General features: G+C 46.7%; 1 protein-coding gene across 1 annotated transcript; it reads left to right on the top strand.

The window, feature by feature from the left end:
* Nucleotides 1-91969: 91969 nt before the first annotated feature.
* On the top strand, nt 91970-481065 carry TTLL10 (tubulin tyrosine ligase like 10). Its single transcript, XM_078642368.1, has 12 exons — nt 91970-92153; nt 231854-232572; nt 303729-303891; nt 376113-376231; nt 379059-379179; nt 406642-406727; nt 412227-412398; nt 421523-421694; nt 430705-430845; nt 434991-435107; nt 461913-462006; nt 472478-481065. Exons 1-12 carry the CDS (start codon nt 91984-91986, stop codon nt 473245-473247), a joined length of 2844 nt encoding a protein of 947 aa, XP_078498494.1. The 5' UTR covers nt 91970-91983; the 3' UTR covers nt 473248-481065.
* The last annotated feature ends 50558 nt before the right edge of the window (nt 481066-531623 follow it).

Raw genomic sequence — 531623 nt, forward strand, 5'->3', positions numbered from 1 at the left:
GCCCAAATTCTTGGCAGGGTGGACGGCGATCACCCTGTGGAAAAAGTGGGTGAACACCGTCCACCCACGTGTACCCCCAACTTGTGCCCTGCGTGTCACTGACTCGCCCCAGCCCTCCTGTCTTTTCAGATGCTCAGGCTTGCCATGAACCCCCCCCCCTTGTCTCCTCGGAGTTGGTCATGAAAGGCTACTGCAGCTCAGTGACGTCGTCAAACTACTGCGAATGTTGGGTGCGTCAGAATCCGGACAAAGATGCTGGTGGTGCCCATGGAGAATGGGTGGCTTCGAGCACCTGGAAAGGGGCAGTGATGTAAATCCGTTAAAACGCTTCGAAAGCAGCTAATCCTTGCTCATGGAACTGAGGACAATGAAAAACGTTGCCAAGTAGGGCGTGCCGCAATGGAGCTGGGAGATTTGAGAGTGAGCGCGTTAAAAATGCACATGACACACCTGTGCCGGCTTGCACCAAACACTGCTGGGCTCCTCTGATAGAGGTCAGCACAGAGAGGGCACACACCGGTGATGCAGACAGAAAGCAACACAAAGCTAAAGGGCGTGTCAATATTTAAGTTTGAGTTAGCCAAGACTGCGGCCAAACTGGCATGCGCATTTAGAAAGTGCCTACCACTCCTCCCCCAGCTCTGAACAGCCCAGCCTCGCCCCGCCCCCAACCAACTGAGCCAATATTGTAAAATAAAATGATAATAACTTTGTGTAATTATCAGTTTTTGTTTCCCTTTTGAACTGTTCGGTGAGCAGTGGTGTGATGCTCCTCCGCCTTAGCGCTGGGTATTGTGGGGGTTAAATGCCAGTTAAGCTGAAGTATGGTGTTGTCATTGTGGTTATATAGCACTTACTGTCCCTGGTGATTAGTAAAAGCACTTTAAGTAGATTGATATTGCGGTCTATGATTGTTTTTGGCATCTGGATTATTTCTCCTACAGCCATAGAAACACATACAGCCCCTTCTCATACCACCTAGACCGCCCTCTACCCCAGGCTTACAGCCGTCACCCCATCACCCTTACTGCCAGTACGCGTTTCAAGGAATCCCTCCCCATTCCTTAAGTGCTGCAGTGAAAGGACCAAATCCCCACGTGCCTCCACTTTCTCCGATCTCCGCAGAACACCACTCCTTGGTGTTACCAGTACCTGCTGTTGTAGCTCTGGGTCCAGGAGTGACTGCAGAGTCAGGCAGACGCTCTGACGTCTCGCCGGGGTCCCTTCTGAGAGGTTCACCAAGGCTGTCAATATATACCCAGACCAATGTCCTGTCAAGGACATATTACATCACCAACCTCACCCCCAATGAGAGAATGGACTCCCTGCTCTGAATATGCGATGTTACAACACATGTGATGCATCGCATGCCATTACAACGCGGTCGGTACAACTACCACGTTGTTACATCGTATACCATTACAACGCAAGTCGTTACCACGACTTGCTGTAGGGGGTGCTGGATGTTTGAGTAGTATAATTTACTATTCCAACTCCAGCCTGTGCAACAGTAGGGAAGGTGCTGGATTTTAAATACAACACCTTCTGCCCCCAGCACATATTACTACTACTTCTTTCTCTTTTACTTCTTCGTCTGCTCCTTATTCCTCTTACCTCTTCCTCCTCTGCTTCCCCATACCCTTCACCACCATTCCTTTCCCCACCTCCCCCACCCCTTCCCCTAACTTCATCTGCTTTTCAAAATTAATAAAGAAACAAACAGGTGGATTAACAATAAAAATATCATCACCATGCTGTGCACTACTTCATTTTTAAGGCGCAATAGGACTACATTAGTCAAGACCCCATCACACAATTCACTCTTTTTGGGTGCTGTGGAAGTGAGCAAGTCTTGTCTGAAACTACCACCGGCCCCCCGCCCTGAGAGAACAAGTCGTCTGTCGGCTGCGAATCGCCCCCTGGAACAAGTCGTCCGGCACTTCTCCCCCGGAATAAGTCATCCATCGGCTGGCACCCCCCTTACCTGCACCAGGTGACAAATTTAGGTGCCGCCCCGGGTGGCAGTAGGTCTCGCTATGCCACACAACCTGTGAAGTGCCAACTGTTACCTGCAAATCAATAGTAGGCTACCGATTCATTTGCCCCAGAGGTGTGTCGCTAGGGAATTGGGGGTGGGGTGTCACAATCCTAAGAAATGCATTCTGGTGTTGTCAGTCGGGTCCAGGGACTGAAACTCGTGTGTGGCAGTGGCAGTTTTGGGTTTCTACTGCCTTCAGCAGCTATGGAGAGGCAGCCACTTGACTGATCATCAATAAGCTGCTGTAGAAAATACTTTTATATTTAAAACCACACTCCTTCTCCCATCTACACCTTTAGAAGAACATTCCACTTGCTTCCTTTTCATGAGCTGCTTATAGGCTAGCATCCACACTCAGTGCAACGTTTTCAAGTTTCCTAAGGCCAAGGATGAGCGGCTCATTCAGTCCAAGTTTTTTCTAGTACTTGTATTAGGGAATTTATACCAAGATAAACAGGACTACGATAGCTGAAATGCATAGACATTGGCAAAATCAATAGGTCTGGCCCTGGAAAGTTGGTGGATTACTACACTAAAAAAAGAATTAGAAACATATGCTACAAAAACAAAAAGAGGGAAAGAAATGTCTAAATGTGGAGGCCATATGCTTGTAATAAAACTTTTAGTTTTAATAAAAATCACAGCTAAATATATTTCTTACCGGCGCAAGGAAATTGTACTATTAGCGTTGAATTACTGTAACCTGAAGACATAGTTTAAACACAGTACAATGACTAAATAAATGACAAAAAAGCACAAAAATTGAGAAAAATAAATCATAAAGGCAAACGAAGGAATTGGCCCACAAGCTGGAAAATGAAGGGCACTTCTATTTAAGAATAACTGGAATACGATGATGCAGTGAGAGGTAGACAACCTGTTATTTAATCATCTACATAACACAAATTAAAGTTTATTTTTAAATTTAAAATACACATTTACATAAACATTGTTAGGTGTAAACAACAATATGTTATCTTCAATATGAGATTTGAAGTACTTGGCACGCCCTCCCTAGGCCTGGCTTGGTAGTTTAGTCTGGTCTGTTCCCAACGGAGGAGGGTCAAAACTGATTTGCATATAGCTGGGTCCAAACTGAGGTGGCATGATGTGCAAAATAATGATGGACTGGGATGCGGCCATGAGTAATTACCAGTGTCTCAGATTAATTCAAGCATTCCATCCATCACCTTTTGTATGCTTTGGTATATCGCTTTAAGTGGGACTGTTATGGCCAGACATGGGTCCTGGGGTCACTGTGCCACCGGAACCAAGCTATACCTGGCTGATAAGCTCTAACTAGGGTGAAACCATTCCTAGGTTTGCTTGTGTTTCGGTTCAGAGAGGGCCTGGCTTGCAGTTCGTACTGGACTGTTACCATGAGGAGCTGGGTCAGGACTAATTTACATATGGCTGGGTCTAAACTGAGGTGGCTTGGTGGGCGAAAAACGATGGATTGCGGCCCGAGCGATTGCCAGTGGTTGAGATTAATTCAAGCATTCCACCCATCACCTTGTTGTTTTTGCATTTGGCACCCTAGTGACACCAAGCTATTCCTGGCTTAAAAACCCTAACTAGGCTGAAACTGTTCCTAGGTTACTTGTATTCTGGTTCAGAGTGGACCTGGCTTGGCAGTTTGGGCTGGACGATTTCAAAGGCCTGGGTCCAAACTGAGGTGGCATGGTGGTAAAAAATGATGTAATGGGATGCAGCTAGAGCGATTATCAGTGGCTGGGATTTATTTAAGCATTCCATCCATCACCTTGTTGTTTTTGCATTCACCTTCTTCCGTGGCCATCCCACTAGGGGACAGCCTCCAGGGGTTGCAGAAAGGTCTGTTAATCGGCAAGGCCCTGAGTCAAAACTTTCGTGAGTGCGCCCCTGCTGTGCAGTGGAGATTGGCTGCAGGGCCTACCCTCCAGCTTCAAACACAACATAAAGGTGCATATACACACCTATTAACTCTTTGAAGCCCGTCTGACACGTATCTGTAGCACAGTCATCGCAAAGCTACTTCATAGATTTAGATGCAGAGGCAGACCTATCAATAGTGCAACAGGTGCAGTGCCACCAAGACCCAGGAGTGTGAGTGGCCCATTCAGCACAAATTAATGTTGTTTGTTTTAATATCAAACCAGCAGAGCGGGGCGGGGGCCCAATATCCTTACTTGCATTGGGTCCATGCTGCCTTTACTACACCACTGTTTACAAAAAAAGGCACTGCTCCGAGTAAAATTCTAGTTTCATGTTCGGCCTAATTTCATTAAGCAGTTTATGCTGTAGTGGAGAGCAATGTACCCCAGGGTAATTAAAATGGAAAATGCAATGCATGTGACACCCCCCTTTGTTTCCCACTGTCCCTTTAGCATGAAACCTGGCTCGCAAAAATAATGCCATTTAGGCTATTTGATTGTAAAGTTTCACTCCTCCTCTATACCTCCATTCAAAATATTCTCCCCAAGCACATCTTCTGTGCACTGGGAACCCTACAACAATGACAGTCTATCCCTTGATCACTCCCAGCTGTGCTAAGAACACAAATCCCACTAACCTTGCAGTATAATAGGCTTGGGTCTATTATCACTTACTATCTAATTACTGGCTTGCTCACTCATTATTTCCAAACATCCTTCAACCATATGGGCTCTACAAAGATCCGTAAATAGAGTTGGTTCAAGCAAGCAAACTTAAAGCCTCCTTGTGCCCATAGGTTCACACTGCTGCCATCTCTTTACAGTAATGAGCAAGAGCTGCCTGAGAATGAGAAAGTCCCAGACTCTCACAGTGATGCAGCGCCCTCTTAAGGTCTGCAGCAGCATTCCGAAGCTGCCAGCTGGTCCCATGTTAAAGACTGTAATGAAAGGCTGATTTAATTTTTGTATTTTTGAGGTTTATATAGCGCTAGATGCACGTGAGGGAATCAGAGCACTTTACATGTTATGTGATTATGTTTACAAGAAGTACATGAGGGATTTCATAAGGGTCAAAGTTAGAGAGCAATACAGCATTGAGTGGTTAAAAAGTCTCTACAGTATAACACAAGGACGCATTGAGGAATGGCAAGAGGGACAGAAACTGAGACAGAGAGAGTCACATGGCCATCTTGAAGTAACCAATCAATGAAGGAGGCGTAGAACATCTTGTGCCCGAGCTGAAGTAGTTGTTGGGGAGTAGAGATTTAAGGGCTTGTTTCAAGGAAGGAAAAGAGGGTTTACAACGGAGATCATTGGGGAGTGAGTTCCAGATCTTAAGAGCATTTCCTGAGAAGGAGCATTCCTGGATGATTTCTTCTTTAGGTTGAGAGGAATGAGAAGAAGAGCATTAGAGTTTCGCAGCTCAGACTTTTCCTGGTCTTGAAATGTTGGTTTCTAAGTATTTGTTTTTTTTGTGTGAAGGGTTTTGTGGGTAATGGAGGCTTTCTTGAAGATGCATCTTCCTACGATGGAAAGCCAGTTAAGACTCTTGAGGAGGGGAGAGATGTGATCAATCAAATCTTTTAATTCCTTTGAGAAGTCTGGCAGTCACATTGAGAACTGCTTTCAGGGGCGCAAGGGGGCATTTTGGAGTTCCTGTAAGGAGGGCATTGCCATAGTCAAGTTTTGAGATGACAAGAGATTGCACTGCCGCCTTAGGATTGTCTGTGGAAAAAACGTTTTTATTCTCTGTGTTGAGCACTCCTGTAGCTGAGTTGTTGATGTACTCCTTTATCAACATGTTTTGTCCAGGGTGATGCCCAAGGACTTAATGGAGTTAGAAAGATAAAGAGAGCAGTACAGCACTTTCAAATTTGTGATCCATTCTTGGATAGGTAAGGGATTGTTTTTAGTGGAGAAGAGTAGTAGTTTTGTCTTGGTGGTTTGTTTTTATCAATGCTTGTATCTTAATTAGTGTGGTGTTCAAATGTTGGAGGTCACAGGGTGATTTTATTTGTTGTAGAGATGTGTGTCATTGGCATATAGGTGATATTTGCCTGCTGCTTGGTTCATTATGGCAGTGAGGGGTTCCATGCAGACATTAAAAAGGGCTGGGGAGAGGACAGAGCCTAGGTATGCCTTGTGTAACTAGAGTAGGTTTGGAGAGACAGCTGTTGATTTTTATTTGCTGTAAGCAATGCTGCATATAGGATGTGAACCATCTCAGGACTGTGCCATTGACAACCGTGCTCTTTTTGAGAGTTTTGAGTAAAGCTAGATGATTTACTGCATCGAAAGCTGCAGACAAGTCAAATAGGATTAGGAGGCAGGCATCACCTTTATCTAAGGATCTTTGAATGTCATCAGAAATAATGAGCATAGTGGTTTAGGTGCTACAGCCTTTCCTGAATCCTGATTGGAAGGCGTTGTGGAGGTTGAATTCTTCTGTGCCAGTTGAGTTGAAGGAGGACACACTTCTTCAGTGTTCTGTCTAGGAAGGGAAGGGAAGGTTGGAGATAAGTCTGAGGTTGTTTAGGTCATTATGGTCCACTCCTGGTTTTTTGACAATGGGTGTGACTTGGCCTATTTGGAGGAATTCAGGAACACTGCCAGATGAAAGAGAGGTGTTGATGATTTTGGTCCAAAGCAGGCAGATGAAATGGTTGACACTCTGTATTAGGGTGGAAGGCAGAGAATCATCCATGACTTTTTTGTATACATTAATGCAACGCAATAAGTGCGACGGGTATGCCCAGAAATAGGTCCCATGCACACTGTGCCACTGTAACCAAGCTGCACCTAATTGATGAACCCTAATAAGGCCGACACCGGTCTTGGGTTGCTCATGCTCTGGTTCAGGGAGGACCTGGCCTGACTATTCGGGCTGGACTGTTCCTTCTGGAGCAGGGTCAAGACTGATTTGTATATGGTTGGGTCCAAACTGAGGTGGAATGGTGTGCTAAATAAAAACGATTTGGATATGGCCCAGAGCTCAGATTGATTCAAACAAGCCACCCATCATTCTTTTGCATACTTCAGTGCACTGCCCCATGTGTACGGGCACGCACAGAAGTGAGCCAATTGCCCACTCCATCATGGGAACAAAGCCACACCTGACCGATGAGCCCAACACAGGGCAGAACTGCTCTTGGGCTGCTTGGGTTCTGGTCCAGAGAGGACCTGGCTTGGCAGTATGGGCTGAACCGTTCCTATGGAACAGGATCATGGCTCATTTGCACATAGATGAGTCTAACTTGAGGTGGTATCATGGGCAAAAAAAGGATGGACTGTAATCAAGCCCACACAATTACCAGTAGCTGAGTGTACACAGAACATTTATGAACATAATCTGGGAATGCCCGCAGTTCAAGGGCTTCTGGGAGGAAATGTCAAAAGTGTCTGCAGAAATGTTTTGAATAAACAACTGACCCTTTTGACTATGTTAATACTTCGAGGGATATGGAACGATGAAGCATAGATAAGACATTATCTGACATGTTTGACTCCTAACACTCTCTTATCAAACATGACACAAATCACTGGACGGAATGTGAAACAACGGCTGTGGCTACTTTTTTCCAAAAAGGGTATATTTCCTTTTGGAGCAGATAATATCTTCTTGGTATAAGCACCATAGTATTTAGGTGAACATTACTCAGTAGCAGTGTTGTTGTCTTCAGTGTCTAAAAGGATCTCCAAATCCTACCTGTCCCTGAAGGTGAGCATGTAACGTCTGTTCCTTTCCTCGACATTGAAAAGAATGGTGATTTTTATACTTACAATTTTATTTGACAATACCTATGTGGGAGTCCTTGTGAGTGGAATACAAGCTTACAGTAGTGGGAGTCACTTATTTGGCATTTCATAGGATTTCTTCTTCACTCTCTATGATCCACAGCATTCTGTGCAAGAATCCTTCCTTGGCTGACACCGGCCTCTTAGACATCAACTGATACCGTCATCATTTAGAAGTGTCCCTAATTCCATCTAGTGTCTCTCTCTAGAGAACCCGTGCATTTATGGACACGAGCAGAGACCCCACTTCTTTTTCACGCAACAAAGACTAGCAAGGCTCTGACACGTCTGATATTACTTGTCTCTATGGAAAACAATGCCCCTTTGGGATTAAATCTATTAGCTATGCTGACGACACACAACTCGTCGTCTCTCTGTCTCAACAAGGGGGATGCCCTCACAACCTCTCGAGCTGCCTTTCGGCAATCTTCTCCTGGATGACAGACTCCAAGCTGAAACTTAACAGAGCTAAAACAGAGATAATGCTCCTAGGTCATCACCTCACATCTCTGCCCTCCGAGCTCTGGCCCCCCTGTATGGGGGATTTACCCCCAGCAAAGGAGAATATCAAAAGCCTTGGGGTCTGGTTCGAACCCCAATTAACATTCAGGACCCATGCTCAGAAAGTCGCAGGCAGCTGCTTCGGTCTGTTGCGTTCAGTGCGGAAAGTGCTCCCTCTCCTGCCCTTCCAATCCAAGAAGCTCCTAATCCAAGGTCTAATACTATCAAGACTTGATTATGGTAATGCTCTCTTTCTAGCTGCACCGAAAGGAACAATTAACACCTTGCAGCGGGTACAGAATGCGGCAGCCAGAATGCTCATGGGGGCTCCCAGAAGGGCCTCGGCCAAACCACTACTCAGATCCCTGCATTGGCTCCCCATCCAGGAACGAATCGCATTCAAAACTTTGTGTATTGCTCACAGGATACTTCAAGGCAAAGGTCCTCCCGCCTTAAGAAAACTGATTTGTCCTTATAAATCCCCAAGGACCCTCCGCTCTGACGGAGAGAACCTGGTCTCCGTTCCTAGAGTGAGAAAAGCCCGGACTGGAGGACGCCGGTTTTCCCTGAATGCAGCAAAACACTGGAACGCCCTCCCTAGGGAAATCCGGATGGAAGTCTCCTATTTAAAGTTCAGAAAATCGCTTAAAACTTTTCTCTTCCCTAAAACTGAATAATCCTTGTTTCCCTTCTTTTTGCTCTCAGGTCCTTTTCTGTTTTTTCTGTTAAGGTAGCGCTGGGACGCTCAAGGGCAACCACGCGCTTTATAAATCTAATTTCATTTCATTTCATTTCAAGGTGCTTCCATCTTTTGCAGCACGAGAACAGAGACCCCGCCTTAACCACCTACATGACCAGGCTTTAACCCACCACCCTAGAAACTGGACCTTATTAATCATAGTACAACCAATGTATTACCTGATCAGTGCCCACCTGTAAGTTAGTGTTCTGAAGTACCTGCAAGGCAACATTTAGAGATGTAGATATTACCGAACATAGGGGCTCATTGCGATGGTGGAGATACAGCCACCGCTGGGCCAGCGGTGGCGGTCCCTCTGCCATCTGGCTCCCATTTCCACCCCCTCATTAGGATGGCAGGGGGAATCGTGCCACAAGCAAAGAGCGCCCGCCATGCTTCCCCCACAGGCAATCGTTGTGATTGTCTGGCGGAGCGGATCTGACCGGGGATATGGTGGCGGTGCCTAGCAGGCACTGCCCGCCTGATCACAATGCTGGCGTCAGCCAGCATTTCCATGGGGTTTGAACTACCATGAAAAGGCTGGCTGGCGGAGGCTAGCTTCTGGGGGCCCGTTACGGGCCCCCTCTGGGGGGGGGCAGTTGTGCACTGGGGGTACCCATGGTACCCCCCTACATAGCCATGCACAAGGTGGCAGGCACCTCGTGGTGCCTGTCACGGTGTGCAGGGAAATGCACAACATGGTCATTTAACATTGCCGCGGGTGCTGCAGCCAGCAGCACACACCGCAATGTTAAATTGCCAGATGCGACTGCCACGGTGGCGGTTGCATCATAATTAGGGGTGCGGGACCGTCGCATGACAAGCCAGTGGACCTGATCCCGGTACGATGGCGGGCGCCCACCGTCGTAATCGGCTCCATCAATACTATATATATGTATATATATATATATATATATATGCAACAACAACACAAACCAACAACTCCAGCAATCCTCCCTCGAACAGGACTCCACCAGAAAAGGAAACGAGAGCCAACCCAGGCTTAAGGTAAATAATTTATTTCGTTTTTTTCTTCGCCACCAGCATAACGTTTCGGCCTGCCCAGAGGCCTTGGTATATATATATATATATATATATATATATATATATATATATATATATATATATATATATATATATATATATGTGTGTGTGTGTGTGAAAAATCGCCACCACCAACTGCTTTCCTGCGCAGCAAAATGACGAAGAGCAGACCCAAGTTTTCTGGTGCAGAATTAAAGTGCCTTTATTGTGCCCAGCATGTCCGCCATAACGCGTTTCGCTTCCCTGCGAAGCTTGATCACATGACATGTTGTGAAAGATCAGGACGGCTTTTTAAAGTGCTAGTGCATCGAAAATGGTCACATTCAGTGCAAAGAAAGCATAGACATAAAGAACATACTACAAGTATGAATCATTGACATTGTAATACATTGATGCATGATTAATAAAATCCATGGGGCATATACACATTAAATATTTTAAAATCCAAGGTTCCCTTTTTAAAAAAATCACATATTTGATTAAAATTCCAAAAAGAAAAACCTCAAAAAATGAAATGAATACATACAGCCCCATGAGTGATAATCTGTAAATTCCTGCATAGTGCATGATAATCACTTTTTGTTCTTATACCTGATAATTGCTCAAGTCAATGCCTTTCAAAACAATACAGCCCAAGTGGGCCAAATAAAGTGCACTGCCATTTAACTCCATTCTAAACATTTCAATATGGCCAATCCTTAACGATCATATGTTCATATAGTACCCTAATGTGCAAAAAACAGTCAGTGCAAATAGTAAATCTAAAAATCGAATCTCATTTTGCATATTGTACTTAGTAAAACCAAGAAAAACGGAGGCAGACTTATAATATTTATAGGATTTGATAAAATTCCCATGATGGTAATACCTCTTCCATACCAGTTCAGTTTTGTCCCTATCTCATTTGGCTAAAATAAATTCATCCAGACAGGCACTTAAAAAGTGGGATCTAAAGACAAGTACAAAGATCTTCACTAGCATTCAGCCCTTTAGGATTTCTGCTATCAAGCTCCAGAGTATAGCGGGTTTCGAGGAGGCGTAATTTGGCCTCACGGTCCCCTCCTCGCTTAAATGGTAACACTGTGTCAATAACAAAACACTGGAGATGGACTGGATTTCCTTCATGTTTTGTTTCAAAGTGCCTGGTAACTGGATATGCCTGATCCTTGCCCGTGATTGCCCTAATGTGCTGGAGTATCCTTTTGTGGGAGGGCAGCCTGGTACTCCCGACATACCTCAACCCACAAGGACACTCCAGCACATAGACTGCGTGATCAGTTTTACAAGTCAATCTTTTAGTGATTTCAATGGGTTCCTGTTTAAAAGGACTACTATAATGAGTCTTGTTACACCCAAAGCAACAGGCTTTGCATTGAGGACACTTCTTGAAACCCTTACTAAGAGACATCCATGTACCTGAAATTGATGTTTCAAGGCGGTTGCTCACTAGAGCCTTCGACATGGAAGGAGACCTTCTGAAAGTGAGTGCTGGTTTGTTGGCTACACTCTGACCAATTATGGGATCCCCCTTAATCAGATTCCAATTTTTCTAGAAGATTTTCCTTAATTCAGAGTCAGAGTCTATTGTAAGTAAGAATGACACGTGACTGGATACTGGGTTCATTAGTTGTATTAGAGCTGTATTTGACTTTTGGAATTAGTGCTTCCTGCCTCGTCATGTTTTGAGTGCGCTTAATAGCAACCACAAGAACTTTATGAGAATAACCCCTGGATCGAAATCGTAACCTGCTTGCCTCCTGTGCGATTGCACATTCAGTGTCAGAACTGCATATCCTCCTGACACGCAGCATCTCCCCGTAGGGGATACTGCGGATCAGGTGGTGCGGATGATGACTCGCCGCATGCAGGACAGTTTCCTGTACAGCTTTGTTGCCAAGGTGTTGTTTTCTACATATATTTCCACTTCAAGGAACGGATAGAAGTAGCGTGGATATTAGATGTAAAATTAAAATTTAGGCTGTTGTTATTTAGGTCATCCACAAATGCCCTGGCACTGTCTTGTGAACCCCTCCAAATGAAGAACAAATCATCTATAAACCATAGATACAGGATTATGCTGCGTTCTGCACTTTCTCTAAGCTTCCCCATGAGGACCTGTTCCTCCCACAACCCCGTGTATAAACATGCGTAACTGGGGGAGAAACAGGCCCCCATCGCAACTCCCCTAGTTTGCTGGTATACTTGGTTATTAAAGAGAAAAAAATTCTGCTCTAAACACATCTGTACCATGGTAAGCAACATTTTGTTATGCGATGAAAAGTTCATTGGACGTTTATTGAGGAAGTGTTCAATCGCTTTCAGTCCATCACAGTGCCTTATCGATGTATATAGGGCGGATACATCCAAAGTCATTAAAAACATATCTGGACCCCAAGTCACATGATCAATCTTGCGTACAAAATCAGAAGTGTCCTGCACATATGATTTTAATCCTTTGACCCAGTCCTGTAAAAAATAGTCAATGTATCTAGATGTATTTTCCATTGAACTATTTATGGCAGAGATAATAGGTCTACCAGGGGGTTTCTCTATGTTCTTATGTATTTTTGGGATCAAATAAAAGGTGGGGATGACAGGGTGTTCTTTTCTCAAAAAGCGATATTCCTCCTCTGAAATCAAACCCCCACTTCTCCAAGCCTGGAGTTTCGAGTATTGATCCATCCATGCAGCTTTAACTATCTGGATGTTGCTCTTCCTGTAGCAGGATACGTCTCCCAACTGTAACTCCGCCTCCTCCAGATACAGTTGGCGGGGCCATAGGACAATGTTCCCACCTTTGTCAGCTTGTCTGACTATAATATTACGGTCAGACTCCAGCTTTCCAATTAGTTGTTTATAACAACGATTTTGTTTGTTAATTTCAAAGCACTTTTTATTGATGGCGGTATACTTTTTCTTTAGGTCCTGAATGACCATATCCTGATAGACATCCAAATTGTCATGTACCATGATGGGCTGAAAAACTGACTTTGGTTTAAAAGGAGTTATGCATTTACTCATATCCACAGCCAGTGATGGTTCCACCATGTTCGTAGTATCCCCCTGTTCATTTTGTAGAGACCATGCATCCTCAAAGAACTCTCGATCTCCAGCAGTGAGCAGAGAGGGACTAGTGATGGCCTCAGAGTGTGCCTTCTTTTTTGGTTGTAGGCAATGGAATTTGCTTAGTTTTAATTTCCTTATAAATCTGTAGGTGTCCATTCTAGTATCCGCATAATTGAAATTGCAAGGAGGACAATAGGATAGTCCTAATCCTAGGACCGCTTGCTCTCCTGAAGTCAACTTCAAATTGGTTAAATTAATTACTGTGTTGGTGTTTTTTGTTGGACCGGATTTCGACTTTGGAATCGATTCCATCGGCCCCTCGCCACCTTTTTTCCTACATCTTTGCTCTCTTTGATTACATTTGCCTCTCTGGCTGCGCTTGTAGTTTGCTCTTTAGTTTTGTTGCCAGCCGGTACTCGTGGTCTTAATGTATCCCATCCATCCTGGCATAAGCAATTCACTTCTTGTGCTAGAGAAAGCTTGGTAAACCCCAAGCTTGGAGGTCTGGTGGCTTCCCCTTCAGGATAACTTTCTGCGGCGGAACTTAGATCCGAAGCTGACATGGACATTGTCGTCACTTCACTTGTTTGCCTTTGGGGTGGTCTGTTTGCTCGTGCTTTCACTGCATCATACCGACGAGCAAATGTGAAGATCTGCCCGTTTTGATAGTCAGCTCGAGCCCTCTCAAATTTAAAGGCCTTTCTTTTTAGGTCGAGGGACCGTCGCACTGCGTAGCAGTGGGCGGAGTCCCGAAGATTTTATGTCTTTTAGTTAGGGGGGCTTGAACGCGCCCCTCTTCTCCATTGGCTGGCTTCCTAAACGGAGGCCAGCCATTGGAGGAGAGGGGCGTCTCTCGGTTGAAGCCCCGTCTTTTTCGGATTCGGGGGCGTGTTTTTTGCGTTCTTTCACCCTGTGACGTCATCCGACACTCAGAACGCAAAAAACACCCCCCCGATCCCGAAAATTTCGGACGTTTGCGGCCACCATTTTTTTTCTTGTTTTTTTTACCAGTGGGTGAAATGGGCTCAGACACCAAAACAAAGCCTACCCGGAAGCACGTGTAGTCGGCGTTATTCATTTATTTCTATAAATCATCAACGGAAGACACACAAAGAGCCCGAAGAGGGTGAATGGGAGGCGGGTTACTCATTGGCGAAGTTGTAAAAACCCCAGGCTGTCGGGAGGGGACACGGGGAGGCCGCTCTCGGCTTCCACCAAAGTGACAGTCTGCGGAGCACCGCACCGAGCGAGGCGCCAGGATCCGGGGGGAAGGATGCACGGTGTGCGGGGACCGGAGTCCACTCTGGGGGATGTGTGAGGCGCAGGGTACCGGACACCGACGAGAGATATTGGTCCGCTGCCGGGCCCGTTTGAGGCCTGGCCAGTCTGTAGGTATTAATGGACAATAAAGGCTTCTCTGTCTGAGGGTATTAATGGAGAAGAGAGGCCCGCTTTCCGGGCCAGTGCAGAGGACTGATAGTTTGATTGAGCCAGGTGGCTAGCTGTCCTCTGATAGACCCGAGATTGGGAATTGGCGCCGGTAGTGTGAACGTTCAGATAGAAACATCAGGAATAAAACAGATGTCTCACGTTGCTTCGGCGAGGTGACCCCAGAGTTGAATCGGCCAGTGGGTAGGCCCTTTCGGGGCACTTTTTACAGAGGACGCACAGCGGCCTCGAAACGAACTGTAAGACCTGCTTAAGATTGTTTAAAAACATTACAAGGTGAAATGATAATCAAGTTACAAAGTACTAACATTTCGGTGCTTACCTTGAAAACACGTACCTGTAAAACTATTATAATTTACGAGTTTAGGTGCTATTTATGCTAATCACTTTTTCTGCCCCAAAAAAAATTCAACATCACTGAAATACACCAGTGCAACTGATGTTCTTAATAATAATTAAGAACAATAAACTGTCAAACCCACTGAAATCCAATTGAAGGCGGTTTCGCAGTATTCAGATAGATAAGAATTATACACTCTAAAAAACATTGATGCTTAAAAAAACAGTATTGTGCCCCCTAAAGTCCGAGACATTAGGAAGGCGGGGGAGGATGTGGTGTTTGGAGCTGGGAAACCAGGTTCGAGGCTCGCCAGCGGCGCAACATCCTGTGATTCCGGGCAAATAATCTCCTTGTGTTTACAAAAACCCTATATGACCTTGTGTAATATGACTGGTGATCATGTAAAGTGGTCCAATATAGCTCCTTCGAGCTATAGAAAATTGCAAAAAAAATTTAAATGTCACCACATTCTGGGGATAGGGACACCTGCTATCGCGTGTGGCTGCTATAGATTGTTGCTGTATTTAATAAATATGGGCTATTGTGATGTACAGTCTTTTAAAACACTAGACCTTTCTTTTAACCAGGATTTTAGAGTTCTGCTGCAGCACACACACATTTTTAGGACTTTTTGCTTGGACGTACCCGTAAACCTAGGTGATGGTGAATTAGAATTTTCTAAAACACTGGGAAATCTGAAATAAAATATCATTTGTGGCCACAAGCGTTTACAATCCTATTGCTCTGACAATGGTTTCTGAATAGTAAAATTGCGGACTGCATGGTAGCCAAGGACTTCTCCTGCTGTTTGTTGGGGCGGGGCGAGTGTTGGGGCTACAAACACTAACTCAGATGTATTATGAAGGCAGTAAATACACCCGGCTGTGAATATTACCCTAGGATGGGGGCTGCTGGTTCAAATTCATGTCGTCAGGGGTGTGATTTGCATAATCGCATGCTCACATTGTGCATTGGGTTTCTGTGCTGTTTCCCATCCCCAGAAACGTACACACCTGCAGGGTGAAGGCAGTGGAGCGATGCAGGGTGAAAGCAGTGGAGCGATGCAGGGTGAAAGAATGGAGTGATGCATGGTGGAAGCAGGGGAGTGACGCAGCAGGGTGCCTTGTTCCAACCAAGGCTTCAGGGGTGAATGGGATGGTGTTCTGGGTGGCCTCAAGTCACACAAGGTTCATGCTTGCCTGGGTAGAGAGGGGTTAATGTCCCGCCCGGGTCTTCATTGCTCCGCTGTGCTGAAGGAGCGGGCTCTAAAGTCCAGGGCGCTCCCAGCGGTAAATGGGAGTCTGCAGGGCGCAGAGCTGAGGGCGCCCCTGGAGCGGACGACCAGCCTGGTAGTGGCCTTCCGTGGGGCTCCCCATAGACCCCATCCCTCGGTCTGACCGGTTCATTGCTGGCGCGAGGGCACCTTAGGCCCGTGTCAGGGCCGGCTCTAGGCTCACGGAGGCCCTGAGCAGGGAGTGTAGGTAGGGGGCCCGAGGCCGCCAAATCCCTGCCAGGGGCCGCCACGCAAATATGTATCTAAGGATATATATTGGCGTGGCGGCCCCTGGGGTTTGGCGGCCCTGTGCAGGTGCACAGCTTGCACATGCCTTAGGCTGGCCCTGCCCGTGTCCCTGGCACTGCATGTGGTGAGTGTACACCTGTACATGGACGACCAATGTAAAGAAAGGGAGTTCTTTCTAGTCAGACCTGCGGCTCTAACAGAACCACCAATAAACACTCAAGTACGTGGCTGGATGTCATCCCGGGCTTTCAGATGCCGCGTGACGTCATTCACCGGCTCTCCCGTTGAAAGGCGTGTCCCTATTGCTCTTAGGCTATCCTGTAAACATGCATGATGCCTTGTCTCTCTGGCTAGGTCTGCGCTTTATAAAAGCCCCTCAGAACGTGTTCCAAGGAATTGCCACCAAACAGTAATCGTTTGGAAAAGGCAAGGTGTGGTCCTCCAACTCATCCCAAAAAGATACGCACAGGCACAATAATCATTTTTGGGAAAGTATGAGTAACATTTGGCAACTTTCAAAGCAACTTTATTCCTGTTTAAAACATTAACTTGTCGGGGAACAGAAGATTGAAATAACAGTTGACAAATAATTATTTTCATAAGGAATATATTCTTGCATCTGGCCGAACAATTTGAGGTCCGCATTGCTCCAACCCAGAAGCCACTTCAGTTACTCGATAGCCCAGCGTAGAGGATTGACAGGTCTAACCCACCTGCACGATCATAGCAAAAGATCACTACCTTGTCACAGTGCTCTTTCTGTAGGGGCATCACAGGCTGGTGACAAAGGTGTCAGAAGCGTGGCCCAACTCCCTCCCCAGCCAAGCTCACTGGTGGCCCACAATGGACTGGGAACCAAAAACAGCCCCGGTAAAAATGCTCAACCGGCCACACCCACTCTTCGCTCACTGTCTCTCCAGCCCACCGTGGAATGCCCGGTGGAATAGAGGCCCAGGGTGACCAACCGTCCGTAAATTTCACGGACAGTCCGTAATTTCGGCCGTCTGTCCGTTGTCCGTGAAGGATTCTTTAACGGACGCCATTTGTCCGTCATTTTAACAGGGCACCGGTTGCCCCACCCTAAAGCCGGCACAGCTTGCACCCACCTCCCTTCTTGACTCCGATGCTGCCCCAAAGCTTCTCAGATACTCAGCAGCACTGGAGAGGCACAGCGGGATGGCAGCCCTCACACTTTCAGCCCTTGATGAGCTGTTAAGAGCTGCTCGAAGGTGACTGAGAGGGAGGGGCTGCAGGTTCAGGAGCAGTGACATCTATTCACATGCAAACAGCCCTGAATGCATCATGTCTCTGCTATTTAGAGGGGGGCTCACACATTCCATTTCTATCCAGGGCCCCAAACATCCTAGACTCGGCCAGATTACACCCCTGATTACACCGAGGCAGCATGTGCTTCTCTTCACCGAGCTTAATTACTGTCACTAAATTGAAAGCAAACCTCGGTTCTTCAAACATGCAGTCCATAATGTAATACAATAAAGAAATGGCACAATCGCACCCACACTGATTAACAAAGTATGGAGGACAATCAGTTCAATCAGTTCTCTTAGAGTATCTCCTGTAAGTACTGTACATCACAGTGGGGGATGGCATTTTGGACAGAGAGCCTGTTTTCTCGTTGTCTTGTGCAGGAGGGGGAGAGGAGCCCAAGATGATACTAGAATACTGCATGCCCACCCCTGTGCCCACCCTGGTGGATCCTGTTCCCTCTCCTGTGATGGCTCCTGCCCTCCCCTCAGTGATGGCTCCTGTCCCCCCATGTGGTGGCTCGAGTCCACCCCCCGCCTGTGATGGCTCCTGTCCCCCCATGTTGTGGCTCCAGTCCACCCCCGCCTGTGATGGCTCTTGTACCCCCCTGTGGTGGATCCTGTCTCCGCCCTGGGTGGCTTCTGTCCCAGTCCTGGAACGGACCCTGCAGCGAGGGTGAAGTTCTTGATGGGCCTCTTCTCAAAAGGGCTCAGCTAAAAATTAATATGGAAAGGTGGGCGAGTAAGTAAGTGAAGGGATGGGTGAATGGCTGGATGAATTCGTGAAAGGGTGAATGGATGAATGAAAGATTGAATAAATGGATAATGAGAGAGGATGGATGGATTGATGAGTGAGGGGAAGGATGGAGAGAAAATGTAAATAGCTGGATGTATGGGTGGAAGGGTAGCTGGATGATGGATGAGGGGAAAGATGGATGAGGAGAAGGATGGATGGGTGGAGGGGAAGGATGGATGGATGAGGGGAAGGATAAATGGATGGGAAGGATGGATGGGTGAGGGGAAGGATGGATGATGGATGAAAGGAAGGATGGATGAGGGGAAGGATGGATGGATGGATGGATGGATGGATGGATGATGAGGGGGTGGGTGAAAGGATGGATGATGAGGGGAAGGGTGGATGGATGGATGATGAGGGGAAGGATGGATGGATGATGAGGGGGTGGGTGAAAGGATGGATGGATGATGAGGGGAAGGATGGATGGATGATGAGGGGAAGGACGGATGGATGGATGATGGGTGGGTGAAACGATGGATGGATGATGAGGGAATGGATGGATGATGAGGGGTGGGTGAAAGGATGGATGGATGATGAGGGGAAGGATGGATGGATGATGAGTGGGTGGGTAGAAGGATGGATGGATGATGAGGGAAAAGGATGGATGGATGATGAGGGGAAGGATGGATGGATGATGAGGGGAAGGACGGACGGATGGATGGTGGGTGGGTGGATGGATGGAGAGTGGGTGGGTGAAAGGATGGATGGATGGATGATGAGTGGGTGGGTGAAAGGATGGATGGATGATGAGTGGGTGGGTGAAAGGATGGATGGATGATGAGTGGGTGGGTGAAAGGATGGATGGATGGATGGGTGGGTGGATGGTGGGTGGGTGAAAGGATGGATGAGTGGGTGGGTGGATGGTGGGTGGGTGGGTGGATGGTGGGTGGGTGGGTGGGTGGATGATGGGTGGGTGGGTGGATGAGTGAAATGATGGATGGATTGATGGATTGATAAGTGCAAGGGTGAATGAATGGACGTATGAGTGAAAGGGTGGATGTAAGGATGGATGAGTGAGTGAAAGGGAGGGTAGATGGACAAAAGGATGAATAGATATGTGAAGGAGTGAAATGATAGATGGGTGAGTGATAGGGTCAATGGATGGATTCATGAGTGCATGAGTAGATGGATGGATGGGTGGGTGGATGGATGGATGGAAGGAAGGATGGCTAAGTGAAAGGGTCGATGGAGAGAGAAAGGGAGGATGGATGGATGACTAAAAGAGTGGATGGGTGGAAGGATTAGTAAGTGAAAGGATGGCCGGATTGGTGAAAGGGTAAATGGCTGAATGGATGAGTGAATGGATGGATGGGATGAAGATTGGATGGATAAGTGTACAGATGGATAGGGTGAAAGGGTGGATGGATGATTAATGGAGGATGAGTGAAAGGATGGATGAGGGGATGGATGAAGGGATGGATGAGTGAAATGATAGATGGAAGGATACATGATGGATAGGTTTGCAAATGGTTGAATATGTTTGGAAATGGCTGGGCTTACTTATAAACTATTGCGCGACCTCTGATGTGTCTGTAAAACGTACCTATTGTCCTGAAGTTTTGTACTGAATTTTGACCTCCTGTCCTGAATTTGTGTCCTGAATTTTGACCCTTTGTCCTGAATTTTTACACTCACCGTCCTGAATTTGCACCAATGCCAGTTGGTCACCCTATAGAGGCCTGCCCAGGCCTGGCAAGGCCTTCAGGTATAAACTGTGAGATGCAAAGTTCCCCAAAACACTCAAAACAAACCTAACAGGAGCCATTCTAACACCCTCCCTCCTCCGGCAGCCAGAAGCGGCATTGCCCACAAACAGTAATGACAACCTCAACACACACTGGGAAGAATGGTTGCATAGGGCACCGAGCACAAGAGGGCATCTTTGTACTTCTGCGCCACGCCTGCTTGCAACAACGACAGCATCAAACGCCAGACACAGGGCAGAGGGGTGCTCTCCGACAAGCAACTACTCACTGCGAGCACACCTGACGCGGGGCACGCGCATCAACGCTGCTCTGACATGACCTGTGGGGATGGGGCACCTGATGCCACCAATACAAGGCGAGACTCTTGCGGGCAAAACACAAGACCCATGGTAATGTACCGACCTGTCGCGAGGCGCTCTAGCGTGCAAAAAACACTTAATAGAGGTGCCATCAGCAGGGAAATAGTGCAGGTGCAAGATATGGCTTCGGACTCTGCCTTTTACCATCGTAAAGCCGATAACATGAGTGCAGCTGAGGGGGGTAAGACCTGGGTAGGATCTGTTGCACCCAGCACTAGGAAGCTTCAAGGCTGGGTAGCAAGCGCTATGTCCATGTTATTCCTTCTTGATGATACTCCTTGGTGGTTGCTCAAGGTCGGATGCTCAGGGCTGGACGCCCCCTTCTTGCTTTGAACACAAGGTGGGCGTGCTGTCAGCAATCTGCCCGTTTTAGGGCAGACATCTCAAAGGTTTCTGCGGCGTGGGTGTGAGATCGTCGGTGTGTGCGGGGTTGTATGAATGTGAATCCCGCGGGTGTGTGAGACCGACGACCGTCGGTGCCTCCGGTGGAGTTTGAGCGCGTGCTTGAGTGCGTGTGGCACCGTGGCTCTCTGCTGGTGTGTGAGTTCATGCGAGCTTGCGTGTGTCCGCGCAGGTGTATCTGAGCGTGTATGTGTGTAAATAACGGTGTCCTTGGGTTTGGGAGTGTGTGCTAGTGTGCGGTGTGTGCGAACAGGTGTGTGCGACCCTCGTCGAGTGTGAGTGCGTCTGAGTGTGTGTATCTGTGTGTTAGTGTGAGTGCACGTCTCAGTCTGCCGGGCCCACAGCCTGTTCACTCCATTTATTCAAAAACAAAAAGAAAGGAAACCAAAGTCCCATACAAACAGCCCAGGCGGGAAATCTCAGTTTTACTTTGTTCCTGTGTGAAGTTGGCCTTTTGAGGAACGCTTGTGTGTTTCGGTGGTGAAATAGTTCAAACAAGACGGGCACAGACGTGAGGCAGGAGCCTCTGCTGTTTTTGCTCTCCTGGGGCCTTCGGGCTGTCAGAACAAACCGGCATCTTCTGTGCTCCGATTATTAATCGTGTTAGCAGCAAAGTGAGCCAGGCCGCGTCACATTTCTATGAAGAGGCGCCTTGTACAAGAGCAGACCCATGGCTATGCCATATCTCCTTAGACAATGTCAACACCCAGCCCGCGGGCATTCGTCAAAACTTTAAATTACGTTCTTTCCGGTAAACAATCACATGAACTCTAGGCTATGGCACCACCGGTCTACCAATCGCTCAGCAGTGACCCCTATATGGACTTACTGAATCCATCCATTTATCCATCAATCCACCTATGCACCCAACCATCCACCATCCCCCACCCATCCATCCCATCCATCCACCCACCCATCCATCCATCTATCCACCCATCAATCCACCTACCCACCCACCCAACCAGCCACCCACCCACCCATCCCCATCCACCCACCCATCCATACATCCACCCATCCATCTATCCACCCACCATCCATCCAAATCCATCCATCCATCTATCCACCCACCCATCCATCCAAATCCATCCATCCACCCACCCATCCATCCATCTATCCACCCACCCACCCATCCAAATCCATCCATCCACCCACCCATCCAACCATCCATCCACCCATCAATCCACCTACCCACCCAACCAGACACCCACCCACCCATCCCCATCCACCCACCCATCCATCCATCCATCCAGCAACCCACCCATCCACCCTGTAGTAACCCCTGCACTATTATTTAGTATTTTGACGAGTATAGAATGAACATTATGAATTCCCAAGCACTTCATGCAATATCACATTTATCTAGGCATCCTGCAAAGAATGAGAAATTAATGCAATATTACACCACCGACTGATAAATACAGGCTGTATAATTAATCTGCATAACAACCACCCAGAAGTTAACTCAATTATTCCACATTCACAAACCATTCCACACAACCAGCAAAGGTGCATCCGAACCTAACAACCACGAATGGACAGCAGTTCACTTCACCAGATGGCACAACACTACCTTTGGCACACACATCCGCACACATAATGATCCACACAGATCCCTGACTGGATCTAGACAGTCACCATCCAAGGAAATCCATCAATATACACCACATTCGTCTGCCTCCTCTAATCAACATGATTCATCTCCAACGACTACAAAACACTACCAAATACAATATCAACGCAACCAAAAACCTTAACACCTGTCAACAAGAATCCCAGGGCCACAAGGAGCTTTGAGGGCACCATGGAATAATACCAGAGTAAGAAATGTGCTCTAAAATGCACATAACCCAACAAAATACACAAAACACTAGTAATAGCAATAGAAAGCACGCATCCCAACAAAATACACAAAACAACAGTAATAGCAATGAAAAAAACATGCACTTCCTTTGTAGTTAAAATGAAACAACAAATGCTGAAGTCCAGGGTACAAAGACTTGCTTCAAGACCTTGTTTCTGCAGAGTTTGTGTGACTAATGATGTGACAGAAGAACTGAAACAAGTCCTGTTGTGGCCACATGCTGTCGCGGCCAAAAGCGTTATTTAAGCATGCTCTTAGCATGTTCGTTACATGCATGCACTTTTTATTTCTCTAAAATTAGCAGAACAGAGGACAGGATCAGTCGAAGAAGATTATGTAAAGAGTGGCGTCACTAGAAGGGATTTTCTTCTGGGGTTATGGGGGACGCAATGGACCACAGCCAGTACTAGTAGGGCCACCTTCAAATGGTAGTACTGAGGAGTGTGTGTGTGTGTATATATAGATATATGTGTGTGTGTGTCTGTGTGTGTACAGGGAAGTAGCCAGAATAAAATACCCCCCCACTTTGAACCATTTGGCATGACCATGAGTGAGTGAACGTGGGAAATGTGCATGACCAAATTTACCAAGGGTGGTTTGACGTAGTGGACTTTGTAGAGTATAATTTTTGAAGAATTTAGCAAAAAGCTTCACTTTTTTCAGGCATTTTTCGAGGAGTGCTAAATAAAAACTCAGGGTCTGCTGTCTGAGGTTGGCCTTCCACAGAGTTTTTTTGTGGGTCGCTGCTAAAACTCAATGGGTCGCTGAGCGTTTTACATAGAAATAACTCTGAGTGTGTAATGGAACATGATAAAAAAATCTAGTCCAATATATATGTGAATTAACAGCAGCATGTTTAAGACTGCTGGGGATGATGTGACCCCCCTGGCTGCTGTGAAAAGCCTTATACTACTTTTAGGTGGTAGTGCTTGCTCCCCTGCCTGTGCTTGCTCCCCTGCCCCCTGGCTGTGCTTGCTCCCCTGCCCCCTGGCTGTGCTTGCTCCCTTGCCCCCTGGCTGTGCTTGCTCCCCTGCCCCCTGGCTGTGCTTGCTCCCCTGCTCCATGGCTGTGCTTGCTCCCCTGCTCCCTGGCTGCGCTTGCTTCCCTGCCCCCTGGCTGTGCTTGCTCCCCTGCCCCCTGGCTGTGGTTGCTCCCCTGCCTGTGCTTGCTCCCCTGCCCCCTCGCTGTGCTTGCTCCCCTGCCACTCGCTGTGCTTGCTCCCCTGCCCCCAGGCTGTGCTTGGTCCCCTGGCTCTGCTTGCTCCCCTGCCCCTGGCTGTGCTTGTTCTCTTGACCCTGGCTGTGCTTGCTCTCCTGCCCCCTGGCTGTGCTTGCTCTCCTGGGTGTGTGTGTGGCTCTGTGTGTGTGTGTGGCTCTGTGTGTGTGTGTGGCTCTGTGTGTGTGTGGCTCTGTGTGGCTCTGTGTGTGGGGGGGCTCTGTGTGTGTGTGTGTGGGGCTCTGTGTGTGTGGGGGGCTCTTTGTGTGTGGGGGGCTCTGTGTGTGTGGGGGGCTCTGTGTGTGTGTGGGGCTCTGTGTGTGGGGGGATCTGTGTGTGAGGGGCTCTGTGTGTGGGGGGCTCTGTGTGTGGGGGCTCTGTGTGTGGGGGGCTCTGTGTGTGGGGGGCTGTGTGTGTGTGGGGGGGCTCTGTGTGTGGGGGGCTGTGTGTGTGTGGGGGGGGCTCTGTGTGTGGGGGGCTCTGTGTGTGGGGGGGATCTGTGTGTGTGTGTGTGTGGGGCTCTGTGTGTGTCGGGGGCTCTGTGTGTGTGTGTGTGGGGCTGTGTGTGTGTCTGTGTGTGTGTGTGTGGCTGTGTGTGTGTGTGTGGCTCTGTGTGTGTGTGTTTGTGTGTGGCTCTGTGTGTGTGGCTCTGTGGCTCTGTGTGTGTGTGTGTGTGTGACTCTGTGTGGATAGCTTTTTTTTGTAGGTGGCTCTATGTGTGGGTGGCTCTGTGGCTCTCTCTGTGTGAGGGTGGCTCTGTGTAGGTGGCTCTATGTGAATGACTCTGTGTGGGTGGCTCTGTATGTGTGTGTGGGTGGCTTTGTGTGTGTGGCTCTGTGTGGGTGTAAATGCAATAGGTCATGCATTTGCGAGCGATTAGGCTATTGGCATTGTAAATGACAATGCCATTTATTTAACGATTAAGCTATTGGCAATATAAATGACAATGCCATTTATTTATGATTTAAAATAAAAAATAAAAAATCAATGTCATGAGCAATGCCAATAGCTCTACCTTTAATAATGCCGAGACCATTGCATTGTAAATGCTTGTTTTAATTACTTCCTCATCTCTGCGTAGTCTGGCCATCATGTCTTCTCTCATCTTTTTAATTTGGTCACACATTTCAAGTTTACCCATTTCAGTCTCCAGTTACTCAATTTCAGTTTGTATTTTGGCGCGGTCACTCTCCGCGTACTTTACTAAAATAGTCATCAATTTGCTGGAGAACTCGAGATTCGAATTGGACCACTCGGGAAACATTGCCGGGTCTGGGTTTTCATAGCTCGGGGCCAAAGTAATTCGTAATCCCCTGGGCACCCTACCTACTTGTAAATAGCGGGATATTTATATATTTTATTTATTTATTTATTTTTTAAAGTGCTAACATCTCCATGCATTAGTATGTCTCATGCCTCACCGTCACCCTTTGTACTTCGTAATCCTGTGGATGTTTTATGTGCCACACTGAGTGATATGTACAGCATTTCCATATGGAATTCTGCTGTTCTGTTTTTCTTTAAATAAGGAACAATACAGACAGTACAGCCGCTGTCATATTGCATCTGTATCCCTGGAATATGTCGTACAGTCGCCATCACTCCGTTTTTGTGCAGGTAGTACCGCGTATGTCGCAGTGATATGTTTACCTTTCTGTAAGTAACAGTGCAGAATGTACACTTTCCGTTAACCTTGGCGCAGGTGGTTCTGCTGCTATGGCACTGTGTGTGCATCTACTGTTGGTACTGATGCAAATGTGTATGTATGTGCGTGTTGTACACACTTGGTACATTTTTTAATGCTGTTTTCACACCAAGTGCTTTGGTAATTTTGCTGATGCCATACCGTTCCTGTATTCATAAAATATTTACAGGCTAACATGATATGCAGTATGTAGGACCATGATGTTTACAGAGTGATCTGGGAGAGTTGAAACACAAATAGCCTCTGTTTGACTATCTCAGAAGGCCTAGGAGTTCAGAGAAATGAAGCTCTCTTGTTGTCAAAGCGTTTTGCGGTAGTAAAAGTACACAAATGTCACCTGGTTGTGTGTGCCTCAATAGACCATGACTGCTGCTAATTCCCTTCACAGGCAGTGCTCCTAACCCACCTCATTTCTGTCGTCCGCAGTCGACCACTCCCTCTTTCTTGCTTCTCATGACCCTACCTTTCCCTACAGTTTCTGCTCCCACCTGTCTGTCTGGCCAACCAAATGCCTAAGGTTGGCTAGTGGCTACCCATAATGCCGCGCACGTGGAACCACCAGCACCAGTCCCTGTTGTCAAGCCAGGCTCTTCATTACAGTTGCTGCACCCCCCACAACACAATCTTCTTCTGCCCGTGCTTCCACTGGTGATGCTGGCGCCACCGCTTCCAGGTAGGTGCCACAGTCACACTAGGGCAGGACAGCTTCTGCGAACTGTTGCACAATGACCGCCCCTGAGACGAGGGATGGGCACATCTTCAAACAAGTGGGACATGCATCTTTTCCTCACACTGTACAGAAGAAATGTAATTTCTGAGCCTAATGCCCCTCACTTCCACCCTCCAGGTGGATTAGATACAAGTTACGGAAATAGTGGTGCCCAATTGTCCACACTGCAGCCCAATTTCACTAGGAAATTTGCAAAACAAATTAAGGTATCTCAAGCTGTATGGCTCTTTTGTATTGGTCTAATAATTAATTTGCTCCTAAATATGCCTGGCCCTCTCCAAACATTCGTACTTGGGTGGCTATCCCCGACCCCCTATGAAGACTGTAATTAAAATGCACCGAAATATGCATATATAGCACACTGCACAAAATTGAACAAAAAGCAACAGGTTTTATGGGAATATCAAATATTTGGATATGCAATTGGATATGCCCTCCTTTTATTTACCACTCTGCAAAATGTATAAAGCACGTTTCCTTCCTGCCTTTTACTAGTAGATCACCAGCTATACAACTTGAATGAGGATAGACTTGCAAAGGACAGATTGAGATAAAGAAAAGTTACATAGCAGCACAATCTCAGGCTTCATATAACAGCTACTTTCCATGATATGGAGAGAAAGAGACAGGGGAACCTTCTGAGTTCAGATAGCAGGCATGCCCCATATTATAAGCAGTTATTCCCAGTAAGGATATATATCAACATAAATTCTGAAATATCTACTAGTTCTGGAATAACTATCACATCAGCAAGCAACTGCCTTCTGGCACCATGGAAGGGATACCGTAACAATGGCAAAAGGTGTGCAAAACTGTTGGGTTTACGATTCTTGTGCTCATTCTGATGGTGGATTTCTTGGGGTCCTGGTTGTTGCAATCTCTGAAATGGTGCCCATTTGTGATTTAGGTTCTTGCAGTTACTACACTGTGAGACACCTTGAACGGGATTGTATGTAAAAGTGACTATCATGGGTAATTGGACTTCTTTAATTGTAACAACATTCGCCTTGAATTGGCCTCTTTCCGTTCACTGCAATTGTGCTTGTTTTGCATGTGTGCTTTCATTCTGTACAATGGTGCCTTTCTTGATCTGGTGTTTATACATTCAGTTTAATGTGGATCATCTTCCATTGGGGTCAACCCATTCATTGCGCGGTGGTAGCCATCTTGGACTGGGGCTCTTCCATTCAGCGTGATGACAGCCATTATGGATATGGTTTGATCCATGTAATGCAACAAAAGATCTATTTGGCAAATTAACTTCCTCTTATTTGCCAAAAATTCTGGAATAATACAGCGTGAACCTTGAGATCACACAACTGGGCCATGTTTTTTTGGACTGCACTCTTCAGCTCCAATGTTTCCACACCCCTTACTACCACAATGTCTATTTCTAATTGGTCTTGGCAACAATAAACAAACCTAGAAATGTATGGCATAGAGTACATACATACAAACATACATATAGAGAAAAGCCACTAGGTCTACCTTTTGTATATAAATTCATTAAATAAATGAGAAGAACACTATATTTAACCCCTGGGACAAATTTTGTCATGGACTAGTTCCCAAGGGGCATGTGTAGACTTTATCAGAACTACTGCTGAAGAAAGTATTACAGTTCATTTTCTTCAAGGGCAAGATACTTCAAGCAGGAGACAGAGGCCAAGAGCTCCCTGATCTTGAGGAAAGGGTTAAAATGTCCGGATCCCACAGTTTTGAATCTAACTTCATAGCCAGGCAGTACTTAAAAAGCAAGATTCGAGTCGGTATCAGAGGGGCCAGTAGAGACGGCATTAAAAATGACACAACTCAAGTCATTGATGAGGAAAGTTAGACTCCAAGATGTAACATTGTAGGTAAATACCGCATTTTTCTCAATATCAGCCCTGTATTTCTATCTTGTACCATACATGGTAAGTGGGTTAAACTGAATAAGTGACCATTTTGATTATCAATTGAACATCACTAATCAAAAACATAACTAGTGCCCCAAATGTAAATCTGTTTTTGTAATTGTTGCAGGAGCAGTTGCTGGAGCGCAGAGGGTGGACACCGTCCCTACAGAGGAGGCTGGAAGACCCGGACTGCCGCTGGCAGCTCCGCTTTAAGTTTCTGGAGCTGGCCAAGCGTTACATTGGAGTGCCCTATGCCCAGCGGTACCACGAACCAGGCAGTGAGTATAAGCAGTCCACGCCTCTCCAGGCTCAGGTCCACAATGACCCCTTTGCATGGAAGGTTGTGACTTGGGACAGTGCACAGCCTAGACGTCTTATCAATGTCTATACCAAGCCATACATACCAGTTTGGTTCTGCTTGTTTTCCGCCTTATATAAAGGAACTAGCAGCCCGTCCCGACGTTGTCCGGGTATGAATTGCTGCCGGCCAGTAGTATATTGTTTTGTAGGATTTCGTTTTGATAGCATTTCTTATCTGTGACAGGCCTGTGAAGTGCTCCGATTCACAGTGCACTGCTGATGCACTTAAGAGTGCGGGTTCAGTAGTGTGTGAACTCGAGTTTCCCTACTTTATTTTTCCTTGCAATATTATATAGCGCAAACTCGACAACATGGCATGAGCACAATTTACATTACAGAAGAACACATTCATTTGTGGTAGGCACGGGGAGACATAGCGATTTGCCTGGAATCACAGGATGTTGAGCTGATGCCGAGATTCGAACGTAGCTCCCCAGCTCTAAAGTTCGCAATTCTAGAACTTGTGGCGGTAGGTGTGTCTAAAAGTGTATGTCAGTGCTGGCCATCAATGAGAGAGACCTGTGCATTTTTCAAATCGGTGGTGAAAAAATATGAGTATGTTGCTGGAGATGTGGGCCGCCGTGCCACCAATGTACTTACACCCATTATTCCGCAACTTTCTTTCCGCATACCATCACTCCACATACTTTCATTACGAAAGTACCATGACTCCGCAATGCCATTATAACGCATGGCATTACATTTTATATGCTTTTACCACGCATACATTTACAACTAAATTAGTTGTAAATGCATGAATGGTAAAAGCATGTTTTTTAATGTTTGGATAATGTAGGTATAGGGGTATATGTTTTGGGGAACTGAGGTATATGTTTTGGGGTGTTTGGGTATTTTAAGGATTCAGATATAGTTTTGGGTTATGGGGTACAGGGGTAGTTTTAGGGTTTAGGGATAGGTATGGGTTTTGAAGTACAGGGGTATTTTTAGGATTCAGGGCTAGGTTTGGGTTTTGGGGTATAGGGGTATTTTTAGGGTTCGGGGTAGGTTTGGGTTTTGGGGTACAGGGGTATTTTAAGGGTTCAGGGCTAGGTTTGGGTTTTGGGGTACAGGAGTATTTTTAGGGTTCAGGGCTAGGTTTGGGTTTTGGGGTACAGGGGTATTTTAAGGTTCAGGGGTAGGTTTGGTTTTGGGGTACAGGGTTATTTTTATGGTTCAGTGCTAGGTTTGGGTTTTGGGGTTCAGGGGTAGGTTTGGGTTTTGGGGTACAGGGGTATTTTAAGGATTCAGGGCTAGGTTTGGGTTTTGGGGTACCGGGGTATTTTAGGGTTCAGGGGTAGGTTTGGGTTTTGGGGTACAGGGGTATTTTTAGGGTTCAGGGCTAGGTTTGGGTTTTGGGGTACAGGGGTATTTTTAGGGTTCAGGGGTAGGTTTGGGTTTTTGGGTACAGGGGTATTTTTAGGGTTTAGGGATAGGTTTGGGTTTTGGGGCACAGGGTATATTTATAGGGTTAAGATGGGTTAGTGTTTAAGGGTGTTGGGGTATTTTAAGGAGTAAGGGTGGGTTATGATTATGGGGTGCAGGGGTATTTAAAGGGAGCAGGGTGGACACCCGGAGCTGGAATGTACAGAACCTGGGAAGAAAAAACAATGAAATATTGAGCACAACGCTCGCTTTTTTTTTTCCGTATTCCCGCGCCCGCACACGCCCAGGCCGCCAGCACACGCCCACAGCACACGATATGAGACATGGCATGAAGGGCGGAGCGTACCACACGCCCCCAGTGTTTGTCACGCCCCCCAGCACACGCCCACAGCAAAACACAGACACGCCCACAAGGGACTACTTTGCTGGCACTGTTCGTTTACCTTTTAAATGAATATGGTGGGCGTCTGCATAGCCTATGTCCTTCTGATGCAACTGCCCTTTCCAACGCTGTATTGGGTGTTGTGATTGGTGCTGTGGTTCCTGAGATTACCCGCCTCAAAGGTTTGGGCTCTCTCTTTATTATATTAGTATAGATGTATCTGCAGGACATCCCCAATCACATGCTTCAGAGTGGCTGGAGGAGAAGGAGCATTTATGAGTACGGGTATTAGTACTACAGGTATTTTCCTTTACATACTCATATGTCTTTGTTGATCGTGTTGCTCGTCCAACTCCCTATTAGTTAGAGTGAAAAGAGGGGACAGTCCTTTCTATTTGTACTAACCTTTACATGAATATTCTCTGAATGTTCACATTGGTTTTCCATTTTCAGATGTTTTGGGGGCTATTCACCAAGGCATGCAAGAGTACATAAGAGAGTTCTACAGGAGTACTATTTTACATACCCCAAAAAGCCTTTATGAATAGTCCCCACTATGGAGAGCTGTCAGGATCCCCCTGAAACATTTAACAATTTCTTGCATTTTAGCTAACAGCAGTTCACTGTAGGGCTTTATAGCCCAGTTCCTATAATGTGTTACTTAAAGCAACAAGCATTTACAATGCAACTGTTTCGCCTTTGGAAAAGTTAGAGCTATTGGCATTGTAAATGACAAAATTTGTATTTATGTGTTGGTTTTGAAAACAGGTAAATAAATGGCATTGTCATTTACATTGCCAATAGTGTGTGTGTGCGCATCAGTGTGTGTGTGAATGCCTGGGTGTGTGTGCGCATCTGTGTGTGTTTGCCTGTGTATGTGAAAGCGTGTGTATGTGTGTTTGCCTGTGTATGTGAAAGCATCTGTGTCGCAGTGTGAGGCACTGTGGGACCAATCAAAGTACTGAAAGTTCTCATTGTACCACCCAAAGGGAAAAGCCAAAAAGACACACAAAAAGAGACAGATGAGGAACTACAAATAGAGAGAGTCACCACAACGTCCACTAAGGAAGCAGCAGGAGACATCTTGAGAGTGACATTGTAAGACTAAGAGAGTGACGAGAGACACAGAGATAAACACAAAAAGAGACAGACTAGAATGTAAAGACAAAGCCACCGCAACATTCACTAAAGGAGTGGCAAGAGACATTATGAACCAGAAACTGAGACAGGCACTAAAAAGGCAGATTAGGATCTGGAAGAAGATGGAGCAGCCGCAACGTCCACTAAGAGGAGTAGAGAGAGGCACTCGGAGACAGACACAGGGACAGTTACAAAAAGAGACAGACGGGAACCTACAAAAGGACTGTGGTGCCAAAATGTTCACTAAGGGAGCGACAAGAGGTATTCTGAAGAGACCAAAGTCTTGAGTGTTCTTATCGTAACACCAAAAACAAGAAACAAAGCGACACACAAAAAAAGAGACATATTAGGACCTAAAAAAAGACAGCTGCCACCATGTCCACTAAGGGAGCGACAAGAGACATTATGCGAAAGACATTGAGACAGTCCAAAGATTTGAGCATTATCATTGTAACACTAAGAAAGCAGAGAGAAACACTGCGTGAGACACAGAGACATACAAAAAAAGAGATAGCCTAGGACCTACAAATATACGTAGCTACCACAAGGTCCAAAAAGGGAGTGACAAGATACATTATCAGACTGAAACTGAGATAGACCCAAGCCTTAAGCGTTCTCATTGCGACATACAAAGGCGACAGACCTGCCACAGACTCAAAAAGAGACAGACGAGGATCTACAAACAGACAGAGCTGCTGCAATATCCACTAACGGATCAACAAGAGACACTCTTACAGACGAAAGACTGGAGTGTTCTCATTATAACACCCAAAGGGGTAGACGTGAGACAGACACAAATAGATTACGGTCTACAACAAGACAGTGCTGCCGCAGCATCCAGTAGGGCAGCATCAAGAGACACTCTGAGACAGGCACAGACATAGACACAAAAAGAGACAGAGTATGACCAAAAAAAGGGAGAGCTTCCACAACGTCCACTAAGGGAGGGACGAGAGACACTCTGAGAAAGAGACATTTACAAAAAGAGACAGGCAAGCGCCTAGAAAGAGACAGAGCTGCCACAAAGTCCCTAAGGGAGTGACGAGAGACACCCTGAGACAGACTCAAAAAAGTGATAGAATAGGACCTACAAAAAGACAGAGCCTTATAACGTCCACTAAGGAGGCGGCAAGAGACACTCTGAGACAGACACAGAAAAAGACAGACTAAGACACCTAAAAAGTCAGAGCTGTGCAACAACCAGTAAGGAAGAGGCAAGAGACACTCTGAGACAGACACCGATCTCTCTCTCTCTCGCCCCCCTCCCGTTTCCCCACGAGAGGTCATTGAAAACAGGTTACAGCCTCCAACTCGGGGGATTTTGTGTTTAGGCAGACAATATTTCTGTGAATTACCTAAAAGAAAGTTCTTCTATTTGTTCTCCGCTCTCTATGCACGCCAACAATACTGCACCCTGCTTTGCTCATTTTACATGAGCATGTAAGACTCCTCGATAACACCGCACAGACAGGCATCTGGCTCCAAAATGTTCAGTGGCTCGCCCACCTTAACAAATAAGTAGTTATAACATAGGGTGTAGTAAATAAAATCAATAACATTAATTATCACAATCTTGGGGGGCCAAATTGTAAGAAGAAGTCCCTTATCACTGGCAGAAATGTTGAGTAGGCGAAATTGCACTGACAAACAATGCCAACAAATCCAGGCTTAGAAATTCTGGTGCAGTCATTTTTCTCCAGCAGATGCCACAAAAGTTGAGCGGGGTCCCCCTCTTTTCCATTCAGGTTCCTATAGGGTGTGAATTAGCACCATCAAGGGGGCCTCTTCCCTCATTGTTCCACTTAATAGAATATTATGTTCACCGTTGCCTGAATTCGATGGTTATGTAAACATTGTATGGAAAAGCACTTTATGAGAACGTGTGCGAATAATACTGTAAAACCCAAAATGAATTATAGATGTATAAATAATATAAAAGAAGCCAATTAAATGTAAGTCAGTGGTGTGTAAATGTGTCTCTGAGTTACTTAAAGTGAGGCCCCGTATAAAACAACACAGCCAGTATTGGCCTAAACTACCAGGGGAAAATGTGCTGAATTTCATCGCTGGAACATTTCGAGCATCCCTTCTTTCATGTGGACCTGTAAAGCGAAATTATATCCTGATATTAGCTGCTACCTGCTTCCACTTGAGAAATTCATTATTAGAGATGGAATATGAAATAAATAAATACGCCAGCTATTAGGCAGTAATCTGATTGGGGAGGGTGTTTAAAATGCATTACAGTCCATTAAACTTGCACGGAACTGTTAGCTTCATTGGAAAAAATAAATAAATAGGCGATTCGCTTTGATCAGCAGAAATTCTGATATAATCAGCAAAACACCAATTAAGATGTGAAAAATGTCACCTAGTTATCCTAATGAATGGACGGCTGAGAGGAAGCCGGTGATTGCATGTTAATTTTCATTTCAGTTGTGGCTGCAGTCGGTAAATATGAGCGCATCTTTCCTCCGTCAGCCTGCTCTGTGCATTAATCCTATTGCGGGAATTTATAGCAAAGTGCCCTGCGTTCTTCACTTGACGCGGCGTCACTCGGGCAGCTTTGTCTGTCGTCGTCGTTGTGCGTGATTAATTCTGCATCCTCTCCCAGGCGGAAACAGAGCCCTCTTCAGACGAGCCGCTATTTGGAAGTTGGGTAATTTGGAAGGAAAGGCTGCCGAATGAATTGGTAACGGCAAATGGCCTGAAATTTGAATGATTTTCCACTCCAATTAAATATATTTAGAAGTGCACCCAAATGATTAAAAAGTGCTGAAAATAAGCAGTATTTGGAATTAATGGCGGCAATCTCTGCCGTGCTTTTTGCATTTATTCTTTTTAATTACAGTCCCCACTTATCTCACATGAAGAAGTGCAGTCGAGTTAAAATAAAGCAATCTGTTTTTTTGTGTTATAGTAAATACTGGCAAAGTTTAGCTGACTTGCATAAACAAAACAAGTCAGGTCCCGGGCCGGCAGCCAATCACAGCGCGGCCCGGGGAATGACGTCACGGGGGTGTCCTGGGCCGGCAGCCAATCACAGCGCGGCCCGGGACACACGGCATCAAGGGGCGGGTCTTAAAAAAAGAGTCAGAAACGCCCACGATTCGCGTTCTGACCGGGAGAATGTGATTGACGCTGATGTCTTCCAATGGCTAGCCTCCATTTATGGAGCTACCCAATGGGAGACAGAGGCGTAACCAAAGCCCCATATGTAAGACATAAGATTTCGCCGTGCGCGGAGCAACTGCTACGCAGTTGCAACGGCCAGGGCGTAACCTAAAAAAAGGGCTATTGGTTAAACGACCCACTGTGTTGCCCTTTTCTCTGGATTCTGGGGCAGACAGTGGTTGCTGTCCAGTCGGAGCTAAATCTTTGTAAAGAAATAGGTCATTATTTGCAGATGTTCAAGTTGATTATGCTGCTAAGAGTTGGGAATGTATTGAAGACAAAGAACTTTTTTAAAAGATTGGTTTTAAACATAGCATATTACTATGTATTTATTTGTTTTTACCATAAATGTCTGTGCTTTTATGGATACTTTGGGTACCCAAATAAAGAACTTGAACTTATTTGCAGAAGGAAAAAGTATGACAGTTAAAAAAGATGCCTTAAAGAAATCGAGAAGGTCCGAGGTAAGGCTGTGTGAAGTTTAATTTATTTTTGCATACCAATAGTACCAACACCATCTGAGTGTAAGATATGATACAAATGAATCTATCATAGTACTTGCACAGTAAAAACAATATAATCCTGTAGATGGGGATAGAGAAGAATTGCTTAACTCTAGATCGAATTGGATCACTTTTTGTTTTAATTAAAATGTAATGTCTTAAGCTCTAGTCAATCGAGTCTAGATGCCAACAAGTGTCTCATAATGTATGTCAAGGACTGTCCTACACCAGTCCCTTGTCATAGTTTCTCTCCTGCTGACATTTTAGGAAATGTAACACCTTGTGCACAACCTTCGAAACTCTCTACCAAAAGTGCATTGGGGAGCCTGAATACCACTGGATTGGTGTTTGGCGGGGGGAATTTGTACCGTCTCCCCGGTGTCACCAGAGCTCTGTGTTAGGGTGTCTCTCACCGGAGTAGGGGTATTGTCAGCTGTCCAGGAGACCAATTTAGACTAAAACTGGAACCGATGCAGTTCAAGATGGCAGCATCTAACATTTGCCACTGCGGGATGTTGACAATCTTCAAGGGATGATATCTCGGCAACCACTGGAAAAGGTGGTACCCACAATGGAGTAATGACACCCACATCGCTACACCAACACTTGTAACTACAATAAGTCAGGAATCTCAGGCCGTACAATGGTGGTGCCAAGTTAAGCACCACCAGGCCTACACAATGAAGAACACTCTTCAGGGAACCTGAAAAATAAAAATATAGCATGGAAACGAAAAGAGTAACAGACCTATTGTTCAGCAATCTGAACAGAAAAAAGTATTAGTGTATCAAAACTATCAGTGGTTGCTGATTTTCATCCGAAAACAATGAAGGAGAATCTATGCTACAATGTAGCTAATTATTGAGGGTGAAAAGCGGGTTAAGGTAATGATATGTATTTGATCACAGGGTTCAAGGATACTCGAAAGAAGTTTTCTAACATGTAAGAAATCGAACAAATGGCATAACATGAGAGTAAACAAAGGATCGAACTCATCGAGTCCAAATCTTTATTTCATAAGCAACAAGCATTAACGTTTGTAAAAGTCATAAAACGTAATTGAAGTTTAATAAAAAATGATCCCAATTTAAGCTTGATTAACATTCCACACATGAAAGAGTAATTTGAAGATAAACGAATCGATGCTGAGCATAAGAGTCACAGGGCTCGATTCACAGAACTAATTTAAGACAAAATCCAAAACTTACTACAATTTTGGTATTCACAGAAGGCACTTGCTCATTTTGGTATTCACAGAAGGCACTTACTCATTTCGGTATTCACAGAAGTTAGGAGTCCTAACTTTAGGACTCCTAAACGAGAAAAATCCCATGGCATTTAGGAGTCCTAAAGGTAGGAGTCCTAACTTTACTACTCTTAAACTGAGAAAAATCCTAACTTTAAGACTTTCGGAATTCACAGAAGGCATTTAGGAGTCCTAAAGTTAGGAGTCCTAACTTTACTACTCCTAAACTGAGAAAAATCCTAACTTTAAGACTTTCGGTATTTACAGAAGGCATTTAGGAGTCCTAAAGTTAGGACTCCTAACTTCTGTGAATACCAAAATGAGTAAGTGCCTTCTGTGAATACCAAAATGAGTATGTGTCTTCTGTGAATACCAAAATGGTAATAAGTTTAGGGTTTTGCCTTAAGTTAGTTCTGTGAATCGGGCCCACATTTACCAATGGCATTGATTTCGAAATGACTCGTACTGAAATATGTTTGCAATGTAATAACTGAATCACTGTATTTATCGAATTAGTGTAGTGCGTCCACAACCAGGAAAATGAATACAAAACGAGTAAATTATGCAATTAAATCACCTTGTTAGAACAAGTTGTTAGTTAGATAACAAAATAAAATGCACATAAAGGAACACAAAGGGCTCGATTACAAGTTTAGCGGTGTGGGAGTGGACCGCCATGCCTGCGGCCCACTCCCGCACCACCAAACCCATGCGACCACCGCCTGCGTGTTTATGAGTTTCCTCGTGTCTGGCGGACTTTTTTTTTGGCGGTACCACATTGAAAAATGGGCATGGGAATGAGAACGCCCCAAAAAGTTCCTGCGCAGCATTGACTGTAAAGTCCATGCCATGCATGAACTGGGGTGCACGTGTTGTGCCCCCCACATTCATTCCCATGGGCAGCAGGACCCCCTTTATTTCGGGACTCCTAGCCTCTTCATGGAGCAAAGAAGACCTCCATGACACTGCTGGAGGTCCTAAAACTTGTAATATGCATGGGGGTGACGCAGCAGCACCACCAGCATATTACAGAGACTCTGACCACCACACCACCGCCAGTGAATGGCGGTTCCCTGGCGGCGGTGCAATGGTGGTCCTACCACCAAAGTTGTGATACGGCCTTCGGACCGCTGGTGCAGCGGTGGCTGGACTGTGACCGCCGCGCCCCCGTGAGTCTGGCGGTCCTCGGAAAGCCAGACTCGTAATTAGACCCAAATTCATCATAAGACACAAGATTATTTGTGGAGATAAATAATAATATGTATCAGTTGCGATTTCATGTCAGTGAAATAAGTCCACACTCCCCTAAGTCCCCATTTACTTCTAGAAGAGTGCTAGTGGAGAGACAGAATATATAGAAAGTCCAAACAATCATGCTTTTGTATAAAAATAGTGATGAAAACTACATTTAACATATCAGTTAAAAGTGCATGGAATTTTTGATTATCAATGTTTGGAGGTCAGAAAAAGGAAATTCTTTATGACCGAATGCATTGTATATGACCACATGAAAAATACAAGTAGAAAGTAACAAGAACAGACTATGGGTCCCATGCATCAAAACAAAAACCGGTCGCAAACGGGCAGATTCTCAGAATCCGCCCCTTTGCCACCGGAATTTTTGCATTTGGGATGCATCATCCCAAATGCAAAAATCGCAATTTAAGGAATCTCTAAATTGCGATTCCTTCAATTGCGATTGCATTTAAGGAATCCCAAATTGAGATTCCTTAAATGCAATGCATGAAAGTAAAAAAATTAGCGATTTCGCTAATAGGAGTAGCAAATTACCATGAAGTTGAACTTCATGGTAATTTGCAAAAACTTTGAAAAATGCACTTTTGTGCATTTTTCAAAGTTTCATGTTGCGCACACACTTAGGGCAAGTGTGTGTGTAACATATGTGCAGAGATCAGTTTCAGGGGTGCAACAGGGTGTCATTTTGACACCCTTGCACCCTTGAAATTGCATGAGCAATTTGTGAGTACCTACTGGTACTCGCAAATTGCTCATGCAATCTCCAATTCATTCCTATGGGCCTGTAGACCCATAGGAATGAATGGGACTGCATTCCTTAATTGCGACTAGCAATTTGCGAGTAGCAATTAAGGAATGTTTAGGAATCGCTATTTTTATAGCGATTCCTACATGCATAGGCTTTTGCGATTCCTAAATAGCGATTCCTTAAAAATCGCTATTTAGGAATCGCAAAAGCCTACGTTGATGCATGTGCCAGATAGTTTTTTTTTCACTGACCGTCCATTCCAGAATGGCAGCGGGAGCAGGGCACTAAGAGACTGTTCCATTAAAAGTTGTTAATCATTTGCCGAAAGCCTATCTGAACTTATTACTTTTTAAATTAATTTAATATTAAATTTCAGAAAACCATCCACCTTTCAGTGTCAAAACATCGGCAAACAGAACAAATTACATAGACTATGAGAACAACATGAAGCAACGCAATATAAGTAGGCAGTAAATGTTGTAAAAAAAAAACAGACTAGAGACAGTACATTACTTTTTATGACACGACGACAAATATCTCACCAGATACTGTTTGAATTTAGTTTTGAAACTGAACAAACTAGGACAGACAGCGCAGTGATGGGGAAAGAAGTTTTCTTGACTTGGTTAGTCTTGGATCTCCTCAGAAAATTTTGAATACTTTGCATGGAAGGCTGAAATTCGTAATTCGATTTTTGAATTTCGTACATGTTATATTATAAATTATTCCAGATGAAGGAAGACAATGATGTCCAAAAGCGTGGATAGTGACATCACTACTGAAATGCTAGTTGCCAACAACTAAATGCTTTGCATTCATATGAAACATTGCAATTTGCTGATTGAATAAAATTATATAACAGAAGTAATGGGTTGTACATTTGCAGATTTTTGTTCCCGTAAGAGCGCCATCTAGTAGTGATAAGAGTCCTAACTTCATATATTGCTTAATTCCAAGGTGATGGTTAGATATTGGAAAGCCCCCTTAATTTATTGATTCTTTTGTAATGACTTTACATCTTTCCAAGGAGGAAAATGAGTACCACTGTGTTAGGTAGTATTGTCTGTAACCCAAGATTCTAGACACTGCTCAGCTTGCAATTTGGACTTTTAAACATTATGATTATGCATGTAATATTGGCCTAGAGTTGGCACTGTTAATCACCACAGTAGAGGAGGAAGTAGAAAAAGTGATTAAATCAGAACTAAAAGCCACACACTGGTGACACTGGTTCTGATTCTCTCCCAGCTCCGCAGTACCAATCGCTTCTCTTCCTGGATTGCTGTGGCTTGGTCAGAAAAGTGATGCGTGACTTAAAATCAGAATTTGGCTTTGTAATTGGTCCCGGGAACCAGGCGTACCAGTATGACACGCTTCCCATCAGCGTATCCAGTGAGGACGAGATGAAGCCTGGTGACCTAGTATTCATCTCCGGGACTTACTTCGACCCTCAAAGTAAGTGCTCATCTTGTTGTTTTAATTTCATTTATTCATTTACTCTGTATGCATAGTGACGTTTTACAGGAGTGACACCAAGGTCACTTTTTACCCATCTGAGTAGGGTTGGGTCTCCTGACAGAAACGGAGAGGAGCTTGAGGCAGTTGGGCAGCTGTTGTGAAAGCCTGAGTCAACTGGACTTAAATGTGAGGAGTCCAAGGTACATGAAAAGACGGCGTTGGGATATCGAGAGACGAAGTGAGAAGCTTCTGTAGCCATGTATTCTGTTGAGGTGGGCCTCTCCTACTCCACCGAACGGGGCACTTTAGACACACAGCAATGCAAGGTAACAACGTCCTCTACAACATCTGATGGGAATGGAGGTTCTACCTTCACTCGTTGTAGATAGATCAGGGTAAGTGAACTGTGTCACCTTAGACTCTCCAGCCCCACAGAAAACCTTTCCTAAAGCAGTCTCAGGTAACACATATGGACCCTGCATATGGAGGGGCCCTGGCAAGTGAAGCTTTACAGGCTCCCCTTACCTCCATTCAAGAGATAGCTCTCCAAAGTAAAGTGTACACTTAAATGACGGTGTGAGCAGTATTATTAATGCAAACCATCTTTACACACTTCATATGCTATATACCTACCAGGTATTGTACTACAGAATATCGAGACTAGGAATATCAAAAGGTAGATGGTTACCGAGAAATTATAGATTCGCTATTTCAAAGTCCATATCTATACACCTTGAAGATTTATATATTGTCAAGATACATATATGTGGAATTAGGTATAGAAATCTATACTTACTTGCCTTTCAATATTTTGTCCTTCAATATTGTGTCCACGATATTTGGTGCCAGTGAGATTCCTACTGCTTGACTCAGGGAGCACATCTCTACCAGGGCACAATTCCTTGTTTCTTGATGAGTCCTCAAACTAGAATTGTATCTGCAATTCCCAGCTCAGAAATGTATAATAATGGGAGAGTTTTGCATGCGGGGAGACAAACTCAGACACCATTGAAAATTTGCTAACCAAGGGCTACAGTCGAGTTTTGAAAGGCCAATCCAGGTATATCGGGCCACTCACTGACTTAGAGTTCGCTCACAAATAATGAAACTGCAAAACAACATCAGAACTGATATGACAAATCCTTAACATTGTTGCACCCACAAAGTAAGCTGAACACATACTCACTTCAAATAAGACACACACAAAACATAAGCACAGATGATTTCAATGAGATTCAGAAAATAGTTGAAAGGAACCCCTCTACTGTTCTAGACACAGAAGCCAGATTAGAAACTCTCAACTACTCCTTTACTAACTCGCTCAATGAAGCTGTCCCCGCTCAGATGATGCGTTAAATCAAAATGAGGAGAAGGAAGAGTCTGTGATCCATTCAGCTTCCTAAATCTTGATATCAAAAAATCAATGGTGGAAGGGATCACTTGTCCTGAGTAACCAGGGTTTGTTTGCTAATCGTTTCCGATATTGATTAAAAAAAACTCATTCACGTACCAAGGCTCGAATGGCAGTGTATCTTATTCTCAGCCTCTTTTTAGCAACGTGACAGCATCATCATTGGGTTTGATCGTATGCTTCCTCCACCTGGAGGTGAACCACTGGTTAGTACAGTAGTGATTAGTGACCAAAAATTGTGAGTGCGGGGGGAGGAGCCAAGATGGCAACCGAGATGGCTGCATAGACGCCCGGCTCCGTGAGCCTTCTCACCCCGTACATATATCCTGGCAATTATCCTGAGCAGTAACGACATATTTACGTTGGCGAATAAAAACTTTCACTGACCGTTTGCTCCTGAGGCTTTTACGTGCGGCAGACCCGTGGAAATGTCCCCGACTGATTTGCGGCCTTCACAGAGCCGGGACCGGGGTGTCGAGTGAGGAGAGTCGCCGGCCGCGAATGCGACAACAGCGGCCTCTGGTAGTGGTGAGGAGTCGGCCGGAGGGAACCGGTGATCTGTTGGGCCGCTGGCGACTGTGCCGACCCAGTTCATCTAGCGGAGTGCCGTGTGGGATGTGCGAGACAGCAGGCTCGAGGGGAATGCTCGATACTTGGCCCCCTCTCCGGTGTTGTGTCCGGGCATGATTATTGCCTTCTCCCGGCATCGACGGGCGACTCCCGGGGAGTGGCGGGGATTTTGTTTAGCCCTTTGGTGACCCTCTGCTGGGACGCCTGCCTTGACTTTCGGGATCCTCGTGGTTCCCCTGTTGCCCCCTGGTGTGGGGCCCGGTCCCGAGGTGAGGTGGAGAAGGACGAGGCCGGATCAACTAAGATGGCTGATGGCGCCCTCATTTGCACACCACACCCTGGCAGAGAAGCTACTGTGCGGGAGAGTCCTGGGTTATGGCGACACGAGAAAGAACCCACGTCCAGAGATATCCTGGCTGCGTTAACAACCCTGCATTTGACCCTGATCCGGGACGCCCTGGATCTGGGAAGAAGGATGGCCGCCATTGTTGTCCCGCCGTTCCACGCGGGCATGGTTCGCTCTTTGGGGGGCGCTGCTGTGCCCGCCTCTGCGTCAGTGATGAGTGCTCCAGCTACACCTATGTTCGTGGAGACGCTGGAAGACCCGGTTCACGAGATCGCTTTGGACAGTTCTGTTGTACATATGAGTGATTTGTCGGCGCACTTCTCTATTCGGCGGCTGGGGCAACGGCGTCGATCGATAGTTTGGACTGACCCGGCTGCGCTTCGGCGCCTCCCGGAAGGTGTGACTCTCTCTCCCTGGTTGGTGAGACTGTGTTCGGACTCGAGGATGCTTTCGAGGTCGATATTGACACGGACGGATTTTTGCCCTGCATCTTTGGCTGGGTTTCGGTGGCTTAAGTCCTAAGGAGTAACAACACTATCCGGTCCGCACGGATCACTCGGACCCTCCACGCTGCTCTGTATGCCGATTGATAAGTGGACGTATGTTGGTACTACTGATAGGAAGGGCCAGGGGTGAGACCGTCTGGGTCACGGTGGACCTTATTGTTGGCTGACGGTGCTTTGGGGGACACTCTGCGGGGATGTTATTGACTGTGCTATTGGTGATTATTGTTTTCAGTGGCTATTCTGTTCTTGCTTCTAGGATGTTTATTGTGCGCGGTGGTGGAGAGGGTGCCCGGTGGCTAGATCTATGGCCCTTCCCCACATTTTTTCCTCTTTTTCTTCTTTTTCTCTTCTTCTATATTTCGGGTCTCTTATTTAGGGTGACAGGCACGCTGCCGGGGGGGGGGGGATAGGCCGTAGCCTTCTGCAGGGGTGCAGGGTGGGGGGTAGGGGGATGGGGTTTGTTAATTTGTCCTTTCTTTGTTTCTATGGCCCTTTGTCTTTCTTCCTTTTTGGTGTCGTCTTTTTTCATGTTTCCTACAGAATGTTTCGGTTTGAGGGGTGGGGTACAGCTCGCTATGAAACGTGTTTGTTTTTACATTTATCCTGCCTTGTACGCCTTACCCCCAACACTACGAACGTATTTGTATTGTTTGCTGATTTCCTGCTTCATGTTTGCTATCGTGGGACCATGTATGACCGTATGGCATTGACTCTTTTCCTTTATTGTAAAATGAACCTTCTTGAATCCTCATTCTTACATAGTATGCTTGAATACAAGCTATATCCTGGACATTTATCAGACCCAGATTCTCGGGCTGCTGTCTTTTTCTATATTGATTTGCTGTACTTACGACTTACACTAGCGGCCGGCCGGGGAGGTTGTAGGCCCATGCTTGTATTTACTTGAAGTGTCAATAAAGGTTCTCAAAAAAAAAATTTTTTAAAATTGTGAGTGCGAAAAATTCTAGATAAAAAAGCTTGAATGACCAGACAGGATGAAGTTTATTGGGTCTGGAAAACAGGCTTGGTTAAAAATATTTGGGCGTGCGTAGGAAGTGAAGTTATGGGGATTCCGCACTGAATTATGTCCATAAAAAGGTCGACATGTTTCAGCCTCAAACTGCCCAGTGGGGGTCAAGTAGGCTTTCTCAGGACCTAAAATATATAGTGAAAAAAGAAAATATAGTAGTGACCTTTTATTTTAGGGGTAAGTCTAGGTTTATTATCCTGACTGTGATAAGGTCTGTAAGTACCTATAGGTGAAAAAAAGGGGGGGGGGACAAGACAAACAGAACAAACATATAGAGATAGTGTCAATTTACGCGATGTCATAGATGGGTGCTGTCTATGTATTTCAGTGCAGAAGAAATATAAACAAACTAAAAAATGTCTGTAAGTGGTTATGCAGGTTACGTCATTCTCTTGTGCACTTGAAGTCGTGTCTAGGAGGCATTCTCTAGGTTGATTCATCGCCCTTTTCTTGCATTTTTTGATAATCCTCTCTGGGTATTCTCTTGCTCTTAGTTTGGTACATAGGTCTCCCGCTTGGCCTTTGTAGTCACGTGTATTGCTGCAGTTGCGTCTCAGGTGCAAAAATTGACTGTAGGGCAGATTCTCCCTCAAGGGACGGGGATGGAAGCTTTTGTAAGAAAGCAGGCTGTTCTTTGCTGTTGGCTTAAAGAAGGTTTTGATCTGTAAGATGCTTTTCTCTGCAGAGATGGTTAAGTCTAGGAAATCAAGACTTCTGTTATCAGCAGTATAGGTGAATTTATGCCATTCATCTCTGGTATTCAGCCACCTGTGGAATTCTTCCAAGCTTGTCTTATCGCCTTCCCAAATCACGATGATATTATCGATATAATAGGTACATAGAACTGGAAACATAGTATCTTTGATTAGACCGCACTATTTTCATCAATATTTCTTTCATGTTTAATGAACAGAGGCCTTCCACCGCAAAGCCTAACGCCATTTCTCTGACGACGAAGGCCACTTTAAACTGTAGTCACAGTTTGCAACATTATGCGCATAATGAACAATGAGAGAACCGTTGCCATATGGGAATGAGAGGATATTGGCATTTTATAGCAAAGAATTGCCATTTTTTAGTTTGTTTATATTTCTTCTGCACTTAAATACATAGACAGCACCCATCTATGACATCGCGTAAATTGACGCTATCTCTATATGTTTGTTCTGTTTGTACTGCCCCCCCCCCTTTTGTTCACCTATAGGTACTTACAAACCTTATCACAGTCAGGATAATAAACCTAGACTTACCCCTAAAATAAAAGGTCACTACTATATTTTCTTTTTTCACTATATATTTTAGGTCCTGAAGAAAGCCTACTTGACCCCCTCTGGGCAGCTTGAAGCTGAAACATGTCGATCTTTTTATGGACATAATTCAGTGCGGAAGCCCCATACCTTCACTTCCTGCGCACGCCCAAATATTTTTAACCAAGCCTGTTTTCCAGACCCAATAAAATTCATCCTGTCTGGTCATTCAATCTTTTTTATCTAGAATTTTTCGCACTCACAATTTTTGATCACTAATCACTACTGTACTAACCAGTGGTTCACCTCCGGGTGGTGGAAGCATACGATCAAACCCAATGATGATGCTGTCACGTTGCTAAAAGAGGCGGAGAATCAAGATACACCGCCATTCGAGCCTTGGTACGTAAATTATGTTTTTTTTAATCGGTATCGGAAACGATTAGCAAACAAACCCTGGTTACTCAGGACAAGTGATCCCTTCCACCATTGATTTTTTGTTGCCCGCTCAGATGATTACATGCAAAATCAAGGATTAAACTAATCAACACATTTCTAACCCTGGGCGTAGTGTGCGTAGTGGGGCTCCGCGGAGCTACGCGAAGTGGGCGCAAAACTACACCCACCCGCGCACTCCGCGTAGCCCCACTACGCGCCGCCCGCCTCCCTCCCGCCCTCCCTAAATATGCAAATAAAAGGATTTAAAGGTTTTAAAAACACTTACCTGTCCGCCGCGTCCCCGGGGCTCCCTCTCCCGTCCCTGGAATCGCGCCGCCGCCATTTCGGATACTAATGCGCATGCGCGGGCGGCCGCGCATGCGAATTTCTCATGAGAAATGCGCATGCGCGGCCGCCCGCGCATGCGCATTAGTATCCGAAATGGCGGCGGCGCGATTTCAGGGACGGGAGAGGGAGCCCCGGGGACGCGGCGGACAGGTAAGTGTTTTTAAAACCTTTAAATCCTTTTATTTGCATATTTAGGGAGGGCGGGAGGGAGGCGGGTGGCGGCCGGCTACGCTCCGTCTGCGGAGCGCGCGTAGTGCCGCCTGGCTACGCCCGCTACGCAAAATGCGTAGGAGACGACACTACGCGCACTCCGTGCACGGAGCGTAGCTGGCCGCCCACCCTTACACATTTCTCAATGTGGAATTAGTCTAACAAAAAAGAGGAGGCCCTCAGCTTGAAGATGGCACAAAACATTAAAGACTATGGACAAGAGAAGTTGCAAAATATGTAGGAGAGGCTATCACAAATCCAGGAAGAGGGCAAAAAAGACATCTGTCACAAACCACATTGATGAAACACCTAATAGATCTAATAGATTTGAATTATGGCCGGGCAGGGCACTGGGGCAGCAGGTGTGAACTGGGTGAATCCCCATCCCATACACACTCTGACAGCTTCCTGGGCACCAGGGCAGAGTTAGTCCCTGGGCCGCTGTAGATCCCAGGCAAAGGGCACTGGTGGAGGGGAGCCCTCCCCCGCCAGTTTACCTCCAGCATGGCACCGATCCTGTTCTTCTCCAGGTAGCCTTGAATGTGGGTCTGCTGCTGAGAAGCCATCCGAACCTCCGCTCAGACACTTGTCGAGACCGGGATCCTCAGCCAAAACAGCAAGGGCTGCAAACCCTGTTCTATGCGCCTTACATAAAGGCTGTTTCCAAAGTCTGACCTCATTGAACAGGAGGCCGAGACCGAGGACTTGAAATCCTGAGCCAAAAATGTTGACAAAATGAACATATTTGTCACAAATAGAGGTGGGCAGCGGGGGTAAACTTCCGCGAACTCCGCCCGTGGAGCAGAGTAATCCACCCACCCCTACTTACAGTCAAGAACCCTTAATGGGACCTGGATTTTCAAGACATATGGCACAATATATTCCTTGGGATCCTCATGTTTCCTTCACCAGTCAACTCAAATTAGCTCTACTGATTTCTATAAGTTGCTGGAAATAGGTATTTAAAAGGGGCTGAATCCAGTGCTCTCTTGTGTTACTTCCATCTATATAAAGAACATGTAGGGTAATTACTTGTAAGTGCAAGTATGTTTATGTACTTGTGCAAAAGCCCTAACATACGTTTTATAAGTCCCATTGCAGAGTTTCCCACAGCCAGATGGATTTGTGGTAGGAAATACGCCCTCGAATATACGACAGATTATTCATAATCCTGTTAATGTACTATGATCACCTACCAAATATGAACACCTCATAGAATCCTGACTGAGATTATGTCTGTATGAGCAGAGTTTATACCTGCATGTGGGCTCTAAGCCGCTGCTTTAGTTCAGTTGAACATCAGTCCACATTTTCTGGTACATTGCTGAATAGTCCATGATAAGCAGCACAATCCTGTTTACAGCCCTGCCTGAAGGATATAGGTGATCCACAATGCTGATTTCCATCATATGGAAGTAAACCCCTAACAGAGACAGGTGAATGGCTGTTTTTGCTTCACAGTGAAGTGGTGGTTATGGCACAAACTAAAAAGCATCTTCACATTTTTGGAGGGAGCCAAGTCACTCTTTTCAAATCTCTTTTACAGGTCTTAGCCCTACCCAGTTATTCTCCAGTGCGTCATCAGTTACTCATCTATTGACCTTTTCAGACAATTTTCTCTGATTATCAATACAGCACTAAGATTCCATAACAAAAACTGCTTGAATATTAAGCAACATGGACTGTACTATATTGTTGTTAGACTATATCACCACATTTTTTAGGTCCTGAAAAAGCTCACCGGCAGGCCTGCCAATGCAAAACACATGTACGCTGCTGAGGAACATCTATTTTAGTACGCATTTCAATGTTTTGAAATAAATAACTAACATCCAAATTAAATGATTATATTCATTTATTATTAGAAAGACTTTTTTGGGTTGTAGGGCCATACCAAGTGGAATAAATTATTAGCACCCAAAGCCATTCCAAATTCTTACAAAGCAGGGCAGTGGAAGCCTCTTGAGGTCAGCTCAAGACCCTAATAGTGTAACAGTTTTCATAGGATCACCTAGATAATTGTGTAATCATATTTCTAAATACATACACATGTGCAGTTAGTGTTCCAATCTAAACTGTCATTGAGCTCCATTTGATGGGTATGTAGTCAATGTCTCCATTAGTTGTTTCTTGATGAGGAGAACAGTTGTCATATTTTTGCATCTTACATTTAACTTGTTTTTCAGAGTGGTCTACTATAGTTGTTCTGGAGTGTGCCTATGGAGTGCACAATGTAGTATTGGTGTTAAAGTATTCACTTTTATTGTGTTTTATGTTTTTGTTTCCTTGTTTTAACGCTCCGGGGGTTATACCCACATATTGCCCCAGTATTGGAACTTTCATAGATTCCCATGCTTTTGTATCATTCCCCGTCGTCGGAATGGGAGTCTCTGGAACAAAATAACATAGCGGTGTGTACAAAAGAGAAAGAAAAAGGCCTAGGCCTCATTCCCTTTTGTAGCATATCCGCCTCTTTGTGTAAAAGAGACCAAACTAAGCATCAGCCATTCAGAAGAGCCTCACCCCATAGAACCCTCCTGAAGGAATCTCAGAGCCTCAGATTTTCTACTGCACGTTGTGCTTAGGGAGTCTCCTTTGAGCTCTGTTCAATCTCTACTCTTTTCAGAAGTTTTCTTCAGGATTTCTCTTCAGAATTGTTGGCTGTCCCTTCCAGGATATCTGATAAGGAGAATAAGAAGGTCCTTTTCAAGCCATGTTCCACCTGTGGCAAGAAAAGATTGTTTGTTGAGGATAAGCATAAAGATTGTATTTATTGCCTCTATCCTGATCATAAGGCTGCGGACTGCAAGATCTGCCGCACATTTTCTACCAAGACCCTCCGGGATCGTGAGGGTAGGCTTCTTACCTGGCTCCAGAAGTTGAAGTCCAGAAAAGACACAGTCTCCAGTGACAGTGAAGACTCTTCTTCAGCCTCATCTATAAGAAGATCAGTCAAAAGGGGTAGGGTTTCCCCTTTCCCTTCTATGGAGCGTCCATCTAAGGCCTCAAAAAAGACCCCTAGAGAGTCTGAGAGCCAGGGTCCGGTCGAATCTCCTCACCATGGTGAAAAGGAGAGGGAAGGACCATCTACACCTTCTTCTTGGATGAAGACTGATCCAGCCTTCAAAAGACCTTCTTCTCAGTCTTCTGGGAAGTCTGACAGAAGTTCCAAGTCGTCGACGACGCAGATGAAGGCTTCGTTGATGAAGGTTTCGTCGACGAAGGCGTTGAAGCCTAAGCTTAAAATGGTACCATCAACGGGCCCGTCCACGGTACAATCGACGTCGACGGGCGACAGTGTCAGCGACATCGACGAAGATATCGACAATGGCAGCGACGACGGAGAGTTTGTCGACGGTGGTGACGACGACAGTGTCGGCGTCGAGGGCTTCGACGACGACAACATTGACGACGACGACAGCAGGAACGTCGACGGTCTCGTTGTCGACGGCGTCGACGACGCCTATCTCGTCGTCGATTGTTCATTCATCGACGAAGTCTACTCCGCCGACGACGCAGACGACGGCAGTATTACCACACACAGTTCCGTCGTTGACGGAAAGAATTACTATTTCTATGAGAAATATTACACCTGACATGACGTCTCCTAGGAGAGTTACCCCCTTGCCTCCAGCTCTGCTGTTAGAGGAGGATGATGACGAATCAGAGGATGATGATCAGGACTCATATGGTTATGCAAACAGTCCATCTCAGCTTCTGGTTAAATGCCAGGAGACGGATTCCGAAGGGGAGTACCAGCAGGAATGTGGGTGTCATCATTCTGCCCAGCCACAACAGTATTCGAGGCAAGACATGGTGTCTGTACCATCCACTCTCTTGCAGGATCTCCACAACATGCTGCAAGATTACAAATCTAGATGTTCACAGCCTGCTGCTGTTCTGACTATGCAAGCCCTGCCTGTCCCTGCGGCTCCTGCAGTGGTTTCCCCAGAATTGCCGGCTCAGGTGACATCTCAGCCGCAGACACCAGTTTCACAGGTACCTTCGATACCACTGGACACTCATGATGATTCCTCGGATGAGGATCAAAACTTTGATGGCAGACCTGATCAAGGTGTGAATGGGACGAGTATGTCATCCCAGACCCGGCTTCACCATGTCCGGATCTGGTGGACTCCCCGCCAACGGATATAGGGGGGTTCCATAAGCTGATGGAGAGAGCGGCTGGCAGATTCAAGCTACCAATGCCTTCTGTTGCCACCGAATGTTTTTAATATGACTTTAAAGAGCCTTATAAAAAGACTACTAAATCTATCCCTATTGTCCAACATGTTTAGGATGAAGGCCTTAAGGCAATGAAGAATCCAGCGACGGTGGTCCCTGTACTACCGCGCCTCGACAAAAAATACAAAGCACCTGAGGATGGTCCGGCGTCTTTGACGGGACACCCAAAACCGGACTCTGTAATTTCACAAGCGGCACAAAGGAAGTCACGCAACTCTTCAGCTCCTTTGAGAACTCCTCCAGATAAAGAAGGCAGGAGGTTAGACAACGCCGGGAAGAGGTTCGCTTCAATGGCTAGTGTTTTGGTGAGGGCAGCAAATGCCTTGGCAATATTGGGCAGGTACTATCGCCAACTATGGTGTGACGTTTCGGCACATTTGCATCAACTTCCTCCAGAATAAAAAACAGAGGCGAAGAAGATTTTACAAGAAGGGGAAGCAACGTCAATGGAAATTATAGACTGTGCCATGGACATCGCCACAACAGCTTTTCGTTCATTGGCTGGTGCTGCAGTCCTTCGGCGCCAGGGATGGCTCAAGCCGACTTGGTTCAGACCCTTAATCCAGAATAAGATACTGGATCTACCTTTCGATGGAGAGGCATTGTTTGGAAAGTTTATAGATACCACTCTCCAGGATATTAAAAAGGACACTGAGACAGCTAAGTCTCTGGGTACGCTTCAGTACCATAAAGCTCCATTCAGAGGTTCTAGAGGCAAGAGTACCACGTACAGAGGCTCTTACCAGCAGCAACGGTACTCATCGTATGGCTCAGGTTCGCAACAGTACCACCAGCCTTATCAGCAAAGACAAGGCCAGTCCTCGCATTTCTCAAGATCTAATAATAGAGGAAAGCAAACTCGCCAAGGACGTGAAACGTCCAAGAGACAATAGCGGCCTCCTGGCTCTTCCCACTGTGCCCACCTCCGCAAGATCATCAGTAGGAGGCAGGGTGTCTCAATACCTTCAGAATTGGTCCAAGATAACATCAGACCGTTGGGTGCTAAACATCTTTCGAAAGGGCCATACTTTGGAATTTACACAAATCCCACAATCCAAGCCCCCGGCCGCCATCCCATCAAAACATCTGCGTCTTCTGCGGCTCGAAGTTCATCAGATGCTCCGGAAAGGTGCCATAGAGCCGGTCCCCTCCGTCCAAAGAGAAGAAGGATTCTATTCCAGGTTCTTCCTGATAAGGAAGACGCTAGAGAAATGGCGCCCCATCTCAAGTAGCTCAACACCTATCTCATCTCCCTATCTTTCCGGATGGTCTCACTTCAAGACATACTACGTCTCATCAATCCAGGGGATTTCATGGCCACGCTCGATCTCGAAGATGCGTACTTTCACATACCGATTCACCCAGCACACAGAAGGTTTTTACGATTTACAGTAGCCAAGAGCCACTTTCAATTCAGGGTTTTACCCTTTGGTCTTCGCTCAGCCCCAAGAATCTTCACAAAGGTGCTTGCACCTGTGGCAGCGTTTCTACAGAAAAATCACTTTCAAGTCTTCCCTTACCTGGACGACTGGTTGCTGAAGGCTCCGTCCAGGGCTGCCGCGAGGGAAGCGGTTGCCGCATGTACAAACCTGTTTCAGAATTTGGGTCTCACTCTAAACAAGGAGAAGTCATCTCTGGTTCCGTCCAGGACTGCACGCTTCCTGGGGGCCATCTTGGACTTGAATCTCAAAAAAGCTTTCCCAACCTTGAAGAGGCAGGAAAAACTGCAAACCATGGCGCTAGCCTTAAGAAGAAGAAGGTGTCTTTCAGTACGCCATTACAAATCTCTTCTAGGAGTGATTTCTTCATGCATTCCTCTAATTCCACACTGCGGGATTGAGGATGCATCCTCTTCAGGAGCAGCTGGACATCCAGTGGAGACAGATTCACGGTTCGTTCGATGACAAAGTGACCATCACCTCGGCAATGAGAAAAGCTGCCTTGTGGTGGACAAAGCAGGAGAACTTGTCCCAAGGTCTATCCTTCGTAAGCGATCCGTCTCCTCAGGTTGTGACGACGTATGCGTCATTGGACGGCTGGGGGGCAGTACTGCAGGATCTGCCTGTCAGTGGACATTTGTCACCTCAGAACTGTCTGCTTCACATCAATCTCTTGGAACTCAGGGCAATCAAACTGGCTCTTCAAGCTTTTCTCCCTCGACTAGGAGGTTAGAAGGTTCTCATCCGGACGGACAACACCACGGCCATGCATTACATAAACAAGGAAGGAGGACCCAGTTCTCTCCCGTTATCTCAGGAAGCTCCAGAAATCTGGGAATGGGCGATCCTTCATGGGATTTCACTGCAGGCGGAACATCTGCCAGGGATCTTAAACGAAAATGCCGACAGACTAAGCAGGCTATCCTCAGTCAGTCACGAGTGGGAACTGAACCAGCGAGTTCTGAACAAGGTTTTCCAACAGTGGGGCAAGCCTGCAATAGATAAAGATTGGATGACTGAGATGAGAACGTGGGAAACTCGAGCACTAAGGCATTCCAAGATAATAAAATAATCCTTGAGTTCGTATACCCTCAAGAAACGCACATGAATGGCTACCTCTAAATCTAGGTTAAGGGATGTGACCAAGGACCTTATCAGCTGAAGGTGAGTGTTGTTTATAGTCTTCACAATGAAATGTCACAGACGTAGTTGCATGGCGCTGCCTGAATACTGCTTGCACAATTCTTGGTAATTGCTGTAGTGTAGTGTAGTGGAAACTGGGTTGCTCTTTGATTATAAGCGGGTCCTCTGGTAAGTATCTGTGCAAGCCATAGCAACAGGCATAGGCATGATGGCAGCAGCCTCATGCCACTCTCCATCCCTGTTAGCCTCGTGACGTCTAGCTGGATAAATGTGAGCCCACCACAATTACAGCGACAAATGTGACCCTATTGAACATCACATGGTGAAGGTAAACCTTCACCATAAATGATATGATTTGATGAGGATACAATAAAATTATTTATTAAGCGCACGTTCACCAACGGTTTCTTGGTGCTAATCGGGAGTGCGTGGACTGGTGCAGCGAAAAAGTGTTAATTAAGAGCCACATCTTGAGAGATTTCCTAAACAGAGAGTAGGAGGGGATTTGGCGTAATTCAGGGGGGAGGGTGTTCCAGAACTGAGGTGCCAAGGTCGAGAATCGTAGTCCACCATGTTTTTCCGTTTGAATGAGCAAGGGGTCAAGAGGTTCGAGCTAGCCGTAACGCACGAGAGGGAACATAATGCTGAATTCTGTTGGCAATAAAGGCGGTTCCATGAGATGACAGAGCTCTATGGATCAGGCAACCTAGTTTGAAGAGACAGCGCTAAGCAACTGGGAGCCAGTGGAGACTTCTTAGCAGGGGTTTCGCGTGGTGTGATTTAGGTTTGCCGTAAACAAGTCTGGCTGCTTGATTCTGTACCAGTTGTAGCCGGTGTAATTGATATGCAGGGATTCCGGCATAAAGTGAATTAGCGCAATCAATACGCGACATAACTAAGGCTAGGGTAACTTGGATGAGAGCCTCGAAGGATAGAAATCTGCTGATTTTTCCAATCCTGCGTAAATGGAAAAAACAGACGGAGACTACCAAATTAATCTGGGTCTTCAAGGTGAGGTCGCTGCTGATTGTGACGCCAAGGCTTTTGACCGAGCTGGCTGGAGAAGGTGGATGTCCCATGGAGGGGGCCTAAAGTTAGAGTTCCAGGGGTTGGCTGAGGTCCTAGTGAGAACTAGCTCCGTCTTATCAGGATTGAGCTTTAACTGGTTTAGGTTCTTCCAGTTTCTAATGAAGGTCATGGTTGATTGGAAGTTCCCCATTGCGGAGGGTTGACGAGTCAATGGTAAAGACAAGCTGGTAGTCATTAGCGTAGTTAAAAGTGACTACTTCTCTCTTCTGTAGATCTAAAATTAGTGGCAAAATGTACAGATTAAAAAGAAGAGGGGAGAGAAAAGAGCCCTGGGGGACCCCTCAGGTTAGACTTTTTTCTCCGAGGACAAATTGAAGAGACAAACAGTTTGGTAGCAGTCGTTGAGGAAGGAGGTGATCCATTTTAGCGGTAGGCCCTGGCTGCCGGCGCTCTCGACCCGCTCAACCAATAAATTGTGGTCAACGGTGTCGAAAGCCGCCGACAAATCCAAGATTAATAGTGCCTGCGCGATGTTCTGGTCCGCCCCCTTCCTGAGTTCATCGTGAACCGCCAGCTCGATGGACTCGGTAGAATGTTCGGGCCTTAAGCCCGCTTGATGTGGATCTAGGTAGTGTGAGTGTTCCACAAATGTGCTCAGGCAGTTTGCTACATGGACCTCCAGAATTTTGCCCAGAAAGGGTAACAGCGATATTGGCCGGAAGTTGCTGAGTACGAGGGGGTCCGCGCCTACTTTTTTTAAGATAGGTGTAACTTCAGCGATCTTGAAGAGATTGGGGGCAGTGCCCGTGGCGAGGGAGTTGTTGAGAAGCGATAGGGGGGGGTTCAGGAAGGTGGAAAAAGACCTCCCGGGCAATGTGAGGAGAGCAGCTGTCTGTCGGAGACCTCCTGAGTGATCAGTGGAAAAAGGTCAAGAAGAAGAGGATTGCGGTGCACGTAGCCAGGGTCAGGTGGAGGGGTGGTCTTGGCGATGCTGGCTTTGATACTGGTAATTTTGTCAATAAAGTATGTGTTGAGAGAATCACAGAGGGATTGTGAGGGGATGGGTTTAGCAGTGACACGGTCAGGTTTGACAAGTTCGTCCACGATGGAGAAGATTTCTTTAGCTTTATTGGTGGATTCTAGGATTTTCAGTGAAAAGTAGTCTGATTTGGCTCTGAGAATGGCACATTTGTAATCTTTGAGGGCCGATGTAAAGATAGATTTTTTCATAGGGCAGTCATCCTGTCTCCACCTGCGCTCAGTTTGGCCCAAGGCAAGTTTCATCTCCTTGAGATTGTTAGTGAACCAACCCAGCGTCATGAGGCCTCTTACATTTGATCTTTCTAAGGGCAGACAGTCTGTCTCTTGCCAATGCCAGACAGGCATTGATGTTTTCTGCCTGAGTGTGAGGTAAAACCGGGTGGCCATTGGGCAGAGAGGTAGGAGGCATAGAGGTGGCTAAGAGGGAGCAGAGCACGGTTGTCAGAATCCTCCGTTGCTAATCCCCAGGATTGTATTGATGCTGTAAAGGGGCCCTCCTCTAGATCATCCCAAGTCTGGCAATGAGTGTGTCGCAGACGTTTAAGGAGATCAAGCAGGGGAAAAAAGGTCCGGAGGGGAACGGCTGGGCTGCAGGAACTGGATACCTGTAAATATACAAAGCACTAAATAAGTGGCACTGATACCTGCTATACTAACACACAATTTACATAAGCTATTCGTCTCTCACCTGTAAGAACTACACAGGAAAGCGGAATATATCTGGTAAAGAGCATGGGCAACTTCTCATCCCCCAGGTTTCCTACTGCAAGAGAAAAGCGACAATCTCACGTGTATTTTGCTTCCCAGGATAACCCCTGTGCTTTTATGTAATTGGGATGAAAACACACCTACCCTATTCGGAATAAGGCAGGCCAGAATGCCCTATTGTCTTCTGTAACCATAGATTGTCTTTACCCTTTTCCTTTAAAGAGAGAGAACAATAACACTCTAGAACCCTCACAGTGTAAGCGTAGTTCCCTTGAGAAAAGTTCCGTAATACATTACATCATGTATCAGCAGAGTGTGTGTAGAAGAATATACAAAGCAGGCACAATTCTCTTCTATCACAATGTTCCCCCCAGAAATAGTTACTGCAGTTTAGACGAACCAAATGTAAAGGCAGCCCAGCCCGAGGAAAATAGTGAATCTTCACTTCTGCAAATATCCAATCCAGAAAAGGAAAAAGTGTATCATGCCTTCGGCAACTGAACGCAATATTTCCTTGCGCACAAGAATCCCGAAGACCGAGTTAAGCAAAAGTCAAAACTAAAGATTAACCGGGTGTTTCCCAGCAGCAAAACCAAGATTGAACCACAAACAAAACCTGTTGCAAGGGTCCCAGGGATGCGGGCGCTTCCAAAGCCCCAGCCGGTATTCCACAAGAGGGATTCAGGGTCCCAGAGACGCGGGCGCTTCCAAAGCCCCAGCCGGTATTCCACAAGAGGGATTCAGGGTCCCAGAGACGCGGGCGCTTCCAAAGCCCCAGCCGGTATTCCACAAGTTAAAGAGTGCAAGCCTTACACTCCCCTAAGGATCGGGAGAAACAGGACAAAAGCGCAACGCCACGATACACGAATAATCGGCAGCGCGTCTTCCTGATTGTTTCATTATATGCGTTTCCTGTCGCATAGCATCACTCCGGAGCGACGCTCAAGGATCATGGGAGTTGTAGTTTTGATTCCCGTAATACACTCAGGCTGCAGGCAGTGATTTACCAGCGGCCGGGAATCCTGACAACGGTAGTGTCTACCCGGCTCCAGTTCCTGGCCATAGCGGAATCTAAGGGGGGGGGCTTTGGTGACAGGGGTGTTAGGGATAGAGAAAGAGATTACATGGTGATCAGACCATGTGCAGGGGGTGACCTGTGTGTCAGTGATCTCAAAGTTGGATGTCCAGACCTGGTCCAGGATATGCCCTTTAATATGAGTCGCTACCTTGATGTGCTGGGTAAAGTTCATCCCATTCAACAAGTCGGAAAAGTCTGCCGAGCAGGGGCTTTCTTGTGCGTCGTGCGGCCAGTAATTAAAGCCGCCAATAATCAGTGCCCTAGCATGATTTATGGCTAATTCCGCAATGGCTTTACCAAAAGTTTGCGAGAAATTGGGCATGTGGACGGGGGGGTCTGTAGACTAAGACAAAGGTAAAGGAGGAACAGTTAGAGTCAAACATAAAAAGAAGGCTGTCAACAGAGGGGATTTTTGAAGTGGATAGGGAGGTGAATTTGTGTGACTGTGATATTATGGCCATGACCCCTCCTCCCGCCTTGCTTTCAGGTCTGTTGGCCTGGAGGGCATAATAGTTATCCGGGATGGCGGCCAAAATATCTGGGGTAGATTCGGCTGTGAGTCAGGTTTCTGATAAGAGTAAAATGTCAGGCTTGAGTAAAATGTCAGGTTTGATGGTGTCAAGGAGATAAAAGATCTCTAATTGGTGCTTGACCATTGAGCGGGTGTTGAGGTACCAGATGGTCAAGCTGTCTTGGGTTGAACTGGTCAGGAGGGTGGGGAAAGTAGGAGGAGTGTCCCTCAAACCTGTAGGAGGCATATGATCAGGGAGATTGGGGCTTGCACTCCAGGCCGTGTTCTTGGGGGACAACAACCCTAGTTTATCTAGGGTCCTCCTGGTGTCCGGGTTGATGACCCAGTCCCACCGAAGGGAGTTTAATTCAACTGAGGAGTAGCAAAGAGGACCACCGCAGTGAATGAAGAATGGGAGAAGAATAAACCCTTACCGCTGAAGAGGAACAGAAGACAACTCCTCGTTTGGCAGGAACTTGAAGGAGATACAAGCCAGGTCTTTGGAAATGGGTTGATGTAATTAGGCTCCGATTTCAGGCAGAAGCCAAAATAGGCAATACACTTGTGTGGTAAGCAAATGCCAAGATGGTGGCATGCCTCCTGAAAAGCAGAGAGCTTTGAAAGTGCTTTTAAGTCTTCCAAGCTCTGGAAACAAATCCCCTGCACTAATTACGTACAAGTATATCTGTTAACATTGTTTATGGAAAGGTTTTCATTGGACACTTAATGATAATTAAAGCAAACAAAGACATGGGTTGATTTGTATATTTGATGAAGCTGAAGATTCTTACCCATGTTAGCATCCCATGTAATATGGCGAGTGGCAGGCAGGGAGGGATGATTGTGTTTTTCTAATTGTATGTGTTACTGAAGTTCCTTGTGTGGAGAGGTGTTTGATGGTGGGGTGATTGATGGTGGTGGTGGTGGTGGTACTGGAGGGTGAAGTGGCGGTGATAGCCGCGGTGAGGAGTACCCAGCATGCATAAGCGGTCTGACAGGGTGTATAACATGCACTTGTTAAAATGTTTTCTGTGCTGGCAACATTAGGAATTAGTCGAAAGTCAATTGTTTCTCTGAAGACGTTCTATGGAAATTGAGAACAAATGTATATGTGTCCATGTACACATAGACAACGCTGTGGAAAGGGCAAGGGTGAATATTCCACCCTCTGACCAGTAGGGTAGCCTGTACTGAGAGAACCATTCACAGGGTTTGAAGAAGCTTGCCTAATATAGGGCGGTGAGAGTTGTCACTCTTCCACCATGAGATAATAAACAGGATCTCCCCCTGGATTAGGCAAGTCTTCCTGTGCCACAAGCACCTTTGTGCTTGCTGCTGCCGAGAGACCAGAGGCACATACAGTGAAAAAGGCCATTCAAAGATAAAAAGAAAACTGCGGACCAAGAAAGAGCTGTGGGAGTGAAGTGACACATGCAGGGACATTTCACTTTTATCTATAAAGATCTCTTACGGCACTACTTGCCAAGGCATGAGATCAACATACACTCAGATAAGTTTGCCAACATTTTCAACGTGCAATGATGAAGGCATCTGTCTTACACAATGAATTTGCTTGATAGCTCTGGTAGACAGTGCCCATGGGCTCGCGCATTGTTTTATTATATTATGCGTCAGATGTACTTGAACGTTTCGTTGCCGAATGCCATTTTTAGGCCATGTTTGACAGCACAGCTGTTGCCAGACCTCATGCAATCAAAAAATATTGTTTTCAGAATACGACTAAGAGAGGGGCTTAGGCTCCACCACATGTTTTTTTTTGTTTTGGAGCACAGGATTTGAATGGGCCTCCATTTTGGATTGAGTCGGCTATGATGGTAAGCCAATGATCACGGCTATAGCCTGATCTGTTTAATATTATAGTTTAAATCTTTTATTATTTTGAAAAGACAAGCATTACAATAGCCGCCAGCTACATCCTCCAGCCGGTGGGGATCATTCGTATTAACTAGACTCAAAAGTAGAGAAAGAAGGAAGTAGAAGAGAGGGGGGAAGGAAGAGAGGTCTATTCCATATATGTGTGTGTGGTGGGCCAGGTAGGTGTCGCATGAGTGACTCGGGCGGGTAAGGTCAGCTATTATCATTAGTCCTTTGGGGGGGCCTGAGTGAGCCGGAGCACTCTGAGGTATCTCAGGCATGTGAGTTATGTGAATTCGGTGGACAATAATTCTATGGTGATGGCCCATGTTTTGGCAAACTTGGGGAGGGAACATGTGAGCCCCCCTGTAGTCTTCTCCATCCCCAGTGTTTCCCATAGCTTGTATAGCCAGTCTAGGCGAGAGGGTATCTCCACTGTGCCCCATCTGGCCAGTAGTGCCTGCTTGGCTGCTCCCAAAGCCAGAGTAATTGCTCTGCCGTGGCAAGATCTAAGAGGATAAATCAGAGCACTGGGGAGCCCTAGAAGTATGTATGAGGGGAGTTTAGGTATATCAGTGTTGTATATGTCATCTATCTCTCAAAGAATTACCTCCCAGTAATCCTGTATCTTTGGGCATGACCAAAGAATATGAGTGAGCGTGCCTCGTTGGCCACATTGACGCCAGCATTGCCAATTGCCTCCCGGTTTTCATTTGATTATCCTTACTGGTGTCTAATCCAATAATGTGCAATTTTTAAAAACATCTCTTTACCAGCTGTACTGCAGGAGGAGGCTTTGGCTCTGTATAATATCATGCCATTCCTTGGGAGAGAACTTGCTGTCCATTTCCGCTTCCCACCTACGTTGCGCAGGAGATTTAATATGCTGCCTGAGAGTGTTTAAAAAGGTGTAAATGTCTGACAGCAGCCGTTTATCTGACTTTCTTGTAAAGTACCATTTCTCGAACTTTGTTAAAGTGCGACCTGCAATTGGGCGAATCTGTGGCTGGATCACCCAGTGGCGAAGAGCCAGGTATTGCCAGTATGCTTTCTGAGGGTTCCCAAAGCCTTTGGTGAAGCTAGTGAACTCCATCACGCCGTTCTCATGTCGAAGAGATCACCAATGCGCTTACAATTGGCCTCTTGCCAAAGGAGATAACCATTTTCCGTGTATGCCGGTGGGAATTCCGGGTTGCCTATAAATGGGGTCAGGTGAGAAACATGGGTCGAAAGGCCGTATGGCACCTGTACCCTATCCCACAATCCCAGGGTGGCCCTTAAGACCGGAGACACATATACCCCGCTGGGATGATTTTTTGGGGGAGCCATGGAACTTTCTAGATGTGCATGCCCACTATCGAGCGGTCAATAAAGCACCAATGCTTCTCTGACTCCCGTTTGTATCACTCAGGCATGTATGTGCTGCCTGGAAGTAACGCTCCAAACACGGGACACCGTAACCCCCGTCTTCCTGCTTCGGATATGTCAAATGACGAGCCAATCGCGCCTTCTTACCACCCCAGACAAAATTACCAATATCTGTATCAGCATAGTGGGCGGCGGTCTTAGAGGCAGCGCCTGCATCACATACAGGATGCACGGGAGAATAATCATTTTAACAGCCGACAGCCTCCCCAGCCAGGACAGAATGTGCCTCTTCCAATTCGAGAGTTTGTTCCTAACCCCAGCCAGGAGAGTAGAATAATTCACTTGGGCCATCCTATCCAGGGTGGGGAAAAACTGCAGACCCAAGTACTGGACGCCTTCCATCGCCCATGTAAATGGGAACTGTGCCGTCAGGGCCTGATGTTCTGCTTTAGGGAGGGTCAATCTCAGAGTCTGTGTTTTGTGGATGTTGACTTTAAATCCCGATGATAGACTAAATAGCTCAAATTCCTCCATTAAGGGAGGTAATGAGATTTCCAGCTGAGTTAAAAACAAAACTACATCATCCGCATATAATGAAATATTATGCTCCCTATCACATTCTGATCTCAGATATTATCGGGTTTTGGCTTACCCTCTCTGCAAACGGCTCCACATATAACGCAAAAGCAGGGGCGATAATGGGCAGCTCTGTAGAATAGCTCTTCGAATTTTGAATGGTCGGGATGTTACACTGTTAACCCTAATCCGCGCCTGTGGGTCCGTAGAAATGCAGTCTACCCATTTTAAAAAGTGGTCACCTGCTCCAAATTTATGCAGTACCAGTTGCAAATACGGCCAGTGAACCCGGTCGAATGCCTTCTTGGCATCGATTGAAAGAAGCACCGTGGGTACCTGAGTACGTGGAGTTTTATCCCACAGGTGGCACATGCGACGAGTCCTGTCACTGCAATTGCGTTCCGGGATGAATTTCGGCTGATCGGGGTCAATCAGACCTTGAATGTGTGGCGCCAATCGGGTTGCCAGGATACTAAAGGGTGGAATGTTATTGCTCTGTTTGGGAGTCTTCAGAGAAGGATTTTGTTTCATGGAATCTCACAGATTACTGTACTAGGCAAAGGTTTTAGTGTTGGCTACCCCCTAGGGCAAACCATGGAAACAGAAGATTTTCACTGTAAAAATCCTTGTAGGCCTTCTTAGGGGAGATGGTATTATCCAAGTGTAACTTTGTATACCTTTGTAATTGTAGGACTGTGTGGCTGATGACTGCCTTGTGAGAAAATCTATGCTAAAAACAGTAGGCCAGAGTTGGTTTATGTGACAAGCTATGGAACGGATGGGTGCACTGAGAAAAGGTACATCCGATACCATAGGTCTGAGCTGCTTATTACAAAAAGTTATGACAAAGGCAGTAGTGTACTAGCAGAAAATAAAGGTAGAGATATGATGTATCATGGGCTTGCCTATTGGTTATTATCATGAGGGAGCATAATGTATTTAAATATAAGATAAAACATCTCTTCATGACTCTTAGTACAAAGGACAAGATGCATTTACACTCATCATACCTGATTTAAGGTGGACTAATTGATTGGGAGACATTATTGCTCCTGCTTTATATGTAAGATGGTAAGTTTAGAGGTATTACTGTGGATATGAGCTGCTAGGAGAAATGATCTGCACTAATATACAGTTGAGCCTGTTTTGTAAATATGTATAACGTGAGGTTTTGAGAATAGGATATTGAATCTGATTTTTTTGATTCCTAGATATTGTATGTGCTTTGTAATATTGTGTCCTGAAGAAGGTGGGGTGAGCCAACTCAATTACGACCGAAACGCTGCGTCAACAGTACTTTTTTAACTAATTGTTTTTTGTGAATTGTTTCTATGACTAGTCTTGAAAGACATTACATTTTACCAATTGTCTTTGTGAATTGCTTCCATGAACAGGTTTTAAATTGTGTTAGAATTTGTTTTAAAATATTTCGAAAAAAGAGATGTATTTACCTATGCAAGTGTAACAATGATGAAGATGTGTGCAATACTTATTGCCTCTATCCTGATCATAAGGCTGCGGACTGCAAGATCTGCCGCACCTTTTCTACCAAGACCCTCCGGGATCATGAGGGTAGGCTTCTTACCTGGCTCCAGAAGTTGAAGTCCAGAAAAGACACAGTCTCCCGTGACAATGAAGACTCTTCTTCAGCCTCATCTATAAGAAGATCAGTCAAAAGGGGTAGGGTTTCCCCTTCCCCTTCTATGGAGCGTCCATCTAAGGCCTCAAAAAAGACCCCTAGAGAGTCTGAGAGCCAGGGTCCGGTCGAATCTCCTCACCATGGTGAAAAGGAGAGGGAAGGACCATCTACACCTTCTTCTGGGATGAAGACTGATCCAGCCTTCAAAAGACCTTCTTCTCAGTCTTCTGGGAAGTCTGACAGAAGTTCCAAGTCGTCGACGACGCAGATGAAGGCTTCGTTGATGAAGGCTTCGTCGACGAAGGCGTTGAAGCCTAAGCTTAAAATGGTACCATCAACGGGCCTGTCCACGGTACAATCGACGTCGACGGGCGACAGTGTCAGCGACATCGACGAAGATATCGACAACGGCAGCGACGACGAAGAGTTTGTCGACGGTGGTGACGACGACAGTGTCGGCGTCGAGGGCTTCGACGACGACAACATTGACGACGACGACAGCAGGAACGTCGACGGTCTCGTTGTCGACGGCGTCGACGACGCCTATCTCGTCGTCGATTGTTCATTCTACGACGAAGTCTACTCCATCGACGACGCCGACGACGGCAGTATTACCACATACAGTTCCATCGTCGACGGGATCGTCGACGATTCTGTCGTTGACGGAAATAATTACTATTTCTATGAGAAATATTACACCTGACATGACGTCTCCTAGGAGAGTTACCTCCTTGCCTCCAGCTCTGCTGTTAGAGGAGGATGATGACGAATCAGAGGATGATGATCAGGACTCATATGGTTATGCAAACAGTCCATCTCAGCTTCTGGTTAAATGCCAGGAGACGGTTCCCGAAGGGGAGTACCAGCAGGAATGTGGGTATCATCACTCTTCCACCATGAGATAATAAACGGGATCTCCCCCTGGATTAGGCAAGTCTTCCTGTGCCACAAGCACCTTTGTGTTTGCTGCTGCCGAGAGACCAGAGGCACACACAGTGAAAAAGGCCATTAAAAGATAAAAACAAAACTGCGGACCAAGAAAGAGCTGTGGGAGTGAAGTGACACATGCAGGGACATTTCACTTTTATCTATAAAGATCTCTTAGGGCACTGCTTGCCAAGGCATGAGATCAACATACACTCAGATAAGTTTGCCAACATTTTCAACGTGCAATGATGAAGGCATCTGTCTTACACAATGAATTTGCTTGATAGCTCTGGTAGACAGTGCCCATGGGCTCGCGCATTGTTTTATTATATTATGCGTCAGATGTACTTGAACGTTTCGTTGCCCAATGCCATTTTTAGGCCAGGTTTGACAGCACAGCTGTTGACAGACCTCATGCAATCAAAAAATATTGTTTTCAGAATACGACTGAGAGAAGGGCTTAGGCTCCACCACATGTTTTTTTTTTGGAGCACAGGATTTGAATGGGCCTACATTTTGGATTGAGTCGGCTATGATGGTAAGCCAATGATCACAGCTATAGCCTGATCTGTTTAATATTATAGTTTAAATCTTTTATTATTTTGAAAAGACAAGCATTACAATAGCCGCCACCTACATCCTCCAGCCGGTGGGGATCATTCGTATTAACTAGACTCAAAAGTAGAGAAAGAAGGAAGTAGAAGAGAGGGGGGAAGGAAGAGAGGTCTATTCCATATATGTGTGTGTGGTGGGCCAGGCAGGTGTCGCATGAGTGACTCGGGCGGGTAAGGTCAGCTATTATCATTAGTCCTTTGGGGGGGGCAGAGTGAGCCGGAGCACTCTGAGGTATCTCAGGCATGTGAGTTATGTGAATTCGATGGACAATAATTCTATGGTGGTGGCCCATGTTTTGGCAAATTTGGGGAGGGAACATGTGAGGCCCGCTGTAGTCTTCTCCATCCCCAGTGTTTCCCATAGCTTGTATAGCCAGTCTAGGCGAAAGGGTATCTCCACTGTGCCCCATCTGGCCAGTAGTGCCTGCTTGGCTGCTCCCAAAGCCAGAGTAATTGCTCTGCCGTGGCAAGATCTAAGAGGATAAATCAGAGCACTGGGGAGCCCTAGAAGTATGTATGAGGGGAGTTTAGGTAAATCAGTGTTGTATATGTCATCTATCTCTCAAAGAATTACCTCCCAGTAATCCTGTATCTTTGGGCATGACCAAAGAATATGAGTGAGCGTACCTCGTTGGCCAAATTGACGCCAGCATTGCCCATTCCGTGTCTCCATTGTATTTTTGTATTTTCGCTCCGTGTCTCGTCTCAGCTGTTCCCCTGCCCCACCCGCTCCCTGCCGCTGCTCCCCCGCGGCCCCACCCACGCCCCCTCCGCATCACCTCACCGCTCCCCCCCCCACTCGCCACCCCGCTCCCGCCTCCCGGCTGCCCTTCCCTCACCCCTCCCCCGCCGGCCCCTCCCACTCTCCATTTATGGCAGAGTGCATGCGTACGCGCAGCGGGCACGCCGATGGCGTGCCGAAGGCGCACCAAAGGCAAGCCCGTCTGCGCCCGTCCGCGCCTGGCCCGCGCCCAGCGCCAGGACCCCTGGCCCCCGACGGACCTACGACGCCGCCACCCTCATCGCACTCAAACCCGACCGAACAAGAGCCTGCCACCGAGCCACCCCGAGACGCACCCACGGACCCTTCACCTGTCAAGCCTGCAAGTTCACCTGCCTCCGGACCTACACTCCAGCCACCAAGCCGAACACCAACAACAGCCACCTCAAGTGCATCCTGCTCAACACCCGCTCCATCCACAGACACGCCATCGAACTTTGGAACCTGCTCGACACAACCTCACCAGACGTCGCCTTCCTCACAGAAACCTGGATGAACGCCTCCTCCACACCCGACATCGCCATCGCCATCCCAGACGGATATAAGATCATCCGGAGAGATGCGTCAACCAGACTGGCATCGCCATCGTACACAAGAACACCATCCGCATCACAACCGACTCCAACGACACCTTCGCCGCCGCCGAGCACCTCCACTTCCAGATACACACCGACCCAAAGACGACCCTCAGAGGCACCCTCGTCTACAGACCCCCGGGACAACGTACACAATTCAGCGAAGACATCACAGACTTCATCAGCCCGCACGCCCTCCGCTCCACTGACTACATCCTCCTAGGGGACCTCAACTTCCACCTGGAGAACAACAAGGACCGCAACACCGCCGCCCTGCTGGACAACCTTGCCAACCTCGGACTCAAGCAACTGGTCAACACCCCCACCCACGACGCCGGCCACACGCTTGACCCCGTCTTCTCATCCAGCAAGCACATCACCTTCAGCCACTCCACCGGACTTCACTGGACCGACCACAGCTGCGTCCACTTCAGCTTCAGAAGAACCACGACCCACCACCACCCGCAACAGGTTCCTCACAGGAGCTGGAGCAAGATCACCGCCGAGCAGCTCACCACCTCCCTCAGCCAGAACCCACCCGCCAGCACAACGAACCCCAACGAAGCAGCCCGCAACTTCACACAGTGGCTGACCGCCTGCGCCGACGACCTCGCGCCACTAAAGAACCCTGCCAGCAGACCCAGAAGCAAGAAAGCCTCCTGGTTCACCGACGAACTCAAGGACTCCAAGAAAAACTGCCGCACCCTCAAGAAAGCCTGGCTCCTCGACCAGACCACAGACAACATGACCGCCCTCAAACACGCCACCCGCAAGCACAACCAGCTTATCCGCACCACCAAGAAGAAATCACTGAAGGAACGACAGGACAACAACGCCCACGACAGCAAGGAACTCTTCAGCATCGTCAAGGAGTTCTCCAACCCCCGCACCGGCAATAACAACATCACTCCTTCACAAGATCTCTGCGACTCTCTCGCCTCGTTCTTCCACCGCAAGATCGCCGACATCCACAACAGCTTCAGCGCACCATCCACGCACCCAACCGTCGAACCAACGCCCCCCACCGCCACCCTTCGCACCTGGACCACGGTGACCACCGAAGACACAGCCCGCACGATGAACACCATCCACTCCGGATCTCCAACCGACCTCTGCCCCCACCACGTCTTCAACAAGGCCGACCCCATCATCGCACCCCAACTCCGGGACGTCATCAACACCTCCTTCAACACCGCCACCTTCCCGGAGAGCTGGAAGCATGCCGAGCTCAACGCCCTACTGAAGAAACCAACAGCGGACCCCACCGACCTCTAGAACTTCCGCCCCATCTCGCTCCTCCCTTTTCCTGCCAAAGTCATCGAGAAGACCGTCAAGAGACAGCTTACAGCCTTCCTCGAGACGAACGGATCCCTCGACCCCTCGCAGTTCGGTTTCCGAGCCAACCACAGCACCGAGACCGCCCTCATCGCAGCCACCGACGACATCAGAACCCTGCGCGACAACGGGGAAACAGCGGCCCTCATCCTCCTGGACCTCTCTGCAGCGTTCGACACTGTCTGCCACCGCACCCTAGTTCAACCCCTCAGCAACATCGGTATCCAAGAGAAGGCACTTGATTGGATCATCTCGTTCCTCGCCGGAAGAACACAGAGAGTCCGCCTCCCCCCGTTTCGATCCGAGGCCACCGAAGTCATCTGCGGCGTACCGCAAGGATCATCACTCAGCCCCACCCTCTTCAACGTCTACATGAGACCTCTTGCAGCCATCGCACGCCAACACAACCTCAACATCATCTCCTAAGCCGACGACACCCAACTGATCCTCTCCCTCACCAGAGACGCCGCCACCGCCAGAACGAGCCTACACGAAGGGATGAAAGACGTTGCCGAGTGGATGAAGAACAGCCGCCTGAAACTGAACTCAGACAAGACGGAAGTCCTCATCCTGGGACCATCGCCCTCCGCCTGGGACGACTCCTGGTGGCCCCCCGCCCTGGGCACCACTCCCAAGCCAACAGACCACGCACGCAACCTGGGCTTCATCCTGGACTCCTCCCTCTCGATGACCAGACAAGTCAACGCCGTCTCCTCATCATACTTCAACACCCTACGCATGCTCCGCAAGATCTTCCGATGGATCCCGACCGAAACCAGGAAGACGGTCACCCAGGCACTCGTCACCAGCCGACTAGACTACGGAAACACCCTCTACGCCGGAACCACAGCCAAGCTACAGAAAAGACTCCAACGCATCCAGAACGCCTCCGCCGGACTCATCCTGGACATCCCCCGACGCAGCCACATCTCCGGCCACCTGAGGGACCTGCACTGGCTCCCCGTCAGCAAGAGGATCACGTCCAGGCTCCTCACCCACGCACACAAGTCTCTCCACGACCTGGGCCCCAAGTACCTCAACGACCGCCTGACCTTCTACACCCGCCAGCTACGTTCTACAAGCCTCGCCCTCGCCGCCGTACCACGCATCCGAAGAGCCACCGCCGGAGGTAGATCCTTCTCCTACCTGGCGGCCAAGACATGGAACTCCCTCCCCGTCCATCTGCGGCTGACCCAGGACCATCTCGCCTTCAGGAGACAACTCAAGACCTGGCTGTTCGAGCAATAGCGGACCCCTTCCCCCAAGCGCCTTGAGACCCTGCCGGGTGAGTAGTGCGCTATACAAATGTTATGATTGATTGATTGATTCATTCATTCCCTCCCGGTTTTCATTTGATTATCCTTACTGGTGTCTAATCCAATAATGTGCAATTTTTAAAAACATCTCTTTACCAGCTGTACTGCAGGAGGAGGCTTTGGCTCTGTATAATATCATGCCATTCCTTGGGAGAGAACTTGCTGTCCATTTCCGCTTCCCACCTACGTTGCGCAGGAGATTTAATATGCTGCCTGAGAGTGTTTAAAAAGGTGTAAATGTCTGACAGCAGCCGTTTATCTGACTTTCTTGTAAAGTACCATTTCTCGAACTTTGTTAAAGTGCGACCTGCAATGGGGCGAATCTGTGGCTGGATCACCCAGTGGCGAAGAGCCAGGTATTGCCAGTATGCCTTCTGAGGGTTCCCAAAGCCTTCGGTAAAGCTAGTGAACTCCATCACCCCGTTCTCATGTCGAAGAGATCACCAATGCGCTTACAATTGGCCTCTTGCCAAAGGAGATAACCATTTTCCGTGTATGCCAGTGGGAATTCCGGGTTGCCTATAAAAGGGGTCAGGTGAGAAACATGGGTCGAAAGGCCGTATGGCACCTGTACCCTATCCCACACTCCCAGGGTGGCCCTCAAGACCGGAGACACATATACCCCGCTGGGGAGATTTTTCGGGGGAGCCATGGAACTTTCTAGATGTGCATGCCCACTATCGAGCGGTCAATAAAGCACCAATGCTTCTCTGACTCCCGTTTGTACCACTCAGGCATGTATCTAAGTTGTGCTGCCTGGAAGTAATGCTCCAAACACGGGACACCGTAACCCCCGTCTTCCTGCTTCAGATATGTCAAATGACGAGCCAATCGCGCCTTCTTACCACCCCAGACAAAATTGCCAATAAGGCGGTGCATCTGTATCAGCAAAGTGGGCGGCGGTCTTAGAGGCAGCGTCTGCATCACATACAGGATGCACGGGAGAATAATCATTTTAACAGCCGCCAGCCTCCCCAGCCAGGACAGAATGTGCCTCTTCCAATTCGAGAGTTTGTTCCTAACCCCAGCCAGAGGAGTAGAATAATTCACTTGGGCCATCCTATCCAGGGTGGGGAAAAACTGCAGACCCAAGTACTGGACGCCTTCCATCGCCCATGTAAATGGGAACTGTGCCGTCAGGGCCTGATGTTCTGCTTTAGGGAGGGTCAAGCTCAGAGCCTGTGTTTTGTGGATGTTGACTTTAAATCCCGATGCTAGACTAAATAGCTCAAATTCCTCCATTAAGGGAGGTAATGAGATTTCCAGCTGAGTTAAAAACAAAACTACATCATCCGCATATAATGAAATGTTATGCTCCCTATCACATTCTGATCCCAGATATTATCGGGTTTTGGCTTAACCTCTCTGCAAACGGCTCCACATATAACGCAAAAGCAGGGGCGATAATGGGCAGCTCTGTAGAATAGCTCTTCGAATTTTAAATGGTCGGGATGTTACACTGTTAACCCTAATCCGCGCCTGTGGGTCCGTAGAAATGCAGTCTACCCATTTCAAAAAGTGGTCACCTGCTCCAAATTTATGCAGTACCAGTTGCAAATACGGCCAGTGAACCCGGTCGAATGCCTTCTTGGCATCGATTGAAAGAAGCACCGTGGGTACCTGAGTACGTGGAGTTTTATCCCACAGGTGGCACATCCGACGAGTCCTGTCACTGCAATTACGTTCCGGGATGAATTTCAGCTGATCGGGGTCAATCAGACCTTGCATGTGTGGCGCCAATCGGGTTGCCAGGATACTAGATCTATTTAATATTACAATAAAGGCAGTAGGCCTGACATATTTATTGTGAAAAGCGTATGTTAACTGAAATCTATTAAAGGGTGGAATGTTATTGCTCTGTTTGGGAGTCTTCAGAGAAGGATTTTGTTTCATGGAATCTCACAGATTACTGTACTAGGCAAAGGTTTTAGTGTTGGCTACCACCTAGGGCAAACCATGGAAACAGAAGATTTTCCCTGTAAAAATCCTTGCAGGCCTTCTTAGGGGAGATGGTATTATCCAAGTGTAACTTTGTATACCTTTGTAATTGTAGGACTGTGTGGCTGATGACTGCCTTGTGAGAAAATCTATGCTAAAAACAGTAGGCCAGAGTTGGTTTATGTGACAAGCTATGGAACGGATGGGTGCACTGAGAAAAGGTACATCCGATACCGTAGGTCTGAGCTGCTTATTACAAAAAGTTATGACAAAGGCAGTAGTGTACTAGCAGAAAATAAAGGTAGAGATATGATGTATCATGGGCTTGGTTATTATCATGAGGGAGCATAATGTATTTAAATATAAGATAAAACATCTCTTCATGACTCTTAGTACAAAGGACAAGATGCATTTACACTCATCATACCTGATTTAAGGTGGACCAATTGATTGGGAGACATTATTGCTTCTGCTTTATATGTAAGATGGTAAGTTTAGAGGTATTACTGTGGATATGAGCTGCTAGGAGAAATGATCTGCACTAATATACAGTTGAGCCTGTTTTGTAAATATGTCTAATGTGAGGTTTTGAGAATAGGATATTGAATCTGATTTTTTTGATTCCTAGATATTGTATGTGCTTTGTAATATTGTGTCCTGAAGAAGGTGGGGTGAGCCAACTCAATTACGACCGAAACGCTGCGTCAACAGTACTTTTTTAACTAATTGTTTTTTGTAAATTGTTTCTATGACTAGTCTTGAAAGACATTACTTTTTACCAATTGTCTTTCTGAATTGCTTCCATGAACAGGTTTTAAATTGTGTTAGAATTTGTTTTAAAATATTTCGAAGGAAGAGATGTATTTACCTATGCAAGTGTAACAATGGTGAAGATGTGTGCAATACGTCTTTAAATACTATGGATGATTTTATGGAATTCTTACAAATTGATTGCACAAAATAAAATTTTACATATTTATATAAATATAATGTTCAGTCTTTTAAATAATACCGCTATATGGTTTCTTGAGTACATACATTTGCGTTTAGTGCACCTTCGTAGCCTCCCAACTGGCAAAGTCATATTCCACTTCAGTCAGTTACACAAAAGGGAGCCCTTTTTCCAGAATTAGATCTACCCTGTTCCTTTTGGTGGCAGTCAGGGGTGCCTCCCCAGGTTTGGTGAGCTATGGTGTCAAGCCAATGCTAGAGGCTATATACCTTGTTGATTCACTTGGAAAAATTACGTTATATTCTTTAGATGTGATCTGTATATAAGGAAACATCATGACAAAGCAAGCAGACCTAACAGGCTAACTGTAAAAAATGTGTCATCGTGGAATGTTATTACACAATGCTAAAGCCTGTACGCAGGTATTTTAGTACACAGAATTTCACACACTACGATAGTGGGTAAGGGTTTTGGTGTTGGGCGATCAACCTCAACAAACCATGAGGATAGAAGATTTGCATTGTGAGAATCATTGTCAAGCCCTTTTATGACAGATATTAGAACGTTGGAATGTTGAGATTCCATTGAAGGCAACGGAGTAGCTCCGGGCTTATAATGACTGGCATAAGCCCAGGTCTCCAACATTCCAATTTTGGTCTTCATGTTGCTCCCTTTTTAATTTAGAGCATTCTACCTTTAGTGGGTGGAATGTTCTAATAGCCTTATAACCTTCTTGTCTCAGGCTATACTGATAGAGCAAGATTTCGCATCGCGACTTGCTCGAGTCAAGAACCTCGAAATTTTGTTATAATCCCGTAATTCCAATTGTTTGTTTTACTAAATTTATGAAATTTGAAGGTGCGTGTGTATCATAGTGATGCTGGCCTATGTGTTTTACTAATACGAATAACCCTTGTCTTTTAAACATGGAAGCTGCTCGAAATTTTATTCTGCGCATGCGTTAGGCATAATCACGTGACACGACGCAGTCACATTTGGAGGGAAAGGGTGCGCATGCGTAACAGCCAATAAAATGGCCGCGCTTTCTAATAGCGAGGTGAAGCTTGCACCGTTGCTTTTGTGATTCTGTCTGTTGCACTAATAAATAATTGCATAGTATATTTTATAATGATAATTCACAAGTACACACTCATGTTATGTAGTTTATTCATTTATTTCTATGTTTTAATTTGTTTTCGCTTGCTTTTCATGTACCATGGTAAACGGGGGGTCCAACTGGGTCGAGAGCCATCTTGAGGGTCCTTTCTGCGCATGACCGCGCAGCCCAGGCAGCCGTAGCCTTGAACGGTGGAACTCAGCCAGCTGGCAGCCACAGTCAAGATGCTCATGTGAACGCCACCTCTGACCCAGCAAGATGGAGTTAACTGTCCTCAAACTGATACAATGACATTTTTCCTATTGTATTCCGTGCGACTTCTCATGGGAACCCCAATCTTGCTAGGCGGTACCTTAACATGCAAAATAAGTCTTACAATAGTCTGTTCTGATTGGTGTGTTAACCAAATCCTACCTTAGGACCAATCGAAATTGGGAATTCTGACACTTTGCAACATTGGGGGGTGGTACACTGACCCAAAAGAGTATATCTAGCCTAGGTTTAGCTAGAGAAATTGTCCGACTTGTCCGAATAGCTGACCTGTCACTGACCCAACGCACTCAATAGGTGACTGAATATACAGAGCGCTGCGGAGCACTCTGTCCAAATTTGACCATAGACTAAGGTTTTACTAAACCTTAAGTGCTGGCGGAGCACTTTGCTGGGGAGTTCGCTAACCCAATCGGGGTTCTGACTGATAGCTGCAGAGAGGGTGGAGCGCAGGCGTTGCTTCCGAACTGCGGGTGCTGGTCGTATCCTGGTGGTCCTGTCCTGATCCTAATCTGGGTTTCCTGTCCTGTCCTGAGGTGTCCCTACTGCACCTGCTGTCCCATTGATGACTGCTATTCCTTGGGGTATTTCCTGTCCTTAACTGACCCGTGGCCAGGGTTGGTTTTCACACCAGTCTAGGTAAATATCTTGCTGAAAACTCTAAACTGCACCTTTCTATTTTTCCGTCTTTGCTTCAATAAAGACATACCTTTGCATATGATAATTTTCCATGCTTTTCCGCAACCATTGCATATCATAAAGTTATTTGCATTTACTTTCATAGCGTGTTCCTATGTTACCTTACCTTTTAGAAATCATTTTCTACATTGCAGTTTGCAATTTCCTGATGTGGTCTATAATTTCCTCTTAACATTTCACTGAAGTACTTTACTAGAGTTCACATTACACCCTTACTATAGTTGTTAGGATTCCTAGTTTCCCATTCATATTCATGAAAACTGTTTCCATAGTAAAAATTCCGATTATTGACTGGGGTTTACTGTAAACGTTATGATTTTCCAAAACTGAATTTTAGATAAAGAATCTTAAAACTTCCCAGTTGTCCGTGGTCATTTGATGAAAACATTGAAATCATTTTTTATGTTGGGTTTTGTATTTTGCTGCCTTTCCTTTACAGCTAGCTCCCTGACCCATCGTGGTCATAGGTACCCGTATCGGTGGATGGTAAGTCGGGTACACTAGAAATAGCAGGAAGGGACTCACAATTATTGGTAGTAGATTGTATGGTCATCTGATCAATGTATATGGTGAAATGAAATATATGGGCCCGAAACCTAAGTGGTGAAAATATTGGTCGGGTGACCTGCGATCTCTATCAGTAATTTTCTCGTAGCATCGAGGATGGTTAGGGAATAGTTAAAGGTTAGGTAGGACTAGTTAAGATTAGCTAAGTTGGATGCTGCTAACGAGAGTAGGCAATTCGGGTGATCTGATCACTCACTTGAAATGTTTGCTTTGAAAAATTATGAAAAGTTTTAAATTTGTTGTTCTTGTTATTATACTGTTATATGTGCTAATCCATTCGTATGTAAAACGCTATCTATGTTGTCGGAAATCCCCGGGGAATTGAATAGCGAGTGGTGAATAGAATCCACTTGCTTTGAGGTCACTGGCTTTCAAGGAAAGTTGGTGCAGGTTAGGCAGAACTGGAAGCACTAACTAGGGTTTTTTTTTCTGAATGTATGATTGAATAAATGTTAGTAACGAGGTTCATTGGCAAAATTCATATTGTGGCATAACCTAGTGAGGGTCACACCGGAAAAGTAGCTGGTTCATCGGAGCTTGAGTGAAAGCAAAAAGGGCTCGCTGGTGAAACTTTAGACTTGGATATATCCCGGAAAAGTGGATGAGTCTAGGGAAGTAGCAGGTGCCCCAATGCTAGTGTGAAGGGTAGGCGGAAGAGATCTACCCGTAGAGTGTGAAAAGTAAATGGAAGTAGTTTACTTGCAGTGAAACAAAACTCTTTCCTGTCTAGACACTTGAGCACAGTGGCGAATGTGTATTCGTTGTTAAATAACCGAACACTAGCACTTTAGAAAGAAAGAAAGTTTCCGTTACCTTGTGAAGGAGGGAGTCAGGCACGAAGCTGCTCTGACGTCACTCTGTGCCGCGCTGGGATTGGTAGTCACAGCGGGTTTGTAGCGGAGCTGGAATTGTAAAGGAGGGGCGAGCGCAGGAGCGTGAGAACTGTCTCACGAAAAGGCCGCGCACCCATTGGTTGAAATTATTTGAATTCGTGCATTTCATTGGCCGCACGAAATTAATAGACGCACTTGGATTGGAAGTGGTTTTGTGAACAAAGTCACTCGTACAAATCGTATGTGGCATTCGTATAGACCGCATACCAGACCTGATCCACGGCATATGGGATTTGAGAACGATCAGTGGAAAGGAGTTAAAAACGACATTATGTACGGAAATAAGAGAAAAGTGTCTCTTGTAAACAAAGTGAAAAATTATTTCAAAAAAGACAAACCAATTAAAATTAGAGAAGGTGTTGTCATACCGCCACCCAACACTCCCGCATCTTTCATGATGTTTGATAAAGGGTACAACACATGTGTATGGTTGGAGAATTGGGCGGAATACACGAAAGATGACGGAGTATTGGCTTTTCCGTTAGAGGGTACCTTTAACAGTAGGATTCTATTCAATCTGAGAACCCGAATGAATGACTTACATCCCAGACCTAGGTTAACACAGTATGAAGCACTAGAGAAATGGGAGATTGAGGCTTTTGAGAGAGATAAGCCCCGAATGGATAAAGGGTTAACTACATTTTATCCAAAATTGAAGCAGGAAGCCCGAGCCAAAAAGATGAAACAGTGGAGACAGAATATGATTGTAGAAGGACTGTTTCCCATGATGCCAGCATGTGGTCCTCCTGGGGGGGAGAAGAAAACAGAAAAATGCAAACATTGGGTACCTATTGGAGAGTTGGATGATGAATTATTGGATGACCTGTTTATGAGAAGTCCGCCTCCTTATAATGAAAGAAATAGACCTTCCAGTGAGGGGGATAATTCCCGAAGACTTCATCTTCAGGATGAGGCCCGATCAGCCAGTGCAGGAGGGGGTTGCCCCATACCTCCTTATACCGAGAGCTTAGGTCCTGTAGATACAAGAGATATCTATCCAAGAATATCAGCTGGTGGGGATGCCAGATACTCCAGTGAAAGCGATTTTTCCCCGAGACCTCCCTACGAGGGTGAGGCGAGACCATCAGGTTCAGGAATGCCGTTTTTACAGCCTTTATATGAAAGAGAACCAAGGTCCCTAGGTACAGGAAGTTTGTTCCCAAGACCTAATTATGGTGAAGGACCTAGTGAGACTCATCCCACTGCCCAGAGTTATGCTCCCACTCTGACCCCGCAGGTGTTACATGACAAATCCTTAGAGAGATTATTGGAAGAAAAGGAGCGAGAAGTTCTAGCAAAACAGAAAGCTGAAATAATTCAGAAAATTTCCCAGTTAAATACCAGTCCTGAAGCATTGACAATCCCAGTAACTATCGGACCCGTGGTTCCGTTGTATGGGGACCAACGCGAAAGTTCAAAACCTCCAGTCATTACCCCAGTCATAGCCCAGCCCAGACCAGAACCCTTAATCGTAGATGAACAGACAAGCGAGTGCGAGTCTGAGGTCTCACTAATGGATCTGCCCAAAAGAAATACAGGGAAAAGAATGCAGAAAAGACATAATCCTTTCAATACGAGGGAAATTCAAATGGAATCGACTTCGGGTACTAGAAGTGTCACCTTAGTTACACCTGAGGAAATCGAAAGATGGAGCCAAGAATTAGAGAAACAAACTTCGCAGACGAAACCTTTAGACCTCTACAAACTGAGAGTAGAAATAGAAGAACTAATGGCAGGAAATGTGGGATTAGACAGATTAAATACCTACTCTGAAGAAGAACTGTTGTTTATTTGCAAAAGTCTTACCCGAAATGCCCGAGTACTTCATGAAAAATTGACAGATACTGCTGCTAGCATGGGAATAGATATTTCAAAATCTAAACCCTTGCAGAAACCATACAGAGCAGAATTTTCAGACAAAGATTTGGAAAACCTGAATATATCAGGGAAAAAGGCACAGGTCAAGGAACTATTGACAGTGTTACAGAAATGGGGAGACGTAGAAAGATGGAAAGCCAGATGGGCTAGGAAAAAAGATGAAGCCAGGTCTAAGCAGGTAACTCCCGAATTCGTTCTAAAAGAAATTGACAAACCAGAACAGTTATGCCCTATGCGCGAAGTGCCAGGAGGAAAATATGTACATGTTCCATGGTCCAGACAGGATATTGTGTCCTTTACCAATGACTTCCCGAAATTACGAGAAAAGCCCGTCGATTGGTACCGGCAAGTAGAAAGATTTGTAAAAGTGCAAAAATGCTTGTGGAAGGACCTGGATGGGTTCTTCGACATAGTGGTCCCTGTAGATCTGTGGACTGAGTGTAAATTGCCATAGGTTGGCCTAGTGAGGAATACCCGAGGGACTCAGCAACAGGAGAACCCTCTAAGGAAGTGATGAAAAAATATGATCAGGTAATTCAGCATCTGAAGCTAAAAGTGCCCGCAAAGGAAACTGATTGGACCAAGATAGATAGAACCACGCAGGAAAGGGACGAGACTGTGCATTCCTTTTATGAAAGGCTGTTGCAGGTGTTCAAAACGTACAGTGGTATAGATAACATCGAAATGAAGGACATGACGCACTTCATTTACAGGTTTGTAAACGGTTTAAGACCAGAAATTTGTCAGTGGATAAAAGATAACAAAATCTGTTGGCAGTCCAAGAAAATGGACGAGGTCCTACGGTACGCAAAGTACTGTGAGGGCGAAATGGCAGAAAAGAAAAAGGCCCTGAAGGAAAAGGTGATGTGGGCTCAAGTAAAGCTCGCAGAACAGCAGGAAAAACAATTGAATAAGCTAAATAAAACTACTCAGAACCAAAGCCCTGGGGGTGGGGGTGGAGGAAAGCCCCGAGCAAAAATGAGCAGAGAGGAAGCCAAAAAGAAATTTCCCTGCCACCAGTGCGGGGAAATTGGACATTGGAGAGGCGAGTGTCCGTATTTACAGTCCGATAATACCCCAACCCCTGATTTAACTCCACAGACGCAGAATGAAAAGCCAAGAAAGACCCAGCAGCAGGTAAAAACGATTCAAATACCCCGAGCGCCAAAGCCAACTTTTAAGGGAAAATCACCGCAGGGAGATGATATAGAGATCTGGGGGGGCACTGAGAACAGAAATGCAGCAACTTTGCAATATTTATTGAATGACACTTTTTTCTGTGACGACGAGTACTGACGGGGCCTGAGAGGGGAGGACAAGGAGTGTGTACTTGGCGCCTCCTTGCCGGTAGACCAGTCCGGGCCATACATTGAAGGAAAGGTTGATGTAAATGATGTCACCTTTCTATTGGACACTGGTGCTACCCGTTCTACTGTAAGAACAGCAGACGTTCCAAACCTCCCCTCTCGGGAGAAGCAATCCAAGTAGTGGGTGTATCTAATCAATTGATTAGTACCCCCGTTACCGAGCCCATGGAGATATCAATAGGGAACTTCAAAGAAATGCACAGATTTGTCGTCTGTGATACCAGTCCAGTGAACTTACTGGGACGTGATTTGCTCTGCAAAATGAACTGCACTATCTTTTGCACACCAAAGGGCATTGAGATTCAAACCCCAGACGAAGATGGTATTTACAAGCTAATGTTAGTCAGACCTGACTCAGAAATTAAACGAATGACTATACAAGACTTACCTGAAGAACTCCAACAGACAGTAAAGCCAGAGGTATGGGACTTTACAGGAAAGGATGTAGGATTAATGGCCAATGTAGACCCAATACAAATAGCCATAAAAGAAAATGCAGCCTACCCCAATACTAAGCCTTACCGAATGAGTGCCGAAGTGAGAGCAGGAGTTGCCATAGAAATACAGAAATTGCTAGAAGCAAACATCATACAAGAAGTGATGAGTAGCCCGTGTAATTCCCCAATAATTGGAATTAAGAAACCTAGTGGCAAGTACAGAGTAGTGCAAAACCTGAGAAAGGTAAACAAAATTGTGGTTCCTTGTTGTCCTATTGTCCCAAACCCAGCTGTAATTCTGTATCAGATTCCCTGGGATGCTGAATGGTTCACTGTGATTGACCTATGTCACGCATTCTTTTCGATCCCATTGCATCCAGATAGCAAATTTCTTTTCTCATTTGCTTTCAACAGTCACGTGTACGTTTGGAACAGGGTCCCACAGGGGTACACAGAGAGCCCCTCTATCTTTAATCAGATCTTGAAAAAATGCCTTGAATCTTTAGTCTTACCTAGAAAATCTGTTTTGGTGCAATACATTGACGACCTATTGGTGGCGTCCAAAAGTCATAGGGATTGCGTGATTGACACTATTGCCCTACTGAATCACCTAAGTGAAAAGGGACACAAAGTGGCCCCTGAGAAATTGCAGTTCTGTTCAAAATCAGTGAAATATCTGGGGCACCAGATAGAAAAAGGAATCAGAAAAGTCACCTCAGAGAGAGTCAGAATAATTCAAAAGATGCAGTTACCCCGTACTCAGAAAGAAATCAGAATGTTCCTTGGAGTTGTAGGTTACTGCAGGCAATGGATTGTGGGATTCGCAGTCCATGCAAAGCCTTTAATAAAAATGACAAAGAAAGGAGCACCGGACCATGTGGAATGGGATGATGAAAGCTTAACAGCATTTACTAAATTACGGGATTGTCTGTGTACAGCCCCTGCTTTGGGAATGCCTGATTATTCCAAGGAGTTTGCTCTATTCTGTGACACACGAGACAATTGTGCATTGTCGGTCCTAACTCAGGAACATGGCTTGACTAGACGCCCCGTGGCATATTTCTCTACCACGTTGGATCCAGTGGCTGCTGGATTACCTGGATGTTTGAAAGCAGTGGCTGCAACATGCACAAGTTTAGAACAGAGTGAATCTATTGTCATGGGACATCCTGTAACTGTGTATGTTCCACACGCAGTTGTGATTTTACTAACCAGAACCAAGACTCAGTATCTCACCCCTAGTCGGCTGACTAAATACGAGAGGATTCTCGTGGGTGCTGCAAATGTGGCCATCACTCGGTGTAATATACTGAACCCCGCCACTCTACTCCCTGACTCAATGGTTTTAGAAGACCAGGGAGAGAACGAGCTTGACTGCATTGACCTGACAGAATTCAGTACTAAACCCCGCCCAGACATTAAAGAAACACCCTTGCCTGTACATGATGAAGAATGGTTTGTGGATGGTTCATGCATGAAAAAACGAACTTGTAGGCTTAAGTGCTGCCTACGCTGTGGTTGCGTTAGACAAAGTTAAAGAGGCATCCTGTTTATTTGGAATAAAGTCTGCACAAGTAGCCGAACTAATTGCCTTGATAAGAACTTGCAAATTGGGAAAAGACAAAAGGATAACAGTGTATACTGACAGCCAGTACTGTTATGGGGTTGTGCATGACTTTGGCCAATTATGGCTACAAAGAGAATTCCTGACTTCATCAGGTACCCCCATTCGAAATGGAAAAGTTATCCAAGACCTACTAGAGGCAATCCAATTACCAAAAGAATTGGCAGTGGTCAAATGTGTTGCTCATAAAAAGGGCCTTGACCCCGTGTCATTGGGTAATGATTTTGCTGATCGGGTAGCAAAACAATGTGCTATGGATCGCATGTCGATGAATATCAGACTGGGTGGGACTGGAAACAGCTGCCAACTTATGGTGTTTGAAGAGGTGCCTACCTGGGATGAAGTGAGAGAATGGCAGCATGCTGTGCCCTGGGAAGAGAAAGAGAAGTGGAAGGGACTTGGTTGTCGACCAAGACGTGAGGATGGTGTCATTGTGGGCCCAGATGGTATGCCTAAGTTACCTAGGAACCTGCTTGCCCCTATGGCCAGACTGATACATGAAGGATCACACATTGGTAGGGATGCCATGGTTCTGGTATTTCAACAGACCTGGTATAACCCGAAATTCAGGAAGGTAGCAGAATCCTTGTGCCAGAGGTGCATGACTTGTCAACAGTTCAACGCTGGCAAGAGAACAGTAGTTGAACTGGGAAAAATTGGAAAGTCAGGGGGTCCCTTTGTAAGGATACAAATTGACTTCATCACCATGCCACGCTGCGAGGGAAAAAGATATGTCCTTGTAGTAGTCTGCCTATTTTCAAAATGGGTGGAAGCTTACCCTGTCCCACAGAGTGATGCCTTAACAGTAGCCAAATTGTTACTACGAGAATTGATACCTAGGTTCGGGGTGCCAGTCACTATTGAATCAGATAGAGGCGGACATTTTCAGAATGAGGTGATGGACCAACTCTGTAAAGCGTTTGGAATCACACAAAAGTTGCACTGTGCACATCGTCCAGAAGCTTCTGGAGTGGTAGAGCAGATAAATGGCACTATTAAATCGAGGTTGGCCAAAATGTGTGACTCAACGGGAATGAATTGGATTACTGCCTTGCCTCTTGTTCTGATGGGACTCCGAAGTATTCCAGATCGGAGAACAGGCCTGAGCCCCCATGAAATTTTGATGGGAAGAGTGATGAGGCAAGCATGGGTACCAGGAAACAAACTGTTAAGCATTTCTGATGATTTGGTACTTGAGTACTGCAGGAAACTGGGTGACCAAGTGCGTTCTATCTCTCGCCAGATTGGGGAAGACGCCGTCGCCAACCCGACAACTCCAGTTCACAAATTGGTTCCAGGTGACTGGGTTAGAATAAAGAAGCACACTCGTTCGAGTTGCCTTGCACCGAGGTGGGGAGAAAAACGCCAAGTAATACTGGTGACCACGACAGCAGTGAAGTGTGCAGGCATTCCCAGGTGGATCCATGCCAGCCATACTCAAAAGGTAATTCCAGACAAGGAGCCTGGAGCTGAAGGTTGTCCAGCTGAGGGGTCTGCGGATGTCGGTCCTGAAGTAGCTGATGACGAACAGCCGAGCGCCAGTCCAGCTGAGGGTCCTGCAGACGTTGGTCCGGAAGTAGCTGATGACGAGCAACCGAGCACCAGCCAAGATGATTGGATACCTATAATCGATTTCATTGAAGACCCAATCAGAACTAGAGAGCGAATCTACGAAGATAGAGAGTGGAATAGAGAGGTCGAGATAGACACAGGCGAAGACCCTCAGATCATTGAGATTCACATCAAATCCGAGGACGAAGAAGGAGGTCAGACAGGGACAGAACAAGTGATCGATACTCCTCCACTGACTCCTGAAATTGAAAAGGGACAGACTAGAAATAGTGTAATAGTTCGAGCAGAAGAAAATCAAGAGATCGAAGTGCTTGAACAGGATCAGACAGAGCTAGAAGAACGTGTTCAGGACATAGAAACAGAGACATTTGAAAGCAAAAATCAAAATTCACCTGAACCAGGCCAGTTTAGTAACCAGGCAGAAGAAATAGATACAAGACCTGGGACTAGTAAGACAGGAAGGGAAGAGACAGAGACAGAAGTGCCACAAACAAACGAAAATAAAAGAGCATTAGAAGAAAGCCAAAATACAGTGCCAACTAAAAGACTCAAGAAAAAGAAAAATATCGAACCAAGATACATTAAGAGACTAAGATTGAGAATAAAAACAGTAGAAGAGAAACTTGCTGACAGAAGAAAAAGCATACGAATAGCAGAGCAAGCTGGAGAAAGCTCCAAAAGAAGGAGTGATCGAATAAAAAGACTGAATGAGAAATACCAGGATCCTGAATGGACATATCTGATTCTGGAAAATTTAGAGGATCTCGATATTACTGACGAAAGCGACGGGGAACAGATTACTGATTACTCTGCAGAGGAAGAGGACGAACCACCGTGAAATTGCTCAGCATAAAGGTACCTGGGCAAGGACACAAAGAGGGGTTGAAAACTTCTTCTGAGCCAAAATGTCTGATTCAAATGTGAGTGGTAGACCTAGCCGCAGTTGTTGCAAAACATGCTGCAAGGTATGTATATGTAGTATAGTTATAGTAATATTAAGTTGGATAGGACTAACAGTTTTCATTCCTTTTATGATAAGCAAAAATACTAATATTGACCCTACTCAGACTACCGACCCTGAAGAACTGACAACACGAAGTGTAGAAAGACGTGAAAAAGCACTCAGACAGACAAAACGAGACTTAGAAGCATCAGATGAGGAAGGACTACATTACCACGGAGTTAGAAACCAGACACACTTAAATGTTTTCGCAAACTTGTTAGTGCATTATGTAGAAACTATGGAAATAGAAGATTGCTATGTCTGCATGAAGCTACCTACTTCTGTAGCTGAAGGCATGACTTATCATCACCTACCTCTGACCTATGGAATTTCCTGTAGTATTTTAGCAAGCTTATTTTACAAAAGAGGACCGTTACAGTACTATTACTCTAACAATGACGTGATCTTTTCTGAACTTCCTATACATGGTAATCTGAATCCTGTACATACCAAAAGTGACGTTACACGTTATATGGGAGAATACTTTCTGACTATAGGTACCATAGACTTAAATGAAGCACACAGAGACAACTTGACCTGTTCATTACATGAACAAGAAAAAATATTTTTGAACATGGCAGAGAAGAGAAGAGAGAGTTTCCAAAGAAAGGCAAATGACAAAAGACAGAAAACCCCAAAATGGGCTGAGGACATGGAAAGCACCTCAAATGGCGGGGCAGGGCCTGCTTTGTTGCTGGATTTCGAAAAGAAAGGGAAACTCTGTCTTCATCGCGAGAAGGCTAGTTATTATAATAATATTTTCATTGGTTCCAGTCAATGTGAACACAATTACAAGGTAATTGGAGGTTGGGGTTTCAAAAATGGGTCAGAACCTGTGTTTCCCGGAATTTATTATGTATGTGGAAACAAGGCTTATTTCAAATTGCCGGATCACTGGTATGGAAGCTGCTATTTTGGCATTGTTTTCCCGAAAATATACCACGTGAATGAAATTGCTGGAAGCAACGAAAACACTAATGGCTTAGTGCGTAGTAAAAGAGAAAGCGTAGGTGAAATAATGGGTAGTATTTTTAGTGCACTGATACCTGGAGTGGGAGTGGTTCTGAACACACACAGAATTTGCAAATTATCCACAATAGTGGATGTGTTGTCTACGGACACAGCTCATGGATTTCTGCTGGTCAATACTGAAATGGTTGCGATCAGATCAATGGTTTTGCAGAACAGACTTGCTCTTGACACCTTATTAGCAAAAGAGGGCGGAGTCTGCCGGATGTTGAAGGCGCAACATTGTTGCACTTACATTCCGGACAAAAGTGTACAGCTTAAAAGATATGTGAAAAACATTACTAATTTGGAAAAGGAACTCAAACCACTCGAGGTTGACAGTGCCTGGAAGAGACTGGTTGATGGTCTCTCCAATGTAGGTCATTGGTTTGCTAGCTTAGGTAAAAGCTTATTGTTTAAGGTACTGATGCCAATTGGAGTGATAGGTCTTATCCTATTTCTCATATTCGTCTGTTGCAAATGTCACAAACACACAAAGAAATACCAAGTGAATGCGAGAGGAGTGAAACGGAGTGCGGATGAGCTTGAATTGGAAGAAATGAATAATCAGATTTATAAAAAGGTGAAAAATTCTCACCCTACCAAAAATGAGAAAGAGAAACTGAATCGCCTGTTGGAAGAGATAGAAATGTACAAGGTGTGAAAGAAAGTTGGCATCTTGTTCCATTGTTTTGTGATGATAGTAAATATCATCAAAGAGGGGATTGATAGAGCAAGATTTCGCATCGCGACTTGCTCGAGTCAAGAACCTCGAAATTTTGTTATAATCCCGTAATTCCAATTGTTTGTTTTACTAAATTTATGAAATTTGAAGGTGCGTGTGTATCATAGTGATGCTTGCCTATGTGTTTTACTAATACGAATAACCCTTGTCTTTTAAACATGGAAGCTGCTCGAAATTTTATTCTGCGCATGCGTTAGGCATAATCACGTGACACGACGCAGTCACATTTGGAGGGAAAGGGTGCGCATGCGTAACAGCCAATAAAATGGGCGCGCTTTCTAATAGCGAGGTGAAGCTTGCACCGTTGCTTTTGTGATTCTGTCTGTTGCACTAATAAATAATTGCATAGTATATTTTATAATGATAATTCACAAGTACACACTCATGTTATGTAGTTTATTCATTTATTTCTATGTTTTAATTTGTTTTCGCTTGCTTTTCATGTACCATGGTAAACGGGGGTCCAACTGGGTCGAGAGCCATCTTGAGGGTCCTTTCTGCGCATGACCGCGCAGCCCAGGCAGCCGTAGCCTTGAACGGTGGAACTCAGCCAGCTGGCAGCCACAGTCAAGATGCTCACGTGAACGCCACCTCTGACCCAGCAAGATGGAGTTAACTGTCCTCAAACTGATACAATGACATTTTTCCTATTGTATTCCGTGCGACTTCTCATGGGAACCCCAATCTTGCTAGGCGGTACCTTAACATGCAAAATAAGTCTTACAATAGTCTGTTCTGATTGGTGTGTTAACCAAATCCTACCTTAGGACCAATCGAAATTGGGAATTCTGACACTTTGCAACATTGGGGGGTGGTACACTGACCCAAAAGAGTATATCTAGCCTAGGTTTAGCTAGAGAAATTGTCCGACTTGTCCGAATAGCTGACCTGTCACTGACCCAACGCACTCAATAGGTGACTGAATATACAGAGCGCTGCGGAGCACTCTGTCCAAATTTGACCATAGACTAAGGTTTTACTAAACCTTAAGTGCTGGCGGAGCACTTTGCTGGGGAGTTCGCTAACCCAATCGGGGTTCTGACTGATAGCTGCAGAGAGGGTGGAGCGCAGGCGTTGCTTCCGAACTGCGGGTGCTGGTCGTATCCTGGTGGTCCTGTCCTGATCCTAATCTGGGTTTCCTGTCCTGTCCTGAGATGTCCCTACTGCACCTGCTGTCCCATTGATGACTGCTATTCCTTGGGGTATTTCCTGTCCTTAACTGACCCGTGGCCAGGGTTGGTTTTCACACCAGTCTAGGTAAATATCTTGCCGAAAACTCTAAACTGCACCTTTCTATTTTTCCGTCTTTGCTTCAATAAAGACATACCTTTGCATATGATAATTTTCCATGCTTTTCCGCAACCATTGCATATCATAAAGTTATTTGCATTTACTTTCATAGCGTGTTCCTATGTTACCTTACCTTTTAGAAATCATTTTCTACATTGCAGTTTGCAATTTCCTGATGTGGTCTATAATTTCCTCTTAACATTTCACTGAAGTACTTTACTAGAGTTCACATTACACCCTTACTATAGTTGTTAGGATTCCTAATTTCCCATTCATATTCATGAAAACTGTTTCCATAGTAAAAATTCCGATTATTGACTGGGGTTTACTGTAAACGTTATGATTTTCCAAAACTGAATTTTAGATAAAGAATCTTAAAACTTCCCAGTTGTCCGTGGTCATTTGATGAAAACATTGAAATCATTTTTTATGTTGGGTTTTGTATTTTGCTGCCTTTCCTTTACAGCTAGCTCCCTGACCCATCGTGGTCATAGGTACCCGTATCGGTGGATGGTAAGTCGGGTACACTAGAAATAGCAGGAAGGGACTCACAATTATTGGTAGTAGATTGTATGGTCATCTGGTCAATGTATATGGTGAAATGAAATATATGGGCCCGAAACCTAAGTGGTGAAAATATTGGTCGGGTGACCTGCGATCTCTATCAATACTTGTTGTTAAAGGCCCTCACCCTCGTTATAGGTCCTCATCTAAGGCCCGGGCCTATAATTCGGGTGCAGGTCCTTGGCAGTGGGACATAAGGCTATAGTATTTGCTTTCTCAGCTGTAATTTTGCATGCCTGATGATAGCCTTGGGGGAAAGCTTCTACACCGTACAGTAGATCTGAGTTGGTTACGGTGACAGGCCAATGATACGAGCTATAGGCCTGGTTGTTGCGCTGGGAACGATTATGCCAGATGCCATAGGTATGGCCATAGGTATGGTCTGTTCATTCTGAAAAGTTACAATAAAGGCAGAAGGCATTACTTCCTTGCAATGTAACATACATCTGAAAGCCAAAAGGCTTTTAATGGTGGATTGTTATTGCACCATGTTAAAGCCTGCAGTCAAGTATTTTGTTACATTACATCTCACAGATTACCTTTCCAGGGATGGGTTTTTGTATTGAATACCCTGTATGACAAACTCTTGGGGTAGAAGATTTGGACTGTAACAATTCTTTCTAAAATTTCTTCAGAAGGCCTGACAGGCTTAAGTATGTTCCCTGATCTTTAGATAAAGAAAGGTATTGAACAACATAAATATATGTCCATATAGCTAAATAAAGAGGGCCTATGGGTCAGACCCCTCTGCCATTGGTCTGTCCTTTACACTCCTCATCTATCAATGAAAGCACACTGCATTGGGTAATGGTTCAGTCCATATAAGTCACTGGCTCTCTTGCCATGTGAATGATGGAATTTTGTGATCACATGTGCATATCCCCCTGAAAACAACTCTGCTTTAGTGTCAGGGCTGGTTGATTAATCCTTCAGTTTTCTTCTTTAATAGTTGTCCTTTTATTTCTTTGCCCTCGTATTTTATTTATTTTAAACAAATGCTCTCAATTTTTTTATTATAGGGACAACTAGGTGGGGGCAGAACAGGATGGGGGAAAGGAAGGGAGGAAGGAGAACAAAGGTAAAAAAAAAAAAAAAAAAAAATACCCTTATGGTACACATGGAGTATATTAACCTTAGCAATATAGAAAGAACTAAAAAAGCAGGGGGTTTATTTTTCAGAGTCTATAAGAAAAACTCTAATGGCTAGGATCAGCATATTGTCAATGAACATATGCGGCCTCAATGCTATTAAAAAAAGACAAAAAAACGCAGAGGGTCCAAGAACTTCAGGGCCGAATATCGTATGTCTCCAAGAGACATATATTGAAGGGTCGCAACAATATCTATTGAAATCTTTAGGATATCGACTTATAGCAGCTACATCACAGGGGACACGCACCAGGGGGGTCGCAATTTTAGCAAAGGGTGGGGGGCTACAATTTCCCCGATCAAAAGCGGATACTCTAGGTAGATTTGCAATTACAGAATGCCATATCAATAACGGGGCAGGCAAATTCACGTTATGTGCAATATATGGGGATATTATTGACGATCCGGAGGTACTGATTAAGGTGTCTAACGAGCTATTTCACTGGCCCCTTCCTTTGATTCTTTGTGGAGACTTTAATATTCATCTACCCTGTAATTGGTCCACAGATCCTGGGTTTATTTATCAAGGCAGGAAACCAAAGGTTTTTCTTGCTCTTAAAGATCTATGTTTACAACACGGCCTTCTAGATGGTTGGGCCATGGATCATCCGGGCGACCCTGGCTATACCTATTATTCATTTCCACACTCAAAACATGTAAGACTAGACTATCTGCTTCTTTCAAATAGCTTGCGCTCTACATGTCAAATCAACAAACTGCCTAGAATTTTGTCAGACCACAACCCGCTTAAGCTTAACCTAATGAAGGGTCCTGAAAAATCTAACACAAATATATGGACTTTCGAAAGAGCTTTACTATATAATAAAGCATATAATTTACATATGAGAACTTGGATCCCCGCTTTCTTATTAGATAATATCGAGTCTACCTCTATCGACATTGTCTGGGACACTCTGAAGGCCGGGGTTCGGGCGAAACGATGAAATTCTTTTTTCACCACAATAAAACCGAAAAAATAAAAATAATCTCACTAGAAGAAGATCTATATAAAGCTGAAGAAGGACTTATTAAAACGATACAGGAAGGTAATCCAATTGCTAATGCGGAGCGCAAAGTGGCTATTGCTAAGAATAAAATCTTGTCAATTTTAATTGAAAGAGCAGCTATTAAAGCTAATATCAACAAGGGTAAAATCTACGAGCTAGGGGAAAAAATGGGCCACCAGCTAGCTGTCAGAACCCGCGAAGAGACATCCTTTGCTCTAATTAAAGAAATTAGGGACCCGGATTTAGGCCTAAGATCAGATCCATCTGAAATAAGAACATCTTTTCAAAGGTTCTATAAGAACCTCTATCACGAGGATAATACAGAATGTGGTGATCCCAATATGTTCTTGGAATCATTTACCCCGCCACACTTGAAAACTACTGATCAAGAGATTTTAGATGGTACAATAACCTATGACGAAATACTCTTAGCAATTAAGGGCATGGCTACCGGAAAGGCAGCAGGTATGGACGGAATTCCAACCGATTTTTATCTTACATTTGCCCCTCAACTTGAGAATATCATAACTCCCCTTTTTCAAAATATCTTATCTGGGGGGAACCCGCCAAGGTCGTGGTCCATTGCCAAGATTATAGTATTTCCTAAAAAAACAAAGAATGTGAAAGAATTGGGCTCATATCGACCAATCACACTGATTAACGGGGACTCTAAAATATACTCAAAAATACTGGCAGATCGATTGGCACACGTAATTCACAATATTGTATCAGAAAGACAACATGGCTTTGTTCCAGGAAGGTCCACAACTGATCATATACAAAGGGTTATTTCCCTTTTTGATTATACGGGGGAGACAGGAGTCCCTATGTCCCTCATACTGCTCGACGCGGAGAAAGCGTTTGATAGGGTATCCTGGAAATTCCTGGGCGGCCCTATCAAACTGTGGGATTGGCGGACACTATTTAACAGCAGTCCAACAGCTCTATGTAAACCCCAGTGCCTACGTTTTAATCAATGGGGCTTTATCTGAAAGTTTCGCCATTACGCGGGGTACAAGACAGGGCTGCCCCTGCTCGCCCCTCCTCTTTGCTATCTATATTGATGTGTTTATTAATAATTTGGAAAATAACAACTCAATTCCCTCAATCCAAGTCCGTAACGTAGAAACTAAATGCCTAGCATATGCTGACGATATAGCTATTATCACAGGTGACCCCAATAATGCCATTAAGTGGATAGAACGAGAAGCCCATGCTTTTGGTAAAGTTTCCGGCTATAAACTAAATCGTAGTAAAACCCAGATCATTATAAATAATAAAATTACGATGCAAGACCCAAGAATAATTAATAAAGCAATCTACCTAGGCGTGAGTATTGATGCTAATATTACAAGCATAGTTGACGATAATCTTAACCCTCTCATAAGTCGCACCTAGAAGGAACTACTGCGCCTACATAATCTACAGCTTACTATTGGGGGGAAAGCTAATGTCGTCAAAATGCTATTCTTCCCGAAGTTTCTCTATTATTTTCGTTCAATTAACTTTGAATTCTCCGAAACAGTTTTTAAAAATATAGATAATTTGTTTTCACGTTTTATATGGGGATATCACAAGCCACGAAGAGCATTCAGGTGGCTTACTTTACCTAGAGATCGGGGGGGATTGACAATACCAAACTTTAAACTGTATTATTGGGCAACAGTGCTGAGATACAGCGCATATCTTTTAAAAGGAGACACAGACGTCCATAATATTCCCACCCCGCAAGAACTTATTCTGGGAGACGGCTGTGCAGGTTGCTTATGGCGGCACTTAAACGATGATTACTTTAAAAAGGTGAAATTCAAGACCATTTCCAGCACCATTAAAGTATGGCGGAATGTCAAAAAATTAGTTGGGTTAGGCCGGTTTCCTTTCTATACACCCATAATACAGAATTTGGATCTCCCGGAAATATTTCAAGATTTAGTTTTGAATAGATGGGCCGTATTGGGGATAAAACAACTCGGGTGCTTTTTTTCTGTGATTGGTATAAAGTCGTTTGAGGAACTAAACACCGAATTCAATCTATCTAATAGAGATTTCTTTAAATACCTCCAAGTTCGGGATTTTATTTTAAAGAAAGGAGGAGGTCGTATTAAATTCCAACCGAGGCAAACTATGGACAAATTACTATCTATAAAAACCCCTAAAATTGTCGAGATATATGAAGGGCTTAATTTACTGATGCCAGACGATATGGAGAAACATATGGTGGCATGGCAGAGTAGACTTGGCATCTCTCCTTGAACCTCCTTGGAAGCCTTGGAGATGTCAATATCAATCCTAATGTCCATGAAACTCCAAGCACAATTTTATTTAAAAAAAAATCACTTTATTATACCCCAGACAAATTAGCAAAATGGGGGAACGGATTCAGGACACACTGTCTGAGGTGCTCCCTTTCCCCAGCAGATTCAACTCACATGTTTGCTACTTGTCCTTTATTAGGGAATATCATATCGACAATCTCTGACTTTCTTTCTATCCTCGCACATTGCCGTATTAACATTTCAACTGAAGAAATTCTATTAGGTACATCCAACATACCCCAACCCCATTCAATGCACGGGCTTATCTTCATTGCTATGGCTGTTTTCAGACTGTGCATAGCGTCAGCCTGGATAGATCCACTAGCACCATCGTTTGTAGAATGGAGAACCAGGCTGTTTGCAACCTGCAACATAGAAGTAGCGATTTATAGAAACAAAGGGAGGACAAAGCGGATTAAGGGCTTGATGATATGGGCACCTCTGTTAGATTGGATGCATGAGGAATGAAATGTTTGAACCGCTTAGGTTTTATATCTAATGTCTCTCTCTTTATTTGATTATGCTTTGTTCTTAGTTTGCTAGCTTCATGTTCACTGAACAAATGTATATACTTTTCTCCATATATGTTAAAATCAACAATAAGCTAGATTTTGCTACCTGTTCTGCTGGGGTGGGGAGTGGGGGGGGGGGGGGGGGGGGTAATGATGCTTTATAAAACTTAAATGCAAATAAAAATTGTTTAAAAAAAAAATAGTTGTCCTTTTATTTCTTTGCCCTCGTATTTTATTTATTTTAAACAAATGCTCTCAATTTTTTTATTTCACATAACATAACCATAAGGTTAGTATAGTGCAGACACATTAATTAGTGAATTTACAGGTGCTGTTTCGCGCAAGTGAAACTACATTTTTATAATGTTCAACATGAGTCTTTGCAACGTAAAGAGAGTAGTTCTAGTTTTGAGTGATGTGTGAGAACTGAGCATCATCTTTACTTCTTACTAAACTATCATGTTATTCTCAAAAAAATCTCATCCTTCCAGTCTGAGATGTCCGTTCCCTGGGAAGAGCTCATATACCCCTTTCTCTTTGCATTTCAGGTTACATACTGTCCATTTTCTCTTTGAAGCTTGGAGATCATGTCACCTAACCTCGTAGACATTTCATTCTATATCAGAATGGTGTAAGGAGTTCACCCATAAGCGCCACAACCGAAAGCAAAAATATCACAGCTACAGATGACTTTAACCCTATGTGAATATCTGTTCTATTCCTCATGTCTTGTCTCTTTTATACTCCTGTTCTAGGAAAGAGACAGATCCACGACATGGTCCACGTGGAGATCTGGCTTGGCGAGGGACAGCAAACCCTGGGCGCTCGCTGGCAGAAGGGTACTGTGCAAGTGTTCGATTCCTACCGTTTCGTGTCCACTTCATATGGAGACATGAAATATCACTTCAAGTCCCTGGAGACCTGGCTGCAGGGCACCTGTGTAAGGTAGGAAAACACATTGGTCCTGATCAAAGACTACCACCAACGGATTTCTTGAACTCACTGGTTGGTGGGCATGAGTATGGTGTTTTCTGTGTGGGTTAGAGTATGGTGTCCTTGGGCGGATGATTTCAGAGTCACTGGTCATGGTCTGCTGGTCAGGTAAGAGAGCAGGGTGTCTCCTGTCCAGGTAAGAGCAGGGTGTCTCCTGGGTAGGAGAGAGAAGGGGAGTTTCTCTCTTTGGGAGCTAACAGTAGGATAGCTTCTACTACTCTGTGTTGATAGGAGGCATTTAGCATAGTTTCCACTACCATCTCCTATAAGAGACTGAGGGAGCTAACCTCCTTTCACCATAAACCCATCACAAATTGGGGCGTACACTACCTTAAGTTGTGTTTGCATTATTCTTCTTCTTGTACCAATGTCACTAAGATCAGGTGTTACTGTTGTTATTTCATTCCAAATAAAGAATTGCAAGACTCACACAAATAAACTGAGAACTGTTCCCATAGACCTCTTCGCTGTGTACCAAGGACACTTTAACTATCCCAAGCCGTGTGCATACAATGCATCCATTGGACTACTGAACTAACTGTGAGAATATCTTCACAGTCAATGTAGTGCTTCTATGAGATAATATTCAAATTGTTCTGTAGTAAAATGTTTCTTATCGCTTGTTCCCTATTGGTGCATGTCCTAAGAAACACGTACCCATGTCAAATGTATGAATGTCTTTGTCTAAAGTCCTATAAAAGGATGTGCATATTTCTTTGGGGAGGAGCCCCCTTTCCCACGCTTAGAAGGTGAATCTATGTCGGATTTCACTTAGAACTGTACTGAGTTATTTGTACTGATATGCTTTGCAGCTAAATTCACTAATTGCACATATTCTGTAACCTGCCTATTACTCTTTATATAAAGCTTTGAAACTACAACCCTTGTCTATCATTCTTACCAGAATGTTTATCACTTACTACTAAACTTAATTGAGTTAACTGAAGAGACGGCTTCAGTAGTGGCACACAGAAGTCCGTATTGAGACTACACCACACCCAGTCCTATTTGTTGGTGTGCCCATGAACAGGGTTTTAAGGTAGAGTGTTCCGCACTGACAAGACCACGGTTTCCTAGTGTGGTGACTCAAATACAGATCTACTAGGAATGAAAGAAAGGTAGTACAGGAAATCCACCATCCACATTAAGAGGATCATTTGGCTTCATTAAGAGAACTGAGTGGTCTACTATGCCATGGTGAGCTGTGTAAACATATGATAGACAGAATGCTGAACAAATCAACCATTTACCCTCAGTCAAGAAATCTGGGTTAAATCCATTATTTTTTGCTCACCATGCCACCCCAGTTTGGACCGAGCCATATGTCAATCAGTCTTGACCCTGCTTCTCATGGGAACAGCCCAGCCTGAATTGCCAAGCCAGGTCCTCCCTGGACCGGAAACAAGCATCCTGGGACTGGTTCCGGGGTATTACGCCTCATCAGCCATGCTAGATTGAATCCAGTTGCACAGTGACCAAGGGAACCACGTCTGGGCATACCCATCGCTCTTAGGGTGAAAAATGCTGCACAAAAAAATGATGGATGGAATGCTGAACAAATCAAACTTTCACCCCCAATCAAGAGATCTGGGTAAATCCATTGTTCTTTTGCTCATTATCCCACCCCGGTACAAAAGGGGGTGGTGATGGACGGAGCATCTGAATCAATCAAACACTCACACCCAGTCAAAAGATCAGGGTTTAATCCATCACCGTTCTTTAGCCCACTCTGCCACCCAGTTCAGACTTGGCTATATGCAAATCAGTCTGACCCTGTGCCTCATGGGAACAGTCCAGCCCGAACTGCCAAGCCATGTCTTCCCTGGAGCGGAAACAAGCTTCCGAGGACCGGTTTCTGGCATTCCAGCCGTCTTCAGCCATTATCCCACCCCAGTCTGGACCCAGCCATATGCAAATCAGTCTTGACCCAGCTTCTCATGGGGACAGTCCAGCCTGAACTGCTCAGACAGGTCCTCCCTGGACCGGAAACAAGCATCCTGGGACAGGTTTCAAAGTATCACCCCTCATCAGCCAGACTTGTTTGAATCCAGAGGCACAGCAAGAAAGGGACCCACGTCTGGGCATACCCATCCCACTTAAAGAGAAAAATGCTGGGCAAACAAATGATGGACAGAATGCTGAACAAATCAAACATTCCCCCCAGTCAAGAGATCTTGGTTAAATCCATTGTTCCCAGCCGGTTCAAGGATGCTTGTTTCCAGTCATGGGATGGCCTTGGCTGGCAGTTCGTGCTGCATTGTTCACATGGGGAGCAGGGTCAAGACTGATTTCCATATGGCTGGGTCCAAACTGGGGTGGTTTGGTGAGCAAAAATACAATGGATTTATCCCAGGTCTGTGACTGGTGATGAATGTTTATCAATATTCAACATTCCGTCAATCATATTTTTGTGTTGCTATAGTCGCACTAAGTGGGAAGGGTATGTCCAGACATGGGTCCCATGCTCACTGTGCCACTGGATTTAAGCTAGCCTGGCTGATATGGGGTGATGCCCCAAAACCGGCCCCAGGATGCTTGTTCCGGTCCTGGGAGGACCTTTCCTGGCATTTCAGGTTGGACTGTGCCCATGGGAAGCAGAATTAAGACTGATTTGCATATGGCTAGGTCCAAACAAGGAAAGCATGGTGAGCAAAAAAACATTGGATTTAATCCAGATCTGTGACTGGGGTGAATGTTTGACAATGTTCAGCATTCCGTCCATCATCTTTTTGTACTGCTGTAGTGAGCTGGTCAGCATTTTTTTCAATTTAAAGAAAAATTACCAAAGCTGGTGTTTGTTTTCAGAAAAGGTAAATACAGGGCCCATGGTATAATGAAGGGATGTATCCTAGCATGTTGGGTACACTGAGGTTCTTCTTGCCTTGTACTTCAATGGTCTGCATGGCATTCCTCTCTGCATTATATATTCCCAAAAAGGGGAAATAACGTCTGGCATATTGTTGGAAAACCTGCCATTGATGCCACATCAGCTATTTGATAGGTGAGCTGGGTGTTTTCGACAGCAGACTTAGGAGTTACTCCGGCATCAGAAACATAGCGCTTTCGCCCACCTGATGCAAGTGGAAAATTAGATTTTGGCAAATGAAAGCTCTTCAGAGTCTCTCCACTGTCCTATAACTGCCAACATCTAAGTGAGCCCCTAAATTAAAAAGATGGCCGACAGGGGCTCCACATAGGCCAGTGTCTTGCCAATGCTACCAGACTTTCAAATGCCCCTTCCTGTCTTGGAGTCTCCTCTTTTGCCTTCAGGCATATCTGCTTCAGAATCTGAAATCAGTTCTACATTTATTTTGATTCTTGACATCAAAACACAAAATCTGCAGCTTGGTTCAATAGATACAGAATTATAAAATTGCATAATATTATTTTGCAAAAACGGAGGGTTTTCAAAACCAACTCCACACAAAAATCCCAAATCTAGTTCATGGAACTAAATGCTGTGTTGATAAGATGGCAAAGATATTGTGCCACAGGCTTTTGCATCAGGAACATGGTTAAAAATAATTTAATATGTGTGCACGTTTTTGCTTTCCTTTCTATCCTTGTCAAAGTATCTTGCAATGCTACAGAAATTATATACATGCTATATACATTACATGCATACAATCAGTGAATGGATGAGCACACACTGCCTTAACTTGAAGTCAGGAAAGACTGAGGTTTATCTTATTTGGCAATTACACTTCATTCTGGGTCCCTGCCTGGTGGCCAGAGGAATTGGGACCACTTCCAAATCCTGTGAAAAAGGCAAAGAACTTGGGAGTGGTCTTTGACGATAAACAGAATTGTGGAAATCAGTTCAACATGGTCTCATCCTCATTTCACACCTTAAGTATGATCAAAAAGACACCTCCTTTCCTTCCAATAGATGCTAAAAAACTGTTATACAGCTTTAGTCCTGCCCAAACTAGATTATTGCAATGGCCTATACTTAAAACTACAAGAACAGTATCTGAATAACTTACAGATTTTACAAAAAGTGTCAGCCAGTTTACTTCTTGGTATTCATAAATTTCACTTAATCTACCAGGCTATACATAAACTACACTGGCTGCCAGTCAGTTATATACTTTAAATTTAAAGCTCTCTGTTTAGCCTATATGGCCTTGCATGACATCGGCCCTGGGTTCCTGAGGAAGGCATTCATTTGGTACGAACCCACTAGAAATCTCTGAACCTCAGGGACAACGAAAACAGTGGTCCCCAGATGTTATGTTATGTTATTAACACTTATAGAGCGCACGATTACCCTTGGATGTCCTGGCGCTAAGCATTGGTCTCCTGCATTTATGCGGGAGTATTATTGTGAAAAAAGCCATGTCTTCAGGCTCTTCCGAAACATGAGGAGGTTTGGAGCATTTTTTAAAGTCATTGGTATCTCATTCCAGGCTCTTGAAGCACAGTAAATAAAGCTCCTACCTCCCCAGTTGAGTCTTCTTATCCTGGTAATTTGTGTTAGTTTGGCACTGGTAGATCTCAATGTCCTCTTAGGCACATACCGTTGGAACCTATGCCTAAGGAATTCTGGACCAGTCCCTTTGGCCGCCTTATAGACTATACACAACGCCTTAAAGCGAGATCTTTGTTTTATAGGAAGCCAATGTAGCTTCCTAAGCTCACCTTTAACAGAGGCATATTTAAGAGGATGAAACGGGGAGGAAGAAGCTTTATTACGGGTGCAGCCAAGATCTGGAATCTTCTTCCACCGCCCATTAGGGCGCTACCCTCCTTGTTCTTCTTTAGAAAGGAGTTGAAAACATGGCTTTTTAATAACTACGGGTAGCTTCTTAGTTGTGTTTGAGCAATGCCATCACCATGTCCTACTGGTATACAAGCGTGTTACAATTCGCTTTAAAATAACATAACATAACATAACATAACATAACATAACGAGATGCTACACAGAAGAGATGAGCTTGACCATGATTATGAATCGAGCTTTTTGTGGCACATCACCTGGAATGGTTGCGCAGCCTTGATATTAAATACAGTGCTTCAGACAATGAAGGAAGCTGTTGCGCAGATAGCATTGGGACATTATCAATTCTCTGCTCTAGGCATGGGGTAAATCATGCCAACCCTCCCGATTCAGTTGGGAGACTACCAATTTCAAAACGAATCTCCTGCCTTTCGATTTCTGGATGCAGAAACCTGATTGCCGAATGAGGATCTGCGCCACTTTTGGGCCAGAGGCCTGGCTTACGGCATCCTTCCCACGGATACGTCAGAATTTCTTACACATCCTTTGGACCTTGTACCTGAGAGCCCCGTATTGCAAATATGGCACATCCATGGCGTTGTAAGGATTTTCCAAGCAGGTGCAATACATTTTGATGCATCGCTGCCTTAGCTCAGCGATGCATCATTTCTTGAAAATAGGACCCTCGATTTTTAAAACCCCAACAACTTTATTTTAGGTGTTTCCCGCCTAAAATTGCCTCTGCTACCACACAAGTCAAAGGGGAAAATACATTAGCCCAAATTGTTTCTCGAATTTGCAGTTTTAAAATGTTGTCTTGAATGGGTAAATGTGTGCGAGGGAACTTGTGCCGGGCGGGGGAGAGTGTGTTGAGTGTAAGGGAGGTTTGGTTGCTATCTGGCTGTGTTTTTACCAGCGTCACCATAATTGTTATGTACCCACTGGTGCAAAAATTGGGAAAATCATCTAAAGACAGTATTTTATTCCCCTTATAGTTACATACTTTAAACGGTAAACGTGAGAAGACATGACTTTAAGATGTGTTCCACGGCTGCCTTAATGATCCCTCGCTGATAACTAAACAAAGCAAGGGCAGAAGAGCCATTTTACAAAATAAAAACAGATGCTTTTTTTAATATAGATTTATCGAAGTATCATGTTCAGGCATTTGGAGAATCTTAAAAAGTTGACAAATGGCTGGTATTTTTTTCTGGCAAAGGTGTCAATCCAGGGATGAGGAGGATGTTCCTTGGCAGAGAACAGCAATACATGCTGCCCCTGGCCTTAAAGGCGAGTTGGGCGGAGGCCAAGGAATAGGGCTGGGCCGCATTGCAGCTCATTTCCAAGGCGGTTTTACCAGCTAAGTTTTCTGCTCAGCTTGTGATTGGGAATTTAGTGTGATACAAGAATCAGTCTACGCTCTGTTTGGTAGAGAATTCCTCAATAGATCATTTTTCCTCCTTAGTGAGTAATGTCATTGACAGATTTTGGTGTGTCTACCTGCTGCAGAGTGACTGATTGTAGTCAGGGTACCCCCTTTTCTGTACCTCTGGTCCAAGGTCTGCTAACCCAGCCCTGTATATAATTCACATGCTCACTCATGGTCCAAACGGTTTCCCCTCATCGATGTGTATATGTGAGTGTTCATAATTGGACGGCGTCCCCGTGACAAGATGTCCCGCCCTTGAAGGGCGGACATCTTGCAAATGGAAAATACCATGAGGCATGGGGAGAACTGGGGCTCTCGGGCCAGTACAAGGAGAGGAGTGCTCAAACAAAGGAACTGTGGTGAGTTGGGGGGAGGGTTTAATTTAGCACAAAATGGGGCTATGGGCCGGTACAGGGTAGGAGTTTGGCATGGGTGGGCGCTTTGATGAGGGGACACATGCAAGAAACATTTCCAGCTGCATTGTTGCAAGTCTCCCAACATATTGCGCACCCTTGATGATGACTTTGTTGTGCTTGTCCAGACAGCCACACAAAGGATGCATTTTACCCTCTATTGACTGTCTAGTAAGCTTAAGAGCGAGACCATATGGGTGAGCACTCTCAAAGCTGGTCTTATGGAAATACATTGATCCATTCAAATCAGAAGCAGTAAAGGCCATATTTGTTATGGTATACCACAGGATGCATAATGCATGGGGTAATACCTCAGAACCCTTTTATCTGAAATGTTCTTTCGAACTGTAAGTTAAAGACAAGGTCATTTTAAAGGACGTAAAACAGACTGGACATTCATATTTAATAAATATGCAACACCATACCTGATGTGTTAGATTATATCTTAGACTAACTTTCACACTGCCTATATCAATACTTTTATCGTCAGCATATATCGATGCCCATCAACACTCATCATCGGGTCACAGGTATCTTCATCTTCAGCTGCCTGCCCACTTGTGCAGTATTGTCCCTTTTTTAGGTCTTACCTACAGTCTGTTGTTAAAAGACCTATTATGTACAGTACCATGTTTACTGTGTGCTTTAGATCAGAACATTGCTTAGCATTAGTTGGCTTTCTTTCGAGTGTCATGTGTTTGCTTCTTGTTCAATGGTTTCCTTCCTCTTTTGTGTTTGTTCTTCACATGGAGCATAGATTATTTATCATCTTTTGATTGGATGACTTGTATTCTTCCACTGCTCACATTAAGGGTACTACTTTTTTCCTTTAACACTCCATGGGAGTGCATGTATTTCATTATTAAATGTGTGCATCAGGAGCGCCCCATGAAGTGATTCACTCTAAAGGGCAACGCTTCCCCTGAGCTGTTCCACTGCTCGAAACATACTAACAACTAAGTGGCATAGTGCAAATAGTCCTTTTGCTCTGGGCATCCAGGCATTCCTTACACAGGCCACATTCAAATTCGCTGCAACTGGGATACAAGGGGACATCTGTGTCTGCATACTAACATACTCTATTTTATGGTTCTAACTCCCCACACTAACATGATTCGTGAGAGTGTGCAAGTTGTAGAGTGACTGGGTACCTGCACTGTAATGTTTTGTGATTGAAAGCTAGCAGTGTTTGAAATGGACATGGTTAAGGGCCTGCTTGGAAATGGGGTGATGGAGAATCATATGATTACTCTAGCAAGTGCTTAATCTGGACACAAATCCACCTGTATCATGTTACATACCCTGAGGATCGCATGGAGCCCATAGGACAGATGGCTTCTCCCCTGATGTTAGCCTTTCTGCCACCTGTCAGAGGGTTTGTCATTACCACCCAACTCAAAATCTGCCACTTAGTCTTGTTTTCCCATTGTGGATTTGTGCCACACCTATTATTTCTGATTAGACTGAGTGTGTCTTTCAGTCATTTTTTAACTCCTTTCTTCTCTCCTCCCCATCTCTTTCTCCCTCCCTCGCTAGATGCACTTCATTCTTCAGTTCTTTTAAAATATGAGTTGTGTAGTTCTCCTGAGTAACTTGCGTGTGTGTTGGTCAGACCGCATAAGAGCAGTGCAAGCCATAATAACTTGTTGTTCTAAGAGTCGGTACATTGGCCTGGTCCAGAGGGAGCGCTTCAGGCGGTACATGACAAATATAGTTGTTTTCAGTTTTGAAATCCCTGAGAGATATGTCCCCTGGGTTCCTGATGACAAGCGGTACACCATCCAGCGCCTTACACTTGGCAAAAATAACTACTTGCTGACATCAGAAGTGCACTTTAGAAACTGTACCTTAATGTGATGAGACGCCTCATTTCACATCAACAGTCACATTTGCCATCACATCAACTCAGGCACTCCAGTCAAAATGTTGGCTTTTTTCGCTGTTGTTCCCCCTGTACTTCCCACATTCATCCTTCATTTATTTCTCAATGGAGAGTTTAACATGTCTAAAACAGAGAAAGAACAAATGTTAGTCACGGCTCATCTTTCCTCCACTGGAATCTTGTAGACTTTTGGAAGCTAAATACATACATATAATAGCCAGAATGCAGCAACCCGATAGGGCAAACAGAATGCTTTCGGGAAAAAAATTTATAAGGATTTTTAAAAAGCTGCTATAAAGCATGTTTTTATAAAGAGATGTGCATGCACGGAGGCTTTCTAAACAACATACCAAAAGCTGGCATTGTGCCAAGTTAAGTTTTTACCACGTTTTGATTTCATTACAAAAAACACATTTTAGGTCAAACATACAGTGGTTTTTTTTGTAACGAGACATGCACTTATATATACTTTCTAAAAAGTGCATCTAAAACTGCCATGTTTTCAACTTTCTCCAGTAGATAGTTCACATTGTCATATTCCAGCGAAAAGGCAAGCATTGTTTTCTGCAGTTTGCATTGCTTGAAGCCAACATGTTCTTTAAACATGACACATTTCAACTTTAGTCTACAAAAAACATAATGGCTGGGTTGCTTGAATTTATCTCAGCCAGTGATAATTACTTGGGCCACATCTCAGTCCCAAACTAATTCAAAGCTGCCCCTGCGTGGGGGCAGGCTGCTCCAAGCACTGCAAATGAGACTGAATCAAGTCTTGTTCACTTTGGGTATTTTTAATAAAGTTTTTTTCCTTCTTGTAGGGTAACCCCCTGACGAAGGGCTCCTTGACAGCCCGAAATGCATTGGGAATTGTCACCATGATGTGATTTGCAATTTACGTTGAACACAATGGATACGATGTATTTCTAGCAACCATGAAAACAATGTGTTGAACCAGAAACTAAGAATTTGAAAAACTTTATTAAAAATACAAAAAGTGAACAAGACTTGATTCAGTCTCATTTGCAGTGCTTGGAGCAGCCTTCCCCCACCCAGGGGCAGCTTTGAATTAGTTTGTGTCATTATAGACGCGGTGTGGACCAGACAGCGATTTCTCCTCAAGCACGCTACAATCCATAAAACAAGCATTGGAAATGCAATAGGTCTCGCAGCATTAGAGTTAGTGCATTTAGAATTGTTTATGGGTTTTTTGTTGTAAATCTTTTGCATTTTTTTTTTTTTGCCAATGCTAAAGAATTACAAATCAAAAAAGCAATAAACAATTGTAAAAGCTGTAACTAAAAATCCTACGAGACCTATTGCACTGTGTGAGGGTGAGGTGTTGAGGGTGAGTGAGGGTGGGGATGAGTGAGGAGTTGAGTGTGAGTGAGGTGTTGAGGGTGAGTGAGGTGTTGAGGGTGAGTGAGAGTGAGAGTGAGTGAGGGTGAGGGTGAGGGAGGGTTATTGCGAGTTAGGATGAGGGGTTGAGGGTGGGTGAGTGGCGTTGCATGGGTGAGTGGCGTTGCGTGGCTGAGTGGCGTTGCGTGGCTGAGTGGCGTTGCGTGGCTGAGTGGCGTTGCGTGGGTGAGTGGCGTTGCGTGGGTGAGTGGCGTTGCGTGGGTGAGTGGCGTTGCGTGGGTGAGTGGCGTTGCGTGGGTGAGTGGCGTTGCGTGGCTGAGTGGCGTTGCGTGGGTGAGTGGCGTTGCGTGGCTGAGTGGCGTTGCGTGGCTGAGTGGCGTTGCGTGGCTGAGTGGCGTTGCGTGGCAGAGTGGCAGTGAGTGGCTGAGTGGCGTTGCATGTGTGCGTGGCGTTGCGTGTGTGAGTGGCGTGCATGAGTGGCGTTGCGTGGGTGAGTGGCGTTGCGTGGGTGAGTGGCGTTGCGTGGCTGAGTGGCGTTGCGTGGGTGAGTGGCGTTGCGTGGCTGAGTGGCGTTGCGTGGCTGAGTGGCGTTGCGTGCGTGAGTGGCGTTGCGTGCCTGAGTGGCGTTGCGTGGTTGTTTTAGCGTTACTGAGCGTGTGTGAAAGAGTGTGATAGTTTTGTTGTGTGAGGGTGATGTTAAGAGTGTGTGTATATGTTAATAATAATTAAGTAATGTGTTGTTTGTAACTAAAGGTGTCCCCTTTGTATTACTTCAGTCTTATGTGTATATTAGTATGTAATTTTAAATGTGTATGTATTGTACTAACTATGTGTATGTTTTGTAACATGTTTGTGTAGTCTCGTTTTTTTTTTTTTTTTAAAATGGCCGACGTATAGCGTCACGTCGACGTCTGCTATGTTTAGCGGTCTAGTTTATTTTTGAGTTGTGTGTGTTTTTTGTTTACGTATTTTTCTAGCCAATCGGAGCGCGACGTTTTTGACGTAGCGTTCCGATTTGCATACGTCAACCGTTGAATTCCCCATTGATCGAGAATGTTGGTGCGCGGAAGGCGTGTTCTTGTCCCGGTGGTGTTGCTGCGTCGTTTGACAGGTAAGAATGTATTCCTAAGTTTATTTTAATGTAATGTAATGTAGTATATATACTATGTAAAATTTAAATACTTGCTAAATTTATTTAATTCACTCGTAATATTTGTAAATGTTTGTAATGTAACATAAAGTAGTGTTTTTTATTGCCGATGTGTAATGCATATGTTTTGTTAAACTGTAATGTAATGTATTAATGTCCTTTTTTTGGTAATTTGACATACAAAAGGGGTTTGTTTCATTTCGAAGTGGTAAATGTGTTGTAATATATTGATGTAAGTTGTTTTTTTATTATTTTTTTGTGTGATGCTGAAGTAGTCGGATAATTTGTTATTGACGTACTTGAAGTATGAAATGAAACTTTGTGTCTTTGCTGACTGTAGTATTTTTAGCAATGTATGAACGACATGTACAGTGAACTAATGTATTTTTCGTTAGATTTTTGTGACTGACTCTTTCTATGTTCGTAATATGTTTTATTGTATTTGAACTAATTCCGTCTGGATAAATGCTATTGTGTTAAGCGTTTCTTTTTTTGTGTAAATCTCGACTATTGTATTCAATGCGTCCCATTTTCCGGATGAATCGTTCTTGTTTATTTCCCTCTGAAAAATTTGATTGTTTCTGAATTTTTGTTTATTTCGTCATATTTGCTTTATATTAGACGGAATTCCGTGAGAAGAAGTGCTATTGTTGTATGCGTCCGGTTTTTTGTGTAACTGTTGACTACTGTCTTTAAACCGTCCCATTCTCCGGATGAATAGTGCTTGTTTATTGCCCGGCGAAAAAGTTGCCTGTTTCACTTGTGTCTTTGTATCTCCTCGTCCTCGCTTCCTGCCACATATTTGTATTTGTTTCCTTTGTGTAATATTGTTGTAATATCGTACGAATTAAATTTACTTTTTGGCCCGAAGACTGATTAACATCCTTGCATCCTTTTAGGTCAATGATGTTAAGTTTTTTTTGTGTCTAACGTATCTGATGCTATACTCCGTCGACCCCCTTGTTTTCCGTCCTGAAATTTCTTTATGTGTAAGAAAATGGCCTAACATTCCTCAAATTGCAGAGTGGGTGAATGCTGCAGAGTGGGTGAATGCTGCAGAGTGGGTGAATGCTGCAGAGTGGGTGAATGCTGCAGAGTGGGTGTATGCTGCAGAGTGGGTGAATGCTGCAGAGTGGGTGAATGCTGCAGAGTGGGTGAATGCTGCAGAGTGGGTGAATGCTGCAGAGTGGGTGAATGCTGCAGAGTGGGTGAATGCTGCAGAGTGGGTGAATGCTGCAGAGTGGGTGAATGCTGCAGAGTGGGTGAATGCTGCAGAGTGGGTGAATGCTGCAGAGTGGGTGAATGCTGCAGAGTGGGTGAATGCTGCAGATTGGGTGAATGCTGCAGATTGGGTGAATGCTGCAGATTGGGTGAATGCTGCAGATTGGGTGAATGCTGCAGATTGGGTGAATGCTGCAGATTGGGTGAATGCTGTCTATTGGGTGAATGCTGTCTATTGGGTGAATGCTGTAGATTGGGTGAATGCTGTAGATTGGGTGAATGATGGAGATTGGGTGAATGATGGAGATTGGGTGAATGATGGTGAGTGGGTGAATGATGCAGAGTTTCTGAAAGATGGATAGTGTGTGAATGATGGATAGAGTGTGAATGATGGAGAGGCAGAGTGCTGTTGCGTTTTTGAGTGTTAGTGTGTGTAACTGAGGGTGAGTCGTTGAGGGTGAGTGAGGGTGATGTTGAGTGAAGGTGAGGGTGAGGTGTTGAATGGTATTGAGGGTGAGGGTGAGGTGTTAAGGGTGAGTGAGTGTGACTTGTTGAGGATGAGTGAGGGTGAGTGAGGTGTTAAGAGTGAGGTGTTAAGGATGAGATGTTGAGGGTGAGTGATGGTGATGTTGAGTGTAGATGAGGGTGATGTGTTGAGTGTGAGTGAGGGTGAGTGATGGTGAGGGTGAGTGAGGGTATGGAATTGTGGGTGAGGTGATAAGGGTGAAGTTAGTGAGGGTGAGGTGTTGAGGGTGAGGGTCTGAGGGTATGCTGTGCTGTACCTGCTCCGTGTGTGAGGGAAGCTTGCACTGTTGCCGCCTGTGCTGTACCTGATGTATGTGTGATGAAAGCTTGCACTGCTGCTGTCGGTGCTGTACCTGTTCCATGTGTAAGGGAAGCTTGCACTGCTGTTGGCTGTGCTGTACCTGCTCCGTGTTTGAGTGAAGCTTGCATTGCCGTTGCCTGTGCAGTACCTGCTCCGTGTGTGATGGAAGCTTGCACTGCAGCTGCCTGTGCTGTACCTGATGTATGTGTGAGGGAAGCTTGCACTGCTGCTGTCGGTGCTGTACCTGTTCCATGTGTAAGGGAAGCTTGCACTGCTGTTGGCTGTGCTGTACCTGCTCCGTGTTTGAGTGAAGCTTGCATTGCCGTTGCCTGTGCTATACCTGCTCCGTGTGTGATGGAAGCTTGCACTGCTGCTGTCGGTGCTGTACCTGTTGCATGTGTAAGAGAAGCTTGCACTGCTGCCGCCTGTGCTGTACCTGATCTATGTGTGAGGGAAGCTTGCACTGCTGCTGCCTGTGCTGTACCTGCTCTGTGTGTGAGGGAAGCTTGCACTGCTGCCGGCTGTGCTGTACCTGATGTATGTGTGAGGGAAGATTGCACTGCAGCTCTCGGTGCTGTACCTGTTCCATGTGTAAGGGAATGCTGTTGCCTGTGCTGTACCTGCTCCGTGTTTGAGTGAAGCTTGCATTGCCGTTGCCTGTGCTGGAGCAGCTCCGTGTGTGATGGAAGATTGTGAGATCTGGCATAACGGAAGGATTGGTAGTGCGTGCACAGTTTTTTTTTTTGTTTGTTTATTGTTGTAGTGAAAAGTTTTATGTATGCACTGTGTATGTTCTCTTTGTGTGTTTTCTTTTTTATATTTTCTTTATTTCAGGGAATGAGCTGCTACGATGGACAGGTAATGACAAATTAATTTGCATAATATTGAAGCGTGTCTTTGTGACTTTTATACTTTTGTTTATTGATTTGCTTATTGTAAAGCTAATGTAATTATTTTATTAGGTCTCTCTGCTCGCATGTACTTTCTGCCTGGCTTCTTGCATTTGATTTTTATTTTATCAATGGCTGCTATTTCGGTGTATTTGTTGCCATGGATTGTGTTCCGTTTTGCCGTACGTGTTTTTTGGTCGCACTTGGCTTGTGTATACGTTTCTAAAATTATTTAGTGTATGTAATTAAAAGTTTTTTTTTTTCTGTTCTAGTAAAGGGTATTACGCAATGTATTCCCTTTACGTTTGTTACATAAGGGATGTTAGCGTTCTATTTTTTAATTGATGGTGATGTAATTATGAGCGTTACGTAATTTTTAGCCAATCGCAGCTCTACGTTGTGTGACGTAGCGTTGCATTTGACATGCGTCAACGGGGCTTTTTCCAAATTGATGTGAATGTTCGTGCGGTAAAGGTGTGTTATTCCTCCGTGTTTGTTGCTGCGTCGTTGCGTGTGTGAGTGGCGTGTGTGAGTGGCGTTGCGTGGCTGAGTGGCGTTGCGTGGGTGAGTGGCATTGCGTGGGTGAGTGGCGTTGCGTGGGTGAGTGGCGTTGCGTGGGTAAGTGGCGTTGCGTGGGTGAGTGGCGTTGCGTGGGTGAGTGGCGTTGCGTGGCTGAGTGGCGTTGCGTGGCTGAGTGGCGTTGCGTGGCTGAGTGGCGTTGCGTGGGTGAGTGGCGTTGCGTGGGTGAGTGGCGTTGCGTGGGTGAGTGGCGTTGCGTGGGTGAGTGGCGTTGCGTGGGTGAGTGGCGTTGCGTGGGTGAGTGGCGTTGCGTGGCTGAGTGGCGTTGCGTGGCTGAGTGGCGTTGCGTGGCTGAGTGGCGTTGCGTGGGTGAGTGGCGTTGCGTGTGAGTGGCGTTGCGTGTGTGAGTGGCGTTGCGTGGGTGAGTGGCGTTGCGTGGCTGAGTGGCGTTGCGTGGCTGAGTGGCGTTGCGTGGCTGAGTGGCGTTGCGTGGGTGAGTGGCGTTGCGTGGGTGAGTGGCGTTGTGTGGGTGAGTGGCGTTGCGTGGGTGAGTGGCGTTGCGTGGGTGAGTGGCGTTGCGTGCCAGAGTGGCGTTGCGTGCCAGAGTGGCATTGCGTGGGTGAGTGGCGTTGCGTGGGTGAGTGGCGTTGCGTGGGTGAGTGGCGTTGCGTGTGTGAGTGGCGTTGCGTGTGAGTGGCGTTGCGTGTGTGAGTGGCGTTGCGTGGCTGAGTGGCGTTGCGTGGCTGAGTGGCGTTGCGTGGCAGAGTGGCAGTGCGTGGCTGAGTGGCGTTGCATGTGTGCGTGGCGTTGCGTGTGTGAGTGGCGTGTGTGAGTGGCGTTGCGTGGCTGAGTGGCGTTGCGTGGGTGAGTGGCGTTGCGTGGGTGAGTGGCGTTGCGTGAGTGAGTGGCGTTGCGTGGGTGAGTGGCGTTGCGTGGGTGAGTGGCGTTGCGTGGCTGAGTGGCGTTGCGTGGCTGAGTGGCGTTGCGTGGCTGAGTGGCGTTGCGTGGGTGAGTGGCGTTGCGTGGGTGAGTGGCGTTGCGTGGGTGAGTGGCGTTGCGTGGGTGAGTGGCGTTGCGTGGGTGAGTGGCGTTGCGTGGCTGAGTGGCGTTGCGTGGCTGAGTGGCGTTGCGTGGGTGAGTGGCGTTGCGTGTGAGTGGCGTTGCGTGTGTGAGTGGCGTTGCGTGGGTGAGTGGCGTTGCGTGGCTGAGTGGCGTTGCGTGGCTGAGTGGCGTTGCGTGGGTGAGTGGCGTTGCGTGGGTGAGTGGCGTTGCGTGGGTGAGTGGCGTTGCGTGGGTGAGTGGCGTTGCGTGCCAGAGTGGCGTTGCGTGCCAGAGTGGCGTTGCGTGGGTGAGTGGCGTTGAGTGGGTGAGTGGCGTTGCGTGGGTGAGTGGCGTTGCGTGCCAGAGTGCCGTTGCGTGCCAGAGTGGCGTTGCGTGGGTGAGTGGCGTTGCGTGGGTGAGTGGCGTTGCGTGTTGCGTGCCAGAGTGGCGTTGCGTGCCAGAGTGGCGTTGCGTGCCAGAGTGGCGTTGCGTGCCAGAGTGGCGTTGCGTGGGTGAGTGGCGTTGCGTGGGTGAGTGGCGTTGCGTGGGTGAGTGGCGTTGCGTGGGTGAGTGGCGTTGCGTGGCTGAGTGGCGTTGCGTGGCTGAGTGGCGTTGCGTGGCTGAGTGGCGTTGCGTGGGTGAGTGGCGTTGCGTGCCAGAGTGGCGTTGCGTGCCAGAGTGGCGTTGCGTGCCAGAGTGGCGTTGCGTGGGTGAGTGGCGTTGCGTGGGTGAGTGGCGTTGCGTGGGTGAGTGGCGTTGCGTGGGTGAGTGGCGTTGCGTGGGTGAGTGGCGTTGCGTGGGTGAGTGGCGTTGCATGGGTGAGTGGCGTTGCGTGGCTGAGTGGCGTTGCGTGGCTGAGTGGCGTTGCGTGGCTGAGTGGCGTTGCGTGGGTGAGTGGCGTTGCGTGGGTGAGTGGCGTTGCGTGGGTGAGTGGCATTGCGTGGGTGAGTGGCGTTGCGTGGGTGAGTGGCGTTGCGTGGGTGAGTGGCGTTGCGTGGGTGAGTGGCGTTGCGTGGCTGAGTGGCGTTGCGTGGGTGAGTGGCGTTGCATGGCTGAGTGGCGTTGCGTGGCTGAGTGGCGTTGCGTGGCTGAGTGGCGTTGCGTGGCTGAGTGGCGTTGCGTGGCAGAGTGGCAGTGAGTGGCTGAGTGGCGTTGCATGTGTGCGTGGCGTTGCGTGTGTGAGTGGCGTGCATGAGTGGCGTTGCGTGGGTGAGTGGCGTTGCGTGGGTGAGTGGCGTTGCGTGGCTGAGTGGCGTTGCGTGGGTGAGTGGCGTTGCGTGGCTGAGTGGCGTTGCGTGGCTGAGTGGCGTTGCGTGCGTGAGTGGCGTTGCGTGCCTGAGTGGCGTTGCGTGGCTGAGTGAAACAGGCAGAAACGTAAATGGAGAGGGGGGTGAGAGTTAAAAGAGAGAGTGAAACAGGCAGAAACGTGAAGAGTTAAAAAAAAAAGCAAATGAATCTAAGCTGCGAGATGTGGCATAACAGAAGGATTGGTACTGCGTGCACCGCTGCTTGGGGTATCTGCGAGATTTGTGTAAGTAAATGGAGAGGGGGGTGAGAGTTGGAAGAGAGAGTGAAACAGGCAGAAACGTGGGGAGTTAAAAGAAAGAGGGAATGAATCTAAGCTGCGAGATGTGGCATAACAGAAGGATTGGTACTGCGTGCACCGCTGCTTGGGGTATCTGCGAGATATGTGTAAGTAAATGGAGAGGGGGGTGAGAGTTAAAAGAGAGAGTGAAACAGGAAGAAACGTGGAGAGTTAAAAGAAAGAGCGAATGAATCTAAGCTGCGAGATGTGGCATAACAGAAGGATTGGTACTGCGTGCACCGCTGCTTGGGGTATCTGCGAGATTTGTGTAAGTAAATGGAGAGGGGGGTGAGAGTTAAAAGAGAGAGTGAAACAGGCAGAAACGTGGAGAGTTAAAAGAAAGAGCGAAAGAATCTAAGCTGCGAGATGTGGCATAACAGAAGGATTGGTACTGCGTGCACCGCTGCTTGGGGTATCTGCGAGATTTGTGTAAGTAAATGGAGAGGGGGATGAGAGTTGGAAGAGAGAGTGAAACAGGCAGAAACGTGAATCTAAGCTGCGAGACGGAGAGGGAGGGAGAGAGGAGGAAAAAGAGAGGGGGAGTGAGACAGAGGGAGGAACACAGTTAGAGTGAGACAGAGGAAGACAGGAGAGAGGGAGGGGGAGCTATAGATGTAGGGAGAGCGCGAGAGAAAGAGAGCGATAAAATTATGTGTATGCCGGGAGGGCTCAGTGCACGAAGCCTTCGGCTGCAGGGTCCTGTGATTAACTTCATGGTCAGTTTTATGTTGTTGCTGTCCCTCCAAGCGCAATGCCGCTGCCAGCAATACCAGCATCAAAGAAAACAAGACGGAGGGAAGAGAGGGGAGAGGGGAGAGGGGAGGGGGGAGGAGAAATGCGACACGGCGGGAAGGGGCAGGCAGGATGACTCAGGGGAGGGGGCGGAGCGGGGCAGAGCGGCATGTGGGTGTGAACAAGCCGGGCCTTTGAAGTGAAGCTAAGTTTCACTTCAAAGGTGTCGGAGGAATGCGGGCGGCTGTGCACGCGCTTTTAAGCTCAATGCACATGCGCATTGAGCTTAAAAGTCACGGGCACTGCAAGGAATCGCCACGATTCCTTGAAAGTTAGATAAAGTCTGGATGAGCCCCTATAGTCTCGCTTGCTCGATGCGCATGCGCATCGACAGGCGAGACCTAAACAGGACAACTATTGATTTAAAAAGCAGTGCAAGCCCCACATACTTTCTTTGTTACCACATCTCAGTCCACCATTATTTTGCACACCCGCCATCTCAGTTTGAACCCAGCCATATCTAAATCAGTCTTCAACCTGCTCCAATAGGAACCGCCCGGCCCGAATTGCCAGGCCAGACACTCCCTGAGGTTGCATGGTGAGCAATAAAATGATTGGGGGGATGCTACCCTGAGCCATTGCCCGGGGTTACATTTATTGCAAGCATTCCTCCCATCACCTTTTGTGTGTTTGGCATGTAAACTTTAAATAACAATGACGTGTTAAATTGATTAGTGGAGTTTCTCTTTTGAAAATGGAAATATTGACCCTTTTCACTTTGTCTTTTTATCTGTACCCCGCTCTCTGGCTGTACCTCTCCTGCTCGTACCTTTCCTTGCTTGTACCTCTCCCTACCTGTACCTTTCCCTGCACATACTTCTCCCTACCTTTACCTGTAAGACTGCAACCATCCAACACATATATTCTGTCTGCAGCTGCCCCTGCCAGCAAATCTGTCATCCTGTACCCATCCTGCATCTTATATACATTTCTTTGCATCTGTATCTCTAAGCTTACACCCGCATGCCTTCCTTGCCACAGTTCTATCAGTCTGTCCCTCGGCTTGCCCCGACCTTTCCCTTCCCATCTCTGTATGCACACATTATTTCGGAAATAACACTGGCATACAAAGACGTCTGTCTTGTAACTGAAAATGCAAGCCACGCCTGTTAACTTTGCCAATGCTTGTTTATGAAGTCAGGCCTTCACAGTTAGGAAGTGGCATAGTATTTGATTGGCTGGGAAGGCTATGAACTTTAAGTCAGAATGTGGGATCCTTTTAGGCACCACCGGTCGGACGTTTCCATGGGCAGTTTCCAATAAAAAGTTATTTTTGGACTGTTGAGAAGGGAATTGGGATGTTGTCAGACCACTCTTTAGCCCAACACAGTCTCCAGCTTCCCAGTTTTCCTGTAGTATTGTGCACTTCTCCCTTCATACAGTTTCTGGTGATACATCGCCAGTGCTTAATTTGTAAAATAATATATCAACAGTGCTGCCGAATGCGGGGTTGGCAGTAGTGTCCGCAACCACCAAACACTCCCTGTGACTTTATTTTACTGTTGCAGGTTCTTTTTCATCCCTGCTTTCTGCTCTTGTCTCTGTTTTCCAGTCCTCTTTCATTACACATATTCTGCCTTTCTCTCTCGTACTGTTTTAGTCCCCAAAAACGAGTGCTAGTGGCCACCACCTGCAACCACCAGCTCAAATTAAGCACTGGAAATGGGAGGCCTGATGACAGTGTGGGGCTTGACTTAGGTTCCTGCTTTGCTTTTCAAAAAAAAGCAGCCCTCCATATAACTACAATCAGCAATTATGAAATATTTATATTCAAATTTAATATTTGTAACACACGGCGAATCATCCCCAAGGAGATCTCTCGGCGCCTGGGAGGCAGATCACAGGATGGAAAGTCACGTTTTGAGAAGTTTCTTCAATTGTGCCAGGTTAGGGCATGCTCGCAGATCCTCTGGTCGACTATTCCAGTGGGCGGGGGCTAGATGAGAGAATGCACGCCCTCCCATCTTGGTTTTTCTGATTCTGTAGGGCCAAAACCGCCTTTGACTGCTGAATCTCAAGAGGCATCCTGGGGAGTACCATTGCAGCTTTTTGATTAAATATGCCGGTCTGTGCAGAGATTTGAATACCAGACATAGGAGTTTAAAAATTGATCTTTTCCTAATAGGAAGCCAGTGTAGTTGACGCAGTAGAGGTGATGATGGGGTTCGTGCAGGCTTGTTTAGGGCTCAACGCGCTGCCGTATTCTGTATAACCTGCAGCCTTGATAACAGATCTTCTCTAATCCCTACCATTAGGGAGTTCCCATAGTCTAATCTACGGACTAGAAGCGCCTGAATGAGAACTTTCCTGGTATAAAGGGGGATCCATGGGAAGACCTTTCTCAGCATGTGCATCATGCCGAAGCACTTGCCCAAGCATGATTTTTACATGCTACTCCATGGAAAGTTTGTCGTCAATCACCACACCCAGGTTCTTAGCACATTTTTTTGGAATGGGGGCTTCCCCCAGTTCCTCCGGCCACCACTCCGTGAACCATAACTCCTCAGCTTTCCCAAATAAGCAAGATCTCAGTTTTACAAGAGTTCAATTGTAAGAAATTCTGGCTCATCCTGGTTGCAGTTTTTAGCATGCAGCTCTTAAATTTTCTCTGGTCAGAGCGGGGTCCTTTCCTATGGGGGGACTATCACCTGAGTGTCGTTTGCATAGAAGATCGTATGGAACCCATGCGATCTAAGGATTGGGGCCAGAGAGGAGACATAAATGTTAAACAGGGTGGGACTTAGGATGGAACTCTGTGGTACACCCTTGTCCACTGCTGTAGTTTGAGATACAAACATGTCCAATTGTACACATTGTGTTCTCTCTGTCAGGAAGCTATGCATCCAATTTAGGGCCGAGTCTCTGACACCAATCTCTCGCAGCTTATCCAAAAGGATACTATGAGAGATGGTGTCAAAGGCTGCTGACAGATCCAAAAGGACTAGCATAGTGGGCCTTCCTTCATCCTGCAACATCCTTATTGAGTCTGTTACCTCTGTTAATGGAGATTCTGTGCTGAAACCTGCCTGCGAAGGATCGAGCAGATTATATTGTTCTAGATAAACCGATAGTTGTCGATTAATCAAGGATTTCATGATTTTAAAACAGCATGGAAGAAGAGAAATTGGCCTTAGTTTTGTAAGTCTGCGGGATCTGCTAGTGCTTTCTTGAGCAGTGGCTTTATATAGGCCTTTTTCTATTTTGAAGGAAACACGGCTGTGTCTAGAGATAAATTACAGACTTCCATAATTGGGGTTGATAAGGCCAGTGCCAGGTCTGCGATGATGTGGGGGGGGGGGGAGTCACATCTGACGGCGAGCCGGATTTAAAAAAAAAACGTTATTGCGGCCATTTATGGCCATAAAAGCACATTTAAAATTGACATCATCTTATAATCCAAACTGAATTATGGTAATAGATCCGATCGTACTAAGCGTCTAGGCATACAATAGAAAGTAGTACATTAAAAAAAATATAAAATCATCATTTTGGGAATTTCATAATTTTATAACAATCTTAAAATATAATTTAGATAAAATCGATCATAAAATTCAGAATACATTTCCAAGATCAACATCCATACCCAGGGTGGTACCTGTGGACCTCAAAACAACTGAACCCGAGCCACTACAATTAAGGATACAGTTTCCTGGATCAAGGATGGAACCACAGAGTAGAAAATATTATAAATTGCTTGCGGTCTGATCCACTTTTAACAGGTTCCTTCTCATTGACCACATAGCAAACAAAAATTTCGATATTACAACCACATGGACCGGATCGGTATCTGTTTTTAGGATCCTGTAGAAATCAAGATAACTCCTAATTCCCAGGTTCCTTCAATGTTGAATAATCCATTTCTGCCTAGGTAACTTATATGCCCCGCAGAAGAGCATTACATGGACCATGGTTTCTTCCTCCACGTGGCACCCAGGACAAGATTTAATAGGTGCTCCCACCCACTTATTAGTAATGGAAAATAGCGGTAGGGTTCCGTATCTAAATTGTAAAAACAACTTCTTTGCTAAAGTTGGTTGGATAGAGTACAGCACCCGCTCAAACTCATAGTGGCACTTAAAATCCAGAAACCCATGGGTTAGGCTCGCGGAATTTGCTGACTGCATAATTTTGGTTAATTTAAACTCTTTTAGTGCACTGGCTATGGTTTTCTTAGAAATAGATGGGCAAGCAATTTCCGGATGCAACCAAAGATGCTCCTTACCAATTACCCTAAAGGAATCCCTAATAAATTAAAGCCAAGGTATACTAGCCGCACCTAATGCTGACATTTCTGTTTTTAATTCTTCCCTATAACATTCCAACTCCAAAGTACTCCACAAGCGCCGCCAATATTGCAGCGGATGCGATTCTATGAGGTCCGCGATGGGAAGAATATTCAAGTCCATCCTCAAAGGGACAAGTGGTGTGCTTTTAGGTAGGGTCAGTATTTCTCTGATGAAATTATTTTCAGTTTTTGTGAGGGGATTGGAAGGCCCATGCCCCCACAATTCTGCCCCGTATAGGGAAGACGACCTCACTTGGACCTTATAGATTTCAAGTGGTGGGTTTATAGTCTTTAAAGCACAGTTCCTCTGGACTTTTAAAATCCCCCTGGCAGCCTGAATCAGTTTTAGATTAGCCTTATCCATTTGTGGGCCCCACCCCATTTTATTGTTAAGGGTTAGCCCTAAATAATCAAAAATAGGTACCCTTTCAAGGGGCCTACCCTCCATTACAGGGTGCGGGCAGTTAGTGGAATTAGCATTAAAAACCATATACTTGGTTTTGCTAATATTGACCACAAGATTCCTCTTTTTGCAGAACTCACTAAAAACATTTAGGACACGCTGCATACCCATTGCCGACTTAGAAAGCAGCAGGGTATTGTCCGCAAACATTAATGCGGGAAATCTACAATGGGCCAATTTCGGGGAGTCTTTATCCTTAGTGGCAGTTAACTCCTGAATTAGGCCATTAAGGAAGAGGGAGAAGAGGGTCGGCGCGCGGACTCATCCCTGCCTCACCCCTTTGCCCACGGGAAATGGAGCCGTCAATTGACTGTTCTTGCCATATCTGACTCTTGCAAAAGTCTCTTCGTGGAGTTGTTTAAACTGAAAGCATAGATATGGTGCGGCTCCCATGGCCAGCAAGATATTCCATAGCTGGTTACGGTCCACCATATCAAATGCTGATTTCAGGTCCACGAAGGTAAGGTATAAACTCCCTCCATCCAATACTACATGCTTCCAGTGAATAAGATGGAGCCTAAATAGCTGATCTATAGTAGAGGTTTTTGCCCTAAACCCTGCTTGCAATGGGGTCAGAATATCGTGGTCAGTAATCCACTCCTGGAGTCTTTCTAAGAGTACCCTTGCATATAATTTTCGGGATACATCGATTAGGCTAATAGGCCTATAGTTGGCCAGCTCCATGGGGGACCCCTTTTTATAAATATGGATTATCTCGGCACCTGCCCACTTACTAGGGGGCTTAAGGCCCAGAAGAATTGCGTTAAAAAGTAATTGAAAGTAAGGTACCCACACTCGCTGTTCATTTTTATAGAGGTCTCCCGGGATCCTATCTAGGCCTGGAGCTTTATTCGGCTGAAGCTTATCCAGAGCTAATTTAACCTCAGCCTGGGTACACAGAGGTATATCCCAGGTAGGATCTATAGTTAGGAGACCAACCGGTATCTCTCTTACTTCAATTGTCGTAGTTGAATATAAATCCTTAAAATGGAGGTGCCAGGCTTCCTCCGCGATGTTAGGTTCAATAGTAGTCTTACTCGCAGTGCACCCTGTATGAACCAAATTCCAAAAGGACATGGATCTTTTACATCTAGGGCAGTCTTGATTGACTGCCATGTGTTGGACTTGGTCCTTCTGGCAGGTTCACCCCTAGAATGTTTGCTTTTAATGGTGACCTGGTGATGGTGATTTTTGGGTTCTGCGCACTTTCACTGTGTCCCAGTGGAAAATGCGTGTGCACTTTGAGTGCATGTGGTGAGATAGGCCTGCCCTCCCATAGGAATGCATAGGGAATGTATGTTTCCCTGGTAGTTCCTGATGCATGGGGTGTACAGGCTCGAGTCTGGTATGTGTGGACTCGTGTGATTAAATGCTGCAAGATGATGTATGCGGCATGTATGTGTCTAGTATGGAAGTGCCACTTCTAGACATGGCTGTATGTGTGCTGTGTGGGTGCTGGAGTGTGATTGGCTGGAGCTAGCTGGCAAGCCTGGCTCCAGGAAGTCTGGATGGGTCTGCCCAGTGGTGAGTGGAGAGATTAGCATGAGTGATGTGAGGGAGGGCTGCACCTGGTTCCTGAATAAGGCAGGGCTTTCCCCCACACAATCCTGGCTCCGCCCCCTGTGGTGCGTCTAACGACCCTAGTCTCCCTAGTGAATGAAAGGGGTGATTGATCCATCAAGGGTGCTCCAAAACCAGCTGAGACTGGTTTCTCCCCCACCCTGCACCTACAGACAAAGGATTTAGTGGTAAAAGAAGGGGCTGTGTCCCCTAACAAAATGTTCTCTTCCAGGATCCTGAGGGGGCTGCTGCTGTTGCTGGGCAGGAGGACCGCCACTGGGGATTGCCTCCCTGCCTAGGAGGACCCTGTGAGCTGGCTCTGGGCCCAGCCCTTGCCCCCCTGCCTGCCTGAAGGACATTTGCTGGCTTCCAGCGCCTGGGAGCGCTTTGGTTGAGCCCCTAGCGCTTGGAGCGCTTTCTTTTTCCCCTAAGCGCTTGGGAGCGCTTTTCATTCAAAGCCGGTGCCCAGCCGGCGTTTGCCCCGCTTTATTGCCGCATTTTGAGTGAGGAACAGCAGGTGCCCACCCTGCGTCTGACCCGTTCATTGCCGATATTTTGAAGCCCCTTGGCAGGTGCCCACCCTGCCAGGGACATTGACGCCCACAGCGAGTGCCCACCTCGCTTTATATTTAATTAACACAGGAGCTCACCCCGTGTTGAAATCACCGCCGCAGCCCAGGAGACCCTGCCGGGCCGCCGCGCTGCCTACGGCGACCCAGAAGTCCCGCCTCCATTCCCCCAGTGCCGCGCTGCTATTGGCTGCAGCGCGACCCGGAAGTGTTGCCCCTGTAACCGGAAGCGGACGGGAGCCCACCCCGCGCTACGGTGAAAAAGAGAGAGCCGGCACCTGGTCTTCCCCCCCGGGGCTCCCAAGAGCGAGGGAGAGCCCCGGAGAGAGAGGGATAAGTGTGGAGAGAGCCCCCGAGGAGCGGGAGCTCTCGTGAAGAGCCGCCGGGCAGAGGAGACGCACAACGCCCTTAGAGCAGACCGAGGGAGCATCCACAAAAGCCCGGTGAGTGCCTGCAAAGGGGAGGGGGCAGTCGGGTCACATTGCCGGTGCCCGCCCCTCCCCTCCAGTGCGAGGGCCTGTGTGGTTGTGAGCCCGTGAGGCTCAAGGCGGCATCTTTATTGTTTAAAGCCCTAAGAGGTCTCCGGGGGCATTTGTTCATTCTGAGTCCCCAGAGGGGGGACTCCGGCGGAGGCGGCATTTGTGCAGAGCCCCGAGAGGCTCTGGGGGCATTCCTTGTTGTAGAGCACCGAGGCTCCCAGCCCCCCTTTTTGTTCTTGAGCCCTGAGAGTGGCTCAGCAGCGCCACATATGTTTTAAGAACCCAGAGAGGCTCTAGGGGGCATTTCCTTGTGGCCAGAGCCTGCGAGGCTCCACCATGTTGGCCACATCCTCCTCACAGCTGCCCAGCACTTCGTGGGCAGCTGCCACGTTTAGGCCCCTGACTCTGGGACACAGGGCGTCCTAGCCCCAACAAGGCCAGTTGGCCTAGGGACAGTCACAGGTGGTGACTAATGTAATTTCTGCGCAATTGTGTTCTTTGATACACCTCTGAATGTTTTTAGGCATCATGTGTTTTCCTTCCCTGCACCTCTGAATGTGTTGTTTACGCATCATGTGCCTTGTTCCTTACACCTCTGAATGTATGTTATGCATCATGTGTTATGTGCTTATACCCCTACAGGTATTGTGATACTTAGATGGTTGTTCTCCTAGTACAGGTGGTGCCAGTGAGGTCCTGGTTACCAGTGGTTACTGGTTGTGTGCTACATTTTCTAATTGGTGCTACAGTGATTTTATATTCTATGTTCTAAGTGCTGAGTGCTAAAAGTGTCTATTCCTGACAGTGGTCCAGGTGGCCCTGTCTTGTACATATCCCCTGTAAATTCTGCCCGTGCCTGTTGGCACATTGTAAAGTGTGTGTTTTTATCTAATGTGTTTTGGTGTAATACAAAGGCTATTTTTATATATAACCTTGTGTGGAGTTTCCTTTGTGGTGGGCCTTGGGTGTTGTTGCTGGGGTGCGTGCGCAAACACTTAACTCACATCGCCTCCAAGTTTAGCCTTACTGCTCGTGCTACGTTACCAAGGGGGTGAGCAGGGGTTATCTTGGCGTGTAACTCCCTTGCCCTGACGTGGAAGTGGTGGTCTCTGACTGACTTTGGCGCAAGCCCTGGCCAGCCAGGGATCCCATTTCTAACACCATCTATCTGATTCCCATTCTGATTTACTATTAAAATCAATTTTCTTAAAATTTAGCCTAGCTTCCTTTATGCATACTCAATCTCCCCCCTTAAGGGCTGATAAGAGGGCTAGCTTTGCCACCCTACAACCCTTGCTAAACCAGGGTTTTTTACCCCCACACTGTTTGTGGTAAAGTAGCTTTTCAGAAAAAAGTACTCACCCAGGGTTACCACCAATTCCTGGTGGATTTGGCCTAGGTTATCACAATGGGCATGGCTAATATTATTCCCCGAAACAATCCTTAACCTTTCTAAAATAGGAATAATGTTCTTATACATACTTTGTATGGTCTCTGGTGTTTCAATAATTGTAGCCCAATGGACGCACCTCCCTCCCTCCACTATTCTAAGCTTACTACTAGGGGGGGGTTCGATTCCTTGATCGATCTCCATCGTACCAAAATCCAGTAGAATGACCAAAGGATTATGGTCACTTTCGGAACGTTGTTCAACACTAAAATCGTCCACATTATGCCAAACTTGGAGGCTTATTAAAAAATAATCAATAACAGAGGCCTGGCCTACCCTCTTGAAGGTTGGATACCCGGGGCTATCTCTCCGGAATCGCCCATTACATGCCCTCAGGGAAAAGGTGAGTGTGAGGGAGGTCAGTTGAAGAACTAATGGGGTCTACCGCTTTATTGGATATATATTGGGGGGTGGAATTGCCCAAGTTGCATCCTCGTCACCTGTAACAGATTTTGTTAAGCCACTCAGAGGTTTGTAATGACAGTTAAAATCCCCACCAATCAAGAAGGACACATCGCCTGGAAGAGAATTTAGGACGTTCACCAGGGATAATAGGGTCGGGGATATCCCACCATACTGGACGCGAATAGATGCTTATAAGTGCCAGTTTTGGTTCTTTTCTATGGGTTATGAGGATACAAATGATATCAGGGGAGTGGGTATCCACTCTTCTCATCTCACACACAAGGTGGGTTCCCACCCATATACATAGACCCCCGAAGGTCTGCCTCTAGGGCCCTTAGCTGCCGGCTCGCAATATGACACGAACCCAGCTCTAGGGATAAGGTTTACGGCCCAGGTCTCTTGAAAAAGGCAAATCCCATGTACATCTATAAATTCTCCCCAGCTTGGCAGGTCAGTTTTCGCAGGAAGGCCCGCAATGTTCCATGACAATATTTTTAAGCCGCCAATGGAACCTCCAACATTGCTCCCATCATTACCCCCTGGGCCTGGGGGGTCTAAAACAACAGGGAGGCTAGTATACTGTCCTGGTAAAACTTCAGGCGGTAACAGAGCTTCGGTAGGTAAAATGTGTCGGTCCGCCGTTATAGCCTGTTTCCTGACTATTAGATTGATAGGATCTGTAGATATTTGTTTACTATCACCAGTTCGTATTTCATCCCCAAGCAAGGCAACCCGATTAATCCCAGTTGAAATCCCTCCTGTATTTGTTACCCTATTTCTCTTTGGTGATCTAACTATAGGCGTGGTAGTAGAGGGTAGTCAGTAGTCAGTCAACTAGATCACTAAATCTATTACTCACTGGAAAATCTAAAAATTGCAGATTTCTACCCCCAACCTCACCATGACTTGGGGCAGCATATTGAACTTGCCACCCTCGTTTATTCCATAGTGGTCCAGATTAGAACTATAGTTAGGTGGAGGGTAGAAATAGCTTATGTCGAAGGATTGGATTGATGTTTGAGAATTTTGCAGAGCACCCCTACATACATGTTCAACCACTCTACTATCCTTGAAGTTAATAACAGTACAATCCCCCTCCACAACTTTTGGTCTAAATCCCACCCATCCAACTCTTCTAGAAAATAAGATTTGGCATTTAACATAGCTAGGGAGTGGTCTGTTTTGATTCAGCCAGTGAATTGTCTTGTTTTTTTGGTTCTGTGTAAAAATCAGTTATATTTCCACCGATTTTAGGTACTCCTGTTAAAACAATTACATAAGGTGCGCTTTCAGGAGGTAAATCAATATATGGTGGATTAGACCCCCGGTCTTCAGGATTCACTTTCCTTTTCTGCCTGCTACCTGCTATTTTCCAGTCCTCTTCTCCAGGGTGTTGCAGGGCTTTAGGCGGTCCTGTGTTACTAGCCGGGGACACACCACCGTCTGTGCGTACACTGGAGAGCGGATGTGTTGAAATCTCCACTGATTGTGAGGAACAACTGGGGGCTTATGTTGGGGTAGTGGCCTGGGTCCCTTCAAGAACATGCTTTGCTGTTATCTGCCCATGGTTTACCCTAATTCCCTTAATGAAATCCTCATTTGTCCCGGATACGTCCTCGATTTTAGTAAGCCTTTGCTCTATTAATGACAGTCTTTCCTCTAGTGGCTTCAATGATGAAATTAATAGAACACCCAACTTTGCCAAGAATAAATCTTCTGCCATAGATGGTATTTTGGCCGTGTTTGCCACGCCGGATACTGTTGGTACAGTTGGTGGGGATGGGGTCTCCACAAGATCCTCAGTAGGTTCTTGCTCCTCACTAACAAGGCCCTTATTAAGCTTTTGCACCTTGGGCTTTCTGCCTCTCAAGGCAACCCCTGCCCGCTTCCTTTTGGGAACTGCCCCCTCGTGGGATCCGTGTGATTTTATAGAAACAGCAAGTGCTATGGATCTGGATTGTGCTGTATTTTCATCAGAGATGATTAATATATCGTTCCTTGCTATCGGTTGTTCGAAGTCTCCAGTCAGAGGGGTATTGTCCAGTTCTAAAGATACCCGAGTGTTAGACCCACTCTGACGACCGACAGTGGCCACCCTTAGCTGTGGCCTTTCCGGTGTACGGGCATTTATCAGGGGTCCTATCGAGGACCTTTTGGTAAAGACAGGGTCCTGGGACAGCCGCCATTCTGTAATAGCTATCTCATGGTTCCGAACTGACATTGCCCTCGTAATGAATTGGTCCAATGTTCCAGCAACGTACCCTCCCGACGTCACTTTTTTCCCCCTGCCTTCACGCCCAGCCATTATCAATTCCTAGTCCCGGAAATAGCGTGAATAAATACTCACAGGACGGTGAAGAGACCCACGTGTGGCGCACACTAGATGTTAGAAAGTTGGCCCGGTCCAGTCTCCTCCGGGCTACAACAGGCTTAAATGGGCCCGCCCGCGCGCGTTCCGCGCAGCGGGTGCCGCAAGGCGTTTAGTAGCGGCTAGCGGGAGTGGCTGATGGGCTTCAGGTGAGGGCAGAGAGAGCTTCCTGGGATCTGAAGTCCCTACACAAACAGCAAGTTTCCCCAATCCTCGAGCCTGATTTAGTGTGTAACAATAAGGCATGCACTTGCTCTGTGGTGATGGCTGCGAAGGTCTCTAAACTGGGGGAGGACGGGTCTTTCGAGGGAGGAGTTGGTGCCTGGACAGCCTCTTCCACTTCAAACGTGTTCTAGATTTTAACAATTTTCTGTTTAAAATAAGTGGCAAGATCGTCGCATAGCCCTTGCGTAGGTGGTAGGGTGGAGTTATTGGCTCTGGGATTGGTGAACTCTTTAAGAATCTTGAGGAGCTCTTTAGAGGAATTGCTAGCTTCTGCAATTCTTCTCCCTAAATGCGCTCTCCTGGGTCTGTTGCAATTCCCTAGATAGATTCTATGTAGTAGTTTATAAGCCAATTTGTCCTCCTCCCTCTTTGATTTCCTCCATTTCCGCTCAGTGGCTCTGAAATCGGTTTTTCTGCCTTCAAGCTTTCTGAGTACCAAGGTGCTGGGGCAGCCCTGTCCCTCACTATAACTGTCTTGACTTGCACTATAGTATCAAGGGCCGCCGTTATCGAAGTATCTAGCATATGAAGCATTAAATTACTATCAATCCTGTTGCTGGAATACGGGGGAGAAAATGCTGAGCCAAAGCCATCGACCAGACAGCCCCTCTAAATGTATGCAGGAATCACCCTAATCAGCGCCAGACAGCGTGGTTCACAGATCAGCTGCATCTACAGAAGCAAGCTTGTAGGAAGTTAGAAAGGGTCTGGAGGACCACACATACTGAGGCGGACAGAAACCATTACCACCTCTCTTTGACCAAACTATCATAAAAACATTAAGACTGCACGGAAGATGCATATATCGTCACAATTAACGCAAGCTGGAAATTCATCTAAAATGTATCAAATTTTACAAACCTTTATCAAACCTAAGGCTTGTGAAAGCATCGAATCATCCTCTCAAAAAATGTGTGACGATATCTCCTCTTATTTCTCCCATAAAATAGAGGTGATTTATGATAAAATCTTGATGACGGGAAATACAGTGAGCAACTCTGAGCCCTCACATGCTCTCAAATCGGTCAACCATGTGCTGCTCAGTGATTTCCCTGGCATCACTATAACTGAGGTTGAAGCATTGATGTGCAAGATCAAATCTGGCTCCCCATCTGACTATATCCCCGCTAAAATCATCCCATCCCTGGTTAAACAACTGGGCCATATAGTTCAGTCCCTTGTTAACCTTTCCCTTACACAAGGTCTGGTGCCACGGGAATGGAAGATGGCCCAGATGAGACCCATTCAGAAGAACTCCAATATCCCATGGTCAGAGCTGTCGAACCTCCGCCCCATCTCATTTCTTCCATATCTGAGCAAACTTACGGAGAAACCTGTTAACACCCATCTATCTAACTTCATCGAACAAATTGGATGTCTAGATCATTCCCAGTCCGGGTTCAGGCCCAAGCACAGCACCGAATCTGCACTTCTTTCAGTGACTGATAACATCAGAATGTCCCTTGACAAAGGACAGTATATGATTCTGGTGCTGTTGGACCTATCAGCGGCTTTCGACACGGTGTTCCATGACATCATGCTCAGAAGATTGGAAGAGGTGGGGCTAAGGGGACCGGCTCTGTCATGGATGAGGAGTTTTCTGTCGGGGCGCTCGCAGAGTGTCAACCTCGGCCAGTATCGTTCGACCCCCATGGAACTAACTAAAGGGGTGCCACAGGGCTCCTGTTTGAGCCCTACGCTTTTTAACATCTATGTCGCCCCCTTGGCTAGTCTCCTGAGGAAATACGGGTTCATCCCCGTTTCATATGCCGATGACACGTAGCTCCTCTTTCCATTCAGTAAACTTACAACTGCGGTCCAACGGGCCTTCTCTGATGGAATGTGAGCCGTGTCCCAGTGGATGGTAAACAACTATCTACAATGTAATGTAGGCAAGGCAGAGGTGATGCTGTTTGGCGAGGCCCCTCTTCTGTGGACACCTGACTGGTGGCCATCAGATCTGGGTCCTAACCCTGTCCCCTAGCTTGTTGTTAAAAATCTAGGTATCCGTCTAGATCAGGCACTTAGTTTAAAAGAGCAGGTGACTCAAACAGCTGTCGGAGTGCTCTGAAGAGTTTTTCCTCTACTCCCTGACTCCACCCAAAAACTCTAGTCCATGCTTTAGTGATCAGTCGCCTGGACTACTGTAATGGGCTGCTGATTTATGGTAATGACTCTTTATTAGGCGGACTTCAAGTAGTCCAAAATACAGCGGCCAGACTGGTCCAGAAGGCGCCACATGGGTCGCCTTCGCGACCTTTGTTGGTGAAGCTCCATTGGCTGCCCATCTGCCAATGGATCAAGTTTAAAACTTGTTGTACTATCCACAAAGCACTCCAAAATATGGGCCCCTCCTACTTGGCGGACAAATTCGTACCATATACTCCTTCACGTGCCCTTCGTTCCAGCAGTAAAAATTCCCTCGAAATACCAGCCATTAAGAGGGCAAGATTGGGAGGGAAGGCCCTCTCTTACCTTGGCCCACGCCTCTGGAATGATCTCCCTGACTCCCTTAGACTCTGTCCAGAACACACAAAATTTAGGATATTGCTAAAGACTTTTCTGTTTCACACTAATTGAGTATGCTAGTGTCCTCAACCCTCCTCAAAGCCCGCTTAAGCGCAGAGATACTCCTTCGGGAGTCGATTCAAGCACTATACAAACATATAAATAAATAAATAGATAAATAAATAAATAAATGCTGGTAAAGCCACTTTTCTCATTGATCTATGTGAACTCTTCCGCCCTTGGGCCAGACTTGAAGGAGTCGGAACAACCAAGGAGAATCCTAGAGCCATATGGTCTAGCTATGCTAGTGGAGGTTCTACTAGGAGATCCTTCATGTTCGTAAAGACATTATCCAGCGTATGTCCCACTGTGTGTGTTGGACTATGTATTCTGGAGAAAAGGCCTAAGGACTCCATGGCTGCTAATCAGCCTAGGGAATCTGTATTAGAGCTAATGTCTAAATGATGATCAAAATCACCTAGGAGTAAAAAGTTATCGGCCTGCATGGTATAAGGGGCCAGATTCTCCAATAATGACATGCAGAAGTTCTTTTTGCTTTCCTGGGGGGGGGGTTGGGGGGAGGCGGTATACTACCGCTCCCATCAGCCTAATGCCTCGGACCGGCTCCTTTTCAAATATCATTAATTCCATGCTAGGGGTGGAGATAGTATCTAGGATTTTTGTCTGATGGGCTAGGCGGGTAGCTATGGCCAGCCCTCCTCCCCTCCTGCCTGTTCTATCTGATCTTGCTACTGAATAATCTGCCGGAAAGGCTATCGCTAAGGAAGGGGCAGATTGAGTGTGCAACCAGGTCTCTGTAAAGAAACAGATATCTGGCTTTAAATCATCCAGGAGGTCCCAGACTTCCCCGGCATGTTTATGGATGGATGGATCTGGCATTGAGGTATAGGCCTTGAAAGGTAATCTCTTCCCCTCCCTTCCTCAGCTTTTTCTCCCCTGAGATCTGCTCAATGGGTACTCACCAGTCTGCTGGATGGCGGCTAGAAGAGTCAGTGGTGCTTTGCGCGTAACCTAAAAGCCAGCCAGCAATGAAGGCATCAACAGATTGATAATTTGTCACTAGAGCTAAGCTGGACATTACTTGGAGATAGACAGTGCTATTAAAATCATGACTAGGTGATGTCTTTGGTTATGGCTGTTAGCACCACTATTAATGAATCGCTGCATTTTTCCCATATTGGCCGCTTCACTTAAAGAATATCAGTGGTAAAACTAAGCCACAGCTTCTAGCAGCAAAGAAGTGGCTTAAAATTTATTGCAGTACCTCTATGTGGAAAGAGTGTAAAATCACTGATCAGGCAATATGGTAATAGGATGGATAGAGTGCAGCATTCTTTTATTCTGTCATGCTCAGTTGCCTCAGTGAAGCAGAATTTCATCTTTCGTTCCACTCTGTTAACTGAAGTCCCCCGAAGACACACAAGCAAACCACCTCAGACTCAATTACCCCCTCATGGGTCTTCGTTACAGTCCTAACATAGTGAGGCAATCCTGCCTCCCAAAAGCCAATCGGAACGCTTATAATATTTTCAAAGGATGTATAAGCCCCTCCTACACACCGCCATGCCTGTTTTTTTTGCTGTCTGACGTCCGTCGGAATGCTGGTGTGCTCCGTGTTTCCTACTTGCCGCTTCCCGAGCTTGAAGGGCTGGGTTTGCGGTGCCATAAGTTTTTTCTTTTCTTTACTGTTAAAGTGTTTGTTTTCCTTCTTTTGCTGCACGCAGCCGCACCAGTGATCTGGTCGGCACATTCCTGCTCCTTGGCCAGACCACGCTCCCCGCGCATGTGCTGGGCTGGGGAGGGGAGCTTTCTCTTGCGTTCTGGCCTTGGGTTGTTCCGGTGCTGGGGTCTTCTAGCAGCATCTGCCTCCCGCTGCCATAATGTTTGTTCTGTGGCTGTGGGAGAGACTGCAGGGCTGTTCCTTTTTCTTTCCTGGGTTACTTGTTGCTATGTCTTGGTTGTTTGGGGACAGTTTTTTAGGGGAGTTGCTGGGCACTTCCTGGTGTGGGCTGTGGCTTCCTGATACTGCTGCATGTGGCCAGGGGTGTTGAGGTTTCTGCTCCAGTGCCTTCAGGATCTTTGTTTATGCATCTTCATGTTTCGGGAGCTGAGGTAGTTGACCTGTTGCAGATTTCTGGGTCTAGCCTGCAGGATTTGGTTCATTCTGCTGTGATGCTTTCCCATGCGAGCTGTGCTGCTTGAGCCTTCTGCTTCTTCCTCTCTCCGGAGGGTGGGAGTACGTGGTCATTTTCCCTGGGGGTATGTCCAGTGAAAGGTTTTTTCCTGTCATATTGGTCCATTTTGTGTTTCTCGGCTTTACGCCTGCTTCATTGTCTGCGGAGGGGTGACTCCCTGTATTGTTCCTCGGTGATGCATGACCTTCCTTTCCATTATGTCGTCTAGGAGGTTCTGGCTGTCACATGGCTCGAGGTCTACATGCAGGGGATTCCTCGTTTTCTGGGGAAGGGGTATCACCTGACGGTGTTTGATACTCATTTTCCTCTGTTTCCTGGGGTTTATCTATTTTGACCTCCATGTCTTTTTCCTCATCTTTGTCTTTGGAGGAGTCTGTTCTCATTCGTTCTACTGCTGCTTTTCGTTTTGGGGTTCGTGCTTGCACTTCCTCAGCCTCTGCTTCGCAGGTCCATTCTAGGGGTTTGGGTACCTGTTTGTCTGTATTCCGGATCAGGAGGATCTAACTCCTATCTTGGCGCAGATGGAGGTCTTGGCTCGGTTTCTGTCTGCTGTGTTTTGTTGCCCTGAGGGACCTCTCCTTGGCTGCTGGGGCGGCGGTGGCTGGTAGGAGGTCTTTCTGAACTGTGCTTTGGGGCCTTGGCGCTGCGCTGACGCCTTGGTCCGTTACCTGCCTTTTGTGGTTCTCAGGCTTTTTGGCTTCCTCCAAAGGCAGTCTGTCTTTTCTCCTTCTTCTGGAGTTTCCGGATTCTCTGTCTTCTTCTTGGCCCTTTCATGGTCGGGCCCATGGTCGGGGGGCTGTGTTCCATTTTGGTCCCGGCCTCTGCAGTACCTGCTGCTGCCCTGGGTGTTGGTCAGATATTGTTATGCCCAGGAGGAGTCACAGTGGCCTGATGGTTCCGGTTGCGGTCTCTTCCTCAAATGGTTATGTGTTCAACTGCTGGTGTTTCAATGGTTGTGCGTTCCCTGTCTACATTGCTGGCGATGTTGCAATTTTGGGGACTCAGCTTGTTTGTTCCTGGATTGTTGGTCAGCTCTGATTTCCGCCTGGTGGGTCTTGTCAGTTATCAATCTTGGTTACCGGATTCCGTTCCGTGGCCAACCCCCTGTTGGACTGTTTTCGAGGTTACCCCGTTGTCCATTGGCCCCATGATGCACTCTGCCATCTTCTCTGGCGTCGGCCTGTTTTTGTCCTGGGGCACTGTTGTGCTGGTTCTGGTGACAGGGCGGGGCCTGGGGTTCAATTTCTCTCTGTTCCTGGTGCCTAATGGTTCCTTCTGCTCGGTTTCTAAATCCCCGGGCTTTGGGCAGTTTGGTGCGGCTGGGTAATTTTTGGATGATCCCCTTGCTGTCTGTCGTTCCCCTCATCCTGGTGGGCGATTTTTTGGCTTCCCTGGGTTTGGAAGTCGCCCGTTTTCTCATTTCCGTCTATCCGGCAGGTCAGCGGTTCCTGCAGTTTGAGGTGGACAGGTTCCATTACCAGTATCAGGTGTTGCCTTTCGGCCTCTCTGCTGCTCCCCAGGTTTTTCTGCTGTGTTGGCTCCTGCTGTGGAGGTTTTGCTGAGTCTGGGTTTCCCTGTGTTTCCCCATGTTGCTTTTGTCTGGTTTCTACTTCCACCCTCCTTGTGGCTCTTCTGGTGGTGGTGGCATTGATGGCCTTGTTCCAGGATCTGGGGTTCATGTTGGATCCGGCCTTTTCTCATCTGGTTCCGGTTCTGGGACTTCGGTTTCTCGGAGGCCTGTTTGACGTTTTGTAGGGGGCTGTTTTCTCCCTCCCACTTGGTTCTCTGCCCTTTTGACTCTTCTGCTGGGTCGCCTTTCTGCCCCGGCTCAGGGTTGGTTGCAGGTCTGGCGTGGGTGGCTGCTCCACGGCTGTGGTTCCTTGGGCTCGCCTGCTCCTCGTGACCGTGGTGATTCTGTTGTTAGCTCATTGGGGTCCTTCCCTTACAGGTTGTGTGGCTCTGGTTCCACTCTTCCCTGTTCTGGTCTTAATTTGGTATGGTGACTTTGTTCTCCCACCCTGGTGTGGGGGTTCGTTTTCTGCTTCCTGCTCTCCTGTTGACCTCGGGTGCCTGTCCTTGGGGTGCCGCGTTGGGGTCCTTGGTGGCTGACGAGTCTGTTGGTGCGTCCTGACAATCAGGTGGCTTGTTGTTACTTGCGCCTTCTTGGGGGGCCAGGAGTGCTTCTCTGTACCTGCTGCTTTCCATGATTTATGTCTGGATGTAGACTCATCTGTTGGCATTGAGGGCTGTTTACGTTCAGAGGCATATCCCATCCTCTGTCTGTCTGTTCCTCTGTTTCGGGACCTTTGTCTTCGGATCAGGTCTCTCTGGATTGGTCTTTTTGCTTCCCCTCACAACGCTCTTCTCCCCCAGTTTTGTTCCAAGGTGGTCTGTCCTCAAGCTTGAGGGTTGCTCTCTCATTTCCTTGGCCTTCAGGCTTTCTGTATGCCTTGCCTCCTATTTCCCTCTTCATGGGGGTGCTGCAGAGAATTCGGGGGAGGGGTGATGGTGTCTGTGCTGTTGGTTGCTCCTTTTTGTCCTCGCTGCCTTTGGTTTCTGCTCCTGCTGCTGCTGGAGGGGGGCAGGTTTGGCCGGTTTGCCTTGACTCTGGCTCTGCTTCTGTGTCCGCACCTGTCTTTGCCCAATCTTTATCGCCTGCATCGGTCGGCCTGGCTCTTGAGCGGCTGTCATTGGCGTTTTTGGGCTGCTTCTTTGGTGGTGGCCTGTGGCATTCCGTTGTTGCGTCGGCCTTCAACACTTCAGGACTGTGGTGCGCGTTGAGCTTTTGTCTGTTGGTGCTCTTCTCTTGGTCTGGATCAATGGTTGGTAGTCCGGCTTCTGTTCTTGTCTTTCTCCAAGATGGGTTTTGATGGGCCTTTCCCCTTCCGCCTTGTCTGCTCGTTGGGCTGTGGTTCAGGATGTCGTGGTCTCTGGCCTCTTTGGAGGTTGTGGCTCCTTGGGTGAGTTGCATTCTGTGTTGTTTTCGGCTTCCACATCCGATCTCTCCTGTGTTTGTGCCTTCTTGAGTTTGCCTACTGTTTTGCGGGGTCTGCAGTTGCAACCTTTTGTGCCTTTTTTGGAGGCTGTTTGTTGTGGTTGTCCGTAACTGTGCCTTTTTTGTTGTCCGTCTCCTCCGCGTTGCGGTTGGGTGAGTTGAGTGCTTTGCTTCTCTCCTTCTGGATGGGGTTGTTTTGCAGCAGGGCCCCGTATTTTTCCCTGAGCTTCCTCCGGGTTCCATTTGCTGCTGGAGGTGATTCCTTCCTGTTTTGCCTGGGGATGGGGATTCCTTTGTTCCTTCAGCCTTGGTTGTTCACACCCTTTGGTTTGTCTTCCTCCATACCTTGGGGTTTCCTCTTGCACCTGCCGTGTTTTTCTCATGTGGGGGTGTGGCTCAGGGAGGGTTGGTTCCTCCTTTCCTCGCAATGTGCCTTTGGTGGTCTGCCTGTCCTGTGGGTCTTCCTCCTCCATCTCTGGTGCTGTGTCCGCTTCCTGGGCTGAGGAGGTGGGGTCTCTGTTCAGGTGTTTTGTGGAGCGGCCCCTTGGCTGTCCCTTCCCGCATTTGTTCGGCATTATTGCTTTGCTGTTTTCCTTGCTTTTGTGGGTCGTTTTGTTGTTACTGTTTTGCACGCTCCTATTCCTTAATCCTTTATTTGATTAAGTTATGTACTTTTGCAAGAATCCCTAGTGTCCTGCGTTTTATCTTCTTGGGTCTCTGCTTGTGAGATCCTCACTATGTTAGGACTGGGACGAGGAGGACCCATGAGGGGGTAATGTCTTGTTACTTACCAGTAATCTTCATTACCCCGATTATGGTCCTCCTTGTCCCAGTCCTGTTCCCGCCCTCCCTCCCTATTGCTGTGTTTGTGTCAGGACTTGTTGATAACAGGCATGGTGGTGGGTGGGCTGCTGTCATGCTATCGGGCATGCAGTGTTACTTGCATAGTCAGTGTGGGTCACAGAGCCACTGCTTTCCTGGATTCAGCACATGTGCATGGGTTGGTTGTGATATTGGTGATCTGGAGGGGCCCCTTTGTGTACATTGTGGATGGGGGGCCTACTTGGAGTTTCTATGTGTGCTGCAGTGTGCCAAGGCTATCAGTGACATGTTCCACGATCGTTGTGGGTGTGCAGTGTGCTACACATAATTGTGCATGTGTGCCATTGTGCCCATCTCCCCATATCCCTGGTTGTTACTCACCCTGTTGCTGTTGGGTCAGGTCGTATCGTGCTGTGTCCATGGCCCCAATTCCTTCCATCGTCTCCACACTGCTGACTGTGGCCATCATTTCCTCCAGCTCATCTGGCTCCTCCTGTGTCGCAGGACTCTCACCTCCAGTCGTCCTTGCTGCCTTCCTGTTGGCAGAGGTTCCTTGGTTTGGCTGTGCACTTCATGCCAAAGCCTCTTGACCTCCTCCAGTGACCTCCTCGACACTCTGACTGCATTGACTTTGGTGACGATGGTCTGCCATATTTCCGTTTGCATTGCCAGTGCCACAGTGGGGGTGCCGAACAGTTGTAGATGGTGTCCTATGACCTCTGTGACGATGATCCGGTCTTCCTGCGGACTGAACCCCGTCTTTCTCTTCCTCTTCTCCTTGGCCTTCCCCGAACATGGGGTCCCATGCTGGTCATCCGTGGGGCTCGGCTTGTCCTCTGCAGTCGGTCCGAGTGCATCCATGGTGCTACACAGTTAGAATTGGTTCTTTTTTTTTCTTTCTTTCTTTTATAGTGCAATTTCCCGCATGACGCATGGGATTTTCAGGCCTGTTGCAGGTTTTCTCTGATTTTTGTCCCACGATTTGCCTCATCGCATTTTTTTTGCATTCGCATATCGCATTCTTGCGGCGTGGCGTTGATTTTCACGCGGACATTTGCCGTGTTGTCTGGTGTCTATTGTATGCTACCGTCGCGTTGTGAATTCCACGTTGCCACGGGGTTATTTTCCCGTGATAGGCTGCGATAGTTATCACACGTTCTTGTGAATCTACCCCTAGGTGTCTGGATGAGTACTCTGATGAAGTATGCCACTTAGACTTATCGTGGGCGAGTGCCCTTTTAATTTCATAGGGTGATCCCCTTGGGCTGGTATGGAGAAAAAGGTTAAGCATGGTAGGGGTCCCCTCCTGTTGTTTTTAGTGGTTAGGTCTTTGAGGAGGTGAGCGAACCCTGTATCACTTCTCACTCCCTCCTTTGCGGAATATTGTAATAAGAATCTAGGCCACATTAAGCATGTATTTGACCCTTGACTTTCATGTGGCTTCTGCCTGCCAGCCACACTCTAACCTCATGCACCAAGAATTAAAGGCAAAACATTGACCATTGATGTTAAATAGGAGAAATAAAGATGTCCAATTAGTGGCTGAATTGCACAAAATGAATGCAAAAAAACTTTGTGCTGTCCTTGGCTCCTGTATGCCAGGTTAGGGGGCCGCATTGATGATTGAGGGCTGTCCCCCTGGCGCATTGCTCTATCAAGAAGAGGTGGGGGGCTGCATTGATGATTGAGAGCGGTACCCCTGGTGCATAGCTCTATCAAAAAGAGGGTTTTTGCTCTGTGCAATGCTGTGATCCAAAGGGGTCGTTTTCCAGTGTGCACTGACACAAACCCTGTATGCCAGGAGAGGGGCATTGGTGAAGTGAGAAGGCTATCGCCCCGGAGCAGAATGCAGCATTAAAGGAGAAGCAAGCTATTACCTGTGGAGGAAGAGCAATGTTCCAATTACCCAACAATCCCAGAGGACCGAATACCTGCCGCTGGATTCAGGGAGGCTTACCACCAGGGCTCGAGTCGGGGGTACACGTAGTTTTGCAGCATGAATCTTTCTGGATTCACCTTGCTGTGCATTATTACGCGGTCTAGTGGTTGGGTCTGGAATCGTAGTATTTTTTCTCTGGTTTTTTTTTCGTAGCCCAGGTGGGGGTCGACGTCCCACCATTTGGTGTCCTCCGGTGAAGTCGGCGTGCTTCCTCCGGAAGCTCCCACCTTTTGGACACCAACTTCAGATTCTTTTTTCCGCCGTTGGGTCTGGATCGTCACCGAGAGGTTCCAGAGTTTTTGGAAAGAAGAGGAGAAAATAAAGCAGAAAACCACCGAAAAGTTGGCAAGTACATCTCGCAATCAAGAACACAGAGCCGAGACGACGAAGAAGGAGAGGAAGATCAGAAACTTCGACGTCCAACAGAGAATGCGCATACAGGGGGCCCCCTGAGCGCAGGAATGGATAAAACACCTTTCAAATGTTGCCATAATTGCCACCACAAGTACGCGCAGAAGGACCAGCACCCGGTTTGAAATCTTTGCCTGCCTATCGACCATGAAAGAAAGGATTGCAATGCATGCTCTGCATTCACCCGAAGACCCTCAGAGTAAGGGAAAGACAGAGGAGAGCGAACTATGCCATGCAGGGCCAAGGACAACCTCCGTCGCTCCGGGACTTGGGCCTCTCCAGTGGAGAAGAGGACAACATCGTCGAGGGACCAGAGGACTACACGGTTGTTGAGACCGATATGAAGTCGACAAAGGAGGTAAGAGAGACGTCAACCCCTAAAACCCAGACAGACTCTCGAAAATCAGTCAAAGTCCTCAAAAGGAGCACTGGTGCTGAAGCAATCGACAGCCACAGCTGCGTTCAAGGACAAACAGCCCAGCGGACCCTTCGAAAAGGACTCCCAGCCGGCGAAAACCCAAGACAAACCTAGGTCATCAAAGCATGCCCCTAAAGCCACGCTCGACACCGAAGGATAAAGAGCTGAAGGCCGAAACACTCGACGCCGAACAAGTGGCTGAAATGGAGAGGAAAAAGAGAAGGCTCGAGGACGAAATGGACAGTATCCTCCAGAGAAAGAAGGATTTCGGCAAACGGATGGGCAGATACACCCTCCCTTCGAAGCCCCCGAAGGTTGTCGAAGTAGAAGTCAAAGAGGACTTCGACCCCAAAGAGCTGCCGAAAAATCCAGAACCTGCAGATCAGCAGGACGAGGAGGGGCTATATTACGATGAGGGAGAAGGCGAGATAGACCAACAAATGAATTTCGGGTCGACATCCTCGGTGGCGCAGGACCTAGATTGGCAGGACCTCGACGCTAGAAGCCCGAAAGAGGCCTTAGAAACATATCCCTTGAGGCCTTCGCCGCCAGATGACATTGGCATCTATAACATGGTCATCAAGAATGCGGCAGCAACATATTGGGTGAAATTAGAGGAAGAGAAACCAAAAGCTTGCTTCCTCTTAGAGACCCTGCTCCCCACTCAAACTAGGAGCCAATTCCTGCCCATGATTCTAAGTGTCCTGGACCAGGGCAGGGAAGCCTTCAAGGAGCCATCAACCTGCAGGTCTGTCACCCCTAGAACAGAGGGAAAATATAAACATTCCTCTAAGGACCAGGCATATATCCAGGGATCCGTAACAGATGACTCAATTATTACAGCAACAGCCAGAAAGAGGACCAACATGCCCACAAACTCAAGGCCACCTCCAGACAAGGAGAGTAAGAGGATAGACCTCACAGGAAAGAAAATAGAGAGGAATGCAGCTATTCACTTGCGCATTGCAAACTCCAATGCCCTACTAAACAGACATACGTACCAACAGTGAGAGGAGGTCGGACAGTTGCTCAAACACCTCCCGGAACAACACCAGCATAGAGCAACACACCTGGTGAGGAAAGGCAAGAACATGGCAAACTCCTGCCTGAAATCAGCCATGGATGCGGCTGACACATCCAGCAGGCTCATGATGATTGGAATAACAGAGAGGAGGCATGCCTGGCTGAGGATTTCAGGTTTCAAGCCGGAGGTCCAGAATAATATTCTAAACACACCCTTCAATGGGGAAACACTGTTCGGGTCGCCAGTAGACGAGAAACTGACAGCTCAAAAAAGAGAATGAAACTGCAAGGTCCATGGGAGGGCTGCAATTCAGGGGCAATGAGAAGGGGCACCCCCTCAAGAAGACCAAACGGCAGAGGAGGAAACCAGCCAGGAACGTCCCATCAGACCTTCCTGCAAACCTACCAGGGCAACAACCAAGCGCAGCAAGGTCAGCAACAGCAAACCTGGCAGTACCAACCTAGGGGCCAGTCATTTCGCGGGTGATCAAATGAAATGAAATGAAAATGATTTTTGTAAAGCGCACGTAGCTGCCCTGAGGCGTCCAAGCGCTAAGATTGAAAGCGAGGGTGCAGATACCAAGAATGATGTGACCAGTGAGGATTCTATTTATTAAACAGAAACGTGTTTAATTGCTTCCGAAAGGAAGTGAGTTCTGGATTGGACCTTAGATATTGGGGGAGGGCATTCCACATCTTGGCCACATTAAAAGGAAAGAGCGGCCTCCCGCTCTAGTTCTCTTTATTTTGGGTACAGTGGCCAGAGTGGCATGGGTTGAGCACATGGGGAAAGACAAGAAGAAGGGGCCAGCAACCCACCTCAAAGTGACTCCGCTGCACCATACGTGCTCCCCCACAACACCTCTACGGGGCGGCACAACAAAAGACTCAAAAAGCAATTACACGCACACAAAAGAGAGATGAGCGAACATGTAACATCGGTAGGAAGCTGACTAAAATACTTCTTGCAGGAGTGGAAGAAAATAACAACAGACAAATGGATACTGAACATCATACAGTTCGGATACTGTATAGAACTAGAAAGGAAGCCGCCAAACAGGAGGCCAAACAACAAGACGCGCTCTGCAAAAGACTTCGCGCTCCCCTGCAGGAAGCACAAGAAGTCCTCCACAAGGAGGCTATAGAAACAGTGCCATTCAAAGAAAAAAACAACAGAGTGTACCCAAACTACTTCCTCGTACCAAAGGTGGACGAAACGTTAAGACCCATCCTGGACCCACGGTTCCTAAACCAATACATCAATACTCAAAAATTCAAAATGATGCGACTACAGGAAGTTATTCCTCAAATAAGAGATGGGGATTTTATGTCCACCATAGACCTCAAGGACGCCTACCTACACATTCCCATGAACAGACAACACAAACATCTACTGAGATTTGCCATCGACAAAGCGCTCTATTTTTTTATTTTAGACATTTATAGAGTGCACTGTTACCCGGAGGTGTCCTGGCGCTGATGAAATGCTCCCAAAGGGTATGAGCCGAACGAGATTACTGTGTGATTAACCAAGTCTTGATGCCTTTCCTGAAAGTCATAAGATCTGTGGTGTTTCTCAGGGCAAAGGGCAAGGCGTTCCAGGCCTTTGTGGCCCCCAACACAAAACCCCTACCCCCCCATCATGCTTTCCTTATGCGAGGGACTATGACCAGGCGCGAGCTCGATGATCTTAACTGTCTGCGGGGGTTATATCATTGAAAATAATCTTTCAGACATGCCGGTCCAAGGCCTTGAAGGGCCTTAAAAAGCAGGCACAAGGCCTTAAAAGCAATCCGCTTCCGCACTGGCAACCAGTGTAGTTTCGTGAGTTCACACGACACGGAGGCGTACCTCGGAATGCCCGTCAGGAGTCTGGCTGCTGCATTTTGCAGGCCCTGCATCTTGTTAAGAAGTCCCTGTTGGGCATTCAACAACAAGCTATTGCAGTAATCCAGCCAGGGTAGAACCAGGGCTGTAACCACTGTCTTTTTTCACAACCCTGGCCTTCGGACTAAAATCCACACCAAGGGCCTTCACAAAATGCCTCGCAGCTGTAGTGGTGCACCTACGGAGGGAGGGAATTCATGTATACCCCTATCTCGATGACTGGTTGATAAAGGCAAGTTCCTAAAAACAATGCCAACTACATGCCCAGCGGGTCACACAGATGCTGACAGAACTGGGATTTTCAATACACTGGGGGAAATCCTCATTGGAACCAGAATAGGTGAAGATCTTCCTGGGCGTACAAATTAACACCATCCAAAGCATGGTGTTCCCCAGCGAGAAAAGAACACTTGCCCGGCTGAAGGAGACACATCAATACCGGTAGGGGCAAGCTCTGACAGTGAGGACAGCGAGCAAGCTCATGGGGATGATGGCGTTCTGCATATACCTAGTCCCCAATTCCCCATTCCAGGAATGGCTCCAACAACAATGGTCACAAGCAACAGGGAGTTGGGAAGATCTAGTGGTTGTAACACACGCAGTGCAAGAGGAGATTGCGGGGTGGAACAAAGAGAACATAACAAGGGGGAAGCCATTTACACCACCAACTCCAACAATGACCCTTACCACAGACACATCCCAAATGGGATAGGGAGCGCACATGAACCAGCTCAAGGTGAGTGGTCAGTGGACACCAACAGATGCGATCAGACACATCAACTACCTGGAACAAAAGACTGTGTTCCTTGCCCTAAAAGCCTTCCAGAAACAACTGTACAGGCAGAGAGTGTTGATACAAACTGACAACACCACAATGATGTTCTAAATCAACAAACAGGGAGGAACACAATCAGTAGTGCTATCCATCCTAGCGCAGGAAATATGGAAATAGGCCACCCCACTACAAATAGACCTCCTGGCAAAACATCTACCAGGAAAGGACAAGGTGGAGGCAGACAGGCTCAGCAGGCAGACATCGGCATCCCACGAGTGGGAGCTCAATACACAGGAAACGAAAAACTATTCAAGAAGTGGGGGACCTCAAAAATAGACCTGTTTGCAACACACCAGAATGCAAAATACCAAAACTTCGCATCCAGACAGCCAGGGGAGCAATCCTAGGGAACTGCAGTATGGATAAACTGGTTGAAGACATTTGACTACGCTTTTTTCCCCGATACCACTGATACACAGAGTGCTCAGCAAATGCAGAACCAGCAACATGACGCTGATACTGGTGGCACCACAGTGGGCCAGACAATCCTGGATCTCAGAAATAGTGGAGATGGCGCAGGGCCCACCACACAAGTTCGCAAAATGAAGAGACATGCTCTCAATGCAAAATGGGGAGGTGCTTCACCCAGAACCAGAGAGCCTCTGCCTAGCAGCCTGGCTCCTGAAGACATAGAGTTTGCACACCTAAAACTCCCAGAGAGCACACTACGGGTGCTGCGGGAGGCAAGGAGGCCTACCACACGGAAGTGCTATGTAGAAAAATTGAAACGGTTCACACAATGGCGCATCAGGGAAAAGATCCACAAGAAAATCACCAAGGAATCAACAGTGCTAAAATATTTAACACACTTGCTAAAAACAAACCTAAGCTGTACCTCGCTAAGAGTACACCTAGTAGCAATAGTAGCCTACACAAGAGGGGAGACTGGGAAAAGCTTCTTTACATCCTAGGTGGTAAAAAGATTCCTGGAAGGGGCAAAGAGAATCCCCCCCCCAAAAAAAGGATGCCACCACCGGCATGGAACCTTAATATAGTCCTAACAGAGCTTATGAAAGCGCCTTTTGAACCCATCCACAAGGCCTCACTACAGATGCTCACAATAAAGACAGCCGTTTTGGTAGCAATCACCTCGCTACGCAGGGTAAGCGAGCTGCAAGCGCTAACACTAGAAGAACCCTACATTCAAATTCACAATGACAGGGTGGTAATGAGAACAGACCCACACTTTATGCCAAAGGTGGTGTCAAGGTTCCACATGAACTAAACAATACAGATACCAAGTTTCTTCTAGAAACCATCCACAAGCGCCGAGAGAGCACTGCACACTCTGGACGCTAGTAGGGCAGTAATGCATTACATTGAAATAACTAAAGATCAAAGCAGTTCTTTGTGTCTTTCGCAAGCAGTTTCCTGGGAAGACCTGTAACAAAAGGCACCATCACACGATGGATCGCACAGACTATCCAATGCTGCCACAAGCAGGCAGGCCAAGAACTACTCGGAGGGGCACAAGCCCACTCTACCAGGAAAAAAGGAGCAACAATAGCCTTCCTGGCAAATAAACCCATCCAAGACATTTGCCTGGCGACAAAATGGGCTTCAGTGCACACGTTCACCAAGCACTACTGCGTGGATATACAGATGAACAAGGAAGCACAAGTAGGACAAAAAGTGCTTTAACATACATTCAACAACCAATGCTCATCTTCCACCGAGCCGCCACAAACTTAACAAACCACTACAAAGTCTATGTACAGCATAGTGAATCCAAAAAGATACAAGCTGCAAAACGAATAGTTTCTTACCTGTCGGTGTAGTTCTGCAGCTTGAAGACTTTCTGGATTCACTAGCGAATCCACCCACCTCCGCCAGAAAGATGAGACAGGAGGAAAAGAAAATAAATAAATAAATAATAACAAGAAAGAACATTATATTTCCTTAAAATGGAAAAGGACTTTAGAAGAATGGAAAAAGATAAACAAATATGGCACAAAAACAAGAAAAAAAGAATCCGAAGATGGCGACCAAAGGTGGGAGCTTCCTGAGGAAGCACGCCAACGTCACAGGAGGACACCAAATAGTGGGACGTCTACGCCCACCAGAGCTACGGAAAAAGAAAGAGAGAAAAAATACTACGATTCCGGACCCAACCACTAGACCACGGAATAATGCACAGCATAGTGAATTCAGAAAGTCTTCAAGCTGCAAAACTACACCCACATGTAAGAAACTATTCGGTACACGGCGTCCCCACACTCTTTTCACAGCCGTCCTCCCTGCCAAGAAGTTGGGCCCCACAGAAATATGCTGAACTTGTCCCGGTGTAATTTTTAGACATCGGGACACATTCAGCAGCACCTCAACATTGCCTGCTTTCCATTCCCAGCTGCAACGTGAAGGCAGCGAGGGAGCCTTTTTTCACCTCCAGCTGGACCGAGGTTAAGGGGCCATCCGGCCTCCTTTTGTTTTTATATGCTGACTGGGGGCCGCCTGGAACCTTACATTTAAATGTAAAGGCCACAGAGGGAAACAAAGGCACACAGCTTGCCTTCTCTTCACATGTACTTAAGAGAGGTATGCGTTTGCCTTTGTTCTGTCACTGTATGTAAATGCTGTAAGACTGTCAGATGGATTAGTCTGTCCCAGTATTTACACAAATAATTTAAATAGCACTATTTTTTTCTTTTATAGTGCTATGTCATGCCGTCATGAGGTCATTTGCATATTGTCTTACTTGGTCAGTTCCCCCACTTCTTTTTATAGGACTTGTGCCCTGCCTGCCACCTTGCGAAGGAACATGTGGGCGCCTGCCGCCTCTACCATAGCATCCAGTCTTCTGCTTACCGCCGGCCCACAGACACGTGCCAGGGCAGTCCGATTCTCCACTCCATTGACAGTGGGTAAGACTGAATACTGGGCTGCCAATATTGGGTTTGCTCTGACTGGCATGCTATACCGCAAAGGCACTTTGACTTTCTCAAAGCCATCATGGGACTTGAACTCACTAGTGGGGCCTAGTTGGATTTCTCCCTTTCACAAATAGGGAATAACCTCAATCCTTTTTACATAGAAGTGGAACTAGAGAGCTGATCTAAGGAAAGCTAGTGTGCCTGCCTTTAGAAGACTGTGTATATTATTTGTACACAAAATACATGGGTGGGTGTATGGGAATGCCAATGCACCACCCATGCAATGTCTACCTGACACATGATACTGCAAGGCAGCGCAATCTTAAGTACGTGTAAAGTGCTAACAACCTGTGCACCTTTGTTTCTCCTCCACTGCTTTTGCATCTAGATGTGAGACTACAGACCACTCCCAGTCAGGAGACTAGAACAAAAGGAGGACTGATGAACCCTCAAATTTGGCCTTTGTTATGGGCCAAGCTGGAGTCTGAAGTAAGAAATCCCCCTCCCTGCCTGCACATTGTCACAGATGGAAATCAGACAAGTGCAGGCTGCCCCAGAATGTGTCCCTGTGTTTGAAAATTGCACAGAGACAAGTTCAGCATATTTTTCATTGGGGGCGCAACTTCTTGGCAGGGTGGACGGCATCCACCCTGTGAAATAGTGAAAGGATGCTGTCCATCCGTGTGTACCCCCGACGTGCCAGGGAAGGAAAAAAGCAAGAAAGAAAGCAAGAAAGCAAGAAAGAAAGCAAGAAAGAAAGAAAGAAAGAAAGAAAGAAAGAAAGAAAGAGAGAGAGAGAGAGAGAGAGAGACGCGCGTTCCATTCAGTTTTCATTCCTACCCAGTACATATAAATCACCAGCTACCCTTAAAGTTATTCTGTTGCACAAAAAAACACACACATACAATGCCGGCCTCTCTTTCCAGCGTTGCTTAAATCCCAATTATGAAATGCCAATCAGGGTTCAAAGGCGGGTGACACAGAAATCTGCTGACAGCTCCGGTCGGTAACCAGGCAGCCGTCGCTAGGACGCCCAGCCGTTGTGTGTAGCGCCCGGGCACCCTTGCAGCCCCACCCGAGGAACAGAATACAGCTCCGCCTGCCTGGCGTCTGGGGAACCCCATCTCCCGCGCGCCGGTGAGACCCTCAGAGCCGCGGATTCCTCACGTGAAGCATGGACCGGAGCAGCTGCGTGGCGTGACGTGACAGCCGTTGACGTCTGTCGGCGCAGACGAGACGCACGTGCTGCCAAGAACTCAGAGTTCCCCAACGTCAGGTGAGCAGCATGGCTTTCTTTTACAGCTTGTGTACAGACTCACGTTACCCGGTTAACTGAGGCAGCAGCTGTGTCACCTGAAGGTCACAGATACGAACACTTGCAGGGCCGACTCATACATCTACCCTTCCGGGATCGATAAAATAAGTAAAGACTTGCATTAGTAATTAACAGCAAAGCGGATTACAGCTCATTAGCACTTTGTGACTATATATTAATACAAAAAGCGGTAACCAAATTCAGTGAACACAGTGTTTGTACTATCATGCATCAGAAGGGCATTTTGCCCCCAGTACCTGCTAAACACTTATTGACTCTCACGATTAAATTGAGGCCTCTGTAGCTTGGGTAAACTTTATGCTTGCGTTGTTTTGTGCGCACAGTTGCATTCGTCGTGTAGTTACAGGGTTGTCATGTTCAGGGTTGTCATGTTACAAACACATAAGTAGTCACCCTGCAGGCCTCCCAGTCAATGAGTTGATGTGCCCAGCGTACCATCCATCCCCTGCCAGGACCCGTTCGGTTACAAGGCAGCACCCAGGGTACTACTGGGAAAAAAATAGGCCCAGGTACAAAAATAAAAGTGGCCTCCATTAGTGAATCAAATAGCTGAAAAGTGAAACACATTTGTAAATCGGGGAAGTTTTGGACTTGTAAAGGCACCCTGTGTAGGTGTTTTTGCAAGGTAGCAGAGACTATGTGCATTGTGAATGCTGCAGCCAGTGTGTGGCATATCAGGGAAATTAACCGTAAACCAGCCTGACAAACCATAACAGGTCCACAAACAGCCAAAACACTGTTCCACACATTGACTCGTCAGATTAGCCCATCATGTTGTCAATGTGTCTGTGTGTGCTGGTAACTGCATGTGTATTCGTCTCTGTTTGCAACTCTTTCTTCCTGTCTCTGTATATCTGCTTGTATCTAGGCGTGTGAGTGTCTGTGGCATCTCAATACACCGCTGTCTATGTGTGCCCACCTCTGAGCGCCCGCATATGTCTAAGTATTTTGGATCCAGAATGTGTGTGTTTGCCTCTCTGTGTTCCTGCTGGTTTGTCCATATACTTCACTGAACCTCTTCATGCCTCTGTCTAACCAGCAATAGGATAGCCAAGAGATCTGGCTTTCATGTAGTAAAGCATGCAAACACTGGCATGCACAACTGCTTTTGTGTTGTAATGGTGACAGTGGAAGTGGTGATAATGATTTTGGTAATGGTGTTTAATGGTGGTGGTAGTAAATGTGGTGTTAGTTATAAGTCGCACTTGATTCCCCATAAAATATTTAAAAAGCCTAGTGAGTAAAGATCCTATTAAAAGACTGCTTACTTTAGAAAATGTATGTCAAAGAGGTGTACAATTGTGCTCTATGCATTGGAGTGTAATCACTCCATAAGAGATGGAATGCTACACTAAACAGCACACAGCACGAGGTGAGAAGATAATACTCATCTGAGTGGCCCCACTCTACGTATAGATAGGAAACTTGTTAGCACAATGGGCCCAATTCACAAACTGTAGTAGTACGTAAAATAATAAGTACATTAATTTGTAGTAAATGTGGAAAGTACACACATACATATATATATATATATACACACACACATATATGCATGTATGTGGTTGTTTGATGGTACAGCGCATGCCTGAACAACGCATGCCAGTACCACGCGGTCTCTACTACGACCCCGTCTTTACCATGCATGCCTTTACCACACAATTCTGTGGTAAAGACATGATAGGTAAAGGGAAATGCATGCTAAAGATCATACTCCTGCCCCGTAAACTGTCTCTTTCCCTCCTGCCCTGAGCCCTAAAAATAAACTCATGCCCCAAAAAGTACCCCGACCCCTGCACCCCCTTCCCTGAGCCCTAGAAACTGTCCCCTACATCCCTAGAGTACCCTGACCCAGCCACCCCGCCCTGAGGTCTATAACTATCCACTGCCCTGTAACCTGTCCCTTTTCTCCTGCCCTGTTCTTAGCCCAAAAACTGTCCCACTGCCTCAAAAAGTACCACGACCCCAACCCCCCTACCCTTAGCCCTAAAAACTGTCCCCATCCTCCCTAAAGTACACCAACCCAACCCCCCCAAGACCTGAGGTCTAAAACTTCCCTTTGGCCTGTAAACTGTCCCTTTTCCCCCACCGCACCCTCAGCCCTAAACACTGTCCCCACCCTAAAAACTACACCTACCCCAGCCCCCCGCCCTAAGCCCTAAAAAACGTTCCTTACACCTGCTAAGTACCCCTCCCCAACCCCACCGCCCAGAGCCATAAAACTGCTCCCTGCCCTACAAACAACACTGACACCCTCCTGTGTCCTAAAATCTACCCTCACCTCCCCAAGACCCTGCCCCAGCCCCACTTACCTCACTGCGCCCTCTCTCGATTCCTGATCGTCCTCCCTCTTCTATCTTCCTCTCCCACGCATCCACTAAGCATCTATAACGCACATTATGTTAACCACGCATATGCGTTGTTAAGGCATAATCATGGTTAAGGCAAGCGTGGTTCAGCTTGTGGGTAAAAGATACGTATGGCTAAGCTCGCGTAGTAAAGGCCTTTTCATGTGTGTGTGTGGTGTGAAGTGTGTGTGTGTATATATTAGTGACTACAAATTATATTATGCATATTGATTTTGGTATTTTTAACATTTAATGATAAACCTAATACAAATACATTAAACTTAATTTTTTTTAAAAATAATTAAGTACATGCCTTTAAACCAACATTACTAAAACATATAATGAAATGAAGAAATGTTGGTAAGGGTGAATATTTTTTTAATTTGTCTTTAAAAAGATATTTATAAATTGAATTAATATATTTAAATTATTTTATTATTTACTACACATTCAATTTGATTAGTTAATGTACTGTAACATTTTATTTTATAATTTACAGTTTATTAATAAATGTATATATATATTTTAAAACTTTTTTATTAATAGTTTCTGTTATTATACAATGATGCATTAATTCGTATATTCGCTTGTGCACACGACATATTACAAGACCACAATATTCTGGTATCATTTTGTTAGATTCAAACAGTACATTTTCAGGCTTTTTCTTTTGCACCCTTCACCTCACGTATGTCAGGATACATTGTATCTTGTAACATCATAATCCCAATAGTTAATCATTCACTATCCTCGGACTGTGATTCCTCTCGCAGGGGTTCGCAGATATTGCCCCGGTATCAATTTCATCCTCCCCACACCCAGGTCCACTTTTTAGGGCATTTTCTATGCAAGTATACAGATTTTTCTGCCATCATTACACCGTCCATGTCTTGGCACCAGCGTCCGAGGGTTGGGGGTAAGTCTGGATCTCCAAAGCTGCGCTATATTTCTCTTCGCTATTGCCATCCCCAGCGTCACCCAACCTCGAGCCGCATGGCTGAGGTCCGTGGGCTCCTAAATGTTAAGTAGACACCTCTTAGGTTCCGGCTGAACCGTTATCCCTGTCACCTCTGATATCGTACGCATGATTGCTTCCCAGTATGTCACAATTTCTGTGCAGTGCCAGATTGTATGCCAGAACGTACCAAGCGCGCCACATTGTCGCAGGCAAAGAGGGGTGTCTGTCCTGCCCAGTTTGTGTAATAGTGTTCTTGTGTAGTAGGTGCAGTGTAGCACCTTCAATTATATTAGTTTTAGCCTAGAAGGGATTGCCACCTCTTTAGGGGATGCTATTGCTTCCTGCCAGTCATCTTCGTCTAATTCTCCTATATCTTCCTCCCATCTTGTTTTAAGAGTCGTTGTGGGGTCTGGCAGGTTATTTATTATTTTCCTATATGTTTGTGAGATGGCTTTCTTTGTCATATGATCGTGAGTAGCCGGTCTTTCAGGGGTGAAGATTGTGGTAATTGCGAGCCTGGCGGGATCAGGGCATTGAGTGCATTGAGTGCATGTGTAATCTGCCAGTCATCTTCGTCTAATTCTCCTATATCTTCCTCCCATCTTGTTTTAAGAGTCGTTGTGGGGTCTGGCAGGATATTTATTATTTTCCTATATGTTTGTGAGATGGCTTTCTTTGTCATATGATCGTGAGTAGCCGGTCTTTCAGGGGTGAAGATTGTGGTAATTGCGAGCCTGGTGGGATCAGGGCATTAAGTGCATGTGTAATCTGTAGGTATCTAAACGTTTCCGTTGTCGCTAGTCCATAAGTCATTTGCAATTGTGTGAATAGCATAACCTCACCCTTTCTCCACAAGTCACCCACCTTTGAAATGCCAATCAGGTCCCACTGCCTGAAGCCTTTAGTGTTACGCAACTTCCCCAACGTTTGTGTGTCCCATTGCGGAGTTGCCTGTGTTATGACTCCTTCCCATCCCAGTGCCGTTGTGCCTCATGCCATATCTTAACTGTTTGTGCTGTTGGTCCTGTCAAGGTAATTTTCCAGGTATTATTATAGAGTGCCCTCATCATCCCGTCTACTCCAAAGAGATGTCTATCCATGCGATAGACCGATTCCTCTTGTGGCGCGTGCAGCCATTGATTTAGCACTTGTGAGAAGTTGGCCGGATGTATGATGTCTCCAATTCTGGGGGCACCTTATATCAGTCCAAACAATCCCTTATGGTGGTGGTTGTAAGTCAACCTTATAGACAAGCTATCCTAGAGGTAGCATGGACTAAGCAGCCTAAAGGCTTAACTTCAGAGGACATGTGAAGCCAGCTGTTTAACCATATGCAATCCTGTAATATCAAATGAAAGGACACCACACAAGTTATATATTATCAAAATATATGTATTTATTCTTAGAATAATCCCCACTACTCTTTATGAGCAATGAAGCACAAGCGTTTAAATAAAAGCACAGTATAACATACACAAGTTGCACAGTTATGGATGAGGCCGGTGGCCACTCAAACCATATATCAAAAAAGTGATATAAAAATCACTAATCGATCAGGGGTAAGGCCTAGGGCTTTGGAAATCGCTGGGACTACACTGGACTAACAGCAGTTAGGACGGGAGTAGCCCGTGGGATTCGGGTGCAGTGCCTAAAGCACACGCATGCACCAATGCAAAGTCAATGGTGCGTAAAAGTTATCGAGTTACAGTTTTAAGAGTCTTCCGACTGGACTAGAAGGACAAAACTTTAGACTTAGACACTAGAGGTGTAAACCACTACAGGAGCACCGGCGTTCAAGAGTTACCTCACCCACAGGAAGCGGGTGCACAGGTGCAAAGATGTGTCGGGTTTCGTCACGAAGATCTAGGGTGCCTGGAGATGAAGATGCTGCAGGCGTCCAGAAGAGAAGTGTCCGGTGTGATCCAAGGGTGGATCGAAGATGTTAAGTACCTGAAAGCAGAGGGGACAGAGTCTGGGTCACTAGCCAGTGACCAGGAAGGAACCAGGCAATGTCGGGCGCAATCAGGTCGATGTCGTGAAGCTTGTCTCCGCTGCCACGTGGTCTTTGGGGCACCGAGGATGTCCTGGAGTGAATCAAGAGCTGTCCCACGAAGGCTCTCGCTGTCGGCGGGGTCGGCTTCAAGATCGGAGTCAACAGGCCTTGGCAAATGCAACCCACGCAGGATTCGAAGATGGCTTCTTACTCGGACCAGCAAGGTCTGAGCGGGTGCTCCTTTTCAGGGGAGCGAGGGCGGGTCTGGAGCAACCAGACTAGCAGAGCAAATGCAAAGGTTCGTCGGTACTGGGGCCACTAGCCAACGGGCAAGTGACCGGACCAACGCGTTGAGCACAAAAATGCAAAAGGGCCCCACGCAGCACTCGAGGAGTGTAGAGGGGTGAGCTTCGGTGCATAAGCTGCTCAGGGCTGGAGCTTCTCAGACTCCAATGTACAGCTTCGAGGGAGCCTCGGATGCTGCAAGGTCAGCGCTTCGTAGTTTTTCCAAGATGGCCGGCCCCACGCTTCAGGTCGCCTCCACGGGTCTCAGCTCTGCAGGGACTGTGGATCGGGCTGTTAGAAGGCACGCACCCTGGGTCTTGTCGATCTCTGTCGCTCGAGTTCCAGCGGGAACTGCAACAAAGCAAACGTCGAGGTGCTGGATGGTGCCTGCTTGCACTCCTTGACCACAAGGGAGATTCTTCAGTCTTCCACGTCGAGTGGGATGTCGAAGGGTCCAGAGTTTCGTTTCATAAGTTTCAGTCAGGACAATCTGATGTGCATCTGCACAGCTCCTACTTTTAAGTCAAATCATGGGGCTGGATTACCTGCTAGGTCCCTCCTATGGGTGGGACCCAGGAAGGGGGTGGTTACACCCCTTTTCCTTTGTCCAGTTTCGCGCCAGGACTGGGGCTGGATGGCCCCAGAACCGGTTTGACTGGAATCTGCCCAGGGACACCTTGTGCGCCCCAGGCAGTGTCTAGTTTCTTTCAACCCTCCCTGCTACAATCCACTATCTCCTGTCTGGGGTGGTGTGACACCTCCCTGTGACAGGAAACCCTTTGTCCAGGTGTCCTCTGCCAAGTTTCGGTCAGCAGCAGGAGGCCAGACTCGTGTCTGTGGCAGCAGCATCCATTTTGTGATGCTGGGGCTCTGGTTAGGATTAACCGCGTTTTGAGTAAAGTAACATGTCTTCTCCCTCTAGAAGGGTGGGATGCTATCCCCATCACCAGGACTGGCGAGGGGATAGTATTCCAAAGTGTATGACACCAAACACGACATGTTTTGATAAAGCCAAACCAAAGTTAGCATTAGCCGCAAGGATTATAATGCACTTAAGAGTATATGGTATGGCAGTATCACTAGAACAGCATTAAGGAATTGGTCCCAACACTGCAGACAGGCTCAGCTCATGCTAGGGCACCATCTCACATAAAACCAAGCACTCTGCCTCCAGGATTGTAAAGGCCTGCCATAGGAGTGACTTATAGGTGTCTATGTGTCCAGATATAGGTTTAGACATAGGTATACTATATCTAAGCAAGGGGTGAGTACACCACCTTGCCCCAGCTGTGTGAACAGCCAGTTGTGTCGATTTAAGTACCAGCCAGGGGTGGCAAAAGATATGCTGCAGCCCCTGGTAGGCCTTGGATGCACCTATGCCCTGGGCACCTATAGTGCACTGTACAGGGTCTGATAAGTCGCCCAGTACCAATTTAGTTATGCACCTAGGGTACATGGAGTCCATTTTAAGAGAGAGCAGATAGCCTGGGGCTCTGAATAGCAGGGTCCCAGGCCAACTAAGTCAAAAACCAGCTAAACAGAAGGCAAATAATCTGGGGTAACCATAGTCAGGTATCCACCTTCCTACATAGCCCCCCCCCCCAATGAAAGGAGATAAGGCTATCCTTGACCAGGTAAGCCTATATTGCCTAAGTGGCCATATAAGGAAGTACCTGCACTAGCATGGTTACCCCCTGTCTCATGGTCCACTAAGCAATCCCTCACCCTAGGGGTATCAGAGGGTCTCCACCATAGGGAATCACTACCTTTGGTGTGTTTTGGCAAAGTAAGAGGCTGGTGTTGAGGTGGAGTACTGAAGTGAGGCTCCACTAAGGTAGGGCTCAGCTTCCTCCAATCATCTTCCACCATGTGTGCCTTTCTTTCCTTGACTGAGTTGCACTGTGCTCTCAGGGTCAACCCCTGGCTGCCTACAGCTGGAGGCTGGGTCCCTTCAGTTGGCTTACTGGAGGGACAGATCAGGTTTGGGGCCTTGGGGTCCTAGGTTTGGCTGTGCCCAACAGTGTCCATTTGGGGGAGGTCCCTAACTAGTTGTAAGGGGGATCCCTCAGGAATTTTTAAAGTTTTCACCTGGCTAGGGCTGCTAGCTTTGGTGCCCCTAATCTGCTGATGGGGGTGTTTTATTTGACAGGAGGCCCTTTGGGGCTCACTGACCTCTTTGACCTCTGCAGCCATGGGCTGACTGAGGCAGGGTAGAGAGGGGCAGGTTACCTGCTCCAGACTGGGTCCCACCTTGGAAGGGTCCACTGACATCAGGGGCTCTGCCAGGCTAGGCCTGACTACCTCTGGGGCAGTTTCTTCACAAGGGGTAAGATCAGTTCCCTGAGGAGGCTGATCCTTTCCTAATGTCTGGTGGGAGGGAGATTTCTCTTCCTCCTCAATGCTCTCTGTTTGTGTGGAGTGATCCATAGTTTCAGGCTTCACAACACATGAATCAGTTTGAGTTTGGGCTGTGGCCATCACAGCCCCACCAACCTTTTCAGGAAGGGACTCAGTTTGGGTATGGTCTGTCACCATCACAGCCCTGCTAATCTATTTAGGAAGGGATTCTGCTGAAGATGGGGCTGAGTCTTGCACAACCCTACCAACCTTTTCAGGAAGGACATCTTGGATTGGGGCTGTGGCCATCACAGCCCCACTAACCTTTCCATGGCCATTTACCATTTTAGAATGGGTTTCCTGTTCAACCTCAGCCCAGGCTGAGATTTCCAAATCATTCCCAAGTAGACAATCTACAGGCAAGTTTGCTGACACTGCCACTCTCTTTGGGCCAGTGACACCTCCCCAGCTGAGATTTACTACTGCCATGGGATGATTTTTCTGCACTCCATCAATGTTAGTCACCTGATATGTGGCACCAGGTAAAAGTTGCCTTGAGGGGACTAGATTCTCAGTCACCATAGTGATACTAGCCCCTGTGTCTCTGTAGGCCTCAACTTTTTGACCATTGATGATGGGCTCGTGTCTATACTTGCTCAAAGTGTTTGGGCAATCAGTGAAGTTGGCAAACCCTATGCCATTTTCATAGACAAGAGTATCTGTATTAGGGGCCCTGGTTAGGCCAGAATCCACCTGAGCTCCAAAAGTAAACCCACCCAAATTCTTGGGGGTGCTCCCACCACCTGGGGGGTTACTGTTGACAGTAACAGGAGGTGTTGGAGCTTTACTTGGAGGAATATTTTCCTTATTGCTATTCTTTGGACAACAGCTGTCTGTTTTCCAGTGGCCAGGCTTTTTACAAACATGGCAATAAGGTTTCTTCTGGTCAGAGGAAGTGTTTTGGGACCCACCCCCATCCTTGGAGTTTTGGGGCCCTGTGGGAGACTTTTCTTTAGATTTATCCCCACCCTTCTCTTGAGCCTTGGAAGTATCCTTCTTTTGGTCATTACCCTGATTCTTAGGCCTAATCCTGATTCTGACCCATTTGTCTGCCCTCTTACCCAATTCTTGTGAAGAGGTCAGATCTGAGTCCACCAGGTGCTGGTGTAAAAGCTGGTTCTGACAATTACTTAGGATCTGCTCCCTCATAATCAAATTATACAATCATGAATAGTCATGTACTTTGCTGCCATGTAGCCAACCTTCCAGAGCCTTAGTAGCACAATCTACAAAATCAGTCCAGTCCTGAGTCTGAGCTTTTTGGATATCCCTGAACAACAACCTGTATTGCTCAGTTGTTAAGCCAAACCCATCAATGAGAACACTCTTCAGGACTGTATAGTTTTTAGCATCCTCAGATCTAACTGTGAGGAGCTTATCTCTCCCTTTCTCAGAAAAGGAGAGCCACAAGATTGCTGCCCACTGATCTTGGGGTACCTGCTGTACCATGCAGGCCCTCTCCAGAGCAGTTATCCACTTGTGGATATCATCCCCATCTCTGTAGGGGGGCACAATCTTACTCAGGTTTCTATGGTCATAGGACCTGTCTTTATCCTTAGGGATATTGCTGATATTGCTGATATTCAATGACGACCTCAAAAACTCCCCAAAAAAATGCCGCACCTTCGAGAAAGCCTGGCAAAAAACCCAACCACAGACAACATGACCGTCCTCAAGAACGCCACCCGCAAACACCACCAGCTGATCCGATCCACCAAGAAATCAGCATTCAAGGATCGACTCGACAACAACGCCCACAACAGCAAGGAACTCTTCAGCATTGTCAAAGAGCTTACCAACCCCAGCGCCGGCACCAATGACATCACTCCCTCTCAATCAATCAATCAATCAATCAATCAGGTCATTTGTAAAGCGCACTACTCACCCGTAGGGTCTCAAGGCGCTGGGAGGGGGGGGGTGCCGCTACTGCTCGAACAGCCAGGTCTTGAGCTTCTTCCTGAAGGAGAGGTGGTCTTGGGTCAGGCGCAGATTGGTCGGAAGTGAGTTCCAGGTCTTGGCGGCCAGGTAGGAGAAGGATCTTCCTCCTGTTGTCGCTCTTCGGATGCGGGGGACGGCGGCGAGGGCGTGGTTGGTTGATCTGAGGAGGCGCTTGGGAGTGTAGAAGTTGATCCGGTTGTTGAGGTAGCTCGGGCCTTGGTCGTGTAGGGCTTTGTGCGCGTGGGTGAGGAGCCGGAAGGTGATTCTCTTGTTGACCGGGAGCCAGTGCAGATCTCTCAGGTGTCCGGAGATGTGGCTGCGTCGGGGGATGTCGAGGATGAGTCTCGCCGAGGCGTTCTGGATCCGCTGGAGTCTCTTCTGGAGTTTGGCCGTGGTTCCGGCGTAGAGGGCGTTGCCGTAGTCCAGTCGGCTGGTGACGAGGGCTTGGGTGACCGTCTTCCTCGTCTCGGTGGGGATCCACCGGAAGATCTTACGTAGCATGCGCAGGATGTTGAAGCATGACGAGGAGACGGCGTTGACTTGTCTGGTCATGGCGAGGGAGGAGTCCAGGATGAAGCCCAGGTTGCGTGCGTGGTCCGTCGGTTTGGGTGCGGTGCCCAGGGCGGGGGGCCACCAGGAGTCGTCCCAGGCGGAGGGCGTGGAGCCCAGGATGAGGACCTCCGTCTTGTCTGAGTTCAGTTTCAGGCGGCTGGTCGTCATCCATTCGGCTACGTCTCTCCTCCCTTCGTGCAGGTTGGCTCTGGCGGTGGCGGGGTCGTTGGTCAGGGAGAGGATCAGCTGGGTGTCGTCGGCGTAGGAGATGATGTTCAGGTTGTGTTGGCGTGCGATGGCCGCGAGGGGGCTCATGTAGACGTTGAAGAGGGTTGGGCTCAGCGAGGATCCTTGGGGTACGCCGCAGATGACTTTGGTGGCCTCTGACTTGTACGGTGGTAGGCGGACTCTTTGTGTTCTTCCGTCGAGGAAGGAGGTGATCCATTCCAGTGCCTTCTCCTGGATTCCGATGTTGCTGAGGCGCTGTACTAGGGTGCGGTGGCAGACAGTGTCGAAAGCCGCGGAGAGGTCCAGGAGGATGAGGGCCGCTGTTTCTCCGTTGTCCATCAGAGTTCGAAGGTCGTCGGTGGCGGCGATGAGGGCGGTCTCGGTGCTGTGGTTTGCTCGGAAGCCGGACTGTGAGGGGTCGAGGGATCCATTCATCTCGAGGAAGGCGGCCAGCTGTTTGTTGACGGTCTTCTCGATGACTTTGGCCGGGAACGGGAGGAGCGAGATGGGCCGGTAGTTCTTGAGGTCGGTGGGGTCTGCTGTGGGTTTCTTGAGGAGAGCGCTGAGTTCGGCGTGCTTCCAGCTCTCAGGGAAGGTGGCGGAGTCGAAGGAGGTGTTGATGATGTCCCGCAGGTGGGGTGCGAGGACAGCGTCGGCCTTGTTGAAGACGTGGTGAGGGCAGGGGTCAGTCGGAGATCCGGAATGGATGGAGTTCATGGTGCGGATGGTGTCTTCGGTGCTGATCGGGGTCCAGGTGCGGAGGGTGGTGGATGGTGGCGTCGTTGCGGTTGTGGCTTGCGTTGGTTGGTTGTTGAAGCTGTTGTGTATGTCCGTGATCTTGTTGTGGAAGTAGGACGCGAGGGAGTTGCAGAGGTCTTGCGACGGTGTGATGTCGTTGTTTCCGGCGTTGGGGTTGGAGAGCTCTTTCACGATGTTGAAGAGTTCCTTGCAGTTGTGTGCGTTGTTGTCCAACCGGTCCTTGTATGCATTTTTCTTGGTGGCGCGGATCAGTTGGTGGTGTTTCCGGGTGGCGAGCTTGAGGGTGGTCATGTTGTCCGTCGTTGGTTCCCTTCTCCAGGCTTTCTCGAGGGCTCGACAGTTCTTCTTGGAGCACTTGAGTTCGTCGGTGAACCATGGTGTTTTTCTGCTGCAGGATCTGCTGGGCGGGGTCCTCAGAGGGGCGAGTTCGTCCGCGCAGTTGCTGATCCACTTCGTGAGGTTGTCGGCGGCCTGGCTGGGGTTCGCTGAGTTGGCGGGAGGGTGCTGGCTCAGGGAGGCGGTGAGCTGGTCGGCTGTGATCTTGTTCCAGCTTCTTCGAGCAACCTGTTGCTGGAGGTGGTGGATCGTCGTTCTTCTGAAGGTGAAGTGGACGCAGCTGTGGTCCGTCCAGTGGAGTCCTGTTGCGTGGCTGAAGGTGACGTCTTTGCTGGATGAGAAGACGGCGTCGAGTGTGTGTCCGGCGAGGTGGGTGGGGGTGGTCACCAGTTGCTTGAGTCCGAGGTTGTCGAGGTTGTCGAGCAGGGTGATGGTGTTGCGGTCGTTGTTGTTCTCCAGGTGGAAGTTGAGGTCCCCCAGGAGGATGTAGTCGGCGGAGGGGAGAGCGTGCGGGCTGACGAAGTCGGCGATGTCCTCGCTGAATCGTGTGCCCGGTCCCGGGGGTCGGTAGATCAGGGTGCCTCTGAGGGTGGTCTTCGGGTTGGTGTGGATCTGGAAGTGCAGGTGTTCAGCGGTGGTGAGGGTGTCGTCGGTGTTGGTCGTGATGCGGATGGTGTCTCTGTGGATGATGGCGATGCCTCCTCCGGTCTGGTTGTCGCGGTCCCTCCGGGTGATCTTGTAGCCCTCTGGGATGGCGATGGCGATGTCTGGGGCTGAGGAGGCGTTCATCCAGGTCTCGGTGATGAAGGCAACGTCGGGGGCGGTTGTGTCGAGCAGGTTCCAGAGTTCTACGGCGTGTCTGTGGACGGAGCGGGTGTTGAGCAGGATGCACTTGAGGTGGGTGCTGCTGGAGTTCGGCTTGTCGGGTGCAGGGAAGGTCCGGATGCAGGTGAACTTGCAGGCGAGGCAGCTGAAGGGTCCGTGGGTGTGCTTCGGGGCGGCTCGGTGACATCCTGGGATGTGGCCGGTGTTGAGTGCGGTGAGGTCGGCGGCGCTGTAGGTTCGTCGGGTCGGCTTCCGTCGGTGGGGGCCAGGGGTCCTGGCGCTGGTCGCGATCCGGTCGCGGACGGGCGCAGACGGGCTTACCTTTGGCGCGCCTTCGGCGCACAATCGGCGCGCCCGCTGCGCGTGACCGCTGCGCGTTCGCACGGTCGCCATATAAGGCGAAGTGCGCGGGTGGGCGGGGCAGCTGGGAGGCGGGAGCGGGGAGGGAACAAAAGAGAAAGGGGCGGGGCAACTGGCGGTGGCGGGAAGCGGGGAGGGAGAGCGGCGAGGGCGGCGGGAAAAAGGGTACACAAACAAGCAAAATACGACTACTGGCACAGATGGGGGGGGGACAGAACGAAGACAGGGGACGTTAGGACAGAAAAGAGAAAGTCACGAAATAAAACAAGCACAAATTGCGGGAACAAAAAGAACAGGCTCAGAGTACGGCAAAAACAAGTATAAACTAATGGTACAACAAGCACAAATTACGGCAAAAACAGGCACAGGCTTCTGGAAAAACAAACAAGCACTAATTCCGGCAAGACAGCAGAACCAGCGCGCAAGGGAGATGCAAGGCGGCCGCTAGACCGGCGGCGAGGCAGACAGGCACAGAGGGGCACACGCAGCAGCTGGTGGCCGTGCGGCGCGGGGGTGTCCCACAAGTGGGTCACACTCACCTGCGTCGCACGGTCGCCATATAAGGCCAAGTGCGCGGGTGGGCGGGGCAGCTGGGAGGCGGGAGCGGGGAGGGAACAAAAGAGAAAGGGGCGGGGCAACTGGCGGTGGCGGGAAGCGGGGAGGGAGAGCGGCGAGGGCGGCGGGAAAAAGGGTACACAAACAAGCAAAATACGACTACTGGCACAGATGGGGGGGGGACAGAACGAAGACAGGGGACGTTAGGACAGAAAAGAGAAAGTCACGAAATAAAACAAGCACAAATTGCGGGAACAAAAAGAACAGGCTCAGAGTACGGCAAAAACAAGTATAAACTAATGGTACAACAAGCACAAATTACGGCAAAAACAGGCACAGGCTTCTGGAAAAACAAACAAGCACTAATTCCGGCAAGACAGCAGAACCAGCGCGCAAGGGAGATGCAAGGCGGCCGCTAGACCGGCGGCGAGGCAGACAGGCACAGAGGGGCACACGCAGCAGCTGGTGGCCGTGCGGCGCGGGGGTGTCCCACAAGTGGGTCACACTCACCTGCGTCGCACGGTCGCCATATAAGGCCAAGTGCGCGGGTGGGCGGGGCAGCTGGGAGGCGGGAGCGGGGAGGGAACAAAAGAGAAAGGGGCGGGGCAACTGGCGGTGGCGGGAAGCGGGGAGGGAGAGCGGCGAGGGCGGCGGGAAAAAGGGTACACAAACAAGCAAAATACGACTACTGGCACAGATGGGGGGGGGACAGAACGAAGACAGGGGACGTTAGGACAGAAAAGAGAAAGTCACGAAATAAAACAAGCACAAATTGCGGGAACAAAAAGAACAGGCTCAGAGTACGGCAAAAACAAGTATAAACTAATGGTACAACAAGCACAAATTACGGCAAAAACAGGCACAGGCTTCTGGAAAAACAAACAAGCACTAATTCCGGCAAGACAGCAGAACCAGCGCGCAAGGGAGATGCAAGGCGGCCGCTAGACCGGCGGCGAGGCAGACAGGCACAGAGGGGCACACGCAGCAGCTGGTGGCCGTGCGGCGCGGGGGTGTCCCACAAGACCTCTGCGACTCTCTAGCCTCGTTCTTCCACAGCAAGATCGCCAACATACATAACAGCTTCGGCGAACAACTCACTCCCCTCACCACCGAACTGAAGCCCCCCCACCACCCTTTGCACCTGGACCCCGATCAGCACCAAAGACACCATCCGCTTGATGAACTCCATCCACTCCGGATCACCAACCGACCCATGCCCCCACCACATCTTCAACAAGGCCGACTCCATCATCGCACCCCAACTCCGGGATATCATCAATTGCTCCCTCTACAACGCTACCTTCCCAGAAAGCTGGAAACATGCCGAACTCAGTGCCCTCCTGAAGAAACCTACAGCAGACCCCACCGAACTTAAGAACTACCGCCCCATCTCGCTCCTCCCATTCCCTGCCAAAGTCATAGAGAAGACTGTCAACAACCAGCTCGCCACCTTCCTCGAGTCTAACGGCTCCCTCGACCCCTCACAATCCGGCTTCCGAGCCAAACACAGCACCGAGACCGCCCTCATTGCAGCCACAGACGACCTCCGAACACTACTAGACAACGGGGAAACAGCGGCCCTCATCCTCCTGGACCTCTCCGCAGCATTTGACACGGTGTGCCATAGCACCCTTGTACAACGCCTCAGCAACATCGGGATACAAGAAAAAGCATTGGACTGGATCATCTCGTTCCTCGCCGGAAGAACCCAGAGAGTCCGCCTCCCCCCCCTTCAGATCAGAGGCCACCGAAGTCATCTGTGGAGTACCACAAGGATCATCCCTGAGCCCCACCCTCTTCAACGTCTACATGAGCCCCCTCGCTTCCATCGCACGCCAGCACAACCTTAACATCATCTCCTACGCGGACGACACAAAGCTGATCCTCTCCCTCACAAAAGACCCAAACACCGCCAAAACCAACCTACACGAAGGGATGAAATACGTAGCTGAGTGGATGAAGAACAGCCGCCTAAAACTGAATTCAGACAAGACGGAAGTCCTCATCCTAGGATCATCCCCCTCTGCATGGGACGACTCATGGTGGCCACCAGCCCTTGGCAGCGCGCCCAAACCAACGGACCACGCTCGCAACCTGGGATTCATTCTAGACTCCTCCCTCTCAATGACCAGACAAGTCAACGCCGTCTCGTCATCATGCTTCAACATCTTACGCATGCTCCGAATGATCTTCCGATGGATCCCCACCGACACAAGAAAGACGATCACCCAAGCACTTGTCACAAGCCGACTGGACTACGGAAACACCCTATACGCCGGAACCACAGCCAAACTGCAGAAAAAACTCCAACGCATTCAGAACGCCTCCGCCCGACTAATCCTAGACATACCCCGCCACAATCACATCTCCGGTCACCTGAGAGACCTTCACTGGCTCCCCGTCAACAAGAGAATCAAGTTCCGTCTCCTCACCCACGCACACAAGGCCCTCTACGACCTAGGACCCAGTTACCTCAACACGCGCCTGACCTTTTACACCCCCACCCGTCAACTACGATCGTCCAATCAAGCCCTCGCCACGATCCCACAAATCCGAAGAGCCACCATGGGAGGAAGATCATTCTCCTACTTGGCGGCCAAGACCTGGAATTCTCTCCCCACCCACCTCCGCCTTACACAGAACCACCTCTCCTTCAGAAAACAACTCAAAACCTGGCTGTTTGATAAATAGCGAAACCCCCTCCCCCAAGCGCCTTGAGACCCTCTGGGTGAGTAGTGCGCTATACAAATTTTGACTTGACTTGGCTTGACTTGGCTGCCACCAGTGGGTGTCTCCCCACTCAATCTCTGTTCTCTTGCCAAAGCAAGTCTAGCTTGGGCCAGGGCTACTTCCTCCCTCTCTATTTGGAGTTTACCAGCTCTCATCCTGGCCTTATGCTCTTTCCTCTGAGGAGAAGTCATTCCCCTCTGAGATTCTCTTGAGGCACTAGAAATGTGAGAATCCCTGGAAGGAGTTCTCTCTCTTCTATTGCCTGGGAGAATTCTGCTATTGGGTCTGGAGAAGTGTCCTTCTCCATTCCCATGTAGGACCAAGTTGGCTTGGCTAAGCCTTGCAACTGCTACCTGGTTTCCCCTCTGATCCTGATCTGACTCTTCACCTTCTGATTCAGGGTCTGCCTCCTCATTTTCTACTTCTGGGGAGGTGTTCTCAGTCTCTGGAGGTTCACTCCTTCTTCTGACCCTGAGGGAACTATTCTAGCTTTCTCAAGATCATCCTTCTCCAGGATGGCTATCAGGATGGGAATGGTAGGGTTGTGACCATTTCTCAGCTTCCTTGCAGTGCACAAGGCACTCAAGTCTCTATGGCTGAATTTGTCATAGTCTGAGGTTGCCTGTGGAGGGTCAACCATCACAGGTAGAGAGCTTCCAGCTTCACCTGTGCCAGACATGACTCTAGTGTGGTGTAAGTGATGCACCTACCTACACTAAGTGTTTTCCTACTGTCCCTTGCTAGTGAGTTGTAGTCAGGGTGTGCTAAGCCTTCTACCTACAACTACTAAGTTCAGTAGAACTTAAATATGCTAAGCTTTTATTTATATGTACCTATGGTACTTAATGTGATCTTTCAATTTGATAAAAGATTGCAAAGGTAAAACAACAGCAAAGCTCAAATCCGTATCGCTGCTCACCAATGTGAGAAGTTCGCCTGATGTATGATGTCTCCAATTCTGGGGGCACCTTATATCAGTCCAAACAATCCCTTATGGTGGTGGTTGTAAGTCAACCTTATAGACAAGCTATCCTAGAGGTAGCATGGACTAAGCAGCCTAAAGGCTTAACTTCAGAGGACATGTAAAGCCAGCTGTTTTACCATATGCAATCCTGTAATATCAAATGAAAGGACACCACACAAGTTATATATTATCAAAATATATATATTTATTCTTAGAATAATCCCCACTACTCTTTATGAGCAATGAAGCACAAGCGTTTAAATAAAAGCACAGTATAACATAGACAAGTTGCACAGTTATGGATGAGGCCGGTGGCAACTCAAACCATATATCAAAAAAGTTGTATAACAATCACTAATCGATCAGGGGTAAGGCCTAGGGCCTTGGGAATCGCTGGGACTACACTGGACTAACAGCAGTTAGGACGGGAGTAGCCAGCGGGATTCGGGTGCAGTGCCTAAAGCACACGCATGCACCAATGCAAAGTCAACGGTGCGTAAAAGTTATCGAGTTACAGTTTTAAGAGTCTTCTGACTGGACTAGAAGGACAAAACTTTAGACTTAGACACTAGAGGTGTAAACCACTACAGGAGCACCGGCGTTCAAGAGTTACCTCACCCACAGGAAGCGGGTGCACAGGTGCAAAGATGTGTCGGGTTTCGTCACGAAGATCTAGGGTGCCTGGAGATGAAGATGCTGCAGGCGTCCAGAAGAGAAGTGTCCGGTGTGATCCAAGGGTGGATCGAAGATGTTGAGTACCTGAAAGCTGAGGGGACAGAGTCTGGGTCACTAGCCAGTGACCAGGAAGGAACCAGGCAATGTCGGGCGCAATCAGGTCGATGTCGTGAAGCTTGTCTCCGCTGCCACGTGGTCTCTGGGGCACCGAGGATGTCCTGGAGTGAATAACGAGCTGTCCCACGAAGGCTCTTGCTGTCGGGGGTGTCGGCTTCAAGATCGGAGTCAACAGGCCGTGGCAAATGCAACTCACGCAGGATTCGAAGATGGCTTCTTACTCGGACCAGCAAGGTCTGAGCAGGTGCTCCTTTTCAGGGGAGCGAGGGCCAGTCTGGAGCAACCAGACTAGCAGAGCAAATTTAAAGGTTCGTCGGTACTGGGGCCACTAGCCAACGGGCAGTTGACCGGACCAACGTGTTTAGCAGAAAAATGCAAAAGGGCCCCACGCAGCACTCGAGGAGTGTAGAGGGGTGAGCTTCAGTGCATAAGCTGCTCAGGGCTGGAGCTTCTCAGACTCCAATGCACAGCTTCGAGGGAGCATCGGATGCTGCACGGTCAGCGCTTCGTAGTTTTTCCAAGATGGCCGGCCCCACGCTTCAGGTCGCCTCCACGGGTCTCAGCTCTGCAGGGACTGTGGATCGGGCTGTTAGAAGGCAGGCTCGCTGGGTCTTGTCGAACTCTGCTGCTCGAGTTCCGGCGGGAACTGCAACAAAGCAAACGTCGAGGTGCTGGATGGTGCCTGTTTGCACAGGGTGGTCACTCCTTGACCCCAAGGGAGGTTCTTCAGTCTTCCACGTCGAGTGGGATGTCGAAGGGTCCAGAGTTTCGTTTCATAAGTTTCAGTCAGGATAATCTGATGTGCATCTGGACAGATCCTACTTTTAAGTCAAATCAAGGGGCTGGATTACCTGCTAGGTCCCTCCTATGGGTGGGACCCAGGAAGGGGGTGGTTACACCCCTTTTCCTTTGTCCAGTTTCGCGCCAGGGCTGGGGCTAGATGGCCCCAGAACCGGTTTGACTGGAATCTGGCCAGGGACACCTTGTGCGCCCCAGGCAGTGTCTTGTTTCTTTCAACCCTCCCTGCTACAATCCACTATCTCCTGTCTGGGGTGGTGTGACACCTCCCTGTGACAGGAAACCCTTTGTCCAGGCGTCCTCTGCCAAGTTTCGGTCAGCAGCAGTAAGCCAGACTCGTGTCTGTGGCAGCAGCATCCATTTTGTGATGCTGGGGCTCTGGTTAGGATTAACCGCGTTTTGAGTAAAGTAACATGTCTTCTCCCTCTAGAAGGGTGGGGTGCTATCCCCATCACCAGGACTGGCGAGGGGATAGTATTCCAAAGTGTATGACACCAAACACGACATGTTTTGATAAAGCCAAACCAAAGTTAGCATTAACCGCAAGGATTATAATGCACTTAAAAGTATATGGTATGGCAGTATCACTTTTGACTGAAAGAGTGGTTTGTGGTTATGAGTGACTGACAGCTCATTACCCTTGTGAAATATTGAATTACTGCACAGTACTGGCAAATCTTTTGTTTATTACTATCACTGGAACAGCATTAAGGAATTGGTCCCAACACTGCAGACAGGCTCAGCTCATGCTAGAGCACCATCTCACATAAAACCAAACACTCTGCCTCCAGGATTGTAAAGGCCTGCCATAGGAGTAACTTATAGGTGTCTATGTGTCCAGATATAGGTTTAGACATAGGTATACTATATCTAAGCAAGGGGTGAGTACACCACCTTGCCCCAGCTGTGTGAACAGCCAGTTGTGTCGATATAAGTACCAGCCAGGGGTGGCAAAAGATATGCTGCAGCCCCTGGTAGGCCTTGGATGCACCTATGCCCTGGGTACCTATAGTGCACTGTACAGGGTCTGATAAGGCGTCCAGTACCAATTTAGTTATGCACCTAGGGTACATGGAGTCCATTTTAAGAGAGAGCAGATAGCCTGGGGCTCTGAATAGCAGGGTCCCAGGCCAACTAAGTCAAAAACCAGCTAAACACAAGGCAACAAATCTGGGGAGACCATAGTCAGGTATCCACCTTCCTACATAGCCCCCCCCCCGCCCCCAAACGAAAGGATATAAGGCTATCCTTGACCAGGTAAGCCTATATAACCTAAGTGGCCATATAAGGAAGTACCTGCACTAGCATGGTTACCCCCTGTCTCATGGTCCACTAAGCAATCCCTCACCCTAGGGGTATCAGAGGGTCTCCACCATAGGGAATCACTACCTTTGGTGTGTTTTGGCAAAGTAAAAGGCCGGTGTTGAGGTGGAGTACTGAAGTGAGGCTCCACTAACCTAGGGCTCAGCTTCCTCCAATCATCTTCCACCATGTGTGCCTTTCTTTCCTTTACTGAGTTGCACTGTTCTCTCAGGGTCAATCTCTGGCTGCCTACAGCTGGAGGCTGGGTCCCTTCTATTGGCTTACTGGAGGGACAGATCAGGTTTGGGGCCTTGGGGTCCCAGGTTTGGCTGTGCCCAACAGTGTCCATTTGGGGGAGGTCCCTAACTAGTTGTAAGGGGGATCCCTCAGGAATTTTTAAAGTTTTCACCTGGCTAGGGCTGCTAGCTTTGGTGCCCCTAATCTGCTGATGGGGGTGTTTTATTTGACAGGGGGCCCTTTGGGGCTCACTGACCTCTTTGACCTCTGCAGCCCTGGGCTGACTGAGGCAGGGTAGAGAGTGGCAGGTTACCTGCTCCAGACTGGGTCCCTCCTTGGAAGGGTCCACTGACATCAGGGGCTCTGCCAGGCTAGGCCTGACTACCTCTGGGGCAGTTTCTTCACAAGGGGTAAGATCAGTTCCCTGAGGAGGCTGATTCTTTCCTAATGTCTGGTGGGAGGGAGATTTCTCTTCCTCCTCAATGCTCTCTGTTTGTGTGGAGTGATCCATAGTTTCAGGCTTCACAACACATGAATCAGTTTGAGTTTGGGCTGTGGCCATCACAGCCCCACCAACCTTTTCAGGAAGGGACTCAGTTTGGATATGGGCTGTCACCATCACAGCCCTGCTAATCTGTTTAGGAAGGGATTCTGCTGAAGACGGGGCTGAGTCTTGCACAGCCCTACCAACCTTTTCAGGAAGGACATCTTGGATTGGGGCTGTGGCCATCACAGCCCCACTAACCTTTCCATGGACATTTACCATTTTAGAATGGGTTTCCTGTTCAACCTCAGCCCAGGCTGAGATTTCCAAATCATTCCCAAGTAGACAATCTACAGGCAAGTTTGCTGACACTGCCACTCTCTTTGGGCCAGTGACACCTCCCCAGCTGCGATTTACTACTGCCATGGGATGATTTTTCTGCACTCCATCAATGTTAGTAACCTGATATGTGGCACCAGGTAAAAGTTGCCTTGAGGGGACTAGATTCTCAGTCACCATAGTGATACTAGCCCCTGTGTCTCTGTAGGCCTCAACTTTTTGACCATTGATGAAGGGCTCGTGTCTATACTTGCTGGAAGTGTTTGGGCAATCAGTGAAGTTGGCAAACCCCATGCCATTTTCATAGACAGGAGTATCTGTATTAGGGGACCTGGCTAGGCCAGAATCCACCTAAGCTCCAAAAGTAAACCCACCCAAATTCTTGGGGGTGCTCCCACCACCTGGGGGATTACTGTTGACAGTAACAGGAGGTGTTGGAGTTCTCTTGGAGGAATATTTTCCTTATTGCTATTCTTTGGACAACAGCTGTCTGTTTTCCAGTGGCCAGGCTTTTTACAAGCATGGCAATAAGGTTTCTTCTGGTCAGAGGAAGTGTTTTGGGACCCACCCCCATCCTTGGAGTTTTGGGGCCCTGTGGGAGACTTTTCTTTAGATATATCCCCACCCTTCTCTTGAGCCTTGGAAGTATCCTTCTTTTGGTCATTACCCTGATTATTAGGCCTAATCCTGGTACTGACCCATTTGTCTGCCCTCTTACCCAATTCTTGTGGAGAGGTCAGATCTGAGTCCACCAGGTGCTGGTGTAAAAGCTGGTTCTGAAAATTACTTAGGATCTGCTCCCTCATAATCTTATTATACAATCCTGTATAGTCATGTACTTTGCTGCCATGTATCCAACCTTCCAGAGCCTTAGTAGCACAATCTACACAATCAGTCCAGTCCTGAGCTTTTTGGGTATCCCTGAACAACAACCTGTATTGCTCAGTGGTTAAGCCAAACCCATCAATGAGAGCACTCTTCAGGACTGTATGGTTTTTAGCATCCTCAGATCTAACTGTGAGGAGCTTATTTCTCCCTTTCTCAGAAAAGGAGAGCCACAAGATTGCTGCCCACTGATCTTGGGGGACCTGCTGTACCATGCAGGCCCTCTCCAGAGCAGTTATCCATTTGTGGATATCATCCCCATATCTGTAGGGGGGCACAATCTTACTCAGGTTTCTATGGTCTTTATCCTTAGGGATATTGCTGCCACCAGTGGGTGTCTCCCCACTCAATCTCTGTTCTCTTGCCAAAGCAAGTCTAGCTTGGGCCAGGGCTACTTCCTCCCTCTCTATTTGGAGTTTAACAGCTCTCATCCTGGCCTTATGCTCTTTCCTCTGAGGAGAAGTCATTCCCCTCTGAGATTCTCTTGAGGCACTAGAAATGTGAGAATCCCTGGAAGGAGTTCTCTCTCTTCTATTGCCTGGGAGAATTCTGCTATTGGGTCTGGAGACGTGTCCTTCTCCATTCCCATGTATGACCAAGTTGGCTTGGCTAAGCCTTGCAACTGGTACCTGGCTTCCCCTCTGATCCTGGTCTGACTCTTCACCTTCTGATTCAGGGTCTGCCTCCTCATTTTCTACTTCTGGGGAGGTGTTCTCAGTCTCTGGGGGTTCACTCCTTCTTCTGACCCTGAGGGAGCTATTCTAGCTTTCTCAAGATCATCCTTCTCCAGGATGGCTATCAGGATGGGAATGGTAGAGTTGTGACCCTTTCTCAGCTTCCTTGCAGTGCATAAGGCACTCAAGTCTCTATGGCTGAATTTGTCATAGTCTGAGGTTGCCTGTGGAGGGTCAACCATCACAGGTAGAGAGCTTCCAGCTTCACCTGTGCCGGACATGACTCTAGTGTGGTGTAAGTGATGCACCTACCTACACTAAGTGTTTTCCTACTGTCCCTTGCTAGTGAGTTGTAGTCAGGGTGTGCTAAGCCCTTCAACCTACAACTACTAAGTTCAGTAAAACTTAAAAATGCTAAGCTTTTATTTATATGTACCTATGGTACTTAATGTGATCTTTCAATTTGATAAAAGATTGCAAAGGTAAAACAACAGCAAAGCTCAAATCCGTACAGCTGCTCACCAATGTGAGAAGTTGGCCTGATGTATGATGTCTCCAATTCTGGGGGCACCTTATATCAGTCCAAACAATCCCTTATGGTGGTGGTTGTAAGTCAACCTTATAGACAAGCTATCCTAGAGGTAGTATAGACTAAGCAGCCTAAAGGCTTAACTTCAGAGGACATGTGAAGCCAGCTGTTTTACCATATGCAATCCTGTAATATCAAATGAAAGGACACCACACAAGTTATATATTATCAAAATATATGTATTTATTCTTAGAATAATCCCCACTACTCTTTATGATCAATGAAGCACAAGCGTTTAAATAAAAGCACAGTATAACATACTCAAGTTGCACAGTTATGGATGAAGCCGGTGGCCACTCAAACCATATATCAAAAAAGTGGTATAACAATCACTAATCGATCAGGGGTAAGGCCTAGGGCCTTGGGAATCGCTGGGACTACACTGGACTAACAGCAGTTAGGACGGGAGTAGCCCGCGGGATTCGGGTGCAGTGCCTAAAGCACACGCATGCACCAATGCAAAGTCAATGGTGAGTAAAAGTTATTGAGTTACAGTTTTAAGAGTCTTCCGACTGGACTAGAAGGACAAAACACTAGAGGTGTAACCCGCTACAGGAGCACCGGCGCTCAAGAGTTACCTCACCCACAGGAAGCGGGTGCACAGGTGCAAAGATGTGTCGGGTTTCGTCACGAAGATCTAGGGTGCATGGAGATGAAGATGCTGCAGGCGTCCAGAAGAGAAGTGTCCGGTGTGATCCAAGGGTGGATCGAATATGTTGAGTACCTGAAAGCAGAGGGGACAGAGTCTGGGTCACTAGCCAGTGACCAGGAAGGAACCAGGAAGGAACCATGCAATGTCGGGCGCATTCAGGTCGATGTCGTGCAGCTTGTCTCCGCTGCCACGTGGTCTCTGGGGCACCGAGGAAGTCCTGGAGTGAATCACGAGCTGTCCCACGAAGGCTCTCGCTGTCGGCGGTGTCGGCTTCAAGATCAGAGTCAACAGGCCTTGGAAAATGCAACCCACGCAGGATTCGAAGATGGCTTCTTACTCGGACCGGCAAGGTCTGAGCGGGTGCTCCTATTCAGGGGAGCGAGGGCCATTCTTGAGCAACCAGACTAGCAGAGCAAATTGAAAGGTTCGTCGGTACTGGGGCCACTAGCCAACGGGCAAGTGACAGGACCAACGCGTTGAGCAGAAAAATGCAACAGGGCCCCACGCAGCACTCGAGGAGTGTAGAGGGGTGAGCTTCGGTGCATAAGCTGCTCAGGGCTGGAGCTTCTCAGACTCCAATGCACAGCTTCGAGGGAGCCTCGGATGCTGCACGGTCAGCGCTTCGTAGTTTTTCCAAGATGGCCGGCCCCACGCTTCAGGTCGCCTCCACGGGTCTCAGCTCTGCAGGGACTGTGGATCGGGCTGTTAGAAGGCCGGCACGCTGTGTCTTGTCGATCTCTGTCCCTCGAGTTCCGGCGGGAACTGCAACAAAGCAAATGTCGAGGTGCTGGTTGGTGCCTGTTTGCACAGGGTGGTCACTCCTTGACCAAAAGGGAGATTCTTCAGTCTTCCACGTCGAGTGGGATGTCGAAGGGTCCAGAGTTTCGTTTCATAAGTTTCAGTCAGGATAATCTGATGTGCATCTGCACAGCTCCTACTTTTAAGTCAAATCAAGGGTCTGGATTACCTGCTAGGTCCCTCCTATGGGTGGGACCCAGGAAGGGGGTGGTTACACCCCTTTTCCTTTGTCCAGTTTCGCGCCAGGACTGGGGCTGGATGGCCCTAGAACCGGTTTGACTGGAATCTGCCCAGGGACACCTTGTGCGCCCCAGGCAGTGTCTAGTTTCTTTCAACCCTCCCTGCTACAATCCACTATCTCCTGTCTGGGGTGATGTGACACCTCCCTGTGACAGGAAACCCTTTGTCCAGGCGTCCTCTGCCAAGTTTCGGTCAGCAGCAGGAGGTCAGACTCGTGTCTGTGGCAGCAGCATCCATTTTGTCATGCTGAGCCTCTGGTTAGAATTAACCGCATTTTGAGTAAAGTAACATGTCTTCTCTCTCTAGAAGGGTGGGATGCTATCCCCATCACAAGGACTGGCGAGGGGATAGTATTCCAAAGTGTATGACACCAAACACGACATGTTTTGATAAAGCCAAACCAAAGTTAGCATTAACCGCAAGGATTATAATGCACTTAAGAGTATATGGTATGGCAGTATCACTGGAACAGCATTAAGGAATTGGTCCCAACACTGCAGACAGGCTCAGCTCATGCTAGAGCACCATCTCACATAAAACCAAGCACTCTGCCTCCAGGATTGTAAAGGCCTGCCATAGGAGTGACTTATAGGTGTCTATGTGTCCAGATATAGGTTTAGACATAGGTATACTATATCTAAGCAAGGGGTGAGTACACCACCTTGCCCCAGCTGTGTGAACAGCCAGTTGTGTCGATTTAAGTACCAGCCAGGGGTGGCAAAAGATATGCTGCAGCCCCTGGTAGGCCTTGGATGCACCTATGCCCTGGGCACCTATAGTGCACTGTACAGGGTCTGATAAGTCGCCCAGTACCAATTTAGTTATGCACCTAGGGTACATGGAGTCCATTTTAAGAGAGAGCAGATAGCCTGGGGCTCTGAATAGCAGGGTCCCAGGCCAACTAAGTCAAAAACCAGCTAAACACAAGGCAAAAAATCTGGGGAAACCATAGTCAGGTATCCACCTACAGCACTGTAAGTTGGGATGCCCAGTAGTATGCTCTTATATTAGGTAGTGCGATCCCTCCATCGTACCAGCTCTTTATCAGTTTGCGCGTGGCAATAAGGGGTGACCTGCCATCCTATAGTAATTTATTTACCTCTGAATCTAGTGCTACAAAATAGGCCGGGGGGACCGGGAATGGTGTGTTTTGTAAGGCATAGGGGAATCTGGGGAGCGCCATCATCTTAAAAAGGGCTGCCCTACCCAGCAATGTGAGTCGCTTTCGACACGGTCGACCATGGTATCTTGGTCGACCGTGTCAGAAATGCTGGCATCTCCGGCCTGGCCCTGTCATGGGTGGTATCTTTTCTTTACTCTCGTTTTCAATCGGTCCGGCTTTCTTCCTTCTCTGCCCCTCTATCCTCTCTTTCTTGTGGTGTCCCCCAGGGTTCTGCTCTGTCCCCGCTTTTGTTCAATCTCTACATGCAGCCCCTTCTTGTTTCCCTTCGTCGGTTTTCACTCACTGCTTTTAACTACGCAGATGATCTGCAGCTTATCTTTCCTCTCAATTCTTCTCCCTCCTCCTGCTCTAACTTTCAAAATGCCATGCTCTTCATCTATGAGTGGATGAACCTTAGTCAACTCAAGCTCAACCCTAGTAAAACGGAGCTTGTAGTGACTGGTGGTTCTCTTACTCCCTGGTCTCCCAACTTCTGGCCTGCAGCTTTGGGTTCCCCTCCTTGCCCTGTGAATACCGTGAAGAGCCTGGGGGTCACTATTTCTAGTGACCTCTCAATGCGGCCTCACATTAACACCGTCACTTCGGCTTGCTTTTTCCACCTCCGCCGAATCGGGAAGATTCGCAGGTTTCTATCTCAAGAGGCCCTTATTCTTGTAATCCTTGCCCTCATCACCTCACGTCTAGATTATGCCAACTGCCTATACGTGGGGGTCCCTGCCTGCCATCTTTCCCGACTCCAACTGGTTCAGAACCAGGCAGCCAGATTAATCTTTCGGCAGCCCAAACATCAGCATGTCACTCCTTTGCTGAAAACTTTACACTGGCTCCCCGTTGCACAGCGGTGTGTTTTTAAAATGGCCTGTACTATTTTCAAATCTTTGTTCCTATGTGCTCCTGCTTTTATTTCTTCTTGTTTGCACGCCTATATCCCTTCCCGCCACCTCAGATCCTCGGCTCACAACCTCTTGATCACCCCCAGGTTTAACCGCAAGAAACATGGAGGAGCCTGTTTCTCCTTCCTTGCTCCTGCCACCTGGAACTCCCTCCCTCTTGCCATTCGTCTGTCTAACGACTATCGCTGCTTCCGCAATTCTTTGAAAACTTACCTGTTCCGTCTGGCGCACGGCTAGCGGCCCTGCCCTCGTATGTTCTTCTCCCACCTGGTCTAGAGCGCCAAGAAACCAATTGGTGTATGTGCGCGGTACCAAATCCTTTTTAATAATAATAATAATAAAGTGGTAGGGATTGCCAGTGGCTAACATCCCGGCGAAATCGTGTCAGTGGTTTCATGAGATTTTCTTCTGTAAAAAGCTTGTTTTGGTGCGTTATGTAGATTCCCAGATACTTAAACCCTTTGTCAACTGTTTGTATGTCGCAATTACGCGGAAGTCTCGGGGGGAGCTATGTAGTATAAAAATGAGCAACTTCGCCCAGTTTATTGTGTAACCTGATACTCGGCCGTATGCCGCACAGATGTCCAAGAGGCTATTAAGTGAGGGTGCAGGTGAAGCTAAATACAACAACACATCGTCCACATAGAGCGAAATGCGATCGTCCCATCCCATGGCCCAGTTGAGTCTGCGGATTACCGAGTATTGCCGTATCCATCCCGCCAGTGGCTCCAGTACTATGGCGAATAGGAGCGGCGACAGTGGGCAACCCTGTCTTGTTCCTCTACCCAAGGGGAAATCAGCCGAGAGGCACCTGTTTGCCAACACTTGAACAATGGGTTTAGTATAGTGCAGTTTTACCCATTGACAAAACCTGGGGCCAAAGCCTAGGTGGTGAAGGACTGCAAAAGGAAACAGCCATTTGACCATGTTGAACGCCATTCGTGTGTCCAGGAACATAATTATGGCATCCTCATCTATAGTGGATCTATGCGCCATCACACTGTGGAGCCTCCTAAGGTTTAATGCCATATTACGGTTTGGCATAAATCCCGATTGGTCTAGGTGAATCACTGTTCCCAGATATGGTTGTAATCGTAATGCTAGCGCTTTTGTCAGTATGAATTGAATAAAAGCACAGGTGCACCATAAATTAGAAAAGTGCTAAAACAACACAATTATCGCAAAAGCACAAATAGTGATGTCCAGAGGTCTGGTTTGTTTGGATGATTTATTTGTCAACAGAAAGAAAACGAACAGCCGACGCGTTTCGTCCCGGATGGGACTTCTTCAGGGCAAGAATCGTATATCAACTCCTTGGCGGTGTCTAGAGGCCAGAGGGTTGCAGTCCGTTTCGTAATTTCTGATCAGAGATGTTAAAATGTGTAAGATATAAGGGTCTTTAGGTAATTTCAATCCTACAAAGTCGTTGTCCAGCTGGGCTAGAAAATATACTAAATCAAGCTATCAACGATGAAGTAAAATTTAATTTCAATCCAAATATAAGTGAGTATAAGTGGGATGCACCAATCATGAAATGTGCACCTCAATCTGAAAATGTCCAATAGAACCTTCAAATCTGTGATAGTAATGTATTTGAAGGTCTCTCTTTACTCCTCCACCAAGATTCGCAGAAAAAGTAAGAGCTGGAGATGGAAGCCCAGACGTGGTATCCCCTCAGTCCGTATAGCGCTTTTGTCAGTATCTTTGCTTCAGCATTTATGAGGGATATCGGTCTGTATGACATGCAGTCTTGTGGCGGCTTCCTAGGCTTATGTATAGAAATTATTGTGGCCAAGCGCTGGTCTCTAGGGAGTTCCCCCTGCTTTCTACTGTCCTCGTACATATTAAGTAAGTGTGGTGCGAGAATGGTGGCCGTTCTTTTGTAGAATTCTACGGGAATACAATTTGGTCCTAAGGCCTTACCGGTATGTAGAGTATTGATTGCTTGTATGAGCTCCTCTTGGGTCAGATCTGCTTCTAAAGACTGGGAGGTCTTGTGGTTAAGTGTTGGCATTTTGATATATTTTAAGAAGGCTACGTTTTTTCCAGTGTATTCGTGGCCAATGGTGAGTATTGTCTCATAGTGAGTCGCTAATATGTCTACGATTTGTTGGAGATCTGAGGTCTTGGTTCCCCGTTCTGTCTGCTGTTGGGCTATCCATCTATTAGCTCTTTCTTTTTATCTAGCCATGCCAGGAGCTTGTCTGCCTTATCACCTTGTTTATAAACAGTATGTTGCGTGTTCATGAGTTTGGATTTTGTCTCCTCCCATGTGTAGGCCTTATATTCTTGTTGGGCTAGATGCAGTTGATGCGTCATCTCCTCCGTGATAGTCGTGGTGTGGTCACCTCGGCACGTTAACTGGTGTTCTAACTTGTGGATCTGGTGTTGTTGCTCTTTTTTGTAATATGTCAACAGCGAAATCGCCTGACCACGTAAAACTGTTTTATATGCTTCCCACAGTGTAGTTGGCGCAGGCACTGAGTGTATGTTCTCACCGAAATATTGTTTGGTGGTATTAATTAGGCCCATCCTAATCACTTTGTTTTTCAAGTAGCCAGGGTAGAACGGAAACAGTCTACGTCTCCCTGGGATAAAGATATGTACGTCATCCATACTGGTGAGTGGTCTGATATGCCCCTGGGCAAATGCGCTACCTCTTGTACTCTTTCCATCCCTGCTGCCAGTGTAAATATTTAATCTATTCTAGAAAGACTATTGTGTGCCCCTGAGTGGAAGGTATACTGGCGTTGCTCAGGGCGCCTGTCTCTCCAGACATCCGTGAGTCCGATCGCGTTTACGAAGTCATTTAATTTGAGATCAGCGCCATTAGGGACCCTGAGGGGTTTTCTATCTATGGAGGCGTCAACTATGGCGTTAAAATCTCCCCCTATGACAAGTTCCCCCTGAGGGAGTGATAACAGAGATTTCCCCAGGGCTGGGAGTGCAGCTTGATGCAGTGCAGGTGGAATGTAAACCAAGACCATGTTGTAGTGTCTACCTTCCCATTGACATGAGATCGCAGCAAATCTCCCTTGGTCATCTGCCCAGGATCCGTTCAGTACCAGGGGGTAATGCTTTTGTTTCAGGATTCCCACACCCTTGGAGCCTGAAGTGAATTCCGAGTGTACCTCCATTTTGTAACCCCATCTGTCCAGGGCTTTACATGCTGTGCCTGTCATTTGCGTTTCTTGTAGCAGTGCCACTGCTGGTCCCTTTCGCTTGATATACTGAAGAACCAGGCCCCTCTTTAACTTATGCCCCAACCCGTTCACATTCCAGGATAGCACCGTGAGGGGAGCGTGCCTTACTTTAGGGTCTGGAATGTTTGAATCTGTAGTTGTCATGGACCATAAGGCTTAAGGTGTCGTATACTATGTATGCCTTGTTTCTAGGTCACATGGTGTTGTCTCTCGTAGTGTGCATCATAACATAATCAAACTCAAACCTCCTGAACGGAACCCTTCCTCCCTCCCACCTCCCTGTTTCCCTGCATAGCGTACTTTGAAATACCCACCACCCCAACTTAGGAGAGTGCTTAGTCCCCAGAACTGTGTACTTGCGTGAGGGGGGGAGAGCTGCTCACAACCATTCCGGGTCTCTCCCTTAGTCCAGCGTTATGTCCACATCTTGACTTATATCATTCAGTAACGTTGGCCCCATCATCCATCGGGACCAGTGGATTGGTGCTTATGGCTCCTATGTCTAAATTCCCACTGTTTCTACCAGTAACCCATCACAGGCAGGCCGATCCTCGGTCCCGTAGTGGCCGTCTCATAGGTATTTCACTGTTCTGGCAGATTTAGTCCTAATCTGAGTCTCTTGTCATGGTTTGCGACACCGCCTCAGTAGGCGTCCCTACTTCTAGCACTGTGGACTCTCCCGTTCTTTCAGGTAGCTGTCTATTTCTTTGTCCCTGTCATCTGGGCTCCCCGGCCTTTCTCCATCCCTCAAGCCAAATGTAAGCCTCCTGCGGTGAGGTAAAAAACAATGTTTTTCCATCTGCCTCCACTCTCAATTTCGCCGGAAAGAGCATTGCATATTTTAGGTTGCGACTGCACAGTTCTATTTTCACTTCCATGAAGTCTCATCTTTGCCTCGTCACCATCGCCATGTAGTCCGGATACATCATCACTGTGCTGTTTTCCACCTGCATGGGGGGGAAATACGGGCCGCTTGTATAATTGCGTCTCGTTGCGAAAGTTAAACATGCGTGCTAGTATAGGCCTGGGTGGGGCGCCCGGTCGGGGCCATCCTCCGGGCACTCGATGTGCCCATTCCACCTAGAAGAAACTGGACAATCCGCATGGTTGCAGTTTGGTCTTAATAAGGTCTTCCACAAAGAGGTCGAGGCCTGGCCCTTTCACACTTTCAGGCACTCCCACCAGGCGAATATTATTGCGTCTGGAATGGCCTTCCTGGTCATCCAACTTAGCTTCCATTTGTTTGTGTGCCTGTTCCAGTTTACAAACTTGTCGTTGCTATGCCACTGTATCGGAGGCGAGTGCTGCCGTCGTGGATTCAACCTCTGTCAGTCTAGTACTGATTTTAGAAACATCTGCCCTCAGCAATGTGATGTCCATGGATATAGTGCCAATCGATGATTGCATCTGGGTCAGTGTAAGCATTATGTCCTGTAACATTATTTCCTTAGTGGCTGAGGACTGAGGGCCATCTTCTCTGCCCGTTTGCGACCCTGTGGCAGGTAGCTGTTAGCTCTGGTAGGCATATTTTTCTAATTTGTTCTGTGGCGTCGCGCGTTGGCTTCTCCCTCCCATGATGTGAGTGCATGGTGGGTCTCCCAATGCCATCTCTGGGTACTCACCGCTGCCTGACTGCGTGAATAGTATTCACGCACAGCCTTTTGGTTTTCTCTCGTACCTACAGCTGATGTGATTTAGGGTCCGAGGCGTATATTGACCACCTGGATCTTCGGCAGTATAGTGTTCCTTAAGGGTGATACTTTTGCACGTTTCTTTCCGATCAGTCTTTGGCCCCACTCAGTCTGTGTTTATATCCTATGGCGCTGGGTTCAGCCAAGACACCCTCGAGAATGCTCTTCTTGTCCCTGCGCGAACGTTGTAACACCACCAGTGTATGTCAGCCTTTGCAGATCTGGTCGTCGGGATTCAGGCCCGCTTGTGATTCTTCCTCGCTCGGGTGGCAGCGGGATGTCGCCTATGTCTAATTGTTCCCCGTAATGCAGGCTCCTTATGCCGCCTCAGGTGTCTCGGTTCCAGGTCTGCGACGGCGCCCCACAGTGTCGCTCCTTATCCCCGGCCGCCAGGGCCTTTGGCATGCACACTGTGTTTCCCCGCTGCACCCAGCTTCCCGATGCTCCCAGGTCTTGGTTTTCCCACACCACGCTTTTTGTTTGCGTGCCAGTGTCTCTTTCCCGCTGCGGCCCCTCTAAACTCCTGCCGGTTCTCTATCAACTCACCGGTGCCTCGTCACTCTTCGCACTTATCTGTGCAGTCGTCCACCGGAACCCTTCTGTTTCTTGTCGTCAGCCTGCCGGTTCCTTGCACGGTATTGGAGATGGCACGGCACTGGGTCCCCAGCGATTTTCCACTGAGCAGTCTTCCGTCTCTTTTCTCCTCAACAGCTGCATCGCATCTACGGTAGGTCCCAGCTCAGGATTGGGGCACAGGCCGCAGACTCTTCACACGGCGTTTCCCTCTTCCGTTTTTTTGTCGCCTGCTGAAATCGGCAGCGATTGGTACTGCAGCCTTCCGGTGCCCATTCCCTGGTTTGGATGGCGACATGTATGCAGATTTATGTCAGGATTGATGGGACGAGACTTTATCGGCCTCGGAGCTCTCTCAGGCTGCGGCCATCTTCGTTGGCTGCTATGCACGTCCCCTATTAATAAACATTTTACATTATTTTACATTTATACTATGCATATATATATGTGGATATATAGATAGATAGATAGATAGATAGATAGATAGATAGATAGATAGATAGATAGATAGATAGATAGATAGATAGATAGATAGATAGATAGATAGATAGATACATTTAAATGTGATAAACTTAATTTAATTTCTCTACACTTTCCCATAAGGAGATCTGCAGCACGGTGGCGTAGATCTCGACCAATAGGTGAATGTTACTAGTGGAAACTTTACACTCATAAATTCTATTGTAGGATTCTACACCACCCCCTTGTTTGAGAGGGTGAAGATATAAAAGTATCCACCTAGGTGTAAATCTCCACTCGGAATTTGTGGAAAGCACAAAAGTGAAGAGTTACACCTACATGTAGGAGATCTACTTGTGAGTAAATATAGACATATATTCAAGCCAGTCTTAAAAACTAGCCTCTCTGTTTAGGTGGGGTTTTTAGGGGCAAGGGGTAGGTATGTTTGCATCTCTGTGTGTCTTTATTCATGTCTTTTGTCCCATTAAGGCAGACCAATGAAATACCACTGCGAGGGACACCATTTTTTTACGGCACGATCTAACCCTTAAAACGACAATAGCAAGTGCTGCAAGAAGACCCAAATTAGTATTAGGGCAATAAAACCACAAATTGATAACTCATTACGATTATTATGCGCATGTTTACCCCGAAGGTGTCTTGACCATAGGCACCATAAAGAAAATGGGTGCAGCCCCAGGTTGTGAAAAAAGGAACGTTTCAATGTTTTTTTTATATTATAATAAAATACACTTCCGATCATCTCCTCACTGCTGTGAACTGCCCACGAAACGACACAATGTGGAGCATCATTCGCATTTCACAGGTTTAGGTTAGAGCGCAATCTGAGGGATGCTCTGGATTTTTTTCTTATCCGAAGTCTGGGAAGTAAAACACTTCCTGTCAGACCACTGGTGGAATAAGGCTGCCTTAAACCCTGTAAGTGAGAACCTTCCGAGGCACCGCTCCTCTCAATGACAAAAAACCTCAATGCTTGCCTTTTTAAAAATCTCTGAATATGGGCTGCTGTATCTTTATGCTACGGGTGAACCACTAAAAGATCATCATTAATTCAAGTGATAGGACCCTGAACTGGTCACAAGACCCTCCACATAACGAAAGAAACTTCACATGAGTTTGTGTGATGAAGGTACTCAAGCAGGCATCATGCAGTCAACAGGAACTCTTCCGGCAACATCATCAGCAAAACTGTTTGGATGCCATTCAAGTTGAACAATATGGTCTCACATTTCTTCTATGTGTTGATAGCAAAGACAAGTGCTGAATAAAAACAGATTCCATCCTCTCGTGCCGAATCTGGTTGATATCCCCTTTTGTATCAGATCCTAGATACCCTTCCGAAGTAAGAAGGTCTACAAAGACCAATATTCTAGGGATAGCAGGAGAATTTGATAGAATAGCCATAACTTCGTGTTTCCTGTAAACAGAGGCGTGAAACTGTATTTTCCCAAACTCCAGAAATGTGTTTGATCTAGACAGCTGCTTCCAAAATGACTGAACAGATTTGAGACAGCATAGCATACAAGGCTCCATCTATTTGAGTAGTCCCAGGACTTCAAATTTAGTGAAACAAAGAAGTGATCGATTTGTTGAGAAGTTCTTAAATTGTAGACACCAAGAAAAAGTGGAAGAGGACAATGCTTAGAAGATGATGCCACTTGTTTTAACCAAGAACAGGTGTTACCTTCACTAACCAGCTGTTAATCCCTTTGGAACTAACAAGAAGCTTGGCTTCCTGTCTTACCATTATTGACTTTCGGTCTGTTCTTGAGGTAGTCATGGCTGGGCACACCCATTGCATATAGGGCATTGCACTGAAGAAAACAAAAAAGGCATGGGTGTAATGCTTGAATGAATCACAACCACTGGTGATTACTTGGGGCTCATCCCTGTCCATTGTTTTTCCCCAGCGTGCCACCTCTGAAAGGAACCAAAAGTAGAGAAATCAGCCTTCATGCTGTCTGCGGGTCTGTCCCTCAACAAATCACTTATCAAGTGTGTTAACCTGCAGAACAAGAATGCAATTCAAAGAATCCACCAGATTGTTCAACAAAATACAAAAGAAACAGCGTTATCCCCGTGGCTTGGAGCCATTGAGTTCACCCGTGCTCAGGGCCGAACTGGGAATGCAAACAGGCCCTGGCAATTAAGTCAGGCCGGACGCCGGGGGTCAGGGGGTGCCAGTGGGAAGTACTGCTGCTGCTTTTGGTACACGGGTCCGATATTGGACCACTGCTCGAAACTGGCCCCCTGTACCAAAAACAGCCCCCACCAGTCCAAAACCACCCCCCCCCCCCCTTGAAACGCCCAGTGCCTGCTACAGCAAGCCCAGTCCTGGCCCTGCCCGTGCTACACATATTTCCAATTCCTTTCGATTGTCAGTTGACTGTTTCACCACCATAATTCTTCTTCTACCTCGCTGCCAAGTCCTGGAACGACCTCCCCCTTCACCTACGCACCTGTCCTTCACTGGAAGAATTCAGAAAGAGGCTTGGCTCTTCAGCCAAGGACATCAGGCATCAGGACCTAGTGCCTGGAGACCCCTTGTGGTGAAACGTCGCGCTCTACAAGAAAAAACCCTTTGATTGATTGATTGATTGATTGATTATCAGAATGTCCCTAGTAACCGGTACTGCTGCAATAGCCACCTTACAGGTTCTCCTAATACATCTTCACTTCTTAAAAGTTGCTGCACTTGGTCCTACACAGTCTCTTCTGCCTCTTCACACTTTACCACATCTTGTAAGATAATGCCGTCTGGTCTGGCTCTCTGTCAGCCATAGGGGCTGCTACACATCTTTTGTTCAGTTATACAAAACCCGTCTCATCTTTCGTCCCTTCCGGCACATCCCACCTCGTCGCCTTGGACGAACTACTGCCTTGCAAGCTGAAAAGCCACCTGCTCAGCCTCCCCCACACCCACAGCCCCACCCGCAGTAGACCCCCTTACAGTTGGCCTTTCAAAGCACTGAATCTCAATCGGAGATGTTACTGACTCTTCCCATGCTGAGTCCTGCTGGCCTCTCAGAAATCAACAGTTTTCCTGGAAAAACGCCCCGTGTTGTCCCTGGGAGTCAATCTCGACCAAGACAAGAAGCCGCAGCCGCCTGTTCTCTCGAGCAAGACTTGTGTTTTTTAAAATTATTATTATTTTGGGAGTTTGTAGAGATGAACATTTCCGTCTATCATCTTACAAAGGAGAGGCTCCTATGACTGTGTAATAAAGAAAGGCTCCTCTGTGAACCACAGAATATCGGTCCTCGAGGCCCCGCCATTATAGCCAGGTTCGCCCTTCAGGCAGCGTAGGCCTCGGCTTGCTTACATCAGCAGGGGGAGCACAAAAGGCCTCAGCCCGCTCGAGTTACAGGCAGCCCGGAAGTCCTTTGCACTTCATAGGTACAAGGGTTCGCGCCTTTCACTCAGGTCAGGTGTCATTCACCGCCGAGCACTCACCGGGATTTTGTTTTATAATCCGAGCGAAGCATAATGCTAAATCCCCAAAGTTGGAAAAACCCCTGAGGAAATTGGGGCACTGCGAACCTCCTTGGCATGGAATGAGATAGAGTTTAAAAAGATCACAGTTTAGTTTTATCCTTTGGGAAACCAACTACATTCAGGGCCCGATTCATAAAGCCGATTTTCTGCAGTAAATGTAGAGTTATGACAGGTATTGGTCACATATTCCACTATCACAGAAGGATTCCTGACAGGTGTGAATGGTTTTTACTGCCGCCTAATTCTCTTCCACAAGTGCCTACAATTGACAGGAATAAAGCCCGCGCAAGGGGTGGGGAAGGGTGGGTCTTTTTTTTGCATTTCTTATTAGTGAACACTAACAAACTTGTGAGTTTGTTGGCATTCACGAACTCATATTTACTTCACTCCCTGGAAAAGGTCGGAGTATTCACTCATGAAAAGGGCTGTAGAAACTCCTTCTGGACTGGAAGGAGAAGTGGTGTAGTGACTAGAGCTGCAGACTCGGGGACCCAGACTTGAATCTTGACCTCGGTGCTTGGCTCAACATTGTGTGATTCTTGGCAAATCACTTCATTTGCTTAAAGTGCAAACGTGATCTATTTGTGTAAACCTCACTTGATGTACACAATCTTGTAGACCGTCTCCCAACCCCCATGTTATGTACAGTGCTTCGTTGCCTCGTTGCTAGGCTAGTGCTCTATAAATACGTATACGCACCTCCAAAAATGGAGAAAATGCTTTATACGCGGAAAAATGTGTGCATTTGCTCATCAGACTACATTTCTCTAAAGCAGAATAGTACATGTGTATTGGCAGCACAAGGAAAACATCACAGGACCTTCCTAGGAGTAGCATGGAGACCTGCACTTGGCGTAGCTTTCCAGCGTATTCCTGGAAACATATGTGAATTCCCAAAAGTAGTAATTCTGCACCTGTTTCTAGGAGTACTACTAGGGGTGCAGATTTACTACTTTTCATTATGAAGTTTTTTGTATCCACTTTATTATATAGAGCTCTATACTGGCTGCCAACCTTTTTATGTGTTCCCATTTTTAGCCACTAAAAAATCAGAGGAACCAAAGTATAACGTTATTAACCGGCTACTGCGTAAGTTGTGCCTGTTATGAAGTAGAAGTTGGTACTCAGATCTCATGGCTCCAGTGGCCACTGCACAATCAGTAGGTTGTGTGTTTCCTCATGAATCCCTCTGAGTTGTGATTCTGCAATTCTCTCTTTGTAAAAAAGAAGTTGTTTCCCAGGATGTTCCAAAAAATCGATTTACATATTTTTTTTATTTAAGAAGTTGTACAAAGCATCACATGTAGCCTTTGGGTGCTTTAGAGCGCTGATAACGACCATGAGAATTACAGTTCAAAGAAGAATTTGAAGGAAGATAGGGTTCGATCAGATAGGTGGGTGACCATTGTTCTTAAGGCGTTGCTCTTGATTTGTATGAAATTGAAAACAAGTTCAAAGAGTTCAGTTTGAGTGAGTTCCTAAACCTGGTTTCAGTTCTTGGGCTCGGGTCGAGGATCTTGAACTCCTATGGTTTTACCAGTGTGTTTTATCTTCTCTTATGTTCCAAATTATTTAGTGGCATTTTTAATATAATATAATCATATAGAGAAGAAAACAAGGCGGGAGAAGTAAAAACATTTAGCAAGAATCATTGTCCTGTCACGCGACTTGTACATCACTGTACTATATGCGATTATCAACAGTAGGTGCAACCTGTTGTTGTTTGGTAGTAATTGTGATAAGAGATTAGTGGTTTGAGGCTACAGAGTTGGTTTGAGCGAGGGATTTGAGGCAAAAGGCGGTAGAGGATACGGTATGTCTCAGGGGAATGTTCCCGTAACATATGAGTAACGTACATGGAGATGTGTTATCTTCTTAAATTAATGTTTCATCCTCGTAAATGAAGTTGGTAAACCACAAGACTGAATGGAGGTTTCTGGTTGGTACGTAGTGATGTGCTGTATTCTGCAGGTATTCCGTATCTTTGTCTCACTAAGCTTTATCAATGATGCTGGGAGCTTGGAATTAGATCTCGGCATTAGTAGGGAGTCAGTGCAGTGCTTTCAGGACTGTTCTAATATGGTCACCCTTTCAGAGATTTTACCGGATTCTGGCACAGTGATTCTGTATCCTGTCACTGTGTAGCCTGAAAACAAGTTCTCTTGGAGAGGCATTTGAAATCGAATGCACTAGTCCCCACGTGCCACAACCAGGGTTCTTGTTATCGCCACCAGGTGTGAAGTTGTCCTTGTATTTTTCAGACTGGGGGAAGCTTTAGAGCCATACCATTAACCACTGTGTTGAGCAAACCAAACCAAAGATCAGAATCAAAAAGAGTTTCCAGGTTCCTCACTTTTGCGGAGAGGGGTGAAGTATTGGGGTTCCAAGGCCAGTAGTCAAGTTGAAGGGAAACAAATCGGATATAGTAACACTTGCTACTAGAAAAACTGTTTGGCGTCTGGTTATGTAGAGGAAACTTTCCTTCAGCTGCTAGATCACATGATCCAGTCACGAGGTGATGTTGGTCTCATCTAGCCTATTGTAGATTGGTATCTCCTCTGTGTACAACTGGAAGTCCATGCAGTATACGTGCTGTTTCTTTCTGTGGTTACCAGGTTGGTGGCAGTCTCCTGGTACTGCTGGGACGCAGCGCGCTCAGGGTGCGGCAGTGCAAATCTTTTAACCTTGTAAAAGCATTTTTATTTTCTGTTTGTCTAGCTTGCAATTTCAGGATAATCGGCGAAAACTGTTTCTTGCGGCGCTTCTGCAGAGTTAAGGCAGACGCTTAGCCATTTTAAAATTATCGCCGATACCAGCTTATTTTTAGCTGTTCTTACCTGCTGCTGCGCAGAGCTCCCCCCTGCCCCGGTCCATCGCGGCTTTCCTGCCGATTGTGTGGAGGGCGGCTCTCTCACCCCGGCTACTCGTGCCGGTCCGGTGGAGTGCGGGCGCCATATTGGGAGGAGCCTGAAGGGCACTGGGACCAGAGTCAGCGGTCCAGTTGCCCGAGGCTCCCTCCCATAAAGCGAGTGAGACGTGCTGTTTCTTTCTGTGGTTACCAGGTTGGTGGCAGTCTCCTGGTACTGCTGGGACGCAGCGCGCTCAGGGTGCGGCAGTGCAAATCTTTTAACCTTGTAAAAGCATTTTTATTTTCTGTTTGTCTAGCTTGCAATTTCAGGATAATCGGCGAAAACTGTTTCTTGCGGCGCTTCTGCAGAGTTAAGGCAGACGCTTAGCCATTTTAAAATTATCGCCGATACCAGCTTATTTTTAGCTGTTCTTACCTGCTGCTGCGCAGAGCTCCCCCCCGCCCCGGTCCATCGCGGCTTTCCTGCCGATTGTGTGGAGGGCGGCTCTCTCACCCCGGCTACTCGTGCCGGTCCGGTGGAGTGCGGGCGCCATATTGGGAGGAGCCTGAAGGGCACTGGGACCAGAGTCAGCGGTCCAGTTGCCCGAGGCTCCCTCCCATAAAACGCAATGTGCCTCAGGGAGCGCAGCGGACGTGCGCAGCGGGCGCGACGATGGCGCGCCGAAGGCGCGCCTAAGGCAAGCCCGTCTGCGCTCGTCCGCGCGCGACCGGGACCCGGGGCCATAGACTCTGACCTTACTTTCACCTACTCTGCTAAAGAACTTTTGGCACTTAGACCAGTTGGTAAGTTCCGCCCGAGACTACCTCTGCATGTATTAAAACGCACTTCCCAATTGGGCATATCAAAAGTTACCGTGTATACAGACCCCTTTACTACAGGTACATTACATGCAGGTCAGGGTACCTCAAGCAAACAAAAGCTAGAGCTTCGCTGCATCTACCTGAACACTAGGTCCTTGATCAAACATCAGGTAGACTTATTTCTTTTACTGAGTAACGACCGCCCAGATATGTTACTTTTAACTGAGACCTGGTGCACTCCTGACTCACTACCAGATATACTTGCCTCACTTCCCTCTGACTATTATATTCTTTTGGCTAATCGCCCCCCAGGAAAAATGGGGGGGGGGGGGGGTGGCGGCCATTATTCGGAAAACTTATCAATTTAGAGAACTTCCATCGTTATCTCTCCCAGACTCTGAAAATATTGTTATTAAGCTAAATGCTCCGCAGTACATGGCTACCTTCCCCTCCCTTTTGGTAGAGCAATTGGCTTCTTGTGTTGTCAGCTGCTCCAAGGTTCTCTTAGTAGGGGACTTGAACTATTGCTTTGATAACCTTATATCGGACCCCCAAGCAGCAGAACTCAATGATTTACTTATGGATCTCAAATTAATACAGCATATCCATGTCCCTACTCACCAGAAAGGCCACAGCTTGGACCAAATTTGGACACTTAACCTTCCTTTAAAGTCGCTCACCTTATGTCCTTGCAGCTGGTCTGATCATTTTTTAATCCAATTTTCTCTTGTTATAGAAGGGTCGATTAAACCAAGGCCACAAGCTGGCAGACAAATTCGGAAATGGAGGTCTGCGGACTTACCCGCTTTTCTTAAAACTCTAGCCACCTCCCTTCCCCCCCAGGATACGGATATAGAGTCTAGTGACAAAGCACTTTCACAGTGGCTATGCCTAGCGGCTAATCTACATGCCCCCTTAGTAAATTTTCCTACATCACGAGGGAAGGAAGCTCATAAATGGTTCACCCCAGAATTGAAAAAGCTAAAACTCAGCATTAGACAGAAAGAAAGGAAATGGAGAGCAAACTACCTATCAGAGGACAAAGAGATTTACTGCCTAGCGAGGAAACAATATCAAAAAACGCTTTTAAGACATAAAACTGACTTCTTTTCTGCAAAAATCTTGAACTCCTCGAACAAATCTAAGCAGATATTTGAAATCATAAATGATCTTTGCAATGATGATAGGACAACTCTTCCTATCATCCCTACTCAAAAATTGTGCGATACATTGAATGATTTCTTTCAGGATAAAATTATCAATATTAAACAAAATATCACCAGCTCTTCTATCTCAAGTCCATTAAATGACACATTCTTCAACTCCCAAACGCTGGTTAACATCTCTCCCATTGACCCAAAAACTTTTTTGGAACTCATGGCCCGGGTGAAATCGGGATCTCCCGACGATATATGTCCCCCTCAATTTTTTAAAGAAATAGGACTCGCTATCCCGCAAAGCATTCTCTCTTTATTAAATGACTCACTTGCCCAGGGTAAAGTACCTAGCAGTTTTAAACAAGCCCTGTTGATCCCTCTGATAAAAAAATCGGGTATAGACCCACATGACCCTGCCAACTACAGGCCGATCTCCTTGTTGCCCTATTTGTCTAAAATTCTGGAGGCTCATGTATCTAATTGTGTCTCGAGTTTTATTGAATCAACTGATTATTTAGAACCGAATCAGGCAGGTTTCCGCCCGGGCCACTCTACCGAGACAGTGATACTAGCGGTCCAGAACACCCTGAGATCCAATGCAGACAGAGAGGCCCATCAGGCACTGGTGCTCCTTGATTTGTCGGCTGCGTTCGACACCGTTGACCAGACCATTCTTGTCAACCGTGTCGAACAAGCCGGCATCAGGGGCCCAGCTCTGAGCTGGCTAGAGTCTTTCATTTCTGAACGTACTCAGTCAGTCAGATTGGGGTCATTCACAGCACCAAAAATTGTTTCCACCTGTGGTGTCCCTCAGGGATCATCCCTTTCCCCACTCCTTTTTAATTTATATTTACGTGCTCTACTGTACTCCCTGAAAAATTGGAAAGTTACAATTTTTAACTATGCAGATGATCTGCAACTGGTCTTTGCACTAGACTCCCCCGATGCTGTGGTAGACTTTCAGGACACTATGTCCCACATCCAGAAATGGATGAATTTAAATTACCTCAAACTCAACCCGGGCAAGACAGAACTAATCTTGCCCGGGAAGAGCGAAATTAGTTGGGGTCCCCATTTCTGGCCACCTAACATGGGTACTCCACCTACTAAGTCCCACACAGTCAAGAGCTTAGGGGTGACTCTTAGTGAGGATCTCTCATTAAAAACCCACATAGGGACGGTAGTCTCAACTTGTTTCTTTCAATTGAGAAAGATAAAGAAAATATCTCAGTTTCTAACTCACTCTGCCTTGATTCAGGCAATTGCTGCCTTAATACTATCGCGGATTGATTTCTCCAACATCCTGTATCTCGGCCTCCCAGTAGGTCAGCTGAAGAGACTACAATATGTCCAAAATCAGGCAGCCAGGCTTATTTTTAAACAGCCTAAATGGCAATCCATTAGATCAGGATTGGAAAAACTTCACTGGCTACCAGTGGCTCAGAGAGCTAGTTTTAAAGCTGGCTGTATCATTTTTAAAGCTTTGCAGGGCAAAGGTCTGAAATTTATTCGGAATTTAGTTTGTAAATACATTCCTTCACGAAACCTTCGATCAGCTCAACAAGAGCTACTGTTGATCCCAGCATACAGGAAGAAGCGTCAGGGCGGTAGTAGCTTCCACTATCTTGCCTCTTCCTTATGGAACTCTCTGCCACTGACCCTGAAACAAAGTGGGGATCTCCTCGCTTTTAGACAGGCATTTAAAACGTTGCTTTTCAGACAAGCTTATTGCAACTAAATCAAGACATGATTTACTCCTGCTCAAGTACCCAAAAGCTGTGTTGTGTTCAAAAGTTCGATAGCGCCATGAAGCCTGCGGGCGTACGCGCGCTCTATAAATAAAAAATTAACATAACATAACATACTGTTCGCATAACCGTGCCAAGAGGTGTATGTAAATGTTGAACAGCAAATCTGAATGGGATGATCCCAAACACTGCATGAGGATTACTTGTCTGACCTAATTCTGACCTTTTGATTTCGATCACTGATAATCAGTTGCTTCCATGAGATTGTGAATCTGGTTGTACACACCCATTGTTCCATCCTATCCAACTGCGTAGAGTAGTCAATATTATCATGTACAGCAGATTGGTCAAGAAATATTACAGACCTTTCTTGTCCTTGTCCATGTAGAGAAGGAGTTCCGCTCTAATGTTCTCTATGACATTCTCGACAATCCTCGCCATTTTGAATCCAATCTCTAGTTGGTTGGGTTTTGCATACTCTTGGAGCTGTCCCACCAGCTCCCTATCCTAATCTTGCAGGAGAGAGGCAGCTTAGATATGCATTAAAAGTTTTCTCAGCATTGTCAGACCTTCACATGGTTTTCTCAGAAGGGATGAGGGTCATAATGGCATGTTTTTAATAGGCATATTTTAATAGGGTCTGAAATGTCTTCCGAACAGGAGACGGTATAGGTCTTGTTTGATGTATGCATCATGATGGACAGGGGGAGTTGTCTGAAAGAAACCTGCGGCTGAGCAGGGCTCCATGGATGAGTTGGATACTTTGTAATCAGAATAAAGAATTCAGCTGTCTCTTGCAGGACTCAAGGAGGTCTATAGGTAGTTTTGCATCTGATCAGTTGACCCACAAACTGAAATCTCCCATAATCTGAATTTTATGTGTTTTCACCAGTAAGTTAAAAGGTATTTCAAAGAATTTTTTGAGAAAGGTTGAGTTATATCCGGGGTTGGGTAGACCACTGCTACATGGAAATATACATCAATATTGGTGAAGTTGTGGAAAACATTTTATTAAACAAAGAGGAAGTTAAATCAGGGATGGTAGTGCAGATCAGATCTGTTATATAAGCTAGTGCATCCCACCTCCCTCTACTACTCTCTCTCTATTGTTGAAGGTGAAGAACCGGGTCAATCAGAACCGGCGGCGTCAGGGACACGCCCGATGTCTTCGGATTCCCCTGTCCTGGCAAACAGAGACACGGAATGCTTCTAGGTAGCGTCAGAGATCAAATTTATTGGCTGCAGCCAGTAACAGAAGTCCTAGAAGTCATCACGGTATGAGTTCTCAGGAGACTGCTCAATTTTACAAAGCAAGTCATCCCTTTTTATGCCAAACATTGTGCTTCAGGCAAACATTCCTAGTTTACAGTTCAACCAATCACATGTTTCCACAGCAATAAGTATTGCATAACGACAAACCCATTTTACAGTTGTCCGGCCCATGATCAATCACTGAACAAACCCAACATTCTTCTTTAGACAAGTCGGACAAACCCATAATAACATGACCACAACCCATATCATAAATAGACCATAAAAGTAGGAACAGAAAACAGATAGAAGTAAGATAAGGCATGTTTGTGTGCAGTAAAATTTTACGACGTCCTGTGCTCTGATCCTTAATCTAGATCAGCTAAAGGGCAAGAACTGGTTCAACAAGGTCAGCTTCAGGCAACAGGGTCAGTTCACTCAGGTCAAACAAAAGTCAGCACGAACTGGAGCTAAGGTATACGTATACTTAAAAAGACTAGTTCATCCACAGTCAGCGGCCTATGTGAGGGCAACCACAAAATGGCTGCCACACACAAAATGGAACCCAAGGGTTCAAAACGAAATCCCTAAATACGTAGTGAATCCATCGGTCTAACATGACGAAAACACTCATACTTGCCGCACTAACTAGTTACGGTTTGCTAATATCAAATTCGTAATGAAACCATGCCATTTATAAAACGGGTTCAGAATTCACGGAACCACAGACCCTCCTTTTGCCCTTACATAGGCAATCACTCAGTCTGCGTCTGAGTCGATGTCAATATTCATCAAATCATCAAGATGCTGCTGGAGCATCATCCTATTACTCAGGACTTCTCTCGAGACAGGTCTTCTCACACACGTAGTAGCACAAAGGCCACATATGGCAGGGCCACACTGTACACAGAGACAACATGAGAAGAGAATCACGAAAACCATCCCAATGATCATCAGAATCTTCCATCCCCAAGTGGATAACAATCCCCAAAACCATCCAGTCAACGACCAACCGTCATTATCCACATGTATAGACTCGGAGATCTTACATAACTTAGAAATGGCCTGGTATACTGTAGGAGCATTGTCTGGAATGAAAACGCAGCAACTCGATTGGATCACTTTACATACCCCACCTCGGTCCGCAAGTATGACATCTAAAACCATTTGATTCTGTAATGTCATAAGGCGATCCGCTTGAAGCTCAGCGGTCAAATTACTAAGGGCACCGGCAGTTTCATTTATGGTGGATTCAACCACTCTCGTTAATTGCTGTAAGTTTCTACTGTTTGCCATAGGTCCCAAAACGGTAGGAAACCCTTAACGAAGTCTCCCACTTCTTGTCCAGCGGTATCTTCCTGATCGAAGACACCTCTAACAACTCTCGTTCTGTGGTAATCTACAGCAGCAGTATACGTAGGGGGCAACAAATACACCACATAACATGTGCCCGAAAAATCAGGGGGCAATCATGTATATGCTCTATCATAGCAGACAAAATACGTGCCCTTACCTGCTAAAAACGGTGGGGAAGTTTGGGACGCAAAAACATACGTCTGAGTACAAACACTCTTCCCTAACTGAGCTCTTGGATTCTTGCCTTTCCCTTGCAGACAAAAATGACCACGATGGGGTACAATCCAAATCGGAGGTGACCTTTTTCGTCTCTGCTTCTCACCCAGACTAATACTATATCCGGTTGCATTCCAGCCAACATATGCTAATAACTCATCCTTGGGAATAGTCTTATACGTTTTGATATCTCTACTCATATCTGTAATTCCCTTCACCAAGGCTTTATTACTTGAGTTATCTCTCATGGAACGCAGGGGATAAACTTTGATGGCATAAACAAACATCGTCTGATATGCCCATACGGACCCATTGTAACTGAATGGCAGAACCCGATAAGGAATACCTCTATCCATAGTATGTGGCATAAGACCACACACCCAACAATTAGTGGTGTTTACTACTAACTGGTGTTGATGCAGAAGTTGTACAAAAGAATTATTCACAAATTCCGACCTTCTAATTTGCTCGTGTTCAGGTAAAGTATGAAAAGAATGCAAAGAAGTAGTAGTAGGAAAAGACATAGGTTGGGAGGTGGGTGCAGAAGTCAATTGGGAAGAAAAAACAAGATATCCCACTAAGAACATCGTTATGCTAAGTAACATTAAAAGACATGTTATCAAAAAACATTTGCTACTCATTAGTTTACTCAGTTTCATTTTAAAGTTCTTTTTCTCGGCAGCTCTCCCAATCTCAAAAAACTCCATCCTCTAACCGATGCCGTTCACGGCGGTTGGTTTTCTTCTGCTAAAGAACGCTTCTGTCAGCCCAGGGAACTCCCTTAGACCAACCGGAACCGTCGAGCTTGCGTCTTCGGCTTGCACTCTCTAGTCTTTTCACCGTGATGCTACAGCTGAACCCGGATGGTGGTTCACAAAAATATACCAAAAAAGTTTCTTGGCTGAGAGAGTTCAGTTCCAAAAATCAAAAAGGAATTGTTCACTTTATTAGTTCATTGTCCCTAGGTTGTAGATTATAACGGTCTTTTCCAGGCTTCGTTTGACTTTGGAATAATAGTTCAGGTTCAGTGGTGTCCAATCTCAAATGCGGAGGCACAGCAGCTTGTAGAACTTCATCATCCTCACGTTCAGACCTTGTCCATGTCAAATGAGCATCACTAAATGGAATGAATCTAGGGACCTTCTCACAATCAAAATCAGCTTTACCATCCCTTACCCACTGATCATATGGTAAAGGCAAAGGAACCTTTTTACAATGGGTGGCATGCACCCAGTTCTTTTTGCCTGCTACTCTAACAGCGGTTTTAGTAACCAACAAAATCAGATAGGGGCCGGTCCATCTAGGCTGTAAGTTCTTAGTACGCTGAAAATTCTTCACAAGAACGTACTGTCCAGGTTCAAGTACGTGGCCTGGATCTGTAGTGGCTGTCGGCAGAGTGTCATAGACCTGTTGGTGGAGAACACGTAATTTAGCAGTCAAGTCATGTAAGTAATCCACCAACATAGGGTATTCAATACTGCTGTATTCTTTCGGACGAGGCACTCCCCAAACATTCGCTGGATGACCAAACACAACCTCATACGGACTAAGTCCCACTCTAGAATGCACAGTCGTCCTAGTTGACAAAAGAGCCAACGGCAAGGCATCTGGCCACGTAAGACCAGTGCTCGCTTGTACCTTAGCCAATTTTAGCTTAAGCGTACCATTGTACCATTCAACAAGTCCAGCAGACTGGGGGTGATTCGCTGCGTGGAACTTTTGGTTAATTCCTAATCCAGAGCATACTTTCTTCATGATCTGACCCACAAATTCACTCCCATTGTCCGACCATACAACTCCCGGCAATCCATACCTAGGGAAATACTCTCTCAACAAAACCTTAGCTGTAGACAAGGCATTATTATCTTTTAGTGGGTAAGCCTCTATCCATCTAGAAAAGGCGCAAACAACCACAAGAACATTTTGTAGGTTGTTGCATCTCTCCATGTGAATATAATCTAACTGTATCACCTCAAACGGATACGTCGGAGGAGCAAAATGACCAGCTGGAGTTGGAATTCCCTTACCAGGATTATATTGCAGACAAATCATACAATGTTTCACCACGTTCTCTGCACATTTCGGGATTCCAGCATTCTGCCAAACTGGAGCCAACAACTTGCATATCCCTTTCGAACTTATATGAGCCAATCCATGAGCCATTGTGACCACTGGGAGCACATACGCATCTGGCAACAACCATCGCCGGTGTTCCGACAACTCAATCCAACAACCTGTAGAATCCAACATACCCGGACTCTCTCTCCAAACATTCATTTACTTTTCTGTAGCTTCAGCCTGAATCATCTTCACACTTTCTATCGTGTCTTCACACATTCCACCAGCCATAACCCAATTAGCTGGGCCTGCAACATACATACGGCTCATCACATCCCTCGCTGTTTCCTTTGCAACTTCATCTGCAAACGCATTCCCTCGACCAACATCGTCCACAACTCTCTTATGCGCACTACATTTCACTATTGCAATCTGCTTTGGGAGAGTGAGAGATTCCAAAAGTTCATTCACTAACTGCCCATGCTGAATTTTTGTTCCATGGGAAGTAAGGAACCCACGCTCTCTCCACAAACGCCCGAAACTGTGAGCAACACCAAACGCATACTGACTATCGGTATATACATTCACTCGCTTTCCTTCCGACAACACACACGCTCTAGTCAATGCAATCAGCTCTGCTGCTTGCGCAGAATTCTGTGGTATGCGTGCTGTCTCAACAACTGTATTTAGAGATGTGATAGCATACGCTGCAGTCGTTTCACCATTCGGAAGCTTAAAACACGAACCATCAACCCACAACGTACCATCAACATTATCAAAAGGAGTGTCCCTAAGATCCACTCTAGCTTTTGTTTCTTCCTCTGTACGAAGAAAAAATCATGCTGTTCTTGAGCATCCGTCTCTGTAGAGATCGGCAACAACGTAGCTGGATTCAACATGTTACATCTCTTAATATGAACATGGCTAGCCAACAGTGTCAACTCGTAACCTGAAAGACGTGCACTAGTAAGGTGCTGTGTCTTAGTCCTGTTTAATAAGGTATCCACTGCATGCGGAACCATCACAATCAACGTATTATCCAATACCAGACCAGCAGACTGTCGGATAGAAACGGCAGTTGCGGCTGTAGCTCTCAAACAACTCGGCAATGCTTTAGCAACTGGGTCTAACGTCGCTGAGAAATACGCGCATGGGCGCTGCTTGTCCCCAAAAGATTGTGTCAACACTGACAACGCACATCCTTCTCTCTCGTGCACGTACAACGTAAAGGGCTTGCTATAGTCTGGAGTACCCAACACAGGAGCCGAACACAATGCATCACGTAATTCAGAAAAACTTTTCTGGCATTCATCAGACCAGGGAAGAGGATACGGAGTATCTTTCGTTGTCAATGCTAACAGAGGTTTCGCCAACAGTGAAAAGTTGGGGATCCATTGCCTACAATACGACGTAATACCCAAAAAAGCACAAACTTCTCTCTGTGTGGATGGCGCACTCATTTGCGCAATCGCTTGAATTCTTTCTGGGGTCAATCGCCTTCCCTCCTTCGACAAGAGATGACCTAAGTAGGTTACTTCTTGTCGGCAATATTGCAACTTTGAAGGTGACACTTTATGGTGAAGGTCAGACAAATACCGCAACAACGAAAGAGTAGCCTCTTTACAAATCTTTTCATCATCAGCAGCAATCAACAAATCATCAACGTACTGAATAAGAGTAGCACCAGCAGGCAACACAAAACCATCAAGCTGAGTTTTCAACGCTTGACTATAAATTGAAGGACTTTCATAATAACCTTGGGGAGCTCTCTTAAACCGGAAGCTTTGTCCTCCTAAAGAGAAGCCGAAAATATCCCTACTCTCCTCAGCGATCGGAATGCTAAAGAAAGCATTCTTCAGGTCAATGACAGAAAACCAGGCTGCCGAAGCAGGAATCAACGTCAACAAGCAGTTATATCAGGAACAACAGGGAACTGTGGCACGACAATCTTATTCACTTCTCGAAGGTCGATCGCAAACCGAAACACAGGTGGCTTAGAAGCATCAGTACGCTTAAGAACAGGCAAAACAGGACTGTTACACACATTTCCTCTCGTTTCTTCAACTACACCCTTCTCAACCAAATCATAGACAATCGCCAAAAGAGCTCTCTCACCATCGCTCGATATTTTATACTGGGGAATGCGAGGTAGCTTAGCATTCGTTTTAAGGGTAACAACATACGGTGGAATCTGCAAAAGACCAACATCATTTGGACCCGTAGCCCAAAGCGTATCAGGAAGCGAACGCAATTCCAGTGGCAAACAATCTTTAGACAAATACATTGGAGAAATCACTTTCTTACCAAGAGTGAGCTGTACTCCCGAAGGAGAACAATGCAATGTCGCATACAATCTTTTCAGCAAGTCCAATCCCAACAGATTCTCATTACAACCAGTCGTTAGAATAAGTGGAGCTTCCAATTCACAAGGGCCAATGGAAAGGGACAAAGGACTAGAAACTGGGTTACGAACTGGGGCGCCTGAAAATCCTACGGAAACATTAGTTAAGCCAGACAAAGGTGCGCCAGGGAGTTTAGAATGCATAATAGAACTCTTTGTCGCACCAGTATCCAAAAGAAAAGGCTCTGCTACACCTGATGTAATCACTTCAACATAAGGTCCACTCTGATCTACTGGACCTGACACTACCCCCTCTCTTTGCCCATGGCTGTCCTAGCTATCATTATAACCAACACTCTCACCTTCGACACAATAATCCTCAACATAATACTGGGCAGACTGTCCACTCGGAACATTCTGCCTGTCAAAATAATTCGCAGAATTCTGTAGGGAAGAGGAACGCTCATTCTGGGGGATCACACCACAACCTCTTCCTCTAGGCGCTTGCTGAAAACCACCACGACCTCTCTGGCCAGGTGCACCATTCGCACGCTGTAACAGAGCCGGGCAACTATTCTTGAAATGACCTTCTTCTCTACAATAAGCACACTGATTAGGGCCAGGAAAGAATCGCTGAACATATGGCTCAGGCTTCTGTAACAATCTCTGAAATTGCGGAGGTTGCTGAAAATGAGGCTGATTCTGACGAGGCGGATAAGTTTGCTGCAAAAGAACTTTCGTCTTTAAATCTTTCGTTTTCTTCTCCGCTTTATCCTTCTCATCTTTATCCCTATTCTCGTAATATTGGGCAGTAGCCAATATCTGGGCCGACGAAGAAACGGCCCAAGAACTCTCAGAATCTTTCAACTTATTGGAAAGTTCGGGAAGCAAATTAAAGACAAATTTATCCACAATCAACCTTTGACCACCTTCCGTACTCATATCCTGACCACTGTGATCAATAAACGTCTCTTCAAACCTAGTGAAGAAGTCAGACACACTCTCGTCTTTCTTCTGCTTACATGCTGCTAACTTATCCCAATTCACTCGTAGCGCGGGCATCATCGTTTTCATCAAAGTAATGATTCTACCTGGCAATTCTGAAACCAAAGGTTCAGGTTTAGCACCTCCCTCTTGTCTACCATCTGCAGCAATAATATTCGCCCAAGTATCTCCTAATTCTGCTGCATGATTCTCATGACGAATCTTCCCCCACAAAGGTTGCGGAACTACATTACCCATCAACATAGCTATGTCAACTAGATTCATGATACATGCTTCTACTGTCTGAGACAACTCTTTGTAATAACCAGCAGGATTCTTACGAGGGTCAGGTAAGGTCTGCTTAAGAGCCAAGACCTCTGATCTCTTCCAAGGAACATGTACCCATATTCGCTGAAAATGCGCCAGAGCGGCAACAATACCCCGATTTACATCAGCCTGAACTGCTTCCTTCCATACAGGAGGAACTTCTCTCATTGGATACTGTCTCGCTTTTCTCCTAACAGAGGAATCAGGTTCGTACAATGTCTGAGGCGGAAGTCTAGACCTAAAAGCCAGTATCGTCTCTACGGCGTCTGTAATATCAGATTCCACTATCATCCCTTTAGCAAAATCCGACTGAACATCAAGTAGTTTCTGCGGGATCAAATCCAAATCATTATCTTCCCATTCCTGACGCAGAAACATACACATCACATTAAAAACATACCTTTGCTTAGGCGGTTCCCACTGAAAGAAAACATCCATAACTGCTGGCAAATCATACCTTGAAGCATTTATAATCCATCTATGAGCCAACAAATCCAACACAGCCCGTTCCTCGGAACCAGGAAGCTGACTACGACTCTGCTTACGTTCCGAAACAGGGGTCATATTCAGTGACCCAAACAATGGAGAAACAGTCTCTGTCATTCGTTTTCGAACAGAAGGAGAAGAAGCAGACATAAGAACAGGAGAATAGGTGTTTTGAGGCAAAGAAGGTGTAGGAACAAGAACAGTAGGAGTCTCAGATGCAGAAGCGGAAGGCAAAGGAGTTTGAGGCACAGCTGGTAGCAAAGCTGGCGACCCTAGAGCGGGTTGCGCAGGAGGAGGCAAAACCATCTGTGGAGCACCGGGTGGCTGAACAACAGCAGGAGGTTGAACAACAAAGGGTGGAACAACCGGTGGTAATGGAGGCGCAGTAGCACCCTGTACATAAGGAGGTGGCAATCTCAGCAAATGAGAAATCAAAGGATCTTTCTCAAGATCTTCAATCACTTTTGGAGGAGGAGACGGCAAGGCCGGATAACATTTATCTATGGCCATGCAACGCTGCCTATCTTACACCTCAATTGCTTTATCTTCTTCGTTTTCCTTAAACTGCCCAGCAGCTTGCATTATTGACACATTCTCTTCTCTTTTATCTCTTTTAGCTTGTTTCCATTTCTCTCTGTTTGGCTTCTTTACGCCAAAGGCGAAAAGAGTCAAACATTGCCGGCCGGGCTTTCTTCCTAAACAATTTTGTTTCTAGATTATCTAAAATCTCAGTATCAAAACTACCATGTTGGGGCCATCGTAAAACACCATCCTTTTTAGTGTAGCGGATCCATACTTCATTATAAGTAATAGGACTCACTCCATGTTTTGAATAGAGCTCATAAGTCGGAGTTCCAACCGAAGGTATCGGACACGAGTCCTCTAGTCAGGAATCCTTGTTGCAACCACAACTAAACCATTTTCTAAGTTTGCTAAGACCAGGCATCTTATAGCTCACTAATCTAGCTTCCAACTTCAAGGGGTTATCGACTATCGATACTCTCGGAAAATATACGAGCCCCTCGGCTTTGATTGCTGCAGCAGCCGAATCAACCAAGAACCAAAAACCAAGAACCAAACCAAGAACCAAACCAAGAACCAAACAAATTTGTGGGAGCGACCCACTTATACTTAACCAAAATATCTGTCACGCCACCAGAAGACCGTCTATCGTCTCGCTCTACAAATTATCTATCGAGGGTCCAAGACAGGGCGACAGTCAGGGCAGCAGTCCTTCGTAGCCGTCGGAAAGCGGGAAGCCTCGCAGCAAACACCTTCGGTCCACGTCAACATACAGGGGTCGATGAAGTGGCGGCCTTCCTCCAGAATTTCCTCACGAAGCTCCTCACGATCCTCGGGCTTGGTACCACTGAAGTCGCCCCACGTTGGGCGCCAACTGAAGAACCGGGTCAATCAGAACCGGCGGCTTCAGGGACACGCCCGATGTCTTCGGATTCCCCTGTCCTGGCAAACAGAGACACGGAATGCTTCTAGGTGGCGTCAGAGATCAAATTTATTGGCTGCAGCCAGTAACAGAAGTCCTAGAAGTCATCACGGTATGAGTTCTCAGGAGACTGCTCAATTTTACAAAGCAAGTCATCCCTTTTTATGCCAAACATTGTGCTTCAGGCAAAAATTCCTAGTTTACAGTTCAACCAATCACATGTTTCCACAGCAATAAGTATTGCATAACGACAAACCCATTTTACAGTTGTCCGGCCCATGATCAATCACTGAACAAACCCAACATTCTTCTTTAGACAAGCCGGACAAACCCATAATAAAAGGACCACAACCCATATCATAAATAGACCATAAAAGTAGGAACAGAAAACAGATAGAAGTAAGATAAGGCATGTTTGTGTGCAGTAAAATTTTACGACGTCCTGTGCTCTGATCCTTAATCTAGATCAGCTAAAGGGCAGGAACTAGTTCAACAAGGTCAGCTTCAGGCAACAGGGTCAGTTCACTCAGGTCAAACAAAAGTCAGCACGAACTGGAGCTAAGGTATACGTATACTTAAAAAGACTAGTTCATCCACAGTCAGCGGCCTATGTGAGGGCAACCACAAAATGGCTGCCACACACAAAATGGAACCCAAGGGTTCAAGACGAAATCCCTAAATACGTAGTGAATCCATCGGTCTAACATGACGAAAACACTCATACTTGCCGCACTAACTAGTTACGGTTCGCTAATATCAAATTCGTAATGAAACCATGCCATTTATAAAACGGGTTCAGAATTCACGGAACCACAAAGGTTGTTTTTTGCTAGTGGAAAAATGGTTGTTAAGCTTGGTGTTGTGATCTTCAGCAAACAACTTTTTGTGTGATGGCATTGTGGTGGCCAAGTCTGTAACTGAGTTGTAGTGCTCATGGGCGTCTGCTAGGGTGGGGCAAGGGGGTTGCTTGCCCCCCCCTGGATCGCCGGTCCGCCCGGTGCTGGCCCAGTGACAATGTGGTATTATCACTCAGGCAGCGCACGTTGCAGTAGTGGACGCCTTCTGAGCAGGGAGGCCCTCAACAGATGCCTTTTTGTCCCCTTAATTTTCAGAATTACAGCAGGCTGTGCTGTTCCCCTGAGAGAAGCCCCAGGAGTTTAAATTTTCTCTCACTTGGGGCCTCTCACACTTCTCTTTGAACTCTAGAGGCTGCAGCAGCCCCTCCCCGACCTTGAGCAGACTGTGGACAGGCCCATTGTCATTCTCTCTGCTGCTGATCATCACATAAAGAATGTCAATGGGACGTCTGCCTTTAACCCTCCTTGCAGACATCCTACCTGTGTTTTTGTTTTTAAATTAAAGAGTGTCAGCAAACGTCACCGCAGCAGACATGGCGACAGATAGAGGGAGACAGAGGGAGGGAGACAGAGGGAGGGAGACAGACAGAGAGAGGGAGACTAAGAGAGAGGGAGACAGGAGGAGGGAGACAGATGGAGACAGAGAGAGAGGGAGACAGAGGGATGGAGACAGCGGGAGGGAAACCGAGGGAGGGAGACGGGGAGGGAGACGGGGAGGGAGACAGAGGGAGGGAGACAGACAGAGGGAGACAGAGAGAGAGAGGGAGACAGATAGGGCGGGAGACAGGAAAAGAGAGAGAGGAAGGGAGACTGAGGGTGACAGACAGAGGGAGGGGGGCGACAGAGGGAGGGAGACAGACAGACAGGGAGATGGATAGAGGGATACAGAGGGAGGGAGACAGACAGAGGGAGGGAGACAGAGAGAGGGGGAAGAGAGAGAGACAGAGAGAGAGAGGGAGACAGAGCGAGAGGGAGAGAGAGAGAGAGAGAGGGAGACAGAGAGAGAGGGAGACCGAGAGAGAGGGAGACAGAGGGAGGTCGACCGAGAGAGAGGGAGACAGAAGGAGGGAGACAGAGGAAGACAGAGAGAGAGGGAGACAGAGGGAGGGAGACAGCGGGAGGAAAACTGAGGGAGGGAGGTGGGGAGGGAGACCAAGGGAGGGAGATAGAGACTGACAGAATGAGACAGAGAGAGAGGGAGACATAGGGCGACAGAGGGAGACAGAGGGAGAGAGAGAGAGGGAGGGAGACAGAGGGAGACTGAGGGCGACAGACAGAGGGAGGGTGCGACAGAGGGAGGGAGACAGATAGATAGAGGGAAAGAGAGAGAGACAGAGAGAGAGGGAGACAGATAGAGAGGGAGACAGAGGGAGGGAGGCAGAGGGAGACAGAGATGGAGGGAGGGAGACAGAGGGAGGGAGGGAGACAGAGGAAGGGAGAGGGATACAGAGAGAGAGGGAGACAGAGAGAGAGGGAGACAGAGAGAGAGGGAGACAGAGAGGGAGGGAGACCGAGGGAGGGAGATAGAGGGAGGGAGACAGAGGGAGGGAGACAGAAGGACGGAGACAGAGGGAGGGAGACAAACAGAGGGAGAGAGAGGGAGGGAGACAGAGAGAGAGAGAGGTAGACGGACAGAGTGTGTGAGACAGAGGGAGACAGAGGGGAGAGAGAGGGAGGGAGAGAGAGAGAGAGGGAGACAGAGAGAGAGGGAGACAGAGAGATAGAGGGAGGGAGGGAGACAGAGTCAGACAGAGATAGAGACAGACAGAGACTGATGGAAGCAGAGACAGGGACAGGGGCAGACAGGCAGAGACAGACAGAGAGACGGAGAGGGAGACAGGGGGACGGAAACAAGGACAGACAGGGACAGATAGAGACAGGGACAGACAGACAGATAGAGGCAGAGACAGTGAGGGAGACAGAGAGAGAGAGGGAGGGAGACAGAGGGTGACAGAGGGAGGGAGAGGTGGGAGACAGAGAGAGAGAGAGAGAGAGAGAGGGAGAGGGAGGGAGGGAGACAGTGGGAGCCAGAGAGAGGGAGCCAGAGAGAGAGGGAGCCAGAGAGAGGGAGCCAGAGGGAGGGAGACAGTGAGGGAGGGAGACAGAGGGAGGGAGACAGAGGGAGGGAGACAGACAGAGGGAGAGAAAGGGAGGGAGACAGAGAGAGAGAGGGAGACGGACAGAGTGAGTGAGACAGAGGGAGACAGAGAGAGAGGGAGAGAGAAAGAGGAAGACAGAGAGGGAGGGAGACAGAGAGAGAGAGGGAGGGAGGGAGATAGAGACAGACAGAGATAGAGGGAGGCAGAGACAGGTACAGGGGCAGACAGGCAGAGACAGACAGAGACAGAGAGGGAGACAGAGGGAGGGAAACGGGGACAGACAGAGACAGATAGAGACAGGGACAGACAGATAGCGGCAGAGACAGGGACAGACAGATATAGGCAGAGACTAAGACAGACAGAGAGGGAGACGGAGAGGGAGACAGAGGGAGGGAGACAGAGGGTGACAGAGAGAGGGAGAGGTAGGGAGACAGAGAGAGAGAGAGACAGAGGGAGACAGAGAGAGGGAGACAGAGGGAGACAGAGGGAGGGAGACAGAGGGAGGGAGAAAGAGGTAGACAGACAAAGGGCAAAAAACAAAGGGGGACAGACAGAGGGCGACAGAGGAAGGGCGACAGAGGGAGAGAAAGGGAGGGAGACAGAGAGAGGGAGACAGAGAGAGAGGGAGACGGACAGAGTGAGTGAGACAGAGTGAGACAGGGGGAGGGAGAGAGAGCGAGAGAGAGAGAGAGGGAGACAGAGAGGGCGGGAGACAGAGAGAGAGAGAGGGAGGGAGGGAGACAGAGACAGACAGAGATAGAGACAGACAGAGACAGATGGAGGCAGAGACAGGGACTGGGGCAGACAGGCAGAGACAGACGGAGAGACGGAGAGGGATACAGAGGGAGGGAAACCGGGACAGATAGGGATAGATAGAGACAGGGACAGACAGATAGATGCAGAGACTAAGACAGACAGAGACAGAGAGGGAGACGGAGAGGGAGACAGAGGGAGAGAGAGAGAGGGAGGGAGACAGTGGGTGACAGAGGGAGGGAGAGGGAGGGAGACAGAGAGAGAGAGAGAGACAGAGGGAGACAGAGGGAGGGAGACAGCGGGAGGATAACTGAGGGAGGGAGAGGGAGACAGAGGGAGGGAGAGGGAGACAGAGGGAGGGAGACAGCGGGAGGATAACTGAGGGAGGGAGAGGGAGACAGAGGGAGGGAGAGGGAGACAGAGGGAGGGAGAGGGAAACAGAGTGAGGGAGAAAGAGGGAGGGAGACAGACAAAGGGAGACAGACAAAGGGCGACAGACAGAGGGCGACAGACAGAGGTGGACAGACAGAGGGCGACAGACAGAGGGCGACAGACAGAGGGAGACAGACAGAGGGAGGGAGACAGAGGAAGGGAGACCAAGAGGGATACAGAGAGGGAGACAGAGGAAGAGAGGGAGACAGAGGGAGGGAGACAGAGAGAAAGGGAGACAGAGGGAGGGAGACAGAGGGTGAGAGAGGGAGGGAGACAGGGAGAGAGAGGGAGGGAGACAGAGAGAGAGAGGGAGAGAGAGAGAGAAAGAGAGAGAGAGAGAGAGACAGAGAGAGAGAGAGAGAGGGAGAGAGAGAGATAGAGAGAGGGCGGGAGACAGAGATAGAGAGAGGGAGGGAGACAGAGAGAGAGGGAGAGAGAGAGAGAGAGAGAGAGAGAGAGAGAGAGAGAAAGAAAGATGTGTGTATGCCAGGTCTGGTGGCTCAGTGGACGAAGGCGTCCGCTACAGGGGCATGTGTTCAACTTCATGGTCATAGTTTTTTTTGTTGTTCTAGCCACTACCTCCCCTCCCCCACTGACCCCACCCCCACCGGTGCGGCCCTCGGCCACATACCACACTGTGAATTTGGCCCCTGAGAGAAAGTTTGTGAGTACCCATGCTCTAGAACCACATCAACCTGATTTAGAATTTTTTTGTTTTTTTCCGGCAATTTTTAGCTTTTCCCTCTGTTTTATTGTAGTTGCCAGGTCGTCTGCTGTGGCGCCTCACAAGATTTTTCTCTTCCCCCTATGTGTTTTTTTTTTTTAAGTTCTTTGTCTTATTAGATTTTTTTAAATGTATTTAATACTTGTGCTCAATCATGTAGGAGGATGGTGATGAAGTTAAAATGTTGCCCCCCCTCCCCCCGGAAACATTTCTGCGGTTGCCCATTGTAGTGCTGAGGTTTGTTAGAAAAACAAACTTAGAGCTAAATGGTTCGAAGTAGGTGATGTGGCCAGAGATGGTGTGCACGCGGATATAGCCAGTGTGAGGGTATCAGACAGTGGTTGACAGAGGTGTATGGGGTTGAAGGAAGAGGTAGCATAGATATGAAAGGAAGGGTACCAGGGTAAAATGGCCATATGTCAGTATTCAGGTTTGGACAGTAAATACAAGTTTGGGGGACTGAGACATGGTTTTTGTGGTTTAGTGTGAGTAGTGGAAATGAATAGGTAGGTTTAAAAGATTAAAGAATGTGATGTGTGGTTCCTTTGAGGCTCTCGAAAAACATGTAGGTCTAGTCACTGGCCTGAACGATGATGGCCTCATTGCAGTTAACATTATTAATTAGTTGTCATGAAGTTGCACTTGAAATTGCAACAATGAATCAGTGTCTACCTTGAATTTCTAATTTATCATTTCAAATGAGCTTTTTCTGGAATGCGGATTGCCATGCTTTCTTGCTGTGTATGAAAAAAAGGAGTTTGGTTTTGGGACTTATTGTCTTTGGGCTGGCCTCTGGTATAAACAGCCTGCACGTTCATTACTGAGATCCACTTACACATTTGTTTTTGTTGTTATGTGTGGATAGAACAAACGGGGGCGTGTCTGGCCTCAGCAAGATGGCGGAAGTGTTCTAGGACCGCTCCGCTCAATGACCCACAATCTGGCAACATCGGCTGCACTCTGCGCTGCGGTAGCGACAACCTGCAATGCGGAGATCATAAAGCACCGATAGAGCTGCTTACTGGTGACTGGGGTGCAGATAAATGACCTCTGAGCCACCATGCGGTGCACCGTGACTGACCGGCCTGAGTCGGAGCCCTGGGACTGTAGCGAGAGCCCGAATGTCCTGGCGGCCCCGGACAACTAACAGCTGCTGGGCAATAAAACGCCTGACCTACTTGAACCCCCCGCCCCCAGGGGCAGACTGCCCTAGATCAGCAGAACAGTGGTGACACCACTGAGCAGCACACACCTATCCCCGGTCACGTGGCCTGCAGCGCCGAACTGCTGGTGCTGTGCTCTGCACCTGGAGGGCCTGAGCAACTGATGCGCTGAACCGGGAACCCTGTACCATCCGTGGCCTTCTCCATTGCACGGCGATGAGCTCCCCCTTAGAGAAGACGACATTGATTAACGATTCCATTGTGGCCCATTGACTCAGCAATGTTTAAATTGGAGGGGTCCTGGTCAGTTGTAATTCCGCCTCATGTGGCGTGCTTGTTTGTGGAATCACAAACACCGGCTCCGGCATCAAGTCCGAGTATCCTGGTCACACGCAAGTTCCACCGTGACTTGCGGTCCATTACCCTATTACCGGGTTAGCGAGTGCCCGGCATTCGAGCCCCACTCCCACAATCTTGAATTATCGGTGTTTGTGATTCCACAAACAAGCACGCCACATGAGGCGGAATTACAACTGACCAGGACCCCTCCAATTTAAACATTGCTGAGTCTTATGAAATCAATAAGGAGCATATCCCTTAGCAACCCACGGCCCGGTTGCACGCCTTAAGCTGAATCCCCCGGCGCCCCCTGTGCGCCTCAGTCAGAATCCCGTTCTGACGGTGGTCTCCTCATTTTATGACCACATCCCACTGACAGAGGCTACATTATGTTCAGGCAAATCTAACTGTTTAGTCCTGATGATGATCCCAACCAATTAACGGAGCATAAGGGATCGAAACGTCGACACCCATGAGTGGGCATACGCATAATTTATTGTAAATGTAAATGTGTGCTTCACTCAAGGTGACACTGTCTTTAATCTGCAAATCGACTTACAGTGCCCTGTTTTTGCTCTTCTCTCTTGCCTGAAAACACCCTTTCACCTTTTCCTATCTTGTTTCTCTCTTCTCTAGTACGGCACAGGCTTCTGTCATGCTACTCCTGTAGGAATATAATGTTCATCTGACATTTGTCTACAAATAAATCCCTTGTCCGGCTGGGCAAGGATTTTTTGCATATAGTATTCCATTGTGGTCTATATTGTATTTTGTTGATCTTGAATGAGCTAGGAGCCTTTGTCTTTATAACATAGTTATACCCATGGTTCTTAGCTATCCGTTGGGTTCCCCTTGTCCTCCAAAACTAAGTGATTGTCTGCTGTGTCACACATGCCACTCATTTTTCATTACACCGTTTTGAAGGGAACCTGTGTGATGGCTGACATAGTAACCTGCATTCTAAGTTCCTCACTTTTGACGCTCTGACAACAGTGGCTACTCCACTCTCCTACTCATATTCTTTGCTCCCTCACTCTGACATTCCCTAGAAACAACAATTGTTCATCCACTGCCTTTTCTTAAGTTTTCAAGTTAAGTGCACTTTGGCACTCCTCGAGGAATTACACAGCTGTAGGACACTGCAGCAATCAGCGCTGTCCAGAGTAAACAGGATTTTCAAAGTAATGTGTGTCTCTTTCTTAGATGCATTTGAGAAACAAATGATTAACCTGTGAAGCACCTAGGTTAAGGCCATATACAAATGGCAATAAGTAATCTCAGAATATTGCAAAGAATGAGAAGGAAAGCAGAGATCAGGGAACATGGACAATCTCCGAAGATGTTGAGACACTTAAAATGTGACCAATTCTGCCAGAAACTTACCATCTTTTAAGAAGCACTGGCCTATTGATTTCTCTTTTGGGTAGACATTAATTATTGAGAAAAGGCCTACTTTCTGTTAAAATATGAATATTAATATTAAATATTAAAATAGATGTAGATAAAATCCATGCCGTTCCATGCAAACAACTGCAGCATTCACATGTGAAGGTGACACATGAAACATTCTCGAGAGCATTGAGGCCCTGCAGCTTCCATCCACAATCCTGTCTTCCCACTACTTGCTACACAGTTTACCCCTTTTCATCCTGTGTGGTTCTTCTATGAGTGGGTTTCTATTCTTCACTCCATAGTCTCTCCGTGTGAATTCCCATTCCTTCATACCATGGCCCATATGTAACTGATTATTTTTGTTTTCTATCACATCATTTCTTTGGTTGGCTCTATTTCCTCAGCATCTGGTCCATCTGTGTCTGGATCCATTAGCCTCCCACATCATTTGCTCTATCACTGGCTCCTTTTTATCCCACCACATATCAATCACCAGGTATCTTTTGTTCACCCGGTGTGCTTAAGGCTGGCCCTCTTTACTTCCCACCCTGGTCCTCTGTGTTTTGGCTCATTTCTTTCCCTTCTGTGATTGGGTTTCTTTTAATCCCCTTCTTTTCTTTCCACGTTGTGATTGAGTTTCTTTTCTATCCACTAAGGTCTTTCTGGCTGGTCCTTTTTAACCTAAATATGATGAGAACTACCTTCCATGTTGTATGTATGCACATTGGTGTGTTCTTTTATCCAGGTCCTGTCAAAGATCTGTCTTTCCACTTAGCCTCTCCGTGGTTGATTCCCCGTAATACATTCCAGGAGTCCATTGATGAATTGGTCCCTCTTCTTTAAATAGATCCCTCTTTGTCAGAGTTCACTTTTCTTCCCATTCCAGCTCCCCTGTGGCCTGGTCCTTATTCTTCTTACCTTATCCCCTACGTGACTAAGTAAGCCCAGTTTCTTCAGAAGGCTAATTCCACTCATTTTTACCCTTTGAGTCCCCCAGTGTCTGGGCTCTATTTTCTTCTTACCCAGTCCCACAGGATACCTATTTGCTTTTGGTGCCAGGCTAGATTCAATAAGAATAGCTTGTTGATGAGAGAAACAACTGAAAATGCTGAAATGTTGAAGTTGTTAAAGTAAAAAAAAAAATCTAAAAGTTATTGCTGTGGGTTTTATCCAAGTCAGGGTGCACTGAATTCTAGAAATGGGACCTAGCATTAATGTTCATCATTCTCCTATCCTTTTAAATGACACATGTGGTAGTGTGAGTAGTTTCTGATGGATACATCTACCTGTGGATTCCTAATCTTTCTAATATCCCAATGCACCAGCATTCCACAGAAAGTTTTCTTAGCAGCTCTCCCGCGTCGATGAGGACAACACAATGCCCATGGCTCCGCGCGGGGCTCTGTGTGACGTCTCTGGAGCCAAAAGAGGACCTCATCAGTGTGCTGACGTCAGTTCCCTGCACCTTCGACGCATAACTTTTTTTCCTAGGTTCTCCATAGTGTTAGAAGTCTTGAGACATGTTTTCAGGAAATCGCAACGTTGAAAGAAAAAATTTCTCCACCAAGGAAGCCTGGGTTCAAGTCCTGCAGGAAATACGAGGATCAGATGTCAATCAGTGATCCTGATGAAGATTGTCCTCTGTGTCTTATTTCGGACAAAGACATCGCCTGTTCATCATGCTAAAAGGTGAACCCCAAGGCACTGAAGGAGAGAGAAGCAAAGCTCCTCATGGCCAAGGCAAGAAAGGAGAAGAGAGGTCGACGGATATCTCATCATCGTTCGGAGTTGCCATCGCCCCATTCCTCAAAGTAATCAAAGAGGAAACACACAAAGAAGAGGCATCATAGTTCCTGGTGTTGATCTTCGAAGGAGGAGTTTTCGAGGTCGGTGTCTCTTTCTGCGTCATTCTACAGCCTGCATAGAAGCAGCAAATTGCCTCTAATGATTGTTTATTTACAGGATGGTCTCCAGTCCTGCACATAAACAATTATCCCTGCAATGCCAGCGCCCTTGCACCATGGCACAAGTGTGTCTGCGTAGGTGCTAAGCAGCTTTTTTAGTGCCGGCGCGAAGCAAAACACAGGGGTGTGTTTTGTGAATACAGTGTATTCCTATTTTTTTTTAATGATGCAGCGCTGCGCTCTTAAATTGCTTTCAGCGCTGGGCTGTGTAATTTCTTTCTAAATATTACCCATAGATCTCAAAGGGACGTGCAGAGGTTTATTGAAGAGGAGCAGTGTTTTTTTGGGGGAAACAGACCCTGAACTGGAAGAGGGAGAAATAGTGTCACTTGATCAGGAGTTTGATGGTTTGGCAGTGGCAAGTAGCTTAGGCACTTCCCCAGAAAGGGAACTGATGTCGCCAAAAGGCATTCCTCCACCTGAGGTCACATTGTATAATTCAGTGCTAAGGAAGGCAGCTTCTATGTTGCAACTGCCTCTTTCTTCAGCTGAACTCAAAACTAACTTATAAAAATACTGCATTCTACTTCTTTGAACCAGAGTCTTTATTTCCTTATAATGATGCACTGACTGAGCCGATGCTGGCGATTTAGCAGAAGCAATCAGTGACTCCAGTGAGAGTGCAACCATATTTTTGTTACTCATTCAGCAGAGTAAAATGCCATGTTGTTCATACGGTTCACCTAGAATGTACTCATTCGTATGGTTCGGGGTGACAATCCCCCCTCAGCCGACTGTGGGGAGAATAAAGGTTGGTGACGGCAGATGGCGTAGTATGGGAGTGCCGACCTTTAGTTGAAGTGCTGCAGAAGGATTACCAATCATCTTGTGTAAAATCTTTTTCAGTCCCTCCTATCTCAAATCTTTCACAGCCCTGCATGGATGTGATGATTTATCACATATGGCTTGCCTGTGGTACGTGCTGCGTATTTATTACATGCCTGCCTAGATTTAGTTTTGAGAGGTGGATATTGCCCTCATTCAACAACAAGAACATAGTGGTGCCCTATGTTATGAGCGTGATACTCATTTAACTTCCCCTCGCAAAATTGAATAGCCCCCTCTCCAAGTGTTGGTGGAATCGTATTCGTATGGAGGCAAGTCAGAAGTCATACTGTTTCTATAGAACAAAGGCGTGGAACAGGTTTTGCACCCTGGGCAGTGCTTTTGCTTGATCTACGAACAGTTTGCTTCTCCCTACCTGGTATCTCTGCACAGTGTCCCACCTAATGAGAGACGCTAATCAGGAAGCTTGGACTGTCTCTCCTGGAGGTCACACCTCTTTGACCATGTGACGCCTTCCACTATATAAATGAGCCTGGGATGAAGATATGTCTCGCAAAGCGTTGGTGGGAGTTACTGATTATGAAGGCAGGCCTTGTCCCCCTCAGGACTTTGGAAGCACTGAGAAGGCTCTGAGCAGTACTTCAGAAGATGTTCGCCCTGAGGTTTGGACCAATCATAAGAAATGGAATGTCCTTACTGCTGTTCCCTGTCCTGGTAGACAATATGCTGGACCGCCCTGAACGGAGAGGAGCTGCCATGATCAGAAGGACAACATCAGTGGCTAGCTGACTGGGATCAGCGTGGAGACTGACTCGGACCTCAGGCTTCATTGATGTCTTGAGCCATCTCACCTTGGCAGAATGTGATAACACGTGTTTCCCCTCATAATTGAGGCCATGCTTAGATCATTGAAAGGATGTGTCTGTTGTTGAGCTTAAACCCCACCCTCAAGCCCCCCCACCTGACTTTACAGAGTCCTGCACCACTGTTTCCAGTTTGAAAGGGACATACGAATTGCCTTTTTAACTCTAGATGATTGTTGGGTGTCTCATTGGCTGAGGCAGTCCACCCTGACTCCAGAACTCTTTGAATCATGTATAGCTTATGATTCCAGACAAACAGAGAGATAAAGCTATGGTAGAATTTTAACCATAAATTCTACATTTGCCAGCGGGGTGCACGACGTCCAGTTGGCGTGTAGTTCCTTTGAGTGCCAGAGTTAAGAAAAATTCAGACATAGACCAGTTGCTTACAAGATACAGATGAATAAAATCTGGTTGCCTCGAAGTCTGTCTTAGTTGTTGGATTCATTTCCAGCTCCAGTGGCTTCACTGTTTGAACTTTAATGGACCAGATAAAACTGTGACGGCTCCACCTGAACGGTGTCGGGTGAATTGTATCACTGGCCGCTGGATGCCAGACAGCAGCATGAATTGGATACTAGGCCTTTGACTTGGACCAGTTGCTGAAGTTGTGACACGGAACACTGACCTACCTTTCTTGAACTGGGAGACGCAGCAGAAACTAGGACCAGTGTCATACAGATCATAGTGGGTCAAGGTACTTTGTTGCAAACACCAAAGAGTCAAACCTTGTATCTGGTCTGTCACGAACTATAGAAGGCCCTTGCTCAACAGGATGACTAGACACAAATGTTCTTGGTTGACTTTCTAGTACTCAAACTTAAGTCCTTTAAGTGCTAAAATCTTTCTGGTGTCATAAAGTGTTGACACCTCCTGTTTTTTTGTGTCATCCTTCATTTAAACTGGCCTACTGTAGCTACCCTTAAATAGATATTTCTTTTTGTAAAAAATAGCTATGACTGGACGTTGTGTTTATTGCCTTTAATTGCTGTGTCTCAGTTTCAAACCGACTTTCATCTCATGGATTAAACCTAGGCTCCTTGACATTTCTATCTTTAAAGAACAAACGTACCATGTAAGTAGCTATGTTATTTATCTCAAGTGCAGTAGAACCCAAGGCGTTGATTAGCACTCATAAATTACTGTATCCACCACCAACCCTGCCCAGAAACCTTATTGCCCCAGGGCCCATACAAGAGGCATCACACTCTGTCACTTTTCTTCTTTTAGCCCTTTCATCATCTCACCCATAAGGTCTGCCCTATAACATGTGCGAGGCGGATCCACGTCTGTAGTGGGGACCTTCAAAGTGGCACTGCAGTCTTCCGCCCATGCAGCAGTCACCCTCTGAACTGGCTCCAGTGAAACTGCCTTGAAAATATGTTTTCTCCATCTGCTCTCATCTTGCTGGGAAATCTCCAATCTCCCCAACACTCTCCCTTTCACTTCTCCTTCTCTTGTTTTGTTATCTAGCCCTCCACAGGCCCCTCAACTTGTTACTGTTGCTGGCATGAAAGAGCTTGATAGAAGGGGCTGGGGTATGGTAGGGGAGGAGCAGGAAGAAGTGCAGGCTAGTCTCTGCTCTGAGTGAATCATGCAGGACCTGAGCTGCGCACTGAAAAGGGACCATCCAGGAACATCAGTAGCGGCATCCAGATTCAGAGAGGGGATGACAGCAGTGGCTCAATGGATGACAGAAAACCACTTGCAACTTAACGCCAGCAAAACTGACGTTTTGCTGGTGGGAAAGAAGGCTGCCTTGTGGAATGAACAGTGGTGGCCAATGCCCCTTGGTCCCATGCCTACGCCTAAGGCAGTTGTAAAGAACCTTGGGGTCTGGATGGATGATACGCTGACTTTCCAGACCCATACCAAGAGAGTTGTTGCTACCTGTACAGGATTACTGAGAGGTCTTAAACCCCTTCTGAAATTCTTTGACCCGATAGTACATCAGCTAATTGTTCAGTCCACCATCCTGACCCGCCTAGATTATGCCAGCTCTCTGCTTTTAGGGGCCAACAAAGCAGAAATCAGGCGGCTGCAACGGGTTCAAAATTCTGCAGCCAGAATTTTGGTAGGTCTCCCCCGTCACTGTCCAGCAAGGGCTACTATTCAAGGGTTGCACTGGCTTCCGATTTCTGAACGGATCCAGTTTAAAGCCCTTTGTTTATCGTTTAGGATTATTAACACTAGCAGCCCAGCACTTCTGGGTGACCTTTTGACCCCGTATGTGCCTCCCCGACAGTTGCGTTCACTAGGTCAGCAACTGGTCACTGTCCCGCGGTTTAAACGTAGTAGGGCGGGAGGGCGTTCATTTCGCTATCTGGCTGCCAAGCTATGGAATTCTCTACCGATATCTATCCGCGGTATGGAGAACTTGCTTGCATTTCGGAAAGCGATTAAAACCTTCCTCTTAGCATCTGTATAGTTTATAGCTAGGTCTGCCATTTCCTGCCTCGCTTGTTTCCTGGGTAGGTAGATCCGATAGCGCCGGGACGCCCCTTCGCTGGGGCAGCTGCGCGCTTAAAAAAATTATTAACATTAACATAACATTAACATCACCGGCCACATGGGGCAGCCAGGAGTGATAGGCACACCACCATGGAGGCAGGAAAGGTTGTTCAATGTGGATATTTATTAAATTCTTTACTTTCTCTTTGCCTTTTAGACTTGCGGTTTCAATTCCCCTCATTATAAAGGTAGGAAAAACAGTTACCAGGATGCAAACTAAAACATATGTATTAAGCTTTGTATGTCTCCTCAGCCAAGTGGTTATAGACAGTAGAAGTAGCAGTGCTCATTTATCTCATTTAGACACAATATTTACAACATTAGTAGGATGCGGCCCGGTAAACCACTCTACCAGCGGTGCAAGCAACTATAGCCTTTACAATGGCACGATGAGTTGAGGACTTGCTGCTGCTAACCACTGTAATCTCAAGGTCAAGATTTTGAACCCACCCTAGCAAGGCAGAATCAGACTTCCCTTCTTCTGAGGCCAGGTGTGCCTGTCTGCCTTCTTCTACAAAGGTTTTGAAAGCGTCCACCGAATGCCCGGTTCGTCCATGGCCTTAAGAAAAATACCACTGCTGTTATGTTTCAGTTGAATAACACAAGTGAATTTGTATGATTAATACCTCTTCCTTCTCCTTAACCACTTGGCTGCTAAGGGGGTTCCCCTCCTGTGCTGCATATTTATGAATCCCATTATACATGACGAGTTGACCTTGTCATGAGCACAGATTCAGTGTGCCTCATGACGAGTTCACCTTGTCATTAGCATGCAAGTGGTTAACAGGAAATCAGCTAACACTAACAAGTTGAACTATAACTTCCCTCCCAGGGCCGAGATTAGAGCTTCCTCTGGCCTACGCACATTAGAAGAACAGTGCTATGGGAAGAAGATTAAAAACACACAAGGCAGTCCTTGGGAGAATTAGTCTCAAAGGTGTTGATGAGCCCTAGTAGGCCACTGAGTCGCTTGTGTCGAAACCTGTTGACCTATAGCACCTGCTTTGAAATTGCATCAATGCCTATATGGAGTTACTTTTGCTTGGATCTAACTTAGATTAGCTTAATATCTCAAGAATATCCTACAGTTAATCACTTAAAGCAATTCAAGTGACAGCCTGACCTGACCACACCCGACCGCCCCCGCCACCCAGGGTGGGAGATGCCATGATGACAGACTCACACATGTTTTCTAATACTCTTCAGTCTGCCCCCAGACTCTGTATTAACTCAACATCCAGGGCGGTCAGCGCCTCTATATACATCCCAAGGAGTTACAAATGATTTTTACCGCCGCGGTCTGTGCAGTAAAATCGGTGGGGCCACGTGGGGGGGTATTATGAGGGACGATGCAGAGGGAAAATTAATAATTTATTTAATTTTCCATCTGCATCGTCCCTCGAAATACCCCACACGCGGTCCCACCGCCCACCGCTGTTACCTGCATTGACTGCGGCTGGAATTTTATATGAAATCTTTTGCGGTTTCTGGTGTTATTTTGGGCATTCTTGTAGAGTCCAAATTTGATGGGGAACGGGCTGCGTCTGTGTTATGAGAACTACTAAAGGAGTCCATTCTGTTGCCCGCAATGTGGGGTCTGAAGATAGCTGCAGTTGCCAGTTCTGCCACCCTGGCTTCCTGGGCCTGCTGCTCAGTGGGGGTGGGTGGGGTCAAGCAGACAGCCAGGTACTATTGGTTTGAGGTTCCTACATTATTATTTCCTTGACTGAGTTTCCCATTTTAGTTGTGTTACTACCACTGGTGTGATATATCATTCTATTCTGCCAAGTTTCAGTTTGCATCATGTTCCATACATTTTCTTTTTTATGATGCACAACTGCTATCCACAGATTGGTCAGGTAGAGCACTGTGTAACTGAGATCCATCTCCCAGAGCTTATGCTTGACCCCTGTTTATGAGGATTGTTGGTACTGGATTGCCAGCATAAAGTCAGAGAAAATAAGTACTTTTTCATCCTCTACTTCATAGAGGTTGGCATTTCTGCCCACTTGCAGAATGGCGTTGTAGTCTTTGTAGTGCAGCCGCTTTACCACCATGGGCTTTGACAGGGTGCCCGATAAGGTGATGCGTTGGTACACTGAACACTCTCTGTTGAAGAAAAGGATGACAAGCCCTGCGGGCCACACAGTTGGTTATCCATTTTTTCCAGGAATGTCACATCATCCCTGCCTTCCATCCCTTCCGGCATTCCCGCCACTCTAATAATATTGCATTGAGCTCTATTTTCAGAGCCTTCAGTTGTACCTTATAAGGCTTGCATGCTGTCCCTGAGGTCATGGATTGATTGTTACAACTTAGTGGTTTGAGTTTCGAGTATTTCAATAGCTGTTATGCGGCACTCTATCAGTTGGTTTGCATTGATCGTCCCTTACCAATTCAAGATCAACTGCTACAGTGTCAATTTTAGCCTCTAGGTAATCATGGGTGATGTTACTTGAAGCCAATATGGTGTCAAAACTGTCTGTGGTTTCTGGAGCCTGGGTTTGCAGTGAGTCCTGTCCATCACTTGCCCAGGCATCCTCCTTCCTTGATAGTGACATTGAGGAAATCTTATTTGGTTTGGTGCAAATCATGGTGAGATACGTGTGGTGTATCGCAGACCGGAATGATGTGTTCTTGTGTACCACAAATTAATGTTCCATTTGTAAGCCTAACTTACATGGTCAGCCTGCTTTCAACCTGACCCTTCTCTATTAGATGCCCAGTTAGGATGTAGCATGAGCAGCTGCCATGACAAGGAAGGCTAAAACCAATGTTTTGGAAACCAGTGAGGTGGCAGGGATCAATGAAGCAGGCTGCACGCCCCAGCAGGTGTACCAGGTCTTGGCTTCATTGCAGTGCTCCAATTCACTGTGGGATTAAGGTTGGTTCATCGGAGTCAAATCAGCCTTGTCTGACTCCTTTGCTAGTGGGATATCTCCAGACAGGACACAGGCTGTGCCATGCAACCCTCATGGGACTGCTGATGCAGGAAGAAAGACTGTTTGGGTAGAGGGAGGTGGAGGGTCCACCCATGGTCAAATAATGATTGACTGTCCAAGTGGCTCTCTACCAGCAAGCAATGCAATTCAAGGGGGGGGGGAGGCGGAAAAGCCTCCCCACCCTGCCTGACAGTCCAGTTTATGAGCGTCTTTCGCTGTACCTCACAGCACTGTATGTTGGATCCTTTGTCCTCTCACTGTGCACCCCACTTTAGGGAAGGCCAGAGGTCAAAGTGCATTAAAAGAAGTATGGGAAAAGTTATGCTGTGCGCAGTGGGGTGGTGTGAGTGAGCTTGGGGGCGGGCTCAAACATGTGGCTATAAAAACAAAATATTCTGTAACTTTTTTCGCTCTTTCATCTTCAGGTAATTACACATAAAATAACGCACAGCTTAAGTGAAAAATAAATGCAAGTTAAGTTAATCAGTGGGAAATGCACTATGTTATATTAGGAAATCTCTGTTCGTTAATGCACTGCAGAGCTCTGTGTGTGCGAACAGAGAGCTACATAATGGAATCCTGGTTGGTGCAGTGGAAAATAGTGACTTGTGTTTGTTTAGTGATACAAGGTCCCAGGCTGTGACCGAAAACGCTGTGAATATGTAAGACATTATTTTGAACTTGCATTACACACAGTAAAAGAGGCTGCTACAAAATGCACAAAAAGATTTTTAAAAGTGCTTCCAGAAAATACATATAGACAATAGGCTGTATGTAGTACACATTTTTTATAATTGTCTTTTAAAAGCACACACTTCACAGCGCAGCTGGTAACTCCCTTGCAATACCAATCAAAAAGAATAATGTGTCATCAGGAAGCTGCAAGTGATTCCAACAATTAAAGCCATGCTGAATTCTAAGCACCCTTTACATTTGCAGGTTAACTAGTTCTGCATATTTGCATTTCTTTCAGGCCAGCAGGAATCGCTGCAAGAAGGCCTGTTTAGCTGTCTGAAAGAACCCCCTCTGCCTCAGTTTCAGTGCACAGGAAGCTCCCTGCCTTACACTTTAGTGGAAGCTTTTTATCTGTAGGCATTAACTGTCCTGGAATGGTTGTCTTTTCACAAAAAACAGGGGACTGTTTTTCTCACGTTAAAAAAAGTATGGACACCTTGTGCCCCTCAGATCCCACCCACTTCGACCACTGGGAAGGCCAAGCACCCCCCGCGCGGCCTCCAGTCCATGTCTCTTTAGGTGCAGTGAGGGAGGCCCGGGGTGAACTGTGCTCCATGCACACTCTAATCAATTTAGCATCCGAGGTGGTGCAGACAAGTTTCCGAGGAAGAAGGCAAATCTGCTCGAAGGGTCCACACAATGCAGACTGCAGCGCAGTCCTACAACTCCTCCGTGACAGGACTGTAGGCTGTGCTGCGCCGCCTCATGCAACATCTCACGGTTATTCTTTGGCTCCAGTGGACTCCACTGTATGTATAATGTTAGACAACTGGGGATGTAGGGACCTGTAAATGAGAGTCACCTCACATTGCAGCCGCCATCTTCCCAAACTTGACCTCGCTCCCCATTCTCAAGCACCCTTAGTGTGCTTGAACACTCTCTGGTTACTCAAGGGTGTCATCTTTGCTTCATATCAAAGGGATGCCAACCCCAAGTCTAGAGCAGGTCTTTTCCTCGGGGCTGCCCCACCCTGGCTGCCTTGTATCCTGCCTTTAGGCCTGCTTGCATCCCCTTCCTGACACTCTTTTTTAGGTCGAGGTAATATCCGGTCTGCCGAAGGCAGAACCGGAAGTACAGAGATTTAATGATTCTTAGTATGGACTATTTGTCCCGCCTCTGTTTTTGCCTCTCCCCCATTGGCTGGCTTCCTAAACGGAGGCCAGCCATTGGAGGAGAGAGCTGTCCCTCCGAATAGGCTCCGTCTTTTTCGGATTGGGGGACGTAAGTTTTGCTGTTCTTTAGACAGTGACGTCGTCCGTCACTCAGGACAGCAAAACACGCCCCCCCAATCCGAAAATGGCGGCGCTTTTATTATGCCATTTCGCGCCGACGGCCGCCCCAAGAAGTCGCCGAGTCCTCACCCCTGCTGCTGCATTACTGCAAGGGAGCTCGCGATGGCCGGGGAGTTAGGCGGAGGCAGCCCGGCCCAGACAGGAGACACGCACAGGATCTCAAAAGCGGTGTGCAAATCCACCACGCACGAAGTGATGAGTACAAAGAAGAAGCACCTTGATTGTGAGTAGCCAGCAGGCCTCGCGATTCTTTATTCCCGAATCCCCCCTCCTGTCTACCTGCCTCCTCCAGTTGCACATTCTCTACATACCAAGCAGGGTCTGACACTCATACCTGTTGTAGCCCACCTGATCACGAACCCCTAACGTCAACAAGAACCTGTGTAGTTCTCCTGACCACTAACTTCCCTTTCAACCCATCTTCCTCGCCCCCGCCTTCATCCTAAGCTTGTGCACGTTACCTATCCCTTTCTTGTTGTCTATGCTGTACACTGGCAAATATTCCAGCTTATCGTTTCGCACGCACGAAATAATACCTTTACCGTGAATACCTCAAGAGCGCCCTTTGCCTCTAGTTCTGCTCTTCCTCTAGTTATGCTCTTCCTCTACTGCTCTAATTCATACTTCTCTTGTGCCTCTCTGCTCTTACACCCTTATCGGCCTCTCCTCTGTTGCCCTCATACCTGCCTTTCCTCTGTTGCCCTCATAACTGCCTTTCCTCTGTTGCCCTCCTACCTGCCTCCCCTTTGTTTCTCAATGTCTCCCTTCTGTCGTGCTCCTAAAAATGCTTCTCTTCTGATGTGCCCCCATACCCCACTTTTGTTTCCCTGATTATTTGCATCTCTGGTGCACCGATATACGCTTTGTCGTCAGCTCCATATTTGCTTATTCCTGGATATACCTGCCTGCTTCTCCGCTGCCTGACCACTCTACTCCTTGTTCTGTTGTGCATACTAGCTCTTCCCACGTGCCATGAAGTGTATTATTCTGGGGAATTGACGTTTCTGACATCCATATCCCTCTTTCATTGTATAGAGCTATGTAATTGGAATTAGTTTTCTGCATTGTATGTTAGGAGTATGGGCTTTACGCGCTGTTGGTTGTCAGTGTGAGAGTCAGGAGACTATTCTGGAGTATCCATGACAGACGGCATTTAATTAGGTGGCATTATCCTCTTTTAATGAGCAGTAGCAAAAATCTGCTGCAGGATTTTTTAGGTGTAGTTTGTAGCTGTCTGTTGTCAAAGACTTATTTTGTACAATGTCAGTACCCAGAGTGTGCTTTGGGTCAGCTCAGTTGTTTAGCATGGATTGACTTTATTCAGTGGCTTTCGTTCCTCTGCTTGTGTTTGTCCCTATCCAGAGCATAGCTTTTTTACAATGTTTGTTTGGATGACTTGTTTTTTTCCCGCCGCTGTTATTAGGTATTTATTTTTCTTGGAGCACTCTGTTGGTGTGTGTGTTTTCTTGCTCTCGAGTGCTGCTTCTCTTCTCACATCCCCCACCCTGTGCATTCCATATTGCTCCCTTCCCCTCACAGCTTGTCCGCAATAGCAGAGCAACTGGTATATATTTCTGCTGGTGTTTGACGGATGAGCAGACTTTTTCGGATTGGTTTTCTTTCATCTTCTTTGGCCCACTAGTTGTATTAAATTTCAAGCTTAGGCATACAAAGTATAGTTAACAGTAGTTTCCTCTGAGCCATTCCCAATATACATGAATGTATATTTTGTGAAATTAATCATCCATAGACAAAACAGAACAAACTTGCAGTCATAAAGCAATATATAAACATTATATTTGAGCTTCGACAGTTAACATTAAAGTATGGAAAGGAACTCCAAATACATTATACAGTGCGTGCAGTGCTTGCGAGTTGTGAAGGTAATAGCAAAAATACATTGACAAGAACTTGTGTTGAACATAGGGTTGGGGCTAATCATGGACCCGTTTGTTGTTGAGCTTAGTGTCCATTAAGCAAATAAACCCTAAAGGTTTGTCCACCTCAAAGTTAGTAACACGCTGACGTTTTACTAAAAAAGCTATACTTTACCTCTCATCATGTGGAATTCATAACTATGTGACTAGAAAAAGGAGCAACCCAAACTTAAAACGAGGGTACCTGACGAGGGTACGTGACTGGTGCTACACGTTTTACCCAATTGCATAGAGTGCGAGTTGTCTTACAAGAAGGTGTACGCATGTGTCATATACTTTAAAAAAAAATGATAGACCTGGTAACCAATCTGTAGAAGTCTTGTGTGTGTGTGTGGGGCTCTGTGTGTGTGTGTGTGTGTGTGTGTGTGTGTGTGTGTGTAGCTCTGTCTATGTGTGTGGCTCTGTCTGTGTGTGTGACTGTGTGTGTGAATGTGTGCCTCTGTGTAGGTATGTAACTGTGTAAATAGCTTTTTAGGTCTCGCCTGTCGATGCGCATGCGCATCGAGCTTGCGAGCCTATTGCGGCTTAAACAACGTTTAACTAACAAGCAAGGAATCGTGGCGATTCCTTGCAGTGCCCGTGACTTTTAAGCTCAATGCGCATGTGCATTGAGCTTAAAAGCTCGTGCACATCAGTTCCCTCAGCCGCACTCCAGGCCCCTGCTGTTTTCACACCCTCTCCCCGCTCCGCTCCGCCCCCTCCCCTGCCCGCCGTGTCGCATTTCTCCTCCCCCCTCCCCTTATCTGCCTTTCCCTCCGTCTTGTTTTTTTTTTACCCGCTCCGCCCCCTCCCCTGCCCGCCACCCCCTGCAGCATCAAAGGCTTTCACGGCCGGCCAGCCGTGCTTTCAGTTTCACGGCCGGCCTGCCGTGTGAAGTGCTGCTGTGTCGCATTTCTCCTCCCCCCTCCCCACAGCAATGCCCTCCGTCTTGTTTCTCTCTCTCTCTCTTCAGCTCGTCGTGAACTAGAGGGGGCCAAGAAAATGGGTTAATTTGCTTCCCGAAAACACAGTGCCTGTGAACCGCACTCTCAAAAATTCTTTCTGCTGAACTCTTTTTCAGTCTCTGTTTTCACCTTAACGTCCACAATGAGGCTCTCCTCCTTTCAACTAAAACGGGACTTTATCGGGAAAGGCATAATTGCCTTTCATTTAGGGGACACTACCGTGTTTCATCTTTTAGTGTAAGGTCATGTGCTGCTGTGTAATGTTTTCGCTGACTCACTTCAGGCGGCTTCTCCCTCTCTCCCGCCCCCTCCTGACCTTTGACCTGGTGTCTTAGTCATCACCTTGATGCTTCTGTGGGGATGTTTTTTGTTCTTCATCAAGCCGCGGTAATTTACAGCTCTAGCAGGCCGGCTTTCAGTGCTGCTAAAGCTCTAATGCTGTCATCATGTTATTAGCGTTGGAGTGGTTGTGCTGACGAATTTGGCTAATGCTGAAAGAATATCACATCAGGAGGCTGGGGTTTAAAATAGAAAAGCCTGTTTTAGCCAATTCTTTGCGTCTGCATGCCCGCTTGCGTTTGTGAGCACACAAATATGCCTTGGTATCGAGAGCTAATTTTAGAAGCAGTGGATAGCAGATGGCCGTCACTGCCTCAGAGCACCCTTTTAATACTCAACTTTAAGCATCTGGTTTAATATATGTCTTCCTAGTAAAAGGTCATTCCTTCAAGTAAAACATTCTCTTTCATGTCATTAGCGCATAACAATGGAGGACATCTCAAGGCCTAGAAATGTGCCCGCATCAAAGTCAGACTAAAGACAGTTCATAGGTACTGAAAACACATTTCAAAGCCTGCTTCCGACTTTTAACCTCTGGCAAACCCTTGGCTTAAACAACAGATATAACTTGTACACTATTCTAAATGCTGATTTCCACGCGCCCTGCAGCCTCTTAAGCAAATACAACACAATTAAACAATTGGACCAGCAGCCATGCGCAAAACCTTTTTTTTTTTTTTTTAAACAAGCCACAACGGGGCCTTAAGATGTCTCTCCCCCCCCCCTCTCTCTCCTCTCTCTCTCTCTCTCTCTCCCCCCCCCTCTCTCTCTCTCTCTCTCTCCCTCTCCCTCTCTCTCCTATCTCTCTCTCTCTCCCCCCTCTCTCTCTCTCTCTCTCTCTCTCTCTCTCTCTCCTCTCCTCTCTCCTCTCTTTCTCTCTCCTCTCTCTCTCTCCTCTCTTTCTCTCTCCTCTCTTTCTCTCTCCTCTCTCCTCTCTTCTCTCTCCTCTCTTTCTCTCTCCTCTCTCTCCCTCTCTCTCCCTCTCTCCCCCTCTCTCCCTCTCTCCCCCTCTCTCTCTCTCTCTCTCTCTCCTCTCTCTCTCTCCCTCCCTCTCTCTCTCTCCTCTCTCTCCCTCTCTCTCTCCCTCTCTCTCTCTCTCTCTCTCTCTCCCCTCTTTCTCTCTCCCCCTCTCTCTCCCTCTCTCTCTCTCTGCCTCTCTCTTTCCTCTCTCTCTCTCTCCTCTCTCTCTCTCTCTCCTCTCTCTCCCCCCTCTCTCTCTCTTTCTCTCTCTCCTCTCTTTCTCTCTCTCCTCTCTTTCTCTCTCCTCTCTCTCTCTCTTTCTCCCTCTCTCTCTCTCTCTCTCTCTCTCTCTCTCTCCACCATCACATCCACCACCACCACCACCACATCCACCATCACCTCCACATCCACCACCACATCCACCATCACTTCCACATCCACCATGACATCCACCTCCACATCCACCGTGACATCCACCTCCACATCCACTGCCACATCCGCCACCACCACATCCACCACCTCCACAACCACCACCACCGCATCCCACCACCACCGCATGCACCACCACCACACCCACCACCACTACATCCACCACCACATCCACCACTACCACCACCACCGCATCCACCACCGCATCCACCACCGCATCCACCACCGCATCCACCATCACATCCACCATCACATCCACCATCACATCCACCATCACATCCACCATCACATCCACCATCACGTCCACCATCACGTCCACCATCACATCCACCATCACATCCACCATCACATCCACCATCACGTCCACCATCACATCCACCACCACATCCACCACCACATCCAACATCACCACCACCGCCACATCCACCACCACATCCACCACCACCACCACATCCACCACCACATCCACCACCACCACCACATCCACCACCACTTCACGCAACGCCACTCATCCATTTGCAAAACGAAAAATGTAAAACTCTTCTATTGCGAGACCTATTGGCTATGCCAATGCTTGTTTTGTAGGTGACTCTATGTGTAAGTGCCAATGTCTGTGTGAGGGTGGCTCTGTGTGTGGGTGGCTCTATGTAAGTGCCTCCTTGTGTGTAGGTGACTGGGAACAACTCAATCTAGGTGGCTCTGTATGTGTATGTGTGTGTGGCTATGTATGTGTAAATTCAATAGGTCATGCATATGCAAAAGATTAAGCTATTAGCATTGTAAATGACAATGCCATTTATTTAACGATTAAGCTATTGCAAATTAAAAAGACAATGCTATTTATTTATAATTTAGAAAAAAAAATTAAACAATAATAAACAATACCAATAGCTCTACCTTTAATAATGCTGAGACCATTGCATTGTAAATGCTTGTTTATGTGAGGGTTTCCTTTGTGTCTGTCACCAGATCCTGTCAAGTCTTGGAACTCTGACCAACAGCGGATTTCCAAAAATATAGCCCTAACAGCTCGAACAGAACAATGCTTCTCGGATCATGTCTGTCTGTCTGTCTGTCTTTTTAAAGTAATATATCTTTAAACAGAGCTGGCTTCTTGCCTGGAATGAAATGTGCTCATTGCACCACTAGAATCAAGTTACACCTGACTGAAGAGCCCCAATCCGGCGAAATCTGTCTTGGATTGCTTGTGTTCTGGTTCAGGGAAGATCTGGCATGGCTGTTCAGGCTCGACTGTTCCTATTGGAGCAGTGAAGATGGATTTGCATATGGCTGGGTCTAAATTGACATGGGCTTAACGATAGGTTTGAAGCTATCCTGAGCGAATGGTAGCGGTTACAATTATTACAAACGTGAGTGCAGGTGTGTTCGCGAGCTTCCCGCCGCCTATCCCGCCTTTATTCATAATTATTAAACTGAGCGCAATTCGACTTGTAAAAAGTGCACAGTATAGAAGGATGTGACGATTTACGGATTTCTTACAAGGGTATTTTTTTCAGTTGTGCGTTGCATAAAGACAACCGAGCGAAGCTTTCTCGGGAATACATTAATTTCACAGTGACACAGCAGGTGCGCCAAGCCTGTGGCTGATGTTGCAACACCGCCCTCTGGTGCCTACATGCAGTAAAACCTTATTATTCTGTAAAGGTGGGCTAGCCAATCAATACATTAGAAGGGAAAGGTGAGCCAGAGCAGAGCCAAGGGTCTGGCTCGGAGCGTAGAGCCCAGCCTTTGTACGAGCCGAGCTCTGAAAATGTGTGCTATGTAAATCACACAACAAGCAGCAAAAATATGACAAAGTCGCTTCAAAATTCAAAAAATGTGTATGACTTGTACACGTAAAGCTTTGACATTAATATGTCATATCATAGCGCTTCACTAAGAAGTACTTACGAAGAGTAATAGTTAGTAAACATAAGCGACTAGTGCGGAAATGACTGGCAAGTGATTCCACCCAGTAATGGCTCCTTTTGCCTTAATGCCTTTGTGGTGTTACTCACTGCACGTCTTAAATAATGCATTACATTTGGACGGTATATACCTTGTCCCACCTCTCTAGAAGTGTCTATATGTCGACCCTTTAGAATAGACCTTTGGAAGTCTTTGACCTCATACTTGTCCTGTGGGGCTCCCCACTTGGGAGTTGCAGTAGCCTCTCCAATGCAAGACACTTGTTTGGCCGAGTGGACTTGAACACTGATGATATTTACTGTACTGATGAGCTGGAGCCAGGTCTCCTGTTAAAAATTTCTTTTCAGACCTGGAAATAGCCTTTTGGGTGCATTCATTGCGACTCTGGTTCCGCCGTCATAGAATGAGGGGCAATCAGTTCAGTGCTTCCTTTGTAGCTTGCAATAGTGGAATAGGGGAGCAAACTAGTGTTGCAGGTAGTGGCCCTATAGGGAGAGGCCCACCAGGCCGCAATGTGAGATGGTAAGGGGGTAACTCCTTAGTCGCACTACGCATTACCTGCCAGAATATGTGTTTGGGGTTGTACCAAGAGTGGGCCGCTTGCAGTCACCTTGGCACTGCCATCGCCTGGAGAACCCCACCCTGCTTGATCTTGTAGCCTGGACTATAGGAGCGGTGTGCTTAAGGTGGTGGGCCCACTCAATATTCTAACTAGTGTTTGATAGTTGTGGCTATTCTGTATAGCTGTGGGCTAGAGGAGCACACCGTACCAATGTTATTCAGTGACTGCAAGGTGTCACAGAAGCCGTTTATGGAGGAGCTGCGATAGCCCACGTAAAGGGGCCTTGAAAGGCAGTGGGGTGATCAACCCAGCACTTCCCTGTATTTTGTTGTTTTTGCTTCAGGGGCAGACGCTGTCTGGCCGAGATGAGCCATAATAGAAGGCCTATCAGGTCTCAGGTTGAGGCAGGCCCTGGGCATCCCAAGATTTCACCAGTCAATGTCTGTGAGAGTCTGGCTTTATGACTGTAGGCAGGAGCAGGCCATTAACATCCATCGCAGTGTCACAACTGTCATAAAAGCATCACTCTGCCTGATCTGGTACCTTGCGTTATGGGAACACCACTTAGGGTTGCTAGACCCTACCAGGTATCCAACCAGTAGTGTAGTGCAATTAACTCAGGGCTGCGGGGCAGCAGAGCAAATCGGGCCTGCAGCACTGTATGGCCTCACCTCGTGTCAGGATGGAGCATTCACTAAGTCTTTGAAGGTCGTCACTCTGGACCCAGCTCGTGGTCATTGTCCTTGTAGTCTCCTGGGTCATTGTGATCAGGTGCCACCAAAGCAGGGCACAGCTCTACCTTGATCTTCAGGTCACAAGGCCAACATTGCTGAATGGGGTCACCGGCTGCAAGCTCTGCTCGTCACCCCCCTGAGCTGCATTTCCAGCATCTGCGTTCATGGCCCCACCCACTTCTTATCGAGAACGGACATCGGTGAAGACAGCGATCAGATGTGCAGCAGCCAAAGTAGGGCTCCGGCCTACAGCAATGGTGAGCAACCATCCGTAAATTTGGACCTGAATCAATCAATCAATCACATGTTTGTTAAGCTCTACTACTCACCAGTGGGGGTCTCAAGGCGCTGAGGGAGAGGGGTTTCGAAGGTTCCAGTCCATCAAGGAAGAGGTCTGTCGAAGAGCCAGGTTTTGATGTTTCTTGTGAAGATGGGGAGAGATGTTGTCTGTCTGAGGTGGAGGGGCTCTGGTCACGAGGAAGGAGAAGGAGCGGCCGCCTGATCTGGTCTTTCTGGTGTGGGGGACCCTGGCGTAGGAGATCTGGGCTGACCGTAGGGTCCTTTGGGGTGCGTGGAATTTGAGTTGGCTGTTCAGGTATGCTGGTCCGGTGCCGTGGAGGGCCTTGTGAGCATAGGTGAGCATCTTGAAGGTGACTATAGCTTCGATGGGGAGCCAGTGGAGTGTGCGCAGATGCTGGGAGATGTGGCATTGTCTTAGCAGTTTGAAGACCAGCCTTGCGGCAGCATTCTGGATGTTCTGTAGCTTGTGTGTGAGGTTTTTGCTTATTCCGGCGTAGAGTGCGTTGCCGTAGTCGAGTCTGCTGGTGACCAGGGCGTGAGTGACGGTCTTTCTGTGTTCAAGGAGGATCCATTTGAAGGTCTTGCGTAGGAGGCAGAAGGTGTGGAAGGTGTGGAAGCAGGAGGACGAGACGGCTTTGATCTGGCGGTCCATTTTGAGTTCGGAGTCCGGGATGATTCCCAGGTTGCGTGCGTGGTTTGTCGGGGTGGGTGGACTTACGAGGGCGGGGGGCCACCAGGTGTCGATCCAGGTGTCGGGGTGTGGTCCCATGATGAGTATTTCTGTTTTGTTGGTGTTTAGTTGAAGGCAGCTGTTTTTCATCCATTTGGCAACGGCTTCCATGCCTTCTCGAAAATTGTGTCTGGCGGTGGGGGCGAGCGGAGCCATGTAGACGCTGAAGAGCATAGGGCTGAGGGATGACCCCTGGGGGACTCTGCAGGTGGTTGGTGTAGGGTCCGAGAGGAAAGGGGGAGTCTGACCTGCTGTGTTCTGATGGAGACGAAGAAGTGGATCCAGTCAAGGGCCTTGTCCTGAATCCCTGCGTCGTGGAGTCTGTGTTTTAGGGTGCGGTGAGAGACTGTCGAATGCCGCTGAGGTGGAGGAGGGCTGCTGTTTCTCCTTTGTCAAGTAGGGTGCGGATGTCGTCTGTTGCGGCGAGGAGGGCGGTTTCTGTGCTGTGGTTTTTTCTGAAGCCGGATTGGGAGGAGTCGAGGATGTTGTACTCTTCGATGAATGTGGCTGGTTGGCTGTTTATGGCTTTCTTGATTACTTTTGCTGGGAAGGGGAGCAGGGAGATGGGTCTGTAGTTTTGGAGGTCGGTGGGGTCTGCCAAGGGTTTCTTGAAGAGAGGGTTGATCTCGGCGTGTTTCCAGTAGTCATGGAACGATGCGGTTGCAAGGGAGCGGTTGGTGGTGTGGCCGAGCTTGGGTGCGATGGTGTCGACGGCTCTGTTGACAATGTGGTGGGGTCAGGGGTCCGTGGGGGCCCCGGAGTGGATTGAGTTCACTGTCTTCAGTGTGTCTTCGGTGGTGAGGGCTGTCCAGTTGTCGATCGTTGGCTTCATGGTGTCGGGGTGGTTGGTGAGGGTTTAGTGTGTTGGTTGTCTTCATTGAAGTTGTCGTAGATGCTCTTGATTTTGTGGTGGAAAAAGGTGCTCAGTTTGTCGCAGACATCTTGTGAGGGTGGGATGTCGGTGGTCTCGCTGAAAGGTTGGGCAAACTCCTTGATGATGTCGAAGAGTTCTTTGCTGTTGTGTGAGATTCTGTCTTCGATCACTTTTTTTCCTCGCTTTTCTGATGAGTTGGTGGTGGACTTTGGTGGCGGATCTGAAGTTGTTTTGGGCTTTTGTGGATTTGGGTTCCTCCAGTCTTTTTCAAGGCAGCAGCAGGTGCCTCTGGACTCTTGAAGTTCGGTGGTAAACCATCTAGCTTTCTTGGCGTGGGTGTTTTTCTTGAGGGGGGCTAAGGTGTTGGCGCTGTCGGTGATCCATTTGTGCAGTGTTCGGGCTGAGGCTTTGGGGTCGTCTTTTTCCGTATCGGTAGGGGTGGAGTTGCTGAGTGATGAGGTTAGCTGGTCATCAGTTATTCTGGTCCAATTTCTTCGTGGGAGCAGGTGCTGGTGTTTGTGGATGATGGGTGTTCTGAAGGTGAAGTGGACGCATCAGTGGTCAGTCCATTGGAGTTCATTGGTGTGGCTGAAGGTGATGGAGTTTCCTGTTTGATATGAAGAGGGGGTCGAGGGTGTGTCCTGCTGAGTGCGTGGGTTCAGTCACGATCTGGCAGAGTCCAATGCTGTGGAGGTTGTCCAGGAGGGATGTGGTGCTGGGGTCCAGTAGGCTGTCGAGGATGCGATGGCCTGCGGGGAGATGATGGATTCGGCAAAAGGTCCATGGGGTCCAGGGGGTCGGTAGATGAGGGTTACTCGGAAGGTTTGGATGGGGCTGGCCAGTATCTTGAAGTGAAGGTGTTCCATCAGGTCTGTGGAATCGTTGGGGTGTGTGCTCAGGCGGAAGGTGGATTTGTGGATAATGGCGATTCCTCCTCCCGGGCGGTTGGGGCAGTCGTTCCTGGAGATCTTGTATCATTGGGGGACGGCGATGTCCGGTCCAGAGGGGGCGTTGGTCCATGTTTCGGACCTCATGTCTGTTGTCTGTGAGGATCCCTTTTACGGATGCCTTTTGTCCGTAATTTTGGGTCTTGCAGGGAGCAGAGCTGTTCCCCTGCGAGAGGCCTCAGCTCCCTGATGGGGACGGCTCGCACTCAGCCTTGGGGAACAAGAGCTACCCCACCCCACCCATTGTCATTCTGTATGCTGGCTGATTGCCACTTACAGAAAGACAATGGGCCAGTTTGAGCTGTTACAGCATGTGGTGGTCTCCTCCTGCCGCTGTCTAGGGCAGCGCATTCTGTTAGTATTAGATTAAAGAAATGTACAAAACAAACGTACAAAGTTAAAAAGAAGAGATTATAGTTCTTACACAGTCTCATCATTTCAGAACTGAAGCATTTTTAATATTATATACAACAAAGCCATAGTTGCTTTTTTATTTATTTTTTGCAACTAACATCTATTGACAAAGCTAATAGTCATGGCTTGTTGTAGGTCTAATGTTACTGGATGCAATGATAGAAACAGCAAAATACCAGTCGGGCGGCACATTATTCTCAGCACATATTTTTAGCTTAGGTGTTTTAAGCCACGGCCTTAATTACATCAGACACACCCCTTGGAGAGACCCCTAGTTTTTTCATCCCACTTAAAGCCCTGGAAACAACACCAAGTCACAGTCACCTCCGTCCTGGCAATTTTGCAACATGCATGACTCATGACTTCCAGGTTTTTAGATTTCCTGTGTGCAGGGGCATAGAGAACCCTCCCCCACCCCACCCCACCCCACACCCCACCCCTTGCTTTAGAAACTGCAGCAAGGGTGAAGTTCTCTATGGGCCTCAGCTGTCTGCAACTCAGGAGACAAAGGCTCAGCTCATAATTAATGTGAAAAGGTGGGTGAGTGAATAAGTGAAGGAATGCACAAATGGCTGGATGGATTAGTGAAAGGATGAATGGATGAGTGAAAGGGTAAATTGATGGATAATGAGAGAAAGGATGGAGGATGCATGAGTGGAAGGATGATCATTCTCAGACTACACCACTGATACTGATAGTTCAATCCAGAAGGATGTGAAGTATGAGTTTCCTCGGTACTGGACTGTAACATTGAGTAGCCTGGTCATGCTTGTAGACAAGAGATATGGAAGGGGTGTCATACCTGAGCAGCCCCTGTTCCACCACATTTGGATGTACACTGAGTCTGATAATCTTGAGTTTGACAGCCCCTTCCAGAGGTAATGTTAGAGTGGATTAGTCAGAGAATATATGAACATGATGTGTTAGTGGTGTCCTTTCTGGACCACATGTTATGTAGGATATGTCACTTCAAGAACTAGGCTGTCCACACCATGTGCATTTCATCTTGAAGGCCCAATCCAGAAAAAAGTCTTACATTTGAGATTGCCTCAAAACAGAAATGTTAGCCTCATCAGTACGAGCATGCTTGCCCAAGATGTGTATGGGATGTTGTATAGGTACTCTCACTCTTAATCTACTAAAATCTGAGATTTCCTGTAGACTGGCCTGTCGGACTCAGTAGCCTGGTCTATCACGTTCATGGCGTTGAACAGAAATCTCTGAGGGGTGGGGGGACAGAAGAATTTGTTTAATTTATTTTGAACTTGAATCTGCATGGTGCCTAAAATATTCATACCTTAGGTGTAGTTGTTAGGATGTACAAGTGGTTTTTATTTGGTTTGGTGCACTTATGCTAAGACCATAGCGGCGGTTAGTCAATAGAGAAACACAAGAAATGGCAGGGTGGGTCTGTTTCATTATTTGATACACTGTTTCTGTTATTATTCGTAGCTTTCAATAGGAAACCTGACAACTTTGTTTCATTAATATAGTTACATTTGTGCTAGTCAATAGCTGTTTGAGCAAGTCAGAAGTTCTTGCTGTCTCACATTTCGTGCACTGCATGATGGGGGAGGGAGAGGGCGAGGCAGAGGCAGAGGGAGAGATATCCTCTGTAGCATCTTGTGCCAGCTTGTCTCGAACCATCTATGGCTTGATGAGGTCCATGCCTGACATAATGGTGCCAATTCTTGGTTTTTGGAAATCCGTGGCCTAGTGCACACCCCTGGTATAACAGTGGTAATTATTTGCATATTGTAAGGATTCTTGGCACTGTGTGGCCCACCCCAGATTTAATACTCTGTATAGTTTATTGGTGGTATTTCTGGGCATACTGTTTGCATTCAGCGCATGTGCCACTATGATGCCACTCTTGATTGACTGTGCCCCCCTGGCATAATGGTGGAAATTCCTGGTATATTTAGTGGGATCTACAGCATGATACCACATGACCATTGAATAAGGATTGTAATTTTGGCACATTAAAGGACTCGTTGCATAATGGAGCCCATAATGCTTGGCTTGGGTATAATGGTGGTAGTATTTGGCCTATTTTTAGCTTTTCTGACCATTGTCAACATATCACAGGATGAATGGTACAGATTATGGCGAAATATACTGTTTTATAGGAGAAAGGCCCAGTAGCCATAGTGTTGGTTGTAGAAGAATGTTTATTGATCTTTGCTTCATGTAGAAAGCGACGCTGTTAAGTAAGCTCAAGTCCAACATATAGTTTTAGGTAAGCCCCACCAGGAGAAGCATCCTTGCTGCTCAGCCCGCCCACTCCAACTAACTCTCTCGCAGCCACAGCAGGCACTCCAGCATTCCACTACATCACAATCACAGTGGCTGAGCAGCAGGAAACAGGTAACTAAGGGACAGGATGCATATTCAAGTCATAACACATCTCCTTCCCCTAGGGAAAACAATTAATATAAAACAATGATCCAATACCATAAGCACATGGAAATGGCATACAGGTTAAAACTAACTAACTGCAAATTGAAAGGACCAAAAATGGAAAGAAAAATTAAACAGTACTACAACATTAAATACATTAAAATTACAGCAATGTAGTACTATACAGGACATGGAGAATTAAGGACACCTCAGTGGTGTAACACCCTCACTCACACCCTTCTGCTCACAACAGCAAATTAAAAAGGGAGAGGATATAGCCTAACTGCTAGAGCAGTCAACCTCGGAGCTGGTGAACCGTGTTCAAGTCTTGGCAGGGAAGCTCAACATCCTGTGATTCTGGGCAAATCACTTAGGACCCGATGTAGGTAGCCAAATACCGGTGGGTAACGGCCGAAATTCGGTAATTTCGGCCCTTACCGACCGGTATTGGGTTTTTGAGATGTAGGTGGCACTTTTTAAGGATTCGGTATTTTACCGAATCGGTCATTTAAGGAATCCGTAAATTACCGAATTCTTAAATACCGATTCTGTAAATTACCGAATCCTGATATGTAGGGAGCACTCAAATGAGTGATTTTCCCATTTTAGGATTCGTTATTTACCACCAACTACAAGTTGGTGGTAAATAATGAAAACCTTTGAAAAAGCATTTTTTTTGCTTTCCCAACAGTGCCATGTTGCAGACATACATGCCCTTAAGGCATGTATGTCTGCAACATGTGCACCCATACACAATTGAGGGGTGCAACAGGGTGTCAAAGTGACACCCTGCCAACCTTCAATGTTTCCCCCAATTACCGAATCGGTATTTACCGATTCGGTAATTGACATTCATTCCTATGGGCCTCCAGGTCCATAGGAATGAATGGCAATTACTGAATCGGTAAATACCGATTCGGTAATTACCGAAACTTACCGATTCGGTAATTTTTTAAAGAAAAATTACCTACATCCCATTTGCCCGTTCTTAAATACCGAATCGGTATGATTCGGTATTTAAGAATCGGTAATCTGGGATTACCTACATCGGGCCCTAAATCTCCCCGTGCTTAACAAAAACAAGCATTTGCAATGAAATAGGACTCACATTTATGCGAGACCTATTGCATTGAAAACGGGAGTGCGGGCGGAGGGCAGGGAGAGCGAATGCACAAACAACAGGGGTGGGAGGCGAGAATGCACGGACTGTGGAGGGGGCGGTGGGGGAGAAGGCAAGGGAAGAAAATAGTTACTGTGCAACACTTGAAGTAAAAGGGCCAGTAGCCTTGGAAGGATACAAATAACAACATGGTCGTATGAGGAGGGACTAATAAGCCTAAAACTAATCGGAAGGTAGCATTTAGGACCTAAGCCAATTAAAAAGATGGGCGGAGAGTGGGCGGAGCTTCCACGAAGCTTTCACATATGCTGAATACAGGATGCCTGGCAAAGCGAGCAGGGCATGCGCTGCCACGCTAGGCTCGACCTAAAAATGAATGTGTCCATCTGTAATGCAACTGGTGCTCATGTAACGCACTCTGATACCTTCAGGTCTAGTTTGTGCTATATGAAAAAAAAAAACTCCCCTAAAAGAAAAACTCCCCAAAGTGCGACATTTGGACTAACTAGGGCACACAACCCTACACTCAACCCTAGGGTATATGACCCCACAACGCACGCACCTACTGTACACCTGACAGGACAAAAGTCTCAGAAAATGCACACAAGGGTACACAACCCTGCAAAATACACACAAACTGTACGCCTGACAGGGACAAAAAGTCTCAGACAACACACACAAGCGTACACAATACTGCAACGCTCACACATACTGTACGTCTGATGGGACAGGAGTCTCAGGCAATGCACCTCAGGCTACACAACCCTACAATGCACACAACATTTTCGCACACCAGATAGGACAATATATCTCAAGCAAACCATACAAGGGTACATGACCCTATAACAGAGTACACAACTCTACAATCATTCAGAATAACACATGCCACTCACCTTACAAGACAAGGGGTAAAAAGACATCCACACAAGCACGGCATAATGCACATAGGCAGGATATTAACCCCTTCGCTGCGGCGGCAATTCCGCTGCAGCGCTAGGGGGGAGGGGGGCCGTGCGGCGCTCCCATGCTCGTGACGGAACCGCTCCGTCACGAGCCTCGCGCGCTGTGCTTGTGACAGAGAGGTTCCGACACGGCCCTGCCCGCTCAATAGAACGCGCTGCGCCGCGCAGGCGCGTAATCAGCGCTGCGCAGGCGCGTAATCAGCGCCGCGCAGGCGCGCCAAGCGGGCCGTGACGGAACCGCTCCGTCACCAGCACAGCGTGACCGAGGCTGGTGACGGAGCAGTTCCGTCACCAGCATGGGAGGGGTTAATTAAAGCATTAATAAACAACCCTCTGCATGCAATACCATCATTCAGTAAATGTAGTAAATTCAGACCAGCATTTAACATCAACTCAAGCAGGAAAATCAGCATGGCCTAAATACCAACGCACTCAGAAAGAAAAGAAAATCAGAATTGTATAAAACAAACACACCTAGGCAGAAATCACACATGGCATGAAACAAAAACGTGGCAACTCACCCAGTATGGAAAGTAACTTGCAGTATAAGTATACATCCAAAATACCACCAAATTAATACACAGCATCAAAATATCCCATCCTTGTCGCCATTGTTGTATAGGAGAAAAGTACAGTAGCCATAGTGTTGGTTGTAGAAGAAGAAGGTTTATTAGATCTTTGTTTCATGTAGATAGCTAAGCTGTTAAGTAAGCTCAAGTATAGCAGAGAGTAGTAAGCCCCAACTGGAGCAGTATCCTTGCTGCTCATCCCACACACTCCAACTGACTCTCTCTCAACCACACCCGGCACTCCAGCATTCCATTACATCACCAAGCACTCCAGCATTCCACTACATCACATTCATACTGGCTGAGCAGCAGGGAACAGGTAACTAAGGGAAAGGAAGGATAGTAACAATCCAAGTCACAACGTATACCAAAGACATTCAGAAAGGTGAAGGGCCGAGATACTCAATATAAAATAATGTGTGTATGTATGTATGTGATGGATTATTGGTACTTGACGCCACAAAAATGGTAAATGTTGGAGAGATTGCAATAAAGAGGGGTCTGCTTTAGATGTGTGGTGGATATGCCTGGGCATACATTGTTCTGGAAAAAATATTGAGGCACATACAAAAAGGCTATGGGTCCTCGGTTCCATCTGACCATACCATGATAGTACCTGGCATCTGGCCATGGAACAGGGGTGGCTTTGGAGGGAGGACAGGACTATAATAATGTATATGTTATTCTTGGCTTAGCAATTAAACAAGAAATTGCGGCACTTTCGAAAACAAGTAATGGCCCTAAGGATACTTTCATCCTGGTTGCGCAGACTGTGAACATTAATGGCGATGAAAATGTTGTCATATGACATGAGGGATGAATGAAGGAAATTTGATATGTGGAAATCAGTGATTGATTACTTACAAGTCGAGACACCAATTCTGAAATGTCCATCAATGTTGAGGTCTCTGAGATGAAATTCGGCACCCGAGAAAGGCAATCAGTGGACCCCCTGAGATAACCTATAGAAGGCAGTGCGTAAGCATTGGTAGTGTATGCAATCAGTAATTTTGTGTTCAGGTTGATGTTGTTAATTTCTCCTTTTTGAGGGGACCCGGAGCCCGGAGGTATTATAAGGGGAGAATGAGATGAGAGTTGGGCTTTGTAATGTGAACCTTGAGAAAACCAGCAAAATATTATAATACAGTAAACCTACTTCTAATGGACGAATTCTTTAACCGTAAAATATTTTTCAGGACAATAGTTCTGCAAACATATTTTTTTCCTACAGGTGACGTTTTTCAAGATTGTGAATTTTGCAAATGTCATGAAGTCCACCGTTTGATAACTTTATAAACATTTGTAGGTGATATTCACAGTGGGTGACTAGGGATGTTGGACTCTAGTCTTGGTTCCTTATTCTTCTTTCTGGGTAGTCTTCTTTCCTATTCTTCTCCTTAGTAATACATCTACACCAACTGTATTCGCCTTTGCTTTAAACCCTAGCCTACATCTCCCGTAATTGCTCTCTTTTCTGCTATGCTCAGTTTTCATTTCTGTGTATCTTTTATAGGTGCATCTATGCGTGTGCAACCTTTTTTCAATAATTTGCATTAATGTTCTTTCTTGCAACTTTCACTCTGTTTGTCAATGCAGTTTCCCTCCTGCAATCCCATTGCCCAATCTCGCTTCTACTTTTTCTTCCATCTTGCTGCATAACTTCAGAACTACTTAAATTTTTTTACGTTCGCTTTTCTAGTACCTTGAGTTCCTCTATGCCCTTCTACATAAGCATCTGATGTTTTCCTCTCCTTGTGATTTTGACTATTTTCTAAATTATTATCCTATACCGTTTATTTGAACTCTTTACTATGTTTTGTCAACAACACTCTCTAGATTAATTGTGTATATTGTTGGTTCATCATTCGTTTTTTCAATTCTTTTCTCTCAAACTCATCTGCGCATAACATGGGTAGATGCATTGGAGAATGGGGCCAGCTAGTGGGATACCCGTGAGGCATGTGGTCATATTACCCGGTACGTGAAGCATCTCTACTGTAGCCCACCCCTCACTGTGCCATTGTTCAGCGGTTGCTGGTTTCTCTGCCATGATGCCCCCTATATGGTAGTTTTTCTAACTAGAAATAATCGACTGATTAGTAACTACACTGATATGTTGTGTGTTATGCTGTGGCACAGAAGAAGTGAATGCAATACCTACTAAGGAATGTCTTTGTGCTTTGTCTTGCAGCCACTGTCCAGAGCACGAGTGGGGATCCAGCTCTGTATCCTTAGGGAAGAGGTCCATCTTCTACCCATGGGATGACCAGCAGCAGCCTGCGGAAGACAGCTCGGTGGATGCCTGTGGCAGGGTTGGTGGAACCAGCATCATGCAAATAATTGATGGGGAGGCAGCCAGCCCTCCAGGAGGTGAACAGGAGGATGTTGACAGAGCACTCGAAGGTCCCAAGGAGACCACTCACTCCACAGAGGTTGTCCAGAAGAGTAGCAGCATGCTTAAAAGGTCAATGGAGTCTACCGTCCCTGCTGAGGCTGAGCAAGATGGCGGCAGAACACTGGGAGAGCAAACAGAGTCTATCAGAGACAGTGTACTGGACGACTCAGTAATTGCACCAAAGACCCCCAAAGGATATAGCATTGGAGCCTCTGGTGATGGAACAGAGATAAGATCCCAGGTAGAGTCTGTCTTGGTTCAAGATACCAGAAGTGCAAAACTTGTGGTTGGAGATGTCACACCGAGCCCAGGTTGCCCTGAATCCACCGCCCCAATGAGAACCTTGAAGGGTTTGCAGAAAACAGGAAGGGGAAGTGACAACAAAGAAAAGATTGGTTCAGTTAAGATATTTGGTGAGCTGGCCAAAAGCACCATCTCCAGCAACAAGCTATACCCCAGGGCAGCGGGAGGAGCAAAGAAGAAAAAGAAAAGGGGCCTGGTCCCTCAACAAAAAGGTGAGTGATAGCAGTCTAGGTCCACAATGGGGATGTAAGCAATGTCACCGCAGTCAGCTCAAACGATTGTCATTGCGGTCACGTTTGAGGCATTTCATTGACTTATCTTCTACAAATTAAGGATATGAAACAGGATGCCCAGCATTTGTGTCTTAACAGAGGTTACAATTCTATATATCTGTTTCACTTCGAAGGTTGTTGTTGATCTGTGTGAAACGAAAGGAGAGCAAATGATGCTCACTCATCAAATGCTAGTTGGGTAATAAGGAATATGCTTTATGGGGTTAAGTTCTTCCTGAATCTTGCTCCACGTCATACCGCAATGCTGCCTTCCTGACAGTGAGTAAATACTGGCTAGAGAGGAATCTTCATCGTGGGAGTTGTTATGCCGCCGTCAAACTTGTTATAGGTGAGTCTGACATGCATATTGTGTGCTTACTGTGGGTTTAAAGCCATATTAGAGGTTTAGTTTTCAAGATTTGTCTCCATGATAGCTCTTTGAGCCCTCCCTAAAATCTTTTGTGGGATTATCTCTGTAAGGTAACTCTAGGATGTAGATTTTTTTATCTCTAAGATATCACTAAGACCTGTATCTGATGTGGGCTTAAGCAGTTGTATCTACAATATTCTGCGAAACTTGCATCTAAGAAGTATCTTAGAAGATTGTAGTATTCTATACTCTGTATATTTATATTTCTTCTATTTCTATTTCTATTCTCTTCATCCCTTCTATTCTATCCTTCTATTCTAGAATTCACTCGGAATTCATTCTTCCTCTGGTTTCCTACTGAGCTAGTCTGCCCTTGCTGTGGGTCCTTTATTTACTTAATCTAGACTTCAAAATAAGTCTATTTAATTATAAGTATTCCTGTCTCCGGATCATTCCTTCGATGGTACATAATTTGGTACCAGGAGTGTGGTAAGAATATCATATTTCTGCCCACACACATTCGTCTTGTGCCTCGAGGATTGCTGCCCAGCTGACGTCAGGAGCTCCGCTTAAATCGGGACTTCAATCACATTTATTTGAAAAGCTGTCATAACCCGTCACGGAGCTTCCTACTAGCTGCCTAGATACTTTGTTTCCTTGGATTTTCTCTTCGGACCCACAGCGCACAGCCTGCCAGCTGACAGTTTATTTTGAAGCAGGTCTGTGACAATATTTATTCTTAACGCATCTGCAGCGCTCGTTAACATTGCGCTTTGACCTTCGAAATTATTATCTTTCAGGATTTCTGTTTATAAGTGTCTTTCATAACTCCAGCAGTTACACCAGCGCGAGCATGCTTTTGCTTTGAGGCATCTTTTAAATGTGCATTCTGAAACGCTTCTTCAGCTCGTGGAATTGCCCTGTTGCTCCTATCCCCTAGGGGGAACATCCTTTACAACACAACTTGTACAACGCACTACCATTACGACGCAACTTTTACAACGCAAGTTATTACAACGCATTGCACCGGGGGGGGCGCTCTAGGATAGGGAATAGTTTAATTACTATCCAACACCTTCCCTACTATCCACGGGGACTGGAGTTGGAATAGTAAATTAAACTATTCACTATCCAGCGCCCCCCAACGCAAGTCGTTGTAACGACTTGCATTGTAAAACCTGCGTCGTAATGGCATGCGTTGTAAAAGCATGCGTTGAAACGTCATACATTCATCTCCTATCAACTTAATTACATAATTTCTCAGCACATCATTGGTGTTCTGCCAAGTTCTTTCATTCCTGTTCCAGATTTTGGCAAACAGCTTGTGTTTTTTTGGAATCTTATAATACATCATCTGTAAAAGGAATTTTATGGAGGATTGCATTCTATAGAACTGTACATTCTACATTGTTTATTCCAAAGTGAGTGGTTTTATTTGGAACTCTACGCGCTCATTTTGGAATTTGATAAAAGAACTCTTGAATGGAATGCTAATTCTTTCTCCAAACAAAGAGTGTTCTTCAGCTTCTGGACCTTCAAAATGTGCTTTATGACATCATAATTCTACTTTGAAAGATTTATTTTCCTTCCACATCAGACTCTCAACATTCTTTATATTATTCATTTTATTCTAGAACTTCAGATTGATTTTTTTTTGTGAGATCACAATTTCACTTTAGTGCTACAAAATTTTACAATGTCTTCAGAAAGTGCCTTACATCCTCCACCATTTTTACAGAAACCAGGTAAACCTGAAATTGTTTGGAAACAATGGATAAACATTTTTGAGAACTATCTTGTCGCTATCGATGGAGTGGATTATTCACCTCAAAGGAAAAACGCTTTGCTTTACAATCATTTGGGTGTTGCAGCGCAGAAATTTTTTAGCACCTTACCACCCTGTCCTAGACCTTCTGGTGATGGCACATGGAATTTATACATTGAGTCTAAAGCCAAATTAAAAAAGCAATTCTCTGATGAGCCAAATGTTATGCTGGAAAGACATAGCTTTTTCAAAAGAAAACAAGGAAGTGATGAAACTGTTGAAGAATATACCGGTGCTCTCCGAGTTCTTGCTTCAACTTGTGAATTTGAAAATAATACTGACACTGCCATAAGAGATCAGTTTGTTTTTAATTGCTTTTCAAAAAAGATGCAAGAACGATTGTTGACTTGTCACAATCCATCTCTTTCAGAAGTAATTGACATTGGGAAAAGCATTGAGCGTTCCATAGTTTCATCGCAAGCTTTAGCTGGAAATGAAGGGCATTCACCTATTTCATATATTTCTGAGAATGCTGAGTTCTCTATTTCAGCTATCAAAGTTAATAAAGATTTTAAAATTAGTTTTTGCTTTAGGTGTGGTTCTAAAAACCACATTGCTAATTTTCCTTCATGTCCTGCTTTAGGTAAAAAATGTGGTAAGTGCAAAAGGTCAGGTCATTTCCAGGAATTTTGTAAATCTCGTCGCTTCTATAAAAATCCAAATCAAAATGTCAGAATACATAGTGTTGAATTAGAGTCTCCTGTACAGTCTTCTCTCAACCCAGTCTCTGATCATTCTGTTCCTGAGTGCACTAATACTTTTTCCAACATGCTCTTGTCTATTGATGAACCATCTGATTGTGAAAAACCATTGTGTCAAGCCCTCATCAATAATAAATCTATACAGGTTATGGCTGATTCGGGTGCCCCTGTTACTCTATTGGCTAAAAATACCTTTTTCAATGTTTGGGATCACTCCATACCATTACAAGCTCCTGATATTTGCCCAAAAGCTTTTGGTGACAAAGATATTGATCTTCTTGGTTTCTTCGTTGGCTCCCTTAACATTCTTGGTAGATCTACTGAAACCAAGATTTACATTGCACTCAAAGGCAGAGACTTGGTTGGTTGGAGAGGCTCAGTCAAATTAGGTATTCATTTGAAACCTGGTCACAAAAATCCAATTGTTTTAGGAGACCTTCCTATTTTATCTATTGATAATGATTCTTCTCCTATTGATTTACTTAAAAAAGAATTTTCTTCTGTCTTTAGTGATAGGATTGGTACTATTAAAGGTTTTGAACATGTTATCAAACTTAAATCTAATGCTACACCAGTCACTCACAAGATCAGACCAGTCCCTATTAGTTTCATGGACGATCTAAAAAAACAATTGGAGAGACTCGTTGTAGATGGTGTCATCACTTCAACTGACTCCTCTCAGTGGGTATCTCCTATTGTTCTTGCGAAAAAGAAAAATGGGGATCTTCGTCTTTGTGTGGACCTCAGGTCTCTAAATCACAATATTGTCCTCGACTGTCATCCTCTTCCACATATACAGCAAATGCTTGCTAATATTGGTCATGCTAAATATTTTTCTAGCATTGATCTTCATTCTGCATACCACCAGATATCTCTTAACAATGATTCTCAAGACCTCACCACATTTGTTACACCTTTTGGAGCTTACAAATTTGTGAGGCTGCCGTTTGGCTTAGCTTTGGCAGCCTCAGTTTTTCAAAAGGTCATGGATGTTCTTTTTACAGATATTAAAAACATTCAAGCATATCAAGATGACATTCTTGTTTTCACAGAAACAAAGGAAGAACATTTACAAATTTTACATAAAGTCTTTTCTATCTTAAACTCGAGAGGGGTCACGGTTCAACCTGAGAAATGTAAGTTTCTGGTTGAGCAAATTGATTATCTGGGCAATACCATCACTCCAGAAGGTATTAAACCTAAATTCTGCAATGTTGAGGCTATTGTTAAAGCTCTGCCTCCTTCTGATAAAGATACTCTTAGATCTTTCTTAGGTCTTTGCGAGTACTATGCTTGTTTTGTTCCTGAATATTCTACTTGTGTCCAACCTTTGAGAACTCTGCTCAAGAAAGGTACTAGTTTTGTTTGGTTAGATGATGCTAGCACTGCTTTTCAAAATATTAGGAAGTTGGTGGTCAATGCTCCTGCGCTTAGTCCATTCGTTCATGGGCATCATTGCACAGTTACTGTTGATGCCAGTCTGAATGGTCTTGGTGCAATTTTTGGACAACAAAATTTAGATAAGGATCACACAATTTCTTTTGCTTCAAGATCTTTATCCAGTGCGGAGTCCAAATATTCGACGATTGAAAGAGAGGCTTTGGCCTGTGTCTGGGCTGTTTCCAAATTCAAAACGTATCTTTGGGGTAATTCCTTTACCTTGTACACAGATTATAAGCCTCTTGTTTATATCTTACAAGAAGATGGTTTGGGCAAAGCTTCTGCTCGACTTGTACGCATCTTATCTAAACTACAGGAATATAATTTTACCATCAAGTATATCCAAGGTGGTAAGAATTTCAGGGCGGATTGTCTCTCTCGACTTCCATTACCTTCAACTGATGATGTTATTGATGAATTTGACTGTGTTGTAGCTTCCATTGCTGCTTCTTCTTCATCCATTGGTGTCATATCTGAAAAAGACTGGCTTGAAGCTACTTCTGCAGATCACGATTTAATGAAAGTTTCTGATTTCATTGTCAAGGGATGGCCTCCAATTCGAAATGTTCCACGTAATTTAAGATCTTTTGCACAAATTTCTTCAGAATTATCACCAGAAAAGGGCATATGCACTAGGAATGGCTATATTATTCCTCCAATTTCTCTTAGGAATAAACTCATTATGATTGCACATACAGGACATTTAGGAGTCACTGCTACTTGTAAAAAAAACTCAGGGGAAATTACTGGTGGCCTTCTCTTAACGCTCAAGTTGATTCTTTTGTTGATTTGTGTCCTCAATGTGTTGTCTCTGACAAACATTGGAAGACGACACAAAATCCTCTACGTCCTGGTTCTTTGCCTGAAGGTCCTTGGTTGAAAGTTGCCTTGGATTTTGCTGGACCTTTTAATCTGTTACCTACCTCGTCAAGATTTTTATTGGTCCTGATTGATTATTTCTCCAAATGGATTTATTTTTCTTTTGTTGAATCAGCCTCGACCAATTCTGTTTTGCAATTTCTCAAAAATGTTTTTTTCCGCTGAAGGTCCTCCAAGAGAGCTTGTTACGGACAATGGTACTCATTTTGTATCGAGTGCCATGCAAGATTTCTTAAAATCCATGGATATTAAGCATGTTCAAGTAGCTTTGTACAGTCCTGCTGCTAATGGACTTGTTGAGAGAGCGAACCATTTTCTCAAAGAAGGGGTTCAGACTGCTCTATCCTCTGGGTTAGATGTGAATCTTTTTCTTAAAAACAAGGTCAATGCATATCACAACTCACCTCATTCGACAACTAACTTCACTCCATTTGAGTTGTTAAGAGGTAGAAAATGTCGCTCTTTGCTTCTTCCTTCTTGGTTGGAGCGACATTCTTCCAATTCCTCTTCAAGATATGCCACCAATTTTGATAGAGATGCTCTTTTACGCAAATCTGTTGCTCTAGCAACAAGCCTTTTCAATGCAATAGGTCTCGCATTATTAAAGTTTGAGCTATTGGTGTTGCATTATTTTGCAATGCCAAAAGCTCAAACTTTAATAATGCGAGACCTATTGCATTGCAAATGCTTGTTCTAAACTGGTGTGGACTCCTTTTATAGTGTTTTTACTGTGTTACTGTCTGGGTATGCACAAATACTTTACACATTTCCTCTGAGATAAGGCTGACTGCTTGTGCTAAGGTGAGAAGGGGTTATATTAGCGGTGTATTCCCCTTACCCTGACTAAAATAAGGGTCCCTACTTGGACAAGGTGCAAACCTCTGCCAACTAGAAACCCCCATTTCTAACAGTCGCCTATTATGCAACTTGTTACCTTTTGAACTGCACTGCATTTAACACTTTGGACAGTTCCACAAAAGTTTGAAATGTGTTCTCATCTGCTAATTCAGAAACATCAAGATGCAATGACCTGCTCTGCCATACATTTCAAGGCATTCACACTGCCTCTTCTGCCCTTCACGAAACTGCATGCAAACTGCCCCTTCAGTCAAGCACTGTCATGCATGAAGACTGAGGTTTACATCCATCCAGGGCTTTAAGTGAGATGGAAATATTGGGGGGGGGTCTCTCGAAGGGGCGTGGTCAATGTAATTAAGGGCGTGGCTTAAAAACATGTAAGCTAAAAAATCTGTGTTTAGCATAGTGTGCCGCTGGTCTTGAATTTTGCTGTTTCTGTCATTGCATCCAGATATATGATACAACAAGTAACATCATAAATACAACAAGTCAGGACTATTGGCTTTGTCACAGGTTGTTAGTTGCATAAGATAAATAAGCAGCAACTATGGCTTGTATATAATATTGAAAAAGCTTCCTCTTAAAGCCCTGGTGACACCACGACAATGTTGCTGCTCCTGAGATTCAAAAACAGAAGGGAATTCCATAGAGAAAATGACTCTCTTTAAAGGATTTCCCTTCCCCCTGCAGCGCTCAACTGGCATGACATCATGCCGTAACTTGTGTACTAGTGAGTAGTGGGCAGTGTGAGCGTGGGCACATTCATGTGCCTGCTGTCAGTGCAGTGTGGGGAAAAAATGGGACACAGCCCAATAGAGAGCCGTTACGAGGCCCCCTTTAAAAAAAAAACTGCCGGTGCTCAGCACCAGTGAGGCCTGTCCCACTGAAAGCCCTGCGTCCATCGTCGTTATTTAAACACATAGGGGCAGATTTACAAGCACGTTGCGCCACTTTTGCATCATTTTTAACATGGGAAAAGTGACGTAAAAGTGGCACAAGGGCCTTGTAAATCTGCCCCATAGTATTTCCCTTGGCCACAGCTTCACATTAGCTGTCCCTAAGAAGCTGCAGTTAATGAAGAGCACGTTGCCAGCCCTGACAATAGAGTTCGAAGGCGCAGCGCTGCATAGACTGAAGCCACAGTCCACAGTACCCGCTTTATCTTTTAATCAAACCCTCGTACTTATGGGATAAGTCGGTGCTCTGCAGGCAGGAGATTACCTGACTTGCGCTGTAACTCCTGATATAGGCACCGGACCAGGGACGTAGGTTTCATTGATGCAACAGGTGCAGTGGCACCGGGTTCTAGATGCCTGTGGGGCCCAGGGAGCCGTGATTATTGCTATAGTTTATAATTGAAACAACAGTCAGATGCAATTCCTTCCTTGCACTAGGGCCTGTGACACACTGGCTGCGCTGTGTTCTCCTAACATGAACCTCAGAGCACCAAACTGCTCCGGTGACACAAGTTATGATCCGTCAGACATTCCATCAAGTAAACCTCCGTTCCTTTCAGAGGCGCGGGAACCGTGTTCTGTGTGAATTCCATTGTTTGCCAGTCCCCGCAAGACTATCCACTGATGCTGCCAGTGTTGCAGTGCTGAGCATGATGGACGCCGCAGTAAGCAGCTGCGTGCCGCGTTGTTTCCTGTGGAGCAGCACATGCTCCAGTCAGAGCGCGGTTGCTGTGGGCTGGGGAGTCAGCGCCATTTTACAGGTGTGGGAGGGGCCGCGCGAGAAGGGAGGCCTGGTCCGACTTCTAGTTCTCGACCTATCGTTCTGGGCACTCGTTTCTACCCGTTGCTCGCAAACTGTGTGATATAGGACATGGCGGCTAGGATCCTATGCCTGAATTTCTTAACAGAAAGCCAGAAGCGCTGAGAGAGTGAGCGTCATTGCTGAACAGAAGCTCACAGAACCAGTCGCACAACTAACCAGGCAACCAACCCCAGATTCAAACGAGCGCAGGCGGGCCCGCTGCCCTTGTACCTTGTACCTTCTACTTCCATGGCCCTGGTCTGCCCGCTGTCCTCGGGCTCGGGTCGTGCGCAGCTGATATTAGACCCGGGTCCTTGTCCGTACTCTCTTTCCGCGGTGGGCGGGCACCCGCGCGCTCGCTCAGTGCGTAGGAGGGACACACTGGTCCTTGTTCTTTCGCTTTCGCAGCTGTATAGGAGGCCGAGATGGGGCACGCGCCGGCAGTCAGTCAGACAGACAGACACACCGAGCGCCATGGAGCCGCCGCTGCTGCTCACCGCCTGCCTCCTGCTGCTCGGCAGGGCCCGCGCCGACCTCTCCGGTGAGTGTGAGGAAAGAGGGGGGGGGACATCTCACCCCTGGGCGGGTGGGGGTGGCGGCGGCGGCAGGCAGGTGGGCGGGGGGTGTGTCTCTGTATGTGTGCGTTTGTGTGTGTGTGTCTGCGTGCGTGTATGTGCGCTCATGTGTCTCTCTGTGTGTGTGCTCGTGTGTGTGCATGCGTGCTTGTGCGAAAAGCTGTGGCTGTGTGTGTGTATGCGAGAAGTGCATGAGGCACAAACTGTAGAGGGTCGCGTGTAAAACTGAAACTGACATGCTGTTCACAGTTGACGCGCGCGACCTAATCCAAGTCGAAGATCTGCGCGTTCACATCGCTTGTCTCCTGTCTGTTCCCCTTGAGTCCTTGAAAGCTGACATGACTGCAATAAGTCTTGCAGCAACGGATCGCTTTCGCGATTCAGTTCGCAGGTGCGAGACCTAAAAAGCAAACAAAAATATCATTTTGATATTCGTAAACATGTTCAAACAACAGAATTAAATTCTGGTTCGTATGTTCTTATCAAGAAACCTTTTCTTGTCAGGAAGGGAGAATCTTCTTTCTCTTCTCCTTACAAAATATCTAAGGTTGGACTCAGTTCTTGTTTACTTCACGATGGGAAGTGGTGGAACAAGAACAGACTTGTTCCTATCTCTGATGAGCAAGCTGCAATTTTTAACTAAACTGCTATTACTCATAATTTGGATGATTATATTTTGTTCGAAGGTTCTGATTCTTCTTCAAATGTTGTATCATCTAATTTGCATAATAGTGTTGTTACATCCACTTCTCCTATCTCACAAGGAAATGTGGTCTCCCTTTCATCTTCAGAAAATGTTATTGATGCTCCTGTTTCGGTTTCAGTTTCACCTCCCATGTTACCGTCAAAAAGAATTTGTAAGTTACCTATTCATTTTAAGGATTTTGTTTTATCTTAATTTTATTTTCATTTTTATTATTTGTACTCTATTATATTGTACTTGAAGTTTAATATTGTATTTTGTTTATGTTTTCCTTAAAAGGGGAAAGATGTGTAGTTTTCTATACTCCGTATATTTCTTCTATTTCTATTTCTATTCTCTTCATCCCTTCTATTCTATCCTTCTATTCTAGAATTCACTCGGAATTCATTCTTCCTCTGGTTTCCTACTGAGCTAGTCTGCCCTTGCAGTGGGTCCTTTATTTACTTAATCTAGACTTCAAAATAAAGTCTATTTAATTATAAGTATTCCTGTCTCCGGATCATTCCTTCGATGGTACAAAGATGTAGCTATACTTTCTATTTAAATCATGTATTTGGGGTGTACCCGAATAGTTTTATTTATAAGATACAACTAAAATTTGTATCAAAGGTAGTGCTTAATTTGAGGCAGTGGTGGCCAGTGGGGCCCACCAGCACTCAGTTTTGGGGACTGACACTTATTGTTCCTCATTGGACATTCCTGAGAAGAAGCGAGTGAAAAACAAACAATGGAGAAAGAAGAAGGAAGCGAAAGATCGAAAAAACGTCTCAAAGACAGAATGTTAGGACCAGCAATAGTGAGATAAAGGGGCAGGGAACGTCTAGAAGTGCATTAAAGAGGGCTGAGGTGGATGCAACACTATGGAGCCCTGGTATTCAGCACGCCGACTTTTATTAGCTCTGGCGGTGGGCTTCAGAGCATAGCTTTGGGCACCGGTGCTCACTCTTTTACAAATTAAGCACTAAAAGGTGTATGTCAGCGGATGCTATAAGATCAATGTGGGGCCTTCTATACGCAGAAGTTGTGTCTATAAAATGTGTCCAAAACTTGTATTTAAGGTGCGCCTTAGCTATAGCATCCATTCAAGACGTGCATCAGGAGTGTACCTCTGATGCTGTATGTGTGACATATATCCAATACTTGTATTTGAAGCGTACCTCAAGAGTTGTATTTGTAAGTTACATCGGAGACTTTTATCTGTGGAGCACATCTGGAGGTTGGCTCGCTAAGATACACTTGAGACTTATATCAGAGTTATTTTGGAATTGGTTCACTTTATTTAAATGTATTTTATTGTTTTCTTCATACGTAAGCAACGACATATGTAAGTAGGTGCAACCTCCATACCACCCACCCGTAATAGCAGCTAATCTTCGAGTATGGAATTCACCACTGTTACTATCAAGATTCAAAGTTGTTTTACTTCAGAGTCTGATGTTCATCCGCCACACGTCCCACAATATGGTTCTGCTATTATGGGGTGAAATACGAAGAGTGGGGCTAAATAGTGGAGGGATGGGGGAAAGAAAGAAGAAAAGAAAAAGAGAAAGAAAGAAAGAAGAGAGGGGGAGAGAGAGAAAGAGAGAAAGAAAGAAAGAAAAAGAAAGAAAGAAAGAAAGAAAGAAGAGAGTAGAGAGAGAAAGAGAGAAAGAGTGTCACAGTCTCGTCAACTGCAACTTGAGGGACTTCAGCACATTCATAACAGAGCTCTCACAGTTTAGTGTTCTCAGGCAAATTAAGCTAGCAAAACCTAGCACAGATATATCTAGTACCATTAACACATATCAGTAAATTCAGTATGATCCTACAGTACAGAAGATTTTGATTACCTTCTTCGGAATGGTGGGGTGCTGGGCACCGAAGTGAGGATGGGTAGAAGCCAGTCCACATCTGACAAAATCCAGGTCTGCAGTAATCCTGGAAGAGTGGTAATGGGAAACAAGAGCAAGCCAAGCAACAAAGCAGAATCTTGTGATCAAGACAGGTTGGAAGTCAGAAAACCCAGGGAACTGATCAAGGAAGACAATATAGGTTACAGATGAAACCATGGAACTGCTGTAGTAAGAAGTAAAGCCAATGCAACATGGAAAGCTGCCAGGCATCTTCCTAAGGAAGCTACCTTCTTCACAGTACCTCTTCCCACTGTGCCCCCATAGGTCTCACAAGGCTGATCTCCCACTGTCTAACAGGAATGCTTGTAACACTTCTCCTGCAGCTTTTCTCCAGCACAGACCCATGTCTCCACGCATCATCTTTATTCCTGGTGGTTTCCAGGTAGCTCAACTACAGTAGTCTCTGTAGTCTCTGTTTATGTCCACTTTATCTCTTTATAGAGGCAACGAATGAACATGTTAAGCCATTGAAGATGTACACGCTACACTTTTACACTCTTAGGACTTGATTCACACAGGTAAACTTACACTTGTGTGCAAGCTTACTATTTCTTTGATATTTACAAACTACATGTTACATTTTACTAATGGTAATTTTGTGACTGCAGATACTCTGCACATAAAAAGACATGAAGTGGACATAAATTGAATAATTCTGTATAGTGTACACACCCAGAATTACCTTATGCAGAATTACGCAAGAAGAGTAATTCTGTACATAGCTTTTTTCCGTAGAGCAAAAATGCCTCCTCGCGTCCAAAATAGAGATGAGGATGTAATTTGTGCTATGAAAGTAGCGCTAAATGCAACAGAATATAAACAGCGGCGTGAGCAACAACTCGCTCTCGCTAAATATGCTTTCACTGTAGGATGTTTTCCCCCAGATTTCTTTTAATTACACACGCGGACATAATCACAATATTATCAGCAATTCTGCTTCGAAGAATAATGCAGCATTACTGAAATTACTCAGATTTCTCCAGCATGATTAAAATTACGTCCAGGCCTAATAATGACCAGTTTGAGAAGTCTTGAGAGCACCAATATGACATCTTTTGATTACACATTATCATGCAATGTATCCAATATCTTCCATCCACCTTCCTGTGGGGGGAATATGTCAAGAGATGGCAATCATTTGGAAAGCTTGGGGCTTTCCATAAACATAGGGTCTCCACTCTCACTTAGATATAGCCCCCTCCCCATCCGAGCAAGCAATGAATAAATCAGGCATTCCCAACCAGGTTAACAGATCTTTCATCTTGGAGTACATCAGGCTGTGGTAGAATTGGAAATGCATGTTTCGATGCGAGCGACTCAGACCTTCAGACGGCTGATGTCATAGACAGTGGAGTCCTCAGGCAAACCTGGGCGTCAGTGGAGTATTAGTGAATACTAATGTCTTTGTTGTGGCTCTACGCAAAGGTCCATATAGCAATTCCAAAGTTGACATGGCTTCCAACGTGTTGCCTCTCATCGGTCTGGATGAGCCCTGTACGCATTAATAAGGCAGATACAGTTGCACTGCTCTTGACATTTTGTGTGTATATTTGAGATATCTGTAGTTTGCCAGGTCTGGAAGGTCAATTGTGAGTTTTGGGTGCTGAGTCTGGAGGGTCTATCCAAACGTTGGTACAGACATGTGATAGTTGAAAGATACTTCTTTGGAAAATAGCTCTGCATGCATTGCACCTCTGCTATGCATGTTGGAGCTGAATCTCTTGGGCAGTGCTTATTTGTTTCTGAGGGATATATTTCGGTAATATGCCTCTGTTGTCCGTAACAGTTCCCTCGGTAGATGATTTTTGAATCCTGACTCAAAATGGCCTTCTGACATTCTTAGGGGTTTTATGCACGTAAGGCACTACATGCCAATTTTTGGGCTGAGTGTAGAAATGTTTCTTGGATTGAATGTCCCCAGTAATAGTCCACTGGTGGTAGGTCTCGGCAGAGTCATACATGTTAAATTCTTATTTTTTTTCTGTGGAGGCCTCCTCTTTCAAATCTCTTCTCCTAGTCCCCTTGTCCAGGCCTGGTAAAAGTAATTCCCTTGCAAGGCTCAAGGCTGCACATAGAAATCTTATCTACATCATATGTGACATCACAATTGACACTGTGACAGCACCACAGAGTAGACAGGATGTCTATAGGGCTCCTTTTTACTTCCCATAAAGTCATGCCGTAAGAACCCACAATTCCTCTTCCCCATTGGGTGGCCCACTTTAGTATCCAGGAACCCCTCCTCGTTTTCAGGTAGGAACTATTTACATATACAAATTTCTTATAGGCCAGGTAACTTACATGAATCTTGTTCTCCCCACATCCAGTCATTAAAGACTATAAAAGTATAGCTGTGTGCGTAGAAGTGGTAGTTAGTAGAAAAAGTTAAACAGATGTTTGCATTTTTTTCACTATGGTAATCGCATGATGTCCTTATAAAAGCTCAACTTTAGCAATACATGATATATCACCGGTCCATTACTAACTCATGTTCCTACCTTGGCCTACCCATCTCTTCACACATAGTCACCTTATGATGCTGGGTGTGGAAAATAGTACAAATCGGCTGTCTCCTAATGGCTTTCCTCCTGCTGAGATCCTGTATGGATGTAGATTATTGAACCAAGACAGCTCCAGACTGCTTGCCCATTTTACTTGTCCAATTCCAGAAGTAATATGTAATTGTGATGCTCGTGTGTGACATCATCAAAGGGCATACTATAGCCAATCAGGATCCAGCTTCACATTGAGCTCAGAGCCATTGAGGAAGCAGAGAACTGGTCCATACTTGTTGTGTAGGCCCCACAAATAAAGGAAGCGTTCTGAAGCCTGGGCTGGATGTTTGAGGCCCTGATTGCTACTCATATTATCCACGCTGGCTCCTGTTGGGCACACATTTAGTGACATGGAAAGATGTATCTATGCCAGGGATAGGCGGAACCCGCTGAGTTTTACTACGAGGATTTCCGTGGAGTTACATGAAAACTCAGTGAGCGGGCGGAATCGGAATGTTGCTCTGATTTTTAGCGCCGGGAGCTTGTTCCGTGCTGCAAAATCAGCATGAACCGCACCATGCTGCGCACCAGAGGGCGCTGCTTCTTTGATGCCGCTCGAACAGATTTTCTACTAGAGAGGCAGCTGTCTGACTGTGAACAGTCTGACCGCCTACAGGGCCGGCTCTAGGCTCACGGAGGCCCTGAGCAGGGAGTGTAGGCAAATTAACCCTGGGCGAAGAACTACGCTCCGTTCGCGGAGCTTGCGGAGTTTCGGCAGCTCCGCGTTCCGCGGAGAACGCGTAGCTGTCGATTACTCCGCGATCCGGTGCGTAGCGTAGTTCTCGCGCGCTCAATAACATTATCGCGTGCGCGGAAATGGCTTACCTTCGTTCTGCGTTCGTTTTTTCCTGGTCGCGTGTGCCACCATGTTTGGACCCGGAACCGGAAATAAGGGAACGCAAGCGGGCGGGACAAACCTCTTGAGTAACTTAGCGCGCTAGCTATCTCGAGCATGCAGGCAGCGCCCCGAACACGCGCACCGCGCTCCCGAAGACGAAAAACGGCGCGCGAACGGGTCTAGCAAGCTACTACGCATGTCCGCGGAGCTACGTGTAGCTCGCGGAGTGCAAGTGCGTCTTCGCGTAGCGTCGCGGAGTGCGGCTACGCGAACTACGCCCAGGGTTAAGGCAAATCCCTGCCAGGGGCCGCCACGCAAATATGTATCTAAGGATATATATTGGCGTGGCGGTCCCTGGGGTTTGGCGGCCCTGTGCAGGTGCACAGCTTGCACATGCCTTAGGCCGGCCCTGCCGCCTACAATGAGAAAATCTCCCTTGGTGTCGTCCTACTGCCCGAAAATCATGCTTTGGCCTCCAATTGCCTCTCGCCAAATACTGTTATCGAGCCGTGCATGAGAAAAAACTCTGTCACACAGGGGTTAGCAGAGTTTTGCTGGAAATCTGCATTATGCGGGCAAAACTCCGCAAACACTGCCGGTGGAGCAGAATACATTTCCCACCCCTAGTCTATGCATGGGAAAAACAGTTAGGCACACACTTTCACAAAACCACTGACTTCATTCACTCATTACCTTGTTTCTACAGAGTCAGGGGTAGGTTTTCCCTCAGTTGTATTATCAGCCTACTGTCACTTGGAAATGTTCTTCAGCTGCATCCTAAGAATCTGAAGAACTGAATGAGCTCTGCTGTGCCAGCCTCCTCAGCTATAACAGAAGAATTAAAAATATCCATGTGCCAGAGGAGTGGGTAGCACAATATTTTTGTTTCATACTATGTCGTGTTTTAATTAGTTGTATTTATTTTGGGGTTCATACAAAAGCAAAGGGCAGTCCCAGTTTTCTAAAATTGACCCACCCAATTGAAAAAATCTAATGATTTTGCTCAGTTCTGTACCACTGTATGGTTGCAGGGAGGGTTAGTGTGAGAAGCATGTAATATGATCTTGACAATTGAAGTAGAAGTAGCCGCATGCTTGATAGATTACGGTCAAAGTTCAAAACTTGCTGGTTCTTTACAGGGTCTCTGGTTAACCGTAAAGACCAACCTTCTTCGCTCAAGAGGCTAAGCAATTTTCCCTATCTTCAGTGTAGACATATTAACCATTAGTGAGTTTCTATAGTAACCAGTTCTTCTTGTTTTTTATTTGTTTGCAGATTTTTCACAGCTGGGAAAAAGAAATGACACGTTCAGCTGTGCCCTTACTTGGCAGTTTCCGCTCAAGATCATGGGTACTTGTTCAGCCAAATGTTGTAGGCATTCTTTTAATACCTTTTTGGAAAGTACTGAGATTATAGAATCGTGTCTTAGGTGTAATTTGAATCCCAAAATATTTACAATAGTTTTTTATTCCCTATAAGCCTATACCTTTGTAAGATATTGTCGATCTGCCATATCAGTGATATATTTTACTAACCCCATACCTTTGGTATATATTTGTCATCCTGTATGTCTCTGGTGTATAACATGCCAGTCAAAGCTGATAAGCTTATATATAGGGGTACGGCATCCCCTGTGATGTGGCGCTTTCCTACCTAGGAGAGTGCAGGAGGGGAATAGAAATCTACTCCCTGCCTACACTCTCCCGGGCAAGGAAAACAACTTTGCTCCTGCCCGGGTGGGAGCAATGGAAATGCTACTCCCGTCCAGGTGGGAGCAAAGGAATGATGCCACCTCCCACCAGCACCCAGCATGGTGCTTGTCAGGGAGCTGACTGGAGTTATGGGGCTCCTCCCTCACCCCCCACATGATGACATTTTGGGTGCCCCAGGTGGGCACTGGGTCGCCCACCAACAACTGAAATTGCTGGCTCATGGCAACGGAGATGGCAGGAGCTGTGGGGCACCTGAGGCTTCCCCCGTGGCCCCCCAAAAATATAGTTGTGTAGATGCATCAGGTGGGCAGCGGGGCACTCACTGACCAACAAAATTGCCGGGTCCCACAGTTATAGTTGCTGGTGTGGACTGGGTAGGGGCCACAGGTCTTCCCCCTTGGTTTTGAACCTTGCAACAAGATATGGGTGCCTCGGGCGGGCACTGGCTCATCCATAAAAGGGAAGAGGTGTGGCGCTGCGGCCAGGGCGACTGACGCTGGAATCTGGGGCCCACGGTTCGATCACTAGCGACAGGTCAGCCTAGCACCATGTGACTCTGGGCAATAGCTTGCTTCATCTTCCCGACGGCCCCAAGCGCCGGGATGCCTCTGGGTAACTGTTCGCGCTTTATAAATAAAAAAGAAAAATCTAGAACAACACAAAAAAAGTAATAATAAATTACCATCAGTAGTTGCTAATTTATGATTCACTGCTTCTTGCAAGTAGCACCCACATAATGCCCTGCTAGGGATTTTCGGTTTAATCTTGTGGATGGCTGCATGGAGTGCAACAGTCCCCCAACAACATTAAATAAAACACAGTATGTTTCCTGGTTCATTAATCCATGACCCCAGGTGAATTTATCAAATTATTTACACCACTCAGAGATGAAGCTTTGTCCTCTCATCTGAAGTGCTGGTCCCCCTTGTGATGGATTCTTCGGCTGCAACTTATGGTCTGAAAAAAGTTAAAACAAAGATTTAAAGACTTGATGGTGTTTTTTGTTTTTTAAGTAAGGCTTTATTTAAAAAAATGATGACAATCACTTTTATTATAGATTGCAATGTGTGAATTTATATAATGTACGTTTGATTATTATAGGTGACTTTTTGACAAAGGTCAGCTTTATATATGTTAATATGCTGATCTCTTCATAAAACCAATAGGCCTACTTTTTTTATTTTTGTGTTCTGACCTTTTGATTAGTTCAATAGGTCTGCCATACTTAAAATGACACCTTATATATTGTAACATCACATAGTGAGCTTTGGGCACCCACAGGGGTTTTGACACCATGTCAATAAATCAATCAATCAATATGTATTAGCTGAGCACGGCTATGAACCCACAAAGGTTACCAGGCGCTATGTTGCTGGGCTCAGTCAAAAAGACAGATCTTGAGTCCCTTCTTGAATTCTGCCTTGGAGGGTGCTGGCTTGTTTCAGGACTTGGTGGCGAGGTAGGAAAGAACAGCCTCCACTGAAGCTTCAGCAGATGTGTGGTGTCTGTGCGAGGGCAAGGGAGGCAGAGCTGGTCTTTGGATGTGGAGGGATTTGTAAGGGTGTGCTAGCATCTTGAATTGGCATCATCTTTGGATGCGAAGCAAGTGGAGGTTCCTGAGTTTGGGGGTGATGTGGGTCTGTTTGGGCAGGTTTAGGATGAATCTGGCAGCTGAGTACTGTATCGTCTGGAGTCTCTTTATGAGTTGGAAGGTGGTTCCTGCATACAGTGCATTGCCGTAGTCCAGCCGGCTGGTGACTAGGGTTTGAGTGACGGGTTTCCTTGTGCTGATGAGAAGCAATTTGAAGGTCCTTCAGAGCATGCAGAGAGTGTGAAAGCAGGTGGAGGAGATTGTGTTGATCTGCTGTTTCATGGTGAGTTTGCTGTCCAAGATGATGTCAAGGTTGCTGGCGTGGTCCATCCGTGCGGGAGTATGTCCGAGTTCTGCAGACCACCCGGTGTCGTTTCACTTGGAGTCATTGTTTCCAAAGTTCAGCACTTCGGTCTTCTCAGTGTTGAGCTTCAGACAATTGGTTCTCATTCAGTCAGCGATGTTCATCATGCATGTCCTGCGCTCAACCACCCACATTCAGATCACGGCGCGCGAAGGGATGCATTACATATGGTACTAAAATATTGCATAAAAAATAGAAATCCACTTAAAAACAAAGGTTAAATTGACGTTATAATTAGAAATTGTAATGATAACTAGGGATGGGTGGAATTCAGGGAGTTTCATTCTGCGGAATTCCATGGAATTAGATTAAAATTCTGCAAGATTTTGCTGATTAATTCTGCTAGCAGAGTGGTAGAATTTATTAGTAATTCCAAGTTACATGAGTAATGCAGAATTACTAAGGGCCAGATACATTAAAACACCGTTTTACGATTCCCTAATTGCGGATCATTGCGATTCACAATTAGGAAATCGCAAAACGGCATGCCTGAAAGTGTGTTGAGCACTTTCTGCGATTCCTAGGGTATCGCAAATGGCCTACCTCATGAGTATTAATGAGGTAGGTTGCAATTTGGGACACAATAGGAATCGCAAAAATCACAGGGATGGTGGCCTGCTGGGGTCAGCAGACCACCTTGTCTGTAATTGCTTAAAAATAAAGCAATCTTTTTTTTTGTGAGGCAGTCCCGTTTTCCTTGAAGGAAAATGGGATGCTTTACAAAAATGAAAATGAAAAGTTTTCCTTTCATTTTTTAAGAGCATACAGTGGTTCTTGAGACCACTGCCTGCTCTTAAAAAATGCTTTTACAAGCATTCATAATGCGAATGGGTTACCACCTACTTGAAATAGGTGGTAAAATGCGAATGTTTTGCGACCACATTTCGGTCACAAAACATTCATGCATACCGATGCGATTCAGTATTAGGAAGGGACGCCCTAAACACGCCCCTTCCTAATAGCGAATCTCAAACCCATTTTGTGATTCGGTAATAGGTTACCGAATAGTAAAAAAGGGTTTGCTGCATCTGAAAAACATTTTTTGTGTTCGCAAACAGGCCCATCGGCCAATCGGCTCCTTTGCGAACACAAAAATGCTTGATGCATGTGCCCCTAAATTCCTCCAATTATGACAGTGGAATACAAAATTCTGCCAACCCCTAATAGTAACTTACTATATATCTAAAAAAACACAAAGGTTAAAGGGACATTATAGTCAGGTGAATATGTTGGGTAAAACATACCATTTTAAATTAACAAAACCACTGAAATTCACCAGTTATAGTTATCTCAAGTAGCTATAACTTGTGCCCTAAAGTAATTATAACATGTGCCCTCACTATGCACTGCTAATTAGCCTACATATTACATCACTCATGACGTAATCTATGACATCATTGATAGCATGACTGCAAAATCTGAAAAAGACATCACTGATGACAACACTATGCATGGCGGGAGCACAAGTAATACTTACCTTAAGGTACGAGTTGTAGGTACTTGAGATATCTATAGCTGGTGAATTTCAATGGTTTTGTTTATTTGAAATGGTATGTTTTAACCGACATTTTCACCTAACTATAACATCGCTTAAAACGTTGAAATTTTTCTGTGAATATATCTTGACCACACTGTGATTTTCTCCTATGTTTCCCTCATATAAATTGTCTTTCTCCTTTTTCATGCTGCCTGGATGCTGGGAATTGTAGTTTAAATTTAAATTTGATACACTGAAGCACTGCATCAAACAACATGAAATGTAACTCAATAAAGTCATTGGTATTAGATATGCTCCACATATAGAGTGAAACACTCAAGATGTAACCACATCAAAAAGATGTCGCATCACATGACACTTGCGACATAAAGTGCATGCATGCTGCGTTACTTGGTGAGTCTGTGATAACATTACATTAAATTGATATTCAATATTGTTTCAATCCCACCAACAGAGTGAAAACTGTGTTGCTCCCCTTCCACGTGAACTAAATTCTTAAGCATGTGGACTAATCAGTCCTAGAACACAGTATTCGTGCCAGCAAATTCCTACGGAATTCTGGGAGGCAAAATTCAACCCATGCATGCAGGTGAAAAGGCACTGCGTAAATTAGACAATCACTCCCACCAGTGGGCAGAGGCTACAGTAATAAGATCCACCTCACAGCTCCTACCTGGAGGCAGCAGAGAGAAGAAAGACTTTATGTAATACCTAAAGGAAAAAGTGTGATTATACCCAAACCACAACCAAATAAATTAAAAAGAGAAGAGGTAACTTGGTAAATAGCAGTTAAAAATGCAGAAGCAAAGGCAAAAGTCAATCACTGTTCTTTGAAATTGATATGTGTACAAAGAATTGTTCATCCACATCGTGTCCATATGGGGTCTTGGTTCTGTATTTTATAAAGTATCTCATCCTGTAATCATCTCTTACAGATTTAACCACTTGATCTATTTTCCGAAACACAAGTGATGAGGAGTCCCCTTGGTGTTTTTCTCTATTGTGCCTTGCAAAAAGTTAGGTCACCTCATGGTTGACAATAGCCTGTAAATACTCTAATATTATGTAACTGAAAAGTAGTTCTCCTGTTATAGAGTAATTTGCATTAGCATCTGAGGATCTATACTGTGGAAAAGTAAATTTTGCCATGTTCTGTGTCCCTACGTGTTCCCCATCTTATGCTATGTGTGCATGATTAATATGCATATGTATTCCCCATGTTTGATTAAAGACGCAATTACAGTTGTGTCCATCTCTAGTATCCCAGTTCCCAGTTCTCGTGAAAGCTACGAGTATTAGGCCTATGTAAAGCTACGTTGCCACGTTTCCCAGTGTGCACGTTATTTCATTGAAAAGTCCCCGTTTCTAGGCCTCAAAAGGGCCCGGACACCAGATTCAGCTTCTGTCTCCTGAACCCTCGCTGAGGAGCGATACAGCCCCCACCTGTATCCTCGACCCTTCACTTACTTCCTGCCTCGCAGTGCCCGGCTCGGCCTGGCTCTGCCTCTGAGTCTGCCAAGAGTATGTTATGATTCTAGTTATCAGTCCAGCCCTCCTTCTCTGCATTCCTAAGCTACTGAATCGCATCAATAGTTTCCGTCATTGTCTAGCCTTTACGTCTCCATGTAAGAGAAATACTGTATTAATGGTCATTTAATATTCTTCATCACGCACTACATGTAGAATAATGCATGCTCCAGTCTTAGAGTCTGTTAGCCTCTCCCCTCCTGACTCTTAGTTTATATCAACATGTCCTCTAAACATTAGATACTAGATAGGGTTTAGGTACATGTCGCCCTGACTCTCCAGACTTCAGTCTCTGCTCCTAGCACAGAGTTCATAGCCCCCAGCTTCTCCTAGTAACACGTCATTGTCAGTTTGCGCGCACCATTAGGTTAGAGGTCCCGGCTCCTTAGGTAGCCCCCTCCATGTTTCCGCCCCATTTATGACATATTCTGTTACGTTTACATCACATGTCTATGTACACGCCTCTTGTTACACCTACTTTCACCCTTATCTTTCGCGACTGCTATTGACCACACCCACTGCTCCGCCTATCGTATGTATTGTAATGCAACTGTTTTAGTATATATGCTTGTGTACTGTTATTAAAGTTAGCGCGCTCATTCCCTGTCCCCCCTGCAGGGCCCTGCCATCCTATTCCTATGCAGGTTGTCCTGTTCCTGTCCTTTATGCTGTATTAAACCTGCAAACTCCTACTACCTCGAATCTTGACTCTTATTTATTGAGCTATCTGTTATTGCTATGTCCAGTAAAACCTAGATCCGGTATTATTTATTTATATACCACATAATGGCGCCCGAACAGGGACTTGCCCTTTCCCCACGCGCCGGTGAAGCCACGCCGGCCCCCTGACCCTCTGCAGCCGTGACGGAACCATACCGTGCACGTGCAGATATTTCTGCTTCAAGTATCCCTCAGGCCCACGGAGGAGACGGAGGTGGCGGTCCAGCATCCAGACGAGGCGGTGGAGGAACGCGGCGAGTCCCGACCAGAGCCCAAGCCGAGAGTCCAAGGTCCGAGGTATCCGGAGGCCCACCCGTAACAGAAGTCCGAAGTTCGTCCGTCCGGCGTCGAAGCAGTCCAGTCCAGTCCGAGGCCTTCCGTTCTTGCTGCCCGGTGAGTACCATTGCTGGGGTAGTATCTAGACAGGGTCAATCTAAATTGACTCTGGTCCGTGGGTTGGTGGTACACAGACCCAAAACGAAGTGTCCACTTTGGTGGATGCGGGTCCTAACGTGTCTCTTTATGAGACCGGTGAGTTTCGTACTGTTTTAGCAGTGCATCTAGTTTCTGTTCTAGTCAGTTCTGTTTCTCGAGAAAATTCATGTATTCTGTTTCCAGTATTCCAGGTAGTATTCTGTTCGAACTGTTATTTTAAATGTTTTTCATGTATTGTAATGTCGTGGTATGAATGTGGAGTATTTATCGTGTTCATTGTGTATTGTAATTGCGTATTGTGTCTAGGTTACAGTTCAGTCATGCCCTTATTTTCTAAACTACGTCAGTTAAAAACCAGAAAAGGTCTGCTAGAAGCAGCAGTTCCTGTCCCGCCTAGGGACAGTCCAGGTCATTTTATGTATCAGAAGCATGGCATAAGTGCCATATTATATCTAGATTTATGGGTAGAGTATACCAAACAGTTAGAGGAAAAGTATAGATGGCCTGTATCAGGCACATGGGATGCCGAGTGCATCATGCGAGTAGAAGAAGCATTATGGAAAAAGAAAGCCAGACAGTCACAGAAAGATGCCATCGAGTTATGGCGCAAAGAATCTCATAAGAGAACCGAAAAAGAAATCAGAAAGTCAGAATTAAGTAGAGAATCTTTAGAACGAGCCCAAGAAAGGGAATTAATCGAGATAGGTGAACGAGTCAAAACCGAACAGTCAGATAGACAGAGAAATGCCCTTATTAAGGGTATGTATCCTTTTCTTGCCGAGGGCTTGCCAAAAGCGACCCCGGAGGCATCCAGTAATTTTCCGCCACCATTAGTTCCGACTAAGCTACGTCACAAACCGACCGCAGCTGATATTTTCATCTCGTCCTATTTGGACGACACAGTCCCGGAATATGCAAATCCTGTTCTGCCAGTCCCTGTAAATCAGGCAATTCCTGCTCCTCCAGACACCGGAGTACCTGTTACGGTACCCCCGGTCCAGCCTGCATTACAATTTCCCACTCTGCCAGCACGAAGAGTGTCCGTCGACGATTCCAGTTTAGGGGCCGCAGGAGGAGGTCCTCCTGGTACCCCGCCACCACACCAACGTAGAACGTTGGCCGAGTTACATGAATGTGCGTTACAACGTACGCCCAAATTTAAGTCCGTTCCAGATATCCGACGAGCTCTTACTGAATGCCGTTATGATCCGGTTGCAGGTGATGATAGTACAGTAATATATTCCATCCGTGTAAGACGGGTGACCGGGTATTTAGACACCCTACCAGATATGAAAGGAGATCTAGACAGAATATATCGTTTCATCCGTACAGGGGATGATCCAGAAAGTATTGGCGAAGCCATGTCTCAAAGGAAAGCTGAGATCCAGCTCATGATATTAAAGTTTCTGATTAATTGTCTAATAAGAGAACAAGACTACCCGACTAAAGATCCGGCCGAAATGAGAATCCTGACAAGGTGGAGTGATAATATAGCCGAGGGTAAGCACAAGACTATCAGTAGTATAGAGAGTATGTACAAGAGAATTCGTAAAGAAATAATAAAGTTACACGAACAACGTAAAGCAGCACAAGTAAGCGAGAAAGAAAATGACTCTTCTACAGAAGAGGTAGACGACGAGAATCCCGCCAGAATAGCGTATGTAGGAAAATGTAGATTTCCAGACCGACATTCACGTCTAGACTACAAGAAAACTGTTCCTCATCCGGCACCAGAACAAGGTTCTCTAGAACAAGTATTTCAAGCTACCGATCACATTTTGAAGTCACGAATCGGTTATAGTGAGTTAAGTACTATGCATGAACAAGAACTAGCCCGATCAGCAGTCCGATGGATTACTGATTCTACCACTTTTCCAGACGAAATAGTGGCACAAATGTTTCTGAAACTGCCCCCAGCCGAGCAACGACTGGTGGGTATGTATATGATCCAGCCCCTCATTACTCTGTATGAGGGTCAACACTCTGATCCAGGTCCGTTACACGATGTCCTGAACGAGTTACTCCAGTATAGATGGAAAGGTCTAGGTACCGATTTAATTAGTGTCATTCTAGAACAGCGCCACAAATATAGAACGTTTTTGAACCCGCATTTTGTTCATGTCTCACCCCCAGAAAGTAAACCCTTTTACATAGACAGACAGAACCCGTTACGAGAAGTACACCCAGTCAGGACAACAGATGGTGAAATGCAACGAGTGTTTGTTTACACCCCGATTACAAAGATGGAACTCTTAGAGATGAAGAAATTAATTCCTTGTCACGACAAAGATCCAGCAGGGTTCCACCGAGAATTAAAGGACATGCTCCGTATGGGAGAATACACGTATCCAGATATAATTAAAATGTTAAAGGTCCTGTTGCCCGCAGGGGTATACGAGAAACTCAAGGAAAAAGATTGGGAGGTGGGAGAGAAAAAGATCGATTGGGCAGTTCTCGAAGCTGAAGATAAGATACGAGTACCAGGTACCGGTCTAGGAGAGAAATGTAAAGAATTACCAGAACTGTTAATACAAGTTTTGCCAAGATTATTAGCCACTAAAAAGGAAGACTGGGATGCAATCTCAGCCTGTAAACAGAAACAAGACGAAGACACTAGTGATTTTTATTCTAGATTTGAAAAGTGTTTTATTATAAACAGTGGATTGAAAACGAGTAGCGAGTCATACCCTCATCTTTTTGTTACTAAATTAGTCGAGAATTCAAGTCCCCAAGTAAAGAATCGAGTTTTGAAAGTCGAAAGTACCTGGCAAGCTAATACTCCGTCCCAGATGTTACAGATGCTCCAGTACCACCAGAATAGAATCAGAGAAGAGCAAGATCACGAAAGAAAACGTATGAAAGACACGAAAATGAAAGTACTAGTTGCACAATCTGTTCCTCAAGACAGTCAGAAGAGGGGTCCGAATCAAGCAAGTCATCCTGCAGTTCCCGTTAAAGGGACATGCAATTATTGTAAACAGCCAGGTCATTATATAAACGAGTGTGCAGTTCTGAAACACAATATAGCTACTGGTAAGACTAAAGAAAGACCACGTCCGCCTAGACAAGAACAAGTTTCACAGACTTCTCAGCCACAGAATGCACAACAGACAGTTCCAGCACCGCAGCCTCTTGCTGCAACACAGCATGTTACACAGCAGATGTACCAGTATGCACAGTCCGAGTATCCAGAGTATCAGCCATATTCATGAAACAGCCTAGAGAGGGAGGTAGGCTTGCCTCTCATCGAGATACCTGTAGATCAAGAGGGTCCTTATGTTCATAGTCAAGTACTAGGGAAAGACAGAAAGTTTCTGATTGATACAGGGGCAAGTAGGACCACCATCAGCCACGCCGAAGTTCCAGGGGCTCCGCTCTCAGGCTCTAGAAATGTTTCCCTTGGATTTTCAGGAAAGCCTATTGTAAACGAGATATCTAAGCCAGTCACTCTAGAAGTAGGTCCATTGTCCCGCACTACTGATCTGTTACTTACGAAGTCATGTCCAGAAAATCTGTTAGGTATTAAAACACTGAAAGAATTAGGTGCAGTTATTTGCTGCTCCCCAGAAGGAATACGACTGTTTTTACGTGACTTCAAGGGTCACTATGTGTTACGAGATTTTGATCCAAGATTGTCTAATGTCCCGCAGCATCTATGGGCGCAAGGTCCAACTGATGTAGGTTATATGCAAATCACACCCCATCGTGTGACTCTCAAGCCAGGTGTAGTCCTGCCACGAATTAGACAGTACAGACTGCCACCTGAGGCTGTAGCAGCCTTATCCAAAATTATTGACGAGCTCATCGCTCAAGGAGTAGTTGTAGAAACTGACTCCAATGTATGTAATTCTCCGATCATTCCAGTCATGAAACGTACTGATCCAAATGCACCCCCAGTATATCGATTAGTGATTGATCTTCGAGAACTTAATAAATGTATTATTCCCCAGTACCCAGTTGTCCCAGATATCTCTTCCCTATTGACAGCCATTGATTCCGAAGCCTCATTTTTTACAGTTATAGACCTCAAGAACGCGTTTTTCAGTGTCCCCATTCATCCAGACAGCCAGTTTCTTTTCGGATTTTGTTTAAATGGAAGAAGCTATATGTTCACACGAGCTCCTCAAGGTTTCACAGAAAGTCCTATTATTTACAGTCAAGCACTTAAGAGACAACTAGACAACATTCACATGCCAACTGACACTGCCCTGCTCCAGTATGTCGATGATCTACTAATCACAGCCCGTTCTGAACGTGCTTGCGAGCGAGCGTCACTTACAGTCCTGTATTTCCTTGCCGAGATGGGGCACAAGGTGTCCCCTTCGAAGCTTCAATTCTGTGTCCAGCAAGTGATCTATTTAGGCCACTTACTGTCCAAGAGGGGTAGGCAGTTGACACCAGACCGTATCCAGTTAATAGCGAGTCTTCCTCAGCCCAAGACCCAGAAGGAGGTACGTGCTTTTATCGGCCTTACTTCTTATTGCAGACAATGGATTCCTCAGTATGCATTTCTAGCTAAACCACTGATACAGTTAACGACACAGGAGGCAGCCGTATCGACTGTCCTCCCTTGGACATCTGAACATACACTTACACTTTTCGTCACAGAACGTGAAGGTACAGCATTATCTGTTCTCACACAAGATCAAGCAGGACAATACAAGCCATGTGCTTATTTTTCGAGCACATTAGATCCTGTAGCCCAGGCTCTGCCTGCGTGCCTCAAGTCAGTTGCAGCCACAGCACTAGCTATCAGACAAAGTGATTCCATAGTATTAGGACATTCCTTGACAGTACAAGTTCCACACTCCGTGGAAGTTCTTTTAAACCGAACACAGACTCAGCACTTGACAATTGCACGTTTAACAGGTTATGAATTGACACTGTTCCAGCCACACATAGAAATCAGACCCTGCAACGTTCTAAATCCTGCTACACTGTTACCATCAGTTAATTCAAATCCTGCCACACACGACTGTGTGGAAGTAGTTAACATTATGACTAAGCCAAGACAAGATCTGACAGATATTCCATTGCCAGATCCCGACCTGACACTTTATGTGGATGGTTCATGTATGAGAACAAGTACAGGAGAACTAGTAGCCGCGTATGCAGTGACTACAGACACTGAAGTTATAGAAACACACCGTATTGACACCCTGTCTGCTCAAGCAGCAGAGCTAGTCGCTCTGACCCAAGCCTGCATACACGCCAAGAACCTGAAAGTTAATGTTTACACAGATTCACGCTACGCATTCGGAGTCGTACACGACTTTGGAGTGCTCTGGCAGGAGAGAGGTTTCATGACTTCTCATGGAACCAAGATTCAGCATGGTCTCCTTATTCAGGCTCTGTTAGATGCCATACATTTTCCGACATCTATTGCTATCATGAAGTGCAAAGCACATACGAAAGTTACTGACATTATTTCTCAAGGTAATGATCTAGCAGATCGCACAGCCAAGCTTACAGCACAGACTCCAGACATTTCAGTTAATCCGACACAGACACATACTCCAGATCCGACTACTTGTATGACAGTTAAGGACCCCACTCAAGATGTCATAGATATCCAGTTACATGCTACTCCCGATGAAATCAAGAAATGGTCCGAACAAGGAGGGGTCCAGACAGATCAGGGATGGGTAACGAAGGGAAAAGCCACATGGTTTCTCCCCGACTCCATGGTTCAAGTCATTATCAATACCGCACATAGTCCAGCACATTTAGGAGAAAAAGCTATGTTAGACAGTATCCAGAACATTTGGTTCAACAAGCATTTACGAGCTGCAGCCAAGCAGAAAGTCCGTACCTGTATGATATGTTGCCAGTTTAATCCAGGTAAAAGTGTCCCGGTGGAACAAGGTGGATTCCAGCCCCCTGACCACCCTTTTGAAGTCCTCCAGATGGATTATATTCAGATGGAGCGATGTCGAGGTTTCAAGTATGTCCTTGTAGTTGTATGCGCTTTGTCCAGGTGGACAGAAGCATATCCAGTCCCAGATTACACAGCCGCGACCACTGCCAAGCAGTTGGTTCGTGAATTCTTCCCCCGTTATGGACTCCCTAGAGTCGTATATTCTGATAACGGCCAGCCATTCTCATCCGAGCTTATGAAACACATTTCCCTGTTGTTAGGGTACCAGTGGAAGTTCCATTGTGTACGCCATCCTGAAGCAGCTGGTCTAGTAGAGAGACATAATCAGACCCTGAAAATCCGCATCGCCAAAATATGTAAAGAGAAAGGTGTGGACTGGCTAGTAGCTCTGCCAGTCGCTTTATTTTATATGCGCATGGTCGCACATTCCAGATCAGGTCTGTCCCCGTATGAGGTCGTATTCGGCCGCCCCCCTAACATGTGGGGTACACCTAGACCCCGAAGTATTACAGATGTTTCAAGTAATATGCTGACAGATTACCTAGCTTCCTTGATGTCTGCCCTACACTCTTGTCGTTCACAGGTTGCTGCCGCATTTCCAGACAATACCGAGGTGGCACCGCATGACATCGTTCCCGGATGCATGGTTCTTGTCCGGAATTTTGATCGTTCAAGTCCGCTGGAGCCTCGCTGGAAGGAACCCCGACAGGTCCTCCTGGCCACCCGTACTGCCGTCAAGCTGGAAGGCAGGAAGGGCTGGGTCCACCTGTCACATGTGAAAAGATTTTTTCGACTAAAACCTGTTACCAAGAACATTTCCGAGGATTTGAAAGACTGCCAAAGTACTATTCTTAAGGACTGTCCCGCAAAAGACAATGATACTGAACCCTCCCCGTTAGAGAAAACGCCGCAACAGGAGTATAAGCTCAAATTAAGGTCTAGTAAAATAAGTCAGCCAGTTTGATTGTCTAAGTCCTCCCCTAGGTGAAAGGGTTAGACCGGTTTCTGACATGTATAAAATAGACCCCCATAGTGAGAGAGTTAGTCAAAACTCAATCCGATGTATCGTTTTTCTAAGCTTCATATTGTTTTTCAGCCTTATGATTACCTGCACATGTTATGCATTTTATTTGTATTTTCCAGTTCCTCATGTAAATAAGTCTTCTATTGCTACAGTAGAGCACACGTTTAGTGATTTGCCTCCTCATGAACTCTCTTATCGTCTCGCTATGCGAAATAATTCTTTTGTCCGCATGTTACATTATTCACACCAGACCAGCAATGCCACTAATTGTTGGGTGTGTGGTCGACTCCCCCCTTTCCAGACACCGAAGGGAGTTCTGCCACTCTTTCCTTATCCATTTTCACATAATGGTTCTGGTCCACGTTAACGTCATCCTCAACAGATATGTCTTTTCTTAACAGTACATGTTTTCCAGACAAGCAAGGTCTTCCCCACAGAACAGGGTTAGATCTAGAAAATGAAGTTTATAATTTGGGTAATTATTCTTCGAGTTTTATGGTCCTGAATGTTCAGTCTGATACTACTCCAGACTTACCCTCTATGTCAGTATTACCAGTCAAAGGTGAATTATGTGTCCGAAAGAATGGTTCCGTACATGTAGGACATAGTGATTGTACTACTATTGTCAAGTATAGTGACAGTGGGAAATCTATTTTCAAAGCTTCACGTCATTCTTATTTTGTTTGTGGTCAGACCGCATATGTTCGTCTGCCCCTCGATTGGGAGGGAACCTGTTACATTGCCTTCCTACTGCCACCAGTTTTCCTAGCCCCACCTGACTATCATAGGAATTCCCACCTAGTACATACTAGACACAAAAGAGACCTCCCGATTGTCGATTATACTGAAACTGCTCTAGAACAATACATAGATATCAATAAAGGTGTCTTCCCTTATTTAGGTACTGTTGTAAATAGTAAACTGATACGTAGATTAACCAGAACACTTGAAGCAGTAGTGATTGAGACTACTTCTGCTCTAAGTAACTTAACCGAAGAGCAATCCTTTATGAGAATTGTCGTGCTCCAGAATCGTCTCGTCCTTGACGTCATACTGGCCGATAGGGGCGGGGCTTGTAGAGTCATCGGATCTAGTTGCTGCATTTTCATTCCAAATAACGCGCCGTCTGTTTATTCAGCTATAACCAGACTCCATAATATTGCCCATATGTTACACCAAGATCCAGGCACCTGGACATGGTCCGGTTGGTTCTGGAATATTATTTCCGCCTGGGGATGGAAAGTATTGTCATTTCTGGGTATTGCAGTGGCGATCATATTCAGTTGCTGCCTCTGTATACAATGTGGCCCTGCGATTTGCGGCATTTGTGCTACCTCTTGTATTCCTAGTCCCAAGTCTCGTTCTAAATCCCGTTCCAAGAAAATTCGAGACGAGCAAATGATACTGTATGAAATGATAGATGGTATCATGAATATTGATGTTTCCTGAGGGAAACGTAGTGACAAGGAGGGAATGTGGAAAAGTAAATTTTGCCATGTTCTGTGTCCCTACGTGTTCCCCATCTTATGCTATGTGTGCATGATTAATATGCATATGTATTCCCCATGTTTGATTAAAGACGCAATTACAGTTGTGTCCATCTCTAGTATCCCAGTTCCCAGTTCTCGTGAAAGCTACGAGTATTAGGCCTATGTAAAGCTACGTTGCCACGTTTCCCAGTGTGCACGTTATTTCATTGAAAAGTCCCCGTTTCTAGGCCTCAAAAGGGCCCGGACACCAGATTCAGCTTCTGTCTCCTGAACCCTCGCTGAGGAGCGATACAGCCCCCACCTGTATCCTCGACCCTTCACTTACTTCCTGCCTCGCAGTGCCCGGCTCGGCCTGGCTCTGCCTCTGAGTCTGCCAAGAGTATGTTATGATTCTAGTTATCAGTCCAGCCCTCCTTCTCTGCATTCCTAAGCTACTGAATCGCATCAATAGTTTCCGTCATTGTCTAGCCTTTACGTCTCCATGTAAGAGAAATACTGTATTAATGGTCATTTAATATTCTTCATCACGCACTACATGTAGAATAATGCATGCTCCAGTCTTAGAGTCTGTTAGCCTCTCCCCTCCTGACTCTTAGTTTATATCAACATGTCCTCTAAACATTAGATACTAGATAGGGTTTAGGTACATGTCGCCCTGACTCTCCAGACTTCAGTCTCTGCTCCTAGCACAGAGTTCATAGCCCCCAGCTTCTCCTAGTAACACGTCATTGTCAGTTTGCGCGCACCATTAGGTTAGAGGTCCCGGCTCCTTAGGTAGCCCCCTCCATGTTTCCGCCCCATTTATGACATATTCTGTTACGTTTACATCACATGTCTATGTACACGCCTCTTGTTACACCTACTTTCACCCTTATCTTTCGCGACTGCTATTGACCACACCCACTGCTCCGCCTATCGTATGTATTGTAATGCAACTGTTTTAGTATATATGCTTGTGTACTGTTATTAAAGTTAGCGCGCTCATTCCCTGTCCCCCCTGCAGGGCCCTGCCATCCTATTCCTATGCAGGTTGTCCTGTTCCTGTCCTTTATGCTGTATTAAACCTGCAAACTCCTACTACCTCGAATCTTGACTCTTATTTATTGAGCTATCTGTTATTGCTATGTCCAGTAAAACCTAGATCCGGTATTATTTATTTATATACCACAATACCACAAACGTGGTCTTGCACTTAATGGTTTTTGTAATTTCAAATTGTTCTCCCCATGGATCTCATGATTTCCTCCAGAAATGCCCTGCACACATGCTTTACACTTACGGCATGTCCAAAAAAGCATTTCCCTCACTATGCACTCCCAACCCAAGAGTCCTCTTATTGTAAGGTGCCTGCTAGTCAGCATCATTGATAAGTACTGAGCCTTCTTAATTGCCATTTTGGGGTAAGCACCAAATCAGGATCTGTGTAGATGCCAATGCTTTTCATGACATTTGTGATCTTGCCAATCTTTTTGTTACATGAGGTTATCAATCTGATGTTCTCTGTGCCTGTACCCTCCTTTCTTCTTGAAGTTGTGGTGGGTAATGTGTTTAAGTGATTTAATGTTTGCAGAGTGATGGGATCTGAATCTTTCCAGTTCTGTGTAAAAACGTTAGTTCTGGATATGAGCTTGCCTGGTTATTTTCTCAGTGGGAATACATGTGAGTGGAATAGCTATAGGTAGGTTTGCACTTGACATCCAGGCCTGGATAAGTGTGAGGAAGTCTGAGTTTGTGGATGGCCTTGAATTGTGATGGATGCAGCGTACACCAGAAGTCTCCTGTCGATTAGAAAATGGCTATTCTTCTTTTTAGCCCAAATGAGCCCTGTTGGTCGCAGGACTGGTGGCCGACTGAATTGGGGCTGGCTCTATCCCCTTCTACAGTGGTTTAAACCGAGGGGTCAAATTTGACAATAGGCTCTTCTTTCGTCCCCATATTACATCTCTCGCAGGGATGTGTGTTTCATTGCTACGTTCCTTGAATAAGATGTTAGAGTTGTCCTGCTCAAATCTAGGAAAACGATAGTACATGCGGTGATCAGTTCACACCTTGATTAAGCTAACACATTATTTTAGGCCTCCCTGACTATCTGTTTAAACAACTGCAAATTGTACAAAATGCTGCCCCCAAATTGACGAGGGATGTTCCAAGACGCCACTCAGTAATGCCTAGTCCCAAAGAATTATATTTGCTCCTGATTGAGAAATGTGTCATCTTCAAAGCCCTGGTTGGCTCCCAACTATTTATTTAGAAGGCTCTTCCCGTACTTGCAGTCTCATGAGCTTGGGTCCAGAGATGCTCTGTTAATTACTACACCCAGGTTCTGCCGTGAGAACAAGGGTGGATGCTCCTTCGCCTATCTGACCATAAAGCCTGGAATGAGTCAGTCCCCTTTATTCCTTTATCGGATTTCCAATGAGTATCAGTTTAGGAAACAACTAGGGACCTTGTTAATCAATAATTGAGGGTTCTGTTGAGGGTTCTTTCCTGCTTTTAGCGCTGGGATGGCTGTTTTGACAGCTGTGCACTTTATAAGTTTTATTGTATTGTATTGTATGTGTTAGTGCATTGTATTATAAATTCAATGTGTCTAAGAAGTTTCAGGCTGATTTCTCTGTTTTCGCTCATAGTAGTTTGCAGTTCAGAATTACAGTAGTAATCACATTTTCTGATAGATACATCTGCCGTGTGGATTCCTCACCTTGTGAATACCCCCCTGCGTCAGCAACATTCGGAAATTCTTTTTTCGTAGCCTCGCGCCGACGTGGACTCCTGACATCATAGAGACACGACCTCGCTCGCGACTCCGCTGACGTCACCGACGCCTATAATAGGCCCACGCCTGACATCAGTTCCCTTTTTTCCGCGTCGTCGACGCTAACGGTTATCGGGAATCTCTGTAGCCAACGGATACTTTGTGTCTATATTATTAACATTTTCTGCGTCTCTGTATCCTGTCTCTTCGACAATGTCTTCAAAAAAGACCGGCTTCAAGCCCTGCAGAGAATGCGGCAAAATGATGTCCATTACCGACCCACACAGCGACTGCATCTGGTGCTTGAGCTCGGACCATGATGTGGAGGACTGCTCTTCGTGTAAGAAGATGAACCCGAAGGCCCTGAGGGAGAGAGAGGCGAAGCTCCTGGTGGCTAAGATGAAAGCTGGAAAGGGGAAATCGTCGAAGTCTCGTTCTCGAAGGGCGAGGTCGAAGTCGAGATCGAGGTCGAGGTCTGGATCTCGAGGAAGGTCGTCTTCGAAGTCGGCTTCGGATCATGTTTCAAAAAAGAGGAAACATAAGAAGAGGAGACATGAGTCCCGACGTCGTTCTGGTAAGGAGTCGGGATCGAGGTCGAGGTCACCGAGGGTTCGTTCGAAGGTGGTGACCATTGAGGTCTCGGATCCAGAACCTGAAGGTGAGGCCTCCCCTTCTGAGTCACGGGTGCCATCTCCGGCTCCGTCTCCGACTACGAATCCGGCTCCGAATCCATCTCCGGCGCCGTCCCCGGTCCGAGATGAGGAGGAGCCTCTTGAGGATGAGGGCTCTGAGCCCTTAGGTGAGCCGAATCCGAACGCTCCTCGGGACAGGCCTGAAGGTTTTCATCCACCATTTCCTGCCCCAGGCCAGGATCCTTCTGCGTTTCTCAACGCGATGTATGGAGTCTTTTCGAGGTCGTGGTACCCCTCTGGTGCACCTTCGGGTCCCATGGGTCCTTTGGCTTTTAACTTAGGAGTCCCTCACTCCTACCCTCCGGCTCCGTTTATGCCTTACATGCCGGCTCCGACGCCGCCGTGGCATTTTCCGGCTCCACCGAAGCCGTCGACGCCGGTTCCGGCTTCGCCTGCTCCGGGTCGGCCTAGAACACATCCCTCTGAACCTGCGGATTCGATCCCGACGTCGATTCCGAATCCGTCGGAGCCGGTGGTGGATCCGATGGCAAAACGGGTCAAGATGAGATCCAGAAGAGAGGCTCAGCGCCTTCTAGAGGAAAGGAGGTTTTTGGATTCACAATCTGACCTTGAAGAGGGTGAGTTGGATGAAGATACTTTTGAGGATTTGGCAGAAGCAGGAAGCCTGGATTTCTCTCCAGAGCGGGAGTTACCATCAGGTTCTAGCACTCCTTCTAAGGACATTCAACCCTATCATTTGATTATGAGGAAGGCTGCCAGTCTCCTTAAGTTGACTTTGCCTACAGCAGAATTCAAATCTAATATTCTGACTGAAGTACTTCATTCTCCGAGTTCAGTGGTGGAACCTCTTCTTCCTTTCAATGATGCTCTGACAGAGCCCATTCTAGAGGTGTGGAAAAAACCTTTGTCGGCTCCAGCTGTCTCTAAAAGTGTAGCCAGAAGATACAGGGTTGCCCCTGATGATCCTGCCTTTTTAACCTCTCATCCTTCACCGGAGAGTTTGGTCATTCAGGCTGCATGCTCCAAGAAGAACGTTAGTGCTTTCCCTCAGGTTCCTTTTGAGAAGGAGGCAAAGAAGCAGGATCAGGTGGCAAAGAAGTCCTTCTCCTCTGCCAATATGGCATTGAAGTCATCAAATGCCACTTGCTTGATGGGGAGATATTTACATGCTCTGATGGACTCTTTGCATGTTCTTGTTCCAAAAATTCCTGATGACAGCAGGAAGGATTTTGAGGAAGTCATCTCTGACGCTCAGGCAGCGGCTCGCCAGGTCATTCAGAGCGGTTTGGATACTGTAGACTCTGTGGCGCGCATTATGGGCACTGCTGTCGCTACTAGGAGGTCTGCCTGGTTGAAATCTTCTGACTTTTCGGCTGATGTTCAGGCGACATTATTAGATCTTCCTTTCGATGGTTCAGGCCTTTTTGGGAAGAAGGCTGATGCGGCCCTTGAGAGGTTTAAAGATTGCAGGGCGACTGCTAAATCCTTGGGTCTTCAAGTGAGAGGTTCTTCAACTGGCAGAAGATTCAGAGGTTTTGGCCGCCCTGCCTTTCGGAATTTCCGGCAAGGCCAGCAGCAGCAGCAGCAACAACAGCAGCAGCAAAACTCCTTGTACAGGTCTTACAGGGGAAAGCAAAGAGTGCGTCCTCGTGGACGTCAGGTCTCTTCCTCCTCCACTTCCTCCAACCCTCCTGCCCCTGAGAAGCAGCCCTAGATCCGACATTCAGGATCATGTGGGTCCGGTTGGGGGCCGGCTTACCCATTTTCTACAAGATTGGGAATCGGTTACGTCAGATCTTTGGGTTCTCAATCTTGTAGAGAATGGGTATGCCCTTCCCTTTCGGGAATTCCCTCCCAATTTCCCTCCTTGCCAAGGGTATTGCTCCGAGGAGCATCTGTCTCTTTTGCAAGAGGAAGTTTTGACTCTGATAAGAAAAGGTGCGATAGAGGTGGTCCCAGAGCAGGAAAGGGGTCAGGGATGCTACTCCCGGTATTTCCTGATTCCGAAGAAGGATGGCAGGCTTCGTCCAATCCTGGATCTCAGGATCTTGAATCTCTATCTGAAACAGGAGAAATTCAAGATGCTCACCCTTGCTCAGGTTCTTCAAGCGCTGCAAGAAGAAGACTGGATGGTGTCACTCGACTTGCAGGATGCTTACTTTCACATCCCAATCCTGAAGTCGCACAGGAGGTATCTCCGTTTTACGGTGGGATCGCAGCACTACCAGTTTGCGGTCCTTCCGTTTGGACTTACTACTGCGCCTCGAGTCTTCACCAAGGTGATGGCAGTGGTGGCTGCACATCTCAGAAGGTCAGGGATTCCTGTATTCCCTTATTTAGACGACTGGCTGATCAAAGCGGAGTCGTCAGAGAGAGTGCTCCATCATTTGCGGGAGACAACCCAGTTGTTGTACAGGTTGGGTTTTTCAATAAATGTACCCAAGTCTCACCTGGTGCCCTCCCAGCGCAACCTGTTCATAGGTGCGGTACTGGACACAACCGTATGTCGTGCATTCCCTCCCCCTCAAAGGATTCGCGACATACGGGAGATGATTCCTTTGTTTTACAATGGAGCGGTCGTTCCAGTCCTGAAGGTCCTTCGCCTGCTCGGTCTGATGGCTTCATGCATTCTGTTGGTCAACCATGCACGCTGGCACATGAGGGCACTCCAGTGGTGCCTCCGCAAGCAGTGGTATCAGCACAGCGGAGATCTCAGGGAGTCAGTGAGGATCTCCAGAGAAGCTGCAGCGGATCTGTCTTGGTGGGGCGTGGAAGGCAATCTGTCCCAAGGAAAGCCTTTTCAACTTCCCCCATCGGTGGCCACGGTGATAACGGATGCATCCACTCTCGGGTGGGGTGCTCATCTGGGGGATCTGGAGGTCAAGGGCCTTTGGTCTCCAGAGGAAAGGTTGCTTCACATCAACCTTCTAGAGTTGCGGGCGATACGTTTGGCGCTCAAGGCCTCCCTCCCTTCCCTTCGCGGTCAGTCTGTTCAAGTCCTGACGGACAACACGACCGCGATGTGGTACATCAACAAGCAGGGAGGAGTAGGGTCGCAGTGTCTCTGCAGAGAGGCTCTGCGTCTCTGGTCCTGGGTTCAGGACCATCAGATTTGTCTGATGGCAAATCATCTAGCCGGGGTTCTGAACGTTCGTGCAGACAGTCTCAGTCGGCAGTTCTCTGCCGACCACGAGTGGAGGCTTCACCCGGAGGTGGTTCACAACATCTTTCGGATGTGGGGGACTCCTCGGGTGGACCTGTTCGCCACTCGCCAGAATGCGCACTGCCTGTCGTTCTGCAGTCTCCAGTATCCAATGCAAGGAGCCTTGGGGGACGCGTTTCAGTTGAGTTGGAGAGGTCAACTCCTTTACGCGTTTCCCCCCATACCCTTGATTCCTCGGGTTCTGAGGAAGATTCGCCAAGACCGGGCCCAAGTCATATTGGTCGCCCCGGATTGGCCAAGAAGGGTGTGGTATACAGATCTTCTCCACCACTCCTCTCACCCGTCGCTCCGTCTCCCTCTCAGGGCAGACCTCCTCTCTCTGATGGAGGGGCAGGTTCTACACCCCCACCTCCAAACATTGCACCTTCATGCCTGGAGATTGAACGGGGCAACCTGAATTCCTTTTCCCTCCCGCCTGACGTTGTGGATGTCATCTTGTCAGCCAGGCGTGACTCCACTAAGTCCATCTATTCTTATAGATGGTCGAAATTTGTCACGTGGTGTGGGGAAAGGTCTGTTCATCCTTTGAAGGCCCATTTGTCTAATGTTCTCCAATTTGCTCTTTCTTTGGCGCGGCAGGGTCTGGCGGTTGCCACGGTAAAGGGTTACCTGTCGGCGCTGTCGGCTTTTCTCTGCTTGCCTGACCAGCCTTCTCTTTTTAAGTCTCCTGTGGTCTTAAGGTTTTTGAAGGGTCTTACTAATATGTTCCCTCCTTCACCTTTCATTGTGCCTCAGTGGGACTTGAATCTTGTATTGACCTTTTTGATGGGTGCTCCCTTTGAGCCTCTCCACAAATGTCCCATGAGGCTTCTTACCCTTAAGACAGTCTTCCTGGTTGCAATAACCTCGGCAAGGAGGGTTAGTGAGCTTCAAGCTCTTAGTTCCAAGCCCCCATTCCTGACCATTCATGCTGATAGAATGGTTCTTAGGACCAGGGCTGCTTTTCTGCCTAAGGTGGTGACTCCCTTCCATCTAGGACAGTCCATTACCCTTCCTACCTTCTATCCTCCCCCTCACCCTTCCAAGGAGGAGGAGAGACTGCACCTTCTGGACCCTAAGAGGGCGGTGTCCTTTTACTTGGACAGATCCAAGGACTTTCGTTTGGAGGACCAGCTCTTCGTTGGATTTGCTGGCTGTAAGAAAGGAAGAGCGGTCCATAAAAGAACTTTATCGAGATGGATCGTCCTCTGCATAAAGATCTGCTACTCTTTGGCCGGTAAGGAACCACCAGAGGGTATAAGGGCTCATTCAACTAGAGCTAAGTCTTCAACCTCAGCATTGGCTAGAGGTGTGCCTGTTGAGGATATTTGTAGGGCGGCAACTTGGTCTTCCCTCCACACTTTCGCGAAGCATTACTGCTTGGATTCCGAAGTGAGGAGGGACGGTCACTTTGCACGCTCTGTCCTTCAGGATTTCCTGGTCTAGAAGAGTGGACACCCTCCTCCGGGAGTGGGGACTGCTGTGGGACTCTATTCACAAGGTGAGGAATCCACACGGCAGATGTATCTATCAGAAGAACAAGTTACTTACCTTCGGTAACGCTTTTTCTGGTAGATACTATATCTGCCTGTGGATTCCTCACTGACCCACCCGCCTCGCCGTTGTCCACTCTTCTATGCCAGAGTTACTGTAATGTAATGTATATATATTTTGTTGTCATGGAAATGTTCCAATTGCTTTCCTGCTTTTGCTTAACACTGTGTGTTTTGCTTTGAGTACTGTGTACTGTGTATACTTGTATATTTCTACTGTCATTGGTCCGTCCGTGTGCCTCGATGGCACGGAAAAAAGGGCGGAACTGATGTCATCACGCCGGCGTGGGCCTATTATAGGCGTCGGTGACGTCAGCGGAGTCGCGAGCGAGGTCGTGTCTCTATGACGTCAGGAGTCCACGTCGGCGCGAGGCTACGAAAAAAGAATTTCCGAATGTTGCTGACGCAGGGGGGTATTCACAAGGTGAGGAATCCACAGGCAGATATAGTATCTACCAGAAAAAGCGTTACCGAAGGTAAGTAACTTGTTCTTTAGGCATAATCCACAGGGTCATGGCCTGGGAAAGAGGAATTACAGCTGCTGAAAAACAGCTACATTTTAGCAATAAGCAAATTAACAAAAACAAATATAAAGAAACAGGATCCAGCATGTTAGTGAGCACAGGGATGCGAGCAGTGGCGTAATGAAAGTTGAGGGCTCCCCCCTGCAAAGTACATGGATAGGGCCCCCTCCCCTGGCCACCACCTACGACTTTTGCCGAGGAGGCCCCTGCAGCTTGAGGGCCCATCCTGCACCGAGGGGGCTGCGTTGGCTTATTTTACGCCACTGTGAAGATGCCAGAAATGCCTTTTATTTCAGTTATGGAGCTATCTCATTAGAAAAACAACAGACCTACAACTTCGGGCCGTAAGACATCCACTTTGACAACAGGTAAAAAACAGAACAAATTTATTTTGCACTGACATAGCAACAATAATTAGCCCATAGTAAGCCTATTCTATTTTGGCCACAGCACAAGAATAGAAAAATTTTCTTATGTGCTCCGGCGGTGAGGTCTGTGGGACTGGCAGGTTTTTGTGCCCCGGGAGGTCTAAGGGACTGGCAGGTTTCTGTGCCTGGGAGGTTTGTGGGACTGGCAGGTTTCCCTGCCTGAGGAGGTCTGTGGGTCTGGCAGGTTTCTCTACCTGTGGAGGTCTGTGGGACTGGCAGGTTTCTCTGCCTGGTGAGGTCTGTGGGGCTGGCAGGATTCTGTGCTTGGAGAGGTCTGTGGCGATGGCAGGTTTCACTTCTTGGAGAGGTCTGGGGGGATGGCAGATTCTTTGCCTGTGTAGGACTTGTGGGACTGGCAGGTTTCTGTGCTTGGGGAGGTCTGTGGGGCTGGCCAGGTTTCTGTGCCCGGGGAGGTCAATGGAACTGGCAGGTTTCTGTGCTTGGAGAGGTCTGTAGGGCTGGTAGACTTCTGTGCCCGGGGAGGTCTGAGTGGCTCTCAGAAACACAATTTCTCATCCTGAGCAACGTTTGTAAGTACAAATGTCCATATCAATAACAGCTGTTTTCAAGTTATATAGTTTCCGTGTCTTCTTTATTTTTCCAATTCATATATTTTCCAAATGTATCATTTCATAGTTCAGTCCAACCACCGGGTACAAATCATAAGAGGTTCTTCAGCATTACAAATAGGCAACAGATTTTGCCAACATGTGTTTCGTCTGGCTCCTCGGCCAATGATTTCGTCAGGGCAAGTAGATTATATTTCAGAATTGGTATAGTAAAAAAGTGAAATTCCAAAATCAAGCGACCAAATCAATACAAAATCACTAAATGATGATAATTATCGTTTTGTCATCTTTTATGGACAAGTCAAAAACAGCCAGTACTTGAGTCTCAACAAGAGAAGGTCATATCACATCTAGTAGAAAAGTAAAAGGTTGTCGTAGCTCGATAAGTCTCATGAGCTCGAACCGGCAAATAGAGTCTCTATTTCTCTCCAAGGCACATGTTTACATCGGCGTCTAGCTAGATATTTAAAGAGAAGATATATATTTTACACTATTTTGCGCATTATTACCTACTGCCAATCTTTTGTGAAGTATTGTGTGGCTCTCAGGTTTCTCTGCCTGGGGAGGTCTGTGGGACTGGCAGGATTCTCTGCCTGGGGAGGTCTGTGGGACTGGCAGGTTTCTCTGCCTGGGGAGGTCTGTGGGGCTGGCAAGATTCTGTGCTTGGGGAGGTCTGTGGGCCTGGCAGGTTTCTCTGCCTGGAGAGGTCTGTGGAGATGGCAGATTCTGTGCCTGTGGAGGTATGTGGGGCTGGCAGGTTTCTGTGCCCGGGGATGTCTGTGGGACAGGCAGGTTTCTGTGCCTGGGGACATCTGTGGGACTGGCAGGTTTCTGTGCCTGTGGACATCTGTGGGACTGGCAAGTTTCTGTACCCTGGAAGGTCTGTGGGGCTAACAGGTTTCTGTGACTGGGGAGGTCTGTGGGACTGGCTGATTTCTGTGCCTAAGGAGGTCTGTGGGGCTGGCAGGGTTCTCTGCCTGGGGAGGTCTGTGGGACTGGCAGGTTTCTCTGCCAGGGGGGGTCTGTGGGGCTGGCAGGATTCTGTGCTTGAGGAGTTCTTTGGGGCTGGCAGATTTCTCTGCCTGGAGAGGTCTGTGGGGATGGCAGATTCTGTGCCTGTGGAGGTCTGTGGGACTGGCAGGTTTCTCTGCCATCAGAGGTCTGTGGGCTGGCAGGATTCTGTGCTTGTGGACGTCTGTGGGGCTGGCAGGTTTCTGTCCTTGGGGAGGTCAGTGGGACTGGCTGATTTCTCTGCCCGAGGAGGTCTGTGGGACTGGCAGGTTTCTGTGCCCAGGGTGATCTGTGGGGCTGGCAGGTTTCTCTTCCTGGAGAGGTCTGTGGGACTGGCAGGATTCTTTGCTTGGGGAGGTCTGTGGGGATGGCAGTATTCTTTGCTTGGGGAGGCCTGTGGCGCTGTCAGATTTCTGTGCCCGGGGAGGTCTGTGGGGCTGGCAGGTGTCTCTGCCTGGGGAGCTCTATGGGGCTAGCTGGTTTCTGTGCCCGGAGAGGTCTGTGTGGCTGGCAGTTTTCTCAGCCTGGGGAGGTCTGTGGGACTGGCAAGATTCTGTGCTCGGGAGGTCTGTGTGGCTGGCAGGTTTCTCTGCCTGGGGGAGGTCTGTGGGACTGGCAGGATTCTGTGCCTTGGGAGGTCTGTGGGCCTGGCAGGTTTCTCTGCCTGGGGAGGTCTGTGGGGCTGGCAAGATTCTGTCCTTGGGGAGGTCTGTGGGGATGGCAGGTTTCTCTGCCTGGAGAGGTCTGTGGAGATGGCAGATTCTGTGCCTGTGGAGGTCTGTACGACTGGCAGGTTTCTGTGCCTGGGGAGGTCTGTGGGGCTGGCAGGTTTCTGTGCCTGGGGAGGTCTGTGCGACTGGCAGGTTTCTCTGCCTGGGGGGTCTGTTGGGCTGGAAGGATTCTGTGCTTGGGGAGGTCTGTGGGGCTGGCAGATTTCTCTGCCTGGAGAGGTCTGTGGGGATGGCAGATTATGTGCCTGTGGAGGTCTGTGGGACTGGCAGGTTTCTGTGCTTGTGGGACTGGCTGATTTCTCTGCCCGAGGAGGTCTGTGGGACTAGCAGGTTTCTGTGCTTGGGGAGGTCAGTGGGACTGGCTGATTTCTCTGCCCGAGGAGGTATGTGGGACTGGCAGGTTTCTGTGCCCGGGGTGATCTGTGGGGCTGGCAGGTTTCTCTTCCTGGAGAGGTCTGTGGGACTGGCAGGTTTCTCTGCCTGGGGGGGTCTGTGGGGCTGGCAGGATTCTGTGCTTGAGGAGTTCTTTGGGGCTGGCAGATTTCTCTGCCTGGAGAGGTCTGTGGGGATGGCAGATTCTGTGCCTGTGGAGGTCTGTGGGACTGGCAGGTTTCTGTGCCAGGGGAGGTCTGTGAGGCTGGTAGGATTCTGTGCTTGGGGAGTTCTGTGGGGCTGGCAGATTTCTCTGCCTGGAGAGGTCTGTGGGGATGGCAGAGTCTGTGCCTGTGGAGGTCTGTGGGACTGGCAGGTTTCTCTGCCATCAGAGGTCTGTGGGCTGGCAGGATTCTGTGCTTGGGGACGTCTGTGGGGCTGGCAGGTTTCTGTGCTTGGGGAGGTCGGTGGGACTGGCTGATTTCTCTGCCCGAGGAGGTCTGTGGGACTGGCAGGTTTCTGTGCCCGGGGTGATCTGTGGGGCTGGCAGGTTTCTCTTCCTGGAGAGGTCTGTGGGACTGGCAGGATTCTTTGCTTGGGGAGGTCTGTGGGGATGGCAGTATTCTTTGCTTGGGGAGGCCTGTGGCGCTGTCAGATTTCTGTGCCCGGGGAGGTCTGTGGGGCTGGCAGGTGTCTCTGCCTGGGGAGCTCTATGGGGCTAGCTGGTTTCTGTGCCCGGAGAGGTCTGTGTGGCTGGCAGTTTTCTCAGCCTGGGGAGGTCTGTGGGACTGGCAAGATTCTGTGCTCGGGAGGTCTGTGTGGCTGGCAGGTTTCTCTGCCTGGGGGAGGTCTGTGGGACTGGCAGGATTCTGTGCCTTGGGAGGTCTGTGGGCCTGGCAGGTTTCTCTGCCTGGGGAGGTCTGTGGGGCTGGCAAGATTCTGTCCTTGGGGAGGTCTGTGGGGATGGCAGGTTTCTCTGCCTGGAGAGGTCTGTGGAGATGGCAGATTCTGTGCCTGTGGAGGTCTGTACGACTGGCAGGTTTCTGTGCCTGGGGAGGTCTGTGGGGCTGGCAGGTTTCTGTGCCTGGGGAGGTCTGTGCGACTGGCAGGTTTCTCTGCCTGGGGGGTCTGTTGGGCTGGAAGGATTCTGTGCTTGGGGAGGTCTGTGGGGCTGGCAGATTTCTCTGCCTGGAGAGGTCTGTGGGGATGGCAGATTATGTGCCTGTGGAGGTCTGTGGGACTGGCAGGTTTCTGTGCTTGTGGGACTGGCTGATTTCTCTGCCCGAGGAGGTCTGTGGGACTAGCAGGTTTCTGTGCTTGGGGAGGTCAGTGGGACTGGCTGATTTCTCTGCCCGAGGAGGTATGTGGGACTGGCAGGTTTCTGTGCCCGGGGTGATCTGTGGGGCTGGCAGGTTTCTCTTCCTGGAGAGGTCTGTGGGACTGGCAGGTTTCTCTGCCTGGGGGGGTCTGTGGGGCTGGCAGGATTCTGTGCTTGAGGAGTTCTTTGGGGCTGGCAGATTTCTCTGCCTGGAGAGGTCTGTGGGGATGGCAGATTCTGTGCCTGTGGAGGTCTGTGGGACTGGCAGGTTTCTGTGCCAGGGGAGGTCTGTGAGGCTGGTAGGATTCTGTGCTTGGGGAGTTCTGTGGGGCTGGCAGATTTCTCTGCCTGGAGAGGTCTGTGGGGATGGCAGAGTCTGTGCCTGTGGAGGTCTGTGGGACTGGCAGGTTTCTCTGCCATCAGAGGTCTGTGGGCTGGCAGGATTCTGTGCTTGGGGACGTCTGTGGGGCTGGCAGGTTTCTGTGCTTGGGGAGGTCGGTGGGACTGGCTGATTTCTCTGCCCGAGGAGGTCTGTGGGACTGGCAGGTTTCTGTGCCCGGGGTGATCTGTGGGGCTGGCAGGTTTCTCTTCCTGGAGAGGTCTGTGGGACTGGCAGGATTCTTTGCTTGGGGAGGTCTGTGGGGATGGCAGGATTCTTTGCTTGGGGAGGCCTGTGGCGCTGTCAGATTTGTGTGCCCGGGGAGGTCTGTGGGGCTGGCAGGTGTCTCTGCCTGGGGAGGTCTATGGGGCTAGCTGGTTTCTGTGCCCGGAGAGGTCTGTGGGACTGGCAGGTTTCTCCGCCTGAGGAGGTCTGTGAGTCTGGTAGGTTTCTCAGCCTGGGGAGGTCTGTGGGACTGGCAGGTTTCTCTGCTTGTGAAGGTCTGTGGGGCTGGCAGGATTCTGTGCTTGGGGAGGTCTGTGGGGATGGCAGATTCTGTGCCTGTTTAGGTCTGTGGGACTGGCATGTTTCTGTGCTTGGGGAGGTCTGTGGAGCTGGCCATGTTTCTGTGCGCCGGGGAGGTCTGTGGGGCTGGCAGGTTTCTGTGCCCGGGGAGGTCAATGGAATTAGCAGGTGTGTGTGCTTGGGGAGGTCTGTAGGGCTGGCAGACTTCTGTGCCCGGAGAGGTCTGTGTGGCTGGCAGTTTTCTCAGCCTGGGGAGGTCTGTGGGACTGGCAAGATTCTGTGCTCGGGGAGGTCTGTGTGGCTGGCAGGTTTCTCTGCCTGGGGAGGTCTGTGGGACTGGCAGGATTCTGTGCCTTGGAAGGTCTGTGGGACTGGCAGGTTTCTCTGCCTGGGGAGGTCTGTGAGGCTGGCAAGATTCTGTCCTTGGGGAGGTCTGTGGGGCTGGCAGGTTTCTCTGCCTGGAGAGGTCTGTGGAGATGGCAGATTCTGTGCCTGTGGAGGTCTGTACAACTGGCAGGTTTCTGTGCCTGGGGAGGTCTGTGGGGCTGGCAGGTTTCTGTGCCTGGGGAGGTCTGTGGGACTGGCAGGTTTCTCTGCCTGGGGGTCTGTTGGGCTGGCAGGATTCTGTGTTTGGGGAGGTCTGTGGGGCTGCCAGATTTCTCTGCATGGAGAGGTCTGTGGGGATGGCAGATTATGTGCCTGTGGAGGTCTGTGGGACTGGCAGGTTTCTGTGCCTGGGGAGGTCTGTGGGACTGGCAGGTTTCTATGCCTGGGGAGGTCTGTGAGGCTGGCAAGATTCTGTCCTTGGGGAGGTCTGTGGGGCTGGCAGGTTTCTCTGCCTGGAGAGGTCTGTGGGGATGGCAGATTATGTGCCTGTGGAGGTCTGTGGGACTGGCAAGTTTCTGTGCCTGTGGAGGTCTGTGGGACTGGCAGGATTCTGTGCATGGGTAGTTTTATGATTATTAAGGGACTTACTAAAGCGCACTGTGGCCAAGCGGCTTCCTGGCGCTGAGAACTAGTACCTGACTCTACAGAGCATCCAAGAGGGCTAACAAGGGAAGGCCTGGGAGAAAAGGAAGGTTTTCAGGGCTTTACGAAAAGGGAGGTAAGTGGGAATAGAGCGAATAGAGAGAGGAAGACTGTTCCAGTATTGGGGGGCAAGAACCGAAAAGCGGGTGCCCCCTGTTCGGGATTTACGGAAGCGGGGTACTTGGAGAAGAGAGAGAGTTGAAGAACGAAGGGTACGAACCGGGGTGTAGGGAGTGATTAAAGAAGTGATGAAGAGAGGGGCAGAGTGAGTATAAGCCCGGAAGGCTAAACAGGCCAATTTAAAAAAAGATCTAAAATGGACAGGGAGCCAATGAAGGGACTTGAGTATAGACGTGATGTGGGAGGATTTCGGAAGGTGGAAAATGAGACGGGCTGCCTGATTTTGAATGGCCTGTAACCGTCGAGTTTCGAAGGCCGGTATGCCCACGTAAAGGCCATTCCCATAGTCAAGGCGGGAGGTGATAAGGGCCATGACTATGGATTTAAGGGCGTCCGTGGAGAAATACCGGGATATTTTTCGAATGAGTCGGAGGGATAGGAAACAGGATGAAACAACGGAGCTAACTTGGGCATGCATGGTAAGGTCATTGCTGACCTTGATGCCCAAGGTGCAAACAGAGGAAACCGGTAGGGGGGGACCAAAAGAAGGGGGCCAATGAGTCGGGGACCAAGGATTGGAGGGACCACCCGTGAGGACAAGCTCCGTCTTATCCGGGTTAAGCTTAAGATGGTTAATGCTCATCCACTCCGAGATAAAGACTAAAGTGGAGCTAAGAAAGAGGGGGGAATCAGAAGAGGTGGAAAGATCAAAGACGAGCTGGAGGTCATCCGCGTAATTGTACACGGAGACCCCCTGCTCGCGGAGAGAAAGAATAAGAGGATAGATATAGAGATTGAAAAGAAGGGGGGAGAGAGAAGAGCCTTGAGGGACCCCACACACAACTGGGCGGGGGGCGGAGAAGCCTGAAAGGTGGACGGCTTGCGACCTGCCTTGAAGGAAGGACGCTAGCCAGGAGAGTGCTGCTCCCCTAATGCCGGCTGCGCTGACACGGTCGAGAAGAATGGCATGGTCGACCGTGTCAAACGCAGCCGACAAGTCGAGAAGCACCAGGGCTTGGGGAAGGTTAGAGTCCGCTTTCCCCTTGAGTTCGTCCAGAACAGCAGTGATCACAGTCTCCGTAGAGTGGCCTGGACGAAAGCCCGCCTGATGGGGTGCCAAAAGGCAATTTTCCTCGATGTATGAGGAAAGGCAAGATGTTACGTAGCTTTCCAAAATCTTCCCCAAGTAAGGAAGGAGAGAGATAGGCCGGAAATTAGTGTGAAGAGAAGGATCCAGGCCTGGTTTTTTAATAATAGGGAGAACCATAGCGGTTTTAAAAGAAGCAGGGACAGAACCGAGAGCCAACGAAGTGTTGAGCAAAGTAAGAGGGGGGGCAGGACAGCTAGTGAAAAGAGTTTTTAGGATCCGAGCCGGAGCACAGTCGGCCGGGGAGCCGGACTTGACTTTAGAAAGCAAGTGAAGTAATCTGTCAGTAGAGATAGAGGGAAAATGATCCAGAGAGGAAGAGGGCAGAGGGAGGGGGGGAGTGACGCGGGGTTGAGAAACTACGGGGATGTTAGCTTTGATGTTGGCAATCTTGTCGATAAAATAATCATTAAGTGCAAGACAGAGGGATTGAGTGGGGACGGAGGTAGTGCTCGTGCGATCAGAGGTGGCAAGTTGCTGAACAAGGGAAAAAATTTCATGTGATTTGTTTACAGAGAGAACAATTTTCTCTGTAAAATAATTTGTTTTTGCCAACAGGATTGCCTTCTTTTAACTGTTGAGCAGAAGCTTGTATTTAGCACGAAGCAGAGGGCAATAATTTCGTCTCCAGTGGCGTTCCGAGCGCCTGAGATTGAGTTTAAGGTCTTTCAGCTCACTCGTAAACCATCTATGTGCGTCATGAGGGCGGACGGTTTTGACTTTCTTAAAAGGAGCGACCTGATCACAAGAGGAAGAGAGCCAAATACTGATAGCATTAGCTTGAGATTCGAGAGAGAGATTCGTCAAGTCAGGTGCTGAGGAGGTCAGGGAAGACGAAAGAAGAGTGAGGTCCGTCTGGTTCCAGCTACGGGCTAACATGTCCTTGGGTAGGGGGGGTCTAGCGGAAGAAGCAGAAAGAATACTAAAGGAAATGGTAAAATGATCCGACCAAATACACGGGGCTGGCAGATTTCTCTGCTTGGAGAGGTCTGTGGGGATGGCAGATTCTGTGCCTGTGGAGGTCTGTGGGACTGGCAGGCTTCTCTGCCTGGGGAGGTCTGTGGGGCTGGCAGGATTCTGTGCTTGGGGAGGTCTGTGGGGCTGAAAGGTTTCTGTGCTTGGGGAGGTCTGTGGGGCTGGCTGGTTTCTCTGCCAGAGGAGGTCTGTGGGACTTACAAGTTTCTGTGCCCGGGGAGGTCTGTGGGTCTGGCAGGTTTCTCTGCCTGGAGAGGTCTGTGGGACTGGCAGGATTCTTTGCTTTGGGAGGCCTGTGGCGCTGGCAGATTTCTATGCCCGGGGAGGTCTGTGGAGCTGGCAGGTTTCTGTGCCTGGGGAGGTCTGTGGGGCTGGCTGGTTTCTGTGCCCAGAGAGGTCTGTGGGACTGGCAGGTTTCTCTGCTTGGGGAGGTCTATGAGGCTGGCAGTTTCTGTGCCCGGAGAGGTCTGTGGGAGTAGCAGGGTTCTGTGTCCAGAGAGGTCTGTGGGACTGGCAGGTTTCTGCCCCGGAGAGGTCTGTGGGGCTGGCAGGTTTCGGTGCCCGGAGAGGTCTGTGGGGCTGGCAGGTTTCCGTGCTTAGGGAGGTCAGTGGGACTGGCTGATTTCTCTGCCTTGGGAGGTCTGTGGGACAAGCAGGTTTCTCTGCCTGGGGGGTCTGTGGGGCTGGCAGGATTCTGTGCTTGGGGAGGTCTGTGGGACTTGCAGGTTTCTGTGCTTGTGGAGGTCTGTGGGACTGGCAGGATTCCGTGCTTGGGTAGTTCTGTGGGGCTGGCAGATTTCTCTGCCTGGAGAGGTCTCTGGGGATGGCAGATTCTGTGCCTGTGGAGGTCTGTTGGACTGGCAGGTTTCTCTGCCTGGGGAGGTCTGTAGGGCTGGCAGGATTCTGTGCTTGGGGAGGTCTTTGGGGCTGGCAGGTTTCTGTGCTTGGGGAGGTCTGTGGGGCTGTCTGGTTTCTCTGCCGGAGGAGGGCTGTGGGACTGGCAGGTTTCTGTGCCCGGGGAGGTCTGTGGGGCTGGCAGGTTTCTCTGCCTGGAGAGGTCTGTGGGACTGGCAAGATTCTTTGCTTGGGGAGGTCTGTGGGGATGGCAGGATTCTTTGCTTCGTGGGGCCTGTGGCGCTGGCAGATTTCTGTGGCCGGGGAGGTCTGTGGGGCTGGCAGGTTTCTGTGCCTGGGGAGGTCTGTAGGGCTGGCTGGTTTCTGTGCCCAGAGAGGTCTGTGGGACTGGCAGTTTTCTCTGCTTGGGGAGGTCCGTGAGGCTGGCAGGTTTCTGTGCCCGGAGAGGTCTGTGGGACTAGCAGGGTTCTGTGTCCGGAGAGGTCTGTGGGACTGGCAGGTTTCTGTGCCCGGAGAGGTCTGTGGGGCTGGCAGGTTTCTGTGCTTGGGGAGGTCAGTGGGACTGGCTGATTTCTCTGCCTGAGGAGGTCTGTGGGACTGACAGGTTTCTGTGGCCAGAGAGGTTTGTCGAGCTGGCAGGTTTCTCTGCCTGGAGAGATCCATGGGGCTGGCAGGATTCTGAGGCTGGATGCTGGGTGATCTTGTCACACCCACAGAGTCAGGGATTTGGAGCCATTTATGGACCAGAAACTTTGATCCTTTTACTGCTACTGAGCGGAGTATGACGACTTCAGAGCGGAAAAGTGCACGGAGAGCCCCACAGTTCAAAGGTCGCAAGTGAGGTAGGTTGTGCTGGTGTTAAAAAAAAGGCCAAAAGGAGAAGAGAGTTACAGGCGCTGGTGCCTGTTTCCACAGAAGTCACGTGCAACCTCTGGTAGAACATGCTTCGTAACATATATCAATGGGGTAGGATTGGTGGCTCTTTGTGACAGCAGTAACGAGAGGGAAAGTACATGGTATGCAGTGCCATGAGAATTATGTTGCAGCTACTCAATTATGCAGCATGAAAAGGCAAATAATGGGGTCTAATGCTGCACATTTCATACTTAATTTTTGTAATTTTTGCACCTTTTAAGACTGTTCTGGCAAACGTTTTACCTCAGTCTCAGTTTAACAACCAAACAGCAAAGAGTAACTGAAAGGTGGCCTGTCAATTTTAGCGAAGGGCATTCGACTGTGCAGCAATGCATGTTGCTGTATTTTAGTAACTTTTATCTGTTTCAGCTATAAACCATTTATTCTGCAAGGTGCAATTTATGTAGCACCACTGCCACCACAGCCCCAATCCTCACCCTCTCTGCCCCAACCCTCCCCCCACTCACACCCTGATGTCCAGTTCAGCTGGACCCGCCCCTTCAGAACTGACATCATTCGGCAACTAGAAATCAGCGACAATAAATTGGGTCAGTTTTGGGGGGAAGTGATTACCACTTTGCCTTGACAAAGTCGGGAGAAACCGGGAAACTTCTCCCAAAGTCACAGACAAAGGTGTAAATTTATAGGTGAAGGATACATTTTCTTGCACCCACAAACTTCAATGACAATTTTTGTGTTTTCTGTAAAATCCGCAAGTCAACATAAATCGCAGGTGAAACTGATGACACACACTTTTAATTTTTAATAGGTAACATAACCACCCCCCCTCTTTTCCAAACAACCTTCATGTACCAAAGGCTTTCTTTTACTAAATGCCTTCACTCTAAACTGGAGACCTTAGGCACACAAGTGGTTGTCGTAATGAATTTTGGGTGGGGTGCTCTTGTCTGCGGGGGGAGGTGGGATAGACTAGGGAACAGGCAGACTCACCTGCGCGGGCAGCAGAAGACAGGGCAAACAAGGCTAGCCAGAGAAATAATTAAATTATGGCCAGCGGTCGCCGTCGCACGTTACCTCTCAATTGTCTTCACTCTGGCCTCTGGGATGCCTCCTCGCTTCACCAGTCAGCAAGGCGCATGACAATTGGTCACCAGCCCCACCCTAAGGGTGAAGAGTAAGACCGCGCAGATGCGGCGGCGGAGACATCTGCACGCTGCGCAGTGTGCACCATTACCATTTTTAAAAATGTTACCATTTAATTTATGAAGAAAAGTCTAGAGCGAGCGTAAGTTACATAACCTACCTATATTAATGAATTACCTATCCAGACGGTCATGGATGTGTAGTGCTTGCTGGCACCCTGAGGGGGGGCCCTGGAGCGCAGGCCCCCCCCCCACAACTCGGTGGCTGCGGGGGCCTGTGTTACGGCCCTGGGGCCTGTGTTATGCCCCTGCTTATAATTCCACACCACACAATTCAACTGTAAATAATTTAACCCTACAACATTCAATACCACATAATTACAATCCTAAAAATACACATATTTCCACTTCACTCCATACCACATTATTCCACATCACAGAATAACATTCCACACAACTTAATACCACTCCCAACCACATAATTACACTCCACACAATTCAACTACACATAATTCAACTTCAACCTATATAATTTCACTTCACACAACATATTTACACTCAACTCTAAAACACATAATTACCCTCCACAAAATACAACTCTTCAACATGTTACATAATTCCACTCCGCATAATTATACACCACATCATGCCACATAATTCCACACATCACACAATTCCACAATTCATCCCCACACAATTGATCACATAGCATGATAACACTCCACATAATACCACTCAGCTCCACATAATTAACCTCCACATAATTATGCTCTTCTCCATACTGCATACATACACTCCACATAAATCCAGTATATGCCACATAGCAACACTCCACATAGCTACACTTCACACCATGCCTCATACCACTAAACATAATTTCACTCAACACCACAACTTTCACGTCACACAATTCAACTCTACATATTTCCATTCCACACCACATAATTCACAACAAAGTACATAATTCAGACTAACACAACAAATGCACAACACACCACATACCTCCAATCTACACCACAAAATTCCACACCATGCTACAATATTTAACAGCACACCACATACGTAAACTCCACTACATACCACTCCACAACACAAAATACCATTCCAGATAATACCACTCCAAGACACACAATCCCACTCCACTCAATACCACATAATTACACTGCACACCATGCCACATTATTTCACTACACAGATCCAATCCACGCAACACAATTCCACAACTAACAATTCCAATCCAAACCATATATGTCCACTTGACACCAAACACATTCCCTACACTCCAAACAGAAAATGCATAGGTAAAATACATTGTCCATTACAACATCAATAGCTCTAACTCTCACCTTCCAATGCATACCAGCAGATCCTGTTTCTAGAGCTGAAAACTTTCTGGCAGAAGTCAGCTCTGTGCTGCCTCAGAGGAGCAGAGCCCTGTGGAGAATGCTGTCTCTGGGGCCCCCGCCCCCATCCTTTCCCCTGTCAGCTATCCTGCTCTCTCTGGGGCCCCCACCCCCATCCTTTCCCCTGCCAGCTCTCCTTTGTGCTGCCTCCTGCTCCCCATCCTTTCCCCTGCCAGCTCTCCTCTGTGCTGCCTCCTGCTCTCTGAGGCCCCCACCCTCATCCTTGTCCTCTCCCTTCTCAGAGGCTGTGCCCTGTGGGGAATGTTGTCTCTGAGGGCCGCCACTCCCACCCTTGTCAGGGACCTGAGTAGTGCGCTGTGCTGCCTTCTGCTCTCTGGGGCCCCCACCTCCATCCTCTTCCAGTTCGTGGCTCTGACTGAAGAGAAATAATGTAAGTTGTTACATTGTTTCTCTTCAGTCCTGGGTCAGAGTGAGGGGCTCAGAGCAGGCTGCAGACACTGCAGCTGCTTCAGAGGCTCTCACAGACCTCAACCGATGAGCTGAAGGGGCCCTGAAGTACCGAAATTATATTATCACCTCCCAATCAATCATTATTATTATTTTACCAAACCCCCTTACCAATACCACTAAGCAGTCGGTCGGCAGTGTAGAAGGTTCAAGCGTTTATTAGACACAAACACAAACTCTGCCAGAGGAGCTCCTTGCGACCTAACCCGCGAGGTCTGCCAAGAAGACTGCTGGCACATTGTCAGCACATCACATATATACAGTTGCGTTGGCATCATCATAGCCTAACATGGAAAAATACAAAGTGGTACAAGCTAGTACAGTAATAGGAAAACCCATATAAGGCACACAAAGAGCTCCTTGCTTCGCTCAGGCAGCAAGGTCAGACGGGTGACTCCCTTCTGTCTTCTCAGAGACAGTCCACCCTGCACCCCTCCCGGAATGTGCTTATCGGCCCTTCCTCAGCTAACAGCGACCTTGCCGAGTCTAACGAGCTGAAACAGCAGTTTCTGCAACAGTTGGTTTCTTTCCCAGGAGCAGGGTTTGTAGAGGCAAATAAGAATAGGGCCTGTGCATGTAAGAAAAGAAGAACTCCAAAATATGGTATTCATGTAGCGTAACGTGGTGTGAAGCAAGTAAATGTAAATATCGCAAATACTAATGTTGCATGTCCACGATGTGAGTTTAGGGACACCATGCTAATCCTGACATATCGATTATCAATATTACGTGATCAAGAATCGATTCTAGTACCTCAAACCCTCCTTTTAGCGTGGTGGAGCTAAATAATGACAAACAACTACTCCTCGAATATTTCTTCATCGATGGTCATCATGTCATGTACCTCTTTCTGCAGCATTTGGGCTTTAACAGAGATAGGGGTTGGAACACACAGGGTGGTGATACGGGAAGCGCAGTAAGAACAGCAGGCGGGACCGCACTGCATCAAGACACAGCACGTAAAGATGATGGCAGCTGCACCTCCTAAGATCAACATTAACTTCCATCCCCACGTGGACAGAAGTCCCCACAACCAACCTGATAAGGTCCAGGACCCATTTTCAGTATGCATTTCAGAGGCAATGCGGTGCAGTTTTTGGATGGCTAGATGGACCGAGGGGGCGGAGTCAGGAATATACACGCAGCAAGAACTGCCGATGACGCGGCATGCCCCACCCCGATCCGCTAAGATAACATCTAGAACCATACGATTTTGAAGCGCTACAAGCCTAGTAGCCTGAAGTTCCACCGTTAAGTTTGTTAAAATATCAGTGGTGATATTAATGACATTCTCCACTATTCTAGACAATCTCCTAATTTCCCTACTATTGAAAATAGGCCCCCAAAAAGGTAGTAGACCCTTGCTAAAATCCGTAAATTGCTGCAATGAGGTATCGGTTTGGTCCACTTCCGTCATATCGAACTGTCCACGTGATCTGTGTAAGAGTGCAATCTTGGAATGGCTAGAGGTCACCTCGGCAAAGCTTGCTACTGGTGTACTTGTCACCGGGGTGGCTATATTCCCATGATGGGATCGCATCGGGTATAACTGATGCGTTTTGTGATAGTTGGAGGGAGCCATATAAACAGGAGGGAAAAGAAAGGATAGATAGCAACATCCCCCCCAATTTCGTGGTAGCCAAGTGTATGCATGCTCCCCACACACAAAATACACATTGTGGGGAGTAATCAAAGGGGGGCTAATACGTTTCCGCAGTCGATAGGTATAATTGCAGATGCTATTCCCCATTTGTACCCTACCCATCCCTTGCACACAAAATCCTGCAGAAACATTCAAAATCGGAATAGGTCAGTGCGATCTCTGGTAACATTTCGTGCAATGAAAATCTGGAAGTATTGAGTGGCATTGAAGTCCTTAAAGTCATACAGTTCATCTTGCAACCAAGTTTTGTTCATTTCCGCTAAATACAGCTGTATGCAACCTTGTGGGTCAATGGTCACCTGATTCCCATGCCCTGTGCTATTATAAGCATAGTGTGCTCGAACATAATCAAGAATAATGTTATGCTCATTGACATCGAGATCCCTGTGATGTTCACTCCCGTGCCGGTATATTGCCAGAAACAGTTTGTACCAAGCTTCACAACTACCTAGATAAGACAGAGGGCGGGAGAGAAACAGATCATGATTGCGTACTACAGATGGCAGGAGCCCACATACCCAACAATCCGTAGTGTTAGTAACATTGTGTGTTTGGTGTAACATTTCTATGAATACATTTTTAGCATATTTCTGGCGATGTCTTTCTTTGTGAGGTGCTAGGGTGAATAGGAAATGTTCGGGGGGTGCAACAGTAGTTGGCAAAAACTTCTGTAATGGGTATTTATGTTCTAAATATACGAATAGACTCATGAACACCGCTACTATAACAGTTATAGTCACAACAAATGCTACTTTGACTTTCGTGGTCCATGTGGAAAACATCGGTTCATAAAAAGGTATGTGTCGGGGTGCAATAGGAAACTCTTCTTCTACAATAACACGACCAAAAGGGTACATTGCTAGCTAAAAGTCCAAAAGTAGGCCTAGCAGTCCGACCTGCCAGAGGGTTCTTCTTTTCTGCGTCCGTCAGAGTCTCACAAGCAGACTCATCTCCAGAATCTTCTTTCTGAACAGAGCACAATGATCAAAAGTTCCAGCTCTCAACGAGTTCAGTCCAGTGTCCCGCTCAGCGCCCAGACCTGTAGTCTAGCAAGCCCTATCTTATGCAATGAAGTCCTTCCCTATCTCCTGACAATGGGGTCTGAGGCGCCGTGTGCCGGCTTCCTGAGCCGGAAATTGTAACGCTCGCGACCCAGCACTTCAGGGTCGGAAAAGAGCACACCCGGGGCTTCCCGTACTTGTGACATTTCGTCGGCTGGGGTACTTGTAACAGGATTTAAAGCTGTTGCACGTTCACTTGCAACTTCAGTGGAGACCAAGTCATCTGATCTCGTCGATCCCTCCTTTGGCCTACGCTCAATTTCGCAGGCATCAGAAAAGGGTACGAATGCATCAGCTCTTTCAGTTTCCTGCGTCAGAATTTCCCCTGGACGTGACCGCTCACCAGGGAGTGGAAGTGGTAGTCGTTTAAGATGTGACACATGGATCCAGTGTTTACGACCATCCACTTTAACCGCCGTCCGGGTGGCCAACAAAATCTGTCGTGGCTCAGACCATCTAGGAGCCAAACTGGTGTCTCGCTCGAACTTTTTTACCAGAACCCACTGGCCGGGCTGCAAGCGATGACCGGGGCCCTCTGGCAGTGGCTGCAGTACAGAAGCTACCTGCTGATGAACAGAACGAAGGTCTTTAGTCAAAGCATAAAGATAATCAATCAACATAGGATATTCAATATCTGCAAAAGAACGGGGTCTAGGCACCCCCCACACGTTAGCAGGCCTCCCAAACAGTATCTCATAGGGAGAGAGACCCGATCGGGAGTGCGGGGTGACACGTAAAGACATAAGGGCTAGGGGTAAAGTGTCAGGCCATTTCAACCCCATGCTCTCCTTAATTTTTGCCATTTTCAGTTTTAAAATGCCATTGTACTTTTCCACAAGCCCTGCTGATTGGGGGTGTCGGGCAGCATGGAACTTTTGTTGTATGTGTAGGCCCTCACAGATATGCTGAACAAGGGCTCCATTGAAATGTCCCCCGTTGTCTGACCAGATCAAGCGAGGCAATCCAAAGCGAGGCACGAACTCCTTCAGGAGTGCTTTTGCAGTCGCCAATGCTGTGTTCTCCTTGGTAGGGTATGCCTCAACCCATTTACTAAATGCACAGACCACAACCAGTACGTACTTCAAATTATTGACGCGTTCCATATGAATATAATCCATCTGGAGCACTTCAAAGGGCAATGTAGGTGGTGCAAAATTCCCGCTCAAAACATTTTCTCCCTTTCCTGGATTATGCTGCAAACAAACCATGCAATATTGGACCAAACGGACAGCCGTCCGTTGGATATTTGGGTTATTCCAGACGGGATCTAAAAGCCCACAGATACCTTTTGCTCCTATATGTGCAGGTCCGTGTGCCATGGTTACCACGGCCTGTACCAATGCATTGGGCAGTAGCCACCTTTGTTTGTCGGTCAAGTCAATCCAACAATTATTTTCATCCAATTTTCCTACCTCACGTTCCCATCTCTCTAATTCTGTGGAGGTGGCTTCCTTCTGTATTATTCTCACACTTTCCATAGTATTATCAAATAGGCCAGAGTCCCCCCCCCACCCATCTGGCAGAGGAGTGGACATACATGGGTGACATCAGTGACTGCGCTGTCTGCTTGGCCACCTGGTCTGCAAAAGCATTGCCCTCCCCCACCTCATCCACAATTGCTTTGTGAGCACTACACTTTATGATAGCCACTTTCTTGGGTAAGGTGAGAGCATCTAACAACCTCAAAACTAGCTGTCCGTTCTGTATTCTCTGACCATGTGAAGTAAGGAAACCCCTTTCCTTCCACAGCCGCCCAAAACTATGGGCTACACCAAAGGCGTACTGGCTGTCCGTGTAGATATTGACCTCGAGTCCCTCACTCAGCTCACAGGCTCGCAACAAGGCCATAAGTTCAGCAGCTTGAGCTGATCGGTGGGGTACTCGGAGTGTTTCAACAACCGTTTGTAGGGTCGTGATCGCATATGCGGCTGTTGTTGTGCCATCTGTTAATTTAAAACAGGAACCATCCACATATAGCTCTCCCTGGGGGTGGTCTAAGGGTGTGTCCGTGAGGTCAATCCTACCCTTGGTCTCATCTTCTGTGCGATATATGCAATCATGTAAATCAGTGTCCTGTCCACTCGTAGGGAGCGGTAATAATGTGGCTGGGTTCAGTGTTGCGCATCGAGTAATTGTAATATGTGGTGCAAATAAGGTCAGCTCGTACCCAGTAAGACGTGCACTCGTAAGATGCTGTGTTTTTGTTTTATTTAGTAAGGTGTCTACTGCATGCGGCACCATTATAGTCAAATTGGAATTCAAAACGAGTCCTTCTGACTGCCGGATTGCCACTGCTACTGCAGCCGTAGCCCTCAGACAGCTAGGAAGTGCTCTCGCGACATTATCCAATGTCGCTGACAAATAGGCGCACGGTCTTTGCTTACCTCCAAAGGCCTGCGTTAAAACAGACAATGAACAACCGTCGACCTCGTGTACATATAGTGCAAAAGGTTTACGATAGTCTGGAGTGCCCAGAACAGGAGCGGAGCATAAAGCAGTTTTTAAAGAGTCAAAAGAGAGCTGACATTCATCCGTCCAGGGTAGGGGTTCATGCACATCTTTAGTAGTCAAATGCAACAAGGGTTTAGCCAGAAGTGAAAAATTAGGTATCCATTGGCGACAGTAAGATGTGATGCCAAGAAAAGCGCGGACTTCACGTTGCGTGCAGGGTACAGACATGCTAGAAATGGTGGTAATTCGTTCAGGTGTTAGTCGTCTACCCTCCTTCGATAAGAGATGACCTAAGTAGGTCACCTCCTTTCGACAGTATTGAAATTTGGATAATGATACCTTGTTCCCTTTAACAGCCAAATGGTGCAACAACTTAATCGTAGCTTCTTTACATCCTTCTTCCGTATCAGACGCAACGAGTAAGTCATCCACATATTGCAAGAGGACGTTGCCTTCCGGCAAGTCCAAGTCATCCAACAGAGCCTTGAGGGCCTGGCTATATATGCTCGGACTTTCAGTATAGCCTTGAGGAGCGCGACAGAAGCGGAAGCTGCGACCAGATATTGAAAATCCGAAGATCTGTCTACTATCAGGATGGATAGGAATGCTAAAGAAAGCATTTTTCAGGTCGATGACCGAAAAATACTGTGCAGTCGGAGGGATCATGGTGAGAATGGTAGTGATATCGGTCACCACAGGATACTGTGGTACCACAATCTTGTTAACGGCTCGTAAATCAATTACGAAACGATAGGCAGCACCCGTCTCCCCTCCATCATGGCTCCTTTTCAAAATCGGGAGAATCGGGCTATTACAAACATTGGCATTCGTTTCTTCTACAACCCCTTTGTCAATCAGGTCCTGAATGATGTGCAATAAAGCCCGTTCCCCCGCCGGCACTATTTTGTACTGCGGGATGCGTGGTAATTTCGCACCTTGTTTCAACGTGATGTGAACTGGGGGAATGTCCAGTTTACCCACATCTGCGTCTCCTACCGCCCAAAGGGAAGTCGGAATGTCATCGAACTCCGGTGGGAGTTGTTCGTTTTTCGCAAAACATTGTTTAACAGGCGTTACAGAGGGGCGTATAGTTAAATAGACCCCATCCGCAGAACAATGTATAATTGCATTCAATTTCTTCAGCATATCCAATCCTAACAGATTCTCCAAACAATTCGAAGTCAGTAAGAAAGGAGTGTCAATGGTGGCTGGACCGATCGTAAAAGGGAGAGGTTTGGAGATGGGGCTTACGACGGGGACTCCGGAGAAACCCACCGAAACATTATTTCGCCCGGACAGAGCTGCCCCTGGAACCAATGATCGAGCAACGGAACTGTTCATTGCTCCTGTGTCAATTAGAAAATCCTCGGAGGTCCCCAATACTTCCCCTTTGACATAAGGTCCCCTTTGATTGACCGGTATCGACACTTGGCCCCCGCTCTGTCCCTGGCTGTCCTATGCTGGGGCGTATTCATCATCATTCCCTTCGGCATAGTCGCCATGGTAGTACTGTCTGTGTTGGGGATTATCGAAATGATTCTTTTCCAACTTGCCTGTCTGATCGTCTCTGTGCATATCACTTCGGTCGGGGCCCCCTCGTCCTCTACCACGTCCCCGAATCGTTCCGTTCTGGGCGGCCAAGTACGGACACTGTGCCTTCCAGTGTCCCTCCTCTCTACAATAGGAACACTGGTTGATGCCGATCGGCGGGGCTCCTCCCGCAACCCTTCCTGTCCCCGCCCCGCTTGTCATTGGGCCCCGACTACCTCTACCTCCTCCTTGCCCTCGAACCACTTGCTGTAACAGTACCCGAGTCTTCAGATCCTTAACCTTTTTATCCACCTTATCTTTATTTTCATTCTCTCTATGCTCGTAGTACTGGGCCATGCTTAGAATTACAGACGGGGAAGAGGTAGTCCAGGTACTCTCTGCCGCCTCCAACCGTGCTGAAATTTCCGGGGCCAGGTTCGTAACAAACCTGTTAACGAACAATCTCGTGCCCCCTTCCGTTGCCAAATCCTGCCCGCTAAAATCAATAAAAACCTCTTCGAACCTGGTAAAGAAGTCGGACACACTTTCGTCCTTCTTTTGTCTACAGGCAGACAGTTTGTCCCAGTCGACTTTTCGGGGTGGGATTAGAGTATGCATAAACGTTATTATTTTTGCTGGAAGGGAAGTTATTTCCGCTCTTGGTTTGTCCCCTGGTTTGCGATCCTGGTCCCAGCCCCTTAGCTCCTGCCATGTGCCACCGAACTCAACATGATCAGAATCGTGCACCTGTCGCCATATGTCAACCGGCACTAGTAGTCCGAAGAACAGTTCAACATCGGCTAAAGTCATTACAGCGGAGGCGGCTGCCTCAGTCAATTCTTTGTAATATGCAGTAGGATTCTTTCGGGGATCTGGCAGTTGGGATTTCAACGCCAATACTTCACTTCTCTTCCATGGTGTATAAACCCACTGTTCCTGGAACCTAGCCGCCACCCCTTCCCGTATGACTGTTTGATTACCATCTCGTTGTTCGGGGATCTCGGGATGATAGACGGGATGCACCTCTCGCATAGGGTGCTGCGTAGTCCACTGCGGACTCTTCAAGAATAATCTGCTTCGATATTGCACCAAAGTGTCTATATTCTTGAATACTTCCTCCGGTGTTAGGCTAAATTTATGAGCCCAATCTCTGATAGTATACAGGATCTGAGGGGCCGTCCCATCCCTGAAGCTTGTTTCCCACGACCAAATAAGTGAATTGGACATCTGGTACAGCACATGTTGCTGTATGACCGGTTCTAAGTCTTTCACCGTACTCCATATATCAGTCATAGTGTACACGTCATTCCGTATCCACTTAATCGCCTGGTCTTCTAATGCTTCCTTTTCGCCATATTCCACAGACGATCTAGTGAACAATCGCTTGCTGTCTAAACACCCTACAGCTCCCCTCGGGGTCTGTTCAGACCCGCCAGGTGCGATGCATACCTGAGGGGAAAGTATCTTCGGCATAGGGGAACTCAATTGCGGCTGAGGGGATGTGAGTATTGGCGCAGACTCGGGGATAAGCGTAATCAAAGCCCCCCCATGAGGAGAGGAAACGCCGTCATTCCGCTCTCGAGTAACGGAGTCCTGTTCCTCTGGTGCGGATGCCCGTGGCCTAGCTTCCGGTTGGACGGGTATTGCGGGATATATACGCTCCGGGGCATATGGCGGGGGAGGCCTTGCGTTTAACAATTCTTCTATCTCATCTTCCGGGCCCTCTCTAGCTACATAACATTGGTCTACTTGAAGTTTAAATTGTCTATCTGCAATCTCGATGTTTCGTTCTACCTTTCGTTTGTCATATGCGATAGCCTTCTGAGTGATAGTCTGTCCCTGCTCTATCTTCATTAATTTTTCAGATCGAATGCGTCTTCTTTTTGCTTCTTTCTGCCATTTGTTAAGGGTGTCAAACATCGACTGTCGGCTACGTTTAATAAAAAGGCGTTCTTGTAAATACGCAAGCTTCTTTTCATCGAAGGACCCAGTTTTTGGCCATTGTAGTTCTATATTGTCCTTAGTATATTTATGCCACAAAGAGTTAAAAATAAGGGGGCCAATACCATGCTTACAATACATATCGTGACTAGGCGTTCCCTCCGGCGGGGTCGGCTGACTCTCATCTAACCTCCCCTCATCCCTACGTACACAACCAAAGCACAACTTGCTAAGGCACGGCATATTGGATTATTTCGTTTCGGGCTGAAAAGGAATTTTGCGTTATTTACAAATTTAATAAAATTACGTAGCACGTCATCATTGTACTTTCATTCTCATGGCCATGACATCAATCATTCTCTCATCCGTCATTCATTATACATCTGACAAAAATATGGACGTAAAACGTAACACATAAATTCCAACAGGTGCAATCAAAAAGTGGAGCCCGTCGGCTCCCACTTGTGGAGAACTCTTCTGCTATTATTCACAAGGCTGCAAAGAACACTTCCGACAACAGTCTCATCCTCAGACTGCCTAAAGATAGTCACACAGGTTTTAAACCACAGACCGGTCTACAGGCCATCCGACAGCATTCATGGTTCACTTCCCGAACTATTCTGGGTAAGCCCGCGTTTAAGCGCCGCTCCAGATTTGTCCGGGTGCTACCCAATCTCAACCATCGGCTTTCCCGAGAACAGTCCGGCCGAGCAGAAACCGCAGTTCCCCTAGGCGTGTAATCCTTATCTTTAGTATACCTAGAGCGTCCGCACGTGCAGCCTCACACTGCCCCCGTCGGACCTCTGTCCAAATTCTCTCTGTGGTAACTAATGCAAATTCCGAGTTCCTCCGTGACCATAGGCCACCAAATGCTTAGGTTCCGCTATCCAAATCTGTATATGCAATCCAACATACAACGGGACACAACACTCACCTGGTGCACGCAGGTCTGCCGGAACGTTCTCCACTGCCGACGTTTTGTTAGCACCAACGTTGCAGGTTCTCGGGTTACACCCGAAGGACTCCGGCGTGGGGTTACTAGCAGCTGAAGCCCTCCGGACCGGGAGGGCAGAGCAAAACCCCGAATTCTTACGTATCCGGTCTGCAACCCCCCCAATCAAGAGAACCCCTTTCAACGTCACCTGTGATTACACAGGGACGACCCCAACGCGGAGTCCCGGCGGAGTCGCCAACTGAAGTACCGAAATTATATTATCACCTCCCAATCAATCATTATTATTATTTTACCAAACCCCCTTACCAATACCAATAAGCAGTCGGTCGGCAGTGTAGAAGGTTCAAGCGTTTATTAGACACAAACACAAACTCTGCCAGAGGAGCTCCTTGCGACCTAACCCGCGAGGTCTGCCAAGAAGACTGCTGGCACATTGTCAGCACATCACATATATACAGTTGCGTTGGCATCATCATAGCCTAACATGGAAAAATACAAAGTGGTACAAGCTAGTACAGTAATAGGAAACCCCATATAAGGCACACAAAGAGCTCCTTGCTTCGCTCAGGCAGCAAGGTCAGACGGGTGACTCCCTTCTGTCTTCTCAGAGACAGTCCACCCTGCACCCCTCCCGGAATGTGCTTATCGGCCCTTCCTCAGCTAACAGCGACCTTGCCGAGTCTAACGAGCTGAAACAGCAGTTTCTGCAACAGTTGGTTTCTTTCCCAGGAGCAGGGTTTGTAGAGGCAAATAAGAATAGGGCCTGTGCATGTAAGAAAAGAAGAACTCCAAAATATGGTATTCATGTAGCGTAACGTGGTGTGAAGCAAGTAAATGTAAATATCGCAAATACTAATGTTGCATGTCCACGATGTGAGTTTAGGGACACCATGCTAATCCTGACATATCGATTATCAATATTACGTGATCAAGAATCGATTCTAGTACCTCAGCCCCTGTTCACCTACTGAAGACTTGGGCCTCCCCCGGCATCACGGGGGCTGCGGAGGTGTTTGTTACGCCCCTGGATGCGAGGTACCAAAGTAGAAATTATATTCTGTACAAATGTCTCTCACTAAAATAAAAAAGGTAAGAAGAGGCTAGAGGAATCAATCAATCAATCAATCAATCAGAGCATTTGTATAGCGCACTACTCACCCGGAGGGTCTCAAGGCGTTGGGGGGGGGGGTCCGCTACTGCTCGAACAGCCAGGTCTTGAGCTGCTTCCTGAAGGCGAGGTGGTCCTGGGTCAGGCGGAGGTGTGTCGGAAGGGAGTTCCAAGTATTGGCTGCCAGGTAGGAGAAGGACCTTCCTCCTGTGGTGGCTCTTCGGATGCGGGGGACGGCGGCGAGGGCGTGGCTGGTCGATCGAAGCTGGCGCGTGGGAGCGTAGAAGTTGAGGCGGCTGTTGAGGTATCCTGGTCCTTGGTTGTGTAGGGCTTTGTGTGCGTGGGTGAGGAGCCGGAAGGTGATTCTCTTGTTGACCGGGAGCCAGTGCAGGTCTCTCAGGTGTCCGGAGATGTGGCTGCGGCGGGGGATGTCCAGGATGAGTCGTGCTGAGGTGTTCTGGATCCGCTGGAGTCTCTTCTGGAGTTTGGCGGTGGTTCCGGCGTAGAGGGAGTTGCCGTAGTCCAGACGGCTGGTGACGAGGGCCTGGGTGACCGTCTTTCTGGTCTCGGTGGGGATCCATCGGAAGATTTTGCGTAGCATTCTCAGGATGTGGAAGCACGACGAGGAGACGGCGTTGACTTGTCTGGTCATGGAGAGGGAGGAGTCCAGGATGAAGCCCAGGTTGCGTGCGTGGTCAGTTGGTTTGGGTGCGCTGCCCAGGGCGGGGGGCCACCAGGAGTCGTCCCAGGCGGAGGGTGAGGATCCCAGGATGAGGACTTCCGTCTTGTCTGATTTCAGTTTCAGGCGGCTGTTCGACATCCATTTGGCTACTTCTGTCATCCCTTCGTGCAGGTTGGCTCTGGCGGTGGCGGGGTCGTTAGTGAGGGAGAGGATCAGCTGGGTGTCGTCGGCGTAGGAGATGATGTTCAGGTTGTGCTGGCGTGCGATGGCTGCGAGGGGGCTCATGTAGACGTTGAAGAGAGTTGGGCTGAGCGAGGAGCCTTGAGGAACGCCGCAGATGACTTCGGTGGCCTCGGATCTGAACGGGGGGAGGCGGACTCTCTGTGTCCTTCCGGTGAGGAAGGAGGTGATCCACTCCAGTGCCTTCTCCTGGATTCCGACGTTGCTGAGGCGCTGTACTAGGGTGCGGTGGCAGACAGTGTCGAAGGCCGCGGAGAGGTCCAGGAGGATGAGGGCCGCTGTTTCTCCGTTGTCGAGCAGGGCTCAGATGTCATCTGTGGCTGCGATCAGGGCGGTCTCGGTGCTGTGGTTGGCCCGGAAGCCAGACTGCGAGAGGTCGAGGGAGCCGTTCGTCTCGAGGAAGGCGGCCAGTTGCTTGTTGACGGTCTTCTCGATGACTTTGGCCGGAAACGGGAGCAGCGAGATGGGGCGGTAATTCTTGAGGTCGGTAGGGTCTGCTGATGGTTTCTTGAGTAGAGCGCTGAGTTCGGCGTGCTTCCAGCTCTCCGGGAAGGTGGCGATGTCGAAGGAGGTGTTGATGATGTCCCGCAGGTGGGGTGCGATGACAGCGTCGGCCTTGTTGAAGACGTGGTGAGGGCAGGGGTCTGTCGGAGATCCGGAGTGGATGGAGTTCATCGTGCGGATGGTGTCTTCGGTGCTGATCGGGGTCCAGGCGCGGAGGGTGGTGGTGGGGGGCGGTGGTTCGGTCGTGGCGTGCGTTGGTTGAGTGCTGAAGCTGTTGTGGATGTCCGCGATCTTGTTGTGGAAGTAGGAGGCGAGGGAGTTGCAGAGGTCTTGCGAAGGGGTGATGCCATTGTTTCCGCGTTGGGGTTGGAGAGCTCTTTCACGATGTAGAAGAGTTCCTTGCTGTTGTGTGCGTTGTTGTCCAGTCGTTCCTTGAATGCGGTTTTCTTGGTGGCGCGGATCAGCTGGTGGTGTTTTCGGGTGGCGAGCTTGAGGGCAGTCATGTTGTCCGGTGTTGGGTCTGTGCGCCAGGTTTTCTTGAGTGCTCTGCAGTTCTTCTTGGAGCTCTTGAGTTCGTCGTTAAACCATGGGGCTTTCTTGCTGCCGGGTCTGCTCGGCGGGGTCTTCAGCGGGGCGAGTTCGTCTGTGCAGTCGCTGATCCATTTCGTGAGGTTGGTGGCTGCTTGACTGGGGTTCGTTGTGCTGGTGGGAGGGTTCTTGCTCAAGGACGTAGTGAGCTGGTCTGCAGTGATCTTGTTCCAGCTTCTGCGGGGAGCCTGTTGCTGGTGATGGTGGAGCGTGGTCCTTCTGAAGCTGAAGTTGGCGCAGCTGTGGTCCGTCCATTGGAGTCCCGTGGCGTGGCTGAAGGCGATGTCCTTGCTGGAAGAGAAGATCGGGTCGAGTGTGTGTCCGGCGTAGTGGGTGGGGGTGGTCACCAGCTGCTTGAGTCCCAGGTTTGCGAGGTTGTCCAGCAGGGTGGTGGTGTTGCGGTCGTTGTTGTTCTCCAGGTGGAAGTTGAGGTCCCCGAGGAGGATGTAGTCGGCTGAGGGGAGGGCGAGCGGGCTGATGAAGTCGGCGATGTCCTCGCTGAATTGTGTGCGTGGTCCCGGGGGTCTGTAGATGAGGGTGCCTCTGAGGGTGGTCTTGGGGTTGACGTGGATCTGGAAGTGCAGGTGTTCGGCAGGTGCGATGGTGTCGTCGGTGTTGGTCGTGATGCGGATGGTGTTCCTGTGGATGATGGCGATGCCTCCTCCTGTCTGGTTGACGCGGTCCCTCCGGATGATCTTGTAGCCGTCCGGGATGGCGATGGCGATGTTGGGCGCTGAGGAGGCGTTCATCCAGGTTTCTGTGAGGAAGGCGACGTCTGGGGCTGTGGTGTCGAGCAGGTTCCAGAGCTCGACGGCGTGTCTGTGGACGGAGCGGGTGTTGAGCAGGATGCACTTCAGGTGGGTGCTGCTGGTGCTCGGCTTGGTCGGTGCTGGTGCAGTGCAGGTCCGGATGCAGGAGAACTTGCAGGACTGGCAGATGAAGGGTCCGTGGGTGCGTCTCGGGGTGGCTCGGTAGCATCCAGGGGTTCGGCCGGCGTTGAGTGCGTTGAGGGTGGCGGCGTCGTACGTCCGGCGGGTGGGCTGGGGTCTGCGAGGGCCAGGGGTCCTGGCACTGGGCGCGGTCCAGGCACGGACGGGCGTAGACGGGCTTACCTTTGGCGCACCTTCGGCGCTCATTTGGTGCTCCCGCTGCGCGCGTCCGCTGCGCGGTCGCTCTGGGGGCGTCATAAGAAGGGGGACGTGAGGGCGGGTCAGCTGGGCGGCGGGAGCGGCTCGTCCAATGGGCCGGTGGTGGGCGGGGCCTGGGCGAGCAGCGGCGGGAACGGGCGAGCGGCCGGCTCTGCAGTGGCTGGGCCGCTCGTGGGACCAGGGGGGCGTCTGCGGCGGCGGGAAATGCGGCTAGGCAGGCTGGCAAGGCTGGCAAGGCAGGCTGGAGCAGGAGGCGGCAGGAGGAGCAAGGGGGTGACCCGGCCTGGTGAGAGGCGCAGCGGTCACTCCCGAGCACTCCTAGCTGTCCCCTTAAGAAGGGGGACGTGAGGGCGGGAAGAGGTGTGAGTATAATTTGTGTGACACAAAAAAAAGTTAACAAGCATTGGCATAGCCAATAGGTCTCGCTTTTGGGACCTTATAAGTATTTAGTTATGCAGCACAATATCCTTTGTGCAACAACATCAACCGTTGCATGGCTAAACACTTATAAGGTCCCCAAGGCGAGACCTATTGGCTATGCCAATGCTTGTTTTTTGTTTACCTTCAGCAAAGTGTTATGTTATGTTATGTTATGTTAATTTTAATTTCTATAGCGCACGGCTACTCCATTGGAGTGTCCCGGCGCTTTTAATAGGCGGCTCATAACCAAGAAAACATAACACAAAGACAGAAGAAAAGGCGGCAGCAACAGACAGTGGGAGACGGAAATTAGAGGGTAAAGAGCCAAGTTTTTAGGCCCTTCCTGAAGGACATCAAATTGGAGATACGACGTAAGGCCAATGCTAGGGCATTCCAGAGCTGTGGCGCCCTAAGCCTGAAGGAACGCCCCCCAATACGGGCTTTCTTTATTCGGGGAACCGTCGCAAGGAACAAAAATTCGGATCGCAAGGCACGGACCGGGCGATGAAAGCCCACCCTGCGCTGGAGATATTTCGCTCCTGACCCAAAGAGTGCCTTATGAGCCAGTGTCAATGTTTTAAACATTATCCGATTCCGGATAGGCAGCCAATGAAGCGACTGCAATAGACCGGGCACTCTGGCTCGCCTATGAAGGCCAAAGATGGCGCGTGCAGCGGAATTCTGCACTACTTGCAGCCGCTGCACAAGATATTCTGGAAGGCCCAAATAAAGGACGTTGGAATAATCCAATCTGGAGCCAATTAGTGCCTGCACCGTGATCCTCCTATGCTCTTCCGAGAGCAAAGGAAGAAACTTCCGGAGCATCTTGAGAATGTCGAAACATGTGCCCGTAAGACCGAGGATCTGAGATCTCATAGTCAGACCATTATCGATCTTGATCCCCAGATTTTTTGCCAGCTGGGACGCATGAGCTGGGGGGAACATATTCATTGGCCACCATGCATGCCAGTCAGGGTCCGAGGCACAGCCGAAAAACAGTACCTCGGACTTATCTGAATTACATTTGAGGCCGTTCAGATGAAACCACCTGAAAACAGCCCCCAGGCATTCTCGAATGCTCTCTCTGTCAAACTCCTCACCCTTCTTACTCGTAAAGAGGAGCTGGGTATCATCGGCGTAAGAAACGATCTGGGCCCCAAAGGACTCAGCCAGTGCCGCCACGGGAGTCATAAAGATGTTAAAAAGAGTCGGGCTCAACACAGAACCCTGCGGAACCCCGACTCCAAAAGACGGCATCTCAGCAGAGCTTGGAGAGGCCCAGACCGTTTGTCGACGGCCCGCTAGAAAAGACGTAAACCAGCTAAACACCATCCCCCTCAGACCGATGTCATAAAGTCTGGCGAGGAGACCCTCATGGGGGACGGTATCGAAGGCCGCCGACAAGTCAAGCATAACAAGCATGACTTTGCCACCAGAATCCAGGACCTCCCTAATGGCTAAAAGTGTGTGTCAAGATGGCGAACATTTTCTCTGAGCTCCATGCAATGTCATTCATGCCACACTGTATGTATACAAACAAGAGAATCCTCATATACCAGCGAACACAAAGCAAATGTGGCCACTCTATGAGCACAGCCACGTCTCCAAAAGATAAGAGACATGCCCACAAGCAGCAACGTTCCTGCCCGGCCATAAAATGGGTGAAAAAACAAGCTCATCAAAAAGAAAAGCCCAATGGAAAAGGTCCAGATAAAAACGCAAAGTGCTGGGGTTTGGAACCAGCTACGGATGTTGCATACATTTGCAATATAAATTATGGCAATCCTTTCTCAGCACCTTTCAGACACGAACATTTCTAGCACACTTGCAAAATTGAAATGGGGCAAAGGCAGGGAAATTGATAGCATGTTGCGTTTCGTAGATTGTAACCATCTCTAAAGATTTTTTTCATGCAAATGCCTGAAAGTGAACATGGGGAGCTATAATTCGATTTCACCAATTGCGATGAGGCTGGGGGAAGGGAGCCAGAGGAAAGTAGGATAGGCAGGACAGATGTAACGGCTGAGCGTAGCTGGAAGAAGGGACACCAAGGGCATGGGATGCGCAGAAGGGAGCACATAGACAGGTAAGCGGGGAGTGCACAGAGGCAGAGGAAAGCAGGTGCATATGCACAGATTCAGAGAGAAGCAGGGCAGGCATGGAGGAAGTGCAGTTAAAAAAAAAAGAAAACAAGCATGCAAGTGTTGTGTGCGCGCGCAAGCCAGCAAAATTGAAATGGGACAAAGGCAGGGAAATTGAAAGCATGTTGCGTTTCCTAGATTGTAACCATCTCTAAAGATTTTTTTCATGCAAATGCCTGAAAGTGCTCATGGGGAGCTATAATTCGATTCGATTTCACCAATTGCGATGAGGCTGGGGAAAGGGAGCCAGTGGAAAGTAGGATAGGGAGGACAGATGTAAAGGCTAAGCATAACTGGGCCAAACCGAGAGAGGCAGAGGCTTCCAGGAAGCAATACACAAAAATATATGCGAGTGGTGCGTGCGCGACAGGAAAAGTGAAAGCAGGCTGGCGTCATGGTGTGCGATGTGCACGCACCATGACAAGAGAGGAAAGTCAGATGGCGCCTCTGCTCGTCATTGTGCGTGTAACCGCACACTCTATGCCAGCCAAAAAGCTGATGTCAAGGCAGCGCATGCGCTGGCTCAGGCTCAGGCAAGACCTAAAAAAGAAGGAAAGTGGGTGAGTGGAAAGAGAGAAAGGAGTTAAAAGGGAAACCAAGACTTTGGAAAGTGAATCAGGAAGAAGTTATTATTGGTTAAGTCAATCACGAGTGAGATACATATAATAAACATATGATCTTGAAGTGGCCTTTCTTAGTGGTCACTTGGTGCTTCAACATCTGACTGGCTTTAGTGCTTTTGTGAGCATGTGGCATTAAACATGTGAACTATGACCAATATTGGTGAGATGGTTCACTAGTTAATCTCCTGAATCAATGAATTTTCAGATAATTAAGCTGTGATATTATGTATAATTAGGAATTCCGAAATCTCCTTTTCAATTTCGACCTTTTAGGTGACCTGAAACTTGACCACGTGATGCTGGTCAGTTTGTACCAGACTTTCCGAAACTTAGCTTCTGCCATTTATAATGAACTATGACGACTTTTAAAGTATTGCATGAGTTGAACCTTAAATGTATATGAATACCACCTGATCAGATCATACCCTCTGAGCCTCAGGGTTGGTCTAACTCCTTCGCCTCAGGAATTACTATCAATCCCTATGTGTCCAGCATGGTTGGGTGCAGCGCAAAGTATCTGGAATGTCTTCTTGCCTGAAGTCCAGAGTACTTCATGTGTATCTAGTCTGTTCAAACACAGTGCAAGAGGCACTTGTAATGCTTACATTACTTACCACTAATGGCATTACGCTGAGTCCTACTCCCTCGCTTTCAATCATGGACCCTACCGCCCTCCTAGTATGCACAACTAACATCTGTGTTGGTTAAGATGCTTGATTACTGACAGGAGGCGTGGAGGTGGGGGATTTTTATGGTCGAAAATAGTGTTTGATTGGTCTGATCAGGCAGGGGTGCCTCAAGTAATGAAGGAAAGCAAGGGTAGGACGATAGGGTAATGTTTCTTTTCATTGAGAGACTACCAATCTGTTTTTAATTCTTTGTTGCAAAGTCTCTGTAGTGGGTGTGTATTCAAGACATAATCTGGGATAACCATAGTTGTGATCAGCATAGATGTTTAAATGTATGCTTAGTTAGAACATTGGAATGTTGAGCTCTCCATTGAAAACAATGGAGTGCTCTGGGCTTCTAATGGCTGGTAGAAGCCCTGAGCATCAAAATTCCAATAACATTCCAATGTTTAACAAAGGCATGACGGAGCCCGAGAGGATTTCCACCTCCTCTGGCTCCTTGAGGCCTTTGTTTTAGATAGAACATTCTGCCCTCTAGGGGCAGAATTTTCTAATAGCCTTGGAGCCCCCCATAGCGGGCTCTTCCGCCCATTAAAGGCTCTATCCCTTGTTGGCCTTAGCCGAACTGGAGCAGGCCTTTAATGCCGGTAAAGCCCGCCACGGCGGACCATAAGGCTATAGTAGTTGCTGTTAGAAAAAGGGTGTCTTGAATAGACTCTAATTCCTCCCAAATATTACCCACAGCCGCCTCCGGACCTGTTGAATCTGAACCTTTAGATGAAGCCAAAGAAACCAAGACCAACCAGAGGAGGGCGATGGAGGGAACAGGGCTGGAAGAGAAGAGGCAAGAGGATCCCCAGGGCCCTGGTCCATTCTTCTTCATCGGGGGCTCAAATGGGGCCGCGCTGTAAGTACACATGTCCGTATGCGTTGGAGCTTAAGAAAAATAATGATGACTTTAAATACATGGAGGCGAGGGGTAGTAGTTGGAAGCGTATTTTTAATTCAGTTGTATGCTCCTGTTCAACCTATAATAAATGGAAAAGTTGGCCTTGACTCAGGAAAGGCCAGTATCTCCCCAAATCACAGTAAGCCATTCCAGTAATACAATACAATCAATTGCCCTTGAAGAGGTACTCTTTATCTTCTGCAGCAGCAGAAGGTATGGTCACAACAGAATGCCCAAACATTTTGGATTGTGAGGGAATGGAAAGACCCAAAATCTAAAAAATTGAAGAGAACCCTACCTCCGATCCACTGTGCATCTCATAGACTTTTGCCCATTAACCGCATGCGTGCGGGCGGAATTCCGCTCGCACGCTGAGATTTGCGGAACCGCATGTTACGTGACGAGCTGGGCTCGTCATGAGCGTGCGAGGAGGCTACCTCATGACGAGCCCAGCTCGTCATGAGCGTGGAAGGGGTTAATAGAACCTGAATTTACACAGACTGTAAGGGACTCGAATGCAATTATACACATACGCCTTAATTCACCGTAATACAAGTAAGCAGAATTGAGATCATGCACTGCTTGACACTATATGGTAACATAAGTTTGCCTTCTTATCCAAGCCATAGTCACAAGGCAGCCTCCTATCTACCGGTGAGGTGTGAGTGGAAGCTACAGAAAGTACAAATAAATGCTTTCAGACGTTGGGTGTAGTGAACATAGCACCAGGGGAACTAAACGAGAAGGCAGAGGTAGCAGGTGTTACCTCTGAGTACCTGTAATTTACTACCATAGTTACAGATAATTACAGTTTTCCTTTGTGATCCAGCTCCTTTGGACATAAGCCCAAACCAGTCCACAGTGATAAAAATGTGACTGTGAGGTTCAACCAATATTTTTACAAAGGAGGACCAGGATAACTTGGTAGCCAAGCCATGCCTCGTTCAACGTCTAATTTTGACTACTGTAATGACATTTATTTGGCTTTTCCAGTAAAATCTATTAAAAAGTTGCAATTAATACCAAATCCTACAGCACAATTGACATTGAACTTATGAAAATTTGATTTGGTCAAACCCGCTTGAGCCAAATTGCTTTGGCTCCCGGTGGCCCAAAGAAGTTGGTTTAAATCACTTTATGATCGTTTCCCAAATACTTTGTCTGGTGTATTTCTTTTTTACACACCACCTCCGACACTGAGAGTGGAAAATCAGTTTCTGCTCAAGATTCAACCGAAATACACTTGGAGGTCAAGAAATCTCCATTACAGTGGCAACGCTTTGGAATGAGATGCCTCCAGAGCTGAAGAATGAATCCTTTCTTCCAAAGTTTAGGAAATTACACAAGGCCTGGTTGTTTTCCACAATCTAATTATCCCCTTGAAGTACCTCAATACATTTTTGGGGTATGCTCTCCACCCAGGGCTTCTTAGTGTCAAGGTTCCTTCAGGGTGTTTGTAAGTTTTTTGCAAATACTAAAATAAAATAAAACAAAAAAATATTAATAAATTACAGATTAAGCAAATTCTTTGTAATTCTGAAGTGTGCTGGAAACGAATATTTTAATAGGATCAAAACAAATCAGTACACTAGGTGATATCATTTTCAGACATTATCGTTTATGCACTGTACAGTTGTATCAGTAAAACTGTATGTCTTTGCAAATGTAATGGTCATTTCAATAGAAAATGTATTGTCTGTACTGGCAGTGGACTACCGCACCATGCATCCTCCACTCTACGACACTCCACTCCACTCCACAAAACACTACTCCACTCTCTGCCACTCTACGGCACTCTACGCCACTCCACTCCACTCTACTTTACCCATTCAACTCTACTCTGCACCGATCTACTCGACTCTACACTACTCTGGCCAATCCACTCTACGATACACTACTCAAGGGCTCTCTATGACAGTTCAGTCTTCAACATTCTTCAACACTATACTACACTCACACTGAACTCTACTCCACTCCACTCTTAAGCCACTCTACTCTCCTCCACTCTATGACACTCCACTCCACGACCCTCCACTCTAAAACACTTCACTCTATAAACTCCACTCCACGCTATTACACTGTATGCCCCTCCACTCTATAACCTTCCACTGTATGCCATTCCACAACACGCCACTCTACGCCCCTGTACTTCATTCTGTGCCACCCTACTGAACATCACTCTATGCCATTCTACTCTACTCTACGGCACTCCACTTTACGTCAGTCTACTCCACTCTACTCTACTCCACTGTAGTCCATTCTATACCACCCAATTTTACTCCACTATATGCCACTCTACTACACTCTATGCCACTCCAGTCAATGACTTTCTTCTCCACTGTACTCTAAGGACTCTACTCTACAACACTCCAATCTATGGCACTCCACTGCACTCTACGCTACTCTACAGCACTCTAGGACACCCTACACCTTTCTACACCCCTCCACTCTATGCCCGGCCCTCCACTCTAAAACACTCCACCCTATGACACTTCACTCTACGACACTGTACTCAACTGTCTACTCTCCACTATATCACACTCTGCTCCACACTACGTGACTCCCTCTATGCCACTATATGCGATTCTACTCCACTCTCCTCCACCCTACTCTACGACACACTACTCCACTCTACTCTACACCACTCCACTCCATGCTGCGACACTCTACTCCACTCTATGCCCATCCACTCTAAACATCTACACACTGCCCCCCTCCACTCTACACACTACATGGTACTCTAACCCAATCTACATCACTCTACTCTACTCCACAACACAACACCACACTCTACTCCACAACGCTCCACTCTACGACACAACACTCCACTCCACTCTACCTCATGACACTCTACTCTACAACACTCCACTCTATGATGCTCCACTCGACGCCACTCCACAACCCTCCACTCTGTGCCACCCTACTCCACTCTATCCCGCTCCTGTTGACTCTATGCCACTCCACTCTGCCACTCCATACAACACCAATAACTTATAGCCATTCTGAACAACAACCGCTCTACGCCACTACACACCACTATATGACAGTCTTTGGGCCTCCACTCTACGACACTCTACGCCCTTCCACTCTATGACACTTTACTCCACTCCACTCTATGACCCTCCACTCTATGACCCTCCGTTCTGTGGCCCTTGACTCTATCACACTCTACACCACTCTACGAGACTCCATTTTGCACCATTCTACTCCACTCTAGTCTACCCCACACCTACGACACTCTATGCACCCTAATGCCACTGAACTCTACTCCACTCCACTCTTATGCCACTCTACTCTCCTCCACTCTATGACACTCCACTCCACGACACTCCACTCTAAAACACTTCACTCTATAAACTTCACTCTACGCTATTACACTGTATGCCCCTCCACTCTATAACCTTCCACTGTATGCCATTCCACAACACGCCACTATATGCCACTGTACTCCATTCTGTGCCACCCTACTGAACATCACTCTATGCCATTCTACTCTACTCTACGCCACTCCACTCTACGTCAGTCTACTCCACTCTACTCTACTCCACTGTAGTCCATTCTATGCCACCCTATTCTACTCCACTATATGCCACTCTACTACACTCTATGCCACTCCAGTCAATGACTTTCTACTCCACTGTACTCTACGAGACTCTACTCTACAACACTCCACTCTATGGCACTCCACTGCACTCTACGCCACTCTACAGCACTCTACGACACCCTACACCTTTCAACACCCCTCCACTCTATGCCCGGCCCTCCACTCTAAAACACTCCACCCTATGACACGTCACTCTACGACACTGTACTCAACTGTCTACTCTCCACTATATCACACTCTGCTCCACGCTACGTGACTCCCTCTTTGCCACTATATGCGACTCTACTCCACTGTCCTCCACCCTACTCTATGACACACTACTCTACTCTACACCACTCCACTCTGCGACACTCTACTCCATTCTATGCCCATCCACTCTAAGCATCTACACACTGCCCCCCTCCACTCTACACACTACATGGTACTCTAACCCAATCTACATCACTCTACTCTACTCCACAACACAACACCCCACTCTACTCCACAACGCTCTACTCTACGACACAACACTCCACTCCACTCTACCTCATGACTCTCCACTCTACAACACTCCACTCTATGATGCTCCACTCGACGCCACTCCACAACCCTCCACTCTGTGCCACTCTACTCCACTCTATGCCACTCCTTTTGACTCTATGCCACTCCACTCTGCCACTCCATACAACACCAATAACTTATAGCCATTCTGAACAACAACCGCTCTACGCCACTCCACACCACTATATGACAGTCTTTGGGCCTCCACTCTACGACACTCTACGATCTTCCACTCTATGACACTTTACTCCACTCCACTCTATGACCCTCCACTCTATGACCCTCCGTTCTGTGGCCCTTGACTCTATCACACTCTACACCACTCTACAAGACTCCATTTTGCACCATTCTACTCCACACCAGTCTACCCCACACCTACAACACTCTATGCACCCTAATGCCACTGAACTCTACTCCACTCCACTCTTACGCCACTTTACTTTCCTCCACTCTATGACACTCCACTCCACGACCCTCCACTCTAAAACACTTCACTCTATAAACTCCACTCTACGCTATTACACTGTATGCCCCTCCACTCTATAACCTTCCACTGTATGCCATTCCACAACACGCCACTCTATGCCGCTGTACTCCATTCTGTGCCACCCTACTGAACATCACTCTATGACATTCTACTCTACTCTACGCCGCTCCACTCTACGTCAGTCTACTCCACTCTACTCTACTCCACTGTAGTCCATTCTATGCCACCCTATTCTACTCCACTATATGCCACTCTACTACACTCTATGCCACTCCAGTCAATGACTTTCTACTCCGCTGTACTCTACGAGACTCTACTCTACAACACTCCACTCTATGGCACTCCACTGCACTCTATGCCACTCTACAGCACTCTACGACACCCTACACCTTTCTACACCCCTCCACTCTATGCCCGGCCCTCCACTCTAAAACACTCCACCCTATGACACTTCACTCTACGACACTGTACTCAACTGTCTACTCTCCACTATATCACACTCTGCTCCACACTACGTGACTCCCTCTATGCCACTATATGCGATTCTACTCCACTCTCCTCCACCCTACTCTACGACACACTACTCCACTCTACTCTACACCACTCCACTCCATGCTGCGACACTCTACTCCACTCTATGCCCATCCACTCTAAGCATCTACACACTGCCCCCCTCCACTCTACACACTACATGGTACTCTAACCCAATCTACATCACTCTACTCTACTCCACAACACAACACCCCACTCTACTCCACAACGCTCCACTCTACGACACAACACTCCACTCCACTCTAACTCATGACACTCCACTCTACAACACTCCACTCTATGATGCTCCACTCGACGCCACTCCACAACCCTCCACTCTGTGCCACCCTACTCCACTCTATGCCACGCCTTTTGACTCTATGCCACTCCACTCTTCCACTCCATTTAACACCAATAACTTATAGCCATTCTGAACAACAGCCAGGATGATGTACAACATTGCTAAAACACATTGGCAAAGCCAATAACTGTTTCATAGGCGAGATCTATTGCCTTTGCAAATGCTTGTTTGGTTACAGAGATATGCGCAGCCCTTGTCTTCAAGCTGTAAAGCACGTCTGTTTACTAGTGAGGGGTCAGCCTACATAGCACCATGACCCCAGAAACTCCAAAGGGCTTTCTCAATCTGAACTGCAACTGCTTCTCTGTTTTTGGATTAGTCTGCCCAGCTGGAACATCATGAACTTCCATCTCCCCACTTTACCAGCTGCAGCAGGGGTTGAGTTCCTTATGAGACTTTTCTATCTGCAACTGGCAGCCAAAAACTCAAATAATGCAAAAAGGAATAAAAGGGAAGAGGGATAGATTTGGGAGTGGGTGAAATGATGGGTGGGTGAAAGGATGGATGTATGGGTGAAAGGATGTGTGGATGACTGGGTGAAAGGATGGGTGGGTGAAATGGTGAGTGGGCTGGTGAAAGGATGGGTGGGTGAAAGGATGGATAGGTGAATGAAAGGATAGATATTGAGTGAAGTGAAAGGATGTATGGGTTGGTGAATGGACGAGTGAGTGAAAGGCTAGATGGATGAGTGGGTGAGAGGATGGGTGGATGAATGGGTGAGAGGATGAGTGGAAGGATGGGTGAAAGGATAGCAGAGTAAAGGAAATCTGCATGGATGGGTGGATGATGGATGACAGAAGGGATGAATGGATGCATGAATGGATGGATGGACAGCAGAGTACGTGGACATATGAGAGGATGGATGATGCTGAGTAAATGGAAATCAGAGAGAATGGATAAATGGACAAAAGGATCAATTGATGGATGAAAGACTTTGTTGATGGACGAGTAAGTCAACTGATGGGTGTATGTGTAGATGTAGGGATGGATGGGTGCATCCGTAGACAATAGATGTGTATAGACATGGATGGTTGGAATGGCCAACGAATGAATGGATGATAGACTGTAAAGGAAAAACTTTGGATATCAGAGGGTGGATGGAATGGTGCACGGATGAATGGATAGATGGTTGGATAGAAGCTCTTCAAGGGAGGGTCGGGCTCAATTGCTTCGCTGGGTTGGTGCCATCAGAGCTTTAATTACAAGTGTGATGGGGGAAGGATATTTAAATATTCTGGCTATTCCAATGGTACCCAGCAAGGACCGCACTTTGACTCCAGAGGGGGTGACCTGCCAGTGCCTGTCAGTATTCACCCACTTCCATCCATGCCCACTCTGAATCCCCTTCCCCTTTAGTCAATCCCCTTCTCTGGACTAACGAAGGCAACATAATAAAGAATAAATATGTGTTTGTGTCTGCAAACCTGCTTTCAAGGCACCAGAACGCCGTGCATGACGGGATTCTACAAAGAAGGCCCACGTGATGCTTACAGGAAGGCCAAAGGAACAAAGTCAGTAACAGAGCTGTGGGTGGGAGCAGAGTGACGTAAGATGGGTCGGAGGTGGAAACTCCTCAGGGTCTAGTGTCATTGTGGTTACTCTGGTGAAGCGTGGTTTGATGACAGTGGCGTCGCGAACCCTCCGCTTCGTCAGCTGGAGCGGGAAAAGGCGGTCTTTAGCTGAAATTCTGCTGTTCTGGTGGCATCCTCAGTACAGCAGACTGTGAGATAAAGCCTATTTCATAACAGGTACTGATCGCATGAAGAGAGTGGCGGGAGGATGAGCGGGAGACTTAATAGAAGAAAAGTAAACTCCTTTTCAGGAATTTCGACCTAGTTGCTGAACTTAAAACTCTTATACAAGCCTCTGCCAATCAACTGATACGAACCTGGCTTAAGTGACTAAATGCTAGCATAACACTGGGTCTCCATCACTAACTTTGTCAATGCACCACTGTTCTGCTCTGTGATACATAAGAATTACTTGTCAACATTTCATGAACAAAAGGAGGTATCATTTTTCTGGTTACAAAAATCGTCATTACCAAATGATGAGATCTCCTCTCCAGAAACATTTGACACGGTTTTGCCTGATGCTAAGAAATAAACTGCAACTAAGACAGCTTCTTTTCTTTTTAGGCCAAAGGTGTCCAACGTAGGTCCAGGAGAGCTGGATCGATGTAAGATTTTCAGGATATCTACAATATATCTAAATGTAACTCTTTTACATATTCAGTGGTTATCTTGAAAAGATGGCATGGATATGGTGCTCCTGGACCTGCGACGGAAAACTCATGCTCTAGGCATGTAAGTTTCATCAATGTTGTTTCAGCATGATATTTGTTCTTGCACATCAGTTGCTCAACCTAATTCATTTTTAAGAATACTATACAAATATAAATTAGGTTTAGCAGGTAAAATGTGTATATCAACATGTCTTTTACGAAGGGGGCACAGCTCACAATTCTTCTAGTTATAGTACAGGTATAACAGTCACAGACAAATTGTTTCCCAATTGAATTCTGGGATTGGGCAATGGCATGGCTCATTGTCGAGTATATATATATATTTTTTCAGCTTGGTAAAAATTAGGTTATTTCATTGAATGCAAGGTACAACCATTTCCTCCCAACATCACATGATATTCAGAGTCTTATGAATTGATGCTTTTCAACAGATACCACGAGATAGCTTAGAGGGTTTTCATGTTGCAACCATACCAATTTCATTGGTGTATGATCTACATTCAATTATTGGACACATCTTAAACTTCAAAATAGTTTGTGTTCATTGTCTGCTATGTGTCCACTTCGGAACATTGTGTTAAAGAAGTTATATAGACAGGCCTGGGGAGATGCATAGGCCTTAGGAGAGGGGCCCTGGTTATACTAGAGTAGGGGGTGATGATGCACCTGTTAAACAAGAGTACATCGTTGTCGACAACAATGTACTCTTGGAACAGATTGCCCATGAAGCTGCGCTCGCATTCATGGAGGAGTAACTACGTTCCTGCAGCCACATCTGATTGTCAACCACAGCACAGGTCCCCACAACTTGTTGCGTCTTGGAGAATGCACACATAACCCACAACAACAGTGGACATGTCTGGCTTTGCCTGGACTCAGAATGCATGTGTGCGGAACTACACGTTTGTACACACACCTGTGCAAGGTGATGCAGTCCCATGGGTGGAGCTGCTCAGCATTGTCTGGCAAAGTTCCCAATTTGGACATACTGCTGGGGAAGAGTACACACATGGCAATGTAGTATGACATGTGATCTTGTAGGACCCTTTCACCTGCTCACTGTCAGCAGAGCAAACAGTAGGCACAGTCCGGTGGCCGAGCACCATGCAGTTCCCATGGGCTGTGAGTCGTGTCCCCTGACACGGGGCACTGAGCTTTCGCCAAACAGCATATGACTCATCCAGCAAGGCAAGGTGGGCTGAGACCGTTGCCATCCGTAATGATTTGTGTTCATTTTTGCCTCCCCATTTCTTGCACCTCAACATGTTCCTATGCTCCCTGTAAGTGTATTAAGTATTTCACTGCATGTTGTGGCCCTTGCCTTGCCCGTACTGACACGCACATGCTAATAAATTCTACGCAACTTCACTAGTGTTCAACAGTGATGAGTATTGATTAAAATGACAATTCGTGTACCTCAATGGGCAATGTCCGTACACAGGCAGGCACTGACTGACGCATGTACAATGGGGGTGGGCCCCTTTTGACAGCTCCACCTCTGTGAGCCAGACATTGTGTTTGGGATAGTTGCTGGCAGACCTGTGCACTTACGTGTCTTCAGCAATGTGAGTATGGTGTCCTACTGCTGGCCATGTAGAGCAATGTTAACCATCAAAACAGACTGTCCATAAAGTTGTTTGTGAGTAGGTATTCAAATAGAAGTTCTGTTGTCACATGTGATGGGGCACACCACTTCTGGCCTGCTACTGATTATCCCATTTCAATACAGAGCCCTATTTAATACATGAACGTGGGGCTATGTTGGGGGGTTGCCAGACTGTTGCTCATGTGCAATGAGGCCATAGCTAGTTCACACCTTCACAGTCATCTAATTGGCCATGTGGATCTGGGTCAAACATGTGTATTGATATCATTTACTAGGGTGTACCTTTCAGTGCAATCAATGTCCCTACATCCATCCATATTTTTATACTTGAGGGAACATAGACATAACACATCTGTGTGATTTTGAATGTTTAATTCACATTCTGGGGAATTCCGGAACTGGAGCAGTACATGGCCATGCCAAGCCCACATTACATGGTTGCCCAGTGGTGGGCCAACCAGATTTCTTTGGAAAAGAAAAGTGAATTGGAAGAGGAAGATTTCAGTCTGCATCCGGTTTGCTGTGTCATAGGTAACCAGTGCAGATATGGCAGTCCATGTCGGGGTCCAGGTGAATGTCGCAGAGTGTTCCGGGGGACAGTGGGAGGTGTTGTCCCAGGGCATGATGCATGGTCCTGAACCAGGCAGGGAACAGGCCATATGGCGGGGATGGATGCTACTACCTCCTTCCTCACACAGTCATTACCATCCACATCTTACTCATCTGATACTTCTTCTGTGATTGGTGTGTCAGGTGTGTGTGGTGGTGTTATGGGTGCATCACTGAGTGCCACTGACACATCAGGGTGACTCAGCAGGTTAGTAGGACTGTGTCCACCTGTTGCAATGCCCTGAGGATTCTGAGAAAGATCACTCACTACCTCTCCCCTGGGGCACGCAAACAGGTAGCAATAGCAGTCATTGCCTCCAGACTTGACTACTGCAATGCCCTTTATCTCGGCATTAGCAGTGGTCTTATTCAGCGCCTCCAGACCGTTCAGAATGCGGCTGCCCGGTTTGTTGTAGGTGCCCCTAAACGTTCCTCGGGCACTTCCATCAGAAAAGACCTGCACTGGCTTCCTATGCAGGCAAGGATCAATTTTAAGGCCCTATGCCTTACTCATCGTGCCCTGAATCAATCTGGACCAGAGGCAATTCGTGCCCTTGTGGCCCATTATGTCCCTGGGAGAACACTGCGCTCATCCAGCAAATGCCTACTCACTGTCCCCCGTATCGCCAAGGCCAGATGGGGTGGAAGGTCTTTTCGCTTCCTTGCGCCCAGACTCTGGAATAAACTCCCTAATGACCTCAAGGGGATTTCTTCTCACATACATTTCCGCAAGGCACTCAAGACTTGGCTATTCCAAGAGGCCTATCTCTAATTCCTCCCTGGTCGATATTTGAGCTCTCTGGTTTCCATCCTCAGCGCCTTGATGCCTCCGGGCTTAGTTGCGCTCTTTGCATATACATTTTCTTTAATAATAATAAAAGGTGATAGAGCTCCATCACTGTGTGCCACTGACACATCAGGGGTCGGAGATGTGTGTGTCGAAGTTCCCGCAGCAGTTATCTGGGACAGGCTCAGTGGCAGCACTGGCAAGATGAGGAACTGCAAGGCATGGAAGAACCCGACTACATCTCGTTGGTGTTCTGCTGTGGTGGCCATACTTCCAGCCTGTGTCGGCTCCATGGTCTCCATTGTCCTGCCCATCTGTGACAACTCTGTGCCATCAACACTGGTGCCTGTCTGACTAGACAGTTCTTGTTTCCGAGTAAGGTCCCCAGCGATGTCAGCCAAGGATTGTCGGAGTGCATGGTGCGGACAGTGGGTGTCCATTATGGACACCCACAACGGCGTTGCGTTGGAATTCCATGTGTTGGTCGTGGGGGTCCTAGGGGACAGTCATGGTGCTGTGTGCTTCCTGCTGTGTGGTCTCTACAGGGTGTGGTGTCACCTCGAGGCAGCTGGGCTGCCCTGCTCCTGGGGGTGGGGTGCGGAAGCTGTCCTTCAGCCGTTGGAGGGTGTCAGTGCATATGTGCAGGGTGTCCTCTTCATCATCACTGATGAGATGTGTGGTCTGCTCTGCAGGAGGTGTTGGTTGTCCCTCAGCAAGGTAAATGAGAGATATAGGTTAACAGAGTGTCCCATGTATGTTGACACTTTGTAGATGTTTACATGCAGACTGCATGACAATGTACATTGTGACTGTTTTGGTGGAGCTGGCTATTTGATGGGAGACAGTGGACATTTTGACTACATGACCGATGTGTGGATGTACTCATACATTATCATCTCACAGTGTCATGCAATGCCAGATGTGAGTGGCAAGTTACTACGCACAAGTGGCACCAGTTCTGTCCTCTGTCCTGTGGTGTAAGTGTTACACTGTGTACCACAGTGCCGTCACTGTTGATGTGCTGTGATTGCTATGTGTGTGCGCTGCACTGTGGGAGAGTCGCCCCTGCAGGTCTGATTTTGCGGCCCCGTATCCCTTTGAGGCAGTGTGCCTTGGCTTGTGTGCTTTTCGGGTGCTGGGATGTTTGCTACTTGGGTCATTTGTGCTCTTGGACAGATTTTGTACTCTTGTGCATTGTTTGTCTGCAGATGGGTTATTGACATCATGGGTTGTAGGTGTACGTCGATGTGTCAGAGTGTGACCTGCTCCTTTACGGATGTGATCCACACTGGGCCACCTCAATGTCGATTCGTGCACCATGTCAAATATTTTGACTGCAACCATGCTATTGGTAATGCAGTGTCACTTGCATTGTCAGTGTGGCTCACGGAGCCCCTGCTTTTATGGATTCTGCACATGTGCATGGGTAGGTTGTGGCCTTGTTGATATGGAGGGGGCCCATTGGTGTACATTGTGAACGTGGGCCTACTTGGTGTTTCTATGTGCGCTGCAGTGTGCCAAGGGTATCAGAGACATGTTCCAGTATCATTGTGCGTGTGCAGTTTGCTACACATGATTGTGCATGTTTGCCATTGTGCCCATCTCCATCCGACCACCCAGTCCCTGGTGGTTACTCACCCTGTTGCTGTTGGGTCAGGTAATTTCGAGCTGTGTCCAGGCCCCCAACTCTTTGCACCATGTCCACAGTGATGACTGTGGCCACCATTTCCTCCAGCTCATCCAGCTCCTCCTGTGGCGCAGGACTACCACCGCCTTTGCTGCCTTCCTGTTGGCAGTGAGTTCCTGTTTGGTCTGGCTTTGCACATCATTCTTGCGCCTCTTGACCTCCTCCATTTACCTCCTCGACACTCCAACTGCATTAACGTTGTTGACGATGGACTGCCATATTTCTGTATGTGTTCCCAATGACGCAGTGGAGGTGACGAACAGTTGTTGGTAGTGTTCTAGCACTTCCGTGACGAGGATCCAGTCTTCCTGTGGACTGAACCCCGTCTTCCTCTTCCTCTTCTCCTTGCCCTTCCCTATACACGGGGTTCCTGGCTGGTCCTCCGTGGGACTTGTGGAGTTCGGGTTGTCCTCTGCACTCGGTCTGGCTGCATCCATGGTGCTACGCAGTTTGCTTTGGTTTTGGTGTGGTTTTTTTCTTGCTTTTGTAGTGCATTTTCCCGCATGATGCGTGGGAATTGCAGGCCTGTCGCTGATTTTGGTTTCGTATTTGGGGCATCGCATCTTTTTTCGCGTTAGAGTATCACACTTTTTCGGGGTCCCAACTTTTTGGGCAGTCATTTGACATGTTATCCTGCTACTATTGCATGGTGCCGCCCGGTTGGGAATACAACATTAGCACAGTGTTATTTTGTTGCGATAGACTGTGATGTGAAGAGTTATGTTAAGTTAATTTGGCAATGGTTATCACATGTTCTTGAGAATATCCTCCTTAGTTCTCCCATGAAAAACGCAATTGCTTTTCTGCTAGGTGTGTCCACAGCGATTTAGGACTAACAATCAATGTTAAATCAAAATACAGAACTGACCATAAATAACAAAACAAATAACACCGACACTGTGAACTGCAAAAGTGTGAATGATATATTAGAAAATCATATATCGTATACAATGATATAAATATCAATATTCAAAAACAGGACAAATGTGCCCAATACATTACACAAATACTAACACTATGGGCTAGGGGGAGGAGCCAAGATGGCCGACGGGACGGACGTGTAGGCTCCCGGCTCCGCGAGCCTTCCACTCCTGCATCGACATCCTGCTCTTTATCCTGTGCCTATGTTGCGGTGTAACGGCGATTTAAACGCGCTGTTTCCGATCGCGTTCTTCCGAGGTCTCTGCCTGCTGGTTTGACGGAGAACTCGATGTGTTGGCTGTCCTCCATGGCTGCCCCTGGACCCTGTGCCGACCGCCGCCGCTGGGCGCTGCTGTAACGGTGTCGGTGGGACGATCTGGGGAGGCGCTGACGCTTGAGGTGGTGCTGCTGACTGCGGAGCGAGATGGTGTATACCCTTTCCGATGTGGCGAGATTCCCTACGTGGCTGAGGTGTGTACTGGCGAGGCGGGATCCCTTCTCGCATCGCTTCTGTTTGTTCCGCTGCTGACGGGCTGAGCTGACTCCATCTTGGAGCGCCTTCTCTGCCGTGGGTCGCCCTCATCGACTGGAGGCGCAGGGGCTCTCCCTGTGCGCCGCTCTGGATTACGAGCCGTGCTCCTACCGGCGACCCGGCCTGATGTTTCCCGGTATCGATGTCGCCCCCCTCCCTCCATTGTGGTCTCATTGACGGGGTGGTGATGGCGCCGGTCTTCCAGGACGAGGAGATGAGTGCCTCCTTGTTCCCTGGGCGTGCTATCCTGCCTGGCCTTGAGCAATATGACGGCCCGACGGCGTCCACTCTAAGCGCGGACCGGTTAGAACTGCAGCGGGTCCTGACTTGCGGCGACATCCTGGCGGCTCTTACCGACTTAAGGGTTACATGGCTGCGATACACCCGAGAGCAGGGTCGGAAGATTGAAGATGCTACATCTGAACTGGGGCGACCGAGGCGCTCCAGCTCCCTGCTGCCTCCAACTACGCCTGGAATGGATACTATGTTTCAGCATGCGTGTACAATGAAGCGGACTGTCCCTGGCAATAATGGGTCGTGTCCATCTATCGACGGAGCTGCTGCTACACTGTCTCCCCCCGCTCCGAGAACTGAGGCTCTGTCGATGCAATCGCTACTATTGCTTCGTTTGCCGCCTTCCCGGTTGCTGACCCTCCTGGCTGCCTTTGCCTCCGGAGCCTTTTTACTACGACGCTGGAGTGTGTTTCATCCTGTGCTCGAGGGGACGCTCGTCTTTTGGGACACTGGACTTATTGGTAACTGGAGACATTCATCTCATCTTTTTCTGCTTCTTCTTTGTTGGGGGCGGCCATCTTGTCTCTTTGTTCTGCCCTCGGTGGGCTCCCAGCGGTGGCTATGTTTGGTGGGCTTTCAACGTTCGGGCCAGGGCTGATGGTGTTCTTCTCGCTGATTTTGTTTGCTTGACTGGCGGAGACCCGGACTGGAACGCTTCCTGATACATTTGAATGCGCTGTTTGTAATGTTTTTTCCCCACTTAAGATTGCAATTCATATGTCCTGTTGTTGATCCTTGTTGGTGGGGTAGAGGTTCTGTGCGGGCTGTGGAGTCCGGGATTAATTGGTTCTGGCCCTCCTCCGGTCTTTCGTGTTCTATGGGAGTTTTAGATTAGGATGCTCTTTCTTACTCTCATATTTTAGGTATTATACTAATTCTTTCTCTTTTTTTCTTTTTCTCTCCTTGTTCTATATTTCGGGTTTATTGGGCGACAGACACACTGCTGGGGGGGGGGTAGGCCGTAGCCTCTGCATGCGTGTAGGGTGGGGGGTTGGGGGAGGGGTTTTTAGTTTCTTGGTTTTAGTTTCTATGGTGCCTTGTTTTTTCTTCGTTTTGTTTCTTCTTCTTTATTCTCTTTGGGTCCGTGTTTGGATTGCTAGCGGGCGGGTGGCGGTGGACATTGGCTAGGTTGTTGGTTCTGATACCCCCGCTGCACACACTTTGAGCCACCATGCCGCCTGGGGGGACTTGACTTTTGGGTTGTTGAACTATATGGTGGATTTATCACTCATGTTCTGTTACACCAGCACGGACTCTGCTTTCTTAGTTTATAGTTTATATTTTCAATTTGAAAACCGAAATGTCGACCTAAATAGTTGCAACGAAAAAAATTTAAAATTAACCTTTATCGCTCCTACGACATGGTGTCATGATGATTTACGGTGTAACTTTTCAATGCTCGCTTATGGTAGTAATGTGTTACTGTGTCGCCATATTGCATGCGCTGGTGCTTTAACAGTTTCCGTGGCCGGCCTGATGGTTGTGGGCCCGTATTTGTCCTTTTATTAATGCACAATAAAGGTTTTCAAACAAAAATAAAAAAATAAAATCACTATGGGCTAGGGAGACACTTGACAGGAATAACATATATACACATGATTGTTTGAGCAACCATAAATGCTAGTAATACCTAGACAGACATATGCTTTTTCATTCTGACATGGATATGTCTAATCAGGCATGGAACGCTTGTTCAGTTTACGTCGACGTTTCAACCCCCAAAGAACTAGTGTGGTTGAACAACAACACCATGGGGTCTTCCTCAGGACTAAAAACATGACAGTGAACAGCCTGTTAGTGGACGTTTTCTCTGTGTGCAATTGGATAGTATGGATCTATGTATCACTTGCTAAAAGCCTATGTGAAGGAATGCTCGGCGTAATAACAGTTTGGCCCCACTTTAAACAATACAAATCTCAAGGAAGTACATGACAGCCACAGAGCCTCCAAGGGAGGTATGAGCTTGCTTGCTTAGCTTGCTTGAAGCCTTTCGGCATGTACTGCAATTGGGGGGTATGTTTTTTCCTGGCGACTTCCCTGTTTGAGGAGATGGGTGTTCAGCTCTTTTTGACAGTTGTGAGGGGTTAGATCTGGCAGTTCTGCACTGGGAAGCTGTTCCAAACCCCAGGAAATTCATTGTCTTACTTACCTGAAGAGCCTCCATTGTCACAGATGGGTAACAAAATCATGCTTCACAAAAAATATAGGGGCATATTCTCAAGGAGCTATCGCCGAGTTATCTGCACTTAATCGCAGCCAAAGTCACGATAAATGTATCTCCCCATTCACAAGCTGGTGCTAACAGCCCATATCGCCAGTTTACTTGCGATAGCAGCCGCAAAAAACATCTCCACAGATGACCCCCGCAACGATCGCTAATGAGATGCAGAGTAGGCGTTCCCGTGCAAAAAGCCGTGACAACACAACTCCGCAACATTCTCAACGACCAGCCAGATCGGTGAGAAGATCACAAAACATGCGATAAGGCGCGTTAGCTGCAGGAAATGAACACCTCCTCTGACCTGGTGTAAAGTCGGACTACAACCTGCACCAGAAAAGGGAGCCAAGGCCAGAGCCACACATGAAGAACAACAGATGCCATGGTGCCACTGATCACGCAGCCCGGACACCAAAGAGGGCAACAACACCCACCGCCACAACCCCCAGGACCACATCCCACCCCTCGGATCCCCCCCTGCATCTCTCCCGGACCAACACTGAGGCAACGCAGTCAAAGACAGCTACCCTCAGACAACGCACCAACCTCACAGACCCAGCAACAGAGAATGCCATTGCCCACTTCATGCTCAAAAGGACAACCATCCTCCGCATCCTGACCACCATTGCCCACAGGCTAACGGTACCAACACAGCGGACAACCAACATCCCACCTCAGACAAAGCTGCTGGTCGTGCTGCACGTGTGGGCCATTGGTACCCTCCATCCAACAACCGCCATAGTCGGAGGAGTTTCATAGCCAGCCCAATACAAGTTCCACACAACGGTCATGGGTGACATTATCAGCTTGGCACCCCACTATCTATACCTCCCCCACACTGCGCAGGAACAGCTGGAGACCAAGCAAGGCGTCTACGCCATTGCTGTTTTCCCGCACATGTGAGGGGGCAATTGACTGCACACATGTCCCACTTGTGCCCCCATGGCAACGCTGCACACAATAACCACAGCAGAAAGCACACATATTCCATCAATGTGCAGGCAATAGTGGACCACCCGGAAATCTCCACCAACATCGACGCCAACCACCCATGCAGTGTGCATGATTCCTACATCTTCCGACAATCTATCATCAACCAGCGCTACCAGGATGGCAGCTACGGAACAGCACTGCTCGTTGGGAAGTACCAAATAAACACACCACACACCTCAACTTCACAATCATGCAACGCACACCACTGGGAATGCACAGGCTACCAACTCACATACAACATGCCAAACAACATGCCCAGCCACCAGACAGAACAGCACAACTCACTGTGGGAACCTGGGCCAGCCATGCACATAAGCCATCAACGGCATGGCACCTCAGCAACACAATAGCAGATTGTGGGGAGAGGTGGGGACCAGGCATGTGCGAAGGAGGCAAGTGACGGATGAATGAGAATGTACACAATGCCAAGTGTGGCGTGGATGTGATGGCCAGACTGCAGTATGCAGACAACACTCATATCCATGTCGACATACACTGCTGGTTTTTGTAGTGTAGTGGACAGTGGACGCAACCATGTCACCCCCGCCAGTAGGGAAAATCACGGAAATGTAGCTTGTTATGTCCCCCCGTGGGCTTGAGCGGAGTGGGCTGACCTGGCGTACGCCGGACCAGCATAGGGGTGTGAATAAAAGGCATGTAACTCTGGGCGTGGTCCTCTTCCGGAATGCCCAATGTGTCTGCCAGGGCGGCACCTCTCACCCCGCCACGAGGCCGATGCCGTCGCTGTGAGCGGTGTTGCCTGCGATGCTGTGCGCCTGCTGCACCCCGGGCAGCTGGTCCCCGAACCAGTCTTGCCCACCCCTGCGTACCCAAGCCTCAATGCTCACCTGCCGACACTGGTGTGTGTCAAAGAAGGCCCACCACGTGCTGGTGCAAGCTCCAAGCCCGAGGGCCGCGACCCTGGCAGCCTCCTCAGACCATCACGGCCTCCGCGACACAGGCCCACAGTACTCCTTTCTTGTTGACGTACTCCACCGGCATACACAGTGGACTAGTAGGTCACACATTTGGAACTGAGTCTTGATAACACTATGGCAGAGGACGATGTTTATGGCTGAGTTGAAGTCACAATACTCCCTTCGATGTGGTGCCACCAAGTATGTGTATAGCATTCCAACAACACATGTCTGTGGGCCCACGCGTACTACTACCTTCAGGCCACACAGCTCTCGGGAAGGACACACATGTTGAACTGAGTCTTGATTTTGAAATGGCAGAGTGCATATCATTACATACAAGGAGAGGTGTAAGAGGATGGCGCATCTCAGTCACGAGGAAAAAAGATATTCGTTACGGAGGTGATCGAACACTACCGACAACTGCCCTGCTGTCACTAACTCTGTGCATTGCAAGCCAACGACACGTGGCTGTGGGCCCCTGCTGATGGCTGCCTCCGGCCTACACTGTGGTCAAGTAGGTCACACATTTGGGACTGAGTCTCGATTTAGCAATGACCGAGTTCATATCATTGTTCCGGCATCATCGCAGACTGCATCCCCTCTCAGCCCCGGTACCACTAAGTCTGTTCTCCGACATTCATGGACCCTCTCTGGTAGAACTTCGGTGGCGTCTGAGTGTATGGACTGGGGGTTGTGTTCATCCTCATGTAGCTGATACCGAAATGGCGGTGAAAATGAGGCTGTAGCATTGCACTCCTCCATTTGCTGCTTCCGGATGGCTTATGCCCTGTGCATCATACCCTGGAGGACACCCTCCACCCCCGCAGCCCTCCATAACATTCCCCTTGGACATCGACGAGGGCCCGCCCAGTTAGCATGGCCCTGCCTCAGTGCACCGCAAGGCACCGTCCCATGGCGGGGTGCCTGTGCTGGCCGCTGTGCATCTGGGGTCACTAACTCTGTGCAGTCTGGCACCCTGTCTTCTGAGATATTGGATGGCCTCTGAGACGATGGCATTGGGTCATTAACGCCATATGTCTGTGGCCCTGCGCTCTCCACTGCCTCAAGCCTCAACTGTGGTACACCAGGGCTTACACATCAAATCAAGTCCTGACCGGCCTGGACGTCGCATCACTGCAGGAGGCACACAACAGAACCTACTCCAACCGCCAACTGCCAGTGTGGAAGCAGTCGTACTGGCAGACTAACGGAGTTGCTCACACCTGTTGTGGATGCCATCATCTGCCTGATACCCTGCTCAGCACTCCAGGTGCCACTAACTCAGTGCACCATGAGTCATCGTCCATTTCTGTTTTGGTTACTGTGGCGAGCTCACGCAACAGGCAGTGTGGGAGACCTGGGACGATGATGAGGAAGATGATGCAAATGTGACACATCCCAATGCAGCTGCATCAGGAATATCCCGAAGGGACCCACTCCTAGACATTTTCTTTACATGAGCACGCTCAGCTCTAGTGCCCCAACCTCAGTGTACTGCAACTCAGGAACACCTCTGTTTGCTCACTGGGTGACCTCTGTACTTGCTCCGGCTACCACCATAACGCCCCACTGTTGTCTCTATAAGGCTGGTGTTTTCTGTTTCAGTACAAGAAATGTTCACTGTTGTATTTGTCGCCAGCACCAACAACTCCCTGAGGGCTGGCTTACTCTCACCCCACACACATCTAGCACAGGCTTCACTGTACATGTGACCCTGCCAATAAAGGGGCCGAGCACACATGCCCATAGCCAGTTGCACAAACTATATGCATGTGTCCGTGTGGTCATGATGTGTGCATGAGGGCCCCGGGCCCTACAACATTACATTACATTGTGCTGTGTACAGCGGACGCAACCATGTCATCGCAATCAGCGGGTTAGAGCTTGGACATGTAGCCTTGTCGTCAGCCACTCAATACGTAAGATGAGTGGACTGGGCCATCGTACGCGGTTCCAGCGTGGGTGTGTGAATGGTAATTCCGGGGCTCTGGGCATGGTTCAGTACAGGAAATGTGCAAATGCATGTGTCTCTGTCGCAGTGTGGGTCTCCTTTGTGGGGTGTAGGTGGTCCCTGATGAGACTTAGACACACAGTATGTAAAGTAGTTCGGCTTTCATGAGCTCTGACCCCACCCACACCTGTTCAGACACCTCCTTTTGGCATTCTGACACCTGGGATTTGAATGCAATGTGTGCTTCTGTGGCATGTTGGGAGCCAGCCGTGGTGGTGGGTGCTTCCTGCTGTGTGGTCTGTGCAGGGGCTGGGGTCTCCTCTATGTAGCTTGGCTGCCCTACTCCTGGGGGTGGGTTGCCTGAGATGTCACTGAGCTGTTGTGGTGCGTCGGTGTCGAAGGTGTGGTGGTCCTCTCCAGCATCACTGATGGGTTGTCTGGTCTGCTCTGCTGAAGGTGTTGTTTGTCCCTCTGCAATGTGAAGGAAGATGCATGTTGACATTGTGTTGACATGTATGTTGGCGCATTGTTCTTGTTGACATGCAGACTGTATGACAATGTACATTGTGACTGTTTGGGCGGTATTGGCAATTTGATGCGGGACAGTGGACATTTGAACTACGTGATGGATGTGAGGTTGTACACATACATATCAATCTCACAGTTTCCTGCTCTGTTTGATGTGATTGGCCTGTTTCTGCGCATGAGCGTACCCAGTTCTGCAGTGGCGGTGTTGCACTTTGTACCACATTGTTGTGGGATGTGCTGTGATTGCTATGTGTGTGTGCTGCAGTGTGCCACGGGGATCAGGTACATGATCCAGGGTAATTGTGGGTGTGCAGTGTGCTACACATCATTGTACATGTGTGTCATTGTGCCCGTCTCCCCTGTCCCCCCAGTTCCTGGTCATTACTCACCCTGTTGATGTTGTTTCAGGTCCTATCCAGGGCCGGACTGGGAACCAAAGCCGGCCCTGGCAAAGTGCTCGGCCGGACCCCCTCCCCGGGGGGGGGGTGGGGTCCGGGGGTGCGGCTGAGCTCGTTGCCAGGGCCAGTTTTCGGCCAATTTTGTTACAGGGCCGATTCTGCAATTACGGCCCTGTAACAAAAATGGCACCCAGTGGCCCAAAACCGGCCCCACCCACGTGGCGCACTGGGGGATTGCCCGGTGCCCGCAACGGCCAGTCCAGCCAGTCCGGGCCTGGTCCTATCGAGCTGTGTCCGTACTCCCACCTCCTTGCACCGTCTCCACACTGATGACTGTGGCCTCCATTCCCTCCAGCTCCTCCTGTGGCGCAGGGCTCCCACATCCTGTCGCCGTTGCTGCCTTCCTGTTGGCAGTGGGTTTGTGTTTAGTGAGGCTTTTCACGTCATGCCAGCGCCTCTTGACCTCCTCGTCATTCCGACTGCATTCACGTTAGTCTCATTGTGGGTCAGTTGATGGTAGTGTACTGTCACCTCCGTGACGCTGATCTGGTTTTCCTGTGGACTGCACCCCGTCTTCCTCTTCCTCTTCTCCTTGGCCTTCCCCGACCCCAAGGTTCCTTGCTAGTGGTCTGTGGGGCTTGTGGGGTTGGCATTGGCCTCTGCACTAGGTCTGGGTGTATCCATGGTACTACGTTGTTTGAATTGTTTTGGTGTATTCTTTTTTTTGCTTTTATAGCACATTTTCCCGCCTGACGCATGGGATTTGCAGGCCTGTCGCTGGTTTTTGCTGCTTTTTGTATCGCTGTTGGCCTCATCGCAACTTTTTTGTGTTGGTGTTTCGCATTTTTGCGATGTCGCGTTATCTTTAACGTGGACATTTGGCGCTTGGTCGTGGGCCTATCACACAGTACCTACGTGCTCTGAATTCTGAGTTAACACGGCATTGTTTTCCTGTGAACTACTGCGATATGAAGAGTTGCGTTAAGCTACTTTTGCAGTAATTATCACACGTTCTTGAGAATATCCCCCATATTTTTTGTTGCTTACTGCCACCGGCGTGCCAGGGCTTGAAAGCATTGCGTACATAATGCTACCGCCTAACCTCAAGTTCAGAAGGATGCAAAGTCAAACAGACCTTCCAATACTCAAACCTGAGACTCACAGGTTGGCAGTACTGCAATCTGATACCTGCATGCCGCACGCAGAGCTAGTAGGTGCATTGACTCACTGAGTTGTCTGATCTGTGGATTGGACGAGCAGTCGATGAGGGTGTGTGCTCGCGATAGGTCATTCTCTGCGGGGCACAGTGTTGGGTATGTCTCATTTTAGGGAGGGCTGGTGTCTGCGCTGTGACAGGCTGACCTTATGCAGAAAGCAGCTCCCATGGGGGGGACCTTCCAGAGGCCTTATCTCCTTGAGCCAGGTGATGTGGGAAGGACACGCTGATCGTTGCTTCGGATGCCCTCATGCCCCACTGAGATCAGAACAAAATAAATGTATCTGCTTGCAGTGGAAGAAAAACACTTCATCCCAACACTACCATTAACCCATGAAGACTCAGGCTAAATCTCTGATATTGCCCATTTATATAGCAAACCTCCCAAATGATTCTCACCTGCTATCAACTGTAATTAAGTGGTACTGCCCCGACCTTAAGGCTATAACAGTAGATAATTACCCTCCCCGTAGTTATAGGCGGAAACCCTAGCCAATGGTACATACCTAGGGAGGAGGTAGTTAACAGCTGTGTACATTAATGCTATTAGCACTACCTGTCCACACAGAGCATTGTGAAAACATGAACAGTCACTCGCCTGAATGGGTGGATAATGGCTCCATCCCATGCGGCGTTCCCTCAACCTTTTCTCTAGGAGCTGCCCTTTCAAAGATGCTGTATGAGCCATTGCCCTATTTAAATCCTTTTCTAACTGTACTTCTTCATCATTCTCCTTCTTCCTCTTATAGGTCCTACTAGCAGCCCGTCCCGACGTTGTCCGGGTATGAAATAGAATGTGTGTAATGTGTGTATTTGGCAAGGGCAATTTATTTTAAAATCTCGCGGTAGACTACATTTTTTGTTTCATTAGAATAGGGACGGAGAAGGGCCAGCTGCAGCCCTGGTTGATGTTAGCAGGCGCGTGTAATTGGTGTAGTGATCCGCCGCCTGAGGCCGGCTACAGCCCTGGTTGATGTTAGCAGGCGCGTGTAATGTCGTTGAATGAGAGAGTTATCAGCCGCGGGTAAATCCGTTTAATGAGAGAGTTCAGTGACAACGAGTAGGAGAGGCTCCAGTAATTGTCCCCGCAGACACGCTCTTTTGCGTGTTCCCCCGCTTGAGGCCCAGATGCAGGCCTGTATGGTGTTAGCAGGCGCGTGTTCCCCAGCTTAAGGCCCAGCTGCAGCACTGGTTGATGTTATCAGGCGCGTGTAATTAGTGTACTGATCCACCGCCTGAGCCCGGCTAGAGCCCTGGTTGATGGTAGCAGGAGCGTCTAATTTCGTTGAATGAGAGAGTTCAGTAACAGCGCGCAGGAGAGGCTGCAGTAATGTTACTTACCAGGCCTCCAGCTGAACGCGTTTGTCATGCCCCCAGCACACGGCCACAGCAGACGACCTTCTGATTAATGTACGACCCACATGGCATGAAGGGCGAAACGTAGCACACAGCCCCAACATTTCTCACGCCCCCAGCGTGCCCCTTTATGCGGCGCAATTGCGTTCACATGGCATGAAGGCCGGACACACGCCCCCAGCGTTTCTCACGCCTCCAGCATGTCACGCCCCCAGCGTGCCCCTTGATGCTGTGCAGCAACATAATTGGCGCCTGTATGTACGACTCACATGGCATGAAGGGCGGACACACGCCCCTAGTGTTTGTCATGCCCCCAGCGTTTGTCACACCCCCAGCACACGCCCACAGCCCACGATGTGATGGCCGTACCACATGCCCCCAGCGTTAGTCACGCCCCCAGCCCACGCCCACAGCACAACGCAGACACGTCCACAAGGGACTACTTTGCTGGCACCGTTCTTTTACCTTTTAAATGTATATGGTGTCCTACGGTACAATTGTATGTCTTGCACTGTATGATTGTGATGAACACCACTGTTTCTTGAAAAGTTAATAAAAACAATTTTAATTAAAAAAAAAATGTATAGGGTGGCCGTCTGCATAGCCTATGTCCTTCTGCTGCAACTGCCCTTTCCAACGCTGTATTGGGTGTTGTGATTGGTGCTGTGGTTACTGAGATTACCCGCCTCAAAGGTTTGGTCTCTCTCTTTATAATATTAGTATGGATAGGTAATTACTTCCCCTCTAAAAACAAGTCTTTAAGGCACCCCATACTGAGAATTACGATGCTGTATTAATATTTTGCTTTAAGAAGTCCTCTAATGCTGGGTGCATATGAATAAACCACTGCTCAGCAGTTAACAGGGATTTATCAAATACCCATCTACTCCCAGTTTTTGCTTTGGTTTTAATTTTAAACATAACCAAAATTGCCGCATGATCCGAAAAAGGATTCTAACTTATTTCTGATTCATTTTATAGAAGTGTATGGGAGATAAGAAACAAATCAATCCAAGAGGAAGAGTGGAACCAGCCGAACTGAGATGTATACTTCCTCTTGCATGGACATTCATCACTCCAGCAATTGAGAAGAGCAAAATCATGCATTAGATCCTGTAGCAACCTTTTCGACTTAGGCTTTGGCTGCGTTTTATGGGCCCGAGAGGAGTCAATATTTGGATATATCAGTAGGTTAAAGTCGCCGCCTATCAGAAAGAGTCCAGATTGTGCTGTTGCAAAATCATAGAGAGACTGTAAAGTTGCAGGAGAGTTCTCAATGGGCCCATAATAGCTTACTATATTGATTAACTGTTCTTAAATTTGCATCTGTACCCAAAGCCACCTGGCACTATGATCTCTATGCACCATCGGAATTTCTCACTGTAGATTCATAGCTACAAGAATAGCATCCTCTCTGATGGCTGCATTAGAAAAAGCATAGAACTAGTGCTGGATAGAGCCAGGAGTTTTCTCCATTGGAGACCCTTCCTTATAATGTGTCTCCTGTAAAAAAAAATACATTTGCTTACAATGCTTTAAACCAAGCTAACATGTATTGATGCTTCACTCAGTTGTTAAGCCCATTTATATTGCACAATAATATCTTTAGAGGCCCAAGTGCCATCTCTAGCATAAAGTAGGTGCTGTATGCAATCCCAACCATATTCTTGCACTTCTTTACTACTGCTGCATTTATTGTTTTCCCCCCAGTAACCCCACCTCCCCATCTGCCTATTCCCACCCTCCCATGGCCCCGAGACCCCTCGCCCCACCTTCCCTTTGACCCTTTTGCCTCTGGAAAAAGGGTCACTAGGGGGGCACCCTGGGTTCCCTGGGTGCCCCCCTAGTCCCACTCTGCTCTCCTACCCCCTGCCCCCCACTTCGTGTCCACCCCAACCCTACCCCGATCCTAAATTGGGGGCGCTGTGACATGGCGCACAAAGGCAGTTGAGTGGGTGGCTGGCAGCCATAATGGCAATTAACCCTCAAGGCAGGACTCCCTTACGTACTAGTAAACATCTACACCCAGGAAGAGTTAAGAAAACCATTCAAAAGCACAACAACATAACACCAGTTATGCCTAGAAACCTTTCTGGCTGTGCTATCCCTTATTCCCTCCCGCTTGGTGTTGTAAGGACTAGAGAAACTCCAAAGCTTCTTCAACCGACTGAAAGATGTGAGCCCTCCCCTTGAACAAAGATTTCAACTTAGATTGTTGGATGATACCCCCCGGGGCACCAAGCTGCTGAAAGCAGTTCATCATGCCTCTGAATTTGCTTCTTGCACCGTGCTGAAAAAGCAGACATATCAGAGAATAGTTTAAACAAAAAACTATCAGGAGTCTGGTACACCTTGTCTCGAATAGCACATGGCAAAAAAATTCTTTATTTTAAAGTCACCAAAGTAACGATGATAGTTTGCGGTACTTGGCATCAGTATACTGAACTGCTGGCACACAATGAGCCGGTGTGATTGTAAGATCGGTCTTCTGTACTGCTACTGCTGGGCACACATATTTAGAAATAAGGTATGATAAGACTGCTATTACTGATTGCCCATTTTCCTGTCCTTCGGGAACTCCGATTATCCGTAAGTTAGACCTTTGTGACCAATTTTCGGCATCATCAACCTTGATTTGCAGCTCGACCAACTCAAATTGTAATTTTGTCACTTGACCCATGTGCTGTGTTGCGCTGTCTTCAAGATCTGATATACTCTGCTCTGCATCTGCGAGACGTGTCAAAAGTTGTTGGATATTAGATTTAATTGAACACAGCTGGGACTCAGTTTTCTTGTGTGCATCTTACTGTGATAGCTTCATATTCTTTAACTCTAACAAAATGTGTTCTAACAGTACATTTGTGCAATCAGCTTGCCCATCCCCGTTCCCTTTTTGGGTGAAGTCTGCGATAGCGATGGCGTCTTGCTTAGTGGTGCGTCGTTAGTGGGACTTCAGTTGCGGTTTCCAAAGCGGTGGTAAACAAGGAGGTAACCGCAATTGTACTCACTGCCATCTCCCCAAAAGAGAGTTCTCCCTGGCTATCTGGATTTGCAGGTATCTTAGATGGAAAATAGCTAGTCAATTTAAGCTGTTCCTTTGCATTGAGTTTTGTAAATAATGGATATGCTACCCTCTGCTTGTCTCCAGAGGAAACCCTTGATTTTAGTGCTTTGCTTGAGCTGTTGTGCTTATATGCATAGTTTATTTAGAAGAAGGGCTAGCTACGTGTAGGGGGACTCTGTGATATTACAGACATCCATGACTGGTAGTGGACCCAAGGCGGGTACTGGATCCTTAATCACTTGTTGCCTGTCCGGATTCCTCTCAAGCGAAGTAAGTTCCTGATGGCCCAGTTGCCTAGACACCTCAATAGTGGAGCCACTCCTAGGTTCGCAGCTGAATAGCCTGAATTACATTTCCTTGGTTGAAATAATTCACATTCGATTTTTAAAACCACTGCTTCTGGCAGTGCTATCTCTAGAGATTCTCTTCAGAGTCACCGTGAAGTTAAGCTACGAAAGTAGCATGTGAGGGGATGTAAGCCGCACCCGAACCTAGCTAGGCAGCTTCCATGCCCACCTCACTGCCCTCGTCCTTGGGGGTTCCTAATGTCCACCCCACGGTGTCAGCTCACAGTGGTGATAGAACTAACAGTTCTAAAGTATCGCAAAAACGCTTAGCAAATGTCAATAGTGAGGTAAACAAACAGTTTTGTAACCTGGGCGTGCGCATTCTTGGTCAAAACGTCCTTCCAGTTTGATTGTTACAAGCAGCGGCTCATGGAGTGATAGAACCGCCTCCTGAAGAATTCCCAGGTGCAACCAGCCCCTCCACACAAGATAAATCAACCGACATTGCAGGTACACCGGTGCATGTAGTTGTTGTTTGTTTTATAGGCAAGCGGCTCTCAGAGCCTCTGCTGTATCTGCTGCTGCGTCAGCCGTGTAAGCAATTCTCCCCATTTTCTGTAGGGCACAGTTGAAAACAAGCATTAGAAATACAATAGGTCTCGGATTTTTTTGAGTTAGAGCTAATGGAATTGTAAATGGCAATGTCTTTTAGCCATGTGTTATGGAGTGTATGAATGTGGTGTGTAGTGGAAATATGTGTGTTGGATTGGAATAGTAGCAATGGTGGCATGCTGCGCTTTAGATGAATATGTTTAAAAGTGAAGGGCACCATATTGCGATTGCTACAATAGTTAATTGTGGATGCGTTAACAATTGATGTGTGCACTGATGGGTGGTGGTGTGTGTGACTGTAGAAATTGTGCACTGATGGCTGGTGGTGTGTGTGCTTGTTAAAACCGTGCACAGATGGCTGGTGGTGTGTGTGCTTGGTGAAAGGGTGCACTGACAGCTGGTGGCGAGTGTGCCTAGTGAAAGCGTGCACTGACGGCTGGTGTTGTGTGTGACTGGTGAAAGTGTGCACTGACGGCTGGTGGTGTGTGTGACTGGTGAAAGTGTGCACTGACGGCTGGTGGTGTGTGTGTGTGTGTTTGTGATAGCATGCACTGGCATTTGGTGTTGTGTGTGTGGTGGAAGCCTGCACTGATGCCTGGTGGTGTTTGTGCTTCATGAAAGCGTACATTGATGTCTGGTGGTGTTTGCGCCTGGTGAAAGCGTGCACTGACGGCTGGTGGTGTGTGGTTGTGTGTGTACTGGTGAGTGTGTGGTGGTGAGTCTGTGGGGGTGAGTGTGTGGTGGTGAGTGTGCGGTGGTGAGTGTGTGGTGGTGAGTGGTGATGAGTGTGTGGTGGTGAGAGGCTGGTGTGTGTGTGGTGTGTTGTGTGTGGTCTTATGTATGTGTGTTGGGGACTTAGTTTGAGTGTTTGTCTCCTGCACACTCACACAGTGCCCCTACACACTCATACACTGCTCTCCATGCACACTCACACTGTTCACCCTGCATAGTCACACACTGTTCATCCTGCACACTCACACACTGTGCACCCTGCACACTTACACACTGTCCACCCTGCACTCACACACTGTTTACCTTGCACACTCACACACTGCAGTCACTGTCACTCTGCAGTCACTGTTACTCTGCAGTCACACTCACTCTGCAGTCACTCTGCAGGCATTCTGCAGTCACTCTCCAGTCACACTCACTCTGCAGTCACTCTCCAGTCACACTCACCCTGCAGTCACTCTGCAGTCACGTTCACGCTGCAATCACTCTGCAGTCACACTCACTCTGCAGTCATTCTGCACTCGCACTCACTCTGTACCTGCACTCACTCTGCACTCACTCTGCACCTGCACTCACTCTACACTCACTCTCCAATCACACTCACTCTGCAGTCACTCTGCAGTCACACTCACGCTGCAGTCACTCTGCAGTCACACTCACTTTGCAGTCATTCTGCACTTGCACTCACTCTGAACTCACTCTGCACCTGCACTCACTTTGCACTCACTCTGCACCTGCACTCACTCTACACGCACTCCGCATTGACACTCATTTTGCACTCACTCTGCACTCACACTCACTCTGCACCTGCACTCACTCTGCACTGACTCTGCACCTGAACTCACCCTGCACTCACTCTGCAACTGCACTCACTCTGCCCCTGCACTCACTCTGCCCCTGCACTCACTCTGCACTCAGCACTCTTCACTCACTGTCACTCTGCACTCATTTTGCACACACTCTGCACTCACTCACTCTAACTCTGCAGTCATTCTGCACTCACTCTGCAATCTGGACTCACTCTGCACTCTCTCTTATTCTGCACTCACTCTCCCTCTGCATTTATTCTGCACTCACTCTACACTCACTCACTCTGCACTCACTCTCACTCTACACTCACTCTCACTCTACACTAATTCTGCACTCACCCTGCACTCACTCTGCAACTGCACTCACTTTGCCCCTGCACTCACACTCTGCACTCACACTCTGCACTTACACTCTGCACTTACATTCTGCACTCTACACTCTGCACTCTACACTCTACACTCACAATCTGCACTCCACACTCTGCACTCACAATCTGCACTTGGACCTCTGATTGCCTTTGATTGGTGTAACTGAAAACAATGGGCCAGCAAAGTAAAATGAATCAACTTTCCAAGTCCCTGGGATACCACAGAAAACTGTTCAAAGCGAGATTGTTTCACATTTTTCACTAAAGCACACCAGGTGTGGGTCAGAGCCAAGCACGAATAAATTATCTACTTTAGTGTGTACTCTATAACAATGATCAGTCTAATTTCACCTAGTCACTGGCATGTCTACACTTGTTAGCTGCCTCTCACAAATCGCTCTCACACCTGGCACATAATGTATCATTGTTCAATGCTCTGAACGCGACCATGGGGAGGCTGCCATCTCATTACTCATAAGGGAGACCACCTGGAAACACTCTGGCAGTGAATTCAGAAGATCTAGGTTCTAATTTAGACTTCTCTACTTGAAAGCACTGTGTACTCCTAGGCTTTGGGATGAAAGAAGATTTACAGGCATGTTGTATTAGCACGGGGTCACAGAATCTACACTTCTGAGTATTGATAAACCAGAAGTCATAGCGTGGCCACTCTGGAGGAAGGGTATGCGCGCTGCTGCTCCCCAAGACACGCGGCTATGGATCTGTCACTACAATGTTTTGGTTACACCAGGCGCCTGTGGTGTTTTAAGGAATTCATTCATCTCTGGGAGTGAGCTCCCTGGAATCCAGCAGCTGTGCTTTGTACACACTCACCCTCCCTGCCCCCACGGCGAAAGCAAGGGTGGGTCACCGTGTACGTGAAAGAGACCCTGCTACGGTCTGACGTCTTCCACTAAATACAAACGCCCACAGCCCCTCGATGATGGGTATCACAGCGCTACCTTACAAAAAAACGTGCATCCGTTCGGAATACGCTCGCCACAAAGGTGGCACAGTCTCATGAGCCCGGTAGTTGCCTTAAAGGCAGCGGTCTGTCTCCCTTCGCACTCGTTGCTGGCCAAGGTACTCTCAGGGTACATACAATTTCTGATACATGTTGTAAAAATCCTCATACTGCATACTCCATCTGATGTATGTTGGAGGAACCCTCCGAGTATACATAGTGTCTTTTATATGTTGTAGTAATCCTCAGGGCGAGTACTATGTCTGATATAATATTCTGTAAGACCCCTCAGAGGACATACTATATCTGATATAACCTGTAAGAAGTCTCAGGGCACACACTATGTCTGAGGTATGCTGCAATACCCCGAGTACACACTTATGGTGTATGTTGCTGGAACCCTGATGGTCAGTACTATGTTTGGCCCGGTAGGAACCCTCCAAGAACATACTATATAGATGAGGCTTTTAACGGATTTTGATTCTCAGACACTTTTCCAGTTATTGAAGGTTTTTTTATGGCCGGTCATTAACTGAACAATATCCAAGGATGAATGGATTATTTGTATAGCTCTGGCGCTAACTTGCAAACCGCTTAAGACCACTCACCCATGATTCCTCCGCACATTAAGATTCAATGACACTCGCAGATGTCTATATTCACAAATGCAATCACGACTGAGAGATTTCCTTTTCTTCAGTATTGCCAGCAATAAAACCTCCGTGCGGGATACGTCTAAACCCTGTGGAAAGTGTTGCTTTTTCTGAGGTACAAGCGATTTTTGAATTTCTGACCTGAGATTTTAAGCGTGTTGTCTGGCACACCTCTGCTGTGCTCAAAGCTTGTGCATCGCTTGCTTTCAGAAGCCTTTAGACAGCTTGATCTGCTTTTCTGCTTCGTAATTTGCATAACAGAATGCGGACGGGGCGGGAACACCCAGCTGTCAACAAGCAGCTGCAGTTTGGTATGCTCCGCATTTAGTGGGTTTGTTTTCGTGACAACGAATACCTTTTCCACTTATACTGAATTGTAAGCATATGTCCCACAGGTAGAAACCATGAATTGCCTTTTTGCGGATGTAGAAACCGTTTATAAATATAGGGAGACACACATTTCCCAAACTCGCGGCTGGCTGCGAGAGTCAAACAGTCTTTTTTTTAAAAACATTGTGGTTTCCAGCATCTGAGTCCGTTTAACTGTTTTGTATGAAGCTACGAACTTTCATTTTCTGCCGCTTCCACGGGCAGAAAGCGCAGCTTCAAACTTGCGCCCAGCATCAAACTGGAGAGTGGTGCATGCGCGCCCACGTAGGCAAAGGGGGTCTGGGGCGAGTGCAACGGGGGTGGCCACGCAGTCATCGTGCTCAGCTTTCCACTACACAAACCAGCATGCGCACACACACACACCTGAAAAAAAAAAACCTGGAGAGTGGTGCACGCTCGCCCAGCATCTGTCTTCAATTACCGCGGCCCCTGACAGCTGGTAATTGAAGAAATATGCCCTTCTGCTGCGCGTGTCCGCACGGAATATGCACTAGGCGGAGCTACTCTAACGCCTATGGCCTATTGCGTGCTCTCTTGCAAAAACACATGCATGCGAGGCCCAATTGCCATGCAGCTGGCAAAAAAAGGACGAAAAATCACGAGCAGCCAGGAATTTTTTAGGTAGCTTTTCGGAGACTCTAACTACAGGACTCCTGGGCTCCGTCCACACTGCTACGCAGTGTGACGTAGGCCCGAGCCCTAAAAAGAAGACCAGACCCCGAACCACCAAGGTACCCTGAGCGCAAAATTGTTGTCTGTTTAGGTGCCGTGGCTCCCGCCGCCCCTGCTGCGTCTGCCGCCTCGTCAGCTCTGTCACTGATAATTTATGCCAACCGCAGAGAGCTAAGAAGAGGTTCATGCGTTGTCCTGCTTCTTCATCCCCCCTTCAAGCTGCGGTCCTGCTGCAGCTCCAAGTCGACGCTGCCGGCCGCCAAACTCACCCTGCCTTCAGTCGCAGAGCATGGCGGGAGCTCATGTGACTCCCCCAGACTCACACACTCAAGAATATAAAAATATGCTCTCTAGTGTGAAATATAACTTATAGAACTTCTTTACATCAAAGAAAATGTTGAACTATAACTCTGTTCTACAAAAGATATATGAAGAGAGTAACCATGTAGGGACATATTTAGCTCGGTCAGCCAAGCGTAGGATTAATACCAATTGTGTTAAAAAAATAACAGACCCGGTCACTGCTAGAGCTACATCACATCCACAAGAAATTGCTGCGATTTTCCTTAATCGTTATAAAGAACTATACTCTGAGTCCCATAATACCACCTTGGAGCTGGCTAGAAGGGTTACATATTCTAATACTATCTATGGAACAGAGATAGATTTTGTTTTCAGATATCTCACTTGCAGAAGTCACTCGGGCGGTGAATACATCCCCATCGCCTAAAGCCTTGAGGTTTATAAAGTATTTTCCCCCCCAACTGAACACTTTTTTAGTGTCGCTATTTAATGGGTTACTTTAAGGGGACGTAGTTTCCGATACATACACCCAAGCAGCAGTGATTAGCTTTGGTAAACAAGCATTTGCAATGCAATAGGTCTCGCATTAGGAAAGTTTGAGCTATTGGTATTGTAAATGACAATTTTCTTATGTATGTGTTGTTTTTGAAAATAGCTAAATTAATAGCTTTGTCATTTACAATGCCAATAGTTATAACTTTCGCAAATGTGACACCTATAGCATTTGTAATGCAACATGTTTTGTATTTACGTGACTTAGATGTATTGATATTACAAATAACATTGGCTTTTAATTTTTTAAAATATTTAATACTTAAATAAAAGTGATTGTAATTTATAATGGCAGTAGCTTAAACTTTTGTAAATAACTTTTGTGAAGATTATGTTCAGTGTCTTTTCTTGTGACGAAAATCTAAGAACAGAAGTGAAATATTAACATCTTTTTGTGTCATTTGTAATAAAGCTTAAAACATTGAGAGAACATATTTGAACCAGTGATGCTGTGGTTGCGCTGAGTGATGCTGTGGTTGCGCTGAGTGATGCAGGGGTTGCGCTGAATGATGCTGGGGTTGCGCTGAGTGATGCTGGGGTTGCGCTGAGTGATGCTGGGGTTGCGCTGAGTGATGCAGGGGTTGCGCTGAGTGATGGTTGCGCTGAGTGATGCAGGGGTTGCGCTGAGTGATACAGGGGTTGCGCTGAGTGATGCAGGGGTTGTGCTGAGTGATGCTGGGGTTGCGCTGAGTGATGCTGGGGTTGAGCTGAGTGATGCAGGGGTTGCGCTGAGTGATGCAGGGGTTGTGCTGAGTGATGCAGGGGTTGCGCTGAGTGAAACTGGGGTTGCGCTGAGTGATGCTGGGGTTGCGCTGAGTGAAGCTGGGGTTGCGCTGAGTGATGCTGGGGTTGCACTGAGTGATGCAGGGGTTGCGCTGAGTGAGGCAGGGGTTGCGCTGAGTGATGCTGGGGTTGCGCTGAGTGATGCTGGGGTTGCGCTGAGTGATGCAGGGGTTGCGCTGAGTGATGGTTGCGCTGAGTGATGCAGGGGTTGCGCTGAGTGATGCCAGGGTTGCGCTGAGTGATGCAAGGGTTGCGCTGAGTGATGCAGGGGTTGCGCTGAGTGATGCAGGGGTTGCGCTGAGTGATGCTGGGGTTGCGCTGAGTGATGCTGGGGTTGCGCTGAGTGATGCAGGGGTTACGCTGAGTGATGCAGGGGTTCGCTGAGTGATGCAGGGGTTGCGCTGAGTGATACTGGGGTTGCGCTGAGTGATGCAGGGGTTGCGCTGTGTGATGCAGGGGTTGCGCTGAGTGATGCAGGGGTTGCGCTGAGTGATGCTGGGGTTGCGCTGAGTGATGCTGGGGTTGCGCTGAGTGATGCAAGGGTTGCGCTGAGTGATGCAGGGGTTGCGCTGAGTGATGCTGGGGTTGCGCTGAGTGATGCTGGGGTTGCGCTGAGTGATGCTGGGGTTGCGCTGAGTGATGCAAGGGTTGCGCTGAGTGATGCTGGGGTTGCGCTGAGTGATGCAGGGGTTGCGCTGAGTGATGCAGGGGTTGCGCTGAGAGATGCTGGGGTTGCGCTGAGTGATGCTGTTGTTGCGCTGAGTGATGCAGGGGTTGCGCTGAGTGATGCAGGGGTTGCGCTGAGTGATGCAGGGGTTGCGCTGAGTGATGCAGGGGTTGCGCTGAGTGATGCAGGGGTTGCACTGAGTGATGCTGGGGTTGCGCTGAGTGATGCAGGCATTGCGCTGAGTGATGCAGGGGTTGCGCTGAGTGATGCTGGGGTTGCGCTGAGTGATGCTGGGGTTGCGCTGATTGATGCTGTGGTTGCGCTGAGTGATGCAGGGGTTGCGCTGAGTGATGCTGGGGTTGCGCTGAGTGATGCAGGGGTTGCGCTGAGTGATGCAGGGGTTGCGCTGAGTGATGCTGGGGTTGCGCTGAGTGATGCAGGGGTTGCGCTGAGTGATGCAGGGGTTGCGCTGAGTGATGCAGGAGGATAAACCCAAAAGCTGGTGCCTCTAAAATCTCATTCGGTTGGGGCAGATTCAGGCTGCCTGACATGTCACCCACTCACTGTAGCCAAGCCATGGCGTTCAGATGCACTGGCCTGTCATGGAAATCTCTCTTTGCCACCACAGGCCTGACCCCTCTACTCTTTCACACATGGTACCTCTGTCCCGCTCTCCCCAGACCCTGGTTACTACGCATTTGGCAGTGAATGGGGCAGCAGGGATGATGTGACTTGTGGATTATTTACCCTCTGTCACTGTTGAGCTGTTGAAGATTCCTTGTTGATCGGGCTAATCCATCTCTGCTTCCATGGGGGTGGTCAGACGCGAGTTTGATGGTTTACTTACTAAGGCACTTGGAAAGCTCTGAATAACCTGTCAGCAGCATCCGTGTCCGATGGCCAGTGGCACTTTTCTGACATTATTCATGGCGGCAGGGTAGGGTGCATGCGAGGGTGGGAGGTGCAGCCATAATGGCAGCAGATGTGATGCGCAGCATCAATGAAGAGGCATGAGGCCGTCGGAGGAGGGGCCGCCCGGGGGGGTCAGCGGGACTATTGTGCAGAACACACTTCAGTGTGACCCTCGCCCTCCTCCGGACCACCTCTTCACCCCTGGCCCATGCGCTGCTGCATTGTGGGGCAAAGTGACAGCCTAATATATCAGGGCTGGGGAGGGGGCTTTGTTTGATCCCCCGGACCGAGTGTGAAGGGGACACAATAGGACAGCGTTGACTCTAAAGGACCGTCCAGGCTGTCACAATCTACCCCAGAACAAAGAGTGCAAGAGAATGGAGGGAAGGGAGAGAGGGCGGGGTAGAAAGAGAGGGATGAGGAGAGGGGACAGGCAGGAAGTGAGAGAGGAAGAGAGCCGATGAGAGAGGGGGGATGAGAGAAGGCCATGGAGAGAGGAGCAGAGGAAAGGAGAGACGCAAGAAGCGAAAGACAGTGAGAGTGCAGAATGAGAACTCTTTGTAGTACAGGGAGGGCCAACTCAGAGAAGAGGGGAATGGCTAGTGCTGGTAAATGCGCTTTTCTTTGTATTGAAGCAGGGGGCGGGGGAGCGGATCCCTTTGAAGTAGCTTACGGCCTTGCGGCCGTGAAAGTGAAAGCAATTAGGGGGGAGGTGGGAGGGAGGCTGATGGCTTTGATGTGGACTCGCGTTCCACACTAGTAATCAACACGCACTGTCCAAATTCCGCGATGGTTTCAGAGCTTGGATTGCCTACTATAATTCTCCACAACAAGCATTGCTAAAAGCAATGCTTTAAGTCGAGACCTAAAAAGGGAAGTCTGAGGAAGAGGTCAATTTCTATCGGCCTATAAGCTTACTGAATAACAATTATATCTTCTCAAAAATTCTAGCAAACTGGCTTTTACAAGTGGTTTCCTCGACATAGGGATCAATATGGGTTCCTTCAAGGTAGACTTGGCATCCAACACTCACTATCTAATCCTAGCTATCAGCTATTTTTTTTACTAACAAAATAATGCTGTAGATGGAAAAGGCTTTCGATAGAGTCCAGTGGAATGTCTTCTTTGCATTCCTGAAACATTTGCGGTGCTATCTAAATTTTTCCAGGTAGTGAAAAATTAATATTGTAATACCAAGGCATCTATAATCAATAATGGGAATGTGGCTAGCTCAATCTTAATCAGCTGGGGGACTCGCAAAGGCTGCTCCCTACTGCCTGTGTTATTTTCCTTTATTTATCGAGCCTTTGGCATGTGCTATCAGGCAAGATTGTACCATTCTAGCTCGTCTTAGGAGCCACTAAACTTAAATTATTTGCGGATGACATGACCTTATACCTAGCAGCAGATAAAGACAATATTTCTAAAATATGCTAAAATACACAGCAATAGTGGGTACAAAATAAACCACTCTAAATCAGAGGCTCTACTTTTTAATTGTTCACCAGATAAGATTACCTCCTACTATGCAGACATATTCATGTCATAAGGTATTTGGAGATATTTGTGACCACCTGACTGGAAGATCTATTTGTAATAAATTTCACCCCCACGTTAAATAAAATACGTAATCTTTTTAAACAATGGCAAAATCTTCCCATAACAATTATGGGTTGAGTGGCACTTATTAAGATGATTATCCACTATCCTACCACTATTTGTATTCTTATTTTCCAACATAATGACAAAGGTCCCTCAATCTCTCTTTGATGCCATCAATTTGGAAAGGAGACAATTTAGATGTGGAATTTTTATCTGTACTATCAAGCGTTGTTTATTAATTGGTTGAACTAAAATAATTCGGGGGATATGCAGGTAGCAAATTGTTTTTTTAAACATAATGCTAACGGAAGCTGAGATCGGCCTCTCTCCATTTTTACAAACCCTCAAATTACCGAAAAAGTCACTATACAAGATTTCTCGGGCCATAAAGATTCATTTCCAAAGAATCCGGAAAGCTCATGGAATACCCTGGCTTTATCCACAGTTAAGTCTGTCAGAATGTGTACCTCTAGGGCAACAATGGTCTCACCAGATTTGTCGTCAGTGAGCTAATCTAGCGTTTCATAAAATATAACACTCTTATGGAAATGAGAACTTTTTTATCATTGCAGGAAATAGTAGACCGAAATAGTACCACAAATATTTTTTTTGTCTTTAGCTATGCACAGGTCAAGCAGTTTGGTTCGGGAATAACAGGCTCAGAAGATAGTAATGGAATGTGCTTGGGGAGAGCCCATCTGGTATTAAGGAATAAAGGCCAGGGGACTTGGTATAGGCTACTTAAGTCTGCAGACCACAGTGGATGACCTTGGATCATCTAGAGAGCACTCGAACATTCAAGGGCTGTCATTTTAACATTAAACAGTGGCAGGATTATAATAAAATGAGTTGTAACGCAGTAAGAGGAACTAATTTAAGGAGGAGGGTGCTATTGAGCAAATGGATGATCTATTACTCTCCTGCCAGACTACATAAAATAGACCCTGCTGTGGATGCTAAGTGCTTTAGATGTAGACAAGCAATTGGAGATTGGCTTCACGTTGGATTTACAAGTAGCCATCTAATGAACTCTTGGCAAAATGCGTTTTTAGAAATCGGTAAAAAAAATATTAATCAATTTTCCTCCAGATGCTTCAGCTGCTCTCTTTGGTAGAGCAGAAGCAGCAAAAGAATTAACCATTGGCCAGCACCAATTTATTTATTTTTATTGCCACTTTAGGCATCCTGATAACATTGAAGAAGTTTCTTTCTCGTCTCCCTATGTCTGCAAAGGAATCTGTTGTTCGCTCTCTGATCCTCTCCCTCCTGGATTACGCTAATGCATTGTACGCTGTTATCCCAGGCTATCTTTTGAATAAACTTCAGACAGTGCAAAACTCTGCTGCCAAGCTCCTGCTGGGTCTTTCCAGCAGGAGCAGTGTGCGCTCCCATCTGCGATCTTTGCACTGGCTTCCTGTGGAGGCTCAAATAAAATTCAAAACTTTGACTATTGCCCACAGCGCTCTCAATGGCCTGGGGCCAACCTACCTACAGAGGTTTATGTCCCTATGAGACAGCTGCAGTCCTCTTCACAACTTCTTGCTCAGAACCCCCGGTTCAACCGTCAAAGGCTTGGCGGTAACTCTCTTGCTCGAAAAGCTGTTTTGGCATGGAACGCCCTGCCGCTGGCTCTACGTAGTATTCAAGATTCTGTTACTTTTAAGAAAAAGCTAAAAACTTTTCTCTTTTAGCTCTGCCTTTTGACTTCGACCCCTTTTTCAGGCTCGCGCCGGGACACTCCTCGGAGTAGATGTGCGCGTTACAAATTCATATAGATAGACATATAGGGCCAGATGTAGGTGAGGGACATTTACCGACTCATAAATACCGAATTTTACTGATTCGGTATTTATGAATCGGTAAATATGAAGGTGGGAGATGTAGGTATTTTTTAAAATAGAAATACCGAATCGGTAACATTCGGTAAATACCGAATCGGTATTTTCTATTGATTCCTATGGGCTAAGAAGCCCATAGGAATCAATGGGAAATACCGATTCGGTATTTACCGAATCGGTAAATACCGAATGTTGCAAGGGTGCAGGGGGTGTCACTTTGACACCCTCTAGCACCCGAAGTAAAGGCATGTGTGACATGTGGCACACATACATGCCCTTAGGGCATGTCTGTGTGTCACATTGCACAGTGTGCATGCACAGATGTGCATGCACACCTGGATTCGGTATTTTACCACACAATAGGATTGTGTGTTAAAATACCGACTCTTAAGGGCCTGTGACACTCTCAGGAGTGTCACCTACATTTGGATTTACCGAATCGGTAAAATTACCGATTCAGTATTTTACAGAATCGGTAAATTTACCGAATCGGTAAATTTACCGATTCTGTAAAATAATGGCCCCTACATGCCAATTCCTAAATATTTGAGCTCCTACATCTGGCCCATAGACTTTAGTGGCAAGATCGTTAATCCTAGCCAATTGGAAATCAGAGATGATCCCGACAATCTCAAAGGCTTATTAAAATGCAAATAGTTTTTGGCGCGGAAACCATATATGAAAAAAGGGTTGGCGCTGTAGTAAAATTAAAGAGAATATGGAAGAATTGGAACTAAAAACAGCGAGACTACTGGAGTGGTGATTGATAAATGGTAACTTCTGAATTGGTTATGGTTAAGTGAAGCACTTTAACTGCCAAAGAAGAATCAGGCATGCACTTTATATGTTTTAATGCCCTTATTTATTGTATTTATTGTATTATGGAATCTTATTGACTGTTGAATTAATTTAATTGGGGAGTTAGGGGGGGAATAATGTGAACAGTGAATTAAATGAATATGGAAATTGTAAATGGCAAGGAAATTTAGAAAACATGTTTCTAGGGATTATGCATTATGTAATAATGTTTGTTCTTTCTCTGCTACATCATAAATAAAAACGTTAAAAAAAAGAGATGGCTCTATGGGCTTCGCTCCTTGCTTTTGGTTATTGTAAGGCCAATCAGTCAACGAAAAGTAGAAAATGTGTGTGTACGTTTTTAGGTCCAGCCTGTCAATGCGCTTGCGAGAGATATTGGGGCTTAACCAGAGCTTAACCATCGGGCGATTTGATGCTGTGCCCGTGAAAAGCAAGCTCAATGCGCAAGCTCATTGACCTAAAAAGCGTGTGCACTTGAAAGCCAGCCATCTGTTGCTTCCCCAGCGTGGTGCTGCCAGCAGCTTCACTTGAAAGGGATCCGCTCCGCTCCGCCCCCTGCTGCATCAAAGGCTTTCATTTCGCACTTTTCACGGCCGCCAGGCCGTGTCGCATTTCTCCTCCCCACAGCAATGCCAAGAGCTTGTCTCCCTTCTAACGTACCGGCTTGTTTCTTTTATTCCCTCTTCGACTTTTAATTCCTTTCCCTTCTCTTTGTTTCTTTCTCGCTCGCTGTTTCTTTTGCCCTCTTTTTATTTCCTGAGAGACCTCACCCCTTTCCTTCAAAGCCTTTCTTCGTTTGCTTCCCATTTTCGCTGCATTCACTTCACTTTTCACGGCCGCCAGGCTGTCTCGCATTTCTCCTCCCCCCTCCCCACAGCAATGCGAAGAGCTTGTCTCCCTTCTAACGTGTTTCTTTCTCGCTCGTTGTTTCTTTTGCCCTCTTTTTATTTCCTGAGAGACCTCACCCCTTTCCTTCAAAGCCTTTCTTCGTTTGCTTCCCATTTTCGCTGCATTCACTTCACTTTTCACGTCCGCCAGGCCGTGTCGCATTTCTCCTCCCCCTCCCCACAGCAATGCCAAGAGCTTTTCTCCCTTCTAACGTACCGGCTTGTTTTTTATAGCAGAGACTTCACCGAGACTTGAACCCGGTTCTACAGTACCAAAGTCGGAAGTTCTGTATAATACGCCACATTACTAAAGCTTGTTTGCTGCCTGCAAGCCTAGGCTGCAAATATTTAACTTGATGTAACCCCCGTCACCTCCTCCTCCCTCCCAAATGGGATCGGAACTGTTGCGCCATCACATCTCAATAATTATCGCTAAGGAAGAACATTTGATGTATTTAAGGGCATACCCCCAGCTTGGTTGAATCAGCTCAGAGACGCGAGAACAGGTCTCTCTCTTCCTGGGTAGCAGATTTATTTATTGCAAATGGCAGACCAGCAAATGGACTAGATTGGTTCATTAGTCGAGATGGATGGCCAATCACTGTCCTGTTTAATTAATCCCACACCTATACTTCACGCTACCCTCGTGAATTACAGTTTCCGTGCACTGGTTTTCTAAAATATCTCCTATTTACAGGCGCAGGGTACAAGAACGGCAAATGCTTGATCTAATGACTGCAGTTTGCTCCATAAACAGGATTAATCATATCCGCAAAGAATAACGTCACTTCCTATGCTGTTTTATCTTTAGCGCCTTTCCAATCATGTCTTGAAACCTCCTGCGTCCGCCTTGCAGACTTGCAGTCAGCAGCGTTGGCTGTGGATGGCTGGAGCCAAAGGTCAAACTGGAGCCTGTATAGATACATGCAAGTCCACGAGACAGTGTTAATTATTTTTATGCGCGCTGGAAAAATATTTTCTCAATTTGGATATTGCATTTTGTACTATTCTGTATGAATATAGAAATTAAGCCTGTCATAAAATACTTGGCCAGCGGATCTGTCTGAGCAGGATAATGTATACTGCTTTCTATGCCATACTTGATCAGGTTTCATATATGTGCTATTCCGCCTTATTTTATTATCCCCTTATTTTATTATCTTTAATATCTGCCCTTCCTATAACAAGACAGGGCTCTCATTCAAAGCGCAGAGGCACAGTCCTCTAATCAGAAGTGACAAGCTATATACGTTCCTTCACCCATTACCCGATAGCCTAGATCAAAAAGCCCTGTTTCTTTGTAAATGTTTGGAATTGGATTATTTTTATTGAAGTATTAAGTGTTTAGGTTATAATTTAAGAACTCCTGGAGAATTAAATAAGCTTTCAGTTCAGTAGCCAGTGGTAGTTGATCAAATGAACTTGCAAAAATAATGTTTTCAACGTATCCCTAATCAGAAATCGCAAACACGGGTAAGGGATACAAATGTGCAACATGTTACAATTATTACAATCATTAAAATTTAGAGGCATTAGATTAGGCAACGATTGAAGCACAGTTATTGAACTGGTTTCTTGTAGAGTTAAGATTGTGGTGTCAGATATCATATAAGCGTGCCACTTCCAGAAAACTGTCCAGCTGCCTCGCTTTATATAAGCTAGTTAAACACTGTGACACTATTGTTCTTTTTGCTGAGTACGCATCTTAAATTGCTGTGTACCATATATAAACATACGTGCACACTTGTACATGCACCATATATTCAAACACTTAGTGCAGGATTCACAAAGATGCCATTGGTTCTTACTATTATTTTTGGTGTTCCTCGTTATGTTCTGATGTACTGGAGGAGATGGAGCAATGGACTCTTAAGAAGCTACAAAAGCCTGCTTTGGGTTGAAATAACCCCGCTTCTGTAGCTCTGCCCCCTGTTTGCTGTGCTCTTCCCTGTGCGCAATTAAGAACACATTGATTCACAACTAACAATTTCTATTCAAACCACTGAATTCCACTACAAACAGCATACATCCTCTCCACTGCATACAAAAAATAATAAGTGAAAAACATTGTGTCATTTGTATTGTCATTGTCAGCACCTCCACAGCATCACTCAGCGCCACCACAGCATCACTCATCGCCACCACAGCGTCACTCAGTGCCACCACAGCGTCACTCAGCGCCACCACAGCGCCACTCTGCGCCACCACAGCGTCACTCAGCACCACCAAAGCATCACTCAGCGCCACCACAGTGTCACTCAGGGCCACCACAGCGTCACTCAGCACCAACACCGGATCACTCAACGCCACCACAGCATCACTCAGCGCCACCACAGCATCACTCAGCCCCACCGTAGCATCGCTCAGCATGACCACAGCATCACTTAACACCACCACAGCATGACTCAGCGCCACCACAGCATCACTCAGGGCCACAACAATATCACTCATCACCACCACAGCATCACTCAGCGCCACCACAGCATCACTCAGCGCCACCACAGCATCACCCCGCGCCACCACAGCATCAATCTGTGCAACCATTCAACAACAACTGGTTCAAATATGTTCTCTCAATGTTTCAAGCTTTATTACAAATGTCACAAAAAGATGTTAATATTTCACTTCTGTTCTTGGATTTTCATCACAATAAAATACACTGAACATAATCTTCACAAAAGTTATTTACAAAAGTTTAAGCTATTGCCATTATAAATTACAATAACTTTTATTTAAGTATTAATTATTTAAAAAATTAAAAGCCATTGTTATTTGTAATATCAATACATCTAAATCACGTAAATACAACACATATTGCATTACAAATGCTATAGGTGTCACATTTGCGAAAGTTAAAACTATTGGCATTGTAAATGACAAAGCTATTAATTTAGCTATTTTCAAAACCAACACATAAATAAAAAAGTTGTCATTTACAATACCAATAGCTCAAACGTTCCTAATGCGAGACCTATTGCATTGCAAATGCTTGTTCTACTTTTCTTTAGCTGACTAGAGTACCGCCTCACCAAGAGCAGGGGCAATAGCCCACACACTTGTGTGTGTGAAGCGGAAGCTGCTGGAAAGAGACCAAGGGTGGGAACACCTAGCAGGGAAGGAGGTGTACACTCATTCAGGTGCAGTGGCTTAGCAAGGGGGGGTGGTCCACCCCGGCGGCATGAGTTTTGGGGGCAGTGGCAGCACTTTTATCCGTACCCTCCTCGTCGTCTGCCTCCCCGCCTCACCCCCCTGCTCTTACCTGCAGCTGTCACGGGGTGACAAATGCAGAGACCGCCACAGGCGGCAAAAGGTCGAGCTACGCCACTTTTCAGGCGATATGCTGCTTAAGTGCCTGGAGCTCTCATTATATGCCTACAGCACAAAGGAGGAACATTGGTAGCTAGACAACCACACAATGATGAATTTGCCGGCATGTAAAGTTAAATACAGCCAGTGAATTTAGCATTACGCCTTCGTCCCTCTTGCCGTTGTGACTCACTTATTAAGGCCAGTGTATCTTTAATAACAACCCTTTCCCACAGATAAAAATCACTCCCCCTTCCTTCCTGTTCCTTTTTGTGCTCCAAACAATCCATGGGCTGGCCCGGTGCGCATGCTCCAGCAATTTTCGGCGGCTACTTTCCTGCCGCGTGGTGCCGGCAGGTTTGAGAGGCTGGGCGGACCTATTTAATGGCAGTTTGCATGCTGGCTTCTTTTTGGTGCTTTCTACAACATGAGGAATTAAGCGGGAGATGGCAGATTTACAGCGTGTAAGGGAGAAGCATCTGCCTGCAGTGCAGCAGTGTGTGTGCCTCCTCCCTTTACCCTTCTTCGAAGCCCAGGCCAGAGTTCTGCTGTGCTGCCTCCGGCCGGCTGCAAGAGCGTGTCTTGGTTGCCAGGGCACAGAGGACTTTCTGGGCATATTTCCTATGCTTTTGCCTGGCCGGAGGTCTGTGGTGCCTTCCTCTGACCGGGGTGGGCGTGTCTGGGGTGATGGGGTTGTGGTGCTCCTTCAGGCCCGGCTTTTCAGCACGCGGGGCTGACTGTGTTGTGCTGGGGTGCTACAATAGCTCAACAAGCTGTACAAACAAAGCTGCGTATGTTCTCTAGTCAGCGATGTGTTTTGAATCAAGTGGCTGCAGTTGCTCTTGATTTTGTTTGCACCCCACCTAGTTCGTGTGGAGCTCATTACCTCCTCGTCCTGTCTTCCCGTCTCATTCCTGAACAGTGAGTACCTAGTCTGCTCACCAGAAACCTAAAACCTAGCAGAGCTTTGAGCACTTCCCCCAATATGGCACCACCAATCCGGTGAGGATAAAGGGGGAAGTGGGTAACATCACATCCTGTTCCTTTTTTTCTGACTTCGTCATTTGCCTTTTGCCTAGCGGAGCTGCTGGTCGGGTAAGAGTTCCCTTCTGTTATTTTTATGTGTGTTTTTGGCGGCCTGCTGTAGCAGCCGTTTTTCTGTTGTGGGTGCGGCAACATATGGTGTGCGTCCTCACGGCCCACTCTAGCGGCCGCTTGTGCCTGGTTTCTTTCCCGGCTCCTCACCTTGTAGAGCATGGCCAGCTTTGGCAGCCGCTCCTCTCCTGTGAGGTCCCGTCGCGAGGTCCTCGGTTCTTTCCCTGCTGCGTGTAGCGTCCTCTGGGATTCCTACCTCCTGAGGTTTTTTTGGGCGGCGGGCTGTTTTTTTATGCATCTGCCCCCTTTCCTGGAAGCACGAGAGGTCGGGTACTTCGGGTATTTATTTCCTTTTAAATATGAGATGTTTTCTGTTGGTCCCCGCCTCTACTGGTTGTGTTTGGTGCTTTCCCTTACACTTTGCTTGTGCTGCCATGGATGCTTCTGATGCTGCCACTCCTCTGTACGCCCTGCGCCTCCTGATTAATGAGGCTGTTGCTAATGCTTTCTGTGCTCGGGAAGCGGCCGACTCTCCGTGGTCGCTTTTTGCAGGGTGCGGAGCTCTCCGACTTGTTTGACCATTTGCGTGGCAATTTGAGTTTTGCTCCTCCTGTGCCGGTGTCCTCGAGGATGACTTTTTTACTCAATATCGTCAGTCGGATCCTGAGTCCTTGTCCTTGCATGGCGCTCTGCACAAGGTGCTTGCACATGAGTGGACGGATGTGGATAAGTCCGTCTTCCCTTGCTTTTTGGGTAAGCGCTATCCATTGGAGGGGTTTGCCACTGAGTTCCCTCAGTCTGTCAAAGTGGACAATTTGATGGCTGGTCTTTCCACACAGGGTTTGGTTCTGTCCGATGATGCCCTTCCTGCTGATGCTGTGGAAAAGCAGGTGGAGGGGGCGGTGAAGCATTCCTTCGCTGCTTCCAACTTTGCGGTCAGAGCGACAACCTACTCCAACTACACGGTCCAGTCGCTGCTGAAGGATTTCCAGGCACTGTCTCTTCTTTTGCAGGACGGGGAGGATGCCTCCTCTCTCTTGGCCCTCATGGAACTGCAGGTGCGCTATTTGTTGGACATTTCTTTTGACAATGTGGGTGCCACAGCAGCTGCTTCTGGGACTTCGATTGCTGCTAGGCGTCATATCTGGATGCGTTCTTGGAAGGCTGAGTCCTCTCAGAAGTCGGTCCTGCTTAAATTGCCCTTTGTGGGGTCCAGGGTGTTCGGGCCCCAGCTGGAGGATTTGGTCAACTAGTCGGCGGAGAACCGCAAGCTTGTGGGTCCTGTTCACCCTCCTTCTCGGGGGTGCGAGTTTGGCTACCGCCATGCCTTTGGTTTTTCCTCTACTCAGGGTGTGAGCCTTCTGTTGAAAAAGAGGGGTGTCATGGAGGTTCCTCCTCTGAAGCGGGGCAGGGGTTGTTATTCCATCCTCTTCCTGGTCTCCATGAAGGATACCGCGATCTGCGACCTGTCTTGGATCTGAAGAGGGTCAATCTCTACGTTGTCAAGCATACATTCAAGATGGTGACTTTGCTGTCTGTCCTGCATCTGGTGTTGCCAGGGTGTTTCCTTACTTCCCTGGATCTCATGGACGCTTATCTTCACGTCCCTATCCATCCTCCAGATAAGCAGTATCTCCGCTTTGCTGTGCACTCCCAGCATTTTCGGTTCCAAGTGCTTCCTTTTGGCCTTTCATAGGCCCCAAGGATTTTCACGAAGTTCTTGGCCCCTCTGGTGGGTATTCTTCATTCCAGGGGTCTTCAGGTTTTCTCCTACCTGGATGATTGGTTGATTTTCTCTCCTTCTTTCTCTCAGGCTCTGTCGGATGTGGACCAGGTGTGTTGTCTTCTGGCGTCCTTTGGGTTCCTCCTCAATCAACGGAAGCCCTCCCTTCTGCCCTCCCAGACTCTGAAGTTCCTGGGGGCTCTCTTCCACATGGATCTGGGGATGATGTTCCTCTTCCAGGAGAGGCAGTTGAATTTGTTCCGTCACCTTTCGTGAGTTCTGTCCCAGTCCCATGTGTCTGCCCAGCTCTGGGTGCGGAATCAAGGGGAGATGGCTTCCACTCTGCATCTCCACCCTTGGGGCCGTCTGTATTTGTATCCCCTGCTACATCACATCCTGGCCCACTTGGATCCTGCCTCTCAGAATACGACGCTCCTATTCCTGTCGCGCCGGGGATCCGGGCTGCTCTCCAATGGTGGTTGCCCCCTCAGTCTCTTTCCCGGGGGTTCGACCTTCTTCCCCCTCCGGCTGTGGTAATGTTGTCCCCCGATGCCAGTGCCGTGGGTTGGGGAACGATCCTGGGTGCTTCCAAGGCTCTGGATCATTGGTCCCATTTGGAGTCTCACCAGTCCTCGAACTGGAAGGAGCTGCAGGCGGTTTAGTTGGCTCTGCTGTGGTTTGGTCCACTCCTTCTGGGCCATGCTGTCTCTGTTCAAACCGACAACCAGGTTGTTCGGGCGGATTTGAATCATCAAGGGGGCATGTGCCGGTCTCTGTTTCTCCTTTCCAGGCCGATCGGTCTTTCGGCCGAGCAGAGTCTCTTGTCTCAGACGGCTGTCTATCTTTTGGGGAGGGAGAATGGGCCTGCGGACTCCCTGAGCATGGTGTTACCTTCCTCTGTGACCATGTGTCTGTCCCCGGTTCTGTTCGATCAGATTGTCCTCCGGTTCCAACTTCCCTGGCTGGATCTGTTTGCCTCAGAGGAGTCAGCCCTTTTTCCTAATTTTTGCTGACTCGTTCCGTCTCAGCTGGCCTGAGCGGTCAACGCTTTCTCCGTTCCGTGGTCACTGGGTCTCCTGTTTGCCTTCCCGCCATTTGCCTTGATCCCCTGGGTCCTCCGGAAGATGCGGTTGGACCGGGCAGAGGTTCTTCTGGTGGTGCCGGATTGGTCCCGTCAGCCTTGGTTTCCCCTTCTTCTTGCTTTGTCTGTGTGCCCCCATTGGCAGTTTTCCCAGTGTCCCTCTCTTCTGAGGGCTCCTCTTCTCCGCCTGTATTCCCTGCGCCACCTCCAGCTGGGGGTTTGGCACTTGAAAGCCTAAGTTTGTTGGATCAGGGTTGTTCTGTTGAGGTTGCCCAGTGCATCCTGTTGTCTAGGCGCCCTTCTACCTTGAAGTCCGACGACCGTCATTGGAAGAACTTCTCCTCCTGGTGCCTTGGTAAGGGTCTGTCTTCCTCCTCCTGTGCGGCTGTACGGGTGCTGGACTTCTTGTGGGATGGATTTGTCCTGGGGCTCGCTGTGTCCATACTCCAGGCACAGTGGGCTGCCATTCTGGCTTTTCGGGGTTCTCTGTATCTTCTGTCTCCCCTTTGATGATTCAGTGGCCTGTCTCTCACTCTCCTGTGTCGGCCTGGGATCTTCCCCTGGTTCTCCAGGCCTTGACGGGCCCACTTTTGAGCCTCTGCTCTCGGTGGACTTTAAGTTCCTTTCTGCTGAGGTTCTTTTTCTCGTGGCCAATACTTCTGGGCGGCGGGTTGGGGAACTTGGTGCTTTGATGATTCCCCCCCCCGCCCTCCCCCCCTTTTTGCGTTTCTCCTCTGACAAGGTCATTCTTTGTCCTAATAATTTTTTTCTGCCCAAGGTTTTGTCTTCTTTCCTTTGTCAGTAGGATATTGTCCTCCCTGTCTTTTTTCCAGACCCCTCCTCCCCGGAGGAATTGGTTATTCATTCTTTGGCTGTGCTGAGGGCTCTCTGCATCTATTTGGAATCGACAAGTGGTTTTCGGACGGTTGATTCCTTGTTTGTCACCTAAGGCCTCTCTGGGAAGGGTCTTCGGCCTTCCTTGTCCATCTTGTCTCGTTGGGTTAAGGGTGCTGTTGTGTTGGCTTACGAGTCTGCTCGCTGTCCTCTCCCTTCTTTGATACAGGGTAGGTCCTCCCGGGGTGTCTCTTCCTCCTGGGTCTTGTTCAGGGGTGCCTCCTTGCAAGACATTTGTAATGCTGACACTTGAGCTTCTCCCCATACTTTTGTTTCTCATTATCGTCTTCAGTTGGGGATGGCAGTCTCGGCTGTTTTTGGTGCTCATGTTTTGACTGCTGTACATGGTTTATGATTTGTACTCCTTTCTTTTGATTAAATTGACGTGTTTGCTGCATTCTCTGGTCTTTTTTTCTTGCAATTACCGTGTGCTTGGGTATGGGCTCACTGTTCATGAATGGAACGGGAAGACAGGACGAGGAGGTAATGCCCTGTTACTCCTCGGTAATATTAATTACTCCGAGTCCTGGTCTTCCCATCTCATTCCTGAGCCCTTCCCTCCCTCCCTGGGGTTTGTTTGTGGTGATTGTTTTTTGGTTTCTGCATTTCTTTGGTATTCACAGGATGTGATGTTATGCACTTCCCGCTTTATTCTCACCAGATTGGTGGCGCCATATTGGGGGAAGTGCTGAAAGCTCTGCTAGGTTTTAGGTTTCTGGGGAGCAGACTAGCTGTTCACTGTTCAGGAATGGGACGGGAAGACCAGGAGTAATGAATATTACCGGTGAGTAACCGGGCAATTCTGTCCTCATTGTTTGGAGTCCCTGTGCTCTGCCACAATTGTTGTCACTATTCGGCATGGGGTTTTTGGGGCACTTATGCTATGCGAATGCTGGTTCTGTCAGACTTTGTACCTCATGGAAGTCTGCCCCTTATCATGAAATACTATGATCTGTAGCTCAGATGAATGGTCTTCTGCTTTTGCAGTTACGGGCCTCTCTGCGGCAAAGGTTCAAGTCCCCACACTTGTTGTAATTTGTTGTATGTAGAGTGGTCCTTACAGTTACTGCCAGAAACTGCTCTCCCTGAATAGATGTTTCCCTTCAGCTCATTGGCAATTAGTTGGACTCTTACTGCATGCATGCTGCGACGCCTGGGGAGTTCCTGCTTTTATCGCAGCGGCATACAGAGGGAGATTTTGGAGTCCCCCGGGCTGCTGTGCACCTGTGGAGGACGCGTCTGTAGAAATTAGTCGTTGCTGGACTTCAGCGTTTTCTTCCTGGCTTGTGCTGGAGTGAGGGTCCCCATGAGCGGCTTTGTACCCTCGGAGGTCACTATTGTATGCACAATTGTTGGTACGTGTGGCGCTGTCTGCGCTATTTTGGTACTCATGGCGTATTTGCCGAAAAGCAAGCGGCCAGGAGCTTGGCTCAATGGTGCAAGTGCTTCTCTGAGGATCAGCGTCATCTTCAGGTCCGGCGTTCAAGTCCTGCAGGGGGATTGAGGCACACTTAGTAATGTTGACATTATCAGCGTTTATATATTTGGCTTATTGATTGGGGTTAGTACATATCCGTGCGCCTCTAATTGATTCTGGCCAATGTTTCCAGAAGTTGTATGCAGGTCTTTTGTGATGGTTTCGTCGGGGCTCAGGCTTCCCTAACATTTCATGTGCGTTCATGTGTATTCATTCATTTCTGTGAATTTCTATTTATTCTTACTTGCATGTTCAGTCAGAGTTTGGTATACATTTTGTACCTCGGGTTTTAATACATTCATTTCGTTTTGCTGCTTGACATGTGTACTGGTACAGGAGACTAATTCTATGTCAGTGACTTTTCTATAGTTTGTTGCAGCAGCAGCAGCTTTGACATGCTGATCAGATCTGTAGGTTATTAGCAGGAGACACCTTTATCTATAGTTTCTGTGTTGGGTATTAGAGTCGTTTGGAACATACAGCCTGATTCATCAAGCCGAAATCGGCTCGCAAAGGGCCAGATTCTCAGAATCTGGCCCTTTGCGAGCGCTATTTTTGCATTTGGGATTCATCATCCCAAATGCAAAAATCGGTAATAGCGATTTCGCTATTTTGCGAGGATTTACATTTAAGGAATCTCTATTTGAGAATCCTTAAATGCAATTCATCATCCATTTAAAAATTGCGATTTCGCAATTTCGGCCCGCTATTTACCTCGAGGTCAAACCTCGTGGTAAATAGCGAAAACTTAGAAAAATGCTTTTAAAAGCATTTTTCTAAGTTGCATGTTGCACACACACATGTCCTTTGGACATGTGTGTGCGCAACACCTGTTTCAATTTGCATTTCAGGGGTGCTACAGGGTGTCCTTTGGACACCCCTGGCACCCTTTAAATCGCTATCTTATTTGCGATTAGCTAATTGCTAATCGCAAATAAGGAATACTCCCCAATCATTCCTATGGGCCTTTTGGCCCATAGGAATGTATGGGGAGTTATTCCTTATTTGCGATTAGCAATTTGCTACTCGCAAATAAGGAATGTGTAGGAATCGCTATTTATTTAGCAATTCCTACATGAATCCCGTTTTGCAAGTCCTTAATAGCGATTCCTTATGAATCGCTATTAGGGGCTCGCAAAACGGGAGAATGATGAATCAGGCTGATAGTGTTTGTGGTCTTAAACTCAGTCTGTGGTTTACGTGGTTGAAGATTGGTGCCTACCTGCGCTGGTGGCTAACGTTGACCCTTCACCTTGTTTAAGGACTTCATTTGTGCCCTGCTATTCTGCTGTTGTCTGTTTGCTACAGGTGTACTGTGTTTATGAGCCTTCTAAGGCTCAGACTGAATTTAAGCACAATCGGACGGTGTTGGATCTCTGGCAAATTAACAAATAGGTGGTGTCTATGCCTTTCAAGATGCTGCCCTTCCTGCAGCTCATTCTGCTGGTGTTGCCAGGAGACTTGTGGCCACGATCGGTCTTCAGGATGCATGTCTCCTTATTCCTGTTCATCCCTGTCATATGCGGTTTCTGCAGTTCGTGGTGTCGCCCAATGGTATCACTTGAGGGACTATTTCTTTGGGAAGATGTTGTCCTGTTGGTGTCTGTGTTGACTGCGAAGCGGCATAGGTCATGCTCTCCTAAGTCAGAGGTGGAGAGTGAATCCCTGATGGATGTGTCAGCAGGAGCTGGTGGTGTCCTGGCGGGTGTGTCGGTTTCCCTGCCTGCTGTTGTAGTCCAGGCAATGATTGGGCTGTAGTCGCTATGGCTTGCCTGCCATGCATTAGGGTAATTGTTCATCATTCCAGGGGGATGATGATCCGTATTCTGTTTCTTCAGCTGATTCTGTCCCTGTGGGACACGTGGTGCCTGATTGGAAGTTCATTTCCATGGATGATCTGGCAGACATTCTATCTCATATCAGAGACATTTTGGGCATGGCACCACCTCCAGGGGTCTCTTCTGGCAATTTTCTAAGCCTGCCGCGCTTGCTTTGCCACTGCACCCATGGATCGCGGAGGTGATCTTTTGTTCCTGGGAAGTGTCTGAGCATAGCCAGGTCCCACGCTTTCTTCAAAAGTCCTCCTCATTGGCAGATTGGGATATGCTGTTGCGACATTCCATTAGGTTGATTCTATTTTGGCTCCTCTTCTCAGCGGGTCCTCCTTAAATCCTGGTGATTGTTTGCCTTCGGATCATGTGGATCGCCAGGTAGATGGTGGACTGCAACCGTAAGTCACTGCAACTTATCTTGTGCTTAGGGATGCCTCATATGGGGCTTACCTGCTCGATCCTTAGTGAAGGATTTTGGGGCTTTGGCAGAAGCCAGGTGAGAGAGATCAAGTGTGTTGGTTGCCCTGGTACATGTGGCACAACAGGCCGAGTTCCTTCCTGTTGTGTCAGTGGATGTTTGAAAGATGGTGTTTGTGGCCTCCGTCTCTGCAATAATGTCCAGATGACCTTCTGGTTGCAGGACTGGAGGTGGTGCTGGCTGTAAAGTCTTCTTTTCTTAATCTGCCATTTGTGGGTGGCAGACTATGCCCTGACGGGCCCTTGGCTGGGGGCCTGATGTTTACTTTCCCTCCTTGCCTTGCTGTTTCGGGTATGTTGGGTGGGGGCTCTGGTTGCTCGGTTAGCTCCAGCATGGCCCGTGCTATCTGTATCCTGTATTGGTGGAGTTGGAGGTGGCGCTGGAGGCTCCCTTTGGTCCCATCTCCCTGCAGTTTCCATATCTCCTGGTTCAGTCATTGGCACACCTCAAGCTGTGAGCTTGGGTATCGCAAGGGAAGATTTGAGGTTTCTGGGTCTCTCCGCTTTTGTTTCTTCTTCTGTGCAGATGTCCTGACAGTTGTCAACTATGTCTTCTTCTGTTCTACAATAGATGACTTTCAGGCCTGGGGTGTTAGGCCGTGTCTGGTTCCCCTTCCGTTTCAACTACCTCAGATTTGGAGTTTCTCCAGGATGGTATTCTATTGGGTATTAGCCCTTCTCCTCCTAACACTCAGGGGGTGGCTTTAAAGGCATTCCAATACCCTTGGAGTGGTCCTGTGGCCACTCAGGGTCTGGTCTCCTGGTTCTTTTCAGGATCTTCTGCATTTTGGTCCTGTCCCACAGGTAGTGTGTCTTTCTTGGTGTCTGCAGTTGGTATTGTGGGCTTTCCAGTATCTTCAGTTGTGCCCTTGTCTTTGGTGGAGTTACATATTTTGTCCTTGGAGGTGCTTATTTTGTTGGCCTTAACTTTGGCCTGCTGCCTTGGGGCACTGGGCTCTCTGTCTTGTTGGTCTCCTTTCCTTTGTGTGTTCATTGACAGGATTGCACTGTGGTTGGGCCCAAAAGCACATATTCATTTCTCTGGCTGGAAGTGTTCTCCCTGTGTTCTTTCCTGACCCTCAGTCTCCTGAAGAGGTGGCTCTTCATTTGCTTGATGTGCGGAGGGTGGTATTGCTTTGCCTGGAATGGGGGAAGGGGTTCTGGGTCTCCTCCTCTTTGCTTGTGACTTTTGGTACTGTCTGGAAGGGGGGTACATCTTCAATTCTGGCCTTCAGCTGGTGGGTCGAGTCTGTATATTGGCTGGCTTATGTGCAGTGTGGTCTATATTCTCCTCTGGGATTCCACTGGAGGTCTGCTCTGTGCATGTCTGCTTCCTTGGCTGTGGTGCAGGGTGCTTCTTTGCAGGGCATCTATTGGACTGCCGACTGGGCAGTTCCTTCTACCTGTGTGTCGCGTTCTCGGGTGGTCTAAGGCAGTGGTGGCCAGCACGGATCGGGGGTGGTAGAGCAGGGGGTGTGTGTAAAAAAAGAAGAAAGCAAAAAAAAAACTTCTTGCTGCATCCTAGCCGTGTTGCTGCTTCGTAGTCCCTTGTCCCGGCTAGAACCGGAAGCACACCCAGGTTCCCCTAAGCTAATCACAACACTGCAATCCAGCATTGTGATTGGTCCGAGCACCTTGGTTTGACACTCAGACAGTCAGTGGGAGCCTGGGCATGTTATCAGCCTGGGTGGAAAACATGCAAAGTGCAAATTAATGTTTGGCCAGCCCGAGATGGCCAGCCAAACATTCATGCGCACTTACAGAGTGTGCCCACCACTCCTCCCTCTGCTCTGAGAGCAGAGCAGACCCGCTCCACCCCACAAAGCTGCTGCGGCAGGACAAAATAAAATGATAATAGCATCAAGTTATAATTTTATTTTTCCTTTATTTCACTGCCGCAAAGCAGTGGGGGCGACGCTCCTCCTCCGCCTTAGCGTAGGAGCCGCCACTGGTTCAGGGGTTCACAACTGGTTGGGTTCTACAATGCTGGTTTTCATGTTGTGCACATTTTTTTGCCTATGGTTTAAAGCTTGTGCTTGCATTTTCTGTGCAGCTGTCCTGGCCTGCTTTTTGGCTCGATTACATCTCAATTGGTGACTCATCACAGCGAGAAGGATGAAGGGGTAATGCTGCAATTCCTTACTGATAATAGCATTACTCTGAGTCCTTCTCTCGCAGTGATGACTCAGGCCCATGCAGCATTCTAATTGGCTGTGCAGGACTGAAAATGCACTACTTGTGCTAATTAACTGTTACTGTACTCTGATCAGGATGTTAACAGTCCTAATGCCTTCTAAAGAGGGTGTTAAACTGTGTTAATTGGTCGCCTTATAACTCTGCAGTAGAGGCAAGGGCATTTGCCACCACCTCTCAGCATGCTGGCAATAGTATCACAATAGACAGGTAAAGTATCACATCCACTATCTGGCCACTTCATGTCCGAGCACTGAAACTCAACTGCAGTGTGCCCTTTGAATATCGAAACAACAATATTGATGGGACACAATATCGAGGACAGAATATTGAAAATAAAATATCGACAGGTAAGTCTAGATTTTCTACACCTAACTTCACATGTATGTATCAAGAAGGTACATATATCTTCAAGGTAAATAGATGCAGAGTTATAATTAGTAAATCTATACTTTCCTAGCAGCACTTACCTTTCAATATTTTATACTTGTATATTCTGTCCTCAATATTCTTGTGCCATGATATTGTTGGTTTCGAAATTCGATAGTGCCACCCTCAAATGCAGATAAACAACAGTCAACTAATCTCGGCATTCCATACAGGATACTCCAAAGTGAGTGGTGAAAAGCCCTGTTCACAAGTTAAAGGCTGCAGCCGCAGTCGCAGGCAGGAGCCTATGATGGAGATGGTCCCCATCATGGCCTCCGTCATTGCCTGAGTCATAAGGACTTTAATGCCATTGTAGCATTTCGTACACAAGAAAGACGTGGGTGGACTCTAATAAGGCCATTGTGGGTCGGGATCTAATAAATTAAACTACACAACAGCACCCTCACTTGTGACAACGGTGTGTGAATACTGCAGTTTGTTGAGTATTCACACTCCAGGCACCCGGTTCACACAAAGTTGCTTTTAGATACCAATTAAGTTGGAGGAGCCGTTGCTTGAAGGTAAGCGATACAGAGCAATTGTTTCTGCTTACTTGAACACATAAACCTTTGGACTACGGCAACACACTCTACGCTGAAATAAACAAAACCTCACCGCAAGCTACAGAACATCCAGAACACCTCTGCAAGACTGGTCCTCTACCTGCCAAGACACTGCGACATCTCCCAGCAGCTGCGCACACTCCACTGGCTCCCCATCGAAGCTAGAGTCACCTTCAAGATGCTCACCCACGGGGGGCGTGGCCGGGCGCCTACGAAGATGGTCGCCTAGGAAGGGAGCTCGGCTGGGACTGACCCTGTCCCCTCAAAATATCCGTCTAAAATCCGGCCCGGAGCGCTGCTGCTTAAGCGCCCTGGACGCCCGGTTTGAAGCGCTCCCTGACGGTGTCTTTCTCGAGCCCTGACTCTGCTGGGGGCCGGAGACTCGCCCCTGGAACGCACCCGCGGCCCGGGTGGCGGTGCGGCGCGGGAGCCCGGCGGCCGGACAACTCGCCTACTAGAGGGCCCGGCTTGGGGCCTGGCTGCCAAGATATATTGCGGCGGCCGCTCGGGGCGGTGCCCTGGTTCCCGCGCTGAGCGGGAGGACTGACCGGAGGGCCCGTCGGATTGCACTGGGCTGCTGGGGTGAGGAGACGGCCCCCCTTCCTCTCCCCCCCCCGAAGGCTCCGAGGACAGGAGGAGGGAGATAGCGCTACGGCCGGTGCAACCAGCGGAACTGCGGCTGAGAGGCAAGTGAGCTGGGGCCTGTGGTGGGGGGCCAGACCCAGGGGCAGTCTAACAGTGCACGGGGCCCCGATGGAGAGGTGGTAGGGGCCCCTGTGGAGAGCGGTGTGGGCCCGACCTAGAGGACACCGGCAGGAGTGCCCCGGGGGCACCTCGCTGTAACTTCGTAGAGGCCGGCAGCAGACACCCCCTAATCGGACGCAGCCCGGTGGCACCGTGGTGCAGGGAACTTTGGAGGGCCCCTCAACAGTGGAAGCAGGTACCTGGACCCAGGAAGATAACAGAGGCCCCGGAGGTGGAGCTGTCGGTGGGGCCTTGCTGGCGGTGGGGGTGCTGGCTGGTTGTGTGCACCTGACTCATTGGCAGTGGATCTGTGGCCCCTGGGCACCCGGTGTGTGACGCGGGGCCCGGCTTTGGGCCGGGAGACGGCGTTTGTGCACGGCGCACCTCGCAGGGACCCGTGGAGTGGTGCTGACAGTGGAGAACCTACCTGCTGGTGGCGGGCCTCGTGGCGGGCAACTCGGAGATCCCTGGTTGGTGACGTTCGAACATTTTGTGGGCCAGTGGCTCGAAAGCCCTCGAACTTACGGAAGGTACACGTGGTACTACGCCTCAGTGCACAACCCCTGAGGTGCCCGACAGCGGGGACGGGCTGCCACGTGGTCATAAATCATATCACCATGAGGCCTAAAGGGGGAGCTGGCACCCAAACCAACAAACTTGACAAGTACACAATCCCGGTGGGACAGGGACAGACAGGCAGCGCGACAGACGATCAGGCGAGCCAGAAGGAGCCATCCCTGACCTCCATAATGGCGGCGAAACAGGGGTTGGGAGCAAATCTTGAAACGAAAATCGATAAGATCTCCATAGAAATGAACCTCATCCGAACGGACCTGGGCAAAACGTCGGATAGAGCCAAAGCGAACGAATCTGAGATTAAGACGCTGCACGCTTCTTCAAAGGCACTTGAACACCGGGTGAACGACCTGGTACACCAGCACCGCCGGCTGGCCCTCAAGCTCGAGGATCAGGAAGGACGGGCCCGGAGGAGTAACATCCGAGTAGTGGGAGTTCTGGAAGGGATGGAGGGGCCCAGCGTCGAGCTGTTCCTGGAAGAACTTGTCCTCGCCCACCTCAAGCCCAAGAGACTGTCCACGATCTTCACGGTGGAGCGTGCCCACCGTGCACCGGTCCCCAAACCCAAGCCGGGGGCGCAACCAAGAACCATCATAGCTAAAATCCTCAACTACAGGGACCGCGACGCCATCCTCCAAGCGGCAAGGCAAAGAGGCGACCTACAGCATGAAGGAGCCGTGATCCGTTTCTTCCCTGACTTCACTCTGCAGGTCCAGCAGGAACGAAGATCCTTTGTGGGAGTAAAAGCGGCGCTCCGCCAGCGGGGCCTCAGGTATATGATGTTCTTCCCGGCAAAACTCAGTCATCGCGGGGGGCAAGTCCCTGTTTTTCACATCACTGGCGGAGGTCCAGAGCTGGTTGGTCAGTACACCCCTACCCGAGCAGCCGCAGCAAGACCGTAGCTTGTGGAGGGAAAACCGTGTCGCCTCGCCTGGTTCAGTGGCGAACAGACAGGAGGAGGATGCCCAGAGCCAGCGATCGTGGAGATCTAGGTCGGCCAGCCCCAGGTGGGGGTCCGGCCGAGATGCAGCGGGCAGTTGAAGGTGGCGACCACAGGATGGGACCCAGCTGAACTGTAATGTATGACACTGTGTTTGGGTACTGCTGACACTTGACTCTATTCTTGAACCAGCGCGTCCCTGCTTCAGGGCCCTTTGATTGATTACTTAGAACTGTATTGAACGCTTCAATGTTTAGGGTACTCACAAGGAATTGGGGACGGGGTTGGGCGGCGGCTGGAGTTGGGGCCGGTACGCACTTCCTGACAGGAGTTGTTCACGGGAGGGGGCGTTTTTTTCCCTATCTCCTGAGTTGGGATCTGGGCGAAAGGCGCTCCGGTAATTGGGGCAGTGGGTAGTTTGAAACCTACGGAGCAGGGAGCAGGGTGGGGGGCGAAATGTTCAGGTGGGGGGTGAGTCCCGTTGGACTGGAAAGGGGTTGTGGGGGTGTTTGGATGCTGGAGTTGGAGAGGGAGTTGGGGGGGAAGGGGGTTGGAGGGGGGAAGGCGAGGGTGGCGAGGGACGAGGCTTGGAAGGGCCACACCAGAAATGTTTTGCTATATGTTTACAGAATGCCTGGAGTTGAGGGTGGGGGGGCGGAGGATGGGGAAGTTTGGTGGAAGCGGTCATGCAGGAAGCACACATCACTAGTCCAAGTGGGGTGTCACGTCAGAAATGTATGTATTCACATTTGCACGAGGTTGGGAAACTTGGGGAGGGTATTTCAGGAAGATGCATGCGCTACTATGAAGTGGGATAAAGGTTTGAAGATAATGAGCTGGAACGTCGACGAGCTGGGGGACAAGCTTAAAAGAACCATTGTACTACAATTTGTCAAGAGGCACCTCCCTGACGTGGTACTCCTGCAGGAGACGCATCTATTAGGCAACACATGCCACGCGCTGAATAGATGGGGCTATACTTTGTCGGCACATGCCGGCTTCACCTCTGGGTCCCGAGGGGTAGGCATTCTGCTTCGTCCCACTCTCCCCTAGTTATTGACCACACAGATTCTGACCCCTTAGGGCGTTTTGTGGCTATTTCGGGCTGATGGGAGGGTCGCAGGATTAATCTGGTAGCGGCCTACATGCCGCCTGGTCTTCAAACCCAATCATATCAGGACCTGGGCAAGCTTCTCCTTTCTCTCCCAGAGGGCCGCCTTCTAGTGGGAGGCGATTTTAACGTGGTAGTCTCAGGGACCCTTGACAAAAACCCACCCAAGGACATACCAGTGGGGCACAGGTGGTTGTCGGATTTTCTTGAGGCATTCGGTCTCACTGATCTATGGCGCCTCCGCCACACAAGAGACACTCAGTACACTTTCTTTTCTGCCCCACACAGATCGTTTTCCTGTATAGATTACATATTAACGCCCATGCAGCCCGACACAACGATTCACGAAGTTACACATCTAGCACTGGGCATATTGGACCACTCACCGGTGATTGCCCACCTCACATTCGGGGAAAGGCAGGGGGCTGCGTTGCGCCTATAAATGCCTGATACTTGCGCAGCGACAAAATAAGGAAAAAGCTCACTCTCTCGATTGACCGGTACTTTGAGGACAATGACGGCACGGTGGACTCACCAATGGTGCTGTGGGAAGCCTTTAAAACCGTGCTAAAAGGGGAGGCCCTGTCTGCTATCGCCGGACGCCGCAGGGAGCGGGAGGAACAAATGGCTACCATGGAGGGAGACCTCCTCGCACTGGAAACGGCGGCCCAAGCGGGGGGTGAACCGAGAACAATACACCTGATGGAACTCAAAGCGGCGGAGTACAGGGCCTTGGCCACTGATGCGGCTAGGACCATGGCCAGAGATAAGGAAGGTAGACTATATGACCAGGGGGACAAAGCTGGCAAGCTAATCGCCTGGCTAGATAAAAAGCAACAAGCTCAGAGGGTAGTGTTACAACTCAAGACTGAGTCTGGAGAAATCATCGTGGAGCCCCGTGAGATAGTCAAGGAATTCGCATCGCACTACCGAAAAGTTTACAGCAGGGGCTCTGACAAGCCAGAAGAAGACTCGACCTCCTTGTTTGCCGACATCCGTATGCCCATCCTCTCCGAAGTGGAACGGGACGTTCTGGAAGCGCTGCTTGCCGTAGAAGAACTGAGCAGGGCGATCAGGGACCTCAAATCGGGAAAGGCCCTCGGGCCCAATGGCTTGCCGATAGAACTGTACAAGCTCACGCCTGACGGCCTGAGTCCATACTTAAAGCGAATGTTCGAGGAGAGCAGGGAAAAGGGTACAGTGCCATGCGACCAGCACATTGCCACGATAGTGGCTATCCCAAAAGAAGAGAAGCCATGGGATTCCTGCGCCTCTTACAGGCCCATATCTTTGCTAAATGCAGAGCCTAAAATCCTGGCAAAGGTACTCGCGAATAGGCTCCAACCTGTACTTTCCGCTCTGGTCCACCCAGACCAATCTGGCTTCATGCCCCAACGGAACACAGCGCTCAATCTCCGAAGGCTACACGGAGTGCTGGGGCGCTGCCACAGCCTCCTGGAAGATGCGGTGGTAGTGTCTCTAGACACAGCAATGGCATTCGACACGCTCGAGTGGCCATACATGATGGCGGTCCTCCGAAAACTGGGCTTTGGACCTAGCTTCATGGGATGGGTGCGTCTCCTTTACTCTGAACCCCTAGCTCAGGTCTCTGTCAATAACAAAACCTCTGAAGTGTTTGCGCTCGAGAGAGGGACACGACAGGGGTGTCCCCTCTCGCCCCTACTTTTTGCGCTTTCATTAGAACCACTAGCTGCCTGGATTAGATAGGACCTCTCCCTGAAAGGGATACGCTGGACTGACGGATGGGAGGACAGCATCTCGCTCTACGCAGATGACATCCTTCTATACCTGACAAGACCTCGTAAGTCCCTTATAGTGGCCATGGACATCTTCACCAGCTTCGGGAGGAACTCTGGATACAGCATCAACTGGGGAAAATCCATATTATACGCCCTGCAGGGAAGCCCTCCGGTCGCCCGACGGAACTGCCCGATCACAGTAGCCACTGAGGAGTTCCGTTACCTGGGGATTTTTATCTCCAAGGACAAAACCACCAGATATGAGAGAAATCTTCTGCCGCCCCTGCAACGCTTTAAGAGGGACGCGGCCTCCTGGCGGAAGCTCCCACTGTCCCTCCTCGAAAGAGCAGCGCTCTTCAAAATGATGGCGCTTCCAAGATTCTTATACGCCCTACAGAACTATCCAGACTTGGCCCCGCACTCATACTTCACGGCCATTGAGGCCTCGCAGGGGGAGCTGTTGTGGCCTGGTACACCTCGAATATCCCTCCAAAAATTGACCCTGGGGTGGTTTGACGGAGGCATAGCACTCCCAGACATCCGTAAATACTACTGGGCTGCCCACCTCGCAGCCATCAATCAAGGCACATACTGTTACGGTAACGACCCAGGGTATGGCATGGATCGCTGGTTTTTGCCGGGAGGAAACTTCGAGGCGGCGCTCTATTCTAGGCCTGGTCGGTATCAACTCACTGGACCCACACAACATTCGGTACAGCTGTGGCACATAGTCCAGCGAAAGTTGGGATGGGCTTACACTCTCACGATGGCAACCCCCCTGTGGGTCTCAGAGAAGCTAGGACAGCTGGGCCGCACCAAGGGGTTCAGAAACTGGAACCTCATCGGCATCTCCCGCATCCAGGACCTGTGGGGCCCAGAGGGTGTGGTATCCTTTGCATCACTCCAACATACCTACGAGCTAGCCCATACAGAGTACTTCAGATACCTACAAGTTAGGCACTCCCACCGGGCAAACATCCCCGCAGGAACGCAGCCCCCTGCCTACTCCCCCCTGGAGGATAGACTCCTAGACGGCCACCTCCCCGAACACGCCATCTCACTCACATATAAGAAAATCATTAACAACTCCCCAGACCTGCTGTTGCCCCTCAAAGGGAAATGGGAAGCGGATGGGCTGGAAATAGACGAGGAGGAATGGGGGGATGCACTTGCCTCCCCTAAGGAGTGGCCATATCGGCCAGGCTGCGGCTAATTCAGCTGAAAATTCTGCATCGGGTATACCTCTCAGGTACTAGACTGCAGCGAATGGGCCGGAGTGCGGATGGGCTTTGCAGGAGGGGCTGTTGGGAGGTTGGGACTTATTTCCACGTACTGTGGGAATGCCCACTGATTAGTAATTACTGGACCCGAGTGACCCGTTGTAGGCAAGAGGTAAGGGGGGTGGAACTACGAGTGGAAGCCAAAAGGTGCCTCCTGAACATCTGGGAACCCACAGATCTGCCACCCCGGGGGAAGCTATGGGCGACACTGGGATTTACCATCGCTAAGCGTAACATTGCCAAGCATTGGGGGGCGACCGGCCCTCCTACACTGGGATCTTAGAAGACTGATATTGACTGGTGCATGCTCCGGGAAAAAACGGTGTATGTGGCGCGCGGATGTCCACGGAAATGGATAGAAGTGTGGTCCGATTGGATCGAATACAGAGGCAACATTTGCCAACCCCCTGAACTGTTACAATTGACGAACCGCTCACATTGTAAAGACATTATGGTGCATTGCTCTGCACACCTTCTGCACTCGATGTATTGTGTATGTACTATGTTTCCCTGAAATGCGCTTGTGTAAGTTGTTCACCTGATTGTGATGACCACCACCTACTGTATGTTCGTTAACAATAAAAAGATAAATAAAAAAAAAGATGCTCACCCACTCCCACAAGGCCCTCCATGACACCGGACCAGCATACCTGAACAGCCAAATCAAATTCCACGCACCCCAGAGGACCCTACGATTTGCCCAGCTCTCCTACGCTGTGGTCCCCCGTACCAGAAAGACCAGATCGGGAAACCGCTCCTTCTCCTTCCTCGCGGCCCGAGCCTTGAACGGCCTGCCGCTCCACCTCAGACAGACAACATCGCTCCCCATCTTCGCAAGAAACCTCAAAGCCTGGCTCTTCGGCAGGCTCTTGATGACTGGAGCCTGCTAAATAACCCTCCCCCCCCCCCAGCGCCTTGAGACCCTTACGAGTGAGTAGTCACGCTTAACAAGCGCCTAATTTGATTGATTTGGGATAAGGATTGCGTGCTAATGGATGTTCGAGCTGTTTATAAGAGCATTTTGCCCATATGGAAAGTTGGCTGAAAATATTCATGTAGGAACATATAAATTGCAGCTGAAGAACCACACATTAAAGACACATATCTTGGTTAAAAATTGGATTTCTTGATATATATTTTCCCTGTACAACTGCCCTGAAGAAGATCTCATAAAATGTTGTTGTTCACGTGAGCGATCGAAACGCTTAGGCAGAGTGGTGTAGTACTTTTATGCCTATGGACACATATGAGCCCAGATAAACCACAAAACTCCCACAGACGTTATAATGCCACCCTCTACATGGTACAGAAGTAATTAAATTGGCCTGAACTGTCCCAATTATCAGGTGTTGTGGTTGAAATATTTTTAAGAGATGTGCATAAAACACCTTCTTTTGTTGTTTGCAGTTTATGTATCTATCTACGTATATATTTTTTCTGGATGCTGTGTGTGAAATGTCCTCGAGATTTTTTTCATGTGAAATCTTGTTGAATGTCACTTTTGCTCATGTCAATGTCTGGTGATTGTGCCTAAAGTGCTTACTTAATGTTTGCATTTGAAGTAATGCATATCAACGAGTTAATTCAAGTTGCATCAAAATAAATAACATTTATTATATTGAAAGTGAGGGTGCTGTTATGTAGTTTAGTTTTACTGTAGCATTTCAGGCACGCCGTTGTCTTTCAAATTAAACAGCGGGAAGCAGAAAGAGAAACTTCTGAATGCTGGGTCAGAAGGCCCTCTTACACTCTTGTGTTCAGCGAAGCTCCCTACAGTCCAGTGTCCTAATGTGTTTACTGTTATCCAGTATTTGGGTGTCTTTCATAGATTCACATGCCTGAATCATTCCCCGTCGTCGAGACGGGAGCCTCCGGTAAATAAAAAAGTAATGTCCTATAGACATACATAGAGAAAATAGGCCCAAGGGTCTCCCCTTAGTGGCCTTTCCTTGTCCTTATGTAAAAAGGACCAAACTCTTATAGTCAGCCAATCAGCTCCGACCTCCCTCTAGGACCTCCCTGGGAGGAGCCCCAGTCCCTCAGATTTTCTACCGCACGTTGTGCTAAGGGAGTCTCCTCTGAGCTCTGCTCAGATTCTGTGTTTTTTTTCACTTAATTTGGCTTTCTACTATGGATTATCCTCAAATACATTCTGTATCTTCAAATACTTTCTTTACAGAAGGCTTAACAAGGGAAAGAACGGAAGAATTCTGTTTGGAGCCTGCACTTCTTGTTCCAAGAGGTGGCTCTGCTCGGTTCCTCACACTCACAGACCAAAGGCTACAAGGTATGTTGCTTTTTCAAGTGACTTTGAAGGGTCGTGAACAGAGGCTGTTAATGTGGTTAAGGCCAGAAAGGAGGTTATTTATTTTCTCCAGTTACTGCGATGAGGTGTTGCCCTCAAAGTCCAGGAGACCTCAATAGAGAATCTCCTCAGACTCATTCCTCAGGGTACCATCCTGAGAAGGCCCCAAAAAAGACCGCTCAAGGGTCTTCCGGGCGCAGTCCTTCAAGAATCTCCCCACTCTGTGGGAAAGGAGAGTAAAGGACTTGCTTTGGAGAAATATAGGACAAAATAGACGACGTATGAGCCGTCTATGTCCCCTCCTCTGGTCATAGGATCGTTCAGAAAGGCGTCGTCTATACCTCCTGAGGTACAGCCTAAGAAGCCATCGACGTCAAAACCATCATCATTGCAATGAGAGCGTCGACAACGACGTCAGCGTCGACGATGACGTCGACGACGGGACCATAGACGTCGACGAGGACACCGTCGACGTCGACGATTGGAGCGTCGTCGACGAGGACATCGACGTCGACGACGAGGCCGTCGACGTCGACGACGAGGCCGTCGACGTCGACGACGAGGCCGTCGACGACACCATGGACGTCGACTTCAAAACCGTCGACGACGGCGAGGAACGACGACGAGGACCGTCGACGGCGAGGACCGTCGACGGCGAGGACCGTCGACGACGGCGAGGACCGTCGACGGAGAGGACCGTCGACGGCGAGGACCGTCGACGGAGAGGACCGTCGACGGCGAGGACCGTCGACGGCGAGGACCGTCGACGGAGAGGACCGTCGACGACGGCGAGGACAGTCGACGACGGCGAGGACCGTCGACGACGGCGAGGACCGTCGACAACGAGGACCGTCGACGGCGAGGACCGTCGACGGCGAGGACCGTCGACGTCAGCGTGGACCGTCGACGACCTGGCAGTCGCAGTCAGTGAGGACCGTCGACGACGAGGCAGTCGACGGCGAGACCATCGACGTCGCCGACACAACCATCGACGACAGCCTCTCGGAACGCAGGCCTGTCTACGGTATCAATGAGGCCTTCATCTCGAAGACTACTCGGCATGTCTACGGCCTGTCTACGGTTTCGATGATGGCCTCATCTACGAGGATGGCCTCATCTACGAAGGCGCATGGCCTCATCTACGTAGGCGCATTTTAGTGGGCGCGTCTATGACAGCCTGTCTACGGCAGCCCGTCTACGGAGGCCTGTCTACAGCGTCTACAGGGCCTAGTCTACAGTGCCTAGTCTATGAGGACCTAGTCTACAATGGCCTAATCTATAGTCTACGATGTCCTAGTCTACTGGCCTACTCTATGGAGGCCTAATGATCGATGGCCGAGTCGTCTACAAAGGCCTAGTGCTCGATAGCCTAGTCTACGATGTCCTAGTCTACGACGGCCTAGTCTATGACGGCCTCGTCTACAAGGGCTACTCTAAGGAGTCGACTGCTCGCCTACGACGCCCTGTCTACGGTATCGACGCTAGCCTCATCTACGTAGGCTCATCTTCGAGGACTCGTCTACGGCGACACAGTCATTGAAGACATCGTCTATGACGGCCTGTCTGGTCGACCAGGGCCTTCTCTAGGATGGCCTAGCCTAAGATGGCCTCATCTACGCGGGCCTCATCTACGTGGCCCTCGTCTAAGATGGCCTAGTCTACGAGGAACTCGTCGACGATAGCCTCGTCTAGGATGGTCTAGTCTAGGATGACCTCATCTACGACGGACTCAGCTACGAAGGCTAGTCTACGACGGCGTCGACGGCCTTGTCTACGAGTAGTCTACGACGGCCTCATCTATGACTGCTCATCTACGACGGCATACTATCTGACGGACATCTTGCCGACGAAGGAGGAGATCCACCGAGTCTGTCATCTCTTTTAAGGGGGTATGGTCATCTATGACTGCGCGTCTACGATGGCATACTCTATGACGGCTACCTCGTCGACGGATTCATCGACGAAGAAGGAACTCCACCATCTCTTCTAAGGTGGTATGGAGAACTGCTCAACGTCTTAAGATCTCCATGACCTCTCAAGAACAGGCCTGCTTCTTGTACGTCTTCAAAGAACCCTACAAGAAGGCAGTAAGATCGATCCGGGTTATCCCTTACCTATAGTCAGAAGAGGTAAGGGTCCGGTAGTACCCCTCCTCTGTATCACTGGTGATCCCTCCGTTGGAGAAGAAGTATAAGGCGCCAGATACAGCACCGGCGTGCTTAACAGGAACTTTCTAAGCCGGACTCCGCAGTGCCACAGGCGGCCTAGAAAAACTCCAGGGATCCTTCGGCCCCGTTGTCACCTCCTCCTGATAAGGAGGGTCTAAGAGTGGACAACCTTACGAACAGGTTTTCCTCTGTGAACGTTCTAGCGCTCTTGGTACGCTAGCATGGAAAATTGTGGGCACACTGGCCCCATACCAACCGGAATTACCAGACTCATCCGAAGAGGAAGTTAGGTGGATTCCGCTGAGGTGAGGCATTGGCGTTAAACCATAGACTGCGCGAGGAATATTGCTACGACAGGGTTCCGCAAGTGGCTGGACCAGCACTCTTGCGGATCCAAGGAGGGTCCTTTCCGTCCTGAGGTGCAAACAATGTTGGTGGACGGGCCAGATGAGGGCCGGTCACTATTGGCACGAAAAATTAACGAAACAAACAATGCGAGAGCTTTGGACACTCTTCAGTATATGAACCAGTCCTTTCATACAACGGGAGGAGGAAGAAGGTCTTCCCTCAAAGGACATTATCAATTCCAATCTTCCAGCTCTTCAGGCCAGAGTAGACCACAATGCCTTCAGTCGCAGACAATAGCAAAACAAGCACCCATCTTCTGAGAAATTGTCTTCTCATGGAACGGGCAGCGGAGCTCTCAGGATATACAGCTGCTTCTACGTCTGGATTATGCTGTAGAAAGGTGCTATAGCGAGAGTTCCTCCTCCTCAAAGGAGCTGTAGCGAGAGTACCTCCTCCTCATAAGGGAAAAGGGTTTTTGTTCCCGCTTCCTTTTTAAATCCAGAAAACGGATAAGAGGAGGAGACCAACCTTGGGCTTCAGAGACTTCAACACCCTCCTAAAAGAGGCACTTGTTTCGCATGGTAATCCATGAGGTCCAGCAAACAGGACGTTTACTTCCATATCCCACTTCACAGGAATCGCTAAAAGTACTTACGATTTGCAGTAGTGGGCAGGCATTTACGGTTTCGCGTTCTGCCATTTCGAGCTCCAGTCTGCACCACACATATTCACGAAATACAGTTCCCTGGGAGCGACATAACTAGGACACCAAGTCTTTCGGTATCTGAAGGACTACCTGCTCAAGGCTTCATCCTTAAATGACGTGTCCAGGTCTCCCAAAGCCTGTTCAGTTCTCGATGCTGGATCTCATCCTCACTCAGGAAAAATCGGTCCTGAAACCTTCTCACTACATCAGTTTCCTAGGTACATCAGTTTCCTAGGTATAACCCTGGCCACACGGTCAGCAAAGGTTTTCCCATCTGAGAGTGATAGTGTATCCTCCTGATTCCTCGCTCTCAACTACGAACGAGACCTCTACAAGAGGCGCTATCGAAGCAGTGGTTACAATCTACAGGGTCATCTTGCCACATGAATGAGAATCCTCACATGGCCGGAGTCCTACAATGAGGAATATCCTCTCAAAAACTGTCTCAAGGCTTGTCTCTCCTACTTCCGGCGGTTCCTCACGTCGCCACAAAATGCGGAAGGTCGTCTCCTATGGAGAGGACACTACATATCAATCTGCCTGCACTGCTGACGGTCTTCCTGGGCCTTCAAGATTGCCTACCAAGAATAAGACGAACAATGGGTTCACCTATGCGTTCAGCAGGCAGAAACCATTCTAACAGGGAGCTGGACCAACAAATCATTGGCCACATCTTCTCCGGATAACACACGCCGCAAATGGATCAAATTGCGGCGTGAATGGAAGCCGGATGCCCACACTTCCGTAATTGGCTAGGGAATGCATTTCCAACCGCATGGCGCAATGTCTTTGCGTAGGCCTTTCCAGCATTCCCGATGCTCCCATTGTCCTCAAGACAAGGTTGGTGGAGCCTTGTATTCTGATTTTAATAGCCCCAATTGGGCCGAGGCGACATTGGTTCACAGAACTCCACCACCTATCCCTGTAGCCGCCGATCCACCGGCGGCAGTACCTATCTCTGCTACTATGATCGATAATGCGGTTCGACATCAGGGTCTGAAGTCTCTCTGATTGGTCACCTGACCCCTGACACAAGACTGAGTTCAGAGTTCCACAATCGGAATAATCCACAGGACTGTAGACATTCTTGCCAGAGCAAGGCGGATAGCACATGAACATATTCCTGGAAAGGGAAGCGCTTTGTGTCTGCGGTGTCAACCGCAGCAATATGCTTTTCTCCACATTACTGGTGCAAATATTGCCTTATCTATCCATTACAGTACATTTAACAGTGCTATCTCGTTATAAAAGAATTCAAACCCACGCTCTGGTCAAGCGGGTTGCTTAAGCAAGTTCTGAAACGTTTATATAGATCTTTCCCGCCAGTAAGGATGTTGCCACCTCCTGGCATCTCAATGTGGTTCTTACCAAGCTCATGAAACATCCGTTCAACCAGTACACGGAGCTGACCCAAAGTATGTCTCGTGAAAAATCCCCACTAGGAGTCAGTGGGCTACAGGCGGTTTTCTATCCAGAAGAGTGAGCGAGCTCCAAGCTCTGTCCATTCAGGAACCGCAAATGCAGTTTTTATGCTAGTCCATTCGGAACCGCACATGCAGTTCAGGAAGGCTAGCATGGTGCTGAGACCGAACCCAAAAATTCATTCCAAAAGTGCCTTCAGCCTTTCATCTCAATGGGCCAATAATCCTTCAAACTTTCTTTGCGAACCCTTCAACCGCAGCAGGAAGGGCTCTACATTCTTTAGATCTCAAAGATGTCTCAGGTTCTACCTAGATACGTCTAAGACTTTCAGAAACTCTTCACAACTGTTCGTGACATACAGCAGACCAAGAATGGGCCTGTCCCTCACGAAACAAAGCATCTCAAGATGGATCTCATCAACGATTGCATTCTGCCGGGACCAGACCGGACGGCCTTTGACTGATCAGGTCACTGCACATTCCAACAGGGCGATGTCCACGTCCGCAGCACTGTTCGCTGGGGTGCCAAACTTGGCCATTTGCAGAGCGGCGACTTGCAAGTCACCACACACTTTCTCCAGACATTACTGCCTGGATATCGAACTTCAGAAGGAGGCGGCAGTGGGCCAGGCAGTGCTTCGCCATCTCTTTCAGTGATGTGAGCCTTCCTACATCCCGCCATCCAGGTATGCACGTTCCTTGCTATTGTGATGTTACTCTTATGCTGTCCACATGTTGTATGACGACACATGCATTGTCTACTGTGACTACAGAGCATTTCCATCACGCAGGTGCATATCTGATTGCTAGCTATTCTGATTCAGGCATGTGAATCTATGAAAGACACCCAAATACTGGATAAGAAATGCGTTACTTACCTGTAACAGCAGTTATCCAGTATTGGTGTCTTTCATAGATTCACATGCAACCCTCCCACCTCCCCTGGAAGGTCTCACATCCCTCTCTAACAATATTATGCCAACCTAGTTGGGTGCGTACGAAAATCTGAGGGACTGGGGCTCCTCCCAGGGAGGTCCTAGAGGGAGGTCGGAGCTGATTGGCTGACTATAAGAGTTTGGTCCTTTTTACATAAGGACAAGGAAAGGCCACTAAGGGGAGACCCTTGGGCCTATTTTCTCTATGTATGTCTATAGGACATTACTTTTTTATTTACCGGAGGCTCCCGTCTCGACGACGGGGAATGATTCAGGCATGTGAATCTATGAAAGACACCAATACTGGATAACTGCTGTTACAGGTAAGTAACGCATTTCATACCGCCTCTCTGGTACATCAGTTGGCATTTGGGCAACCAAAAATACGATATTCTAATCAGCTTCACAGAAACGGGACCACGGAAAACTGGTACTTGAAGACGAGAGTGTGCGAAAATGTAAAGGTAGACATTTAGGGTCAGCTGAATCCATTTGTCTACTAGTCTACCAAGCAGGCCTGATTTTACAAGGTAATGTGCTTCAATAAATATTGACAGTGTCACCGAACCAGCAATATGACGACAGATTATCCTTTTTTCTTTTAATCCAGATCGAGCCTCAAACAAAGTAAGACAACCTAAAAACTGTCTTAGAAAAGTAGCACAGCAATTTATGAAACACTCTATGGCAGGCTAACTTAGCACTTCAAATGCTCCTCCCCCACAGCCCCCAGGCTAATTAGCACAGCACTTGAAACATCCCTTCGCAGGTTGACTTAGCAAATAATTGATACATCTACCGGTTGGTCCAGCACAATATTTGAAACATCCTATCAGGTTGACGGAAATGGAGGTGTGCACTGAAAGCCCTGGTGTGATTGGTGAGGTGTCCCTAGGGCAGCCAACAGCTGCACGGGGCTCTCCTAGCGGCTGTGAGCTCTACACATGCCAAAAACATTGCACAGCGCCCAGAGCCGCACCAGACATGGCCAGACCGGTCTGCAGGTAGCTGGTGGTGTCCCTCAGAGTCAGTGCCTGTGATAGGCCAGAAGAAGGGCCAACAACATGTGGCGTGAGGCGATCTCACCAGAGACCTCCTTTCGTTTAGCCAGCATGGTTAAGTTGCCATGTCTGCGATTTAGTTGTTTATTGGTTACGTCTGTTGAATCACATGCCACTTGGCAGTTTGACATTGCTGTGAGATCAAAGTGGGGGTGGTAGACGAAGAAGTCATATAGAGGGTGAGAATAAGTTGTGCTTCCACACAGTCATGCATATGGACTCAACAGGCCTCAAGTGGATGAGGTGCTTGGTCTGCACTATATGGAATTCACCCCTGCCTGCTTCATTCCTTTCAAGTAGCTGTGGGGTGTTGGAGGGTGGGAGAGACCTCTGGTTTGCCTATACCTGAGCAATGCAGGAGTGGAGCACTAAATAGATTTTAGTACTCATCACCCATGGTCTGGCCTCTAGGCACCTCTCTGGCCAAGATACTAGATTATTTTCTCACACACTTGAATTAATGGGACCAAGGCCTTCATTATGAACTATTTGTCTCGTCCTTGCAGCCAAAGGTGTGATTTTGGCAATGGTTGTGTGGGTGGATGCTGGCCTGGTGGCAAGGTTGGCTGACTATCCTTCCGCTTCAGCCTTCAGTCTCTGACACCAGTTTGCCCACAAGGTGTCTGTTGATTGGAAGCTTGGCAGTGGCCAAGATTGGTCATGGATGCCGCGCTCTGGATGTTATGTTTAGGTTGTGACCGGCATTCTGTTTTGTGGTAATTATTTTTATCATGGAATGTTTTATCTCAAGATTCACTGGTAAGTGTATCAGCATTTTAATGTGTCTCTACCAAGTCGCATTATATAATTCTCAGTGCTTGTTGTATGTAAATAAGTAGGGTTATATGTTTTTACCTTAAAATGTTGTGCTTTCTCTCAAGGCTTTTATGACCAGATGTCCGAGCTAATTACTGGTAGACTTGCAGGTACCTTTGCAGCTCCCTGTTGGCTGCATTCATGTTGAGCATTCTGTCGTTTAGTGACCTGTCTTGGGCCATCAGAGACATTTGTCTTACTCAGGTGTCACCACGCTTCCTTATTTGTCTGCTCCCGCAGGGTGGCATCCTACTTCATGGCCAAGGGTTGGCAACGGCTCTATGACCCAAGCCGCGAGGACTACAAGCTGAAGTGGTGTGAAGTTAAGACCCCTGCCACTTACCGCGCCTTCAGGGAAGGTAAGCCCGCCTCTACTCTGCTCTATTTTGCTGTTTTCATCTGGAAGTCTAAAGTCCCTGTTATGTCACAGGCATTGTTTAGCACACAGCTTGCAAACTGGAGACATGAGGCTGGAGTGTTATCTGCCCTCTGATATCTTAATACTGTAGTGTTCTTGTCTCCTCTGGCCAAACAGGTAGCTTAAGTTCCGCCCTTTTTCCAGTGTCCTTAAAGGTCCCATAGCCTCCTTAGTATCACTGGCCTGTTCAGAAATCATCTAGACCCCCCAAAAGTTCCTACCACTCAAAGAACAGGGCTAGGGGATATGTGACTAACTCTTCACCAGTCCTTCAAGACTGAGGAAGCTGCTTGTCTACATCTGACCTGCGTCACACGGGAAACTAAATACTCGTTGGCATGTTTGCTCTTGGCTTATGCATAATTCTTAGGCATCCTCAATTGGAGGCATCGACCATCAATTTCAATTCAATGCTATGCCAAGGAAGATGTGTATATTGCCCTTAGAGCTGCACTTTGGCTGCTTCAAGCATTGCAAGGAACAGGAGAGGGACAGAGAAGAGACAGAAGAGAGAAAAGACTGAAAGCATAAGTCATGTTATGTGGTCTTAGAAGGATTATATTCTCACTGCTGGAGAACAGAAGATGTATTGAGGGGACATGAGGTGGTGGAAAGGGGCTGTAAAGAAGGAGTGTGTGATGTGCCAAAAAATACATCAAAATGTGTTAGTCTTCAGGTTGAGCTATTAGTTTGTATCAGCTATTTGTAAAGTACAAATATGGGTAAAAAGTAGATAGAATGTTCATAAGGTTACTTCAGAGCTTGGGTTGTACAGTGTGTTGGCAGTGCCTTGAAAAAGTGTCTTCTGCCCCAGCGCGTGGACAGAGGTGACTGCGGCAGAGCAGTTTGCAGAATTTTTAAGACATTTTTCATCTAGATCACTGTCCTTGACTGGTTACCCGTGCCATTGCCACCTCTTCCAATCGCATAATAGCAATGAAATAGTTTGCAAACTGAAAAGGCCACTATCTTCTGGGATATTCATTCAGTCCAGTGATTTCAATGGAAAGTTCATGTTTGGCCATCATTACAACATTAGAAAACTGTAAAACGACGAGGTGTTCTCTTCCTAACAGAAGAGAGGGGGAGGTAAAGTCCTAAACGGGGTGGGATAGCTCCTATGAGGAGCAAGGGCCCTCACACACCCCGGGGGATTTCATGCTTCATAATAGCGCAGCTCCTCGTTGGGCCGGCGCTGCAATGCCCAGTGGGCCCCGCAGGGGGGCTCTTTGCTGGAGATACTTTGCCTGTGATCTTGGCCAATGATGAATCGGGTGTGTGTCGAATGTGAGGTGTCTATACAGAGGTGAGTAGAGTGTGGGGGATATGTAAATTTAAAAATAGCTATGGGAACCAGCTGGACCAACTTTAGTTAGCGGGTTCCATGTCATGATTAAAAACCTACAAGCACTTGCAAGAGAGTCTAGTAGGCTCATCGGTCATCGGAGAGTCTAGTAAGGACATCGGTCAACATGTTTCGTGCCCCTTTATGTCTAGATCGTGGCATTTCTTCAGGACCTAAAAACCCTACTGGCTACTCTTAGAGGGGTGGTTCATGTCTGTGTGTAAAAATAGATAACCATACCATCTCCAAATACACCAACTGCAACGGGGTACTCTGAGTAGGGACCAGGAGTGTGGAGAGGAATAAGCCAAGTGCTCTGGAGTCATGGAACGCTCAATGACATTTCGTCTAACTCATCCATCAGGTACGCAATTAGTGACCGACCTACCCTCCGAGAAGTCCTGAGCGAAATGAAGCCCCGGAGAAGCTCTACATCCCCCAGGGTGTGTGAGGGCCCTCGCTGCTTATAAGAGCTATCCTCCTATTTAGGACTTTGTCTCCCCCTCTCTTGTGGGATTTGATGGTTTTAAACTTAAAGCTGAGATTTTAACAGAAATATGAGGGTTCACACAGTGGGGCTCCCTTATATTCTACAGGACCATTGATGCTGGCCAACTGCATAGACAGGCTTTCAAGGAGGGAATATGAAGGGGTCGACAAGCCTCATTAAAAAATAAATGTTTGTTCTAATTGCTTCTAGACCCATCGAAGTGGCGCTATAGCTTTCTAGACACTTGCTGTTTGTCAGTGCCCATCGGCTGAATGAGGAGTACAGAGGTGTAAAGTTTTGCAATGTGTGTCAGTGGCGTGCCTGGAGCTGACAGCATGCTAAGGGGCAGACCTGGGCCAGCTTATGTGAAAATGTTAAATCTGCCTGAACCACTGCATAGATTATGTAAAATCTCATCCCATGGCCTTCTGAGCCTAAGGTCTAAATGTTTGGGTCCTCGAGGGGAGATACTATATCATCTATCTTACACCATCCTTGGCCACTGAAGACCCTCTGGGCAAACTCTTGGCAGAATGGACTGAGGGAATGCCAGAATGTATTGAGGGAATGCCAGATGGACTAAGGGAATGCCAAGGATTCTCACTTTGAAAGTCTGACTGTGGCATGTTCCCATTTCACTAAAACTTCCACATGTTGGGAGGAGAAACTACTTTCTGGAGTGTTTGGCAAACCAATGATGGTCAGTGCCTGTTAATGTTCTACCTTCGGAGAAAATATATATTTTTAGTGGGCCTAAACTTAGATTATTCAGTTGTATACCTCATGGAAACCTTGTTTGTGCAGAGTGAATGGGCGCTGAGAGTGATCTTGCACTTTTGAAGTCTGGATTGGCGCTATCGGTGAAAAACTGAGACACAAAAGAATTGCTGCTCCTGTTAAATAACTATGCTCTTTTTGTCTCCTGACATATAGGAGAACAGCTTCTGTACCAGATCCCAAACAACAAGATTCTGACCACGAAAATTGGCCTCTTGCATAGCCTGAGGGAGTATGAGAGACTGATGACCAAAGTCAGTGGAATCCGTGGACCCAGGTGATTATCTGCAACCCCACATCCCCTTCCTGCACTGAATCACGCAATCGCTCAGTGTCTAAAACAAATAATGTGACCTAGTCAGGACTTTAGGTTTGGATGAAAAAATTGGGAGGGTCTGTCAAAGTGGCATGCCCAATGTAATTAAGGGCGTGGCTTAAAAACATGTATGCTAAAAATCTGTGTTTAGCATAGTGTGCCAAGCAAACACAAGGAGATGATGGACAAAGCGCGGAATCTTTTCAGACACTCACCCCCTGTCACAGATCTGGGTTGAATCCATCCTCGTTCTTTAGCTCACTTCACCACCTCAGTTCAGACCCAGCTACATGCACATCAGTCTTGACCCTGTGCCTCATGGGAACAGTCCAGCCCGAACTGCCAAGCCAGATCTTCCCTGAAATAGAATGCCGCCCAACTGGTATTAAATTCTCTCGTCATAGTATACAGATTTATAAAACAACAGGTAACATTACACCTACAACAAGCCAGGACTATTGGCTTTGCCAGTGGTTGTTAGTTGCATAAGATAAATAATCAACAACTATGGCTTTGTTGTATATAATATTGAAAATGTATCAGTTCTGAAAGTATGAGATTGTAAAAGCACTATAACGAGTCTCTTTGAAGTTACGTCAAAGGCAGTGAAGGGTGGTACTGCTGCAGAGTTAAGATTTTTTTTCCACCCTCATGGTGAGGCCAGGGCAAAAATGGAGAGCCCGATGGGGACCCATCTCAGCAGCGGCTTTTATAACTGTTGGTGCTGGCACCAGCAGGACCCGGCGCCATTAAAGCCCAGGCCGAGCCCCCACCTTCAGGTACTTCTCTGTGCTGCCCTCTCTGCAGTGAGCTGTGCAGCTTGGTGGAACCGAGTTGGCTCCCCCCGTGGTTTGGGCTCTCTGCAGTGAGGCCACAAGAGTCCTCGGGAGATGACGGGCCACCCGAGAAGGCTGAACAGCACGGGGACATGCTTTTTCAAGCGCTTTGACACAGTGGCGTAGCTAGGGCTTTTGACGCCCAGGGCGATACTGCAGTTTGCCACCACCCAGTGCTGATAACAGCGGGGTACTGGTGAACGGCCAATGCCGAGCGCGCGGTTGCGGGCGACAATGAGCCAACAAGCGGGGGGAGAGGTTGGCTTTAGACACGCCGATGAGGGAGATTAAAGAAAAAAATAAAACAAAACTCACCTCCTCCCTCGAAAAAGTGACGCCCAGGGTGAGCCACATTTCCCTCGGCCCCCCATAGCTACTCCACTGCTTTGACACAGATGTTGATAGTCCTACAAGTGAGATCAGGAAAAGATGGGGTGAGGATGTAGCCTAACGGCTAGAGCGGTTGACCTCAAATCTGGGAAACCCGGTTCGTATCTTGGCAATGATGCTCACCATCCTGTGATTCTGGGCAGATCACTTAATCTCCCTGTGCCTACAAAAATGAATGTGTCCTTATATAACACAACTGGTGCTCATGTAAAGCGCTCTAATGCCTGATACCTTTGGGTCAAGTTTGCTCTAGAAAAAACTCTAGAAAAAAAGAGGTGCTCTCTCATCTTGCTCCAGCCTTGTCTTTGTCCCTGAGCGATCGTTTTTCTGTCAGATTTGCCTATTTGAAGTAGTCCTTTATTATCATACTATCATATGTTGGCAATGTTTTTAACACACCATTACCCCCCTTCCTTGCCCTCCGTTCACCCTCTGATCCCTGCTGACACCCACCATCAACACATTTGGCAGCTAAGATATGGGTGATTTAGGTGAGGGAGGTCCAGAGAGGTTTGTGATCGGGGCCAGTCACTGCTGAACCAGGGACTGACCCGTGAACACAAAAAGGCCCCCCCTGCTGTCTCATTTTATTCACAAGCATCCGCAGGGGCATCACATTTCTTCCCGCACAGGGGCTGTGGCCCTTTTTTTTTTTATATTGCAGATTTATATAGTGCGAACTCAACCCAAAAGTATTGGAGCGCTTTACATGAGCACCGGTTACGTTACACTTTCAGGCACGGGGAGATCTAGGGCCTCATGTAGGTAAATAGTATTTACCGATTCGTAAACACCGAATTTTACTGATTCGGTATTTACGAATCAGTAAAAGCTATGTAGCTAAAAAATTGGTAAAAATTACCGAATCGTTAAGATTCGGTATTTACCGAATCGGTATTTACCGATTCAGTAATTACCATTCATTCCTATGGGCCTTCAATTACCGAATCAAAAGGGGAAAAAAATTGAAGGGTGGAAGGGTGTCACTTTGACACCCTGTTGCACCCCTCAATTGTTTATGGGTGCACATGTTGCAGACATACATGCCTACAACATGGCACTGAAGCAATTTGCATTAAATTGCTTTTTTTTGTTTTCGTTATTTGCCACCAACTTGTAGTATTGTGTTTTTATCCAGGAGCCTAAATCGATATTACTATTTTATGCCCTTGTTCGGTTATAATGAATAATATCCCTATAACGGCATAGTAATCATATCCATATTCAGTCGTAGCACATGCTGTCACATTAAGCAAGGCTACTTCCCCAGACTCCTAGAAAGCACAACGAGTTCTCTAAACAAACCAAACCTCCAGCAACCTGGGAAATCCCCATTGCTTTTGTTTTGATTTCGTCCTAGAACTCCTGTAAAGCACTGTAAGAACGGCCAGTTCTTAGTGACATCTTTATTGACGTCTTATGTCCAACCTTACGTCAAACCCGGCACCTTTCAGGTATAAATATGCCAATGTTGCCTTAAGCAAACACGGTGGTGGTTTTGGAGCAGAGCAGCTATCTACTTGCCCGAGAGCCCAGCTGATGCGAGAGCTCACGGACGCTGCCCCTCCCTTTTGACGCACTGAGAGAGACGCTGGCTTTTCTCCTGCCGAGAAATCCAGCTCCGGTGTTTCCAGATACCTTCGCGGGTTACTGGGATATCGAGTCCTGAGAGAGAGATACAAGACCTCCTGCTTTCTCATACCCAGGTACGGAGCTGACTAAACCCGTAAAGAGAATTCTTGAGTCAGATTCTTGGCAAAAACAAACTTAACTTAAATTGCTACTTACTTACTCCTTCCCACGTATTAGGCTTAGGTCAGGTACACCGGGGTAGGCGTATTTAGAAGCACCAGTTGAGTACGTTAGTCAATGTATATAAGTATGTATATATTTTATCTATTTTAAAGTATCTTATGGCTAAGAAACCATATCAATGCTTTTACAGTATTATTTCTTAATCCTCCTTTTACTGTACGCACTTTACTTTACTATGAGTATTGCAATTGTGGCAATTCATTTCTCTTGTATGAGAAAGAAGACTGCTCAATGAATAACAACCTTTTATTGAAAACGCCCGTCTTTCTTTTCTCTGCACTCTGGTGAAACTAAGTATGCACACTTGACTGAGCGAAATAGCTGTCTATTGTTTTCACACGACTCTAGAGATACACTCTTATTCTGAGGGAGCAAAGTTGTCATGTTATATGGTTGTCAGAAGCTAATCCCTTCTTGTCTATCCAGGGAGGTTAAACTCCTCCTCGTTTATTCGAAAAAAGTTTCTAGTGACCTCTGAGCTAGCTGGCAAAACTTAAGTCTAATATAGTTAGTAGAGACCTAGATAACCCCAGTCCTACGTCTACACTGCTGAATATATTATTCCAATGGGCAGAGCCTATTGGGAATATAGGAACTACACTACATGGCGCCCAACGTTTGGTAAGGCGATAAATCTAACGCAAGACGTTAGAGTAACTCAGTCGTGCTTTTTCACACAGAACCCTTTTCCCGTAAATACTCCAAAAGACGTCTGGAGTGGGTAAAAGGTTAAAATCCGCCGGAGCTTAGTAGGAAGAGATTCCTATGTATAGTTTTTGGTATAGTCAACGTTGAAGGATACAGTGTTCCAAAATATTGTGCACCTTATCTTAGTTTCCTTGAAACTTGATCTGCAACAAAAACCTTTCTGTCAGTAAAAATGTCAGAAAGTGAAGACGAAAGGGAGGCAGCTAGAATAGCAGCTCGACTTCTAGCGGATGACACAAGTCTCCAAGGAAATGTGTTATACTCAATCCGGTCAACATAAGGAAAACTATAACTCTGAAACTTATAGAAAATGGACTAACACCGAGAGGTGGAATAGTCGTATTCGTAATTGAGGCCCATGAATATCGGCAGACAGAGGTATTCTATTCATGGATAAACTTTCCAGCAGCAAACGCTGTCACACACGACTTCCACTATTACAAAATAGAGGAACCTCCGGATGAATACACCCCTTTCGAGGAGGTTGAAATCCCATTAAAATACCAAGAGCACCTGCTCTGGTTTAAAGGCGCCCTAAAACATAATAATCACATCACCAGGCTCGGTCCACTAGGTAGACCAGGAGCAACGTGGCCGGTTCTAGCCAGCTACACACCACATCCAGACATTAATAAAATGTCAAGCGAAGAACTCTTAGTAAAAATAAAAGAATTAACAAAGGCATATAGAGAGTTAGTTCAATTGGCAACGGAGGATATAACTTACCTCCAGAAATTGAAAGAAACAGATATAGCAGAACAACCATTTGAACTTGCCAGAATCATAGAGAAATCCTATGAAGAACTAGGAAGAGATAGTTTGGGTGGGAAACCAGTAAAACCCCAACTAACTGAAAATCCTGAAAAAATATTTATTAAAAATAATTTAAACACTCCAAAAAAGAGCTGGGATGGAAATAAACAATCCACTCCCAAAGAAAAAAGATTCCAGTCCAGAGGTAGGACTCCTCGGCGGAGAGAAAGATCTCCGGACCAAGGACACAAGTCTCCCCAGAGGGAGCCCTCTGAGAAAAGATACAACCTTAGAAATAGGGATAATTTGAAAAAACCTGATAGATATCAAGATATTGATACACGTCCCTCTCGATCTTTTCAGACTTCCTCGCAGAAATCGGAAAGAAGAGGACGGTTAGAACACAGGGAAGAGCACGTCAAGTCCAAAGACAAAGAACCTGCTCATCAAAGTAAAAAATTACAATTTCCAAGAAAGAAGGTAGCCAGTATTAAAATAATTAAACATGCCGAGGATACTGAGGACACAACTGAAAAACGGAGAGTGGGCCCAGACAATGCTAGACAGCGCAGCAGAAGTGACCATAGCTCGCAAGATCTTGATGAATCTTCTGGAGACAGTGGACACGAATGAATACATTCAGGTGGAAACTGCAGATACCAGAGTTAGCAAACCTCATAAAATATAGGAAATAACATTACGTATAGAGGGAGATAAGACTAGGAAAGTAAGGGGTCTCTTTTGGGATAATCTTTCAAAAGGCTATGACATCCTTTTAGCTGAGAAAGACTGGCCACCAGAGTTTGTCAGGGAGTGCCCTCATGGCTAAGAAATGATTATGCCTGCCTTCTCAAACCATATTCCAATTCATAAAAAATATACATATGCAAGAAAATGGGCAGTAGCCCAAGCTCCTGCATTATACAAAAATCATGTTGGATGGGATGAGGACTCTCCTCCTCACAAAATCCAGTTAAAATGTCAACCAACTGCACAAAGGCAGTACCCAATTAAGCAAGAAGCTAAAAAACAAGTCAGGGAGATCTTAGATCAACTTGAATACCAGGGGGTGATTGAAACATGCACCTCTCAAATAAACAATCCATTGTTTCCTGTCTCCAAACCAAACGATTCATATCGTCTAGTTTTGGACTACAGACACCTTAACTCATGTTGCAAGACATTTGCAGTACAAAACTCACACAGTGCAGCACTAATGAATAACATCGTGCGCAAAAAATACAAAACAACATTAGACATCTCTAATGGATTCTTTTGTCAAAACATTGCACCTGAAAGCAGGTATTTGACCGCTTTCTCAATAATGGGGTCGCAGAAAAATTTCTGTCGACTCCCACAGGGATTCAAGAATAGCCCAGGATTATTCTCAGCAAGAGTAACAGAGTTACTACAAATATATGATGATGAGGCATTATCATATGTCGATGACATCTATCTGACAGATGATGACTTGGATACTCACTTGAAAAGAGTGAACACCATAATACTTGGGTTCGCAGCAGAGGGTTACAAATTCAACTTTAAAAAGTCACGAATTGCCCATCTAACTGTCCTGTTTTTAGGATATGAATTATCAAGTGAAGGCAAAAGTCTAGCAGACAATTTCTTAGAGAAATGCGCTGTACTCCAAGCACCAAAAACGCTGAAGAACTTACAATCAATACTAGGTTTTCTGAATTTCGGAAGAACTTACATTATAAATTATGCAGGGAGGGTTAAACCTCTCTATGAATTAATAAAACCTGATTTCAAACCAATCAATTGGACTCAAAAACACACAGAAAGTTTGAGATCATTGCAAGCAGACATGTTAGCTAAAACAAAATTACAAACTCGCGAAAACACACGCAACCTTGTAATCCGAGTCATCCCAGGAAGATGCGGATTCACGTACCTGACCTCTAATGAGGGAGAAAAGGTACCAATAGCTTACAAATCAAACTTGTACACACAAGCTGAAAAAACATTCAGTATTACAGAAAACATTGTAAATGCGGTTCAAAATGCTGTAGCAAAAGAAAGAGCCCAAGCACAAGGCAAAAGGATAACTGTTTCAACAGCAGAATCAGCCTTTGAGGCATTAACAAGCCCACGCAATTTGACTAACGTGGCATTAGATCCAAAATGAATCGAATGGGAAAATTCTCTTGCTGCAGAAGAAGTGAAATACTACTTTGACCCGGAAATTAAAAAATTAAAAAATCTAAAATATGAATTAGAATATCCTCTGCCAATCGAGATTCTGCCTCTACAACTTTACTCCTGTGTAATATATACAGACGGATCTGCACAACCCGCAGTTGGGGGTAAACACAATTACAGTGCTGCATGCGCGGTTGTTAAATGCCGGTGTCACAAAGGAAAATTGAGACCATTGGTAACTATGACTCAATCTGTAAAAGATGGTTCCGATCAACGAACTGAACTGCTTGCTTTAAAGATGGCACTCGATATTGCGGATCGCGAATTTCCCGCACTAATAGTGTGCGATTCACATTACTGTGTCAAATCTTACAATAATGACTTGCAGAACTGGTTTTAAAACGGTTTCAAAGATGCGAAAGGTGGCACAATCAAGCATAAAACGCTTTGGGAACAAGTAGTTCCTTTGCAGAAGGAACTACAAAAGACTCACGTGATACATACACTGAGTCATCAGCGTGATGGCGTTCACGCTGCAGGGAATTCATTGGCTAACACAGCCACAGCGTAAGCAACTAACCCGGCTTCCGTAGTCACAAAAAAGCGTTCAGAAAAATACATAGACGGAGAAACCATGCTGGCGGTAAAAACGTCTTTACAAGGCAACTGCGCAGCACTACCCGTGAACTATCCACTCAATTATACATACATAATCGATGCAAACTCCGTTCCTTTTGCTCGAATCCCTGGAGTGGGGGATAGAGTAATTCCAAACACGAACAGGAGGATCTTCTTGATTCAAGAAGCACATATGAGATTAGGTCTAAGGCACCAGAAGATCAATGAATCTCTGAAAGAATTACAATCAGAATATTGGTGGCGAGGAATGAGCCTGCAACAACACAAATTTGCAATAAACTGTCCAAACTGCAACAGAGATCGCAGTGGCGAACCGGCCGGAGTATTGCCAAGGCTCTTCGTATAGATAGGATAAGGCAATCTATACGCAAAATCCAGCAGGAAAAATACATCCCATTTATGTTTAAGACTAGAATCACTTAAAATGTAGACACCAGCGCTCGGCTGACGCCAGAACTGTTATAAAAGATTTGCGAGCCTATATCGGCACATACGCAATTGGCATGCTACATTCTGACCAGGGACCTGCTTTTAGCTCTCGAGCTTATAAGGAGGCCATGACCAGCATGGGCATTGCATTGCGGAACTCTTGTCCCTTCCATCCTGAGGGAAATGGGATTGTGGAAAGAAAAAACGAGACATAAAGCAATCTATAATGGCGAGGGTATTAGGTTCGGGTGATGGGTGGGTCCAGCATTTAACAAGTGTCCAACGTAGTCTTAATAATCTGCCAAGAAATTCTCTAAAAGGTTTCAGTCCGTACGAACTATTGTTCGGGACTAGAATGCATATTCAGGACTTAGATAGTCAGACTTCAGTGGTAGAAGAAAAATGCTTTGATATCAAAGATCGTTTGGCTATTTTACAGGATTTAAATGAAACAAGAAAAGACCTGAGCAACGTAAAGTTAAAACAGCAGCCAACAGCCACTGAAGATAAACCACCTGTCCGAGCAAGGCCTGTCTGGATTCCAAAAATTGGGGATCTGGTCAGAGAGAAGATCGCGGTGAAGAAGGAATTTGGGCCTTCTTACAGAAAAGCAGTACCTGTCTTTGCTGTCAGCGGAACGAGATCAGTTGTACTACCGCCCCTTGCTGGTAAAAAGGAGAACCAAGTTGTATCCATCGACCTGGTAAAACCACAATCATGTGGCCAATAATAAGTAGTAGGCCCAGTGGACTCCCAAGATGTAGCAGAACACCAAAACTTGCTACAATACAAGAGGTTCAAACTGAGACACTAATCACATTTGATAAACCTGCAGTGAATAAAAAAGGACTATGCAACAATGCCATGGAACTTGTGCCTCTTGAAACCCAAATTGCAACAGTTCGTCAAGAAACACCTGTCTGCAACGATGTAGCCTCGGACTATGCTAATGAAACAAAGAATGCGAAAGCAACTGAAAATCCGGAAGCAATTCCAACAATTGACAGAACTGCATCTGGCTACTTCATCAATTTCGATGACTTTTCTGAGGATCCAAGCGAGCCTGAAGAACAGCCAACAACAAAAACATTTAAAGACAAAGTAACAGAACTCTTTCATCAACTCAAAGAAACCTATCTGATTTCTCCATGGATTGAATTTTGGATTGTGTTAGGTGTATTTTTCCTCCTGCTTTGGCTCATCATGGTTCTTTGTTTGGGAAAATTCATTGAGGGAAAATACAGTACAATGGAAACAGCAAGTCAGAACATCAACTTGGTCCTAAAGCCACACAAGTCATCTCACATCGAGAAAAGAGAACTATCATCAGTGAATGTCACAGCCTATCCAATACCCGGTGGGGTAGTTTGGGATAAAACAGATTACGAAATCTATTGCCCGGTCGAGCTCTTGAAATATCCACACCAGTTCAAGGTTTCATTAAGTGACTTTGTAAAACCGAGTACATTCTCTGATGATTGGGACTTTGAAAGTATTAATGATATGATGTCAGATTTAGTTATGTCAGCAAAATTTAAAGAACATGACTTCTTACAGGGTTCATCTAATTATGAAGAAATGTACAGCTACAATCACTTTGCACACCATTATTTGCATAAATCTGCTCAACCTAGAGATGTTTTTAATTATAATCAATGGGAACATTGTGCAACTCCACCAAAAGGTAGTTCAAAAGCATTTTTCGGGAAATTCCCGTACTTCTCAGGATTCAACACAAGTAATGCAGAAACGTTTTATTTCAAATTGTTAAATAAGACAGGAATGAAAACAATGCTGACAAATACTAAATTGATCTACTCAGAAACATTTTATGAAAAAATGACCACATTTGGTTTTGATTTCTGGAAAAACAACATTGAAACAAAAACCATCTGGGGTACCAAAGATTGGCAGGTCCAAGGTTTAGAAGCATTATTTAGAGCCTGCATGATCCCAGAACAAATTATATTCTTGAATGACACAATTCATCAGACAACCGGTCTTGGCCTTAACAAAATTAAAGACTTCAACAAACCGTCTATTCCAAAGCCAACACCTGACAGTAATAGCACTACAGATTTTGAAATAGACGTATCCCATATTTTTAACCAAAACAGAACACATCCTGATTGGAAAAAATGGTTGATCTGGCCCACAGACACAAATAACTGTCAAGATAGATTCCTGAACAAAACACAGGGGTTAAAAATGACCAGGCCAGACCCTAGATACTCCCAGAGACAACATCCAGGGATAGTTACAACATACAGTGTAGGAAAACTCTGCCTCGAATGGTTACAGAAATCCACACTGACAAAAATTAAGCAACACTTGACTTTACTTAAAGACGGTGCTGACTTGCGTGATTTCATAATGGGACCACGCAAACAGCGTCAAAAACGTTTCATAGCGGCCGGTATATACGCTACTTACAACGAAGCTTGGAAAGTGATGCAAATTAAAACAGCAGAAAAAATACGAGAAATTGATCGTATTAATTTGGAAAAATCATTTTCTGTTGTGGACAATGGGTTAATGACTCTGTCCTCCAGAATATATTCACTGGACAGTATTGTATCCTCTGCTATTGATATCATAGAGCAGGACTTACTAATGTTACAACACTGTCAGTCCCAATTACGTTCTATTGTACAGCTTGGCTGGACGTTGCAAAATCTGCGTTCAGGCTACGTGCCCTGGCGTTTAATCAACACGTCATTATTCTCTATCTTTAACCTTGCTGATACACAAATCAGTTTGGCACAAAAAGGAGCAGACTATACGATTCTGAGCATTGAAAAACTTGAGAGATTACCATTGACAATGTCAGAAAGACCTGTCATTGAATGGATAATACATGGAATAATCACAATTCCGATAACAACTTTCCAATTTAAATACTGTCAAGAGTATATACCAGCAGGCCAGTATGAAAGGTTGGGTAAAGGGTACATTAAGTCATCATGGAAATTGCCTTACACACACACATGTTACAGTGAAAAGAAACAGAATGTATTTCTTAGTGGGAAAAATTGCAAACAATCACTAAGCGGTATACTTCTGTGTCAAGATATTGGCCTACATGGGGCCTGTGAGGGGACTTCAAATAACCTTTCATGTCACCAGCATGGCACACCTGCAACACGAATAGAGCCATTCTTTAGACGACTTTCTAATGGGAGTTACATTCTAATAGTGGACCACAGCTGTTGTGGCATGGTGCCAGGAAAAGCTTATCTTGTAAGCGTGAGCTCCATGGTCACTTGCTGTATGCAAGTATTGTATCCAAACAGCACTCCAGACATGGAGGCAAAAATGTGGCCTTCTTTGAATATCTCTTCTATTCGAATTGATACTTTAAGCAGAATCAAGTCTGTCCTTTTACAGACAACGGTTCCTTTGACTTCATCAAAAGAAACGTATGATCTGCAAGTTGCAAGGACAACGGCAGAGATACATACCCTTTTATCAACAAATTGCCCAGTGCATTTCGTAGAAATGCTAAGCCAAATCTTAAATATGTGTGATACCAGTGGTATCCCACATATATTTAAGACAATTTTTTCGGGACTGTTAACACCCTTCGAAACAGTTCTGGGCATTTTTCCGAATTTTGTCCATTCTGTCTTTGGCGGCCTACCACTTCTGTTGGGACTCGTAGCAGGCATTTTATTTTTGATACTTCTGCTTCGATATGGCAAGCCAAATCGCAGACAAGACTCCAGCAACAATGGAAGAAACGATCCTGGCTATACGCTATCGGGACCGCATAACTAAAGTCCTTGGATTAGCCCGGCTAAGAGATCTGAATATGACCTGGTTTCTTTCATTCAGACCCATCTGGCAGAATTGCATCTTACCTGTGCTTCGATATATGCTATGCGGAGAAGAATGCGTGTTGGACGTCTGTCTTACACTACCATCAGCAGTACCATTGGATACAGATACTTTGCTAAGTCCTGTAACAGCTCATGCATCGTGTTGTCCCCAGCGGTTACCCATCCTGATGACGGCATTCGTTGAGACTTCGCCACTACGATTAGGGGGTAGTGAAGTACGAGAGGAGAGCAACATCACCCAGGTACGACCTTCTGTGAGCATTGCTGATCCTGACATCGACGATAGCAATCATGCTCGAGACTGCTCAGTTGCGGCATTTTCGAACTTGATCGAACTTTCACCTGAAGCCGTAGACAACTTTTTTGAGAGTCTGTCTGAAATGATGTTCTCCCCTAAACAAAAAGAATAACTTTTAAGCAAACGAGCACACAGCGTTCCCTGAACTCTGAATTCAGCCTTCAGCTTTGATAAACAAAAGCTACTGAAAATATTTTGAACTATTTTTTTCCCACCGAAAGCAAAATTATTTTTTCTTTGATTTCAAAATATTTACCTTTTTTCCTGGCACTTGTACTCTGCTTAAAGTAGAACTATTCTTAGAGAACAGAGCTTCTATTTTTAGGAACTCTAGAGACAATATATTACCTCAGCCTCTAGCACATTTACAGCAACTGTATTTATATGTGATGGAATGGTCTCGACCGTCTTTTCTATATTAAGAGCCATTTCATGTGTAAATTTCGCAAATCGTTCAGCTAATCATATATATATGCATCGTTTTAACTGAATGATTACACTGCTTGAAAAGCGTACAGTACTAATATCATTTTCGTGTATTTCGCATACACCATTTCAAATGCAAAAAAATGTATTTTGGGGTGGGTTGGAATACACATGCACCTTTAAATGTTTACTATTGCTTAGTTTTAGTAATGATGGACATTAGATCATGGAGTGGGTATTGTGTTTTTATCCAGGAGCCTAAATCGATATTACTATTTTATGCCCTTGTTCGGTTATAATCAATAATATCCCTATAACGGCATAGTAATCATACCCATATTCAGTCGTAGCACATGCTGTCACATTAAGCAAGGCTACTTCCCCAGACTCCTAGAAAGCACAACAAGTTCTCTAAACAAACCAGACCTCCAGCAACCTGGGAAATCCCCTTTGCTTTTGTTTTGATTTCGTCCTAGAACTCCTGTAAAGCACTGTAAGAACGGCCAGTTCTTAGTGACATCTTTATTGACGTCTTATGTCCAACCTTACATCAAACCCGGCACCTATCAGGTATAAATATACCAACGTTGCCTTAAGCAAACACGGTGGTGGGTTTGGAGCAGAGCAGCTATCTACTTGCCCGAGAGCCCAGCTAATGCGAGAGCCCACGGACACTGCCCCTCCCTTTTGACGCACTGAGAGAGACGCTGTCTTTTCTCCTGCCAAGAAATCCAGCTCCGGTGTTTCCAGATACCTTCGCGGGTTACTGGGATATCGAGTCCTGAGAGAGAGATACAAGACCTCCTGCTTTCTAATACCCAGGTACGGAGCTGACTAAACCCTTAAAGAGAATTCTTGAGTCAGATTCTTGGCAAAAACAAACTTAACTTAAACTGCTACTTACTTACTGCTTCCCACGTATTAGGCTTAGGTCAGGTACACCGGGGTAGGCGTATTTAGAAGCACCAGTTGAGTACGTTAGTCAATGTATATAAGTATGTATATATTTTATCTATTTTAAAGTATCTTATGGCTAAGAAACCATATCAATGCTTTTACAGTATTATTTCTTAATCCTCCTTTTACTGTACGCACTTTACTTTACTATGAGTATTGCAATTGTGGCAATTAATTTCTCTTGTATGAGAAAGAAGACTGCTCAATAAATAACAACCTTTTATTGAAAACGCCCGTCTTTCTTTTCTCTGTACTCTGGTGAAACTAAGTATGCACACTTGACTGAGTGAAATAGCTGTCTATTGTTTTCACACGACTCTAGAGATACACTCTTATTCTGAGGGAGCAAAGTTGTCATCTTATATGGTTTTCAGAAGCTAATCCCTTCTTGTCTATCCAGGGAGGTTAAACTCCTCCTCGTTTATGCGAGAAAGTTTCTAGTGACCTCTGAGCTAGCTGGCAAAACCTAAGTCTAATATAGTCAGTAGAGACCTAGATAACCCCAGTCCTACGTCTACACTGCTGAATATATTATTCCAATGCGCAGAGCCTGTTGGGAATATAGGAACTACACTACAGTAGTTGGTGGTAAATACCGAATCCTAACATGGGATAAGCACTCATTTAAGTGATCCCTACATTAGGAATTCGGTAATTTACCGAATCGGTATTTAAGAAATCGGTAATTTACCGATTCCCTAAATTGCCGATTCAGTACATTACCGAATCCTTAATTTCTGCCCCCTACGTAAGAAAAGCCCATTACCGGTCGGTAACAGCCGAAATTCGTTAATTTCGGCCGTTACGACCGGTAATGAACCACCTACATCTGGCCCCAAGTGATTTGCACAGAATCACTGGATATGGACGTCGAACCTGGTTTCCAGCACCAAAGTCGGCAGTCTAGCTGACGAACCACATCCTCGCCCCTTCTGTTTCCAAGAGCTCGTACAATTTCACTTGTCGCGGAACATGGGCTGTTCGCGCAATAACTACACTCCACGCTGTTACTTGAAGCGTAAAAGGCCATTTGATTAGGACAAGGTTGCAATCATTTAGACTTTCTTAACAGTACATAAATGCAAGAAATATACTTTCCTATCCACACTTTCCTATCCACACATTCTCCATTCAGCCTTCTCAGAACCATCTCTCCTGTTTGACTCTTCCCTGATCACTCGGTAACCTCCTTCTTTTCCCCATTCTCACCTTCACTTGCCCTACAAGCATCCTCTGTTGAATTTGCCTTCATTGCTCATTGCCTCCTGCGCCCCGCTATTAGTCACCTGTGTACCGTTCTCCCCCCCTCGAGGGGTGGATCCGCCTATATGTGACTCACCACCCCTCCAAAGTACCATAACATCTCTTCTCCACAACCTGCCCTAAACTGGCACTCTCAGGTTAAAAAAAACACCCCTAGTCCTTTGCTTGAGACATTTAGTGTGGGTGGGTGGACAAACTTTTCTATCTCCCCCTGGTGGTGCTCAGGTGTCAGGAAGAGGCCGGATCTTCCTCTCCTGACACCTTATATGCCCTCCCAGCTCCCCCCTTCCTTTAACCCCTCTAGTCCCCCCCCCCCCCTTGTCCTTCTGGCCATTGCGCGAATACCCCGTGGAAAGACTGTTCTGCGACCTTCACATCCCCCGGGGGCCGCATTGCGCAAACCATACTCACCATTAAAATGACCATTGTTGTAACATAAAATAATTTCTCTGAAAGGTCTTTGTTATAGAGTGTGGAGGATGGTGTGCGGTGTGCCCTGCATTAATAACTGAAAATGTACAATTTGCAGTAAAATAATTCTGACGTGAGAGCCCGTGGCTTGTCTCCTTTTAATCTCGCTTTCACGTGTCTTGAATGCTCTCACGCTGAAACGAATTCTATTCCGTTCCGTTCCGTGCCTTTGATCTTATGATATACTTTAGTTTGCCATCAGGATCTCTGGAACCTGTTCTTAAAGTGTTGTACACGATTGAGGAATGAAAAGCTTGAGAGCCAAATCACCACAGGTAAAACGTTTGCGCCACCTACTGACCAATTCACGTATCAAACACGCCATGCTCGGCGTTATTTTATTACCCTGCCCAACAACACTTTGCATGATGGAATTTTATAGCACATACTTACAATGTTATAAATCAAACTACTAGTCCCAGAACATAAGGCGCTGCTTACTTACTTACCTATTTATTTATCATTTATTTAAATTTTTTGGGGGGTGTTTTATGAAACAATTATAGTCCTCTGAGCACTGGCTTGTTCAGCAAAACACAAGCTTTCTCAGTCTATTCGATTGGGTTGGGCCTCACTTCTAACTTTCTCCAACCGCAGGCTCTGGGATAAGTCCAAGGCAAAGGTTTTCTAAAAAGCAGTCTCACTCTGTGAAGTTAGGACGTAGGAGTCGAGTGCATTCAATGGTTTTAGACCTAGGACTCCCAGTAATCCCCCTCTGAATTGCTAACCACTGAAGTGGCCTGAAGGTGTGTTATAGTGCTGACCAGTGCTTTAAATGGGCCGGTACTGGCTGGTACGGAGTACCGGCACTTTTTTATTTTAAGAGGGAGAGTACGCACTTCTCCTGAGAAATGCAATACCTTTAATAGGAGAGTACCAGCAGTAGCACTTATCAGAAACAAGCAGGTACTCTGTTACAGAGTACCTGCACTTCTGTTTTTCCATTTCAAGCACTGGTGCTGACCAAAGGGGCCAGCTTTTGCAAGAGAACAGGCCTTTATTCATGGAGGCATTGTGGGTAACGGGAGTGACTTGAATATACTGTTAACGTTCACTAGACCACATTCAGAGCCAATTGAATGTGGTCAAATTTATGCAACTTGAGGCACATCATGGTGGACTGATTTTGGGGTGGTTGGAGTTAGTCCGTCACTTATTTTTTCAGGCCTAGTAAATCACATGACATTAGTCTAACCATCCCAAAATGAAAGATTGGTAGTTTCGATTTGGTGAGACACTTGCAGGTGAGGAAAGAGTTTGCATAGAAAACAGATTTGCACGTTGATCCCCTTGACCACACCATTGATTTGAGGGGTGAATAAGAGGTTCCAGTTAAGATCATCACAAGGGTTTTAGCTTTCTAAGTTAGGGAGATAGTAGAGCCTGTACTGGAGACCCGTTGAAACTGTCAGAGGTCCTGTCTTTCCCACCTAAGATTGGAAGTTATAATCTAGCTCCATTTAGGCTAATGAAGTTTTCTCTCATTCAGAGCAGGCCTTGGTGGAATTTCAGTTATGTCAGAGTAATCTGAGAAATTTCGGTAATTCCGCATTACTCTTTGATGTGGAATTACCAATAAATATGCTAGTACTCCTGCTTGTGTAATTTGGGGGAAAAGCACATTTAGCGAACGTGTGTTGCCTCTGGCTCTCACTAATCTTATTCTGTAGCACTATTTCTTAGCACTAAATGCCAGGAGTACGCTGGGGAAAAATCTTACCCCAAGGGCGCATTCAGCAAACGTGCATGGCCGCTTCCGCTCGCTAATCATGTTCTGCTGCACTTAACACTATTTCTTAGCACAAAAATACATTCTCACATCCATTCTGGCTAAGAAACAGCGCTAAAAGGAGAATTACTCGCGGAATTGTTAGGTAATTACGCATGATTACGCTACTTGGAATTACATGAGTTATGCCCGTCTAATTCAGAACTGCATGTGGGATCAGCATTTGGTGATGGTATAGAGGCCCTCACAGGTGTTCTCTTCAATGCAGATTGGTAAGCCGTTTAAAAGCCAGAGCTGGCCGAAGGCGACACACATGACATGACGCCAGTTGGCATTTATGAAGAGTATTTAAAATGGGGCATTAACCTCTCCCACACTCCTCCACTTTAGCCTGTTCGTTAGGGTCACCTGTCCATTAGACTCTACTGGGAAGTCTAAAATAGGGTTCTACTGCCTGCTTTCTCTTGCAAGGGTCCTACCCTGCACCATTTTATTCCAGTGTTTTTTAGACATTTACAAAATGTGTGAGAATCTTGACCACATAAACAGAAAACATGAGGTCCAGGAGCCCAGTGCCAATGCTCTAGAGTTTTGGGCGTCTGAAAACGTTGACAGTCTACCTTAAAGCACATGAACACACTGTGAAGAGTGGTGTTACGTGGACAACATAAGAAGCTTGGGGCACATATTGATGTAGGGTGTGAAGAGTTAGGTCTCACTGATGTCCAAAGTCAGGAGTCTGTGGCCCCCAGACAGGTTGGACAAGACTATGTGAGTAATTCCTGGTAGTGTGAGGAGCTTTCAGTGCACAGCTGGGGAGCGGAGAAAGGAATATGGACAGTGTGAGCCCTTAGACACAGACAGTTTGAAGATCACTGGGCAGATACATATTAAGCAGAGGTTGGGCACATGGGCAGAGACTATGATGATCATTGGGCACACTAGGAAGAGCTTGGGCACATGGGCAGAGACTGTGGGGATCATTGGGCACACTGGGAAGAGCGTGGGCACATGGACAGATAGTGGATGATCATTGGGTACACTAGGAAGATCTTGGGCAAATGAACAGAGTGTTAAGAACATTCAGCGCACTAGATCATTGGGCACACTAGGACGATCTTGGGCACCCGGACAAACAGTGAGGATCATTGGGCATGCTAAGAAAAACTTGGGCATATGGACAGAGACTGCGAGGATCAATGGGCAAACTGGGAAGAGCTTGGACCCATGTACAGAGCTCAGGCACATAGACATGAAAAATATTATTGAGCACACTTGGAACAGCTTGGGCACATAGACAGAGACTGTGAGGATCATTGGGCATACTAGGAAGAGCTTGGGCACATGGACAGAGTGGGAAGAACATTGCATTGGGAACACTAGGAAGAGCTTGGGCTCATGGACAGAGTGTGAAGACCATTGGGCACACTTGGAAGAGCATGGGAACATGGACAGAGACTGTGAGGATCATTGGGCACAAGAGTAATAGCTTGGGCTCATGGACAGATAGTGTGAAGATCACTGGGCAAACTAGGAAGAGCTTGGACACTTGGACTGACACTTCAGTGATCATTTGGCATTCTAGGTAGAGCTTGGGCGCATGGACAGATAGTGTGAGGATCACTGGGCACACTAGGAAGAGCTTGGGCACATGGACAGAGGCTGTAAGGATCATTGAGTACACTAGGAAGAGCTTGGGAACATGGCCAAATAGTGTGAAGATCACTGGGAAAACTAGGAAGAGCTTGGACACATGGACTGACACTTTAGTGATCATTGGGCACTCTGGGAAGAGCTTGGGCACATGGACAGAGTGGTAAGAACATTGGGAACACTAGGAAGAGCTTGGTTAAATGGACAGAGTGTGAAGAACATTGGGCAACCTAGCAAGAGCTTGGGTACATGGACAAAGTGTGAAAATCATTGGGTACACTAGTAAGGGCTTGGGCACATAGGACGTCATTGTGAGGATCATTGGGCTCACTAGGAAGAGAAAATCACCCTGAATAAATCACATTGGAAATCAGCGGGGACTTTTCAGGAAGCCCTCACTCACCACCCTGGGTGGTGACATGCTTCATCATCGGGCCCACCAGGAGAAGCCGAATGCCTCCCTGGTGTGCTACAACGCCAGATTACTGCGGAGCTGGTTCTTTGTGGCAAAGGTGTCAAAAAGAAATGTGAATTAAAAATGTCAAAAACTGTACCATACAATTTTTTTTATTTAATGGTCATTTTGACATAAGTGAAATATGTGTGGGAAACTTACCAGTTAATGACTTGGTTGTTTCCACTCAAAGTGGGGTCAACATGTTTCTGCCCATCTATGTGTCATTTACTGGGCTTTCATCAGGACCGTAAGATAGTGTACCTCGGCGGTATGGGCCCGCTAAGGCCCACCCTTACCAGAGGACGTGAAAGTTAAAAACAGGTGTGTAAAATAAAGTGCAAAAACCAAACAAACCAAAAATGGTGGGGTACCTTCAATTTAAGGTCCCTGTACTGTCTGAAAGAGAAAGACATACATACACAAAAGACAAACAACACAAAGTTAGTGCAATCCATCTCAAGGGTTTTCTGCAGCGTAAAAAACTCTATGTGGACGTGCTTGGGAATACTGAAGGGGTGGTCATGGTGCCATAAACGGTATTTTAGTGCTAGAAAACGCCGCTCTGTAGGTGAGATCGGCGTAGAAACATGCACTATGTCACGTAGAAATGGCCGTTTGGACAGATCGGCCGATAAAACAACACTCATGGTTTTAGGCGATCAAGGTGCCCTAAAATAGGGCAAAAGGTGATGTCAAAATAGCGTCAAGAAAAATGTTACTGACAATACTGTACAGGGTTCTCACTTGTAATGCGCAAGATCCACACCCCATGAGTCTCGGGAGGTGGGGGAAGCGACAATGGCACACCCTGTAGAGGGATATTTAAGAAAGGCGAAATCGGAGTTAGAACTGAGGAAAGTGCTTGCAGATTACTTATCTGATTAGAAGTCAAGGGATCTGAAGGTCTTACGCCCGCAACGCTTGCCACCCGTTCAGCACCTAGCGTCTCCTGCTACCGGACCCTGTGGATGTGGGGTTGTGGTCGGAGATCGCTAAAGTGTGGAGCTGACGGGGGCGGCGGCCGCTGGCGCCGGCCGGTTGGCCAATCCCTGATCGTACTGAAAAGGAGGTTTGAAATAGGCAGCCAATCGGGTGAGAGCTTCACTACGAGGCTTGGTTTTGAACATATGGGTAGCATTGACCAATCGAAGAGTTCTGCTGGAAAGAGGCTTGGAACTCTAATCGAGGGAATGAACTTTATTTAGATTTGGAGAAGAAACAGTGTTTCAATATTTTCTTAAGACTAGGAAAGATAAAAGCGAAAAGACAGAATTGTACAGCACCATACTTTGGATGCAGAATGGAGAAGGGAAGTCAAAAAGTGAAACATTGGGAAATCTTTTAAAGGATTTGAGGGCAAAGTTCTTGCTCATATGGTGCCCCAATTACAAATATGATTAGACATATATGATTAGCCAGGGTGGATTCATTGCCTATCATGATTATTAACGTTTGAGTACTGAGCTCCAGGGGATTTGATCATTAAGGCCATTGTGGTGTGTACCCAATCTATAGACCCAGCGTTGTTCCTTCTCAAAAAGGATGCTGGCAGTGTTTCTTTCAGTTGTGATTTGTTCTATAATGGTCCATTGGAGGTCATTTGGAGTGTGATTGTGTTGGAGAAAATGTTCACTCATCCTTGTCGTGATTTTGCGACATCTGATGTTACTGCGATGCTCGCAGATTCGTTGTTTTACCTTGCGAGTGGTCATGCCAACATATCTTTTCAAACAAGGACACGTGATCAAATAAACAACGTTGGTGGAATTACAATTAGTGTGTGTCCTTTGTGTCCAAATTTTGCCTGTTTCCAGAGAGAGTTCTTTGGTGGGTGTTGTCAAATGGCACACACTGCAGTTAGAGCAGGGATAATGCCCGACGACAGGTGGTAGTCCCCATACACTTGTGATGGATCTCTCAACTTGGGGATTAGATACTGGTCCTTTCGGACGTGTGTGCACCAAAGAGTCTTTTAGGCTTCTGCCTTTTTGAAAGAGAAGAGGGGTTTATCCCAGGTCCTCTTGTTGCTTGTTACTATCTTCCAGTGTTTATTGATGGATTTTTTCATGGCGTCTGATAAACAACTGTAAGTAGTCACACAAGTAAGAGGGATTTCTGTCGGTACCCTGATGTTATCCTCCAGAAGTGCTTCGCGCGGTTGGTTCCTCGCACGTTTATTTCCTTTTTCCACGATCTTGTTGGGATAGCCTCTTGCTCTTAGTTTGTTTGTAAGTTCCCCAGCTTGTGTTTTGTAGTCTTTGATGTCGCTACAATTCCTGCGTATCCGAAGATACTGTCCATAGGGCAGGTTTTCCCTAAGAGGTCTGGGGTGATGACTTGAGAACTCAAGTAGATTGTTCTTTGCAGATGGTTTATAATGAGTTCTAGTTTTTAGAAGCGTTCCTTGTACGGTGATCACCACATCTAAGAAAACCACTGACTGTTTACTTGAACAATGTGTAAATTTCAGGTAAGGGTCAAGTGTATTGATCCACCTGAAAAATTCTGCAAGATCTCTCTCCTCTCCTTTCCAGATTAGGATGATGTCATCAATATACCTCCTCCATAATCCTATGGAGGAGGTAAAGGGGTTGCTAGAAGGCAGTATATGTTTGGTCTCATAATTGTAGACATAGAGCCCTGCTCCACTAGGAGCAAAGGTACTGCCCATGGAAGTTCCAGTAAACTGAAGGAAGAGCTTACCCTGGTACTCGAAATAGTTTTCTTTCAGAGCCATGGTCGCACATTGCAGTATGAAATCTTTGGGCGTTTGGTATTCCCATGGTATAGAGTCTAAGGCTGTTCCTATGACTCTAAGGGTATCGTCCTGTGGGATACTTGTATATAGGCTCTTGATGTCAAGAGTAGCCAAGGTGATGGAACCTTCTTCGAAGGTGACTTGTTCTAGTAGTTGCAAGAGGTTTCTTTATCTTTCAGGTATGTAGATGTATTTTGTACGAGTCGTTTCAGGTAGTGGTCACAGAAGGTGGAGAGGGGTTCGAGCACAGAGCCGATGCCCCACACAATAGGTCTGCCTGGTGGAGGGATTTTGTTTTTATGCGTTTTGGGCAAAGTATAGAAGTACGGGATGGTACTGCCACCTGCCGTAAGATATGCCGCTTCGTGTCTGGAAATTTGTTCATTCTCTTCTGCATCCTTGATCAGGTTGTTGATTCGTTCTTTTAGTTCTGGGGAGGAGTCTATTAAGAGCGGGGTTTAGTTGGTCCTATTGTCTAGGAGGTGCCGACACATTTTGTCATAATCCTTGGTGTTTTGGATCACCAAGCCACCACCCTTATCCGCCGGTTTAATTGTTATTGATTTGTCATTTTTGAGATCCTCGAGTGCCTGGTACTCTGAAGTTGAGAAATTTTTAAAGGGCGTGGGTGTGGGTAAAATTTCCATGTCATTGAACACTGCCTGTTCAAATGCTGTTATTTCGGCAGGTACTGTATGCAGAGGGGGAACAAACGTTGATTTTAGTCTCAGGTTTGTGTCCGCGCTAGGGGTAGTGTCATTTGTTGATTCCAAAGTAGACTAAAAAAAGGCCTTAAGTTTCAGTTTTCTAAAGAACTCTGATATTTCGCAGTGAAGTTTGAACTTATCTGGTCTAGCAGTCGGTACGAATCCAAGGCCTTTCTCCAGAACCTTGGTTTGCGACGGGCTCAGGATTTTATTAGAGAGATTAGTTATTAAACTCCCTGCGCACTCGTCCCTGGTGCTGATGACTTGCTCCGGGTGTGGTTCCCCACAGGGTCCTCCACTTCCCAGGTTACTTGGCTGTTGCCTCTTCTCCTTCCTCTGCCCCTCCCGCCTCTCTCTAAAAAAGGCATTTGGTGTTGATTTTGGGAATATTGGGGATGCATAAATGGGTTCCAGCCCATCATAGGAAAAGGTGGCTGGGGTTGAAAGAAAAGGGGGGGGGGGGTTGGGTGCCCCATATTGTGGCCATCTTGGTTGTTGGTTTTGGTAGTTAGATCTACCTCTGCCTCCTCGTCGCCCTCTCTGTTTTTGGCCATAGTTACTAGATGTACTACTGTTTGAGGAGTTACTATCTGATTCGTCCGATCTATTAGAGTCTCTGCGTGGAGGAGTATAATCCGGATCTGAGTAAGGATAAACCTGTTTGTATTCAAATTTTTTAAGGTCTTTTTGAAATTTGGTGACCTTTGCTTGCATTAGTGAGTCCTTATATTCTGCAACCTCCTTGTTAATTTCCTCAAGTTTCTTTTTATAGCCGGTGATGGTTGTTTTGAAGTGTGACTCTGTCTGTTGGATTTCCACCATGAGCGCCTCGGATAGACGTAATGCCGTTTTTATAATTAAAACCAACCAATCACGTGTGCAGTGCCATGCGATCCAGGCCCATTCTTTCCGGAATGTGGCATCATTGAGAAAGATACGTGGGGCATTTGTAACCAACAAGCCCTTTGGTGCGGTGTTGGTTGATAGGTATTGTTTCAAAATGGTTCCATGTAAGATTGTCCTAATACGTTCACGTTTTTGCTCCGTCAGTTTTTCCCATTCTGAGGTGTGGGAGATGGCCTGTGATATTGCTGGATCAGCAAAAAGGTTAGGATCTGCAAGTAATGCATCTACCTCTTCCTCTGAGTACGTAAGTCCGAAATTCGCCATGTTTAATAGTTTGGGAAAGATTTGTAAAAATACCTCTCACAGCTGTACGCTGCTTAATCAGTAATAACAAAAGGAGAGAGAGGGTAAAGGGCACTCTTGGTCCCCCTGGTCAATCTTGTGAAAACAACGCAAGAGTGTCGTGAAAAAAGTGTATAAGCACTAGACACAGAGTAGAGAAAATAACCCTGAATAAATCATTTTATTGACGCTATTTTGACATCACCTTTTGCCCTATTTTAGGGCACATTGATCGCCTAAAACCACGAGTGTTGTTTTATCGGCCGATCTGTCCAAACGGCCATTTCTACGTGACATAGTGCATGTTTCTACGCCGATCTCACCTACAGAGCGGAGTTTTCTAGCACTAAAATACCGTTTATGGCACCATGACCACCCCTTCAGTATTCCCAAGCACGTCCACATAGAGTTTTTTACGCTGCAGAAAACCCTTGAGATGGATTGCACTAACTTTGTGTTGTTTGTCTTTTGTGTATGTATGTCTTTCTCTTTCAGACAGTACAGGGACCTTAAATTGAAGGTACCCCACCATTTTTGGTTTGTTTGGTTTTTGCACTTTATTTTACACACCTGTTTTTAACTTTCACGTCCTCTGGTAAGGGTGGGCCTTAGCGTGCCCATACCGCCAAGGTACACTATCTTACGGTCCTGATGAAAGCCCAGTAAATTACACATAGATGGGCAGAAACATGTTGACCCCACTTTGAGTGGAAACAACCAAGTCATTAACTGGTAAGTTTCCCACACATATTTTACTTATGTCAAACTGACCATTGAATAAACATTTTTGTATGGTACAGTTTTTTACATTTTTAATTCACATTTCTTTTTGACACCTATGCCACAAAGAACCAGCTCCGCAGTAATCTGGCGTTATAGCACACCAGGGAGGCATTCGGCTTCTCCTGGTGGGCCCGATGATGAAGCATGTCACCACCCAGGGTGGTGAGTGAGGGCTTCCTGAAAAATCCCCGCTGATTTCCAATGTGATTTATTCAGGGTGATTTTCTCTACTCTGTGTCTAGTGCTTATACACTTTTTTCACGACACTCTTTCGTTGTTTTCACAAGATTGACCAGGGGGACCAAGAGTGCCCTTTACCCTCTCTCTCCTTTTGTTATTACTCACTAGGAAGAGCCTGGGCACATGGTCAGATAGTGTGTAGATCGCTAGGCACGCTAGGAAGAACTTGGGCACATGGACAGAGTGTGAAATTGGGCACACTAGGAAGAGCTTCACATGAGCAGAGTGTGAACAACACTGGGCACACCAGGAAGAGCTTTGGCACACGGTCAGATAGTGTGAGGATCATTACTCACACTAGGAAGATCAAGGGGTACACTTACAGGTAGTGAGAGGATCACTGGGCACACTAGGAAGACCTTGGACACATGGACAGAGACTGTGAAAATCAATGGGCACAGTAGGAAGAGTTTGGGCACATGAACAGATAGTGTGAGTATCACTGGGCACACTAGCAAGAGCTTGGAAACATGGACAGAGTGTGATGATCATTGGGTACCCAAGCATTTAGAGCATGTCTAGCTCCTGGCTGCCTGACCTGAAAATGAACAGTGTCCGTCAGGCCGACGTTAACTCAGCCTGACAGACACTGGTCTTAGGGGCAAAAGGTGAGGGAGTGTGGCCTCTCAGCTCCAATGGACCGGCCGCTGCTGCACACCAGGAAGAGCTTGTGCACAGGGGCAGATAATGTGAAGATAACTTGACACACTGGGAAGAGCTTGGTCAAATGGGAAGAGTGTGAAAAACATTGGGCACACTAGAAAGATCTTGGGTACATGGACAAAGAGTGAAGATTATTGGGTACACTAGTAAGAGCTTGGGCACATAGGACATTATTGTGAGGATCATTGGGCACACTAATAAGAGCCTGGGCACATGGTCAGATAGTGTGGTGATCACAGGGCACACTAGGAAGAGCTTCTGCACATGGACAGATAGTGTGAGGATAACTGGACATACTAGGGAGAGCTTGAACACATGGACAGAGTATGAAGAACATTGGGCACACTGAGAAGAGCTTGTGCACATGGTCTGAGACTGTGAGGAGCATTGGGAACACTAGGAAGACATTAAGCACATAGGGAGATAGTGTGAGGTTAACTGGGCATACAAGGAAGAGCTTGGTCAAATGGACAGAGTGTGAAGAACATTGGGCACACTAGAAGAGCTTGGACACACGGACAGAGTGTGATGATCATTGGGCACACCAGGAAGAGCTTGGGCACACAGAAAGGCAGCGTGAGGATCGCTGGGCACACCAGGAAGAGGTCAGGCACATGGACAGATACTGTGAGGATCATTGAGCACACTAGGAAGGGCTTGGACACATGGACAGAGCATGAAGATCATTGGGCACACTAGGAAGAGCTTGGGCACACGGACAGGCTTTGTGAGGAGAATTGGGCCCACTAGAAAGAGGTTGGGTACATGGACAAAGAGTGAAGATTATTGGGGACACTATTAAGAGCTTGGGCACATAGGACATTATTGTGAGGATCGTTGGGCACACTAATAAGAGCCTGGGCACATGGTCAGATAGTGTTGTGATCACAGGGCACACTAGGAAGAGCTTCTGCACATGGACAGATAGTGTGAGGATAACTGGACATACTAGGGAGAGCTTGAACACATGGACAGAGTATGAAGAACATTGGGCACACTGAGAAGAGCTTGTGCACATGGTCTGAGACTGTGAGGAGCATTGGGAACACTAGGAAGACATTATGCACATAGGGAGATAGTGTGAGGGTAACTGGGCATACAAGGAAGAGCTTGGTCAAATGGACAGAGTGTGAAGAACATTGGGCACACTATAAGAGCTTGGACACATGGACAGAGTGTGATGATCATAGGGCACACCAGGAAGAGCTTGGGCACACAGAAAGGCAGTGTGAGGATCACTGGGCACAGCAGGAAGAGGTTGGGCACATGGACAGAGACTGTGAGGATCATTGGGCACACTAGCAAGGGCTTGGACACATGGACAGAGCATGAAGATCATTGGGCACACTAGGAAGAGCTTAGGCACATGGACAGGCTTTGTGAGGATCATTGGGCCCACTAGGAAGAGCTTTGGAACATGGACATAGACTTTGAGTTTAATTGGGCTCACTAGGAAGAACTTGGGCACATGGACAGAGACTTTGAGTATGATTGGGCACATTAGGAATAGCTTGGGCACATGGACAGACACTGTGAAGATCATTTGGGTACACTAGGAAGAGCTTGGGCACATGGACAGAGACTGTGAGGATCATTGGGCACACTAGGAAGAGCTTGGCCACCTGGACAGACATTGTGAGGATCATTAGCAAAACTAGGCAGAGCTTGGGCGCATGGACAGAGACCGTGAGGATCATTGCATTGGGCCCACTGTGAAGAGATTGGGCACATGGACAGAGTGTGAAGATAATTGTGCACACTAGGAAGAGCTTGGGCACATGGACAGACAGTGTGAGGATCTTTGGGCACACTAGGAACAGCTTGGGCACATGGACAGACAGTGTGAGGATCATTGTGCTTGTTATGAAGAGCTTGGGCAGATGGACAGAGTGTGAAGGTCATCAGGCAAACTATGAAGAGCTTGGGCACATGGACAGAGTGTGAAGATCATTGAGCACACTTGGAAGATCTTGGTCACATGAAGATTGTGAGGAACTTTGGGCCCTGAGGTACCATGATGATTTTGCAGTGCCCTGGAGGAGTTTGTGCATTAAAAACTCTAATCAGTGTGAGGAGCACTGTGCAGGAAAGCACACTCATTTGAAGTGTTGGCAATACTGGGATGTTTACATTTTAATGTATTTCCAGATGATGGGTTTTCTAGGCCAGGGAGGACCATCTGGGGTATGTTTCTTGCTTAATGTCTGAAGTGTAACAGAATGATATACAAAATCTTTCATTAAGACCTTCTTCCTTAGAATGCTGCAGCTCGAGGACTTCTTTCCAGAGACATTTCGGCTGGACCTGAAGGAGGAGCGGAATGCCTTCCTCGCATTCTACAAAGGTGAAGATCCTCGGCCTTAGGCTTAGAGGTAGAGAGGCCTTGCTCTGAACGCCTGTTTGCATCAGAATGTTTATATCATAAGATAGCTGTTTACGGAGGGGGAAAGTGATGCAGACTGGATGTCTGGCTGTAAGTAATCTTGGAGTGTATGTGTGCCGCTGCAGATATTTTAAGAACTATAAGTTGTTTGCTGGTCTCCGAGATTTTATCATGTAGTGTTGTTTTAGTGATGATTTGTGTTCGAGTACATTGAGCTCACAGGTACATGTGCTCATGTTTTGCTGTTTGTTTCTCTTGGGTTTTGTCCTATGTTTGGAAATGTATGTCTATGTTCTATGTTTCTACACCTGCTTTTGTTTATACCTACCCTTGTGGGTTCTGTTTTTTTTGCTAACTCGCGTTGGACTATAGTATTTTTTGGATCTCTCTATTTTCCACCTGCTTCTGGATTGCCTACAGTTGCGTGTAAGGCACTGCCAATGCTTTTTAAGGAAAACTATCACTTTAAAAGTTTAGTGTTAGGGGGACCACAGATGTGCGTGTCATCACGTGCCCAAGCCCGGTTCACACACGTTCATCCTCAAGACACAGGGAACAGCATCCCTGTGGTGAAAATACGTGTGCTCATTTTTTAGGTCTCGCCTAGCGTTGCAGCACACATGTGCCGCTCGCTCTGCGAGAGCTGTTGTGATCAGGAGATTTCCAAAGGGGACTTGAAGCCCTGCCCATCATTTTCATTGGGTCACGTCCGCATTTATGCTAAACGCTGGCTTCCCATTGAAAAGGACGCTTCTTAGTTACCGCCCTGACTCCCTTGTGGACGGCCCATCCGAACTGGGTCGTTAGCTTCACGGCTGTAGTGAAGCTATTTCTTATCTTTAGGGGGCGTGCACTGAGTTTAATGAGTTTTTCACTCTGCAGGCATGTACAACGTGCATGGCACGTTTTCACTTTCCTGGATGGCAGCTGTCTTGTAGAAAGAGAGAGTGTGTGTGCCTGTGTTCGTGTAGGGCTGTGTGTCTGTCGTTTTCAAAAAGCTAATTCCTTCCATTGCACTAGAACTAAAATATTTACTATTGTAGCGCTTATTTAGACTGTATGTACGTGAGCCTGCTTCAACTCACTTTAAGATATATCTGGCCTAAACTTGGAGTGCAACGGGGAACCTCTAGCACTGATGCCAGACATCTATGTATTACTGTCTCTACCTGTTTACTGTCGCAATCTGCCCAAATGCCACTGCTGTATCATGGAATCCTGCGCTTAGTGAGCTATCGTGAGAGGAAAAGGAACGCAGCAGGACAATTTGGCAACAAAAGGAAAATTATGCAGCGTAATGCTGCACATTTTGTGACAGCAATGCTTCTTTAGTTTGTCATTTTTACTCATATTGACACTGTGCAAAGGTTTCACCAGTTAAATACAGAATTAAGCAACAGTAAAGTGACCTGTCAATGTTTACTAAGGGCCGTCCACTGCACGGCACTCCGCACCACTGTGTTTTTAGTAACTTTTGGTCCGTTTGACCTAGAAACTATTTTAATGTTAAAATTAGCAGATTATACAACACATTGTGGATTATTCTGCAAAATCCATAATTAGGAGGTGCTGGTGCCGCTAAACCACATTATTTCATTTGCCCTGGATACAGTTCTTGGATGGTAGCCTGTCACAGGCAGGGGTGTGGGGCGGACAAATTTGGGGGGGAGGAAGAGTCTCTGACATCAAACGTCTCTGTCCTCAGCAACCCTTTCCTACAATACAAAGGTGCTGGATGGGTGGCGTGGGGTTCACTGCAAGTAAAGAAAATGCCCCCCCCAGTTCACCTATTAAACGAAATAAAAGCTAAATTTGGGGTGCAATGGACCCCTCACTCCTTTGGGCACCTAGGTCACTGCACCTACTGCATTCATGACACCTACTATGCCCTTGATCTAGGGTGACCAGGCGTCCCCGTTTTGCCAGGACGGTCCCCGTTTTTAACCAGCTGTCCCAGCAAATTTCAAGAAATTTTGCTCATGTCCCGGTTTTTAGAGGGTCGACTGAAAACGGTGGGAGGTGTTTTTTATGTTTTACAAAGCAGGGAAAGTTAGCAGTTGTTTCAAGAAAGCAATTTATTTAACAGACAAGCTACTGGGCCTAAAAATTGCATTTTATGTATGTTCTTACTGGCTGTTCTGTAATTCTGTGCTGAGGAGCGCTCTTATCGCTTGAAGTAAAATTGTAGTCCTCCTTCTGTTTTTGTGAAATGTCCCAGTTTTTGGCTTTAAAATTCTGGTCACCCTACCTTGATCAGGGGTGAGCCTCCTCTGCCCCACCTCCCTCCAAGCTCCCACTGCCCGCCCCTCCTCGCCCCGATTCCTTCCCTGATTGGAAGTCTCCGCCTCACATCAAGGAGCAGATGGCTGGAAGCGAGTCTGCTTGCCAGACATTTACCAGCTTGGGTCTCTCCATTCCCCACTGTGGAATAGCAGAATAAATGAAAGACCCCCCCTCCAAATAATGTTTGAGTGAGTGCATGAAATTGCAAAATATTTATTTTGCTAATGCTCAGGACACACCACATAATGTAATGGCTCCTTAACTAATACTAGTCATACTAGCAAATGCAATTACACTCATTTTTATCAACCTTGGAAGAATGACAGGCGTAGGTGATCCTTACTCCCGTCGCCTGCAGGTCACACAGAAATCTTCGCAGCAGGCTTTCAACCAATCAGGTTGTAGCATCCATGGACTCGGGCAAGCCATCTGCAGCGTATACACACATCTGTACTTCACGCGTTTAACCCACTCAGCTATCTCACTGGGAGACTTGTGACCCAGAACTCGCACAGTGATCTCCGCATCAGGTTCAGGAAAAAAACAGTCTATGTCAGCTCGTGATCACATGAGGTTTTGGTGTCCGTGCCAGGATAAGTTGCAGAGAGTCCCATGCTAAGCCAGGGAGGCATGTGCCCATCCGTCGGAACCCAGGTCAGACTATAACGAAGGAAGTCCTGCAACCCGGGGAGAGGATGTGGTCTCACGGCTAGACTGCCGACTTTGGAGCTGGAAAACCAAGGTTCGAGTCTCAGGGTTGACTCCTCATCATGTGATTCTGGACAAATCTCTTAATCTCCCCGCGCCTCCCAAAAAAAAGCATTTGCAATGCAGCAGGTCTCACATTTACCCGGGTTTGAGATATTTACAGTGCAAAAAACAATGCCTTTTATTTTTGTTTTTAAAACATAAATAAAAGCCATTGTCATTTACATTGCCAATAGCTTAAACTTGTGTAAATGCGAGACCTGCTGCATTGCAAATGCTTGTCTTTTATTGTGATACATTTGTTATTTTATATCTCCATGCCTGAATTGAGCATGTCTAATATATTTAATCTAGAGTGATTTAAAAAAGTAAAACATATATATTTTTAAAAGCTTTTGTCACCGCCATCCGCAGTGTGCAGCAGTTTTTTTTCCCATTGAGTCGATGGCTGAGCGTTTTTTTTTGTGTGAGAGGCCTTCCCAGAGCCTGTGTTTCTTTCTATGAAACTTCTACCCTGGCCTCAGGGGTAATGCCACTTTTGTTTCTCGTTGCATCTTGTAGAATCCACGTCCGTGAGCGGGTATGAAAGCAATCAGGCCGTGAGCAAAGTTCTGAGAATATTGTTGGGCCTTCAGCCAGAGGGTGACCCACCCTCCCAGCACAGTCTTAGCACCATTTTAGTTGCTTTTGAGCCTGCTGTGGCTGGACCAGGCACTTAAAGACGATCAAACAGGTTCTTCATCTTCGGAAAGAAGATGCCCGAAGGGTTGAGGGGACATCTTCCTCTTCTGAGCAGATGTGTAAACTACCACTAGAGAACGCCTCGTTGTAGTCTCCTCCTGTTCTTAAAACATAAGGCAGATCAGAGGGACACAACAGAGACAAAGGACACAGATAGAAATGCAAAGCTTCCTAGGTACACAGAGCTGATGGAACTGGGGGAGCAGGAGGTAGTGCAGCCCTCCAGGTAGCCTTGAAGGAGGTCAGATGGAGAACAAGCAAACAACATTATCATCTACTGCAGCAATTCAACGTGACGCTGTGTACTGCTTGTAAGGGACAGGCCAGGATTGTCACATAGCCATATGGGAACGGGTCCCCAATTCCAGCCCAGCCTGCTCCAACCACAACAGATAAGTACACACATAAGATAGGTCACATAGGAATCATCACTTGACATTACATTAATTACTTGTATCCACTCACATTAAAGTTTCACTCTATATGTCACCCATACTTAGGTATCTTTGTACACATAATTAGGCAATGCCCACTGTAATGCGATACATAGTCATACTTAATATGTGTATGCGTTACATCCAGGACTAATGGAATAGTGTGACTTTCCCACCATTTCATGCTCTATTACATCTGGCCCCACACATTAGGCCTTTAGCGTCAGTCAGAACCGATGCATCACATCTGTTTTGTGACGCATTGCTTCACAAAGCTTGTCGTAAGTCCAAATTCTGCCGTTGTTTCAGTTTGGGGGCAGATGCGCGGCGCCATCTTTCCCACAGATGAGTCCGAATTTCTGACGCACCTTGGGAGCTTGCGACATGGCACATCAATATGGCACATCCATGTCACTATTTTCTGTCGTAGCGCAACATAACTTATTCCGACGCATCTCTGCCTTGATGCAGCGATCCATCAGTTCTTGTAAATGAGGGACTAAGTGGGTTACAACGGGTTCCACAGAGATAGGGTACCGTGCCACTGAGCGTTGCTTGCCATAGGGGCCCCTTAAAAACTTTCAAACTGACAGGTTTTTCTGTGAGTAACTCTTCCCAGCCCTATCTGGGGTGCTTACTGTCTCTACTCGTTGTTTAAAGGAAAGAGCAAGGAGAATAGCAATGCAGGCAACGCTTTGAGTGAAGACTCCTCATGAAGTGTGGCGTTTGTGTGAAATTTACCTGTGTGTTCTTTTTTTGGGTACAGTGCAAGTACATGTGCAAATGCAGTTGTGCACCAGAGTGTGATGCTTGCTTGCATTGTGCAACATTTATGTGAATGGGGTAGTGTTTGTGAATACAGTGTGGTTCTTGAGTGCACACCAATGTATGCTTTATTGATGTGCTCTGTATACAGAATGTGCTATATTTGTGAGTACTGTACCCATGGGTGATATGGTTTTTATGATCATTGCTTAGTGTGATATATTTGTGTACAAGTCACTAATTTGTGCTATGTTCATGTGCACTGTACCAATGCAAATTGATGCTTGTGTGCTTTATACCATTGTGATGTAGAGTGTTTGTGCACTGTACTATTGAAATGAGGAGCTTGTGTGCACTTTAAACCTTAGGATGAGCAGTTAATGTGCTTTGTGTTCTTGAAATGTAGAGGTGGAGTGCACGGTACCCATGCCCTTTGTTTGCACCCGACCCATGTCTATGGTTGAGGATTGTGAGTGCATAGAAGCATTCATGTATGTACTCACACTTGCTTGCCTTTCCCCTGAGGCAGACCCCCAGCTCTGGATCTGCAAACCCACTGGCATGAACCAAGGGAAAGGGATCTTCCTGCTGAAGAGCAAAGAGTCAGTCAACACCCTGTGCACCCAGCTGCAGACCATGGATGAAGATGCTGTATACAGGAGGGCATCATACAAGTCTTCACAGGCCCGGATAGTACAAAGGTGAGCATTGTGCAGTATGGTTAGAGAAGGGACACTCGAATTCAAAGTCTAGATAAGGATCCTGTGTATGACTAAGCGATAACTACAGTACAACGATGAGTACCATAAGATAATCCATTGTAGCACCTGCCTAGTACAGTTTTTATTACACTCAGCCAGGGCTTGTGATTTTACACAGGACCCGAAATGCCCCTGCACTCAGGAGTTTCTGAAAGTCATGGTTGCCGCATGCAAAGGCTACCCAGCCTTGATTCCACCTCACATTTTTCCTTGCACCACCTTACCCTTCTTGTCTTTTTAGATCACTTTTGCTGGTTCCCTGCTGTCTTCCGTTGTCACTGTATTCCTACATTTCTCCTACCTCCATTTTGCCTTTGCTTTCGTAATCTTTCTTACTGTGGGTTAAACTCTGATGACAAAAAATAACTTCAAGTCCCCAATCCTGATTGGCAGTGCCTACCACCTGCAGACAAGGAAAAAACTAAGCACTGAGAGCCACACTTGGCGCCCTCTATAGGCTGCATACAAAGAGCTAAAATCTATGACTTGACCATACGAGAAGAAACAGAAATGAAGACATACAGGGCGAGAACCTGAAAAAAAGATTCATTAGCGATCATACAGGACCAGTGAAAACTCCTGTTTTTTAAAATTTAGAAACAATATGGAGAATTGTTCACATGCTTTGGCGTTAGAAAATGTCATGCACCTAGCCGAAAAGACACAATCACCTTCTCCCGATAAACTATATATAACCCAACTTTGGCCAGTGACAGCATTTACTGTGCACAGGCTTCCTCACTTTGGAGGGAGCCCCTCAGCCCTCTAGTCATGCCATTGAATGCCCTGCAGAATGCATGCAATGGCATGAAATGAGAAATAGTTAATTGCACGGAATGCCACTCTCCTTTCCTCATTAGGCCCCAGTGGCATGGGGAGCCAGACTGGCAGTAGCGGACACCAGGCGTTTACCCGGTGAGCCACCAAGGTAGGGGCCAGTTTTGGACTCCTGGGGGGCGGTTTCTGTTACCGGGGGCCACTTTTGCTACAATAACGCCCCCCTGTAACAAAAGCAGCTGCAGTTTTTTCCATGTTCACAGCCCCGTCGCTAGTCTAACTTATTTGCCAGGGCCGGTTTGTGTTCCCAGATCATCCATGGGGCCCCAACCAAGCCTAAGGCCAATGAATATCTGTGTGATCTGAGGGGGCCCTCCTCTCATACTGCAGGGTGGCCCCCAACCTTGTTGAATTACGCCAAAGCCCGGGTGACCTCTTAGGAAAAAACCTTTGCCCCCTGCAGTTAATTACTTCCAGTCCAAGAGCTGGTGGCAATGATTAGTTTGCACTTTGCACAGATGCACCAACAGATAATACATAAGCAGCCTGTAGATCCTTGCCACTATCCATGGTTTAGATAAACTTGGGGGCATATTACCAAGGTTGGCGATAGGCAATTATCGCCGGTTTAGCGGCCGTTTTCGGCCGCTAAGCGGCGATAATTCTATTGCTCTATTAGCAAGCTGTCGCTAACTGATGTTAGCGACAGCTTTTAGGCGATAGCGAGCAGTTTGGGGCCCGCTTTGCATGTCAGCGATGTTTATCGCTAACGTCGCTATTGCCTATTAGCAAGGCAGGCGTAGCGATGTAAATATTCCCGCTATCGCCAAAAACGAACACCTGCTCAGACCAGTTCTTAGCCATGTTATCCAATGGGCGGTGGATAACATGGCTAAAAGCATTTTGTCGCTAATGCGTGAATATTGCTGTATTCTCAGCGATATTCATGCATTTCACCGCTATCGCTGGACATTTTAACACAATGGAGAAAAACGTTGCTAATAGCATGTTTTCTCCACTAACATATCCAGCGATAGGCAGCGATACAAAAAAAATCATTGCTAAGCCTATTTAGCGATAATTATCGCTACTTGTTGGTAATATGCCCCTCGGTGCACTGCAACATCCATTCCAAGGGCTCTTTTCCAGAAGTGGTTTTCACAGGGCTTCAAAAATTTACAAAGATTGGAACCTAAATTGATAATTGGATTATGTGTTCTGAAATGCAAAGTACCTGCCCTGATACCAAAGTGTTTGGTGTATCAATAATGTGGAAGACAATAGTTTTCAAAGGACTGCATTAGCTAACCAAGGTCAGAGGTCAAGGAGGGATTGCATACTGTCTTCTAGGAAAAGGTTCAGATCTCATCTTGTCCTACTGTTGAACCCAATAAGTAAGTACAAAATTAGAAGCAAATTATGTGTTGAAAATTGTGAGTCAGTCAAAGCTTAAAAGAGAAAGAGATAGCTATGATCCAGAAGAAACATTTTATACAGGAAATGTGATCCTGAAACTGCCTCACCAACATTTCTCTGATTCTTTGGATCAAACACTTGCCTTTTCCCAGAGTTAACTTGCGAGCATAATTGCTCAAAAGATAACTTCAGAGATCTAAATCCTCCTTGTGAGATTGTTCTTTCTCAATATTTGTGAATGTTTTCGGATGCTTCCTTTCCGAATTCATTAAGTGCCAGGAAACATTTGTTGCGCATAGGTGTAAATGCTCCTGAAACAGGAATTGTTAATCCAGGCTCCGGTTGTTATCCGGCCTCAGACTGTGTTGTCCAGTTTGGAGGCACAGGTGGCTGGGGGCAGAGCCTGTGTCCAAATCCCACACAGTGCATTTAGGCAGGATGTATTGAAATGACCATGGCCGAACTGTCTGTGTACTTTTCTTCTATTTTAAAAAAGAAAATCAACATTCACTAAAAACATTAAAATAAAGTTACGTTTCATGTCCTGCAAACACTGTAACTGTCACATAGAAAAAAAAAAAAAGAAATTCACTGAAAAGTCCACTGTAAAACTGGCATTATGGTTTCAAAGCAAATCTTAAAACCCCCTGAAATTCGCCAGGTATTGTCTGCTTCACAACCATAACTATCCAAATCATAACTTCTGCTCTGCCACGAAAACCATAACTCACCGCCAAATGGACTCTTTTTGAACTCACAGTATAAATATAGCAATCAATACTGACTTCATAGCACACATAATTAAATAATAGCATATCATTAAATAATAGAGCACATACATACATAGAAATTATACTATATCCACAGTGATGTAATTGATAATGTCAATAGTAAGATGACTTGTATTATCATCATTTGATTGCATCTTTTACATCATGTGTGGGGTCATGAGCAGTTCTTTTTAGAGACAAGTTTTGATTTTCAAAGCAGGGGCATGAATTATGGTTTGCCTAGCGGACCATAACTGGTAAGTTTCAGAAAGTTTAGGTTAGATTTGCTTCTGGCTTCTATTTACATTACTTATGCCTACTCTAGTACTCCTATTCTTAGAACATCTTACTCGTACTCATAGTCACATCAATTCTTACTCTGACTTATTTCTATTCTTTATTTTCTTATTCAGCTCAACCCCATTTCTACTTGCTCTTACTTACTCTTATATTTAGTCCTTCTCTATGCTTACTCCTACCTATTCTTACTGTTAGTCTTACATTAACATCTATTTGCTTCTACACGTCTGCTTCTACATGTAGTCATGTTTTCTCTTACTCTCACTTATACTTATGTTCTCAACTTACTCTCACTCTTCTTGTTGGACGTTTATGACTGTATCTTTGAATTGTTATTGTTAAGGGGCTCTTCTATAGCGCTCGACTCACCTGGGGGCATCTTGGCGCTGTATCTAAGCGAGACAGTAAGGTCGGAAGGAGAGAAAAAGGATTAATAGATATCGATTAAAACAGGAAAGTTTTCAGATATTTCCTTAAGTCCAAATAGGAAGAGCATTTGCGAAGGGCCAAAGGGAGCTGGTTCCAGTACTTTGGGGTGACGTATGAAAAGGCTCTACCACCGGTGCGTACAACACGTATACGGGGAATCTTTAGCAGAGCTAGTGAGTTAGACCTGGTATTCAAACCAGAAAAAGTTTAACGAGCTTCTTTTGAAGGTACAGGGGACCCTTGCTCTGCAAGGCCTTAAATGTAAGACAACAAATCTTAAAGAACGATCGTTTTTTTACTGGCAACCAGTGGAGTTCCCTTAGTAGCGGGAGTGAGGGGGAGCCAGGGGGACGAGTTAATGTTATCCTTGCTGCAGTGTTTTGAATCACTTGTAGCTTGGCTAATAATGTCTCACCCACTTCTGCCAGTAAGGCATTTCCGTAGTCCAGACGGCTAATAACCAATGCTTGGACCACGGTTCTACGATGGTTCTCTGGCAGAAAAGGTTGAGAACACGATATACCAGCCAGAGAAGGCAGATGGTGGTCTGTGAGGCATTGCTCACGTCTGTAGACATTAAAGGTGCAGTATTTTAGGGTATTGGCACTTAGATGTTCATAGATCCACTTTTTTAAGGTCTCATCTTGAGCCATCCGACACCAACAAGGGAAATTGAGAAAGGAGGACATATACACGCTCACAGGGGAAATTGAGAAAGGAGGACATATACACGCTCACAGGGGAAATTGAGAAGGGAGGACACGTACACCCTGTTCACTGGGTTAAGTTAACGTCTAAACGAAGAATTGCTTGTGGGATGGAAGACCTTAGGTGACGTTAGCATCTGATGTTTTGCATGTAAATGAAATACCACTGAGGTGCATAAAAGGAGCAGAAGTATGGGTGGTGCACGTCCACCATAGATGTTAGAAAAACCTCAACTCCTTTGGAAACTATGGAGGCTTTCTTTTTTAGTTTTTCAATACGATCTGACCAGCTTAATGTTTAGTCAATTGTGACACCCAGGTGTTCATATTTGTGGACAAGATCTATGAGTTGTAAGTCAATTTGCCAGGTGAAATGTTACCACTTTTTCCCAAAAGCCATTATTTATCTTTTTGAAGAGTTGACAATTAAGCCGGTAGCAAGAGTGGTTCAAATTCGATAATTGAGTCTAGTAAACCTCAGGGTATTAAAGAAAGAATCACCTAGTCATTGGCATTTGCCATGTAACTGGTATGTCGACCACCCGGTTTGGGTGGGAGGCCAACCCACTTACACAGGAAGTTGGAGAGCTCGGAAGAATAGGGAGAAAATGTAGAAGTGCCATCACATAGCCCTGTTTAACACCATTTGAGAAAGAACACTTGCTGGAGACTTCCTTCTTGCTTGACAGGGTGACCTTTGTTCAAGCATCCTCATACAAGACCACTCCCTAGGGAGTCGATAGGATCAATCGGAGTGGGGAAACAGACACCTCGCACTGCTCCGACTCCTTGTCCTCAAGACTACAAAGCTCCCAAACAGCATCCTGCAATGTCAATGTGTTCTTGCTTTTATTTGTTTGTTGTGAATTTCTGCATCGTATCTGTGGTAAAGTGATCCGATACCCTCGAGCTATATAAAACTTCTTAAATAAAAAAAGAAAAAAAATACCAGGCTATAATTGGTTGTAATAACAAAGGGTTAATCCCTTTTGCTAGCCAGTTTATTCTAGAAGTAGTTACGGTTCACTTAATCGTAAAGTGAGCTGTAATCATTAAACACATTTAAAGGGCCTTGTTGTTTTCATTGCTTTATTTGCCCGTAAAGTGAGGCTACGATGTTGTCAGTTGTGGAGCAGCCTGCTCAAAATCCTGTTTGACTTGCTTGCTGCATCAAGGACAATGATGGGCCGAAAGTCTTTGGATGAGTTGTTGCCACCTCTTTGTTGATTGGGTGTATTTCGGACCCCTTTCATGACGAAGATATCTGACCTGTCATCGTTACTTGGTTGATTAGCCCCAAAAGGCGAGATGCCCCTAATGCTGGGTTTTCTGGGAATTTTGCCATTGGAAGGCCGTTTGGTCCTGGAGCTTGGGATGCTCCTTCATGTTTTTTGATCAGGGTGATGGTTTCGCTTCGAGTGACAGTGAGGCTTTTGTAAACATAGAAAAAAGAAGCAGAGATGTTACTACTGTAAAGAGCATTAAAGTGCGTCTCCAAGGCGTTATATGAGATAAGGTAGTCATTCGCAGCGATGTGAGATGTTGTACCAGATCCAATCAAAGGCCAAAAGGGTTTAACACTCTGGGCGATACGTTATCGCCACTTTTATCGGCAATGAACTGCCGCTAATGCGGCGATAATGGGCTTGATAATAAGCCCTTGTGAATTCCCATAGAAGCCCAGGTTCTGGTTTTAACCTGGGCTTCTATGGGAATTCACAAGGGCATATTATCAAGCCCATTATCCTGCCGATAAAAGCGGCGATACGCCCTTTCTTGATAATATGGTCCTTGGTCTTTATAGATTCACTAAATTGCGTCCGGGCCTGTTCTTGTTGAATTCATTTAATGCCATTTACTGTAGCTTGATATTGGTACTTGAGCTCTTTAATGTGTTTGTTGTAGTCGCTTGAACATGGAGGAAGAAGACTTGTCTCAGAGCTTTCCTGTGTTGTCTTTTAGTGACAGCAAAATACCGATGTGGCTTAATAGGTGTGTCTGGCTTGACATTTGATACAGTAGGACAAAACTGTCAGAAGTCGCATGGGCAAGAGTTCCTTCAACCAGCCATTTCTGGCCCAGTTCCTCTGTTCCTTTCCATTTTTCTATGCCATTTGCTTTGTCCCATCCTTGTCTTCTTGAAGGCCATGGTAAAAAGAGAGCTGTTTCTTCCCCTCCGTGCCTTTCCTAAGGCATAGAGGGGGATATTTTTTTCTAATTTCTCCTAATGTTTAAAAACATTGTCAGAGACTGAAAAATATTGTGATGAGGTGAGGCGGGTGAGTGTTCTTTGAGACGGGGAGTGTTCTTTGTCGGCAGTACCGACACTGCAATTACAATGTGACCACACAGGGTGCGGGCGCATACTCCCATTTCTCTATGGCAGCTTGTGCTGCGGGTGTAAACCAGCCATAGCACAAGCTCCCATAGAGAATGGAAGCCTGTGTAAATCCCTGCACCGTGTGGCAGGCGCTTCATGGTGCCTGCCACAAGGTGCAGGCAGGGCCGGACTGGCTACCGGGCAGCTTGGAATGCTGCCGAGCTACTATAAGATTTTATTGCAGTGGGGGCGGATTTTGTACATGGAGACCTGCGTGTACTTCGAAATAATGAAAACAAAACGAATTTCGTTTAGTACACGCAGGTCCCCATCAACGAAATTACCCTCCAGCTAAGCAGCATTCCACATTGCCCGGTAGCCAGTCCGGCCCTGGGTGCAGGGATTTACAGGGGGGCCCAAGCACCCAACCGAAGGGCCAGAAGGAAGGGGGCCCAGCCATGGGCCCACAAAGGCACTTTCCAACAGCATATTGTCGGAAAGGCTGACATGGATTTGCTCTCAGAAAGTGCCATCATAATCCCGAAGGTTGAAACGCCTTTCTCGTGAGACTATGTGGCCCTTCCGCCTGGCCATTGGGCTCCTCAAGCCCATTGGAAGTCAGCCAGATTGACCGGCCGGTTTGAATTCCGACCTCCGTAATTGTAATATGGCGGTCGGATGTCAATCCGGTGATGTCAATCAGAAATCCTCCAACCAGCAGTCGGAGGCTTTCCGACCGACATCCTAATTAGTCCCTAAGAATCTTACATTTTGTCATGGGCTTGTAGTTCTGCAAGTTAAACAAGGCAGATTTGGGAAGTATTTGTTATGCCAGAACAATGTGATGAGCCAGTGATAGGCTTGAAGGTTGAATCTTGATAATAAACTTAATTATAGAACATTGCAGCTTTCTTGTAGCTTCAACTCCCAGGGCACCTCTGTAGAGATAGCTGACCGAAACGTAATTTACTTTAAATAACTACAAAAATGCTCAATGGAATCTGGTCATTCAAAACAAAGACACAGATCTTATTGCATGCCACATCTGATGGAAAATCTGTTTAGCTCTTTTTAAGCTACATGATTTCTATTGAATCCAGTTAGTTGAATAGACGGCCTTCGCCTCTAATGTTGTTCATTCCAATAAGATTGATCAAACATGGCAAACAAATTCTGAGGGGGCTAGTCATGTTGGGTGGAAGTTTGGTGCAGGTCTGTGAAAAATTGCAAAACTGTAGGCTGTTTTAAATATTATCTTCGTTTTAACTTAATTAGTAAGTAGCTCTTTCTACCGTTGTGTGAAATGTGTATCTTGACAGTACCACATCCCCTCTGGGTGCCAATGTAAAGGTAAATAAATACACAAAAGAAGTAGACCTCAATTACTAGTGCCTTGGAATAATCTTTTCCCTGCCCGGAATTACTTTCACCGGGGTCCTAGAATCAAAAGGAGTTATATTATTTTTAGGTATAAGATGCAGGATCAGTACTTCCACTCCAATTCAAGTATGTCTTCTTCTGTGAATTTACACAGATTTCCTGTGCTTTTATATTTGTGATGAACTGAAGTTACTGGGCCAACTAGAATTAACCAGCCACTGGTCATCAAGATTTTATTTTTGTGTTTGGGATAAGTAACCTTTGCCATGGGATTTGATTTCATTGTATTTGAGGTAGAAACACCTGACTCCACTTCCCAGCAAAAGCTTTTCTACCTTCCACTGACTCAGACCAAAGCATTCTGTGGTTACTACATAATTGTGTGCACGAATTTTATGTCAGTGATAATGTCCCTGTATTTGTCACTGATCCCCTGTTGGCCTACATTTTAAATTTCTCATATGGCTCCACCTCCGTTAGTCCCCATTCTTCACCTTCCCAGTTCTAGACATCAGGGGCTGCGTACAACTCACAGATAAAGGTCTACAGGAACGCCATATATTAATATTGGCAGATATCTGAATAACCCAGGTGATAATATTATGTTTTTGAGCAGGTTAAAATATAGAGCTGATTGTGTTTTATGGGAAAGAGGCAAAATCCAACTAAAACATCCCACCAGAAAATGGTACAAACATATCTTCTCGTGCATCAGTTTGTGATGTCATATGGCATCACTGCACACTAAGCTCCAGAGTGCCCTATTCAAGGTTAAGCCTCAGAAAGGAAGTGGTCACAGCATTGTGAGGTCAGTGGCTAATGAAAGAGGACCACCCTAGTGGAAGACTGTACTGTAGCCTCCTCTTTGTACTGTATAGTGGTATTCTCTACTCTGCTTTTAGTTGTATTCCACCACCTGGTATTTGAAAAGATGGCGACTGGCTACCTTTGTTTTTCTTTGATAGATACATCCACAATCCTTTGCTCCTATCGGGGCGGAAGTTTGATATCCGATCCTACTTCCTGATTGCCAGCACTGCGCCTTACTTGGTCTTTTTCCGCCATGGATATGTTCGACTCACCTGCAACAGTTACGACCCACATTCCGATGACCTCACGGGCCACTTAACCAATCAGGTAAGCTCCAAATAAGTAAGCACTATTACAGAAAGGCTAGTCTAGAGGTTCCTTGGAACACTTCCTATTAAGGTGACATATTTGATAGTTATGCAGGGGTATGACAGTCATTCACTTGTTGGACAATGGCTGACCGGTGCATGTATCTGCCTCTGACTATCTGCCTTTTCACAGGCTATGCCCTCTAGGTAGGCCTGCTGCTTTATCTGAAAAACAATCTTCAGTGTATGTTGGATGATATTGGTCCTTATTTGGATTCATTTTCTCCAAGCGTATTATTTAATCACCAAAAATGTTCAAAACAGTATCAAAGTGCAGGCCTTCCTGCTGCAGAACTGGACACATGTTTCAAAAATTTGAAATGTAGATAATTTAGATTACCATCCCCAAAAGAAGGCATTTAGAATCAGTATGACTCCGGAGTAAAATGTGACCAACTGGATTCATAAACGATCAGAATTCTGAAAGACCATTTAGATCTCTGGCACAACCATGTATTGCAAGCCAATACGATTTCACAATTTTGAATTGCTCATCTATTTCCATCTAAATATATTACTATTGCCACTGTGTTGCAAGTCAGCAGGAATTCAGATTTCTTTTTTTTTTCTCTGCAAAGCATTTTGATTTAAATAAAGATAGGGGCTCATTTTGTGCTTTGTAGCCTCTGATGCCATTCTCCATAGTACAATGAATGAATCAGATATGTTTAGACTAGACCGCCTAGAACCCAATGTCCTGGCACCCTAACACTCTTATTTGCTTCTGTCAGTGCAAACAACCTCCACGCTTTCTTTTCCACCTTCCACTGAGATGCCATTTCTTGTAAACCAAAGAACCATCCATATTTTCATCAGAAGTAGCCACATCTTCTTTTGTAGCTCTTCACATAGCATTCTTCACCTTCTCATTAACCTGCCCCACAAGTTTGTAGTGTAGTTCCTATTATCCCAATAGGCTCTGCGCATTGGAATAATATCTTCAATAGTATAGACGTAGGACTGCGGTTAACTAGGTCTTCTACTGACGATATTAGACTTAAAGTTATGTGTGCCAGCTAGCTCAGAGTTCACTAGAAACTTTCTCGAATAGGCAAGGAGGAGTTTAACCTCCCTGGATAGACAAGAAGGGATTTAGTTTCTGACAACCATAGAACATGACAACTTTGCTCTCCCCTAATCAAGAGTATATCTCTAGAGTCGTGTGAAAACAAAAGACAACTATTTTACTCAGTCAGTACGTGCATTCTTAGCTTCACCAGTTTGTAGAGAAATAAGAGATGGGCGTGTTTCAATAAAAAGATGTTATTTATTGATCAGTCTCTTTTCTCATACAAGAGAAATGAATCGCTATTATTGCAATACTTATGGTTAAGTAAAGTGCATACAGTAAAAACAGAATTATAAAATAATACTGTAAAAGCATTTATATGGTTTCTTAGCCATATGATACTTAAAATGGATAAAAGATATACATACATATATACATTGACTAATCGTTCTCAACTGGTGCTTCTAACTACGCCTACCCCGGTGTACCTGACCTAAGCCTAATACTTGGGAGGGAGTAAGTAAGTAGCAGTTTAAGTTAAGTTTGTTTTGCCAAGAATCTGACTCAAGAATTCTCTGTAAGGGGTTAGTCAGTTCAGTACCTGGGATTTAGAAGGCTGGAGGGTTGGTATCTCTGTCTCAGGACTCGATATCCCAGTTACCCGCGAGGGCGGCTGGAAACGCCGGAGGCTGGATTTCTCGGCAGGAGAAAAGGCAGCGTCTCTCTCAGCGCGTCAAAAGGGAGGGGCAGCGTCCGTGGGCTTTTCTGCATCAGCTGGGCTCTCCGGCAAGTAGCGCTGCTCCAAGCTCGTCACCACCGTGTTCTAGCTTAGGGCACCTTTCAGGTATAAATATACTGACGCTGCCCTAAGCTAGAACACGGTGGTGACGAGCTTGGAGCAGCGCTACTTGCCGGAGAGCCCAGCTGATGCAGAAAAGCCCACGGACGCTGCCCCTCCCTTTTGACTCGCTGAGAGAGACGCTGCCTTTTCTCCTGCCGAGAAATCCAGCCTCCGGCGTTTCCAGCCGCCCTCGCGGGTAACTGGGATATCGAGTCCTGAGACAGCGATACCAACCCTCCAGCCTTCTAAATCCCAGGTACTGAACTGACTAACCCCTTACAGAGAATTCTTGAGTCAGATTCTTGGCAAAACAAACTTAACTTAAACTGCTACTTACTTACTCCCTCCCAAGTATTAGGCTTAGGTCAGGTACACCGGGGTAGGCGTAGTTAGAAGCACCAGTTGAGAACGATTAGTCAATGTATATATGTATGTATATCTTTTATCCATTTTAAGTATCATATGGCTAAGAAACCATATAAATGCTTTTACAGTATTATTTTATAATTCTGTTTTTACTTTATGCACTTTACTTAACCATAAGTATTGCAATAATAGCGATTCATTTCTCTTGTATGAGAAAAGAGACTGATCAATAAATAACATCTTTTTATTGAAACACGCCCATCTCTTATTTCTCTACAAACTGGTGAAACTAAGAATGCACGTACTGACTGAGTAAAATAGTTGTCTTTTGTTTTCACACGACTCTAGAGATATACTCTTGATTAGGGGAGAGCAAAGTTGTCATGTTCTATGGTTGTCAGAAACTAAATCCCTTCTTGTCTATCCAGGGAGGTTAAACTCCTCCTTGCCTATTCGAGAAAGTTTCTAGTGAACTCTGAGCTAGCTCGCACACATAACTTTAAGTCTAATATCGTCAGTAGAAGACCTAGTTAACCACACGATTGTGGACCGCGCACACGATTCAGCGAGGACATCGCCGACTTCGTCAGCCCGCACGCTCTCCCCTCCGCCGACTACATCCTCCTGGGGGACCTCAACTTCCACCTGGAGAACAACAACGACCGCAACACCATCACCCTGCTCGACAACCTCGACAACCTCGGACTCAAGCAACTGGTGACCACCCCCACCCACCTCGCCGGACACACACTCGACGCCGTCTTCTCATCCAGCAAAGACGTCACCTTCAGCCACGCAACAGGACTCCACTGGACGGACCACAGCTGCGTCCACTTCACCTTCAGAAGAACGACGATCCACCACCACCAGCAACAGGTTGCCCGAAGAAGCTGGAACAAGATCACAGCCGACCAGCTCACCGCCTCCCTGAGCCAGCACCCTCCCGCCAGCTCAGCGAACCCCAGCCAGGCCGCCGACAACCTCACGAAGTGGATCAGCAACTGCGCGGACGAACTCGCCCCTCTAAGGACCCCGCCCAGCAGATCCTGCAGCAGAAAAACACCATGGTTCACCGACGAACTCAAGTGCTCCAAGAAGAACTGTCGAGCCCTCGAGAAAGCCTGGAGAAGGGAACCAACGACGGACAACATGACCACCCTCAAGCTCGCCACCCGGAAACACCACCAACTGATCCGCGCCACCAAGAAAAATGCATACAAGGACCGGCTGGACAACAACGCACACAACTGCAAGGAACTCTTCAACATCGTGAAAGAGCTCTCCAACCCCAACGCCGGAAACAACGACATCACACCGTCGCAAGACCTCTGCAACTCCCTCGCGTCCTACTTCCACAACAAGATCACGGACATACACAACAGCTTCAACAACCAACCAACGCAAGCCACAACCGCAACGACGCCACCATCCACCACCCTCCGCACCTGGACCCCGATCAGCACCGAAGACACCATCCGCACCATGAACTCCATCCATTCCGGATCTCCGACTGACCCCTGCCCTCACCACGTCTTCAACAAAGCCGACGCTGTCCTCGCACCCCACCTGCGGGACATCATCAACACCTCCTTCGACTCCGCCACCTTCCCTGAGAGCTGGAAGCACGCCGAACTCAGCGCTCTCCTCAAGAAACCCACAGCAGACCCCACCGACCTCAAGAACTACCGTCCCATCTCGCTCCTCCCGTTCCCGGCCAAAGTCATCGAGAAGACCGTCAACAAACAGCTGGCCGCCTTCCTCGAGACGAATGGATCCCTCGACCCCTCACAGTCCGGCTTCCGAGCGAACCACAGCACCGAGACCGCCCTCATCGCCGCCACCGACGACCTTCGAACTCTGATGGACAACGGAGAAACAGCGGCCCTCATCCTCCTGGACCTCTCCGCGGCTTTCGACACTGTCTGCCACCGCACCCTAGTACAGCGCCTCAGCAACATCGGAATCCAGGAGAAGGCACTGGAATGGATCACCTCCTTCCTCGACGGAAGAACACAGAGAGTCCGCCTACCACCGTACAAGTCAGAGGCCACCAAAGTCATCTGCGGCGTACCCCAGGGATCCTCGCTGAGCCCAACCCTCTTCAACGTCTACATGAGCCCCCTCGCGGCCATCGCACGCCAACACAACCTGAACATCATCTCCTACGCCGACGACACCCAGCTGATCCTCTCCCTGACCAACGACCCCGCCACCGCCAGAGCCAACCTGCACGAAGGGATGAGAGACGTAGCCGAATGGATGACGACCAGCCGCCTGAAACTGAACTCAGACAAGACGGAGGTCCTCATCCTGGGCTCCACGCCCTCCGCCTGGGACGACTCCTGGTGGCCCCCCGCCCTGGGCACCGCACCCAAACCGACGGACCACGCACGCAACCTGGGCTTCATCCTGGACTCCTCCCTCTCCATGACCAGACAAGTCAACGCCGTCTCCTCGTCATGCTTCAACATCCTGCGCATGCTACGTAAGATCTTCCGGTGGATCCCCACCGAGACGAGGAAGACGGTCACCCAAGCCCTCGTAACCAGCCGACTGGACTACGGCAACGCCCTCTACGCCGGAACCACTGCCAAACTCCAGAAGAGACTCCAGCGGATCCAGAACGCCTCGGCGAGACTCATCCTCGACATCCCCCGACGCAGCCACATCTCCGGACACCTGAGAGATCTGCACTGGCTCCCGGTCAACAAGAGAATCACCTTCCGGCTCCTCACCCACGCGCACAAAGCCCTACACGACCAAGGCCCGAGCTACCTCAACAACCGGATCAACTTCTACACTCCCAAGCGCCTCCTCAGATCAACCAACCACGCCCTCGCCGCCGTCCCCCGCATCCGAAGAGCGACAGCAGGAGGAAGATCCTTCTCCCACCTGGCCGCCAAGACCTGGAACTCACTTCCGACCAACCTGCGCCTGACCCAAGACCACCTCTCCTTCAGGAAGAAGCTCAAGACCTGGCTGTTCGAGCAGTAGCGGCACCCCCCCCCCCTCCCAGCGCCTTGAGACCCTACGGGTGAGTAGTGCGCTATACAAATGACCTGATTGATTGATTGATTGACAGTCCTACGTCTATACTATTGAAGATATTATTCCAATGCGCAGAGCCTATTGGGATAATAGGAACTACACTACATGGCGCCCAATGTGGGGCGCCATGTAGTGTAGTTCCTATTATCCCAATAGGCTCTGCGCATTGGAATAATATCGTCAGTAGAAGACCTAGATAACCACAGTCCTACGTCTATACTATTGAAGATATTATTCCAATGCGCAGAGCCTATTGGGATAATAGGAGCTACACTACAGGTTAACATACAAGCACGACCTAGAAAATTGTGGTTTCTCAGAGAGTGAGTGTTTATGCTAGTCGTTGGCCCGGTCTGGTGGCTCAGTGGACTAAAGCAGCCACTGCAGGGGCTTGTGTTCGACCTCATGGTCACAGGTTCAAATCCCGGCGGGTCCACTCAGCCTTTCATCCATCTGAGGTCGATAAAATGAGTACCGTTGGGTAACAATAAACATCTGTTATTCAGCGCCAGGACACCTACGGGTAACAGTGCGCTTTACAAATACACCTGTTATGTTGTGTTGTTATTAGTATTACAACGTATGGGGGATCTTTGCATTTTAGGTCAAGTTTGAGGTTTTTTTACTACTAGCTACACATGGACCTAATCTTAAACAACAACTTTTAAACATACTCTACTCCCAGGAGACCCTTCGCTTGCAACCCTACTCAGAACAAAAAATCATTTGAGCGCAAGACGCTCTTGACAAACAAACCTCACTCTCACCAATGTTTTTAAAGAAGCACAGAATATTAGTTCATAAATTGTCCAATAATAAATACCTGCTTCATACCCTTCATACATTTAAATGCACGCATCTGTATGTTTTCCGTAAAAAGTCAGCTGAACAACTAGATGACACCGAGTTCTAGGCCTCCTGTCCAAACACAAATTTACACCTGGAGGCCTAGTTCTCCATACTCATCTACATGAAACCGATCTAGATGGAGTGGACAACAAGCACAACAGAATAGCCAGATAGATAGACAAAGCAATGTTATATTCTTGTTCATAAAAATTTAATTATTTATTCACATCCCACAGAACAGATTAAGGAGGTTTGAAGGGCTTCTCAATCGTACACTCCTCAACAGCATGCAAAGAAGAAAGGCATGCTGTCTCACCAGCACAGCAACCATCACATCATGACCTACAGAAATTACTCTTCTATACCCACTAGCCAGTGCTTAATTTGTTAAAAAAACAATAAGCGCCAGGGCTCCCTTCACCACTTATTGCCCCTACCATGCTGCCAATGATAGTAATATCACAACTACTAACCAACACACTCCTGCAAGTGTGACAGTTCGGACTATTTCAGGCCCCTCAATCTATAAGAATGGCTTGGGCGGCAGGTAATAATAATTTTTAATGTATATTGAATTAATAATTAAATGTTGTCGTGGTCATCTCTAAATGAGCCAGTCAGCTCCACCTGGTGGCAGACTATCACAAGAGCCGATGTTGACGATTGAAGGGCTGGTGCCGAGCAGCGGAAACCACCGGCTCAAGTTAAGCACTGCCAGTAGCTGTACTGTCGAAGAACTTTCCGTAGACGTAACTGTCCTATCACTTACAATCACACAAACATGACTCCTGAATACATTTTACATTGTAAAGCGTAACAAGCAACAGATTGGTAACTGCAGCCTATGATGGCACGTTAATTATTCAGAAGGCAGTTAGAAGGATATTATGGCTTATTACAGCCAAGGAAACACGTGGTCTGAATGATGCTCCAGCTACAAGCTAAGTGGCGTCTCATGGCGGCCGGAATATCCGGCGGGACCAGTCAAAAGTAAAAGGTGGTGGAGAAGAGATCGGGCTCCCAGACTTGTCACACTGGCATTGAGGACTGGGAAGTTGGCAGACGAGGCTAGCGCATCTTAAAACATCTAAAAGGATGAACAATGTCGCATCATGGGAACTTGAAAGTAAGAAACTATGCCACTGAGTAAACCAAGACCGTTGTACACCCGGCTTAATCCGGATTTGTTTTTTCCAGCAGCATATTTTCTTACTTTCTTGCTTAATAAGCCGTTATATCTCACTCACTGCTTTCTGAATAACCAAAATGCGCCGTCATTTGTGTTCTCCCCACAGTGAATGAGTCATATACGTAAATAGGTGAGCATTCTTGTAATTAAGTGCACCAGCTTTGGGTGTTAGGCAGTGCTTGAAATGGAAAAATAGAAGTGCAGGTACTCTGTATCAGAGCACCTGCTTGTTTCGGAGAAGTGCCGGTGCTCTCCAATTAAAAGTATAGCATTTCTCTTGAGAAGTGCCGGTACACTCCCTCTCAAAATAAAAAACTGCCAGTACCCCGTACCGGACAGTATGGGTCCATTATATACACTGGTTAGGTATTTAAACTGTTGGCTAATCTTTGCCTGCTGACCCTTTTTAGGAACACCCAACTTGCATTTAACAGAAAAAGCCACAGCCCTGATGAAGATCTCACTGAACACGAGTGCCCAATAGATATCGAAACATGTTGGTACAACCCAGGGAGCGAATATGGTGCCTCAGAACCAAGAAACTATATCCCCCATGTGTATTTGAGGACACCCTATAGCATCTGGGTAGGGGACCACCCTAAGAAGAGAAGGAACTAGCTTCTTTCCCAGGATAAACACTTTTTACAGATCGTGAATTGAGATTGGCAAATATTTGTTTAATGTTACAAGAGTTTCTAATTGTCATGTCAAACAATAGTTTTTGTATGTGCGGCCGGTAACTTTTTTTCTTGTCTTGATTTTTGTGAAAAGTTGATTTTGATGCTTAATACAAGAATTAATTTTAATATTGGCTAACTAATATCCTTTCACTATGATAACCTTGTTCAGATTTTGAAGTAGTGAAATAATTGAAATAGTATTACAGTGATATGTCGAAAAGTGTCCGCGTGTCATAAATGTGAAAGGAATTTTCAAGAATCTATTGTCAGTGAGATTACCTAGTTGTGTCAGCCTTCTGCAGGCACCAACGACGGCGTACATGTACCAGATTTCAAATCTAAAAACACAAGTGGGTGAAAACACACCAACACACAGCAATATGAGATGTTTGTACGTCTGAATTTTCATCATTATCATGTTTGTACTTTTTCATAAGTGTTTTAAACAAAATGCACAAAATCACTTTAAATTCAGACAAAAGGGCGTATACCATTAAGTACATTCAGTGCAAAACTAACATGCAGTACAATCAGAAATGACAAAAAAAACATGAAAATAAAAATGCAAATGCCTCATTTAATAATCTCTGGAAGTACTTAGCACTCTTCATTACTTTGTACTTTTTCACAGAGGCCACCGTGATATTAATGTTTGGGAAAGGATAAGACCCCGATGAGTCTCCTTACTGAGAGGATATGGGGTGACCTTTTCAATTTTGAGCCCATTTCCTGTCTAGATGTCGATGGTCAGGTGTGAACCATTGCACGGCGCCTTAATATGACGTAGCAAAAGAGTCAATACATTCCAATAGGGTCAGACAGGAGGGGAGCTAGTAAACAAGGGTAGAAGTTGGAGATCATATATATTCTGTCTGTAAAGCGAATGCAGCATGTGGGAAAAATGGATGAGTCTGTGAGGAACTTGCACTTAGGGGGTTTGTAAGTAACTACTCTGCGCTTCCCATTCCTCCACCGCGTACTCACCAGTATATGCAGAAGAAAAACCCGCTGTACAACGAGCTGAAGGAAGACACTGTGTGGACCATGGAGCGCTTCAACAACTATGTCAACGATCACTTTGCTGCTGTCAAGGGCCTTCCACCTGATTGGGTGCTCACCTCCTTCACGGTAAGCTCACAGCGCTGTCCATTCATGGTGTGTTGTGCAGCGGTATGTGTGCTTGTGTATCTAAGGCTGCGTATGTCTTCATGTTTGTGCCTTATGCTTGTTTATCTGCTCACGCGCTTGATCTGCTTAGCTGTGTCTGTGTGATCACAGAACCATAGATGGGCATTATTCTTTGTATACAGGTAAATATTTCTCACAAGTCTGTCTCTGTGTGGGTATGTATGCCCATAGGTGGCCTCAAATGTGTACCTCTTTGTGGCTGTCTGCTCATGTTTGTGCATGTGTGCCTGCAACAGACTGCTTAAGCTTGGGCCTGTGACTGTATGCACACGAGACTTCGAATGTTATTCTGAACAGAGGCGACCATTTTGGCTGAAGAGTAAGTTTGCCTGTGTATTTACATGCGTGTGTCTGTGTCTCTGTATGTATTTGTATTCAGTGTTGCCGATATTTGTATGAATGTATGTCGGCTTTACCTATGTAGGAGTTCAGTTTTATCGGTGTATGTTTGTATTTCTACAAATATATATCGCCGTGTTTAAATGTTTCTGTGCTTCTTCTAAACATTTAGCTATTCTTCACTTTTCAGTGGGTCTCTTTTACCTTTTCATATGCTATAAAGAGAGACAGAGTGTATGCGCATGTGTGTGTGCCTACCTTTGTGTTGTATTTATAAACTTGTGTCAATATATCTATTTGTTATTAAAGTCCATCTGTAAATAGAAGCCTTTACAGGTGTGCCAATGTGTTTGCACATTGTGTCTCTGTTTTGGTGTTTTTTTGTGTTCATATGGCTGTCTCTGTGTATGAAGGTGCATTTGTGATACATACGTTGATGTGCCTGTACATGTATCAGGATGTGTGTGCCTTTGATTGTAGCTATCTGCAGTATTGTATATACAAGGGTGTATGAATCCATGCCCCAATGGCTGTACTGATATGCCTGTCCCTTTTAATTGTGTGCACATGTGTGTGTGGTTGTTAGAGTGGAGGTTGTTTTATATAGATTACTTATAGAGGAGGGAGAGGTATTCTCCAAGCCGCTAATATCTCCCCAGATAGAGTTGTAGCATATTGACGCTGTCCGGGCTCAGCCATCTAATCAGACTCAGGGGAGCATGAAGGACCAGTGGTGCAATTATAGTATTGCCACATAAGGCCAATTGAGGGCACTAGATTGCATTGAATAGAATCAAAATATCTTATTATTTGGGGCAGTTGAGGGGAGAATGGGCAAGTATTTTGTCTGGGGCTCCAAACCCCCTTGCAGAGAAGCAGGAGGTAGGTAAGGGAATTGGGTGAGTTGGGGGTGGGGCAGACGAGAGCTCAGGAACAACCAGGAATGGGGAAGGAGGTAGAAGTAGAAGCGTGTTGGTTTGGGGTGTGGTAGTGGGAGGACTCAGGGCTTGACATGTGGTTAGAAATAATATTATAGATACCATGGATGGTCAAAGAGGCCTTGAGAGATGGGCGAGTGCCCCTTTGCACTCTCCACAGTGTCTACAGTCAGACCCCTCATAAAGTCTCTCCCTGATTCATACATTCACCTGTAGTCTTCAGATGAAAAGGGACACATAATTTGGTAAAATGTAATTTTGTGACTTTCGAGAAGAAATAGGGTTGGTCCATCTACAGGTTAGTGCTACATGCTCGGGCCGGGACCGTGTCTAACCTAATGCGGCCCTAAATTGCTGAGCTGGCATGTGATGTGGGGTTAACATTTATATGATGGAGGAGCCAGGGAACATAGCCCTGTCCATGTCACTCCAGGATTCTGGACTGCTGCAAGAAGCCAACTTGCCCGAGGTTCCTGGCCATAAAACAGCACACAACCGGCTAGCATAACAGCAGGAGGGTCGACCTTTGCTAAATAACATAGTATCAATACTTTATTTTCATAACATGTCCGTCAAATCCTGCCTTTGTAAGTGCAAGGGCTCTGTAGAGTGATTCACTCATGGCAGTTTAATAAGTTGCAGTTTCAGGCTGTTTCTTATTAAACGCAGCTTTTTCCAGGTAATTTGTCTATTTTGGTGACTTGCAGATTCTTCCCTCTCTGTACAGATCAATGACACTCATTCGCAAAATAGCCCATATAAATTTCCAACACATAGGGCACCACAGTCCAGTGCAGCCAGAGCCCCAAGCCCACCACCTCCTTCTGATGGTACAGAACTCAACTGGGACATTGGTAATCAGGACAGGAAATTGGGATGGGTTGTAGTCTTGTGTTCATGGTGAGCAGGGCATAGTATTATGATCAGGGAGCCATGACTCTCCACGGAAGAGGTGTTTAGGCAACATTTGATTCGCACTCATATGAAGTGATGCTTCAAATGGGCAATGGATTTGGAACCTCATCCTCATAAGAGCCTTAACCAGCTGAATACTGAGATCTGTAAATGCTTCTGGTGTAATCCCAGATCCATTATTGTACCCAGGTTCAGTTTCCTGCTTGGTTCAGCTGCTCTGCCTGGCAAATAAGGATTTTAGTCTAGAAACAGTTATACTGTTTGAGTTTCCCTCTTTCATCAGTTTATCTGGGTGAGTGGCTTAGGTACTCCTGGAGTGGTATCCTTTTATTGGGGGTATGGCTGTTAGTCTGCCATGGCATTAGAGCAAGTTACTCCACTGCCTTTGTGGAAGACTGACCGCCATATTTAGAGTTTTCTGCAAAACAGGCCGAGAGCTCTCTACTTTCAGAGGAGCCACCACCACAGCAGCTTGTCAGAAGGCACTGCAGCTTTGCTTGAGTGGTCTCCACTTTTAATGCTGGTATGCAAAGTTTTCTCCTCCCAAAAACAATCTCCTGCAGCAGGTACAGGTTATTGAAAAACCTAAAAGAAATACCCATGCCATGCTGCAAGATTTCTCTTTGCATGTGGGCGTAATTATTTTGCTTTGCCTGCTTGGGACAATCATGATTTTCCTGATCGTCCCATACAGGAAAAAAGTGCATCGGAAAATTGAGGACGAATGATGTCCTTGGAGCTATCTAAGGTTTCCTCCAGTGGAGCCAGCAGAGAGTCTCTTCCTGGATACATGTTGGTTCACCTGACTCTAAATAGAGCGGGCAAGCTGTGAGTTTGGTAAACAAGGGGTACGATTCCACATTTGTGGTGGAGTACTCTGCCTGCCCAACTCTTAATAGGCACCTTAGTCTGGTTGAGTTGTTTTGTTATGTTCTGTTGTACAGACAAGTCGAATTTGCCAGTTAGTTTCATTTACCCACATGGGTGAATTGTCCCGTTTGTTTCAGTTGCTTAGGCACAAGATATGTCCCATTTTGATGTGCTGAACAGGGCAGTCAAGCTTTTCTGTTTATCTCAATTTCCAAGGCTGGGTTAGTAGTTCTATTTCTTTCAGTCGTGTAGGCTGATTGCATTGGCCAGTGTATTTCAGTTGCCAGCGCTAGGTGACTGGTGCTCTTGGTGTTCTGTACTTCAGTTACTTCAGCTGGTTGAGTTGTCTCGTGAGGTGCAGATGCCTAGGCAGGCTAGTTGTCTCATTTCACTCGAATACTTAGTCAGGATAAGCTGTCCCTTTTGGTTTCGTTTCCCATGCTGGTGTCTTGGCATGCTTAGTTTAGGTGCAGAGTGACTTGTTCCTTTTGGTTGAGCTACCCAGACTAGATGGCTTGCCATGTTTGGTTTAGTTGCTCACACTAGTTATGATGCTTTTTTAGTTCGTTAGTTCATTTTGGTTTAATTGCCTTGTGTGTTTGTTCAGTTGCTTATTTAGTTCAGCTGCCCATGCTAGATGAGCTGTTCTATTTGATTGAGATTTACAGACTGGTTAAATAGTCTTGCTTGACTGAGTTGCCCCCAGTCTTTTTCAGTTGTCTCATGACCAAATTAATAGCTTTAGTTTTTTTGTAATGTACACATTGGTTAATTATTCTACTTGGCTGGCTTGCTGATTGCTTTGATCAGGTCTCTGTTTCCAAATTGATCAGGTTGGCCCAAACCCTCCTAAAAACTCCTTGTAAACATATGCCACTTTCTATTGAACCCATGACTCATTGTGTCTACATGGTGTTGACCCCAGGTGCTTATGTGACCCTTTCCCCTGTCCGGGCCTCCAAAAGTACTGTTACCCATGTATGACTATGCTGTCTTCTAATTCTTCCCTTCTGTCCTCTGCAGAAGCGAATGCAGCAGATCATGTTCCACTGCTTCATGGCTGTGAAGAGCAAGCTTGAATGTAAGATGGGATTCTTTGACCTCATTGGATGTGACTTCTTGATCGATGAAGACTTTAAGGTATCTTATTTAAAAACGTCAAGTTTTATTGTATTTTATTTTTTCTCCTCTTTCTATCTTTTTACTACTACTTCATGCAGTAACAATGAGCTTCACGTTAAACACTTTTTGCTGCCTTTCATAGGAACTATGTGCTGCTCCTGTCATTCCCTATAACTTTGCCCAGCATAAGCCACACCCTTCTTCTGTTTCACATTGAGCCACTGTATTCTTGTTCAATAGTTAGAAACAGCCTTGCTCAGAGCTCCATTAATATCTATATGGTCATACCAGGATGGGACCTAGCCTACCTCTCTGTCCCATTCGTCCCATATGCTTATGTCAGGTTAGGACGTAGTGTTGGTTGTATGATAGAGGCACTCAAGGCTCAACCACACGTGCCTCTACCAAGAAGCCTGAACCACGAATACAAATTAACCACGCATTCTTTTACCACGCATGACTTTTTACCAGACAATTTCATGGTAGAGGCATGCATGGCAAGGGTGTATGCGTGGCTAAGTTTGCCACTACTCCGACCTCCCCTCCCCCTGCCCTAAGCCCTAAATTACAAACCCTATATTCCCCTAAGTAGAGGGTGTGTTGAGTAAAACGCAAGGTTTTCAATTTCAAAGCCAGCTGTGGTAATGGTTCCTGGCGATTCATCCACTTTTAAATGAGATCGAGAGCACCACTAATTTAAAGTGGGGTTCCTAGTAATAGAATCCCTAAACCCTATTGGTCTCAGAAACCTGGCATGGCTGGTGCTTTTGGATCACACAGAAGTTCAACACTTTGGGCCTTATTATGATGGCGGTCGGACGAGCGTCCAACCCCCATCATTGCAGGATGGATAGGCCGCAGCACAAGCCACAATAGAAATAGGCATGTTTTAAACATCCATACACCGTGTGCCAGGAACTATGAGGTGCCTGGCACCATGAGGTGCCTGGGATAGGGTCCATGGATGTCATCAAGCCTCATAGCAGAGGCCAACAGGGGATGGCGACCTTGCTCGGCGCCCCTAAAGTTCCTTTCTGTCTGCCTATACATGGCAGTCGGACCACCATGTAAGGGCAGAGGGGAACGAACATTGAGGCACCGCCCCTATTGTAGCTATTATGGTTCAACCGCTGCCCTGACGGGCTCCTTGAGTCTGTAGGAAAAGCAGCAGTCTATCCCTACGACCGATGCCTCCGACCATCAGATCATAATCCAGTGGTCGGACCACTTCTATGGATGGTGGTGGGATCGCCACCAACGGGCTGTCGGTGGTGGTCTCATGGCCATCGTAATGAGGCCCTTCGTGCCAGCTTGTACCCTTATTTGCCATAACCATCTTTTTTGAGTTTGAATAGTGGAATGTGATTCGTTTTTCTCCTTTCTCGGGGTGCAGCAATGGCTATTTAGGTTATCTTCTCCTAGCCCTTGGCTAGAGTTGTGAAGCGGTATAATAGGTTTCCTCTCTCACCAAGTTTATGTCACTTCTTTCAGTCATTCATGATGGCAGCTGGATTATCAATCATGACCTGATGATACACAGATTATGGTAAAGATTGATGGGTCGGCAAACCAATATGTTAAGCTATTTGATTATGTAAAAGAGATTCAGGTGCTGCTGAAAAGCAGCTGATTGACACTAAAATTTGACTTGCAGGAACACTTAAATTATCAACACTTTATTATTTATTTATCCTAATTTTTTAAACATCCTTTTCCCAGTTGAATAAATTAAGAAGTCTGGGGCCATTTTAGACAAATACCTTAACATGGAGGAACCACCTGCTCTATCTCCTTTCATTGATAGCAAAGAACATTCCTTTAATCTCTCATCCCATCAGGCACTGCCGTAACCGATGTGACTAACTCAGAGCTGGATTATTTCAATATTTTTAACTGGAGCTCTCCAGAAAACATACTCACTGACATCAAGTGCCTGACAGGCTGAAAAATGAGTTTAGAGACATATGGCCAAGTTTCAGAGGCTAAACATAGCCCTCACTGATTAGAAGTTGAGCATTTAAAAGCTTAAAAATGTAAATAACTCACATAAAAATATATACTTAACCTTGGCCTCTCTTGTTTCTCAAACAGGGTTACATTTCCTTAAAGTGAACACAGTCTTTTATAATTAACTAGCAGCCCGTCCCGACGTTGTCCGCGTATGAATTGCTGCCGGCCAGTAGTATATTGTTTTGTAGGATTTCGTTTAGATAGCACTTCTTCTCTGTGACAGGCCTGTGAAACGCTCCGATTCACAGTGCACTGCTGATGCACTTAAGAGTGCGCGTTCAGTAGTGTGTGAACTCGTTTCCCTACTTTATTTTTCCTTACAATATTATATAGCGCGAACTCGACAACATGGCATGAGCACAATTTACATTACAGAAAAAAACATTCATTTGTGGTAGGCACGGGGAGACAAAGCGATTTGCCTGGAATCACAGGATGTTGAGCTGATGCAGAGATGCGAACGTAGCTCCCCAGCTCTGAAGTTCGCAATTCTAGAACTTGTGGCGGGAGGTGTGTCTAAAAGTGTATGTCGGTGCTGGCCATCAATGAGAGAGACCTGTGCATTTTTCAAATCGGTGGTGAAAAAATATGAGTATATTGCTGGAGATGTGAGCCGCCGTGACACCAATGTACTTACCGGGGGAGAGTAAACACCCATTATTCCGCAACTTTCTTTCCGCATACCATCACTCCGCATACTTTCATTACGAAAGTATCATGACTCCGCAATGCCATTATAACGCATGGCATTACATTTTATATGCTTTACCACGCATACATTTACAACGAAATTCGTTGTAAATGCATGAATGGTAAAAGCATGTTTTTTTAAAATGTTTGGATAAGGTAAGTATGGGTATAGGGGTATATGTTTTGGGGTACTGAGGTATATGTTTTGGGGTGTTTGGGTATTTTAAGGGTTCAGATATAGTTTTGGGTTATGGGGTACAGGGGGTAGTTTTAGGGTTTAGGGATAGGTATGGTTTTTGGGGTACGGGGTATTTTTAGGGTTCAGGGCTAGGTTTGGGTTTTGGGGTATAGGGGAATTTTTAGGGTTCAGGGGTAGGTTTGGGTTTTGGGATACAGGGGTATTTTAAGGGTTCAGGGCTAGGTTTGGGTTTTGCGGTACAGGGGTATTGTTAGGGTTCAGGGCTAGGTTTGGGTTTTGGGGTACAGGGGTATTCTAGGGTTCAGGGGTAGCTTTGGGGTACAGGGGTATTTTAGGGTTCAGGGGTAGGATTGGGTTTTGGGGTACAGGGTTATTTGTATGGTTCAGGGCTAGGTTTGGGTTTTGGGGTACTGGGGTATTTTTAGGGTTCAGGGGTAGGTTTGGGTTTTGGGGTACAGGAGTAATTTAAGGGTTCAGGGCTAGGTTTGGATTTTGTGGTACAGGGGTATTTTAGGGTTCAGGGGTAGGTTTGGGTTTTGGGGTACAGGGGTATTTTTAGGGTTCAGGGCTAGGTTTGGTTTTGGGGTAGAGGGGTATTTTTAGGGTTTAGGGATAGGTTTGGGTTTTGGGGTACAGGGTATATTTATAGGGTTAAGATGGGTTAGTGTTTAAGGGTGTTGGGGTATTTTAAGGAGTAAGGGTGGGTTATGATTATGGGGTGCAGGGGTATTTAAAGGGAGCAGGGTGGACACCCGAAGCTGAAATGTACAGAACCTGGGAAGAAAAAAACAATGAAATATTGGGCACAACGCTCGCTTTTTTTTCCATAATCCTGCGCCCCGCACACGCCCACGCCCCCAGAACACGCCCACAGCACACGATATGAGACATGGCATTAAATGCGGAACGTACAACACGCCCCCAGCGTTTGTCACGCCCCCAGCACACGCCCAAAGCACAACGCAGACACGCCCACAAGGGACTACTTTGCAGGCACGGTTCTTTTACCTTTTAAATATATATGGTGGGCGTCTGCATAGCCTATGTCCTTCTGCTGCAACTGCCCTTTCCAACGCTGTATTGGGTGTTGTGATTGGTGCTGTGGTTCCTGACAGCCGCGGTCGGTAGGGGAGTACCTGACGGGGCGGTGACGTGGGGAGGGGGAGGGGCAGGGTGGGGATTAGTAATGTATGGATAATGGAGGTTTGCAGGTAAGTAAATATATAAATAAATAAAACGAATTTCGTTGCGTGCACTGCATCCCCAAATGCAATGCAGTGCGCGCAACGGAATTTGTTTGATTTATTTAAATGTTTACTTACCTGCAAATCTCCATTATCCATACATTACTAACCCCCACCCTGCCCCTCCCCGTCCCTACGTCACCGCCCCGGCAGGTACTCCCCTACCGACCGCGGCTGGTTCCTGAGATTTCCCGCCTCAAAGGTTTGGGCTCTCTCTTTATTATATTAGTATAGATATGCCTCCACGCACCACCTAACCATTGCTGAGACAAACATGTGGAGGTAAAAATTCACCTAATGCATATGCCCAAAAATCCTCCCTCTTAAACCTAGTGCACTACTTCCAAAAATTCATATCAATACCTAAAGCCCATCAATGTTCATGCGCCAAAAGTGTTTTCCCTCTGTAAGCAACAAACATCTATGTGCTAACAGACTTCCTTAATGTAAAGTGTTGTAAAGCACCTGTCATAAATCAAGGAACTAATCAATCATTAGTGAAGATAGATCTACCCCTTCCAGTTCTCCTATCTCTTTAAACTGACTAATGTCAGAATCTCCCCCACGTTCCATGATCTTCCCATGACCCCAGAACCTTAAACGATTGATCTGAAGGCACTTGGAATTATCTTTAGAGCTATTGCCATGCAAGCCATCCCTATCTACATAACTCTCTATTCACAAATTGAGCAGACACGTCTGCTGTCATGAATCCAGAATGCTGTTCTCCTCAGGGTGTAAAAAGGCAGAGCCGAATTCGACCAAGAACCCTTCAGTATTTGCCCGGCGTTAGCCGCCTCTCATACCATTCAATATTACCAAACAAAGAGGCAGGCGCTGGAGACTGGAAGGCAGGAAACAGGAGTTTATTCCGACGGAGCAGAACACGTCAAATCAGACAACAGGGTATCTTCTCGAGGTGCTCTAACCGCATCTCTGAGGCCTGGCCTCTTATACACAAGTTTATGGCTTTATTACATTTATGACATCCGTGGTATTGCTTTGAAGTACGAAAAAGGCATCTTTGGAATCCCCGGTTCATGCCCGTTCTCACACATATCTACAGTAGGGGTCCCCACCCAAATCTCAGCATGATGGCTATCGCGCAGCTGGACATTCCGCTGGGAACAGGAATGCGGGCGATCGGTCGGATCTAGGGGTGTGAAGGCATTGATTAATCCCCGCTCCTTTGATGTGAGGCGAGGTCCTACTGTAGGGGGCAATAAACTGCATCTGTTGGGCTAGGTGATGGCCTGGGATCAGGCCGGACAATCGGGCAGGGAGGAAGAGGTTATCAAAGGGCCTGTTCTATGAATGAGACGAAAGAGTGAGGGGGTTCAGCACGGGATGTGGCTCGGAGACAGGGTCGCGCTGGAGGTGCGTTTAGGACCCAAGCAGGAGAGACTGGGGGCTGTCGGGGCGCCGGGGGGATGCTTGCGAGGCCGGGGAGTGAGGGGGAGAGATGCGCAGGCTATTGGCAGTGGGCAGAGAGGCTATGGCACACAAAATGGCTGTCACTTACGTGCATGAAGGGGCCTAAAAAGGGACAAGATGGCGTGGCCATTGTTTCACGATTTTCACTTTACTTTCAACAGTGGCTGTGGTGAACATAAATGAACGCCGCTTATGTATACCTAATTTAGTCATTTTCCACAGTCCCCAGTTTTTATCATAAGTTAGTTAATTTCTGTTCATGTCACAGGTGAGGATGTACAAGCTGACATTAGTTATACAATTCGCTTTGGTAGCCCATATGCATTACGGGTAGATGGAAATAATTCTGCTATCAATGCTGACAGAATCGTACATAACCATATGTAGTCAATGTGATAGGCGAGGAGGCAGTGCATACAAAATTACATTAGCTGTGTCATACATTAGACCTGGAGATGGGGACATTACTTAGATGATGTAGGGAATTCGTTCGAATACAAACATGATGTCATACAAAAAATGTTCTGGCAGAATAAGGGCTATTAAGTACATTATTTGAGGTCTGGACTCCGTGGGGATCAAAACTAGACAGCATGTTCATGTGTATGACTGGTGTTCTATAATCGTCATGATACAAAGTTAACGCTTTCTTAGTTATCCATGCACAGTTGAAAGTGACCGATGTAAGGTTTCGAAAGCTCAATTGGGTGATAATCAATACAGAGTGGTTGGGAGAGGAATTCAACTTAATACAAGTGACAGTCAAGGGGTGGTAATGTTCAAAAAAAGGGTTCTTCTTTCCAGTGTCTTATTACAGCGAGCCATCACTGGTAGGCTCTCATTGTTCTTCCTTTTTTTTTTTTTTTTGGCACTGTTGAGCACCGGCGGTGGAGCTATGCGTCCAGCTCTAATCCAGATTTCTCGTTGCAGGGTGTGGCCATTCTTTGCTCTCTGACCACAGTCCTGATTGTCTTGTTCCTAACTAATCTACCATAGGTACTTTAGGCGGAGTACCCGCATTCCGTTCTTCTTTCGTGACAAACCCTATTCTATCTTTGTGCTGTGTTTCTTCTTGAAGTCAAGTTCAAAAAACTCCATATGGAAAAAAAGGGGGGGGAATGGGGGCGTGCTTTGGGAGGCCGAGGGAAGAGAGGGTGGAGTGGGATCAGATCTGAAATGGACCAACGAGGGCAGAAATCTCAAGCAAGTGGGCCCATCAATCGGGCTCAATGGGCTGGGACTTTCGGCACGAGCTGGTCAACATGCAGGGGCTTCTGGACAGCCCTTCTTTCTTTTCACTTTCCATGTTGAGAATGGTGCCTCGTCCCGCATCTCTTTGCTCTGTGGCTCCGCCTTGGTCGAGGTCATAGATGTTCCCCGATCTGCAGCCAGGCTGTGCGTCACGTCCGGCCCCTCTCCTCCGACGACTGCATGTTATCTTTAAATAAGTACAAAAACAAGTGTTAGAGAACTGGCAGGGGAAGACGTTCACACACTTCAATTTCTCTCCCACCCCCAAGTAGTTGGGGAAACGTTTATCGGTCACGATAGGGTGGATGTTTATTAATCCTTACATCGGGGTATGCTATTAACTCATGAATCATTGCTGTGGTGCAGTTTTGCAGGCATTTTTACTATTTTCCATCATCATGTCTGTTTGGTGTTTATTCCTGTTACATTCTCGAACGTGATTTATCTTTAAAAACAAGGTCATCAGCTACACTCTTTAAGGTTTTCTGGGACGGCTGGTACAGAACTGGGACCATTCTGGAAAAAAGGGGACGTTTCGGACACTCTACTTTTGTGCAATGGGCGGTGATGAAGGTGGTGTTACTAAAGCACTAAAAAAAAAAAAAAAACACTGACATATAGCTCCCTTTTAAGGGCCAGATTAGGGGACATCAGTCGTCTTACCTGTCCTTTCTTTCTCAGCCAATTAAGTTCCATCATTTTACAGAAAGGAGAGGTAGTAATATGGCAAGATACGGTTGTTTTGTTTCTGTCAATTTGTTCAAACACTGTCGTGTTCAAAGCCAATTATACATGTACCGGCGAGGTACAGTGTCGTCATTTATTCAAAAGGGAGCAAGGGAGCCCTCAGAGGGAGAGAGCGCCGTGCGAACCAAATAGGCTATTAGTACACGTACATATTGTCAACAACAAGGGGCCCCAATTTAGTCAACAGGGGACCTCGGGGAACAATTCTTTTCAAACAACAACGGTCCCATGTGCATTCTAGTACAGCATCAATAAATATAGACGGAATCAGTTCTATATTTTAGAGTGACATGTCCAGCCGGACAGAGGTCCTTCACGTTTACTTAATAAACACAATTCCAGAATAAAACAGGAATACCTTCCACAAGACATGTGCGGTACACAAGCCTGTGCCCAACACTTGCGGGGTGTTGACAGTTGGTGATAGAAAGGAAAGGTTTTAAGGCAAACAAGCGTTCTTCTGTTTACATGTTAATTTCACAGAAAATATCAGGTTGCACCATTACAATAATTTTGCAATCAAATACTTGTATAAGGTGCTTAAACAAGTCGACGACGTTTCAGTCCCCCTAAAGGGTCATGGGGACCATCATCAGGACAAACAAATAGTTGCCTTAATCGCTAAACCACAAAAATGCCTATCAGAAAGAAAATAAGGAGAAAAAGTGTAGAAAATATACACACTTTAAAAGCAGAGCATAATTAAATCAGGTGACTCTTTGTGCAATGTGTATACCGAGGTGAAGACGTTTCACGGTTGCCATGAGTGACAAGGTGGCGGTAGTGCGGAAACGTAAACCGGAGGGTGTTTGGGGCTCGTGTCAAGTTGGTGGATGGTGCCTAATAATTCGTCAATCGACGAGTGAGGCAGGGGTGGCAGCGCGAGGGCATGTTCATGCGTGTGTCCAGGAATTTGGATAGTGCCTATTGCGGTAGTGCCTAGTTGATCTCAATACTCGATCAGGGTGAAAGTGCAAGTCCTTGTGAGGGCAGTGCCAGTCGGGAACGGCAATGATTCGAAAAAGTGGTATTGCGCATGCCTCTAACGCGGCTGAAAAATTCAATCGGCTTACCAAGGTAGCGGTATTTAGTATCTACCGAGTTAATACTCAGATCGACCCGGACCAGCAGCCCTAAATAAAAGAACAATCTGAGAATTAGAATATAATATGGCGTCCCGCGAGACTGCATAATACGGGACATGCAGGGGAGCTTACCCGATTGGGACGTGAGTTGCCGTGTTACTGGATCGTAACCGGGCGACGCCAGGGTAAGCCTGTTGGGACAGGAGGCAGTTATTAAGACCACGATCATATCGGTACTGCAAGGCATGTACCCATATGTTGCTGGTTTACTCACCGGTATAGACGGTCATAGAGATGTTCCCTGGCGTGCTCGTGCAATCGTACCAGGAAGTAAAAAAGGGGCGGGTGCTCTGTGATAGGACAGTGCGCGCAAGGTTTATGGGCATGAACATAGACGAGGGGTGCATATTGCGGTGGCCATCTTGGGTGATGCGTGACTATGACGATATCACATGCAAGGTGACAGATATAAAAACATTGAATACAATTTGGAATCGTTTTCTTTTTCCGAACAATTATTTGCTGAGCGCTTTGCTAAGAGTCTCTACAGCAATGCTGTCAAAAGTCAGATTAAGGCAGTCCATTCCTCCTGCAGGTTCAGGCCTGAATTCAAGCTGTCAGTCTTCAGAATCCACTTTAGTTCTTCTCTGTTTAGCATACGGGTTAGGTCACCTCCTCTTGGTGGTATGATGATTTGTGTAATAGCCGTCCAACGGATCTCATTTTCAGTATGCCCTTTACTCAGAAAATGTTCAACCAGGGGTGCATTTGGTGTTTTGCACCTAATGCGGCTGCGATGTTGTGATATTCGCAGCTTAATTTTCTGCTTTGTCTGGCCAACATATATAAGGTTGCATGGACAGAAGATTGCATAAATCAGATTACAGCTATTACAGTTTGTAACATGCGCAGTTCATTCTTCACATTTTTAAATACAAATTCTTTACTGTCAATCGAAAACTCACATTCCACACAAGAGCCACATTTGGAATGACCACGTAAAGGTGGTAATGACCAGTGATCATGTAGTGTGGTATTTCTCCCAATTATTGGTGGTAATGCTGCCCTGGCCAATTGATCCTTAAGATTTTTGCTTTTCTTGAAAGCAAAGAGGGGAGTTTCCCAATTGAGTGGACCTGAATTCAGAATGTGCCAGTTCTTTTTAATACATTGTTTTACACGATTAGATATGGTGGAGAAGGTGGTTACACATACTGTTTTCTCACAGGTTTCTTTAGGTTTGGGTTCAAGGAGAGTGTCACGAGGACAATACCAGGCCCTCTTCATAGAGTTTTTTATCAGACGTCTGGGATAGCCTCTAAACCTAAGTTTCTCAGATAAGGTATTCGCCTCAGTAAAGTAATCCTCTTTCTTAAAGCAATTTCTTCTTAGCCTGAGGAATTGTGAATAAGGGAGACTGTCTCTTAGTGCCCTGGGGTGACAGCTGTTATAACTGAGAAGGGTATTCCTTTCTGTAGGTTTGCGATACAAGGATGTGTATAAACTCCCATCATGATGCTGGATGGTCAAATCTAGGAAGGGAATACTGTCCTTGTTATGGGATAAGGTGAACGTAAGGCCATTGCAATTATTATTAAGCCAATGTATCAACCCTGGGAAATCCTCACTTGAGCCACCCCAAATTAAAAAGACGTTTACGTACACACAAATACCAGATAGGGCGCGACAGTACATACATCAAGTACGAAAACCTAAGACAAGACACAGAGCTATTTTGGGCAAAAGGACTTTGTCATGCGTGTTGCGTATTCTCAGTATTCCCTTTAATTCATTTGGGGGTCGAGCTCTTTTTATTCTCCTTCCTAATAGTAGACAATTTTTGTTGGTAACCTCGTTTCAAAAATACTTACTCCTTTTTAATTGGCCGGACACTAGTCCAGTCGTGCTTATACTCACGGTGGAGTCTTCCAACATCTAGCAAATGATGATGATAATGGTACAATTCCGATTTTTCTATGAGGATGGAAGAAGAAGGGGTAAATCTAAAACATGACAATATCCCTAATTTCTGGGCTGAGGGGGATTTTGGATGAACCCCGACCCGGGGTACTCTTAACTTCTCTTATTTAGTCAGCGCATAAATTGCCTCCCTGGTGCGCATTATTTTGGGTATACATTTGGGATATCGGTTGGGGTCGGGTTCGTTGTACTGCAATAACCCTTCAAGTTTCTGGTGTAGGCCACTCTCCCATTTACTAGCTCCAGAGAGAGTCGTCTCTAATTAAGGAATGTGCTATACTCTTATTCGTCTTTCACATGCAGGTACCATGTTCGGGCTTAATTTTCCTATCCCATTAACCGTTCGATCAACACCTCAGTCATACAAAAAGCATTCTTTTGTCAACCCAGACGTGTGCCACACATAAGCATTCATACGGCACAAATCAGGGCCCATGCGCACATTCATACCATACAAATTTTTCACGCTCCCAGAGATAGCTCCTGTATACAATGTACCATCTCACAGAGCTAGCCTATTTTTTTTCTTTTTGCGTGGAACACGGTGCGTTTTAGGTCTTCTCCATACTTCAGCTGAAATTCCGATATTAACCTGCAGAAAAAGAAAAGAGGGGGAGGGGGGGCAGCGTTCAAAGCACATCAGCGTGCATAAACACAAATTTTTTTTTACCTACCACGTACCTGACTTATCTCTTTGGGATGCAGTACCTTGCATCTCGGCATTGAAGCCCAGAGGAACTGGTAGTGCGGCAAAGACAACCGATGATAGGCTGTTTATTACATAGATCGCCCGAGGGTGGTAGTACAGACCGCATGTAGGAAAGGGTCAAAAGCCAGGGGTATTCAGTATAAGGTGAGGGGGGGTGACGGAGTCATGTTTTCATTTGAAGGAAAGAAATGGTCTACAGTGGTATAGGGTTGTTCCTATTCGCAGAGCATGGAAACTATTGGGGGGTGGCAAGTTTCACTGAGGGCTTTCGTGCCTTCAATAGTATGCGTTTTGCCTAACGTTAGACTAGAGGGCATTCCTCTGGTGAGTTTTAGGAGCGTTTAAAAACTCCTCTGATACACGGGGTGGGAAAAACAAGGATTATGATGTTTAGGATTCCGAGGACCAGAATGCGCTTGGGGTTCATCACTAACAATACTTCGGGTCAATGTACTTCTTCGGGGAATTTACAACTGTAGTGTAATTAAAGATTCCTAGTTTGAAAAAGGCGCGCTTTCGATCCAAAGGGGGCTGTGAGGCAAAAGAGGTCTGGTCTACTGTCCTATTCATAGATATATCTAAATATCAGGATCTTTATCTATTGCTTACGCTGCAGGAATGTAAAATACGACAGATCTTGACTATTCTTTTCGCATTATTTCTGTGTACTATGTCCTTTTAATTTTTCATAATCAAAATTGCTTCATTTTACTTGAACTTTATTTTATTTGAGGATAGTAGCCTTTATTCGAAAACCTACCAATCTAAGTGACTGTTATGATGCTAGTTCCATATATTTAAAAAACCTTTATTTGTGAAGATGCCAGCATTCAAATACGGGCCTCGAACCATATAGGCCGGTCACGGAGCAGACAGGAAACGCATGAGGTAAGGAGAGATTACACTGTAGTATAGAAGTACGTAACGGGCGAGCCATTTAATTAAAAAAAACTAAACGTGACTAACGGTTGCAGGATCAGTGAAGGTTAATTTTGTAATTGGAAGTATAACAGGATCATTTACAATAAATTCGTCCATACGCACACCATGGGCGAATATCATGAGTAACATTACTTCAAAGCTATAATAATACAATAATCAATAATGAATAAAAACCCACATCAATAGGGTTGTCCGCATGCCCAGTCAGTACCCTTCCCCGCCCGCCGTGTGCACAAAGACCGCATACATATCCCATAACATCAAGGCTAAGCAACTAGAACGTCATAAGGAGTTGCAAGTCCCGCCTATACTGGCGCCATTTTGGTCGAGGCCGGGCAGGTCCAGAGTATAGTCCAAAATGCCTCCAATAACTAGCGGTCAGACCAGAACCCCTTTCGGCAGTTCAAAAAAATTCCGTTAACGCCAACGGAAAGGACAGGCGGCATGAACCGTGACTTAAAGGTGAGGAAGGCAGAATCTTCCCTACCGGGCCACGCTGAGGTCCCACCGGAACTGATCGAGTTGGTAGTCTACAGTATCTCTTAGTAATTTAGGACAAAAGCTGGCGTTAGCATGAGAGCACCGCCATCTCGTGACAACGTCGTGGCCACTCCAGAGAGCGGGACAGCAGGTGTATCCCTCCGTCGATGCACTGAATCATCCTCCCTCACGCCACCAGATGAGGGTAAGGCGGCGGTCACCCCCACCGGAAGCCCGCGGGAGTCGGAGGCGAACGACTTCCGTAGAATCTCTAGAGCTGAGAGAACGTCTTCAAGAGTGGGGTTCATGCCCGAGCAGGCAAGCATCCGAGTCCCATGGTAGCCCAGAGCCATCTTAGTGGACCAGGCCCAAATCCGGGGAGCCGGCCGCCATCTTGACAGTCCCACAGCAGCTGCCCTTCACCACGGCCACCGGAGCGGCCCCCCGGTCAGCCAGCCGCGGGGGATCCGCAAGTGGAACGCGAATGGCGATCTTGGTGCAGGAGAGGAACCTCCACCTGGAGGGGGAGGGGGGCGTCCGTGCCGCCTCTCCACGGCCGCCCCACGCCATCTCCTGGCGCAGGTATACAAAATGGCTGGACCAGGCAACAAAGGGGGGAGCCATCAGCAAGGCATCCCCCGCACACAACTTGCTGGACACCACCTCTGGACGATCCGGGGACGGGCCTCGGCGCGTTGTGTTGCCTCCGGCTTATTCGCACAACGGTCCCTTTTGGTCGGCCTCCATCCTCCACCCCGGGCCGCCACTGATGTCGCCTCGCCGGCTGATGACTGCAGGCAAGGCCCCGGTCTCCACGTGCCGGAGGCCTCATTTTCCAGACGAGCGTAGCTGCGGATCTGCTGCACTCCGGAGCCCCCAGGACGGATGGTAGGTATCAGCAGATAAGGTTATCGTTATTGGGCAGGGTGGGCGGCAGGATAGACACGTTTGGGCAGCGGGGTCGGCGGAGCCGAGCTACCTTGCGGCCATCACGGTGTCGAGCTCGGCTCCTCCCACTAGTTTCATATTTCTCATGAAGGGCTGTTCCTAGTGTTTCTTTTTTAGCGGGGTCAAAAAGATCCCATCAGTGGCCTACTGACTTTGCTTGATTCCTTTTGTTTTTCCTAGCGATTTTTTATGTCATAGTTTGTTGGAAAGATACAACAGCTAATCCGTATTTTATATACATGTCCTTTTTATTAGGGGTGCCCTCCGGTGGAGCCGGATGATCTACCTCTAATAAACGGTCCGGGCTGAACCAACTACTGAACAATGGGGGGAAGATAGGCATGACGGGTTACAATGGGGACAAAAGTCTGCACTACCTATCCTTCACTACTTTGCGAAGACTAGGCAGAATATTTCTATTCTACAGTATTCGCAAATAGGGAATACCCAAAGAGAGAACTAATTCCAAACAGTCAATGTTCGGACAAACAATCAATCAACAAATGAGGAATAAAATAGGCGCGACGGGTTACAACGGGGGCAAAAGCCTGCGCTACCTACCCTTCACTATCTGCAAAGAGAGAGGGAAATTCCTGTTCCTCCTCGTTTGTAGGCAGAGAAGATCCTTTCAGAGAACCAATTTCGAACAGTTAATGCTCGAACAAACAATCAATCAATGGAGAGGGAAGTAGGCGCGACGGGTTACAACGGGGGCAAAAGCCTTCGCTACCTACCCTTCACTATCTGCAAAGGGAGAATACTCCTATCCTTCCCCGTTTGTAGACAGAGAATCTCTCAGAACCAAACAATCAAATGCGTAATACTAGTATTTTCCAAGACAATCAAACAATCAATTCGCAATTCGTCGTGTTACACGACCTTACCCGGACCGCATGGACAGTTTCTCGTCTTCCGCTTCCAGCACCTGATCGTCCTCTATTCTCCGTAATTGCTGTGGCACTCCTGATGGTTCCCAGTCAGGACCGTAGATCACTTGAGAGAGGTCTGCTCGGAACCGGTGAAGTTCGGATGATCGGCTGCCAGACGAGGGTCTATCGGGCAGATGCACTTCCCGATCGTTGCAGTCGTTCACTCTGTCGTTGGGACCTCTCCCACTGGATCCACGTGTCGCTGATGGGCCCCACGTTTGGGACGCCAATTGTAAAAAGGCAGAGCCGAATTCGACCAAGAACCCTTCAGTATTTGCCCGGCGTTAGCCGCCTCTCATACCATTCAAAATTACCAAACAAAGAGGCAGGCGCTGGAGACTGGAAGGCAGGAAACAGGAGTTTATTCCGACGGAGCAGAACACGTCAAATCAGACAACAGGGTATCTTCTCGAGGTGCTCTAACCGCATCTCTGAGGCCTGGCCTCTTATACACAAGTTTATGGCTTTATTACATTTATGACATCCGTGGTATTGCTTTGAAGTACGAAAAAGGCATCTTTGGAATCCCCGGTTCAGGCCCGTTCTCACACATATCTACAGTAGGGGTCCCCACCCAAATCTCAGCATGATGGCTATCGCGCAGCTGGACATTCCGCTGGGAACAGGAATGCGGGCGATCGGTCGGATCTAGGGGTGTGAAGGCATTGATTAATCCCCGCTCCTTTGATGTGAGGCGAGGTCCTACTGTAGGGGGCAATAAACTGCATCTGTTGGGCTAGGTGATGGCCTGGGATCAGGACGGACAATCGGGCAGGGAGGAAGAAGTTATCAAAGGGCCTGTTCTATGAATGAGATGAAAGAGTGAGGGGGTTCAGCACGGGATGTGGCTCGGAGACAGGGTCGCGCTGGAGGTGCGTTTATGGCCCAAGCAGGAGAGACCGGGGGCTGTCGGGGCACGGGGGATGCTTGCGAGGCCGGGGAGTGAGGGGGAGAGATGCGCAGGCTATTGGCAGTGGGCAGAGAGGCTATGGCACACAAAATGGCTGTCACTTACGTGCATGAAGGGGCCTAAAAAGGGACAAGATGGCGTGGCCATTGTTTCACGATTTTCACTTTACTTTCAACAGTGGCTGTGGTGAACATAAATGAACGCCGCTTATGTATACCTAATTTAGTCATTTTCCACAAGGGTGAAAGTGGCCAGTTATGCAAACATCACCCCCTCTGCTGAAACATTGCACTCGAAAGGGGCCCTCAGAGATACCATCATGTTTTGCTTTCAGGCTTTCACTGGCTTCTTCTCCTATTTATTCTTGGCCACTCTATCCCCATATCTATAAATCAGCATCATGTATTTATATTTTGGAGTTTTATGTAGTGCAGCATATTTCCACGTTGCTACTTCAAAGGACAGATTTTCTCTTCCCTTTACTATGCAGTTAAGGCTGCAGTGTTTGCCCGGCTATGATGATGGTTTGGTGCTGTCTAGAATACTCTGCCGTGCTCACAATTGTATGTGCAGTACAAATGCATGTTAACATGCTGTTGGGACCTGACTGCATTGTAAACAGATGTGACCCCCTGTTCTAGGTGCCTGCCTGCATGTGTGAAACTGGTATCTTGACTTTTGGTTTGTCATTGGCATCACACTAATTTAGCGTGTTCATAAAGACCTTTCCCATTCCATGACAATGCGAGGTCCAGGGCCTTTTCTGTGATCTGGAGGGATGGACTAAACATGCCCTCGAAGTAGACAGTAGACTACGGTCCCTGTCCTTGGTGTATCACGTCATTGCAGCATATGGTGTTTTGTGCTTTATAGTGTGGGTAAATGTTTTTCTCTCTCTCAGTGAAAGGGCGGTCTACTGACCCTTCCCAGAGAAGTTTCTTTTTTTTAAAAGACATTTTCTATTATATTTATTGGTCCTCCAGAATCACAATAAAATCCTGACAATAATTACACATCGCAGGTGGTTATCCCGAAAATGCCAGCACATTACTTTCAAGGATAGGACGTGTCCACAGCTGAAACCTTGCATTAATGTAACATATTACTGTGTCCTGACATAAACATAGTTGTCTCAAGGAAATATACCATAACAGTTAACTCTCAACAGCCCCCCCCCGGGTTGCATGAAGGAAACTACCCCCATACCATGTACCATAAGTTGGCTTTGACTCGCAATTGTGGTGTGTCTACTACATTCTCAGACTTCAGGTGCCCCCAGACGGTACTACAACTCCGGAGCCAGCATGGTCAGTTTGAGTCACCTCCATCTTTTGCGAGGTGAGGACCCCTCTCCCAATAGAACCTCTGTGATTATGATATACCAGGACCTCGTGTCATCTCCAACATTCTAACTCGCCTCATGCGGATTAGCTCCACTGTAGCCCACTCCCGTAAGTCTTTGGCCCAACTCTCCACCGTAGGGGGCGCCAAGCTCATCCACCTGATTGCAATTCTCCATTTGGCCAGTACCAGCCCAAACTGGAGAAATGTCAGTGTAATTTTTTTCCGTTTAGGTCTAGGGAGGAGTCCCAGAAGTATGGGCACGATTCACAGAACTATCTTAAAACAAAATCCTAAACTTGCTACCATTTTGGTATTCACAGAAGGCACTTACTCATTTCGGTATTCACAGAAGTTAGGAGTCCTAACTTTAGGACTCCTAAATACCTTCTGTGAATACCAAAAGTCTTAAAGTTAGGATTTTTCTCAGTTTCGGAGTAGTAAAGTTAGGACTCCTAACTTTAGGACTCCTAAATGCTTTCTGTGAATACCGAAAGTCTTAAAGTTAGGATTTTTCTCAGTTTAGGAGTCCTAAAGTTAGGAGTCCTAACTTTACTACTCCTAAACCCATGGAGAGTGAGTGAGATGTAAAAACCATTATAGTATCCAATCAATTTTTATGTGGCAGGCAACTATATGCCATTAAAAACAAGTGAACAGTGCAATGGGGAAATTATTGTCCCCTCACCGTTGTAGGTGCGGTCGACATGTTTCTGCCATGTGGCTCACTTTGAGACCCTAGGACACAAAACTAATTGCAGCATGGAAGGAGGGCAAAAAGGATAGACACCTGTAGTCACCACAGTCCCTGCCACACCGTGCAGGGCCATAGAGAGGGGTCCCTTGGGTACCCCCACGGGCCCCTCTGGGTGAAAGGAGGCCTGCTATAGGCCCCCAAAGTCAGTTTCCGACTGCCTTTCTGTGTCAGACAAACTGAGTCAGAAAGGCTATCTGAATCCGACATCGTAGTTGCTCAGTCGGAAACGCATTGAGCTTTACGATTCGGCTCCGACCGACTCGGAGTCTCCGAATTCCAGTCGGAGCCAAGTCAGAAAGACCGAACGGTTACCTTCTATCGTAATCGGGTGGTCGCCCCTTAATTTCACAGAGGCGAAGAGACATCACTTGAAGTCAACATTTCCGACTTGATCTTGGAAACTAGATTGCTGAGGGATAGGACAACAAAATAAAGAGGTTTCTATTGGTCTTGATAAAAACCATGGACCACTATTCGCCCGAGTAGGTGTCTCAAACATGTTGTTGACAAAGGGAATGCTGGGGGAGTCATATCTGTGAGCATCCAAAAGTGCATTTTAAAAACTTTACCAGGGCCACTCAAAATAAAGCGATACTGGCAGCCCGTAGATATTTTTATCTCAGTAATTACTCCAAAAAGAAATATTAAACTGCTCCCTCCACTGAAGTTGAGTCTATCCTGGTTTCTAGGGTACAAGTATGAAATCAGATGATGAAGCATGCCACTAATAGAGTGGTTGAGGTATCTTACAAAAAACACCTATAGTTGCTGGGGATTAATACTCCATACCATTGCAGGTAAATCGTTTGAAGAAAACTTTGTAATTTATTTATTAGGCTAGAGAGGCAGGATCTATGGACAGTGCTAGGTTCTTCTCCCCCAACCTCTTTTTCTTTCTAGGAGCTGAGGATCTGACATTAGACCCTAGATGTATGCCTGCCTACAGAGAGAGGGTGGAGTGTACCTATCCCTGCAGAAGAGAGACTGTCTAGGAGAAGTAGGCCAGTGTGCTATCAGACCCAGAGAAAGCCAATGGACCAAGAGAGTGATTTAGGAATGACTTGTGTTGAAAAGGAGGTATCTGCTCAGTTCAGGAGTCAACTGTACCAGCACATAAAGCTTGGCAGTGTGCTGCATGTTTGAGAGAAGCATACTGCCACCATCGACAAGGAGAAGCTCGCTGATTCTCCGCCACAGTGGAGAATCCTTACCAGCCAAGAGGCTCAATGACTCCCACAGTCCTCATCATAAGCAACTTTGGCCTGAAGACAGCTACTACCATCACATAGCACTGGACTAGAGTGTCATGAGCCATGACCTGATATGGGCAACTATTAGTCAGGGAGTGTATGTTTGGGCATCGTACCGGAACAATTAATGTACAAGTGAAAAGCCTGGGGTATGACACATGGAGCTTGTGGTAGATCAGAGAGTGCTGGTCGGGGCTGATCTAGAAGAGGACGGTTTTCCAGGTCACGTGGAAATGGCCAACCAAGCATGAGAATGGGATGGATACCTCCAGGACAATTTGAGGAGCAGGAGCAAGTTGAATCCATCTTCTGAGTTGTATGGTATCCGTTCAATCAGTTTGTATACCGCTTCACGATTCCTGGACCTTTGTTATGTTTGTTTTCTGAAAACTAGTCCACTGCTGCGACTTCCAGAGTGGAAGGGGAATCATGCCATGAAAGTGGGTGTGTAACTCACATCCATCGTATAGTTCGGATCACTATGAACAAATTCAGGTTACCCATGGGGCTTAACTTGCACAAAGGGAAAGTGACTGATTCAGGCTAGCATGCCCAACATTCTCACCTAAGATTATTGTGCAAAGAAGCAATAAGAGATATTGATCTCAGTTGCTCCTCGAAACACTAAGGGGCCGATTAGGATGGCGGTTTTTCCGCATCCTCCGGGCCGGCGGAAGTGTCCGCCGGCCTGGAGGATGCGGAAAAACCGCGGCGGAGACTCCAAAGACCCACCGCCAAATTAGGATGGCTGGTGGGTCTGGAATTCCGTCCGCCGCTTTTCCGCCGCGGTCGGCTTCCGACCGCGGCGGAAAAGCTATAACATGGCAGGCGGTGTCAATGAGACACCGTCCGCCATATTATGATGTTGGTGTAAATATGCTTTTCCACGGCGGCTTTTCCGCCATGGAAAAGCATACGGACATTCACTTTGGGGGCCCGTTGCGGGCCCCCTGGGTGAATGGGGGGTTGGGGGTGCACATGGGGGGTACCTCTGGTACCCCCCTGCATTTGCGTACACAAAGCAGCAGGCACCGTGCGGTGCCTGCCGCTTTGTGCATGTAAATGCAACACATGCATTTTTAACATTGCGGCGGGTGCAGCTTGAAGCTGCACCCACCGCAATGTTAAAAATAGAGGATGTGACCGCCACCCTGGCGGTCACATCCTAATTGCCATGGAGGGACCGCCGCTGCCCATGCGGACGGTCCCTCCTACTCAGGGGTGGCGGACGGACGCAAGTCCGTCCGCCATCCTACTCAGCCCCATAGATTGTTTTGTGCCATCTGCACCTGAGCCTAATCTTGAGTAATCCCACAGAGGAGTGGGACCAGCTACTGCTCCTTACTAGGGTCTTCAGGGAGCAGCTCCTCCGCCTCCTGTGAAGGCCCCTGAGCATTTTTTATTTAGCAGCGGACATGAAAACAAGAGTTTGGTGCCTTCATGAACATTACTGGTGCTCAGGTCAGCCCTCTCAGCTGTGTCTCTAGGCTCCTGATGACAGGAGGAGGAGACTGAGGGAGCTGAAGCATGATCCAGATACAGAGTGTTGTTTCAAATAAAACTCTCTGTAGCTGGATGTTTAAATATGATTCCCTCAGACAGGCACAATCCAGTCATTATACATGTGCCTCAGGCAGCACAACAGTATATGTGCTAAACTGTGGCTGTCAGAGCACACATCAGTGCATCCCTGAAGCCAATGCAGTACCACACAGATTCGATGGAGAAGGATTGTGCTTCTAGTCCTAATAAGAAGCAGGGAGAGGACTTGAGGTTAATCTTCTTCAGAACCTGACACACTTCTCTGTCTGGCTCCTCATTAGGAATCATGGCTTGATAGTTCCAATGCCAAGCACCAGTTTCAATCTCTGCTACTGCCATGGAGTTTCTGAGTTGCCAGCTAAGTAAGCAAGGTAAGTAAAACATTTTTATTTTTCTATTAAGTGTGTATGTGTTTATGAGTATGTTTGTGATTGATTGATAGTGAATGGGATTGAGTGAAAGTGTGTGTGTGTGTGTGACAATGTTCCCTCCAGGGTGCACGCCTGCGCGCGCACCCGCTATCCTGAAGCGCCCAGAGTCTTTCATGGAGCGAGCATGTCGCATCAGAACCCAGCTTGGTGGGCTCCACTGCATAAAGGACGGAGGAACTCAGCAGTGAAGTAGGGAAAAAAATTTGTTTAATGTAACTGAGGCTGATGAAACAAAGGGCAGGGAAGGGCAGGGGCCTGATAGCACAGGAGAAGGGCCTGTGTAATCCCTGCCTCCTGTTAACTTGATGCTCGCCCTCCTTTCATTGACTCAGCACAGAGCAGAGCCAATAGAAGGGGAAACCGCCTCAATTTATTTACAGTGCCAATTTTTGTGGGCCCTTTTGTAAAAATTATGGGATTTTTACAAAAGTGCTGATTTTGCATTTTGTTTGCTAATTGCGATATCCTGTATCCAATTTTAGGTTATTAAATCAAATACATAGAGGTTTTTGTACAGAGCTCACCCGGAATGGACTTATTCAAAGGTGCTCTACTATATTATAATGAACAAAAAGGAGGTTTGGTGAATCAAATATTTATCTTTGACCACACAGATTGGGCAAGCAGGGAAGCTGGGATTGATTCCAGATTTTCCAGTATTAGACCAATAGATGTATATCTCTGACATCAAAGGTTAATGCTTTGTTGGTAATTCTTAGAGGATGAGATTAGAGAGTAGGTGACATGACACGATTTTGGCAGGTTCACACAGCTAAGTAAAAAAAATGTTTTCCTTTTGGGAGGTCAAATGGTCTCAAGTTCAAACAATCACCACATTCAGTCAAAATCTCTCACTCAATTATAAGCTATCAACTTATTGTTTGCGAAATACTCAACAAGAGAAAAAACCTAATTCATATAGAAATATACATTTTTATTTTCAATAAAAAGACATAAATCCATATACAATTGCATTAAAACCCTACACAAAACATGTTAAAACCACCTGATGTGGAATGGGAGAAATATAGGACAAGACAATACACTTTGTCTTTAGTATTGTTAATTTGGACGAGTTGATGACAACTTTGGGAAGATATATTTTCCTTGTACCCAACTATTTGCTGACAACTCCAAATTTAACCCTTATGTGATGCGTCAATGCGTTTCGGAAGCTTTTGATGATTATGGCCTCCTTCCTCAGGACAGTGTGTATCGCTTTCTCCACAATCAGTATTTCACCTAAGCAAATGCATCTAGGTGATTAAGACTTATCCATACTTTGTCCTATTTGGGGTCGTTTTTCGATAAATTTCGATCTCCCACGTCACTGTTAAGATGCGATGATTAGCTTAGAACGCGGTATTTCAATATCCTCGTTCTACTCCTCAAGGCTCTTGTCTTGTGTTATAACCTTGGTGGTCCCATATGTTCTTTTTCCACCGTTATATTTTCACCTCCCTGTTCTGTTAGGGGAGACCTTTATTGTGTTGTGATCTTGTTGCACCCGGGTATCTAACGCTCGTAGCTTGTATAGTTGCCAGGCAGATTTTCCCGGAGTGTTTCTCTTGCGTCTAAATGATCGCCATTAAGATTTGATAAAACCACAGCTCACAGCATAAACCTTACCCAAGGAATAAGAGCTCTTCACACAGGAAACCGCCTGCTAAAAACGGTTGTTTTCAGCACAGTGAGAGTTGAACCCTGTTTCCCATGTGACATGGTTGGGAATTTAAACTACGAGTCCACATTGTCTCCAGTGAAAGTTTGGCTCTTTTTGGGTTTGAGGACCTTGAGCTGAGCCAGAGCTAGGCACTTGGATCGAGCTTTAAGTGGTTAGCCCACCTCTAGAGCAAACTTATAGTTATAGTCTATTAAATCAAACACAGCCGGATTCTGCCTGGCGCACATCCTGGATTCACATATTTGAATGGGCTGTCATATGTAATAATGAATAAAAAGGAGGCTCAATGAAATACAATATTTGCTTAGAATCACACAATTCGGAGCTGAGATTGAGCCCATTCTTTCTAGATTCACATTGTGTAGTTCAGCCACAAGATGGGTGTATTTCCCTCTTGCCCGTTTTACATCAGAGTACTGCTTTGTTTTTAACTCTTGGTTTATGAGGTAAGAGCGTATTGGTAGGCAGAAATCTCATGAAACTTGGCTCTTTTTGGGAACCATGGTCCAAGAGGACCCTGAGCTGAACCAAAGGCAGTCATCTGGCTTGAGCTTTCAGTGGCTCATCCACCTCTGCATCAGATAACAAAGTGCTAGCCTACCGCAGTCCACTGAGGGGTGTCAGCTGTGTACACATGCACTTCAGCTGAGTGCCAGAGAATTATGAAGCCCAAAGAGAAGGGGTTTCTTAAGTGAAGGAGAGGAAGCACAGAGAGATGCCTGTTACTATGCTTTCTTATGCAGGGTGCTCTGTTGTCTTGGGTATCACGGAGACCTATTTGTAGGCTAGTGCCTTTGCTGAGCCAATAGATATGGTTGGGATACATCAGTCACAGGTCAGAAACAGTGTGAGGCATAGTCTCATATGTGACTGACTCTTCCCTGGCACTATTGTCCTTTAAAACATGTCTTTGGTGCACTCAACCTTGGCTGTGGTGCACGGAGATATTTCATTGCCGCACACAGAGTAATACAATTAGAGGGAACATTGGTGTGTTACTGTGTTTAAAAGTGTCAATGACAGTGAAAGTGAGTGAGAATTAAGGGTGGGCTGAATTTGCAGAGATGCACTATAAGGAATTCCGTGGAGTTGCACAAATACTCTGTGGATTTGCGCGGAGTTCCGCTCCGCCCACTTGGCACAATTGTTAGCATCATAGGGCCTCAGGGATTAGTGTTTCTGCTCTGGTCATGCTCTTCAGGCGTGCCTTAGCAGTGCCTTCTCGCGCATCCCACTGTGAGCCCCTTGTTGTCCAGAAAAGGGCAGACTGCGAGCCGACGGCAAAGTCGACTGTCGACTATCCCCAAACCTACAGCCCTTGAGCCCTTCCACCGTCGCCGCGCCCGCAGCGGCTCTCACTGTCCCACCCAGAGACCCGGATCAACTCCATGGCTTCCCCAGACATCACCCGGTAGTTGGTGAGTTAAGTGAACCGGGTGGGGTCTGTGGAGCGAGTCGGCTATATAATATTTCATTAGTGCACAGTCTTGTTTGTTTATGCGGCTGATAAATTGTTCGACAAGAGTGTTTATGGAAGACGTTGCAGGCATGTTTTTATTTTGAAGAACAAATGCAGGGCGATACGCAATACATGACACTGTCAAATCACTGCGTTGTGGAAGACAGTTGACAGGGATATTTTCCCGACCTGACCGCAGAGGTTGCTGGAGCTGCGAGGAATGTCTCCCGTGGCTGCAGAGTCAATACCAACAGTGCAAGGGATTATCTGTGGTTAGGGTAGGGGTGGGCATGGGGGAAAACTCCGCCACGTGGTTGAATCAGAGTTTTTTGCTGGACTCGTGCTCCCAGCGGAGTGTGGAGTTGGCAAAACTCTGCAAACTCCATTGGCGGAGCGGAGTTCACCACCCACCCTTAGTGAGAATTTGAGTTTGAGAGTGTATATGAATAAGTGAAAGTGAGTATGAGAAAAAGAGTGAAGGAGTCTGAGTGTGTTAGACTGAGTGTTTGATTGGAAGCTGTCAGAGGGAGTGGACACAAGTCATGGGTGTAACTATCAATGGTGCAGCGGATGCAGCTGCACCAGGGTCCAGAGCCAGTGAGTGAGTGTAACTGTGTTAATAAGTGGAATGAGAACAAGTGAGTATGCGTATGTTAGTGTGTAACAGGGAGTGGGAGGTAGTAGGAGTGAGATTGAGTGATAGAATGTGAATTAGAGTGAGTGGGGGAGGAAAAGAGTAAATATGACCTGGTGAGAGTATGAGTGAGGCAAATTTTGAAAACAATTGGGGCGGGTGGTACTCCTAGCCAGTATTAGGCCCCACCATTTTCAAACATTGCCGGACGCCACTGATAAGGACGGTAATAGCAGGAAACCTGATCATGGCGAGTTGTCAGGCGATTATCGTGAAGGAGGGGGGTTTAGTGTCACTCTGTTATGGACACAACTTTGATGCACCTGTATAATATATCTGTCGAATTTAATAGAATATAGTTATTCTGTGATATTAAATTACCTTTTTTACCATAAAAGATAAGCAGTGGGAGCAACATTGTATTAAATTGCCTGTTGCCCTTCACATTGCCTCCCTGAGAAGCCTGTGATTTCTCATCCTTGCTGCCTTGAGAATCAAGTACGGAAAAAGTTGCAATTGGCCAAGTTTGGAGAGCTCTAGTAGAATGGACCCCAGGACACCAATTGCAAACGACCTCACTCACCAATTTGGAACCCGGTGCCCTCATCTGTCACATGGGCTCACAAACAGGGTTTGATGCGTGCTAAATTAAGAGAGAGGAGTATTGCTTTAAGATATTGAAAGCGAAAATATACCGGACTCAATTTTTTCAATTCACAAACAATACCAGTAGGAAGTCTGGAAAGATGAAACATGGGAAGATTTGCAGGTATGATCCTATTTCACTCTGCTAAAACCTACATAGCATAGTCTAAGCAGAGGTGGAATGGAGCCCGTTGTGCAAATGTACATTTTCTTAGTTGAAAAATATTTTTCCATTTGAAGAAAGCCCTTTCCCTATGTCTACACTAAATTTGGGAGTGGTTATTTCCTCTTCCCTCCTGGAAAGATAGTTCCTGTTCCTCTATCCCTTTTTGGACTAAGTTTCTGATCATCTCCAGGGTGGGAAGAGGTTACATTGAAGGTGGAGAATTCACACAAATGTACATTTTTATGGGCATTTCCAAACTTACAATACAAACCATGGCTTATAATGACCAGTTTCCCATTTGCCCATTTGCGTGGGATTTACAACTGTAGATTAATCTGCACTCTGCAGCATTAAATCCATTTACGCCTTCCAGAAATCCATAAGTGAATCTCTAGCAGGTGAAACAGAATGTATTTTCATCTGTAAACGCAGGCTCATATCCAAAAATACCTTAGTGTGTGTGTGTGTGTGTGTATGTATATATATATATATATATATATATATATATATATATATATATATATATATATATATATATATGTATATATATATTAAGCTTTATAGTAACAAGGTGTTTTAGTGCAAACTAAATGGAAGTAGGCTCCTCACCCATTCTTATTACAGCCCTTTTCCTAGTCTTCTATCACTTTGATACAGCTAACACCCAGATTCATCATTGTTCAACGAATAGTACCACCCTATTTAGGTCAGGCCTACCATCATACATATTTCCTTTCTGGGACTGCCTTGTGATACACAGTGGTTCCTGGAAGGAAAATGTGAGAATGTCCATAACACTCCATAGAAGACTCCTTGCACGTCAGGGACATATGTATTTAGCTTTTCATTAACTAATCTCCACCTTGGGGGTTTGTTGCTGAATATGCTGAGCGGAATGAAGAAGCATGGTGATGCGCTCACCATTCAAGTCTGATGAACGTGCATTAGCTGTATTAGGAGGTGAAAGTGACAGATACTAGGCCGTTCACTAACCTGGTGGTTGCTCGCAGAATTTGAGGATTGAATTATTGTGTGGCACTTGTTACACTTCAGAAGAGTATAGAATAACAATAGCAAAGGGCTAGAGAAATTATGGAGAGCAACCCAGCTAATTTTTATTTCTTTTTCAAACAAAAATGCTTTTCTCATGTTTTATTTTAGTCTAAAGTGTCATTCACACTACATAACGACCTATCAATGTTCACCCACACCCAAATAATATACAAAACACTTACCACTTTATCGTAATGATGTTATTTAATGGATTGTTCTAAATATACTAAAGCAAATGTCTAACTTTTCTCCTGATTAGTAGCATTTGTTGAGCTGATATCCTGGAGTTTTTCCCTTTCGCAGGTTTGGTTTTTGGAAATGAACTGCAATCCTGCCCTTCATACTAACTGCGAGGTACTGAAAGACGTCATCCCTGATGTGGTGAATGAGACCCTTGGTACGTACCTGGGCAGGTTGATGAGAAAGTAAGATGCGCACAACTATACTAATGTATCCACTGAAGATGTGATCACCTGGAGACAAGCTTGTCAAATGTGAATGCAATTTGCTTTCTACCATTCATGTTGGCTATGGGCATATTAATTTACTACCAGCCTAAGAACGATACCCATGGTTGCATGCAAAGAGCAGACGTTTACATGCACAGAAAAATGTATGCCACAGTCACGTAAAAAGCTGGGCGCACAAACATCGGCATGCAAAGATATTTTGGGATACTTTTAGATCTGATGATACAAGACATTTATGTACAGTTTTCCCTCCTTTTCCCCTCATCCTGAAAGTTCTCAGCATGGGCAAGAGAGAACCATGCTGGCCGATCCTGATTGCCCCTCCTTGTACTAACCAGTAAACAGAGTAAATAGCATGACTCATCATGTCCTCATTGTCTCTGTGTGGTGGTGTTTCTGCCATTAGGGTCAATGGCATCTGCAGGCAGCATTACAGTTGATGTAGAAGGGGAGTTTATGGCTTTCCTAGGTCTACAGGATGACTACTTTCATGTACCTATTCACCCTAAACATCGCAAAGTTCTGAGATTCTGAGGTACCCGGGCACCAATATAATTTCAAAGTCCTTCCTTTTGTTCTCAAGCCAGTGCCACAACTATTCACAAAGGGAATGGCACCAGAGGCATCCTTCTTAAGTTGTGAAGAATATCAAATCTTTCAAGATTTGGTTCACAGATCTTCGAACACTCTCAGAAGTTCTATTCTTTGCTCTGTGGAAAACTCATGATTTCCTTTTGAGGGAAAATGGAGAGGTTGTTCCATAGACCCAGCATCTCTGAACATATTGGCATTGCTCCTGAACAAGGGCCAGACTGGCCGTAGCGGGCACTGGGCATTTCCACAGTGGGCCGCCAGGTTGGGGACCGGTTTTGTTACCGGTGATCGGCAATATCGGACCTTGTAACAAAATCCGCCGAAACCGACCCTCCCAAACAGCTCGGCTGCACCGGGGAGTGGGGGCGGCGGCTGAGCAGTTTGCAAGGGCCGGTTTCGGTTCCCAGTCCGGACGTGACCTGAACACCTGGAGTTTGCACAATTAGTCACTCCGGGGGACTGCTGATACATTCTAACCTGATGTCACTGCCTCTTCCATGTTAATTTTTTTTCAAGCCAAGCAGTGTTTCTGTGTCTGGTGTCAGGAATCTGGCCTGCATCCAATTTTCATGTATCTGCTTCACATTCAACCTTACCACTTGAATCCAGCTCAACCAGGCCTTCAACATACCTCCATTAGCGTACACTTGAAGCTATCTTGAGGCTCAAGAGATCACACCCCACTTCATCTTCTTTATCAACAAGGATAATTAAAGACTTTCCCAGGGTTTCTTAGGGGCCTTTTCACCAGTTACAATTCCCCCATCACAGTGGGATATGAGCACACTCTTTGGCCTGTTAATAAAAGATCCATTCAAACCTATGCATAAGGCAGATATTACGTTTATGTCATAGAAAACTGCTCTACTGTTAGCCCTAACCCTTGCTAGATGAGTCAGTGAGAGCCAGGTGTTTACTATCAAGACTTCTTTCCTACTGACTTCCGTATAAATAAGCAAGTTATGCTCAAAGCATTTTTTTCAAAATCCCACCTCAGCGCAGAGATGGTGCTGCACTCTTAGGATGTACAAAGGTGTTGAATATTTCTATATAGATTGAAGTTAGGCCTTCAGACAGCTGAAGCTGCTCCTTGTATCCTATGGCCTTCTGCTAAAGGTGCCCACTCTCAAAACAAGGAATAGCAATACAGACTGCTACAGTTATTGTTTTTGGTCATCTGAAAGGTGGTCATCCCTTACGATTTAAAGTATTAGCCCACTCGACCAAAGTAGTTCGAAGCTTCAGGAGCTTTTCATTCAGGAGTTCCGCTATCGGACATATGCTGGGCAGCTATGTGGAAAAGTTGCCAGACTATTGCAAGAACTTACTGTCTAGAGACTGATAGTTTTGGGACAAATATTTTGAATAACAATATTGACTGATATGAATATTATGTCAAAAATATTGCTCACCAAAATATTGTATTTCTATATTTATAATGTAACTACCAAATAAATTGTGTCAAAAATATCGTGGCATAGACTATCATCCAAAGAAGGGTAGGAATATTGTTTAAAACATGTAGATTTTATTACATTTATTGAAAATATTAAGGGCCAGATGTACAAGGCATTTTATTGGCCGCAAACGGCCCATCGGGCCTTTGCAACTGGTAAAATGCATTTTGCCATGTACAAAAGGCAATACGTGACTGGGCGACTTGTTACCGAACCGCATTTTGCTTCTGCGATTCGGTATTAAGAAGAGGCGTGTTTAGAGCGTTGCTTCCTAATACTGAATAACACAGGTATGTATGAATGTTTTGCAATCAAAATGCTGTTGCAAAACATTCATAATTTACCAACTCCATAGAGGAGATGGTAACCCATTCACAAATGGGAAGGGGTCCCTGGGGGACCCCTTCTCCTTTGTAAATGTGGGTGAAAACGTTTTTAAGAGTAGACAGTGGTCCCACCAACCACTACCAACTCTTAAATAATGAAAAGGAAACTTTTCATTTTTTATTTTTGTAATGCAGCTCATTTTCCTTTAAGGAAAACGGTCTGCATTACAATTTTTTTTTGCTTTATTTAAAAAGCAATCACAGACATGGTGGTCTGCTGACCCCAGCAGGCCACCATCCCTGGGATTGTAGCCATTCCCAATGTGTCGCAATTTGGGACCTGCCTCATGAATATGGATGAGGCAGGTCCATTTGCGACCCATTGGGAATCGCAGACATTCCTGCAGACACTGTTGTATATAAGTGTTTGCAATTTCCTTATTGCGAATCACAAAAATTTTCAATAAGGAAATTGCAAACTGACTTTTTTGTACTTCTTGTACTTCTGGCCCTTAATTAGTTAAAGAGATATAATGTAAAATAGTTTTAATAAGTTATTTACATTTGTATATATACATACACTAAACAATTTTTAAATACATTTAAATTAAAATATGAAGAGTTAAGTAAAGTTAAATTAACAAACATACATATAACTAACAAAAGAATGTAACCTAAGTTAAATGTGAACATGAACATATGAAAATTGTTTATTTTGTTACTTTAAATTAAATATACAAATAATATGTATTGATGTATACACCTTTTAACAAACATACCTATATTTAAACAATTTAAATACATATATATATATATATATATATATATTACTAGTAACAAAATATAAGTTAAAAAACAAGAAATGATCAAAATAATAAGTTATTACAATAATGTAATAATATAGAAAAAATCTAATTACAAATATTTGTATCTAAAAATTATATAAATATTAAAAAAATATGAAAAAATAAAAACAAATACAATTAAAAGATATAAAAAATGATTAATATACATCCAGTCTAACCAACATTGGTGAAAGTGTTGGACATTGAAGGGGTTACTATTCCAACTCCAAATGAAGCAACAGTAGAGAAGGCATTGGACTTAAAAGGGGTTTGATTTACTATTCCCACTCCAATTCAAAGAACAGTTAGTAAAATGTTGGTCTTCAGAGATGTTATATTTACTATACCCCCTCCATTGTATGCAGCAATAGGTAAAGTGTTGGACGTTGGAGGGGTTAGATTTACTATTCCCTCTCCAGTGCATACAACAGTCGGGAAAGTGTTGGACTTTGGAGGGGTTACAATTACTATTCCCACTCTAGTTTGAATAAAAGTAGTTAAAGTGTTGGTATTCGGACAGTGATTACATTTACTATTCATACTCCAGTGTATGCAACAGTAGAGAAAGTGTTGAACTTCAGAGTAGCTAGATTACTGTTCCCACTTCAGCCGAGGCAACAGTAGGGAAAGTGCTGAGCTTTGCAGAGATTAGGTTTACTATTCCTACTCCAGTTTAAGCTGCAGTAGGGAAAATGTTGGACTTTGGAGGTGTCAGATGTATTATTCCCACTGCAATCTATGCAACAGTAGGCAAAGTGTTGTACACCAGAGGGTTAGATTTACTGTTCCCACATCAAACTAAGCACCATTAGGGAACGTATTGGACTCGAAGAGGTTAGATGTACTATTCCACTCCAATCAATTTAATTTTAGGGAAAGGGTTGAATTTCAGATGGGGTAGATTACTTTTTCTGCACCAGTTTAAGCACGTAGGGAAAATGTTAGTGTTCAGAGTGGTTAGATGTACAGTTCCCACTCCAGTCTAAGCAACAGTAGGGAAAGTGTTGGATTTTAGAAGGGTAAGATTTACAATTCCCACTTCAATCCATAAATAAAGTAAGGAAAGTGTTGAACTTCGTAAGGATTGGGTTTACTATTCCCACTCAAGTCTAAGCAATAGTAAGGAAAGTGTTAGAATTTGTCAGCGTTAGCTTTAGTATTCCTATTCCAATCTATGCAAATGTAGGGAGAGGTTTGGACTTTCGAGTGATTTAATATACCATTTCAACTCGTAATCATAAACATTTAAATGCCTAACAACAGAAAATAGTTAAAACACATTTTATATAAAAATACATGCTATGTAACCAAAAAATAAATTCTAGAAATTAAAAATAGTTTCACAAAACCTTTATATTAAGTACAATAATGCATGCCCATTCCTACAACCTAAAGAAACCATAAAGACCAAAACAGAATTAAAATAATTAAAATAAAACAATATTTAAATGATTATATTACTCACTTAAGGCAAATAACAAAATCTAAATAATTGAATGAATGAATGAATGAAACAGTATTGCGCTAACTACCCGGAGGCCTCGTAGCGCTTATGACAGAAACTTAATTAGCAGGGGCTCAAGGCAGGTCAGCAGAGGGTAGCATACAGGTGTGTTTTTAGAATTTTCCTAAAAGAGAGATGGTTTAAAGTTTCCCGCAAAGGCAGAGGAAGAGTGTTCCAGAGTTTTGCCGCAGTATGTGAAAAGGAGCGGCCACCCCAACGAGCCTTCTTGACTCTGATGGGAGTAGCCAGCTGGGAGGAGCTGGAACGAAGAGGACGAGATGGAGCATAGGGAGTGACCAGGGACTGAAGGATTGCAGGGCCAGTGCGATGGAAGGCCTTGTGTAAAATACACATGGCCTTAAATTGTATTCTTCCAGCGATAGGAAGCCAATGAAGTTCCCTCAAAGCATTCCTCGCTGACTGCCATCGGGGAAGGTTGTAAAGTAGACGGGCTGCACTGTTTTGGGTGACTTGGAGCCTCTGGATGGTATAGGCAGGAGCTCCCATGTAGAGGACATTCCCGTAGTCCAGGCGAGATAGTATAAGGGCCTGGACCAGGATCCTCCTCGCCTGAAATGGGAGCAGAGGGAGCACCCTCCGTAGCATCCTCATCAACCCAAAACAGGTAGCCGCAGTCTTCGTAGCTTGTACCGAAAAGTTCAGGTCGGTGTCAAGCCAAATCCCCAGGCTTTTTATTTGAGGTTTGGGCGTAGGGGGTGGGCCTAGACATGGAGGCCAGGAGGATGCAAAGCCCGAGAGGGAGGGATTGCCCAACAGGATGACCTCTGTCTTCTCCCCGTTAAGTTTTAGGCATGAGGATTGCATCCATCTGGAGACCGCCTCCAGACAGGAGCCTAGGGTGTTAGACGATCCCTCCTGGTGGTCTAAGGAGACCACCAGTTGGGTGTCGTCTGCGTAGGTGACAATACGCACACCAAAGGGGTGGACTATCCTGTCTAGAGGCTCCATGTAAACATTGAACATGGTGGGGCTCAGGGAGGAGCCCTGAGGAACCCCACATCTGAGAGGGTGTTTAGGAGATGCCACCTCGCCCTCGAAGACCTGAAAGAAACGGTCAGCCAGGAAGGATGTCAGCCATTCTAGGGCTGCGTCCGACACACCCATGTCCGCCAGACGTTGTAAAAGCGTGACATGGTTAACTGTGTCGAACGCAGCGCTTAGATCTAATAAGATAATGGCGACCTTTCCACCCTGGTCCAACACAGTTCTAGCTTCCTCCGTTACCGCTAAGAGAGCGGTTTCAGTTCCATGTCGAGGGCGAAACCCTGTTTGGGAGGCACGCAGGAGACCATTTGATTCCAAATGGCTCATCAAGATGTCGTTTACGTGCCTCTCCAGTAGTTTACTCAGCCAAGGGAGCAAAGAGATAGGGCGGTAATTCGCTAGGTTGTTCTGGTCCAGGTTGGGCTTCTTCAACAGAGCCCTCACCATTGCGCACTTCCATGACGGAGGTACGGATTTTGTGGTGATAGAGGTGTTGAGGACGTCCAGTATGACCGGGCAAATTATGTCCACTACCTTAAGAAGGGTCTGGGGGGATGCTGAGTCACTGGGTGAGCCAGAAGTGATCTGAGGGATAAGTCTATCCAGAGTAGGCAGATCTAAGAGAGGAATGGTATTTAGCTGGCAAGGAGTAGCAGTGGATAGGAAGGGGAAGGAAGAGGGGTCCGGGGTGCTGTCAGCTTCTCCAAAAGAACAGTATATAGTCTGAATCTTTTAAAAACTATAAAACTATAAAACTATAAAAATTAAAAACCCATGTTAAAAATATTATTAAAAACACAGCATAAATTCATAAATAAATGAAATAAAACAAATAGTTTCCATTACAAATAAATAATTAACAATGTACATAATTAATTATCAAATAATCAATAAAAACATTAACAAATAATTAAATAATATATAATTTCAATTACTTCCTACCCTATTCCTCTACAAAAGCAATAACCTGCTCCTAAAATATAAACTGTTAGCAAAAGTAAAAACATTTAAATATACATTAAAATAAAAAATATAAATTTAAATAATATAATAGCAATTTAACAATTCAACAATTTAAATAATTACTAATCAATTACATGTTAATTTATTTACAATAACAATTAATTAACCTGAAAAATAAGTTAATTATAATGTAATTACATTCTCATCAGTTCCCCTACATACCCAACAACCTGCTACTAAAATATACATTAATCTCAAAAATAGTAAATTAAACAAAATAAACATGAAACTGTTTTCATAGTTATAATCAAATAACTATTTAATGCACAATAAATATGAATTCATATTAAAATTAAATTAATTATAATTTAAATACCTTCCCACCCTATACTCCTTAAACCCAATAACCTGCTAGAAAATAATAAATGACTAATTAATTTAAAAACAAATCACACATTTAAAACTACAAACTATATTTTAAATAAATGACTACAAATATGCAAACACCTAACAAAATATATGCACACACATATAATAAATTAATGAAGAAACAATATTTATTACAACTATATTAAAGAAAACTGTTTCCATACAACCTCATTCTTAAAAATTATATTATATGTACCAAACCCCCCAAAAAACAATATTCTTACCTTAGATATTTTGTTAGTGATGGTATTTGGACAAAATATTCATGTCCCATGATATTTTTTAATCGATCTTTGTGCGATTCACCATACTGATTAAGCACAGGACTCAGCTGTTTAGCCAGGAGATGTTACAACATTTATTTCATTAAGGTGAGCCAATTCTCACAAATGTTGCTTCGAAATATTATTCTACAGTATGATATGCATTAGAAATATTTGACAACTGTGTTAAATACTGCTTACTACTCTGATTCATTAACATGAATATATGAGAGAGCCTCTGCTGTAGAACACAAAAAGTCATTTAACTGTAATTACAGCTCACTAGTATTGGTATCTTTAATAGCTTCACATGCAGCCCACCATTTTCCCTATTCAGATGCCGGTTTATCATTATCTTTTCAAACTAGTACTTTAGTAATCTGAATGGAGGAATTCTCCTTTGGAGAGTTCAGTGCACTCACCTCATTGCCTGAGGTTCTCGTCTTTTCTAATGAGGTGCTTGCCTTATTAAAGGGACTTTTGTCAGTGTGAGACTACCAGCTCGATAATGCGGAATGATTTGAGTATGTGGATCCATGAAAGTTACCAACACTGGAGAACTATAGTTACTTTCTTCTTACTTTGGAAATCTGGTGCAAAAATACTTACTCCCACAGTTATCTTTTCTTAGGTATCCTAAATGCACTGTCCTCAGAAATACCAATCAATGCAAAAGTTTGTCATTTTGGATGGATGAATACCGCATTAGTATACTCGAGTGCCTTGGAATGGACTAAGGCGCTGAGAGGACACATTATAGAGAGAATTTCTAAACGTATTTGTTTTCAACAATAATACAGGTATACAAATTTGCTTAGGTCTGTAGTTCTTTATTCTGTAAATATATGAGCCATAGAAAAAATGTGCTATTTCCTGCCATTCCACTAATTTTCTCCTCGCTCAGGTTTAGAGACCTGCTTTGTCTTGTTCATTTCCAACACCTATTTAGTAAACTGAATTTATTACCTTCTCCACTTCGTTTTGCACCACACATGCCCCCATTTTTTCTTTTTACTTGAAGCATTTTCAAATTGGCTTAATATTTTCAAGTAGTTCAGAACTGTCCTCTTAATTTCATTACCCATTATCCTAATATTGAAAGGTTCATAAGTCATCTGTTCTTTTAAATATGCAATTTAATAGTTGTGCCTCTCAGATGGGCCTTGAGGGCCGACTCCTGAATGAATGTGTGAATTAGGTGCTCACATAAAACTGGTATACGCTTTTTAGATTTCCTGGAAGTCAGCAGCAAGTTTGCAAAAGGTCTCCAACCAGATCAGGCAACTTTGAAATTTAAAAGTATTTATTTAATATATTTGATCTCATCTTTAAGCCAGTTTGTTTATGGAAAAGCTTTCCAAATGTGCTAATCAGGTTTGCAGATGAGTCTAGAGAAATCTGCGATTGAGTTGCCTACATATTGCAAGGGGTAGGCAAAGGCAATATTTGGGATTTGAGAGCTCTGCGTCACTTTTGCACAACATAAAGTGGTACACGTGTGCAACAGGGATCTCATAAAGATGTATGAAGCCACACAAAACCTGTGGCTTTCAGTGGCCTCATAAATCATTAGTAAGGCCATGCAACACCCTTGGAATCTGACGCAGCCCCAGATTTACAAAGTGATGTAAACCTAGGGAAGTGGTGCCAAATCCGCACGCCTCCTGTGGTGAGGCATAACGAGGAGAAATATGTTTATTTCTCCTCCTTTTTTCCTCTTTCCATGTATGATGTACTCTGCAGCACACACAGGAGCATAGCTTGGTCAGTAAGATTAGGGGTGGGGGGGGTGAGCCTCAGATTTTCTAACAATCAGACTGGCATATACATTTTCAATACATTATATAAGAAGCTGGGTGTGTGAGAGGGGCATAATGGGCAGTGCAAAGGGAGAGGAATGCGGATTGGTAGGAATATTAAGAGAGAAAACACAATATTTTGTAAACTAACCAATATTTTGAGGACTTTCAAAACAGAGAGGGAGAGAGTGTGTGTGTGTTTTTGTCTGTGCGTATGTAAGCATCCCTGGTGAAAAACAATCCTGCCTGCAACAGAGGCACCGTTGCACCATAGTGTAAGGGTGCCTATGTGCCGAAACGGCACCAGTGCAGGCAGAAAGGGCAGGAATGCACCGTATTGCTGAAAGACAGTGCATTTCTGCCTTTAACTTTGGCATTGAACAGCACAGCAAGGTGCTTTGCTGTGCTGCCTACGCCAACATTCCATAAAGGAGGCCATTAGTGTTTACATCCACGTTCCTGTGAGTTGTTTCGCATTTTCTCCGAATCTGCTTCAACGTATGCTGTACTGCCCATAGACAGGCTCTCTCAAAGAGTCTTTCAAACACAGTGGCGGCCGCTATTTACTTGAGGTGGCAGGGTGGGGTCAGCTGAAGGGGGGGGGGGGGGGGGGGTTGTAAATCAATATAAATAATTTAAAAAAAACATTTACCTTCAGGCCGGCCACCTGGCCGGCTGCCGCCTCTCAGTCCGCTCGCCGCCTGGTCTCGCTCCTCGGAAGCAGGATCCAGGAAGCATTCAGGCTCCTGACTCCCCTAGCCAATCATAACACTGCAATGCAGCGTTGTGATTGCTTTGAGCGCCGTGGTTCGGTGCTCAGATGGGGAATGAGGGCCTGGGCATGTTCTGCACCCAGGCTGTAATGCTGGCCAAACATTTAAGCGCACTTTTGAGTGGAGCAACCACTCCCCCTCCTGTCCCCTCCTCTGACAGTCCAGCCCCACCCCAGGAAACGGAAAACTAAAATGATAATAACACTAGGTATTATCATTTTAGTTTTTCTTTAACTGCAGCGCGCGGAGCAGTGGGGCGACGATCGTCCACTTTAGCGGAGCACCTTGAACATTGGTGGAGGAGCCGCCACTGTTCAAACAAGCCAAAGACTTTGAAATACTGCTATACTTCTAATGAGACTATCACTGCAGGTTCTCTTTTGTATCAATGTCACATTCCAGTCTTTTTATTTCACTTAAATATAATTTCTTTCTTTTAGATTTAACCCTGGAAATTTTCAACAAATGCGTGAAAACACAACGAATCATGCCTCTTGAGAATCTGAGAAACTTTGTTCCACTCTACAACGGGGACCTCCACGAGCTTAAAGTCACAAGTTCCAGAACTAGTTTGAGCCCCCTAAAGTTCCAAAGGATGACCCTGTCTGACAATGATGAGCTTGGGCAGCTGGCCCTAAAGGCCCCGGAAAACACCCCGAAAAAGGCATGGATCCCTCTGGAAAACCCCACTGGTAATGGAACCAGGACCTCCTCCAACAAGTTCATCTACAGAACAGTCATGTCCCTTTCCCAAGGACACTTGTCTGAAATCATCAGTGCAGCTTCAGTACCCCAGCCAGTAAAATCCAAAGTAAAGGGTGATTCATCAATCGATAATTCTTGCAAAGACACCAAACCTGGGTTAGTGTTTGAGGACCATGAATTGAGTGTCAGTCCTAACCGTGGGAAAGGCAAAACTGCTTCCCTTAGTCCTCAGCGCAACCGAACTAAGGACAACGCGTCACCGCCTCTGATGGGAAAGAGATACAACACCATGGTCAAGAGCAATGAGATGATCTATCCCCTCCATCTTCAGATGAAAGCACCTAATACGAATAAGACCGCAGGACCATTGAACCTTGCAAATCCTTGCGATATCAAAGAGCTGGCTCCAACGAAAACAACTGAGGATGTGGCGGCTACTAGCTGTCCTAAGGAAAACAGTGCGGCTGCCCATGAGATAGCACCCAAGTCCCAAAGTAGCTTGTAGGAACCACCTCCTGAGAGGTGTGCTTTCAATATGTGGTGTCATCGTATAAACCAAGCAAATTCCTTGAGCTGTGGTGCAATTGCACAGTTTTATCAAAATGCCCCTTCATTTCACAGGGCTCACAAAAACTCCCATCCCAGCGTGATGTGTGTAGAAAAAATGGTACAATTGTAAACACTTATAGTACACCTGCGTGTTGTGCACGAAGCCTTCACATATCATCTTGCCAAACCTCAATCACGTTAGAAATGTTTGCTCATGAGAAAATCTTCCTTCCTTTCAAACCAAATCATGCATGCTCTCTAAAGAATTTGCTTTTATATCTGTGAAGAAATTGTTTTCTTCATGGAAATTGTTTTCTTCATTGTGCTTACAACCCTCCATTGAACTTTGACCCTTATTTAGAATTTGGAGGATGGTATACTCTGTGAAAACATTGTGGATATACCATTCGCTGTATTACAAGTGTCATACGCCAAATGCACTTGTAATACGGAGGATGGGATATCAGCCACTTTTGTGATAGAGTATCTTGTCCACATCCAGTTCTACGTCTGTCCTCAAAAATGATTGCTTGTCCCCTTGTGTGAATGGTTATTGTCCAGACATTATCCAGGCATGAGGTAGTGTCATATGTACGGTGGACATAAATTTGACATGTACCTCACTCTGCCACATCACCATCTGCCTCTAGAAATGCTGTATTTTCAAAGACTTCCTGGTCTCCTGCAACCCAGCCTGGGTTTCTAAAGTGCTGCATGCCTTTCCTCCATTTACCTTTCGCACCCCAATGTGTTGAAGGAATGCATCGATGTAGTTTAGTTGAAACCCGCTGATTAATTACCTTATTTCATTCCAAAATATTGTACATCACGATCCTTACTCCACTCACAGTTTAATCAGCTTATATTCACACATCTAGATAAGACCTATGTCATGGTACTATCCATCATTACCTGATTCACTCCTCTGCCTTGAGGTGGCTTTCCTCAGAATTTGGTGTGGGTTGTGCAGACAGGTTCATAAAGTCACGGAAACCATTACCCAAATGTGTATAATAATACTCGTTCTTATATTACAGTCAGAAGACTGACCTGTATCTTCATGCATGACAGAAAGGGCCTAGTATTACCCAAATGAAAAGTAATTGTTTGCTTGGGTATGAAAAGTTGAAAGTTTGTACTTTCAAGATTTAACCTGGCCTCTGACTGACAGGTAGCACACAAATGTCTGCAGCGGTCACTCAACTAACTAAATTATTGTCCAATGTGTACCATTTGTTGTGGTTGTTTAGAAGTGCTTTAATATCCTGGATAGTTCCTTGAGGCTTTCCCCTGAAGACTTTACTGAAACAGAGCTGGCTCTGAACATAAAAGCCTAATCAGTTAGCTTCCCTCTGCCCATCTCAGAGATATTTCATTTATAAAAACACATTCTACAATCGTGTTATGCTAAGTTATGTCATGTGATTGTAATTTGTTTAATGCACATTCTGCCATTGGTATAACTTTGCACCACTCTCAACACTCAGTGCCTTTCCAACTGATTCTGAGGTTACATCAGAGACTAGAGTCTGAATCAGCTTGAGATAAGGTGTTATGGGTCTTGTTTGTTCATATTCTCATTTAGGTTGTTAGATGTTATTCTACCCGCTATTGGCATTTGATTTTGGTCTTTGAGGGATAGGGGTGGACTGTTTTGCTAGATGTTTATTCATCATCTAGGTCTATCAACATGCACATTGTCTCCTAGACTACACATTTGTTCATGGAGATTTTTAGAATTAATTGTTATTGAGTAGTTTGATAGCCAGCTATATAGCATATCAGATTTATGTTAAGAGTACTGCCTAATATGTTCTTTTCAGGTTCAGAGATGGGTGGTAATGGCGCATCCAAACAAAAGATGACAAATGTCTTGTCCTCCCATCCATTGGTTTCCCAGCTTCATTTAAAAGTGAGGGAACCGCTGTCTTTCAGATGGGGAATCCTCCTCTGACAAAAATGATCGCCCTCCCATCTGTACAAGATTATGACATCATAGAAACCACCCTATTTAGGGCAGCAACTCCACCATAATTTCTGACAGCTTTTCACTTCAAGACCTCTATGTGTTCCATCATGGTCTCAGACGGGACCATTTTTAAAATGACTCCCATGCACTGGAAAATCTTTGGGTATTTCAGGGATAGTTCCTGTTTATTTTCCAAAAATAAACCGCCACTTTGTGGGATTTTGTTTTTAAAAAGAAAAAAAAACTTGACCAATTTGTCATGTCACCTTGGCATGGCTGCCAATAGATAGAGGGAAGTTCTGCCAAAAATGCTCACTCTGTGCCAGCAGAAGCTACTTTGCCGAAAATTCCTCTCCATATGGGTAAATAACTGTAAACAAGATGGGCCAGACAGTGCTTGACTGACAGAGGTGGGCCTTAGCTGACCGAGCAACTTAAATGCCACCCCCTCCCCCCAAAATAATTAGGGCTTTAATGTGTGATGTATGTGTTATTGTGATTGCAATTACAGCCAACTACATTGTATATGTCTGCTTTGTTGGACTTATGCGAGTTGATCGCTGTAATGTGCTCTGATTGAAGATAGAACATATTTTTGTAGCCACATGATAGCTATCTATATGGCATATTTGGAATGTGTTGCGTGTTTAGTACGTTCTGTTGGGATTTTTGTTTTTGGGAGGAGACCACTTCACTCCAGGTCATTAAGGCTACTGTTTTCCGTACGGAAATATTCACCAAAACATCCTTATCTTTAGGTTGGATAATCTAATTGTTCAAAATAAGCAAAAGAAAAATGCATTAATTTAGTATGTGAAAGTCAACTACTGGAGCCTGTGTCCGTAATGTCCTGGAGGAAGTAGGTCACCCTAGTTCTTTGTTTTGTAGTGGTTAGTGCTGCTGTAAACAAACCGATTGTATATATTGGATGCATTAGATGTATGAAATAAGTTGTGTTTGATAAGTTGCCTTGGTTACTGGTGTGCCCTGTGCAAAAAATGCAGACATTACATGGGGTGGGCGGAATCTGCACCATTGGCAGATTTTGGTCACTTCAGATTACTCTTTCATGCAGAGTTGTGGGCAAATTACCCAAGACGCCACCAGGCGGAATTTGTCTCCCACAAAGCTCCCAAAAATGCGAGCTGGCAAGCGAGATTCCGCGTCCCCTAGCGTGATTTTCTAACGCAGGCGATCTCGAGCAGTCATGATCAGAGGGCTGCCGTCCAAGTAGATTTGTTGTTGCTCCAGTAAATTGTCTACTCCAGTCAGCAAAATCTATTCGAATGGCTGTGTGCTCTTGCACTACGCATGGTGCAGTTCGCGCTAATTTTCAGCACTGCTCGCACTATGTCGCAAATTTTTATGTAAGCCTGCGGAATTCCACGGAGTGAAACGCCGCTAGTTCCGCCGACCCATAGACATTACACAATATAGTGCTGCTTACAAAAGATGGCTATCAGGACATTATAGTGAATTTTGAATGCAAACACATAGCACTTTTCTCTGGAGGGTTGTCACTATGTTGATGTGATGATGATGAAGAAAGAGATTTATCAAGCACTTATAATCACCTGGGACAATATCCTGGTTCTAATAGGATTGAGGTAACTATTCTTAAGAGAATTATAGATCCAAAATTGGGTTTGTGAAAACATGAGTTTTAAGGACCTTTCTAACCAGTAATTGATTCTCAATCGAGTACAGTGACATGGGAAGGGAATTCCAAACATTGGCTGCCAAGTAGGAAAAGGCATGGGCAGCTTGTTGAGTCTTTCTAATGTTTGGAATCTTAAGAAGTTTACTGCCCGATCAATGGAAATGTCATGTGGGATGAATTTCACTTGCAAAAACGTGAGTGCCAGAGTTGTGAAAAGCCCTAAGAACTATGCACATGGATTTAAAAGCAGGAAAAGACAGGTAGGCCTGGCAACTATTATATATACTGCGAGATGTGGCCATATTTAGACAAGTAGAATATTTATCACACTGTGACTGTTGGATGTCAACAAGATGATGGAGAAAGGTTTTGGGAACACCAAAAAAGAGGACATTATAGTTGTCCACATAAGCCACAATCACTACTAGTTGTCAAGAAATTTTAACCAAGAATAGGATACTTTTTTAGACGTTTTAGATGGTAAAAAACAAGATGTAGAGATGCTGTTGACTTGTGAAGTGAAATAAAGAGAGCAGTCAAACCAAAGTTTAAGATACTTCTGAGACAGGAATTGAATGAGGGCCTAGATCTGTTGGTCACATTGACATGGCATCAGTAGTTGTGTTATTGCCAACATTCAAGATCTTGGTTTTGTCAATGTTAACTTCAAAGACATTTTTTGTCATCCAAAAAACCACTTCAAGAAGAGCATTGCAAAAGGCTGTGAGTGTAAGCGAGGAATTTTGATGGAGGCAAACTAACATCTGGATGTTGTCTGTGTTGGTAATGAATATGAAACCAAAAGATTGAATGGGTCTTGCAATGGAAGCTAGATATGTTTTAAAAGGACTAAGGGATGAGCCTTGTGGCACCCCAGACAAGATAACCTTTAAAGCAGAAGTAAACAGGCAGAGGGTGAGAGGATCCAGCTATGGAACAGATCTCTGAAGCCTGATTAATAAAGGCAGTATAATAGAATCACATGAGAAACGTGTCAATAGCTGATGACAGATCTAACAAAGTGAATGCGACATTGCCTTCTCGATCTGTCAGCGGATAAAAAGGATAATACTTAATTGGAAGAAGGTGTATTCTGTACTGTGTAAAGATTGAAAACTGGCTTGGTAGTATCTAATACATTTTCAGGTTCCAAGAAATGTATGACATACCTGCCCACTTACAAACTAATGCCACCATGTGAGGAGGGGGCCGGAACTTGTAGGAGGGGGGGGGGCTCGTGCTGAGAGCTACTTAAGAGGTACTCTGCCCCTCACCCAGCCCACCTCCCCCTGTGCTTCTCCCAGAAAAATAAAACCAAATGGTCATTGAGGCTGTCACCGATGTCCTGGGGTGATTCACTCCTTTTAATGAACATTGGCTGCTTACATCCTCCAAAACGACCTGGAAATCTATTGTTTACAGTGGTTTCAGCTCATTTTCCCTGCCACTGTGTGATTTCGGCTCCTCACCCGGTGACAGTGAGAAGGAAGTTGGACTCATGTGACACATGGAAGCACCATGTGAGTTGGCAGGTATGGTATGAGTTGTGAAGACCTTAAAGGACAATGACAGTTGAGAGATCCTATAGTTTCCTGGGTCAGAGGGTCAGCCTTTGGCCCTGTGAGAACTTATTTTGCCATTGTTTGTTTCCTAAAGGATGTACTAGAAACTTACACTAGGGAGGAGTCACAGATCTGAGTAACAATACAAATGATGCTTAGAGATTCTGCATGCACAATGTGGGCAGGGTACAGATCTATTGGGAAGCCTGTTTTTAGTGTTAGGAACGAGTGGGATCTTTTGTCCTGTGTAAGGAGGTAAAGTTGGAGATAACAGTTGGCATTGGAGGAGAGTTTTGAGGTAACCAAATCTGTGAACTAGAGGATAGACAAAGAGTTGTGAATTCGACTGATTTTAACAAAAAAGGATGATAGCGACACATAGTGATTCTGTTGAAGAGGTTGTTGGGCTACAGCAGTCAGGATTGTCAATAGAAAGTATTGAACATCTCCTTTGCAGAATTTGAGGAATTGCTTATTTTATTGGTGTAAAAAGTAGGCCCGGATGTAATTTCAAATACACCAGGAGTAATCAGAATATTTTCAGTAATTTTGCATTACTCTTTGACATGGAATTACCGATATGTGATAACTCCTGCTTGCGTAATTAAGAGTAATTTTGCATAGAAAAATCCTACCACAAGAGCATATTTAGCAAGTTCAAGTGGCTACTCATGCTTGCTCTTCGTGTTCTGCTGCAATAAGCGCTATTTCTTAGCGTACAATGCATAGTTGCATCCATTTTGGACACAAAAATAAATTTTGCACTAGCAAAATAGCGCTAAATGCTGGGAGTAACTGGAGAAAAATGTTATCCTAAGAGCACATTTAGCGAGTTACTGCTTGCGCTTGCTGTCTGTGTTTTGTTGCATTCTGTGCTATTTCTGAGCAAAATATTTATTCTCGCACCCATTTTGGATGCTAAGAAATAGTGATAAATGCAGAATTATCCTTTTCTCATAATTATTCGTAATCTCGTGGAATTTCTAGGTAATTTTGCATGATTATGCTACACTGAATTACGCTAGTTACGCTCACCCCTAGTAAAAAGCATCTCAGGATCAGTGGACTAAATCCTTGAAGGATCACAAATTGGATTGATATGCAGCTCGGGCACATGTGGAATTGGAAGTCCTCCAAAACTTTTCAGTTCTTTTTTCACATAAGCTTAGCCCCTCTCAGTTCATGACTATACCAGAAAACAAAACAGTGGCGGTTCAAATTTGTGGTGGCAGAAAGTGAAACTAATTTCTCTAGTCTGAGAGAGATCCAAGAATCAAATTGGCAAATGGCCCCTGGGAGATAAGTGGTAAAAGCTGGTTTAGATTGTTCCAGGGACTGCGGGAAACTATTTGCGTATAGTTGGTGGACAAGAGTGTATATTTCTTGTGGGTTGCTCTTGGAAGAGGAATATAAAAAGGAAAGATGGAATGGTTAGACCAAGCAAGGGGACTTACTGAATCATGTGATGTAGCATTAATATTAGAAAAAGGTAAATTGAATATATCACCCACTTAGTTGGTCAGGCTGTGCACCAGGGAGGCCCAGAGATATGCAGGACTTTAGGACATCACCTGAAAATCAAGGTGTCTCCATCCAGTGCTGTTTAGAGAGGTCCTCCCAGCCGTGAATTACAAGGAGATCAGAAAAGCTCAGTTTTCTCAAACAAAATTATATATGAAATGCAGAGAGCTACTCAGTTTCCAGTCAAGACATTTGTGTTGTGCACCCTTGTGATGGACACTGGCTGGTGACATTTGAAAGTAGTGGGGCGTAAACTTTGTCGGAGTGCACCGCGGCGAGTGAGCGAGCCCGAACATCTTAAGCTTCTCCCCCGAGAAAATTTTGAAAAAGAGTGGGTAAATGGTGCATTTTCAAGCAAATTTGAGAAGCAAGAAGCAATAGTGAAAGTTCAGTTATTACATTAATAAAGGGATGTCATATTTCCCTCTGCCTTTCCACTAAGTCTGTAAAGAATTATCCCGGAGGTAAGTTTGAGTACTTCCCCTTTTTCCTTTTATCTGTCTCCTAGTACAAAGGTAGCGATTAAGATTTTAATATATATTAAAACTTTCCATCCGTAAACTCCCTTCTTTTCTTTCCTACCCTATATTCGAACATCCTCTGGAAGGTGAATTCCTGTTAGTGCAACAGGCCTACTGTCAAGCAAGCTTTCAAACCACAAGCAATTTAAAGATATAAGAAAGGTCTGGATCTAGGAAAAACAGAATACAGTTGTCAGGATACAATGCACTGAAGAGCAGGAAGCCCTGAGGAGCAAACGAGTGTGAGGTGTGTTTGAATAGCAAATGACTCCAACTTCCTGCCATGCTGTGTATAGATGTTTATATATATGTGCCTTTTGGAAATGTAGTTGACCACTGCGAAGGCCTAAGTTCCTGTAACGCTCATTATATCTGCACATGATTGGAAAATGTGCTTTGGCACCTCTGGAGACCCAATAGCTTCTTTGTACTGAAACTTCCCCAAAAAATGTCTCTTTTACAATGAAGGAAAACATTATGATAAATTTGTGCCAAAGCAACAAACACCATCAAATCAGGCAAAGCTATAAAAATGCAGAGAATAAAGGGGCATATTATCAAGGGGGTTTATCTCCGCTTTTTTGGCTTTAAAAGCCAAGAAAGCGGAGATAAAATTATCTCCCTATTACCTAGCTGTAGCTAACACCAGTTAGCGACAGCTAGTAGGAGATAGCGACCATATTGGGCCCCACTTTGCATGTCAGTGATATTTATCACTAATGACATGCAAAGTGGGCGTGCCAAGATGTTAGCGACTGGAAACAGTCGCTAACATCGCTATCTCCTATTACCAACTTATGGAGATATTCGCGCTAAGCGCGAATATCTCCAAAAGCTAACACCTACCCTGAGCAGTTCTTAGCCATGTTATCCAATGGGAGGTGGATAACATGGCTAAGAGCATTAGCTCGATAAAGCATGAATATCGCTGACTTTTCAGCGATATTCATGCTTTGCGGCGATTTTTATCGCATTTGCGATAAACCTTGGTAATACCAAGGTTTATTTGCGATAAAAATCGCCGCAGCTTTGCGGTAAATTTTTATCTCTAACCAAGCAATAGCGATAATTATCGCTATTGCTTGGTAATATGCCCCAAAGTGCGCTACCAAACCTTATGCTTGCAAGCAGTGACCATGAGCTATAGACCCCATATGCACAGCATGTGATGGCAGTGGGATATGGTTCCTGACAGATAAGCAAAATACTCGGAGCATTAATATTACCCATCTTGCATAGGACAGAGAGAAAGGAGAATGACGGAGACCGGGGACTAATCACACCATCCTAAAGCAAAGTAACTTGTGGCATGCAACACTTTTCAGTTCTCTTAAAATGCCAGCTTGTATAACTTTACAATGCAAGCTCCTAGCACTCAGGTTTCTATTTTTACAGGTTTTCCCACTAGTACACACATATAACATTGGGTTTCCCTGAGTGTACATACTTTTTAAATTGGAAAAATAAGAAAAGTAGTTCTTCTTTTGTGTAACTAACTCTCCTTGCTGTCGATCATCGCTGCTAGGCCATCTATGCGCAGCAATACTATTGCAAATTGAATTAAAAAAGAATGAGATTTCCATTTAAAAAAAACAAAGGTGCGGCTGTTTGAATTGCAAATGTGAATATTTTCAAATGTCTGTTTGTGTGCATTATACAGGACTGCATATGGTGCTAGAATCTGACCAGCATCTGAGTTAGAGTGTATCAACGTAATTTTTTTTAACATAAAACAAAACATAAATATTAATAACGATAAGCATAAATATGGAAAAATAAAGAAATGTAACAAAACAAATACATAATACAAGAAGTATCCCTACCTATGGACTAATTGGAAGAAATCATGTGGCTCTGACTTTTCTTTCTTTATCTTGGCTCTACTTTATGTTTCTTGTGAAGCTTATTCAAAGTTGTAGAGCCTGCTTCAAATATTGTCTGCTATCAGCACTCACCGAAAAGTCAAGATTTAACATCTTTCATGAACTGACATGTCCCCGGGTAAGTTACCCAGCTCTGCAGATTCCAATGCTTTCTCATTCCAAAATGAGTATTTCTTAGCTTTGTTAATCTATGTTTAGTCTCAGATTTAGTAAACACGCAGAGAACGGACCTGAACACATTCCAATCAATCCCCATGAAGCCCTGTACCCCACCTGCCTCCTAAATACTGGACTGACAAAGAACGAGATGTGCAGCGTAAAGGAAGCTCGATCTCCTCACACCCTTACTCCACAATAACGTTTGCAGCATACACTTCCCTCAGATCATTGCTGTGACAAGAAAAGCCTGTAGTACCCACAAACACACAAACAAACGCCGCATCTCATCAAACTGCTCTTTTCCCCCTCCCACGACCGGAAGTGACCCGGCCGACAGACCCTTTTGGTCTCTCGCCCAGGGCACCTGGGCCGCCAAACTCTGTGCCTTCCTGTAGCACTAAGGCGGCCCCCCTGTTGGAGGGTCCCCTATGGGCCCCCCGGGCAGCCTTGGCAAAGCATGAGCATCCCGCGTGGGTAAAGGAATTGGGGGGCTACATTGTGCGTGCAGGGGACTCTCAGAATCCACGGAGCACAGGGTCAAACGAGGCCAAATATAATTCGAAAAGGAAACAAATTAACAATGTTAATGCCTCTCAATCCTTGGCCTTCACACTACACAGTAACTTACTTAACTTCCAGCACGCGCTGTGCAAGATTTCTTCCTCAGCCAGCTACTAACGATAGTCGTTCTTTCTCCCTCGAGCCCGCGCTTCCTCCAAGGCTGCTGTGATTGGTCATGCTCACGCTGCTAGTCATGGCCTGCGCGTCATGATGCCGCCGGCCGAGACTTAACATGGGTGAGGTGCTGCAGGATAGCTCCCCAGCCGAGCCATTTTCTCCATGTAGGTGAAAGGGAGAGTGGGCGGTCTCCACGGCCGACCAAACAGACAGTACCCACAACAATGGGCAAGCCACTAACCCCCTACCCTCGAGCAGGAACGCCCACCCACCCTCCCACAACCAGGCACTTCTGCTTTCTCGCAGCGCGAGAAGCAGAAACATAAAATGGTAGTTTTTACCATTTTCTGTTTCTGCTTCTTGCACTGCCAGAAAGCAGTGGGGCAACGCCCAAATGCCCCTATAGAGGAGTCGCCACTGATGGAATGCATATTTAGTCCATTCCAAGGGAGAGATTTGTGAGGATAACCCTCATGAGGAGTGGTACAAAGTCTTACTTGCGCTAAAAACACAGCGCCCCAACATGTTGCATTACTGAGGGCCTCCGAGGTGTTATTATAAATTCTGAAAAATTCTTTTGGCCTTAGATTGGAGTTAGTCACAATATACTTGTTAACCCCTTTCTATAGAAATGTTAAATTGTGTCAAAAGTGGGGGCTGCTAAAATAAAGAAAATGTGCACTTGACCATTTTTTTACTTCACTGATTAGCATCAACCATTTGTCTTTTGCATACTGCAATTCGTACTCTCTCTAAATGTTGATACCTAGGCCTGCTGTTACTAGGTCTGGGGGAACTTTTAATTACGCCAGAGTAATTGGAGTCATTTCAGTAATTACGCATTACTCTTGCAATGTGAAATTCCAAAATGATGTGATTGTGCCAGCTTGAGTAATTGAGAGTAATTTGTGGAAAAAATCCTACCGCAGGAGCTAGTTCTTAATTTGAGCAGGTGGTTTCCGGCGCTCGGCACCAGCACTTCATTATCAACACTGGCGCCACAAAGTGGCACTGAGATGACCACAACAACAGTCAATTCTTATTTCAATATACATTAAAAATTACTATAACCTGCCGCCTAAGCCAATTTTATAGCTTAGGCACACTTGGTGGAGAGTGATGGTTAGTAGTTGTGTTGTTATTATCACTGCAGCATGGCAGGGGTAATATGTGGTGCAAGCTGTAGTGCCCTCTTGACGAGAGCCCTGGCATGTATTTAAGCAAATTAAGCACTGGCAGGAGCACAGGAACAGCAAACTAAGGGCATGCTGTATATATTAGCGATATATATATCCCGTTGCTTCTAATTTTACTCTGATCTCATCAGTGTCAAGGCAGTATTTTGTGTCATCTTGTGATTTTATTGGCAAAGGCAATATGATGCCACGTCCTATGGGGACATGAGGTTTCAAAGAACAAGTGATGTCAGCCTACTAATGCAACGAGTCTGTTTTAATAATGCCACTGTTTGTGCCCCTTGAGAATTTCCTACAGTGTTTAGTGATTACATCAAATAACTCTGGAGTACTTTCTGTTAATTGAAGATTTCAACCAATGAGGAGCCTATTTTTATAAATGTAATACGAAATAAAAATGTCGTACTGGGAGTGTGTATTATGGTAAATTAAACCTATTTAGCTTTACGTTAGTGTTTATCAGTCCCACAGCCTAGTAATTTACTGGTGTCTTGGGGATATTGTCATCTGAGGGGAAAGTCCATATGGCCCTTCAGGCACAATGAAGCCGAAAGCTACAGGCTGAGGGCTATGTTGAGTCTGCAGGGCAATTATTCGCAGGCCCAGGGTATTGCTGGATGTTGGGGGAGAGGGGACGGACAGGAGTAAGACTCGCTCTTATGTACCTGAAGTGCATTTCACGTTTGATTAGAATTGGAACAGTCTTGACAGGTCTATTGCTAATGTAAGATCCTGGGTGTGATACACTTTTTGTCATGAATTAACAGAGACCTTTCAAATCGCTAGGGATTGTTTCTCGAGTGCTTGATCAGCTTGATACTAGGTGGCAGGATAAAAGCAGCAAATATTTACTTGCAAATACCTTCCTGCCTCACACAGCATTGTTCAGTTTGGTTGGTGAAGATAGCTACAGTGTGAATGGCGGGCTTGACCGCAAGCCAGCCAGCATGATAACATGTAGCAGGCGGTCTGATGTTTGTTGCACTTTCCGCTCCTAAGGAGACAGTCACATTGGGTTTTTGTTACCCTGTTGTACAAATGAAATGGCTGAGCTTGCTAGTATGTTGCTCTGTGATACCATGTAATAGGTAGTCTGGTGATTGTTGCACTTTTCACCTCTAAAAGCAGTGCTCATTGAGTTTTGATCCAGTGTGCAAACGGAGTGGCCAAGGCTTGCAAAGTCAGACATGCAGGGGGAGTTACTGTGCTTCCTGCCCTCTGTGCTTTGTTTTGAAGTGAGTGGATGTATTCTTCGAAGAGCTCGCGCCGGGTGTGTCTCTGTGCTTCCTGGCCTCTGTGCTTTGTTTTGAAGTGAGTGGATGTATTCTTCGAGGAGCTCGCGCCAGGTGTGTCTCTGTGCTTCCTGGCCTCTGTGCTTTGTTTTGAAGTGAGTGGGTGTATTCTTCAAGGAGCTCGTGCCGGGTGTGTGTCTCTGTGCTTCCTGGCCTCTGTGCTTTGTTTTGAAGTGAGTGGATGTATTCTTCGAGGAGCTCGTGTTGAAAATGGCAATGTATATGTACATAAGCGGCGTTCATTTGTGTTCACTGTACCCCTTGTTGTAAGCAGAATGGATATCGCTAAACACTGACTGTGTTATCCCGCCAGCATAGACCCATGCACACACGTACGCGACAGCCATTTTAGGCACCATGGCCTCTCTGCCCGTTTGTTAAATTCCCGGCACCCCTCCCCGCGCGCACTGCTCATGCATCGGCCACAAGACCCTCTCCCTCTGCGTGACCCCGCTCTAAAAGTAGCCTTCCTACTTGACCCACACCCCCCATTTCCTCCCAAGAAACCCCTTCCCCTCAGCTGACAACCCCCCCCCCCCCGGCTACACTTGATCTTTCGACCCGGTCCCAAGTCCTAAGACCAAGCCTTGTGGATGTACATCCCCCTTCTCCCTGCCCAGCATAACAAAACCGTGATACACCAGCCGAAGTGCCCGATCTTATCGCCTGCCTAACCTTTGATCTGATCATCCCCTCCTGCCCTCGTGTCCTGTAGGAATGTCCAGCTGAGAGATCACAATCTCTTGTTACATTCAGGAGGGGAGGATGACATCTGAGCGACTGGTATGGGAATAGGCCTGAAGCTGGGATTCCAAGCATGCCTTTTCCTACTTCTAAGCGTCTCTATTGTAATAAGGAATGTTTGTGCATCATAAACATGTGTATAAAAGACGAAGCCTCAGAGAAACTGGTGTGTGTGTGGTGGGTAGGGGGGAGAGAGCACACCCTGTAGACCCCATGCGGGCGTCCAAAATGACAGGCTCTCCTCATAGAAATAAAACTCTATTCTTGTTTTCCTGCTTCCAGCGCCCGTCTCTTTTTGTTTTGTAATTGTTCGAGATGGGAACTAAGAGGCGTCCTGTGCCAGCAGCCTGGGCATCAGGTGCGTTATGGGCTGACTTTTCCACAATTGGCGCCCCAACGCGGGGTCCATCAGCGACATAAGGTCCGGTAAGAGAGGTCCAGACGATGGGGTGAACATCTAAACGATTGGAGTATACCTGCCTTGAGAGGGCCCTCGTCTGGCTGCCGATTGAATGAACTTCACCAATTCTGAACGGACCTCTCTCAAGTGACCTACTGTCCTGACTGGAATCCCACAGGAATGCTGCGGTAAAAACATGGAGAAAGAGAACGATTGGGCGCTGGAAAAAGGAAGGCGAAGAATTGCCCACACGGTCCAGGTCCGGGTAAGATTAAGTAGGACGTCTCTACGTCCGATTGGTAGGATGGCTTTATCCATCTGATTGATTGATTGATTGTACTTGAAGTATTGGTTCTCTTTGAGACATTTTCTATTTGCAAACAGCGATGAATAGGAACGTTCCTCTCTCTTTGCAAATAGTTAAGGATAGGTAATGCAGACGTTTGTCCCCCATTGTAATCCGTCATGCCTATTTTTCTCCCCACTGATTGTTTGTTAGCGATTTTTATCGATTATTGCTCTTTGAGATATTCTCTGTCTGCAAACAGGGAAGAATAGAAATATTCTGCCCCCCTTTTCAGATAGTGATGTCCCCGTTGTAATCCGTCATGCCTGTTTTTCTCCCCATTGATTGATTGATTGTCTGGACATTCATTGTTCAAGGAATAGTTCTTTTGAGGTATTGTCTGTTCGCAAATAACATAGAAAGGAAATATTTTGTCTAATCTTTGCAAGTAGTGAAGGGTAGGTAATGCGGACCTTTGTCCTCCGCTGTAATCTCTCGGGCCTATCTACTCCCCACTGATTGGTAAACTAGTTCCACCCGGACCATTTATTAGAGGTAGATCATCTGGCTTGATCAGAGGGCACCCCTAATAAAAAGGACATATGCAATAATAATGAAGTAATCACCGTATCCTGTTAACAGAAACTTTAGCATGAAACACGATAGGAATAAAAAGGGAAGAAAGAAATAAGAAAGCAAAATCAGTAGGCCACTGATGAGTTTTTTGATTTCGCTGCAAATAGGAAAACGTTAGAAAAAAAAAGAAATAGCTCACGATAAAACACATGATTTCGCTAGAAATAAGAAACGTTAGAAATAAGCCCGTAGTAAGAAACATGAAAATGGTGAGAGAAGCCAAGCTTGACATCACGGCAGCCACGAGGCAACAAGGCTTCGTCACCCCTCACTGCTCCAAACATGTCTGCCGCCACGCCCCAATAACGGTAACATGAGACAGATACAAGTCAACAGATACCTACCCCCACTCTGGAAACTCCCGAAATGCAGCAGGATCACGGCTACGCCCATCCGGAAGACGAGATCTTCGGCACGTGTAGGGCGGGTCCTGCTGCCAGCCGTCGGCCGGAGGTCATCGAGTAAGGTGGGCCCGAAGAAGAGCCGAGGCCGACGGGGTCCGGCCGTCCCCACTTCTTCAATAATGGCTGCGACAACACTGGGGGGGGATGTCTTGCTCGTGCCACCGACCCCCCCCCCCTCGCATCTGCTGGTCCAGCCACGGCTTGGTAGAAGCTCCCCGGTAGAAGCTTGGTAGAAGCTCCCCTGAAGCGGCGCCTTGCAGGCCACCGGGGGGGGGATGTCTTGCCTATGCCTCCGACCCCCCCCCCCCCTCTCTCATCGCCTGGTCCGGCCATCATGTATATTAGCGCCGAGGAAAACGGCGTGGGGTGCGCTGGGAGGGAGAGGCGGCGCGAACGAGCCTCTCCCACCTCCCCAGGTGGAGGCCCCCAGCGGCACCCCCAACGCTCCACTCACCCGACATGGGTTCGCCCACTCGTAAAATGGCGGACGATCCTGCTGGAGCGGGCCCAACGTGAAGAGATGGCCCGGTTGCTTGTTGATTAAGAAAAGAGTCCCACCATCATAAAAAAAATTCTCCTCGACTTTGAAGATTCTATAGGAGCCGCTGGGGGTCCCCGACCCCCGCAGACACCCCCGATGGGGAATGACTGCCATGATTGCCCGCGGAACGATGAAAAGTAGCCGCGGGACGTCGGCGCTCCCATGCTGACGCCAGCCTCAATTTGAATGACTAAAATCCTGCAGACTACAGTTCGGATCAGTTCCGGTGAAAACCCAGTATGACCCGGTAGGAAAAAAATGTTGCCTCCCTCCCCCTTTTTTGACTGATGGTTCATACTGCCGATCCTTTCTGTTGCCCTTTAACGGAACTTTTGGACTGCCGAAAGAGGCTCTAGGCCAACCACGAGTTGGTGGAGATTTTGACTATGCCTAGATCTGCCTGGCTGCACCCAAAATGGCGCTGGTACAAATGAAACTTTCAACTCCTTGCTGTACCCCAATTGCTCAACCTTGGTGTCATGAAATATGTATACAGCTTTTTAAAAAAAAAAAAAAATGAATTGATATGGGATGGGTACTGATTATGTGTTCGGACAATGAATTGAAGTGAGATGGGTACTGATTGAACATTCGGACAATGAATTGTTGTTAAGTTTTCATGATTGTTGAAAGTTCGAATTTCAACACTTATGATACTCGCTCACACTGAAGTTTCGATATGATTTTATTGCACCTGTCGCACTTTTTATTATGAAATCAACGACCACCGACTCCATTAGGTTTTCCACTAATAAGTATCCCCACATGTACAGTTCCAGCCTGCTCCGTGGCCGGCCCACGGGGTTGTAGGCCCGTATTTGTGCACCGACATTCTTATTAAAGATTTTTGGAAAAAAAGCAAACGAAGTTGTCACGTGTAAATTGGTAAGTTTCGAATAAATGACCACTATTTTCCGATATAACTGAATTACAGGTGAAATGGCTCAGCTCGATTAGTTAAGGGTTAAAAAGTACAGCACGCAGAAATATTGCAAATATGAATGGTCCAGGTTTTTGTTGTATGTACTTTGCATATTTTTGTGCAGCCTAAAGCAACCGCTAAAAGACCCTGGTATTTAGCCTATACTTTATATGCTACCTGTATCAGGAAAATTGTGCTAAAATTGCCCCTAAGTCGCCCCGAAGGAGTGCCACCTGACCTCCCTGCATACGATCCGTAGTACCACACTTGGGCGACCTATGCTATCCACAGGCTTCCGATAATCATCTCTCCCACACTAAACGGTCCACCTGGGCTCAAACGCCAAGTTGGCAAGGACCGCGTCCAGTGGAGATAGCCCGAGTATGTAGTAAGTAAAAGCCTTTTCAAGTTTATGCGCGCTGATGTGTTTTTAAAATGCTGCCCCCGCCCCCCTTCTTTTTCCCTCTTTCTGCAGGTCACCTCGGAACGTCGACTAAGGTACGAAAAAGAAAATGGTGATCTAGCGGATAAAAATGGGAAAGAGGGGTTCGATTATGATACATACACACGACAAGCGAACAGTGGCTATTTCTCTCCCTGAACTTAGCGCTTGGGAGGACAGCCTGAAGCGAAAAATACAAAATATGACTTCGCTTGGCACCCCGAATAATACAACCAAAAATGACGTGCACTAAATGAATAAGCATCCTACAAATAACTGAATAGGGAAAGTTTAAAGAATATTCTGAGGTGAGGTTTACCCTAGTACACCCCGCTTGGAGGACTAGGAATGTTGTCAGTGTTTAAAAATTACTACATCCTTTCCGCACCCTCATGGACCGGAAACTCAAAGCTGCCCTATTGTTCCCCCAACTGACACCCACTGTTGCCTCAGCCTGGAAACACATTAGCCCGACCAGGTTAGTTCTTGGCCGATTGCCCAAGGCGTAAGTGTGTACAACCACAAAGACCAGTAAAGGCAGCCGACAATAAAAGAAAAGAAAAGGGTAAAAAGAGCTTAGGATGCTAAGGATGCGCAGCATACAGGAAGAGATCATTATGGCCAATAACGGTTATATGTCTTGTCTTGGATTTTTGTATATAATACATGTACTGTCTTCCCCGCCTGAGTTTGTGTGTACGTAATGTATGGATCTACGGCATCCCTTTGCCTGTGTTTCTGTATTACTTAACCCCTGCTGTTCTGTGTTGTGTGCGCACTGAATGGCCCATTATTGTACACGTCTCTCTCTCTCTTTCTCTCTCCATGTCATACGTGTACCGAATGGACCATTTAGAGTGCGGTCTCTCTCTCTCTCTCTCTCTCTCTCTCTCTCTCTCTCTCTCTTTCTCTCTCTCTCACTCTCACTCTCACTCTCACTCTGTCTCTCTCTCTCTCTCTCTCTCTCTCTCTCTCTCTCTCTCAAGTCCCCCTGTTCCCTCCTTCCTTGTATGGTAACGTTGTGCCCCCCCGGCACAAACCTAATTGGGTCTCTTCGAACACAAAGGTGTTTGGCATAAATTGAAAGGAACTAAAACGATTGTAACTTGCCATATTACTACCTCTCCTTTCTGCAAAACGATGGAACCCGAGTTGGTAATGAAGGAAAGGAAAGGTAAAACGACTGATGTCCCCTAATCTGGCCTTTTTATAGGGGGACTATAACGTCAATGGCCTTCTGTTTTCCAGTTCGTTAGAAATGCAATTCCCAATGCCCAGATTACCTCACCCCTCTGCACTTAAGTGCGGATGTCCAAAGCGTCCTCGCTTCTCCAGATTGACCCCAGCTCCCTGTCCAAAGCGTCCTCGCCTCTCCCGATTAACACCAGCTCCCTTTGATTTTGACTTTGATTAACGGTCGCTCCCCAAGAAAAGCATGTGTAACCCCCCCCTCTCATGATGATAACCCCTGCTTGCAAGAGTTAGCTGACCCCGAAGGGAAATGTAAGATTGTCAGTACTTGGGTTAAAAGAAAAAGGGCGAGTCTCTACCTAAGGACTCGATTTCGAGTTTGATATAATACACTGTGTATAAAAGTCCGATTTCTCTCCACGTACGTCACGAATGAACGCCAAATAGGCTTCCGAATTCAGTGGAAATGCCCTCCTACATGATCCATAAGTGATGACTTCTGACTGTGACCGATGAACCTATCCCCCACCTACTTAGGATTGGGGACGGAATTGAGATGTATAAATGTCTTCCCCTGCCAGTTTTTCTAAAACCTGTTTTGTAACCATTCAAAGATACAATCACCGGAGGAGAGGAGCTGGACGTGACGCACAGCCTGGCCACAGATCATGAAGCACGTGTGACCTCAGCCAAAGGTGGAGCCACAGAGCAACAAGACGCAGGACGAGGCACCACTCTCAAAATCGGCAGATTAAGGAATAAAGGGCTGCCTTGAAGCCCTCGATTTGCTGACCCACTCGTGCCTGAAGTCCCCGTCCCTTTTGAGCCCGACTGATGGGCCTGCCTGCTCGTCGTCCTTTGCTCCTTTGGTCCCTTGGTGTGCTCAGAGATCTGATCCCACTCCTCCCTCTCTTCCCATGATTATTCAACAACATCACCCTTTTCGCATAACTTTTGACTATAGAATAAGGTTTTGCCACGGAAGAAGAAAGACACGCAGGTGCCCAGCATGAGGCACCCCTAAAAAGATCAGTTAGGAAACAGGACTGTGATCTAACAGCAGAGGACTGATCGCACCCTGCAACGTGTAAGGATGAATCCGAGCTGGACCTATAGCTCCACCGCCGGTGCTCAACAGCGCCAACAAAAGAAGACGGACTCTGTTAAAAAAAAGACATTGTGACGAAGACCCCCCTTCCTGAACTTTCTACTCACCCCCTTGACTAATTGCTTGTATCAAACTGAATTCCTCCCTCAACCATTTTGTATTGCTTTCAAAAATGTTTCATCGGTCACTCATGTATTTAGTTTTCCAAAAGTCTCTTATTGCACTGATAAGACCCGAAGGTATCAGAGTACTTTTACTGTATGTTGATGTCACCGGAGAGAAAGGCTGAACTTGATCCTATAATGTTTCGGAATTAAGTATTATGCCGATATCTAGACTTGTATGAATAACCCAACAAATGTAAAATCGTATGTACCGCATTCCGCCAATCGTATCGACTGTTTAGAACTGAACTAGCTTATGTAAAAAGCGGCGACTGTTGAAAATGGCAATGTATATGTACATAAGCGGCGTTCATTTGTGTTCACTGTACCCCTTGTTTTAAGCAGAATGGATATCGCTAAACACTGACTGTGTTATCCCGCCAGCATAGACCCATGCACACACGTACGCGACAGCCATTTTAGGCACCATGGCCTCTCTGCCCGTTTGTTAAATTCCCGGCACCCCTCCCCGCGCGCACTGCTCATGCATCGGCCACAAGACCCTCTCCCTCTGCGTGACCCCGCTCTAAAAGTAGCCCTCCTACTTGACCCACACCCCCCATTTCCTCCCAAGAACACCCTTCCCCTCAGCTGACAACCCCCCCCCCCCGGCTACACTTGACCTTTCGACCCGGTCCCAAGTCCTAAGACCAAGCCTCGTGGATGTACATCCCCCTTCTCCCTGCCCAGCATAACAAAAACGTGATACACCCACCGAAGTGCCCGATCTTATCGCCTGCCTAACCTTTGATCTGATCATCCCCTCCTGCCCTCGTGTCCTGTAGGAATGTCCAGCTGAGAGATCACAATCTCTTGTTACATTCAGGAGGGGAGGATGACATCTGAGCGACTGGTATGGGAATAGGCCTGAAGCTGGGATTCCAAGCATGCCTTTTCCTACTTCTAAGCGTCTCTATTGTAATAAGGAATGTTTGTGCATCATAAACATGTGTATAAAAGACGAAGCCTCAGAGAAACTGGTGTGTGTGTGGTGGGTAGGGGGGAGAGAGCACACCCTGTAGACCCCATGCGGGCGTCCGAAATGACAGGCTCTCCTCATAGAAACAAAACTCTATTCTTGTTTTCCTGCTTCCAGCGCCCGTTTTTTTTTGTTTTGTAATTGTTCGAGATGGGAACTAAGAGGCGTCCTGCACCAGCAGCCTGGGCATCAGGTGCGTTATGGGCTGACTTTTCCACACTCACGCCGGGTGTTTCGCTGTGCTTCCTGGCCTCTGTGCTTTGTTTTGAAGTGAGTGGATGTATTCTTCGAGGAGCTTGCGCTGGGTGTGTCTCTGTGCTTCCTGGCCACGGTGCTTTGTTTTGAAGTGAGTGGATGTATTCTTTGAGGAGCTCGCGCCGGGTGTGTCTCTGTGCTTCCTGGCCTCTGTGCTTTGTTTTGAAGTGAGTGGGTGTATTCTTCGAGGAGCTTGCGCGGGTGTGTGTCTCTGTGCTTCCTGGCCTCTGTGCTTTGAGTGGATGTATTCTTCGAGGAACTCGCGCTGGGTGTGTCTCTGTGCTTCCTGGCCTCTGTGCTTTGTTTTGAAGTGAGTGGATGTATTCTTCGAGGAGCTCACGCCACAGGGCTGCAAGGGCCAGCGAACTAAGGGCCTCATTCGGATGGTGGGCGGACCTGAGTCTGACCGCCATCCCCGCAGTGTTGGGACCGGCTACCAGACATGCGGCGGTACCGCACCGCCAATTAGGATGCGACTGCCACCATGGCGGTCGCATTCTGCAATTTAACATCGCAGCACCTGCCGCGATGTTGAAATCGCATGCCAGGCATTTCACTGCACCACATGGCAGGCACCACACGGTGCCTGCCACTTGGTGCAGCAAAATGTAGGGGGATGGAACCCCCCAAGTGCACCCCACCTACTCCAGACACAAGGGGGCCCCGCAATGGACCCCTAGACCCAATCCCCACAAGCCTTTCTGGTTCGGCGTTGCCGCCATGGAAAGCCCTTTCAAACTCAACATCCTAATATGGCGGACGATGCCTCCACCATAGTAGTGCCCCTGCTCCACCCGGCAGGCAATCGTGACGATTGCCACAGGCAGAAAAGCGGCAGACTGACTTTCCATCCGCCGCGATACCCACCTCCATCATAATATGGAGGGGGTTGGGGGCTAAATCTCATGACGATGGCAGAACAATCGCCATCGCCGGGCCAGGCTGGCGGTGGCGATCGTTACGCCATCGTAATGAGCCCCTAAGATTGCTCTCAACTTCTTCCATCCATACTACATGAGCTGAATGTTGAACGGATGTAGGAGCAGGTCAGATATAGTTATCCTTTTGTGGGTTTTTTGCAGATTTATATAGCGCAAACTCGACCCGAAGGTATTGGAGCGCTTTACATGAACACCAGTTACGTTACACAAGGACACATTCGTTTTTTGTGTGGTTTTTTTGGTAGGCACGGGGAGATTAAGTGATTTGCCCAGAATCACAGGATGTGGAATCGACCCCGAGGCTCGAACCATGGAGTCCCAGCTCCAAAGTCGTCAGTCTACCAGTGAGACTACATCCTCTCCTCTGGTTGTGTTACATTTGTAATGATTGGGGCATTAGCGTGTTTTTTCCAAACTCCGTATGAGATTTTATATTTGTATTCAGAGTATTAACTGTGTTAGCCTATTTATGTGACTTAGAACTACGGCAACCTCTAAATGAGCGGAATGTATGATGATACCACGCATACCAACACAACGCGATATTTTACATTGCGGTTTTGACAACGCAAGTCGTTACATCGACTTGCGTTGGAGGGCGCTGGACTTAGGAATAGTGTGAATTACTATTCCAACTCCAGTCTACATACAGTAGGGAAGGTGTTGGAATAGTAATTCTCACTTTTCCTTAGTCTAGAGGCCCTCCAGTGTAAATTGACGTAATGACTTGCGTTGTTAAAACCACAATGTAACAATTACGTGTATTAATGGTTGCGTGGAAAATGATGTTTTCCAAATGAGAGTGTATTGACCACAAATTTGAGTAATGACTATAATGCCAAACTCTTGACTTATTATGGGAGTATTTTGGTATTTTTCAACTCTGAATACTCCCTAGGCTTATGAAATAGACAACTTTCTTTGTCCTGCAGCGACCCACTTAACTAATTGGCTGGGCCGAAATATCATTGCTATCTCAGGGGGTAGTAGTTTAGGAAATCTTTATAATAAAGGAACAATATTCAGATTTGGTTTATAATCCTGTTTGAACAAGGGACACCTCTGATTGTGTATATGTGTATCAGATTGTGCAGTTCACAGCACCTTCATTTTTGAGCACTGCAGCCATTCTCACTATCACGAGTCCCCCTCAACCGCTGTTCTAATTCTTATGTTTTACCCTGGTTCGGGTTCTGGGTATAAAGGGTTTTTGGTCCCGTATTAATTACCACATTTTGTTAGAGCCACCCACCTTTTTCCAAAATTCTGAAGTAAACATTTTACATCTTTTCAGTGAGAATATTTGTAATCATGGATACGGCTGTGTATATTACATTGTTCTGTTGTTCTGCATCTTATGCAGTCTTCACCAGATCTCAGTGTAAGAGATGAAGGCTCAATGTTCTGTTATTATTTTTCTGAGAGGGTGAAGAGAAAATATCAGCTGATCTATGGAGACAGTCGTTTTTACTACGATGCTGTGACTGGTCTCTGTAATTTCCTCGTTGCTTCCTCCTCGTTAACTGAGTTGTGTACACACCTTGATAGAAGCATACCTCTATCTTCTGAAACCTTCAGTAACACCATGTGACTGTGCAACTAAGTAGCAGTGCTATGAAAGCTTCTCTCATCACTGACCCCACCAGCCCCTCCTCCTACCCATTTTGTCTTTCTCTCAGACATCCTGAACCTCTGCTACACTGGGCTGAATGTTTTATTCCCAGGGGCTTGTCCATTGAATGGACCTGCATCTTAACATTAAACGTGTATGTTTCTTTCTCGTTTTAAGGTCTTGGGACCTGCTATTGCCATGTTTTTAGGCCAAGCACAGCAGAAACACACACCTAGGCAATTGTTGCCAGAGAATGAGATGTTCGCACATACAATTAAGTAGTCCACTATTACCTGCAAACTTTCTTCCATTTCCAGGGGGTTTGATACAGCCCCAGAGTGTCCATGGTGGATGTTACACCCCATGAGAGTGTGACATCAAAGGTTACCTATGACATCCATCTTAGAATGGGGATGAATCTGCATTAACAGCACCTAATGGGCAAGACCCATTGGGCAATCACTGAAATGGAGAACATGCTTGCTCTGACAGGCTTAGGATCGTGTTGTGCTTAGGATAGGTGGGTTGTCAGAACCTCTTCAAGAAGGTTACGGGGCATGCAGGGACTACTGGGCTGAATCGTGGTGGTTGAGGCCTTTTACTCCTGATATCCCGGGGCCCGACTTAATTTTGATCCCAATCAACTGGGCCAAGTACTCTTCCAGCACTTGACTCTCGTGGTAGCTGTGATCGAGCAGTCAAGGTTCTCTTGGGTGGGGGGGGGGGGGGATGAAGATACAGGTCATTGAACACAACTCATAACTCCCAAAATGCAAAGAATATGAACGATAAATCAATGTCCAGCCAAATACTTGCTTTTATAAGGAAAAGTAGTATTTTATTTCTAATTCTAATCCTGCAAAGAGATGCAAAATTCAAATTCATGAACACAATCCCCCTTGAGGTTGGGGCTCTAGTAGTTGAACCAGTGTCCCACCCTCCTTAGTGTAATGTGTTCAGGGTTATTCCCCATTTAGTGGTCGCTGCATCAGCAAATGCTAACTATTAGGCCATACTACAGAGGTCTCCCTGCTGTGTCTTTGGTGCCATTGCACCATTAGCAGGAAGTCCTCAAGGGTCCTCAAAGTCCCGGTTTCAGTTTTACCTGCTTTGGCGATATGTTACAGTGAGTGCCTTATCCTCAGGCACCCCAAAGTCTGGATCCTGTATGGCAAATTTGGGCACTCGCGATGGACTCACAGCACCCGGTGGCGTAGGCTCTTCCTGTCGAGCCCCGCTGCCGGTTGGTGTCCAGCGATCAGAGATGCTCCCACGTGGCAGACTCAAAAAGTATGTTGCTCTTCTCACCTGGCAGAGGAGTGGTGGGACTGGTGTGGTCCTTCAGCTCTGTGCTGAGGCTCCAATGAGGTTCTTGGCAGCATCTCAGTGAACTTCGGGGACTTCGTCAGGTGCAAATCATGACTTGCGGGCTCGACATTGCTATTTTCTCAGAGAAAAGTAAAGAGAACAATATTCTGCTCCCACCTACCTCCCTGTTATTGGACTATGGAAAGAGGCATGAGACATGCTAAGAAATGACACAGGGCGCCACTGCTCTTTGAGCAGGAAGAATGGGCCTCTGCTATGCATGGCTTTTTACTGCCAGCTAGATCTAGCCCTGTTGGATCCAGAGTCTCCTAAATCTACCCAGCGCCAAGATGCCCAAGGGCATTCGTGCGCTCTATAAAATTACAAATCAAATCAAATTGCCATACAAACAAAGCTTATTGTCTCTTCCCCTGGCCGCTCAGATTGTGATCACATGGCAGCACACATGCAAAAAGCAAAAAGAAGGAGAAATAATGCTTTTCTCCTCATTTTGCCAAGTTAACACCAGGGTTTTATCTGGTTAAGCCATGTTAAGTGGATTAAGGCTGTCTTGCACATAAGGAGCAGCCGCTATTGCCACCACAACGTCACTATAGGTGAGGTTATGTTGGCGATAAGGGCTTGTATATATGCCCCTTCGTTTTGTCAATATTAAACAGGAATTTACAGCCGTAAATCAAGGAGCTCGTGCAGAGAGGTTAGACTCAGATGTCTGAATTGCTTTTAGAAGTAAGCTTAATGTTTGCGCATAGGCCCCAAACGACATGATATTTAAGTATGCTGTCTTAAGAATCGGTCCCATTCTTTGCCAAAAGCTGCTGGTTTAACCACTTGTTGGCACCTTTGTTTGTCAATGCACCTCCTTGGTGGTGTCATTATTTTGGGAAACTCCTAGGTTTCATGCATGGTTTTACTTCCTATTGTGATGAGGGACATGAGACAAAATATTTTTAACCAATACTCCCGTATATTTTAACAGGCCTCATTGTCTAAAGCAAACATATTTTAATTTGTTGTTAAATTTCACAATACATCCAATGCATACCTAATTAAGCTTTTTGTTGCAAAATTGAAGGTGTTATTCAGTAGTGAAGCAACTGAAGCTGTTTTGTAAACACATCTGTTCAATAAATGACCCTAAACTGTGTCATAATTAAAAGACGAAACGCTCCTCCTAAAACTTACTCCGTTTCTCAACAGCTTTTCATTCAATCTGCAATTTCGTGCCACAAAGCTGAAATTTGATATATTTGGCAAAATCCATTATAATTTCACTGAGCCACACTGTCCATTCACTGCAAAACCGCCTGTTGGGTTGGACCTTTGAGCACTTATTTTTCCTTCTTGAAAAACCAAGCAGAGTGTGGCAGAACCAGGCAGGAAAAATGACCAAAAGGCCCTACATGCAGGGAGAAAACTCCCTGCCTGTCATCGCAATAGATTTTTTAGGTTTCGCCTGCGTAGGCTGCGCATGCGCAGTCTCGCTGGAGAGTCTAATGATATAGAGGAGCTTTCACCAGCGGGCTTTAGGCCCCGCCCCTCTTTCCTATTGGCCAGCTTCACCATTTATGCTAAACGGTGGCCAGGTGTTGATGACGTACACTTTTCTCTTTTTCTGCTGTCCCACTTGGACTGGCTTCCCTGCTTTCCTTCTGGTGTAAAAGGTTTCTAATCTTTATGGGGCTAAACACATGGCCCCATAAAGATAATAATAAACCTTTTATGCCAGAAGGAAATCAGGGAAGCCAGACCAAGTGGGACGGCAGAAAAACAGAAAAGGCTACGTCATGGTGAGCGCTTGTTAGTGGTAGCATTTACAAAATGTGAACCTATCTCCAGTCGTCCAGAGCGGTGCGGTGGAACACTGTACATTGAAGCCAGAGACATACCCTATCCCCTTGCACCTTTCCAAGCCTCATTTCCTTTTCGCCCTTTTGAGGCACCCTATCTGTTCCCGCCTCCTGTCCTTCAACTCTCTCACATACACTCACACCCTTGGTTTCTGCTGGGAGTAAATGCTCTAATTTCAACAGTGTTTTCCAGTGGGTTTATTTTTCTTTTTAATTCAAGGAGCGCTCTCTTCTTCAGAAACCCAGAATTTCCCAAGCCCCCAGCGCAAAGAAAAACCTGGCACGAGGTTGGCGGGTCCGCGACGCTCTTGGGCGACGGAGCTCCCACCTTGAGGACGGGTAATAGTGCAGAAATCAATGCCGCGTTCCACAGGGAGATTAGAAGAGCACACTTGTAATTTAGCCGAGATTAGACAGGAAGCGATTCACCCTGTGTGGTTAAACCCTAGGTCCCATGGGCCCCCGCCCATTGATCTCACTCAGTGCCTGGGTAATTATGTGAACGCTGGGTGTTCGCATTCGCACCGATCGTGTTCACGTCCTGCCAGCCAGGGCTTAATTTGTGCCGGTTAGAGAATGGGACTTATTTATAATCATCATGCTTTTGGTGTTTAGAGAAAAAGGCATGAGCGAGAATCAAGACGGGAGCCGGACCCCTGGCGATAGGCAACCTCGGCATTTGTGAGCACCAGCGTTGGGCCCTTTAAAAGACTGAGGCTGCTACCTTCCCACTGTTAAAAAAAATGGACTATCGATTTTTTTTCTATACATTAGTTACTAACTATAACAGGTTTGCAAGTTCTGCAAATACTGTGTGTTCCTAATTCGCAAATTAAAGAAAGCTCAATTTATCGACTTTGGAAAGTTGAATGGGTTAGTTGGCTCTGCTGACCTTTGTGTGTTTTCCAGGTGAAGCAAATGTCCGCAGCAAGTAATTAACGCACTGCGCTATCTTGCTGGATTAATAATAAGAACCTTTCTTTAAAAAGATATCGCCCACTATGCATTCTAATTTACAAGAAATTAATATTCTAAACCCGGAAAAATAAATTGTCTGAAAAATAATAATATAATAGCGAACTCTCCAGCAAATTAAAGAAAGCAATAACTATCTGGTGGCATATTTTTCCTCTTAGCCTGATTAATTACTTGCAGAACGTACCGCCGTGGTTAAGATGAAGGGACACTTTTCCAAGTTAAAGTCCAAGGCTTAGAGTAATAATAGTAACATCTGTTATCTTAAACTCTGTGCGACTGCAAATCTGCAGGGGCACGCGCCACACATGCAGCGACCTCATTCTTACTGCATGACGAGATTCCAATGGAAGTTAGTTCCAGAAGTCTTAAAACGTAAAAGCCAGTATAAACAGATCGAAAAGATCTGCGATTCAATATAAATAAATAATATTAATAAATACTCATGCCAGATTGTGCTATACACAAGTGCTAACTAACTCTGCAAAGAATATTTCGCATCTGTTATTGCCCCTGTTTTTATTCTGTTTTGGCACAAACTGCTTCATTCCCTGGTTGTCGAACGTTTCTGGTGAAACACAAGGTCAGAGCTTTTTTAGCCGCCCCATTGCATTATTTCTAAAGATTACTCCTAGTGAGCCAAGAAAGTTAGCACATACCCACAGCTGTCACCACTACATGTAAATTAACCATAGCACGTTGCTTGTTGTACTTCCAAATGAAAACCCAGCTTTGGAAATTTGTTTTTGAAACAAATGTGCTGACCAGCGGACCCATGATTATGTTTGGAAGGTAAGTTTCTCTGGCAGCGGGGCCAGTTCTCCAAAAACTATCTCTGCCAAACTGACGGGTATGTCCAGTGTGTGCGATGGCCCTTTGGTGAGCTGTGGGAGCCAAAGGCCACACAGCTGTGCCGTTGGGAAGCCTGCCTAATTCACAGTGACCCCATCAATCTGTTTGCAATGTAAAACAGATTACACTCATATTCTGAAGAATGAACTCTGGTTCTTATTTTAATTTAGACAGTCAGTGGCTGGTTATGATGTATCAGACTTCATATTACAGCTCTTTGATGGTCAGAGCTCCAATAATTTCGTAATGAGTTGACATTCCCAATTATAACATTGTTTGCACAATTTACTATGAATCTGTCCATAAAAAAGATTAATCATGGGAAAATAAAGTAGAGTGGCTCCTTACATCACAACGTAAAATGTGCATTTATGTAATTTTGCCAATTCCATATTCCAAAGTACCCGACCCGACCCTATCTAACTAACAGGCTCACATGTCCACCCCTCAAATGAATTTCATATTTCCGTATACTAATTCTCCACTAATCCTATTTGGGTTTTGTAGGAGTGTGCTACCCGCCGAAAAGCGATATGACACCACATCAGGGGTAGCAAGCTCTTTTAAATGCAAACCCTTCCCTCTTCTATCCCTCCACTATCCTTTTACAATCCAAATAACAAACTCACATGTCCACCGCTAAAATGTATTTCATATCTTCCTATACTAACTCATCACTAATCCTCTTTGGGTTCCAGAATAGCGTACTATTTGCCGAAAAGGCGATTTGCCGCCTCGTCAGCGGTAGTAATAGGGTGACCAACCGTCCATAAATTTCACGGACTGCCCGTAATTTGGGCCTCTTGTCCGTTGCACATAAGGGTTTCTTCCACGGATACCTTTTGTCCGTAATTTCAGACATTGGCGTGAGCTGCCCCCTGCAAGCAGACTGTAGCTCTCACTGCAGGGGCCAGCTCACGCTCGTGCTGTTATCTGTGGCCTGCAGCATCCCCTCCCCGACCTGGTACAGACTGCTATCAGGCCCATTCACATTCTGTATGTTGGCCTAATTATCACATACAAAATGACAATGGGCCTCTCTGCCCAGTGGCAGCATTTCAGATCGGGTGTCTTTTTCCCAGTGGGTGAGAGGGTGCATGTAAGATCTGAGAAGCCTTCAGCTTTTATTTTTTTTATTTTTTTATATGCAAACGCAGGTGTGTTTTACTGACATACACAACAAATGAAGTGAGTGCAAGGTCCTAGCAACCTAAAATAAACTTATTTCGACTTGTGCTTGTGTTGGTTGTCTATTTACTTATGCACTATTGCACGACTTCCTCTGATGTGTATGCAAACCGTACCTTTTGTCTCGAATTTGTGTCCTGAATTCTGACCTTCTGTCCTGAATTATTGTCCTGAATTTTGACCCTTTGTCCTGAATTTTTGCCCTCACTGTCCTGAATTTGCACTCATGCCCGTTGGTCACCCTAGGTAGTAAGTGCTCTATAAATTCAATTACAATCCAATCCAATAACTATACTATATACAATATTGTTTAGGAATCAATCTGCCACTAGATGGCACTTTTCCTTTACTTTCTCTTTTGTGTAAAAGCATATGTAGCTCATAATACAAATATAAAATGATTGTTGGGCAACAGAGAGAACATTTTATCTGAATTCTGCCCTGGGGCAACATTATCCAAGGGTGGGGGAGCATTTGCCCCTCTTAACTTCACTCGTCAGCACTTTTTCCACAGCTCTCATGGTTCACAACCCAGAGTTCTGTCCCGGCCCTAGGTAGAGTGAACACAGGACAACACATCACTGGGACACACTTTTTCCAGATCAGAGTTTAGATTTAACAAATCAATGCATTTTGGGAGTTGTAGTCTTTGCCGATTTTAATTGATCCAATTAATTGAGGCCACAGGTATGTCTACACATTGGGTGAAATAAAACCTTGTTCTCTGGAGCAGCTTCAGGCACCATCCAGAGATTAAAACCCCATTGCCCATCATGTTGACTGATTACATGGGTCAGGAATCCACCTGGAGCCCTGGTCTGTGAAAGGCCAACATCAAGGTTAGACCTCTCCACTGGGGGAGGATAGACACAGAAAGGGAACAGGCCAGCCAGATCAGACTATTTCCTGATATCTTATTTTGGTCCCTTATATCACCAGAATCATCACAAACATCTCACCCTGGATCAAGGATATGACCATCAGTGGACAAGGATGCATGCTTGCACCAGTAGCCATGGCCCCAGAACCTTGGTACAAAGGGTTTCTGTTTCTGTGAATAAAGGGAGAACAGAGTGTCTTGTGCTATTTCTATTTGATTTAATTCCTCCTATTTGCATGGGGTTTACACCTTTCCAATCTGCTCAGATACATTTCTATTTTCAGTGTGAGAAATAGGGGTACTGGCTGAGGATGTGAAACCCTACTTAAGCAGAAACCACAATCCTCGTCAGGGTGAGACACAAGGAAACTAAGGGCGGGCGAGAACTCCGTTCTGCTCTGCTCTGCCAGCAGAGTGTGCGGAGAATTGCTTGCTCCGCTGGGAACGGCGAGTATAGGGCAAAACCCAGACTCCGCAGCGCAGCGGAGTTAGCCAGCCCCCGCCCCCTTGCAAAAAGCTCCCCACCTCCACCCCCCTAATACAAAATACTTACAAACCATTTTAAAAGGAAATAATAAACACACTTACCTATACTGCGGCGTCCCGGGCTGCCTTCCTTCTCCTCGCCATCTCTCTCTTATGTGGGACGTACATCTTGAGAGAACTCCACATGCATGCGCACGCATGCGCAGTTCTCTCAAGATGTACGTCCCACGTAGAAGACAGATGGCGAGGAGGAGGAGGTCAGCACAGGGACGCCGCAGTACAGGTGTGTTTTTATTTAATTTGAAATGTTTTTTATTAGGGGGTAGAGGCGGGTGGCGGAGCGGGGCGGAGTTCCACAGAGTTTTCCCCCAACTCCGTGGCCCTCCACGTAGTCTCACTATGCCAGCTCCGCCCCGGGTTAAATGAGACCCCAAACTAACCGGTGCGCAACCCTCTGGTATCTTGGCACAGAGCAGTCAGGCTTAACTTAGAGGCAATATATAAAGAACTTAGGCAGCACTTTAAACACTAATGAGGTGAAAAGACCACAAAAGAATTCCCACACCAACCTAGAAAACCAGAACAATTTTTAATAAATAAAAAAAGACAATAATCCAGTCAGTAAAACTGGAGAAATGCAAGTTTAAAGATTTCAGTAAAAATAACACAAAAAAGCCCAAAGTGGCAACTAGGGATATCTGGTCGACCGGACGGGGAAAATATCACAAATTGAGGCCGACCGTTGTGGAGCATGGGCCGGCTATAAGGATGCAGTTAGGGCCACTGAACAAGAGTACCTTTGACAAGAGATTTGTGGTAGAAGGTCCTGCGTCGGTGAAGCCTCGCACAGCGATGGTTCTGATGTGGGCTGCGATGTTGATGCAAAGTCATTTTCCTTGCAGAAAAGGCAATGGATCAGTTCTGCCCGGGATTGGGTCGCACAGCAGAGGAAATGCGTTGGTTCTGCTGGTTCATCAGATGGGGTGAAAGAGCACCTTCAGGCCCACTTCCATGGGTCCAGAAATGGGGTGGCACCACTTGGCAGGGTAGGGCTCACAGATGGCAGAATCCAGGTGCTAGATTCAAGATTGTTGCAGCCTTTTGTCCCTGAGACTGTAGTCAGGAGCCCAGCCACCTGGCCCTTGGAGTCACTTTGAGGTCCTGGGTTTAACAGATACAGGTCCATTTCTTTTCACCCAGGCAGCAGGGCAGTACGGCAGTGCAGCAGTCCTTCAGAGCAGCAGTCCAGCAGAGTGGCAGTCTTTCCAGTAGTACAGTAGTCCTTCTCCCTGTCAGAGTTTTCACAGCTCCAGAAATGTATTGAAGAGTTGGTGTCTGGAGTCCAATATTTATACCTGGACCTTCTTTTGAAGTGGGAGAAGCTTCTAGCGGTTTCCCTTTCAAGTCCTGAGGCACCCTGCCTGCCCTGTCCTGGCTCCAGACTATCTACTGGGGGTATGCAGACCTTTGTGCGGAGACAGTGCTCAGCCTATTCATGAGTAAGTAGGGCTGTGCCTAGCTCTGCCCTCCCGTCCTGCCAGTGATGGCCCATAAAGGCACACCTAAGCTCTCTATTGTGTGGTTGTCTAGGGGGAATACACAAAGCCCAATTGTCAGCTATACCCACTCATGAGATCCAGAGACAGGCTGCAGGCACTAAATGGCTAAGTCTGGAAAATGCCAAGGAGATGATGGATAGAGCAATGAAACTTTTCAGACACTCATCCCCAGTCACAGATCTGGGTTGAATCTATCATCCTTCTTTAGCTCACTTCACCACCCCATTTCAGACCCAGCCATATGCAAATCAGTCTTGACCCTGTGCCTCATCAGAACAGTCCAGCCTGAACTGTCAAGCCAGGTCTTCCCTGGATAAGAAACAAGCATCCTGGGACCGGTTTCGGGGTAACACCCCTCATCCGCCAGACTAGCTTGAATCCAGTGGCAAAGTGAGCAAGGGACCCTTGTCTGTGCATACCCAGCCAAGTTAGGGCGAACAAAGCAAACACAAGGAGATGATGGATGGATGGAGCGCTGACACTTTTCAGACACTCACCCCCCAGAAACTGGCCCCAGGATGCTTGATTCCAGCCCAGGGAGGACCTGGCCTGGCAATTCGGGCTGGACTGTTCCCAATGGGAACAGGGTCAAGACTGATTTGCATATGGCTGGGTCTGAACTGGAATGGCATGGGGAGAAAAAAAAATTATGGATTTACGCCCAAAATCTCTGTACGTGGGTGAATGTTTGACAATGTGAGGCATTCTGTCCATCAATTATTCTTTTTGCAACTTTCTATATGTGGCCTTTTCAAAATTGTAATTTTAAATCTGAATTCACCATAAAAGAGGTTTTTCATCACAATTTCAAAGACACCAAACAAGAAATGGTTACCTGCTCCCATTTGGAAATGATTAATTTTAAATGTAATATGGTAACTAATATGTTAGCCTGTGGGAAAGGATGGCTTGCAGTATTGAACAACTAGTTTAAGAGTTTTTCACTCCCAGGACATGTAAAACTAAAAAGTACTTGTCCAAATTTTTAAATACACTCTACCCTGCCGTCTGGGCTGTCCAACGCCTACCCTAGGGGTGACTTACATGTATTAAAAAGGAAGGTTTGGGCCTGGCAAAAGGTTATTTTACCAAGTCGTCATGTCAGTTTAAAAACTGCACATACAGGATGCAGTGGTAAACCTGAGACATGTTTCACGTGCCTCTTAAGTAGGCAGCCCACTCAGTGCTGCAGGCACACTAGTAGCATTTAATTTACAGGCCCTGGACACAGATCATGCGCTTTACCGGGACTTGCACATAAATTAAATAGGCCAACTGGGTATAAGCCAATTCTACCATGTTTTAGGGCGGAAGCCCAAGTACTTTAGCACTGGTTAGCAGTGGTAAAGGGTGCAGAGTCCTAAAGCCAGCACACATGTAGTCAGCAAAACAGGAGTGTTGAAGACAAAACATTAGGGGGGAAACCACACCAAGTAAAACAAAAAAGAACGAGTACCGGCACACCTAATAGATCTTGTTTTTCTTAAGCATTTATCACAAACATACCTTCATTAATTATACCAACATCTTCCTAGAATGCTCTCACATCAGGACAGCTCCATGGTAAATGTACAAAGTCGGCTTCCTCTATTCCACACCTTATACACTGACCAGTAGAATTCAGAGCTCCAGGGCCCTTCTCTCCCAAGTATAAATAAACAGGAACAATTCAGCCTATATATTTAAAAGGTTGTATTAAAAATGAATTACCTAATCTAATGCAGATCATACGAACAGACATAACTATAAAAAAACCAAATATAGTATAATAGTGGCACCATATTAAAAATAATTCCCGCATTTTGATAGTATTCATTAAATGAAAGAGTTAAGCAATAAAAACGAAGCCTATGATAAAAGCCATCCTTTTTTCAGCCCTTTGCTAAACCTTCTTAGCACCAATGCGCCAATTTATGGGGCATATATTCATGACATTGTCGTGCAGTACCGTGAAGCAAGTCACCTTGCTGTGCTGCACTGTGTGACAGGGAAAGGGCAGGAATGCGCTATATTTAAAAAAAATGGTGCATTCCTGTCTTTTCCCCTTCGCTGGCACCGTTTTGTCTGCCTACCGCCAATGCCGGCACCCTTGCACAATGATACAAAATTGCCTGCGTTGTAAGATAGATTGTTTTTGTGAAGGAAGTCTCAACTTCCTGCAAAAAAAAAAAAAACAATCCCTCTAAGGCATTTTCCTCTTTTTATGTGTGCTGCAAAACGCCCATGTAACATCCCCTTGACGCTAAGCATTGTATTGACCTCTTTGGAGAAGTGCTATATTGATACACTGTGCACAATACCAATTCAACATTACCACTCAGTAAATATCACATTGGGTGGCCATTTTGCAATAGTATTTGCATGTACAGAAGCAAGACAGCTGACGTAATCCTTGTCAAAATGGCTGTCATGTTAAGGTTAAGGCACTGACATACTGTGAACAATATATTCCAAGATGGCTGTCCAAGTTAGAAGCAGTGGCCAAACAGGATGAGAAGCCTCGAGGATGAAGTGGCAAGCGAGTGTCCCTGCACTACTTTCTGGGGAGCTGCAGGATGCTCTACATAAAACCTCAAACAAAGTAAAAAGAAGGACAATAGAAAAATGAAAAGAAAAGGAACCTATAAAAGGAGAAGTTGAAAACCAGAGGACTCGTCCATCATCTTTGGAAGCACTGAAGAGCATTCATTTTCAGTGGACGTGCACATGAACATGCAAGAGATCATTACACACAGCACAAAAGAGCAAATGACTAAAGTGGGCTGACCTTTGCCCCTGCCCATGCTGTATGCTGCTGAACAGACCACTGGCAAAAGAAGCCTGACCCAAAGTCCCTCTATGTATGTATATGAATGTATGTATGTATTTCTATGACTTTTTGATTACATGGCCTGGCAGGCAACTAAATCCTTCAGGCCTTCTGTGAGAATCTGGCAACAATTATCACAGGGCAAATCATATAGCTTTAAGGTTTGTCAAAGGGGGTAACCAACACTGAAACACGTGCCTACTAAGGTAATTTGGAAAATTCAATCTGACAAAACACTAGCCCAGAGTCTTTAACATAGTGTAAGAGCAAACCAACATTAAATACCTATTGACATTAACATTTCTTTCACATGAATAAGTCAGGTCTACTGCTTCTGTCAAGATTGTTTTTGTGCAGGAAGAGACACGTTCCTGCACAAAAACAATTCTGAGAGGCATATTCCTCTATCTATTTGTGCTGCAGAATGCAGCACACATAGAAAGAGAAAGTAATAGAAATAAAGATATTTCTCCTCGTTACACCTCTCCTGGGGAGTAGTACCATTCCCAGGTTTACAAGGTCTTGTAAATCTGGAAATGCGTCAAAAACCATTGGAGTTGCATGGGAACACCCATGCAATGCCCATGGAACTCCTTCCCAGCGGTACAAAAGGGGGTGGTGATGGACGGAGCATCTGAACCAATCAAACACTCACACCCAGTCAACAGATCTGGGTTTAATCCATCACCGTTCTTTAGCCCACTCTGCCACCCCAGTTCAGACATAGCCATATGCAAATCAGTCTGACCCTATGCCTCATGGGAACAGTCCAGCCCGAACTGCCAAGCCATTCCTTCCCTGGACCGGACTCAAGCTTCCTAGGACCGGTTTCTGGCATTACAGCCGTCTTTAGCCAGGCTTGCTTGAATCCAGTGGCAAAGTGAGCAAGGGACTCACGTCTGAGCATACCCTGCCAACTTATGGCTGAGTAATGCAACACAGCGATTTGCGCTGCGTTGCGTTACTCCATATTTTTGCAGCCACTCAAAGCCTAGCAAAGTGGCTTTGATTGGCTTCAAAATAGGGCTTTGGGGGGGTGGTCGACCAGCGGGTGGCCTGCCTCCCCCGGGGGTTTTTGGGCCTGGGTGGGAGGGGGGAGCAGCTAGCACCATAGTTGGGCTGGTTGGGCTTCTTTTGGTCAGCCCTGGGCTATGTTGTGGTAGGTTTGGGCTTGCTTTGGGCTAGTGGTTATTTAAGAGGCCATTTTAGGTCACTAGCCACCATTTGGTGGCAGTGACACAGCAGCAAGCCGTGGGTGGTGTCTGCGGGCAATTTATTTTGCTGTGGGCAGTTTATTTTGTCTGTGGGTGAATTTCTTTGGCGTGGTTGGCCTTGGGGACTCAGCAGAGGAGGCAAAAAAGAGCGATGGGGGGAAGGAGAGTCACGATATCCCGGTGCGCAAGTTGCCCTACATGGGCATCATGAAACCACTAGGGGCGTACCTGTCTTTAGCTACTAAGGAGAAGATTTGGAAGGGGGAGTTCGTGGATATTCCTCCACCATGAGCTGACTGCGAAGGAAGGGTCGAAGGAGGAGGAACAGGAGCTGGCCAAGCGGCTGAAAGTTCCCCTGACCATAGAGAACTGGTCGGCGGGGTTTTTGATATACGCTAGCGTCTACTGCGAGAAGTACCCGGAGCGGGCGGTTGCGTTGTTTAAGTATATGGACGTGATTCGGAGGGCGCAGGTCACGTACGGGGCCAGCCCGCCCCACCCATGGTGGGTGGGGCAGGGGGAGGGTGTTGCTCATGCCAGTGTTGGTGCCTGCTGGGACTTCAATAAGGGTGCATGTGGCAGGCAGTACTGTCGTTTCCGGCACGAGTGCTCAAAATGTGGCAAGAGGCACCTGGTCATGCGATGCTGGGGGGTTGGGTGCGGAAGTGCAGAACACCAGCCAGCAACTTCGGGGCTGCTGTCCGGGTGCCGGGGGGAGAGGGGTGGCGGGGTCTCTCGAAAAGGCTTGTATACCGGTTAGGCAGGATCGGCTGTACTCCCTCCTGGCGTCTTACCCGTGGGCCGTGGACGCAGCTGTGTTGCGGCGGGGGTTCCGGGAGGGATTCCGTTTGGGTTACGAGGGGTCGCGGATTGCCTGGTGGGCGTAGAATTTGAAGTCGGTCAATGCACATAAAGCAGTGGTGCGGGACAAGTTGTTCAAAGAGGTGTGGGAAGGGAGGATGGCGGGCCTGTTTACGGAGGCGCTGTTCCCCGATTTGATCATATCGCCTATCGGTGTGGTACCAAAAAAGGAGCTGGGGCAGTTCCGCCTGATTCAACATCTGTCATGGCCGGAGGGGACGTTGGTGAATGACTACATTTTGTCAGAGTTGTCCTCGGTGTCGTACTCGTCCGTGGATGTGGCGCGGCGGATTGTGACGGCAGTGGGAGAAGGTGCACTCATGGCCAAGTGTGACATTAAGTCGGCTTTCCGACTGCTTCCGGTACATCCGGATGACCACCACCTCTTGGGTATACAGTTTGACGGACACATATTTGTGGAAAAGGCACTGCCGATGGGGTGTTCGATATCGTGCGCGTTATTCGAGTGCTTCAGTACCTTCTTGCATTGGGGTTTTTCCTGGCACACGGGTAAGGACACGGTGACGCACTATCTGGATGACTTCTTCTTGGTGGGTCGGCCTGGTTCGGCGGACTGCCAGCAGCAGCTGGACGGTTTTACGGAACTCATGGGCTACCTGGGTGTGCCCCTGGTGCCGGAGAAGACGCACGGTCCCAGTACGGTGCTGTCATTTTTGGGAATTGAGCTTGACTCTGTGGCCATGGAAGCACGCCTGCCGGGGGAAAAGAAAGTGCATATGCTGGAACTAGTGGATCAGATGGTGCTGAAACAGAAGGCAACGGTGCGGGAGGTCCAGATGCTGCTGAGGCACTTGAACTTTGCATGTCGCGTGGTGCGGGCGGGCCGCACTTTCTGTAGGCGGCTTGGTCTGGCGTTGTCCGGTTTGACGTTGCCACAGCATCACTTGCAGCTGTCGGCTGGGACAAAGGAGGACCTGCGCATGTGGCAGGTTTTCCTACGGCGCTTTAATGGTGTGCCCATGGCGCTGCCGGAGGACTGGGAGTGGGACGTCAGCATTTCGTCGCATGCGGCGGGGGTCGGTGGTTTTGGGGTGTACTGGCAGGGGAGATGGTGTGCGGAGGAGTGGCCACGGCATTGGCAGGGCGGGGGCAGAGTATTGCCTTTTTGGAGCTCTCCCCCCAGGTGGTGGCAGTGACGGTGTGGGCACGGGAGCTGGTGCACAAAAGGGTCACCTTCAGGGTTGATAACATGTCGGTCGTCCAGGTTGTCAATAGGCAGTCAGCCAGGGACTCGCAGGTTCTCAAGTTGACGAGGGTGTTCGTGCTGCGATGTCTGGAGCATGACATTTTGTTTCAAGCACGGTATGTGCCAGGGATGGACAATGACATTTCGGATGCTTTGTCTCGTTCACAGTGGCAGAGGTTCCGTGGGCTGGCCAACGAGGCGGACGGGAGCAGGACGCCGGTGCCAGTGGAGATGTGGTCAGTAGGAGAGACCGGGTCTTACAACTGGTAAGAGCGTTGTTGGCTGTTTCTACATGGAAAGCCTATGACCACTCGTGGAAAGAATTCCTGGACAGCGGGCGGTGAGGCAGGGTGATAGCTGGCTTCGCAGTGAGCAGGTGGTGCAGTTTATGTTGGGTTTGATGGACAAGGGTTTGTCGAGGGTGACGATTGCGGGCAAGTTGTCAGAGATTGCGTTCATGGGGAAGTTGTGGTGGGGGTATGCGCCGGAGAACATGCTCGGGGCTCTGATACGGGTGTTGCCGACGATTTGCTTCAATCAGGAGGAGGTTGTATTGTTTTCCACGCTTATGTTGTGGATGTATTTTGGAGCGTTTACGGTCTCAGAGTTTGTGGGGCTCAAGGGGCGGCCTGGGGTTCTTTGGGAGGAGGTCGAGCTGCGAGGGCAGGAGGTGGCGGTGCGGTTACGGTGCTCTAAGACTGACCAACGGGGGACAGTGCAATGGGTGGTGATGGGGGCAGGCACGTTATGCCCCGTGGCGTGGGGGTCGCGGCTCGTGGCCGGAGTGGGGCAGCGACAGGGGAGGTATTTGGTCGTTCTTTCGGGGGGAAGGTATCCGCGGCACAGTTGTTATGGGTTCTGCGGCACGCCCTGCGGGTCATGGGTGAGAACCCGAAGGTATTTGCAACACATTCATTCAGGATCGGTGCGGCGACGGAGGCTGCGAGACAGGGTTGGGGGAGAGAGGACCTGATGCGGCTTGGGCGCTGGAAATCAGACTGTTACCGGACATACATTAGGTTGCGGGGGGTTGGAGTGGAGAACTGAGTGCCCTCATTTTCCGCTTGCTTACATGTGTGTCTTTGCAGGTGCAGTGGTGGGGCCGGACGCGGGGTCATGTCGATCCTCATTATAGGACACTCCTTTGTTAAGCGAGCTGAGTGGGCAGAAGGGGACAAGCGACACTATTTGAACTTGGAATTGGATACAAGGTTGTTTGATTGTCAATGGCAGGGCAAAGGGGGAATGAGGTGGCATGAACTGTTGCCAGCTTTGAGCAAGGTTGTTCGACAGGGGACCTGCCCGGATGTGGTCCTCATCCGTCTGGTCCAGTGTAAGGGGCTAGCTCTGGTAAAACAAATGAAAAGGGAATTGTCAGAGATACGGCGCCAGTGGTCTGGTTGCCAGGTAATATGGTCAGAATTGGTACCCAGAAGGGTTTGGAGGGGAGCAGAGAGGCCTGCGGCCATAGATAGGGCGCGTAGGAAAATCAATAGAGATATGCGCCTTTTTTGTGACAAGGAAGGCATGGGCAGGATGGAGCATTCAGAGCTGCACGATGGGGCTGTCTATTTCTTTAGAGAGGATGGGGTACATCTATCCAGGTATGGAATGGAACTTTATATTGTTCAGTTGAAGGAGGCCTTAGAAAAGGTGCTGGGGGTGCAAAGATATCCCAAGTGTCAGGATGCCTACAGAGGGGTTGAAACCCGTTAGGACGACTTTCGAGTGGCGGTTTTTCTAAGGGCTGGGTTTTTGCTGTTGGGGTAGGTACCAGACTTTATTTAGTTAGGTAGATAGTAAGTTGGCAACTATAGTTTGGTGTTTATAATGGTTCCAAGGGGATCCATGTTAGGGGTGGGGGGTGGGGGTATGTTAGGATAAACCTATTTAGTGAGGTTTAGTTTTGTACGGCACAGGCCAAAGGTTTTGTCTTTGTGAGGTGAACCTGCTTCCAATAAAGCGGCCTTTTACACACCAACAAGCTAGTCTGTGGTTTGTGCTCCCCCCCATGTGGGCCCAAAGCTTACTTGAGGTTTGTGTTGCACTTACACCACATAGCATGATGCACAATGGGACAAAAACCGGGTCATACATATCGCCCTAAGTGAGTGTCATTGACACTCAAGGGGTGATTCTGTAGGAAACTGGAAAAGGGAGAAACAGTGATGGCCGGTGCAGGTAAGAGTGGGGGAGGGAGTCGACAAACGACGATGGAAATACAATTTAAAGAAAAGAAAACTATTTGCCTTGCGCTCGTTATTTTCCCTCGTCGTTGTCTATCGACTCCCCCAACCCCCGCCCCCACCCCATCGCTCTTACCTGCACCGGCCATCACTGGGGAGGAAATAAAAGCTAGATCAGGTTTTTCATTAGTATAGAAATGAGACTGAAATCCAAAGAAATTACAAGAAACAATACAAGGTAGGATAATATAAATAAAGAAGTGGACCAGGTATAGATGCTACGACATGCTGTAATTATTCAGAGAAGGGAAGAAAGATTAATACTGTTCCTGGTAGGAGTGTGAATTGTGATAGGAAAACATTAATTGAGAGAGGTTACAGGGACACCTAAGGAAGAAAGTAGTGCAAAAAAACAGCTCAAATGATTAATTATGCTCATGAGGCAAGATATTAGGAAAAGTTCATGAAGCTCCCATATGGACAGACAGAATTTAGGGGGTTATTTATGAGAGCCATGCGTCACTATTGCACCAAAGAAAGTGATACAGGTTTAACACAGGGTTCTGAATCAGATTTATGAAGCCACGCAAAGCCTCCCTGCAAGGCTTTGAGCGGCCTCATAAATCTCGAGTAAAGCGACGCAGTGCAAATCGCTGAGTTACCTTACTCCACACTCGGGAGGCCTTCCTTGTGCATCGTGGTGGGTGTTTCCACACAACACTGATGAATTGTAATGCTACCCTAGATTTACAAATCCTGTAAAGTTGGGGATGTGCAATTTCTTAAGCCTCCTGAGGTGAGGCGTAACGAGGAGAAATATCTTTATGTCTCCTCGTTTTTAGGTCTCGGCTAGCCGCGCGAAGCGCGTCTCCGCCGAGCCCCTTTTGTCGGCATGTGTGCTTCCCAGGAGACAGTCTTGGCCGCGCGCATCGCCTTGGAGGCGATTTGAAAGTGACACGCGCACGCGAACGAGCGCTGCGGCCAGGCGCTGTCGCCTGGGAAGCACACACGCATGCGCATACACACACAAGCGGCCACATACATACAGAGAGACCCCCCCCCCACATACACACACGCGCATACAAGCTGCATTCATGGGTCGGTCCCAAGCACCCTTCTCTCCCTGCTCCACGAACACCAGCCCAGCTCCCTCCCAAGCTCCGGCTGCGGCTTTACCTTTGCAGCGGCGCCGAGCCGGATGCGCGCTAAGATCTGAAGGAACAGATCCCACGGAAATGGAACCGGGAGAGCGAGCTCCGCCGGGAGGCTCACATCGAGAGGCGCGGGGAGTGGGGCAGCTGCAGTGCGCTTCCACCGACTGCAGGGGGGCGCCACCGAGCGCCTTCCCGAGGAAAGCGGTGGGAGGCAGGGGCCGAGCTTGCGGGAGGAGGTAAGGAGAGGAGGGAGGAGAAACGAGAGCGCGCTCGAGGGCCTGACTGACAGAAGCACGAGGAGGCAGGACTTCTCACGAAAAACAGAATTGAGCTCTAGTTGACACCCCCGGGGTACCCAAGAGTTGTCGGCGTGAAGGAGTAGAAACGTCTCGCCCTGTGGGTATTAGTACTATGATCGATTCGCCCCAGGTTGCAGGGGGCTCAGAACACACAGCTGCAGGCATTCCAACCACATGGCTCTTCAGTTAAAACAAGCATTAGCAAAAGCACTGGTTAGAAAGTCGTGCCCTTCGCTGCTACAAGATGGAAATACCCAGCAGTTATTTCTGTTACACAAAACCAGCCCTGGTCCGTGTGCCAATCTGCAGTATCTGCAGAAAACATCCCTTTCGAAAGCCCCATCTGCTTATACATAGGAGTAAAATAATAAAAATGCCTTCAAAAGTGCAGTGCTTAATAAACTTGGGATAAAGCAATCAATATTCAGCTGACTAACATAGTTCTTTATTTCATGTAGGCTATTTGCAGGGTGCCACGTGAAGGAGGAGGGGTAGTTTACTAACTGTGGGTCACTGGACATGTTTAGCATGTGTGACATCGAGCAGCAGGTGACAGCAGCCCACACACCGGTTCAGCTGCACATAAGCTGTTGGAGACAATGACTTTACTTTCAAATGGGTCGTAGATGGGCTGGATAAGAGGACTGAACAAGAAATAAGATTCCTCCTTGGTAATAATCCGGGTTGGAGGGGTGGGGGTTCTCAGGTCACATGCATAAATCAAAAGGAGGATCCATTCAGCCTTTGTCTTTCCAATATCAATAATCTGAGTAACCTAAACAGGATAACAACATCAGTTTTGTGCAGCACTTAGAAGCTGAGAAAGGTTGTTTTTATGATCTGTACAAAAATATAAGAGTTAAAAAAGGTTTAGTTTATCATAACTTGATTTTTTTATTTTTATTAAAAGGGCAACTCGCCCAACTTGCAGTAGGATCTACCCCAGAACCAGTCACATATCAGCAAACCAACTGCTTTTTTTGTCATCAGTGCCCCATAGTCCAAATCACCCTAGATTAAAAGAGGCCGCAAGTAATGGCAGCTGGACAGTGGTGCAAGAGAGGGCATTGGTCGTCTGTCATAAGACCTGCTTCGATTCAGAGGAGCTCAATCTGCATACAAGATCAGCCAGAAGGTATGAATGAACCCATAGAATGTTCGATCCGTATACACAGGCCTGCTGGACTTATGCACCAGCGGGGAAAGAAATTACGCAAGGAAAATCAATAAGGCAGGAATATTAGGCAATTAAGTAGGAATATTATGCAATTAAAAGCAAGTTGAGCAACACATTGTGTGGTATTATCCACTTATTTTGACATTTTAATATACATTGATGCAAAGGAAACTTAGTACTATAGAAAATGCACAGTTAAAAAAAAAATTTCACACATTCAGCTGTTCTCCTCCTCACACACCCCCACACACTCACACACACACACACACTTACTCTCCTATCACACATATAACCCACTCCTTTCACTTATACATACAGCACACACACACTCCTATCACTTACACACAAACGCACACTCACAGTCCACACACACACACACACGCATACACTCCTATCATTTAGACATACAGCATTCACACAAAATAACCCACCGATTATGTTTTGGGAAACTGAAGGCAGTGCATTAAGCTGCAAGTGTGGCTTGGAAAAAAGATGGCTGCTTGTCGTTTGGAGGTACTACGCCTTGTGGGCGAAAACCTTTAGTAACACCAATACAGACTTTACTAAAAATTTAATGCAACCCATTGTCATATTCAATGCCAATAACTCAAACTTTAATGCTGCGAGACCTATTGCATTGCAAATGCTTTTTTCATCTGTCTGTGTGTGCTGCATTCGGGAATGCACCATATTGCATAAATTTGACACATTCCTGCCATTTCACTTTGGAGTAGGGAAGCGCAGCAAGGGGACTTGCTGCGCTGCCCTACACCAAAGTCCCATAAATGAGGCCTCAATTACTCGGGCACCAGTTCTTAAAGCCTTTAAGTTTGAGGTAACTAAAAGCAACATTAATAAGATATTTAGGGCCAGCTGTACGAAAAGATTTGCCGGTCACAAACGCTGCGATTCATGAAATCACAGGCCTTGCACCCACAAAATGATATTTCTTAATCCATCAAACCATGTTTGAATAAACAAAAGGGACTTTATGGCTCTTATAAAAACATAATCAGGAAAGAGGCTGAAAAAGACATCCCCCTCCGTTTCCCACTAAGAGTATCAATTGTAGTGACCTGACGAGTAGGGAACAAGGACACTAGGACCCTGTGGGTCATGAGGGAGGTGACCAGGTCACCGGACACCACATCCGGTCAGGGGACAGGAAGAGGGCAGTAAGGACGAGGACGAGGACAGGAATGGACGTGTGTGCTGAGCTGTAATGAGAAGACAAATAAAGGAATGTAATTCCACTCACCTGTGTCCTGCGTGTGATTTGGGGGCTGACGAGTATATGCGGAGCATACACGACAACTGGCGACGAAGGTGGGATCCGGTCCCTGCGTGCAGAAATGGCGATTTGAAACCAGGAGCCCACCCTGGATCGCGTCGTGGCCAAAAGGAAGAGGGAAGAGTGAAGCGCCATCCGGAAATCAGCAGCGACGTGGGAGCCCACCCCGACCGCCGCAAAAGAAAAAGCAACAAAGCCGGTAAGCGCCAGCAACAGGAGCGCGAAAGTTTGAAGAACGGAAAGCCAGCGCGAGCTCTCGCGAGAGTCTCGGCGGCCATTTTGAGGCCAGGCGGGAGAGCCAATAGAAAAGAAGAAGAAGCGCTGCGGCCATCTTAAAGTCAGGCGGCACTGCAATTGGTCGCGAAGTCCCGCGAGAAGACGGCGGCCATCTTAGAGTCAGGCGTCTAAGCCAATAGGAACAAAAACGAGCGTGGCGGCCATTTTGAGGCCAGGCACAGCGCGAAAGAGAAGAAAAAGGGCAGAAAAAGTGCAGAACAGCACAAGAAAAGACAAAGACAGCAAGAAAAAGCTGGATAAAAAGAAAAAAGGAGAAAAGAAGAAAGAAGATAAAGAGATAAGAAGAAAATAAAGAGGAAAGAAAAGATAAAAGGAAAGGAAGAAAGAAAAGAGGACAACAAAGAGAAAAGACAAAAGAGAGATAAGTGAAAAGGACAAGGAAAGCCTAGAAAAGGCTAAAAGAAAAGGAGAATAACAGAAGAAGAAAAGGCAAGAATGGCAGATCCAAATCCCAGCGCACAATACTTATCGGAGCCACAGGCAGGAATAAGGTGGGAGAAGTGGATAAGACGATTTGAAAGATACGTGGAAGACACAGATGTAGCAGACGGAAAGAAACGAGGGCTACTGCTGAACTTAGCAGGGGATGACGTCGAAGAACTTCTAGTGACACTGCCTACCGTAGAAACAAAAACGTATGAAAAACTAAAGAAATGCCTAACAGCTAAATTCGACCCACAACGAAACATTGACTTCGAACGATATACATTTACCGTTGCGTGTCAACGAGCAGGCGAAACACTAGATGACTTTGCGACAAGGTTGAGAAAATTGGTGACACATTGTGAGTTCGACAAATTCGATAACGAACAAGCCATAAGGCTGAGGCTCATAGAAGGCTGTCGCGACACAGGATTCAGGGCAAGAATACTCAAGGAACCGACGTCATTGGAGAACATCCTGTCACTAGCAAGAGCAGAGGCGAGAGCAACGGAACATGCCAAGGAAATGGAAAGAGGGAAGAGCGTTGAAATAGAAAACGCACACTTCACGACAAACAGGGATCGCCCAGGCCGAGGGAAGAATGACAGGAGGGAACAAAAGGAAAGGAGACCACGCGAAGGAACTTGTTTCCAGTGCGGAATGGGATTTCCTCACAGAGGCGCATGCCCAGCGTTTGTCCAGACGTGCAGGAGATGTGGTGGAAGAAATCACTACGCCAGTATGTGCCACAGTGCACAAGTGAGAGGCGACAAGGAAAGGACAGGAAGACAACAGGAGTCGACAACAAGACACGTCAGGTATGTCGATAACGAAAGGAGAAGTCTGTCACGAGGGTCGAGCGAAGAAGAGGAAGAAGAGAAAGTGGCAAGATTATACCACATGTCGGAAGTGCACACAGAGCCAGCAGACAAAAGCATCCGAGGGAAGACAGACAATGCAAAGATAAGAGTAGGAGAGCACGAAGCAGACTTTATATTGGACAGTGGTGCAACATGCAACGTCATGTGTGTATCAGAGTTCGAGAAAATGGAAGTAAAGCCGACACTGAGAGCGTCCAAGGTAAAAGTGTTCACCTGGGGGGCAAAGAAAGAGATAACAAATTTGGGAAAATTCACAGAGGAACTGAGGTACGAGGACAAAGTAAAGAAGGAAGACATTCATGTTCTCAAAGGCGATGCCCCTGGACCATGCTTGATGAGCAACAGCACCGCTAAAAAGATGGGCCTCATAACGATGACATATGAAAAAGAGAAAGGACATGCCGATAGCAAGCGAAGAGAAGAGGTAGGAACAAGAAAAAGAGGAGGAGAAGGAAAAAGAATGAGCGGAAAAAAAAGACAGCAAAGGGCGGCCGCAGAAAGAGAGGAGCAAGAAGCAAAGCGGAGGGCGGAGAGCAACGATCAACGCGAAGAGAGGCTGACAAAAAGAGAGCAGACGGAGGACAACAGAAAGGCAGAAGAAAGAATGATGGCAGAAAAGGACGACCAAGGAAGGGGTGCAAGGGAACAAAGAGAATACGTAGGAAAAAGTAGAAAAAGGAGACTGGGGAGAAGGGTCGACGAGACTGACTCTCTCTCTCTCTTTCTTTCTTTCTTTTTCTCTCTCTCTCTCTCTCTCTCTCTCTCTCTCTCTCTCTCTCTCTATAACTATATATCTATTCCTTTTTCTCACCACGACAATAAGAAGGAGAAGAGCACCATGAACATTTGTTTGCAACAAGGGGGGAGATGTAGTGACCTGACGAGTAGGGACCAAGGACACTAGGACCCTGTGGGTCATGAGGGAGGTGACCAGGTCACCGGACACCACATCCGGTCAGGGGACAGGAAGAGGGCAGTAAGGACGAGGACGAGGACAGGAATGGACGTGTGTGCTGAGCTGTAATGAGAAGACGAATAAAGGAATGTAATTCCACTCACCTGTGTCCTGCGCGTGATTTGGGGGCTGCCGAGTATATGCGGAGCATACACGACATCAATGACCTTTGATTGTAATTGTGATCATAAACCATTAAAAACGTACTGACACACGAAAGGAGATGGTAACTCGTTCGGTAAGTGAACGTTGCCCCTATTGGAAGCTTCTCCTTTAAGAATGTTGTCAGGTGGCCCTTGGTGTAGCACCACCAATATGTTCCTAAATGAGAAACATTATGGTCCAGATTCACAAATACTTAGCGTCAGGTTTGCTTTTTTAATGTAGACCCAACACAGAGTATTGGATTGGTATTTACTATCCAATGCAAATCACAATTTCTGTTGGATTGTGACCCAAAGTAATGCAGCACAATGTGCTGGCCTGCATTACTTTGCATCAGGGAGTTTTCCAAGTGGTGCATGTGCATACCCATTCACCACCCATTGGTTTTGACACAAATTCCGACCTACAAATAACTGGAGATAGGGATGTGTGCCAAAATCCTGCACCTCCCTGAGGAAATTGCAACAAGAAGAAATATTTTCCGTTCGCCACATTTTTTCCTCTTTTCATGTGTGCTACATTATGCGGTACACATGCAAAGAGTTAAATGCCTTAAAGCATATTTTTCTACAGGAAGGGTCTCCTTCTTGCACAGAAAGTCAGCTAACAACAACACAGACACACTTGCACCATGACGCATGGGTGTGTGTGCTGGTGCATGGCAGCATAAAGTGTGCCAGCAGAAGGAAAGAATAGGACAGCTCCACATCTTAGTGATATTGCGCTGTTCTTCTCTCTCCTGTTTACGCAGCACAGCAACTTTATTTGCTCTGTTGCAGTGTGTGACTTCTTTGTAAATCTGACCTAATGTGTTTTTCAACACTCATAGGTTACTCTGAGGAACTCTGCTTGAAAAAAAGAATGTTTCCCTTTAGGAATGCAAATACAAGGGTGACAGTCTGACATTCTGTGCAGGCCAGTGTCGTATCTGCAGCAAAACAAAGCAGGAGGTCATAAATATTGAGTTGCCTAATTAATTTTAATTAGGCACATCACACTGGGAGCCCCTGCATCAGGACATTTGGCTACATGACCTATTAAAAACGTAATTTACAGTCAAATCGCAAAAAGTTTGTTTGCAATTTGTATCCACCTAAGGTCAGATCCAGGCAACTATTGTTAGGTGCATATTTATGAGGGCTTTGCATCATTCTTGCACTATGCAATGTGCTACAAGCATGATGCAAACCTCTAAGTCATATTTATGCAGCCACGCAAAGCCACTTTTCGTGGCTTTGAATGACTTCACAAATATGGAGTAATGCAAAGCAGCGCAAAACGCTGCGTTGCATTTCTCTGCGCAAGGGAGGTGCTCCATGAGCACTGCAGTTGGTGTTCCCATGTAAATTCCATGGTTTTTGATGCAATCCCAGATTTACCAAACCTGGTAAACGTGTGAATGCACCAAAAAGATGCGCCTCCCCAGGTGACCCGTAACAAGGAGGAATATGTTTATATTTCTCCTCGTGTTTTCCTCTTAAGAGGAAAATGCCTCTATGGATTGTTTTTGTGCCTGAAGGTGCCCCCTCCTGCACAAAAACAATCATGCCCACAACACAGGCGCCCTTGCACCGAGGGTGCCTACGTTGGCGCTAGGCTGATGAAACAACACCAGTGCAGGGGGGAAAGGCAGGAATACGCTGTATTGAATAAATACAGCGCATTCCTGCCCTTTCCCTGTGACGGAAGGCAGCACAGCAAGCAGGGCTCGAATCGGGGTACCACTCGGGTGGACGGCGTCCCCCCACTTATTTTACCGGGAGCTCGATAACTATAAACTGCAACTGAGTGCAATCCACCTTTCATGACGTCCCTTACTGTCATGACGTCAGCGTCCCCCACTTCTTTTTTAGGTCTCGTCTATCCCATCCCGAAGGGATGGTAGGTGAGATTTATAGTAAGCAGACCTAAAAAGTCTACTAACTGCGGATCGCGTACAGTTCATGTGACCCAGGCGCGTGCACAGGAATTCGCTCCCCCTACCCCTCCCATAAAGCAAGACAAGAACATCAAAGCGACCGCGGCCGCTCTGATAGACTTCAAAGGAATGCGCTCCCCCACCCCAGCAATGCAGAGATCTTGTTTAAACTGGGCAGAAATGTGTTTATAGTGTATACAGTGACGCATTTGAAATTAAAAATTTGCACTTGCTTGTGAAAAGCCCTCTTCAAAGAATCCGGTGGTGAATTTCTATTTCCTGAAAGCCCAGGGAGAGGATAAGTGGGCTGTGCTGTCTCAATTAACCATCAGGCAGCAGTGTCAGCAAATTCAAAGGAAGGCAAACAGACCCCTCGCAAACTCTGCGGAGCTCCAGAGTGGTTTACCATTGCAATGCAAATGTGTACCCGGCAATCAGGGCTCCCCGGCATGATATCCCATGTGCTGGCAGCTGCTGGCCCCATTCATTACAGCCAGGCCGGCCCTGCATGCCTTAGACTATGGCGACACGAGAGTGGAAGGTCGCGTTAATAGGTGGGAGTCAATAAACGGACTTCCGGCGTCCTAAAATGATAAGCCGCCTGGAACAGTGCCACAAAAAACGAGGCAGGGACAATTAATGCATTACAAAATACCTCAAAGTTCCAAATCATGTTCGTTACTCTTTACAGTGCAACTTTTTTTAAAGCGCTGAACGTATAATGTTCACATTTTGCAGCGCTGGGAAGTGGCTTTGGTTACTGGCTAGCGCTTTACCAAACACTTTAATAAAAAGAAAGAAGGCAGCTCAGTGGCCCAAACACCTCGCAGCTGACGCGCTCATTAGCCTAATAAAGGTATCATCTTTGCAAAACTGTTGTTTTTTCCCCAAAGCAAATTTTACTTAACATATTCTCGGGTCCTTGTTTGCTAATTTTCCGTGGCCTTTGGATGCTTCGTGTCTTTGTCTCCTTTACGCCAAAAGGCTGCCTTGTCCATTCCGCCTTGTTTTTCTGGTGTCAGTTTAATTGTTCACTGTCAGGGGCAGAGCAGAAGATAACAAGCTTAGCAAATGATGTCTGCTGTTGCTACTCATTGATTAATATTTTACATGTTATTATCCTCTGTCCATTATGACAGCAAATTAAACTATAAATCACCCCTCCTGCCGGTGTCACAGAATCATAAATTGTCTCTTACCTCTTCCTCGCTCCGGCGCTGCGGCTTGCAAGGTCCCCTCTTTCATGAGAAAACAGTGTATAGAAAAGTGCTGGCATGCTTTAGCCTGAGTTATGGACTAGTCAAAGCCACAGTATACATCAGGGCCTGTGAAAAATGGGGAGTTTGTTCTGCTATAGAACAGAAGAAAACCAAGCATCTGGGCAAAAGTTTCAGGCTGTTGTAGCATCGCGCTCTAGTTGCCGTGCGCTGCGTGATGACGCAGCACGTCGCGGCCATCTTGTGGGCAGTAGCGAGAAAGACTCGGAGAGCACCGGACGCCCGGCACTCTCCTTCTGGTTGCAATAAACACAGTTTAGACAACCCCTCACCTGCTTCTGCGTATTCTTTGGAGGGGGAAACCGGAACATTACAGTGGCGACGAGGCAGGGACAAAAAAAAAAAAGAAAGAAAAACACGGAAAGAAGCCCAGAGAAGGAACAGACATCGGACCCACCGAACAAGAAGAGTCACCACGTGGAGCAGCAAGGAGAGGAACCATAGACACAGCAGGAGAGCGTGGCAGGGGACAGAAGCACGAAGTGCAGGCAACCAGGAAGAACAGAAACTTGCCAGGTACCACGGGCAGTGCGCTGCAGAGGTGGGGCTAGGAGCCAATCCCCCAGGGATACCCACCATCTTAAGGGCAAGGAGGAGACAGAAGGGGTGGACACTATACCCGAAGACAGCCACGGGTCACTAGCGCCCAGAACACGCTTAAGGCCCTGGCGGAGTTAGAGCGACACGGAGAAGGGGGCGCCGTTGGGCCCCAACTGACCCAGATGCACGGGGAGAGTGCAAGCCTGCCAGGCAGCCCAAGGGGACAAGGAATAGAGCCAGAAAGATGCAACGAAATGAGCGCACAAGCGTTCTCGCTCACAACGCCGATCCCGTTCTTACCCAAACCGGGAGAGTCTGTAATGAAGTGGGAGGACTGGAGAGAATACTTCATGAATTACATAGAAGCCCTGGAAGATGAAAATGGAGAAGCCTTCCCTTGGAAGAGGAGAATAGTACTACGCAACTTGGCCTCAGAAGGGATTAGGATTTTCCAGAACCTTGTGCCCACCCCCAGGCAAGTGGCAGACGATGATGTATTCCGACTTGCGATAGAGGATTTGAACAACCATTATCGACCTGCAGTGTGCACATCCATATTTAGATAAAATTTCCAACAGAGAAAACAGGAGGCGGGCGAATCGATAGACGACCATGTAGCCGAGCTAAGAAAACTGGCAATCACGTGCAAATTTGGAGTCCTGCATGGTGAATTTATAAAAGATCAAATAGTCATGCACACGACTAACAAGACTGTCCAAGACAAACTATGGGTGAATGGAGATGCAACACTTAAGGAAGTGATTGCCATGGTGAAAAAAGCAGAACTGTCCAAAAGGTGCGCTGACGCAGCAAAAAGAGAATCTGCCCTGAGGCCCATGGTTAATAAAGTTGATGAAGCAGAACCAACGGAAAGCAGTAAAGCCACGGCCACAGAAGGAAAAGCGCCAAGCAGGTAGACAGGGAAACCTCCACAGCAACACCACAACGATCTGAGCGCCGTGCTGCTCGTTTCCCCTGAGATTCATTCCAACAGTACCGACCACATCTGGATTCGGCACACGGGACCCAGCAGCGGATTCACTCGCTCCTCCGGACTCATGCCGTTTCACCCTTAATCGTTACCCTATAATTTTCGGTTCATCGGAGCCCACACCCATTCGCCTGGCATTACCACCCTGGACTTCTCTGCTCAAGAGGCACTTTTCGCACTGCTATCCAACCCAGTCCTGACGAAGATCTCGATTCAAGTGGATCGAAATGCCATCGACCGTTCAGCGCGATCATAGGCGCTTCAATACAAGTGATTCACGAACATACAAACAGAAATGTATTCGTCAAGTCACCTGAAATCATTTTTCGTTGTCTAATCACTGTATATATCTCTACACCAGTCACTTTGCGCCGTCCTCGCTGATCACATTGCCACTGCGCCGCTACTGTGTTCTTCACCCACGTACACCTAGCAACAAGTACAATTTGGGTTGTCATCCATTGTTTTTATTGCTTAAAGTGCAGTGCTGTCACAACTGCCAATTACTTTGTTTTCCTCCCTTTTCGTTATATTCCTATAAAATGATGCCATGAGCACATGTAAGAACAAAAGAAAGAGTCTCCTCACTTCCTTCTGATAATGTTGTATACATATCATTTCTAATTGTCTTCGAATTATACCAGTTGGGATATCATTTGTGTATACCATATTACCTACCCCAATCCCAACAAGGTTGACGGGTATATGCTCCTGTTGTACATACAAAATCCACAGCAAAGAAGGCAGAACAAAGAAAGCACAAACACGTGCTACCGGTGCGGAAGCCAATCCCATGCGGCACACGACAAACACTGTCCGGCGTTTCGAGCGAAATGCATGTACTGCGGGATAGTAGGACACTACGAAAAGGTATGTCGCCGCAAGATGAGGAGACCAACGGTTAAATATGTGACACATGAACTGGAGGAGGAAGAAGGGAGAGAACAGGACGAAGAACACAACGTGCTGTGCGTCGTGGACCAAGAGCTGGGCATTGACTGCAAACGGTCCAGGAAACCACAGTGCAACATGGTAATTGGAGGGATACCGATTAAAATGGTAGCGGACTCGGGCTCCCCGTACACCATTGTCCAAAGGACTGTGTGGGGTGAACATTTTAAACCCAGTCTAGGACCGCGACTGGAACCTCAGGACATATGGCCAGTCACTTACACAGGAGATCCTATTCCGATGGTAGGGTACCGAGTCTTGAAGATTGAGTTTAAAGGCCGAAGCGCTGAGTGCAAGTTGTACGTAGCGGAGAAGGGCCCGTCCGTCCTTGGGTGGATGGATCAAGGAGACTTGGGTATACAATTGAACCCAGGATGAGACACGCAGGTGCTAATGACAAGCACTGAGAGCCAGCCAAACTTTGAGAGGATGAAAAGTGAATTCCCCAATGTGTTCGGAGGAACGGTAGGAAAACTGGTGAAATTCACGCATCAGATAGACCTCAAGGAGAACACCACGCTGGTCTCCCACAAAGTAAGGAACATACCCATTGCGGTCAAGGAAGCAGTGCAACAAGAGTTGCAAAGACTAGAAGAGAATGGAATCATTGAACCTATAAATTGCTCCGAGTGGCTAGCGCCCCTGGTGGTGGGCATGAAACCCAATGGCAAGGTCCGACTCTGTGTGGATCTACGCGAGTTGAACAAATGCATCATCGTGGAGAAATTCCCGTTGCCGCGAATAGAAGAGATGCTGCCGAGGACAAAGGGAGTAAAGTGGTTCTCCACTATTGATATCACCTCAGCATACCATCAGATAGCTCTGCACCCCACAAGCCGGAAGCTGACATTGTTTATAACACCCTTCGGATGCTATCAGTTCCGCAGCATGCCCTTCGGACTAGCGTCAGCAGCAGCAGTATTTCAAAAACTGATGCATAGATTATCTAAAGACATAGAGGGAGTGCAGTACTTCCAAAATGATATATTGGTCATGGGCAAAGATCAGAATGATCACGACAAGAAGTTGGACAGGGTGCTCCGGGTTCTGGAAGGCAATGGCCTCACGGCGGAATGGGAGAAATGCCGGTTTGGGATGACATCCGTCACCTATCTTGGTCACGAGATCAGAGAACAAGGCATCACACCCAAGCAAGCCAACGTTAAGGCAATATGCGTAGCCCCAGCACCGAAGAACAAGGAAGAGGTGAGATCCTTCTTGGGGATAGCTGAATACTACAGCAAATTTGTGCAACACTTTGCCACCAAGACGCACCACCTGAGGCAGCTCATAAGGGACAAAACACCCTTTGCATGGACAGAAGAGACACAAAGGGACTTTGACACAATAAAAGACAACATCAGCAAGGCCGTACCCCTTCAAGAATATGACCCTCAGGGACGGTCAGTATTGACGACAGATGCCAGTGAAAAAGGGCTGGGAGCAGTCCTTATGCAGGAAAGGAAGGATGGGGAAATGGCGACGCTCAGCTTCGCATCCAGGTCCTTATCCCCTACTGAACAGAAATTCAGTGTAATAGAGAAAGAGATGCTTGCAGTAGTGTGGGCCATGGAGAAGTTCCGCCAATTCTTGTGGGGCACGAGGTTCAAGCTCAAGACTGACCACAAACACCTGGTCAAGGTACTCACGTCGAGTGGCCACGCCAGCACAACTCCCCGCATCGCTAAGATGACGTTGAAACTGCTTTACTACAGGTACGATGTGGAATACATCCCAGGAGCAAGAAATAAAGTAGCCCATTACCTCAGTAGGGCCTCAGCGATGGAGGAAGCTCCCAGCGGTGCGGAAAAGAGTGAAGTCCTGGTGGCTTTCACAGAGGATCCTGAGAGCATGATAAGTTGCCAAGAATGGGCAAAACCCTATGGAGAGGATGCTGACATAGGAGATGTCAAAGAATGTCTGCTACATGGATGGCCGGAAAAGAAACATCTACGGGCGGCACTCAGAACATTTTATGAGGTACGCGAGGAGCTGTCCATACGAGATCAAGGGATATGCTTGTACAGAAGGGACAAAGTAGTCTCCCCGACAACATTGATACCTCACCTACTAGCTGTACTACACGAGGGGCATCTGGGTATCGTGAAGATGAAGATGAGAACAAAACAGATGTACTGGTGGCCAGGAATGGACATTCAAGTGGAGAGACATGTAAGAGAATGCGACCAGTGCCAAAGAGCGGACAAGACTCTAACTCCCCTGAGACCATCATTAGGGAAATTTGCCAACCCTACGAATCCCTGGGAGGAAGTATCGATAGACTTTCTGGGACCTATATTGGAAACCCAGGGCACTCCAAAATACATATGTGTTCTTGTCGACAGATATTCAAAGTGGCCCGAGGTGCACATACAGGAGGAGATGGACACAGAAACAGCCCTCTGATTCTTCACAGCCACATTCCTCAGGGAAGACATTCCCAGATCCACCTTGAGCGACAATGGGCCACAATTTACCTAAGAAAAGTGGTACAAGTACATGGAGCGTAATGGGATCAAGACGAAACACACTTCCATATACCACCCTGCCGGAAACGGTCTAGTGGAGAGATTTAACAGGGTCATAATGGAATCAGTACAAGCTGCCATTGCAATGGGCAAGGACGGGGGAAAAGAAGTACAGAGCATGCTGTGGGCATATCGCACCACGCCCACTAGCACAGGGTACAGCCCCTTCCAGATCTTGAGTGAACGTGGCCCCTTCACCAAGGACAACCTGGCGTGGAAGGAAAAGACAGTCACTTGTAAATGGTCTCCAGCAGTGGTGCAGCATAACTTGGAGAAAGCCCAAAGAATATACACCGAACACTACAATAGGAGACGGAATGTGAAGGAGGACTCCCTTGAAAGAGGGGAGTGGGTCAGAGTCAAACTGGCCATGCTACAAAAGAAAGGGGACAGTAAATACAGCCAACCCTTGTAGGTAAAGGAGGTGTACGACAGAGCAGCTTTGCTCAGCGATGGAAATGTCTGGTCCCAAGACCGTATGTCCAAATGCAATAAGATTTTGAAATGGACCAACGAAGAAAGAGTGAGAACATCGCAAGATCAAGTCCCACCAGTGGGTGAGGAATCACAGGACGAAAGAGAAAAGGATCCTGGGGCAGGAGTGAGTAACACGGAGTTCGAAAATGAAGACAACCCCATAGCAGGAGAACATCAGGAAGAGGTTGGAGAGACTCTGAGGAGAGAGAGTCCTCGTGTGAGTGAAGACAAGATAGCGAACCCGGCAGAGGGCAGCCCCAGGAATGCCTCCACCACTCCGGTAAGACGCACACGAACAGGCAGAGCTGTGGTGAAGCCTGCCAGAGTCCGAGACTTTGAACTGGGAGATGGAAGATAGTGTGAAGTGTTAAGAGACTGTATATTTTCTATTGAAATGTAAAAGGAGGGAGATATGTAGCATCGTGCTCTAGTTGCCGCGCGCTGCATGATGACGCAGCGCGTCGCGGCCATCTTGCGGGCAGTAGCGAGAAAGACTCGGAGAGCACCGGACGCCCGGCACTCTCCTGCTGGTTGCAATGAACACAGTTTAGACAAACCCCTCACCTGCTTCTGCGTATTCTTTGGAGGGGAAAACCAGAACATTACAGCTGTAATGGAGAAACAATATGTTATCGCGAAATTTCCAGGGCTTTTCCGTGCAACAATTACCGTACTGGAAAAGAACAGCTTTCTTTGGAAATGTGTGCAATCGGTTTTATTGCACTCTCGCTGTCCTGAGTAAACCAGGGATTCATCATATTAGGGGGCAGATACAATAATTAGCCCGGGCTGTAAGGTCTGGATCGGATGTATAATGTGTTTACTTGTTTTCGGGATTTTCGCGCAAGATGGAATGTGCTTGCAAACATTTTCATAAGTGTGCTTCGAGCGCTGGCAGCCTGTCTCAATGCAGAGCGTTGATGTGAAATACAATTACCAGTTATTACGGCTCCCACCTCCGTGAAGGCCTCTTCTTAGCCAATAGTTGGCAATTAGTCAGTAATTGTATTTGTAAAGCAGTCTGGATGACTTATTCAATCAGTGCTTATTAGAAATACAGAGCGGCCAATTTTCTGCGCTGCAATGCCAGTGCTGGCGGTAAAGAGGACGACGCCAAGAGGCACATCTTAGGGTGGGTGTCTCTGTGGCCCACCTTGTGTACAGAGCCCTCCTGCTGCAGTGTTCAAATGCAGCCAGTGCAATGCTAAAGAGATATAATATATAGGTGGGAGGGCCAAGGCAGCCTGGCTGGGGCCAAACGGCTGGGTCTAGCCCCAGTTGAAGGACGAGCCACAGATCAGACAGGTGACTGCTTTCTCCACCTCTCTTTTAGTCAGTTTTGTAACAGAAAAATAAACAGTGGAAAAGAAATTCCCTTGAGGAGAACTAAATAAAATACACTTAAAAATCAACACCAATAACAAGATATACGTAAATAAAATGAATTCATACAATTTATTGAAAATACAAGAATTAAAAGCGTTAAAACGAGTGGACCCGTGTGAGGCCACTCAACACAATTGAAAATATAAAGACAAAGAGTTTTTTAACATTCAATATTGACCAGCAACATTGAAATACAGAGACAGGAAGGCTAGTAAGACATAGAATTTGTACAATACTGGTTGTATATTCAGACTCTATTTCTGACACCTGGGTTATGTACACCAAAATACAGTATATTAACAAAGATGTCTGGGTCATGAATTATACTAGGTGGTGCGTCCACCTAGTATAATTCATGACCCAGACATCTTTGTTGATATACTGTATTTTGGTGGTCGATATTGAATGTTAAAAAACTCTTTGTCTTTATATTTTCAATTGTGTTGCGTGGCCTCACACGGGTCCACTCGTTTTAACGCTTTTAATTCTTGTATTTTCAATAAATTGTATGAATTCATTTTATTTACGTATATCTTGTTATTGGTGTTGATTTTTAAGTGTATTTTATTTAGTTCTCCTCAAGGGAATTTCCTTGTTCCACTGGTTGACTAACCCTATTTCCCTTGATTGCTGTTAAGGGGTACCTCTCACACTTACTCCCACAGAAAAATAAACAAACAGCACCCTGAACATTGAAGAAGAGCTGCTGCAATACAGTCCATGCATGAATATAAAAGAATGTGTGTATTGTTCTTCCCACTTGACTTATTTTTTTAATTTTGTTTTTTTACGTCATCTGTTGTGTGTGAAGGATAGCGGACATGGTCGGTCTTACAATGGCTTGGCTCCTGTAGTGGGTCGTTGAGCCCAGCCAGACCCCTTGTTCAGCTTTGGCTCAGCACTCCCTGTGAATTTGGTTTATTGTCCATAACATGGGCAATAGCAAATTTTAATAATCGTTTTTGGGTGCTTCCTTTAATTTGGGTCTCTCCACGTTGTCAGAACACCATGTTTCCAGGCTTGGGCTTTCTGTGTGCAAACCATTGTTTTCAGGCATGCTTGTCCACTTGGATCAAGTAAAATTATCTAAGACTACAACTCCCAGAATCTAGAATAAAAGCCAGAATAAGAGCTAGAATAAAAGATATGTCCAGATGACA

The sequence above is a fragment of the Lissotriton helveticus genome, chromosome 5_1, assembly GCF_964261635.1.
Source record: "Lissotriton helveticus chromosome 5_1, aLisHel1.1, whole genome shotgun sequence".
Taxonomy (NCBI): Eukaryota; Metazoa; Chordata; class Amphibia; order Caudata; family Salamandridae; genus Lissotriton; species Lissotriton helveticus.

What these genes read in the sequence shown, in the direction of transcription:
- TTLL10 (XM_078642368.1), top strand. Translation starts at nt 91,984, where the DNA reads ATGGTCCACGTGGAGATCTGGCTTGGCGAGGGACAGCAAACCCTGGGC. An exon ending in CTTCCTCGCATTCTACAAAG is followed by an intron (nt 406,728 to 412,226) that starts GTGAAGATCCTC and finishes CCCCTGAGGCAG; the next exon opens with ACCCCCAGCTCTGGATCTGC. An exon ending in GGGTGCTCACCTCCTTCACG is followed by an intron (nt 430,846 to 434,990) that starts GTAAGCTCACAG and finishes TGTCCTCTGCAG; the next exon opens with AAGCGAATGCAGCAGATCAT.